Source organism: Pseudopipra pipra, chromosome 13, assembly GCF_036250125.1.
Source record: "Pseudopipra pipra isolate bDixPip1 chromosome 13, bDixPip1.hap1, whole genome shotgun sequence".
Classification (NCBI taxonomy): Eukaryota; Metazoa; Chordata; class Aves; order Passeriformes; family Pipridae; genus Pseudopipra; species Pseudopipra pipra.
In genome coordinates this window covers 14,209,482-14,786,197 of record NC_087561.1, presented here as the reverse complement: position 1 = coordinate 14,786,197, position 576,716 = coordinate 14,209,482, and the positions used below count along the sequence as shown (strand labels likewise).

Genomic DNA, 576,716 nt, shown 5'->3' with positions numbered 1-576,716 from the left:
AGGACTCCCATTGTTCATAATACAGCTGTTACACTGTGGAAAGTGTGTCGTGGTAGGATATGGCTATAGTTACCATGTGTCAGCCACAAAACAGAAATTTTATGATTTTTGTCAGCAAAAGAGAAGAAGGTTATGGAAATGTGTCTCCCTGTCTTATAGAGCACTGGATATGCAGGATCTTTCTTTTCAAAAAGGATCCATAGTTACCACTGTCCCTCTTCACAGGAATCTGACTCTCTGAGGGACATTCAGTGACAGGGTGGGAAACACTCAATCCACAAGAGCCCCTGTAGCCATCAGTTTATAACCCCTCAAACCCCAGGCCCCAGTTGTACAGTCAGCAGTTCAGCTGACCGTAGATCTCATTTAAAGTAGAGACCATTCCTTGCCAGAGTGTGATGAAGTGATTTCAAGGCATGTAGCAAAGCATAAATTAGGTTGCAATTAAAAGCACACAGGAATCAGTAAAATGCTCCCTGTGGAGAAATTAGAGGAGCTTCTAAAGTCTAAAGTCATTGCATAGGATTGAAGGTCCATGTCAGCACAAACACTAACACATCATCATTTTCTTTTAACACAGGCTTCTAGGACCTTCCCATTCCCTTTTGATCCTTCCCAGAAGAAAAAAAAAATAATTAAAATATTGAATTCTCAGGGCACTTTTGTAGAGGACAATGTTTCCATTTTACTCATTTCACTAAAAAGTAACTGTAGTACCTCAACTGCAATGAACACAGTTTACATGTGGAACACAAATGCTGGTGTTGCCACTAGTTACTATTTGACAACAACACCAGGAAGGACCAGAATTATGATAACATTGCGCAGTATATACGGGGCTATTATTTTCATCACTGTATTGACATTTTCATTGCACATTGCACTGAAATCCTAATGGCAGAAGACAAAGCAGACCAGGATTAGATTTGTTATTGACAGGAGAAAAAAACAAAAACAACTCAGTTCTACAATTAGTATCTCATTGGTAACTGCAAAGTTCCTCAGTCCAGTGTCCTTGCATTCATCTAGTTTTGCTCACACAGTAGCTTTGTCAAACCTGTCTTATTTTTTTTCAGTAAAATGTCTCTTTGGTAGTCACTCTCAAAACCAGACTCTCCCCTCACCTTGTAAATGAATTCGAACTTAAGTCAGGCTTGTGTTCCTTTTTCTCCTTTTAGTCATTTTTACTGCTGTATTCAGTCACTTAAGGAAACTGTGACCTCAGATAAGGGCTACATGCTAAACTTCAGATCAGTGAAAGCAAAAGTGATCTCCACCAATTTGACTGTCCCTTTGTCTAACAAAATTGATAATGTAAGAGATGTAACAGTACTAAGAGGGAAAAAAAGGAGTATTCATCAAGCATGAAACTAATCCAGGAGAGAAAGACCAAAGCCATTCTTTCTTATGGTGATTTCTATATCCAAGGAAACTTAAAAACTAAAACCAGTGCTTTTTAAGAATTCCTGAAGAATTCTAAGTTCCAGTCCAGTCTTTGGCTGGATTCAGGTTTTCCTTATAAGAACCTGGGACACCCTTCTGGCTTTTTTTGAGATTTCCTGACAATCACAGATAGGAAAAATTTTTACTTCATTTGCTAGTAGTCTTTCTATCTACTACTTAAATTCTAGATAAGTGGTGTCTATAAAAATATATAATTAAAAAATTTAATATAAGTAAAGTAGAAATACACATCTACTTCCAACAGTAGAAGACTGCTGGAAAGCATACACCTAGTTTGAAGGAACAACAATAGGAATTTTTCCTAAAGAGTTAATTTGGACTTTCATTTCATTAGGATTGCATATTATGGTTTCCGCTTGGAGTTGATTTTCTTAAGCACACACCAGGGGATAGCCAAGGCAAAGAGCTGTTTGGAGAGAGCTACTAAATAGTCTGAATATTAGTAAAGTGGACATGATGTATAATAAGTAGGGAAACACTTATTCCACAGACAGCATGACTTCAATTTCTAAAAGCATTTCTGATATGAAAAGAATATGTCTGTATTCACTGGCAAAACAGGTGCTCTCAATTAGCTTAACAAGTATGTAGGATGAGTCTTCGTCTCCTCCATTACAGTATAAACAAACACTGATATTTCATGAGAATTCTGCACCATTCCTACAGGTATTGAACATGGTTTCCACTTCCTCACTCTGTTTAAAGCAAGCTTCATGGTTCCAAACTTCTTTCAGATAAATCCCTGTCCACACTGAGGAAGCCACAAGGAACAAAGAGATGGAAAAACTGGAAATGATAATCAGAAAGGTAGGCACAATTTCCTTGTTCCTTTAACTATTCAGCTGAATTAAACCACACATATATACGTTGGTATATTTTTCTAAGTTCTCTCTCCATAATACAGGCAAAATATGGAATCTGAGATTTGGCTCTGCATTATTATGTATTTGATTCCAGCTATCTTCTCTCATGGCTTTTTGGCCAGACAGTGCTAGTAATCTGATTTACTCTAGAGGGTGATCTGTAGACATCTAATCTTATTTCTGTAAAAACTGAGTGGTGTCTAATTTTATCTTCCATGTTGTATGCTAGTAAATGTAAAATGAACATGATATTCCATACCTGCATAAAAGAGCTGAAATCTCTGAGTATATTACATGTAAAACTACCTGTTCTTTGAAGCATAGAGTTCAAACAATGTTGCTTCCAAGGTCTACCTTCTCATCATTCATCCATTAGAGAAGCGCAAAAATTAAACCTAAATCTCAAGCGTTAATAACACAAAAACATCAAGTAAAACATAATGTTTAAGACAAACTGTTAGATAACAACTTATATGTCCAGATACAGACACAGTTTAGCTCTATAGCAGTATTTTCAACTAAATAGCTTGAATTTACCTAGGCAAACATAATACAACTTAGTGCACAAACCTTAATAGTCACTCTAAATTCAGTAAGCATTGCCTCCTATCTTACTATCACTAGATGTGAAGACCGAGCTGACCTGTTTGAAAGCAAAATGAGAACAGTTCTTATTACTGAACATCCACTGGACTTCAACGTCACAAGATTTCACCCGAGGGACACAAAGTAGTCCAAAGCTGTGAAAAGTGAGATTATAGATCTCCTAGACTACCCAGACTCTAAGAGAAAACTACTTTTGCTGTACTGTTGATCTACCTCTAATCAAGGGTAGTCAACAGTAGAAGTCAACCAGAAAGAAGTTCATGAGTTGGGACAGGAAACACTTCCTCTATGACTTTGCATGTCTCATATCTTTAATTTGTCCTTATGTGGCTTCCAACATTACAAGATTCTAACAGATAGGTTTGATTTCAGTTTCAGGTGTCTTTTAAGAAACCTGTTTTTCCCCAGAAACATAAGAGACTAGGTGAGCTACAGTGTAATGTAGAAGCAAGAGGAATTTGCTATTCCTGAGAACACTATCAATAGAACAAGAAAGCACACTTGGCTTCCTGGGGATTTTTTTCCTCTTCAGCACAATAGTATAGCTATTAAACAGATTTATTGATGGTATGTATGATTATTTCAGCAGAAATATGAGGGAGTGATGGATCAGCATTCACACCTCATTTCCCATCACATCTCAGCAGAACCCAGGACCTCTCCTGCCATACACTCAGCTGAGGGATAGTACCAGTGAAAGTGAGATAACACATGCCCCAAACACAGATATTCCTTTACCTACTTTGTCACAGGTAAGAGCATATTTTTCCCCCCAATGTATACACGAGTGTTTGTTTGCTTTGAATGTACAAACCAGCATTGCCACATAATTACCATCTGCCACTTCATCAAGGGAGAGAGATGCAGCTGTTGGTGGTTTTTTCCTTTTTCTTTTGGTTCCCAAATTTTTTTCATTGATTTCATGCAACATAATGTAAACCTATGCAACATAAACTATCATGAAGTGATTTTTGAGGCCACAGCAACCAACGCATATTTTAAAGGCAGTCTAAACCTCTCACCATAAAACTCCAGTCTTCAGGTAAACACTGCATCTCAAATGTTCACATATAAAAGGTGCTGATGGTGGGACAGGAATACTAAGAGACCAAGCAAAGAAATGATACTGACAGTGTAATACTGACTAGTCCATGTACCACCCAAGCCTGGTGTCATCTTTGAGCAAAGGCCCTCAGTTGCTGCATGGAACAGCACTGACAAGTTCTACAGTGGATAACCATTCTTTAGGGAAAAAATTGAGAGGAATCCTTGGAGTTTAATGTATATAACAGTTATTTGGCATTGCTCTGTATTCTGTAGAGTTAATTAGACAAATTATTTGCAGCACTGAGAACATATTGCAGCTACAGAGAGGGGCTTCTGGATTATAAGACAGCTATGTTCAGGGCTAGAAAAGCTAATTTTACTTACTTTTTAAATCTATTTTTAAGTTAATCATCTCTGCTCAGTCATGGAGCATCACCAGTGGTTACTATGATTTAACTAGTTTACGCATGCTTGCAGTAGCCTTTGAATTATCTCTAACATGCACTCTGGAGTGTTTTGTTTTGTTTTTTAAAATCAATAAGAACAAGATGTTTTTGACCCTCTCAATGCTCTTTGAGCAATGAGCACTGAGAACAGCAGTGTTGTGTATCAGCACAGTCTGATCAAGAAGGTGTTTTAATTATGCAGATTCTCTCTCTCCAGGTTTTGTGTTTTTTTTTAAATATCAAGAACTCCAAAAGTATTAGAGTTAAACTAAAATCACACTAAACCCAATGCTTTCTTTATCTTCTGGACTTTCTATCACTAGGTCTCTGAACAAATTACCTTTTCTAACAGGAACCACAACAGTGGAGATAATTTATGTAAGCCATGTTTGTAGTGACAGATCAAAAGTAACTATATCATTAAGGCATCAACCTGGGCATTCAAAACATAAGAAATCAAATAACTGGCAATTCATGTTTCTTTCATATGTATCTGACATCAATGAATTGAATGATTTCATTTAGTTAAGCTTGCAGGAAGAGCTCTCTGCAATCTGAGCAGCAGCTGCCTGGAAAAGGTCCCCGAAGAAAAAAAAGAATGGTTTTAAGAAAAGAAGTATTTTTTCCTATGAAAGTTCTATCAGCTACAGCACTGAATAGTGTTCTGCCTTTGATAAACATAACACCCACAAGTGAAAAAAACAACTGTGATACTTCAAAATACCTTTTTCATCATTCCAGTCTTCTGCAGAGACATAAGGAAAAAAAGAGGCACCTTGCCTGGCCATACTAAAAACTCCTACACACACATCCATTCTACTAATGAGAAAGGTGAGAAAAAAGTCATTTAATTCTAAGTGGCTCTACTCATAAGAGGTTTCTTCTGACAAAAATTTTCTTTACAAAGAATGTAGAATTTCTCCCAGGGGAAAAAATTTAGACACCCACAGTACCACGTTCATTTCCATCTCCAATCTACACCCTTCAGTTACCCCAATCCATTCATTTCTTCCCTATATAAACATTTATGTAGTGCATATTTCTCATAAATGAAATCCCCAAGCAATGATGAGCTTGTTATAAGAACAACTTGATACAGATTATTATTCTGCAAGGATACAGCCAGCAAAATAAAACCATCTTAAAACCAGCATTTGGCAGGGCTATCAAATCCAGCTTGTTACACAGTGTTACCATCGTTTATAAAAGTGCATCTAATTAAGGTAAATGAGATAGCAAGAACACAGTGACATTGGTAACTTAATGACCCATAGACAAATTATTCAAAACTTCTTTGAAGTTCAACTTAATTGTAATAGACATAATATTGAAGAATTTAAAAATGCTCTGGGTGCCTTGTGGAATAACCTTAATGATCTTGCTCTCCTCTCCCTTATATTTTTGTGCATGTGTTTAGAATACTGCTTATAATCCCTGTATTTAGTATGGAAGTGAATTCCAGTTTATAGTCAGTGCCATCCATGCAGTAAAATGGCATCCATGTTCTCCAAACCCATCACCAGACCATATTTTAAACTAATAAGGTACAGGAACTTGGCAGCTATTACAAGAAAACTGTGTTTTGACCAGATTTCAGTTCTGTCAAGTGATATTTTGTCCATGCAAAGAAGGATATTTTTTCCAGAATCTAAAGGCACTTGTTTTATTATTCTAAGTACAAAGCACACTAAAAACCTACTTTAAATTAATTACCAACATAACTGTATTTTGCCTTGTTCTAAAAAGCAACCTCAGAAGCACCACAGTGTACCGTGGGCTTCCAACCAAAGCAAAAGCCATTAAAAAACTAAGCTTTACTGCAAACAGCAAGTTTAAGTTACTCTGGAGATGGGTAGTGAAATCCAACATACTTTATTTTTCTTAGCTGAATTATGAGTGCATTGTTTTCATCTGCAGAGTGAGATGGTGTCTAATGGGAATTTGTTATAAAGCAGAAATAGGAAGAACATTTTTTTTTTCTAAATTATTTGATTATGAGTTCCAGAAGGAGAGTTACTTCCCACACAATGCAGAACATTCAGATCTGTTTAGGACCATTGGTACAAATCACAGAAGAGATTTGAAGCATTCAGAAAAGATGTGCAAATTATGTTGTACTTCTCTCCTGGTTATCAGAGAGTAAGGAAACAATGAAAAATGCATTTACAGAAAGCATAACACACATGGAAAAAGCAACCTGAAAACTTCAATCAGCTCAGACAAGTTTTTTGGTGCTCGACTGCAGAACCCTCTCACACAGCAAGTTCATCCACTGCTGAAAGTCACGACATCCTACTATCAGAGATAGGGTTTGGATGCCCTTAAATACCTTTAGAACGATCTTTGTTTCACAGAAGTCAATAAAAAGATCCACTACTACTCACAAAATCCCTCTGTTAACATTACTATCCCTCTTCAATTACAAACGCCAAAGAAATGAGTAAATACTTTGTAACCTACCCACTCACTGCAGGACGTGGGTGATGATTTCCCAAGCCATATCTGCTGCATTACCTAACCACCCTGTGCTTCACACCTCTCTGTGGTGTACCAAGCACAATGGGCAGGGGAGCTTAAGCTTTAATCCTGAGCACAGGCCTATTATGCAAAGTTGAGTTCTACAGAACAGGATTCAGAAAGATCAATGATAGTCTGTACTTAAAATTTCATAAGTTACCACTGTCAGCCCTGTGTCACAGTGCAGGTTTCTCATGCTATATCTTGTTAATGAAAACATCTCTTCTCCCCTTCTCATTTGAAAGCTTCTTGAAGTATCTGTATTTTATTTCTAATCATTTCTTATTCCTGAATAACTTCAACACAGCTCAAACCCATGGTACAGCATGGCAATTTTTCTCCTCAGTAAAATTCCTGTAGAGCTGACCAGTGGGTTATAAGACTAAAATACTAATAGTGAAAAGGACTCCCTGAACCAACAGTCCAGGACTATAAGTAAAAATCAGTCATATTGCTTAGATTTTCCACAAGCTAATCAAGCTACATTCAAATTTAACTGAACTTAGTTAGATCATCTAACTAGTGGTTAGCTTTTACTTTCTGCTGATACTTCTCCAAATTATTATTCCAGAGCAGTCCTTAATTACCATCATCTTCTTGCATGACAGAATTTATTTTAATTTCCTCTGAAACAGTCATATTCCGAAACCATAATGTAAGGAGAAGCAACATGTGCAGTGAGGTGACAGCAGTCCAAGCTGAGCACAGCCAGTACAACACATCAAGGACTTGAGATTTGTACATGGGTCACTGGAGTTCCCACTGCTCAATTATCATATATTTACTAATGCTGGCTAAAGTGGAATTAGTTTGGATTTGCTTACTTATGCTGTTAATCGTATTTTCTTGAGCAACACAGACAGATTATTAAACTGAGCCTTTTTGAAGTATATTTTTTTATTATAAATACATAGCAAATGCTGGGACAAGTGGCATTTCCAGACAACCATTTGGAGATTTCAGTCCCTTTCCACTGTCACATGCACAAACAGTAAATCACAAGGCTGTTCTGTTGAGGCCTTATCACTAGAGGTGATACACAGGACAGGCTAAAAATATGTGAGGATTTCAAAGACAAAAGCAAGTTCAAAAAACTACTGTAAATAAGTTAGGGATTATTTTCCTTTTACATTTTCCACACAGATGGGAAGGTGTTGTCTTGCTAGATGGCCTCATTCTCTTTTAGATATTTCAATGTTATTTAAGGTATAAACACAGAAAGAGGGATTTGTCTTCTAGAGAATCCCCAGGGCAATGCTGTCAGCTTCCCTTTGGCTTTCTTTTAATAGTATTTGTACCTTAGCAGGAAGAAGCCCTATCTCATGTAACTCAAAGTTTTCAGTTATGGTAAAAAGTGTGAATGCTGGAGACTGGTTTTGTTAATGTAAAATGGACCGGAACTCCTTTTTCCAGTAGATCCTCCTTCCAGTCTTTGGATAACTATGTCAAAACCTATCAATGTTAACTTATAGCAAACATTGGAAAAAGAGAAAATCTAGAACACATGACTCTTACAACAAAAAATGCACTTTGTAACTGATGAGAGCCTGCAACAGAATTGAACTGAGGATTTGGGGCATTTAACTTCTGTACACAGTTACCACAAATCAGAACTTTTTATAATTACTATGAAGAAAATTTAATTGCACTTAAATTTCTACTGTTCTATAGAGAATGTTACAGTGCATCAAATGTACAGTGTGGTGATGTTTTAGCAAGCATTGGAATACTTAGTGACCTTTGTGGAATCACTCACTGGTATTTTTTGAAACATTTATTTTGACTTAAGGTAACTGACATTGGGCAAGGCCCAAGAAAAGCTTCTGAAAAATGAGTAGCCCAAGTGTTTGAAAGGAGCATTTACACCATAGCTGTTCCTTCAGTCTATCAGTTCTCTCTTGAAATCCCACAGTGACCAAGCAAAATAAAATCAAGGCAGAACCAATGTGAACTTGAGTACTGGCTTTACCATTTATTCCTTTTCCACTGCATCTGGTGTTTCAATATCCCCACAGTAGAAGGGAGCAAAGGGCTCCTGATAACTGAGTAAAACCCAGGGAGCATTAGTGGTAACACATATCCATTTGCACTCTGATTTCCAACGGCACACATCGTCTATTCCTGCTTGAAAACTCTCACTTTGAAATACTCAAGGGATTTGTTCTCCTTGTTTCCCTGAGCTGGTATGAATCAGTGTTATTTGTTAGTTCTAAAATGCTCTCTGTTGTAAAACCTTTTAGAGTTTCATACTGTTAAACCAAAATTTATTTCATATTCCTTAATCTAGCTACTTATTCTGCCTCATGATTCACTTTGTTTAACAAGCCAGTTCTCACTCCCCTTGCTGGAATTTAGTACTTCATTTTAAAATTTCCTTTTAAAATTCTAATATTCTTTTATATGATAAGTCTTTGCAGCCAACATATTGTGTTCTTTGACAGAAGCAACACTTGGGACAATGTCCCTTTTTAACTGAATGCCAAAGCAATCTTTAGCCTGTTTCTACAATAGGAACCAGCAAAAACATAAAAGAAATCAGAGTTCAGAGACAGAAATACATATGGATAACTAAAACAAAAGAGGTAAAATGTAATCAATGCTTATTAACTTTCATATAGGATCTAGAGACTTTTTGCTTTAAATTTGTTTTACACTGACGTTATAATTGGCTTCATTAGTCTTGAAAATTGTCGCTGCAAGTCAGACAGGCTGACTGCCTGGCTCCTGCAGCTCGAAAATAGCATTAGAAAATGCTAATTGTTAAATGAAATTTCAAGCTAAAATATCCTACATTGAAACACATTGCACTTGAAACACGCAGATACAGAGAGTTTTAGAGCAGACAAGTCAAAAGGAGATTTTATATTGCAAACTCAGATCCTCACCAAAGTGGGAAATGTAACTTTTGAGACTGAAACTTGTTCGAATAAGCGCACACTATATATCCAGGAAACACTAAAGCTTCTAATGAAGTAATTCAATGAAGAAACAAACCTTCCATGCTTTGCTGAACAGTTGTTTTGCACTTTTCACTTTTTTCTAATATTTGTAAAAAGTAACATATAACATAAATTTAGAGGACAACTTTTCATTTACTGATAAACACAGATATCGGTAAGCATCAGAAACATGGAAAAAAAAGGCTTTTTTTAAAGCTTAGCTTAACATACCAGTAAGAAGTTCCACCAATGCCTTCATACAAGGCAAGGCATTTATTGGGAGGAATGAGGGAGGAAGCAATTACAAGACCTAACTTCAATAAAGTGATTTTGACGAAGTCCTCCTAAGGCAGAGATATGGATCTTAATAGATTTCCTCTATTTTATTAAATACTCAGGTATTCAAGTTTTCCTCTAAATTTCGTCATATTTCCTCAATACTTCTTCATTAAAATATTAGCAAAAGTTGAGAAAGTTTGAGGGGAAAAGTATACTCCTCCTTTGTACAATGACCTCTCTAAAATGGGCTCTTCACCTAATTACTCTATTGAGAATCCTTTAGACTCTTGATACAAAACTCCTTTGAAGTACCATCCTAATACAGGCATTGTAAAGTTGAGAGAGAACTACCTCCACATGAAATCTAAAAAGGATAAATGTAAAGAAATAAAATATTTAAAAATCGCTTTGAAATCTGTCATTTACTCAATTCTTCAGTCTCATAAGAGAAAAAAAAAAAAAAGGTTGGGGAGACAGTCTCCTCTCTGTCACATGGAAGAAAATGCATGTTAGCCAAGAAAAACTTCACAGGTCTGCAAAGATGGTTCATAAACTTGACAGACTTTCACAGTTCCGCTCCAAGTTCCAGATGTAAATGCCATGACAATCTTGGCTGGAAACCGATATTCAAAAACTTACACAGAGTAGGATTTTAATAGGGTTAAAATCTAGAAAGTGACTGGAGAAATTGGTGAAACAGTGTTCCTTACTCCTCTTCCCTTAGAAATGTCACCTATAAAGAATATTCCAATGAATACCCATCTTAAAACATTCCTAAATATCCATAAGGCCCCACACCTCCTGACAGTGGCTCTACTAACACAGATACAGATTCTTCAACTATGGAATATTCAGAAAGCCCGAGATTTAGAAAATAAAAATTTGCTTAGAGAAATTTCATCTGGAAATTCAATCTGCAGACAATAAAAATGGTGCTCACTAAAAACAACAATTTCCTGCCTTGCACAAACCCTCAAACAGGCCCCAGATGGTGCTTTGTCCATCTGAAGAGGAGATTAAATAAGTGCTGAGGGTTACACTTGGAAACAGCACTTCTCAGGCCACTCAAGGCCACGCACTAGAAGAAGGAAGAGCAGACAAGAGGTATCAGTTACAGAATCCAGATGGGAGACAAAAATTGGATCTGGAGAACCAGATCCTGGAAAACCTTGTAGCAGTTTACAATAGCTAGAGCTGACTATCTGCTCCAAGCTCTCCCTGGGACTGAGCCTGTGGCCTCCAACACTGGCAGGTATCACACCAGGAACCAAACTGAGAACTGGGTTAGCTCAAGTGCAGGAATATGTTCCTTTGCTACAGAGACATGAAACTTCAGCAGCTGAGAGCCAGCAGCCCCCAAACACAGTCAGGGAGGCATCATCATCACCCTCCAGTCATGCCTCATATTCTGTCACACCATTCAGCTGCCACCACTTTGAAGATGACAGGGGAAGAGTGGGTTTGGGTCTAGAGATTTTATTCCTAAATCTTCTCAGAACAGAGCCAACTGGTGCAGCAGTACCTGCACCTACTGAGAATGAATTATACATACACAGATGCTCTGAGCTATTAGTTACTGCTTAGGCTTAACTACAACCAGGATGCATTTATCTGCCAGGAAAAGCTATCGAGCAGCAGCACCTTTGACACTGCTCTAATATTCTGTGTTCAAAAGATCACAAAGAAATTCATATTTATATATTATGTACCACCATAATCCAACAAGATGCTGTGTTTCTCCATGTGCTTTGTGAGAGATAACAATTACAAATGCTATTTTCTCTCGTAGGGCTAATGCAGTTTTTGAAATAATGTTTATGTATTACTACCAGATACATTTTCCAGCAAGTGCTCAGATAGCTACTGGAGACAAAAAATTGGTTTTGCTTATTCCAAGATCCCCATTAAAAAAAAAAAAAGTAACAGCAGCAGACCATTATGTTGTACAAAAGAACTACTCTTTTTTTCTGCCTAGCCTTAGGAAGTTGTAACAGCTGTACTCCATTGAATCGAAGTCCAGTAGCACCACAGATTTTGTAAAACTGAAGTCTCTCCTCTTTGTCTCCCCTGTGGCATAAAGCAGATGCCTACAGAATAGTCTTAGGACAAGGCAAAGAATATAACAATTTTTCTCTTCAGATTCCATTTTTGTCCACAGAGTGTGAGCCAGAAATGCTGTGTCTCAGTTCTCACTTCTTTAACTCTTTGAGTCTCTCACTAAACCCATGCACACCTTCTATATCTACACTTGCAACAAGGAGTTTCCTAGTCTGTAGATTCTCAAAGTTTACATGGATTCAAATCATGATCCATGAAACAAAAATTTCCTCAGTGGTTTTCCAACAGACCCTTAAAATAAAAGGCTTCTGCAGTTTATTGAGTTTATTCTTTTGAACAGTGCTAATCATATAAACTACAGGCCTCAAAACAAGTGTCTCAGATTCAAAAAGACCATGCTAAGACACAAATACATTGGTTTAACATTTCCATTTGCATGAGGGAAGGACTTTGGCAGTCGGCATCTTCGAAAGAAGCTTGTTTATTTGCTGCTGCTCTTCATGTTTTGTTTGAATGTTAGTTATCAATGAACTTGTTGAACTAGAACAGGCATTCCTTTATATGAATAATCAGAATACGAAGTATAGATGAAGTTAAGCTCTGTTCTAACTGGTCATGGCAATTTAAGCCTATGAAGCCTAAAAGACTTAATTTTAAGTTTAAAGTCATTTTGAATTTAAAGCAGTACATCCTCTGACCACAAAATATTTCTGTGTAACAAAATACCTTTTCCTTCCACTATCACTTTTGATATTGCTGGTACCTCTAAACTCAGCTGACAACACATGTAAAACCTGACATTTCCTTAATTAATTACTTGATGAATGACTTCCTAACTTCCATATGATGTGTTGGGGAAAACAAACAAAAAAAAAAAAGGTTGAATTCTATCATGGGATTAATGTCAGCAGACAATGATCTTGCAGAGACTGTAAAAATTTCAGAGCCTAGCGAGTCAAGTAGCCTTAGTTTAAAAGTACCTGGGTAGAATATTGAGATAATTCTGAATCTAGTAACGTAGACATACTGAAGATGACTAACAAACATTACTATTTCTCCTGATTTGATTAATCCAGAATATTCTTAGTTTTATTTATTCAATTCAGAACCCAAACCCAAGATAACTGCTATGACAGTACCTTTGTACTGCCAACATAACTCAAACAACAGGACATAGTTGAAGACAAAGAAAGTGCTGACAGTAAGAGGAAATTAGTTTCAGGCTTCACACAGGTAACAGCTGACTACATCCTACATGTGCAGAAAATCATAAATCCAATTTTCCATCTTACAGGTAGTAATAAAGTTTGATGAAACTGTTGCTTAGCTTGAAGTACAGCAATAAGTAACTAGAGTAGAGTAAACCTGCCTGTGTGCTGTGCAACAGCTCCCTGTTACCTGGGGATACCTGTGGGATTCTTTAGGGAAGGCAGAGTGCTCATCAACTGTCTTGACAGTCTGTCATAAATAAAAAAAACAACTTAGACACAGGGAAGAACTAAGTCCCTTTTGTTGGTTTCTATTCTATTTCCATCCTTGAAGACATTGAGGTTACCACTTTAATGAGTTGATGCCTGAAGGTTCAATTTTGTTTTGCAAATAGCCAAAGCTTTGGTGGTTCAGGGCACACAGCTTAGAGGTACATCTAGTAAGAACTCAGCCTTTTGAAAGGCAATTATAAATACTACACAATGTAATAACTAACTTTCTCCTGAAAACAAACAAACAAAAAAACCAAACTGAAACAGAACCACAAAAGCAAGCAAACAAATAAAAACCCCAACACTGCTACATTGCTGTGAAGAACTTAAAAGTCTTTTCCATCCTAAATGATTCTATGATTAACAGAGACAAGAACAGAAATCTTCTGCACATCAACAGGAGATCCATGACCCGGAGCCCAGCAAGCAGCTCAACTTGCCAAACTGTGAAGTTCTACTATTCACAGTCATGTCAAATAATATGTTTCTTCAAAGACAGTAAAGTTGCATCATAGAAAGCTCTGATTAAAAGTACTTGGTTCTGAAATCACAATAAACAACCAAGTTCATTTTGCACTTAGAAAAATTAAGGTCAAATAAAAGAAATAAATGCATTCAACTCAAAGCACATACAAACCCCAATATTTCCAAGGGTAGGTAAGCAGGTGGAACCACAGAGCTGGAATTGCATTTTTAAACCTTTCTCCCCAACATAGGTGTTCCTACAGAACAAAACAAATAAAGCAACAGGGAATATATTAAGAACAAAATTGGGTTGGGAGATACAGTCAGCACAGTTTGGTCAAGAGTTCCAGGCTCAGTGTGTTTTCAGGGTCTCCTATCCTCACACTTCAGCATTCTGTTTATTGTTTTAGCCTGTCTGCAAAGCATGAACACTTAGAAGTGTACTATTCTTTTCCATCACAGATTTTGTTTGTAGAGATTTTCACAATTGAACAGATATGACCTCTTACATCTAGCGTAGACCAAAAAGTTTGTCTTACGGATGCTTCTTCTCCATGAATGAAATACAGTAATCATAATTCATGTTTTCTGTCCTAGTTGCATGGTCTCCTTCAGTCTAGTAGCCAAGGGTTTTCAACACAGACACTGCCCATTTCCAAGGTTATCAGTAGGATGCTTTGTGCTCTGTTTTCAGTTTTTAAAGGCAAACTAGAGGATGTTGTATCCCCAGGACACAGTGAAATAAATTCCTTCTGTAGTAAGCACAGTGCTGTTCTACTTTGTTTGAAAACAATCACTGACACTCAAACTATTTGGTTCCCAGTTTCTACATCCCTCACATGACCACTGGTGCTCACAGTGTGGTACCACCAAAAGATCACTTCACCCAGTGCTTTGAGTCACATAACTTAATAGAACACCTGAAGTTTTTAGATACAGCAACAAGGAGCTGTATATATGTACACACACAAAATTCTCAAGAGTCTGTACTCACATGAGGCTTGTCCCAGACCTTCCGAGTCAATCCAACTGCTTATGCAGAAAGCAGAATGCCAAACAGATTTTTGTTTCTTTTCAATGCAGAAGATCAAATAGCATTATATTTTCAGCCAATAACACTTTACTGAGACACCCAGCCCCTATTCCCTTTCAGTTCATAAAATGGAAGATAAGAGAACAGACTAATTCCTCGTATTTCAATGATATGCTGTTTGACTTCTGAGATAACAGGATACAGGTTCCAGTGTATGAAAAAAATAGCACTGAAACATTTGCTAAGGAAAAATAACCTCTTAATTTTTAAGTATAAAAATTAAGAAAAACATCCTAATTTACATGTACAGCTACCCAAAATTTGAGCTGAAGGCTCTCTTCTGAAAGGAAAACAAACAGAAGGGTTACAGTTTAGTTCAGACCAACCTGTACCACCATCAATACAGACAGAAATAAAGAAGGCTCAGTGACATTTCAAAGGAAAGAATTTAATTTAAAATTTAACTCTTTTGTCTAGTATTCTGACAATTATAAACCTACTACTACTGTAACTTTCAGAATTGTTTCCTGAGGTCATTGTTCTGTATGAGAATGCTATATTGAGATTAATTAGGCACAGACTAGCCAATTTATTAGTTATCTGCCCAGTTTTATGATTTTTTGACAGTATTAGAACTGTAGATAGAGTTCCTCCATTGCCTGAAATTGCACTGTCCAGAGAGAAGAGAGCAAAGGAAGAAGAGGAAACAAGAAAGGGGAAAATAAAAGACACCTGACACAGTCCCCAGTTCAACAAACTGAACTGGAGCAAAAACAACAACTACCAGCCTTTCCTCAGGCCTTCAACATCTTCACAGAGATCATTCCCACCAGTAGAGACTAAAAGAAGTAAAGATTAAACACAGGACTACAAAGGCTGTTGAGAAGCAAAGAGGCACAGAAACTCTGATGCACCTTTACCCTCAGTCAGTTGATTAATATTAATATCAGCAACAGCAGCTGAGGGATCACAAAAGGTTTTGGGGATTTTGGTTGTTTTTTTTTCCACCAAAAACCAGTGTAGACCTTTTACCTCCTGCCTGTCACTTAAAATTTAATTCTCATTAAAACATAACAAATAGACCTCACAGCAGGTGGGATCGAGAGAGTATTTTAGAAAACACAATTGGATTGTGGGTGGTTGAACTTTTGGGGTGTGGTTGTGAGGTGGGGGTGTGTTTTAAACACAAAAAGAAAAAAGGAAAAATGGAACTCCTTCTGAGTTCACCCAAGAACTTAATCTTCTATTTTCAGTATAATTTGGAGGTATCATTCAAAACAAAAGTCAAAGCTACAATTTGAACTACAAATGAGAGAGCTCTCTCTAGTATTCAACTACATCATCATCTGATTGTTTTTGTTCCTTAGGCTGAAGATAACCAAGCCACAGCAAAAGTCCTATCAGCAATTCCTCCTACTCTGGCAATTAGAGCAGTGGTATCATCAGTGGCAGAAATCACAGTCTCCTACCCCAGCAACAACTGTGGTGACACAGATCAAAGATGAACAGTAACTGACAAGGAACTGGAAATTAAAAAAGGTCTAGTTCAGAAACAACACAGTGAGCACCAAACAAGGAAGGGAAAATAACATTAAAAAAGCAAATCAAATCTGTTTTCTGAAGATTCTTCACAGATTCATTCTGGAACTACAAGGGCAAATTACGATATGCTGTTTTGAATCATCTGTTCACAATACGTATTGTAACTTATTCTTTTCTTTCTTTTCACTGAAAAGAAATGGTGCTCTGGACTTCTCTCATATCAGCAAAGAATTATGTGGTGTGATCTGAATCCTAAGCTCCTCTGAGAAGACAAAATCTCTGTATTACACAGACATGAAGTAGCTGATATTTTATGCTTCTCTAACTTACCAATGATGTGAGATAAATAATAAAGCTGTCCAGGGCACTAAAATATCTCAGAGAGTTTCATATCTGGTAGCATCCCATGACTCCCTCAGCCCCTATTTGGTAGATACTGTGCATAGAATATGCCTCAGTGTAGGAGAATACACAGCACACAGAGTTGCAAACACTTCCAATTATCTGTCCACCCCTACAGCAAGCACACAGTAGCTTGTTTCCTGGGAAAAATTACACCTTTGCAGGGTAAACATTTCGCCTGCACATTCACCAAGAAGTTTACAGACATGATGGAACAAGCAGGATTTCAACCTTAAGTATATAAGCAATATTTCAGTTTTGTTTCAACTTCTCCCCCAAGGACTATCAAATTTAACAATATGTTTGGGGGGCTTTTTTGTTTGTTTGTGGTAAGACAGAAAAAAAGGCAAATAATGTTTCACATAAGATACCCATTAATGATTACAGTAGGCCAAGATTAAAAGAAACTGCCTTGTGTTTCTTGATATAGTGGCCTGACAGTCCATATTCAAATTAATGATTAGCTCTGCAGACTGTGTATGGTTTTAAGTATTTATCAACATATTATCTATATATTTTGCATTGATCCTACATCTTTCATCTTTGTAATGGAGAGCTTTGCAACTGTGACAGGGAGGAAGCACAACAACTTCAAACCTTTGCACCACTAAATATTTTTGCATTGCTCTCCAGTCATTAAATGAGTATCAGCAGGGCAGAGAACAAATCTCCTCCCTTGCTACCTGGGGACAACTGTTGCCACTGTGTTGGAGTGGACAAAGAGGCCAAGTGCCACGAGGTCTGTTTTGTCTGACCTCATGAGTATTTAGAACTGGACTGGGAGCAGAGTACAGCTCTCAACTTTCCTTTCCAAAACACACAGCAAAGCAGGCAAGTTAAGCCTGTCCTCCATCTGAAGTAGTTTCTGAAAGTAGGTTAAAAACCCCATGAAGTGTTCATGGACTAAGGAAAAACTATTTCTCAGCATGAAACGGATTAGTTAAGCACAGGGCTGAAAATTCCTATCATGAAACTGACTGCTTTATTCTATTTTGCCCCAACTTCACAGTACTATTCATTCCGTGGTTTTTACTGACACATGAGAAAGGCATGAAAGCAGGTAGCATTTTTGTGACATTTAGTCATAGATAGCCCATAAGGTACCATAACTGAGCAGAACCAAAAAAGAGGAAAAAAGTATTGAAATAGGAATTAAAAATATATATGTGTTTATTTCTGAGGTAGCACATTACACACGTACAGCACAATAGCAGTCAAAGCACTGTATGAGGAACTGTAAAGGCTTGGTCTCCTGTACCTGCAGACACAGTGAGTAAAGCATGTTTTCAAGTGGCCAATTTTCACTCCTTCAAAACCCCTCAGAAACAGGTATGGGTGTCAGTATTAGGGTCTTAACACACTTGGAACACCTCACACTTCTAATATATGTATATATATCTATATCTATCTATCTATCTATCTTTGTTTCACCAGTTTTCCTTTTTAAGTGAGCTACGCAAATTCACAGAAATGAGGAGTCTTAGTAGCACTTCCTTCCAGACACTCTTAAAATCTATTTAATATCACTCTAGGTTTTATTTCTACAAAATTATCAGCACCTCCAAGTGCACATATGGTCCCAGTTCCCCTTTATTGCACCAAAAATGACCAGTGTCTCCATGTGTTAGCATATTCCTTCTCCTTCTTCAAAAAACTTTAAATACAGACAGAATTGGAGATACCAATGACAGACTGCTGTTCTGGGAGAGTTGAGATACAGAGTTGCTACTGTGTAGCAAGATCTGAGCACTACAACACATCATATTTAGTCCAGATTGGTTGCATCATTCAGTACAAGGAGTCTCCTGAGACAATGAGGCAATATAGTGATTCATCTCTTATTTGGCAGAGGGAGACAAACACTCAGCAATGCTGTGCTCCTCTGGCTGTGCTTTCAGCTCATACAGAAGCTCCACCATTTGGACTTCATGTTCACTGGCAAAAACCCTGGCCCTTAGTAATGCCAAAGTTGCTTCACAAAGACATGAGGTGACAAACAGATCTTTGCTCTGTTTGTCTGTTCAGCCTGGAGAAGAGGAGACTGAGGGGAGAGCTCATTGCAGTCTAAAATTTCCTCATGAGGGGAAGAGGAAGGGCAGCCACTGATCTCTGCTCTGTGTGAACCAGGGACAGTATCTGAGGGAATGGCCTGAAGTTGTTTCAGGGGAGGTTTAGGTTGGATCTCAGGAAAAGGTTCTTCCCCCAGAGGGTGGTTGGGCACTCAACAGGCTCCCCAGGGCAGTGGGCACAGCACCAAGGCTGACAGAGCTCAAGAAGTGTTTGGGTGATACGCTCAGGCACAGGGTGTGACTCTTGGGGATGGTCCTGTGCAGGACCAGAAGCCCTCCATGACCCTTGTGGGTCACTTCCAACTTGACATATTCTGTGATTCTGTGATCTTCCATCACAATCCTTCCCCAATGTATGGCTTAACCTGAACAGATCATCAGCCCACACTGTATTCCCTGAATCTGCTTCCTACCTGACTGGTAACGGAATGGGTAATTTATCTAAGTGGAATACAAGAACTTCTGACAGCACAAGTAACTTAATACTCCAAGAGATCAAGGTAACCCAATCAGCAATTTTAGATGTCTTTAGGAAGCTATAGAACAGAACACAAAGCTGGAGCAGAAAGCTGTGCCTACTGCAAATGATAGGCTGAAATTTAATTTCTTACACTGCTAACAAGTTTAGGAATTGCCTATTACTTACTGCAGCGTTCCCCAGTCGTGTGCAAAATAGTGGGATGTCGTTCAGAAAACATCCAAGAGAGGGAGAATTAAGCACCTTGCCCAGCATAACACCTGTTACTGCATTAATGGCAGTGAGGGGAGAGCTTTGTCCCCACAGCAGTGTGCAGTCACGATTCAGCCTGACCAAAAACCAGTGATTTCTTTGGGCACAGAGTGCCCTGAAGCAATAAAGAAGTCCATGTTCAAGTGAAATCAGGATTCTGAGGCTAAGGAAATGAGCACCTAGAAAAGAACAAGCAGACCAGCAAGTCCTGCATGTTTCTAGGAAAAAGGTTTGGGATCACCTGTGAACTAGAAGAAGGAGATAATTGAATAGAACAATGAAATCTCAAAATGAACATTTCCTAGAACCTGTTTTAGGCTTTTTATAGTGTTGTAGAGTGTTTTGCTATTTTCTGCTCTCACATCATTAGCACCAGTAACACGAAATTTAAAAAGAAAGACCTACAAAATTATATTCCATGAAAGTCTTGCATGTTTATTGCTGATTTAAAATAGTACACGATCTCATTTAGAAAAAAAATATGAAATATTTCCACTTGGAAAACTGAATAGAGAATAAATCAAAAAAAGTTCTAAGGGTATATTACTAAGAAGCATCTATAAATAAAAGAGCCCAAATGGTACAAACACTAATGTCTTTGGTTTGAATGATATTAAAATTTGGTACTAAAAAAATCATGATGCTCTAAACCATCAATTCATAACTTTTAGCCTATGCAACCTTCTAAATGTCAGTAAAGGGTAGCTGTGAGAAAGGCCTTGTCAGTTCTCAGAATGAAATTGGGGTAGACACAACTCAATATATTTATTTGTTACTTTGGGACACAGTCAAAGGTACACTATTTTATATTTCAGTTCTTATAATTTGCCACCTGGATTTAAAATACACATAATAAAAACAGTTACCTTCCATTTTCTAAGATAAGAGAATTGCATTACATGTAACTGAGATATCTATTAGATCAATAGATCTGCAGTTTAAGACGTGCTCTTAAACAGCACAATGATTTCCTTGCAAAAAGTATCAGCAGTAACAAGTGGATATTACACCGGATTTTGACAAAGCACTAAACCCCACAGATGAAACTCAAATCCTTCCAGTCCTGTACACCAACCAGAAATTTCTGTGGAGAAGCAGAGAAATGCAAATATAGCAAAAGATCAATCCCTTAACTGCAGTCAAATGATTGCTCTGGTTCAGCCTTGGAATTCCAATCTTGTGGTTATTTTGGGGAACCAAGCCTGTTTGTTTGGAAGGGCTCTTAAAGGTACAATATTATGTCTCCAGGCTTAATGAAACAGAAGGCAAAACGTGAAGGTGAAGGATGGGAAAGTCAAGGGATAGAAACATCAGTGATATGCTAATTGCAGCTGAGGACTTAACTCCAAAAGCATGAATCATTGCTACTAAGCTGAAACAGAATTTTCTCCCAAGAACACCAAAAATAAAATTGTTCAAGTCCTCTCACCCTCAAAGTCAATTAAATGAATTTTGCAAATACATCCTGCATGGTAAAACTGAGTAAAAATAAACAACTACATTAAATTGAATTAAACTCTGTGTTCCTAATTGAGAAATGTCCTACATTTTGGTTGAATATTGATATTTTCCCTAAATAAGAGCAAAGGAAGGGAAAAGGGCTTTACCCAGGTTTCAAGGACTTTTCTGTGAAAGGGATGAGACTTGATATGGCATGTCATGTCTGTCCCACTCACTGTAAACACCCTCTTTGTTTTAGAAACAATGAATTAAGCACCAGATGCTTCTTACACCCGCAACATGCACGTGGATGAAATACACCTCTATGTAACTGAGCAAATCACTTCATGTTTTTTGAGACTCACATGAAAGGATAAAAGATGTTTCCAGAAAATATTTCTTTCTTTCTAATGAGATGTAAAATTGATTCTAAATTATTTCATCTAAATAATTACATAGAATGTTATTTGACTCAAATCTGAGCTCAAGGCATCTGGAAAAAACAAACGTCTTGCACAAAAATCGGAGGAACTGGAATTTTCATCTTCATTATGTTTTGGAAAACCAATAATATAATTCTAAGTTTTTTATTGTTTTGGGTTTGTTGGGGTTTTTTTTCTGTGCCCAGAGGTATTTTTTGTTGGTCGCTTTATGTAAAACAGTAAATGGTTTCCTACGTTTTGTTTTATTACTAAGAGCTTCCTAAAAGTATTATGGGAGAACAGTAACACAAGTACTGCTCCTTGTAACGTAGCATTGGCACTTATGTCATTTGGGAAATTCTTCGCTGACACACCAACTGAACAATCTTAAGTTACTACATGAATAAAGATACAGGAAGTAGGATGAGAAAAAGCCAAGACATGCACTGCAAAATAACACACTGCAATATACAGAAAAGGTCATTACTTGAGGTACACGTGCAATACAGCTGGTAGGAAATATATAAAAATGGGGAAGAAGAGCGCAAGGCTTTAGATACCTTTGTGTTTATGTCCTCTGTGTATGTGAGAAACAAGCAATTTATCTGACAAAGACTTATTTGATTTGTCCACCATTCTCTAACGCCAAATTCGTAGCTGCACTTTGGCTCCAGCTCTCCTTATCAGTCCTGAGAATGGGGTTCCTGTACTGTTCAGTTCTTGGGATTACCAACATCCTGCTCACTTCTCAGTGCTGCTCTGATCCACAACAGCTCAATCGGAGCTGTGACGGCTGTTTGTTTACCCAGGCATGGTTGGAGCACAGCCTTGTGCTTCTCCTCCTCAGCACAGAGGAAATTCAGCACCGACTGTGTGGTCTGCTGGAGACTCCTGACACTACAGTTATTGCTCAACATCTACATTGTAGCATTACCTTGTGCCTGCACTGGAGAACTGATCAATCTTTGTCATAAAATATATAGCACAGCATTCAGAGGTCTTTGATTCTAAATCACATTATAGAGAGAACACAGCACTCTATTAATTCTTAATCCAAAATGAAGGAGATTTGTTCCACACTATAAGAGCACAAGTACTTTTCAGAAGGGGAAGATATGATTCATAGAGCTAGTGGGCTTTTCCCTGATACCATAAATAAAACATACATCAGAATATTGACTTCAATGAAAACAAAAAGCCAACAGCAACAAGCTCCAGGAGTTTAGTGTGTTCAGCCTGCCACGCAGGTTTCTTAAATCTCTGCCAGCATCAAGAAACTGATGCAGTGAAGATGCAAAGGTGCTGTATCTCACAGAAATATTATGAATGCTGTGAGAAGCCAATATTAAAGACAGAACATAAGGCAGGGACTCTACAAGTCATAGTTTAGTTAAGTTTGTACAGAGACATTCGGGGATGGTAAAGAGCCCACGATTATTTAAACATAACAGTAATTCCTGCAAGAGCAACTCCATAAGCAGAGGATGTCAGCTGAGACTGATATACACCTGCTCCACTGCAAAAGCTTCAGGTACTTGGTGATAAGGCAGCCCAGAACACCACAAGCCAACAACAAGCAAGACTGACCAGGTTTTGTAGCCATCTCCCATTATCTCTCTGCTGCTATCCTCCTACTCAAGGCTCATAATTAAAGGATTTTGTCTCTGTAATATGGAGAGTGCTCAGTGAATGAAAGGGTTTTGTCTCTCTAATATGGAGAGTGCTTTGATAGTAAAGGCAATGCCTTTTCTTCTTTGTGGGTGTCAACTGGCAGACACCTTTGTCTGGCAAAGGAGCCATTGGGGACTCAAACCCCCTGCCAGTGGCCAATTTCCCACCCTGACCGCTGCTAGGTGGAGTAAAAAGCTGCGGCCAGATGCAATCAGACTTAGTAAGCAATATCACAGATGAGAAGCAAACCAATTAGTATTTATTTTACTAATTTTGCTCCCTGAATTAAGACTTACTTAAAAGATCTTTCTCTGAATCATGCTTTAAGCAGCTAATTGTTCCAATAATGAGAGGGTTTACACAGTCAATGAGTTAGAAAGAACTAGAATTCAAGAATATAATCACTTGTTATCCCCCTCAGAAGGAGATATCAAACACTGAAATGGTATGAAGCGTATTCCTAAATTCAAAATTGACAGATGTTACAAACATGACAGCTCCAGGTCAGGATAGATTTTCTACTGATTTCTATTAAAACAAAGTGTGTACTTGTGGTACTTTAGAACAGCAAAACACACATTACAGGATTTTGGAATTCACAGGTCAGTGAAGACACACCAACCAAAACTACAAGTTTTCCTTTAAATGTAAAACCAAACATCCAATGTTATTGATGTTTTTCCTATCGACCACGTTAGCAGACTGTAGTGATTTTGACTGAGACAGTTAATTTTTTCCACGGTAACTGGATTTGGGTTTGTGCTGGCAACAGTGTTGATAACACAGGGATGTTTTTGTTATTACTGAACAAATACAGACCCAATGTCTTTTCTGCTCCTCGCTCCACCAGTGAGAGGCTGGAGGTGCCCATGAAACTGTGAGGAGAGACAGCTGACCCCAACTGACCCCGGGGATATTCCAGACCATATGGCATCATGTTCAACATATAGAGCTGGGAAAGAAGGAAAGGGGGGGGACATTCGGAGCGATGCCATTTGACATTGTATTCCCAGTTAACCACTCTGTGTGCTGGATCCCTGCTCTCCTGGGGGTGCTGAGCACCTGTTGCCAGTGGGAAGCAGTGACTGATTTCCTTCTTTTGTTTTGCTTGCAAGCACAGCTTTTGCTTTACTTAGTAAACTGCCTTTATCTCGACCCACGACTTTTCTCACTTTTACCCTTCCAGATTCTCTCCCCATCCCACCAGGAGTGAGTGATCAGCTGTGTGGGGCTGATTTGCCATCTGGGGTAAAACACAACACATATGAAGTCCCTGCCCTCTGGGCCATTCTTTGCTTATCTTCTCATTGCAGTTGATAACAAACACGGTGTATAATTGGACTCTGGTTTTGTGTAAACTCATTAAGCTGTAGCCAGGGGCTGAGTCAGTCACAGTGCTATTAACTCCTTGCACTGTTTTAAACTATGAATAGCAGCTTCTCAACTATCAATTCATACTGGGAAAAAAAAAATAATCAAAAACCGAAAAATCATAACCAAACACCCTTAAACCACTGAAAAGGAACATCAGGAATCAACCAGAATTAAGAATGTCCAAGAACATAACCCAAGTGCCATGTACATTATTCACTAGCAAGAAAATCATAGAAATTAAATCCTTGTCTGCCTATGAATGAGGAGGGAGTAAGATGTTGCAACCATTTTTTGCATATGGTGTACAAGACAGAAAATAAAACAGTTTGTAAAGAAGTATGTCCTGGGTGATTTAAAGGCCCCATTTCCTCCTCAAACATTCAGTTGTCAAATGTGACAGACTTAATGAAAACTAACACAAAACAAAACAAACAAAACCAAACAGAAAAAGTCAAAGTGGGACTGACATTTGCAAAGTTACAAGCAGTAGAGCAGATCTACCTGAAGCCCTTCAACATACCATGAGAACAGGAGAAAAATATAAAGAACTTTAGAATAAGATTTTCAGATCTACGAAGGGGAAAACAGAAGGAATTAATTTTGAAGAACTGCAATCATAATTCCCAAAATCCTATAGGAAGTTACTGCAGTATAATATAAATTCATATTATTTATGTACACTGATAGGAGTACCTGTAAACATAAACACTGAAGAATACTGTCAACACTGAAGGAAGACGAGAGGTTTACAGAAAGCCATGTCTGTCTGTTGGTGTGATGCACATTTAGAAAACAAACTGAGCTCCCTCTCTGGACACAGCATGAGAGAATCTTTAGAAAAGAAACCCCACATATAAAAAGACTTTGTACTGACGTGGGCACTGCACAACAATCCTGTGAACATCTCTTCAGGAGAGAACAAAAAGGTGTGTACAATGAGTCTGCCCAGAAAGCAAAACATGAGAGCAGTGACTGAACTCCAGACAGATTCTGAGGGACCGAGTGCTCCCACATTAGTCTGACAAGTGCCATGAAAACAGTTCACCGAGGGAAAAAATGTTTTCAGCAGTGTGAGGGTACCACAGGGTGACATCTATTTCCCCAATTTCCTCAGTGTATCTTACTTATTCTCTAAAGCACAGTTATGCCTACAGGTCATCTGGTGCAGCTGCTACACTGAGAGAGGGAAGAAATTATCTTTTCTAAAAAACAACCAAGTACACCCACCTTGGAAAAAGAAATACAGTAGGGTGGGGAAAGATCTCTTCAGCATGAAAGATGTGGTACAGGTGCAGAATGACAGACCTAAGGATAAAGACTTAGAAGGCACATGGAACAAACCAGAAGCCTTATTCATCACAGTGGGGAAATGAAGTAAAAAAAAAAAAAAAAATCAAGAGATTATGTGCAATTTATTGCATGAGAAGAAACTACTGAAAGCTCCTGAGCTAAAAAGCAAGACCAGAGGACAAGGTTGCAACAATCTGCAAGAACCCAAACTGATTGCTTTCCAACTTCAATTTCTCTCACATATCAGTTCTCCCTAGAACATTGTTAAAAAAAAAAAAGTAAGCTCTTGCTATAAAGAAAATGATGCTTATGACACTGAAGACTTGGATATCACCTGGCAAATTAATATTCTTCAAATAAAGGTTACAGGTTCTAACTTCAGTCTGGCAAGGTCCAGTTACACTTTAATCATGCTCTAATAAGCTTTCACACTTTTAGAATCAGTTAAAATGTGAATTTGCACTGAGTTTCTAAGTATATTTAGAATTAGTTATAAAGTACATTTCTGTCAGACTGCTATGCCTTGATTCCCAGCAATAAAAAGATGATGAAGTCCTCAGACCAAGGTAATTTTCCAAGCAAGAGCTACTGGAATTTGGGCAGTAAATGGTCTTGTAATGGGCTTTAACCTCCTTCACTTGGGTCTAGCTGTAAACCATGCAAAGTGACAAATATGCAAGAGTCAACTGGAAAATTTCCTGCTTTCCCTACTATAAAGTGAATTTTTACACATTTTTCTGACTAGCAAGTACCTGTACTACTTATTCACCACTAACTGTTGCCATTTAGTATCTATGTGAACAATATCATACATTTTTATTATTAAAATAGCAGCTAACCTAACCTACAAGATTCCTTTTATATTGGTGCTGCAAGAATTACCAATGGTTTGGTTCTTCTACAATGTCTTTTCAGTTTTGCTGGAGGGTGGGTCAGTGCTCCTTGTGTGTGTTTTTCTTTGTTGGGTTTTGTGGTGTGATTTTGGGTTGGTGGTTTCTTGGGATTTTTTCTTTTTTTTAGAAAGAGAATTTGAAAGATTTGTTCCTATTTTGAGATGTGATTCAGCAGCATTGCATGAAGCTTTTCAACAAGTGACTTAGACTTCTTCCATCCTTTTTTAGCAGAATAAAGAGGCTGTGTGGGAAGGCATGTGGAAAGTGTAGGAGTTCAGAGAACGTTCATTATGTAACTCAGCAGGGAACAGAAATTCAAGAAGCAGGGAGAAGCCAGCAGAGTGAGCAGTCCAGTCAGCACTATGTTAGACTGAGCCACTGCATCTTCAGAGGCTCTGAGTTACGTGTCCTCCCTCTCCTTCCTTAACAAAGCTGCCACTTCCTCAGATTCAAAGCCAAAAGGGATCCTTACAAATCCTTCAGCCACCACTGAAAAGGTCATGCTGGCCAAACATGAGAAGTACAAAATCATCTTGAATATCTTGCATTCATCTTTGAAAGTACTGTCTGCTTCTCTGGGCTGCCTGTTCAACTTCAGCTCATTTTAGCTGGAGGTGCATTTGCTATACACTTCCAAGAAACCTAAAAATCTGGATACTAGTTTTACAATCAGAACTGCCTTAATTATAGCAATGCACAGTAAAATTGGAATGTGTAAGGAATCCTCACTAAGTCAGAAGCTGTACCAAGTGAAAATTGAAGTGTTAACTAACTTCACATAGAGCAGAAGGAAGTTTGTTTCTACAGGAACATTTACAGTGAACCCAGAAACATTCCTGAATTAATAGGAAAAGCATTAGCAGTTGATCTGGATGAATCCAGTATCCTATGGTTGCTCAGCTATCAAGAGTTGTGCACACTTGTGCACATCAAAGTCTATTGAGATAAAATTAATGAACCAAATGAAACAATTGTCTCTTGAACCACAATGTGCAGTGAGAACACAGTGCCTTGTACAGCTGGAGTAATACACTTCCTCCAAATTAAATATTGCCTACAGAAGAAATTAATTTCCAGAAAAACAGGCAGAGAGATCACAGAAAAAGAACACAAATTTCTCAGTAATTATGGGTTGTAATCCTGGAGGTCCTCCACCCACTTAAACATTGCAGTTATCAGAGGCATGTTTGCATATCACTTCTGTGACTTGATGGGGGGCAGGGGGAAAGTAGAAAAAACAAAACCAAACCAAAAATATTTTTTTTCTCAATATTGAAGTAAAAAAACACATTTACAAGGAAGCAGGTTAAAATGTAAAAATGCAATCTCTGTGCCTCTCTTCTGGAGCATCTGCTGCTTGAAATGCCCTTGACAAAGTTTTATTCCATATGAATGTTTAGCTCACAGCTAAGAAATCCCCACAGAAATATCAGAGCTCTCTCTCCCCATCTTTTCAAGTAACTGTTCTCTGTTAACCTCAGTACATTGTTGCAGCAAAGCATCAGCAGCTTTTGCACAGACAGAAAATTCCTGAAGCCGTGTTTTTTCGCATTTGGGCTGCTAGAACAGGACAAAGTTATAGGCATATGTTAAGATCTCACTAATATCATCATCGAAATTGCACAATAGGGAAATGTAAAGATTCACAGCAAAAGCTTAACTGCGACATTTCCCATTCAACAGGAATTTTTTATTTTAGATAAAGTGGTGGAACCACCCTGCCTATGCATTTAGACTTAACAATAATTAAAAGTTTGTTTTTGCTGTTTTATTATTATTATTTCCTGTGAGTGTTTATCCTAATGTCTTTGCTCTTACTTTTTTCAGATTATACTTTTTCGCATCCTGGATCAGCATTGACCTGCTGTTTGTTCCTTCACATTCCAGCCCTCAATCCATACCCACATACCCCTTCTCCTCTGTTCTTCCTTACATCTTTCTCTGGGTTCTCCTTCCTCTCCAACATTTATACCCATTTATCTTCCCCTCACATACACTGGGTTGCACACAACAACCTTTTGCAAAAGCAGATTAACATGCTGCATCATTGACGTTTTCCTGAAAGCTTTCAAAGAGTCACAAAGCACATTACAGGAATAACCATCATTTGATATTTCAGCCACTGAGTTTCACAGTCTCTGCAGTTCTTACAGCTCCTAACAGATGTACATTAGCACTAGGACTGTTTATTTGCCCTCCGGCAAATTGTAAAGGCTCAGCTGTAGCAGACCATGATTGATTTTGGTGTGATGCAGCTCTATGGTTGAAGACACTGCAGCCTTAGTTAAGTCCTTCCCAACAGGGCTTCTGCCTTCTCTAGTTCTTTATATAGAAATCATTCCATTAGCAGTGCAAATGGGATCTCATCGGAAAACAGTTATAGCAAAGATCAACACTAGACAAGAAAAAAAATGACCCAACATAAAATTTCTAGGTAAACTGTACACCATTATTTCATTTACTGTACAAAGTATGAAAAGTTTTGTTCATATTCAGCTTATTTTAAAGAAAAATTTTCCTCAAATGTAAAAAACACTGAAACATTATAATACAATCCAGTTTAAAAAGAACTCATCTTTAAAAAAGAAAAACAACCCAAAAAGCAATAGAACACACAAAAACCTCAACACACCCCACAATGCAGCCAATGCACCTCAACACAGCCAATGCTAATAACATGAAAAAAAGAAATCCTCGTATAACCATATATTTGGCATTTTCCTTTGTCCCCCTTCTGGCATCATATAAAGCCAGAACATAAAGGCATTTCTTTTTTGGTTGAGAGCAAATTGCCTTCAATAACTGATTTTCTGTTTGAGTTGCAAGCACAGGAATCAGAACATCAGAAATCTTATTCTGCCCTCAGTTTGCTAAAACAAACAGTAGTTATGAGAAGCAAAATACTCCAAAATGGAACAATTCACTTTCAGCACTTATAAGCAGAGAAAACGTGGAAGCAAATACAGACAAATACTAGAAGAGGGAAGGGGTGGAATAGTTCTGCTTCCTTGCAAGTGATCAAACCCTAGAGTTAGAACACTTTTAGCAACTGTGAGCTAAATCTGGCTTTTCCTCCTTTGCCTACTTAATTGCAAAAACTTCAATCAACATTTCTCACACAGGCAATCAGGTTCTGGAATGTGCTGGACTGACCTCATAATGTCTGGGGTGTGCTGATGGCAGACTCTTGTCTGTAACAGCAAACTACTGTTTCAATTTGTATTAAAATAGCTACCTATGATGGAATAAAACACCAGGTATGATTGCCTGATGATTTGGACACTCATCTGGGAATCAGTGCATTGTGTTGTCAATAGATATTTGTTTATGCCAGCCAGAAGGGAATTAACAGGAAAGAATGAGAACATAAACACCATCTAGCATGGGGGTCAAAAAAGTGACATAAACAGAGGTAACAGCTCAAAATTGGGCAGAAAGAGACATGAAGTACAGTTCTCACATTTTAAATAAGAGAAATCCCCACAGCCCAACACCAGTGATTGTGACCATTTCCCTGGAGAAGAGCTGAAATCACAGACTGCATATAGAGAAAAACAACGGGAAGGCAGGGACAGAGTCCTCCAGACTGTGATTCAGAGCACCTCCATTGGAAAACTCCTGCTTTTGCAGGTCTATTGGCTTGTCAGACACAGCTAAATAATTCAGGGGCACTTATCAAAAAGGTATGGAGCAAGTAAATTTTTCCACCTTTCCTTTACAAATCCAGAGAGGAGTTACACAATTCTCCCACAGGTGCACATGACAACACATCTCTGATGCACTGTGCTGCTGGACTGCTCTCTACAGCCACCTTTGAGAATGGAATCATCTTTAAAGCACTGGAAAGGGAAAGGGGCACCCAAGTGTTACTAGTTCAACTCGTGCTGAGGGTAACTACGTGCCATTTGTAACACCTTACTGGGAAAAGGAATTCCCCTCTTCTTCCTCCAGTCTAGGATCTGACCTGAAAATCTAATAAAGGGAAAGGAGTAGCTTTTTCTAGAGTTAGAACAAACTTGGCTCCTGCTAAATGAATCACATAGTTTAGTTTGAGAATAAAGCCTAAATTTAACACACATGTCATCCTGGGAAACAAACCTGGACATAAAAAAATAGGAGAGCATGCATGTCTAAGATGAAGAAAAAAAAGCTTGTAGTGACAGATGTTATATACATCATTTCTTTCATGTCAGTAGTTTAATGTCTAAATATTAGAGTATTATTAACTGTAACAGCCAAACTCAGCTCTCACATACAAAAAACATACTGGTCTTCAGCATATGCACAGAGTATATAGGTGCATCATTTTTTTTGGACTTTGACTATTGCTCTTCAGAAAAAAAAAATGCCACCAAGAAAGTCCAAAACCAGAACTTGTGCTGCATCTCAGTATCAAACTGCTCTTCAGTTAACTGAATCTCCACTTCTCCAAAAGAGTTATTAATGCATAAGGATTTGTTTGCAAGCATTTGGGTTTGTAGATACGTTTTGTGGCTTGCTGCTGAATTGCTACAATCTAAGGGAAATCCCAAAGTCATCTTACATGGTCTAATGTTGGGCAGAAATGGATTTCCAACAAAATAATGACTGCTCCTACTTCTGCCTGCAGCTATTTACGCTTGATGGTATTTTTCTTAAAATACATTCTAGAGTCCCTGATCATTCTTATTCAATTGCATTCAGTGAGATTCTACTGCTGAGTTCAATATAAAAATGTCTGTCCAGTGAAAGATCATGTTCCTCAACTTCTTGGGCTAACGTATATAAAAAATATTTTCACTGAAGCAGAATTAGACATCACCAGAAACAGGGTTCAGTCTACAAAGATTTGAATATGGACAGCTTACTTGTAGATGAACTATCAAAACAGTTTGGTGAAAGAAAAAGTATCTTGAATTTCCTAGATTTTCTTCTGTATTTCTCAATAGCACCACCCCCTCCCCTTACACTTCCTTCCATAGTATTTTCCATCCATGCACCTACAAATTCTTTGCCAGAAATTAATATTTTTATTGGGTTTTGGATGTATGTTTGTGTTTTAAGAAAGACTACATAATGTGCAGAGCAAGGCACAGAAAACTGTCACAAAGAGTTTGGGGTTCTGCAAGAGAAGGGTATTGTCAGAACAGTACTTGATCGAAATTTGATACAATAGAGTCCCAGCACCTGGAACGAGTACTGTAATTCAACAAAGGGGCTTTATTCTTATTGTTTGAGAGAAGAATTAAAATACTCAAGCCTACTAACAGTAAGAAGCACAGTGGTACACAGGTGCCAGAAAAAAACATTAAGAATAATTTCTAGAGAGACTTGAAACCATTAACAGGGTCGTTCACAATACTTGATTTTAAGTCAACTAAGTGTGGTGCCTGAAGATGATTTTCATCAGTGACTATCCAAAGTAGCTGTTTAGCCTTTTGTGCACAATCAGAAGCAACTGGTTCCTGTCAGTGTTTGTAACACTTAAAATGAATCCCCTGCCAGATCAATAAACAAGGTAATCCTCCTCCTTGATCTGTGAAACACAACCCTACCAGCACAGGCCCAGCAGATAACACAGCAGTGACTGCTCCCACAGAAAATGGGGAACATATCAAAGCCTCAGATTAACTATTCAGATTAAGACAGTTCATGGTTGTATTTCTGATCCACCTAAAAGAATGTCCTAATCACAAGAAGATCATGATCAAAACCTGATCAAGTTACTGAGCAACACACAACTCCTAATGACAACCACAAGACACATGGTTCCTGCTTTCCATATTTTGTATAAATAAATACCCCCTCAAACACATAATACTTTCATTACTACATGTAAGAAAACTACACCAAAGTCTAAAGAAAAACTGCCCATAACACAAAGTGGAAATACACTCCAATTCACAATCATTCATCTGTTGCCACAGATCTCATCCAGCCTATTTGACATAGTGTGGACAGAAATTTAAAGTTTTCCTTTAACTACCAGTGGAAAAGAAAAAATATTACAGACTAATAATTACAGTATTTTTAAACCTATTTTTAAAAACTAAATACTGTAGTAATTTCAGTGACACTTATTCATAATATAAGCCAGTCACATTAAGCATGAATGTAGCAGAATCTTTGCTACCCAGTAACTTTGTTTAGTTCCTCACAAGGCAATAAAATATTCTACTAGAAAAGCACAATGTCCCTCCTTGATCATTTAATAAGTACATTAAATGTGTGAACTGCTGAAAACGGCAGTTTGAAACTACTTGCTGCTTGTTACATACTTAGTAACTTCATTATCATTGTCAACAACAGACTTGGCAATGACAGAAGGAAACCAGTCAAGAACTGTTAAAACCCTCAAACCTCTGTTATCTTAAAACATAGAAGTAGGAACAAGTCATGAAATCATCTTTAAAGAGTGCAACTTCTTAGCAGTAAGCACCGATTTACCAGTTCCACAGAACAATTGTGGTAAGAACAGCAGCCTCCCATGAAAGGCAGAACAGCTTTCCCTGTTACCTTCTTCCTCTGGTGATAAAGTTGGAAAGTAATAATTAATTTGGGCCATTCCCACACAACCCAGAGTTAACAGAAATATGACTGCTTAGTGACAGTAACAAAAAAAAAAAAAAAAAGAAACCCATACTCAAAACCTTAAGAGTGAGGTACACATTGTATGAAGGATAAAAAAAAAGTGTACAATTACAGAACAAGAAAATGTAGTATAACTGAGGCTCTCCTGAACAGAGGACACCTGAAAGGGCATCAACACAAAGAATACAGTGTATCAGGAAGCAAGGGAGCAAAAAGTAGAATTTGTGGGCAAACCACTCATAGAAACTTACCTCGGTCTCTTTCTCTAAAATAATTGGATAGCAGATTGTTGTTATATCTTTGCTATTAAAGTCTAAATGTTTGTCTAACCAAAGATACATCAGGATTCTTTGATTCAAGCACAAAAGACATCTCTACTCCAAAAGACAGTCTACGGGGACACTTCAGTGAGCTGTTAACTACAGCTATTATTCATCTGGGAGCGGTTTCAGGAGGTCACTCACAACGAGGGGGTTTAACGATTCCACACAAATACGACAATATAGATACAACATTTGTTTTGAAGATCTCAAACTGAGAAGCCTTCCTGTGTTAAATTGTTGTCTAGCCAATATTGCCCAACAGTTGGCACTGAACAATTAAAGGAAAATGTCAACACCTCCAGTTTCTTGCAGTGTGTATCATGGCTTTAATTATGCTGCTGATTCTTCTCACCTTCTTTGAGAAGATGAAGGGGAAAAATTCAAAGGAAGAAAACAAATGTGAAGTCATTTATTTGAGACCAGGATTCAGCACAGACTCACAAAACTGTACCTGCAATACTTGCAATTTAGTTTATTACATGTTGCAAACTTTCTTCTTTCTCTGCTTAACCTTCCACAAGTTACCAAGCACCTTTATTCTTTCAGGTGCTGAAATATCCCATATCAGTATACCTCCTAGCAAGTCACAAAGTTAACAGCTCTTCTCAAAGACAATAATTAGAAATACAAACTAATGAACAGAGAAAAGGGAATAGGAAAAAATACATAATGTAATGACAATGATATGTCTCAAACAGCAATTTTTCATCAATATCTATTTTTCATGCAGTAATTATAATGTTCATCTGTTCTTCTGTGACAAAAAGGCACCTCCACATTATTAATGAAAACTAATATCTGTAATATTAATTTTAAATAAATAATTCATGCAATAATTTATATACTAATAATGTAATTAGACCAAGGTTATGATCTCTGAATAGTAGATCAGTACTCAGTTCATGTTGGTATCTACTTTCCTCTGACACAATGTTTCTGGAGGCTTAATTAAAGCCTGCAGCATGTTTCAGCCTTTATTCATTATATAAATATTCTACTCCCTCTCTAGACTGTTCTTCCTCCCTGCCCAAAAGAACCACATTTAACTTTTTGGCTGTACAACTGGTGAGTGCAGTAGAGGTGCAGGAGGAAAGTATCTGCTCTGTCCTATGAACAGCAAGCTGTTTTTTCAAGAAGTCTTCATCTTGTGTAGCAGGTCTGCTTTAGAAGACTTTTTCCCTGACTGCACCAAGTCCAGTGCAAAGTTATGGAAGGCACAGATAACCTGTGTAAAATCCAACAGATACTGTAGGAACAAGCAACACATTTGCCTCCAGGAGCTCCCCTCCCTTGAGGAGCCCTCTCAGCACTGAGATCTCCTGCACCACGATCCCAGTTCACCCTTTGTGCATTGGTAGGGCAGGAACTCAGTTTACAACACAGCCAAGTGCTGCATTTCTGCTCCCTAAACTCAAGATGGTTCCCAAAGGCCACACCCAACCTCTGCACAAAAATCCACATAGCTCCCGCTGGGCAAATGGTCTCTCCTTGTAAAACAAGTTAGGGGGAAGAAAGTTTTCTTCTCCTGCTGTGGAAATACTTCTCGGTTTCCAAACTGCAGGAGTTGGTGGGGGGGAGGAAAGAAAAAGGAAATACTAGAACTGAGCCTCTAATTACCTTTTCTTAGAAAAGCTCTTTAGATCCTTCCCTACTCAAGGCCATTAACTGATGCTTATCATATGGACAAACCACATTATCTGTTTAATTAATTCTGATTAAGTTTGGGTGGGAGCAGCACTGCACTGAAATGTTTTCTCAGTGGCCCGTAATGGTTGTGGTGCTGTTCCATTCCCAGACTAGTGTCTGTATCATATAGCACCACTATTCATCAGGAACAATCTATGCAGCTCAGACTGCAAGGAGTATAAACCAGAAGGGAAAACACTTCACTGTTTTCCATCCTTATCTGTGCATCAGCCATATTCTTACTGGATAACTCTTGGCTGATTATTCTCCTCCTGATTCCCATCAACAGGAACCAAATAATGCATCTGCTTTTCAATCTATGAACTGACTGTGCAAAAAAAAAAAAAATATTCTCGATTAGCTGAGAGCCTCCCCCACACCCAAATAATTGCTCTGAAAACATGCTTTGTCACAGAGCTCCAATTCCCTTGAAAAATGTTATAAGTATATTAGTAGTATGATGTTTAAGACTGCTTAGCATAGATTTTTTTTCTTTCTAGAGTTGTGTTATAGGATTTTCTGATGGACAATTGCAAGATATTTCATCTTTACAAACAGTGAATTCTAAATAGTTAAGCCAGGAAGATACTCTAGGTTGCTGCATCTCATGTAGGATTAAAGGACAATTTTACAATAGTGGTTCACTCAACTCTTACAGAAAATTTGTTCAAGTTGGACTCCTGTAGTAAGGGAATTACTAAAGTCACTTTAGGTGGTTGTTCATGCCAACTCCATTTTTCTAAGATATGCCATGTCTTCTTGTCAACATAGAACTCTCCTAGACTAGCAGCATCTCATGACCACTTCTGGTCAGAGGAAATTCCCAGTGTTTACCATCTTCTCAACACCACTTCTGCCTCAGATGTGAAACCACTCACCAAAACAACTGGTAAAAACCGACAACTACACCAAAAACTCTTTAACAATTGCACACTTTACTCTATATGTTGTTATTCTTTGCTAGATTTGAGGGCTATTGATCATTGTCTTTCTCTACTGAGATCATTATACCATTTACTAATGACTCGTTTACACAATTGTGACTCTGAGGCTGACGGTAATATGTTCTGTCAGAGGAACAGCAAGCAGAAGGCACTTCTGCTCAACCTTTCTGCAAACACATACATCAGGTTACTACCTTCAAAACATTTCTACAAACACTTTCATTTGTCATGATACAGTAAACTTACATCGGATTCCTGCAGCACGAAACTCCAAATAGGCATTTAAGAACTCCTTTTATTTTTGCATTGCCAGATTAAAGGGGAATAGTATATTTACATCCTGAATTTGAATGAAAAATACAGTACTGCATCTGTTTGGCACCACGTGCAGCAAAGGAGTTGCTCTACTACAGCATTTTTGTATAAAAGGGATTAGTGATATCTTCATCCCTCACTCCTGCTTTAAAACCAGAGCCCCACAATACCAGTAACTGACATACTTGAAATTGCCTACAAAAGAAAACCTTCCTGAGAAGGCCTAAGTTCCACTTGCTTTACTAGTTTAACCTATTTTAATTTAATAGCCATGCTATTGTTACACTCCAAAAGGAACATAACAAGTGATTTTTATGATTCTATTAGCAGGTTCATATTACTTCCACAAAAAAAAAAATTCCTGATAAATGATTATAATTTTAACAACATCTACCTTGTTAGTTCAATTGAAGATTACTTGCTTTTATAAGGTATAAATATCTAGAGTAGTCAATTATGTTGACTAATTCATTAGAAATGAAACAGGCTTTCAGAAAGGTTGTGGGAGTCACTATATAGTAGGTTTGATAAGACTTCACTTAATATTAGGAAGGAGCACAAAAAAGAGGCCAGTTACAGAACTTGACAGTGCGTAATCTAAAGTTACATCATTACTTATTGACAGTGACAAGTGCAACATTAAGGGTAAAACATTACATATTTAAACAAACTAAGTAATTGCGGTACACATCTATTTAGCACACATTCAAGAACAAGGTGAACAAGAGGTCTCTTCGTTCTAGCTAAAACCTCTATTAGCCTAATTTACAATTACTCACACGCTGGAAACAAAGCTGCCAGGGCATACAAGTGTCAGTGGTGACAGTTCACATTACACCAGCACTCAGATCACAACGGAACTGTTAGCATCAAATTACCACCCCCTCAAAGAAGCACAGAAGTACCGTAGTTTGAACAAAGTAAATCTTCCAGCAATTCCATTTTTTTCCAGATGTTTTATGAAAGCTAAATAAAGTCACAATGATAATCAATTCTAGTTTTAAAAAGGAGTCTGAGAAGATTCTCAGAAATTCTCTTGGGTTTTAGTGGCAGAATAAACACATAGGGCATGTTAATAGGGCAGATTTGCAGAGGAAATTACTTACAAAATTCATTTTATAATTGATGTTTTCTAGGAAATATTTTGAGCAATAATTTTATTGGCTTAGCCTGCAAAATCTGTTGTAATTTTACCTTTATAGAAGTGCCTCAATCCATCTAAATTAAATATCTATTTATCTAAATTTAATGTAATCTCATTTTCCTGTTCCCCACCTTTCATAATTTGCTTGTTGTGGTTAAAACTAACGATCACCTTTCCTTCTTGAAAGTGGTGATGCTCTCCTATAGCCTGTGGCCAGTTGTGGTTTTTCCTTTTATATGACACTATTGTAAAATGACATTATTAGATCTGCTTTTACTTCACATTAGATTTTCAAGAGGAAAAAAAAAATTAAATATCAAAGCTTGCATCTACTCTTATCAACACTATAATGGAATCACACACAGGATCTCCTTGCAAAGCTTAAATTACATGTTAGTGAAACCAGACAGTCAATAAACAATACATTCCATTAAAATTCTGAGAGGAATGTTTAGTTTATGCCATGCCCAAAAATTGATTATAGAGTGAACATTAAATTAAAATTGTGAATCCTTTCAGTAAATTGGCTAACATACATTCTATTTGAAGAGACTCTGAATGGTAGGGTCAGAGTCAACCTTCTAGTAGAAAGTTGCCACTAAGACCTATTTTTGCAAGTTAAAGCAACTTCTGTGTTTTAGCTATGGAAATAGTACAGATATCAGCTAGTAAATAAGTCAGCTAAGACATTTTGAACCACAAACATAATTGTTAAAGAGATGCTACTATGTCAGTGACAAGAGTAACCAAAGAAACAGTTTTGTATGTGAAAGAACTGGGTAAGCAGTGTGAGGGGGTTACAGTTACTGTGTTTTATTCTCTTCAGATAATCAGAGTTACAGAAGAGAAGTAAAACTTGAAATATTTTGAGTATAATTGACTAGAGTAAAAGAGTAGAGAGCTTGCTATGCTGGGTATGGAATAAAGGTAAGGATGGAAGTCACAATCTTTATTAATTACCAGCAGTGGAAACAAACTGTTATAGCAAAGGTACCAACTCTAAACCACAAAACAGAAAAACACACCCCTCGAGATTTTAACTGTCATAGTTTACATTCTCCAAGGTTTTGGGGGCTTGTGTTTTTTGGTTGGTTGGTTTGTTTTTTTGTGGTGTTTGTTTTTTGTTTGTTTGTTTTTTTGTTTGTTTTTTTTTTTTTTTGCTTCTTGCCTCAAATGAACAAACAGTCCTTGCACCTTTCTGAAATCAAATGGTTAAAACACTAGTTCTCATCTTTGCTCAGCTCTGGGGAAACCTGCCACTCTCATAACCCTTCACAGCTTCATTGATCCTGAACAACTTATCATTTTAGGAAGTCATTAGCATAATGACACCTGCTACCAACTTGCAATTAACACCCAATTGCTGACTCAGCGTTGCAGGAAGCAATACTGCCTCCCCAAGTATCTCTGCAGGAACCCAACCTAAACCATTGAGAAGGCTGTGTCCTTTAACGTGGACTTTACTTTACAAATTACAAAGAAAAGGCTGCTGTAAATAAGTGTGAGTATTGTTTTGCAAGAGGAACAGTCTTCTAGACACTACAAAAAGATGGACTCTGACAAATTTAGAAAGGCAAGGTGATATTCCACAGTCATAATGTGGAATGAATCTACAATAATATTCAGGATTTTTGTGGCACTGCTTTACATGGATGTGAACAGTAACACAGAAGAATGTTCTGACAACATCCTATTCCACTTCTCCTCAGTAGCAGAGAGAGAAGTTTTGTGAGGTCTAGCAAGAAAAACTGCTTTTAAACCTGCCTCTATGGACATCCTGAACTTGTACTGTGCCAGCAGCACAGTGTGTAGCCAGAGACTGTCTGTGGTGGATTTGCCTCCCCCACCATGCAGTGATAGGGACAGTAATTGAAGTTACCTAAGAAAGTCACAAAATCTGGAAAAAATCATGTTCACTACAACATTCAGCAGTTCCAGGTTCACAAGGAGCAATACTCTGCCAGCCTCTCTGGAAGCCTGGCTCTTTGTGACAGCTTTTCCCCTCAAAGAGACAGCTATTCAGAAACTTATTAAGCATATTACTGTAACCATATTATATTTTAAACCAATGAATCTGTATTTCTTTCCTGTGAAGAGGTGCTTGTGCTTAGAAAACTTCACTATTGTTTTCAGAGTGTTGCCAAAATCAGCCAGGCTAAATCTCAGCACAGTATGAGCACATCTGCATCCAGAGCATGTGACCCACAGCACCAGAACAGAACCTTGGGAACAAGCATGACAATAAAGAGAACTGGGAAACTTGGGGTTTAAAATATAAAAGTGCAATAAAAACAAATGGATTGAAAGTCTAATGGCGGAATGAGAATTAAGTATTACAGCCCTGGGCATAAAGATCAAGACAGTAACAGCCCACTAAGCTTCTTTATCTGGAAACAATCACTGCAAAAGCATATCCAAAATGGGATATTTGTGAGTCAGGCTAGTCACAAGTTCTCTATTGCACTACCTTCTTCTCTCAGGCTGTTCTGACCTAACTGCTGTTGACAAAGTAGGCACAGCTATTTTCCCTTCAGCTATTCCCTTCTATTTTCTTTATATTCATGGTGCATAGTTTCATTAAATAATTTGCAATTATCACCTGCTTCCTGTTGTCTACAAAACATTGCTACTCCATACCTGTCCAAAGCAAAGCAAAAGTCTAATCAAAGTGAACAAAAGCTTAAATTTGCACACATTAAATGCTCTACAAGACCTAACTTAAAAGTACAGCTCTGGTGGCTTTCACAATTTTTCTTACCCCATTAATTACACTTACTGATACCTGACAACAGAATTTCTAGCAAGCAGCTGCTGAGAGAAATATTAAAATACATGATTTAGAGGAAGCTATAATATAAAAAGTCCAAAGTCTATAGGGATATCCTGAACTATCATGGCTGCAAAAGCCGTGCAAGCACTCTTGTTTCAGGAAAATATTCCACGTTACAGAATTAGTAACGTTAGTGCAGACTGTGAAATAAAGGCTGATAAAAGATGCACTGCTATAACAATGACGACTTCTGCCAAATCCATTACAATTCACACACACAGAAGGGCAGGAGCAAGGCCAGACCTTTACTTTGTTATTCTAGTCCCCTTGTGCTCCACAATTAAGCTTTAATAGCCTTGTGATATTTTTAGCAGTTTTGAATGGACTGCTGTTGCTATTTTCACAAGTACCACCATTAGCCTGCTAAAAGTGTTGGTATGTAAAATGCATTTTTGCTTCTACTACTTAAGGCTGACTCTTCAAATGACTTTAGGAATACAAAGCAGTGAAATTAGAGGCGAATTTCTACTGCTGTTTTGGGATTTCTTTCCTTACATTTGAACATCTAAGGATATAAAACTAAATACAAACAAAAGGAACTTAATAGCTACCAGTGTTGAACTCCTCCTGGAAGGAGAGGGGCAACACAATTGTTAAATCCTGTGAAAAAAAATTATTCCTAGCCTAGAGGACTTATTCCACCTTTAGATACCTGCAAGAAAGCCAGAATTCCAGCCAAAACTGATTTGTTAACAAATATTACAAAAAACATTACCAGCTCATAGCAAAGATGATAGAATATGCAATATTTGGGATTTTTCTGCATTTGTTGGTTTTTTTAAAGTTAGTTTTATAATGTTTACTGTGACATTTTTCCTTGTGCTGAGTGGCTGAACTTCCTTTTCTGCCCTACAATCTGTTTGATTTCTTCAGCCTAGTGGCTGACGTTCCCCCTGCCCCCCTCATGCTTCTTATCCTGTCTATGGGCAAATAATTCCAACACTTAGGATCATAGTAGATTTTCTCTATCCAATTACCAGTCTTGACAAGTTTTGTTTCAAGCCACTATGACAGTTCTAATTCACAGTTTCAAACCAAGGCAGAGGCTTGAACAGTTTGGGTCACCAGCCAAAGGTCTGGATTCCTGTTAGGGTCTTCTTTTTACAAAGGCTCCAGTTTGGGGGTTGACTAGAACAAAAATATGACCCTGTTTATAGTCATGCTGCTAAGAATTGTGCTATTAGTAATATCTCTCAATAGTCTTTTGCAAGCCACAGGATACTATTGGACCAAAGTATTTCTTATTCCATGAGAATATAACTCTTTGTGTATTATTTTCTCCCACTTAACATGGTTATTAGAAACAGAAATTTCTATCTACTGTCTATAGGGTCATTCATCATAGCACTGTCTTATGCCCTTAAGTTGTTGTTTCATCTGGCCTCTCTACTTAAGGATGTTACCCACAGCCTGTAATAATAACTTTTTCCCTTTCACATAGACTGAAAGACTAACTTTCTATGACCCACTCTGAATTCCAAAGTGCACCAGGAATCACTGTTTGTGTTTCTACTGTTAGCACTTGAAAATGGAAGCTTTTGACTGTAAAAATGCGCATAGAGAGGAAGGTACCGATTCCACACGTTAAGTAAAGCAAAGCCTTGTCTTTGACTTGATGCATAGAGTGTTTCCATGAACTGAACTTTCCCTTTTGATTGATTCAAAGCAACTCTTAAAGTGCTCCTCTCTTACATAGATTTATACATGTTCTTTTCCAAAGAAAAATCAATAACACAACCCCAAAAGTAGAAGTCTGGTGCTGCTGAGACACTATCCAGAATTTTCAGTTGATCCCATCAGTAGTGACTCTACTAGAAACAAAACTCTTCTGTCAGTGATAGTTTCACAACCAGCATACAGAAATACCTAGGAACCCATACACTCCCAGGGAAAATTTTTAAAACACTTGATGTCTGAGTGCCATGAGAATAATATTTACTGTTCTGAAATAGAGCCTGTACTCTGATACATCAAAACAAGCTTTTGGCTCAGCCTTCATTTCTGAAGAACCCCTAATATTAGGACAAAGTGATACAGAAGCAGTAGACTACTGCTGAATTCTCCAAGACTACTGTCTTCAGGTAAGGGATGTTTGGAATCTTCCAGAGATTTTCAACTTGAATGATACATCTAATACATTTTCTTTAGTAAAAAAAAGGAGTAATAATAAAGATGCCTACTAGTCAAACTATTAGCAAAGAAAAACAAACCTTCAGGGTTTGTTTTGTTTAAAAGCTGTTCTGTTATCAAGTTTTTCTACTTCACAGACAGCAAATGCCTGCAGTGTTATGTAAGGGAAACTGTTCTGCAAAAAGACACCAGGTTGTCATCAATGCAATTGGCAGTGGAGTTTGACAGACTGAATTCCTTCCTTGGAGTTATATTAATCATGCATACTGGATCACACAATTGGGTGGCTCAGGACTCAAGTGTGTTCACAGCATTACATACGCTTTGCTGACTTTCCAACACTTCACTTATTGGCAAGAATATTCAACCAAGTCCCGAATTCCCAGCAAATGTTCCTGAAAAGAGATTTTGTGATTTGCACCTGCACCAGAATCCTGATAGTAGGAGTTACACCCCTCCTGGTAAGAACATCAGTGTACCAGCCTGTTACTGTAACCTCTAGTCAAAAACAAGCTATTGTTAACTACTTACAAGAGTAACAAATTATCGCCTAGAAAAGCAGAAGCAAACATTGTTTAACATGCAACAATTAATATGTTTACAATGACAGTTTACAAATTAAAAAGCAGGCTAGCCAAAAGTTACCTAACACAACTTAGAACTTGTTTCAATCATTTATTCAGCTATGACAAAGTTTAAGTATTTGTTAATTAACAGTGATATATTCAATATATGCCACAGTTGTCATTTTTAAGTGTTCCTACTGCTAAGAGAACAGCTTAATACACTAAGCTTGAATAAAAGCTTATATTACAGGAGTGCAACAATTGCAGAAACATAACTTCTAAACAGCTATTATTATTTTCATACTGACATATCACAGTACTTTATGAAAATCTCCCTCCAATACAACAGCAGCAACTATATAAGTACTTTCCAGAAGGACATTTCTTGTGGAATGGAAGCATTAATCCATTATTACACTTCTTGTTTAGAACATGTGTAAACCTAGGTTGGATAAGAAAACACAATCTCTAGATCCTCTCTTTCCAAAGTTTTTCGTATGTAAAACTCATTATCAGATCCTTGGACAGTTTTGTCTCCCAGAATAAGTTTAAAACAAGATCCTCTGATCTTAACTACAGCTGGACATGAAATAATCTTAATTTATATTTCCAGGAACCACTCTCCCTCCAATCCCAAATGAAGTATCACAGCTGCACAAGTTTCTTCTTTCCAAGGAAACTTCTGTTGGACTGCATATGATCCAGGAACAATCAGTGCAGAGGACAGGACAGAAAGCCTGCTCTCCATACACTTCTCAGAGACACCTCTCTTGGAAAAGAGAAGGTATAAACCCATTTACTTCTGCACAACTATAAAAGGATCGAGTCAGCTGCCCTATCAAAGGAAACAATGGGTTTTCTCCCAGATTCTCTGGAGTTTATTGGCTGTAAGAATTTATTTTTCCACACTGCAGATGGATGATATTACAATTAATTATGACAGACAAAGCAGAAAGGTCAGACAGAGTGCTCAAGGGAAGGCAGAGCTGTGGAGAAAGGGATAGAGATTAAAAACCAGGGGGAAGTAACAGCCCACCCAGTGAGATCTTCTAAAGCACCCAACTGATCTTGGAACGTTAAACCATTTTATTTCCCACTAAAACTGATGGAAATAACCTCTATTCCCTAACTTCTACTACAATAAAACCGGCTTTTACAAAAATAAGCTCAAAGAACTTTCATTGCTTTTTAAAAAGACTTTGTTAGATTATTTTCTCTTTTTAAAGTTCAATCCAGAACATTGAGAAAAGTTTGTCCAAACGGACACAACCTGAGGAAACTGCTTTCACTGAACCACACACGTGTTCAGGGAAGCTGGTAAGACAGCAGCAAGACCAAATACTGTTACTGCTTTTCTTTATGCTCTTTTTCTGTTTGAAAGTACATGCATTTTTAGGGAAAAAAAAAAAAACAGCAAAAAACCAAACACCCCATTTACCTTTATATCTCTGTGGAATAAAAAGTGTAAAAATAATGCAAGACAGTAAGTTTGAAAGTAAAAAGAAGAATTTAAATGAAATGTAAAAAAAAATAAATTTTTAATTAAAAGAATTAATATTGAAATTAGTATTTTATAATAGACTTTGTACTACAGAGTTTTACATTGGAACCACTTAATCCAATCTATGTGTTTGTATGCCATTAAAATCCATTCAAACAAGTTCTTAGAAGTCAGTAGATTGTCATGACGTACAAAGGACACATACTTTTTATGTTAGAAGTACTATTACTGCATCCCACTGAATACAAAAGGCTAAACAAGACATAAAGGAAACTTGCTCATTTCATATGAACTCAATAAGTCACCAGCAGTTCATTCCATTTTCTGCATACTCTGTTTCACCGCAGAAAATTCTCATATTGAAAATCTCTGAAATAAAGAGAAAATACCAGAGAACATTCTAAACAAGGGTGTTCAAAGGTGGTTTGCATTGGTGTTTCTATTTGTGGTTTTTTTTTTTTACACAATCTAAACATTACCAGTCCAGTTTAGCCAATTAGTGTCAAAAATTAATTAACTGGAGTCTACCATCTTTCAAAGAAGTTGCCCAGCTCAAGCCTTTTGAGGTGGGTTATCTTTAGTCCTTCTGAGAAGACTTGTGCTACTTGATACCAAATCCCTAAATATTCATGGTGCCAGAGAGACTAGAAAGTTTGTTTAGGAATGCTTGTTAAAATGCTTGTCCAGTCCTTTTGAATTCAAATGATTTTTTAGTTATTAGCAGAAATGAGCTCAATTAATGGTCAAATATACTAAAATGAGAACAGAGTGAGGGCAGAACACCCCCTGCACACAGCAGTGCCCGGATATTCCGTGTTCCACTTGCAGCAGGAGACAGAGGTTTTCAGCCATTAGGGCAACACAACAGAAACCCAATTAAGGTATCTAAACCACATTTGATGCAAATCTGTTGACTCAGAACTGTCTTTTGGGTGGACTAATTACTGCTACTTTATATGTCTAGTCATTATAGATGACTCTATAAAAAAAGAAAAGTAATAAAACCCTCTAAATACAGATTCATTCGTAGAAATAGCCTCATGTGGCTCTCATGGGATCACAAGGAGACAGCAGAGTTTAAGTAAATAATCTCTCAACACATCTGAACCATGTGCTACCCATTCTCTTCATACCCCAAATGTCTGCAGATTTATTCAGTTTGTGTCAGGCTGACACCAGCTCTGGTATCTGTACTACTTCCAGCCTTTTCTTCCCCCATCCTTGCTTCTAAGTCTTATCTGTCATGAACTCCTCTTATATGCTTCTGTTGCTATGACAGCATGAAAATATCACCATCACTGTAAATTAATAGCTGACAACACTACACTGAAGGTTTGTCACTTAATGGCTGTGGCCCTTCAGTTACTATTCCTAAGGAAGATACAAATCCTATTGTGATCTTTCATTTTTGACCATATGACTCAGAATCAGATTGTGCCCCACAAAAAGAAGTTTTCCTCTTCAGGGACAAGTCAAGTGAAAGAGAAGTTATCACTGACCCAGACTAACTTGCCACTCTACCTACTACAGAATAACCTCTGTATTAAACATCCACAGGACTTTTTTTAAAGCAAGCATCAGAATTACCTATGAATAACTGACAGGTGAGCAAACAAATCAAGAAATTTTAGAACAAAATTTACCGTCATTGTAAAAGTGAGCAGGAAATCCACAAGCAGCAGGTTTTGTCCCTGGCAATCAAGAAGTTTAGGATGTGTTTTGTAATTCAGGCTCTCTTGCTCAGCAGGCTTGTTTTGTCTCATTTGTTTGCTTACCGATTTGCCAGCTCATATAGGTTTATTTATCAATAAGCTGCACCCAAGATAAACATCCAGCACATTTCTTCTGCCTTTTTTTTAATGACCTTTCCCACTAAATTAACTAAAAAAAAAAGATGCAAATTGTCACCAAGTAAATAAGGACCTGGAAATAAACTGCACTATTTCAGCAATCTGAAAATTTAGCAAGAGGATGAGAAGTAGTGGGTAAAGTGAAATTAATGAGACAATCAGCAGGAGAGAAGCTGTACTGCCTTTGTGTATCTTCATTGGGCTGAATGCAAGTAGACAGAAACTAGTGATGCCAGAAACACAGGGAGTGGTGCTGGGTTTGCAATTGAGCAGGTACACAAAACCCAGATCTGAATAAAACTCACTGCCCTGACTGCTTTACTGTGCAGATCATATCCAGCAACTTCTGCTACCAAAGGGAACCTGAAATCCAGTGTTCATGCAGACAGTTACTGCTGTGACCCACCCCAGAAAGGGGAGGGTAACCCAGGTTCTTATTAATAAATCCCTTGGGGTGAATTAGAGTGAAATGACCTTGAATAACTGGTATTTGTAAACACACATATGTAGGGTTTATTTTGGAACCATTTTGTTTTAAAGGTAAGCATCTATGTTGCCATCTTGGGTGTTATCTATAGCAATATAGCACAAAGATAACACCTAAGGAAATACACAAGGGAGAAAAAGGGAAAGACAGGATAAGAGTAAGGGAGAATAAGGGAAAGGAAAGGGATAAGGGTGGAAAAATGTACATAGTCACCACCCACTGGGTCCGGTGATGGAACTAGGGAGTCAAAGAAGCAATGGTCGTGATCCAGCGGGGGAGGGAAGCTCACACACACAAAGAGGTTATGAGTTATTATACACTTCCAGCTCGGGTGGGAATGCCCTGTACCATCCCGGGGTGGGGAGGTTTCCAATGGAGTGTCACAGGCTGTGCCACGAGCCTCAACAGCTCCAGCTGCCTGTTGTACCAGCATCACTCCTGGTCCATCCCAGTCCAACAGCTGAGGTGTACAGCCCAGGCTGAGTGACAGAGTTCACGTAAAGGGAGGACACTGGCATGAATAAAGGGATCTTGCTGCCTTTTAGGGCTGGCCTCTTAGCCTCTTTCCTTCCTCAGGCAGGAATCTGCACCCAGGATAGCTGGACAATGGCACCTACTTGTCTGATCCTTTGGCAGTATTCAGGGGCTTTACTGGGTGAGCTGCTGCTTCTTTTCAGCTTGTGGTGATCTTAGAACATGTGAGTCATTAACTGTTTCAGTCTCTGACAGTTACCAAAATTTTGTAAAATAATTCAGGAGATAAAATGGACATAATTAGTTTAATTATTCATGTTCACTGCTTAACTGTACCAAGTTTTTCTGTCTTCAGTTTTTTTTAAAAAACTGCATTGTAATACGTGTAAATTAGCAAGAGTTTTTCAGAAGGAAGATGATTCTCTTTCCTCACATTTCTTTTTTCATCTAGGTAAGATAATCCAGCACTTACAAGAATAAAAAAACCCCTATGAACATGACAAAGATGACTATGAAATAATAATGAAGAATCTAAAATGACTTAAATCCTGTTTACAAAGGTGTTTTATACTTAAAGCAATCTGAGTGCTACTGAAAGCTTTAAGATTATGGTTCTTCATATTATATCTATTCTAACAACTTCTTATCAGCATAACAATAACATCCTCTACTGCCCAAACTGTCATGTACAGAGTGGTTAAGTGCATTCAGACACAAAGCACCTCACCAAAACTGCACTGCTGGTACTCTCAGTATTGAACAGAACATCAAAAGCCATGGGCTTGATTAACTGAGGCCAAACTGCTTCCAGATCTTACATCATTTGGATTGGAAGCTGTTGCCTATTACCATATAAATTTATCAGCTACTCAAAGTTACTTTTACAGCTTGGATTTGAGAAATATGTACATCTACTTGAGACCTGACCAACATCAGCCTGCCTTTACCTCATCCTGTTCAGTGGCTTCCAGGTCATCACATGACACCCAACAAAACCTCCAGGGACTCAGGAGTGTCTTGTCTTGACCCTGGGACCTCAACTCCTACCGAGAGTCAGCCAACAACTTGGCTTCAACTTCTCATTTAGAGATTTTCATAGAAGGTTTTTCATATGAAAATGAATAACGCTGCACCCATTCCAAAAGCATGGCTTATATATGAATAAACCACATGTGTAAATATCTTTCTGTGAGATTTATGAAATCTGACTCAATCTGAGCAGCAGATATACACAAACATCCAACATTTGGAAGCCAGTTATAACCACGTATTCATGCATTAAAAATACGTACCTGTTAATTAGTCATACAATTTAAGCATTAAAGTGATCTTTTGTTTAATCATTTTGAGTCCCTGTCCTACTGTCAGATAATGGTTCTATCACATACTTTTATTACTTTGGGAAAACCAGGATTCAGGTGGGGTGGAGGGGAACAGTAAGTAGATACAGACTCCCTAATGGCTCAGCTTGTCATTTTTTCCTTGCCTCAGACACATAGTTACAACTGTGACACATTATCAAAAAATTAAATCAAAAATTAAAACTTCAGGGAGCCTGAATGTCTGGTTCTAGTGACACAACACCCAGTCAATATCTATCTTTTCAATTTGCTGGCAGAGCTTGCATTTTACCTCAGCATTTAATAGTTTCCGTTTTGAATTACATCGAGTAGAAAAGGCCAGAGCAACAAGGCTGCTTTGTAAAGCAGAATTTGCATCTCTGCACCCCTTGATCCACACACAGATCAATTAGACCATCAGTAAATCAAATTAATAACGTACTAATATTTCTTTATCCATTAAAATACTTGTTTGAGGGAGAGAGGAATTTCAGATGGCATTAAAAAAGCTTACTGTACTACTCAAAGGTCAGGGTACATGCAGATATAAAAAAAGAAATTTAATCACAGTAACAGAAACACTAAAAGTTACTTACACATTTCAGTCATGCATTACTGCTTTTCTAAATTGCTAAAAGCCAAGGCAAGGCACTCAGCTCATCATTCCTCCTCTTCCTGAAGGAGTTGAAGTTCCACTGGTTTGTGGGAATGTCAGCCTTCCAGCTCCACACTTCCAACACGAGGCATTGGGGCAGGGGAACACACAGCTTACCCAAACTTCTCTCACACACAAAGTGAAAATTCTCAGTAAATGTGTAAAACATTAAAAGAGTAGGTAATATAAAACTAAAATTACTCGACAAACTTCACGTAAATGGTAGTAACAGGTTTTGATCAAGCTTCTCCAGAGGCAGACAGACTGATTTTCTGACTCTTCTGTTTGTGTTCATTTATATACATGGCAAAGATAGATAAATTCAACAGGAGTCTTTTATATCACAGCCAAGAGAAAGTTAAAAAAAAAGACAACAAAAATGGCTCTAATAGGCCACCTTCCCCTGTAACCATTTTAACTTCTATTTTCAATTAGTATTTTCTGCAACATGAATAATTATCTAATATGCTATTTTGCCACCAAAATCAACTAATTTAGTTACCCTCCACAGTTATGTCACTCACAATGAGCCTTGTATAACCTATGAACCACTGTCAGGAACTCAGCTATCCCAGAACAAGGATTTAATGGCATACACATGTAAATATTTTTCTCTGAGAAGTCAAATCACTCAAGAGTTACTGTCTGGTCATACAGACTGTGTGGAACTCACTTTCTATATAGTTTGTTTTTGTTGTCCTTCAGTTGCCATATGTGACATGCAGCAAGACAACTCATATCTATCTGAGTGACACACTAATATGTAGGGATGAAAACATGATGGAAGAACAAGGTCTCCCTACCCTCCTAACTTAGCTCTTTCCTGGCCACGATGACAAACTGTTATGGAAGGAGGAAGATGAGAGACAGAGGTGGAAAAGCAAAGTGCTCCAGTCATCTTAGCCTGATTTATAGCTGACAAATGACTCAAATCACACTGAATCACCTCAAACAAACCAACCGAGAAAAACAAACCACCAAAACCCCTCTAAACCTTAGTCCTTTGGCACAGAATAGATGTGGCTGCTTTCCCCTGCCCCCATAACTACATTTCTCACTTTTGGTGATAATTAAGGGCACAAAGTTTTTCTTTCAGAAATTGACAATTTTTGCAAAGTACAAAATACTATTTCAACTAAAATTTCTAAATCAACATTTAAGTGCACACTCACTTTCAGATACCCTAAACATATTGAAGTACACAAATAAATTGTTTTCTATAGTTATTGAAGCCATGTGACTTCAAAATTAGGTCTGAAGTGCAAAAAAATGATCTCACACCTTTAAATGTGCATTTTTATAGTGTAGAAGTTCTAAGGCTGTGTCTAAGTATCAGATAAAAAAAACCACACACTTTCTTTCAGCTTATGTAAATAAGAGGGCATTTCCTACACTTCCGTGAAATTAGGAATACCACTCAGCATTTATAGAGCAATAGACCTCAATGGACTTCATTTCTTTGCATATTTAAAGCAGGAGTGGCTCTGACCTGCAGCAGACAGGCACTTTGGCAGGATTTGCTCATTATTTTTCTCATGTGGGAGAGTTAGGATTGTAACTCTACTGTGAAGGTGCTAGTTCCCATAAGAATCACTGAAATCAGTGGTTTCAAAAAGTATGTTTCCATCAAAACTCTTCCTCTAGTGTCCACACACACCTGTTGAAGTTACTCAGCAATGTGGAAGTAGTAGCTAGGAATTGTTTATTTTCATAGCTACCACACTTAGCCTGAATTTTTGTTTTGAATCTCTTCAAGTCTAAGTGCTCAAGGACATCTGATGATTAAATCTTTGAGCTTTCAGAAGAGTATCAATAAGAATAAAAATCAATACTAGAAGAGAAGAAAAAAGTATTAAAGAAAGATATTTTTCCTTATAGCAATCTAAAAGAAAAATAATCTTAACTGTTATTATCAAATTACTGAACTCTTTACTCATGGCAGATATTCTGCCTGAACCTGGCTTAAGCTAAATGCATCAAACTTCCTTACTTCTTTCCCAGATTAGAGCAATTAAGAATAATGCAACCTTTCAATAGAATAGCTTCAATAACATTAAATATTTAAAAAAAAATCTTTTTGATTCTACGGATTTTAGAACTTCCTTAGCCTTTATGGCTTATTTCTTTCCACTCTCAATTTGCTTTTTATGGGATATAAATGAGTTTCTTCCCTACTTCACCATTGGTTTTACATATGGTTTACAGGTATGCAAAACAAGATTTTTCAGTTTCCTCTGAACTCTAATGTACACAAATTTGTTTACTACAGCATATAATAAAAAGCACATCACTATACATTCACACCATTTGTGCTTTCAAATCAGCATTTGTTCAACAATGGAAACATAGTGAGTTAAATACATGTTATTTCCATGGAATTTTATCACTGGACCTTACTCAGTGTCCATTTGATTCTGCAGAAAGACTCCACGTGGTTCAAAAGCAGAAGATGAAACCCAGACAACCTGTTCATGATGCTGTATCACTTATGTTCCCTGGATTAACCACTTAGTTGGGAAATAATGGAATTACCATAATGGAACATAGTGTTTTCTGTAATTGTATATTGTGCAAGCACTTGGCACATTTCCGACGCAGACTTCAGCTCTTCTATTCTGTTACTGGATCTGCAAAGAGATCATTAAGCAACTGCCCTCTTTGCTGCTTCATCTTCATCACTTCAAAGAATGCAGCACAATGTCTGAGAAAGGCAGACAATCCTTTCACTTAGTTTCCTCAAATTAGATTACATCCACTCTTGGTAAAAACCTCACAACTGAAGCTACCTGGGCCACTTAAGTGTTGAAAAACCCAGGCTGGCTTTGTCTCTCCTCAGAGGCTTCCAGCATAAAATTCATACTACTTTGGGGTTTCCAGCAATTACAGAAGAAGAACAATATTTGTTTATAATATCAAGTACTAAAAGACAAACTGATTGCTACACATTTGTTATGCAATTTAGAGAATACATTTCTGGAACGGTTGGACTGACAAACAATTAGAAAAACTCGGAGGTAAAAGCCATTAGAAACTTGATCCAAAGCAGCAGAATTAAAATCCATCTTAAAATTAAATAAAAACTAGAAGGAATGAGAGCTACAGCTAAAATACATTGCTTAAAAATATTCAATAAAAAAAAAGTCAAAAAAACTTTGAAGATTTCTTCTGTCACAGCAAAGTTTTTATATCAGCCTGTCTATACAAGATGTTCAACTATTAGACTCTTAAGGCTGGAAAATTAGGTGGAAGATTCAAATCTGCCTGGCCAGGGCCATTAGAATAAAGGGTTTATTGAAGATGGTAACTGATTTCCTAAGGGACCATAATTCTTGTGCTGGAAGGTCCACATAAGGAAAGAAAACAACAAAAAAAACCCTAAACAAAGTCTCAGTTCAGCATCAGAAGAAATCACATTAATTTTAAGACCTCATTCCTCAGAACTGTGATCAACTACTCAGAGATTTAAGCACATGGAATCACAACATTTTGCTAGAGCTTGAATCACTTTCTTTTTTTTTTTTTTTTTTTTACAAGTCAATGATCACCCATCCATCAGCCAAAATAATAAATACATCTATTAGGCCTCATGCTGGGGAAAAATAATTCTAAGAAAATTGCCCAATCCTGAATATGGCTGGATGCCCCCACTTCTGCACACGCAGAGATGCTTCAAATCCAGCATCAGGGATTTCTGTGCAATGTCCTGGACACACTCTTGCCTTTGCAAGGTATTCCTGGTGCTTCTTTCAGTCAGACACTGGCCCAGTTTGTACCTGCAGAGCGCAGGAGAGAGGGAGGGAGTCCTTTGAGTCAGCACTGACTGTCTCCAGAGCCCCAGCAAAGTTTCCTGCAATGTGTCTGGATAAAGATGTTACCCTTTTCCAAGGGAAAGTCGATGTCAATTACAGTCAAGATTTTTTTCCATATCAAATTAGCAAATATTGGTCATCTGGATTACAGAAGAATCAGACTAAGAACAAATCCAGCAATATTTTTTCAGCAATTAACCTTTCAATCCATGCAAATCTTTTTCTTGCTCTTCATCTTAACTCCGCATTTCTTTACGTGACTTGGCACCACACAACAACAAAAAGTAGTTTTGCAAGGCAAACACAATGTAGGGAAGTGGAATGAACCAAGACAGCTGTCACATGTCTAACTGGAATTTGAGCCAGGAACAGTGTAGCAATATCCAGCCCAAAGTTTGGAAAGAGGCTTGTGGGGATAACACTAGGAACCATGAAATTCCTTAATGTAGCACTAAGATCAGAAAGTTATGTACCTTCTCCAATTCATCATAAGAGCCAAACAGCTACTTCCATGCTACTGGACTTGAAATAGTATTGGGAGGGTTTTTTTCTTTTATTATTACTACAATTCATAGATTTTAAGTGTAGGTTCACAGGGCGTTTTTTCCACATACAACCAAACAGCTAATTCTCCTGATCTATATCAAGGTTTCAAGCATTTTCAAGAGCATCCTACTTTATCTAAAGTCCTTTTTCAATGCAATATAAATAAATAAATGCTGGCTGCACTGGTCAAGGTTTTCTCCTCGGTTTTCCTTTGCATATTGAGACTGACCAGTTAAATTACATTTAATTTGTGAAATAATTTGTACAGCATATGAACTAGTCATACTTATTTTTTTGAAGAAAGTAACTGTACAGAGAACGGCAAAAAAATAAACCCATTAAAGATTTTAGTTTCTCTTCCTCTGCAGTGACTAACAGGTGAGTTATTGGAGTGCTTTTGCACTATACTGCAGTCCTTGCAAAGTATGAAGCAGATGATATAATTCAGTATTATCTTCACTCCCTTTGTGCAATCCAGAAAGCAGGCTGGGAAGTGGAGGATAGAAAAAAATTGGAAGCCACCACCTAACAAAACCTCAGTCGACAACCCCTGGAATTGCAGTTCTAGGAGCTCTTCACCCCCAGGATCAGAAGCCTCATAAATGTGGTACTTGCCACTTCCCCTTTCTTTTTCACTGGTCCTGCAGTAAATGAACTTCAGGCTTAAGAATCCATCTCTATGATGGTCTAAATCAAAACCAAAGTATGAGAAGGATCTGTGTGGACTGATAGAAGCATATTCTGTTTAAGAGTATACAGAGAGGATAATTTTCAACTGTGAGGCACCTTCAATAAAACCCACACCACCACCACTAGGTACTGACTAACAAACAGCCATAAACACCAGTTAAGAGGCCATTTTCAAAGACCTGGAAAACGCAGCAGAAGCTACCTGGAATCAGCTCTCTAGCATTCAGACTGAGTTTCTAAACTTCCTTTTTATTATCAAGACAAACCAGAGACAGTGATTTTGTTTTTCTTTAATGAGACGGTTTGATCACTGTATTTGTCAATACCTTACACAGCAAGAACTGGCACTGTAATCAACATGATGACATTCACAGTGAGGTGCTGCAGAGGGGAACAACACCATAATCTGGGGGCAAGTGAGGGCTGAAAAAGAATTTCAGGAAATTCGACACTGAGGTAAAATTTTTGTCTGCTCCATCCCCCCCACAGCCTTAAGAGCATGTCTGCCCCTCATTAGCATGTCTGGGAGTTATGAGCACCCACACTGAGATTAGAAAGTGGCCCTAAATCCACAAATTCCTCAAGTAATGAACTAAAATGTGAAAGGAGACAAGAAAAGGAGAGGCAGAACTAGCACCGATTGGACAAAAGTTTTCCGTAACAACCCTGCTTAGAGAATTCTCTGCCAAGCAATTTATATCCACAAGAGGTACATTCCTTTCCCTTCGCCTCCAGTGTCTTTTAAAGGTAAAACTTCTGTCTTGCTGCAGTTTATGGCACATTTTTACTATGTGTACTTAGGAAGCAAGCAAGGCTGACTAAACAGATTTCCTCCATGACCTTTACTACTGTCGGCTGAAAACAATTTAGTCCATTTTAAGTCATTTGAGAGCACTGTAAACATTATCCAAGGGGCTTAGGACTGACTGCCTAAAACATGACCTTTCAAGCTGACAGATGACAAAAATCCTCCACTTTAAACCATTTTAAAAAATATGATAAAGGCCTCTTATCCTGCTGAAAGAGAAAGGATTTTTCCTTTTACCACTACAGAAAAAAAGATGCCTTTCATTCCATTTAAGAAATCTTGGGGTATTTTTATTTTTTTGATAGGGGCATGGAAAAATGAGAGAAATAACCTAAAGTACTCAGATCCTTTCTCTCTTGAATAAAGGTTCAATCCTCTAATTAATATAAACCAAGAAGTGAAACAGAGGGTAAGCAAGAAGCGAAGAGTTAGGCCTTGCAGAAACAAACAAACAAAAACTTACACTGGAAATAGTTTGTATGGAAATTAAAAGAGGAAAAAATAAATACATTATGCAAGCCAGTTTTATTAAAACTTGAAATACACCCCTTGAGTGTGAATGAGTTGAACAGGTAAGATAGTTTTAACTTTACTGTCTTGACTTCCAGTGTAACTGGGAATGACAAGATAGACTCACTAAGTCCAGAGCTGCAATCCAACAGCTATTATGTTATGATATATTAAAAAAAAAAAAGTGTCAGTTTGTGATGCTGGCTCTGGCTCTTGGTGCACTAATAGTCCCCTCGGCTCTAACACTTGTCCCCAGAAGGACTGCTATGCTCTTTCTCTGATAAAGAAATCCCATTCTTGGCACCATTTGGGGACATCAACTACATTTTAAACACTGAAAATGTAATGAGCACACAAGATATCAGGTGTAGCACTTTTGGGGCTTCTCCTGCATCCCTAAACATTTCTGTACCTAGAATTTCAGCCACACAGATGCTTCAAGTCTAGTTCCTCTTGTCAAGAGGAGATAAAAGGCCAGGTATACAACATACCTCAGATCATGTCTTTAGTGCGCTGAAGACACTTAAACCTTGCCTTAATCTCTCAGTAGGATCACTGAGCTTGGACAGAGTCACTAAAGCACTCAGAATTCTTCTTCCTTACTCAGATCTTTCCTACATTCACTGACTTCCCTAGAACTGACCTTCCTTGCAGATGAAGCAAAGCACCACCGCTGACCCTCTGTTGTCTCAGATTTGGCCACCTGGTTCTGTAAATTGTTTTCAGACAGAAATGCAAATGATTTACCAAGGAGTCCCATTTACAATATCAGCCAGAGCTGACTTTTAGTCATAATCAACTCCAGAAGTATGCTCTACTCTCAAATGAAGGGATTTTGTTACCTCTGTGAACTAGCACTGCAACATATACTTCAAGTATTTTTTAAAGTTGCTCTTAAGGTGACTGATACATTGGAATCCTTTAAGCTCAAAAAGGGGACTGAAGAGCCTAAGACAGATTTAACTTGTATCTAAATAGAACAGAAAACATAAACCTGAAATGACTCTACACAAACACTTCTCAACTAATATCTTGAGGGCAGAGCAAACTAAAAGGTGGAAGAATTGAAATGAACAAAAGATTATTTCTTCACTGGTAATTTTAAGCTCTAATAAGGAGGCCAATCTATAGAAGTATGCAAGACATTATATACAATATCACAAATGTAACAGACCGTTTACATGGAGAATATCACACACATCTCTGTATAGAAGCAAGAGAGAAAAAAAGCCAAGAAATTCCTCCTAAAAAAGTCAAATGCTTCCCTGCAAAGTGAATATGAAACTTCTCAAATGCACATTCATCACATGGAATGTACAACACATGCAATTAATGCAGCTTCCTGTCTGCTGCTTTCCCTACAGGAACCCAGTCATGCTCCTGATGACTGGAGTTACTGTTTGTCTCAAGCACAGCCCTGATTAAAAGTTTATGTTGTTGGTATAAAAATGAGGGTCACTAAGTAGTCATGTCAAAACAAAAATCCATCAAGGCTTTAGCAATAAACACTTCAATCTTCCTTTAAGTATGTTGGAAATCAGTCTGTAAGGCTAAGTGTTTGCTTTCTTGACTTAAATAATCAGAAATTTAATAGTGGGGGAGGTATGCACTCATTTTTTTATATGTTACTGATTCACAAAGTCTAACTGGTGGACCTTTATGTTCTGCTAAGGGATGCTGCTCTACAGGTAAGGTTTTTAGCCAAATCAGTGTTGTGGGAAAGGAGACATTTTGATACTTTGGATACTCCAGAGTACAGTAACATACTGCTCGTGAACCCAGCTGTGTGCAGAAGGCAGCCTGACTTAACAGAAGAATCAAAGTACCCAGAGAAAGAAACATACACGATTGATTCCATATGACGACATATATGACTCCATTCAATTGAAATTAGGTGGATTTCAGGCTACATAACACGAAGTATTCCACATTTATTTGGCCTTGTCATCTCACAGGAATAAAACTGAAAAATTCTTATGAGCACCATATTCTATTACCAATTTATAAAAAGTGTGTAAACTTCATGACTACCAATTTGTAATCATAATAAATAAAATTTAGTGTTACCACCGCAAACAAGCTGGAAATATACGAGATAGTACTTAATTTCTGCAAAACTGCAAAATAATTCTGAAAAGAAAACAGCCAAAAATATTTCAAGATTCACTAGACATTTGCTATGCAGATTTGGTACTCTGAGATAGAAGTAGTTACACACAAAAACCCCTAACAGCGAGATAAAAAATATAAATCCCTATTTAAATCATCTTGTTCCTTTTAATGTTACTTAGTTTGATACTGTAACAATCTTTGTAGCAGCACCCTGTTGTGTGTGCTGTCTAGAATATTCTACTGTAGCCTACTCAGCTAAAGACTCTTTCTTTAAATCCTAATCTTTCCCAACTTTTTCCTAACTGCTGAACACCTGCTGGGAGCTCCCATAGTTATCTTTGTGATATACCAACACAAAGGATGAAACACCGTGTGTGTGTTATAGAAGGGATGTACACATGACACAACCCTCAAAGGGTTGCCAGACAGCCCATTTGGGTTCTTCCTGTACCTCATCTTCTGTGAAAGTAAACTCACAAGACGGCATTGAATTGTTGTTTTATTACATGTTGAGCAAATAAAATTGTCCCTGTTATTGAAATACTGAACACTGCTTAGTTAGCAGGTTAAATGAAGGCAAGAAAGGGATACAAATCTACATCTACCTATCTTTCACTCACTACCTACTTAATTTCCATTGTATTCCACTTTTTCAGGTTTAATTCCATCACCTCATACTGGACATTGTTCCTTCCTATGCAGAGATCCAGCCACTTACATAGAGGGATTCTACCATAAGAGCAGAAAGAGAACACACTTCTGTAGAAAAGCTTGATCATCTTGCACGTCCTCTACAGAACAGATTTTAACCAAACAACTTACTGTAACAAAACAGTCGGTCGCTTCAGGGCTTTCAAAAGCTTGTTCTTTTCTCCTGTCATACCACCTTAACATATTTTGTACCTCAGAAACAGCACAAGAAACATGCCTTTTCTCCTCTCTCTTTTGACACACCAGCACTACTGAACAAGTACCTCTGCTTCCCTCACCCTCCAGGATGAGCATGTTGTGTTGAACTGCTCCTGGCACTGGTGCAGGGAGCAGGAGAAAACAACAGGAGTGCACTGGACACAAATGCAAGAGCAAAATCACACAAAAATGCTGCAAAACTCTTCAGATACCAAACAGTTCTGTGTGTCTTATTCTACAAAATTGCTCCCAGTTCTCAGACATCTTAAGGTTGGTTTAATTTCACATTAAGGAATCAAACGCACTCAAACTGTTACAGTTTCTCCACTAAAAATTAAATCCTTATTAAATTTAAGAAGAAATATTCTCATCACAGTAATTTATTCAAAAGCAAATTCTGTATCCTAAATACAGTCTGACAGAGGTGGAGATAAGATTCTGATCCCATTCTAGAGTGTTCCACCAGGTCTTAAGAGTCTTGCATGCAGAAATATCATTATGATTGATTTTCTTCTCCCTTCTTGCTTTTTTGTAGAGGCATTTTAAGTCTCTAAACATATTATTTGAACCACAGAGATTTTCTCTTTATTCAAAATTCACAGGTTTTGAGAAATCAAATGAAATCTAGAGGAGTTCCAGATTACAGATGGCAACTGTCAATTTTGCTTATACTTCTAAGAATACCTTGAAGGGAAACATTCCTTAATCAGATTTCATTTGCTTTGCCCATTAGGTCTCTGCAGGATTGCTGATGTGAGAATTCCACTGGCAGGAAAAGTTTCTCCTTCGCATAGAAAGTGAAGGTGCTTTTTCTTTTACACAGGCTCCTTTGTGCAAGCTCTGCAACGTGAGCTTTTGTAGGATGACAGAACCTTCACAGGGTTTTTGAGCAGCTTTGCAAGAAATTGCAAATATGATGTTACAAATAAAGTGACAGGGAATCATAGAATCCTGGAATGGTCTGGGTTAGAAGGGACCTTACAGATCATCTAGTTCTGAAAACCTGCCATGGGCAGGGACACCTTCCAGGAGCAATCCCAGGTTGCTCCAAGACCCGCCCAACCTGGCCTTGGACACTTCCAGGGATGGGGCAGCCACAGCTTCTCTGGGAAACCTGTGCCAGAGCCTCACCACCCTCACAGTGAAGAATTTTATCCTAATATCTAATCTAACCCTTTCCTCTGTCAGTTTGAAGAGCAAGAAAATGGGCTTCTCCAAGAGCAGAGATACACCAGGCAAGTGTAGCCTCACCAAACAGGGGACACAGTCCCTCACCAAACAAGGCACAGCTGGGAGAGGAACAGCTTCCAGAGGGTTCAGACAGGGCAAGGTCCAGGTAGGCAAGTGAGAAGCAGGAGGAGTCAGGGACAGAGAGAGGACTGGGTGCAGGCTACACAACAAATTTAACCTTCCTGGAGACAAAATCAGAGATGAGCCTGGAGATAAGCTGCCCACACCTCAGCAGCAAGGTTCATCTGGGAAAAACAGTCCGTAAGCCAAGACAGCAGGAGACATGTTGGGTACAGGTATTTCTGTGGCACAGAACAGGGATGTGGGTGAGGCCCAGGTTAGTCTGGTCAGGACCATTAGTACAGCCATGGCCCTGACACAAACCAGCTGAACACTGCAGCCTCCAGGGCACTATTTAATAAAAAGAGAACATGGAGCAGTGACTGTTCCCTGTTTTACTGGCTCTCACACCAACATCTGTTTCAGTTTAAGTCTGTATCAGTTTTCTTTAACAGGATTTTAATTTGGAGTTCTTTGGTAGGGTTCAAAAGGAACATAAGGAAACTCTTAACATACTTTTAAGAATAGATCAATCAGAAAATTAATATAAATTACAGAACTGGACAGGAAAACAAATTCCAAGCATTATAATTTATCCTGGAAAAGATCTTGAGCGCACTTGTCATCCTGCACCGAGGGAAAGAGGAAAGCATGATTCACTCACCACTGATAATATCTGAAATTAGGATTTAGCCTGAAAAATCAGTGAGGATGCAGAACTAGTCTCAAATTTTAAAGAGAAATCCTATTTTCAAATTATGAAGTACCAACTGCAGCTAACTATTCTATTGCTTGCACATATCTTCAATATTGGACTTTCTGTTAAATAATTCTCTGCAACAAGGAATGAGAATGAGATGAAGTGGCACAGGTGTGTATCCTGTTAAAATATCATTAGATATGCAAATCAATTAATTCCTCAGGCAGAAAAAAACGCATGAACCTATGAGAACCATTTCAAAACACAGTTATTGTAGTAAGATAAGAGCAAAGCAGTTTCAAAAGAAAGGCTGTTGAGGATATCTGGGTACAGAAAACCAACAAAGTGTATAAATACAGGAAAGCAAAAAGTGTCCATTAAAAACTGGGATGATTTTTCTGCCTTATTAGTAGAGAAGGCAGTCACTAAGAGCCTGTAGTCAAAGCACAGGTGCCAAAACAATTAACAGAAGAACACATTAATTCCATGTTTCCCAGACAGATTCCTTTGCTGTTCAGTTAACATCAATCTACCTCTAAGCAGGAGCATCTTCCTACCTCAAGTCCAACTCCCTAAACAAAGGTCTTCCCCCATCCTCCCTGTGGTTCCCCTGCTTTTCCAGTGCTCTGGAAGCTTATCAGAATAAAATAACATTCCCTCTCAAATAGTCCAATTGCTTCAGTCATTAATAAAGGATATTAACAAAGACATTTTGGAAACTTAAGGGAAAAGAGACACTTTATAAGGAAGATGCAAGAGAAGTGATACAGTTTATCTATGCTTTTGTAAAGCTTTAAAGGCAGCCCAATATAAAGAGCAAATGTACAAAGTTACCTTAAAATATCTGAGTTGCTGGAGTAGATTAATAAAAGCAGATTTCAAATCAAAGGAGACTTGCAAGTGGGAATAGTTTTGAAGTACAGGAGTGCCACAAGAATCAATATGAAGATGAATACTATTCTTTTCACTATCTCTTAAGGTTTCTACAATACCACATGGACTGTAGTGACAATATTCACTTAAAGTACAAACCAGGGGCAGTCAGCATCAAACAAGAAGGTTATACAATTCACATGCAGAGAGGGTTTACACTACTATGAAGGGGACAGTGATGGAAAACAAGAAGGAACATAACATTTTAATGAGTTATATCCTACAGAGACATGCAGGAGAAATATCTGTTCTCAGAAACAACTGTATTCTTCTTTCAACTTGGATATTTGGTTACCAAATGCTTATCGAAGGGAAAGAGCATTTTGTGATAAATTTGTGAAGCTCAATTTACATAACTATTTTCTTTTAAATAGAGAAGAATTTAGAACAGAACAACGTAAGAATAACAAGAAGTAAACCAATTTTGTAGGAGGATGCCAAGATCCTCTGATGAAAACCAATAAAAATGAATATTCTTAATGAGAATGTGATTTATTTATGAGTTATGCTGGACATGTCCTGCCTGAACACTACACCTTGAATGTAATAGGAGTTTGATGATAATTGTCATCTAGACAGGATTTTGGTCCATATTCATTCTGGAAGCCGTGAATTCATGGCCATAGTACCCTGTACACTGAAGAGTTTATTTAAAAAAAAATTCTTAGTTACATGTTCAACACACAGTTTGATACACACACAGATTAAATGAAATCTCGTGTTTTAGAATGAGAATTGCTACTTACAGCTACCTGAGCTCTCCCACCATTACATACACCTCATTTTCCACCATCACACATTTTCTTTCACCCTCAATGCTTTTTGTGCTTGATGTTAAATCATCTCACCTGTTCAGCTTCAAGCAATACTAATTATCGGCTCCATCAAATAGAAGCAGCCAAGATCACAGATCTTTTAAAATTCACCAGTAGCATAAGAAAATAACTTTTAAGCCTTGTTTATTAGTCAGTAAACCCTTTCTAGCTTCTCTTCCTTCTGAGTGAAATTTCAGCAGCCAAAACTTTCAGGTTTATCACGAAGTTTCACTGAGCCACTAGTCCTCAATTCACACATGCACACTTAACTTCAGGGGCCTGTTTAAAGCCTACCAAATTCAACAGTATTGAAACATGCAGCAAAAGGCCTGAATACATGGACCTAAAAAATTATAATCTATATAGTTAAAAGCACAGTAGCATTTGCAGTGACTTAACCATCTAAAAACTAAAGGAATTGTTTAGATGTTTGATACAGCTTGAATGAAGTAAAAGTAAAGACATTAAACATTTTGATTGTGCAGAACATGTAAGAAAAAGAAAAAGCACACCCAATCATTACAGAAGAATGAATAAAAAAAAAGAATAAAATTCTAATTAAAAATTACTAACTCCCATTTCAACTAAACTAATCCCTTTATTTGTCAACCTTTCAAACACTGCTATCAGCCACAAATGACACCTGAATTTGAGAAAGCTGTAATTACCATAGTCATTTTGTAAGAGAGTTATAAATTGCAAGTATTTCAGTTTTCAATTAAAATTTGAGGAAAACAGCAACACTTCCACAATGCACTGGTGATCACAAGAAAACATTTAGAGTTTGTTTCTCTTTTTTCCCTCTGCCAAAGTGTAAAATTTCCAGTTAATGCAGTGTGGATGACGAAGCAGAGGAGTGCCCTCCTCTCTAAAGGAGCTCCTGTTTGACCAAACACACAATTTAACTGCAGCACAGAAGTGACCCCACTAAATGAGGTATTGCCATTTTATACACAGCCTTACTTAAGGAGGTGAGAGCTCCCCTCCTGTCTTCTAAAATGAAGATAGAAGCTGGTTAGCAGGATCTCATCCTCAAGACTCTGTTGTTTTATTAGCTGAGAAAGGCAACAGGAGCCACTGCCAAAATAAACAGGATGGGAAGGCCAAAAATTGGTTGAAGTCAGTGACCCACAGAAGCTCAGGTATAAGTGGTTGAGGAGCAAGGGCATCTAGACATCCATGTATTTGTTAAATAAAATACATAACGAGAGGGACAAGGGCACTCCACGGACAGACACAGCCGGTACACAGCCCCAGAAGAGCCTCTGTTGGTGAAGGGCTGACTGGCAGATTTGGGTTAGACCAACAAAGAACTGCAGCCCAAGACTGTACTAAGATTTACATGATGGACAAGGGCACATGAGTCTCACAGCAGCTCAGGCAGCAGCCAGGCTGAGGGCTGGAGCACTGCAATCCTCTTACCTTTCCCTTCTGCACGTTGGGATTCCACCTCCAGAGAAAAAGCAGGCAACAAGCAGGTCCCGTTCCCATCAGCTCTCCTGGACTCCTGGGGAGTCCAGCCCTCAGGAACACACTCCAACCTTTAATGGCTAGAAGCTATAGCAGGGGTGGGAGGACTTATATCCTCACCTCCCAGCACCACCCACACACCCCCAGGTGTCCCAGAGTGGCCCTGGCAGCTGCTGCTCGTTGTTGCTGATGACTCCCCACAGGTGTGGTGAGGATCTCATCACTTGTTCCACCACAGCTGAGCAGCAGCAGCAGCAGCAGCTCCAGACCAGTCAAGTGCTCAGTCACAGCTCTAGGTATCCGTGTTTTGAGCCTCCTTGTGCTCCCACAACTGCTGCATTCTCCTTTTGGAGCTGCTCTTAGCAATTGCTTAGAAAACACTTCCTCCCTTACAGGATGATAGAGAAGGATTAAACATGTGTGTTTAGCAACAGTGAGTTTCCTGCCAATTAAATGTGACCACTGTAAGCTTTTTCTAATAGTTATCTTTGTGCTTGTTTATGGCTGAGCTGACTAACCCAGGTACTGATGAGATTCAGGTGCTGTGAGTTGTGCCTGCCAGGCTGTGAGTGCCCGACATCAAAGCACCCCCAGCAGAGTGAAAGCAGTGAAGGGTTTGGGTGTGTGCTGTGCTGCCCCTGACTTGGCCATGCAGACCTCACCTGCCTTCACCACAGACCATCCTCCTCCTCCTCCCCAGAGCCTTCCCCAGCCCCTGGGTGATGTGGTCACGCGAGCTCAAGTTCAGCCATTCGCTCACCATGTTCCCAGCCATCTCATGTTTTACTTATCCTGCATATTACCTACTAAAGGTGGTACTCTACCTTTATTCTTGGGCCCAAATTTATGGATATCTTTAAGCTGGCTGTATTGTAATATGTAGTATTTGTTAGAATTCACCTCAGCTATCTGGATCACTGACCTGGCCTCTTCATTATCTGTCTTTGTGTGATCCACAGTAATTATCTTGGATGATTTGATGTTTTCTTCAAGCTCATTGATAATACATCAAGCAGTGAAGGACAAAGAACCAATTACATTAGGATCCTATCAAAAAGTCTTCAGTTGGATGACATTTTCCCTCTGACTTCTCAGTTATTAATCCCTTAAATGTATTGTTTTAATTTCTTCATACATCACCACCCGTAATATCAGGATTCCTCGTTAGAGCATTTTTCTCTTAATTAAAAAATCTTAACTTTTACTCATGAACTACTAGGAAAATAATTTTCTTTCAAGAATTTACTGAAAGAATTCTGACTTTTAAGCAAATCTCATTACACTGGCAAGTGAAAAAACTCTGTTGCTATGTTTCTTGTATTTTCTTTTTTATGGTATATTGTAAATTGATCAGGAATTTCTTACTAATTTGGACTGAAATTATTTGGTTCTTTCTAAGTTTGACATGATACAGCAGTTTTCCAAAGAATGAGGGAATACTCAGTTAATGGCCAGTTCTGTACAAAGACACAGGGGCATTACTTTAAACAAAGTCAGGCAACAAGGTGGGCCACAGCTGTGACTTAAGGAATGCACTGCCCTGATGCTGTACTTGAATAAAAATACCTTCAAATTTCACTGAGGGTTATTTCCAAATTAGCAGTTTTATATCCCCCTTTCTGTCAAGTGTGTAACTCAGTATATCAAAAAAAAGGACTATGCAGGACACATTGATGGACTGATGCAATTACCCAGCACCTTCCACAGTGATGGTCTGTGGAAACCTATGTAATTGTTTGAACAAGAGCAAGAACTAAAATAGTACTGTTTAATGTCAGAAGTTTATAAGTTACATCCCCACACACATATAGGCCTTTGATTATATTCCAGTTCCTGCCATACAATAGACCATGGCAGCAACAAGACATCAAGTAAGTGCAATAATATATACATCTTTTTTTCTTTTCTTTTGGAATGAATCACATTTTAAATGTTTCATGGGGTTTTTTTGCTACTAAAAAAAAATAAAAGAAAGCAAAGGAAAATAATTGAAACTAATGACAAAACAACAACAAAAAAAAACTCACTCCAAATGTTGCAACTTTCAGTTTATAACCGACTGCTAATTTTTTTCTACCTTGTGTACAAATGTTGCAGCATCTGCAAGTGCCCTACAGGCTGTTTTCTCAACCACTTTCCCCATAGAAACCACTTTGCAGATTTTCATTGACATGAGTAGATTTTTCTTCAGGCCCAGAAATCCTGAAGGACCAGACCTGTCATCTGCTCAAGAATGCCATTTGGTTTTTCATTTGCAGGGACAAACAGTGACATAAAAGTACTAGGAGACAAAAACATACCTCTGTGCAGTCCCTTCAGTTGCTCACTGCAGGCACAAAGGATGGAGCAAAGGTTGGGCAACTCATGTCTTTTCCACATTTCTCAGGCATAGAGCAAAGAGATGTGAAGGTTTTGTTTTCTACACAAATGTGTCAGCTAACAGAGAAGGGAACGAATACAAATTTAATATGACTATGGAAAAATTCAACACAGACCCTTGTCCTCTTCTTCTAACACACACCAATCTTAAGGTACTCAGCTGTATAAAACAGGAGAAAAAAAATTAAGTACAAAGTCTTCCAGCTTTTTATTCTTCGTTGTGGTACCTGCAATAATCTTTAAATTAATTTCTTAGTCTTTCTCATAGCAACATATTTCAGTTTGTTTCTGCATTTACTTTGTAATTAAGTGTTAACTAAATTACTTGTAAAGGAACAATGAATTTTAATAGAGTATTCCCTTCAAAATCCATTGTAATTCAGTTTGTTCTTCTCTGAAGACCATACATTAGTATTTACTTCATTTTTTCAAAAATGAGAAGCAATGTTTTTAATAATCAACACGCTTTTGTTCATGTTTTGAAGGGCAAAAATACACATAGTAACAGCCACAAAGATCCAGAAGCTTTATTCAGATTGTGGTGATGAGCCAACTTACATTTGTTTCTTACTGTTAGAAATAATACAAATTGCAGGTGTTTGTAATGACATTTGCTTGATATGAAAATATACTTCCAAGAAAATATGCTCTATCAGGGATCTTTAGCAGTCATTTTCCGTTATATTTTAAACACATGGGTGCAAGCACAGAAAACATAATTTAGGTTGTATTAGTAATCATTTAAAAATGGCTTTAAATGACGGTGATGTTCTCTCATGTTTGCCAGAACAGCCTGCTCAGCAGCAAAGCCGAGCAGTGCCGTTCACAGCTGGCTCCTCTCTCTGGTTCTGTTTTCTCCGTTCCTGCCCTCCCTGCACACCTTTCCCACAGCCCCGCGGTGCTGCTTCCTCGCACCAACCCGAACGAGCCAAAATTCCTTCTTTGTTTTCCAGCACACAACCTGACGCTCCACCACACACCCGGCTCCTTCCCCTCACAGATGAGATCCAGGGCTCGAGTTTCTGTTCCAATTTCATACAGAGCACTCTATTTCAGATGTACTTTTATGCACAAAGCCAAACAAAATGTTAGCAGTTTACCAGAGAATTTTGCCATAGTTTCAAAGCAGTAAAAAGTTTTGAGTTTTCACCTATTTTTACATTACATATGCAGTAGTATTTAGTGTAGTGATGTTTTTTTTAAGTATTAGCCCATGCAACCTTGCAGTGCAAACAAAGCTGATCACACAACTATCTGTGTGATCAGAATTGTACGTACAATTCTCTGTGAAATTTGTCCCTTGACAGTGTAACCCCAGATTTTTCTTTACTGAAAGATACTATGATCAAATTATGACTTTTTCTCTTCATTGTACTTACTGTGTCTTGCCATCTGCCCTGTCTTCCACATCTGTCTTGTATCCTAGCTCCTACTCAATTCCATTTACTCTCTATCTATCTTACTGGTCACATTTGCCCTTACTCTATATTTTCATTCTCTTCATGCTCTTTACATCTATTTGCTTAAGGTCTAGCTCTACCTCCTCCTCTCCATAAGAGGATCCCAAGTGTGTTTAAATCAATCCTGAGTATCACTCTTTTTTTCTCTAAAATTTGGCCTGTTTATATACAAAAGTCCTTCTTTTCTGTCCTGTCACCTCCATTTTTTCATAATTATATTTAAGAAATATTACAGTTTAAGGAATCAAATAGAAATACAGCTTTTGATGCAATGACAGACCACCTACTCTTGTTTTTTGTTTGTACCTACAGTGACACACACCAGGAAACCTCTCCTTCACAAAAGAAACTGGTAAAAACAAACAGCTCTCCTTAGTGCTATTTCTTTTAAGATCCTTCTCCATAATGGAGTTGTAGTAGAATTTTTTCACAGAGCACCAGAGAGACAGCATCATTTTTGCTATAAAGAGACCTTCACCAGATTGAGGGGAAGAGAAAATTTGACTGGTGCACATGATTTGAAGATCTCAGTGCTCCTTTCACAAGAATGGGAGATGATAACTGATGAAGAGACCTTTGAGGGGCTCCAGAGCTATATAAACCTCTTATTTCATGTTAGTCTAATAAAAGTGTGGCTGCTTCTACATCCACCTTTCTAGTTGAGCTGGCAAGAACTACATTTTTCAATAAATCATTTTCAAGCCTCTTTTGATATCTATTCCCTTGTGTCAATGATAGTTTTCTGAAAAAGCAAAAGCAAAGAGCTATCCTAGGCTATTTTTCAGTGTTGAACATTACACACAATGGATCCCAAATGCTGCCATGTACTTATAAGCACTCATAACTCTATAGTATTCTTATAGCAACAGAATTCCCAGTGCTGTGTTGGCTGAGTAACGTGACACAGTGTTTGCTGTACTACCTGGAGTGTGGGGACCTGAGTTGTGTACTCAGCTGTGGCTCTTGTTCTCTCATATGAGGCCCAAGCAGGTCACTCTGGGCCTGTTTCCTCTCCTGTTTCATCTGCTTTCATCTGTAAGTTCTTCAGAGGGCAAGATGTGTCTTAATAAAGTGAGGCACCGTTATTATTTGAGAGCTGTATAGTACAGTATTACTAAGTGGATTAAAACAGGTGATTCAATGCTTTGGGTACAACCTATATTTCTTAGCAAATTGTACAAATTAAAAACTATAGTTGGACAGCCACCACTTTTTAATACCCAGCCTCCTGGCATCTTCCTTCCAAAGTGTACCATCTGCCCAAAGGGTAGCAATTACAGTGGCATTTGGGACATTTGTCACCACTGCAAACATTTCACCATCATGTATTATCAATGATCAGAGAACTCCAGCAGGAGGGATGTTTGCCTTTTGAACCTGATACACTTTTTTCTCCTAGCTTTTGAATGAGAAGGTTTTGGTGAGAGGTTCTTTAATTTTATAATAGCATTTTCTTGATTTGTACACTTTTATCATGTGTGCTCTCACACGAGGAAGTATCACCCAAGTAGAGAGAGAGAGACTATTCACAAGGGCATGTAGTGACAGTACAAGGGGAAATGGCTTAAACTGGGAGAGGTAGGTTTACATTAGATATTAGGAAAAAATTATTTACAGTATGGGTGATGAGGTCCTGGCACAGGTTGCCCAGAGAAGCTGTGTCTGCCCCATCTCTGGAAGTGTTCAAGGCCAGGTTAGATGGGGTTTGGAGTGACTTGGTCTAGTGGAAGATGCCCTTGGTCATGGCAGGGGGGTGGAATGAGATGATCTTTAAAGTCCCTTCCAATCCAGGTCATTCTATGATTCTGCAAAAATGAAACGTAATTGTCATTATTGCTAATTACTTGTCTTGTGATGCCACTCATGTAGTCCATTCATGCCACTTTTGTTTAGTTGACCCAAACTCAAGACTTGGTAAGTGACATGACTTTCTAAGGAAGAGCCTGTGAATAAAAGTATATGGTATTTTATATTTAGAATAACATAAATGTGATGTCTTCTCATCAGTCAACCAAGTATAAATATGCTTTTCACACAAGTTTTAATGTTAGGCATTTTGCTACCTCCCTTGCTGACCAAGGAGTACTTTTACATGCATTATGTACCACATTCATTGCAAGCTAATGCATTATACAAAAATAATTTAAAAAATTTAAATATTTACATTCCTTTGAAGGTTTAATACCAGATATCCCTAATGGCTGCATTTTCTCATTTCTGCATTTTACAGTAATTGCTTTCCTCACCATGTACTCTTTGGTGATTTTCCAATTAATTGCCAACCCATCTGACCACCTTTACTCTGTCTTTTATTTGTGGCTTATAAAAGAAATTTAGCAGCTGTTAAGAACATCATGGTAATGTTTTTGACTGCTTATGAATCTGAAAATGCTAGGCAGACATTAATTAAGTCACATAATGGTATTTAACAGACACTACTATGATTGATGTGACTACTTTGTAGACTGTATATGTGCAGGCAATTCAAAGTGCAATTTTGTAGGGATTCCTAAGCCTGGGTTTCATTGGTAAAGGCCACTTAGGAATTAGTGGGAAATTTAGCTCATAACATCAACAATATGACACAGTACCCAGAAAGTTGTGGCCGAAAATAAAAGGCAGTCTGACAAATGTTAAATGGTATCAAAAGCTACTCATGCAATTGAATCTTTATTCCCTTTGTATGCACAGATTTTACTGTCTAAATAAAGAGGGTTTAAAGCTACTTTTCTCTCCAAAAAACAGGAATTAAGATAAGGGAGGGTCTCATCCTGTGATGCCTTCCTGAAGCAAATAATAAGAGGAACCACTGAAAAGAAGAGAAAAAGTTCCAAAACTCAGCTGTACTGGCTCTGTTTGGTAGAGTTGCACTTTAGGCCCTAATGACAGGAACAAAATTTGTTTTAAATTGTTTACATTTGCTCCTGAATATCTGGAAATTTGCTTGGTAAGTGTTCAGGTGGAGGAAAAAGCCTTCTCAGGTGCAGAAAGAAGTAATGCTGTGCAGTCAGTGGAAAGAAACATTCAAACAATTATACACCCTACTGCTTCAAGTCATATTAAAACAATCTATAAGCTAATTCAATGCTAACACAATGTCTCATAAATGGTAAACGGGCTGGATGAACATCCTGGCTGAGCAGGCTGGATGAACAACCTTCCAAGTTAAGAAAATGCAGTATCATTGCATTGTTCAACAAGGTTTTAACTGCCAGTTACACTTTATACCTGGTAAGTTTAATCAGTGTTGGCAGCACAGATTTGTTTCCAGAATGTGTGAAGCAAAACCAGTAACTAGCAAGCAAGATTCTGAAGTTTGATGATCTTTTACCATTTTCATTTGATTCCAGTATTTTCTCCCACAAGCTGGTCAGTGGAAGATAATCAGAAGGATTAAAATAGAGGCTTATGACAGTTCCAGGACAAGTCTAACCCCTGCTCCCTCCTCCTCCTCACCTCCACCTGCTCCAATCACAATATATAGCCAGTCCTGTGGGTTTGGTGTCAAAAATACAGGACTTGTGCACAAACACTGAATTGATATAAGAAACTGATGGATTATTTATACTCTGCTCTTGTTTAAAATCATGTTCCTAGCTAGTTCTGGTTAACTAATTAATTCCCCCTTAGACCAAAAACCAGCACCAATATAATTAGATAGGAGCACCAATTGCATTACAAATGTAAAAGACATTGAAAAAATATCATTGCTGAGGTGATTTACCCTGAGTCCTCACTGCAAACATGAAAACATGGAATCCACACTTTAAGCACTTTTACTATTCCCAACCAGCTGGTTTACATCTAAAGTTTGATCCAAACAGGATCACAGAAAACCTCCCCAAAAATGAGGGGGGAATATGTACTTCTAGAGTCTAAGATATCTCAATGCAGTAAAGAACCATAGCAGGATCCTGGTAAGATCTAAGACAGTAACTTTTTTTTTTTTTTTACCTTTTCTTGTGAGGCAAAATTGCTGGATCAAATCTTCATAAGTACATTTTCCATTTTAAGAATAAACACAGAAATCTCACCGCAATTCTCTTAAAGAACTGATGGCAAATTCTTAAATTTTAAGATGATACTTAATGCCACCTTACAGGCTTAGTAATGAGCACTTACAGGTCTTTTGATTGAAAATTCAGCTGGCTGCCTAGTCCATGAGATATCTTTAAACTAATAAAACTTCCAAATACTTTTTCCTTCTTAATTTTTCATGATGTTTCTATTTGATTAAAAAGTAAAGCAAAGCAAAGCAAACTCTGAAGGTAAAGGTAAACATAAGAATCCTGAATGCTGTAAGCCCAAGGAACATCAGTAAGGGATCTCCAGTTTGCAGATGAAATGACAACATCATCTTCCATATCCTGGAATATCAGTAGGATCAGCTGTAGGATTCATTAGCTGGGATATATGAAGAGAATTACATTGAATAATGCTCCTGGTGTTGCTTACATTATATTTATAGCCTTATTGTTTTTAAAAATGGAGAGGTATTCTAAATCTGAAAACCTACAGATATGACAAATATATTTAATTATAAAAAAATAAATAAAAGTAAAATTGGAAGTATGTTTAAATAGTAGAAGAAACTTTCAACTTTTTCACATTGCTATCTGCAAGCCAAATTAAGTTCATTTACCTCTTTTTTTTTCTTTCTTTCTTTTTAATTTTTTCCCCCTAAAAAATTATTTTAGGTCTGGAATATGTCTTGAAAAGCCAAGACAAGAAAAGACTGCCCAAGAAGACAAGGTGGTACATGCCATCTGTCATGCATCCCCAAATGTTAATTACTTATGAGTAAGATTTAAGATCAAAATGGAAATGAAAATGATCTTCAAAGTGTAACTGAAGAGCCATGGCTGTAATTCAGTTCTCTGTATGTCTTGATCCTCTTTTTCTAACACTTCAGTTGAAGTATGATACTTCGACTTCTTACAGATTCTATATTGCAGCACACATTACTCATCTGGTACAAATTTCTGCAGCACTAAAGGGCAATATCTATTTGGAATGGATGTTACAGGAAGTTTTGTATCTGTAGAAAATTCAGATTGTAATTAGAGATCTTTAAACAGCCCATTTTTTCCCCCTTTGGTACCATGTAAAAAGAAAGAACAGTTAATTTCTTCATATTCCATTGGTATTATTAAAACTACAGGATGGCTGAGACAGAAGAAAGGAAGACAAAATTATTGATCTAATTTTGAACCTCTAGATGTGAATTGTTGGATACAAAGCAGCTCAGTAATTTTGGTTCCCAGCTACACCTGAAACTGAACAAAATATATTCTTTTACCCTTAAGATATAAGATAATGTTTTTGTAATAACTTCTGTTCACTGAAGATTTTGCCCCGAGAGGAGGAAAGACAGCACAAAAATACCTAATCTTCAGGGGTTTCTCTACTTTACAAGGAAAAATTCCTGCACAAAGAATAATCACTTGAAAAGAACTTATTTACTTAGCCCTCAGGTAGAAAAGAGTTTATGCACACACAGAAAATCCAGATAGTGTCTTAAACAGAGTCTTGGATATCTCTCACACAACCTCCATTCATTGCTCTAAGATTGAGTAAGAGGTTCAAAATAGCTGGATGCCAGATCTCTGTGGGAGGAGTTCAGGCTAAGCACAGCTAAAAAATGATTCCCAAAAAGCCTAATAACATTTTATAACACAAGAATGGAAATCTTAATGTTCGGATTTTCTTCGAAGAACTGTTTATTTGTATCCCTTGCTCAGAAAAGGCAAAGTGGCTGTTCAAAGCCCCTGGTTTTGCTGAGGAATGTTTTTGTTGTTACTGCCCCACAGTGGTTCATTGGAATATGTATGCAGGGCGGTTGTTTTTTAATGCTTGAGCAGGCTTTGGAGAGGGGGAGGGTTGCCAGGGAATCTTTTATTTTCACTCAGCCTGGCTTGCTAATGATCTACAGTTATAGGCAAATATAGTTATAGTCCAACACCACGTTTTCTTTCACATCCTTATTAGAGAGTTAATGTATTCCTGTTCTCAATGTATAGATTATATTTTCTACTTAAAAGTAGTTCTTTAGACTGGATAAAATAGAAAGGTTTTGTAGATAAATGGGAGACTGATTCAGAGAACAGGCATTTCATTGAGTGCTACTAGTGCCAGTGAATCCTGCAGTATGCCATGAATGGTAAAAACCTCAATGAGTGTAAATACACATCCTTGTGTGCAAATACTCTTTTTCACACACTGTTCCTCTATACACACTTTTATTTAATATGACTTATTCTGAGAACAAAACTAAAGCTACCTTACAATGTCAGTAAAAGTTGTTCTCTATGGTATATTTAAGATTCACATTTAACAACCAGGAGCTCATTTGTAGGTTAGTGGTCTGATGGTTTCACTAATGTTATGATTTGGCACAGCGAACACGTTGCACAATGACCCAGATTCCGCTGTGCACTGTGGCTTTGGAGTGCTCTGCCAGCGTCATCCATCTCCCAAAGCAAAGAGGAGGCTCCAGTCACACACATTCTCATACCAATGCAACCCTTTGCTGTGCCTGTAGTCAGCAAAACGAAGGGTTAGACTGGAATATTATCGTGCCAGCTCAGCCTGCTGGCGCTCTTAGCAGTGGGCATCGTACCCTAATTCCATGGAGAGACACTGCCCTTCGTGCACAGCAGCATCAGCAGTGTGGTAGTACAGGAATAAGTATAAAATAAGCTCAAAATTGCTTTTTTTCAAACTGGCACTTCTTGCCAGTTTGAGTTTAGATACACTTAATTCTTCAGTCAAATACATTTTCAAATTACTATCAGATTAAAATAGCAAAAAGTAGTCTGGAATTCACAACTCCTTTCAGCCAGTGAAACAGGGAGAATGTAACAAAATACTAAGTCACCCTTCAATCTGACCTTGATTTGCAATCTACAATTTAGTGAATCTCACATCACATCAGATGTTCACTGGGTTAAAAAGATCAGTGAGCTTACCTGCCAGTACATATGTAGCTTATCTCTTTGTTTTGAGTTCAGCTTGTCAGCATACTAGTGATCTGTGCTCCATCTGTACACGGAAGCAGAAATATTCGAGTCTTATAATACATAGGCTAGCTCTGCACTGTAGTTCCTGTTTCAGTTGAAGAATGTTTATGGGGCTGAGCATACTTGTGCTGTCATCCTAATTTTTCTACATTGTTATTGTACCAGCACAAAGTTCTTGCAGTGTGTGGTTTAAAATGCTGGCTGCTCAGCAAATGAGCTGGTGCATAGAGCATTGTAATAACACAGAAATCTGCATGTTGAATTTCAATTATGCTTTAAAGCTTTCCAAACAGAGTGCTTACACTTTCTTTTCAACAGGCAATGAAATGTTGGTTTGGTTTATTTTTTTTTTTCTCTTTCTCTGGAAACATCAGCTTGGCAGGGCACCAGAGAGCTTCCTTCTGTGTAAGTGATTGTTTACTTCAGCTCCTGTGCCCTGTGGAAAGCCTGCCTAGCGAGTGACCATGTTATAAAAGAAGCTCACTCTGTTTTCAAATCAGTTAATGCATTATATCCCTCTCATGAAAGAGAGGAAATTAATTCTCTGAAATGCTTTTTACTTTCCCATGTTTAAATAGCCGGGGCAGTAATGCATTTTGGGGTTGGTACAAAGTAGAAGGGTGCCTGATGGTGAGATTTATTTGCAGGAATTTGTCATTGGTGCATGCAGCCAGCATATGTAAGAGACTGGCTGCTTAAGACAGGAAATAAGAAACTCTATTCCTTACTCTAAATTGAGGTTTGCAACTCACTAGCAGTCACCCTTTTTATTCTGAGAAACACTTGGAGGCATCACTCTGAGGCAGACTGGATTTTATTGACGCTCTCGTAGTGCCAAAAGAACATCTTTAATAACTTTAATAAAACATAAAGCAGAAATATTGCAAGGCTGGATTGAGCCATGATGGCAGGGAGGAGGGAACTGGAAAGGATTTGTACCGGAACAGAGCATTCTCACTGTCAAAAAACACTATAAATTTAACACCAGAATGTTGTGAAGGAGTTCTCACAGCCTAAGAAGTGCAGTGGTCACCAGGTAGGCAGGCCTGTGCACCAGCATGGCAGCAGTTTGCAGAAGCACAGGAATAAAGCCTAAAAGCAATATAATCAAGTTAGTGTGGCTGAATATAATCGTATTAGCTCAGTTTGAAAGGCAGAGCTAATCTGCAAATTGTTGTGATGAAGCCACACTGCTTCAGGGATCTCTGCGTGGAGAGAAGTCTGTGATCTGCAAGATGAAGGTAAGTTGGGTTAAGGTAATGGCATCTTCCTCATCAAGAACAAAATTACAGGCTGAGACAAAAAAGCATTTTTAAAGTTGGAGATTATTAAAAAGATAAGCCAGAACAATTTGAGGTTTGAAAAAGTGGTAAAATAAGAAATACAAGAAGCTCATTTCCCTTCTGTAAGAGCCCAATACTGTATGGTTCTTGAAGCTAATGGACAAAGGAAGAGCAAGAACCAAAGTTCTCATTAACAATCATGAAAGAGAAGAATGAAATTGTAAACTCTGAATAACTACATCATAAACTTCATTTATAGAGAGGTGCAGTTTAAAACCACTACTGGTTTACAAAACAACATAAACTCAAAATGTAGCTACAGCATATAAAAATCTTGCTTCACATACTTTTGAGAAAATAGAAAGTAGGGTAGTTGGTCTCCAAGATGACAAAGAAACAAGAAGTGGAGGAAAAACTGAGGGAAGTAAGATTTTAACTTTCTTCATGTGCAACATAAATTAAAAATGTGAGCACTACACTATGAGAAAGGTTCTAAGTACATTTCAGGGGCCCTGGTGACAGAACAAACCACTTTAGCTCTGTTTTTCAGTTTAGTACAATGTCACCAAAGTCCCTTGAGGTGAATAACTTCATAATCCACAGAAACCTCCAACACTAATTCTTGCTTTACACATGCATGCATTCTGCATTTAAAAAGCAAGCAAACCGAGAGTAAAATTTTGGATTTTTCATCACTAATGAATCCAACAGTAGTCTTGAAACACTACAATGGATTAAGATCTATATTTTTTATGCTTTAATAATTAACCCATGGACATAGCTGTGACAAGGATAAGGGCAAACAAACTGCTCCCCATTGTCACAAGACAGTAACTCCAAAATTAACACTGAATTGTGATAAAGCATCTTCTTACAGCCAGGAAGACAACCACAATGCAGACAGCAGTACAACAATCATTAGAATTATTATCCCATATTTTCAAGTAGAACTTGGCTTCCCCTATGAACATGGGTGTTAAAACAAATGAGACAGAAGGAATTGGTTTGGTAGCAGCCAGATTTTAAGTTGAAGTGACAATGGAAGAAGGATGAAGAAAAAAGGGACCAGTCTACCCAGTAGCAAGCAGGGAAAAAAGAGACCTGGTCTCCTGTGAATACACTGTGACAACAGAGCTGCTTACAGCAAAAGGGCAAGAGGACATCCCTGCTCCTTTCTTGTGTAAGTCTTCTCGCTCCACAAACTGTGTATTTCCAGAGAGATTTCTGTGCTATAAATGCCAAAGCAAGGGAAAAACTCATGGTGACAATAAGCCTCAAAGAGGGGCAGAAATTCAAGATATAGCATTATGTTCTGTGTTTCTTCACTTAACATGGTCATTTCTGTGGGTCCCATTCTGCAAGTATAACTTCCAGCAGCAGGCTGTGGAACAAGCCTAAGCTTAACTTTACCCTTTACCTTTTTTTTTTTCTTTTATCAGAGATAAAATTCAGTTCAGTAGTAGGTTTTTTTGTGTCCTGTGCTGTTCTAACAACATAAAGCTGCTTGAAATTTGCTCCCTATTAAGCCAGATGTAGATCTGTTTGTATCAGTTGAACAACATAAAGCAACCACAGCTGGTGAGTCTGATCTGAAGTTTTCTTCTGAGCCACAGCTCTGGTTTTGCATGTGTTTGAGTAATATGTACAGACAACTTCAAATCCAGTACAAGATTGCATTTTGATTTTAAAATTATTAAGGCTAAGAGAAGTGTCTGTGGGGGCACAGTATGTGCATGGCTAGTTCTTACCTGTTTTACCACCAAGAGATATATTAAAATGGATGTGAGTGCCTGAAGAAGACTAATTCAGGCTAATTTGTTTTTGTCACTACTACATGCGTGTGTCAGTGGCTAGTGATTCATTTTTGAGGAAATGACTGGTAAATACCAGTCCAAAGTACTGCAGGAAGTAGTGGATAGAGAGGAGAACAGCAATCTCTCATGTATTACAGGGTTATAAAAGCAAGTTAATGTTAGAGAGGTTTTGAGTGCTGGAACGCAGAGTGTCACAAATGGGGTGACACTTGTTTTTGCCTTATTAGTAGGTAAACACTGAAAAAAATCCAGAAATATATCAAATAACTCCAGAGGAAACATAGCAGTGGTCTGAAAAGCACTCAGCTTTGCTTTCATTTCATATTAGTCATTGTGAGAACTGTCTTCCGAGATACTGAAGGTATTATCATGGTTGACTACGTTACACTTAAAACCCTCAGGGTAGCACTACACTTACCTGTGCATAACCTGCAATCAAGTATAAAAAATAAATATTAAGGCACATTTTGGAATCCCTGAGGCCTTGTTTGAGTGGCTTATGCTGTCGAGTTTAGTTTATATCATGTTTTAAATTTGGCAGACATATCAACAGCAACGGATACTTTATTTTCAGCTCAGATAAACCATTTTGTTTAACTGTGGCTAGAATATGCCCTGAATTGCATGGCAGTACAGATTAGAGGTTGAGCTTTTTGCCTTCATAGAGCAATGTGAGACATTTTCAGTTCAGGTCTAACATAGATCACAGCCTCTGCTTTTCATTTACAACATATTGCAAGCAAATAAATGGAAGCAGAAGTGGAGAAAGACCACAATAAATTGCTTTTGCCTTTTTATATACTGACCCATGGTTGTGGTCAGAAGAAAACAATATTCTCTAAAGAGATCTACAGCCTATTTCTCTGTTTTACATGCTGAAACACTGCAGAACACTATGGGAATTGTAAAACAAGGTGATGTGTAGTTAAAATAAAGTTAGACAATGCCATAATGTGCATGCTCAAGTGGTAATCATCAATCTGGCGTTTACTGCTGCCATGCCTGTGTGGGTTTTCATTAGGACACAACTGCCCACACTGGAGCTGGAAACCTGGATAGCTTTTACTTGTATTAAGGGATAACTCCCAGGAACTTGAGGGAGGTTTTACCGAGATCAGCTTCTGGTCTTACTGTGCTCTCACGTCCAGTAAGTCTGACACATAACAGACATTCCTATTATCAGTGTGGGATAAGATTTAGGCTTGATCTCATTTAAATTTTATCAGCGTCCCTGTTGATCAGCTGTTGTTATTCACACATCTATCCCAATCCTAGAGTTATCTCTTTAACTGCTGTTGTACTGATGCCAGGCTATGCCAGTAGAAACATTTTATACCTGTGTAATTGGATCTACACTGAGGCGATTGAAATAATGATAAAAGCAAAAGCTGGTCTTGCATGCGCAGGGAATTTTATGAGCAGAAATATATGGCTATAAGCAGGGGTTCAGGCACACAAGTGACTACAAAAGTAATGCATTAAGGCACAATATCAGCTTATCCATGGCCACTCCCGTCTGTGTGGTCTAACCATCCTAAATCCAGGATGGGAGTGTGTTAACAAGTCAAAGCTGCTGCAGTTTTCCAGGCCCTTGCAGAGGGCACTGACTTGATCACCTGCTTAGGTCAGATGATGGATTAACTTGTTAAGCTTCAATAACTTTTGAGCAAGTCTGAGTCCCCTCTTTATGTAATTCCAGCAATTCTGGTCACCCTGTGGTGATGCTGCGAAGAAACAGCAGCCCTTTTCTAGTTCACCTTACCCTGTCTTTTCACTTATTCAAGGCACACAAACAAAACTTTCAAAATCATGACAGTGACTTTTGTTCAGTATCTCTCTTATCTACAAAATTAAAGAATACAAATATAAAAAATTATTCCTGCGAAAAAATCCAAAATATGTGTTCAAGACAGCACAAGGTAAGTAACTTAAATATGGGTGCTCTGAATGAATACAGTGATACAGATTTCAGCTACCTGGAGAAGATAGGTGCCCTAATCAGTAACCCAATGACCCCTAAGCCCATAAACACCTAAATTCTAACCCTATAACCCCTAACCCTTACCCTGAGTTCTTTATTTGAGGTTACTGATAATGGTGATGACAACAGCAATGAAGATGATGATAAATATCTATGGATTATTTTAAAATTTTATTCATACAGATAAACTTTGGAACTGAAGCAGAGGAAATTTTTCAGGGTTGTGCCCAAGATCCATTGTTGGACTGAAAATAGAGCCCTGTTTATGCCTTTTCAGCCAACTGAATTATTCTTTCTCTTGAATTATGACCCATTATAGCATATATATATAACTGGATATATACTATTAGATATTATTGGATCAAATGATGTTTCTTCATTAATATATAGCCAACATAATACATAAACATAAATAAAATTATAAATATCTGGGGTACTTAGATTAACCAATCTTCACAGTGTAACACTAAGGGTATTTTGTTTCTTGAGTTTATGTTGTACAGAAAAATCAAAATATCTTCAAAAATGTTAATGACCTAATTTGGGATAATACCCTGAAATTTATGGTCTTGAAAACTTATTTGTTCCTAAATGACTTTAAAATGTTTCCAAAGAACACAACTAAGAATACTAGCAAAAAACTTAGCAGCATGCAATGCAAAATGTTCGCAGAAGTATGTTCTTTAGAAATGTATACTTTAAGTACATAAAGATTTATTGGACTTGGATGATATTTGGGATTAATACTTTTTAGCCAGTCCCTTGATTTCTAATTTCTTTGCCAAAGAATTTAGAACAACACTGGTGATTTATCCTGGCCCTTTGTAGTTCTGTTTTCATTTTTTAGTTCATTTTCAGAGGAAGTTCATGAAATTTAGGGTGCTTCTGTGCCCAAGTTTTGCAATTTATACTGACATAATTAAAGTGACAAAACCTAATATTCATTGATTAATATCAGTTTAAAACCAGTTCTAACAGTTCAGAAGGGTGAAATCTTACATAAATTCTCTTTGCACCAGATCAACTACAGCTTTTATTACCATGATCACAGCCATAACTGCCATAGTAGTGCAAGTAATTGCACCTATTTTTAAAGTGTATATCTAAGCCACTTAAGAAAATGTCACCTGTATATTTTTTGTCTCATGTTCTTTTCAAATAACAGACACAAGTAGCCATATTTTGAAGCGAGCTCTGCCTCACCACTAAGTACAAAGTTGTTTGTTTCTTTAAATTATAGCTATTATGACAGTCTGAAGCAGAGTACACACTAATTTCACTGGATAAATGGAAATTTGAGACCTTTAGGCTATATTGGTAGCTACTAGTTATGAAAAAGAATAACCATGTGTTAAGAAAAACAAACAATATTTTGTTGTCAATTGTCTTACTATAATTCAAATACATTATTTGTAAACTGTCACACTTGTTCTGTGTGTTTCAGTGTATTTCAATATTACTAGGAGTAAGGATAAGAACAATGTTTTGGATAAGAATCTGTTTTGGATTTCCTCTCAAATTCTTCAGTTTTGAGAAATTATGTGAGCTAACAACTTGGTTTCAACATGGAAATGGTCTAGGACAGCAAATACTTTTTTTTTTTTCTCCAAGAAGCATGTTCTTCCTTTGTTAGCAACAAGAATGCTATATAAAACTTGAATAAAACTAATTTTCTTCTACTGCATTGAAATCTACATTTTCAACCCAAAAGCAAAGGAGGCCCAGGCTATGCTGAACTAGACAAAGGTGCATCAAGGCTTATCAAAACTGATTGATACGTACTTTAAAATGTTGTTATCTTTTATTTTTCTTTTGCTTGTTTGTTGTAAAATTCTTTGAAGTACATAATCAGCATTGCTTTTGTTCTTTTTAATACTAATTGAGAACTATTTTAATTTGAAGCCTTCTGTGGGATGTTTCCCTGGTTTGTTGTGATTGTGAAGCGAGATCACTATCAGTGATAGGTGACTTGTGAGGTTTGAAGCAGTTCTACAGATAATCAGTAACTAGGTAGTGAATCTAAATTATAATGATGGAAAACATCGTGCATTTTTTTCCTTTTAAATGTTATAAAAAAGCCTTTTTCGAATTTTTTTTTTTTTTTTTTGCGAAGCTGTTGGAGATCGTGAGAGAGAACCGTTGCCTGGGGCTCCCTCTAGCGGCACCGCTATGGGAAACGCAGCCAGCTCCAGGTGTCATCCCTACGGAATCATCCCGAATTCCTCACATGACGAATCCTTCACGTCTAAAGTTTTGTGTTGTTTTGTTTGTTTGTTTGTTTGTTTGTTTGTTTTTGTAATTGAATTCTCGAAAAATTAAGCAGGTTTTATAAGCAGTGGGGTAAGGTACTGTAGAACATACACTGTTTTGGGAAATTGATGTTCTGCAGCAAATAAGTGTTTTCTGATATAAGAAGCCTTTCTTCTGTTTAATGGAGAGCTGTGATAAGACATTAGAATTAAAAGCTAACTCGGTAAAACTTAGCACTACCAGTGAAGTCCCAGCTTCATGTTGCCGAAGGCACTTAATTTTCAAAAAATGCTGAGCACTCTTGGGATAATTGAGAAACCCCAACACAAAACTGCCTCTAAGGCACTCCCTGCATCACTTTGTATATCACTGCCTGCATCAGTTTGTGATGCAGAATGTCACAAGATGATGGACACAGAACCACTTCATGGTATGTAACTAATTTGCATTCTCACTGACATTTTGGAGTCTTCTCTCCAGTTCAAATACTCTCTAACCCTACAATCAGTTGTTGATATCTTCACACTATGTGAAGAAATTTTACAAACATGTGTTCAATTTTCAAAAGCATTTTAAAAGTCTGAGTTTAACTAATGGTAAATATTTTATTTGTTCCACATAGAGATAACCTTTGCCACAAAGAAATGCTGTGCCACAATTGTATATCATATCAGTGGCCAGGTTGGGAAAGGATTCTTTACAAGCAAGGGCCAACATCCAGTTTGCCATAAACTCCTAAAGAAAGCCCAGAACTTCTATCCATAGAAAATGATATCCATTTTTTCTGTATTAAAAAAAAAAAAAAAAAAAACAAAAAGAAATAATGCATTAGTTCATTAATCATAGAAATGTCCTACAAAATAGCTATATTTCCTATTGAGAAATGATTTGCTACAATTCAATCAGGATTTGGGGGCTGAATTGTTATTCTTTTCATGCTGGTATCTCATGGTTTAATGTTCCTGGGTAGTTCAGTGAAGCATTAACAACTACACCTAACAGGTGTAGTTTTGAGGAAAAAAACACCCACATGAAATTCCAGATTTTGATTGGCAAAAAAAAAAAATCAGGAAGTAGACCTAAAGTCCACAGCTAATAGCGAAAATTGAACTGAGTGAACATGATGCCCTATTATCTTAGCCCAAACCCCAGGCAAGTCTGTATTGATTCCTTAGTGTTCTTCTCAACAAACTATTTCATGACCCTGTTGTGGAAGGAAAGTCTGGGATGTTATGTAATCCTGTGAAAAACTTAATACTAAATATTTTGTTATCTAAAATGAAGGAAAGGAATCCATATCCCAGCGGCATGCATTTCTGCATAACTCCTTCTTCCAAAACAATCCCAAGCATTTTTAAATGAACAACTTCACTCACCACTGAAATACAGAAATCCCTGGAATGGGAATCACTAAATCCTTGGCACCATTACACAGCTAGAAGCATCCATGCCCATTCTCCACTATTATTGTGCCTCTGCAGCAGGTGTTTGTTCAGCTATCAGTACTATCTTGGACTTACACTGCACGAACAAAGTTCTTGACTGGGTCCAGGTTAGTGTTCTGTCTTGGGAACTCTGTTTTACAAAGCAATTCCTCCATTCTCTACATGACAGTAAATGCTTCAGTTAGGGTCAAAGGATTTTGAGACTATGGACACAAGAGCCTCTGTTTCTTTGATAAGCAGGTTTGATATTCGGATTATGAAGCACGAAAAGCCAGGGAACATAATTTTCTGCAAATCACACATCAGACTGAACTCTCTTTGGTATTATATGGCCACCAATACCACTATTATTAAGGTGATGCCAAAAAAAGATGCCTAAAAAATATCCTGTTACTAAAGAGTAATGTTTTTCCCTTTTGCAAAATACAATATATTTAAAAGCTTAAGAAATCTACACCTGATGACGACTTAAAAGCACTTTATTTTAACAGGTCTTTGCTCTCTCAGCAAGACAATACAATTATATCTAGGCATGCAACACACTCATGAAATCAATTACATTTTTGAATGTGAAAAATTTGAGGTATATCAAACAATGTATCAAACAATAACTGCATTTTATTAAAACATAATCTGACCCATATTTCTGTTACTGAAGTATTAATTTTCATCTTAAATAAGGATCTGAAAGGCACAGGAATTAAGTGACTTGCCAAAAGCCAGATTGAAGGGAGAACTCTGCTGGAAAAGAAAGATGGGTCTTCCAAGACCCAGACTTGTACCTGACCTGCTGCACTCCTGTTGTTCTCCAGCTACAGGTGATGTCAGGGGAGGTATCACCTGCTTTGTTAATGCCCTACACAGCCACAAGGAGAAAAATCTACCTTGGCATGATCACTTCTGTCATTGTTCTCCAGAATAAACAGCTTTTTTCTATACTGGTGGTCAGAAATTCAAAATCTCAATCATGACTCTAGCTGATTATTCTTTAATTGCACACACAATTCAGCTGAAAGGAGAATAAAGAAAAACATATTTATTCAAGACCAACCCATATTTGAAGGCCTATAATGAATATTAAACGGTATTTAATAATATTTATATGTTAAAATGGATTAAACAAGCCACTAAAATAAGGAGGGAGAGAAAAAGGAAAGGATGTGACTTTTCATACTACTAAGTAAAGTACCCCGTAAAATATCCTGAAGGTTTATTTTTTCTTTTATAGGAAATCACTAGTAATTGCATTAACTTGGAAGGAAATTTATTTTTATAACATCAGGTAACAGAATAGCCTTTTAGTATCTTTTGTTTTGAATATTTGAATAGATATGCAACCCTCTTAGTGTTCATCATTTTAAAATTTATAGCTTTCCAGTACACGCTAATTTAAAATAATGAAAAAAGTATTGTTTATTCTAGCATTTTTGCATGTCTAGACTGCTTTTTAAACACAAGCTGTGCTGTAAAGTACAGCAAAAGACACAATATATTTCAGCTTTCTTAGTTTGTTTCTATTTTGCAAGACATAAATCCCCAGACACTCTTAAAGATGCAGAGAACAGCACAGTGTAACTTGTTACGTTTACAAAATGTATTTAAATGAACAGTTCCTGCAGATTTTTATTACTCAAGTTCCTGTTATCAGGACAGGTATTTCATTAATTCCCAGCTTAAAGACTCCGTGTGATTTTTATCTCATTTAAGTCACTTTAAGCTCTCACCTGTATTGTCATGGATATCATTGCTCCTGACTCGAGCAGAGAACTGGCTCCACCAGCTCCTGCCTGTGCAGTAACTCCCCACCTGATGTCTTGTCTTGCACAGCCCCTGCCAAAGCTGTGCCCTTTGGGTGTGCGTGCCTGAACTCCCGATGTGCACTCTAAAAATTAATGTGTTTTATACATAATTCATGGCATTTAGAAAACATTGTCACTTGACAGCTGAGTTGATAATGAAATTAGTTTGTTCTACCTCCCGCTGGCAGGTACCGGACTTCCAAAGCTCCACGTTTTAATGGTTTTAGCAGCAGCCCTGTGAGATGATAACCACCACTGGTGCCTGGCTCTCCCTCAAAAATGTATGTATTTAGAAATTGAGACCTTCTAAAAATAATGCAATCTAAACTTCTTACATATTAGCGATCGGTGTATAATGTCGCCAATCTTGGAATTAAACGAGTAGGTTCCATATAGGCATGTGACAACTCATCTCAATTTGTGGCTGTAGGGTTGTTTTTTTTAATACATCTGTCACTTCTAGTTAATATTTTACTTGACATAGTGATTTGACCTGAAGTTACGCAAGTTTCTTGGCCAAAAAATAATATTTCTACAAATAATAGTAATAATAAAAAAAGATCAGCCACTGTAATTCTAGAGTAATGGGAAGGGTGGGACTTTGAGAGACTGTTTGCTGTTTGTGTTCATTAGCAAAGCCAGAAACAGGATCTGGCACCTATGGAACACCGTGCAATGGAGATAAACCTTGCTTATAGAAAAGATAAAACTTGGGAATTTCCATCATTGCAAGGCAGAAAAACAGTGCTCAAAAAACCTAAGTGGGATTTATTTTACATTTCCACTAAATGGGGATGAGGAAAAAGTAAGAGAAAGAGACTGTTGTTCACATAAATATATGGAGAAAATATATGGGATCCAGGCAAAACCCTAGCAAAAGATGTGGTACAGTGTGGTTGCAATCTGTTTTCTGAGTTTTTCTGTTGTTCTGATAAGAAAAAAGAAACAAAGCAGAGCTATGTCAGGCCTTCAGCAGAGAAAGACCTCCAACCTTATCTGTCAGGCTGGGGAAAGTAGTTCCTTTTTGTTCCCTGCACCAGCCTCCACACACCCCCCATTCCCAGTACCAAAAAGGAAGGCTTGTGTCTCGTATTTTCTTGCATAGAGACATAAAAGTGAATTGCAATCTTTCTTTGTGGCTGTCATCTACAGTGGCCTCTCAATGACTTATCTGGTGACCAAAGTAAGGCTACTCAAGCAATATATTTTACGTGACCTTTGTAAAAATGCTGTGAATTTGTCCTACAAGCAGTGCATTTTTATTATCAGTTTTTTCCATGACTGTAACCCCAAGAGTTGTATGAGACTTTTCTCCTTACATTTTGAGAAGTTTATAAACAAGCTGGCATCTATGGGAAGAACCACAATAATTGTAATCAGGGGAAGGCAGGGACAGACCCTGTTCTGCAAGGCAGCAGCTGCCTGCAAGGCACCCAGCCCCAAAGTCACAGGGACGTGCTGGACACAGATCACCCTAAATCAGCCATGGTGCTTTTACAGCATCCTGAGGAACAAGCTGAAGGTGCTCTGTGGAAACCATCTTTCTGAGAGTTTGTCTTTTAAGTGCAAGTTTTAGAAAGGAAGCAAGCTTGACCTTCACAGTATGCAAAACTTTGGCTCTGGTCCTAGCTCTTTTCACATGTGAATAGTTCCTGTGGGGCCTCTTCATGTGCTCAGAGTAACAAACAATTTCAGGATTTAGACCTTGATCTGAATCAAGGGTAGCAGCAATACCTTCTGATAGAAAGAAACGTTTTTTGTTCATAGCAAAATGATGCATTTTCTGCATGGACAGAGTTAATCTGACTCTGATTCTTCATTTTCATGATGTAGTTGTTCTGATTTGTGAAGGGTTCTTGTCCATTTCCAGGGTTACCCTCCAATATTGGTTAAATAAACCATCTACTCCTAACTCTTTTTGGTATGTTTGTTGTTGTGTGTTTTTTTTTTTGTTTGTTTTTTTTTTTTTTTTTTTTTTTTTGTTTTGTTTTTTTTGTTTTTTAATTAAATAACAATTTTCACCAAATTTGACTTCTGGTTGTGTATTCCAAACACAGTTGAGGCTGAACTGCTGGGTCCATTGTAGCTTATCCTTAGACACCACGTTGAAAAGCAGGATGGGTCATCCCCCCCAGACATGCTGTTTGCTTTCCTTTCCGGAATGGCTGATGCTACTGCAGTTGATCACTCTGGCACAGGACAAATCATCCTATAGGTCATTTATTTCTTTGTGAAGTAATAATCTTTATTTTAATTTACTCTGAAGCAAGGAGGACAAGAATATGACAGTGTCCAAGTGATACACACTAATTCCTTCACCAATTGCCTCTTCTTAGGTGTAAAATCCAGTTGTCTGTAATGGACCCGATTTTCAGAATTTCAGAAACCCACCTTGACAGCTCAATGAAATAGGTGTTAACAGGATTGACAGCCAGTCCTCATCTGCAAGCCACCATTGTGATGTAAACCAAACATACTGCTTTTATTTTTTATTCTTTTGTCATTCATATATATCCCATTTTATTACAAAATGTTCAGAAATGTTGATAAAAAGTCTGCCTGAGCGGTAGGTGTAACTCTCAGCAGCGTGTTGCACTGCAGCCAGGACACGAACTCTAATTTGTGGGTAATGTTCTCTTTGTACATAACAAGGCACCTCTGCCATCTGTATGTATGTGAGACAAAAATAATGACGTCACAACTTCACTAAATTCACAGAATTTAGCACCCAGTATAGTAAAATACAATGGGTAGAGTCAAGAGACTGAAATACGATATGGAAATATGACCTAGAAGAAAAGGCATTACATCTGTTCTGGAGTATTTCAGCATGGTTAATGGCCATGCAATTGTTCAATCCAAGTCCATATTCAAAGAATCTCATTGAATATATGAGTTAACAGGTAAGATGAAGACAATTCACTGAATGACTGGGGATTTTTAGGAGCTGATTTTAAAACTCGCTCATCCTCTCACTTATATACCTTTATTTCAGTGAAATTCTGGCATTTATATATAGTGATAAAAGTGAGGCATCACCTACATCTTGCTACAGAGTGGAGAAGGTAAAACAAGGTTTTCAGACATTTTCATACTATTTTTAAAGATGGACACTTTCATACTATTTTTAAATAAGGACACATGAAAAATGTGTGCTGTTAGGGTAAGTGCAATGTCTTTTCTTCATCAGAAGAGTTTAAAACTGTCTTATCACCCAAGTACAGAAAAAATACTCAATTATTTACTAATAATTGTTGTGTTCACTGACAAGTGCCTACTGCAGGCATCTGGCAGAATACTGCAAATAATTCAAGATACTCAAATTATTAAAATCAACACCACAAATTAACTATTAATTACACTGTATTTTCACGCAAGCTGAACTCACCATCAGGACCACCTCACTCTGCCACCACTGATCCCTGCACACAGAATGAACTGACGTGCCAAAGGCTGGGCTCTCGCCCCCCTGACACGACCACCCGCCTCCCCCCAGATACAGCGCCCTGAGCAGCGCCCCCCGGGTGGACCCACCGACCCGCAGCCCCTCTGGGTGAGCGGGGTCCGGCTGCGGGACACCCCGGACCGACGGGGACCGGAGGCGGCCCGGGGGCGACTCAAAGCCGGAGCTGCTCCCTCGGTAGCGGGTCCCCACCCGCGGTTGCGGCACGACCCCCCCGCCCGTATCTCCCGCAGCGCCGAGCCCCGGCCCCAAACAGAACCGTCCGGAACGTCCGCCCCGCTGCCCCTCCCGCCCCGGGCACCCAACACCTGCCGCGGGGAAGGCGTCGCTCGGCCGCTGGCCCCGATCCCCGATCCTCATCCCTCGTCCCTGTACAGTTCCCCCCGCCCGGCCCCGCGGATCCTGAGCGCGGCGGCCGCTCCGCCGGCGGCTCCTCCGCTCCCAGCCCGGGCTCCGCCGGGGCAGCTCGGAGGGAGCGCCCGCGGCGCTGCCGAGCTGGGAACGGGTGGGTGGCGGGGCCGGGGGCGGCGGCCGCTCTCCCAGCCGGGGCCGGTCCGAGGACCGGGGGGGCTCCCTCATTTCAGCCCCTTCCTCCGCCGCCGCGGCGCTGGTGCAGGCGGGGAGCCCGGGCCGGGGGAGGCAGGGGCGCGCCGCCGGCGCTGGACTGCCCGGAGCCCCGGGCTGCGAGCGCCGCGTCCTCGCTCCCGCCCCGCTCCGAGTGCCGGCGCTCCCCGGCCCCGGGCAGGGGACCCGCCCGCCGGGCAGCACCGCGGGGCGGGGGGCGCCGGGCGGGGACCGGGGCCGCCCCCCGGGCGAGGCGGCGGAGCGGGCACGCCGCCGCTTTCGGGGGATTCTCCGAGAGGAGCGCGGGCAGGGCGGCTCCGGGAGGGGGAACCCCCCTCGGCCCGGCTATTCGCGTCCCCGGCGTCGCTCCTCCTCCCGGCGCTGATGTCAGCCGCGGGGAGGGCCGGCTGGCAGCGCCAGAGCGGGGCGCGGGCGGCCGCGGCAGAGCCGAGCCGGAGCCGCCGCCGCCGGGACAGCGCGGGCTCCGGGCGCCGCCGGCAGCGCAACCCGAGCCCCCAGGGGCGCCCAGGGCCGCCGCGCCAGCACCGGGCCAGCCCCGCCGGGGGCCGGGCGAGCGCCCAGCGCCGGCGGCTGCCCCGCGGGGGGACCCGGCGCTCCGCCGCCCACAGCCGCCCGGCCGGGGAAGGGAAGGGACGGGAAGCGCTGCCGGGCTGCGCCGCGGAGCCGCTCCGAGTTCGGGGTCTCTCCGCGCAACTTGGGTTACGCGGCCGGACCTCTGCGGGGTTTCCATCCTCTGCCTTTCCATCTTATCGCAGCTGCTGCGAGATAATTGACTAAACCCAACAGAAATAAAACAAACTCAGGTTGCCTAAAAGTTAGGATACCTTTTTTTTTTTCTTTATTTCTCCCCCCTCCCTTTCTTTTACGATTTTATTCCCTATGTGGAAGTCGTGTGTGATTCGTGCTCGGCACACTGCATGGGAAGAAGCGGCTTGTGCTTTGGATCGAGGATTTGCTGTTGCAAAGCGGTCTAACTTCCATGCAGTGGGGCAGCCTTCACTACTATAAACGCCTTGATGATGTGCTGAGGAGCCCATGTAGATTCACATCTTGTGCAGAGAAGGCGCTGAAGGTAAGAAGGGGTCTTGGGGAAACGAGGGATTTTTTGTAGCCTTTTATATGATATCTTTTGTCCAGCATCCCCCTTTGAAGCAGAGCATCAGCAGTTCATCCAGAACAGTATGGATAGGCTGGTACCGATGAAAGTCTGCTCCTGTGCAAAGTGCACGGAGCTCACAAGTGATTGCAAAAGCTGTATTTATTTTTAGTCTGATAACACAGCACGGCGAGGATCTGTGCTCGCGGCGCGGACACTGAGCAACTCGCATAGCTCAGGAATGAGGAGATCCACGGTCTCAGTCTCTGATGGGCAGTTTGCATTGGCTGCTGCATTTTGTTGAATGTGTACCCCCGCTACCTCCCTAGAGCATCCCATCAGCCTGTGTGATTTGTTGTTTTTTGCAGATATAGTGCCTACTATTAATGAGAGAGGGAGAGGGATGGGAAAAAAAACATATGGAACATTTTATTGATGTGATCATAATCCTGTAATGGAGATTGCATTAAATGAGGATTGCATCAAAATGCCAGGCTGCTGTGGAGAGCCGAGAAAGCAAAAACTGTGCTGGATTGTAAATGAAGTTCTTTGATTGAAGGATTTTCTTGAACCATGAAGGGATGTCTGTAAGCTTAAAGTTGCTGTGTATGTGGAGTACTGGAATGGGATAAAACCCAGATCAAGCTGAAATGTATTTTAATTGACTCAAGCTCTGGATACAGTTAGAATTGGGTAGAGGCATTGCAGTGATGCCCAATGAATTCTTGGTTTCAGCTATGGAGACCACAGAAAGGCAAGGGGAGAGGAGAACCCAGACAGAGAAGGAGAGAATATGATCGTTTGGGGAAGAGAAGGATGGCTCGTCTGTGACTTTTGCCATCATGGCACAGAGCTTACATCCTGCTGGCTATAAGCAGAAACCTTGCAGGCGATGTGGAAAGCAGAGGATTTATCTCACTTTCCTTTTGCAACCTGGGTGTATGATGTAGCTGTGAGGTGCATGTCAAGGGGCAAACGGGGACCCATTTGCCCCTCGGACACTGAAGGAAATTGTGAGACTGGGAGAGATGGAGTCGGCTCAGCTGATCCTGCCTTTTTGAGCTTGAGTTGATAATACATGTTGAGTAATTGTTGCTGCTTATCTCAATTGGCAAAGGAGGGGAGAAGATGTTCAAGTTTATTGAACCGAAGCAGAGCTGAGGACAGTAGATACTATCAGCTCACCCTTGCATTCGTTTTGTGCTCAGTTGCATTCTGGCATAGAGAACTGAGCCACAAAGAGCACCTTCTTCAAGCCTTACTGAAAGGAAGCCTAAAGAGAACAAAAAGATTAAGTGAAAGATAAATTTTAACTTTTTGCTTGTCTGCAGTGGAAGTAGCATTGGTCTGCCAGGCAACACAGGTCATAAGAGGTAAGATAAGCAACAAAGTTACTTATTTATTTATTTATTTACTAACATTCCCACACGCACAAACAAAGTTGGCATACAAAGAAACAGCACGGAGTGGGGAAGCACCACGTCTGAGAAGCACCTAAGTTACAACTGATGTAAACACAAGAGAAATTCCTGTAAGAATCCTCAACAGTACCTATGTGTAACTGCAAAAGAGCTGGTTAAATTCAAAATTATGTAGAATAAACCAAAGCCAAATATCTGATGTTCTCAGAAGTAATTTGTTTTCCCATTTGTGTATAAAATCTGAGGTAATATTTCCACAACTCAATCTCCCTCTTCCTTTATATTTGACATAAAGTTGAGACAGAAACACTGATTTTAAATAAAGTGACGAAAAGCAGTGTAAGCACATTGAATTCCTGTTAAGCATTTTATTTTGGCAAAAGATAACTTTTCGTGAATTGTAAGAGATGGATTTAGAATATTCATGGCTAAACTCCAGGGAGCTCAGTAGGCAGAAGGTTCTTCCTCTAAAGAGATATCTGGAAAAGATGTGTTTAAATTTCAAGCCATATTCAGTTGAGACTGTTGGTTTCCACATTCTAAAATAATTTTTTTATGCCTCTTAGGGGAATGATGGTTAATCTGGGCAATAAAGCAAGTATTCCTAGCTCACTTTTTCAATAGAAAGAGCAAGCAGTGTGCTTTAACTGTACTTCTGTATATCCAATACTCCAGATTTTACTCTATTTTTTATCAAATAATAGCTGTGGAAAAATCTTGTCTTTTGAAACCATGGTTATCCATGCAGATCTTAGTCTGTATTTTTGCTACAGAAGAACTCTGCTTCATTGCTGCATTGTTCATCCTTGCAGCATTTCTTTAAATGTGAGCCTTGCTATAGTTAAAGGATAATTTATATTCAGTGTAGTACTGTCTGCACAGTGGAATTGGCTTTATACATCACAGCCTCTGTAAAAAAGGAGATCAAAGATCTGAACCTGTGGTCCTGTATTGCATTTGTATTCTAAGTGGACTTGAGTAATCTCATACTGGAGCCATTCACGCTCCCATAGTATGTCAGCCTTTCCATTAAAACATCTTTTGCTTAGGAATTTAACAGCTAGTTTTAGGACAGGCTCCAAGCTTAAGTTGGACACATTCATATAGTAAAAAAATAAATATATCCTAAACAATGAAGTCTAATAACATTTGGCACCATTAAGTTGAATTTATAGAAAGGCTAGTAGAAAACAACACTTGTCTGAAAAATGTAGAGATTAAAAGGGAAAAAAACTCAACCACAAATCTTTCAAATTTGGAAAGCACCTTGTGGATCCAGGTGAGTGTTTCTACCTGGATTTTAAAACAGCCTCTGATGGTTAAGCGGGCAATGGGACTTTTCTTAAAGGAGAACAGCACCGGCTCAAAGCAGAAATTAGTCAGATCTCAGTTTAATGGTTCAGCCTCACATTGCATCAGAACTAATGTTCTGGTGACAGTTCTTTTGAGGCTTAAGTTACAAGAACAACAAACCCCAAACCTTGCATTGTAACCGGTGAAGTTTTCCATTCAATGAGCCAAAGAGAACCATTCACTTTTGAATGGTGTTTATTGTCTGACGCAGGTGTTGAAAGCATTTGGGGGATGTGCTGCTAAAGCACACTTGCCAGGTAGTCCACCCGGGAGCAACCATCCCGGTAATCCTGCTTCCCATCAACGGTCTATTTACACTTAAACAGAGCTCTTTCTTCTAAAGCATCGCAGAGTCTTTTCCAATCACCTGTCTCAGAAGTAGTCCTTCATCTGTGCAAAGTATGATGACTTCTGGCATATTTCAGGTTAGAAGTGAAAAGACTGGAATTACAAATACACCTGGGTTCAAGGATACAGTTGCACATGCTATGTAATAGCAATGTTCAAGTAGCAAGTTCTAGACACAGCTTCCTATATTCCAAGTGTTTTGGACTGGATGAAATAAATGAGTATTGTTTGAATGAAAGTGTTGCCATTTACATAAAAATTCATAAGGGAGATTTGTATTCTTCTGTCCCAATTACCTCTTTCTGTAATGAGATCACTGAGGAGTTTGTAACAGTTGTCTCTCACCAGTGCAGTGAAGCAGCAGTGACCGTATCTTTCTTGGATGTTCTCAAAAGTCATGCTTCTTGCAGATACACAGGCAAGTAATGTGAAGCCAGGAAAAGTTAATGTAAAAATTAGAATACAGATGAAAATCTACTGTGGTATTTATTATGTGGATACAATCAAATAATGGTAGTTTTGACAGTAAGTAGAAAACTGTGAAGCGTTTTCTGTAACTGTGTCATAATTAAGCATTCTTTTCCTTTGAAGTCTATTGTTATTGCCTTTAAGAAAATCCTGTTGAAAATTAGTTCTGATACTGTTCGAAATGTATGTTTTCTCATAGATTATGCAAGATTTAGCCTTGATCAAACATGGCCTGAGTCAAATCTTCCTGCAGCATGTGAAAAAATTCCTGTTGGAACAGGGCCTTCCATAAGTGCTTCTTGCATTACGTAATGCACATGCTTGAACTTCTGCCACTCCTTTAGGAGTTCTACCTGTTCATGTGGTATAGAAGGCATAGGTGTGAAGGGGTTTAGCTTGCAGGAGTGGCAGAACTCAGCCTCTTGAACAGCAAATGCTTTGCTAACTTTTCCAAGAGGTTCTTTTTAAATGGCTGTTGTTTTCCTTCATTTAAATTGCGATAGACTCTGCAATGATTATATAATTTCAAGGGAACTTACATAGCCAGATCATCAGAGAACTTAATGTGTTGTTAGAGAGGCAGATGAATGCCGAAATCATTGGAGACTTCCAAATTCAATAGTGAAATTACAACCAGAGGTGCCCACTGTCTTTAAAACCCATTGCTCGGGGGTTTAACATGACAGCTCCTCGTGCTCAGAAACTTCGCCTGCTTCGTTTTCCTGCCAGGGGAGCATCTTGAGTTGTGTACTGCTTTGATGTGATATGGTTGTTTTGGGGAAGATTTTCTTCCTCCAAGCTGGTCTAGAAATAAGATGTCACTGGTGATGTAGTCTGTTTGCATATCAGTGTTTATCTGTTGCATCCTTAAGGACATAGTTTTATTATTGTTGTAAGAATTTAATTAGTAATTATATACGCTTGATGCTGTCTACTGAAGTAGGAGGAAATATATGCTAAAGGGAAGAAAATCAAGCAAAAGTTTGGAATGCTTTAGGCACAGCATGTTTCATTTAACCAACTGTGCTATCTTGTTAAATAAATAAATGTATATGTATGGAAATCTATGATCTGCTGGATCCGTGTTCACATACGTGGGCACACTATAACCACACACACTCTTGTTTCCAGCTGTAGTCCCTGGCACAAGGAACATACAGGTCCACCCAAAGAAAAGTAACATATTTGGGATATGACAGAACTGCAGGTTCCATGAAATGGAGCATAGGAAGCAGTTATAAAGAAGCCAACTGCCCACCCTTAACCTGTAATTCAGATGTCATTAGGTCACTTTTTTTTAAAATTGTCCTAAAAAAGGAAGTTCCATGACTTTGTGTAGAAACTGAATTTTATCTCTGTTAATGGAAGTAAAAGTCATGTTTAGTAACTTCTGCAGGTTCTGGGATTGCTTTTGCAGTTAATAAAGTATGTGTCTCTCTTCTTCTGGCAAGTATGAAGCTGTGTGTCCTGAGAGGCACATGGTTACTTGGGTTGTTGGTTTTCCTTAGGTGTGATGGTAGTTTTCTTCCTGAAATGGAGAGCAGCTTCAATAGGAGGCATTATGGCAAGGTTCAGGTTGGATTCACAAACTGGAAAGGGATTTTCCTAGGGACTTGTAGGATGTTTGTGATGAAAAGCCTAGACTGCACTTGTCAACATTAAATAGCCAAAGAGCCTGCCATAGCATTCTCTAAAGAAAAGTGTGGAGGAACTCTGGTCTTTGGAAACCTCATTAAATGATGACTTAACAGGAACTGTAATGTGCATATATAACTCTGAACTCAAATAATTTGAGGCCTCACTATAGTAGTTTGTTCAGATTATAGTTGCTGTCAGTACTTTATAAATATATACACAATATAAGGATGAAACTAAAGCTATGGAGTAATGGAGTAATGGCTTTACTTTGTCAGTCATTTAATTGACTTTTGGAAAATGTACATGGCAGCATTGTAAATAAAAATGTAGAGTGCAAGGCAGCACAGTAGTAATTTCAGGGATGCAAAATTGGGAAAGAAATGCATAACATTCATTTTCTGTTCATCTCCCTGCCTTGTCTTCATGTGAGACTCTACCAGAATGAATGGTTTCCAGTGAAGGGTTTTGTAATAATTTCCTGTAACTGAGACTCTGCTACAAGAGATCAGTGAAGTGCTTGTCAGACACGTGTGCATGCATGTCTCATTATCAGAGAACTCTGTTTAAAATTCATGTTCAGGAGATCTGTAATTTTATGACTTATTAAAGAAAATTGTATGTAAGGTAAATCAAGGGTTTTGTTGTCCCAGTTTATTTGTTACAGTTTTCTAAGATAATTCAGAATGGCCTGATCCTCTGACAAAATAGCAGCTGAAGTAACAGTTATTACTTCTTTATCTTCTATTATTCCACACGAAACTTCAGGGAAAAAAATCTCACACTTACACGTGTGTAGTTGTTTATGGCATTAGTGAAATCTGAGCAATGGAAGTTACAGAAGGGTCCTTAGACACTGGGAAATAAGTGTATTTTAACTGCATATAATCAGTCTGGAATAATGATGACTACAAAATGGAACTATCGTAACATATTTGGTATTCACATATTCATCCACACCCTCTCATTTTTCACATATAAGCCCTATAAAAAGACAATATATCTAGGAGAACACCTTAAATCACACTTTCTTAGCAAAAAAATAATTTAAAATCTCTCTTCCAAAGGCTACAGAATTGTACAGTTATTTATTTTTTGACAACATGCTTGGTCAAATATCAGTTAGTTTGTGTCTTTCACTGTTTAGCTTTATCTACATATAGAAAGAAAACCATTTCCATGAACTGCTCTGGAAGTGCCCTAAAGCATAATGCAAAGTATATTTGAGATCAGTTCACAGAACATTAACTTAAGGTGTTTCAAGATGGAAATGGGGAGAAAAAAGACATTTGGCATATCAGGAAAAAATAAAATTGACCGCTCTAAAAAAATAAATGCGAGTCAGAAACCAAAGACTTTAATACTTCCAAAGAAATGCATGGCTTGTGTCTCTGGTCAGAAACTGTTGTGTTCTGAGCTGAGGAATAAGGTTGAATATGTCAAACATTGGCAGCCTCCTGATGAGCTGTGAGCCAGTAGCATCTTGTGGCTGCAGCTCTGCGTCAGTGCTGAGCTATGGGCTCACTGAACAACCTGAAACTTGTGTGCTAAAGGGAGAGAGATTCTTGGTGACTAAATACCAGTGACTCTCTAAAGAGTTTTGAATGTTTTAATGAAAGCACTTAAAAATTCCTGCTTTCTTCTGGCACTGAAAACAAAGAAAATTGAATCTACGTGGCACCCACTCTTTCTCTCTTTTTAAATTCTACTGAATTGTCTTTGAATTAGGTTTGTTAAATGAAGTTGAAAAGCAGTAAATTAATAAATTTTACTATGGAACTGAGCAGGATTAGTATTTTCCAAAGGACTTCCATAGTTTGGGTGTGTAAGTTCCATTTTCAAAGCGAGTTGGTTTCTGACAGAGCCCAAAACTTCCCTGCTTTCAGAATCTTTGAAGTGTTTTTGCAGTCAGTGCTATTTTGGTTAATGTCTGGTTGTAGTAACAGTCTGTACCTCATCCATGTTTTCTTAAATTTCTTTGAATATTAGGGACATTAAATCTAGTCACATTCAATATTCAAAATATAGTGAAACCCAAGGATGATTATTCTATCCAAAACCTAAAAGGAAACTATGAATTTGAACTAAAAACATCACCAGTCCTTACCAAGGTTGCACAAAATAAACTTTTTAAAGGAATGATTATGTTCTTTTAATCAACTTTATTTTACTCAAGTAGATTTTAAACACTTAAAGAGGAGGAGCAGCAGCAGAAGAATTAGGAAATTAATCATAGATTAATCATTCATTGTCATAGAAATTAATCTATTATATTAGGATGAGAGTTGAGTTTTGGGCCAATTACTTCTTATTTAACACCCTGTATTTTGTGGCTCATCAAACAGACATGTTTAAGCATCAACCAGCCTGCCCAGTTAACTGAGTGGAACCCCCAGCATTGGAAAAAGTGACAGTTATTTTTTAAGACAATCACAATAAGGAAGAACTAAAGTCAGAAAAAGAGATTTTTTTTCTACTTTCTGTTAATCTAAACTTTAAAATCCAGTCAGACAAACTGAGGCAATAAACAGAAGTTAAAACATTGAAGGAAGTTTATAAAAAGGAAAAGAACTGGCTGAAATTTGCCAGAATTTATGATAAAAATAGTTCATTTTTCTTCATAGAGTCATAGATTCCCTATAGAATGGTGAGCCAAACCTGAGATCCATTGTATTATTCATTAAGTTGGAAAAAAAAAAGTAAATATACTGGTAAATTTGTTGTGCTAGAACAGCTTTTTTTGTGACTGTATTGCATTACACAGCTCAGATTCAGTCCCTAACATGAATGGAGTTTGGCTTCAAGGTTGTGTTTGAGTAGTGCTCTTGGGAATCACTGTGTAGGGTACTTTTAAATAACTAAAAAAATCTTAATTAACAAGGTATTATTGCTATTTGGGACTGCTTGGCTTCATATACTAGGTCAACTGTCCCATAGCTGCTTCCTTTGGATACTTTTTCTCTTGATAATTCAGGTTTCAGGATTTGGTTATTATTTAACATAAAAACCCAGAATATTTTCCTGTCAAGTTCAGCCAAAGCCTAATCTGGCTTCATACAAATGCCATTTGTTATGAGTCCACTTAATGCCAGTGTTTGTATTTTTGTTGTACTGCACTTAACAAAAAAGAGTATTTAAAAAATAATGTCTGAATCAAAAATTGTACAACATCAGTCTGCAAAAAATGTGTACAGTCTCAGCTCCTTACATGTAATTCATTTTTGGCAGGTGCAGTACTTTTAGGCTCTATTGTATTATAAACGCTAAAAAAACTCGAAAGAAATCATTGGAAAAAGATTTAGAGTAAGTGATTTAAGGGAGGCTGGCAGGTGGTACTGTGTGGCTACTGCAGGATTACCTAAATTCTGGAAATGCAGTCACTTCAGACTATTGGATCTGTGTCTTGATTTAGTCATTACGGAAGCAAAAGTCACCACTTTGCTGATCTGCTGAACTGTGAGGCAGTTGTCGATGGAGGTGTTAATCAACCAACTTTCTGAAAAGTTCGGGATGCTTCAGTTATTAAAGTGATAACTTGGTCAGGACACCTCTTTACCTACTGTATATGTGATGTGTAGATGATAAAGATCTAACATGTGGCATTACAAGTATGTCTGTTGGGGAAGACAGATAAAGTGTAGGAAACCTCTAAGGAACAGTGAAGTTGAAATGAAAATACTCTTGGAAACAACTTCAGTGGGTTACTATGGTAGTAAAATACCTCGTGATAAGCCTCACAAATGTTAGATATGCTCAGATATGTCTTAGTCTGATGGCTGAGGGAATTAGCATTTTTAACAGACTATTTTGTGATCCAAAAGACCAGATTTAGGATGCCATGCATCACTTTGTGAACCTCGTTTGTGGCAGATTTTCCTCCTTTCCTTTTCTTTTAATACATACTCTTGGACTGGAGTATTTCTTACAACTTCCGCTGTAACTTTTGGAGGGAGAAACATGTCAAATCCTTTGGGGGCTGGCAACAGCTGTTCTCTTTCTCGGATTTTGGAGCTCCTACTCAGTTTTATGAAGGACTCTGTAAATGGGAGCCCTAGTTGGAGTTACATACTTCTGTCAAAATGAAGAGTTGCCTGTTGTCCTTGACATCAGTGTGATTTTAGGCTGCATTCTGTGTCCTAATTTGCACCAGATCCTTTGCCATTTTATATTTCCTAACTGCAAACTCTGTACTTATCTGAATTTCCTAGCGATATGAAGTGCTGCAAGCACATAAAATAATGTTGGTAGTGAACCAAAAGAAATACTTGAAGCAGTTTCTCCTTTTTTGCACACTACAAAAATGTTCACTTAATATTCAGAAGAATCAGTGGAAATTTTCAAAGCTTGACCTAAGGCCCTAAGCAACCTGATGTAACTTAGAAGCTTTAAGCAGGTTTGGCTAGACAGGCTCTCTAGAGGTGTCTTCCAGTCTGAACTTCTCTTTGGTCCTTTAAAAAGACTTTGACTCCTCTATATAGGTCACACCTTTTTGCTTTGTCTCAATTGTGATTTTTTTTGGCTGAAATTCAGGAGCTTGCTATGTCCTTACTGTTCTGCTTGTTCAGGTAGTGAAGAAGAGAGAAGCAGGAAGAGAAGCCTACTAGTGAACAGAAGAGAGCTGTTATTTTTGTGCTGGGATGTGGATCTCAGCATTGTTTACTATTCCTGTCTCAATGTGTGCTATTTAGTGTAATTTTGGAGGCCTCCTTCAGCTGGGGTTATACTCACAGGCTGCCACTTCAACAGGTCGTTTCTTCGCTGTCTTTGTGCTGTGCTGTTCTGAATACAGGTTGAAGTACAACTTTTGATCTGTGAAACACTTTCTGGTTTCCTTTCTCTTTCTGAGAAAGTCCTGTTGCGTGTTTTTGTTCTTCTGTAAAAGCCAACTGGAAAGCTGAACCCTCAGCTTTATTAACAGAGCTGAGGGCAAAAAAATCCGAGACTGATTTTTTTTTCCCTTAGTCCTACAAAACCTAAGTTACTTGACATTCAGAGCTGTAAGACAAACTTGTTAATTTAGTTTTTCCTGAGGGTTTTCTTGGGTGGACGCATTTGTTCCAGTGTAATTTTGTTTGTATTTGTGAGGAGTGTTCTGCTGATGCTTCACGTTGATCGTTTAGTGCTCTTGACTACAAGAGTGTCTGGAGGTTGATTGACAAGTCCCCTAAAAAATGCAAGAAATGCAGTTTCTAGAGAGGGACTTAACAATGTGTGACTGTGAGGAAAAGAGAATAAAACTATGTTGAGAATAGACAATATTTTTATGGAGAGAAATTTAAGCACTTTCAGTAGATAGAAGACCACTGTAAATGAAACCAAGCTTCTTAAAAATCTCTAAAAGGGATCTTTACTGTTACAGAAGCTCTAATTTACTCCTTGTTTCATCATGGAATTTTTTATCAATGCACACAGTCAAACAAAATTGTGCACTGGAAAGCAGTGAAGGTGCCTGAATCTGAACCAGCATTTCATGATTGTTGTTGTTAAAGTTAGAGTATTTCTTCATTTCAGGTACTTTCACTTACTTTCCATGCTGTCTGTGGAACACAATGTCATTGGTATTTTTTTAAATATCTTAAAGGATCATAACACTGCATATACTAAATCTAGCTGAAATGTAGGTTAAAAATTACTTCTATGGGTTTGTGTTGGTTTATTTGGACCAATTTAAACCGAAAGCTCATCAGAATCCTGAATATACTCAGTGTTTTCCATCCTTGACTCTTGCTGTACCACTTTGTTTCTGCTATATCAAAAAGAACACTTTGTTTCCCTTAAAAAATACTTGGGTGTTATGAAATATTTCAATAAATGTCAGCTGCATGCAGTTTGTTGGTCATTAAGCCAAGTTGTTCCACAATCATGGACTGTTTCCTTCAGATTGCATTGAGGAAAGCTTCTTATCCTAATTATTTGTTTGTCTTAATTAATGTGTGGTAAAATGTGTATTGCATTTGTACCATTAGACATTCTCAGTCTGATATTTTCAGAACCCTGCAGATGTGGATTTTAAATAAATGAAAAGAGCAGATGGTGTACAGGGAAATCTTTGGTAGGCCAAGGAGCTAAATCAAAGTTTCCTTGAATTCCAGGAGGCATCTTACATAGGGACTGTTTTTCCATCACTAGAAAATTTAAGAATGAAATATTGATCTACAGTATATTGTAAATGTAAAGAATATTCTAAATATGCAGAATATTCTGTAGAAAAAGTGTGTGCCATAGGAAGAAATCTGCAACATGCACTCTCTACTCGTTAGCACATATTTTAGCATAGGGCTTAGACTTGCTTTGAGATTATCAACCCTGATGGTGCTGAATATAAAAAATGTCAATATAATTAGTCATCTCCAGCAGAAAATAATTTTTTCCATTTTTTTCCCTGTCTGGAGGAGGGGATGAACTGGTTTTCAGTTACTCTTTATCATTTCAGTTTCTATTTTTGCCTTCGACTGGGAACATTTACCAATTACTTTTTTCCATCTTGTATTTAGGGATGGGCTATTTTATGAGATAAGTCTTTGTAACAGAAATGCCCTGATGAACCAGAGTGAACTGATGGTAATTCAGCAAAAGCTACTCCTTGACTGATGGTCAAGGAATAGGACATAGAACTGTACATGGTCAGCTTTGGACATAAAGTGAGCTACTTATAGTGCTAATCCACATTGTCTTAATTAAGACATTACAAGTGTTCAGTGTAGAAACTTCATATTGAATACTCTGGATAAGGAACATATATATGAACAGATTCTGTTTGGCTTTGCATTGGTGCAAGTACAATTTATGAAAATATACAATGATACCCAGAAATTCAGAACAAAGACAGTTGTTCTGATCCTTCCCTTCTTTGAGAAAAAAAATCTCAAAAAAAATACATCATTGCAATGATATCTAGGCAAGAGAGTGCAATTTAAATGTATAGTTACCATCATAGATGTATGTATGGGCTGTATAACCACAGGGAAATCACGGATTTTCTATTTCCCTTGAATGTGTTCATTATTAGAAAGTGTTACCAGAGTATTGTTTGTTGTAGGAGAAGAAAATCCTGTTCAAGTTTTTAATGAATCTCTTGAGAGATTCATCAGATTTACAGGTTAAAAAAGCTGTAAACATTCTACTGGGAGTAATCATTAAAGAGAAGATGAATGTGAGTTATCTGTACACTTATTCTGAAACAGAAACCCTGAAGATGATTTACAGACCAAAGAACTGTTTGTCTTTAAATGGTCTGTACTGCTGCAGTCTGCAATGAAATACGTATGATTAAAAGTAAGTCTGTTTGCAAGATGAGAACCAGTTCCACTGTTTCCTTTGGAGAATTTTATAGGTAAGACAGCATTGATCTGAATTTGAAGGGAAGAAGCCTGAGACAAATGTTTCCTTCATTTCTAGATTAAAAAAAGCTTTAGAGTGGAAGAAAAAAATCCTTACTGCATAGATAATCAACTTGGAGGGCCTTGTGTTGGAAATCTGCTTTTCTAAATCAAATAAAAATTAATTGATAAGAGGTCTGTAGATCAAATAAATAAATTCAATCCTCAGATGAGTTACTTTTTTGGTAAATCTAAAAAGTGACAGCACAGGGCTGCTAAAAGATTTGCCTTTCCACAAGGCACTTCATACCCTTGATTATGCACTCAAGCTTGACTGACCCAGCAGCATGCTAGACAAAGTTTATAATTTGTGATGAAACAGTTTGGTTAATATTTTTTTTTTTTTAATCCGGAGTATTACAGAGACAGTGAAGGGTACAATTTTGAATATACTGCTCAAAAAGTATTTCTAAACTAATAAATGAAGAATTGTTCCTTCAAACATTTTAATTGGTCACCTAAGATTCCACTGAACATATTTTTGTAGTTAATATCTCCTGCTTCTTCAGAAAACTCCAGGCCTGCCATGGAGAAGACAGTTTGCAGTTGGGGTGAATTTCGGCATTAGTTTTGTTTTGGTGGTGTAACTCTTCAGTGAAGCACAAATGGACTGAAAACTTGAAAAACAACAAAATGTGAACTGTGTCCCAACCGCATCTGTTGGACATAACAGAAGTAGTTTTACAGTCATTCAGCTTTCCAAGAGGTCACCCCCTTTGCAAATAATATGCATAACAAACTGCTGTATTCACAGTGCCTCATCATTATGAACAGTGTGCATTTCAGCTGACACTGCCATGCACAACATGATGTTACCAGTTTAGTACATGACTGTGAACCTGATCCTATTGTCATACTGGAAATATTCAAGACTCCAAAATGAAATCACTCTGACACAAGAGGATTAATACTTCTGCTGAATTTTCTTAGTATTTTGTAAAGGTTACCTACTCCGTACTATTTTGTTTTTCCTAGATAAGTGTATGTGCATTGAATTTTAGTCTATTCTATTTTTTCTATTAGAAGTGTGTGCGTGTGTTTCTATGTCTATGCATGGACATGCTGTGGTCATGAAAGTTGTAACTTATGTCCTTGGTCTGAGCTAAACATTGGGCTTAAAGGCTCTGAACAAGCTTCTTCATGGAGCAGTCCCAGTGAAAATTCATCTCTGACCTGAAATACCCATGAGCAGAATCCTCTTGAGCAAACCTCAGCCATGGCATTTGGAACAGTGTGCCTGACGATGAAGGTAAATCAAGACAAGAATGAGAACGTCAAGTCTGCTCTAGCTTAAGACTGAAATGTCAGAAAATGTGAAGGAATGTACTCATTCATGTAGAATCATTTTTGTGATGTGGCCTGTTGGTGGAAGATTAATGAAAAAGCCTTGTGACGTGTTTTGTGCTGGCGTTGTGTTTGGGTATGTCTTAAATATCAGTGGTGCAACGTGTTAGATCTTATGTTCTTTATGTTTCCTTTTACAAGAATTTACATTTGTAGTCATTTCTCTAGATGACTGGAAAGCATTTTGCCAATTTTTAGGTATCCATTATCCACTGCCACCTTTCTGCACCTGTTTGTCTCCCACTGACTCCTACTTTTCCACAGATATGGACCCTAAAAGGAACATTTCTTGCTATGAAAGCAATATGTGCCAAGAGATGATTTGCAATCCTATGACTATTTCCTTCGCAAAGGCTTGCAAGATTTTAGGAAAAATGCCAGCTAGTGCACAGACAGTTTGGCTCTATAAGCCCAGCATTAAGATTAACAAGTTGTAAATAGCTGCATGTTGCCATTAGCTCAAAACCCTGCTGCTTTCAGGACACGATGAGGACTGTAATAAGAATGTTGTTCATTGCTTGTTGTATTTTTTTCCTTCTCTTGCACAGCACTTAACTGAGGAGTAACTTTTAAAAGTTGGATGGCTTGTGATGGGGTCCTGATGTGATTCTCTCATCTTACTGACCAGCGTGTTGCTGGTAGAACTCTAACAAACAGATCACTGAGATGAGGGGAAAAAACACCAAAGCCAAACCTGCCACTGTTTTTTTGAACAAGTTTTTATAGGAAGGAATTTGTAATCCTGGATATTTTTTTTTTCCTTCAAAAATAAATACAGTGTTAAAAGAGCTGAATATATTTACAGTATCTCATGTAAACATTCATATATGTATAAGGCTTTCTTACAACTATATGAATCTGCACATCTTGATTGATGTCAGTTGAGCTGTGCTAGCTTATAAAAAACATGGATTGTATCTAGCATATGCCACTCAAAGTTACAGTATCTCTGTTTTTCAGACATGTATAAAAATTCAACTTGGTGTATTTAATGAAACAAAATATTTTCAGAGTTTAAGAGATGCTTAGTTTGTTTTGAGAATGTCTAATGTATTAACTTTTGCATGGATTGCTCAGTGAAGCGGCCAACTTTGGAAAAAGGTTGGTAAATTAATCTGTATTAGTGTATTTTTATCATGAAACAATCAGTTTCATGACAGCTCGATCCTGACCGAGGAAGAGGTAGTCTACCAAATTTGGAATTTTACATGACTATTTCTTTCCAAAAGAAAGTACCAACGTTGATCATTAAGAGACCTTACCCTTGGATTTACTATATAAGGAGCTGATGATCATTCATTCATTCATTCATTTTTGCCCATTTTATTTTGGATGGGGTGGAGGGACAGAGGAGAGTGCCTGGTGTTACCTGGGAGCACAGTGTTGTGCTGCTGTCTGAGCCAGGTCTACCTTAATTGTGGAAAATTTACAATGGGGCTGAAAAGAACCACCTGTGTAGGAAAGAATTAGAGCAGAATCTTGGAGGAGAATTTCGTAGTTGTGATGGCAGGGTTGTAGAAGTGGATGGTTGGAACAACATAGTTCTGAGATGAATATGCTGCAATACCAAGGCAAAGTGCCAGGATGAAGGGAATGTGTTCAAAGAAACTGTAGCAATGGAGCTTTGCAATAAGGAGAAGCTTTGAGGCAAGACACTGAAGTACTGACAATATCCAAATGCCAAGCTAGCAGGGAACACAAACCAAGGCAAAACATTAAATTCTCATGGAGAAGCACCCAAGTGCTGAAGGAAAATGCTAAAATGTTCAGATCAAATGGATGGTTATTATTCAAAGTGCTTAAGAGGCAAAAGCAGAAGTGCAGAGTTGAACAGTGTCAAACTGGCTGAACAGGGGAAGCGTGGAAGCTGGCAGATTAGCTCTGGTCTTTGAAACTAAGTTTTTAGGGAAGCTGATGTAACAGTTCAGTCTGATTTTGATTGACAGTCTCCTTATGGTAACATCAGAAGATTTATTGGTGTTTTAGTACAAGTGGGTTACTTTTACCAAAGCATGGGATAGCAGTAGTTGTTCTAACACAGAAGACTGCTGGGTTTTACTGAAGAGAAAAGTGATGTGTGGGGTACAGAAGTGCATCCCTCACAGTATTTGCTGTGTATAAAATTCAAAGGGGGAAATATTCCCAGAAGAATTCTCCTTAGGAGGCTTAAAGTCTACAATATCCTACTCAATGCCACCAACATACCTTAAGATCAAAGGCTTGTTTAATAGCTATATGACATGTTTGCAAGTTTATAGGCTATGAATCCTACTGTTAAAGATTTTCAGGAAAGGTTACCCAAACCTATCCCCAGTCTGTTTCATTTCTGTAAAGACAGGGCATGATAATTCAAGAAAAGGGACTTGGTTTTAATATTTAAAAGTGTACAGTTTCTTCAATATTCAGCTCATGAATATTCATATATTTTTTGTCTGTATGTCTTTATTTTAGAAGCAGCCAGGGCACTATAAGATAATTGGTGTCCTGTGACTGGTAAAACTTGTTGAAGGGAAATGAGATACAGGTTTTAGCAGAAAGGAAGACAAAGCCCTTCTAGCTTATTTTCAGGCAAAATGTGGTGAAACTGTAGAAAGGGGGAGATGGGTGTAAAATTCACAGAGTCTCAACTCAACCCTAAGTAAACTTACCTCACTCTAATAATGGCTGAAGGACCAGAGTGATGACAATTTGTGTGTGAAATTGTATCTATGTAAAACAATGCATGTTTGTCATGGTTCAGTGCACCTTGAAAGAAAACACTGTATGTGCTATACACGTGGTGTTGTCCATGGGGTTGGTAAGAGGCCATTTAACTCTGCATTTACTTTCATTAGAAATTGCTCTGTCTGCAGTTGTACCAATTATTGCTTTATTGTAGGGGCTGCCTCGGACTGCCAGCAATGCTTTTTTCATTGTTGCAGAGCTTTTCTATAGAGAGAAGATTTTTAGTACAGTGTTAAGAGCAGTTTATTCTTCTTTTTTCTTTAATTTAAGGGTTTTACAGTTCTGATTAGTGTGCCAGTTATCAGTATGACAGAAATGCTGCCTCACCTGACACCACCAGTGTTGTTTCACTTTTCTTCACCTGTTAGTTCAGATAGCAAGTGACAGACACTTCCAGAGTACACGGTATCTTGTGTTCTGTGCACATTCTTACAGATTGATTGCCACAAAACATAGATCCAATATCAAATATGGAAAATATATTTTGATTACCCTCTTCTGTAATGTCTTTTCATGGAATAAGAGCAGTGATGCCTAGTGTGAGGTTTGAAAATGTTCAGGGGCTAAATCACACAGATGTGTATGGAAGGATCCCTCAGCTTGGAAAAGAATGATCTTGGAGCAGCCAAAGTTTTCCCTTTACCCTTCAGTGGTTTACAGTATTGGTCTGTAGCCCTGAACACATTGTAACTCCAGAGGCACTGGAAGTTTGTGGGAGAATTACTGGAGATTCAGAACAAAATTTGTACATGATCCAAGCCTCTCTTGGGCAAATACAGCATAATGTAAACTTGGGAAGAGTGTATGTTATGTAACCAGGCTCAGCTTCACAGCTGATTTAGAAAAAAATGACATCTTACTTCCCAGAATGAGATTTGGGGAAAGAAATTTTGTCTTGATCAAATGCAACAGCTGCTGCAGTTTAGATTCAAGTGTGATGCAAATCAAGCCCCCATTTCTGCTCTGTTCCGTTCTGCCCAAACAGGGGACCATTGTTGGTTTGGTTCTTTTTTTCAGAGAACCAGTCTGTGCTTTGACCCCAGTAATTACAAATGATTTAAAAAAAAAAATAATTATACAAGTTCTGCCATATTGTGATGACACATATAAACAGTTTAAAAATACTTAAGTGATGAATTTCTGTTGTAAGAGCCAGCTGCAGAGTACTTATAACTGGAGTATGTTAAACCATTTAAATATTCCAAACATTATGTACAACAGATCTTGTACTAATTCATTATGAAAACAGCAATTTCATTTAATCATTTATTAGCTATTTATAAGGTGTCTGCATATTAAGTATGCATACAGATTGTTGTTCAACCTGGCGACCAGTATAATGCTTGCAGAAGTGTCACCCGTGTGTAATCACTGATGATTTTTTTTTGGTGAACATTGTTCTCAATTACTAGTTACCAGCACAACTGTGTGGTTCTGAGACTTGTCTGTGTAATATAGTAAATGAGTCTCTGTCCCAGTAAGAGGGGAAAAAAACCCCAACAAGTTGCTTAAAACAATAGTCAAAGTTGAATGTAAGTCATTCATTACTCGGTTCTGTCCACTTCTGGAATGTGGATTTACCACATGAAGACAATGAAGCAAATTGCCCAGAAACACTGTAAAACCTCTGTCCTTAGAGTTTTTTAAGGACCAACTGGCCAAAGCCTGAAGGAATCTGGTCTGTGTTGGGTACTGACACATCTCTGTGCAGATTGGACTGCAGCCCTTTTAAGGACCGTTCCAATATGAAGGATTCAGTGACTTCTTACAAAGTCACAGTGGGGGACTAAGCAGAATGCTGTTAGTTATCTGTTGTGTTTCCAAGGTTGTTAAACATAGTTTTATTGTAGAATACAATGTTGGACTGTGATTAAAAAAAAAAAAAACAAATCCAGAGGAAGCAAACTGTGCAATACTCTGTCATTCTACGCTGGTGTATCTTGATCACTGGTATTTTTACCACACTGCTGTAGGGCTTTGTTTTTATTTTTGCATGACTGACATGTGGGTTTCAGCTTTCCTATTGTGATAATGAGCTCCTTTGATGGGTCTTGCTGTACTGTAGGTGTAGGGTGCCATAGGATCCAACTTCTATTAGCAGAATACTGTTTGCTACATATCTTGCACATATATCTGAATCATCTCACTTATTTGATGATTCAATCTTTGAGAACATTAATCAAGAATTTGCCACCAAAGTTAAAAATATGCAAGGCTTTAGGCTCCCAAATCCTACAACCATGACTCTTATCTGTGTCCCATAAATATTTACTATTTTGGAAATAGTAATGTGTATTTTCACATATTGCAAAGATCTTGGCTTGAGCTCTAAACAGCTTTACAGCATAATGTGAAATGCTAATGCTAACAATAAATAAATGTATGGTGTGCAAAAGGGAACACAGAACCATCTTGCTACAATTTACCTGATAAGGTTCAGACCATACTCTTCTGTGCCCACCCACATGATTCTCTGCCTGCTGCATAAACCAGTATGTGCAGATTGAACATAAACAGTAAAATTCTTAGAGATTGTTATAATTGTAACTAACAGGATTGTTTTTCAAATCTAGTCTTACTCCTATGAGTATGTGAAAACTGCAAGAGAACTTGTAGCTCTTAGCAGTTGTGACTCTTGTTATTGCAAACACCTCACTGCATAGTCCTTTTCATATATGTACTTACAGACCATTTAAATCTTGTAAAGAGGATGGGAAAGGGATAAGATTGTATTGCAAAAAATAATTTTCTCACACATCTCAGAACTTACATTTTTTATTTTTTCCTTCCCAAGTAGATAAATATAAAAATTTCTCTTGACAGCAAAGAATTGATAGACTACTGAAGATTTCAAAACTCCAGCAGATTCCCATAGTGATACATTACTTTGTTCTTTCAATGTTAAAGTCTTAGATGCAAATTTTTAGCACTGAAGTATTTGAGCACAGCTATACTATGCATTTCTTGTGAGGTGCCTTGCATAGACAATGAAAATGTGAATTATTCACAGAGATTTGGCATCGTTTGTGATGCTCTATGCCAGTGCACCTGCATTAGCTTCTCTTTTTAATACCTGTATTGTTGCCATTTTAGTTGAAACTGGGTCTACATTTTGTTGTAAATGTCTTTATTCATGGATTCCATTTGCCTTTTCCGAGCTATAGATGTATAGAAAGTCATCAAATGATAAAATCAAATGGCAGACAAGAAGAACTGTGAAAAGCCAGAATCTTAAGTCACACATCAGTGCCTGTGGGTCTTCAGCAAAGTGGCACAACATGGCATTCAATCAAAATTAATATCATTTAAGCAACAGTGATTGAGCATAAAGGATTTCAGGGATTATTGACAGACTGAAAGAAACTGCTGGCTTGCAGTAATCAAGCAAACTCATCTGGCTATTAATTGCCAGGAATACCTGCAATGAAGTGTTCATTGCTGTTAGAGCTTGATATTGATGGATACAATTGTATAGATTCTTTCTGCATAACAAACATTCATTTGCTGTTTATTAATTTTTTCAGCGTTAGTTCCTATCACCTAAATACGCTTCCAAAAATAGAAAAGAGGAAGGAAATTATCTAAAATTATCTACAAGGGCTTGTATAAAGTGCTGCTTTTGCTGCTGCCTTGAAGAAATGTGCCAGTTACAGGCATCAGTGACTGACTCCCAAACCCAGCATAAAACCAACAAGGATCCAGCAATGATGATACCAGACAAAACACAGCAAATAAAAAAATGAAGGTTCATAAAAATATTTGTGTATCAGCTTGCCTGGCACCCCAAAGAACTCTTTACTGGAGAAGCAACATCATTTTACATACATTTTGGTGCTCTGAAAATGAAGTTTAAAATGAACATAATCTGCTTGTCCTTCCATTTATGCTCTTTTTATACCAGGGCACTTACAGTGACTTAAATGAAATTGCTTTCTGGTGAAATATGAAATTAAACTGTCTTTAATGTTACTTTTTGTAACATTAACTTCCAGAAGCCCATTGCCTGAATTCAGAACGAACTGTTCCTTGAGTGTGTGACTACAGTGAATTGTAATACTTTGTTGTGGAAATTATGGGAGGAAAACCACAGAATACTGGGAACTGAGATCCTAAAAGTGAAGTGTGTGACAGACCATTTCTAACCAGCAGAACAGGCAACCAGTTGTGCAATCCAGTGTCAATAAGTACAGAAACCAAGGAGCTGAGTTATGATCTTGTATTCCTTACAAAGCAAATCAAAGAGAGGAGAAATCACATTTGTTAGTTGAACAGACCTTGTAAAGCTCTTCCTTCCATACTGCCTGATTCTGTGTTGTCACGTGAATATCCTTTTATATGCCTTAAGACAGTAATCTCTCTAAATTCCTTTTCAATTTATGCTTAACCATGCTGATTTGCATGCACATTGAAAAGGAAATGAGAAACTTTTAAACCAAAAATCTATATTCTTAGAATTTGATTTTCATGCACATTTTTATGCATGGAATTCCCATTAAGATTACTGCAAGATTTACCTACAAATCTTCCATCCTGGAAGAATGATTAAATTCCCAAAGTTTTATGAGGAATGATGTATCTTGCTTTGCAGTTGTCAGCTAATGGTAATGAGAGGGGTGTGCAACCACACTCTGGTATGTGTGAATTGACCCAAAGGTGTGTATAAAACTGTTTTGAAAGCCAGAGTTGGATCAGAATCTGTGAGTTACTCACGTCTCAGAGGAAATACTTTTTGGTTCAGCTGCCAAATAATTTTTAAATTTTGTTTTTCTGTGGGAAAAACACCTTTAAAAACATTGTAAATGCATGTGAGCGTGCATAAAGCAGGTTTATTACATGAGTATCAGCTAAAGTTAGTATCATGTTTCCTAAATAAATTGTAACAGTTTAGATAACAAGACTTTGTTTTTTGAGGCTACTTTTCAACGTAGAGGACTCATTTGGTCTTTTAGAACTATCAGTTCATCTGAATATGGTCTGTTGCATGTGATGTAGCAAAAATTCCCATTCCTATTTAAATAAAAATACATTTTAACTTCAACCCATCCAACTGCAAAATGTCCCAGAACCTCTCCCTATTTAGTTTGAGCTGTTACACAGTAATATAGATAAATTCTATACCCTGTATTTTATTTTTAAATTATTTCAATGATTTTTATTTATTTATTTATGAAGGTAATGACTCAGCATATCAAATATTGTGTCTGACATAAATAATAAGTGAGTAACATCAGATGTTTGGAAACGAATGTTACTTGATGTTTAGAATTTATATTATAAAGAATTAAAAAGTTCTCATTGGTCTTGATTGATGAAGATGGTGCACAAACATAACTACATGATTCTGGCCTGAAGAATCTGGCCTAAGAATATAAAATGAATGCAATGAATAACTTCATTCCTGGACAACAGGTATAAAGTACTTTTTCTTATCCTGACATGAAAAAAATAACTATGAGTTTCTTACCTCTGTATTATTACATCCTTTGCAATTTGGAAAGGAGAAAAAAAAGACCTAAGAGAGAAACATAATCTAGAATATGATATTATACCGTAGGGCAAAATCTGTAGATTCTACCTATAGATATCTCAAGTCCAAAGAAAATATTGGCAAAACAGGGGTTTGATTTTATTGGCTACTTTCACATTGGCAATATATGTCAGAAATTGCCTGAAACCTACCCAATAAATCACAGAAATTCTTTTCAAAGCTGTGAATTTAAGTTATCCCTTGTAGTACCTGTGATTCAGTGTAGTACTTTTGTTGATAAAGGATGAGGCACTTGCAGTGTATTCATTTTTATGCAGTGATCCTATATTTTTACATATACTGATAATTTGGACTAATGGCTTGTGAAAGGGTGTTTTCTTTCATGACCTTGTTCAATGTATTTGTTACTTTGTTATTAAAGGGGTTGCTCTGATTCCTAAGATTCATTCTGAGCACACAAACCAGACACAAGGCGGGGAGAGTGTCCCTGTGTGGAGACTGAAATGTTTGTGGGAGAGACCATGAAGGAATGTGCCAGCAATGACAGCTGCCAGCTGATTGATAAACTCCTTTTTTCCAATTATTTTTATAAGCTGAATCTAATTTTCATTAACTATCATGCTTCTGATATCACATCTTTTTTCATAAATTCTAGAGGCCCAGAGATTCAAATATTTTTTTCCTTTTGCATTCTTTGTGTATTTTGGAAATGGCTTGGCCAAGTATGTTACATACAATTGTTATTGACTGTTTCTCATTCTAACTACAGACTCTGCATGGAAGAGAATGTTCTGATTTATAAAAAGCTATATAATTCTTTCTAGAATTCAGATTCCCAGGGTAGCTTCTTTTACATTTTGGATATTGTGGATGACAGTAACCTCCAGGGCAGTCCTGTCTGTTACTCCTATGTGATAGCGTGAGTATTCCTGATTGCATTAATTCTGGACATCTAGAAGTGTCATCAAAAATTCCAGGTACTTGTTGGCAGAGTAAGAGAGTTTCATCATTCCAAACATCTTCATTTTTACCTTTTCAATTAATGCCTAATGCCTCCTGCTTGCATTTTCTTGGCTTCCTAATTACCTTTAGTTTTCTTTCACTATAAATAAAGGATTAAACCATTGAATTTACAGTGAAAAAGGACTCCAGATTAAAAAGGAAAGAAGAAAAGAGAAAATCTAATTGGTGTAAAAGTTGTATAAATGAAGTTTCTTGTTATTTTTCTTTAAATAATGAATTATTCAGTATTTTGGTGTTAATAATTTAACAGAACCCAAAGTAAGATATCAGCAGGACGTATGTGGGATGGGTGGTAGTTCAAGTTTGATCTAAAAGGCTTGCCTTTGTATTGAAGTTGGGTTGAAGCTTTGATCTATTTATAATGAGTATTCTAAGGGTTTACTAATTATTTTAAACCTGAAGAGAATCTCATAGTCCATTTTTCTGTTGGAAAGGAACCAAAAATAAACCTTGCTGGAAGGTAAAGGCAGAAAGTCATACAGTTCGGGCACGTTTTTTAAAGTTAAAGCACGACCGCCTACTGGCTATAATTTCTGATAAGTTTGGGGGGAAAACCTATTTTCTGTCTCCTTTTTGCATTCTATAGCATGAGAAATTTTCTGAGGTACTTCTAACTTCTGACTGGAGATACTGCATCCTTTATATATTCCATCCATTTAAAAAGTTTGCAGCCACGAAGTTAAGATGCAGATTTTTTTTGTTCTCTTTTTTTTTTCTTGGGAATTACACTTAGACAAAATGTGTACCAATTTGTGTTACCACATTTACTCTATTAACAAATGAAAATAACATACTTATTTATGATTGTGGGATACTAATCCATTTGTCAAGGGAAACTGTATAAAATGGTCATGATGGTACACAAATACAACTTTAAAAATAAATATGAATTTATCACTGCTTAGAACATTGCTCAAGATTTGAGAGTTTTTTTTGAAAACCAAATACTTGTGCCTGATCCGTATTTAATTCCATATTTAAAGGCAAGATTCTCATCCCACTTTGTTACAATTTCTTTGTATGATGATTTTGTCATTCCTCAATGCATAGACAGAACACAACTGAAAGTGCCTAAGCTGATCATTATGGAACAGGAGTGACAATAATCTGGGGGACAGAAGTCCTCTGGCTGTTTGTCTACAAGCACTGCAGGATGAAGCCCTAACACCTGAAAATTCTCATTGTGTTTGGGGGTTCATATAAATATTGTTCAAAGCTCTAGTAACAAGCTTAGGGAATTGATATGTATTTGCATTACAGAAAACAGAAATTAATATAAAACAGTTCTGTAGATTCTCTCCTTGAATCAGTGATTTTTAAATTTGCAATACATAGAAAGTATTTGTTTTATGCAGATATTTAACTTACTTGATGGTGGGAATGAATATTTTTTCTCACTGAAAACAGAGACCTATGGTTACACTATGGTAACCATATACTATGGTATTAAGTGCTATTTACACATGGGAGGAATTCCCCCCTCCCCTATTTCCTAGGAAATTTTCCAGTTTTCAAGGGATGCTGACTAGTTTAATGAATGTATAATGCATACAAAATAGTTACTCTTTTTTTTCCATTGAAACAGTATTTGGGATTAAAGGTGAACCTCTTTTCATGGTTCAAATCATTTTCATTAGCAGGAAGGAAAAACATGCCCAATAAGCCTGATATTGCAAGGAATTATTTAAAATAGTTCTGAGGAGCAATTTTTGCCTTTTCAATTATGCAAATACACATCAAGTTTTTGTCTTTGGCAATCTTTGACTCACAGTAAAAAAACTGACACAGACTTTTTGACCTGACACAAATGTAATAGCTCTGAAGGGGTTTTTCATACCTTTACCCTGGCACAAGATTAAAGAAATGGAAGTACTGCATTCCACAAATCAAGCTCATACTTATACCTGTATCTTATCCTTGTGATTAAATTTTTATAGAATCAGAATAATTCACACAGGAAGAAACCTTGAGAGTTTCTAGTCCGATCTCCATCTGCTCAGAGCAATATCAGCAGGGAATTCAAGGCTGATTGCTTTAGGCTCTGTCCAGTCAGGTCTTAACCTGCATGCAGATTGATTCCACAACCTCTCCTGGCAACCTGTTCCAATGCTTGATTATCCCATGGGATTTTTTTTTTTTTTGAGCCATAATATGCAGAGCCTTCCTCATTTTCAGTTTTTGAGCCTGTCTCTTGTTCTGTCACTGTGCACCTCAGTAAAAGTCCTGACTCTGCCCTCCTGACATTTTTTCCATGTTGGTAGTTCCCTTACTCCTTGAACCTTTCTTTAGGCTCAAAGACCTTTTCCTAAAGACAAAGACTGAGGCAAAGTTTCTCTTGTCTGTCTTCACTTTCACATCCTGTGTATGTCCTTTCTGTTCTGGAGCTCAATCACGAGTTTCCTGTGAAACCAAACAAGTCTTATGGGTATATATGCTCATTTTCCTGGGAATGGAGTGTTCTGCTTGCAGAAGATTGCCCTTAAAGGTCTTCCAGCTCTTTTGAGATCCTTTTCCTTTCAGAGCTACCTCATACAGGGTCTCACCCACCCTAAAGAAACCCCTGCCTAAGCTGAAGTCTGTCCTCTGAAAGTCCAGCTTCTGTACTTGGCTACTTGCCTCCCTTTGTCCCTCAGGATCTTGGTTGAGTATCACTAGTCCATGGTCATTCCAGGAAAGGATGCCATGGGTTATCACACATCTATTTGCTTCCTTTGTGACTAGCACATCCAGCAGTGTGTTTGTTGAAAATCATTCTTTCATTCTGTCAGCTTGGGAGCCAGAAGGATATTATTCTTAAATTAGTTCTTTAAGGATTGATCACAGAGCTTGATTATCCAGCCAGCTTTTCAAAGGGAAACCTGTATATCTAACAAACCTAGTTGTAAGATCACTCCTCTATACTGGAAAAACATCTGGAAATAGTGTTTCTACAATGACTTTGCTTAATCACTATTACTGAAGTAGACCATACAATGGTATAATTTAAAAATCAGAGTAGCCTTACTTAAAAAAAAGAGAGAAGTTTTGCAAAGAAACTGAGAGTATCATCATAAGAATAAATATGCTGAAAATATTTTTAATAGCTGAATAGTCATATTTTTAATTTTGTTTTTACCTATAACTAGACTTCTAGGCTGCTATAACTGATCAAATAATAGGTGGGAATCTCTTAATTAACATACTCGTATAACTAGAGACAGTTTGCCAAATTCAGTGAGGTGTAGCTACTTTCTGTTAATTAATTACTGAGTGATCATTTAAGAATTTGTCACTGGAACCTGGAAGGAATGGATAATGACACTGTTTGTTACAAATTCAAATGAATCTAGATCTAAGAGGAAAGTTTACAAAAAAGAATATTAGAATTAGACCTAATCTATCATTTAATTAGCTCTACCAATTAAAAAGCTGAAAATGAAAAAGGCCTTTAACTGTTCACTCACAGGATTTCACCTTCAAGGTGCTGTACTTTTAAGGTACATAATAAACACTAAGTCCATGACCTGTCAGTGCAGCAACCAGACTTACTCATTGTCATCAAATTAAGTATTTAGGGGACAAAATTTGTAAAGCACAATACTAGAAACAGTTTATGACTTTTATACAGCAGAATTTTTGCTATAGAAATGTTTTTGAGTGATACAAGGTCTGAAATACTGTAACAGGGAATCTTTCACAGTGTCAAAACTAACATTGACTCCAATCAAACTGGGGCAATGGAAATCTTGTCCAAGTCAATGGAAGGTCAATGCAAATGAAAATAATATAGTACATGGGTGTACTGCTCTTTAATATTAATTATATCTCTATGCTGTTGGTTTTATTGGGATTATACTGAGGTAGAATTTCGTTTGGTTTGAAATATTTTTGTGTTTGAAACAGGTAGATGACTGGAAGAATGGAGATCCTATGAAAAAAATATTTATTTTCTCTCATTCCATTTTTCCATGCTTTCTGTTTCACTAAAGTCAGTGGAAGAAGAGATTTTTAAAGCTCGTAAACTCCTGCCTGACATGAACTGAAAACCATGTATGATAAACCACAGTGCTAAGCAGTCATAGTTTATTGTGTAAAAAAAATACTTAATTCTAATTTATTGTGATTAATCCTAGAATTTACTGAGTAATCCAGACACGCTGTAGTAATCTACTAGCTAAGTAATATACAGTAAAACAGATTTTTTGCTTCTCTGTTCCTTATTTTGCCACCATAGATGATACGTAGAAAATGCTTGTAGCTTGTACACATTTTCATTGGGATTGTGATAATTTAAGTCTGAAGAATGACTAAATACATAATATAGAAGATGCCAATAGCTAGGACATATGCAAAAATCAAATCACAATTAGTCATTCTAAATGTTTTAATTTGATCTTTTAAGCCACATCTGTTTCTCTTATTATATAGTGTATTCTGGTACAACTGCAATTTTGCACAGTAATATATGAAAAATGTTTAAATGTTCACTGTTTGTCTCAGTACAAGAACACATTTGTTCTTATGAAAAAAAATTAAATCACATTACATTTTTCCATCATGGCTTAAATATGTTTTTGATGAACATGAGATTTCATGTGTTGACTCGCTGAGCATGGGAATATTCTCTGTTTATAGGAAGAAAACCCTTTAAAACTTTTAAAAGCAGGAAATTTGGAAAGAACTATGATTATTTCTCATTATTTAACATAAATAAAAATATGTGTAACATCGAAATGAAAGGAAAAAAAAAAAGAAGGATGCTTACATGCCACTACGGACTGAAAGTGTAAGCAGAATACACAAATAACTTTCAAAAACCCAGGCTGCTTTCTCTCAGTATTTACCATGTTTAAGCTCCCTGAAGACTGCCATAATTAGTTTTCTCCCTTACAAGTAATTATGAGCACCTGTAATTTAAAAAAAAAATATTTGTGTCTGAGATATGATCCCTCGGGTATTTTTCTTTTAGATCCTTCCTTGTTTGCTCTCAGAAGTTCTTTTTGACTAACTTCTACTCTTGGGATACTTTAAAGGGGATGAATTGTTCCTCTTCAATTACTTTTAAAACCAGATGAGGCCTGAAAAAAAACACTTTCTCAAAATAGCTGTGTATCACTCTTAGGGAATTATTCAGTACCACACACTGGAAGATACTTTGGAGATTGAAAATCCTGGTATTATGTTCCTCTACTCTTCCTTCTGCTTGGAGGTGTCTCAGGTCAAACTCTACAGAAATTAATCTTCCATACCTGAATACTGGCATTAACTTTAAGCCAAAAGATTTCCTCAGAAAGAATTATTTCATAGTAATTTTGCTTAATGCAAGAACCTGACAGGATAAGCCATGGAGTCCACAAAGAATTGCCCATTAATTTGACAAACCTAAACCGCTGACTATCTGAGGAAAGAATTTCATTCAGTTTGTATTCTAATACTGTATTGATCTTAGAATGTTCTTATCATTCTTTTTGGTGTAGTAGACCACTGATTAAATTTTATGTGTTTTCCTTTTCATAAGATATTTTGCAATTTCTCTGTGCATTGCATCACCAACACTGTCTGGAGGAGCTACTTCATATAAGCAAATTCTCAGTGATGGATGAAAATCACTTTAATCACTGAAAGTGATTTGGTTTCAAGAAGCACTTTGGTTTAAAGGTTGTCAGATACAATACATGCTCCTCAGTACATACAAGGATAGAGAGAGATGTGTAGCCTTAACATTTTAAACCTGTAGGTAAATTACAAAGCACAGACCTGTAATGTCTTCCCAGGTTCTGGACAAAAGAGCCATCATGGGAATTTTGTGAGTTTGTGCAGATAAGGAATTCACACCTTTCTGCTTTTGTGTCCTCCCTGTGCAGAAAGAAATGCCAGTTGCACAATCTTAAAGGTGGCACACTGATCTTCAGTCAGGCTGAGTGGGAGACCAGGAGTCAACAGATCCTATTGTACTGCTGAGAAAAAGCCCAATTGGCTCTAATTTTTGTTTTCATCCCTTCTTTAATCCCTGTTAAAAACAGTGGAAACACTATATTCTTGGAGGGCAAAAAACCCACTGTCTTTCTGCTTTATCAGTATCAGAATTTCTCTGCCTTTCTAATTTATTAATATCAAACTAAGAAAAGGTTAATTAATACAAAACCCAGAAGTACAGTGTGCTCCAGAACGCCCTTCTTTTATCCTGTCATGCAAATACTCTACAAGAACAGGAATGGTATAAAGCTATTTATATGAGCCCTATGCTTGGCTGAGAAATAACCTATAGAAGAAGGTCTTTTCAAGGAGCAGTGCCCATTCCCTTTAAGGCCCCTCAATGTTTTCTGGGAAGCAGCTCCACTTGGTTACATTCGACCTTGTTAAAAGAAATACATTCAAACAAAGGGCAACTAATCTAGGTTTCTCAACAAGACTAAAAAATGAAAGCAATCACTGGCTTTTCAAAACTTGCAATGGTCTTGGCTGGACATGCTCACCTTGTAATTGTATTTTCCCCAAGAGCCTTTCTCCCAAATAAGAGGTTGGGATGCTATTGTAATGTCAAATCTGACTCACTGTTACAGTTGCTATTAAAAGTTAGCAGCTGTAATTAGGGAAGAATTTTGAAGCTGCAGTGTTGTATTGTCAGTTGTAACAGCTTTTAATTATCTTATATTTTTCTTTAAAGTGATCAGCTTTGCTGAAGTTGAATGTGCTTTTATCATTTTTGCTCTGGAAATGAGCTGACACATTTAATATAATTTAGATAGAAATACTGTTGCTGCAGAAAACAATTGGAATCTCTGAACTTTTTAAAGGATTTTGAACACAGGAGACAGCCATAGTGCTTAGAGGGATTTTGCCATCATCCAATTAAAATGGTCCTCCATTCTTTCTAATACCATTCTATCTGGTCTTAAAATGCGTAAGACTAATTACATTAGCCCACAGAGGCTTGCATGGCTAATGCTATTGGCCATTTCCTCAAATGGAAGAATTATAAATGATTAAACACTTTGCAAATAATACCAGTGTTTCTGCTGCAGGACTGGATTTGATGCATAGATACAGTGCCATTTTCACACTCTGCTCACAGCAGCGACGGGTGCTCGAGCTTAGAATAGACGCCAATGTTGAAACTGCAACAGCCAATTCCTTTGTCCCTCCAGCTCGTGAGGAAACCAAACCCTTTTGTTTCTATTTCTACTCTGGACTTATGCTGAGGATGGAAAGAATAAAGACAGTCATAGATTAGTTTTACAATAGGACATGCCTTGTTATGTGCAACTTCACTCCCTTCACTCATATCAGAAAAAAAATTAGTGTTCCAGGGAAGGATCCTGAATCTTAAGGACCTGAAAGAATGCAGTTGGTGTAGGCTCTAGTTGTGAAGAAGAGTCTGGGTTAGCAGACTATCCTGTGGCATGCAGCAGCCCAGAAGCTGAGATGAAGCTGAAGAAATGCTGCACAGTATTGTCATTTTTTGGCAGGCAGCATCCTTGTCAATATTCATGAGCACTCAGCGGAGTGAGAGAACCTGTCACCCAAGGCATGTTACACATTGATGACAACAACCAGTCACAGGTCCTCTACCCTAACATGGAGATAGATTAAGTTCATTTACAGTTGTCACTCTGAAAGAAGGAAAACTGTTAGGCAGGAAAGGACAGGCAGCGTTGGTTCTGCAGCCGCTCTTACAGCCAGAATTGATGTTTTCAGTTTTTGGATCTTGCTTCATAATTGTTTCCACAAGACTGGAAAATGTGAAAATTCTGTCAGCTTCAGGATCTCCAGCAAACCCGAAAATTAATCCTTATAATCCTCATATGATGTTGTCCCCATTAGGGACCAATTTAGCTCATGACTGTTAGTTCTGGGAGTGCTCTCACTGCAGCATGTTGGTATTAGATTGCATTGTTTTGATAAATTCTAATTTCATATATTGTAACATTCCTATCCAACTAAAAATCCATCATGGGAGAGACTCATTATCATGTCATGATCTTGTTCATGTTCTGTCTTTTTAATTATCCCAGACATTACTGGCTCTATTATGCAGTCCCCAGATTCTTTGGGGCAGGGGGTACATAATGGTTCAGTTGGGGGGGTTGTGCTGTTATTAATGTTTGAGGAGGTGGGATGCCTTTCAAACCACAAAAGATGAAGTAATCAAGCAAGCAGGTGTGGATGGGTATCCTTTTATCCTCCTAATGCCTGACTAATCAAGAGATGGGTAATAAGACTATAATGTTTCAGAAAGGATAAGACCTTCTCCCTTTGAAACTCCAAAAAGCTCACAAAATGCTACAGGGGAATTTTATTGTTGTGAATCTATCTAAACATTAGAATTGAAATTTGGCAAATGGGAGCTTTGATTTTTCACAGAAGAAAGGGTAATTTTCTTTCAAATACATTCATAATTTACTTTCTATTTTATAGAGGTCTAACACTTTGGAGGATTTGTTTGTTTGTTTGTTTTTGTAAATATAAATGCCCACCAAATTAAGTCTCATCAGTAGTAAATGCAGTGCAATATAAATGGTGTTGGATGGTATTGGACAGTTCTATGGTCACAGTCACCCACCAAGTGTTCAATATCTTGGGGAAAGAAAATATCTTAACTATTGCCTTGAGCAAGTTTGTAAATTGTGGGTATGTTCTCTTAAATTTTGCTTTAATGTTCAAAAGAAATATATTTCACTGAATGCTTTTCATTATTTCTTTTCCATATAAGGACTGTATATATACACACATATCTGTACACACATAAGTCCCAAATGTTTATAAATTGAACCAGGAGATTCAGGGTATTATACTTTCCAGGGTAAATAGCTTTTTGAAAAATATTTAACTTCAGCTTTAAGAGCATTGGATGAGATATGCAGCACTGGATACACATTTCCCAGTGCTGGGGGAACCCAAATTCCACTGACATTCAGAGGAACCAAAACACTTGATTCTGACTAAATCATTTGTGATGGAGGTATGTCAAATTAGGATATCTGAAAATTAGTCTGTAGAATCTGAATGCAAAAATATTTTCAGTATCTTCTAATACCTTTGAATAGAGCCTTTCCATGGCCTTAAAATCTCACTTTTCTGAGGAAAGTACTAAGAGTAATTTAAGTTTGGGTAAAGAAAGAAGTGGTCTTTTTTACTTTGAGGGACTATTGCCTGCTTCTTGAGATTATTGAATTTTCATTCTAGTCTAGAGAAAAGCAGTATATTGCCAAGATGAAACAGAAAGCTTAATAGGCACTATAGCTCTTGATGTTTATAGAAACTGCCCACAATCTTAAAAGACACTAAATTGGACTCTAAAATACTGACACAAATGAATCAGGAGGAAATACCTCTTGCCATGGTGCTACCAGATCTGTCATTCACATTTAAAATACAATGTTATTGTTAACTTAATTAGGTAAAATTAGACATGACGTGTCAAAGAAGAATGGGAAGTCGTAGAATCATAGAATATCCTGAGTTGGATGGGACCCACAAGGATCATCCAGTCCAACTCCTGGCCCTGCATGGGACACCCCAACAATCCCATCATGTGCCCAAGAGCATTATCCAAATGCTCCTTGAGCTCTGTGAGCCTTGGAACTGTGATCACTGCCCTGGGGAGCCTGTTCAGTGCCCAACCACCCTCTAAGAGAAGAACATTTTCTTAGAAAAAGACCAGCATTTATTTTTTCAGCAAAAGACTGAAATATTTGAGATCTTATAGGCAACTGGAAGACCTACAAAATGAATTTTTAAAGAAAGGAATTTTAGCTTTCTTAACAAGACAAAGGTATATATCTATTCCACTTTTAAAATTGTTACAGGAAAATGTCACAATTCTGCTCAGGGGCAGGGGGAGACTACTAGATTATTTTATCAGAGTTTTAGTATGGTACCATGGTTTTGATATCCAGTTGACTAAGTGCTGTTCCTTCTTGCTGAACACTTCAGGTCATTACAGAGTACTTGTTATTGTTAGGCACTAGGTGGCCTGCTTGCTAAAACATCGTAATGAAGGCTTACACAGAATATTTGCAAAAGTACTGCGTGAAAAAAATAAGCAAATAAAAATGCATCTTTAATTTCTAATAGAGGAGGATGCATTCAAACCAAAAATGTAACGAACACATGGAAATCTGCAGATAGTGTAACCTGCTTAAATCCAAGTGAGCACACAGTTATTTTGTTCTTGTCTTGCAGACAATATTTAGATAAGAGATCAAAGTGTCCCACTGAAGGATAAAATAACCTGTATTTTCTCTAAATCATAGGCTCTTAGTTCTCTCAAGGGAAGGTGAAAACCAGTAAGTAAAATGTAGCAGGGATCTTTTGTTTTAGTGCCCTAATGGTTTAATGTGTTATGCTCAGAAACATGAAAAGGGTCAGTATTATTTATAGTTTCTAAGGAGTAAATGTAACAGCTGCTGTTGCAGGAGTTAGTTGTACACATGCACTCGATCTGATCTACAGAAAACAATAATTAGGAGTAGTAGGCACAGCAACAACTTGCTGGTTTTTTTGTTGTGGTTTGGTTTGGTTTCAGTGACTGAAGGCTAAACATGACCTGTGGTCTTTGAATGTTGCAACCTGGGTCCTGTGCCACTACAGACCATGCTAAACTATGTTTTTCAGCTATTTCAGTGTTTTCATTTGTTGGTCTGTGACTCTTGCTAGTGTCAGTAGGAGATGTGTGGGGATTTGAGGTGATACTCTGAGCCTTTGGACATTGAATTAAAAAAGAAGTATCAATTGTGTTTATTTAAAATATAATGAAATAATAATTTCAATAACAAATAGTCATTAAAATGATTTTGCTGTTGAACTGAAGGGCTAAAATAATCAACCATGGAATTTTTTCAATCTGATTATTGACCTTCTTTACTTCAGGTCAAATGCAAGAATAATGAGATGGCTGAGATTGCAATGGTTATAATATCTACTACTGATAGAATTCTAAAATATTAGTGGTCAAGAAAACTGCAAATCTTTTACTGTTCTGCAGAGACCATGGGAGATGTATCTGAACCAAGGCATGGAACATCATCTGCATTTCATGCAACATTATTTCAGTCATCAGCTTGGAAATTTGTTTTGCAGATATTTTTCAACTGAATTCCCCTAATGTCTCTGTTATAAACCAAATAAATGAACAAACAAGAGAAAGCCCCATTGCATCAATTTCTAATTGTATGGGAAAAGGCACTGTGTGGCTCATGTAATTGCTTGTTTTGTTTTCTCCTGACATAATATGAATTTAAACAATGGATTGAGATAACTGACCGTATTTTTCTAGGACAGGAAAGATATTTCAACCTGATATTTGTGTGCTTTAATCTGGGTAAGAGTAGAACACACCAGCAAACATATGGCAGAATACAGTGTATACCATGAAAATGTCTATTTATTTTTTTTTTTCTCCAAGAAAACGTTGCATCCCAATAGAAGGGGAACTATAAGAACTTCTGTTGTTTTGATTTGATCAAAAAGTTTATTCCTCCAGCCAAGCCTGAGCATGAATCTCTTGAATTGATTTTAAAGAAACCAGACTTGGCAGTATCCCTCAGGTTACAGAGAACGATTCTCCATTTAAAACAGTGCAGATCCATCCACACTGTGCACTGAGAAATAATATGCCTCCTCAAACTCTGCCAAAGAAAGGAAAAAAATCTGTGATATGTGCCACAAAATCTCACAAAAATATCCCATCACTAATGCTTGTAGTAGAAGCAGTGAAGAAATTACTGATGCACAGAGAAACATCACTGCGAGATGTTAGACTGCCTCTAGGAGTTCATCATGTCTGCACATCAGAAAACAGTTGTAATGTGCTGCATCACGTAAAACACAGAGGAATTTTATTAGGCAAGTAGACCTGCAAACTGAAGACACTCTTTTAATATGGTATGTTTGAAAAAAATCAAAATATCTTCTAATACTTTACAGTATACATGGGACAGACATTATTAAGTTCCAGGGAAGTATTCCATAATCCTGTTAAACTGACTATATTTTCTTCATAATAATTTTGTTGCAGTAGGAATTGTGGCTACTTTTCAGTACCACAACAGTTTAATACTTCCAGTTTCTATACCAGAATAGAACTTTGTCTTAGGCAAATTCACTGAATACACTTAATACATATTTTATGTGACACATCCAGAATTCTGATAGATTTTAGTAGCAAGACCAAATTTTCTTTACTAACCAGAATTTGAATTTTTCAAGTTCTGAGCACCTACTTTACTGGAAATCATTAAGAGTTCTGACCAACAGTTACATTATCAGATGCTAAAGATTTGAAATGTTATTATTTTATCTTAATTTAATCACAAATCAATATTTCTACTCCTTATACCAGTAATTGATGGAGCAGTTAATCTTATCACTGTTGTTTTTCCATCTTGTGAAGCAACATATAATTATGTCCTTGTGTCACTTGCGTTGACCTTGTTTAAGTCATTCAAAACAACCTCTGCATAAAAGGAAAAACATCCATTTTCTTGGCAGGTCTTAGATTTGGAGGCATAATTAGCTGATGTAAAGGAACAGTCTATCTGATATCTTAAATGTTTGCATGACATTTCTATTACAACCCTAATACAAATGTCCAATTTCCAGAAATAACCAAAATGTCTTGAGTCATCTGTAGTTGCTTGAAATAGGCAAAGTAACCAAAATATGAAGCGTGATAAAACTTACATATGATACAGTATTTAATGTAATCTAATATTATTCAAAGATTCTCTGTGTTGTAATTATTTCAGCTAAGAGACAGGTATGTGTTTTGTGGTATATTTTTTACTCTTTTCTGACTGTCTTACAACTAAATAATAAGCTTTTATCCAGCATGAAGTCACTCTATTTATATGCAAAAGTAGTTTTTTCACTTGGGTTTGTGGAGCAAGGACATGACTTTTATACAAAAGAGAGGAAGAAGAATATACATCCATTTGAAATTTTAATCATTGTTCACACGACTCCTGTAAGATTTTTCCCCATTTAATTTCTGCTTTCAAGAACTAATATTTGATTCTTTCAAAAAATGTTCTACGTAGTGTACCAGTAATGAAAAAATGCATCATGGACCCATGATATTGTGTGGGAAAATGTGCTTCAATAAGACTTCTAAAAGTTTTCTATGAACATGATAACCTACAGGACTCTGATATGCAGAGCTCTTATTATTAGATATAAATTCTCCCCCCTTCCCAAATCTTTTGAAGCTGTTCATCCTGTTGCATGATGTCAGAAGAAAGAGAATGGGTGGGAAATAATACCCCAAATATCCCAAACTTGATGCTTCTAGGCAAAACTTTAAAAATCAGATTTTCTGAGCTTCAGGTGAGCAACAGCTTTACCATGACAGGCTTCAAGAGCATAGCTTGTTTTGATCTGGCCTGACATTTGTAATAAAATCTAAAATTAAGTATTAATTACTGACACGTAACAGTCTATGCAAATATTTAATAAAGTTCTGTTTTTGAGATGTGTAGGCTCTTCCACTTTAAGGTCAAGTTGAGGAATTCCATTTCCAGAGCTGTTGTTCCAGCAAACTTTTTAAGCCTTGCAGAAGATGCCACTGTTTTCAGTGGGCTTTGAATCAATTTAATTGTCGACCAGATACTCCAGTTCTTAAACCACACTTACTATACAGGCCCTGCACATCAAACTGCTGTAACACATTTTAAAGATCTTATAAGTCTGTTTTATCCAATTCTGTGACTCTTTTTACTGAGTATTTTTTGTACAAGTAGTTTAACTGTCTTTTGGTATCTGCTTTCTCTGAGGTCTAAACAGCTATGCTCCATCATTTCCATGGGATAATTTAGTTTTCAATCCCTTTTTCAGAATCACTTTAGTGTAGTGCTCCTGGCACAGAATTTGCTCTGAGAAGCAATTCATGTGTTTACAATCTCTGCAGCAGTTTGGGGATCTGTCAGGATGGGAGTTGCTGTGCACAAGGAAGTCTTTTACCAGAACAGTCAAATGATTCTTGTGTCATTTTTTTTTTGTTGAGGGTTTTTTAACATTACAGAGAAAAAAAAACTTTACATTTTTTGTCTACATAAACTATTGAACCAGAGAGGTAATTTTCTTATGTATCAATAAGGCAAAGCTCTTAAAACTGTTAGGTAGTGGTGTTGTGTTGTCAGAAGTTTCTCTTTCACCAGGTGGTGGTTGGATCCCATCAAGCAGAGGTGGCCAAGGGCTGCCAGCTGAGGCGCTCCCCCTGGCAGGAAGCAATTCCTGTCACAAGGCTTTCCATGGTTAAAGATGTTGAATTTGCCTTTATGGTCAGGTAACAAAAAAGCAAGAGTTTCCCTAAAAACTGCCTGAGGGTCAGTGGAGGAGTGACAAGCCTTCAGGTGGGCTAGAGTCAGGGTAGGGCTGGCTGGGAGGAAGAATTTGCTTATCATCTGTTTTTGGTTTGTATTCTAATATAACTTATCTTCAAGTGGTTCTGTTCTGCCCTTGGAGAAGCCTTCCTCAGAAATCCTCTTCTCTTAGGAGTGTTATATTGCATACTGCCCTGTTTTATTCATACAGTGTATTTAGATAGGGCCAGTTAGCTCAAAAATGTGTTGATTGCTTCCCTGCTCTGGGCCCATACATAAATTATGAGAAAATTCCTTCCAAGATGTGCAATTAGTTCTCAAGTTCATGGTACTCTTAGAGATTCCAGAGATGAATTTATGATTTATAAAGATGTCTTCCTATGTAAGGTATCCATATGTTACTGGTGACAACTTTGGACAAACATGGTGATGTGGCTGTTAATTGGTGAGATACATCCTAAGATATAGGGATTATCTTTTATGGTGTATTCGATGTTTTGAACTCTAGATTAGTACCTTCTAGTTTGCATTTAATTTACATTTAAGCAGAATAAAAAATCCCATATGAAAACAGGCAGCTATGCTACTACTGGATGAAAACATACCATTTCTTTGGGTATGATAAGACAAAGAGAAACTGATGGAAATATGAAACTTTAGGCAGTTTAAAAAAAATTATAGAACACTTAAGATTCTGGTATCGTTTAATGACTAATATATGTATTCTAACACTCAGGAGAAATATATTTTTTCCTTCAGAAACTGGATGTAAATAGTGCAAAATTCTGGATAGCCTGAGTTTAACAGGAATTACAGAATATAAATAGATTTTTTTTTTTCATTTAACTCCTGACTTTAAAAAAAAAATGGCAGTATGTATAGGTTTTGGGTTTCTTTCTATAAGTTTTGAGAACAGTGCTCTCACAAATGGATCTTTAAAAGAGAAGTGCAAGTTACTGTAGTTACTTCATCTCTGTGTTTGGAACTGAAGAGATGTTGGAAGAAGGCAGCTGATTTCGGCTACTCTAGAATATATAGCATGTGTATTACTGGGCTCCAGGCAGAACTGTATCTGATGTAAGCAGGTAATAAAGAATATAACATTCAGCTGTGAGAAGTATTCCTGGTCTGATTCATAAATACTTGTGTTGTTTAATAGACACTGTGAAATGTGGGTTTTTTACTAGTCAGTAATGAAAGTTATTAACTGGCAGTGAGGCAGTAAAACAAAATGCATTATGTGTGAAACAGGTGATCTTGACAATTGCCATTTAAAAGGGTTTGACACAAATGACTAAAATCAGATTTACTTCCATTTTTAAATAAATAAAAATGTGTCTTATGTTGGAGTGTATCCAACAATCACATATGTGGTTTCACATAGTTTTTATTGTGATACCGTGTTCTCTTGCCAGTGGTTCATGGATGACTTTTCTTTTGTTTGTTTTAGCAGAGATTTAATTTTCAGATTTGAGGCATGAACAGATTTTCAAGCACCAAAACTAGAGCAATTTTCACTTGATTTGTAAAATATATTCATGTAGTACAAACACACAAATAAAAAGCAAAGAAACTGACACTATGAATCATACCATGAATAACTTGATTTTTTGTAATGTTTTTTGAAGTCAGCCACTGAATTTTAGTGAATATATATTTGAATTTGTAGAGCAATGTTGTGTTAATTTTGAGTTGTAACAGTCTGCAGATTTATAGGGAGTTTGTGTATTGAGTTTGGTTTGATGTTTTTGCAGTTTTTATTCCTTTTTTTTCCCCCTGTTTATTCAAGTATCCTAGTATTTCTTTCTAGGGAAATGGAAATAACCATGCTTATCAGAGACATCTTCCCCCCCTTTTTTTTTTCCATGATTTTTTTTTCCAACCTTTAGCTTTTGTGCAGCTCTGGTGCAAAAATGTTTCACTGCTAAAAGCAAGATGATTTCTTAGTGTCACTGGTATGTAAATAAATTTGACACTGCATATCTCAGAGATCTCTGAAATAAGTTACAGGATATTTCTAAAATATTTGCTGAGTGGCTTCTAGATGTGTTTTCCCAAAGGTGGACTGTAGTTATTATTTTAGTAAAAAAGAGACTTCATCTCTAAAGGGATTAGTTTTCAACAGTTAAAATAAATTGCTTCTTATGCCATACAGCAATGTGATTGAGTTTAATTTTTTCATTCAGCATGCTCACTGCCTATTGTGTGTTTATAGTTCTGTTCAGTGGTTCCAGGATCTTCATGCAAATCTTAATAAACACTCTTCCTATCAGTTGCAGATTAATATCAGGAAGACAGAATTCTCTTTCAGTAAGAAGTTATCAGTTGCTTGTTTTCCACGCTTTTGCTGCTTCTTCACGTGCCTGCAAGAACCTGTCTGTGGGTCATTAATGTGTTATTTCCTCAAGTGAAGAGCATTTTTTACCCCCTATGATGGAAAAGTCATAAAAAAACTTAAAATACCCTATTTTTAAAGCAGTAAACCCCCTGGATCAGGAAAGAATGCAACTGTAAGCAAGTTGTGGCCTACACTTACTTAATTCTTTTGTTGAATTAAATGGATGTGGGGTGATGTTTTCTTCTGGTGCTAAGAATTTCCAGTTTCATTTTGTTCATCACCAAAAAAAAAATCAAATTAAAGAAACCTCATTGAAGTCAGTACCATCATGCTAATAAAAAATAGATCAAAGAATGAATCAGTCCCTTAGTGGATTTAGAGTAAAATCATATGAGGGAATGAATTTGAAAGCCTTGATAATATAACAAATTGTCTGTTTCTCTTTGAGGTAGGTCTTTTCTTTGAATACGATAATGAAATATCCTGTGTAGGGAGTGGATTCTGTGGATAAATATTTATGGCTGCAAAATAATTTATGTTTGAAATACTATAAAGTGTGAAAATGAGTTCAGATTGTTTGTTATAATTTGTGTGTGGCCTTAAAAAAATGAGAGGGATTTCTGTCAGGCAATGGCTTTGTAGTGCTTCTTATTGTCACCAAAACCAGTAAGAAATATCTCTAAATTCTCTATCTTTTTAAAAATAAACACCATCAAAACCAGCCAGCTCCTCAATGAAACCTGCCTGTGTGCAGCTATGGTGGTGGTTTATGGCAAGCAAAGTAACAACCCAACAGCTAAAATACCAAACACTAAAAATCTGGAGTATCAGAAAGTTCCTACCTAACAATCCAGCAGGTGAGATCTACAGGATAAAGTTGAAATCCACACCAGTGTGGTTCAAGAATTCAAAGTTTGTGCATAGAGCTGTCAGTTGGCACTTTAGAGGGAGCTTTTGTGAAGTGGAACAGTTGCAAAGAGCTCACTCTCAGTTAAATAACATGATAATCATGGTATTGACTGACAGATAGAGCCCATGTCATGAAGATCTTTTGCTCTGAGAAACAGCATTTTAATACAGGGATTTAAATACTCCTGTTTAAGGAGCCCATGGTGGATTAGCAGCAAATGAAAAGAATATTATATTGAAAAAGTGTGGTCTCCTAGCTAAATTTGTCCAAGTAATTAAAATAGGTTCAGGAATATGAAGATAAGAATGGGAGTGATATTTTCAGGATTTCTTCTTTACTGTGATTTCAATAATTGGGTATTGATGTAGTTTTGGACTTCAATATAATATTCCTAATTCATTAAATAAGATACTTTTTTCTTTAAACTTGATATAGTAATTACAAAATATTACCACAGATTATTTGTTCCTACTCTAAATCAAATCTGAGCCCAGGTATTAAAAAATAGTGTTACTTCTTAATGTGAAGTGGACACCAGAGCTCTTTACCCCTTTTACTACTTTTCTGTGATCCTCTTAAGGAAGAAATAACAAGTCCTGTAATAAGGCAAAGGACTCAGATGGGACCAGCTGGAGCCTTGTGTGTAAGGAACAGATTTAGATTCTACCTTCACAACCTACTCCATTAGGTGGTTACAGCTTTTATATTCTCTCTGCTTTTCAAGGTGTGATTTGACAGCTGCTAAATGAAGGTAATAATGAGCAGTGGTAATATTTAAATGACACCATTAAGGTTTGGTATATTGGACAAAAAAACCCAGGTATATTTAAGTGCACAGATAGTCAGATGAAGGAGAGCAAGTTTCAAATTTTTTCTCCCCCTCCTACCCTCCATCTTGTCCATCTGGGCCATTTGCCTTGCTAGTTGGGAAGTCAGCAGCACAGACAGCAATGCTTGCTTTTGAAAGCTGGGAAAATGGCTTGGCAAGCCTAATGTTACCTTCTGTTAAACAATTTTATTTGTTCTTAATTTTTTTTTCACCACATTAAAAGTGTGAGTGAGTGCTGGAACTTAGGAAAGGTCCTTTAGAGTTGGACTATTCTATTTAGCCTTCTGCACTTTTTGTTTCCTCTGTGCTCCAGTCTGAAATACTCTGATTTTATAAATGTCTTTCAGGATGATGCTTGGTTGCTAGAAAGTACCTCGTGCTCTTTTCCTTTGCATTGCTGTTACCATAGTGTTGCTGTCAGTGCTATGGCACAAATGACAGGCAACATACAGCTATGACTATATAAATAGGTTTCTGTAAGAACAACTCTTTCCCCACGACATAAGATATTCTAACTCTATATCTAAGCAGAAAATTTAAGTCATGTTGGGTTTTTTTCCCCCTCTCCTTAAAGGCCTGAATCTCTAGAACACTTTTTAAAGGTTAAAAACTGTTCCTAGAATTGTTTAGAAAGAGGTAAAGACCATTAAAAAATAGTGTATTCTATGGAATTCTTACAAGAATTGTAAGCCATTGCTGGTTGGTTTTTCCTGTTACAAGTCCTGACACTGCCTATTAGATGTCTATACCCTTTAGTCATTCAGGAAAATCGATGACAGTAAAAGACTCTATAAAAAATCATGTTAGCATTTATCTGACATGGTTTATAAGAGTGGTGTTCTGCCATTTTCATGCTTTAAGGTATTTTCTTCATTATGGCACAAAAGTAATAAGAGAGTGGTTCAAATTTCGTTTAATTAAAAAAGTAAATAAAAGTAATGCCAAGTTCCACCCTATGGTTTTTCTGGTTTTTCTCTTCGAGTCCTGCTGTTGTTATTTTATAATCCCTGGAAAATCCACTGCAGTTAAAACTGGGGTTATGGGAAATCTTATCAGTTATTTTTAATATAAATTATCTACTGGTACTATCACAACTTTCAGAATTGATTCAGGAAAGTTTTTGATGAACTCTTTAGACTGTTTCATCAATGTACTCATCCTCATATTGCTTTGTAAAACTTGACAGATAAAACACAAGATTTCGAGTGTGGTTAAAACTCCCCATATCTTCAAAACTAGGGAGAGCAGAGTGGTGTAACATTCATAGCCTTTTTAATAATAAAAATGTTTATTTTATAATGTAAGATTATTTGGAAGATTTATATACCTGACTATAAAATATTTTTATATTGTTACGATTTATAAGCAATATGTACATCAATATTGTCACAGAAGAATTTGGGATAGGGCTTGGAATTTGGTTTATACATATGGTTGTTATTGTTGTTTTGTTAATTTCCTCCCTTAAGAAATTAACTGTACTTTTCAAATATTACTCTGTAAACATCAGGATGTAAAGGGATTTTTTACTTCTATTTTGTTATTTTTCAGTTTAACTTGTGATAGAGAAGGAGAAGTGGCAAAAGAAGGCTTTCCAGTATGCACAGAAAGTGCAACCATTCTGAAATTTTGTTTTCTGGGCAACATTTAAATACCAACTCTTCATTGTGACCCACACATTTTCATTTGTGTTTTTTTTCATAGGGAACAATGTAGATATATTTATTTTAATAATAGTGAATACGAAGACGTACTTTCCTGAAATAAGAGCTCTCTGCAGGTTGAAGTATGTGGGCAATTACTTTGATGGGGTGACAATTGCTGGACATGTATTTAAAGAAGAATAAGACAGTTAATAAATAAAATCATAATAGTCAAACTAATATCCTTGTACAACATCACCACAGTTATTTCATTAAGCTCACGCTGCTGCCATAGTGTTACCAGTAATGCTAATCAGGGTCTGCTGATGACTTCCTTATTTGCATATTCAGAATTTAATATCATAATGGATTTATAAACTGGCTGTTTATCCTACACTGTTAGTTCCCTCCTGGAGGCCTGGTTAGTGCTGGATTGTGAATTGTTGCACACTGAATTCCTGAAGTGCTGCAAATACACCAGTGAATTACTGATGTAAATGGCTGCAGGTAACGCGGTGACTGCACCACGCAAACTGCACACCCCGTTCTCACCTCTGTCAGCAATCTCCTCCAGGTTAATTGAATTACTCAGTGAGCAATGCCTTTTTTCATAAGTGAAGACTTTGCAGCATTGGATTTTTACTTCAGCTTGCTCCTTTTGTACAACCCTAAAAGCCAGAAAATGCTTTGCAGTTAAATCATGCTGACGTGGAAAGATGCACCTTGCAGATCTAGTTGGAATGTTCTTTATCTGTTGCTTGCTCCCAATCCAAAGCAGTTCACAGTGTTTAAATGGAATAGCAGTATTAATTGTTCCTAATCTGTTTCACTGCAAAATCAAATGTTTTAGTTTAAATTACCCTGAAAGTGGCACTGCTGAAAGGCAGTAACTAACAGGTGAAGGCAATTACTGGCTTCAGTAATTTTTTCAACTGCTGCAACTTGATCTGCAGGAGTAAATCAATCTGTGCTATGACAGGGAGAATAAAATGAGAAGAGACAGGAAAAAAAATTACATTTTTACCTACACAATGAAAAGAATGTAGATATGTTAGTACAGGTATATTTGAAACATATGCTAAGGTGGTAGGAGCTAAGATTACATTAACTAGAAAAATCGCTTTACATGGAACTGTTGTACCTTACAGAAATGTTATTCTAGAAGATCCTAAATTCTGGAATGGCAGAATTATGTAAAGATTAAGCAAAGTAGCATATTCTCTACATGGAGTTCAATAGTGGGATTTTTCTCTTCAAAGTTCTTGGCTGAAGGTTGTATGTAAATACACAGATATCTGTATTTACCTCTATCCTGCCATTCTACTTCCACCTTTCTTGAGGTTGTTAACAATCTTATGAGGGAATACATTGTTATTCAGAACCTAGGTTGAAAAGTACAGAATTTTCTTCTATGTAGAACAAATCTTTATCTCACTTTAAAGGTATTCCAAAGTACTTTGCTTATATATGAACAGAGATTTAAAATTATATGAAATTTCTTACAGTTCACCAGACAGATTTCCACCCATTGTTGGCTGAAGTTCACCAGACATCCACCTAGATAACATTTTTCTTGCCAGTTTAAGTTCCTCAATTAAAAATAGCCAGATTTTTTTGTGGTTGTTAACAAACATTACATAATTTTGTCAGTGTAAAACTTGGGGGAGAATTAAGACAAGTGTTTTTGGTTTCCCATCTTTTAATCAAGAAGTATAAAAAGATCTGTTTCTCAGCAGATGGTTCTTGAAAACTTCTTGCCTGCTTTTTTCTTTGCAAACAAAAAAAATAGAGGACAATGTGGTAGAGGAATCAAAGGAAGAAGTTTTCCCAAGGAGTAAAGAAATATCTCTTGCTGGAAACAGGGATTTCTGTACTTATTTCTTCATTTGGTCTGATCCAGTTCTAAGATTCTTTCCTCAGTGTTTAAGTAATATTTTCAAGTAAAAAGTTGTGCAAGAAATGTTATGCATTTTTACGAAGGATTAAGTCAAATGCCACTTTATTTATTGGGTGTTAAAACAGTTCAGGTGGTTTGCCACAGGATAGGTACTCATTTCATGTCTCTGTTACTTTAAGAACCCAATATTCCCTAAGTTTTTAAGAGTTTTTCTTTTCCTTTTTCCAGCTACTCCTGGTGTTCTAAACGAATACTCATTAGTCATTCTGGAGATGGACTTGCTGTCTGGAACCTACCTCTTGGCAGTCTTATTAGCCTGTATTGTATTCCAATCTGGCGCACAGGAGAAGAATTACACCGTGCGGGAAGAACTGCCTGAAAATGTCCTCATTGGCAATTTGCTCAAGGATCTTAACCTAACACTGGACCCAGACGTGCCCCTTTCCTCACCACTGCAGTTCAAGCTCGTGTACAAGACTGGGGATGTGCCACTGGTCAGGGTAGAGGAGAACACTGGGGAGATTTTCACGGCTGCAAACCGCATCGACCGGGAGAAGCTCTGTGCTGGCATCTTCAGCGAGAACCGCTGCTTCTATGAGGTGGAGGTGGCTGTTTTGCCTGATGAAGTTTTCAGACTGGTCAAGATCAGATTCCTAATAGAGGATATAAATGACAACGCCCCCCTTTTTCCCTCCACAGTGATTAACATCTCTATCCCTGAAAACACAGCAATTAATTCTCGCTATTCTGTCCCGTCTGCCATCGATCCAGACATCGGTGTCAATGGGATTCAGCATTATGAGCTGCTCAAGGTGAGTCTCTTCCATTCTTCTGTGTAACTGTCTGTGTTACTGTCTTCCCACAAATGTTGCCAGTCCTTACCACCCCATTAGAATTCTGAAGGTGTGTGCCAGAGCTGTGGTGCAGTGCAGGTACGTCTTGAAGTGTGAATCTGTACCCCTGAGTGCATTTACTGCACTGTACCTTCACTTTGTGGAGAGCTGTTTGTGCATGTGCATATCTGTGTAACGCTGTGATGAAACATCCATGTCTTCATGAGCTCTCTACCAAAATTCAAAGTGTTTGTACACTTTGGCTGTCAGTTGTCTTAGACCATGAAAGGTGGGTGACAGTGCCAAGTGCAATAGTATTTTGCATTAGGTTTATGTCTCCCATCTTTTTGTAAACATTTTTTTGTTGGTGTCTCTTGCACAACTGTTAGATTTGAGCAGTAGAACTTCGCCCAGAAGTTGATGTGATGCTTATCTGTATATTGATGAGCTGTTCCACAATGAAAGAGTCCATTTGTCAAAGCAGCTTTGTAGTGTCTGGGCAGGAGAAAGTCCAAGATATGCACAAATGCAAGCATAGCAGTGCCAGTGCAAATATTTCTTATTCTTTTTTCTTTTACTCTTTCTACCCAAGAACAGGAGAACTGCAATTAAGGAACAAAAGAATAACATAAAAGCATGTGGTGTTTATATAAACAAGAGTGTGTGATTGCTAAATACAGGATAACTTTCATTTGAGTTTGCTAAAATAGAGAGTTTAGAACAAGAAAGACACTTGTCCTAAAACTATTGGGGGAAGCTGAAAATGCCTTCATTTCCCTTTATTTGGAATAAGGATTTATTTTGTGGTTTGGCTGCTCAGCAACCAATCTGACTCTCATTAATGACTAGAAAAATACAGACTATATAGGCCAATATATTTCTTGACTGACTTGATAGCTGAGATTCACATATATCAGTACTTACTAACAATTTAATAAAACTATTTTTTTATTATTATTATTTTTGCTCTTTTAAATTGCTTGGAAGATGAAGTAGTTGTGTTAGTGTGGGTCCTAAGCTGGACAAAGACAAAAATCTCTTTCAGAAAACTGCATCCCACTGGGCATTTCTAGTAAGCCATCCAAAAGGTAAAAAAAAAAAAAAAAAAAGAAATCCCACATATGCCTGTCTGCTCTCAGTGGTCTAAACAGAGAAATGTTAGTTATCTGAGAGAAAAGTGCTGTTATTGTAGGAAAAGGAAAACTATAGAAAATGGCAAAATCAGGAGTCCCTGGGACTGAGTGAGCAACAGTTCAGATCACCACAATAGCAGACGTGTTTTTGAGTTTATTTTCGGACTGTGTATTCAGAAAGAGAATGTAAGAGATCAGCAGAGTGGTAGCACATTTGTGTCACACAAGTGGGAGCTCATCTAAAACACAAGCTACAGCTCTACCAAAGGTAGTGTAGCTCATAAGGCCTTGTCTAGAGATGCAGTGTGAGATCAAGATGCTCTGCCAGAGAGGGGTTTTACCAATAAATGTGCAAATAACTTTCAAATAACAAATTACTTAATTTTTAATTAGGGGAAAAAAAATTAAAAAGAACCTGTTATATGGTGATTCAAGTGTCTCTGAAAAACTGCTTTTACCACATAATGGAAAGAAAGGTGATGAGGTTAAACACACACTGGTACGGACTGAATGTTCTGAAATCTTGTGCTGCACATGCCACAACTGAAATAATTTGTAAAATGACAGCCCTGTAGTCAGATCCTCTAAAGGAATTAAATGCATTTTTCTCTTGCATGCCTGTTGTTCAGGTACTTTTTGAGTTATGGATCCACTGCCTTCAAATAAGTCAGCAATTCCACATACCTTGGGAAATATCTGTAAAGCCATGAAGGTGTTTAGGACAGCCAGACAACCTTTGGAATAGTATGTCTAGTTTCTATTGGTAGTTTTTAAATGTTAATATCAAAAGTGAACATAAGAGGAATAAAAAAGTAGAAGAAATGAAAGATTCTGGTGAGCAGGCAGGAAATCCAACATATATTGCAGAGGAAGGCCATGAAGATGATTAGAGCAATGAAACACCTCTCCTATGAGGAAAGGCTGAGAGAGTTGGGATTGGTCAGCCTGGAGAAAGAAGGCTCTAGGGTGACCTTTTTGAGGCCTTCCAGTACCTGGAGAGGCTGCAAGAGAGTTGGAGAGGACCTTTTAACCTGGGACAGTGGAAGATGTTCCTGCACATGACAGGGGATTGTAACAGGACCTTTGAGGTCCTATCCACCCAAACCATTCTGTGATTCTGTGATATACATGGATCCATCCCTCCCTGGGGAAGATTAAGGAGATGAAAAAGGAAGGAAGAGTTGTGGTGCCTGAGAATTCTTTCCTGGGTAATACTGAAATATAAAGAGAGAGAGTGACAGGCGCACAAGGGTGGTGTTGCTCCTGCTTGCCTTTCCTCCCCAAATACTCTTTATGTGCATTATCCTCCTCTGGTTTTTGATGTACACTCTGAAGATACTGATGTCTTCTGGCTTTGGAGATGTGGTGACCTTTTCCTTCCTTCTATAACCAGCATAGAGAAACATGGGGAAGCTGCAGAACAGAAACTGTTGTACCTTCTGAGCAGGATGAGTCTGGCAGGGCTGACATGATAGTCGTGGGGAATTTTGGGAAGCACTCAATATGAAACTGATGGGCAGGGCAGCTTACTTGGAGGATGGCAGAGGAGCAGGAGATGATAAGATAGGAAAATCCCTTCATAGAAGCAGAAAAGCTGGTGCTTAAGTGTGCACAGCATCAGAGTGAAATGTGTTGCTCTGTATTTTGGAGAGAAAGTAATAGAAAAGTGACAAGTTGTGCAGAGAAAGTTTTCCATTTACACTTCAATTTTGAAAGAAATTCAGCTAAAATTTGCTTGTTGCCTGTGTGAAGCCCAGATCTATTTTGCCAGAAGATAGAGATTTTTCCCATTACAATGTCTAAAAAAAGAACAAACCTCTCTCTACAAACTCAGATGAATCGTTTATAGGTTTTTAACACATTTTCAGTAACTCTGTAGCTCTTTGGGAAGGTAACCATCATGTGTTACAACATTTCCTCACTTTGTTGCACTTACCTTACTGGCCCTTTGAAATTGTGGGGAAAAGGTTACATGTAATTGTTGTATTCAGTTTCTTTTGCAAAGTACATAAAAAAATGATAAAGTCTTTTAACTGTATGAAAGACTTTATGTTATTTTAATATCTTCCCTCTTTTTAAAAATCCTTTTGAAAGAGTAGAAAACAAAATTTTTTATATATATATATATATGTGGAAGCTCTGTAATGCAGGATTTGACTTATTTAAGACAAGAGAGTGCTTTGATTACTACACAAATTAGCACGAGTATTTTTTGTCTACCTGCATTTTATCGAAACATACCTCAATGGAGAAAAACTTCTTTATATGTAACTGATTTGTGGTATGAAGCTTCAAAACTTCCCAGGTGTCTGAAATGGATGAACTCTAAAAAGGCAACAGTTTTGCTGTTAGTAGAAAAGAGGACACAGTCATGCAAGGCATCTTGCTGTTATCCAAAGGAGTTGTTGTGCAAAGAATTATAAAAGACTGTGTTTCTCTGCTGAGGTGCCCAAAGGTGACCATGGAGAGGATGACATGAAGGTTTCACATGGTAAACAGTGTTTACTGTGAACAAGGGTAGGAGGGAGAACTTAGATCATATTTAACAATAAAAGAAAAGGCATTTAAAATGAGAAACAGCTGGATTGGGCAGCAAGATGGCACAACAGTGATGGTAGGAGTTGGTAGAAAGGGCAGCTAAGATAATGAAGTAGTTCAGAGAAAAAAATGGCCAGATGGAAACCCACTGATTTTTGTCTCTGTTGAGGTAACTACTTAAAGTATAAATGGGAAATGATAGGGAAAAAGAGTTGGGCATTCATAAACAGAAGTAGTATCTTAAAATAGCAGGATGCAAGAGCAAATTTTAAACTGAAACTTTAATAAATGGTGATTCCTGATTCAGGATTAATCTAAATATACTAGTGTTCTGGTTTAGCCTATTAGGCAACTAAGCCTACAGGGCTTTGTTCACCTCTTCAGGGCATTCCCATCATTCCCAGACTGATGTAACCTGTACGTTGTCCCTGGCAATGCCACCACAGCGTTAAAAATACCTACATGCTGTTGTTGATTACACTACTTCAGTACACTTATATTTGAGTTCAAGGCAAACTAATATTTAGTATAACCTGATTAATATACTTAGAATGGAAAGGCGTCACAGGCTTCTGCTTTGAGTACGAAGATTTTAGTGTGAAGCATTTCTTTGTTCTATTGGATGTTAAAAAGGGGAGCTGGTTCAGAGTCAAATTGCGGCTTGGAGTACTGCAATGGAGAGTCACATCTCCTTCCAAAATGATTCATATAAGTGCATGTTTTAAATAATATTTTAATATTGATTGCTTAGTATTTCTTGATAAGTAGAATGTCATATACATTAGAAGTTGCATAGTTGCAACAGGAACAGAGCATTTTCTTCTGTGAGCTAATCCTGTGTGCTAATAGGTTGTTGCTTTACTCTGTAACAGTTTAGGGAGGAAATTAGATTGGTGTTACTGTTTTAGTTCTGTTTCTTTGACCTATCACAGTAGTTCTGCTGTATTTACCTGTCAGAAGCAGCTGGTGCATTCCTTCTAGAATAATATAATAATCTTTTTGTAGTTGTCAGTTCATACCTCTGTAATCTGACAAAATAGATTCTCACTCAGTCTCGCAGTAAGTCAGTCTTGCCTCTGACGAGGAGAGTTACATCTTGCTGCTGTAAATCATCTTTGTGATGTCTTTCAGTAGAAGTTTCCTCTTCTTTCTGATACAGTTTATCAATTCCGTGGCCCATGAAAGGTGGAGATCACAAATCATCATATTTCAGCTTTTGCAACTGGGTTATTTCTGAGTCTCACAATAGTTCCGGATCAAGTAGCTCATATCCCTATCAAGATCAAGAATAGAAGATGTGTTTTATGTAAAAAGAAATCTAGAAAGGTAGTTAAATTTACAGAATAGATTTGTAGTTAAATGAGAATCGGAAAGTCCAATATGATGAAGTCTGGGTCTATAATTATATTGTCAGCAGTGACACAGATTTGAAAGTTAAAACTGTAACAGTGGAGGAGGGCAAACAGAACTTTTCTGCGGTCTCCTTGTGTTTAAATGTTCCACCAGGATTACCTAGAAGTTCAGTACATAGAGAAAGAGGAAGATAGAATGGTTAAGTTCCCTGCAAACTCAGTGCACAGTGACACAGACTTAGATTTTTGTAACACGGTGTTCACCAGATCAACTTCACTGTCCCAAACATGAGCTGCTTGAATCTCTCATTTCTGTCCTTTTTTATCCTTTCATTCCTTTCAGTGGGAGCTGAAGCATCAACCCTCACTTTTACTCTCCAACTATGTTTGAATGAGCTAGTCACACTGGAATTAATGTGGATTAAATTAATGTGGATAATTCTTCTGGGTAGGCTTCAGCAGCATGAGAGGACAGTGAAGTGGTATATTGGCCCTTTAAGTAGGTCACAGAAAGCCTGGGGTGGTTGTTATCAACATCTGCATTCTGTGAAAAAACTGCCAAGATAGAGCTTTTTTCCTACATGTAAACAGATATTTATTAATATTGTCAGGTCTTACTGAATATTGCAGCTAGACACAAACATGATTAAGCAGTTCCAGTTAATTTTTCTCCTGCTATCAAAAATTCTTTGTAAATTTATTGTAGCCCACTAATAGCAGAGTATTCTTGCACTTTCTAGTTTCTTTTTTATTAGCAACCCTGTCTAGTAAATGTGGCTGAATTTTTTACATTTATTTTATGCTGTAGTTAAACATGCACCTTCTTACAAATCCTCCCCCCTCATTAACTCATTTTTCTTACTGTATGAAATATATGATTCTTATGAGAAAGTCTTGTAATGGAATAAAAATATTGTAGTAGTAATTTGTCTAGAGAAATCTGGACAGACAAGTGGTCATCTGTGAACGTATTTTGAAAAAGTCAGTGGGTCTGAGCTTTAAAAGGGAAAACCAGCTGATTTGCATTCTTACAGCTCTGAGTGTCTCTGAGGAGATAAAACTCCGCTCTGACTGGTGGTAGCGAGTCAAGAGTCAAGGTAATTGCCTCTTGTTGGTTGATACAAGGCTCCTTTAGGGTGGTTTATGGCATTATTGCTGTAAAACTGTCAGGTTCCGTTATCCTGACATCCCTTTGGGGATTGAATGAGGACTGGAGGAGAAAGTCTTGCTTCCAGGCACGGCGAGTTCAGTGAGTTAGGGTGAGGGACAAGTTGGTGTATCTTGCTGCATTCGAGGCTCTGATTTTCACACTAGCTGTCATGAAACAATACTATATAACTTAGCATGTTTCTGAGGGGAAGGGATGATAGACTCAAGCTGGAAGGCACAAATCTGTCAAATGGAGAACTTCATCTATCTTAGATGAACATTATCTTTTGCTGACGTCCGGACGGATCAGATTGCCAGTTACCACAGATGTGGTGATGCTTTCTGAGTACAAAAGAATAAGGGTTTGTTTGCACAGTCCTCTGGAAACCAAGTATAGACTACACAGAGAAATGAGCATTTTCCCAAAATACATTGAGAAAACAATTGTTTCATTTATAAGGAAAGAAATGGCCAATTACACAATCTATAATGCTCTGAACAGAAAGCCACAATAATAGCACTAAAATACCCCTCATCTAAATGAAATTATACTTTGTTTTGCATCTATGCCTGATATTGGAACTGCAAATCTGCAACGTCAAGCCAAGTTACAAAAGGTGTGTTGTATTCTTAAGCAGCTACACTGGAGTAGCCTCATGTGAATGGTGAATTTTTATGTTTACAATGGCAATGTAATGCACCTCTGAGGCAAATTTCTAGAAAAATATGAAATGTCATGTTCAGAATCAGCTAAAGTAACTTTTATGCTAATAATGTGTTCTTGATTTTAATTTTGCTTTTGGCTTTGTACTATTGGATTTTAGTGATAAAGATTTAAATATTCTTAGCTAGTTCCCCCCCAAATACATTGTATATAATATTTTTCTTCCTTTTAAGAAGAAGTACAAGGAAGAGAAATAGGTAAATCTAGAATTTTATTCTTTTAGCTATCAAAGAATATATTTAAATTGAGTGTCAACTATGGATTGTGGCACTTGACTGCATTAGTACGGTTATTTTTATTCCTGAAAGAAAGGTTTATTGCAAAGTAATTTATATTCTCTAACCCAGAAACATAATTGGTCTGAACACTTAAGTCCCATAGAGCTTTTGAAGCTGGGACACATAGCAAAGAGCATTTTAGACAATTCTGAAGAAACAAAAAGAAACATTGGGAAAAGGAATGAATTCTGAGTCATCAGCTGTCAGTATTGAAATACATTTTTCTCTTATTGTGCTGTAATTGCTGGCTCTATTAATGTGATGTGTATTCTTGCTTTGGTTATTGCTGATGTTCCAAAGTCGAATAATTGTAGTTTATTCTCTGCTTTTTCAAGCAAATTGACATTTTCTGTTTCTCTTTTTCTCTTCTCTTTTTCTTTTGAGTCAGGATATTCCTCTGTGCTTTTCAGAATGGGATATTATATGACTTTTTTACTTGGAGACTGCATTTTCCTCTTCATTTTAACCCAGCCATATAATTTTCATCCTCATTTCCATTAGGGATTTTTCAAAAAAAGCTACAGCAGTTCAAAAGGTATAAACAAAAGAGTAGTTTCTGTTTTTTCCTCAACCTGCTTCCCATCTAATATAAAAAATAGTATTCTGTCACTTACATATAATTTTTTTTGTGAATAGACCTTTCTTTGGAAAGCCAACAAATATTGTGAATACCATAATTTGAAAGTCATTCTTACAAACAAACCCTGAAGGATCGATAGAATTTTCCTGCTTTCCATCAGCCTTGCACACCTTTTGTTGTTTTACCTAAATGAAGTATTCATCCAAAATGAATATCCAAGATACTTGCTATTATTGTCCAGTATCAGAACTTGAACAAGTTCCTTGAAGTTTCTAGATTACTTAGTTCTGTGTCAGATTTTACACTAATTGAATGTCTTTTTTTTTTTTCATTTAAATTCTGAAGTAGTCCAGTAGTTGTCTCTCACTCCCCAAAAATTGTCATTCAGGAGAAAAATGTTCTTAGTGTGTGTTTTAATATTTGCTTCTGAATATTTTTGGTTTTTTATTATTCAGATTTTGAAATGCCTCTCCCAGGCTCAAAACCTTTCACAGTCAGGTGTGTTGAAGTCATACTTTAACATCCAGGAGACTGGAAGAAATGGTAAAACCACCAGTCTCCTCATCACTCTTGTATTATTCAGGTAATACTAGAGAGTTCCCACAAACAAGAGTGAAACCTTTCAGAATCTATTTTTAGTATTGTTTTGAAGTTCAGCTACATATTTGTCACAGCATAGCATATGCTTCAGGCCACTGAGTTTCACAAGCAAGGTAAAAAAAAAATTCATTTTGTTACTCATTGCCACCAACAGAGACCTGACTAACAGTTGTGCACAGTGGATTTTCTTTTCCTCCTCTTTTTTCTTTTTTTTTTTCTTTCTTTTTTCTCTCTATATGCTTGTGGGTGGAACAAGTTTATCCATCAGAAGAGGTTTTAGGGTAGTAGCTTACACTGTGCTGATTGGGAATTTGCATTGGAAATAATCAGTATCACTGTAGATCAAAAGACAAAAGTTCATGCTGCAATGCTCTGTGCTACCTGGATGTGGAATCACTGAAAACTAAAGAGATGTGTTACTCCACATATTACTGTGGAATGATGGGTTGGCTTTTCCTGCTGGGCAGCTGTTGGAACTAATCAGATTGTGCCTAAGAGCATAATAAGGAAAAACTTTAATAATGCTTAGCCCTCTTGGAAGCTCTGTTGCTTCAGCTGTCATACTCACTTTCACTAATTTAGTTTAGGTTTGCTGTTTTGTTAAAAGCCATAATGCTGGATTTCAAAACATATTTCACTTAATTTTACATTTCACAATGGGTGCTTCCACATATATCCACAGTAGGCCTCCTCTTATGTTACCAGTAAAGTTAATTGAGTGTGGAACTAGAGTTTTGCCTCTGTAGGTAGAATGCATAACAAATTTAGTGTCACCTTAGGATTTGCAGATAGTGCTCTATATTGTGAATCCACATAACAACTGAAAACACTTTTGTTGTACGGAGCAGTCCTGCAGATTTCTGTGAACAAATCAACTGAATCCTGCCTTGGAGAGCACTTGCTTTGTCTTCTTTCAGTATCTTTGAATTTGATGTCTAATGACAGATGTAATATTTGGTAGAACATCCTAGGCGTATGTTAAAAATAGAAACATGCCTAACAAAAATTTTGAATTCAGAACCAACTGTTCATTCACTGCTTCATAAACATAAAAAATTGAATTTTTGTTCATGACTTAATACCTTAACATGCAAGAATCCTAACAAAACACTAAACTCTTTAAAATAAAGAAATAGAAATTAATTAATGTACAATTCAAGAGTAGGCTGAGTCTCTGTGTCTAAGTAGCAAATTAAGGACTGTTTAAGCTAAAGTGTTTGAGGTGTGCTTTGTTTTCCATGCTGATGGTCAGTTTCCCAAGTGATGAACATAAGCTAACATGTTATTGCTGGATTTTTGTGTTCGTTTATTTTACTGGTTTTGTTTTGGTAGATTCAGCTGTTTACATCACATTTTTAGAGTATGAAGGCTAAACTTCACATTGAATTATTCAGAGCATGTTATCATCCCCAGAGGGTGCTTTCTTCCAACCACTTTCCTAGTTCTAATCTGCATGTGGCTGAGAGATGCTGTCTTTGCTAGCAAGTGTCTGAAAGTAAGATTAATTCTCTGGGCACTGTGATGGTTGTTTAACCGGGGGTTATTATCATACAGGAGCAGTTGTGAGGAGTCTGGGGAAACTTTTCAGTTCTTGTTTGCCACACTGACACCTTTGTGGCTGAAATCATGTTAGCTGCCCAAAAGCTGTTGATATTTTGCACTGAGGAAGAGGCCGCAGGTCCAATCTCTGTGCGTGCATATTACTAAGTTTTGTTGTACCACAAACAATATGTGTCCTGTTATTTGGAGACATCTGTTTTAGGACAGTGATTGAATTAACCTCAGGAAAGTACTTTATGTGTATCCAGACATGGGAAAGCTTGCTTTTTACTTTCACTTGGGCTGTACGAGTCGTTACTGGGCAGAAATGACTTCAACTATCTTTGCTTAATTTGCTTTTTCTGGTTTAGTACAGTTAGTGTGAGGTCAATCACATTGCTAAATAACTCTTGAGCTGTTTTATTTAACCTGGCTTTAGCCTTCCTGTGGAGATCCACCCCATCACTCACTTTACTACCAAGATTAACCACTCTCTGCATTTTTTCCCGTGAGCTGTGGGAGAGCTTGTCTCAGTTTACAATTTATTGAAGGATACATGTTACCTGGTGAGACTAATCTAGATCTTTGCAACAGGAGATGGATAATATATTTACCTTCTGAAGCTGGTGTTCTGAATCCTTAAATATTGTCTTATGGTGTTCTGTGGTTTTATAGGAGGTTTTATATTTTTTTTTCCTCTTAGACAGAAAATCCTTAGCCATAATTTTTAATGTATATTCACAACTGTACTGCTACTCAGGAATATGAACCATGAACAAAAACTGAGGAGAAAAGCTGGAATGGAATCATGAGTGTTTGGTGTTTTCCCCATAAACATGACATTCTAATATTCTTAAATTTATTTCTCTTGCAAATCAGTGATATCAATTTCATCTCTGACTTTAAGTCTTGGAAATATCACAAGTGTATTCAATTAGAGTGAAATTGGAATTTTATTTTTGTTTATAGAAAGGAATATATTCTTGAGTATAACTATATAGAGAAATATATATCAAATACACTTTTAAGATTTTTGATTCCAAACTCCCAGGGAAACTTCTTCTTGGAATATAAATCATTAAGGAGCAAGTCATAGCAATTTATTTACCAGAACTTTCAATACACACAGGTAGCATGAGATTTCTTTTCCAAATTGACTTTCAGACTCGAGTTATTGCCTTACAGTAAGGAAATGTTTCTTCCTTTTTATCTTGCTTCAGTTCTAGTGATTCAGATAAATAGGAGTTAGTAACACTGGAGGAGGAAGAAGTCAAGTTGCCTTCCTGATAAATCCAGCACCAGAAAACACATCTTTGGTTTATCCCCTACATTCCTTGATCACTGTGATGAAAAGACTTTTATTTAATGAGTTTTAGAATTCAGTGTCCCTGGGACTATTTTTAGTATTTAGTGTCTCTCCGTGTGTCTTCTCAGCAACTGTCTCTGATTTATTACTCTGAAATTTCAGTATTATTTATTATCTTCCAATGTGCAGTGAAGTGGCATCTTGCACTTACTTACGTCACATGCTTTTGCAGTTTAATATGGTAGTTTCACTGTTATTTTCTGAGAGTAATAAAAAAAGGATAAGTTTTCATTCCTTGAAAAAGTATAGCTTTATTTCTTTCAAAAGCAAAACTGATCCCACAGAAGTTAAACGTCACACACACACACACATTTTTCTTATTTTGAGTTTTACAAAGCCCTGCAGAGTGGAGGCCTTGAAAGAGACTTATGGTTGGGTCACTTCAGCAGTATTTGGGACAGGCTAGAATTCCTAAAGCCTGTTTGTGGAATCTGGGGGAAATCTACTCCATATGGAAGATGTAAACTCTTTTCTACTAGAATTTTTTTCCTCATGCTGTTGTATTTTTGTCCAGACGAATAGTGAATTTTCTGCACTAAGGCTGTGGATTTTTTAATGTCAACATTCATAAAACAGTGAGACATGTACATTATGAAAGTTTTGTCAACATTTTTTCCTAAAAGTGTAAACATAAAGGGAAGATACAGTGCTTTAGCCCACAGCTGAACTTTAGCTTTTGAAGGGTCTTAGATCAAATAAGACAATCTTGTTAAATAACCCCTTGAAAAAGCTACAGCATCAGAGGTTAGGGTATGGATTTGTCTTGTTTAGGATGCCATGGATTTAAAGATATCATACAGCTCAGCTGAATTTTTGTGTATGTGTGTGTATAAGAGGGAATGAGAGAGCAACTATACATTAATGAATGTTGATTTGCAAATATTTATACTGCTTTTTAACAAAGGGCAAACGTTTCCAGTCTGCTATTTTTTGTTTTTCCGTTTGTCACAAGCCAAATCCATTTGTACCTATCACCCTCAGTTTCCACTGAAATTATTGGAAGCTGAGGATGCCAGACAATCTCTGCTTCAGGGTAAAGGAATTTCCAGAAATGCCTCAGTTGTTTCTATTTTCTTGTGTACAAGTGGCTGTCAGTTTTCATCTCCTTCCACCTGAAAGTCCTGATGTGCTCACAGAGCAGGTAGTGAGCAGGAGGGCACTGCAGGTTCACAGCACACCAACACCCCGGCAGTGTCCGCCTGAGAGCTCCAAAATGTGCCACTGGGAGCCTCAGAGACCTTGTTTGGCTGTCGAGGCCAAATGAGGTTGTGATTTAGGAGCTGTTGTGAGCAGCAATACAGAATTGTTAGTGCTTCCCTCCAAAGGCACAATGCTGCGTTAGAGACTTGTGCTCATTTATTTCTCTTTTTCAGAGGCACTCAGTTCGGTGCCTGTTGCTGTTCTCAGCTAGGAAATTGAGCAAATATGTAGTTGTCACACAGAGATAATGCAAATATTCACTTGTGGAATATATTGTTGCCTCACATAAATCCTAATTTTTTTTTCTTCATTATGGATCTATAGCGGAACTCCAAAGACAGAAACATACTGAAGGGCAAGTCAGGTATGTGGAGCTTTATCATGGGAATTCAGAGTGAAGCTCAAACATATTTCATACCTGAATCTGTGTCCCCTCAGGTTTATTGAAAATGTAGGTTTTTGTTCAATAGAATGTCTGTGAACATTTCTGAACAACTATAATAGAGGAGATTAAGAGGGGAGATTATCTCCCTGGTTGTTACCAGCTGCTATTGACGTCTCTTGTTTAGGCCAAAGTATCTCTAAATGAGAGAACTTTGCTTGAAGTTTAAAATTCTAAAGTTTTGTTTGCAGACTTTAATGTTCTAAAGTTTATCTTTAAACGTGATTGATAATTCAGAAGTGATTGCCTTTTTCAGATAAGCTGCAAGCCTCGGACAATTGATAAAATGTCTCTGTACTTCAATTTCCTATCTTTAGTTACTGTGCTCTTGCTCTTCATGTGGCAAGAGTATTGTGAACATAGATTCCTTAAAGTTTTGGGGTGCAGCTGCATATTTTTCTGAAATATATAATTGTGTGTCTACAGTGCATTGTGCAAGACTACCCAAAAATGGCCCAGTTTTTTGGAAAGCAATTATCTTGGTAATTTTATGTCAGGTTCTTGAAGTAATGTGGATACACCATTACTCCTACCCCAGTTTGTAGAGATAGATGAAATTAATTTTTATTAAAAGAGAAGCTTCAGGTTTCTATTTTCTTTTAGGTTTTGAATTTTTTTGTTTGTTTTTAATTACAATCCATTTTTCAAAAGAGAAATTAGATTTCATTGTAAAAAAAACAACCCAACTTGAAACAGCATTTCAGAGACCAGAGCTGTAATACGGAAAAAGAGTTAGTCATGAAACCTGGTGTTGTCTTGAAAATGTGAAGTGTATGTGTGTTGCCACTTTCCAGCTCTTCCTGTTCTCTTCCCTGTAAAACTTGTAGATTAAAAATATTAACACTTTTTAAGTATGGACTTTCAGGCTTGCTTAAGTGTAGACTGGAGAAATTAGGGCAGCAAAAAAGTAAACATATTAAAAATATGGTATTCACTGTCTCTAATTGTTTTTCCTCAGTGAAGTGAACATGATCAAATAAACACGTTCCACAACTAAATGTCAGGAATTGAGTAGGATGCAAAAATATTCCACCTTATAAAAAAAAAAATCTTTATTTTATAGCTATCTATCTTAGAAAATAAAGTTCACAGTGTTTAGAATATGACAAGATTCAAAGGGAATCTTTGCAGAAAGAGTCAAATCATCTTAAAGGCTTGAGGAGCAATGTAATTGTTAGAACTGTTTAAGTTTTGTTACAGTAACATAAAGAAGTAATTTCCTGTTCAGGTAAACTCCACAGCCCTTTTTTCTTCTTTTTTCAGAGAATCAGTATTAGATGCATTGATTGTCTGCTTCTTCATTCCATGTTGTACTTTTTACTGTTCCTTTCCAGTATGAAATGGTTCATTATAACCCTTGTGTTCTATTGATCCCATCTCCAGTGTTTTGCTTGCTGCCTGCTTCACAGGACAAGTACAGTTTTGTGTGGGGTTGTGTACATGGAGAGGAGATTGTTGGCATTGTTTTGCATTTGTAGAAGCTCTTATAGAATTGCAGGTAGAAAAGAAGCAAGTTATGATATAGACAATGCTGGTAATATGTCCTTAACTTTAATGTAGGAACAGAGCTAATTAGGATTCCAAATGTACAAAATACACTTTAGGTTTATGCATAATTGGAAGCTTCCAAGTCCTATTTTTGTAGCTGATCTGGACCTTTAAGTTCTGTTTATTCCAACCTAAGCTTTTGCTTGCTTCAAAGGAAACCGATTGAAACAGTGCATGACACTGACAGAAAATCATAAATTACCAAAAGTCATAGGAATCTTGGCCTACAGATGAAAAGGCTGTAGCTTCTTTGACAAAGAGAATGTTTCAAATCTGTAAGCAAATTTGCATCTGCTGAGGTTTGCGTTATAAACATTTCTTACCTTTGTAATTTTCTTTTTCTCCCTTGAAGTTCTGCCACTCAGTTCACGAGGTGACTGCCAGTACTAGGAACACATATTTCAAGTGACTTCGGGTTGTAAGATGTGGGATATCATGAGAGTACTGACTGTGGAGTCTTTATGCAGGGCAGCTGTCTAACATGGACAGTAAATGACACACTGTGTAAGTAATAGAAGATAAAGAACCTTTATTAGAGCTACAATACAATAGTTTTGATCTGAGTGTGTTACTATGCACTCGTTATAGAAACATAGATCCATTATTGCCTGTCAGGTAGAATATTTTGTGTTTAAGCTTTTGACTCGGCTTTAGGAATTCACAATTTCACGTCCAAAGTATTACCTTTGAAAGAAAAATGTAAGTTTAATTTTTAGCTTTTATTAAAAATGTTGTCCGTTGTACAACTGGGCCAGATTTCAGCACAAAGAACTGAAATTATGCTGCTATACTTTTTTCTTTGCTAACATAACAGCAGAGTTACAGAGCAGTTCCATATGACTTGACAAAAACAGAGAAGGAAAAAGTGTCTGGGACCTGCAAAAGTTTTCTGTGTTGCTACATCTGAAATAACTAACAGTAGGCAAACATGCATTATTATCTGGACTTTCTGAAAAGATTTTAGGGCCCTTTCAACACACATCTACATTTCAGCAAAAGATGTTTTTATTAAGTGGTTACTTTAATGCATTACTGATTTCCTTTCTAATAAGAAGCTGATATTTTAATGTTTTTCTTCCTTTTTTTTCTCTGAAGAATATTGTGGCAATGTAATAGATGTGTACTTCTAGGTTGTTGCAATATTCGTTGAAATTCACAGAACATTAGCAAAAGTTTGAGATTTGCATGTTGTCTGGCCTTTCCCTTCGGTTTCAGATTCAGCTGAACTAAAGACACACATCATATGATGTGTTTGTTATTTACAGTACATGAAGAGAAGTATTGATAATAAGTATAGAGTGAAGCTGTAGACACAAAACAGTGAGCTGTCTTTGCCCTTGTGTTTTTCTCTAAAAATTCAGAATATTCTCTGGAATGAAGATTGAAGACAGTGTTGTTCTCCTCTTTGTCAGTTAACAATAGATAATTATGATATACAAATACATCAATTGTATGTTTAAGAAATAATCACTAGTAGCCTTTCTTAATTTGAATACTTTGTATCACAGTCTGTTTTGTGTGGTTATTTAGCACAATGTTCCTTCCCTTCCCTCTTTCTTTGAGAAATTACTGTGTTCTATCAACTTACTGGTCTGCAAGTGTAAGTTCATAAGGTGTTTTGAACACAGCAGACCGTGTCACTGTTATCAGTATTAGCCAGAAGTTGCTCTTTTTTCCCATTCTTCTCGACAACATCCAGGTAGTCAGTACCCCATAGATTTAACAAAACACTGTGGTGAAATACTGTGATATATCTATGTGTAGACTTGTGGTGCACTTTGTCACATACAGTCCTGTCTGTAGTGCTAAAAGCTCTTCTAGTTTTTAGTCACACTATGTGTCCATGTGTCGTTGATTATGTGTATATTAAACTACCTAAATGTTACAATTTTTAAAATACTCTCTAATTTTTTATTTACATGACAGCCCAAAACAGCTCCGAAAAGGACATTTGGATCCATTACAAATGATCAGGTAGGGAGTGTTCAACAAGAAGGTTTCATTATCTGAGAGGCTGTGTATGTAAATCCACTAAAAAATATGTTATGAAAATGGAATAAGGTAACAGAGATCCTCATTAACCTGATGCTGAATCTTGTGATCAGGGCCAGAGCCTCTTTAAAGCTTTTTTATTTCTCACTCCCATCCTTCTGTAGTGCTGGAGACACTGATGTAGCAGATTATTTCTACCAGTCGTTTTAATGGCCAAAGGTACTCTATATACTCTTTAACTTCACTGAGGTTTTAAGGATGATAGAGCCATTTACTTCAACATCAAGAATTTAATCCTCAAGGTTTTTCTTCATGTTTCTTGGTTTAGCTCTCAATTTCTTTGCTCATGACGGAGAGAATTAGATATTTATAATCTTAAAAATATATTTCTTGAATGTTTCATTTTTTTGAATGTTCAGAATGTGAGAAATATCTATTCTCAGAAAATGGGTTTGTTAAATTATCCCTTAAACAACGTGAAATAAGCTTGCTTGCATTAAGAGAAAATCTACTTCTCTGTAATATATTTTTATGGTTTAAAAAGGTATGTAAACCTGTAATGAATAGGGAGAAATACTCATGGATAATATTTTCTTCTATAGAAAATTATTCAAGTGTTAATAATGAACTTGGAAGTGATCTTTGCATTCCTTTTTGTTTCTCCAGTAGTTTATTGCTACTGATGGGGAACCAAAGCATGATATTTTATATCAAATTAATATGCTATAATGAAAAATACCTTTCCCATACTTGATAAGAAAAGCAGAGATGGGTATGCAGATGTAGGGACACGTGTTGGAAGTGTTTGTTGTAGTTGTGGGATCTAATGACAGAATAATCAGTGCCCATCTGTCAACTTGAGTACAAATAAAGAAGTAAAAGAGAGCTGACAGGTTGTTTTTACTGTGACTTCTGTTAGATTTTTTTCCCCCTTTAATCTATGTTAAAGCATAGAGTATATAATTTATAATTTCTCAGTAATTATGAAATTTATTTCAAATAACTGCTTGTCAGATTGAATATGAGGGAGAAACTCATGCTCTGCCTTCATGGAGATCAGCATAGAATTACCATTCTAAAGTTTACCCTAATTGGTTCAAAATGTATATCTTGGTTTGGAAACAATTTGCAGGGTTTATATTTTCATGCCTGCTGCTAAAGCAGCCAAAACTGTATTTGTTTTATTGCTTCAAAATGTGTTCAAGTTCACTTTATACTATCCCTAGTTGCAACTTATTGTTGTCACAAATTCTGTGCAAGTGGCATAGCAATTTTTGATATGTGGGTGAATAGTTCTTTCCCATGAAATAAATGATTACTCACATAGGGTCAAATTCTGGCTTTGAGAAAACAAATCAATGATTGAGTATATCCTTACATAGGAGTGTGTAGAAGCTATAAATGCATTCATTTAATAGTGGGTAGCAAGATACAGTGAATACAAATCCTTTACAAGTAATGAGAAATCAGGAACCTTGCACTCTTGGGAACATTTTCTTTTACTTTGTTCTTAAGTGTCTTAAACCACTTTAGAACACAACAGCTCCGAGCACTGAACCTGGTCTAGTGCAGGGTGTTCCTGCCCCTGGCAGGGGGTTGGAATGGGATGATCTTTAAGGTCCCTTCCAGCTCAAACCATCTATGATTCTATGACAGTTACATGAGTGAAGGTGAAAGACAAGCACAATAGGTAGAGAAAGAACCAGACTGGGCTCGCTGGTTCATTATTACAAATATGACACTTAAAAAGATAATTCTAATTAGTCCATAACTTTATCATTAATTTCTTTGTTCTGGTCATCCCATACATTCAGATTTAGTTATTTGCATTTTAGCTCTGTCCTCTTGGAAGATGGTTAGAAACTGCTTTTGCATCCTTTCTTCCTCTGAAGGGTGAGATGTGAGAAGAAAAGATAATTCTGAGATTCTTAATGCCTGTTTGTCTGAAGAGACAGAAGAAGAGGGAATTTAGTTCTAGATTCCAATATTGATTTTAGCAGATTTGTCAACATTAGTGTTTTAAAAAAGCTATGTTTGTGCAATATGTGTAGCATTTGGGCACAATTCCAGAGGTGTTCAACAAACCCCATGAAAAATATTGATTATTTTCAAATTGATCTCACAGTTCTGTGACATGTTTTGAAATGGAAATAAATCTTCTTTTCTCACTGGGATTGTAATTTTCACAGCAAATATAAAATATGCAATGATGAATACAGAAATAGTTTTAGTGAGTTTTTAAACATATTTCTAATAAACTGTTATGCCTTAGTTTTGTCTGTGCCATCTAACACCTGAATTATGCAGTAAGCCCTTTTTCATTGATGGTGTTGGGTTTTTTATGCTAACGGTTTTAGATCATGTCCAGACTTGCTCCACAGAGGAACAGTCCCTTTATCTTTGTTGGTTTCCTTGAAATTAAATATTGGTGTAGGTCCTCCAGTGGCTTCATTCTTCATCTCTACACTCACTCATACAATAGAGAAACTGAATTACATCTGTCCAGGAATTTAATAACTTTTCTGTAGAAATGGAGAAACTGCATAAAAACCCCAAACACCCCACCACCCCCCACCACCTTTCCCCCTTTTTCTAATGTATCTGTTTATTCCCATATTTGCTCTGAAACTTTCTTAAGGCTCCAGAGCTTAAAGCAAATCAGATATTGCAAAATAAAGGTAACTATAAAAATGTATTTTCTTATATGTATAAATATATATTCCATGACAATTTCAGAAACAAAAATGAGATGTTTTTCCATTTAAATATACCATCAAGCTAAAGTATGTTCTTTCTCTGTCTTGTAGGGTCAAAATGTATTTGGTCTTGATATAACTGAGACACCCGAGGGAGATAAGTGGCCTCAACTTATTGTCCAGCAGATCCTGGATAGAGAGCAGAAGGATACCTATGTGATGAAAATAAAAGTGGAAGATGGTGGAAGCCCTCCAAGGTCCAGCACTGCCATCCTGCAGGTCACAGTGACCGATGTGAACGACAACCGCCCGGTGTTCAAAGAGAACGACATCGAAGTCAGTGTTCCTGAAAATGCTCCTGTGGGCACCTCTGTTTCCCAGCTCCACGCCACTGATGCAGACCTGGGTTCAAATGCACAAATCCACTTCTATTTCAGCAATCAGATATCCAGTTTGGCCAAAAGGCTGTTTGCCATCGATAACACCACTGGCCTCATCACTATAAGGGAACCCCTGGACAGGGAGGAATCTCCTGTACACAAATTAACTGTTTTGGCAAGTGATGGCAGTTCAACTCCATCAAGAGCAACAGTGACTGTTAATGTCACAGATATTAATGACAATGTCCCCTCGATAGACACGAGATACATCATCAATCCAGTGAATGGGACAGTGCTTTTGTCTGAGAAGGCTCCCCTTAATACAAAAATAGCATTGATAACAGTAATGGACAAGGATGCTGATCAGAACGGAAAAGTCACTTGTTTTACAGATCATGATGTTCCTTTTAGGCTAAAGCCAGTGTTTGATAATCAGTTTCTCCTGGAGACAGCCACGTTTCTAGACTATGAAGCAACACGGGAATATGCCATTAAAATAGTGGCTTCAGATTCAGGGAAACCTCCCTTAAACCAGTCTGCAATGCTCCTGATCAAAATTAAAGATGAGAATGACAATGCCCCAGTTTTTACACAGCCCATCATAGGCCTTTCCATCCCTGAGAACAATGCTCCTGGTACTCAGCTGACCAAGATAAGTGCTACTGATGCTGACAGCGGGCGGAATGCTGAGATCAGCTACATCCTGGGTTCAGATGCACCCCCTATTTTCAACCTTGACCGCCGAACAGGAATTCTGACAGCAGTGAGAAAGCTGGACAGAGAAAAGCAAGACAGGTACTCTTTCACTGTGCTGGCTAAGGATAATGGGATGCCACCTTTGCAGACCAATGCTACCGTGACAGTGTCAGTCCTGGACCAGAATGATAACAGCCCAGCTTTCACACATAATGAGTATAATTTCTATGTGCCAGAAAACCTGCCCATGTATGGCACAGTGGGGCTTATCACAGTTACAGATGCTGACGCGGGAGAAAATGCTGCAGTCACTCTCTCTATCTTAAATGGTAGAGATAATTTCATTATAGATCCACTTACTGGTGTAATAAGACCTAATATTACCTTTGATAGGGAACAGCAGGGGTCATATACTTTCCAGGTGAAAGCTGTGGATGGAGGAAGACTGCAGCGTTCCTCAACTGCCAAAGTGACCATCAATGTTGTTGATGTAAATGATAACAGGCCTGTTTTTGTTATTCCTTCATCCAATTATTCCTATGAGTTGGTTCCAACATCGGCCAGCCCGGGGTCTGTAGTTACTAAAGTCTTTGCAGTTGACAATGACACGGGAATGAACGCGGAGCTCCGCTATAGCATCATAGGTGGGAACTCCAGGGGCTTGTTTACAATTGACCAATTAACAGGCAATATTACTTTGAAAGAGAAGGTAATTACATCAGATCATGGCTTGCACAGACTGGTGATAAAAGTCAATGACCTGGGGCAGCCGGAGTCTCTTTACACAATAGCTCTTGTGCATCTGTTTGTGAATGAGACAGTCACCAACAGCTCCTATGTGCAAGAGTTAGTGCGCAGGAACATGGAAACTCCCGTGGGCCAGAACATTGGGGATGGTGAGATAACCCCCCAGACCAACGATTATGTCAAGATCATCATTGCCATTATTGCAGGCACTATGACAGTTATTCTGGTAATTTTTGTTACCGCTTTGGTCCGGTGCCGCCAGACGCCCAGGCACAAGGTTGTCCAGAAAAACAAGCAGAGTGGTGAATGGGTTTCCCCAAACCAAGAGAATAGGCAGATCAAGAAAAAGAAGAAGAAGAAGAAGCGCTCTCCAAAGAGTCTTCTCCTCAACTTTGTGACTATTGAAGAATCTAAGCCTGATGATCCTGGCCACGAGCACATAAATGGCACTTTAGACATTCCCGTAGAGCTAGAAGAACAGACTATGGGAAAATATAACTGGGCCACCACACCAACCACATTTAAGCCTGATAGCCCAGATTTAGCAAAGCATTACAAGTCTGCTTCTCCACAGCCTACCTTTCAAATTAAACCCGAGACTCCTGTACCCCCCAAGAAGCACCATGTCATTCAGGAATTGCCTCTAGATAACACCTTTGTGGTGGGCTGTGACTCACTTTCCAAGTGCTCATCAAGCAGCTCGGACCCTTACAGTGTTTCTGAATGCAGCTGTCAAGGAGGCTTCAAGACCCCAGGCCCCATACACACCAGACAGGTAATGGAATTTTAAGGTGCTTTCTTCCTCCTTCTCTTCTCACTTTACCATTCCTATAACTCTAGCTTGAATTGCTGCAAAATAAGTTCTTCTGCAAGGATTAAAACTTTTGAGAGTTCATGTTCGGGGTCGAGGCATTGTAAAGTAAACAATTTGAGATCCCTCAGGGATAAGGATGAGAACAATAAGCAAAGGAATGTTGGCTGTGAGGCCGTCAAGCAGGGAGTGATTCCTCTGGTGGGTATCCTGACTGCAGATGGCAGCATGGCACTTCCTGCTTCACTGCCGGACCTGGAGCAGCTCTGCCAGGCAGGAAGGGGTTGTGGTGCTGTCCTCTGCAGCATGGTGTGCTCAAGGATCGAAGTAATCTAGGCCAGGTGGAAGGCAATAAAGCTTTACAGGATCTGATAAGTGGTTCTTAATATTAATGGAGTCTGGAATTGCAGCCTTCATTTGGGCATAGCTTTGCTTCAAGGTCTCTCAAAAGCAGGCAAGGATTTTCCTCTGAGAGTTTCAGTGCCATTTTCAGACCAGACTCATACTTAAATCTGGTGGAATGACACAGTCGACAGGCAAAGTTAGGAAAAAATTAGGAGCATCAGCATAATTGCTGCTCTGCCTGATAAACCAGGTATTAGCTTCTCAGAAATTCAGTACAACAAAGGAAATGTCTAATGAATCGTCAGCTTAAAATGAAAACTAAATTGAGGACCAAAGTATCCTTTTTTCTTCAAGATCCTACAGAAAGGCTTTAAGTTGCTGGACATAGAATCTATCCATATTCTGAGCAGTTTAGTAAAGGTCGCTATTTTTCTGTTTAATTCTCTTTCTTCATAAGTATCACAAATTTTTCAGTGAAAATAATTTTCTAGTTAAGTTTTAGTTGGCCAAGGAATTAATCATTAAAGAAACATATTTCGTGAGAGTTTATTGTATTACTGATAATATATTTTAACATTATTGCTTTGTAACATATCCTCAGCATGACTAAGTCTGTTAGATTTTTTGCTCCAGCTGAGGTTTTGATTTTTTTCTGGGAGCTTTGTTTTATTGCAACCACAGTGATAACAACATGAATAAAAAAAGCTGCTCATTCAGAGCAGTCATAATGTCTCTGAAAATTTCAGGATATGTTTTTTTATTTTATTCTACTTTGTTCCTTTTACCAACACAAATCTGTGTGGTAGTCTATATCACTATGTATAGCATTTAAGATTTGAGTTCTTTTTTATCAAAGTTATTTGAATGTATTAATTTACACTACACATTAGAAAAGCTTCTTGCCAGTTTGTTCATCTGTTTGAACTCCCCTAACTCTGAGGAGGGTGATCCTGTTTTCAGCATTCCTGGAGGCCTGATCTTAGTGATTTTTCAATGGAGTTCTGGAACAGTTCCTGTGAGCCAAGTTCTGCCTTGTTCTGCCATTGTCTGCTGAAAGACACTTTGTGGTGCAGTAATGCTGCTAACAAAGAAAGCAAGCTCATGACTCTCAGAGTTCCTCCTGTGTTAGTAAAAACCCAGAAAGGGGAATGGAAAGCAATTCTCTTCTGCTGAAGTTGGCTGGGGAAAAGAGCATTTTCTTTTATCTGTACCTTGGAGGTCTATGACAGGGGCTTCCTATCTTGAAAAGCAGAATAGAACTGTGCTTTTTTTAATACTCAGTACCTGATATTAGCTTATCTCCATATAGCTGTACCTGACATGGTTAGTGTGATATGCTGAATATATAAGAAAAGAGATTAATGTTACCATTTTTTCTGGTTTGGCTAAAATTACAGCTATGCTTTTCTGCATGAAAGTGATCACCTTGTTGGGAAAGTGTAACTAATCACTGTCAATGGCTTTACACTAATTTGGAAACAACATTTACTATTAAACACAAGAATTTAAATGTTTATTATTTAAATAGAAGTAATTTCATTAATGCATTTATTTACATAAATTGGGCAAGAGAGTCCATTAGAGGAAATCCTTTGTGTTGGACTGTGACAAAATGAAAATTGTATTTCGTGATAAGTAAAAACAAGCAAAGAATTTCTTAAACCTCAAAGGATCTTTTAAAAGCCAATCTTTCTCCTAACCTGGCTCTGTATGTTGTAGTCTGGATAGTTTTATCTCCTGTGGGGTTATAGAAGGTGACTCAGGACAGGTTAATGGAGAGTTGTCACTGTTAACCAGTAAAAAACCCCAAACAAATACAAATAAAAATAAGCTTGTGGCCCAGTGTTCCAGCTGTTGTGCTGTCCTGTCACCCTTCAGCCTTGGAGATCAACAGGATATTTATGGTTAATGATGATTTTGTGTCATACATTCTCTGAATTTTCAGAAAATTGTAGGACAAGCTGGAGAACTGAAGGATGGTAAGTTCAGTTAAAAAGGGTGATGTGCCAGTTTGAAAAGTGAAAATAAGATCTGAGAGAAAATATTGTACTTTAATGTTAACAATTACCATAATGCAGCCCTTTTACAAGCCAAAGGTTCTCTGAAGGAGCCTAAAGAAGATTCCATTCACTATGAAGCATCTCTTCAGTTTCTATTGGGGGCTGATATCAGCAAACTACACATCTGAACTATTGTTAGTTTTGTCCATGCAAGACTTTCTACTCAGATATTTGAAATGATATTGAGTTACATCTAAAAATATATGTTTTCTTCCGAAGCTCTAAATTTTGTGTCTGTCTGATTGGTATTGATTCAGGTCTTTAAAGAAGGGAAATTATGTCTTTGCTTTGCTGCTAAATTTGTCTAAGTGATCTATAAAATGACAGAAAGTCATTATAACAGTTGTACTCAAAAAGCATGAAAGCAAAGATGGAAAGGTTTTTCTACTAAAAACCCCAAAATATCTTGTTAGTGGTCGTGTGGGCAAGTAAATACAGCAGTGCCACAGCTGAAATTTTTATGGAGAAGGAATTGGAGACTCCTGAAGCAGCTGAGGACACATCGAATCAGGAACTACAGGAAACTGAAGAGGGAAAAGTATGGTCTTAATGCAATAACCCCTAAGAGAGAGGTCAAGCTTCTGCTGTATTTGTGAGGAAGGACAAGGGGCAGAGGCACTGATGTTATTTTGAAGTTACCCAGTAGGAATTAATGAATACTAATACAATAGACCTTCAGAGTAGCATACTTTCTTTTGGGATAGAGATAATTCTTTTAAAGAATTTTACCAAGTGATAAACTGTGAAGGGACTTATTCATAATAAGGTTTTTCAAACTAAGCTATCTGGAGTCTTATAAAATTCAAACTGACTTTCTCTGCCATCAGATTTCAATTGTTTTATTAGTTGTGGGACTCATAGAAATACGTATTTCTTTGGTGAGAAACAACACCTTTAAAGCTTATTTGTCTGCAAGCTTTTTAAAAGATCAGTTATTTTTGACCTTTACCTCAGTGGAAGCAAACTGATTGAAGTATTCCATAGTGATACAAATCTTGGAATTCTCTTTGCATTTGCACAGTGGTGATGAAAACAAGGGAGAGGAGGTTTTTCCAGTCTAGTTTTCATGTGACACAACTTCAAAATCTGAAATCTTTGCTCAAGTACTTAAATAGGCATTCAGACAATTGAAAAGCCTGTCTAGTCAAAACATACATAATTATAGAGCACAGCATTATCTGTGGCAGCTTGGTTCAAAGAATATATATGTACAAAGATGCATTAAAAGTTCTCCTGCATTCTCCTTATTCTTGTCTCTTTCTTTAAATTAATGCTATTTCAGGTGTTCTTTTCATTTGGAAATAGGACAATGCATAGTACAGGAACAGGAGAAATCTTTGAAAATTTACCCTCAGGAAGGGTCCTGAGATCTTTTGGATGGTCATTTTAAACTTTTAACTTCAGAACAACTCTTTTCTAACTTAGTGATATTGAAGAAGTGCAAGTGTCCAGGAAAGCAACACCTTTTCCACTGGTAGAGCTGGAAGGTGCAATGGTGCTCTCAATCTATGATTCCATGGGTTTTTGGTGGTTCTCCCTGCTTCATACTGGACTCTGGTTGTATGTTAATTTAGTCCCACTGCCAGTACCATGTTTGAGAGGTTGCTGAGGGAGGAAACAGGCATGCAGATTGATTTTTCTCATATTTACCAATGCAAATCTTCATTAGTAGATTTTAGCTGGCAGGATTCTATTTGTGAGCTTATCCATACTTATGAATAGAAATTTCAGATGACACAGTGATCTCTGCTGAACTGGTTTCTTAGAAGCTGACTGGAGACAGACATTACATTCCTCTCAGAAATCTGAATGAGAAGTAGACCTCATTTAAAATACATTGCATTTTAGGGCCCCACTGTCTCAATTCTCTGATTCTATCACTGACTGCTTAAACCTGCTTAGAGTTATGGTATATTTGGTTTTCTGATTTAAAATGTGGTGAAATGTCATTATAGCTTCCCACTCACTGTGAGAAAAGTGTGCTTAGGCTATGAATTGAGAGAATATTGCACTGTTCCTGAAACTAATAGCTCTGAAAACTCACATGTTCTGCGAATCTTTAGCTGCAGGATTTATTGTTTTGTGTAATAACAGTGTGACTAGTGAATTTAATTCAGTATCCTGTAATCATCAGGAGGCAGGGCTGATGCTTCTGGGATGTAAAAGGCTATTGACATAACACTGGTATTTTGCATTGACAGATACAGAGTCAATTATGCTCAAAAAACATTTTCTTCTAAATATCAGCTGCATAGCTGTTGGTATAAGCCCTTCCTAAGAGCAATTTCAAAATCGATTACTATGACCCTAAATATTCTCATTATTTTATCTTAACTTTCTGACTGGTAATTTTGCTGGTAATTCTGATCTGCTGCCATGTATACACATTTCAGAAAAAAACCTGAAATTTGCATCTGGAAAAGAGATTTCTGACTGAAGCATAAATCAAAGTCTGTGAGTTGGAAGTTAGAGACCAGTTATTTAAATGTGCATCACTACTGAAGTAAAGCTGGTCAAGAAAATGCTTTTTTTTTCTCTGTGCAAGACTTGGAAGAAAATTTTCAGAGTTATTCTTTTAATATCTTTCACTAGAAAAGCAAGAAGGAAAGTGTCTGTAAAGTTAAAGTGTCCCCTTTGCCTCATAGGAGAAGGCAAAAACAGCACAAAAAAAAAGTAAGGAAAAAATGAAATATTTTGAATATGATATTTCACTAGAGAAAACAAAGGCACTTTTTTTCCCCCAGTAGAGAACTTATTGACTGAGTTTATGCTGAAGTTGGTAGATGAAGTTCCTGCATTAATAACTGAGTGTTTTTTATGTAGGCTAGAACGATACACAACTCTTTCTCCAGTAGCTGCTTGCCTTGGGGTAGTAGTAACATAATTTTTCAAATATTAAGTCCATTTTACATCATTTTTTCAGTGGGATAACTGAAAAGTATACTCTTTTCTCCTTATGACCTAGCTGTGTTATTTGAAATGTCTTATAGCTATAAACTATTGCCAGTAATGAAGCCTGATTTGACTGTGGTTTAATTTTCACACTTGTTTATTTTCCTGTTTTCTCCCAGAAGGTATTGCACTCAATACTCTGCAGTTGATAGCAATTTCCTGACCAGTGAGTGGCTGGTGTGTTGGTGGCTGTGGTATTGACAGTGCTTTCTTTTCTGTGAAATGATTGATCAGAATGGCTTAATTTCTGTGAATTTTTAGGACTAACTCCGTTGATGATAAATATATATAAAAGATGCAAAATAATTCTTCAAATGAAAAAGTGTTTTATGGTTTTAGGAATGATGCTTTTGAATGAAGTCTACAAAAAACCTGTAGAACATGTTCTAGGTAGCACAGTAGTCTTCTGACAGCCCTAATTTTGCAACAGCACTTTGAGGTTTGAGTTGGTAAAGAAAAAAAATAAGTAAGAAACTTAGAATAATTGTATAGAAGCTATTTGTGTGGCTCCTTCTGCTCCAGCCTTTTTGCCATGTGTATGTAGATGTGTGCAGACCTTTGCTTGTGCTTAGAAAGCTGAAAACACACACGCGCCAAAAAAGGTCGGTTACTTAGACTCTCGGTAGCTCAGCACATCTCAGACCATGCAGTGGTTAGAAACTTGGAGAACAAACTTGACAATTTATGGGGAAAAATGCTGCAGGAAAGGGCTTTTCTCATGCTGTTTCTCTGTTTGCCAGCTCTGAACGCCATCGCAGCTGATGTTATGTACTGAAGTCGTACGTGTACACAATGATGTTAAGCCAGCAAATATGAAAACAAGGAAATAGCACGAGAAAGCCCTTTGTCCTGTCTCTGATTGCCGAAGACATTTATCGTCTGATCTCCAGAGGGGTTTGGAAGTGACGATGAACTGTTCAAGCTGCCCTACTGAAAGGTATCAAGGGCAAGAATTTTTTTAAAAAAAGAAAAGACAAAGAAATTTTAGTACGTTGTGCTATAGTGTTCTATAACGTAGTTTTGCTAAGAAAAAAGTAATGTGACCCATCCTTCTTCACAGTTGGTGATTATGGTAAATTTATTTTGCTTGTAATCATCTTCTTGTTCCAGATTTTTTTCCTTATTTATTTTAGTTGAAACAATTAGGAATTTTGTTTCTATAAATATATTAAAAGGGAGCAATAAATTTTATTCATATGTTTAAAAGAGAATGTAAAGTTCTTTATACTCCCTGCATTTAAAAGAAAAACAAATGAGTTGTTGTCACTTATAGCACCATTATACATGTTAAGAATTAAGTGTTATTTATATCTATTCCATAATATTTTTAATGATTATATTGCTGCTATTGATCATAAATAGAATTGATCAAGTCACTGCTTTCTCATTTTATAGGCACAATAGTAGTAGTGAAAAACAGGTACTTCCTGCTTTCTTATCCACATTTTGTAAAAAATGGTCACCTTTTAAGTAACTGGAAAGCATTCACATAACTTTTAAAAAGAAAATTTAATTTGCAGTTTGCTTGCTGAAGTCTGCATAATGTCTGTGTAACAGGTGCCAAACATTTAACCTTTTAAAGTATTTTTAATTAAAAAAAACCTAAGTCATAAATTCAGTGGCTTGGTTTTCAGTGTCATAAAATAGGAAATAGCATACATAATTTTGCCACTGTTAGCCAGCACATGGGGGGGAAAAAATGGCCTACTGTTGTTTTTTTTTTTTTTTTCCCCAAATTATCTCTCTCTATAGTCAATCTTTTTTCTAAAGTAAAGTTTTTTTACATTATAATTTATTATTTAGCACAGCTCATTTAAAAAATAAAATTCGAGTATCATAGCTTTGTTTGCAGGTTGGTTGCAAGTTCTTGTATATTGCCTCACATTTTAGGGAGTAATGCTTAATATGTATCATCTATAATATTAAATTTCATATGCAATGCAAAGTCTCTTAGGAAGCAAAGGAGTATAAAGAACCCTGTTTTCTGCACTTATATGAAGACATGTAATATTAGTTTGCTAGAATAAAATGAAATACAGACACTGCTTTTAACTGGGATGTATACAGTATATATAACTTTCTTTTAAAGAAAAAGTTATTAATGATTCATGAATTAGACTACAACATGGAATTCTTACACATTACTGTATGTTTGATGTAAAGATATTTATAGGCTTGTACTTAATAATCACGTTGCCTCAGTTCTTGGACTGCAGAATGTCTACCATGACTGTTGCCTATAGTTTGCTCCACATTTGCTATCTGGCTCTTTCAAAAAATGTGTATTTGGCTATTTGATCTGTAAAATAAATTCTATTAATAATGAAGTACGTATTGTAATTTAGCATATTGTATTGCATAATTATAGCTATGACTGTTACAGAAAATCTTTAATTTCCAATAATGAAATCATTTTCTTGGGAAGAAGTTCATGTATCTGTAAGACAGTTTTGCTGTTCCTTTTTATTGTAGCCTTGCAGCATTTATGCTTCAAACTAAAAACCCCAACACTTTCAGTGGTTAGACATACAGTAGTGATATTTATTGACTCAGTGCCACAATTCAGCCAGTTGAAAGTTCATTCCTAACACAGCAAGGAACATGGCACATTCAAGAAGTGTTGTTTAGTGTATCAAAGATTGGTCCTGCCTATTGTTGTTCCAGTTGTTTGTGTAGGTGCTTCATAGGTGGGTGATGGGAAGCATTCAAAGAGGTTTATGAATAATAACCCTTTGGCCTTGTAGAGTTGTTTGTCAGGAAGACCGTGTGACTTTACACACTTTGAGCTTCTGTTTTTTTCTTTGAATCTTTGGGTTTCTGTTCTTATGAGAATTAGGTTGGATTTCCATGACAAGAAAACTCCTATACATAAGATCAATGTTTGAATAGGAGAAGCATGAAATAATTTCAACGTTTACATTGAAACTTTTTTTGTTGGTTTTTTTTTTAAATCAGGAGATACAGAGTGGAGATTCCTGACTAGGTTAATCTGATCTAACCTCAAGTGTGTAATTTAGTTATATCAAGTGAAAATATAGTTGCCCTCAGTTTTTTCTCTGGTGGTGGAAGGCATAGATAGACTATAGGAGGTTATTTTGACCCTAGGACTGCACACTCTCTAGAAGTGCCTACTTTCTTACACTGAGTATGAAGAGAACCTTTGATAAGTACCTTTCTTGAACCAGCTGTGCCAGTCATGTGCTTTCAGAGGATAATATACTTAATGAAATTTCTAGTTCTTTTGCTGGAGTGCTAACTTTTTCCTAGTATTACACTGGCCCTATCATTCTAGTCTACCAGTAAATATTTGTAAAAGAATCTAGGATGATTTGAAAATTTGCAAAAGTTACATGAAGGAAATCAAAGGTACATCATATGGCTTATTGGTCCAAATCAGTAATCTCTCTTCTCTGGTTCTGTCATGAGTCAGCACAACCAAATATAATCACCCTCCAAATGCACTAAGGGAAAACCAGAAAGCTCTTAAGTCATTCAGTTTCAGGGGTTTTCTCTGTTTCAATTTTTGTTTTCTTGCATTTAAGTATCATGTTTTAAAAAGTCATCTCTTCATAGAGTGATATAAAACTTGTTTAGAGCTCATTTCCTCCTGATGGTTGAATGGGTTCATGGAAGTCTCATGAAAGCTTAATGTGTACTGACCAAATATGTCTGTGTGCTGAACATCAATTTCTACACTTTTCTATGATGAAGGCCAGTCAAAAATTTCTATTTTTTTTAAATAGTATTAGCATCCTGAGTCAAAGCTAGGTGTATGTGTTTCAAAACCATTTCCCATATGTTTTCACCTACAGAAATACTGTTTTCTGACTGTATAGAAGTCAGAGTAACTTAAAAGCAAAAATCACTGAGTTGACCCAATGTTGATTTTGAAATTGAAAACACAATATATTTTCTTTGGAATATCAGTAAGTTATTTTACTGTGCTTCAGACTGTAATATTCCAGTCATCTCAGTAAACTCCTCAAGAAATTCATCCTTTGTATGGTGTGCATTACCAGATAAATCAGACAGGTCAGTGTCAATGCCCCAGAGTGTACTTGTGCTTGGTTCCAGTTGTCTCAGCAAAGAGAGAACTCCTTTATTTGCTGCCAGTTTTACAGAGTAGACTGATCACACTGCTGCTTTTAGCCCTCCAAGGCCAGCAGCCAGAGCTGGCTCCCAGATGTGCTGTTGTGCATCCAGTGCCACATTGGCAATGCCTGGATTTCACTGGGATGTGTGTCTACCAAAGCTCCACACCACTGACCTCAAACACCTGATAGCCAGGGAGTCACTCCCAGGAAAAGCTGTGGCAGTTTGTGTGAGAACTGCCTGTCATATCAGAAAACAGCTTCGACTTTGGGGGATTTAAATCCTTCTAAATTTAATTGAGTGGGGGACTTCTGAAGGGCAGCACAGTGCTGTCAGGAACAAAGCTGGTTTGTGATGTAAATAAAATTATATTTTTAACATAAACTATAATGCTGCAGGGTTTTTTTGTTACACATTTTCGGTGATTTCCCATTTTACCATAAAACATATATTTATGGTATATCCTGGTCTTAAGTATTATTTGTAAAATCTTTTTAACAAATAATTTTAATATATATTTTTGCTTTCATATTGAATTACTGAGCACTGTTCCTTTTATGTCTTATTTATCTATTTCTAAAATAAATTTTGTTTGAAGATTATATTTGTATACCTTCTCGAGAAGCACTGTTTTTAAATACACCTCCAGTCTGTTTGCTTAATGCATGCACACCATCAAATCTATACAGAAACTGATATTTTCCACAGTAGTTATGATTATTAAATAACATTACCACACAGATTACCAGTAAGATTTAGAGTACATCTGAAGAAATATGCTTCTTTCAAAGCCTCATTATCTTAAGCAGTACATTTCTTTTGTCTACCTTTTTTTCAAAGAAATCTGGTGGAAGCAGGATTTCCAAGAGTTACACAACTTCTAACAGTGTTTCCATGCATGTGTGAGTGTTTATATATCCATGTATATGTTCTGTTTGCATGTGTATATAAAGACCTTGAGGGTGCATTACACATTTATCACACATTCATTTAGCAAAGCTTATAGACATTATATATTACACAGAGTGTAACTATAGACATGTGCCCATCTCAGTACCCAATATATCTTTCTATGAAAGACAGCCAAGCACTAAGGTTTTCAATTTGCCAGATTATTCTGAGTTTTGGAAAGATTAGTGTTCCTTTCTGAGAACATACTGGTTCTCAATATGTAAGAAAGTGACTCTTGATAATTTGGAGGCTGGGATACAAATTCGATAAGTACAGCTTTGAATTTTTGTTCCCTGATCCTTTCACTAGTTCACTTTTACTCATTTCAATACTGTCTCCCAATATTTTAAAATACCTTTTTTTCCATTATATAGATTCATACTTTTAAATTTTGCCACTGAAAATGTAGTAAAAATGACATTTCTGTATTTTCTCCAAATTGTGAGCCCCTGCTTATTTCATAAATAGACATGTGTAAGTCAAATTCAGTTACTTTTAAGCACAGAGATGCATATCAAATAAGCATGATATGAAGAATTTTTCAGGGGTACTACTGACTTTCTGCAATCTTTTACATAGATTTTATTTATTTGTGTTTTCATTTCCAAGGAATGTGTTCGTTCAAGCTCAAGTAACTTTCCAATAAAAACTGAATGATGATACCAAAGATATGAAGTTTGATTTCCCATCACTGAATTACAGCTGAATTTCAGTCTTTTTTCTCACCACAGTTTTCACCCTTTCTCTCCTAAGGGAAGAGGTCCCAGGCTGTTGGGTGGATGAACTGCTCTCTGCTCATGTTCTCTGTTTCTTTTTGGGCTGTGATGTTTGACTTTACTCTTGAGATGATCACCAGAGGCCAACATGAAATTTGAATCTAAGACCTTTCCTCGAAAGAATTTCCTCCTTTTTATTGTGTAGGCATTACAAAACCTTCACTTTTATCTGTGTGCATCAATAGCAAACAAGTTACAGGTCTGTGGACACACTGACACTAATATGGATCTGAAAGACTCCAAATGTAGACTCTCCCACACAAAAACACTTTTTCTAGATCTGTATCTAAACCATCAGTGTGCTGATAGTCTTTCTCTCCCTCTCTTCTATAAAAAACAAAACAACATTGAAGAAATTCTGGTCTTTTCCAGGCACACATGTGTTTCAGATAACGACCAAATGACCCCCAGACAGAAGTACTTCAAACAGGTGAATAGAATTTGCAACCTCCTTTGCTTTGAATTTGTAGGGGGTTTAAGTAGTTGGAAATTACTCAAAATTTTGTGGTTGTCTAACAACCAACCTTACCAGGATCTGCATGGCCAAGGTCATGACCATGTGCAGGACTTAGGTGGAATTAGGATGGAAAGGGATGAAGGAAAAGCAAGATTTCAGTCTATAATTGTCACTGTGGTGAAAGAGATCAATCAAAATCTGAAGTGCCACGTCAGAGATCATTTGCAGGTGCATGTTTTCTTGATTGGATGGGTGTGGATTTATCATGGATAAAAGTAGCAGAATGCTGCTTGCTAACTTTGAGTGTAGGTGAATGTAGGGGTATGTGCTCATACCTGAATTGAAAAGTGATTCGTATCAAGTTTATTTGGATTGAAAGGTAAGGTGTCTTAATTGTATTCTTGACTGTTTTTATAGATTACTAGAAATTTTGTGTTCCTGCCTTTGAGAACTAATGCAACTTGGAAAAACATATGGTACAGGGTTTTTTGTTGTTGTTTTAAGTGGAAGAAACTATTTCAATTCTTGAAGGTGGTGCAAAAAGGTTTTGGTATTATATTTTTTTTCTTAATTCTTAAACTTCCTTGAGGTAAAGTTATATTTTTTGTATGAAAATAAAATGTCTTATGGCTTTATTGCATTATATTTCTTGCAATATATTAAAATAAAAGCAAATACCTATTTATTACAGCTATGTAAACATATAGATAGAGCTATTTAGAATTAGACACTATTGAAAGCAAAAGTATTTTCTACTTTCTGTCTCCTGTATTCAAAGGTCTTTGCTTTTGGGAGTGGTTGGCATAAAACTGTCAGTAGCCAACACACCAGTGAATCAAACTGACACTGGGAAAGTGCTTTTCTGTTTAAATAAGTATATTTGTAAACTAAACTTCAAGAGGGGATGAAAACATGGGATTACGTTCTCAAGCTTAGCAGAAGGGAGGCAGCAACTTCTACAGCCTGCTGAGATTTTGATTGCTATTGATTTCAAAGTTAGAAACCCAAACCTCTACAATTTATACCAGAAAAGTTTCTCCCAACTTGTGTTAAACATGAAACTCGGTCAGAGTTGCAACTAAGAGCTGCTGCCACTCGTAAAGGCATGTCTGATATTGTTATTGGCAGCAGTGATCAGCACTGTTGTATTCACTGCTCCACAGTCTATGCTGAGTCACCTTGATCTATAATATTTTCTAGAACTGAGTGGGAACAATGGATTTACCACAAATCCTGCAAAAAAATCTTTTTTTTTTTTTTTTTTTTTTTGTTCTCCTTCAAAATAGCAGGAAGCTGTTCTGCCAAATACAGGTATCTAATACTTTTCAGAAGGATGTCCTATTAGAACCTCTGAATACTTTAGTTTTTTAGTTCTTATTTTATACATTGTAGGAGCTTATACATAGGAAAATACACAAAAATAGAAAGTAATTTTCTAAAACATTTCAAATTATTTTATAAGGCAGTATTTGATTATATTTCTTGCTGTTTAGCCGCATGGCTGAATGCATTTGTGAAAAGCCTGAAGTAGATTTTTAATCTAGCAATGACACTGTGGCTAATGAAAAAACATGGATAAACAGATTGGTGTTTACATACACATGGGACAGTCATCAAACCTACTGACTGTGGAAACATGAGGCTGGACCATTCCATCAAATTTATTAAATCAAAGATATTAACTTCTAGGTATCTGGTGAGTACATTTTAAGAAAGTTGTACAGACAAAGTTGGGAAGGAATTTCTGTTAAATGATCTCTGCTGATTCAATTCCCTTTCTTCATCAGCTTTATTGAAGGACCACTGCTGTGTATGATTCCTTTGGCCAGTTTCTAACTCAAGTTACTTCATGTCCTGTTCATCAGATATTACCTTTGTTCTTTCATGGTGTAAAAGAAGATGTGTATGGTCTAACATTGTGAGATTCTTGTTTTCTGCTCTCTGATAGAGGGTTCAGGTTGTTTTATCAATATGTTTTCCTATTTTTATGTTAATATATTGAAACTATGGGGTTTGTTGTTTTTTTTTTTTTTTGTAAGAATCCAGATGTGTAAGGTCTTGTACTTGGTATTGTGTCAACTTGATGTTTGACAGAAGCACTGATAACAACAAAAGGAATTAGTACCACATGTATGAATATCCTTGCAAACGTATTTTAATAATTTAGGAGATGTTGGTGGGTCACAGAATATATATCTGTTTGTTATATTGGAATTCTTAAAGATTACAGATTATTGAATAATAGAATAATTCAGGTTCAGAGGGACCTGTGAAAGTTACCTGGTCCAATCCTGATACTCAGAATTAGGCTGATTTTAGATCAGTTTTCTCTGGATCTGGTTGATTTCTGGATATGTCTAAAGGTGGAGATTCCAAAACATGTCTGAAACACTAGTTCCTCTGTGATTAACCCTAGGATGAGAAGCTTTTCCTTGTCTTAATTGAAATTTCCCTTGTGTGTAATGTCTGCTGAAAGAGTGTGTAAATACCTTACAGATTGGTGTGAAATACTTGAGTACCAGGGAAATCTTTTTGGGTGGGCCTTAAAGAAAATCCAGCAAAGTCCGTTTTGAATACAAGTCATTAAGCAGATCAATCATTCTTTGTTTCTTTGTTTGTTTGGGTTTTTTTCCAATTATATGTCTTTGTTTCTTTGACAAAAGAATAGTATCCCAGACATCTTAGATCCTCACTTGTACTTAGAGCATATTTGGGAGAATTTGACTCTGCCATATCAACACTTAGAAGGAAGTACTTTTTCCTATTCAGCCTATTTCTGGGATCTTCTGAGAATCCTCTAGGATCCTCTCAGAGTTCTCTGGGATTAATATGTTTTTAGGGCAGTACGAATGCTTAATATTGTAGCATCATCAAGAATATTTAGGTGTCTCAGTGGAAATCAGAATTTTAACTGTTTCTGTGAATCTGCTACTTCTATGTATAAATATCCAAATGAATTCAAATTTGTTATAGCTGTAAATACTTTGACTATACCTATTCATATCCATTTTCAAGGTGAAGCCCAAAGTACACTGTTTGCTGCTCACTTATGTAGCTCATTAACTTTTGTATTCATCTTTATTTTATAAATATGTTGTGAAATTTCATTTGGATTTCATCTAGTTCTAGTGAAAACACTGATAAGTTGATACTGTCAACTCACAAACTAATGAGTGAATCAAATCTTTTCAGAAACTTATCATGAAAGTTGGTTATTAAAAGCAGACAGAAATGACAGAGTAACTCTGTCAATAACAATTAAACCAGGAAGATGTAATTGGAGGGGAAAAAGTCTTGATGCTTCCTGTACACAAGATGTACAGTGGTGCAATTATCTGCTTTCAGCTCCCAAGCATGATTTATTAGTTACAGTAGTTTGGCTTTGAAACACTGAACATGGCTAAGACAGCATGTGCTCAGTTGTGTGAGGGTTCCAACATCTGTCCTGACAATCCTCTTACAGAATGTCTTTTAGGAATTAGGAAATGGCAACATGACTTCTGAAATGGATATGAAAGAAACAGAGTAAAGGAGGGGGAGGTTTGGAAGAGAGTATTTTGTTATTTCATTGCCCCTTTTTAACACTTTAACTGCTTGAACTGTTTGTTTTTATTATTCCAGATGGTAGCAAGATGCATATAAATGAATAAAACGAAATAGAACAAATCTAATGCTTGGCTGCTGTTCAAGAGCAGCTAAGGCTAAGCTTTATTAAATTAACATGAGGATATGATAACTGTGGAATTTCACACAATGAACTGCAATAATCTTACTTGTGAAGAACATCATTCTGCTTGAGACAGAAGAGAGAATCTAAAATTTTGTCATGAAAGAAACAAAGCCACTTTGGAACTTTGTTTTCTGAGGGCACTTACTACTTGAGTGAAATCTGTACATTCCCACAAACAGAACCATCATGCACAATCCATTTTTGCACATCAAAAGTTTCAAGGGTTTGTTCTTTCTCAGCGGCAAAGTGGAGAAAACTTCAAAGTAAGTTGGTGTGTTCTGTGTTAAAACTCTTCCCTGTGTCATCTACAGTCCCCTTAGGAATAACCATATTTATATTTTAAAAGGGTGGAAAAGCATTAAATTTTAAAATTATATTAGGCATATTTAATTTATATTTAAATAGGAAAAAATATAAAGCAGAAGGAAAACAAATATTTTTATGATTATTTGCAGGATATAATTCACAGGTGCCTTTTTTTGCTGACTGTAGAATATTTCTATGCTTCTGCAGTTGAATAGCTGTTTCTAACTCAATGTTTTTGAGAAATCTCATCACTTAATGAAATTAATGTCCTTTTTAATATGCTGGTTTTCCTCACTTCTTTTAATTGAAACTTCAAAATTTCTGAAGGAAGAGTAACTTTATCCCTCAAAACTCCAGAAATATAGTTCCTGCCAATACTCACAAGGCATATTTGGTTAAATTTTCCATTTAAATGTAGTATAAAACTGCATTCATAAACTACTCTCTTTATCTATAATGAAGGAAAGAGAAAACGCTAAAACTCAAGGCTAAATGACTCTGAGCTCCCAAATCTATTAAGGACATGATCAGGAAATATTGATTTTGTTTCTACCTGTATATTCCTGAAATATTTACCCTTCACAATGACTTCCTGGTTTTCCTATTTGCCTGCATAGAAGAGGGGAAGCAAATAAGCAACAGCACACTGATCTCTGAAAGTACATCCCATGGAGAGATAACTGATACAATCAGAATTTTATGTATTCACTAAATGTTTCAAAATGCAAAAATTCAAAAGCCAAAAAAAGAGATATTGAGTCAACTCTTTACCTTGTGCTAAAAAAATATACTCAGTCAATTGCAAGGCTTTCTCATATATGAAATGAAAATTTTATTTGCGATGCCTACTCAGGAAAAATGTGCGGGGAGAATCACTCCTAAGTTTGCTGTCCATTGGACAGGGATCATCTCAACTTGACATGGTTTCCTAAATTTCTTAGACATAGACAGAAATGAAGTAACAGGTGACTTATCAAGTCCTGCAGATCTTGATATTTACACATAACTGATGGCTCATGGAAAGTAATTTACTCTCTCTCTGGAGATACTATATGGATCAGAGGAAGAGGTGAAATGAAATTCCCTTGAAGGAAAACTTCACAAGCCCTGGAAAGGACACAGTTCTTGCTTGCAAATATGTCTTGATAAAAGTTTCTGTTTGAAAGATCAGGAGGATTTTGAAGCACTGAGATAGCTGAGTTATGGCAGGTAACTCTGATATGACAACTTGAATAGTTGCAAATGTAAACGTATTTTTTCTCTTTACCTTGTTTTTTGGTGGACTTTTAATGCTTGAGAGTTTTCCCCAAGGACAAGGCATTTTATCAAACTCACAAATGCAGAACTTACCTGAAGGCTACCAACACTTATTCCTGAAAATAACAGTCCAAAGGTTTATAAAACAGATAACAGCCAGAAGAAGTCTGACATATGTCATAACAGATAGATAACCTTTTCTCCTTGTGAAACCAGCCCAAATAAAAGCTCAGATTTAATCAGAACTGGTTTTCCTCTCCCTATGTCAATCAAACCTTTTATATTGATAATTTGAAAAGAATAGGATTGAGAACACAAAGTCTACTTTTGTATTATTAAGATGAAAAGATTCTGCGAGGGTTTGATAACATTTGAGATGCAGAGGCTGTTATAGGAACATAATGAATATCAAATATATCTGCAGAAAGGACTTTTAAGATAAAATCCTGATGAATAATGCCACTTATTCTTTATTTTCTAGCAGACAGGTTTAAAGACTGCAAGTCAAGAGTGTTGATCTGTATTTAATGTAGGCATTTAGTTTAGAACTCTTTGTGCTGAAATATGAACCTTGAATTCAGTTACTTCTCATCTGATCCAAAAAATAATTTAAAAATTAGACTCAGTTCTTTCATATTCAACTACAGAATGTTTGATTAATAAATCAGATTTTACCAATGGATGTCACAACCTTATGTGTAAGTCTAAGAAACCTGTTATTCCAAATGAATTTTGTAGTGTTTGGACTCTTTTCAGTGTAACTACTTATTTTAGGAAATTATTCCAGAAGAAAAAGTATCTGACTGGTCACTTTTAATTTATACGTCTCAGAAGTACTGGGTTCCATGAGAAAAGAAATCAGATTGGGACAAATGAAACAGAATTTGCCATATGCTAATTTTTACATAGTTGTTCAATGACTGTCTGTCTTTTTAAGACAGGAGAGGGTTATTAGTCTGTTGTTAACTGTTTATTTCTGGTTTTATCTGTCAGTATAACACTGATTTTATTAAGGGTGTTATTCAGGACAGAGAGTGAGGAGCTGGCACAGAATATTCCACTTCTGGTCAAAAAAATGTTGCGTGATGGGAATTCACAAGTGAATGTATTGTAATCTTCCAGAGGGATTGTGGAAGATTGTCTTACACTGTTTCTGTGCCACGACTTGTGTGTGGTGGTAAGCTTTGTGTGGATTTTCTTTTTTGTAATTGTTTTTGCTTTAGCCATACTGAAGCCTGAGATTGAAAGAAAAAGATAAAAGGTCAGAAAGGCTTAATAGCAATTTTGCTTCTGAAAGACAGAGACCAGTTGATCCAGCTTAAATGTTATTGGGTAACTGTTGAATTACAGAGACAAATGCAAACTGTCAAACCTTATGGGCCAGCCCTACACCAGAAGAGGAGAGTGAGAGGGAAAGGTGAATCAATAGGACATATGGTAATAACTTTTTGAGAGGATATCCAAAAGCAGATGGGTGGGAATGGAAAACCCTTTCTTTACTATGGAAATGACAAAGAAAATAAAAGAAAGCTGAATTTCCTCACTCTGGTGTGTTGTTGAGGATGAATGGGGTTTTCTTACTGACAGAAAGATCTGCACTGGGTGTACAGCATGGGGTTTGTGGACCATATTCAGGGGTTGGTATGATCTCACTGCAATGGTTAAACTAATCCCTCACACATGTCAGCATTTTATACCTATTTTAGTAGGAGAAATGCTGAGAAGTGAGGTCATGTTTTACTTGTTACTATCTTTGGGTTAGTTTTATTCTCTGTTGCAAATTTAGGACAGCTTGGCTGCTGCAGAGGATCAGTAAATATGTTGTCTCGGGCCCAGACACTTGACTGTCAGAGCACTGAAGCACATGCTGGGGAGGGAGAATAAGGAGAGCACCGACAGCCTCACCATTCACTTGGGATTAAGCAAGGCTGGATGCTGAAGACAGACATTGGAATGTCATAGTGATTTTTTCCAAGTGATAATACTTTCCATTCTGAATGACTGTAAAGGTAGCAGAAATAGGTTTTTTTGTGAAAGGTTTAGGTTGGAATTCATTTCTTCTGTAGGAGGTGAGGGAAGAGAGACACACCAAGAGAATGATTGCTAGAGCTGTCTCAAATACCTAATATAAGCTGGAATGAGTCACTCTGACTCTCTTTGCTCTATGTACTGTAGGAAGTAACTATATGAATACTTAGCTTCTAGATACCTAAAGCTGAGTTAGATGATTTCTGAAATCTAATACAAAAATAATTTTAAAAACTGGGGCTCACAAAGCTGAGAACATTTTGAAGCCATGACCTTCAGCACGATAGGCAGATTACTCTTGCTTAGAAAGAGCTGAGGTAATTGAAAGATAGATAACACAGAGAAGCGTTTTCAAAGTGAGTAGAAGTATTGTGCTCAGATATTTTCACCTCCACTGACTCTAAAGTTAGGGTGCTTATTCCATGTTGTTCAAAGTTGTTTGAAATATTAGTTACTGCGTAGAGAAGAATTAAATTATTTGATACATTTTCCCTTATTTTTGTAGAATAAACCATTTATGTGCTGTGTTATGATGATGATCTCTTACCTTTGAAGTAATTTCTCTTCATTATATCACTGTTGTATATGTATTTCCACCAGTCTGATTCACCTGCTTTACTCTTTGCTATAAGCACAGACCCAAATGCATTCATTCTTCTTGTTTATTTGGGCATATAATTTATGAGCAGCACCATTTAAAAAGAAAAAGAAAGAACCAGGATTTTGGGAACCATATATTTAGCGTGTCAGCACATGCTTCCATAGTGCCAGCAGACAAACTGCAGTAGATCCTGATCCATTCCAGTAATCTGAAAACCACGACTGAGGAGAGAAAGTGAGGGATGTTGTCTTTGAGGCGGAGTGGATGGTGTAAGCACTTTCTTGTTCGTAAAGTTCACAGGTGTCAACATGTATGTTTTTGTTTCCTTTGATAGCACACAACCTTTGGAGAAAATGCCAATGCCTTTGTGCTCTCGTGGCAGTCATGGTGGTCACTGTGGAGTCAGGCAGTGAAAGCCTTTGGCAACACACCTTTACAAGATAAAAGTTCATGTCATGTTGTGAGAGGAGGCAGAGTCAGTGTCATCTTGAGCTGCATTCCTGTACTGCTGCTTCATATCTTGCAGCATTTTGGGACAAGCAGTCCAATAGAAAACTTGTTTTCAGAGAACACTGGATATTTTGCCACATAAATGCATTGAGTTTGCACTGGTTTTAAAGATCTCATGCTCCTTTTGGATTATGCCATCGGTAGTGCTTTTGGGAAAAACTGGACTGAGAGTGATAAGTTTTCAGTATAATAATTCTGAGATGAGTTATAAATGGAGAATATTGCATTCAGTTCCTATTTTCTCTTCCCTGAAACTTTTGCAAGACTGATAAGCACAGCTGCATCTCTACACACAAGTGTAGGAGCAGAAGTTGGAAGGAGGGTGATAGGGAGATGGGAAGTGGGCACTTTGAGGGGGAGGATTTTATCCAAATTAGATCTAGAAACTCCTAAAATGTCACAGAAATTTTTGAAGCAGAAGAAACTTGTTTCTTTGCATAACTTTGGGTAAAGTCTAAGAATGTTTATGTGTATTAGGCATTTTTTAATTATCCTTCCTTTGGAAAGAGCACTGTGTGGGGTGAGAAGAGCCTGATGATGTGGGAAAACTGAAATTAAACTCCACTGTAATACAATTCCTTTTCATAAGAGTCTATTGCTCTTTACTGCTGCTGGAGACAGAGATCCCAAATCTCATCAACTGCTATCCCATGTGATATTAATTAACACATTTATTGTGATGTCCAGGGGGATGTCTAAGTCTAACTAGACAGTTGAACTATATTTCATTGTAAGTGCAGCTCCCATTGTCAGGGTTTATGTTGTTAGACAGATCTGGTAAAGCTGCTTTTGCACTGTGATAACATTTGCAGACTGGAAAGTTTTCAAATCTGAGCCTTCCTGAGTAGTCTTGATACTCACGTGCAAGATTTAAGGTGTAGAAAAAAAGCCCTCAACACAAACCATATTTAAATCTAGTTTCTATTAGGATAATTTGACAAAAAAATTACTTTTAGTGACTGCATTTTGGTAAACCTTAAAAAAGTATTACTATTATTGCCATTTCTTATTTGGCTGATTTCTTTTTCTTCAAGGCTGCATCCTGAAGTTATATTAAGAGAAAATGAAAGGTGCAGTTATTATCTGATGCTTCATCTGCTTTCTTGTAGTTTGGCGAAATAACATGCTGTCACTGTCTAAAAAAAAAGCCAAAAAATGTATAATAATGAAGAAGTAGAATGATGTTCTATAAAGACATCTTTGCCATACTGTACATTGCATTGCATTTTATTTGTTCACAGCTTTGCACTGTAAGAAAACTGCAAGGGGATGAAACCTCAAGAGAAAAAGCCCTATGAAATGAGAACAAACAATATCAGATGATAAGGTCTTGCTAACCTTTAAAAATACAGTCCTACACAATTTTCTTCAATAGGAGCTCTTTAGCAGCGAACTATTCAGTTGGGTTCTCACTCACTTCGACGTGCAAATTGAAATTTAATACAAGAAAGAAAAGATCTTTTGGAAAATCATATTAATGGAGTTTCTTTTTGACTATGTCCAGTTTTCTTACACTGTTGGATACATGTAGGGATAGCTCTCTGCCCCCCAGTGCCCGTCCCTAGATTATTGTGGGGTGTGTGTGTGTGTGTGTTTCTTTACATGAATTGAAATCCACGTGAAACTCTCAACTTTCTTCCATCCTATCTTGTTGCATTAATTTTAGCTACAGAATTTTATAGGCTAAAGTTTTAGAATCATCTGAACTTTGCTGTTCTGTGACTTTTTTTTGTTGTTGAGTGGCAAAAGGTTGCTATTTCTTTCTAGGAAATTATTTATTTAGAGCTTTATATGAAACCAAGGATCTCTTCAAGTGCTGAATAACAACCAAAAAGTGAAGTATTTTAGTAAATTGTTGGAGTTAATGACCCTTAATGATCGAGGGTCATTATGTGCTTTTAGCTCACTCTATTACCTACTTTTACTGACTCAAAGCACTGGAGCTTGATTACCATAGTGAAGGAGTGCTCATCTTTTACAGTGGAGAGGAAACTGCACTTGCTCAGGAGTTGAAACCACTGGTAGAGTATGAGGTCATTCCTGTTCTTCAGAAATTCTTACTTCTGTACATGCCTAATACGGACTTTTCAAAACTGCACAGGCAAACTCTGCTTTCAGTGCTGAAGTGTAACCATTGACTTCTGGAGAAGCAGAGTAAGGTCAATGCACAAAGCTGTACAAAACTCCCTTTATCTGGTTTTCATTCCAGGTTGTCATTAAGGCTACAGCCAATTTGAAACAGGGAGTTTAACAGTGAATTCATGTGTCATTGAAGTGGCTGGAGTTACAGATCACTCCATTACTGTCACTCTTTTATCTAATACTATATTGATTTATTTTCAAGTACTTAATTTTTCAGTGTTCTGTCCAGCTTAGAGATCCATCTTTTCAGCCAAATGCCAAGCTGGTATGGAGTACACTGAAAATTATACCACTTATGAAATTATATCAAATCAGGTAATTCTGTGTGTCTGTATAATAAAGTGTTACACTAAGTTACACTTAGCATTATGTTAAATTAAACTGTAGTTTCACTCTAAAATTTGAAGCAGAAATTAGTTCAGTTTTGAGTAATCAGAGGGACATGTATGTACACACATTTATTTCACTAGTTTTCTATAGATGTCTACAGAAGAAAAAAGTTTAAATATTTAGAATAATTTAAACATTGAAGACTAAAGGAGGCCTGTGCTTGGAGCCATTAGAATCAAGGTTTCTCTCTGCTGTTCCACTGCTACTTCCATCTGTTTTCTGGGGTTTCTTTCATACCAACGAGTTAAGCTAGGACGGAATTAATCTAAGTTTAAACAAGACCGTCCTTGTTTGATAGGACTAGGACAGTGGATTGATCAAAGTGAGGTGTAATGGATCAGTTACCTTGCTACTTTGAGAGGGAGGGAATTGTCAGCACAGGAATGATGATCTGAATGCACTTTCATGAAAGGGAAATTACTATAAAGCAGTGGAAGGGAAGGAAAAGTTGTCTCCCATTTCAGCAGCAGAAGTTATAATGTATAGAGCTTTGAATGATAAAGACAGATGATTAATGTGTTCCAAAATTCCTCTGGTCATCTTCACCAGTCATCCCAAGAAAGGACAGATGGGATCTAATGAACATTTTGTAAGAAATCTTAAATTTAAGTGAAATAAAATGTTGCTCAAGCAAACAAAAGAAAGAATTCACTCAAAACAGTGCCTGTTATTCTATGTACTGGAAAAATATGAAGTCAGGATTTAGATTCCGTGAATTGTGAGAGAGTTGTAAATATGACAATTCTTGATTTGTATTTAAAGAGAACTTCTGTGTTGCATTCTTGAAGGAGTATGTTGTTGCTACACACTGTCCTGCATGCCTTTTTACTTTGGAGGCCTGAATGTAAGACCATGTGTGAATCAGACAGTGGGACACAAGAAGAAAATTGTATTGCCCAGCTGATGTGTTTATCTGCAATGTTGTAGATAAACATAGAACAACATTTACTTGTAGGACTATCTATTCAGTCCCATCCCAAAATCTGCTGAAAAAAGAATTTTTTTATCATGAAAGTTAGCCAACCTATTCACCTAGTGACACTTTATTTGGAAAAGTGTGAATCCCTACAGTTGGATAATTTATTATTACATTAGTAATAATTAGTAATAGTAATAGATTAACAGATTTTTGTATTTTGGATGGCATAGGAACTTGCCATTTGGCAATCACCTGTATCAGTTTGACTAAATCTAGAGCAGAAGATGTGGTTTCAGTTTCCATTAGCTACATTCCCATATCAAGGACACTGCAAGCTTTTTGAAAAAAAAATTCAGAGTAATTACTATTGTGAATTATTGACCACTTGTTCCACATATTAGGGATTATTAACCTTACTTGTTATCCATTATTTAAAGGAACTATATCACTTGAGAAAACTGAGTATTCTTAGGTGGCCAGCAAAAAGATTTTATTAAGTTGAAACAATTTCCTTTAATTATCCTTCAACAATTCACAGTTTAAGAACAATTGCCCTTTTAGCAAAATGAATATAATGAACCACTCCAGAGAACTCTGAGTTTGTACTGTATAGGATGGTATTAAGTAGTAGAAGAATTTTCCCAGCAGATGGGACCCATTAATTAGAGGGAAACAAAGAGCAAAACCTGAAAAGTACCAAGAGCAACCTAGAAACCAAGAGCAAAACCTGAGACTGGATTAGGTATGTGGTGATTGACTGTGCCTAAAGAGAAGCTTCTCAGCTGTGTAGTGTAAATGATTTTCCATTAGATGAGGGATTTCCCTGAGGATCTCTGGTTTGCTTTGACTTGGAAGAAGTAATGGTCACTGGAGAATGGACAAGATATCTTTGTGCAGGATGTTTTCTGATACAGGCATTCAAAGCAAGCTTTTTTATAATTGGAAATATGACTGATTCTACTTTTTGTTCATACAGCTGTATTATTAATTCTTTATATTCAGCTTTACCCTGGTCTTGTAGAAAATAGGATAAAAAAATCATACTGAAATCTATTTTAGGAGTTTATACTAGGAGCTAATATTTCACATTAACAATCTTATTACTCTTACCTGTTGTTAGATGCTTCCTGAAGTTCCACCCAGCTAAATAAAAGAAGCTTATAAAATTTGAAGGTGTCTGTTACAGATAAAGCTGCTTCACTTACATTCTGTTTCTGATGGGTTTGTAATCCCTCATTTCCACATTATAGCCCTGCATTTAATGCCTACAAAAGAAGGACTTATAGAATCCTGCAGTTCTGTGTTCTTTAAAATTTTGGTTGAATAATGATTAGGCTAACCTGGCTTAGACTAGAAATAACCTGTTTAAAATTGTGCTATCCTTAAATGCTTGGATGAATCCCAATAGAGGGTAAGCAAGAGAATGTGGAACTGATTCTGAGTGTGAGCCCTTTGACACAACCACCAAGAAGCCAAATCAAAGGCCTCCTCTTTGTTGCCGAATGTTTCTTACTTGAATTAACTGATATACAGGAGCTTTCCTGAGGTAAAAGCTCAGTAAAAGGCCGTATTAGTTTCTCCCCAGGGAAGGCTGGGTGAGGTGAGCCATGTGCTGAGGCACAGTGCTGACTGGGCCTGATGTCTCTCACGATAACATGGAAGAGTTTGGTCATCTCATCTGTGTTATGTTGTTGTTATGTTGTTTTTGTAGGATTTTTTTTTCTTGGAGCTGGATTTTCTCATGCAAATTTACTGCTCAGCAGGAATAACTTGTCTGTAGCACTGAAATTACTTTAATAGCGTACCTGAATTTAATGAATACTCCAATTTATCATCAGAAAGAGACATTGTTTGGCTTCATTAGTCAATACAAGACTACAATCAAACATATTTTCTAAAATTTTCAAGCTTTAACAGATTAGAACATTAATGAGTTCAGTAATTGTTCATTATATGCATTTCTCTCATCTTCTGAACAGTTTCCAATGTACCAACATTTTGCGGTCTATCAAGAAGCTTCTTAACTCTTTTCTTTCTCTTAATTCTTGTTCATATACATAGGGAATTTACTTGTTTTCCTTTTACATTAGTCAAAATAGAGAGCCAAAAGAAATAAATCCAGTTCAGTCTTTTGTAGATGATCCAAATAATTGACTAACCCAAGTTTAGTAAAGTGCAAAAGCAATTTCCACAAATATTTCTGATACTCTTCCAAAATACTCCAAGCTTGCACACTAATTTATGTGTTAGTATTCAAGGGCTCTTCATCTCTTCTGCTGTAACAAAAGTAGCTAAAAAGCAAATAAGTCCTGATTTGACAACTTGTGGCCACTAAAGACCATTTTCAGTTCTTAACCATAAAAAGTTGTGTAAAAATACAAATGAGGCAAGTTATTTAGTATGTAAAACATCTGAAATAAAAAAAAATAAGATGATACTTAATAATTTGAGAACAAAGACCAAGGACTTGCAAAAGGAATTTGCTATATAACTACATTTCGCACCATACAGAGGCAGCTGGGGCTTCTTTGGTGAACAGAGTGGGGAGAAAAAAAATATAACTAGGAAAGTAAGGATGAGTTTTAATTTTAAGATTTGAAAGACTTATGATAAATTCTATTCCAAAAAAAGGGGACAAGATTTTGAGAGCTCATAATCATAAATCATCCCCAAATCCAACTGAATATTTAAAATAAAATTTACCTTTTCCCCACAAGTGTTTAGGTTTGGTATTTCTTGATGTCTGCTACTATTTAGAATGAAATAGCACCAAAAAAGAACAGAATCTGAATCTGTTTGCCTTCCCATTTTCTAAAGATTTCATATTCTTACAGATAATAGAAATGCCTGTGAAGCAGTAAAGCAAAATGTGGCCACTCGACTCTGAAAGATACCAGATAAAAGTCTGATTCTTCATTCAGAGAAGTCCATCACTTTCATTTTCAGTCTTACTTGCACTTATTGTCAGATAGTGTCTGTCTTATTTTCATAATTAAGATAAATCTATAGGGCTCACCCTCAGTTGAGTGATGTTCTCTAAGTTCTGGTTTTCTCTACTAGTTTATAAAATAAAGATGATGAATAGATACCATCTATGTATTTATAAGATGTGCACTGTGGCAGCTGGATAGATTTATCTTTGTCATTGTTTTTATTTCATGAAGTTCATTCTCTCCTGTTCTGGCAGCATGAATAGTATCTGTGCAATTCAGTCTGAGGTTTTAAAATCTGGGAAAACTGCAGCTATATACAGAATTAAAAACCTTAAAAGGGGGGGGGGGGAACCTGCCCCTTTTTTGTGCATTTATGTACAGGTAGTCACACAAAATCAAGAATATCAGAGCTTTAAGATCAGGTCTCAGTGTTGTCATATCCACTAATTTCTGAGAGCACACTCTGCAACTGCTAAAGCAGGACAAAAAGCTGGTTGTGACCCCTCAGAAACAGTATATCCCAGAAAACATTGCCTTTTGCCAGAAGACACGCTCTTCTTCCATCACCTCTCATAATGCCAGTCGTTCACCTTGCTTGACACATGAAGCAGAGGCTGATTGTCATGTTTTGGGTAAAGTGAGGAACGGTTTGGTGTTCTAACAGATATGGTAAGATGCTGGAGTTTCCTGCCTTATATATTCTTTATACTCATAGGTAAGGAATTTTGTTTGTTATTTCATATCTTAAAACACACTTAAGTTAGGGGGGAAAAAAAGTAAATGCACCACTATTTTCTCAAAGAATTCAAGAGGCAACACAATCACAGCCTGAAGACAGATGAAAGAATCAAGTCTATGTCTGATCTACTGGTACAATTTTTACTGCAAGTTTCTTGCTTTGCATTGAAGGAATGCACAATTGGAATGGTGGACTGAAACAAACCACCAGCATAAATGAACACAGCTGAACAGTTATTTTAATTCAAAGTGAATAGCAGTGTAGTGACATTACACGGTGATTACAAGAGTGGGAACATTTCTTAAACTGGCCTTGTATTCTGCCAAGCCTGGAAAATCCCTCAGCCAGTCAAGTGAGAAATCTCTAGATCAGTTTTTATTTCAGATAGAAAGAACAGTTCAGGTGTACGTAATGAGCAACTCCCCTCTGCCCACTCCAAGACTCCCATGCAGATTAGACAGACATACACTGGAGTTGTTCAGGGGTCTGATTTCTGGCTCTTAGTGGACAGTGCAGCTGAGGCCTTATGATAATTACAAAAGCATTGCTGAGATAGGAAACCTTATAGATTCTTTATCACTGTCTGTTCTTCAAAGTGAGATCTATGTTCCATATGAAATTACATCAGTTATAAGGATAATGCCCAGGGATATGTGATGCAAAGTGCAAGTCTGTGACTGGACCAACGGCCCTGGCCCAAATTCCCATGAGTTTTGAGGTTTTGTTAATATGCATGCAGCATCTTAAAGGTGAGGCATGATGGCTAACATCATTTAATATTGTCATTTTGATGAAGAAATGTATTCTGTTGCTTCCATAAAAATCATCTGAGAAGTGTTATAATGCTGAATATATATAACTTATGTAAATGTAGATCTAACTTGGCATGATGCCATCAAAACCAAATGTAACTAATATAACACTGTGCTTTAGCTACATTCAGCAATGAGTAACATACTTGGTCATGATATCTATAGGCTAGAAAATATCCTGGGCAATTTAGCCCCTGATGGCAGGAAACTAATAAATGAAGTGATTGTATTCTGTAGCAAGGCTAAAAGTAACCAAATGGAGTTTTAATGATACTACTAAAGCCAGAAAGCAATGGCTAACTTTTCTGTCTGGGTAGGTCATTCAACCAAATCTTGACTGGGCAAAGGAATTGACCATATATTTTCTGACGTTGGAACTAGTTTACATATTAGTTTTATTTTGCATTTTGTTTAGCTGTCTCAATTTTGCAAACACATTTTCCCTTAATGGTTGTTGAGACATCCTTAATTAAGCATATATCTGTAATGTGTTTGACATACATAGTCAAGAAAGAAAGGGAGAAAAAGTTTTTTGCCACCAGAAATCAGTATGCTCAAAAATACTGATACTGTATATTTTATTGTAAATTGTCCCTCTTCTTCCCTGTTACCATGGCCTATTGCCAGTGCTTAGACAATGAATGGAGTTCAATTCACAACATGAATAAGTTTCCAAATGCTTGTCTGGTGCTGTTTGTTCCAAGCCAGGACTGAGAAACCCCACAGCAAGTTTTCTTCTTACCCAGAAATGAAGCTTGCATGCAGTGTGGTTTCATATCTTAACCGTGGCAAACACACATTGCAATTAATTCAAGTTAGATGGATAAAAAAATGGAAATGACATGACCACCCACAGGAGCAATAGAGAAAGTGAATTAGAGAGAAGCTTTTGTTTATAGAAATAAAGCACATCTTCCATCAAATATGTAGCATGTTTTGCTTCCATAGAATAAGGTTTTTTTTACCTGTAAGTATTGACATAACAGGACTGAGTTATAGACTGTAGTATGGCATAATAATATGCGTTTCTACCACTTTTTAGAATACACTCTAAATTTGCTTTAACTGCAAATTTTATCTCTCCGTACAACTATATGCCTCAGTCTCTCCCAGTCTGTTTAATGTTTTGTTCTTGTCAGAAGAATTTCTTTAAGAACACAGGTTCTTAAAATTAGGTTTTCTTATATTTCCCCAGTAATGGATTGCAAAAATCACCTTGGCTTACCCTGCATTCCTTCCTCAGGCTAAGTTCCCATGAAAGTATGACTTTGATGGAAGTCGTGAGTAAAGAGTGCTGAACAGGACCCATTGTGATTAGACACGTATTTTGAAAAAGCTTTAGGAATGATAAACTGCACAGTTGCAGGGTTGTTATTTTATTCTATATTTAAGAAAGACCAATGAGATTTGGGATCTTCTAGAAGAGCAAAACGGATAATAAGAAGTATGTTTTCTCAGTTTTCCTGAAGGCACTTTCTTGTCTACTTCTGTCATGCTCCAAAAAGTGTAAAATATATTGTTAGAAACTAAATGAAAAACTTCTACAAGGAGAAGCTTTTTTGTCAGTGTAACGTAGGATGAAGTCTTCTGAGAATTCACAGGAAATATAGTGTTTTAAAGATTAAAAAGCCAGCAACACTACAAACAATAAAAGGTCAGATGGGGCCACCACACACACAGACATTGAATAATTCAGGGTTTTGCTGTGCATGTCACCTGCAGAGCTCAAATAGTTGGAAAAAGTGCAGAATCATGGCTTGCTGACCTGTGGTAATTGCACAGATTATGAAAGACCAATATTGCCACTGCATTAATTAATTGTCACCAAGTAGTGAACTCAGAGCTCAGGACTTTAGTGAAGAGTTCAGGTGGTAGAAGGAACTCTGTGGTTTGGTGCCCCACTCAGCAGCCCAGCCTGAGCTCTGCATCCTGCACTGGGGCGTCTGGTCTGGCTTGTGAAACTAAATCAGACACTTAATACTTTTATTTTACATTTTACTTTGTATGATAATTGGTTTTCTCTGAGGAGCATGACGTGGAGGACATTAAATACCAGCTGGGAGTGCACTTGGCACTAGGCAGTCGCTGGATAAGTAGTTAGGAGTGACAATGAGTCTCTCTAGGGAATCACGTACAGGGTGTCACCTGCTGGCTGCAGCACAAAGGAGCCCCACAAGGAGACTGATAGGCAATAAAAAGCATACAATTAGGAAATACAAAAGCTAAAATTACTGTGGAACTCAGTAGGGGTGCACAGCAATCCACTGCTCAGGAGCAGATGAAAACTACCTGGGTCAGAATCAAGTCGTCCGAGTTCCACACAGCACTGCCTATAATGAGTCCATTGCCAGGGAATCTGTCAGTGCAAAGCCAACCATTTAAAGTGTCAGAACTGTCAAGGACAGTTTGGCTCACCCAATGACAGTGTTGAACCCGTGTCACTTAGAGGCAATCAACAAATTAAGTTTGAAATCTCAAAAAGATTATCTCAATTTAAAGACGACGTAGGAATCAATAGGCTTTTGGATCTTCTGGTAAAAGAGGGATGTACGTTGATTCAAGTTTACAAGCTTTAGACAATGGTCTGTTAAAGCAATTATAGCCACACGCCAGGCTGGTTGGAAATCAATATCTGCAAATGTGAGATATTTACATTTTTTTTTCTTAATTTCAAAAGCCTCTTTGAAATAAACTAATCATTTTCCCTCTCCAGGCCTTGAGTTACTGCTGTTTAAAATCCATTTTATGTTCTACATTCAGGATTCTTAGAATCAGGTAATAATATTACAAATAGTCAGGGAAAAAAAATGAATACCAGACCTTGCTTAAAATTACTGTCATGTACTATGTTGGAAAGAACTTGAACATTCTGTGAAATGAACTTGATTTACTGTCACTTGTCTTTACTTCACTTTCAGGTAGATTTCAAGTGCATCAGTACTGTGATGCCAGCTCTTTGTACATTTACTTAGCCACCCTTTCAGCAGTCTTGATGGACTATTTTGATTTTTTTTTCGTCCTTCCTCAGAGTAATTTTAAAGAAACACTAATTAAAGCTTTTCTATTGAATAATACATGTGCTTCACCCTCCAAAGTTTAGCTTAAGGGACTCACATTGACAAAAATACATTATATTCCTTTCACTTAATTTCATTAGTGAGACTTCTTTGACTTTGTGGGAACATACAGATTTTCCTCCAGAGCATGTTAGAGCACAGAACGATTAGCAGAGCATTAGAAAGAGCCACAGCCCAGGAATAATGTCAGTTAGCCCTGTGGCAGCATGTGAGTTCCAGGGCAATTTGTAGATGTTCTGTTCAATGGTGTATAAAATAGGGATGCACTGCATTGTTCTTGAGGCACTTTCTCTAGAACTCCAGCCAAGTCTGATACACTAAATAATCCAGACTTATGTTTTCCCATTTAGCAAGCAGTATGTTTTATGTACTATATCGATAACAGAATAACATCCACTTAAAATCGTTAATTTTTTTTTTGTGTGTGTGTGCAAACCTAGGAAAGGTGGTTTGATTCTTGTGTTTATGCTGCTAAAAACCAAAAGAAGTTCTACTGAAATCAAGAGGGTTTTACTGGTGTAAAATTAGGTTAAGGAAGAGAAGAATCCTGCCCTTGTGAAGCACTGAGAGACAAGGGGTAGCAGTGGAAAAGCATTGGCATTCTGCAGTGCAGTGAAGCTTCCTGCAATAATGAGTGCAAAGCAGAGGCCAAACAGAAAGCAATACATTTGGGTTCAACATCACATTCACCTTTTGTGGTCTGAGAACACATGGGAACAAAAGGAAATACGAGCAGTGATTTCAAATATTTCTTGTTATCCTTTTATTTCTTTTCTGCTTTCTTTTCCTCTCCGTCAGTTATCAGTGATCATCATTTTAAAACCACTTGTAGTTCTGGGAACAGTTCGTACTCCTTTGTTGAAGCATTTATGATTGTCAGTAAAACTTTTCAGGCTATCATTTTATTTAATATAAGCCAGTCTTATTCTCTTTCAGGCTACTAGATGCATTTTTCCTTTTCATCAGCCAGTCAAGTTGCATGGTTGTGCTGTATGTGGGAAGTTTTGCCTTAATGTTCAGAATTAACTGTACTTATTCTCATTTTAGGACAGGTCTTGCACAACCTTTGTGGTGCACAGCTATTCATATGCAGGTAATTTGCTAACACTGATAGAAATTTATGGATATGTGCTGTTATTAATAGAGTCATTATTTTAAGTGCCAGGTCTAATAAAATCTACAAATGCAAAAAGCATTGAGGGCTATTGATTTGAATGTTTGTTCAAATTCACAAAATTCACATTACATAGATATGAACTAACAATAATGCAGATTTTTTTTTGAACAGCAAATAACTATCCAACTAAATAAATTTTCAGTTTAAAATGTTACTAAAAATTTGTTGGTGAGCTAAAATACAAAACTGACTGAAATCCTCACACTGCTGAGTTTCTTCTCTTCCCTGAGTATCTGCAGTTACAGCTTCTATTTTACAGGTTGGAAAATACAACTTCAAAACCTTTGCAGTAGTGTCAAGACTTTCCTTGCTGGGTCACCCACTCATCTGTCCTCCTGGTTCTGTGATTGTTTCTGTATTGTGTTATCCAACAGAATTTCATCTCCTCTTCTGTCCTCTGCTACTCTTTTAGTCTGTTTCCATCACTGTCCCATCCTTATTTCCTTTTCTGTCTCCTTCTAGATAAAGTATCTGAATATGATGAATTTAAAGACCATCACAGTGCGGATGATTCACCATTCCACATCCTTGCTCTCCATCACATATCTCTGTAGACAGTCAACTGAAATGCAATGGTCAGAATCATTCTTCTGATGTTTTTTTTTTTTTTTTAAAAAAAAACTTCTGAGTGCTTTTGACTTTCCCTGTGTTGCATCCAAACTCTCAAACTTTGGGAATGGGACACCAGACTATATAAAAAGAGTGGAGCACTAACCCAAACACAAGCAGATACTTTTTCTTTAAAGTAAACCTTGCATATGTAGCAACAAAGGCACTAGAGAGATCTTCATATCTTAATGTGCAATAAGGTAGCAGAAGAACTAGTGGCTTTCTTTCAGTTTTCCATACAAAATTTAAGTACAATGCTACCTGTGTTCTCTGGTTGCAACATGAGGGGTTGTGTGTGTGACCCCTACAGAACATCCAGTCAATATTTTACAACAGGTTTTATCATTCCTTGTCCTTCAAAATGAGAAGTTTATCCAACAGGAGAGTTTTGTTTTTACCACTACTCTTTAGGATGCAGCTTTCTGATAGCATAACTAATGGCTTCATTAACACAATTAAGCCCTGCACACAACCTTGGGTTTGTCATTGCTTTGTTATGCCCTGAAGCAAGTTTCTTTAGTTTTTTTCCAGGTTGTGTTCTCTGTTTACTCACAAGTGGTCATCTGCACTTCTATTTCTGTGGCTTCTTTTTTTTTTTTCCTGTGTTTCACTCTTTAAGTCGTCTTCTGTCACCCTGAGATTCACTCCATAAGCAATATCATTTAAGTAATTGACAGCTCAGCCTTCAAAAATAATGGTTTCTTAAAAAACTTATTTATTTGTATGATCGTAATACTTTTCCAACCATTTTGTTAGTGATACCTAGTTATGGCAGTGTTACTGAAAGTTTTCAAATATGTTTTCTTCGCATTTGTTTGATTTTTCTGAAGGTTACAGCACCTATTAATAAACTGCTTCACACCTGATACTCCATTCAAAAGTATTTTGTATTTGACTCTTCCTCATATGCTTTGATGCCCACGTATTTGCTGCTTGCTAGAATCCTCATTGTGTTTTTCTGAGATTTTGCTTGATACTGGTATTAAACTTATCTATTTGTTTCAAATCTGAGAATATCCAGAAATGAAAGAATGACCTTTCACTTTTGAAACAGGGAATTATTATAACTTACCATGCTACAGATATGGCATTTTAAAGGCAAATTGCTATAAATAATAAGTAGTACAGTTTGATAAAACTTGATTCTTTTTGTGCATATCAACTTGAGCACACAGGTTACAGGACACAGCAGAACTTTCACATGTCTTAGAAGTTTTTCCCACTTTTTCCTTCAACTTCAGATTTGAAGAAATTAATTAGTAGGTTATTACATAGAAATGCAAGAAGCAGTTTACATTATCTTACTTTCAGACAAGTTGTCACTTAAATATGAGGTTGATAACAAAAGATAAAGCCCAGAAGTAATGCCAACCTGCTGTTTATTTCACTTCTGTGCTGAACAGTGAATGCTTTTTTAGTTTGTTACTAACCCACAGATCCCCCTGGTATTTCTCCTGCTCTGTCACATTTAGACAATGAATCCACACACCAACGTTCCACTTGAAGGGATTGATTTTTCCTGTTGATCATTTCCATGTGCAGTAACCACGTGTAACCCACCACACATGTAGAGCCAGTTTACTTTGTAGGCTTGACCTCGCAAGAGCATTCTCATTTCCTCTCTCATTGTGAATGCAGGATAGTACACAGGCATTCTGTCAGTGTATTTTATTCCCAGAAGTTTCTTGTGGTGCACACCACTGTATCTCCTCAGACTCTTGCTTCCTTCCTTTCCAGATTTTTTTGGGTTGTTTTTGAATCTACCTTCTTGTTTAGTATTCACTGGAGATATAAAATAATATTTTGACTTTTTAAAGGCAGAGGCTCTAAGTGAAAAATGCTACAGACACTGTCCATATTTGAATGAAAGCAATGTGAGGGCAGAGGTAATATTACAGCTTTACAAGAAAAAAAGAGATAATATTTATCAAACCTCTTAATATTATTGATATAGAAATGTATTGTATATATTTACCCTATAAAATTTGTACAGTGTTTTACATTTGCTGAATTGTAGTCAGAGAAATAGGACTGGCCTCTATGCATTTGAACAAGAAATGCCACTGACTGCTTGATAATATATTTTAGCATCTTTAGCCTGCCTACCCTCAGTAATCTTCCATGTGGTTTGTCACAGTTCTTGTCCCAAACCCTGTCTGTGTGATCTGACAGATCAATGTTCCTAACAGCAAAAACAATTCACCTGAGTTCATAGACAGTGTAGGAAGAAGAATTTGGATTTTAAGTAGCTCTGCTGGTTGATGTGATATTGAGGAGAGTTATGCAAACCCACTTGGTACGTGATTTTAGCCAAAAATTAGCAGGTAGGACAATTTGAAGTAGCAGTAATTTCTGTTCATGAAAAGTGCAATAGGATTACACAGGAAAACTGAAAGATGAGAATGTATCCAAACCAGCAACTACTCTATTTTTGGTGTCATAACACAATTCCTGTGATCTTTCTTGCCGTGTTTATGTTCCAGTCAGAAGATCTGAGCTTCCTTACCTGGAAAAACAACTACACAGGAGATTTTTCCCATCCAGTCTGTCTAGTAGGTCTCTTTCCCTCTTTCCACTTGAAATGTTTCCATTTAAAAATGCAAAATCCCTTGAATCACTCTTAATTGTGGTAAACTTGACTGAAATGCCTTTATTTAGTTTCCACAAAAGAAACTCTTAAACATAAAATGTGTTGGCCATTGTAACTATATCATCTAAAAGGGGGTATTTTTGTTGGATTCCTGCCTTTCCTTTTCATTTTCAGCCAAATCCATTCTCCTGTTGGATTAAAAATCAAAAGACCAACTGCAAAGCAGATGTCTCAGGATTAGAATGCTAAGTTTTCTTTCTTTATTTCTTGATTTAAAAAAAAAAAAAAGAAAAAGAAAAGAACAGTAGATTATAATCAACATTGTTTATTTCACTGCTTGACTTCCTAAATACGAACCACTGGATTATGAGCTTGTCTGTGGATAATCAGAAAATGCCAAGAATTGCCTGTTTTGAAAATCCTTTCTAGCTGGGGGTAGGAACCTGGATCTAGCTGATGGCAGCTCTTAATTCCTGATTAGTGCCAGTTGACAAGCTGTAGAAATTAAGTGACCAGACAGTAATCAGAAAGCAGAGAGAGACAGAGGCTAGGAATGACTAATTGATAGACTATGATTATTAGCCTGACAGTGGATTGTTGCAATAATCAAAGAAAACTAAAAGTTTAAAGTGGAGTAACACAATTAGAAAATAGTTGAACCACTTGTGTATAACGATAAGAAAAATTTCTGTGCTACTTGTGTAACTAAGTAACAGCACTGGAATTGTCAGTTCTCACTTCTAGAGGCCATTGAATACTTCACCTTAGAGATATTTCAAAATACGATTTTTTAATCTCTGAACTGATAAGACATTTGGCAACATATCAAAGAACGAATAGGGTTTTAAGAAGTTTTGTTCACATCTGATATGTGCTCTGTGTGGTTTGAGTGGTTTTGTTTGGTTGGTTGGTTTGTTAATTCAAATGCCACCTGCTCACTGTGTGTAGGAATGAAGGAACTCCCAGTTAGGAAGCTTAGAGGTTTTACAGGAATTAGTTTGCAATGTGTCACAGGGTTCATGGTTGTCAATATTAAGGATGATTCACTGCTGTAAGTGAATCTGAACTGCCACGAGTCACAATTGCTCCTTTAGCATGTAGGAATACTGTGACTTAGTGTGTAATCTTTAAATGTCCTCTTACTGCATGACACCGGAACCATGTGGGTATCCTGAAATGAGCCACGAGTAAGAAAATTAAATTGTGACTCCAAATTCTTAAGAAACTTAGATATCTTTAACTGTCCAAAACAGTGGTTTGCCAGCTAATAGAATTTCAAATGTTTTGCTGACTTCTGCCTGCAATTTTCCCTTCATTTAATGTCTTGATCTAGTTTTGAGAAGGTTCTGTTTTGTTCCTCTTTTTTTTGTGAGTCACAGTGACCCAGTGGCCTAGTGTTAGTCACACATTTATCTTCTTCTTATGATGTGAAAAGAATTGTCAGCATTGTGACCTTTCTCTTTTGAATAATCTTGAGTATTAATAGAAAATAATGCAGAATGAGCACTCTAAAATTCTTCATTGTAAGTGTCGTGTCCTCAACTCCACAGTGTGCTTTCACAGTGAGACTAATTCTTTGTAATGACAGTGTGGATATATTTAGCTTGCAGTAATGTGACACTCTTTCCTCTCCTTAAAAGTTGCATCATTTTCTTGGAACTAAATATAATACAGTGTAGGATCTTTCCTAGAATGCTAATATGACTCACTCCTAGTTTTGTTAGTCTATCACTTTATTATTATTATATCTTCAGTATAACATTGCTGGAAGCAGTTGGACTTTTTTGTACATTACTTGACCAGCTACATTAGTTCTTCAGAAAGTGTGAATTCGTGTCCACTATGGCATTTCTGGTGTTTGAGGTTCCAAGAGACCAGACAGTCTATATTATCTCCTTTTCGTGCTTAGTTATCACAAATATCAAGGTCTCATTCTGCCTCTCATTCTGTAGATCATGAAAGTATTGCAAGTGTATTTCTTAGAAAAATGATTCAACAACCAAAGGTATCATAGAGACTTGGTGAACAAGTGTGTCTGTTGGATTAGTAAAATACATTGAGGTGTTACTACTGAAAGAGTGCCTGTTGTTCCTGTACTTGTCAGTGATTTCATAAAGAATTCCAGCATTTGAAACATTTCTAACAGATTCAGCTCAGCAAGTCATAGATTATTGGAATGTATAGAGTCAGAAGAGAGAGAAATGATATTTTGGAATATACACTGATTGCAGGGGAGAGTGTTTTTGTGTGATGCATAATTAAAAATGCATATTATGTCCCAAACTCCAAATGTGAAGAAAACAGTCAAATAAAAGCATTTAAAATTCTCAGATCTCTATTTTCATTTCACCACTGGGACAGAGATGAAAAAACTTCCAAGGGGCAAAAAACCAATAGGAATTTGTGTGTGTCCTTCAAAATGAACATGTGATGCTTAACATCAGAAGCACTCAAAACTGATAGCATTGAAGTGTGTGTGTAAACAAATATATGGTGCGTGGAGGGGAGAAATAGAACAACAGATCTGAGTCATAATAAGAGTGAGAGTAAAAGACAAAATGTATTCAAGAACCAGATAGACTATTTTGATAAAATTGAGGCATTTTGTAAGTCTGCAGCTGGAAACAACACATGGAATGATCAGAGCACTTCTGAGGTATTTTAGCTGTTCTCTTGTTAAGAAGTTGGTCATTCTTTCTGGCTTTAATAGGAGGGAGACTGTTGGTTTTCATTAAACGGTCCATCCATGTGCAAGCTAAGAGATAAGAGGATCATAGAAATGACTCTAATATCTATCAAACTCTATGGGGTTTACTTTTTTTTTCTTCTTCTTGTGAATGGGGAGAGGTATAATTCTGTTGTAGAATTTTTCTCATTAGTATGAGAGGATTTTCTCATTCTTAACAAGTATATTAAATAAATAATTGGCAAGACTTGATAATTTGCAGCCTAATTTTCCTGTGCAATTTGGGACATGGATGTGTCCAGGGTAAAGCATAATTTGTCCACTGGATCAGTGCGTAAGTACTGATGTTAATATGGTCATGGAGGGATTTGTTAAATGTGCAAAGTGAATTTGTTATAAGCTTGATATGAAATCATTTACGATTGATTAATGCAGTCTGGTTTGTTAAGTTGGAAAACAGGCTGCTTATGGAATTTTTACTGTTATTTTTTTTTTTTTACATTGTATTTCAAGTATTTCTGAAAGGAAAATAGAAAAATGAAATAAACCTTGTTCAGAAACAATAATGAGGTGTGTAGGAAAACACAATCTTGTTCCTGATGTGAACTTTGAGAAACAACATTGGACACAGTTACTCTGTAAGAGTACACTTTCTAAAAGTAATTGTGTTTGAATTATCTTTTGCTTCTCTTTGTGGTACTTTTTTGAAGAGGAAAAAGTCCATTTATTGTCCTACTTGTAGGTTTGGGTTCAAATGTAATAGTTTATTTCTTCTGACGGCTCATCTCGTCTAACTATTTTCTCATGCAAATCTGACCTTTCTCTCATTTCATTGCATTAAATTAAATTATGGTCTTGTCAGAATTTGCAAATACTTCAGGAAAGGCTAAAAGGTTATCTGAGGAGAATTGGACCTTTGGACTCCTCTATTATTTGTCCCTTGTCTTTTTTCAAGAAAATAAATATTATTTTTCTTCTTGCTACCTTTTCAACTCTTCATTTTGATGATGGAACCCCTTTAATGTCCAAAAGTGGATTGTAAAGGTACCTTTAGCCATTCTGAGGCTTGCAGTCAATTTGAAGTGTCCAGTGTTTCTGAATAAAACTGAAGACGACTTGCTTCCTGGACTTTTTTTGTTATAATTCAACAAATTTTCAGGAGATATCAATCCACACTTTGGGAGTGAAGTACTGCAGACTTTTAATGGAAGATTGAAAACTATGCTACCTTTTCCCCATCAGCACTCTCGCACTTTCTCCTCATTTGATGCTTCCTGATTTCATCTTCCTGGTCCCAAAAGACCAACTTTAACATCCTGGCAACATATTTTGTTTTTAGGATGAGGGCTATTGACAGTGTACTAAACAAATTGAAATAAAGATGAAAATAAGGACAAAGCATGCAATTGAAACAGGGCAGAAATAAAGAAAAAGGGAGCAAACAGAAGATTATCATGTTTTACATAGTCAACAATATTTTACATGATATTTTATTCTTCAGTCTCCTTAGAAGACAAACAGAAAAGGTCATTAATGATAATATTTATGCTAATTATTATTATAGGAAGGACTGTTGAATAAGTCCTTGTAGTTGCAATGCCTTTAGTTTTTTTATCTTCTTTTTTTTTTTTTTGATGCAAACTTATCTTTATGTATGTGATACTGCCTGACATGATGAAGCAGTAGACTAGATATTATTTCTATTTTATTTGGTGCCATCATTTTGGATTAAATTATTATGATTTTTTAAGCTCCTTACTTGTAAAATAAAGATCAAAGCTGTTGGCTTTATCCATCACTTTTTTTATTTTATTCCAAAACCAGATAAATCAAAGAAGTTCAAGTCACTCAAAACAACTTAATACAAATCTATTCAAGGCTGGATTGAAAACTAAGAATAGACTTTGTAATTTTTAAAAAGTAAGAATTTGCATAGTTTAAATATTGGATTCTTTAATAGATTTAGGAGGATTTGAAACTAGAGGGGGGTTTTGTGACCCAGGTCCATCGTTGTTGCTAAATTTGTCTGATCTCAGAAACTCTGGTTTACAGAGGAGCCCTCTTATTTTGCACACTTACAGACGTAGATGTAGAAACAAATCTCTACTTTTATCCTTGTTCTGTCCCAGTGTGGAGCTCTAAGTCACTGCAGAACAATATTTATCATATCCAGCTAAAATTGTGACTGTGCCATGCTTTCCAGGCTGGCTTGGCAATTCCCTTAATGAGGAGCAGTGGAGGGGAAGGGAGGTCTGCTTCTGCTGGGCACTGTTTTCTATACTTCAGTCACTTTAGTGAATAGCTGTTCATGTTGATATACACTTTAGAAAGGTTTAGAAAGTAACTCTAATAATATCTTGCTGTTTCATCGTTTATTTTGACTTAGTATTGATGTTTTACTAATCTGATTTAATATGTGGGGGCACAAAGCCTTGGCTGATGTTTCCTAGGGTGGATATTCTTTTGGCTTTTTGTTTTCCTTATTTTTGAAGTAGACAGTTTAGATTAGTGCCTGCATAATTCACAGCATTCTGGAAGATTTTGTGTATCACTCTGCAATTACCTTGATTGCTTATGCATTTTGCCTGTGCAGTTTGGAGTTTGGCACTGATCCTTGTATGGGTCTCTGCTTCTTGCAGTGACTGCAGCTGTCCAGTTCTGTGTTACCTGCATAGAATGTGCCTAAAGCACTTGTGCAGTCTCCTTGGTGGATTAACATGTGGTGACTTTATTAATTGTAAATATAATGTTCATTTGCTTTCAAACCTGTCACTATCCCAACTAAGCCCAACAAGCACTTCTGCTTAAATCTCTGACTGTGGCTTTTCCATAGGAAGGCATCAACAGGAAAGAAGTCTTTGTGTGGAAACACATTCAGAGCATGTCTCTGACATAACTTGCTAAATTATTTTTTGGGGGTGTGTGTTCAGAAGAGATCTAACTTAATCATATTCCGAAACTGTTAACAGCAGTGTTTGACTAGACTGCTTTATTCACCTGAGCATAGTCAGACAGCTCTGAATTCTGCAAGAGGTGTTTTTCCCCTGTGGTTGTTCAGAATGCTGTGGCTCCTACAGCATCTGAGTTGGCACCTGCAAGGCACAACAGCAGTTCACAGCCAGACTTCAGAGTGCTTGGAACTGAGAGGAGAAAGTGAATGTTGTGTTCTTCCTTTGCTTGTGGAGTTCAGACTGATTTTTATTTACAATGAGGATATTAGGAAAAATAACTAGCAATAAATGAATAAAGTCTGTTCCTCCCCTCCAGTATAATAATATGTGAAATCTGTAAAGAACTGTTTCTTTGCTAAGTTTTTTAAACCTGTTTGCATTGTCTGGATATTGGTGAAAATGAAGTGCAAGTTATTTTTCCTTTTCTAAAGCCTATTTATTTTACTCTACAGAATATTGCTAAAAGTTATTCTTAAGCCCTTGCTCAAACACAATCACAGTTGAAAAACCCACCAATGCTCAATGAAAGCTGCACCTCATTTGGTGTGTTATTGCTGCTGTCTCTGCCAGGGCAATAGGAACAGCTCTCTAGACCTGTTTTAGTAAAGTCAAGTTGTCACAGACTAATCTCAGTTTACTCCTCCACTCTGCACATAAGAGGATGCACCATATTTTATTTTGACTTTATGTACTGGCAGTTCTCTTGGCAGATCTTCAGTAGTTTATCTATATTATACAAGTAGTCCTCCTTTTTTTTTTTTATTTTTGTTGTTGAAACCTTTTAAAATCGCTGCAGAACTAAAATAATATGACCCACTTGATATGACGATCAGTACTTAAAAATCATAAAAAATTCAGTTAAGAAATTATATAGTGGTGAGACTAAAATGCCAGCATTTTCCTGCACCAAAAACTACTCCTGTGTTTTACCAAGCCTTTGAACCACTCTTGCTATTAAAGCTATTGAGATGCTATTTGTTAGAGAAGTGGTTTTCACTTTCATTCTTCCCAGTGCAAGTGCACTATCTATCACTGCTCTGACAAATGGCTGCAGTGTGCACTCTCTGTATTTCCACAGTGGGCTGTTCTGCTGCTGGAATAATCATTTTCAAGTTACACTGCCCCAAAGAAAATTAATCTTTGGCAGTTTGGTTGGAGGAAAAAAACCCTAGGCAGATGGTAAAAGAAAATAATGTATAATGTTTTATTTTACAAATTGTGATTAATTTCAATTTCATTTTATAATCCTTGAGGAGTAAAGCTTTCAAAGTCCCATGAGATAATATGAAAGAAGAGCTTTATAATTTAGTGGAAATTAGACTATAATTTTCCAACTTTCAGTCTGGATTTAGATCTTGAGGATGCAGCTGAAAGCCAAAATTAGTTCATAGTTTTGAAAAACTAGTTCCTTTCTTCTGTGAATGATAATTCTATCACAGTAGGTAGCTCCCAGTTTTTTCTCCTGGTTCTTTGATCTTCCACACCTACAAAAACTCCTCACAGCAGGAGACTAGAGATAGTGCAAAAACTGGAGATTCACCAGTTTGGAACCTCTGCCCAGACTGGCTCATTTGATTTTTCACTTAGTTTTTCTGAGGAAGGGCAACTCTAACAGACACAGGTCTCAACAATTACACTTGTATTTTGTCTGCAAACTGGGAAGTAAAAGGCTCTTTTTTTTGTCTTTTAAAACTGAGGCACACTCTTATGGATTCATAGATATAACCATTAGGAGTTAAGGCTTGATGTTTGAACAAATTTTCCCCTTAAAAATGAAAAATAAAGATAAGATTGGTAGGGTGTAATAAAATATACCAGAATTTTCATGTGAAATCTGCTATTGGGCCATACAATAACATGTACAGGATGAAAACTATACTAGTGTAAATTGTCTGCTAGATAAAGAGTCAAATGAACTGAGTTCTAAGTTAAATGAACATATTTTTCAGTTAAGCAGTCTGACAGGAAGCTGATTTACCATTTCTTTTAAGGAGCTGTTTTATTAGTGGATACTGGTGGCTGTGGTGAATGCTGGGTTTTAAAAAAAATTATTATTGTTAGTCCTTTTCATAGTCAGACTACTTCTCTTACAAATTGTCAGGATAGCTATTCTTAGCCCATCTTACTTAATTTTTTACCTTCCATGAAATTCCCACTACTTAATCAGAAGAAAATTAAATTTCCTTAGATCACAAAACTCAAGAACTTTGACAAATGGTCTCTTTCATTGCACTTTCCTGCAAGTCTTGTTTTTCCTTTTGTGTAGAACATTCATACAACTTCCATGAATAGCTCACTTGGATTATTACTTGCTAAGAAGACTTTTATTTTGACCTTGAAGATATCATTTCATTTCTGAACTACGAGCAGAGCTCTGCTCATCTGACGTCCTTTTGGAGTGAAACCCGAAAGCAAGCACACATTTGCAGAGAAATGTGCAGAAAAAAAGGAGTGAGTTTGCATCAACTGTGATTAGGTTTAAGCTGAAAAGTTTAACGTGTTTGTTTCCTTACTTGGAAATCTTAAAAAAACTCCACAACTTTACCAATTTGAAAGGCTCCTTTGCTGTGACAATTTTTGTTTTTAACACTGGCATCTCCTATGGATTTCAGCTTGAGCTGCTGTGGAGTCTCAGGAGTGAACTCCATGGAGAGAGACACAGCAGTAAGAAAACATGAGGTCTTCCTTGGATCAAAAATCTTGGAAGAGTGTGTCCATACACTTATAGCAGGCAGAGACATACTTAATACTTGAGACTTTAGAATATATTAAGGTGTTAGTTAGTGTACAAAATCATAAGGTGTTCCTTTCAACTGCTGCTCAACTTTTTGTTTCAGATATTCCTGAAGCAGTACATACTTTATCAGCTAACTTTTTAAATGACAATATTATGTATGTAGTCTCTTACTTTCAGTTAGGATAAAAATACTTGTGCTCTTTCAGTGTTTAGTCATCTACTGCTAAGTCTATTTTTTTCTGTAGTCTATTTTTGAGTATATTTTTTTCTTGTTTGTGTTACATGGAAACACAGGAAAGAACATGAAAGAATTTGAGAGAGACAGAGAATGAATGAATGAATGTTATATTAAATACTGTATAGTGATGCAAGAGATGGGTCTTGAGGAAAAAGTCAATCCCCCAAGAAACTGGAGTTATTTTAGATCAGTATCTTTCAACTTTTTGGCATATGCCTCCATCCCCCAAATCACTTAAAGGAACTTTGTCACCCTGCAATATTTTATGGAATGTGAGTGCTGCTCATTCCCAAGGAAGGGGACCCCCCCACTGACCCTGCTAAGGAACGTGTTAACCAGATGCCACTTATGATTTATCAGAGACAGAGGAGTCATTTCTTTGCAGGAGTTCCATCAGTGTCCTACTCTGAAGTAGTTGGTGTTACTGCAGGTAATTCTGGGAGAAAGAATCCAGTAATTCCTTCCCTGGCCACAGCCATCACCCATGTCCATGGGGCTTGGTGCTGATCTGGATCACATGAAGGGCTTGGGCAAATTGGTTTTTTGAATTTCTGTAAGCCCTTAAGGACCTCTGTTTTTTACCTGAGGGTTTATTGGTGCTGGTTATTAGTGGTTCTGTTATGTTTTTGGTTTTCTTTCTCCTATTGAGAGTTAGGTTTGAGGCAAAGCCAGTTGTACCCAACTTACTATATGAGACACAGACCTGAGCCTGAAGAGAGTTTTCTCTTAAAAAACCCACCAACAGAACAAAGTCAACCAAACAAACCTTCTCTTTCCAGTCCTGAAAGATATCAAGAGATGGTGAAACCTCAAATGTTTAGTTATCATTCTATATTTGGCACTGTATCTGTGTTCACTTACGTAGATTAGTTGACAATTGCTGAGTATAAACTCTGACTGAATGTTCAACTGTGAACAGAAACAGAAGTGCACACATGCTTTGTACATACGTCAATCAATAAAATTAAAAGTTTGGAAATCTGAAATGGGTTTGAGCAAGGTTTGGATATCCTTAAATTATTTGTTTCTTATGGTACCAAATAAGAAGTATTCAGTGGTTTGTTGAAAAATTTCTATTTTTTGACTCTGCTACTATGACAAGCTGAGGAAACATTATGGGGTAAAATTAAATACTAAAAGTTTTTTAGAGAAACTGCTGATTTTCATAAATGTTTAGTAAATGTGTTGCTAATGTTTGTGGATATTAAAGAAGTGTTGCCTACCTGCAATTAGTTAGGTAACTTTTGTGTTGTAACCATTTTCCATAAAACTTCCTGTGAATTCAACAGTTCTTTCCCAATGTTGTGATGAAAAAACGAAAGGCTTTTTAAAAGCCTCCTTTCCTTACACCTGTGTTGCAATACTCTAGAACAAAATAATCTTCATCTCCATGATGATGAAAAGTTTAACAAGGTATGAACACAAGTTGTCATGTCAGCCTCAGGAGTATAGGAATTAAACCTTTTTTCAAGTGAACAGTTTTTCCTGCACTTCTTAAATGTGTTTCCTTGATAAGAGTCTCTATATAGTTTGCATTTTCCCTCTTAAAGTAGTAACAGAAATATTGAAGGTTGTTTTATAACTGTGCAATACACCCAGTACAACAATCAATAGGAATCACAGGACTTCAAGTACATTCATGCATCAAATAGTAACTTATCAGGGTTTCTGGGTATTGACTGAAGTCAGTACAGAATTGTCAATTACAAAAGAACTGGAAAATGCTTTGATATTTATTTTGTGCATCAGTACCTACTGGGTCTTTGTATTTATAGAAATTCTGCATCTTTCTTAAATGACATTTTATGTACAGTCCTGGTGAAGTTTATTAAATAGAAGTAATTTAAATGAAATGGGCAATGCTGAAAAAACTGTCGTGAGGGTACTTAGTTTTATTAGGAAATGTCTTCAGATTAAACTTTACCAGGTTAGTCACTTAAATCTCTTAAATAATTATCAGTGTTATTCGCTGGAGCTAAGCATTTAGCAGGCTTTAACAGCACATAAGTACTTTGCTAAGTTAGCAGAACTTTTAAATAATATTTATTGAGACAATCTCATAGAATATTTATATGAATTTTGAGTTTTTAAAGTATCTTTGAAAGAATAGCATGTGGGTGCTCATCAAGCTTGTTTATTGGATTCACAGTGAATCAGGGTGAGTTGCATTCAACACTTGCTCTTTTGGCAAGCCCAAAGGCACAAATTGAAGCAGCATTATTTGCTGGATTTTGAGCTCTGTAAAAGTAAATGTCCGCCTTTGTTAGTATTATTGGGTAAAAGTTAATGTCAGTATATGCAGTAATCAAGATATAAACATAGAAACCCCATTGTAAACCTGTTTCTCATATAGCAAGTTGTCCCTGGGAATAAAGAATCAGGACTGACACTCGAGGAAAATAAAATTTTTCTGGAGTGTTGGGAGTTTTCAGTTTCCCTAAATCATTGCTGCCATTTTCAACATAACCTGAATTATGTATGCATGTGATTGTACCACTGTGAGATTGGCTTTTTCTGAGGACCACTCTAGAAGAGACTTATTTCAATAGCTGGGGCTGGATTGTTGGTGTTAAAAATTATGAACTTCAAATTTAATTGATTATTTTGGTTAGATATTATCCTTTTGGAATCAAACAGGCACAATTAAGGGAGTATGTAACATTCAAAAAGTATCCCCAGAGTACTCAGAGGATGTAATAGCACTGATATCTCACGGTGTCCCTTTGTGCAGGGATGGTTTTTTGTGCCTTTCTTTTGTGAGCCTGTATGTGAGTTTGTTCCTGTGTGGGGATAATTCTGTCTGAGGCGTGACTTGTTCTTAATTTTGAGGAAGATGAAAAAAAGTAAATGGCCAATAAATTCATGTTTTGATTTGCTTCCCAGTGAAATGAACATATTACACTGGTTCTGTCTTAACATCTGAAGTTAAATCCGTTATACAAATCATCTGTTATTCTTTTTTTAATACACTAGATTTGGAGTTATGTAGGAGGTATTCAAGGCTCAAACAGAAATTTTGTGGTAAATGGGTAAATGCTGATAATGTCAAAGATCAGACACTAATCTATTGTTCAGAGGTTAATTATTTCCTGAGTTAGTATGAATATGTTAAAGGAGTTTTGGCTTGTTATAGAATAGGAATGAAAGTGAAGATCCTTCAATTTGAAGATGCCACCCTCTGCTCTGATTAATTTTATTCTTCCCTTGAGACAGATACATTTCTAGAGAGCTAAATGCCAAATGTCTCGCGCTGCAGTCCTGTATAACTGTTGTCTCTCCCACTCTATGATACACAGCCCCTAATTGCTTACTTAGTCTCTCTGTGTTGGTCCATATTATTACCTAATTAGTTTGTGTTTGAAACACCACTTGGCAATAACAATCCAATCTGCTTTGCCATTTGGTTCTTTATTAATTTACTTCCAATGGTTTGTTTTACTGGAGGGAAAAAAAAAAACAAGAAAAGGGGAAGGTATCCAACACGTGAATAAACTCGTATTAAAATGCCACACTGAAGACTGCACACAAGTTTTTGGTAGATCAGTTCTAAACCCCACTTGGGTTTCAACTTTACTGCAGTTTTAGCTTGAGAGAACTGACACATCTATATTAAAAGCTGGAGGGGAAGATTGGCAGGTAGCAAAGACAAATCCCAAATGTATTTTTATTGTATGTTATAACTCAGACCTATTATCTGCTTTTACCCATCCAAACCTCTTTGTCCATTGCAGCTCTGTGTGCTGCTGGTCTTACATGGAATCACTCAGTTCTTTTAACTGTGTACAAAGACATGTCATTCCAAGCTTTCAGAGCAGTAGATATTTTAAATATGTGATCATCCCTGAAATAATGTTTGATAACTGAAGATGCTCTTTGATGAAAGGAACTACCTCCTTCAACCATTTGTTTTCCAAAGCTGATTGCCTGTGGCATGATTGTTTTACCCATGTCTGAACAGGATAATACACAATTTACTCCATGCTTTAAATCAGGGAAATATCCTTGAGTAAAGAATAAGATGTTGTTCTCACTCACAAAGCAGTATTTTGGACTATATGATAAGGTAAATTTAGGACCTATAAGCTTTCTTGCAGATAGAAAATATGTAATGACACTTCATTTTCTCTGGAATGTAGCTAAATGAAGAATTGCTGTAGGCAGAGGACAAAGAGCTCCCAACACTCTTGTAGAGTGGTAGGCAGTGGATAAGGAAAAAGAAATTATTAAGATTCTCTTTCTGCATAAAATTATTTTTTAAAAACCTTTTATTGTAGCACGATACATAATTAGGTCAGATAAACAGGACCTTGGTAATGAACTTCCTATTCATTGAAGTGATTTGGTTAACCATCATTAATCATGCCAAGTAAAAAGTCATGGTTCTTTGAATAACTCTGTCTTTCTCACCCCCCACCCCACCCACCCCCAACACACATTTGTCACCAACTGTTTGGGTCTGAAAACTAGACTGATTAATAATGCTAAAAGGAAACTGTAAATCAGCTATAGCTATAGCTGATGCATTGCAGGCATTGCAAACTGAAGTTAAGAACTTCTAGTCTGAACTAGTTTGGCTTTTCTCCTGTTTATGCAGACCAGCATCTTTAGAGACAACACAAAAAAAAAAAGTGGAAAAGGTAGAAGTAGTTCTTCTCAACTTCTTCTCTGTTTCTTAGTTGTGTATTTGATTCTTATAGATACAGTTAATATATTTTACTTTCACAAATTAGTCCAGCTTTTATGGACCCTCAACATTCATAACATTCTGCATCCATTAATTCCCCAGTTTAACTACAGGGTGTCCAAAAGAGTTACTTGTTTTAGTTCTTCTTCACTTTATCCAGTACAAGGAAAACAGGCAATTTTTACCTTCTCTGTGCCACTCAGTGCAAAGGTTTCATGTCACACACCCCAAAGTCAACTCTTCTGACAGAGTTGTGCCTGGTACAGAAAGCCTCCTGTACCTTTGATTATGCTGTCTTTGAGTTTTTTGAAGTCCTTCACATGTTTTTTGACGAGTGGAGCCAAGCTTACACAGTGTATTGAAATACCTGTTGGTCCTTTAGAGGGTGTTTCATGCTTAACTGCCAGAAAATTATAGCTACAGTCTGTGGCTGAGGAGAAAAGGTATCTTTAATATTTAGATTGACATTACCTGACAACTAGATGAATCTGAGGGGAATGTTTGGTTGTCATTTGACATGTTTTTCAAGTATCTGACTTGAAGTGAGAAACGGCTGGATTTGTTCTTGCTCTAAAGTATATTTATATCTCCGATTTCAATCAGAATGTCAATAGGAAAATTAAGGATCACATTATCTGTTACATGCATCAGACCAATGTTGTCAGTGTGACATATGTAAATCAGGGTTATAAAGAGCTCCATGATATATGAAGAGGAGTTAATGTCACATTAAGAGAATGTAATGAGAGTGAGTTACATATGTGCTTATTTTATAGAGCCATGGAATGACTTGTAGAGGGATAACAGCAGACAAATGATGACACTCCTGAAGAGAGTTTCTGTAACTTTTGGAGAGGTTTGTTTCAGTGCAGCCTGTTCCTGTAGTCAGAATACATCTTCCTTACTGTCCAGGTAGGGACAGGGACGAGTCATCTCTAGTTTATGTTCTTCCTCTGTGTCTGCTGGATTTGCTGTAGCTGATACTGCAGCTTTGTCATAGAGGATGAGAAAACTAACAGCAAAACCACCTAGAACAGAAAGCATCTGACAGCAAACTGCAGCAGCTCCTTTCCATGGATATTGTGCAACACTCCTGTTGCAATCATTAAAACAGCAGGGCAGCAGTTGTACTCATAGTACCAATATCTGTCAGTATTATTTTTCCCCAGGAATGGAGAGGAAGTCTTTGTGCAGTTTCACCTTTAGTGTGTACTCATCTCTGAGATGAAAACACTTTCGCTATCCTGGACAAGGTGAATACTAAAAAGAAAAATTTAAAAATTTCCAAATATCCAATTGCCAATCTTAGCTTTCTTAACATATTTAGAAAGTTTCTATTGATATTGTGGCTGCTACTCCAAAATTTTCTTACACGGAACTGACACATCTCAAGTTTTGCAAGTTTTAGAGATAGTGGTCCTAGTTTCACTACTAAATATAGTTGAAGTTGATTAATGGAGAGCAATGAAAAACAGTAATTGTTCTGAGGAAATTACTGCAAATTTTTATTCATCTGTAGTTTGTGGTTAGATGTCCACAACTTATTTACCTTGAGCAGACCAGCATTAACCTCTCCTTTCATGGATGGGTGGTCAAATGGATTTTCTATTTTTTTTTCCAGCTTTTCATTCTTTTGGGACCAGAAAGGTGACCAGTGGTGACAACCCATTACTTTAAGCAACTTCTGTATTTCAGAGAAAAAGGTGGAGATTGAGCTCTATGGGCTCTCCATACATGAGAATTGCCACACATCCATCCTTGTTCGGAGGTCAGCAAGACTAAGCAAGAAACAGATTAAAACTACTTAAAACAGGATGGGTTGAACACTTCAAAACAGTGAGACTTGAGTTGTGCAATCTGCAATCCAGCCTTTCTGTTCTTATAGTTATTTATCCACAGCCAGTGAGTTTGTGAGGGAGTTTTTACACTTTAGCAATTCAACATCTGATAAAGGAAAGTTTGGGGTTTAGTTTGCTCGTTGTGTTTTGCTTATCCTGTACTGAACTTCATTCTTCTCAATAATACTTTAATGCAAATATATCTTCCATTATTTGTGCTGGAGGGGAAAATCCCAGGTACCTATGATAAAGTTTTCACAGAGATTTACTCTATTGAGATCCTTATTTACAGAAAGTGATCAATTGAAGGCATCTCATGTTGGTTGCCTGTAGAAATCTTTCACAATAATCAGAGGTGGGGAAAAATGCTTTTTCCTTACTTATTTTTAATCACCCTTCCCAAAATATTTCAAAGACACAGGCACAGTTTTCTTTTTTTAAGCCGGAAGGTTGCTGATATTTTGAGGGCATTTTTGCATTCGTCCACCTTGAAGTGTTTTTACAGCACCAGAAAGACAAGTTGTGTTTGTCTTCTGAACTGTGCTTTTGGGATGCTCTGTCACAGTCCTGATATAGATCTGAAAAATTGAATAAACATAAATTATAAATAAATTCTTTTCTCATAATCAACATATACAGAATCAAATCACAGTATGCACTGATGAGATGAAAACTGACAGTACACAAATATTTGTACTTCCAAGATTTTGCGTGTGTGTGTGTGTGTGTGTGTGTGCTCAACACTGACTAATGAGAAAAGCTGAAAAATAAATGATAATTGCTTTTTATCCAGGAGTTTATGAAACATGCAAGAATGTTGCTTTATGTCAACACTAGACTCTTTCCCAAATAAATCTGCATATGGAGAAGGAAAAAAACACCCCAAAACATTCTATAAACATAACAGCTAAAATGCATGCTTGTCTGAAAGAGGAAGAAATTAGGGAATAGCAACCATAGATGGATTTTCAGCATCTAATTTGTACACTGCAAATTGCTTTTCTCTGAATATTTAAACTCCTAGGAATACCTGGGTGCTGCTTCCCAGAAAAAGTGTGTCTGTCTTCTCTCTTCTTTCTCAGAAGAAATCATAGAATGGTTTGGGTTGGAAGGGAACTTAAAGATCATTTTGTTCCAATCCCCTGCCATGGGCAGGGACACCTTCCACTATCCCTAGTTGCTCCAAACCCTCTCCAGCCTTGCCTTGAACACTTCCAGGGATGGGGCAGCCAGAGCTTCTCTGGGCAACCTGTGCCAGGGCCTCACCACCCTCACAGGGAAAAATTTCTTCCTGTTATCTGCTCTAAACCTACTCTCTTTCAGTTTATAGCTGTTATGAATAATTCCCTTGTTTAGTTCTCCAAAGGATAGGAACAGTTCACTGCTGCTCTCACCTCCAGTGCAATTCATCTCCTGCCTGGTTGCTTTCAACAGGGGTGAAAAAAGAGCTGATTGAGCAGCTTGAACTTAGGAGAAGTGGTGTTTGGGAAGAAATATGAACAGGGAATTGCAGTATGTGAGGCTGCAGGGCTGCTTTAAACTCTGCTTTATCTCAGTAAGGGGCCTCTCTAAACAGCTACAGATCTTTACTAAAGTCACTACTTTGCAAACAAGGTAAAAGACATTATTAAATTTTGTGTTTGTTTAGTACAAAAGGCTAGTCTAGGATTTTATGCTAATTCATATATTTATATTAGGAACATCCTTCCTCGAAAACAATAGGAAAATTACCTCATGGTGTTGCAAGTTGTCTCAGGGCAATCCACAGGTGGCTGAAAACCTGAAGGTTGGATCTTTCCCATTTTGGAGTCTGTTGTGAACTTCCCATGAACTTGACTGCAGGTACAAGTAAGATGTTGCTGTTTGTAGGTAGAGAGGGAAAAGTTTTGAATCAGAGTTGTTAAATAAAGAAAACCAATAATTATGAATAGTAATTTTATTACTAATTTAAATGTGAATATATTTGTTATAGTGCCGACTAGTATAAGCTCTAAAATATGACTGTGTTCAATACACTTGTCTAAAGCAATAAACTTATTACATATTATTGATACTTTCTGTCATTGTACAAAGCAGACAATCTTCCTAAGTGAACATTTTCATTCTTTGATGTCCAAAAAAATTTTAAATAAGTGTAACTGCAAGAAGTAATTGGCAGATTGGCTGTTATTTGTGGATTGACATAAAGTCATCAAAGTTCTTGCAAACAGTCTATTTATTTATAGAAATGTCAAGGGCTTACTAAAAGCTTTAGTCAAGCAAAATTAGTATTGCAAATTATATTAATTAGAGTATATCAAGCTATATTAACCAGCATAATTTATTTTTATATTAGAAAGCTTTAAATGGGTGCACCACCACTAATTAAAAGTGTACAGAAATCGTTTTTTATTGCCTGTCTGACTGTCTTGTTTTACAGGTGTCAAAGCATGCAAATGGCTAAAAAACAGAATTTAGAAAAACTCCTAAAATGAAGTTTAAATAGTGCTGAATAGTGCTATATTTTTATGGCTCATTAAATAGACTTTTACAGCAAATATCATCATTTCATGCAGGTTTTGGAATATAATGTCAGATACTGAGCTCAAAATAGAACAAGAATTTTCTGGGCTTTGCTTTGAAATATGCAAAAAGAGAATTTAGTTGATTTGACTTCTAGGTAGAGTAATTCAAAGCTCTCACATCTGATTTAAAAATAATATAGCAAGACCTTGAATATTTGAAAGGCTGTAAAATCACAAGTTATTCCTTGTGATAGATAATGGGTTTTAGCACTTTTGATATGTAGTGGGGTAAGAAGTAAAAGTACTGGTCGCAATTGCTACTGATTTATGGAGCTTAAACTGCAACCACCTGTCTCTCCAAGTCTGAGTTCCAAATCTTTGGGGTGGGACCTTCCCTCTCTTTCCCATGATGAGGTCAGGAGATGGCCCTGCCTCCTTTCTGTGGTTCTTTGTTAGCTGTTCCTTAATATCTGCTCAGTTTAACCCTGTGTGACTCTTAGTCACGTCATATAAGGCTCCTCTTGTGTATATTAATGTGGAATTTTTATTCTCCCCCCTCATTAATGATCGCTTGTTTTATGCCTTCTTATTGCCTTCATTAGCACAGCATCCTTGTGTCGTTCTCCCAGCAGTTTAAAACTTCATGTTTTATAAGTTAAAATATTTCCCAGGTTGTTGTCTATGATCCAGTTAGACTCTCAGTTGTTTTAAAATAGTTCAGACATATATCATAACAGCCCAGAGCTCTTTTTCTTCATATATCACAGGTTTTTTTTAAAGGCTTTTGCTAGAGCTTTAAACATTGCATGTATGGTATTCTCACATGGAGATTTTCAAGTGTAAACAGTCACATTTGTTTTCTGAACAGAAACACAAAAGGATTCTTCGTATTTAAAAAAAAAATAAATCAAAAAACAACCCCAAAAAACTCATCCTGAGTTTTCAAGCATGTATTTCTTAATTCCTGAACTTGACCTCTTAGCTTGTAAGTTAGCAGATCTCTTATTATAACCTAAAGGAATATATGTTCTTATTTTTTCCAGATGGGTTGGAGGGGGGGGCTCTGGTGGTGTGGGAGTGTTTAGGATTGATTAGAGAGTGGCTGCTATTAAAAAGAGCTGTTTCACTGCCTGAGATTTAGTTTGATCTGGGCAGGAATTCTTTGGAAGCCTGTGGGCATTTGCAAATGTTTCCACATGTCGAGGCAGTCAAAGTGGTGGAGCAGTTTTGAGCTGTGGAATGAGTGACTAAGTGTAGAGACCTGGTTTGGTTTTCAGTGTTCATCTCAGATAATGGCAATTTAAGAATCATTCTTCATTAGTTTCTAGCAAATGCCAACCAGACTGCATAGCTTGAGAAAAAAGAATCCAGTGTCAACAAACTAACCACAGGAGGCTCAAAAATGTGTTAAAATGTTAGTAGAGTGTGGGAAGTCAAAGAAAAAAACCTACTTTTGTCTGATCTGACACATAAATAAGTGGATTGATCTGACATAAACAAGTGGATTAATGGAAGTCACAATGGTTTGCAGTCATCAATATGTTTTTGTAATAAACTGGTGGTTGCAAGAGAGGAAGAAAAAACCCTCTACCTGCCCTTCACTGATTCTTATCATAAAAGAAAACATTAAAGGAAAAGCAGGACAAGATGTATATTTCAAGCAAACCAGAAGAGGCTTTCTTTTCTGTTTGATTTTGCACTTGGGGAATTTTACTTCATCTCTCCCTTCAAACGTAGCAGAGAATTCATTTACTGTAGCCTGAGGTTATAATAGCAAAACAAAGGCTTGCAACTTAACATACTTCAGAAAAAACAAAATAATTCAATTAGACTAACTCACTTGGTTGTTCTTGGACATTTATGAAGTTGGGAAGGACACATAACTTCTGCTTTTAAAAAAGAGAGTCTGTCAGCTGGAAAAAAGACTCTGGGAAAAGGAAAGGAAGAAGATTGAGAGGGAGCACTTGGGCTAAAAGAAGTCATTCAGCTTTCACTTCTTCCAAGGTGAGCAGGGTTTTAAAGTGAAAGGACAAGAGGTCACAAGACAGTGGTCAGTTCTAAAGATAATGAATTTAGTCTTGAAAATGTTTAAATTTGAGGTAGCTGAATATTGGCCACACAATCAGGAGAACTTTGTCCCAGTGAAAACACAACTGTTTCTTCTCTAAATTAAGTTACCTAACCTTGAGTAAATTATCCTAAAGACTTATCCTTATAAACAACTTTTTCTGCTGTTCTGAGATTTCATTTGCTGAATTTTGAAGGCGATGTCAGACAAGCCTTTATTATTTCTAGGATATTTTGGTTGTAGTGGAGATACATGAGGTCTTAATATGGTTGAATGTGTTAATGTAAATCCCATTGTGTATAGAAATTCCATTATGTAATGTAAATCTGGTAGATTTTTATGAAAAATGAAAACTGCTATTGGATCTTGCAGTAAACTGGGTTTGGACTGATCTGAGTTAGGTCCCATTGATGTACCTTTAAATTGTAAAGCAATTTGTCTCTTATTAGGGAATGTGCCAAAGCAATTACCATAGGAAATCGTACGTAGTCTAAGTTGAGCTGCATAAAAAAGATGATTTTAGTATCACTGGTCAGTCCATGCAGTTTGTACACCAGCTCGTCCTTTCAGGATTAGTTTGTATCAGAGAAAGCTTGTCTTCTTCTATCTCCTGTATTTCTGTGACCCGCACTATACTTCCAAGGGCTCTCTGGTCAAAAAAGTGCAGCAATTTTTGCCATCTGCTTGTAGTCAGCATCCCATTGTAAAATGTTTTAAAATACAAGTCACAGTTTTCAGTTCTTGGCAGCCCATTCTAACCAACCTGTCAAGATTTCCTGATCTGACATTGTAGTTTTTTTTCTTTTACAGGGGAATAAAAAAGTCATTAACTGAAAACCTGAACCCTAAATAGGGAATATATATCACAACTCTATACAAACACAATGCATGTTATTTTTATTCTTCCTCATGGGTTGCACAAGGCTGCTTCCCTGAAAAGGGAAGAAGACTTATGTAGGCCAGGGCTGAAGTGTGAACACTGAAACTAGGATTTATGTGGAAGCATCCTTAGGATATTTGTATTCTTTCTGCTAATGCATATTCTTTATGCTAATTGCTTTTACCTTCTTTGCCCATCCCTCCTGATCTCACTGGAGATCTCCACTGCTGCCCTGCTTACGAGTGTCACCTTCGTAGGACTGACCTCACATTCCCTTTGAATGGTGAAGTTTTAGCTCTGCTCCCCCAAAATGACAAGTTGCCTCTTAATTTTACATAAAAATAAATGTCAATGGAGAAAATATATGCTCTTCTTTCCATAATTCGTTTGGTCTTTCATTCTCAGTCACCCTGATGCAATAACTTATTCCTTTAAGAGCAAAACTGGATGTAAAGTGCTCCTGGTTTTCCCTTTTTTTGTATCCAACCCATGGTGCTGACAATCAGATTTTAATCTTCCCAGTTAAAAATAGTATTGAGTTCAATAAACAAGGAGATGAAATCTAACTTTTTTCCCTGGGATAGGTGAGTACATCTCTCCCTGATTTTCGATGTATTCAATTCCTTTCCAAATCCTCATAAATAATCCCACTTTTACAAACATATTTAGCTTCCTTTTTGGAGATGAGAGTTGCAGATGGTGTGATTTTTATAAAAATATTTAATCTGGAAATAAACCAAAGAGGATTTAAAACTATGATGGGAAAAAAACAGATGAAGAAAAGAAACTTGAAGTGATCCAGGAAATTCAAAAGACAGCTCAAACCCTTTATATTTAGTATGTTAGGGCCTGTTTGCATTTTTTTTTCCTTCTATACAGAGTTGGAAGCATAAATTTCAGAACTTCTTGTAATGGCACTACATTCTGTGCTAGGGCATTTGTAAGAAGTGGTTTCTAACATTGACTAATTATGAGGTAAACATTGTTTAATTCAAAGAAATTTGAAGCTTTTTTGAGTCTCTCTCCTTTTAGACATCTTTGTGTAAGTTCAAAATTAGTATTTCTCTTTGTATTAGTAGGTTAATATTTTTAATATGTTAAATTTCAGTAAAAGAAAAAAATATTGTAACGATGCGAATTGAAACATTTTGAGCAAATAGATGAAAGAATACAGTGGGAAATGCCTCTGAGATTTCCTTCAGTTGAAGGGCTGTATCAAATAGCACTTATCCCTTTGCTGGCAAGTGGCAAAACCAGAGGCATCCCTGGACAGCTGCAGGGGCTAAAACAGAGAGTAGGCTCAATTGCTGGTTTATGACAAAGAAAGAAGGAATTGAGTTTTGTCCCACCTGTGGAAGAAATTTTGGCATTTTGGAGAGAGAGAAATATATGCTTGTCTGTAGAATGTTAACTATCACTAAATCACCATCTCTTAGTGAATATTGTTTTGGGAAAGAAACTTTTCAGAGTCCTCCTTTACCAAGGCTGCGAGACATGACTGTGTTATGTAAATAAATGGATAGCCTTAAGGAGATCATTATTCCTGCAATATCAACTTTGGAGGTATGTGGCAGCTGGGAAAAATGCATCTTCTTTAAGTGATTCCTTTTCACATTTTATTTAAGTATCTGACCAGAGGGAGGGATATGGATCACAGTTAGAGGATTACAAAGTTATGTATATCACTTATCATTTCATTCTCCAGGGCAGTGTTCTGTTTAAGGAGGGAATTGAGAGAAAAATGGACTTATGTTTGGTTTGGGGTTTGTGTTAATTTATAGGCTTCTATTATAAGCTACTAAGAAGAAAGTGTTACAAAGTGATCCTTTCATAGCTAGGATTGCCACTATAAGTTTTTCTTCTGTCCTCACAGCATTCCAGTAATTTCAAAATTACCTTTGTCTTGGAATCTAGACTACTTCTGTGAGAGTCTGAAGATATCCAAAGTCTAAATTTAGCTACAGCACTGCAACCTAAAATATAATAGAAGCAACTAGAAAACACTCAAGGTGAATTTTTCATTTTTTGCTAAGCAGTCATGCCATCTAGAGAATTCTTATTCACACCTCTTCCCATGCTGCAGTTCCCTTAGAAAGCAGCAAGTCCTGCCCAAAGGTGGAAAGCCAGCTCTGCCCTTCAGCATGTTGTAGTTTCCTTGGGTGGGTACCAGTAAGAGCACACCAATACAGCTAAAATACTTCTGAGGGCTTTAAGAAAATGGGCACTGAGATAGGTAGGTAAGGTTAGATAAGATATGGTCAAGCAAGAACACTTTCTTCAGGTTTCCAGCAAAAGTTCTGCACAGTAACTCCATGACATAGAGCCTTGTACTGTCCTGCTGAACTGCAGCAGCACTGAAGATCCTGCCTGTGCTGTAATCACACGTGGGGACACACACTCTGTTGAGTCAGATTGCTGTTAATAAGGTATATTTACTATGACCTGATTCAGTACCTGTTTCTTATATCTCAGGAAACACAGCTGAACTTTTTATGCAAGTATTAGTTTGTCTTTCTTAAGATTTATCTTTTCTGCGGTTTCTTAGATAAGGTTTTGAGCTGGACCGTGGTCAGTCCTGTGCTTTATGTGCTTCTGCAAATAAAAATATAATAAAATGGAGCTAAACTTCTAAAGAATTTTTCTTTCTCTTATCTGGGCATATATTTGAAATTGCAGTGTTACTTGTTTTGGTCAAGCTGATGAATGTAGCTGAACGTCACCACTGGAAAGGGAAGGGATACCTTGCAGGATAGGATGTGTAATTTAGGGTTGGAGATCTGTGCATTCATTGAAGGTAATGAACATCCTGAACATGCAGCCCTGTCAGTTGCAATGGTAATGACTTGGAAGAGCTGAGTTTTCCATAGATCTGAATGTGTTATTGTGAAAACAGCTTTAATGACTTCCTGACAAAATTTACAATGAAAACATAGCTCAGCTAATTAGTTTTGCTTACATTCCTTTGACTAGGGCGCTCTGGCATGTGCTGGTAATTCCCCTTGGAGTGCAGTGTTAGATTTTAATATGTACACTTTATTTTCCAACATTTAGTTTATAAAATAAGAATGAGCTTTCCACTTTAGTCCCTGCTGTCTCTGCTCCTTGTATCAACTTTATTAAAAAGACACACAGCAAATAGACCTTCTTAGAAAACTTTTTTTTTTCTTCCCCAGAAAATTTGCAGCTACTGTTTTTCTACTTTCTTTATTGTCTTCGTGCTTCCCTTCCTCCTTTACGTTAATCATTTTTACATTTAAATAAAATATGTTTTCCCGTAGGATTACACATCTTGCCTTTTGTAGAGAGGAGCAGCCAAACAAGAGAGACGAGGAGGAAATGTTTTTCTTCCTTATATATTGATTTAGAAATGTAAGACTATAATGGAAACAATAATATAACTTTATCCCAAGCAGTAATGAAACTTCAGAGCTATGAGTGAGTAGACTAACAATCATTTTATTTAAGAATAACCTCTATATTTTTTACGGAAGCTGCAACATAAATAAAGTTCCTGTAATGAGGGTGGAAAACTGCACCTAAACTTGTGTGAAAGTCTTCATGCTTTTTAGGATACTTTTCCCTTAGACACATTTACATCCTTGTTCTCATTCTGATAAACATACAGTGAGAATAAAGAAAGTAGAATAATGTCCAAATACTAAATGCAAGTTTTCTGAGGGGAAAAAAAAAAGTCTTTAGTCAAAGTGCTCTGCCCTCTAAAAGTAGAACTTTTGCTGTGAAGCCAAACAAAAAGTCTGAGCTCCCAGGAGATATATGTCCTCGCTATATTATTCAGTCAATATTTTTAGTTATTTAGAAACATTTAGTGACTCTCTAATAATATTAGAAGTATGTAAATATTTCATTGTTTTTTTTTTCTTAATGTTTCCTGCTAATCACTTATAGAAATGACCATTAAAAATTCAGGGACCAGAGCAGCTCCACCTATTTTGGAACTATACTGTTGTATCCTTTAGTTCTTGTTGCTGTACATGAAAACACAGTTAGTGGCACAGTTGGAGAAAAAAAAAAAGTGAACTAGTTTTCAATTCTTATTTTGATGCAAGTTTTTTTTAATTCATTATCATTTATTTATGATTGCATATTATCAGTATTACAGAAGCATTGAGAAGCTTTGAATAAGTGTTTAATTATATCAGACACTATAGACATGCAAAGCAAGCAACAGAAAGGCTATTCCAGCTAACTTATAATCTTGCAAGATAAAGATATGGCGGGAGAAAGGAAGCAGCTTTGTCATCACTTTACAGATCAGGCTCTAGCACGGATTGAGCCTTTTCTCTTTTTCTGTCCCTCTTTCTCTCATTGTCCCTCCTTTAAAATATCTTGAACACCTACACAACCAGCTTCATGTAACAGCAGAATTTCTTCCTGGGTGTCAAAATTGGATGGGTTACTATAAACCTAAGGCATGTTACAGAATACATACAAGTCATGAGCAAATTTTTCAGCCCAATGGGTCTATCCATCAATTTACCAAGTCAAGTAGTTAGTGATTGAGGGCAGTTTTCAGCATCTGATTGTGGGAGTGTTCCCACCTCTAAAATGAGCAATGCATAGTATAATAAAATCTCTTTTCCTATTGCCATTTTTCACAGTTCTCTGCCGAGCTTGTTGTTTGATAAATTGCATGGAATTATAAAACTCTGTATATAAAATGCTTATGGGACACTGCTTTATCTTCTGGGCATATGTCAAAGTGTGTCCCAAGGAAATCTGTTTTATTTCCAGTTCAATTCTTAGTGAAATATCAATGTGTAAAACTTCATAAGTCAGTTTCTTGGTGCTGATTCTTCAGTAATAACATCTAAAAATATCCAATCATTCTCTATAAAAAGCAAGGTGCAGCACAATTGAAGATGCTTGAGTTATCCAAGACATTGAAACAGAGTATACAGGAGGAGTGATTTAATAAATAGCATAGAAAAGAAGAGGAAAGGTATGTCAGTGTTTTAGAAAGATATCTTATTCAATATCATTTATAGGAATGATACATATAGAAAATTTTTTTTTATTTCTTGGGTATTTTATTTCTAACACTACATTACTGAATCTTACTTCTTTAGAAAAGGATATTTTAACTTTGTGCAGACAATGGATTTCTTGACATAAATTAATACAGGATTGTATAATTACAACTACAGATTTTTTATTTGTCTTTACTGTTGTTATTGTTTTTCCTTAAGACCTGCAAGGCAATTTACTTTTCCTTTTAATACAAACAAACACTTCCTAATTGTAGTAATCAGTTCACATGCAATAATCGCATTAACTGTGGTAATTATTATTTGCATCACCCAGACCTCTACTGGGGTTGATAGACAAAATCAATAATTCTCAAGCAGGCAGAAGGGTGAGGCTGATTATGCATCCAAGTGATCAGAGACCAGATTGCATTTGATTAAATGAACTGGTTAGAGACTTTATAATTAATGTTCTTTGTTAAAAGACACAAAACTAAACAAATGCATACACTCTACTCTGGCTTTACAGTATCCATGAATTGAATCTAACTGATACTTGAGAGATCTGAAGCCCAAAGAGGTAAAGTACCCTGAAAATATTTTATGCTTCTCTCGAAATGGGCCCAGAAAAAAATTTGCTAAAATTGTAAGTGTAATTAATAAAACTCTATTTTCCTATTCCAGTTATGAGAGAAGGTCATTCCATGGTATTCTTCTTTTGCCACAGAGTATTTGGCACATAACTGTGTGTTCAATATTCATGTCAGCTCTGTCTTGGAGAGGGTAAGGAGGTAAAGAATAAAGGATACGAGAACATAAGCCATGAAAAAAGAGAACACCAGTACTAATTAAGCCATATATTAAATGTGTCCATGAAATGTCACCTGTGTATGTGCCAGACAGTTCAGAGAAAAGCGAGCGAAGATCCCAACCAAAGTTCTCTCATCACTGGTAAAAGCAGGAGCAGCTGTTGCAGAGCATTGCCAAAGGTACAACTCTGCATCCCCAAAAGGGAGTTTCTGTGGTCAAAGGAAGCACCTTGTACTGGTCTTGAAACACTCAATTATGTTCACGGCCAAACAAAATCAGATCCAGCTGGACAGCGAAGAAACATCCCATAATACAGCATTAGAAACACTGAGGGAATGGCAGGCAGATGTTCTGTACGTCAGGGTATGCTATTTCTGCAGAAGTAACTTTGCAGAAATTTACACTTACTCCCCTCAGCAAGGCCAGACTACATGAAAGTGCTGCTCTGCACTTTACAAATCACTCGACAGCAGCACTAACTTGCCAAACAGTGCTGCCTGAGGTGCTCATTACTGCTTTTACTGCATACTTTAAAAGGGTGGTAGAATGAGAAGTTGAAGGAGAGTAGAAAGAATGACCAGAGGTGTGGAGATGCTTCTGTCCAAGGAGCAAGTGCATGAGACAGAACTCTGCAAAATGAAGAAAGGGGGCCTGGATAGGGTTGTGATGTGACAAAACACTGCAAACCCATATGTTCAATGGGAAAAAAGAGCCTAGGGAGCAGCTGGTTTTCCAAACCAAGAACTGGAAGGCATCAAGTTAAGCTAGTGTCTGGAAAGTTCATAATAACAAAACAATCACTGTTATAGTGATAATTAAGTTCTGGAATTTCTTTGCCACACATTGTTTTTGACATGTTTTACATGAGTTGAAGTAAAGGGAAAATCCAATGGGAGCTTTAGTGGGAAGTACTGTCTGTTCAGAAGGCAGCTGTGTCAGAAGCTGAGGGTAACTCTAGGGCAGCGTGTTCTGGGGTCCATCCCTTGTTAGTCATATCCTTGAGCCAGTAGTGATACCATCTCACTCTGTTTTTCTCTTCCTTTCTTGGTTCCAGCCTATTTTTTCCCACTTTCTTTCTAACAACATATCAATTTTTTCAGTAATCTGAGCCAAGGTCATCCAGCGATGCTGCATCAAAGCTAAGCCTTGGATCACAGGCAGCTGAAACCCTGGGTTGAGAGTTACAACTCCACGATAACTGAGGTGCAACAGGTTTAGGAAATACATTTCCCAGGCAGATCAGCCTGAATTTGTGATTGACACTTAAGTGAATATTTAAATCTTTCCTTTGGCTTTACAAAATAGTCATAGACTTGGCATAATCTTGAGGTTTTCCTAAATAGAGGTATTAGTTATAGAGTTTGAGGAATACTTAAAGTTTGAAATTTGAAATTATCTTTCCAACAGACAGATCTCTAATACCCTAAATAAGTCTTGCATCAAACAGCATTAAAGCTTAGTAGAGGATTTCTTGTGGAAAATTTTCCAAAAAGGCTATATTTTCCAGGGACCTATATTAAAGCAATATACTTCTGAAGCTTAGGTATATCACACAAAGTAACAACCAAACACTCTGCATTTGAGTGGTTCTCAATGGATGTACTTAAATCAAATTTCATGTATACTCAAATATTAGTTCCTATAAGATCTTTAGAGACATTATTATAATTTCAGTAGTTAGTGAAAATACAAAAAAATAAACCTCCATCCTCATCTTTTGTCATTGTCCCTAGTCAGGAAAATGTGATGTATTAAATATTTGGAGATAAAATTTTAAAATTTATATAAAGCAGTGGGGATTGACTTCTCTTTACATTTCTGTGCATTGTGCAAAATTGAAATAATTTTAAAAGTTTTTGGAAGATTTTTAAGGGACTGGGTTTTTCTTGGTCTTATTTAGTGAGTCCCTGCTCCTGCAAGGGGTTTCGCTGAAGTCAGTGACTGCAGAAAGCTGAGGGTAAGGACTGACTCTGAGCAGGAGTCTCTGAACTTCACTGTTGTTTCTGTTCAGTGCTCTGCTCCTCTACTCCTCTTTGTTGTTTCATTTAGCATTCCTCTCTTCGTGAATCAACAGCTTAACCACTATGATTTATCCCAGATTATGTAAAACAATCACAGATTTTTGGCTTTCATTGATACATTTCCTTGTAGTTTTCAGCAATTCCGTGATTGTTTTATGAACATTGAGCCTGCAATATGCTACGAACTGGGTCTGTTTGTCATACTGTGATAGTCCAAGCTCTTTCATAAGCATTGCCTGGCTAGTCTTGGATGATAAATGATGATATAGTCCTTGACCAGAACAAAATGACAACCTGATAAGGTTCACATGAATGATGACAGCAGAGAGATGCAATCAAATATATACAATTTTTACATGCAAGTATGTTCTTGCTTCTATTATTATAAATAGTTAGAGTGTGTGTAAGTGCTAAAGCATTAGCTTCTCATTTTCACTGTGGAATTATATTTGACGTTCTCCGCTTATCTGAAAGTGATAGTTCTTCGTTTCCATTTGATCTATTTTTTTCCCTCCAGCATAATGAAGAATGATGGTACTTCTAGATGTTGACATTTTAGAAAGCTGAGATGGTCTGTAGTAGACTACAAATGATGAAAGCTTAATGAAAGTTATTTTCTCATAATAGCTCTAAATTGCCTATTTTCGCAGAACGGAGTGGGTCCACTGAATTGAGGTTGAACTTTTTACCCCTCTGTAATCCTGCAGTTACCAAAAGTAGTGTGGAATGACTTTTACTGTTTAGCTTTTTAAAATCCAGAGTTAAGAGAACTGATTCAAACCGAATTTTTACATTAGTCCTAGATGTAGGAATGTGTTACTCTGAAGAGCTGAAGGGTTGTCGTTTCCTGACTTTCTCCACTGCAAGCCTGGCAATCAAACCCAGAAACTGTGCTGTATGAATAGTAAAGATCATAATGGAAAGCAGTAGGAAATGGGGATTTTAAACTTCTATACTAGGATAAAATTTTCATATTATCCAAACTGTGAGCCAAAATATCGAAACTTTTGAGTAAATCAGCCTGTAATCATTTAATACATGTAGAGCTGGAAGACTTCTAAATCTCATTTCTCTCTAGAGAGTTAGGAAGATTGTTCCAAATACATAATACAGTGAGAACTTTCCCAAATTTTCTCTTAAAAAAGTAATATTCAAACCCCTTATTGCATCAGAACTCTATTTTCAATACTTAAAATTGTTGGTAATTTTACTACCCTGATTCATGCAGACAAACTCAGGGTACAACAGTTTCTCTAGTTCATGTTGCAGTGTGGGTCAAAGACCCAAGATAATAAACCTGAGACACATTAATACAGTTCAAAAAAGGAGTTGTGACTGTTTTTCTGCCATCAAATGTAATTTTTTACATACTAGTCTCTATTAGCTATTATAGCAAGTTTTTCAGGACATAAGTGTTTATAAGAAAGGTTGATTTAATTCCTGTAGTTGTCTCAAGCTAAAGGGTTGTAATGTTTCAAAAGTCTCAAAATGCCATCAGCATCCTGGGCAAACACATTATCAGAAATACGTATTATTTCGGACTGAATGTGATTCTATCAATTTATTAAGCATAAGCCTCTATTTATAGGTGATTGATAGAATCAATAAGGAAAACTCCACTTTTGTAAATCTTCATTTTATAAGCCTGAAGTTCACAGTAAACTGTTTGTTCACCCTACCAATTTAATCAAAGTGTGTTGTTGAACTTCCTAAGGATATGTCCTAGTTGCTTGGCAATGGATTGTGGAACAATTTGTTTAAAGTTCAATGAACACAGAACTAGAGTAATTTATTCAAATCCACCACTTATTAAATCAGGATTTGACTTAATTTTTTTTCCTGACTAATAAAATTGACTTGAAAAGAATTAGCTAAACCTCTGTGGAATTGTCACAAAATAATTCTGATGACTATGTTGTCTATTGGTTTTTACTGCAAGTAAGGAAGGCAAATGGAGATGAATGCATTCCCTATTGTTTTGTGGATTGTCAGAAAGGGATTTATTTTTAAACAGTTTATTGTCTCAACATCATCTTCCTTTCAAGATAAGTAACATGGAGATAATATACTTGCATTTTTATTAGGCATCTGAAATATCTGAACATTTCACAAGAAAGGGTATTTTCTTTCTCTGTCACTTGTAAAAAACAGAGACTGCAGGTGTTGAATTGGGATAGTTTTCTGATGGGCATGAATAATTTATTTGTTGGATTTTAAAATGTTACAGCAATAAATACATTTTCTTTTAAGTACCAGTTTTGGCCCAATTTTATCGATGCATGTATTTCCGGTCGGAGAGTTGCTGCTTCTTTAATCTAGACAAAGAAAGACAAATATGACATGACATATTCTTGAAATGTCAAGCTCACCTGCAGTCACTGGATTTTACCATGGAACTCTCTGAGCTTTTGATCAGAACCATAAAGTGTGTTTTATTATGCATTAGGACCTGAAAGAAGGGAACGTGAGATTCTGAGAGTTTTGTCGTTGTTTTAACATTATCCTCACTACCTGTAAATCCTCTTTAGATCAGGGCACCAGAGTCCTTTGTCCTCTAGGAGAAAACAAAGCAAAACAGACCCAGGAACCTACAGACTTAGTATAAAACAAGCTATAACTGAAGAAAAAAAGAAATGCATTTTTTTGTCTCCCCAGTGAGAGGATATGAAATATTTATCTAAGCAGCAGTTGAGTCTATGGGATCTACAGCTGTGTGCAGCCCCAAGTCAATTAAGCTGACTTTTATCTTCCCATGCTCCTTATTCCAGGGATCTCAGCCATGGGCAGGGTGCAGAATGCAACTGAGATGACACGAGCTGGCAGTGGCTGCTTGTAGCTCCCTGTCAGTTCCCTCCCAGGAAGCCGCCCTGACTCGGGTAGGTCCAGCCCGGTCCATTTATCCCCCAGCACAGCAGCATGTCCTGAGCTTCTGAACAGTTGGCTCCAGCACAAGATAAATGCACAAAGCAGTGAACACTCGTGGTGCTGTGGCTCTTATGATTTAAGGATATAACCATATGGATTTTGACAGGTTCAGTCAAGATTTTGAAAATATCTTTACGCTACTGTCCTAAATGGGAATCACGGAGTAGGATTACATTGGTGAGGAAAGAGGGATGTATTCCTGAGACTCTTTCAAAAGACCAAAATTGAAAGTAATTATTGAGAATTACAGAATAAGGTGACAAGTTGATGAATTCCAAGCATTACGTCTTTCCAAGCCTATTTTCCCTGACAAACTTGACAAATACTCATAATTTGTGTTGTAGATTGACATGAGGAAAATGATGAGAATGAGCTAAAGGAATCAAACCTCAAGGCAAGGAATGGACTTCAGAGGTTGAACAGGAGGAAGTCTTATGTAAAACTGCCCCTGGTGACTTCACAAGCATCATCTTCCTAAGGGAATCATAGGGTATTCCTCTGTGTGTGTGAAGGTGCCTGAAATAGATTTTAAATAGTCTTAAAAAGACTTTCCTACTTTTCTCTGTCTATTAGACCTTACCTTTCAGTTCTTTCCAGCAGAATACCTTTTCTTTCCATTTGGTTCCTCTGCCACATTATCACAATCAGTGCCTTATCACAGTTATCAGGGGGGAGAAGAGAGTTCAAGAATGTTCATGAATTCAAAAGCAGCCAGAAGTGTCTGTGAAAACAGAGGTGTGTTGGAGGATGTGTCCTACACCACTGGTGAGTGGGTGGGCAACAGCAGAGTTACAAGAGATTAGACATTTATAAAGAAATCTGACTTTTCTAAATATGATTTTAGCAGATCCTAGTGTTTAGTAAGCAATGTGATGGAGAATCTGTTGTTTGCAAAGCTCTTAGAAGTTAAGGCAGTAATCCTCACAACTTCACTCAATTATTTCAGGTGAAAAGGGAGAAAAAAGGCAAAGAAAAAACATGTTCAATATCCTTTGAATTGCAGAGACTTTTTTGGTTCCTGTGTGGGGGTTTGTGGTTTTTTTTTCAAGAGTGGAGTAAATTAAAGGGTTCTTTACTTTCATTTGCATTCGTATGACAAGCTGTTAATCCTTCCTTCAGTCTATTCACTTTGCTTCCATCATAGTTTGGCACATTCACTAGCACTTACAATGTAATTATGTAGAGAAAACTTCCTAGAAAGGAGTAATGGAGGAGAATTTTATCCACTTGCTCTTTTACAAGTGAATTCAGAACCAAAGGGTATAAAATGTTAGACAAGTCAAATCAGTTTTGCTTCTTACTTGGACATACAGTGAGATTCCTGTCGGAAAAACTGATGACCATTTTCACCACTTTACACCTTTCTGTCCTAGAATTTTAGATGCCCAATTTTTTAGCAATATTACTGCTTTGATAAATCACTGAGGCGTGCATGCTCCTCTTCTTTCCCACAAAATTTCTGTTACCTCTGGGTCACTGAGTAGTGACACTGTAGTATGGAGATAGGTTCATGTGATGAATTAAAGATCTTTAAAAATTGAATATAAGATCTTGCTTATTATTTTGGCAATGTATCACTGTCACTGGTAAGCAGAATATCTTTATAATCAGACAATACTGTCTCTAGGAGCTCAATTTTAAAAATCACCTAAGTGTGTCTGCCTTTACATGAACTCCTTCAGGTGTGACCAGATGCCAAAAATGCATTAGATAATCATGATTAAATTATGTGTGTCAAAATATGATGCCAACAATACTCATGTGTGTACTTTTCCATAGTCATCAATAAATTAGTTATTTACCTTCAGTCTTATAGTTCTAAGAAATCATTGATTAAATGAAGTATAACACTCAGTGTGTTATACTCACTGAGTTTTATTCCTAGAAAAAAACTTAAAGTATAAATTTCAGGGAGATTATGGTTGTAACAGTCAGCTTTGGGAATCCCATGCAAAACTATTTGAAAGAAAATTCATTCTAAAACCATAGGGAGAAGTTGGAGACAATGTGTATGTTCTGTGCCTTTTTGTATCTACCTGGACTAAAAGTAGTTCTGAAAAGAGCATGCTTAAAAACCAAAAGAAACCTTTTATGTTTCCCAGTGAACTTTTCAAAACTTTTGTTAATAGCAAAATTTAATAGCATCTTGGAAATAGTCAGTGAGATCAACCCGAGGAGACTGGAATTATTCAGTATGTGTTGGAAAGAAGTGACTAGAACTGGATGTTGAAGTGGTGTCTGATGGTTGTATCACGTCTCATCTCATGCTTGTTCTTTTCTAACGGAGGAATTGCAGCACTTTGTAGTTTCCAGTGACATTGTGAGAGCAGGAGGATCATTTGCTGTGTGTACAGCTCAAAGTTCTGCCTGAGAGGAAATACTGTTGTTAACATGAATGCTGGGGAATGCTGGGCTAGCAATGTGCTCCCTGTGGCTGACAATCCAGCAGAAGGAGGGTTCTGAATTCCAGAGGAAATCCTGGTGCTGCTCTCTCTAATTACCTAATGACACCAGCACACATTCTAGTAGTGATTTCAGAACTGTGCAGTTCTCTTTCCACAGACATTCTGTCATTCATTAGCACTTTCTGTTGCCACAAAGAAACAAGAACTCTGAGTAAACATACATGCAGTGAAGATGCTCATCTTTGGGAGGATAGAGAGTAAGAATCTGACAGGAGCTAAAAGAATCAACACAAATGCTGCCAAAACATTGTTTCTGAGGGGAAAAATAATGAACAAAACCCACATGAGCGTCAGGACATTCAGTGACATAAAGTAAAACGCACCAAACTATCTGTAATTATGCAAAATAACACTAACAAGGAAATCTCTGTCATACCTGCAGCTGCAGAGGGTCTATAAATGGTTCTGCTGTAGCTGCAGGGAGCACCACTGAACACTGATCAAACTCAAGTACAACAAAAGAGATCTCTTCTACATTTTGTCTCTAGGTGATGGTGTAATTCTGAGATTATTCAGATAATTGGGAAAAAACATTGCCCATGATTCTACAAATCTCTTGGACTAATATCAAAAAGAAAAAGGCAAGGACATATTATGACTGTAACAAGCTTAACGGAGTTCTGGATGCTAGAGCGTTGTGTTTGCTTAGAGTGAAAAGTGACATCTTTTGGAGGAAATGCCATTTGTTCTTTGTAATGAGGTGTAATGTGGATCTATTGTACTGGATGGACCAGGAAAAGTTCTTTTCACTATTTATTGTATAGTGCTGTTTCTTCTCAAGGTGACCTTTGCTAGTTGGCTGGGGCTCTTCCACAGACATCCATAAAATATTCATGATTATGTAGGCTATTCAAATTGACACTTCTTACTGGGCAATTGTATGAAATTGATAACAATCAAAATGTAGTTCTAGCCAAAAAAAAATGTTTATTTTATTCTAACAAATTAAAATTGCCATTCATAGGTCCACTGACCCTAATACCACGTGAGTGTAATACAGCTCAGTGCTTGTGTATAATTTATGGTCATAAAATCCTGTACTTGTACCCTTCAGGTACACAATTACCTGACTTTCTTTCTTCCTTTTAAACCTGGCTGATGGTCTTGCACCTCTAGTGTGTGTATGGTTCTCTTTCTGCTGAGATTTACTTGTCTGTAAGGTAGAAGAGCCTCCCCTATATGTGATTATATTTGGAACATAATAGGAATATATTTCTTAAGCTTAATGAAAGAGGTGTGCCAATTAAAAAGCTGATTTAACTTTCCATAACAATGAGAATATGGATACGTTCCTTTAAAAGCATAGTACAGCATATTTAAAGACTAGTATGTAGTATTTAAATAATAGTGTGAAGTATTTAAAAAGAATTAATGTTCATATCAATGAGAACAGGGATAGGTTTCTTTTAAAAGAATGGTATAGAGTATTTAAAGAGCTGTTTGGCAGATATATGCAAGGAAAACTATGTTTCAGGCTGTGTTTCTGCAGATGGTTTTATTAGATCGTTAAAAAGTTATATAGAAAGGCCAGCATTTCTTACCAAGAAAATGAGATTTTAAAATAACTCACATTAGTGGTCAATCCTTGTTATGTATGTTTGAGTTCTAACAGCTGTAATGATTTGTTTTAAAGGAGCCATCTCAACCTGTGCTGATTTTTAAGCCTTTACTGATTGATTTGACTTGTTTGATGTATTATAAATCACACAGCTATAAAGTCACAGTAAAAATTCCATTAAACTTGTGAGGTAAAAAAAAAAATCCATAAATAAACCAGTACAAAATGCAAGACAGCAGCAAATATGCTATTCCTTTGCCTTTTTTAAAATTTAGGTATAAGTTTACAGCCAAGGCCATTTTTATGTGAAGAAAAACAATGGCAACAAATAAGAATGTACCAGGAGTCTCGCTATGGAGGTGTATTTTATTTCCTGTACTTGAACAATATTTCAGTTTCCTTCACTGTGCCTCTATAAAGCCATGTTTTGCTACTTCATTGATCAGAACTGGTATTATTTATTTTCAAATTAAGTTGCTTTACCAGGAAAACTGTTCTTAAAAACACCAAAAAATAGCTAGAAGAAGAATGAAGGACTTCCACATATTATTCCTCTAGTTCCTAATACTTTGATCCTTGTATTTCCACAGTCTAGTACCTAGACCAGGACCTATGCTGAACCTCACACCAGACTCTACTTTCTGTATGATTCTCTCATATTTCTGTGTGCACTATATTATGTGTTGTGACATCCCTTTTCACTTCCACATTTAGGCTGAGCTGATAAATACTGAAGTAATTCATTAGAAGTGACAAAATGTTTGCAGTTGAGATCTCTGAATGGAAAAAACCAATTGTTCTCAAGTTAAATGTCTTAAGAAGCCAAATAAGTTGTTCTAAGTTACACAACTTTATCATAATTCTTGCAATTTTCTTAAGAAAAAATAAGTCTAAGCCTAAAGGTAAATTAAAATGGATTTATTTTATTATTGAAGTGGGGAAATGCTGTTAGAATGTATCATGTTTTATTTACATTTCAGTACTGTCACATGGACAGAAATCTTTGATTGTCCATCCCCATGATTCTGTGACTTACATCACTAGTGCTCCACTGCCAGTGCAGTGGGTTGGGTTTGCTGGAGTCTGCACTGGGCAGGTTTGTTCCCTTCTGAGGAATGGGGTAATCTCCCAGAAATCACAATCCAGCTTTTGTCAAGCATTAAGTGCTGGAAACTCTGCTTCTGGCACTGTGACCAGAGAGGTTTACGAGGTAATGAAAATATTCCTATAATTATTGCAGGGATGGAATAGATGAAGTTTCCAAATTGTTCAGGCAGATATATAAATACCATATGCACACTATGTAGGGCATATAAGTTTAGGAAAGAATACATTTCCTATTACATAGATCTTTAGAGGCAAATCTGTAGTATACTGAAGTGTATTGTCCCATGGACCTGATCATTGCTGTTCACTGCAGTAGTACAGTTGTAGAGAGGTATCCATTCCTCTGGAAAAAGGCAACACTCACCCTCTTCCAATTCTGAGTTATTCTTCTGCTGAGAGTTGTGTGCCAGCAGGTAAACAGGCATTTTGGATGTGCACTGAGCAAGCAGGAGCTGGCATTGGTCTTAGGTGCTGCTCAGTGCCTTGCACACACAGTGTGACACACCAGGGGAATGGGCATTAATGAGAAATGGAGGGGGAATACCAATGGAAGAATGTAGTCACAGAGTCATCATTATAGTTCTGAGTCAGAATGGGTCTGAAGAAAATCAATAAATCCAGCTAAGAGTTGTATTAACCTACCAGATGGGGATCCTTTTTCAGCTGGTTAGCAGATACATGAAACTACGCAGTTGGTTGCACATTTGGGCTGTTGCTTTCTGTAGCAAAGCACATGCTACAGTTTATAAAATGGTGGACCTGTGGCTGCCTTGAATTACTGTCAGACCAAATGAATATGGAGAGTGCCCCAAATATTGCATAACAAACACCGTAGCTCATGACTGGTCAAAGGTAAATATCCATACACACAGAGTTTCTGAAATTTCTCAATAAAATTCTGTATCACTTATCTTTCAGAGGATCACAAGAGAAGGCTCAGAAAGAAGCTCCTTTCTCTCTGTTGTTTTTCTCTCTTTTTTCCCCTCATTTCCTTGTTTCTTATTTCAACTACTTTTATGACTGTATGGAACACATCTCATTAATCTCTCATCAGATTCCCTCTGTTGGTCTGTCATTTCATCCACACTTCATAATCCTGACATCAAGTGCTATTCTTGACAGGTTGAATATTTGTTCCAGAAAGAAAACTTGGTTTTATGTTCCTTTTGCATATGCAGAAACCATTTCAATTAGGTAGCAAAGAATATTTTGGTTGTTTTACTCAAAAGAATGGCATTCTGTTGTTCTACATATGCATACACATTGAGATTATTAAAGAAGAAGTAATAGTTGGATAACTCTGCCTTTTAACCATTCAAATCCTCTTTGCAGCCAATGCAGCTTTACAAAATGTGATATTTCAAATACAACAGTGGAAGAAATACCTGTTATTTCATGCATTAGGGCTCATACCATCTTTTTTTTTCTAAAGAAATTTGTCAGTGTCTTTTGTCAGTTAAACTGATAAATAACCAAATGGGAATTTTAAGGAGCAGTGTGAGGTTTGTCATGGCAAGAAATCTCACAGAACAGCTGGAATTACTACTGAATATAAAAAAAAGAAATATGTTTTATTACTGCTGAGCACCCTTCCTTTAATCACTTTATCTGTCATGTACACTGCTGTCTGCCTCCTTATCTCATGTTCTTCCTGCAGCTTCTTAGAAACACTTCAGTTTGTTCGATGCTCTTTGTTAAAGTCATGGGGTTTGCTCATGTCAACCCCAAACTGCTGCAAGATTAATGGTCCAAGATTTCCATGAGTCTGTACAAACTTCTTGACAGGATTAGTAGAGGCCATTGCTGCTTCAGATAATGGAGATAATCTAGACTGGTGAGACTGCAAGCAGTGTGGAGGGGTAATCAGAGAGATGTCAAGATAGCCTATTTAGTGTCTGAAAGGAGGGCACAGGAAAGGTAAAGAGGGCACATGGAAATGTGTTCAATGCTCCTGTTGAACAGTGGGAGGGAATTCTGATACCTGCATTTATTTCAGCTGCCTTGGCTGCATGTGTTCACCTCAATGTACATTTGCAGTATGAAAACCAGTTAAGAAGTCCTTGGTGCCCACAGCAGTGCTTAGATCTCTGTATGTTGGATAATAACACATGGGAAGATACTCACACATGTGCCAAAGTAATGCAGAAGAGAAAACTGCATAAAAACCCTCTGTGGTGGGATTGTGACCATTGCTGGAATAGCTGCTGCCTGCCAGAACATGGTTTGTTGTCTCCTACAGAGCCCAGGAGCTGTTGTCTTTCCAAAGAGAAGTGCAGAGTTCAGGATAACCCTCTGCATTGGCTTTTCCTGTAGATCGCTGATGCTGGAATAGGCAGGGCTTTAGAAAAGTGAAGCCTGGGTGGGTGAATGTTCTTGCTGAGCTGAGCAGAGAATGGCAGCAGTGCTCTCTCTTTGATGTCTGCTGTGTTTGACAGAGTTTCCCGGGTGGCAAGGCTTCTTTCACGATGGTGTTCCTGCTAGAAATAGCTAATTCAGGAGACATCAAATAGTTCCTGATTTAGCTTATTTTAAAGGAACTCAATACTGAAAGGGAAGCAGATACCAGTGAGAGCAGCAGGTTGGTAAATGTATGTGGGGTGAGTAGGCAAAGGAGCCATTTCAGACCACAATAAGAAAAAAAATAAAAATCCCTCTGCCTTGTGTCAGTTTGGCTTTAGATACACCTGAAGGTGCACTGAATAAGACTTCTCCACTGTTTTTACATACACATAGGAGTATATCTTGTTGCTACTTGCAAGTAAGGAGTAAAGTTGGGAAGGCTGAGACCCTTCATTCAGGCACAGTAAATATGAGTATGAAAACATCATTCACAAGATATGAGACATGGAGATGTGAAGAAGTATAAAGACTGGGTTTGAGCCGGGGTGTGGATCTGTACATCTCTCCTGGTTAGAAGAAAGCCCTGAAGACAGGTCCAATTTCTGAGGGGCTTGTCCCACCTTGTGATACATTGCCTGTATTGAGCCCAGGGGTACCATTTTACCTGCAAACTTCTCCTTTTCTAACACCCTAGAACATTACTCATACATCTGTTTTCAAAGTGTCAGCTGGTTACTCTCTGTGCTTTATCCCTCATAGTGGGATGTGTTGGCTGTGCTCACAATACCAGTGCTGACCTTGAAAAAACATGTTTCTATGTCTATTCATCCAATTCCCAGTTGGTTCCCTGGGCAGCCAGAAGAACATGGTCGATGCCTTGGCCTGGAAGTGCTGTCTTGCCATTGCCCTGCCTTCCTGGACCCCATGGAATGCTGAGAGAGAGCAGGTGCCCATTGCACTTGCAGGGTGCAGATGACTTACTCATCTGTGGAGCTGATGCTTTCCTATTAAACCTAATTAGCTGCAGATTTACCTGTTGTCTGCATTCTGCATCAGAGTGCCTTGCTGCATTATGAAGATGCTCTACACATCCAGCATTTCCAAAGCTTGGAATGTTTACTCCATACTCTACCCTGTATATCTCCTTCAACAGATTCTCCAAAGAGTTAAATGTTGAGTGTCTTTAGCGCATTTTACTATTGCACTATCTGCTTGATGGGTAGATAGCATATAAACCAAATGTACTGGGATGGAAGAAGATCCTCTTACCTTAATTGTTTTGTAGATACTTAAGAATACCTTTTAATATAACACCAAGATTTGACTTTACTATTGAATAGAGTTTGAATATACTGGGAACACAGAGAGGCTGAACATCACTGTTTGCACTTAGAGCAGCAGCACAATGCAGTTTATTGTCAATGCAATGTCAAGTCTTTTCATTCTGAATGTTTTTCATGATTTTTCGTATTTTCAACATTACAACTTCCACAAGTATTTGGAAAATGTTTCTTTTCATGGTAGTCAAACATCCAGCTTGAGATTATAATATCATATATCTCTGATTACTATTTTGCCTTTTTCCCTTCACTAGAGGATTGTCAAATGGGTGTAGCTGATGATACTTCACAAGCTGACTGAACAAAAAAAGGCTAATTTTTTCAGCACTGAAAGTATTTGCATTATATATATTATATAGAAATAAACTTGCAGTCTCCCATAGAACAGAGTTACAATCTGTGCCCGTGCAATTAAAGAAAAAATGGAATCCAAATCCAAATTAGAAGAATCTGATGCAGATATGTGTTTGTGCAGTGAAAAGGAGATATTTGGGGTTTTTTGCATTTGGTTTGTATGTTTGAGGAAGGAAATAATGTTTTTATTATGTTCTTTAATGGCAGTAATATCGAAATTTTTACTATGACTCTTTCTATTTAAATGCTGAGGCCAACCAAGTTGTTGAGTGTTTTGTTCCTTGCTCACAGTGGCATCTCTATGACATAAGCACATCAACTGAGGGCATTATACACAGAGAAAAAACACTTCTCAGTGCTCAAGAATCAGTTTTTTTTATTGTTTGAGTGTTGCCACACTCAGAAAAAAATAAAGACAAGGTAGATATTTCCAAGAATACCTTTAGATGCTGCTTTCAAGACATATTCCATCTTTATAGTAGTTTTTGAAGTGGTGCTAGAAACACCATTCTTCTCATGTATAATGTTCCAAGAGATTTTTCTGGAAAAATATCTGATTAAATTCAAGGTCAGAGGTTAGAAGTTGTTTTGCTGAACATTCTATTATCAAAATCTCATAGAAAATAATGTAAACTCCTGTACTGCATTCAGCAGAGAAGAATTTCTAGTTACGTCAGCATCACTGTTTTAATGCTGAATGTGTCAGCACATCTGCTAGCTTATAAATGTGTATTTTATTTATATATTCATTTATTTACTAATTTATTTATTTACATATGATGGCATGATCTAGTTGTATTTCATTTAAAACTTTGTCTTACTTTTGGAAGAATTTTTTTTATGTCTTTATTGCACAGACATTGGACCAGATTTTTCTTCAGAAGAAAGTCTCCCTTTCTAAGTTCCATTTATAAGAAAATGTAAAAAGAAGAACACAAATATAGTTTCTATTTCAAGCTTGTAGCCTTTGTCCTTTTTTCTTTAGGAGACTTGCTTATGCTTATTGTAGTTAACTGGTATTCTGTCATTGAATTCAATAATCTGTAATCTTATTCTTCATTTGTTTTAGAAGTTAGGAGTTCTGTTTGTCCTGGAAGTCTCTCTTGAGAAAGACAATTACTGTCACATCCACTGGCTGATGGAATGGAGCTCAGTTTATTGGATTTATTACGAGTTTTGTCAACTGTAGCTCCAAAATAAAAAAAAAAGATACTTATATGGACTGGTGAAATGTGCACAGACAGACTTGGAATAAAGTATTTTCTTTTTTATTTGTATAATTTTATTTTATGCGGTTTGCATATTTTCAAAGCCCTTGTTCTGTGAAAAAACCTCTGCCATAATCAAGTTTTGGCTTCAGAAGAGTAGCAGGATTATATCTTCATTTTTTCCTGCCTCCAATTTGTGATTACTGTGTTTGACTTCACACTGACACGATAAGAGTAACAAAATGAGCATTGACAAAATCACTTTGACGTGTAAGTCCCATTTCCTGATACCACAATGTCTCTGTAGTCTGTGGAGCAGCAAGTTTTCAGCTTGGAAAGCCCCCGACTGTCTCTGTCAGCTTTTGGTTTGTCTGTCTTTGTGTTAAACTTTTGCAGTTGGTTTGGAGATAAGCTGGACAATAGAATGAATGAACAAATATATAATTGCACTTTGTTGGCTTCTTTCCTAAAGGTTTGTTCATACTTGATTAAATACAGGATCACAAAAATATAAAGGTAAATGTTTGGTGTCCAGGCCATGTGAAAATGAAGACTTTCTAGTTGGAGCTATTAACCATCAGTCTAGGCAATTTGTCCTTTTTCTGTCATAACTGGCTTGGCTTTGGATAATTACAGATCTAATAAACTGATCAGGAAACCTTCATATTTTTCAGCAAAATAATATCTTCAGAGATAAAGTGACCCATAGATTCTACTTTGCAAATCTGCCTCTAAGTTAGTGGCTGTATTGAGTGATGCTATTGAAGTTAAACCTGTAAAATAGAGAAGCACAGGAAGACTTTATCAAAGCAATCTGCAATATTTAAGCAGAATGAAATTAGCTGGGTACGAATGAGATCAAAGCCTTAAGTGAGGTTTCGAGGATGAAGAAAAGGCTACAGTGGTGAATAGCGATTACTTGTAGTTAATTTAAACTTACTGAAAGATTTTAAGGATCAAAGTTGGGTCTTTTGAGGAAGGGGATTCATCCAATTTCCTCTACTTATATTTTTCCAATCTAAATTAATCTTGATATATTTTATTAGCTTCTTACTTTTTTTTTTTTTTTTTTTTTTTTTTTGGGTAAGAGCAGGAGCACTTTGTCTGTCATCTGCTGAAACTCTTCAGCTTTTGTTTATTAAAAACACCCTGGGGTTTCTCTGTTGCTGTCTCGGGGTTTCCAGCCCTATGGTCTGGCTCTGGTCCATCCCCTCAGCAGAACATAGCAGCACAGGTCAGAGAGAAATGATTCTTCTGCAAAGCTGTCTTGAGTCCCATTAAATCAGAGAATCACAGTATGGTTTGGGTTGGAAGGGACCTTTAATGATCATCTATTTCCAACCTCACTGCAGTGACCAGGGACATGTTCAAATGTGGGTACTCATGGTTTATATGTGTCCTTGGAGGCATCTTTTGGTATCCCTATGGTCAGCAAAAAGGTTTCCTTTATGTATTTTATGACATTGAAATTCTGTACAAATAAAAGTGCATTTTATAAATTGTATTTTGAGGTATTTTTTCACCATGCCTGGTTTCTCAAAATGCAGGCTAAAGAAATAAAGTCATGCACCACAGCACTGTTTGTAGTTGAGGCTAACAGAGAGAAGCTGTTGGTGCTCAGCTCAGTATATGCAGAGAAGAACATTTTTCAGTGTGTTTCTTACTTACTGAAGCATAAAGCTACTTCATCTTTTGAGTATGTAACATAGCCAATAATATTAATATTGCATTCTTAGTCAATTCCACTGCAGGGCTATTTAGCAAATACACATTGTCAAGTTTTTGTTTGTTTTCTGTTTGGCTTCTAATGGTTCAAAAATTATTGTGGCCATTATGTTTATTATATCTTTTAAAACTAGTGTTTAATAGTAATAATGACAGAACAATTTGTCTGCTACTAACTGGATCATCTATGTGAAGAAAACACATTTTAATGAGTGAATGATAAATATAGTTCCTTATTTGAAGCTTGGTAGCTAATAATACACCTTCAGCAGTAATATGTGTCAAAAACCTCCAAAAACTGTTTCCTTTTCAGTTTTATGTTAGCATTTGACAGCTATGGCAATACTAGTATATGTTATTAGTGTATAGCTGAATGGCATTTTAAATCAAGTATATTACAAATTGTCCTGCTGTAAGTAATAAAATTAATAGCTTTGTAGCAAAATAATAAAGAAAAGATTAATCAGGTATTGCATGGGAATAAAAAGTCTCTTAGAAATTATGTTTTCAGGGGTATTTAGCAGTAATTTTGCTTTCCTTAGCAATTTATTCTGATAATTAAACATATGTGTTACAATTTTAACAAAAAATCTATTTAGAAAAATCCTCACATCAAACAGCTCTAGTAGATTTTCCTGCTGGTAGTCCAGTACCCCTCCACTTAGTATGAGTTAAGAACTCTGCAGTATGTTATTTTCCTTTAGGTACTTGTATAAATATGTAATATAGACAGAGGGCTTAAAATAGGAATAGATTTTGTTTAAGGTTATACTCATTTGGGTGGATCATTTCTAAGCTCAGACGCTCATGATGAGATTTCAGCTGGTTGATGACACTGTGAATGTTGCTGGAAGTGGGGACTCCTCTTGTCTGAATCTGTGTGCACATTTGAGCTGGAAGCAGGACCAGGGCGATTCTGTCAATGAGCACCAAGGAAATGGGGAACGAACCAGCTGAGAAGCTCAACTTCTTTTGGCTCAGGTGGCTGCAGCAGCACTCTTTTCAATGTCTTATCATAGTTCTGATCAAGGGAAAGATGCAAGATCACTCCTCTGACAGCAGTTTGCTGCAGTGATCAGTCCCAGGGGCCACCCTGTGCCTGCTGTCCCCCAGGGGGTCTCTCCTGATCCCAGGACAAGGGCCTGAATTTGGCTCCCAGTCCATGCTGTTCGCACACTGGTGTTCCACACACTGACAAAGATGTCCATTCAACAAGGCCACTGCTTCCACTCTTTTGGCCATGAAGCATTAATATTGTTGGTCTCAATAAAACTGTCTTCAGTTTGAGCCAGGAAGGAATTTGGCACTCTGAGTCTGGAATTTTCATACTTAAAAGCCTTCCTCCAACCTGCTGCTGTCACTGATGTTTACAGACACACTTCATCTTGCTGTTCTTTGACAAGCTGAGGAAAAGCAATTCCGTTGATCTCTTGAGAATAAAGATGGGCATATTAGGGATTTGCTTCCCTTCAGGTCATTTCATGAGCATGATTTATACCCCTCAGTTTTGAAGTGGCAGTCTTTTTAAACAATCTTCCAAATCATGATCCCTCCTCTGATGACATCCTGTACACAAAAGCACACTTGCTGCGGCTACTGACTGGAAATGTGTGAGAAAAGAACTTTTCAAATTGATTTACTTACATCTTTCATTTTTAAATATCACAGCTCTTAAACTGTGGTTTTTATCCCCTAAAGTGAATGGCAGAGCCTCAATACAACATTGGTATAAGGATTATGAAAGTCTTAGCTCTGAAATCTTTTTAGTCTAACCTTAATTTTCTTCTTCCTTTAAATCTGAACCATGTTTAAAATTTTATCCTTAATTATGAAAATCACAATTGTTATATCTTCAATTCATGAGCTTCTTCCACTTACTAGTAATTATGGCCTAGGGGAATAAAAACTTAGTGGTTTCTTTAAGACTGAAATAGAAAGCTGGGAGTTTGTAAAATAGTGTTATTTCTCAATTAGTTCTTGACTTCTGGCAGTGGTGAAGCACCTTCTGTTTGGTCCATTGAGGCTGCCTGCCATTGTCACGAAACAAGTCATCATTTTTAAGCCTAGGCAACTGAAATGCTCCATAAAAATTGTGTTAAATTACTTCATGCCTCATAATCCAGGCGTTCAGCTGCATACACGGATCTTCACAAGGAATTTGAAAAACCTGCTTCCGGTAAGTATGTATAAAATGTGTAATTCTGCACTTTACTAATAATCTAAATATCACATAATTAATCCTAATATTTAATAAAAAAGATTCTGCATTGCAAATTTACATGAATATGAAATCCAGAAAAAGGCTTTAAAGTAAGATTAGATTTTTGGGATGACGTGTCTGTAGTTACCCTAAACCCACTGATACCTTCCTATGCTGTATTTTGGGATGTTTAGATTCTCCAAGTTGATGAACCTCGATGTCTTTAAAGACATGAAAGTGTGCATCTCCACAGGAGACTTTTTTGTGCTATTACAATATTCCTTGAAGAGATTTAAATTACAAAACTAGTCACTTGAAAGTGACTTATTATCTCTATATCTAATTTCAACAAAAAGACACATGGCAGAACATATACTTAAGCTTATTTGGACATTGTCCAAAGGACATGATGCACAGGTTGATGAAAATAAAAGTTCAGTGGATAAAAACAATTTTCATTATTGATTTGTTGCAGAATGTGTCCACCTGCAGGTCTTAGATTGCCAGATGAGTAAGAGAGAAAAACTTAAAAGCTTAAGTTCTCAGGGCCAGCAGATCACTACCTCAATGCTCAGCAGATAAAGAGAGCAGGCCTCATTGGGGAAAACATTTACATCTCAAAGAAAGAATAAAAAAATCAATATATTTCATTTATTTAGCTACTTTTCATAACTGTTTCTTACAGCAACTAAAAATAAACATGTTTGGTATGTATGGACAGTTATGGGGGGCAGAAAGGTGTTAATCCTGCTCAACTCCTTGAAGAACTCAAAAGGGAGGTTATCTCTAAGAGCTAAAAGGCTCTATTTTCAAATGGGCTTCTATGACTAAAGCAAACTGAAGAGGACACACTCCCTGAGAAGGTTGTGTCAGGAAAGCATCTAAAACAAGTCAGTTGGATACAAGAAGAGAGGTGTTTAGGATGTCATCCTAGTTTGATAGGTTACATGTGGTTTCTCTGTGGTTCTGGTAGCCACGTGAAACAGTCATGTCTATTTTGGAAGGTGCATAGAATATTTCTTTTTTTTTCAATTTACTTTTAAGCAAGTTTGTGTTAAAGTATAAGGTTGTCCTGATCACCAAACTGCCCACCAAAGGGTGTCATCTGTAAATTTAGATACTGAAATCCATATAAATATTCAGCTCTCATTAATGCTTTACTCTGGGATATTTAAAGAGTAATGGTGTGTGGCCCTGTAGTAATTTTATAGGCCATTTAGTGATGTGGTTTTGAGGTGTGGAAGAAATGTCCTCTAGCGAACAATTTGAGCTGGGATGGGCCTCTGGAAAGCAGAAGGTGCTAATAGCTTCAGTCAGCAAGGTGTCATGATGTTCTTCCAAATCTAAGGGCATGGTTGGGTAAGAAATTTAATATCCATGAACACTAAAATATGATATAAAAGTCTGGAGACCCACAGTAAGAATTTCCTGAGTGGTTTTTTGGCTCCTGAACAGAGCACATTTTAAATAGTGCTCTCTGAACACACTGGTGTTTGGAAAGATGTGTCCCATGAAAACAAATAAGATTCCTTCAGTTTGAAAATACCAGAGTATTTACTTGCTAAATAAAATATAAAGAAAGCTGTAAATATGCTTCATTACAACACAGCCTGGTCTTTAGAGGATTTTGAATAGCTGTTGTGCACAGTGGAAGACAAATTAATCTCTCTGAATCTCTCTCAGCTGAAACATTCTAATGTTAACTAACAGTTTCTAGTGATCAAAGTGATTTAGTTAAATTATTTATTTGCATACGCATTTAAAAGTTTTTATTGTTGTAGCTCAAGGGAAGAGAAGGGAAGGGGGAAGGGGAAGAGGAAGGTCCTAAGATAATTACCTGAGATTTAAGAGCAGCTGGCCCTGCCTTGTCCTACTTTCAAAGCTCCATCAGCCATCTTTGGCTGCCAAGATCTCCCCATTGCCACATAGTCTTTACTTCTCACCATTAGAATTGCAGTCATATCTGCCTTTTCTCCTTTTAATTAGAAAATAAAATGATTGGGAATAGATATTTTCAATCATTAAAAACATGTTTATTGTACCCTACTCTAATCAAAATGTTTTTCTGAAAGGGTAAACCTCTCAGTTTTCCTGCAGAGTCTATTACAGTTGTATTTGGGGGGGGTTTGTCTCCTTTCTGTTCTCTGTATTGGTCCCTTTAATAGGAAACAATCAACGTAAAAATCAGAACCAGATTCTGTTTGGCACAGAAATCAGTGGAAGGTTAAGGTTATAACAGTGCTTTATTTTTACCTCTCCCCTCCCCAAGTTGATGGGTTACAATTGCACCTTGGTGCTTTCAGTGAGTAGTTTAGCAGGTGTCTGCTGTGTGGTGCTGTACAGCCCCAGGAAATGAACTGATTTATGAAAGCTAATTGGGGTGCAAATTTGTTTGTATTGGCGTTGGAAGCCTGGAATCAACAGCATATAACAAACAAAGCAACTAAACTATCAAATCTTGTTTTGCTCAGCTTCGAAATGAAAATGGCAGAAAGTTTTGGTATTTAAAAGATATCTGTTGGCAAAAATGATGCAGGGAGAAAATCACCAGTTATTTGTATTTAGAGTATCAGTCCTGTTCCATTTTTAATACTAATGCCTTTGAAATTTAAAACAAAACAAAAAAAATCCCCAAACAATCCCCAAACCAAACAAAGTAACCAAACCAAAACAAAACATGCAAAAAGCTTTTTAGAAAGGTCAAGGCAAATCACTTTTTTTTTTTTATCACCTTTACATCTGTGGAGACACTAATTCTGTTGCAGGAGGAATATCACATTGTGGCTTTTAAGAATGAAATAAATGTAAACAGAATACCTTTCTGCAAATTCTCAGGAAGAGGCATCAATCTATATGCTTTGACAGTCTTTCCTTTGCTTTTGTTTTCTTTAGGGCTGCATTTAAAGGATTGCCATGTCATACCTGTGTAATAAAGCACAATATGAGAAAGGGTCCAAAATCATAATTAAGCAATTTTGTGATTTTTTTTTTCTCTTCTGGAATAAAAATTCTCTATTAAAAAGTTAGAGCAACTTCCTATTTTTATTTTTTTTTCCCTGTTATTCTTTACAGAGCATAGTACCACAAAGAATTCTAAAAAATACTGTTAGTCACATATGCAAGAATCATGTTTGTGTCCAGACTTCAGCAGGTGTGTTCATATATCCACACATAGTTAGTTATCTATATGTAAAGAGGATTCTGTCATAGGAAGCTTGAGTACAGGGGGCCTTTGTATGATTATTTATTCATTTTGATATTTTTCTAACAAAACCACACAGTAAACACAGCATTCTGTAATACAACAATGTGATGACAGCAGATAAACTTATTTCAGGTGGCAAGTTACAAATATCAGTAATGACTGAAAAGACAACTTTAATCTAAAAAAGCATGACTGGTTAATTACATTGCCTCAGATCTGCTTTATGCTCTTATCAAATATGAACGAGACCTTTCTTCATTGCTCATGAATGAAAATGTATTAAATTGCTAATTGTTGCAGTTACTTTTTGTGGAAGAACCAGCAAATGAAGTATTCTAAGATTAGTTTCAGGTTTATCCTGTATTATCTTATTCTGCAGACAGGACATCATTATATTAAAAATAGACCGTTTTATTGGATTCATTTGCACATTGCTATGATTTTTAAAACAGATGAGGTTTGACCTATCTCTGCTCCCATTGGATCTGTCCATTTTCAGTGGTGCTCTGAGTCTATGATTTTATACTGAAATTGCTTTCTATTTTTTCTGTTTGCCTGCCACCTAAGGCTAAAGATAATGCATTGAAGTAAATTACACTGATAAAATATAGAAATTAAAAGCCTCTGGAAGATTTGTAAAAGTCTCTCTTTTATATCTCTAAATTATTCTCATTTCTGACCTGACCAGTACGTTTGTTTCCAATTCTGATTTTGTGCTTCTGTCAGTTGCAGTCAACTGCTTTTGTGATGTTGTCAATTATTTGTATGGCCTTGACAAAAACTTTTAAGCATCTTTTCACTGCTAGGGAACTCCCAAAGAAGGATTCGAATCAATGTCCCCTGAGCACACAAGTTGGTCCATGGGTTCATTAAATTATGTTATTTCTCATAATGAAATTTAATAGGAGATAAATCATATTTACATAGCATTACTTCTATCCTGTGTGTTGTTCAGACTTCAGATTTTTTTTCCATGTAAATTATCCTACCACTGTGCTTTTCTTTCCTACCTTGGATATATTAATTTCATAACTTAATGTCAGACATACTTATCATTTTCAATTTTTCAAGCATTATTCTGGTTGATTATTTTTATCATTTTGACTTTTACATGTTGTCTTTTTCCTACCTTCCTGCATTGAGTCTGGACAATGTATTAGGAGACATTATTTTTCACCTTTTTTCCAAGTTCTAGGGGTTTCTATTTGAATAGCTGCATAATGATAACTATAGCAGTTCTCTGATTCAAGCCATTTGCAAAAGTAGTGTCTCCTTGGAAATACATTAACCTCATCTAGTGGAAATAAAAGAAAGTTTGTTTTTTTCAACAAGACTCACTTGAAAGAAGAGAAAATCTAGTGTCTGCATATTTAAGCTTTGATTTAAATAGCAATCCTGAACCTTGAAGTTTTAAGGGTGGCATTTTAAAGTGTAAATTATTTAAATAGAAAGATAGGGGGTTCTGATTCCTTTAACAACAATTTCAAGGGCTATGCAGGCAAATCCTGAAGGGAGATCCAATCCTTCTGATTACCCACTAATATAAGAAGATTTTAATTACTATGAAGATTATTGAGACTACCATCCTATAAATCAATAGTTTTTTCCCTGGTTCTTGTCTATGTGAGTACAAATACCATCTTTTTACAAGCATTTATAATTATGCTGAGTTTGTCAGTTCCCAACACAGATCACTGCTGATAAACAGTATCAAGAATGCAGTTGCAGTAAATATAAGTTAATGCTTATTAGTAAAAATGTGTAGTTACATACCTAAAGGTTGTGGTAATGCTAAAGTGCAGAGCAGATGATATTGGTTTTCCTAAGGGCTTGCACTTTATCTTGAAAATGGACTGTTAAAAGGGCTCTCTTTTCTTTTTATGAGATATAACTTACTATGGAAAATTATTCTGGGATACCAACATCACAGTGTGTTCTACTACTGCTTTTAATTAATAATCTCAAGGAATGATAATGAGCTGGCTTGAATTCTACCAGATTAGTTCAAAAAGGAGCTGCAAATGACAGTTTAAAGGAATGAGTCAAGCAGTGACTGGAAGAAAGGCTCTGACTGTATTCAGATGATTGGAGACAGAGTTCTTAGCTGATTTCCAGCAGTTGGGCTGTCTCTGTCAGGACAGGACCATTCTCCTGCCCTTTGGACTTCTCGTTAAGTTTTTCATTCTTTATAGACTTCCAAATAGAAGGATGATGTATTTTGTGATAGTTTTGTTATTCTTTCTTTGTGACCCATTTTTTAAAACACTCTCTGTGTTCAGCAGAACATGCACCCACTTCTCCTTTTCATCAGCCTCTCTTTTTTGCCTTTCCTTCTGTATGAAATTAATTCCATATCTATATATTATGTATTTGATCTAGATGTACAGATTCATTCCACTGAATAGAAACTCTGAAGTACCCTAGTATGTGATATCTATAAATTATTCAGAATTGTAGTCATAAATTTTAATTTGATTCTGAACAACATACTAATCTAAGGAGATGTTAAGTAACCTTTGCAATGTATGTTGATATATAAATAGTGGCATTAATGCCTCGGAACATTTCAATAAAGTCTTTCATGGTATCATCTGTTCTCCATCTCTCTCAGTTCTAAAAGCCATTGTTAGCATATGTAATTTTCTTAGTGAATTTTCTCAACCTGATCCCATATAGAGCTTCTCTACAACCTGCCCTGTTTTCCATTCATTTTGTTTGCATGAAATGTAGGACTGGATGTGGAGAGAGCAGGTAATTTTGCCAATTATCCTGAAAGAACTATGGAATGACCTCAGGCATGCAAGATCTCTGGATATCTTTTTGTCCAAATCCCAGTCAAAGCTGAACAAACTTTGGTATACTCAGGGCTTTTTTCCAGGTATTTTTTAATATTTCCAGGAATGGTGATTCCGCAAACTCCGGGCAACTTATTCCAAATTGTATTAATGAATGTTTCAAGGTCAAAAACAAAGAAAAAGGGGTTTGAAGTATAATGATTAGCACATTACAGTTGTCCTGTAACTTCAAGAGGAGCTGTTAGTTAGTGTAAGAATGAGATCCTGCATGTACATGATAACAGCAAAAAAATAAAAATTGTGTCTGTTTTTACTGATTGAATTTTAGTATTAATCTTTTTTCTATGTAATAATATTTGAATTATCACTCAAGAGGAAGGGCTCTCACAGGTGCCCATCAGCAGAATGCTGCACAGAAGTACAGAAGTATTTTGTCTTTTGCTTATGAGCATGAAATGATCTCATTTGATTTAAAAATCAGAGAAAGCTTTCTTGTGATTTGCTGTGAACTAAAAACAAGTGTTTGGTATTTGCAGTGCAATTTAGTGTAAAAGAATTAAATAAACCACAGAAAACAGTCAGTGACAGGAAGAACAGATAACTTGAAAGCTATAGATTTTGGGTACTTCCTAAAGTAATTGTTAAGTAGAGGCAGGTTTTACAGCACTGCAGTTTACCTGCCAGGAAGTCTGTAACAAACTGTTTCAATTGCTAATGCACTGGTATTAGCAGTGCAAGCCATGACAATTGTTCTATCAATAATTACTGAGACATGGTAAAAAGTAGTGTACATTGTTTGATGTAGCCAGCAAATGGAGGCCTGATGATTGTCTGCTGCATCAAACTGTAAAATATAATGACTTTTGAAGGTTGAAGTTTATGACAGCAGTTCATTATGTGTTCCAAACAATGCTTTATTTTGCTATTGTTTCTTCATTATGTGGATAGGAAGCACTGTAGCAGAAATTGGGCTCAAGGGAAACAGTGTCTACCAGTAGTTTAACCTTGTGCCATTCCACTAAAAAGCGCAGATTCTTTTGAAATACATAATACATGAACTTCTCTGATTGTTTAGCATTGATCAGTACTCAAGTAAATTGAGTTACTATCTTATTAGCATAAACAGCAAGGTTTTAGTGAGCCTCTTCACCCTCCCATGCTAAGTGGCTTAGGGATTTCTGCTTAAACTGAAAGTCAATTTAAAAACCTCACATCACTAGAAAGCTCTTTAACAAAGCAGAACAATATTTTGAAGTGGCATCCTTCTGATTGCACATGCATCTATTTTAACTTCAATATCCAGGTTCCAGTATAGGCTGGTTCTCAGACTTCTTGTCTTCTGTTGTCAGGTCTATCCTCCATCTGTCATGACATTTTCCCCTCTCTCTGTAAGTGTATACATTACAGATAATTGCATATATACAAGATATATAGTATATTACAGCTGTGGCATAGTTAGGCTGTGTTTCAAAGTTAATAAAACTTCTCCCCTCTCAGAGAAGAAACAATGAAAGCCTGGTTTAGCAGCATATTTCCTTTTCTTTGTGAGAACACACAGGTGATATCTTTCAACACTTTGTTGTAGAACATGTTAACTTTTGAACATGTTAACATGTTGACTTCCATGTTAACTTTTCACCTTTTCTTCCATTCACCCTTCCAGCTGCAGAAAGCAAACTGGCCCAAATGGGTGGAATGTTTCTAGTGTAAAGTAGGCTGATTGAGTCTACTTTTATCTTCAGTTGTGCATAACTATAATTGCCAGCATTTATTTTTAACTCTCAGCTAAAGGTCAGGATGAAATATTATTTTGAATCAGGGGAACATGCAAGATTAAGGCTCCCCATGTACTAAGAGCATTTCAACTCTGAGGGAGGCATTTCTGTCTAAATTAAAGTTTGATGTATTGGGAACTAACTTTGATTTCATAATGTTCTGAGCCAGGCGTCCAGATTATCAAAGGTAGTTTCCCTATAATACAGGCAGAAAACATCAAAAGACTAACTCCTGAAGCCTTAATTGTTCAGCATCTCTACCAGTTTTGAATCCCTCCTTACTTGTCGAACAGAGCTCGGCTGTTTCAGGTGATACTTGGATACCAAGAACTGCAAGAGCATAGGAATCCTGGGGGTAGGTCAGGCAGCAAAACTCCATCTTTTGTGCCTTTGGTCTGCACACTGATGATGCTGAAGTTAATTTTTGATAAATTTAGCAAGGCGAGTATCTCATAGATAAGTGGAACTGTGGTATAAATAAAAATATATACTAAAATATATGCTATCATTTACACATTACTAAAACTTTTGCATAAAATAATAATTCCAGAACTTAAGACACTAAACATGTTTATATATCTAACAGAAGAAGTGATGTGTTTGGTGTCCTAATTGTTGTTTGCTTATCACTTTGGTCCTTTCCCCATTCAGTTCCTAAATATTTTTTGGTTGTTAAATACCTTTCATTCCCCTGTTCATGCACAGACACTCCAGGAGTGGATCCTGGTTTCTGGATGTGCAAAATCTCTTTCGTAGTTCTGACAGATAATATGTAATTCTTTTGTGGACTTCATGAAGTTAGTGTTCATTTAGAGTATGTATAAAGTCAAGCTGTCACCTTGACTGACAGCAAAGCACACAACCTTGAGAAAAAATATAATTCTGTATATATAATTCTCTTAGTCTGTACTCCAGAGGAAATAGAGAAACAAGTAATGCCCCTTTGGGAATTAAGATTTGTCCAAAGTAGCCATCTAAACAGAGCCATTAGTCTTCACTATCCTTAGACTAAAACTTTAGCAGCTTCAGCTACAGCTTGGCTATTTATCTGGGTACTAACAAGGGGTTTTAAGGTCCCTGAGGTTCCTTTGGATCTTCTCTTCCTTAAGACATGATCTTGCTGTTCTTCTATTTCTGGATCACCCAGAGGAATCTATAACTGAGCAGTTGCTGCAGGTGTTTGACCCCCAACACTTCATTTCTCTGGGCACAAACACCTGAGGTGCTGGTCAGGCCTGATTGCTTACAGGCTTCAGCTGGGCAGAAGCTGATTGTGAGGTGGTGGATTGGTCAGGAGGTGGTTCCCCAGGTGGAGGGGAAGCTGTAATAAAGGGGTTGTTTGCTGGGGCAGGCTGTGCCAGGAGGGGTGGTAAATGTGAGAAGATGGTGAGGTAAGAATACTCTTGGCTCTGCATCACTGTACAGGAGTTTTTACACACTGTGACCATATTATGGTTGAACTTTAAGAGTTCCTTGATAGCTGACTATAAATATTGAAGGTTTTCACCTTCAGCCCTTTGTATCCCAAGGTTAAATATCTATTCAAGCAGTGTGTGTAGCAGTGAACTCAATCTCAAGTCAGGCAGGGTCACTCCTGCAGGAGGCAGCTGTGGGATTGTGAATTCTGATTCAGGAGAAACTTTGCTGCAGTGGTTCAATTGGCTCACTGTGGTAAGGAATTTAAATGTGCATCTATGACTGCTTTCATAATTAGCATTTGTGCAGGTAATGTTCCTTGTTGTCCAGACTTTTGGGAGTTAAATGGAAGTTAAACCTGTGGAACTTCTAGTTTTCTTTTCCAAATGGTGAAATAGTGGCTATATTTCTACATGGTACTCCTTTACTGCAGGATGCCATCTCTTACTTATTTCTCTGATATCAAAATATCCAACCATAAATTTCATTTGTTTGTTTCTGCCTTGCACCTCCATTTGTACTATTCAGCATGTTATATTGTAATATTGTGGAGTTTCATTCTTCTGCCTGCTACTTAATGGTGTGATTATTCTATCATGAAACAGGATAATAGCACCTATTTCTGTAATTCAGTTATTTTGGGGTGAATGGTTAAATTGCTGTTCCTGTTGGTTTCAGACCTGTTGAAATATTTAAACTTTGCGGTTACATTTTTTTAGATATCTTTTCTATTTGATTTGTAATGAAGCTGAAAGTGATTTCATTGTAATAGTTGTCTCTTGAGCTTAGTTTATTGGTCACCTATATTTCCCTACTTCATTCTTGGCACAATTCTGAAATGAGCATGAATAAATGTGTTGATAACACAAATGGGAGATCTAAATAGAATTAAACAATTGCCTGAATCTTTTTAATGCAAAGTTGTTTGGTTGTTGTTTTTTTGTTTGGTTGGTTGGTTGGTTTTTTGCTTGTTGGTTTTTTTTTTTTTTTGTCAAATCAAAGCTGTGTTGTGTGCAAAATTCAGCCTTCCCTGTTAGACTGAATGTTTTCAATCTAACTGTTAGATTGAACACTTAGATTATGTGGTTATATACCCATTTATTTAGATTTTTGTCTAATAACTGGCATGTATTTGGGTGACCACCACAGAAATACATTGCATTTCTTTTTAAATCGATTACTTGCAGGATTCTTGTGTTTTATCTGTAAGTGCAAATATGTAGTCAGAAGGAAGAAGAGTCAAATGCTTATGGAATTTTTACTCTGTAGAGTAGCAGTCTCTTTCACAACAGGTTTATTTCAAAGACTTGACATGAATACACTTTAGAGGGGCACTTAGCAAGAGGAAGGTGCTGATTTCATTATGTCCATAAATCCTGTGGGATTTATAGATGGACTCTGTCAGATGACTCAGAAAATAAAAACTGTTATTGGGAATGTGCTAATAACAGTTTACTGCCTATATGCCAATATTCTTCTCATCAGTAGAGAGAAAATAATCAACCTCATTAGCATAGTAAGATTTATCAGAGCAACTGACACTTCTGCAATCTGTACATGGCTTTTCATAGGAACAGCTGAGAAATGCTGCCAAATGTTGATTGATTTGGAGGCTCAAAAGAACTTGCTGAAGAATCATATTTTTGTTATTTGTTTACTCGAGACCTCAAGTAACCCATTCTATAAAACTTATTTTAGGAGGGTTAACATCTTAGTAAAGATTTTTACTTTTCCTAAGTACTTTCAAAGTGTAAATTGTATGAATTGTCTGTCAAAGTATATTGGAACCAAACTAGTCTTAGTGTCTGTATTTTCAAAGAATTCTAAAACTGCAAGTGTTTTAAAATATGACTTTTAAATAACTGATTAATTCTGCAGCAATGCAATAATGAAGAACTGAAATCTAAACCAAGAAATTTCTATTTGTGTTTGATATAAAGTTCTCCTTAATCTGTGCTGAGGTGTAAATTTAATCAAAGACCCCACCTCAGGTACAGAGGGAACTGTTGGTCCTTTGGCATGTTCAGAGTCTAAGAGGCAAATTGTCTGACTTACAGCATAAATTCTGCCATTAATATTTGCAAAAGACTTACTTGTGCTGGTATAATGTGAACCCACAGTGTAGGAGAGCTGGGATGTAACAGCTGATACTGGCCACATTTCTACGTCTTTATAAAAGTAAGAGAAAGAATGAATAGATCACTGAATTCATCCTTGCAATAAAGTCTACCAAAAAATATAATAAGCTCATGCATCCAGCTAATTTGATTGAAGATTTTAAATAATCAAACTAAATCAAAATCATGCATTTTAAAAAGGGATCCAATCAAAGAATTCTCATTATGGCCATACAGATATACATCTGCATGCAACTCTATAGCAACTGTATATGTCTGGATGCAAAATCATCACTGATAGGAATGCTCTGTCTAATATCCCTCAAAGAGGAATATAGAAGTTTGAAGCCTAATTAACAGTAATGTGAACAGAGAATTGATTGGAAGATAGATGTTGGGACAAAGCTGATCATATTAAAGAAGGAAATACGTGCTAGAGAAATACTTGCCTTCTTAGCCTTTGTCACAGGCACTGTGAGTGGTTCTTGCCAGCAAAATGTTCTTTGAAAATTCAGGTTTTTAAAGAAATATTTATCCTTCTAGATTGAAAGATACATGTTCAGCATATAAAGGTTTATGGAAACATAATATCTCATTCTGAAATATTTATATGGCAACTTCCATGGTGTACAACTTAATTCCATTTGCCTCCACGATTATTGGCTGATATATGTATACATAGTATAATATATGTATGTTTATATATACACATGTATAGATATGTTATACATATATGAATAATAGATCTATAAATGTGATTTCTCCCGTGCCCATGCTCCTGCCTGAACCAGGTTTGCTGTTCCCTGCCTGGTTTCAGTGGTGGTTTCTTGCCTCTCTCTGGCTGTGTGCTGGTGCCCCCCAGCCCAGGCACACCCCTCCCTGTTCCTGGTGGCTTCTGTGGTGGGGTTGGCTGGAATTCCTGCTGGGGCTGAGCGAGGATGCTGTGTGGGTGCAGGGGGCCCTGTGGATCCAGGTGCTGGTTGGGAGCAGGATGCCAGGCCCTGCTGAGCAAAGAAAATGGCATGTGCAATTCACTCCTTGCATCTCCCAGCCCTGCCAGGAAACCAGTGTCCTTGCCTTATGGGGTTTGTCCTGAATTCCCAGCTTCAGGAAAGTCACCAGCTCTCTCCTCAGGTGCTCTTGGATCTATATATATATACATATATAATCTGATACAATATATTAGATATACTATACAATATATTAATATATACAATTATATATTAATGTGATGCTTTAAAGTACAAACGTGCAAACATTCTGAGTCAGTTTTGAAACACTTTAAAAGATTAATTTTCTTTTAATTATCTTTTTGCTTGAACTGCTGAAGTCAGCAGTGTTTGCCCAGAACAGAAGGATATTTTCCAGAAAGAAATACCAATAAAAAATAAACCATCAAACCCATATTTGTATCTGAAGTCCACCTTTATCTGACAGTTTAGAAAAAATGCCTTTAGAGTGGAATAGAATTATTACCTTCTCTACTGATAAATTTCTCATCAAAGCCACACAAATTAAATTCAAGTGTCTCTTTGAAAGCTTTTACTCTTCATTACTTGGGCCATATTTATTTATAGTTCTCACCAAACTTAGGCAAAAGGACATTTTCAGTATTTTTATATTCTTAGGCCTGATTAGTGCTGCATTTTCAATGGAGGAGTTTTCATTAAAGTGTCTCCTATCTTTGCTTCCCTTTTTAAGAAGATGCATTTTTTCCCCTGAACATGCCTACCACTTCATTATGTCTTTTTAAAAAGAGAATCTTCCTCATAATTGATTCGTTCAGCATTCACATAATTTAAGTACTTTAAGCAGAATGAGAATTTACTATGGTCTTAGTGAAAAAACAAAATTTTCTTTTGCTACATTTTTGACAAGAACATTTAGTTCTGAACTGGAATTTAAAAGAGCTGGCCTAAACTTCTGGCTCTACCACAAGCTTTTTTTTTTTTTTTTTTTTTTTTTTACATAAACAACTATTTGAATTTTGTGTTTGCCTTAAGTCTCTATTTTGTTAATGGGGATATTAATAATTTCCATTTTTATGACAGTTTTAATAGATCAAGTACTCAGGACACATTTAGATACTGTACTTGTACAGATCATATATATACACACATATAGTTATTTAGAGTAGAAAACTCTAGATATACTTTGCCTTTAATAAATAATACTTTGGTGTTTGTTGCAGGGGAAGACTGAAAAAGAATTTGAAGGTTGTGAAAGATGGAATTTGGTTCTAAATTAATTTTGATATTTTGTGCTCTGTAACTCTGCAATATTTAATATTCTGAATTACTTCTAATTATAAATTGGACTATTTTATTGATTTATTCAATACATTAAGCAGAGTGTAGGTTACATTTGTGAAGTGCATATGAATACAAGGGATTCAGTCCTCCAGGTTTTCTAGGTGAAATCCAAATATTTTAAAACCCAGTAAAATTTTCTTTAATCCTAATGACAACATAGTGTTGGCAACATAAATCTGTGGCCAAAACTGTTAAAATTCTGCTCGCCACTAAAATCTTTGTAAAGAGCATTTCTAAATGATTCCCTGGTTCTCTTGATTAATTTCTTGCATATCAAGGCAAATATTTTGAGGGTTTCCGTAATATTTATTGGAGGTGAATTCATTCAGTATGCAACACATTTATTAATTTAACAACAAACCAATTAAATTCAGAATGTTCTGAATTTCACCAATGAGTAAAAAGGGTCCTCTTAAAGTGAGTAATTTGTATTCCAGTAGGTAAAAAATCAAAGCTGGGTACTGCAACTGGAATAATGATTTCTGTTTCCGATATCAATTGCGAGTCATTCTGATGATAACTTCACCAGTGGAACCCCTGGTAGAGAAGCTGAATTTGTTTATTGGCTGTAGTAGTATGTTACTGTAGCTACCAAGCAGTTACCAGAGGTCATTCTTTGTCTGCAGGGAAGCATATGTTCAGATGTAAACCACCAGACATCTGTTTAGTTTACTAAACTCTGCTCTGTGGATGGAAATGTGTGGGTATAAATGAGCCTGTGTTTTGTGTTCAGCCAACGGGATGATCTGAAATAATTCCTTTAGAAATAATTTCAACTGTGATTTATATGGTACCCAATATCTCACTGGAGAAGATTATTTCAGGCCTGAATTGCAAATACAGAAGGTGTGTCACTGAAAAACATTTCTGATAACAAAGGAAACCTAAATTTTTCATGTGCAATTTGTTCCTTGTAGGTTAATTTTTTCAACAGAATTCTTCCTCTAAACTTGCTGATAACTTTCATCATCAGAATTTCAGTATACTTACTTTCTATGTCTCTCTTCAGTCTTTGAGTTCAAACCAGATGTACATTAAAAGTTAGATTCTACAGTGGGCAATGATACTGTCCTCAGACTGATAAAACCCCTGATGCCTTCAAAAGTCTGCCTTTAAATCAGAGCTCCCCTCTGGTGGCTGAGGAGAGAGATTTCTAAGGCAGATAGTGTCAGGAAGAGGGGGAATGGCTTCAAACTGAGAGAGGGTAGATTTAGATTAGATATTAGGAAGAAATTTTTCCCTGTGAGGGTGGTGAGGCCCTGGCAGAAGCTGCCCAGAGAAGTTGTGGGTGCCCCATCACTGGAAGTGATGAAGAAAAGATGGGTTTGGCTACTGTTGAAAGAATAAAACTCTGGTAACCAATGCAACTGAACTGTCTGTCTTCATCAGTCAGTGTCATGTTCCTCTGCTCCTGTGGTATGAATGTCTCTCATAAATCTTGGAACTATTACAGTGAGATCATTGACCCATGACTTTCATCTCACTTTAAACCCTAAAGAAACAAAGAACAAGACTTATATTGAAAAGCTCAATTGGCAGTTCTCTCTGACCTGAAGACTGACCCAGCCTCATTTGTCTTATCATGAAGGAGAGATACTTAACTCCATTAGGATTTCACAGCACAGTGGGTAACTCAGTCACATAATGGAGGAGCACACCTTTTATTTTCCAACCCCATAGTAAGATTAGCTGCTTTGACAGAGAGAATTTCTCTCTGTGCAGCAACTTGTTTGTAACACAATCAAAGTCCAGTGTATCCAGAGCGAGTACTGCAGCAGCAATGCCAGAGAGGGGCTCATGTAGGAGAAAGAACGTTCTGTTCTTATCTTAAAGAGAAACGTACATGTGAAAAGCTGGATAAAAGTGTTACAAGTGGCTTCTTGTAGGCTTCTTCGACCCTGCATCAGTTCACTCAGTGTACATCTGCTGGTAGACTCACGTCAGGCAGAATGAAGTTCTTAAAAGCCACTGGTTTAAGTGTTGAAGGAATTACTTTTTGCTGCAACTGTCATGATTTTTAAGTTTTGTCAGTGACATCTCTTCAGTATTTTCACTTAGCGAAATGCTACATTGTGGGTAGGCCAGTGAGACGTATTTTAAGGTTCTAATCTGTTTTTCTGCCATTAGGAGTAAATTACTGAAATATCTAATTTGACTCATGTTAGCAAATGGTTCAATTTAACAGTATAAAGAATTAGTTGGACTAAGCATTTCTATTTGGCACGATTGGCTGTAACATGGCCTGAAACTTAAAATTATTAGAATTTGAAATGGCTCAAAAGGTTAACACCCTGACTTGGGTCAGGTTATTAAGACCCAAGTTTGTCTTGGTGACTTTATAAACTGTGTCAACTAACACAGAATTTTCTTTTTGCTTTTGCAAACCTTGAGAGTTTAACCTTTTTGTTTAAAAAAGTGTTAAAAAAAAAAATTAAATACACAGTGTCAAAGGATATGCTATTTTAGAAGTTGTCTGAATGATTTAGGATGAATTCCTGCTGAATCCCAAGGACAGTCTCCCATGGTACTGCAAAATCTCTTCACTATGAGACTATTGTGGTTACTGTATCCTCCTTCAAGTACTCTGGCTCTGTTACAAATCACTGAAGTTCTGGAAGGAATTTTATGGCTCATACAAACCATGGAAGTTTTATAATTAGTTTTAGAGGAGAGCAAGACTGGAAACCAGCAGACAATTAGCTATAAAGAATGAGTCCCCATTAGCAGCTGAAGAATTTGGTAGAGCTTCGCTTGGAAAGCACATTGGCAGCTGTGTGCTAGTTCTGATACACATTGTGCTTCTGAAAAGGGAAACTCTGGCAAGTGATTCCCATCAAACAGCCAACTTCAGAGCCAGCTTGGTCCAGCTGGGCCATATGGAACCAGCAGCAGTGGCAGCCCTATCCTCTCTCCTCATCCTTCTCAATCCATATGGAATAGGAAGAAGCCAAGCTCCAGCGGAATTGGCATGCTAATTTTGGGATCTAGCAAAGCTGTGGCTAGGTGGAAGAATGCTGCCTGGGGCACCACTGGATCTGATGAGCTCTTCTGTAAAGGTTCTCTGGAGATTAGGGCTTTTGTAGGGGCTGGAGTTGTCAGTTTGACAAGTTCCAAAACAGGGTAGCAGCCAAACAGTGCCCTTGTGCATTCCTCTGCCTCTGAACAATAGCCTTGACTTCTAACCAGGATATGTGTGGCTTGTCATACAAATGGCACTTATCATTCTTAGGCCAATTATGTAATGGGTGCTATGAGAAATCTTATCAAAAAATTTGGGAACAGATTGGTGTGCAACATGTAGCTCATTGAACTGTTGTGTGAGCTGGGAGGGAAGTCAAAGAATGACAGAATAGTTAGGAAGGGACCTCTGGAGATTTAGTCCAACCATCCTGCCAAGGTGAGATCTCTAGAGGAAAAAAAAATTTACATTATTTTAAGTTCAAAATTACATGTTAATAAGGTATAAAATTACTACTGTGAAGTCTGAAGTTATACGATAACAGTATGAAATTTTATTAAATGAGAAAACATTTGTCTCAGAAGGAACATCCTTGTGTGATGTATGTCATAGAAGGGCTGTGTGCTGCCTTAGGCAATACTGCAAGGCTGCTTCTACTGGACAAATGCTATTTTTTGTGTCTGCTGCTTATATTTTGTGTTGTTGGAAACAATATTGTATCTTTCCTTAAGAAATAGCACTGCCCAACTAAAGAAACACATGTAATGGACAAAAGATCAGGTTTGTGTTTTGTTTTGGTTTTTTATTTTTTTTCCAATTTCCAATCCATCTCTTTGGCAGAAAGTAGTTTCACAAAACAGAGCACTTAGAGTAGTACTTCTTAGCAGCTGTACTGTTCTTTACTGGGGTCTTCTGAGCACACAGGGATCTAAATTTATCTCTCAATATATTTGCTGTCTGAAGACAGCTTTTGGAGTTGGATCTGGTATGATCATATGGGTATTTCTAAAAAAAAACCCCCTTATTTCTACCCCCTACTACAGAGCCCACTCCAGAATAGGATACCTGTGAGTCCATCTGTCCTTACAGAAATGATGCTGGAAAAGATGAAGGAGAACATGTGGGAGTATTTCCTAGGTGGCCTCTGGCATCAGTGACATGTGTAGTTTCCAAGTAGGATTTGACATGCTTGTGAAAGCATGTGGAACAGAGGAGGGAGATTTGAAGCTTAAGAGGAAACTGAAAGAGCAGAGAGCTTGCCAAAAAAAAAAAAAGGCAAATATAGGTTTCTAACAACTGTGAAGGAGTTATTTGGGGTTAAATGGATAATACACTGGATTGGCATCTGAAGATGGTTTCTAAATCAAGCTTGCTGGTTTAGGCTAATCTGCTCTGCAGCGTTGTTATTGGCCATTTTATCAATGTGAACTTTTATTTATGGTTCAGGAACCAGAATTTCTTTCTTAAGGAATGTATGGTCTGAAAATTTCAGTCAATTCTAGGAACTTCAGTCTCCAAAAGTTTTTCTAATGAGAGTATCAATAGCTGTATTTTGTGCAAGTGTAATAAGCATCATGGGAAATTCCCAGGATAGTGAAGGGGATTGTTGCTCAGTGGACTTGACTGCTTATTTCTAATTAAATGTTTTGTACTATGTTTTACCATTCTCTTCAAAAATACTCTGATTTTTTATTTTTTTTTTACACCAAATTTTCCAAATACTTTAGTCCATTTAAACTTACCTGAACTGTGGGAGTGTGAATTTTGGTTGTAGCAAGTAATTACGATTGGTGAGTTACTACCAAAGTGAAGAGTTCAGTTTTTCTGTTTCATTTTTTTTCTGGTCAGTGAACTTTTTTAACAGAGCTTTAACAGAAGACACTAGTTAAAAATGGTAATGCATGCACATATTGTGTAGAGAATCTCTTTATTTATCATCACTCTTTGTTTATTTGCTGGTGAATGATGGATTAGTTTAGAAATAGACATTGCAAGTACACAAACTATAACTTCAAAAAAAGTGCTTGGCAGAAATAGCTCAAGACATAAGCTTTCTGTAAGGGGAAATGAAAGCAAAGCATGAGATTTGGCCAAAATTTGTTCTCCTATGCACTGGTTTTATTATTTTTTATTAGATTTAATATTTATATATTTAAACTCTGTTTCTACTATAAAGTTGTATGTGATTTTCTTCTATTTAGCATACTTGTGGTTTTACAATTACTGTCAATGTGGTTCCTACTGATTTCTGTCTCATGCTAAGATGAATAGTATGTGTAAGGAAAAAAAGAGAGGGGCTGTATGAAGTTTGACTCTCAAAAGAAGTTTTATAAACCGCAGGATCCAACAGTAGCATACACTTATTGTTTTGTATTTATTTAAAAGCTGCCAGTCTGCCAACGAGGTTGGTACCATCCCCGGAGAAGAGAAGCTTTATGCCACTGCCAAGTAGCATCTCTTTGATTAAACACATCAATTAATTCTGCTGTAATCTAACAAAATGGGGTCCTTTTGGCTTTAACCTTTCTTCATGTGGCATGTCTGTTGCAGACAGGAATGTTTTTAATTGAGGGAATAGTGCTGTGCTCTCCAAAGAGGACTATTTTTCCTATTAGATGTAACTAATCCCCTAAAATACCCTTCAGGTAGCACTGCTAACCAATATATGTTGTTTATCACTGACAGCCAGTATTGTTGGAAGAGTTGTAAGACCTGAGTTTTTCTGCATTTGGGGCATTGAAAGACCCACAGTAAATCTGTAATTGCTAAAAAAACTGCTGCACCATGCTGGGTGTACTATACCTGAAGCAATTTTAATGAAATTACACCATTTATTAAAGTTCTGGGATCTTTCACAATTTAAGATGTGATATAGAATCATTATAACAGAATCATTAAGGTTGGAAAAGTCCTCCAACCACAGCAGTGCTGTGTCCAGTTGTTGATATGGGTATGCCCAGGTAACCATTGGAAATTCATAATTAAGGGACAGGAAAATACTGTGCCATTTCTTTTTTCATCTGGTTCTAATACAATCGAATCATCACTTAAAAACAGAAGGAATTAATGATGGAAACAAGTCAGGATGGAATTTACAAACTTAGATTCAAGTTACCTTGTGTGGTGGGACGTTAATCACGATTTAGAAGGAGGAACAATTTTCATGTTTCAGTCCTGATGTAGGTCAAACTTATGTGTTTGGGCTTTTTTTTTTGTTTGTTTGGGTTTTGGGGGTTGTTTTTTGTTTGTTTGTTTTTAACTAAGCTTCCCTGCAGGCTGGCATTGGCTCCAGAAAAGCTTAAATAATGTTTTAAATAAATATACAAGGGAACAATTTAAATTAAAATAAATGAAATTAATTAAAACACCAAGCTCAAAATCTTCAACGTTTCTATTCATGAAGTTGCTACAGTGATAAATTAAGTGAAATCTAGAGTGACAGAGAAGAATGTACCTTAAAATTGCTTTTCTCATTGTAATCTGAAGAAAAAGCATTGCCATACCTTTACATTTTTAGCTTTAATTAATAGTGAATGTCAGTAATATTTAGTCATTGTTTACCTCCTGCAGTACTCTGCAGTAGGCCAGTGTGTGCTGACTGTAGAGATGTTTGTGGAGGCCCAGGAATACGGTGCTGGAATTTGTCTCTCTTAGATTAACACGGATCGTTCGCTGCTTCCATCTGAGTCTGTACAAATGTGCAAATCTCTGTGAACAGACAGAAAAATGCACCTCTGGCTCTGCTGAGGGGATGCTCAGGGAAAACATTTATCATTTGCATGCTTTGTCTCCCTGTAAAGCCACTCAAAATCCTACATTTGTAAGTCAGTGAACAATGCCATGTAATGAAAAACATGTAATCCCATCACGTAAAATTGAGATGTTTTGTAAATTGTGATGATTGGTTTATGAAGATGCACTGTTCCCCCACCCCCCCTTCTGATGTGGGCATGATTATACACTGTAGCTCTCAGCTTTAACCAGGAATTCATGCTGTTTATTTTTCTTTAGCCTTTTGTAGGTTAAGCTCCTCACACATAAGTTTTATTAGGTTTTGCCCTTCCAAATAAATGTTACAGTGCATCCAGTTTTGTTGCTAACTGTTTTTTAATAATCGGGAAACGCTGAAGACTTTTCCCGTAGAAACCATGATGTACTTTTAATGTACATGCAGGGAAGGTGTGCCAGCAAGAAACACAGAGGTGCCTGTTCCTTTTTATATTGTATCTGTAGTAAAAGCCCATATCCACATTTGGAGTGAAAAGTCTGAGTCTTTAAATTGCTAGAGAATGGGATCTGGCTTAGACTGAGTAAGAAAGGCTCTTTATTTCTCCTGGAACTGACAGAATAATGAGTCAAATGCTGATGGGGCGCTGACTTGGCAGGCAGATGGCACAAATATAGTATGCTGAAGGATAATTCACTTTCAGCCATGGACTTAACTATAGACTGTTCTGTTAAGACAGGCATGGTTGGTGGGTGGGATTTTCCTTTGTATTTTAGCCCAGACTCCAAAATGTGATTTCTTTTGAGGGTGTGTGTGTGTTGGCAAAGGAGTATAGAGCTTGAGCAGATTTGGGTCTGCATATACCAACTAGAAGCCAGGTTGAAAATATAAAAATACATTTTTTTCTCTCCCTCATTACTTATATTTGTATTTTATATTTTCTTTCAAATTGATTAAGTCTTTGATACTGCTACTCTGTAGTATCAGGACCACAGGGCTCAAACCAGCAAATGCTGAGCACTCCGAACCCAGTGCAATAAAACCCATAAGTGATACTTAAAATTACAGATGAGGTTGGTTACAATGGGCATTTCTGTTTAACTGCATGCTTGATTTCTTCCTAGGTTTTAAGGGCAAACCATTGCAGCACCTTTTAGGGATAAGTTCCCTAGGGAGAAGGCAAAAATACATTAATTTCTTTGTTGCTTTTGATGCAGTTTTGGGGTTCTACCTGCAGAAGTCATTGCTGTTTGATATTGAGTGATCACGACTCATCTAATAAATACCTCAAATATTTTATGCCAGGTTATTTAATTTTTCATTGACCTTTTCTTGTTTGCCTTTTTTTTCAATAAAAATTTCTCTAAGCTGACACAGGTTTTTCAGTAGAGTAATAGGATGCTGGGTCTTGTAAACTTTTGATACATAAACATTAGTTCAAATGAGCATAAGAATTGAAAAATTTGGTGTAAGTAGAGGGTCAACAAAGTCAGGTTGCTGCTTCTCTGACTCTACTGCTCATGTGATTGTGTCATGAGCAATAGCCATCCATGACTGCTTTTAAAAAATGGCCAATTCTTGGAGATCAACTCCTCATCTTCTCTTGAATTTTGGATTCCCAGTGAGACCTTATAGGAGAAGAACTTTTCCATGTACCATTTTCTTTTCTGTTGGTTTGCCAGAGCACCACATTCAAGTTCCACCAACTTGCAACTGAATTCTCCTGAAGTCCTGCAATATGGATAAAATGTTTCTAAACTGCTGTCTGTTTTATAATTAAAATAGTATTAGGGAGAAGCACTGTCCTTCTTGCAACTTTGAGGAGGAATTGAACAGTTGACCTTGTGTTTACTGAAGACAATAGCCAGCAAGCTGCTCCTACCTTTCAGGTCAGTGGGACAACTCAGGGCTTTATTATACATTTTCCTTGAGGCACTGGTGCTTTCATTTTGCTTGATGTAGAAGAACAGAAATGTTTTGATTGAAGGGACCAGCCAAAGCTAACTTCAGTGTTTACCCTGAAGCACGATCCCTGTGAGCACATGGGGTTTATTCATCCAACCATTACAGAAAATGGTTTAAAAAAAATTACTCTTATATTCACTGATTTCACTGTAAATGAAGGCCCTGAGCATTCCCTGTGGGCCTGCCGTTACAAAGAAAGGTATAGATTGAAGAAGAGGGGAAGACTTGTATGTCTAACTCAAACATGTCAAGTGTTCACTCCTTTGCTGGAGAAGAATAATGCATTTAATTAACTATCATTGTGACAAATTGGTTGCGATGAGGCCGTCCATCTCAGGAGAGTGATGCTAATCTCTCTTGTAGTTTAAAGGGTCTCCTGTGTTGGCATGGGAGAGAGAACTAATCTTTTCAGGGCTGTGGGAAAACAAGAAATTCTTCCTATTGAAAATTATTGGATACTTCAGTTGGCTTTTATGTGTGTTTTTTTTAAATGAGGAATGGTTTTGAAGACATGACAATTTTGAAGGACTAAGTTCTGCTAATGCTTTAAGCACTGTGGAATTCAACTTGTCTGATCTCTGCCCCTGTGATGAAATCCTACAGTCAGACTCTCCTGTACAGTAAGGAGAGTGTTATGCACCTGAGAAAGCTGGTCCAGAAAGTTACTTCCTGACCAAAGGAACATTTTGAACAAGAGGAAAGGAATTGCAGGGCAGAGAGGCACATGCTTAACAACTGAGACTTCTTCTGAGATACTGAGGGAAGGTGTTGCTACTTTTGTTCTGCAAAGGCAAGAATCCTCCTCTAAGAAATTGCTTTGTCAGTATTCAATGTGCCTGTTTCATTCTGTAGTATGGCTTGAACTGCATCACCTCCAAAAACTGAGCAAAGGAACAATTGGCAAAATCTTCACTAATCTCTATAATCGTGTTTTCTACTACAGAGCTTGGAGTAAAGAGAAATAAAGTATTATTTTGCTGTACCTGCAGAAAATCTTGAATGCCTGCTTTAACCTGGCAGGATCTTTTGGATCTTGTGAAGCTCAGTAAAAATAAACTTTACTGCCAAGACTGTTGTAGATAATGCTGAACTGATACAGTCACCACCCTTTAGGGAAACACACAGACACTCCTGACACATCACTGTTCCCTAAAGACAAATATTTTACCATTTATAATGCTCCATCTTTGCCTTTTCTAATGCACAACTGCACTCTTAACTCCCCTTCCAATCTCTTGCTTCCTAAACTTTTGACCATTTTGCTGTTCTCTGGTCCATCCCTGTCTTCTGCTTTTCCTGAGGCATCACTAGAGATGAGTGAAGCCATCGTGCTCTGTCTTTCACAGACAGCTTTGTCAGTATTTCCAAACAGAATTAATAGTTTTAAGCCTCCATGCTGTGGATAACAAAAACTTAAATTTTAGACAATTATATTGGCATCTCTTTCACTGAGTTTATGTAGTTTTCAAGAATTTCAGTGTCATTTTCTTACCATCCTGTGTTATATCTACCTGAGTCAGGTTTTCTGGGCAGGCAGTTACAGACATCAGCTGGGAGGTTGAAACAGTAGAAGTGAGTGAAAGATGGTATTGACTGATCAGTGTTAACCTAAATTAGGATGTCAAACCAAAGTGACTAAATATACTAGAAAGACATTGGGGTCAGGGAAACTGTTTCTTGGTAACTCTTTAGAAAGATGGAAGCCCCTCTTTGAAAGCCTATACAAGGCCTTCCAAATGGCTTCCAATGCCTTTAATTTTTTTTTTTTTTATTATGAGCACAGGATGGAAACACCTGTAAGGTACAGCTTGGCTGTGTGAAGACAAGTTTACCTTTCTGGAATATTAATTAGCTCTTCTAAGCAGCTGAACTCTATTGAACTGACAACCGCAGTGCAGAAGGAATTAAAGGTAATGGGGAATGGTTGATTGTGTGGTAATTATCTCCTATTGTTATGTACTATTGTGTCAGTTGTATCTATAGAAGTTACATGAGATTATGTTTCTAGAAAGAGCTGTTCCCCTCTTCCTGAAAATTTACCCTCAATAGCATTATAAAAAAAGATTCTGCAACTCTTATGTGTTCACAAGTTGAGTATATATTGAGTTGACTCTTATCCCAACCAGTTAAAAATTAATCTTAGGACATCTGAGCATATATTGATGAACAATTAATCAAAGGAGTAGACCTATTGATTTTAAGCAATAGACTTATTGGGAAAATTTTTGTATCTACAGAATTAATATCACAGAAGGAATCTATTTATTTTTACTGTGATTGAAATAGACCCCAAGATGTGGTGAGGATAAGAATGCTTATGTGTGCTCATCTCTATATAGCCACTTTAATATTATGTGATTTATTCCTATTTAAAGTTGCAAATGTGGAGGCCCAAGTGCAAATCTTCCACAGTGTTGGCCCTTCCAGGGAGCTGCTGGGACAGACAGCAATTGGAGCTGCCATGTGCTTGTAGGATCATGGATTAACCTAGCCTGGGTTGCACTGAACAGAGAAACAATGTCATTTCATTCAACCTATGTTTGTTAAATATAGCATCTGGTAAAATAAAAGGAGAGTGTATGGGAAAATAATCAGCTTGTCATAACCTCCAGCAGCAAATGAAGTGTATGTGCCCATGAGAACTTCAGGCTAAGAGCATTCCATTTTCCAATGGTAGTTCCAGAAATTATGAGGTGTTTATAGGCGGTATATTAAAAGGAGTTCTGCTGTATCATTTCTTAGAACTTACTGTTTCCTGCTGTCCATGTTGGGATTTTGTGCACTCCCAAACCGATCTCAGTCGCTGGAGTCAGAGTTTGGTTGATATTCCAGAGTATGTAAACATCTGCTTAATGAGATCTGATTACTATGATCCTGTTAAAATGACTGAACTTTGGCAACAGTTTCTATGTTGTGGTGTGTCTTGATGTCAATCTACTGCTGTCTGAAGGCACACTTGAGTTCTTTTAGGAGATAGGATCACTGTCTCAAAAGCCATCTCTTTTCCCCTTGCCCTTCTTTTTCTTGCTATGACCAGGCAGGAGAGGCAAATGCAAATGTTAACAGAAGGCTATGAAACATGATTTATTAACGCTGGGAAAACAAGTGTTTACCAAGAGACTGATCTGTAACTTTAGATATTTTTTATTTTGAAAATTATAATTGAGAGGACAATTATATATATTTTAAGAAACCATTACAGCATAAAAAAAATGAGAAGCATATGAGCAATGTATGTAGCAAGTGGGGAAATGTGGTGGTATTTTCTAAAAGGTAAACAAACAAGAATAACAAAAATATCCATCCTAAAAACCTAAAGAAAATGTGCTTTTGGGACTTGATCCAGGAGGTGCACCAAAATAGACTTTAGCATTTGCAAATCAGAGTTCTTTTCTTTTTTCTGCACCCTGCAAACATGATGTTTGTGAATTGTGTTTGCTGAAAACTGCTTTTATCCTTCCCTTAATTCCTGATAAAGTGTCATGGTTTATACTGGTTTGTATTGTCTATGCTGGTTTATACTGGAGCTCCTGACATGATTCCCTTTATTTTTTTTTTTTCCTCCAGCAAAGTGCAGTACTTGCTTTAAGAGAAGACAAAATGAGACGTGCAGAGCTGTGATCCTAAATATTTAAAGCAGTTTCATGATGTCTTGTCTGAGAATTTTATTTGTTTTGGTTTGGGGCTTTTTTTTTTTTTTGTTTGTGTTTGGTTTTTTTCTGGTTTGTTTGTGGTTTTTTTTTTAGGCTGAATAATTGAAATTGCAAATGGAAGTAATTTTTTTCTTTATGAGAGGAATTTTTAAGTGTCTTAAATGTGACATTGGAGATGAACACTGAGTGTGACAACACAGTTATGGTATAGATTGCTATGGTAAAGCACAATCTGTTAAGCTTTTTCTTTGTTTTTCTACAGTTGTAGAAGCCCAGTGTTTCAGGTTGTTTGCTGAGTGAACAGTACATTTCAGTCAGTCATTTATCATAGAGCAGATTTTTACACGTTTACAAGTAAATACTGCTGGAAATCCTCCGTACAGAAAGTGGCATGCATGAGTTTTCTACCAAAAGAGAAGTATCATTTCCTCCTAAAAAAATAATGAATGAAACCATGAGCAAAGAAGAAATTATTTAATACATGGATAGAATTTTATATTACATGGACTAATAGCAAAGTTTAGTCTTCTGCCTGAGTTAGAACTGTTCCCTATCTGACCAATGATTTCGAATTGTGTTTTATTGCAAAATGACCTTATAGATAAATTCAGTAGGAATGTTTCAGATTGCAACATTACTTTTGGGGTCACTATTTAAAATGAAAAATAATTAAAAAATAAGAATTTGCCTTTAAACTTGTGAGCATTCCCAAAAGAATCCCTCTAGCCATAGCCTGCAACTCATCACTGACAAGTCCTTTGGTTTTCTATCTTTCACCTCCCCCTGATCCTCTCTGCCAAAGGTCACCCAAAACTTTACCACTGTGTGGCAGAAGTAGGAAGCTGGGTATATTTTTCTCTGCAGTCCTGGATTATTTATATCAGGAATAAGACAACAGCTCTAAAGAAAAATATTGTGTGTTCCTGACTGGGATGTTTTCAATTAATTTCCAGGGGGTTTCACGTGTTCTACTGGTCTTACTTTAGCATGAAATTTAAGGAGCAGAATTTAAATCATGTTGTTCTATAACAGGATGTGATGCTGAGGGACATGGCTTAGTGGTGGACCTGGAGTGTTTGGCTACTGTCTGGACTCGATGATCTTAGAGATCTTTTCCAAGAATATTTACTACAGCATACTTTTTCCCATGCATGGTTGAAATCCATACTGTAGGTATTCTACCAGAAGGAACCTCTGCAAACCAAATTATTGGTGACCCAGACACTTACTGGTTGGCTGAGCTGTGCTTGGCACTGGTAAAAATTTCAATAATTCCTTCTTTGCTTCAGTCTTGGGAGCCCACAGAAATTCAGCAGTGAACTACTTCCCCGCAGCCAGGAGGGACACTTCAGCAGAGCTTTTCTGATAGTTTATGGGCACTGCCATAATGCAACACCTGCACAGTCATTTTTTAAGGGCTCCTTATATAAAACTAATGTAGAAACAAGTATTGTATATGGCATTAGCTTGTTAGAATTGCTGCCTCTATAGTGCTGAAGAGCTGTTGTGAGATTAAGGTTTAAAGTACTTTGTTTTGTGTGTGGTTGATGGATTCTGCAGAAAAATGGGGCAGTTGTTATAGGAGCATTAGCTGTGTTCAGCTGTTTGAGTTACAGGGTGACAAAGCACTACTGTCAAAATTACACACTGAGAATTTTGAAGCAGGAAGTCAAAGGTTTGCCTCTAACAACTACCTGTAGGATTTCCCAGTAAAGTGTGCAGTTATTTTGTTTAGGTTTGTTTTAATCTATTATCTATGTATCTATAAAACCAAATTTCTGCTTACAAGAATAGAACAAATGGATTTTAATTCCCTTTTTCTCATCTCTGACATTGGGTTTCTTTTGATAGTGAAAGACTTTTCTACTACTATTTGTTGGTTTCAGAACCTCTTTTTGTCAATATTTTATTTGATGGAGATTTCCTGACCAATCCTGCCTGCATGTAAATTTTCTCAACATGGAAATGTAACAGTAGGTGCCAGGTACCTATATTAAACATTTCTTAAATGACTTTCAAATATTTGGGAAATCTTGACAGATGTGAGCTGTTTATTAAACTTTTATTTTTTACTTCCTAATTATCTGTCTATAGGCTTATATCTGCATAAATTCTGTTGGGGGGGGAGGGGGGGAATAGAATTTATCCAGGAAGAAAGCCAAAATCCTGGATATATCCTGAATTTGTGCTGGAAATAGGCAGAGACAGGGAAGAAATACCAGAACAAAACTTTGTTTATAATTTGCTGGGTTTGTGTTTGAGTTACATTCAAGGAGGACTATAGGCCCGAATCCTGTGCTTTTAAGGTTGCCCAGAGAAGCTGTGGCTGCCCCATTCCTGGAAATGTTCAAGGCCAGGCTGGATGGAGCTCTGAGCAACCTGGTTTAATGGAAGGTGACCCTGCCTATGGCTGGAGGTTGGAACTGGATCATCTGTAAGGTCCCTTACAATCCAGGCCATTCTATGATTGTGTGGTTTTAAACTTCTCTTTTTATTCCTGTAAGGATTGATTAACCCCCAACTGGTGAGAGACTTTACATTGCTTTTTCCAGGTGAGATCTGCTCTTTAGATTTATCTCAACAGTCTCCACATTTTTTCTCTCCCCTCTGGGTAATACTGGGCAGTTCTTTTCTTGGGTTTTTCCTTTCTCACTGGTCAAATGGACTTTTCACTTCCCTAACAAATCTAGAAGGTTTGTCTAAGGAGGGGTTAGGGTGGACTGAGTGATTCGTTGTAAAGTCTCTGGCCAATTTGAAGTTAATTGGTGAGAAATGGGCCAAAGCTGCAGTGAGAGGATGAATGCTCACAGCATTGCTGCCTACAAGATCCGATGAATGGAGTTAGGAAGAGCAGTAACACTGCTGATTTATGCAGAAACATTTTAAGATTAGGCTGGGGCATTTCAGAATCCAAAGCATGTTGATTCTAGGCAAATACCAGACTTTTCAAAGACAGCTGATCATTAAAAAGTAGATCTTCTAGAGAAAAAAAAACTACTGGAATTTCCTTGAGCTGCAGCAGGTCAGGGTCTGCAGAGAACTTGTCAAAGGTTTAGTTTGCTTGTTAGGTGTTAATAAGGTTTGTTACAAGATGGTTCTGTGTATTGCAGAGGGAAAGGCAGAGGAAACATTTCAATGAAAGCTGGTTAAGACTGTCACTGTGCTTCTGTGTTAGTGAATAACACAACTCTTGTTTTCCCTTTTCTTTTTAATGAATACCGATCACCTGTCTTGCAAATAAGTGACCTTATCAAACAATGTGCTTTTCATTGGTTGTTTTCATCTGGTCTGGAGCATTTAATTTAAGTAGATAAAAGTTATTTTTTCTCTATTGATTTGAAATTTTTAAAATACTTTCCCTTTTTCCAAATAACCTCAGTGAGATGTTGTCTTCTTTACAATTTTTGATGTAATCACAAAAGACACACACAAATCTCCCTTCTTTCTCTTTACCTTTGTCTTGTTTTGTCAAGCAGATTATCTCAAATTAAGTTGGACTCTCTTTCAGGCTTCTATAGCCTGAAACAGCCTTCTGTGTTTTGGTTGCATATTTGCACTGAGCAGACTTAGCTCCTAAACTTTTACCTGACCTTTAAAGAAAAAAGAAAAAAAACAAGAGTCCAAGGATTGGAGACTCATCCTCTAGAAACACTGGACTAGTGACAAATTTTGTTCTTTCTGGCATGCTAAAAATTCATATCCTGAGGAGAACTGTCTGATAAATGTTATGTATGTAAATATTAATTTCAAAATCTAAGTGAAGTATATCTCCAATATCTGTTCTCTTTACCTTGTCTGCTTGTGTTTTGAAATGGCCCAAATTCCCAGATGCTACCCCAGAGTGTTTCCAAAGTTGCTCTTGTTCTTTTTCTTTTTTTTTTTTTCTTTAAAGAAACGATTTGCTTTTTTCTATCTATCAGAAGTAGAACTTAAAAATGCTAAGATTATCCCCTTGTAAGAACTTCTCTTCTTGGATGAAAAAAGAGGACCAACTGCTCATCATTCCTCAGAAGAGACAGCTCATCACTTGTTCTTGTTCCACTGACGTGTCACCAGTGTGAACTGAGAAAGCTGGAGATTGCTCATCTCTTCTATTTCCCAGATTATTTACTGGAATAAGCAAACATCTGTACAACATCAATAAAATAACGGGAGAATAAATTGTTAAATAGTCAGCTCAAGGAATCAGACAAAGAAGAATTTTATTTTAGCGGAAAATTATCTTAATTATCCAAGACAGCTATCAGAATGCAGTAGCTGTGCAGGCTTCTTTGTCTTTCACAACAGCTGATGTGGGTTTTTAGGATACAGCACCAGGAGGGTTCTTCGGTTGTACCCAATGCAAGTAAAGCAGCTGATCCTGCTTTCATGTCTGGCCATGCATTTGTAGGGGAAAACATGGGTGGAAGCCCTTGGAAGTTCTCTGGTGTTGTTCATGCCACTGTTGGAGACAACAGCAATATTTCCAAAAACTTTTTTTTTTCTTTTCTAATTTATACACGTTGCATTTAAAGCTGTGACACTGAAGAAACCAGATAAGGTCTTTTTTTTTTTTTGTGAGCTCTGGATTGACAGCGTGCTGGATCATCACATCCACACAAAAAAATTAGAAAAAGGTATTTAGTTTTTCCTTCATGAACTTTTCTCCCTCCGTTTTATAGGATAAGATGTTATCAGGAGCTCATTTAAGCTGGAGGATGGTGTTTTAATTGAGTAAAAAAGAGTCTGTCTGCTGTATTCAAAGACAAATCTTTACTGTGAACTAATTAAGTGGTCTGGATTTATTATTATTTTTGAGCTATAATTTCAGAAGTGAAGTTAGAATTTGCAGTCAAATGTTCTAGAACAGTTTATGCAGCTGCTCTGTCCAGCTGTCAGCACGCTTGACAACAAATTTCAAGATTATTTATCTGCTTTGCTTAAATACTTCCAGTTGGAAAATGATAATGTTTCAGTGAAATCTTGTGTTTTCATTTTATCCTCTTTATCTTCCAGTTATTCATTTTATCTACTTCATCCCTTTACATCTCATAAATTATAGTTTCTGAGTGAACAAGTACCTTCTTGCTTCTCAAGTGTGCAGAATGGTGCCTGGCAGCTTTTTCCTGCTTCCTGGCTAATCAGCTCTTGCTGACTGCCATTCCACAGTCATTCTCTGAGCTGAGGAGCTTCTGTGGAAAGTCCAGATCTTGCAATCAAGCTTCCCCAGTGGCTGTGAGACAAATTACATGCATTCAAAAATAAGTGTTTATTTTTGAGGTCTCAGTGGAGAACTGAGAACTGAGTAGTGTGGAACAAACAATCTGCACTTGTACTAATAATTTAGTGCCTTAACTTCCATTTAATGTTTGTGTTCTCCTTTGTTAAGAAGTGTTTCAAACTTCTTTTAAGTTTCCTAAATGGCAGAGTGCATTTAAGTTTTATTTTTTTATTTTAGAGAACACATCCCAGCCCAGCCACATCTGTAGCCTGTCCCATCAGCTTCATATGGGGCTCACCAGAGTTATATACAGAGCAAGAAAAGCTTCAGTGAAGATGCATGCAAACCAAACCACCTCTTGGATTTACTAATAGACACCTTGAGAAATTAGAAGAGCCTGTTTTCTCATGTTGTAAATATCACTTTTTTTCCTTTATTCTGGTTTATTTCCTTACCACAGTAAAAATGTGTTCGTACTGAAGTACAGGTATATGGGGAAGGGATTTGTTTTCTAATTGAATGGACTATAGGTAATACATTTTTGTGAAAATCAGTACATTTATTTGTTTGGTTTTTAACTTGCTCCTCCCCGTGATTTTGTGGGTCAGCAAGTCATTGTTATTCAAACATTTGAATAAATTCTCCTTCATTTCCCCCTAGCTTTTTCTCTGTGTACTTCAGCCATATTGCAGGAGTTGACATGTATATAAGTGTATATTTGAGTCCCACTCGAATCAAACACAAACTAAGTATTGATAAGGTTAGGCCATAGCTTAATAAGTGGAAGTTGTGGTATTTTGGGTAAATGGTGAGTAAAGGAACACACAGCTTCACCCAAGGCAGGATTTCTCTGGGAATGTGTGTTCAGACTGGGTGGGGATTTTTCTATGCTCATGTTAAGCTACTGGAATCACTCAGTAGATTCTCTTGAGCCTGATTGATCTACAACTCTATTTGTTCTGTTGTTGTTTGGGATTTTTAGATCTTATATTTATCTCAGTTTGCACGTTGTTTGAACAAGGAGTTAAAAGGCAAAGCAATACTTCATGGGTGAGCCTGGCACTGCAGGGGCAGTTTTGGGTCTCAACAGACCTCACAAAAGTCCTGCCAGGTCTGCCATGTCCAACCAGAGGAAATCAGGTCGAGTATGGGACATGAAGTCTGGGGCCTTGTTAAACATCCCTTTACATCTGTGGGACTGCAAGCTGTTTTACAGGAGCATTTCTTCACCTAAAGGTTATTAAATTAGATGCAAGTGTATCTAGGTAATGTGAAAAAATAAAACATTCTTTGCAGTTCTGCACTACAAAGTAACAAAACTCAGAATATATTCTTTAATGCTGAGTTTCTACCCATTTAATCAAATGCGTGCTTTTTCAAGAGTGTGAAGTAAATAATATGTTTTAAGCAAAGGTTTTATTAATATGTTTTGTTATTATTTCTTAGTTTGTCATTTTGCAACTGCTTTTTGGCTTGCAATACCCAGAAAAGCCCTGCACATGTACACTTAATGCATTAATTTACTGAAGTTTAGAGTTTGGATTGAGTTTTCTCATTTAGAAGTCAAACATCTGAGACTTCTGTAGTATGAATTTTATTTTACAGGTTTGGGTTTTTTAATGTTTACATGTGTGGTATCATCAGAAGTGTTTCTAGCTTCACCTGTGTGTCCCTGAAGGGAAAGGCAAGATACTTTGCTTATGCTGTTCTCATTACTGGGTACATTTGCATTGAAACAAGATAATTACAATACCTTCTGCTTACAGGAGATTCCCCATGTACTTTTAATTAGATACAGCCTCCTTGATTCCATTTTGTGAACAATTATGTAGCTTGCTCTGCAATGTTAAACAGTTTGTGTTTCACCCCAGAAGTGTGTGAAGTGATTCATAACTGTGATGGGATTGTAAAATCACTTTGTTGGTATAAAACTGTAGTGGGTGAAAAGCAATCCAGAAACACCATGAGCAGGGATATGTGGTAGAGAAGGTAGGCCCTCACAGGAGAGGGAGGGGGACTTGGAGCTGCCTGGGGCAAAGGAAAGCAAAGAGAGATTCATCTATTGCAAATCCTCCTCTCCCTCCCTCCTTCCCTCTGTCCTCTCCATCATGGCAGGGAGAGGAGCTTCCCTGGTAATTGCAGAAAAGCGATTTTAAATTTGGACATTTCAAAGGATGTTAATAGCCCTGTTTGGAGCTAGTGGTTATGGGTGAGAAGAGAATGAAATGTCTAGTTTATGCTGTGTATCGGTAGATCAGTGGTATCCTAAGTGTCTTGTGGAAGGACAAACATTGTGCATTTTTACTGCTCTTCCTTCCTTTGTCCTACTCAAGCTGCTGTGGTTTTGCTGTCATTCACTTCTTCACTACAGAGAGCTTGGAATGAGCTTGTTAAATGCTCTCGGTACCTTAAACAGGCCACTCTGCAACTGTGTTTGAAATGCTCACTGGTTCAGCAAAGCCTTTGGGGTTTTTTGCCCCCATTCTTTCTGAGCATTTTCTGTGCATCTCTCCTATCTCAAGTGTCACTCTGCATTTCCCCCAGTGGATTTGTGCCTGCTTTATTGTGTGGTTCACTTTCTTAACCACGGTAGGTTTGTTTGTTCTTTTTTTTTTTTATTTTTTTTAGCTACTTTCCTTCAGCAGTCAGTTACCACTAGGATGGAGCAGGAAAGGAGCTTGTCTAAGCCCAATGGTTTTAACACAAAAGCCAATTTCTGTGCATGTCTAAGGACTTACCTTGATGCTAAGTCTGGTCAAGAGAGGGATCAAATCTCTCTAGTCTCTTTTGCCCATTCTTTTTGCTTTGTTGCAGCTTCCATCTCTCAGGAGAGTATAACTGTTTTAAGTATTCCAGTGATGTTACTATCAAAAAATATACATGGTGTATTTTGGCAAAGGAAAAGAAGGTGAAATAAAGGATTTGTTTCCCATACATGTACACTGTTCTAAACAGCATTCAGAATAATTGATCACAGGTGTTGGCCTAAGGCAAGCTGAAAAAGTACTTGTGAGAAGCATCCAACCTGCTTAATGTAAATCCTTTTCCAGGATAGGCACACAAGTTCAGAATGAGTTTCTGAAAATACTCCATTTCAGGGAGAGCTTTGTGAGGCTTGGTTTGTCTTGTCAGCAGGAGGCAGAGCCCTTGCTGTTTCTCCAGGCATTCCACAAGAACCCTTCTCCCTTCCCTGTGCTGCCGGGCAGAACCAGGCAGCCCACCCAAGGCTTAGAAATGTTTGGAAAACTATCTAAACAAGGGAGTTTTCCCTTTAATTGGCATCTAGCATAGTATAGTCTTCTGAAGGAAGCCTTAATTAGAGCTAAGGTTGCTAAGCCTGTATCTGAATCCAGACATTTGTTTCTTTGATAATAGCCAGTTTTAGCTGTATCGGCAGAAAGTTCCTGGAGATTACTTTGCTTTCCTTTCCAAACAAGTTTGGGGTTTTTAATCACATCCTAAAGAGCAGAAGCAGCCTTCGAATTTGGTGGCTTTGTTCTGTTACCTCACTGTACAGTTCTAACAGATTTTTCATGCATTTTGATGTTTGGGTTTTTAATTTTTAAATCAGGTTCTCTATTACTGATGAAAAGTCAACATCAAAGATACTAATTTGGAGGCAGGTCTTCTCCTTGTCTAAAAAAGAAACAGAAATATTCTAGCTATCTGATTTCCAAGGGAATGCTTAATTTTATTATGTCAAATGCAGGTGCTACATATTAAATGATGAAACTTAGCTAGGAACAGTCACTCAGAGTTAGAAGGCCACAGTATAATGTAATTTGAAGATAGGAATGTGTGGTTTATGCATATGGAAAAGGATAATAAAAATTCTTGATTTTTGTATTGCTATTTGCATAGTTCAGAAACAGAATGTCCCCCGTCTGTAGTTGATTGGAAGGTCAGGAGGTTTCTGGTTTTAATGACTTGAAAAATCTCTTTGTTATGACAAATCCTCCTTTCTTGAGCAAACGTATTTTTATTTTGCCCTTGCCACAGTCATTGATGTTTAATATAAAGTGACACATAGTCCTTCAGTAGGCATAAAGCTGCAGCTTGGTTGGGCTTCATGTCCTTCTATATTCCTGTGCTCTGTTCCTGGGCGTGATCTCCATACTCAATCTGCTATAGGGACTCCAATGTAAGTATGACATTAGCTCAGATAAAAGCAGTTGCCAGCTGTCTACATCTGAATATTGCACCTGTTTGACTTTCTCCCACACATTCACAACCAGACTTATCCTGGAAAGCATTGTGGGTGACTGTGCAGTGTGCATCTGGCAAGGATACCTTGGCAGGTGTAGAGTGGTTTCCCCTTCACAAGGCACAAGTAACCCATTGAGTATTCCATAGGACTCGGGTTTCCTGAGATGTTTCACTGCAGAATTTTTCCAAGATAATGTCAGAGCATATATCTTGTGATGGTTTTGTGTTTTGATTTTTTTTTTTTTTCCTCCTGGGATTTCTATGCTTTTTGCACTCATAAATAAGCAAACCCTTAGTTTCATTGTACCTGTTCTTGTTCTCTTGTGAACGTGAACATTTATCTTGCCTCGGGCTCCAAGCACCAAACACTCCTCAGGCCTTCTATATATGTTATTTTGAAAACTTAATTTCTGAGTCAGAAATATAAATGCTCTAAAGCAGATTGCAAATGTCCTCTAAATTCCCTCTTTTCAAGAAATAATGTGTTCTTCTACTTCATCTCATCTGCAGAACTCTCCATTGACATTGAGCTGGAGCGCTAAAGACACCTACCAAGTTGTGAACTTAATAATCTCAGAAGATGGGTCAAACTCTAGAGCTTCTTTCAGTGATTCATTTATCAGTTGCCAGACAGGGTACCCTGTCTTCCCCAGTGTGACAGACTGCCAGAAGGTGTGCAGTTGAGGAAAAAAGCCTGGCAAGAGAAGGGACATTTGGGTGTCATAAGTTACCTGCGTTATTGAGGTGGAGTGAATGTTCTCAGGGAAGTATAAATAGTGGTGCAGAGATTGTATTTCATTATCTGCCAGTACAGTGAGTGCTTCTTAGGATTTTCTGAGCGGGAGGAAGGCTATTTAAGCTAGAAATGGTGCTCTAAGTGTGTAAACCTTAAGAAAAAGAAAGATGCTGAATCAGAAACAGCTTTCCAGGGGACAGTGTGGGAGGGAGGTTGTGTTAGTTTTAGTACTGCAACACCTGTGGTCAGTATGGAATCTGATAGATGTTTTATTGCACTTTGTTCCTCTTTGATTTTTTTTTTTTTTCCCCAATTCTTGTATAAAATCACTAATCTACTTGGTGAGAACAAACTCAGGTTTGGGAGGGTTTTTTCCCTTCAAACTTAATGGTTGGTAAGATTGATTTCTGAAAACTCCAGCAACCACATTCCTTTCCAAGATGAAGTAGATCAGTGGATGTACTTGCAAGGTGTTTACAATCAGGAGAAGTCAGGAATGTCCAAAAATGAAGAAGCCAGCAGTGACGTGTCTGTGCAGGGTATTGAGGAGGGTGTTCCTGTGAGCCCTGTGGTGAGGGAAGAGGAACAAATAAGCACCCACAGCCACAGCTGGTAAATGTTCTACCCCAAAAAACATATTTTAGTAAACTGAACAGTGAGCAATTCTTTTTGTAATACTTTAGTAGAAGTACAATGTTATGTCTTTAATACTTTAGTAGGACTACAAGAACTAATGCATTTTAGTTTTGTGTGCACCGCTCTTTGGTTTTTTCAAATATTGTACCAGAAGGGTTTCAAGCAGAAGAACTGATTTTATTTTTTTTTTTCTCCCTAAGGTTGTTAAAAGATATAGCAGATTTATGTTTGCTTATGTAGCTTCTGTTACACTTCATGAACACTTCATGAATGCTTTGAATGCTGAAAATGTCTCAGTCAACTTAGAGAAAGCTAAAAACACAATCTCTAGTGTTTTGGTGGTGTTGTTTTTTCTACCTTTTTTTTTTTCTTTGCCCCCCTGTAAGGTTTGGTTGCAGATTGTTTACTTGTCTAAAATTAGAACATCACAGTTCTCATCAATCCTGCAATTATTTATCAATCTAAACATGTACTGCCTAAATAGAGGACCAAAATTCTTCAGACATTTGGATAATTTTGTTGTTGTTGTTACAATTTGTTCTAATTCAAGCCTACTCTGTCTAGAAAAACATGGACTAAAGGCTAAAATGCTACTTTTAAAACAAAGAATATGATTTGGTTTACTTAGTTGTGTGTTCATGTGATACAGGGTAAATTGCCTTTATTATTTTGCTCTCGCATTACTTTGTAGATTTAAATTCAGTTGTCTGCTTATATGATGTTTATTCTATACCAATAGCCTTTTTTATACTAAATCCTTTCTGGCTTCTAGTTGTGTGTCCTCATAACTATTATTTCTGGGTGCTTTAATATCAGTAACAACTACTTTGTTAATATCAGTAACAAATACCTTATTGACAAATATTCGGTTCCTGTAAATAATTTAAAACCCTTCAATGCAGCTCCATGGATTAAGTAGGGGTTTTGGTGACACTCAGTTTATCTGCTGAGAAACTGGTGTTAGCACTTTGTTTGATCACAATCAGTATCTGTTTAGGGTGTTAATCAGTGTTCCTCCTACAAACTGCTTCATTTTTACCAGTTCCTCTTTTTTCATCACAACCAATTTGTCTTTCTTTCCCCTGTCTTAAAATACCAAATTTTTGATGATAAAACTGTCTCTGTGCCCTAGGGGAGTACTGCTAACGGTGATTAATTATGGTTAGAAAAGGAAAACACTTTATTCATTTTGGTGTTTGGAATGTCATAAAGACATTTATCCATATTTCATGCATATTATTAGAATGTTGCATCAGTGTGTGGAGGCCTGGTTGGCTTTGAAATTGCACGTCTGATAGGACAGAATTAACAGCACAGCATGGAAATGGATGATCCAGCAAGGGTTGGATCTTATTTTGGGCATTGGAGAAAATCTTGATCTACAATACTAAACTAAAAAAAAAAAAATTTACTTGTTTTCATAACATCAGTATTAAGTCATGTAGTACCAAACGTGTGTGGAAATAGAGAGGAATTGTCTGTCTTGAATGCATGAACAATATCCTTTTCCAAGGAAAATGATTCTGAAATACCATCCTCTTGAATGCACCTCACAGATTCATCACAACCATCATTGTGTCCAAATTAGGAGCAAGAATGTGGAGTTAGCCTCTTCCACATTAACTTAACTGTGTATCTAAGTTAGGGCATGTTGTGTCCCCTGACAAATTCTTTTTTCTTCTTGATTTGAAGCCATTGGATCAAACTGTGTTTGGAAATGTCTTGAAAGGAGAAGTGAGTTCAGTAAAAAAGTGCAATGAAGTGTAAATAACAGTGGAGAGATTAAAAAGCCCCAGCATATACGTTTTGGAAAACAAAAGTCCTCATTAATAGTTATGTAGTTCAGTCATTTTAGGAGACTTTAAGTCAACTATTTTCATGCTGTGGAAGCACAGCTAAACTGATCTGCCCTGGGCTTGGAGCTGCCACTGCTGTTTTAGTGTGAATATTTGTTGGGAAAATCCTGGTAACTTCTGTAAGATCGTGATGAAATTTGTGGGTGCTTTGTTAAAAATTTAGGCTGTTTTTACCAAAAAGGCAATGATATCCCTATGGGATCCAATACGTATGTTGGCCTTATTTGGGATACACCTTGTCAGCCTCAAGCCATAGGAAGTTTATTTTGAAAGTACTCATAAGTGGCAGCTGTATGAAATTCTTAGGATAAAATTCTGTAGGGAATATTTAATTGAAAAGGAATTGAATATGTTTTTTTCCAAATAACCTAATCTAAATTTAATTCTCATAAGTACCTGAATGTATGGGCTACCATAGAGAGACCCTAAAACTGGTATTTTAAAAATAAATCCCTTTTCATGGGGGGGGGACACAAACAAACAGGAGATTTATTTTTTTTTTTATTTACCTTCCTCTGGCAGATTTAGTTGTATCTTCAAAAATGTATTACATTGTTAGATTGACAATTGTTAAAGGAAAAACAAAAGTACGGACAATGACTGAGTTAGTAAGACTAAATCTTTCTTTGTTTAATTAGTAGTCACTTGAATCTGAAAAAATTGCAGTCTAATGTGTAGAGCTCAGTGAGTGTTTACCCTTCCTGTAGTTCACATTTGAGACCTTGAAGTTTTAAGGGTCAGCATTTGATTTGAAAATCACTGGATTAATTTTATCCATCTTTAAGGCTGAATTGAGTAATAACATGTCCCAGTCTGTACCAGCTTAGAAATGTCCTCTCAATGCATGGGCTGTTAGACATCTAATTTTTATGTCAGATTGTTACTAAATCATAACTTGCACCATCCCAGTGCCAGAGGATTTTTGAATGACTTGAGGAAAGCTCTTAAATTTAAACAAGTTAGTGGTAAGTGGAGATGAACTGCAGTGCTGTTGTTATCCCCACTTGTTGTTCACTCATTTTTGGGGTCTGAATGTGCACTTGGACTGTGGGAGAGGCATTTTAAGACACTTGTGTGCTTTTGGCATGTTGGTTGGTAGTGGGGACTCTCTACAGCCATGTGTTCATGTGTGTTGCTGCAGTGTTAGACATCACAGAATATTCTCTGATAGAAAATACCCCTAACAAATAGAAAGACGTTTTGTGCATCAGGCAGTTCTTGTCCATATGGGCTTTTTCCAATAAATGTGTATACTATGGCCACATAAAGCCCTATGTCTCTGCTGCTGCTTTGTAAGAATGACATGTTATTGATTTTAAAATGAGTAAAAAAAGAAAAATTGCTGCCTGTTTTGTAGCAATGCAATCCATAAGTGAGGTCTTACTGAGGTAAATGTTAAATTCTCGAGGAAAGAGTTTCATTCTGGCAAATGAAAGTCACAAATTCATGTTAGAAATTCTGACGTGAGTGCTTTGGCTTTTGTAAGTTACAGCTCTTTGGTCTAATTCTTCTTTGCAGGCTGGTAATTTGGCATACAGTCTGATCATGTCAAATAGTAAATGCTGATCAATAGGAATAATAGTAAGACCACTGAGCTTGACCAGAAAGTGTTTCAGTGTGTTCTGCAGAGAGGAGAGCAAAACATCATGAAGTGAGAAACAGTCTTCCCCAGAACTGAATAGATCTTCCAATGGTGGGCTGCTAGAGTTAAGAAGGTGACATGTTAATTATTAATCACTTTATTTTGGACTGAATAATATTGCTCAGCAAGAATTTTATTCGTAAAATAGGCATTGCAAAAATTTAGCAGAGTATAGTGATAGGATGTGCTTATTTGCCAATATTTCCACTCATTGCAATACAAGCTTCATTTCTGGAAGCATAAAATACTTTTTCTTTGTGATTTATAGGAAGATGCTTAAAGTAATTCAGCTTGATAAGTAGGTCTTTCAGAAATGATTAAATGCTTCCTGTTCTCTAAAGAAGAAATAGATACATGCTTTAGGTTATTATATACAGGCTGGCAAATTGCTTGATAATGCTTTCTGTCTTATTTCTATCCCTTGCTCTGAAAAGCAAGAACCCAACAGCTCCTCAGACATCAGCATAAATGATAAACAAACCTGAAAAAAGCTTTAGAAAACCGGAGAAGCCTTTAAGAATTAGAGGATCTTGGCCAGGCACCACTGCCTTTAACATCCCTGTTGAAAGGAATTCATACCTGACAAAAGAGGCAATTAATCTGCTGAACGGCAACAAGAAATGTCACCACCGGTAGTAAACTGATGACTCTGTTCCTTTTTCTGTTGGCAGATCTTATTATTATGAACGTTAAAGTAATCAGTTCCCTGTCACTTAACAATCCGGACCTGCCTCTTCCTTTCCTCAAATCTCCTGGTTTCAGTTGCACACTGTATCATTTATGTATTGTTTTTACTAATCCTTGCTGACCTGAAACATTACAATAATCTTGCAATCTGGGTAGAAATATGACCCATATTAAGCATGAGGATGAAGTGACAATGCCAATAATCATTGCTGAAGAGCTGTTTATAGTTTTGCGATGACATAGGTGTCTTCCACTCATTTAAAGAAGAAAGAAAAGGGAATAATTCAAAGACCTTACTTTAGTAGCAGGTTTTTTTTTTCCTTAACTATCTACAAGAGTTTAGACCCCCCCAATGGTGTCCTGGCACTGTCTGTTCTTAACTAACATCCTTTCAACACATTTACCAAATGTACCCAACCTGAGAGTGGTTTATCTCCCTGTTCTGTCTCTAGGATTGCTTGAATAAAAACCACTAATTACAAAATAGCAACCAAATTATTTTAACTGTTCTTTAATTGAAAAAAACCACAACCTGTTGGCTATAAGTTAGAAGATATTGGCTAGAATAAAACGAGCTTTCTCTTGAAAATTTTGTCTAGTATTGTTGAATACTTGGAAAGCAATCCTGAATTTGCCAGTTGCGTGTGCAGAAGGTGTGTCTGCATTTTAGTTCAGATGAAATGATCTCTACTTCATGTGTCCCACTACATTTTAGGAAATGCTTTGGGAGTACGCCAGGTGGATTTGTTTTGAGGTAAAATGAAGTGAAGGATTACACTTCAGGAGGACACCTCCTGGGCTTCAGAGAGAAGTGGTTGTTAACCATGGGACCAAACTGAAGCTAAACTGAAACCCCTGAAACACACAGGACAAACCTGTTTGCATTGGTCACCAACCATTTCACAAACTCCACTCTTTTCTGGGATTTGAGCTGTCTCCTCCATGTTGATACTGTGGTTTAAACTTTGTATCTTCCAATTGTTAATTTGAAATACTAAGCTCAGTGAAACTTGGCAACATAACAGATAAGAATGAATTGGTTGGTCTTTTGCTCTGGGTGTTGAATGATGTCTGTCTCTAGCTGTTGAGTTGGGTCAGAGCAATGGTTGCCTTCTCTCATGCTTAGTGAACTCCAGACAATTATTCCCACTGTAGAATGCTAAGGCTGTGCTGTATTCTGTATTTGTTGGTTTTTTCTTTTTTTTTTTTTTTTTTTTTTTTTTGTTTTGTTTTGTTTTTTTTTGGTTTTTTTTTGTTTTTTTTTTGGTTTTTTTTGTTTTTTTTTTTTTAAGAAACTTCATGGAAAAACATTTTAAAAAAAAAGCCAATAAATAATCTAGGAAAATCCTATAAATAAAAAGAAATACAGATTGCAAACCTATTTGTCTAAATTGGGCACTTAAAGAAAGAAAATCCTTTCATTTCACCTCTGGAGTTCTGTGGGAAGTACTTCTCTGAAACGCTGTGCCGTTGCTCCGGCTCTTCTGCCTCAAGGTGTGTTAGTATGGAGAGTGAATCTGAAGTTAATGACATAATTCATGGTGGTTTCAATCCTGAAATCCATCACTGGCACAGCACACTAATGACTTACCATAACATCACTAACCCAGCGAGCGTGCAGCTCTGCTCAGTCTCGGGGAATGGCTGCTGGCCACGGGGGCTGCAGGGACAACCAGGGGCTGAAGTGTGATTAGCTAAATACCTCCACGGTAACTCTCAGAAAACAGGCACAAGGTAAATGGTGTAACTCCTTTTGGCAGTTGGTGATTTACAGGAACATTAACTTTCAAGCTCAATTGACAGCCTCGGAGCTGTGTTTCATGTAAAGTACGTGCAGTTTGGGGAGGCAGTCACAGAGACAAAGAAGTCATCTATTCCATTAGGGGAACTGCACGTCCCAAAATAACTGCAGCGTTATGGAAAGAGGCATTAATGAGGTATTACTCTTGCACTTCTTGATTCCAAGCAAAAGAAACAGGTGTCTTACTGTAGACACCTGCAAAGGGTTTATTGTGCTGTTATGACAAATTATTATGAGATTAGTAGTTTGGGAGGTCTCCTGTTGAAGAATCAAGTGTTAAAAGAAAACTAAACAAGCAAATGCACACAAAACGTGGAAGTTAGGAAAACTTCGGTAACTTAGTTGTAAAAACCATCCTCAAAATAGAAGTTGACCATCATGAAACTGTGTATGCTATGCAAGAGGTCTTCAACAGAATGGAAAATATCCTTGTAAGTTTAAATATCTCTTCATAAATACATCAGACTTTGTACATTTTTAATTTAGAGTGAACTTTTTTTCTGAAGATATCTTAACCTTTTTTTTTTTTCTGATTGGATTCATATTTCCAAGATGAGTACCTCCTGACATTTCCTAGGCTCCAACCTATTTGTTTCTTCTTTCTATGTTTTGTACTTTGAGTGAAGGAGAATTTTTGTCTGACTGCTTATGACTTTGGTGAAATCTGGTAATCTTTAACAGGTTGAATAATTCTTTGTGTCAGATGAATGGAGTTGCTATTGTTAAAATTGGGGGTTGGCTGTTAAATGAGCTAATTTGCCAGATCTGTGACACAAATTAGAGATACAGAATCTGAGTTGTAGCACATGTATTCAACATTTGCTGTAGTCTGTGTTGTATCTAGAGTGGCATGAAAAATTCATGTAGCAGTTGTGACTGTAACTTTATATATTCTGAGTTTGCCTTAATACTGTAATTATTTTCAGATATATCTCTTCATGAATTTTAATCCAAGACATATTCCTGTTTGAATACAGTAGTTCATGACATGAACAGCATGGTTTTACCTCACTGCTCTGTTGCAATATCTGGCTTTGCCCACCTAAGAGGGTTAAACCAACACTTGTTGCAGTATTACTTGATGTCTGAAATGAAACATGCATGTGATGTTGTGCAGGAGGGCCAGCATATCTTTGATCTGCAACATTACTAGTCTGCTAGATTAAAGGTTTGGTGTTAGACTTAACTTAAGGGGCATCTCCTGCTTCTATGAATTTCTCAACTTGCCACCTTGAACAATTCACTTAATCTCTCAATTTATCTTTCTGTTATTGAAAAGACATATACAGCGTAATAGTGCTTATGTAGGGTGAGAATTATTTGATTCATTGGTATCTCTGTAGTCTTTGTGCTTTGAAGAATTAATTACTTAGTTGCATTTGAAAGAGCTATAAAATATTGCCAAGCATATTTAATCCTGAAAATAAAAATAATCCAAGCCAGGAAGATGAAATAAATAAATTGGTAGATAGATAGAAGTTATGTGTTCTAGGATTGGACAATTAATAGTGCAGATGCCATCTTTTCAGTCTAGCAGAGCATTCAGTTAATGTAGTGTATCTGTAAGTAAAGCTCAAATACTGTTCACAGCACTTACTTAAAGATTTTGGATTACTCTTTGCCTTCAAGAAATAACAAGACTCAGAACGGGTGGCAACGTGTGTAAGGCAGCACTCACCTTCTCTCCTGGCAATACTTGCATAAAAACAGTAATTGAAATATCTCTACTTCACCTTTAGAGAACCTGTTGACCTCTCGAGTTTAAAATGCTCATATCTTTCTCTTATTAGCATCTGTTGGGAGAAATGAAGTGAAAAGATTTCTGCCTAGTTAACAGCCTACTTAAATTTAAATGGTAATGCTCACAGGTTTATATTGTCCTAATTTGATCTTTCTGCATTTTTTCCAAACAAAGCATTTTGTGTTTAAAAGAAAAGCAGGCACTATTAGTCCATAAGGATGAATTAGCTCAGTGCCTGAAGTGTGTAAAAAGAAAGCAGAGATGAAGAAAGATTTCACATAAAAGCAGAGCTGTAAGGAAGCCAAGCTTAGTCTGTGACTTCCACAGCTCTGAGTCTTTGGAGTCTTCCTATTTTTGAGGCATCAGCAGGGGGATGGGGAAGAGAATAAAGATGTAAGACAAAGCTTTCCAGACAAAAGAGAAATTCAGATCTTTATCTTCCAGCTTTTAAAATATATTTACTGGGACCATTCATCCTGGCAGTCACTAAAAGTGCTTTCTGAAGATTTCCAGGTGTCTTGAAAGACTTCAGAGTAGAAAAATTGTATTGTCTTAGTGATTGTGTAAGTGTTCTTCTTACCGGGAGGGCTTCATAAGTTTCTCATGGATTACTTTATCTGAAAAATCCAGGAGATTGTTGCTATATAACAGTCAACACAACATTCAGTTGTGTTGTGAATTCTTCTTTTCAGTGATTTGGGGGATGGCTCTAACACAGCCCTGCCTCTCGAGAGGGTGAAATGTAGCATTGAATCTTTTGCTGCCTGAAGTGACTGTAGGGAAGCAGTGATGATAAGAGCAGCTCTGAGGTGTTGGATTGGGAGAGGGTTCCTGGTGCCAGTCCAGGTGGGAGCCATGTGTGAAGAGTGGGGAGTTGTGCCTGAGGCTCTGCTTTATCTTCCATGCATTAGTGCTCTGTTGAATTGGTGCCATTTTATGGTTTAGGCCACGGCTGGGACATGAATCTCCTCAGGTGTCGTGACAGTAATTGTGAGTGGATCCTACACTGCTTATCTCCAGGGAACAGAGTACATAACAGCATTCCCTGCTGTAATTATTTCAGTATAGGCTATAAATTATAGCTTTAACATGTGGATGTTAAGTGTTTTACACTGTTGTAATTGTAAATCTATATAATTAGACGGGGAGCCTTTTCAAGATGCTGACCCCAGCCTAACTGCACAAACCAATTTTTATTGATGGTGGTAATCCAGATGGCCAGCAATAGATAACTAAAAGGATAGAAGAGTAAGTGAAATTAAATAAACATTTGAAGTTCAACTCTTACTACAAGAAGGGTTAGTTTAGTAATTTAATCACTGGAGTTCAATAGAAGGCCTACTTGCTCTATTATATCTGAAGTGATGAAGTAGTTCTTCAGCTTCAAAAACGAAGAAAAGCTGTGAGGAAACTACTTGAATGTTTTGTTAAAAAAAGGAACCCACAACAATGTAGTTTCTGACAAAAAGCCAGAAAAAAATAATTCATCCTTTCTTAAAATATACACCCACAAAGACTATTAGTGCCATGACAGTCATAACAGATCTTTGTAGTTCTGCAATTACATTGTACCTATGATGCTTAAAGATATTTTTGAGACATGGGAAGTTACTTGATTAAAAAAAAAAAAAAAACAACAAAACTATTAAAACTATACATTTTGAGATGTTAAAATTTACAGTATTGTATAACTATCTTTGTGCACTTCAGCACTTCAATAAACTCCCTTACTTTTCTTACTTACCTCTAAGAGATACTGCACTCTTTATCACCCCAATCTGTGCATATATAGAGAGATTACAAAAGACGGATAAAAGTTAATTATAAGTAGTGTTTTTATTAATATACTAAAATTAACTATAAAGATTCATAAAATACTTGTAAATTGATATGCAATCTGGATTATGCCCAGTAGGGAAAAAAGCATAGTCTTTTAATAATTATAAATATTTTATGGTATGCTGGCACCCAGTACCAGCTAACATAGTATAAATAAACAGTAGCACAGACATCTCTAGTTGGTTTATTCTTCATAAAGATACTGGGCACAAAAGAGGACCTTTGAGAGTTCCTTGGGAAACTAGATCTAATCTGAGAGGTTTGGGTTTATTCCAACATAAAACAGTACACTAGGGAATTTCAAAGAATTTCAGTTACATTGAAAGTATTCTTACTTTCTGACCACATGGAGTATGGACAAAGCCATTTCCTACTGGTGGGACATTCCTGCACATACCCATTTGTAGCAAGCAAATTTATTCTGGCCAGAGCAGGTCTCTTGGTGACAACTTCTATAAAATGTGCTTGTTGTGGTGCCAGATTGCACAGTGCAAGTTCCATACAAATGGGCATGTATTCTTGGCTTCTTAAAATAAAAAAAAAAAAATCACAGGATATTTGAAGGTATAGGATTTTATATGAGAGTCTTATATAAGAGTCTTACAAATAAGCAAAACCCCCTTTATTTAGCCTTAATAAAAAGGGTTTGAAAATCAGATTCCAGAAGACCCTTTTCCCACGCATGACTTTTTGTCATGGGATGATAACTTTACTTGAATGTAATCTTTACATGAAAAAAAAACCCCAAACCCCTATGTCTGTGTAGGTATGTATGTAAGCTATGAATGGCAACAAACCTCCTGCCTGGGAAAAGAGAGGCAAAGGAGGAATGGCTGCAACCATAGATTTGTGGCACTAGAGAAACCTCGTCTGGAAATGAGAATGACTGTGAATTAGGGCTGAGTCTGTTCTCTCACTTCCACAGTCATACACTGTAGGAAAGAGAAAAGCTTCCAGCTTTGGAAGAATCTTTGGCAGCAGTTTGAGTTCCTCCCCAGTAGCAGGGATTGGGGTGCTATTAGTACAGTATAAATACATGAACTGTGGTTTTCCCTGGATCTGTTGGAGGAGCTGAGGAGGGCACCAGTAGGTAACGCCCCATGAGGAGCCTTTTCTCTGCAGCGCCGCGTTGCTGTTGTTTCCTCTGTGCTCTGTGGCAGTTTGTGATTCTGATGGAGAACTTGTCTATAACTCTTAACATTGGGTTGAATGCCAAAGTGCTTGCAGGTTTTTTTGGTCAGTGCTGCATTCATAACACCTCTCAGCGAGGTCATCTCCTCACTCTTGGCACAGGGGGCAATCTCTTCAAGTTCAGGGGCGAGTGCTGCACTGAGGAGGGTGTGGTTGGTAGTTAGCTCCTCTGGGTTTATTCTCACAGCACTGGCTGATAATGAAGTGGATGATTTACAAATGCTGAGGGCACGGTTGGGATGAACCTGTTGACATCTAAAAGCAGAAAAGAGCATGTTGAGCCTCAGGAAACCATAAAAGCTTTTTACGCCAGTGAATGTGCACTGTGCATTAGGGAGCTGACCTTGATGCCCCAGCACACTTAATTTTTTCTTTCTTTTAAATTCTCTGAATTTTTTTGTTATTTTATTAATTCTCTGTGTTAGAGCTATTGCAACTTAAAGCTTTCTTTCATGAAACTTGCAGTTCATTGATTTCTCTGACAGTCAGAAACTAATTTTCTTTTATTAATGTGGATGTTTGGAAGCTGACTAGCAAAACAATCTCTGGCAAACGCAGGACAACTCATCTCCTGCTACAACCTGATGTTTCCTTCATTTTCCTACTTGTATTATTGCTGAAACTCAATTTACTGCACTGTGACTCACTGAAATGGCAAGTGTTGCCTGATTCAGTGATTGTGCAGGTTTAGCTGGTGCCATGGCCGTGGGATCTGTAGCTGGCTGGGTGTGGGTTGTGATGAGGACCATGAGGTGCTGTATTGTGCCCTGCCTACACCCAGAGAGTTGTGTCCTCAGAGCTCTGACTTTCAGTTACTGAAATTAAGTCACTAGAGCACACACATAGTGACATCTTGGCATAGCCTGCCTGTTAGCAGGAGGTCTTGTGTTGTTCAGGGACTGCTTCACTCTGGAGAGGAGCTGTGCTTTGCCAGCTCACATCAAATGTGTGTGGACAAATGCAAATCTGCAGAAACAAGAAACGCTGTGTTGCTAAAACTGTAAAGTACACCAGAACTAACACGGACAAATGTGAGTTGTTTATGAAAAATGTGTTAGAAGTGTCATAGGGTGGAATTATCACTTATAAAGATCTCACTCCCAGCCTAGAATAGCTTCAAGGTACTGGAAAATAAGGGTCTGCACTGCTCTCTGGAGATCATGTCTATTTTGTCTTAATTATTATAGCTCTGAATATTGTTGCTCTTTAATGCCATGTTGTGAAATCCCTGATGTGCTCAGCATTCCAACCATACACTGCACAAGATTTTTATTCCCTTAGAAAAATCAACAGACTAATTTAATTGGTTCCTCCACTTCTTGAACTAGAATTTTGCCAGCAGTCGCTGCATAACTTACCTGACCTAAAAATATACCTGGATGTCAATACATAGATCCTCTTATGTCCTGCTTTTCATTTTCTTCTAAAATGGACAACACCATTCATTTCAATATTTCTGTAGGAGAAGTATATTTATCTTATCTGTATCCCTTTTCTTTCTGTCTATCTGACTTATCTACCAATGTGGTGGCCTTTCTAAAATACAAAACCAATTCATATGAAGGTTTTGGTTTGCTCCAGGATGTCTGAGGGGTTTGGTCTTAGTTATGCTTTGAATTGTTGAGGTACAGAAGTCATTCTCAGCAAAGCTTAATGGTATTCTTTGTGTGGCCAATTCTGGTCATTAATCAGTTGAGATCAAGTTCTAGATACTGTTGTTTGGTTTTTTTTCTCCTGTTGTTTTTTTTCTGGTTAACTCTAACAGTGAGGCAAATGGAGAGAGGTATTCCTGAACTGTAAAGTGGGAAGGCATATCCTAAGGGAAGTCCTAACTCTGGTGTATGTTGGTCTGTGTGAGTGGGTGGGTTTAAAGAACTTTGTGTTTGGCAGCGTGTTCTCAGTGTTCCTGCCATGTTCCAGCTCTGATGGATAGTGACAGTAGTGAGACTGGGAGAACTGAGGGGTCAGTTGGCTTTGTCTGAACCCAGCTGTGACAGATGCTTAACATTAATCTTTCTTCACCACCACAGAGAAATGCAAAAAAAAAGAAGGTTGATTACAACATTTCTCTAGCAGGCAACAGATAAGTCTTCAGAAAAGTTGGAAGAGTCAAAGGATTGATTTGTTGTGGAGGATAGTTAGAGGAGACAACAAGTCAGTTCACTGAAGCAAGAAGTTTGTGGGAGGGTCTACTAGGACTTCTGGCTAGGGAGGACTAAGTTAAATGATGCCCCAAAGTAAAATGATATAGATAAATGTGGGCATTTTTGAAATGAAAGGAAGGAATGTGGAATTAAATGCAGATCTCAAAGCGGCAAAGAATCTACTCTTGTGGTTGGGAATTTATGATCGAGGTAAATTAAAGAAGCCAATTGTTGTAAGAAAATTGCTTGAAGAAATTTTCTATACTAGGGATGGCTTCATAAGGACTGAGGAAGAAAGAGAAAAGAAAAACATCAAATCCCAACGTGTTTCTTGGAGGGAATTGTTACCAGTTTTTACAGTTAATCTGATTTCTGTTTGAGATATAACATTAAACTCTTGTTAGGAGATAACTATTTAAGAATTTACTTGAGCTGTGTAATTTCCTTTATAGTCATTTTAGCCTTTCATGATAATATTCTTCCACACTAATTTTCTCTGAAACAAACTGGTTTCTTTAAAGTGAATCAGTGGTACCTCTACAGTAGAGAATTTGTTTAAAGTCAGAGGTAAATGTTGGGAAAATGTGCAAATACAGAAGAACAAAAACTAAATCCATGGTGTTTTGGGTTTGATGTGTTTTGGTTTTGTTTTATTTTTTACATCTTGTGATTTTGTCATAGTTCCTGGATTTATAGACATAATCTGAAGGAAAGCTGAAATATGAATTCTGTATTATTGGTGTTTCATCTAGTGAAGAGTGAGTCTAGATTCTCTGGGTGATGTGTTGGGTAGTAGGAGAGGGACAGATAATTAAATCTGTGTTGTGATTCATTGATGTGTTAAGAATAGAAGTATAATATGTCATGTTACTTTCCTATCTTCTATTTACTACTATTGGCCTTGCTAAGATTGTTTAAAAAGAGACTAAAAATTCACTGATGTAACATACTTTAAGAATTTCCATGAAACAGAGCTGCGAGGTTATGTAGAATTCCTCACTCTCAGGATTCAGGACAATGCAGGATTAGGTCTGTTGTCTTGAAGTTGATGTTTATCATACATATTTAACACAGAAAAGAGTTTTGCATTTTCTATTTGATCTTCAGCTTTCCAGAAGTCATCCTCCATCCCTGTTGATATATCTTTTGTCTCACATCAGTCGCGTGACATGCTCATTTTGCTGTGTATCACAAGCAAGTGGTTTTGAGGGAACTCTTTTATGTCATTTTCTTTGTATGTCACTTACCATTTTTATTAATTACTTTAGCTGTGATTTTTATATTTGTGTGGTTAAATTTTTCTGGTATAGTGTGTTTGTCTACAAAGGAGTACAAATGTCTTTACGTTCCCTGATTCAAGAAGTTTTTCTTTTTGGGCTTTTCAGTTATTACCTTAATCAGCATTGTCTCTTAGCTCTCAGTGACTGAGCAGCAGTGACATTTTTTTTTCTTATTTTCTTTATTTCAACCCTTCGTTTGCTAAAGAAACAGAGTGTGCTGATAGTTTTTGGGTGTTGTCAACACAGATTCCTTGGACTGGTCGATATGGATCTTGTTGAGGGTGTTTATGCAGGTACACAGAACTCTGTCCTGTGTCACAGCTGAGCACAGGAACCTTGAAGGACATGGGAAGTTGATGGTGTTTGCTGTTTGAGTCTCACTTCACTAATCCTGGGCAGCAGTGTATGTGCTCAGCACAGAGAGCAGGAAAGGGAAGAGGAGCCTGTGTGTTTGCACCTCCAGCCCATCTGCACTGCTTGTCATTGCCTAGAAAATCCCATTTCCGTCAGTCCATGTTTTACAAGGCCTCTTTCTTTCCAACTGCTCCCTTTGAGATAATTCTGGAACGGTAAAAAAAGGAACAATATTGGTTTTACCTTTGAATGCCGAGGCTTTATATATGTATTGATAAGTCATAACATCTTTACATTCTTGTGATAATGGCAGGTTATCTTTATGTTGTAACAGAACTGACAGGAATATTTATAGAATTGTGGGATGAAGTGTTTTCTGTTTGCCTCCTTCAGAAATAGATCATTTAAATATCATTGCTTTGATTTGTCTTGGTGGGAATGTTTCAATTCACACATTATATTGAGCTACACTTGCATTTAAAAGATGAAATAATCTGTAAAAATAAAGAGTACAGACAGAATATTTTTGGTTAATTTGTGGGTTCTGATGTTTGGATATTTGGGTTTTATTGTTGTGATTTTTTTTCTTGTTTGTTTTTTGATTGGTTTTGTTTTGTTTGTTTTAGAGGATTTGTTTGGTTTGGTTTTGTGGGCATTTGGTGTTTTGAGGGGTTTTCTTGTGACTTTGAACCAGTATTGTGCCTAAAAAAGTCACTTGGAGCAAGTTCAGACCTTTCATTTAATTTAGTACTTCTCAAGATGTAGGAATTGGAATAATAAAGAACATAGAGAGCATAATCTGATAGGTCTTAAGGGTCACTGTCACGTAAATTGTGAAAGTGTTTCATATTCCTTAAGAATAAGAAATCCTTAAGAATTTACACCAGGAGGTTTAATGAAGTAATCCCAAGATAAGAATTTTTTTTTATGGAATGCATGCATCATAGGTATTAGATAAGACCATACAAGACTTGCATAACCCTTTAGAAAATTATCACAGTCTTTATAAGTGAAGTTATAAAGTCTGTTGCATATGGGCAGAATAACAAAAACAGCTACTGTGTCTGATTTTGTTGCCATATGTTATTTCAGTGCTCATGTGCTTAATCTAAGACAAGTAATAATTCAGTGTAAATAGTTTAGAAATCCAGTGATGGCCACATTCTGTGGTTTTGCTATTGATTTTCACATGCTCCAAATGTTTATTTGCAAATCTCTTCTGTTAAGTGAGATATGCAAACCCCCCAACTTGCATCACAACAATACTTTATTTTTTTTTTTATCTCGTTAACTATTTCTGAAAGCTCAAATTATTCATAGAATGCATTATTTGGAAGAATGAAAGCAATTCCCACTAATAAGCAAATTACCATTTTCTTTAACACATATAAGACCTGTGTACAAAATAGGAGCTACTCTGATATTGTTTTCCACTAGGTTGTGTTTCTTTTTCCCTACAAAATAAACAAGAGGGTAATTTAAAGTAAACTTAGGTTTTGTAAGTTCATTTTTATGGCTTTATCTATGTGAAAATGGAAATTTTTTCTACTGAAAATAGGAATTTCAGGTTTTGGACTCTTGTCTAACAATATGTAGACTTTTGGTGGAAAAAATGGAGTTCAACATCTTGCAAAGTTTTTTCTAATTCTTTAGAAGCTGACTCAAATTGAAGTCAGCTGTCATGGCTTCTCTATTTTTGATGTTCAAACTAGCTAGAATTAAACCAGATCGCATATATGTACATGCACATGCTCTGTATTCAGCATGAAAAATTCTTTGCTAATGTTTTTTTATGTATTTCCAAGAGTATCATATTGTGTGTGGGGCCAGAGGTTGTATCTGAGTATCTGACCACTTAACTCCTTTCCTCACGTTTCATTTCCCTGGAATGTGCTACTGGGAAGTGAGATGCAGAAAGAGCCTATCTTATAGAGGTGCATAACAAAATGAAATACATTTCATTTTGAAATACATGAAATACATTCATCATGAAATATTCCTCGGCACAGTTGAAATATTTGAAATCTGGAGAGTCTCTGGAAATCAGTGTGTGACAGAGTGTGTGTGTCCATCTGCATCTCTTTTGAAAGGTGTCTCCCGAATTCTAGCCTTATACATTATGGAATCTACCCCCAATGTTCTAGTCTATTTATGACAGTAGTTTTCTTACCAATCTTATCCAAGTGGGGTCATTTTGTCTCTCGTCTTGGCATTAGAAAGAAAAATTGCCTGTTACCTGAAAAATTACTGTACGTGTGGTTCTGCTCTTTAGTTCACCATTGTTTAAATGAGGAAAATGGTATTTCCAGAGGAATGGTACTAATATCCATTTATCGTTTTTACAAAGAAAAGGACTGTGATGGAAAAGGTTCCCTCTGCAGGCGTTATTAGTGGAAGCTGACCTGCACAAACTAATTTAATAATGTATTTAGGGAACATTAGATTTCAGATACTATGTTCTGAGTTTTCTTTCTCTCTTTCCTCCACCCTGACTGGAGGGGGAAAAAAATCTCTCTCATTCATGAATAATATAAAATAGAATAGAAAACATGGGAATTGTCAGGAAATGTGTTTGAGAAACTTGTGTGTCAGGATTTAAATAAACTTTATAATAGTAGATGAGATTGCACTTGGATTTAAGTACAATGTGGTTAGTAGAAGACAGTCAGAAACCGATTTATCTCAATTGAAGACACCTTCCAGGATTAACTTTAGACATCCTTAACACCACTGTAACTCCTGCTTGTCAATCTTCTTCAGTACTTTAGAAATACTCCTCCTGTCTCACCCATTATTTAAAAGATTTGGATGTCCCCTCATCCCTTTGCATTCTTAGTTCTCACCTTGTTTGTAAAACTTATGGAGAGAATGTTTCTTCTGTGTTCATTATTTTATCTTCTAAACTTTATGCAGCCATTTTCAGTTACAGTAGCAATTAAAGTTTGCAGTAACATGGGCTTCAGCACAGGCTGAATCCCTGTGGACTTTTGTTCTGTGCCATTGCCACTGCTGGTCATGTTGGTGACACTCAGTGCTGGCCATAACAGGGGGAGGTGACCTTTGCCTCTATTGCATGACCATACTCTGAACGTGTTCCTGGTCAAATTAGGGACAAGAAAAAGGAAGAAACAGAGGTAATACTTATATTAATTACTTAGGTTTTAAAGCCAATCCAATATCAGGGCCAAGCAATCTTGCAATGATGTCTGACAATAATGAGAACACATCTGTTACAACAACTTCCCTGAATCCTTTAAAGTAGAAAGACTCAAACCCCATTGGGAATGCTTCTGACCCTGTCTGATTTGCACTCCTGCCTCCATGTTCCAAGGACACAAATCTGCCATAATTGTGGAGGCAGTTAAGAGTCAGTGACATTCTGGCATTGGAGAACCTTGGCCTCAGTCCATCAGGGCTTCCAAAGTCTCATTATTCAGTGAAGCTTCCCTGAGTAATGTCCCTGCACCACTGAGGCTTCTGATGAATTTTAGGTTCCCTCCTTCCTGAAAGGCAGCCTAGCACGCAGATTATATAGTTCAGGAAGAGAAGTAATTTCATAATGTTATTATTTATTATGTTTAGCTAAAAAAAAAAAAGGTTAGAAATTTATAATTCTTCCTGAAATAGCATGACTATTCTCTTGACAGCAAACCCTACGAGAACAGAGAAATATATGATATCAAAGTAGGATTTGTCCTGTAACTTCAGAAGTGATTCCTAACAGAGAGAGAAGGTGGGGTTGGTATAACACAAGAGTATTAGGGTAAATGTGACAAGGCTTTGTGGGTTTCTCTGATGATAGTTTCCCATTGAGAATGATAAAACAGTATATTCATATTGTTTTTCTTGATGGAAAGCTGATGAGCATGGCTGCACAAAGGAAGGGATGAAGCAGCAGAGAGGCTGACAGGCACCAGTTTCTCTTGGTTAACAAGAATGCAATACAACTTTTAATGGATTTCACTAGAATACTACTGAAATTTTGGGCTCTATCCTGACCCCATGTAAAATACCAAATGATATGAATCTGTGATTGCATATGTCTGTGTTTGTAATGAGACTCATGTTTATTTTTCTCAAGTTGTGCTGATCCAGCCCACAGGCATTCTTGGCTTAAGCAGGGTGATGGAGCTCCCTGGCACTGACCTGCCTTGGAGCAGCTGGAGCCTCTCGTACCTACACTTGCCCTTGATGACTCCTACAAGCCTTTCCCTGTTCCTCCCTATTTTACAAGTTACGTTGTTTGCATTCATTCTCATTTCTGTGCCATAGGTTGTAAAAGAGGCTGAATAATATCCTCAAAGAAACAATAAGGAAAAATAAAGGTATTTCCAAGCATATTTCTTTATCTCTTGAGGGATTGTTTATGGCACTGTGTGGCCTGTTCTGGACACACTCTTGCCACCTGAAGAAAAATCTCACTTTTTATTTTACTTCACATACTAAGCGCTACAATATGCACTAGAAAAATCAAACATACTTTGTAAGACGAATAGTCACAGCTGGGGATAAGGAATATAAATAGGATGACATCAAATGAAAAGAACTGATGATCCAACAAGGCTTCTATAGATCATGTTGTCTCTAATGTCAGGAGAATTGCAGATTAGTCTTGCTGCTCTTTATGAGTAAGCCTATTTATCAACTTTCTGGAAAAATCTAATTTAAGGTGGCACATTTTCCTTAGTTCTGCCACACTTCAAAGCTTATATCATTGGGGTTGGTCAGCCATTCTCTCCTGGCTGTAATCAGCATGTGAGATTCCCATTCAGGCCTTTCTCCATCCACCAGGTCTGTGCTACTCCTGGCTGACTCCGATAATGTAATTTTAGTTTGCTTGATTAGTGAAGTAAAAAAAAAACTAGGAAGCCTTACCTTTTAATAACTTTATCCAATTCAGACTTAATGTTCAGAGAAAAAGAGCAATTTAAATTGCAAATGCTCTTTATAAGGAGCTGGATTTCTATAAAGTATAACTTAGTCATACCACAGAGGGAGAAAATTATAAGTCCTAGGAAAAAACCCCACCTTTGGACAAGGTGGATCCAGGCAGAGGCTTTGCTCTTTTCCCCAAATAACCTACAGAAAGAGAAATTATTTTTATGACAGGATATAAGAAATGTGAATTTTAACAACTCTGGAGAAAATATGCTGGAATATAAAAATTCGTAGTTTTGCTACCATGTACTACATTTTTAACATGATGCTTTATATCTGAGTCACAAAATGGATTTGCGTACATTTATATTCCTTCTTGAAAAGCTAAATAGAGCTCAGGCAAGTAAAACAAGCTGTTTGATATTATGTTCTTTTTTTTTTTTTCTCCTTTCACTTGATGTAAGAATACCTTAGCATATTATGTCACATTAATCTTATATATGTAAATACTTTCAAGTCAGAACATGTAGTGTGAGCATATTTTATCAGTTATTACCACTAAGATTTTTACATATATGAACCAAAAAAGCAGCTCTGTGTTTATCAAAATTTAAAGTAATTTTTCTCCTTTAGAATTACTTGAATTTGTGGGGATTCCTCTGTTTCTATATCAGAAAGCATTTAATTGTGCATTGATTAAAAATTTTTTTATTATTTTGTAAATCTGGCAAATTTGTTTAAGTGCGTAGGCAATGATGTGCAAGATAAAACAGAAGGGTAACACAGTATCTGATGGTAACTTAAATGTAATAAAATCAGTTTTACAATGGTCTTCACTAGCATATTCTCATAGACAGGCATTTTCTTAGGCATTTCAAAATGCTGCTGTTCTTACAGAGAGCTTTAGGATAAATCCACATAATTCCTGTGCATGACATTTTGAAAAGACCAGAGCTGTGAATATCACACCTGATTGCTTTTAAGTCAAAAGCTTTCATGTGCAGGAAATAATGTTTCAATTAAAAAAAAAGAGAGAAAAGAAGGTCATTTGACATAACTATGTTGCATTCAAAATCGTGTACAGGAAAATTAAAGCAATTTCAATAGGCTGCTGACTTGGAGCTCAATAGACTTAGGCATTTGCATTACTTGTTCAAAAGGTTGATAGGCCACAATTTTAGTATCAAATTACTGCATCAACTCTCAGAACAATCAGTCTCTTGATTTTTTTTTTATTAAGTTTTGTTACTGTTGTTTGCTGAACACCTGGATTTATCTTCCGTTGTTCCCACTTCAGCTTTGTCATCATGTGGTGTCTGAAATCTGTAATTCTCTCTACTGTAATTTCAACTGTGAAGATACTGTGTAAGATTGAAAATACAAACAGCAGGTGGAAAGAATTTCTACACATTACTATGGTGACTTGGCTTTTTTCTTTTCCATGTGAACTGTCTTTGATATACAATTAAAGTGTATATATATATATGCACTTATAAGATTAGTGAGCATTTTAATTTTTAATGCTGCGTACACTCTCTGACATTTCCCTGGGGATTCAGAGGAAATCCTTTCTCCTTGCATAAAACTAACAAGATGCATTTACCCTAAAATTGCCCTTGAAATAGATACTTTTTCTAGTAATATTTAGAATAATTTCTCCCAAATGACATCTCCTTTACTGTACAGTGCTTGATCGTAGAATCCTGAAATGCAGATTTGGGTTTTGCTTACGGTTGGGTTTCTTTACAGAACCATCAAGAAAAAGCATTTACCATGTGAAGATTCACCATGTAGGGATGGATTTGCTGGCTGTATAAAAAGCATTGTTCTTCTATGGATGACCTCCTTGCACAGAATGATAGTTTTATCCTTCTCTACATCATTATGTTTGCTGTACAAAAATCCTGCTGTGCTACATCATAATAACATGTAATCTTCTTGCTCAGTTTAGCTGAGATTTAAGGAGCCGCTGTTCATGGAAGCAGTTTTCTAAAGTCTGATCTATAATTTACCAGAATCAACCAGGCAAAAGAGCAAGAGGCTTTATAAGAGGGATACAGCCCTTAAAACTCTTAAATGAAGATTAGTTTAAAGTTTTACAATCCGGTACAGAACCATCTGGCAAATCTCATGTCAGGCTTTGTTAAACCTCTGAGCTTTCCTAGTATGCTGTAGTTGTTCAACCCCCACCCCACACCCTGCCTTTATCTTTCATTCCTCTGCCTCCTGCCCTGCATCCTCTTTACTCATAGATATATTGGAACAAAAGAGGAAAATAAGTAAGCCCAGGGCTGATTTTTCTGTAGGAACAGTGTAAGAGCTGTGAGTGCTGAAGGCTGTGGGTGAGCTGCACCTCTGGAAATCATGGCTGGCTGGATATGCATTAGGTGACTTACTGCATCTCTGAAGAGGTACTTGCAAGATAAAAGCTGCCTGTTGGCAGCAGCATTAGAGACTTGCTGGGTCAAATTATGGCTTTTGAGTCCAAGGCATCACTGAGAGGATGTACAGACACATCACAAGGCATCTTGATACTGTCAGAAATGGAGGTGCAGTTGTTACTGCCGAAACAGTGTAGAAGTTGTCAGTGGTGATTCCAGACTGCTGTTTAGTGTGGAAAACTGATTGTTTCCATTACTACTGAATCACATCTTAGGGCTCTAGATAGTGAGTTTCTCATTGATGCTTCCACAAAGGGGGTTTATCTATATGTTTATTTGCATTTTTGTCCTTTACTTCTTGAATACAAAGCAAAAACCTTCCCAAAGGAATCCTTACTTGATTTCAGCTGTCCTATGGCTTTCTCATATGCTTACATATTTATCTAAAGCATGGAAACTCAGAGCAAAATAATTTTTTTCTTAGCAATCTGTTAAATAAACTTATCACTGAAATTAACCCTTCTGTTCACCTTTCACATGAAGGCTGTTAGGAGGCTGAAGGAGAGGACTTCAGGAATCCAATTACCTGAAATCAACTTAGAAGCAAGAAGGAGGCATTGTTAATGGAGATAATCTCCTTCTCAGACTTACAGCATACCTCTGTCTCAGTGTGATAATAAAGACATTCTGCCTGGACAGTAAAATCGCTATACATGATTTCCTGATTATAATGGGGGCCAGAAAAATAGTAAAGTCTGCAGTTCCTGTCTAAAAATGTAGCTTTTGGCAGACAGACAGAAGTTGCCCTAAAATAAGCATTTGGAGTCCCAATTGACAATGCAACATAGATAATATATTATTTACTAAATGTCTTTTGCTGTTTGTTTCCTAAATTTCACTTCAAGCCATATAGGTTTTCAGCATGAAAGACAACTAAATAGAACACTTTTTCCCCTCTAAAGTGCAGAAATAGAACACTTGGAATCAGATAATCTTAATGCTGCTGTAGCAATTTTGTAAGGCACCAGAGGAAAATGCTTTGTATTATCTTGAAATTTCAATCTGCTTTTGCTTCTCACAGCAATCAATAACCATTAGAATTACTGGTGGTAGTATCTGTCTAGATAATTTTAAGGCTTTTCCAGAAATCAAAATAGGTAAACCAAAATTGTCATGTTGTAACTTTCTTTTTTTTTCTTTGTTTTTCCTTTCTAACCATAGTAAATCCAGATTTCTTTGAAGAAAAACAAAAACTTGTCAATAAAAAAGCAGGAGGGAATGGAGGTGACATCTAGCTGAACAGATCCAGTAGTTAGTATTAGAATAAAAACTTTAAGGTCCGGAACAAATTCCCTTTGCAGCGTGGAAAATGACAGTCATTGAAAAATTAGTCATATCCATGGGTCAAGTTACTAGAAATTTTTATGATTCCTGCTCTGGAGGCTGGGGCAAAGCAATTAAAGGTAAATTAACTTCTCTCCAGCTAAAAGGGAAGGACTTTACAACTATTCTGGAGTATGTGTGTTGTGTTAGAGGGGCTGCTGGCAGCTCGGGAGTTGGGGCTGTAGGAAGTGAGGGGATACAACAGCCTTCCCTCTTCCTCACTCCCTTCCAAACCCACACAGGGGCTGGTAGGGCAGGATCTCAGGCAGGGGGAGCTAGACTAGTACCTCTGGTCAGGGAGAGAATGGAATTCAGTCCAACAGAGAAAACAGGCTGAGAGACTAAACAATGTCTTGTCGTGGATCATCCAAAACTGGGCAGGCACAAGGAGCTGAATGGGGCAGGAGCAGGATTCCATCAGAAGGGGTGTCTGTGACCAAGCACTTGTCGGATCAGTTTGAACTGTCTCAGGTGCACCAAAGATTTCCCCTCACGTTTCAGAGTGAGGACCGCTCTGCAGCATCTTAAAGACCAAAATGAAGTCTGGCTTGAAACACTGACTTGCATAACCTTTAAAATCTCTTTTGCAGTTTATTTTCTCTGGTAGATTTTGGAAGCCTGGATATTACCTGTCAAGTTGTCATAAGTAATCGTATGTTTGGTAACTTATTTCTTCCAATAAACAACAGAAAATTCTCATGATGAATTTCATTTTTCTCTTAAAATATATTTAATAACTACTTTGATTAAATATTAAAGCTTTCTTTTGCTGCTATAATTAGACAGAAAATTCCAATTATCAGCAAAATATTTTGTACACAGTCCTTTTACTACCTGGCTATTAGTCTGGACTTTATTGATTGCTAACATCATTGAGCGGGGTAATTTCTAGGTAGTCAGGTGGAAGACTGATGAGACTTGGCTGTATGATGACTCAGCAACCCCAAACTTCTTTTATATTGAAAATACCTGAAGATTGGACTTTCTGTGGATAGACAGGATTCCCTGGCCTTGGGGGACAGTTGAAATTATTGCATTTCCCGCTGGGCAAAAGGGAACACTGAGATAAAGGAAACCTTTGCAGCCAGCAAGATCCTGTGTGGTTTCCTGTCTCTTTGCCTTCCCCAGTGCCAGCAGCACAGCAGTGATACAGGGTGGCAGGTAATGATTTAGAGCAAAGTGTGTCTCCCTCAGCTGCGACGGGGGGCAGATCTGGGAAGGTGTTGGATGAGTGGCAGGAACTGAATCAGTTGTCCAGATATGCCCTGTGCTCGTGGAAAGGTAGCTGGCTGTAACAAAGTGACAGGTGGTTCGTCAGACATGAAAAGGACCTAATTTATTCCAGAAGTCAAGCCTGCCTGCTAGAGAAATTGTAATTGGTGTGTGTACAAGAGCTAAGGGAGCTCTAATGGCACTGCTGAAACCATAATGTAATATCCAAGTTGAAATCATTCCATCTTTATCTCATTATGAGCACGATTTTCTTCTATGTGTGAAACTTAAATGCCAAATTGAGGAAATGGAGGGAACATAAACAAAAGACTGTGGGCACAGTCTATTGTTTCCTCAAAAGGATTGTAGAAGCTGCAGAAGGCTGTAGGAAGATGCTCCAAGCAAAATGGGCAGATAAAGGCTTCCAAAAACTTCCCAGTTTTAGTAAGAGCTTCTTTATCTGTGCTGGAAGAAAGAAGATCCTGGGAGAATTGTCTCTCTTTATCACATTTCTCTTTATAAAAGAGAAAAGAGAACTTGTGGATAAGTGCTGCTTATGTGATCCATTAGCAATGTGTGTGTATCTCAGCGAGGGGCAAGTAAAGAGCTTTACGCTGGAAGTACAACTGCTTGTAGTAGCAGGTAGTTCAGAACAGGTACTCACACTTGGAAGCTGCCTCTAGTGAGCAGTCTGAGCAGTGGGTCAGTGTCAGCTGTCCTGGGTGTGCTCACAGCTTGTGTGGAACATGCTTTTCCACCCTGAAAAGTGAGAATGCAAATATGCTTCAAGGTTCTCAGTAACAAACTACATCTGGATGGTGCAGGGGCTTTCATTCCTAGAAAGAGCTCTGAAACATAATTGGAAAGTTGGAATGAGAGATAGAAAGATGTTTCCTATGGGAAGAAAGTCTGTAGGGATTGAAGGCAGTTACTGCTTGGTTTTGTCCTTCCACGTGCTCTGGGGTGCAGGTTGATGCACTATTTTCACTCTTTCTGTGTCTCGTCCCTACTTTCTGATGCTTGACTTCAAGGTGAGGTGAAAGGGTCTCTTTGGGTGGTGTGTAGGAGGAGCAGTAGGAAATAAATGGTGCTGGTCAGTAGGAAATTGAGCACTGAGTACTTTGAGTCTTCTTTAAGTCATATCCAAGACTTAGAGCATGAGTTCCAGTGTTACTCAAACACTTTAAGAATTGTTTCACCTAAATGAACTTTTGTTTACATTTTGCATACATTTTCTTTATGTGTTCATACAGTCGATTATTCTTTTTTTCTTTCTGCTGCAATGTAGAACTGGACAAATGTATACAAAATCAATGTGAATTTCCAAGAAAAATGATTTCTCAAGAAACAGTGTGTTTTTTAATGTCAGTTCCTGGCAGGTTACCCCATGTGGAATTGTTATGGTATCTTGGCACTACAACTGATATGTTTAATAATTTTCATTATGTGTTTGGGTCCCTTTGATGCTTGATGATTACATTTAAAGCAAGATTATAAGGTAGAAAACATTTGCTTTTGAACACATGAAAAACACAACCTTCCCTTTCCAGATGCATTCATTTTAACTCTGCTTAGCATTCACTAAATCTATGGTTATTTCTTTTTTCTTTTGAAATGCACTTATTGTTCTATTTCAAGAATGAATCGTGTCCCATTGCTACCCCAAAATATAAAATAACAAAAAAATGGTAAAAATGATTGCTTGTAATCTACCATTACAGGCAATCCAACCTGCCAAAACACAATTGCCATTTAATAAGGTGGTTTTTTGAAAGAAGTGCTGTGAATGCTAAGTGAAGTTGCCCACAAATTCTGTATTTAAAAAAGTGTTTCATTTTAAGTGGCTGTAGTTTGCTAATTACAGGAATTCCAATGGCATATCTCTCCCTCTCTTTGTCAGTCCTTGCATGGGCATTCAGATTGCTGTGATGTGAGACCTGGATAAGATGATATTTGTATTACATATTGTCAAAGGCCATGTTCAAAGGGTAGTACATTAGAAATGTTGTATTTCAGGAGAAGGAAAATCCTGGCACTGCTTAAAGAGCGTATTTCAGCAGAGGATTTTTTTTTTTTTTGGAACGCCACTATTTCTGTTTTATGACAGAAAAAAAAATTAGAAAATATGAGACTTGTAATTTTTACAACAATGTGCAAAGTTTCTTCCCTGGGAAGTTCATATGGAGAAAAATAGAAGAAGCCAGCATCTTATTCAATGCTCACTACCAGTTTTCAAAAATCTTACACATTTATTATTGAAACAGAACAATTACAGATGGTAATGAGTAATTGTGGGATGTTTTGGTATTATTAAAAAAAGGAAGTATGAAGAGACAGCAAGTCTTCTTTGAAGACTAGTTTAATCTCTTTGATTACATAGACTTTGGCTTTGGGGTGGTCATTCTTGAACTATACCAAGGTAGTGGAAAGTCCAGGAGACAGGAAGTTGGCAACTGTCTTCTGGCTCCAGCTCTGAAGAGTATTAAGGAAAGGCAAGGGCTCTTATCTGCAAACATGGCCCCACATCCAAGTGATGAACCTATTTCAGTTAGTTACACTGCAGGGTGTCCATTGAACAGAGCACAACCTGGGGAAGAAATGACAGAGAAACCAGAGTCAAGCTCTCTCTGAATTTCTGCTGCAGAACCTTACTCTGTTGGCAAATAATTTCATGTTTTCGCCTGAATTTTTATCTATGCACAGAGAGCAAGGTGTGTACCCTTTACCTTGAAAACTAAAGCAACTCTATAAAGTTACTTTTCTGGTAAAAAAAAAAAAAAAAGAGACCTACAGCCTACTCCAAATGTATGCAGTCATGATATGTTATTGTATGGATTATGTACCTGTTTTGTTTCCTCAAGAAAAATTGATGCTGAATGTTGACTGAACGCATAACTGACACATGCTTTTCTCTCCTAAAAGCACACAAAAGAAGTGGGAAGGCCACAGACTCCTTTGAAAGAAACAACCTTGGAGCCTTGGACTCAGCCACAGGTAGGCTGGAACAACTTTTCTGATAACTTGTTTTCTGTAATGGTGGTTTCTGTCAGTCTTCATGGAATAATCTGCAAAGGAATCTTGCAACAGGTTGCTCTGTGGTTCTTAGCATCACATGTTGAAATGGTTTGTTTGGGTGTTTGGCTGCCCAGATTATTGGTAGTGCTCTTTTAGTTGAGCATCAAGGGAGAAATGCCAGCATTATCTTGCCTTCAGCTTGTGTTTCATATATGCTTAAAAATGTTTGCAGAACTTGACAACGCAAAACTACTTTAGTAGTGTTATTGGCGCATCAGTAAACTGTGAACATCTGGTGGAGAAATGAAGTGGTAGAAGTTTATTTTGAAATCCTAGAAGTTAGGCTAGTTCTAGAGGCCTGTTTACTCCCAAAAGTTGTGGCAAATACAGTGTATGAATTTAGAAGGAGAAATGAAAAAAGCTCACACCTGTGTTCCAGCTACCTTTGTTCATGCTTGGTGGCATTTTTTTTTAAATTAGGGACAATGCTGACTGTGCAGGCTTTCATGGGACAATCTGTACAGCTGATTAAAATACAGAAGCTCTTAAATGGTCAATTCTCCACTGTAGTCACAGATAGGTGGTACTTATGTTTGCATCTCTGCATGCAGAAAGATTGTTATCTATAAACACGCAAGCCTTGTGTTGTAGGGAAATCCCTCAACTGTTGCCTCTCCAAACCCCAGGATCTTCCCTCCTTCCTAACTAAAAGGCTCCCAGGTGCAGTGTGTGCCCTGGCTGTTCCCACATCTGGATGGCCAAACCTCCAAAGCCTCTCTCCAGGCAGCTGCTAATCACAGCAGTTAAGCCTCATCGATCTGTGTCTGCAGTCAATGATGTTTATGTGCAGGACTGCAGGAGCTTGCTGTGGTCCACACTTACCAAGAGACAGTAACTCTTCATGTGCAGGAACAAACTGTTGAGGGAAGTGTCTGGTTCCAGCAGTTACTGCAGAGCAGCTGATGGATCACTGTGGGAGGGATAATGGGCTCCTCCTGTTCCCTTGCCTACAGTGCATGCTGCAGAGCAAGTAGGAGATGGAGGTAGGGCTGGGCTTTGGGTTGTTGGCATAGAGGAGAGAATTTTGGCTTTCTCCTTGTGAAAGGAGTCATTGAAGCAGCTTGATGCCGTGGTTGTCATTTACTGAGGCACTGGTGCATGAACGAGGGTGACAGAGGTGGGCTTGTGCAACCATGTTTCCTTGGTGGTTTGTGCGACTGTTGCCAGCAGCCTTGTCAAAGAAATATCCTGTTACACTGTCCCAGCGCTGATGAGAATCGTTGTTCTTCCTGAGCATACAGACCATCACCCTGTTATCTGATCACTTTTGAAAGCTACATTTCCCGCTGCTTTACTTAATGACTACAGAGATTAAAATGCATTAAATGTTTTTGGTTTTCCTATTCATTTTTGAAAAAAAAAAATCTGCTTTTTAAAAAAGTGCATATAAAGAAGCTAACACCAATATGCTTTTTATTTTGTGGAGAGAAGAAATGTAATCAACAAAATCAAAAACTGCTGGAACCATTATTGTAGCAGAAAATTAAATTAGTTGTTAATTCTTTCATGGATGTAATTCTGGCCTCTGCAAATCCCTCCTTAGGTATTTTGTATAAAGTGAGTAAAAATTGATGGCATGGATAAAAGCTTTGTCTATTTTATGAGCAACAGGTAAATGATCCAAATGGTGCTCATAAAGCAAATGGTTCCCAACTCTAAAGGAGGGAAAATGTATTTAAAGGCTGCTAGAATGAACCATGAGCAAAGCCAACTCCTATTTACAAAAAGGTGTTATTTCCATGAAAGTTTTTTGATCCCCCCACACCACACACGAGGGAGAGACTCACTACTTATGTCTACTTAATAGTAACAATAAAAAATCATTACATTTGCTTGGGCTACTCACAGCTGTTCAGTGCTGAGAGCTGCTGTGGGATGTTTCGCCAACAGAGAGTGAATGGAATAGCCCAGAGCACAGTCTGGGCATGCAGGGCCAAACAAGCAGTGAAGCAGAAAGAGCCACATCTGGCCCCTAATGCCAGGAGGTGAGAGGCTGGTACCTATTAGCAGCAGGGCAATTTCACACAGAGGTTACAGTCTGGGGAAACAAGAAATGGTGCTTCCTGTGCCGAGGGAGGGAAGGATTCCTGTTGCTGACAGTGCCACGGCTCTCACTTGCCTTCTCTGCTCGAGGTCTGATCTTAGAAGCAGCCAGGGAGCTGGGAATTTTGAAACTGAGTTCTTCAATTAGACAAAACCCAAAGAACTATGGTGCTTTGGCAGGCTTGTTTCTGCTTCTGTGGTGGGGTTTTTGTTCTTGGTTTTACGGTTTTGTTTTTTGGGGTTTTTGACTGTGATTTAATAAGTTCCCAGAGCAATATGACATCGACAGTGTGGGAATTCTTTTTTCATGGCCCTGCCTTTTAACTTGTAGTTTTCTGCATCTTTCTCTGTGGACTCAGTGAATGGAAACTGATGTTACTGCCTGGAAAATAAAGTATAAGAGACTGGTTCCGATAAATTTGGGACAAGACCTTTGCAGATAAGGAACATGTGTGGGAGTAGTTGCCCAAATAGACTTGTCATTGGTTTACAAGCTTTATTTAAATGCTAAATACCATGTATTCCTGTGGTTATGTTTTTTGCTGCTTTGCCTGATTAAACATTTAGCTGATAAACCCTGTCAAGGCTGTTCAGAGCTACTGCAGTTAAGATTATGTATTTATAGGCTGTGTATTTATGGTCAGTTATAACAGGACAATTTCAAATCAAAGTGATCTGTGATTCTTCAAATTTTTGAAGTCACTGATGTTATCTTAAAATCTGAAGTTCGTATGGTAGTGGCATGAAATAATATTGATAACCCTGATTCTGTATTAGAAGCAAATTAGCAGGCTGGGGTTTGGTCTCTTCTTCCAGGTAACAACTGACAGGACGGGAGGAAATGACCTAAAGGTACACGAGGGGGGTGTTAGATTAGAGATCAGGAAAACCTCAAAGTGTGGAATAGGCTGCTCAGGGAGATGGTGAAATCACTATCTCCAGAAGCATTCAAAAAATGTGTGGCTGTGGCACCTGGGGACATGCTGAACACAGTGGTGCTGGGTAAATGGTTGGACACAATGATCTTAGAGGTCTTTTCCAACTTTAACCATTCTATGATTCTGTGATTACTAGGAGGCTGCATTTAGAAAGAGAGAATAGGGAGTTACCACAGTAAAAAAGAACAATGCTGAAATTTATACAGCTTAAAAGTGCAGTAGTGGCAACTAGCGAGGTTTGCCAGCATGACAGGTACAGCAAAACTCCCACTCTTCAGTTGCAGAGTATTTCTGATTTAATCTTTTTTTAGTTGATTCCTACATCACTGTCTATTATATATTTATCTGAAATACTGCATAGAAGTGGTTCCTAGAGGTGTTAAACAGGATAAAATGTGAGAAGGTGGTGTTAGTGCCCTGGTTTTTTATTTGTTTATTAATTGCAAGGACTCCAAGTGCTTTTAGTCACTGAAGATAATGGCTAAAAAGCTAGAATACAGTTGCATTAATCTTCCTGGCCCAAATGTAGCATAATTACTTTAATGAACACATTAATTTATCCCCTTTCCTGACTCTCTTCCTTCGTCACAGTTCATGTTGTCAGTGGAAACTGAGACAATGATGACCCTCTTCTCAAAGTTCTCTGGGAGGGTTAAATATCCAAGGACTAAGATTTGTCAGGCTCAGGTAGTGCACATTCCTGTGTGTGTTACAATGAGCCACATCTCACACCAACAAGGCTTTATTACCCCCTGGTGTAACGGTGGGGCATTGCCACAGAACTGAGACTGACCAGCAGGAGCAATAAGACACAGACCAAGTGCAACCATTTGTCTCTCAAAAGTAGGAGAGGAAAATAATTTGTTTCCTCTTCTGAATCCATCGTTTTATTTTCTCTTTATTTGTGTGCAGAACACAGCCCTTTTTATTTTTTAATTTTTTTTTTAGCAGAATTACTTTTTCTGGAAAGGCAAAAACACTCAGACTGAAATCTAATTACAAATGATAGAGTGCAGTATTTTTCTGCTCAATTTTAAAGAATCACTTTATAATCTTGGAACAGTGGATAACAACATCACTAATCCAATATTTTAACAGTAAATACGTTTGATGATGGGAATTGCTACACTAATCTTATATCCCTCCACAGTATAGTTAAGAAATCCACAGGGGGTTTTACTAATCAGTTTTTGTAAAGTAAATCAAGTCATGTAATTCTCGTTCCCTCTAAATGCCCAGCAATGGAGGCAGAGCCATGTGCAGCACTTTTTGTTCTTTTCACTGGTTTTGTCCCCTAATCTGCAGCCACACTTTTCCCCGAGTATGCAAGAGAATTCTGGAGAGAAAAGTCTCCAAGCATCTCTGACAGAGATGTCTTATTAGGTGAGCTGGCAATTCACCCCATTCCCCTCACCTGCCGTGCTGGGAAGGGATGGAGCGAGTCCACCTCCTGCTCACGGGCAAAGAGCTGCCAATAATAAACATAATCCAACCACACTTGCTGCTGTGCTTCTGATACATATGCTTTAAGGTACTTATTTAGACCCTAATTTTACTGACTAGTGAGATATATTGCAATATAGCTTGTTTTTTTGTCTCATTTTAAAAAACAGTCAAAAATATGTTTCTCTTTTTAAGTTACAGAGTGTTTTACATTATGAAGAAATATTAGCAGCTGTGGTTAAATATTTGAAGAGAGTCAACTAATAAGAATTATGTGCATATTTTTTCCCTACAGTCCATGTATACTGAATTATTTTTCATGAAGTCCTGGTGTGCTCTGTTTGCTTAGCTCACAGCTTCAGCCTTTAGGACTCAAAATCAGTGAAAGTTAGAATAAAAGTAAAGCTTTATTTCTGATTTGGTGTCTTCAATACAAATGAGTCACCTAAATAGATTTACATAGTCTAGTTATATTCAAGGTATATTAAGTTTTTAGTATCTGTGTGCTCAAAATATTCCCATTTTATTTTGTGTCTTAATAAATTTAAATATTCCTTGAACATAGTTCTTATTTAATGGAACTTCAATTGTAATCCTGAATGCTAACACAAAAGGCTTGGTAAATTTGAAAAAAAAAAAAAAAAGGCAGCAATAAAAGACCAGATCAGAGTAGAAGGTGTGGGGAGAATTCTAAATGCAATTAGAAATGCCTACATAAATATCTGAACTATTTTTGAACACTCCAATCTTAAACTGTGATTTTTTTTTTTTTTTTTATCTCTTCAAATGGAGGCCTCCCAAGCTGGAAGCCAACTGGTAGCAGACCATTGTTTTGGTCTGATTTGAGTACCAGCAGGAATGAAATAGCATTTTATTAAGAAACTTAAGAGAAAAACACACTAATCATTGCACTTTGAAAATAATTATCGTGAACGCCATAACAAACACCTAATCTTTCCAGCAGCAGCTAGTGCAGTACCCTGCTGCCAAAAGGTACAAACCTGGTTCTCACAGATAGCCAGGCTGTTTTATATTAGCTATGTTAGAGGTTGTAATCTGTAAGGTATTCCTGACATTCTGAACAAATAATGTATCCAGAAATCAGAGTACAGTTATGGAAGATAACTCAACGGAAGGGCAGCTTATGGAGTGGAAATGGGTATTAACCTTTTCTTATCTAGTGATCATTTTCCTTGATTCCAGTTAATATGAAATAGAATACCACCAGTTTGCCACATTTAAACCAGTATATCAGCCTGTATTAGGCCATTCAATATTAGGGAGTATTTAACTGTACTAGGGAGTATTCAACTGTAAAATAAGGAAAAGTTATTACAAGATGTTTGCAAATAAAATCTGAATTCTAATTAAATAAAGACTTACTCTGCAGCAAAGGCAGGGTTGCTAAGATAACCCGGCCAACAGGAAGAACTCTAATTTTGCTAATCCAGTAAGATTTCAGATAGACTTTATATGTGTACACATATATATGATATGTATTTTTTCAATATCCAGTTTTGCCATAGCATATGGGCACTGGAAGTTAATCGCTGATGTAGCAGAAAAGTCACTTGGAGAAAATAAGGAAGGAAAAAAAAAACACAGCCTATCAGAGTTGTGAGCATTGAATTTAGTATTGATTTCAGCAGGGGAGACTATTACAAAAGCAGAAAATAATTCCTATTCCATTTATGTTTGTCCGTCCATTTTCCAGAGTGGTTCATGATTCTATGCTAAAAAAACCCTCTCAGTTTGAGCCAATATACAGTCCTCTTATGAGTTAATTAAAATAAGTGAGACCTCTACAGACAGTTTCCATACAGTTTCCTCAGTCCCTTTCTGGGTGTTCAGCTGTACAGCAGCAGGAAACCTGTTACTTTGGGAGTTGTATCTCTGACGACAGGCACTCGCATGTTCATCTCTGTCAGACTGTTCTATGTGTTTTCAGAACCCAAATGCCAAAGCTGCTGAATGAAAAAATAGGCTATAGTAAAGGCTTCAGGTCCTTACTACATTGAAGTATTTAAATCTTTTCTAAATCGTTCACCGAGACTTTGAAGAATATCTTTCCTGTTTGGTCCACCATGGCAGTGATGTTTTCTGCCTGGTTTCTTTGGCTCACACTGTTAAGTCTTTTTCTTCCTCTTACTTCTGTCATGTCAGCGTTGTTATTACAGACTTGAACAGCAGTGTAAAGAGGAAAGAATTGGTAATGGGAGCAGGGAGCTCAGCTGTAGAGCATCACCTGGACATTCAACCCAGTGTGCCTAAGAACAGGTAAGCCCAGAAGGCTCCTGTCAGCGTGCATCAGACTGGGGCTGCAGGAGGGAACTATACTGCCCAACACAGGAGGTGATTTATTCTCCATTACCTGACGCTGAGTTGGAGGAGATGGGTGCTCAGTAGTGAAATATCCAGCAACACTGTTTAAGAAGGGCAGGCAGACAGCTACTCCTTCATCCTGGGAGATGCACAAAGCCCTGTCAGTGTCTAAGTAAATCACACAGACCTGCCTTCAGAAAATGTAGATGAGATTTCTGAGGTACTTAGTTATCCATGGGGGCGCTCAGAATGTCTTTCCTCCCTGGGTCTTTCTTCTGCCATCATCCCCATTTGGCGAGACGTCCACGTTATTTAGGAGAAAGCTCCGAGTAGCAAAATCATTAAGTTGCATTGGAGTGTAACTTACTCGCTCTGAGCTGTGCTCAGCATGCATAAATCTTCAAATGGAAAACATAAACGAGTTGTGATTCATTGAGGTGTCCATTTTTCCAGTGTCCAGTCTGCTGTCTCTGGCAGTTAGCTGTAATGTGAGGCAGGAGCTGTGCACAGGAACAGATCCATCCTCTACCCTGCGGATGTATTCATGCATCTGGGAGTGAGAGGAGTGGTCTGAAAAGCTTTTGTAATGCATGAACATAAGATCTCTTTGTTGTTGTGTTTTAAATCTTAAAAATTATATTGGCTTCAGGGTGGACCTTTGCAAGGAGAGTGTTCGAGGGAAAACTTTTGAAATTTTTGGGTTTTCAACTGTCAGCCAATCTCCTGAGGTTTTCTTCTTTCTTCTTCCCCCCCCCCCCCCCCACAATATTTTTAGGAAATTTGTAACCATTTTTTCACATTGGCATTTTTGTTTTGTGATGGTGTGGATTTTTTTTGTTAGTTGGCTTTTTTTTTTTAGTATAAGCTTTTACTATGTTTAGTAAGAACATTATGTCTTCATTCCTGATGAATTAGTGACACAAATTTTATCTTTCTGGGTAGCAAACGAAAGCACTGACATCAAGTCTCGTCCCAGGCAATAACAGAAGTAGGCACTAAGTGCATCATGTGAGCTGCTCACCTGCAGAAGTCCATCCTGGTCGTGGTTCTGTAACACTGAATGTTTCACTATTGGTGACAAGAGATGAAGGCTGAAACCCAGTGTTGGGGGACAAATTGTTCACAAATGCTGCTGGGGCCCCAGTGCACGCTGCCCAAACTATATCTCATACATCTTCAGGGCTGAAAACAGTTTTTGACTGAATTTAGTTAACTGAAATGTGGTATTTCATCAGTCCATTAAGTTATATGGTTATTGTTTTGTGTCTGTAGTGGAGATGGTGGCTCACCAGGTCACTCACCCTCTCAGGCAGCTTCTCAGATGCAAAATCAGTTGTTTTTCTTGAGGGATGTTTTATGGGCTGATTAATTTTTTGGCTGAAAATTATTGCATATAAAGCAGATCCGCTCCAACCCAGTGCCCCAATGGCTGTATGGTAATGGGTATTATGTATCCATTCAAAGCCCAAATGAGATTAACACCACTGTTCTCTCCATCTGCCTTTGAGAAAGAATCCAGTAAATAACGAGGCATATGAGGGCAGATTATCACATTATATTCAGCATTTACAGTGTGTTTATTAGTTACTGCAAGGAGACAGGCACCCAGTCAGAGGGAGTAGGTGCTGCTGTGCCACTCAGAGTGCCCGTGTTGAGTTCTTTTAGCCCGGAGCAGCACTGGCTTTGAAGAGGGACATTTCTCACTCCTCAGGCTCTGCCTCATGAGTTCACTGGCCAACAAAGCTGCACAATGCATCTTGCTAAGATTTTATTAGTTTTCTTCACCTAAAATGGATTGCAAAATAGGGAGGCAGTAAAAAATAAAAGGTGTTGTGGAGACTTTGCGTATTCTGACACCTTTTGATTGCAGATTCTGATGCTAAGCTGGGAGTGTCAGCCTGGCCACTGGCCTGTGTCCCCTGATCTACATCCAAACGTGTGATGTGTAGGGAAGCAAGTGTGTCCTTTCATAATGAGTTCAATAAATAAGACCTTCCAGATGTCTTTTTTTTTTTTTTTTTCCTGTGTCACATGTTGTCCCATTTCACATTTCTGCAAAGCAGGAACAGTTACTCATTTTCAAGCCATACGAGTCCAAGCCATTTCTCTCCATCTGACTGAGCCTCTGTCACTGTCCAACAGCACAAGTTTGTGTAATGGTTGGAGACAAATTACTGGGAGTCTCAAAAAGATGGAGGCCTGGAATCCATTGCTGCTGAAATGATGTAACCAGCCTGCAGGCTGAGAGCTTGGAACTAAAGGACAGAGATGAACAACATAATGTATGTGATAATTCTAAAAATGCTTAAAATAGGTTTATATAATGCAGTATTTGCCTTTTCGTAGGAAATAAAATATTTTGGTTTAGCAACTAACTCTGCCTTGATGATGGAGGGTAGTTTTTTGGTATATATCATTCTTTCTATGTATGAGCCTTCACTTGGAAGGCTTCTACAACATTCTTCCATGCTGTTATGAATACAAACTGTGGTTTTTGCTGGAATTTTACAAGCTGGTTCTAACTGATTTATGTATTAAGTTAAATTAGGGAAAATGCCATTAGAAAAGAATACCAGACTCTAGATAGTAGATGTTGGTGCTGCAGATCAAGACTATAGCTGGGAAAATGATGACCAAAACTTTACATTTTGGCTGTGTTTTGAGATGCCTCTATGCTTTCCCAAATACTGCAATTAATTGCTATGCACTGTGCTGTTTTTCTAACTCTAACAGATACTAGAAGTTTCTCATACTCAGAAAAGAATTAATGTTGCAAACTCTGACAGTGGCTGGTGTTTGTAGTAGAATTTATCATCTCTGAAAAGATGCATATTCTACTACTTAGTTTTTAAATCCATAAATTTTCACAGTACTTTGTAATGTCATGAATTTCACTATATATCTGCAATACAGATGGTGTAAACTCTGAACCGAGGCAGAAATTGCACTTTGTTTTATTTGTCGTGCCCTCTCTTTGTGCTAGTGTTCTCCCTCTTGATTTTATTTTAAATTCCTCTTCACTCTTCAACAAAGATTCATGCTAAATACTCAAGTTGCCACCAGTTGTGGAAACTTCTTCTCCCAGGGTGCCCACAGTCAATTATTGCAAAGACCAAGATTAGTTGTAGGTGCTCATTTGTTCATAGCTGAAGTTGTTCAGGGCAGCAATGTCCTGATCTGAAGCACCAACAATTCCTAAAGCATTTGCAATGTGGGGACATTTTTAGTACTGAGTTTTTTACCTGGTAATATTCCGTACTTACATTTTCACTCTCCAAATTTATGTAGTTCTTGGGTCTGTGGTTCAGATAACATAAAATATCACCTTCTTTCTGTTCTACATTCAGTACAAAGCGTATGTTTGCAAGTGGATCTTGAACAGCTTTCCAGCTGTTTTGGGGCAGCCCAGCTGTGGACTATGAGCACCCAGTCCCTGGTTTTACTGCAAAAGAAACCCAGGTTGAACCTGTAGCAGCACTGAGCAGGGGGAGAGTGAGAAGCTGAAAGAGCATGTGCTCTGCTCTGCAGTGGAGGTGTACTAAGTTGTTTTGGGATGGCTTTCCTCAAGGAAAACAGACACTGCTGACGGATCAACATGAGTACAGAATGTTTTCAATGTGGATTCAGTCCTTTTTTAAGTATTTTTCTATCTCACTTCACACAGCACTGTCTGGCCAGACTGCCACAAACCAAAGGGTTCTTGAGCAGGTATGGCAGCGTGGGCCATGTCTGCAACCAGGATGAACACACTGACAGAAATGCAGCAAGTAACGCTGGCTCTTCTTCTGTTTGTGAACTTTATAGAAGTAACTTAAAATATGAAAGTATTACTTATGATTTGGTATCTTGTGCTTTAAAACCAGTGATTTGCTTTATTTTGAGAATACCATTACTTAAATGGCAACTTTGAGACTTTGTTGTGTTTTGTTTTGTTGGTTTTTTTTTTTTACTTTTCTGAAAAAAGGTGCAATCTCTGTAATCAAAGATGAAGGACGAAGTTGTTTCTCCAATGATGATGTATTTCATTGGCTTTTCCTTTCCTTTTTCTTTTACTTTTCCCTATAAGAAAACCTGATCTTTACAGTTATCCTCTGTCATGTACATGTTAAGTTTTTTTTCTTCCAGGTTTTATTTTTGAATATTAAGAATCATTTCACAGGATCAGTTAGGTTGGAAAAGACATCTGGGATCATCAAGTCCAAGATCCATAAAATTTTGCTTTCTACAGTGGATGCTTATGATTTATATCCTCTGATTTTATTTCCCTGTTTAGCAGCCTGTCTGGGAGGTGATGGGACAAGGCAGGCAGGTCTCACTGAGAACAAGGCTCTTGGGTTTTTTGAATTCTCATTGTTTTTTCTTTAACTGCTTTCTCATATGTGTCTAACACACAGTTCTTTGTCTAAGTAAAAGTAATGATGCTTTATGATCTGTTTCTTTCTCTCTATTTCACGATTTACAAGTGCTATGACTTGGAAACATCTGAACATTTCATTTTATTTTATTTTTTTTTGAGGAGAAGCAGTGAGAGAGACTAGATTGCTTGCTTTCTTTTTCAGAACACAGCTAAAACGCCAGGCTTCTGGGCTTGGCAGTTTTACAGCAACTTGATAAAATAGTGATGGCACGATTATTTTTATTTTATCTTACTTCTTTCAGATGTGCTTCCTTCAAAATTGCTTCTTTCTTTCATATTTGTGGCACTGTGCTCAGCAGCGTGGCAGGCTGTTCACAAGCCCTGCCAAGTTGGGGATTTGAGAGAAAGTAAACAACTCGGTTGGAAACATGGATAGCAAGTGTTGTGTAGACTCTAAGAAGCAGAGATATGCTGCTGTATTATACAAGAGTTCACTTAATGGAAAAATGCTGTTTTCCCCTTAGAAGAAGGAACGACTCTGTCTTGCTGGCCATTGTAAAGTAAGCCAGCCGTGCCCGACAGCTGCACTCTGTGCAGGCAACTTCTCTATCAAGATTTTTATAGCACTTTTCTTGATTGAAAGGAAAAGGATTTTTGACCCTCAGTTAGAAGAGAAAACGATATTTGTAAGGAATAAAGCTGCATGCTAGAACTGCCTAGAGAGAGCTGACAGGAGGAGCTGGGAAATACCTGTGGGAGCTGTAAGATGGGCAGTTATCGGAGTCTTTTCCTTTATGTAAAATAGTTGCTCCTCACATATTCCTCAAATATTAGTTTACTTACAAGTGATATTTATTCAGTCAGCTGCAAATCCATTAGTGATGCTTTACAAAACAGTGCTCTCACAGATTTTAGTTTTTGCAAACAGGCAGGATTTAACTCAGCTGCTTCTCAAGTGATTTGTGTATCACTCCTGCCCTCACAAAATTACCAAACAGCAGTGAGATGGAAGACAGTTCTTAATTATCTTCCTAGAGAGAAGGTGGGGCTTAACTTTTAAGAAGCATCTTAAAGACCTTTTCTAGTGCAGATTTCCTGAGGAACAAAGATTGCTGGTTGAAGGTTTCCCCCTCCCGTCTCTTGCATGCTGTTCCCATGCAGGCTCTAACTCTCTTTTTTATGTCTCCACATTCTGACACAGTTGAAGCTCAGAATAGGCCCCAGAATTATTACTTTTTGTTTCTTTGTTTAAGTCAGTCCCATAGCTTTGTGAAGCCCTGTGACATCTATATTAGTTTAAGGGATTGCAGGTAGCTCATGCTGTGTATTTTGCTGAATTACTTCACCCCTCATGGCAGCATACTTCAGGTCTTCAGGGATAAGTTTTACCTACAGCTTTCCTTCTCTGAAAGAACTTAGCAGAAGTTGCTATTATTAAATTTTCCCATGATATCTCTTTGCTTTAAAAACCTAGGAATATGCCTGACACTGTGCATTTAAAATGGTGTACATCAGTTGCACTCAGAGATCAGAATTATTGGAGGGCATAACTTAAATTGTTGGAAAGTATAACAGCTACCTTTTTGACCAGCAAAGTTTGTATTCCACTTCCATAGTATTCTTGAGAGATCATATTTTTGTATGAGGTGAGCACAGGTATATCTTAAGTGTGTTTTAATAACTACCAGGACACTTATACTGGTTCTTATTCAGTGATCTTGATTCTCCAAATAAACTGAGTTCCCTTAGAAGGCAAGGGTGGCAGTGAGATGATTAGGAGAGAGATAGAAAATGAAGTGGAGATAGGTACAGAGCAGCTTATGTGATATTGTAGACAGAGACAAGGTAAACCTGTGTTGGTGTGTGGGAATACACAAAACAGAGAGTACAGCAGAAGACCAAACAAACACGGCTGCAGAAAATAAATGCTTCTGAATTAGTCTGTTTAGCTATGATAGATGCCTTGTCAACCTGCTGCAGCTAAAAGCTAAATACATGAGTTGGAGAGAAAAAAAATCCAATTGAACAAAATCAATCATTGGGGTGTAGGCTATTAAGTGTTGACAAGTGGTAAAGGCTGGTTATACTGCTCTAAAACTTTGGGGGATAGCAAAGCACCTTTGAGTAAACTTACACTCTTTAAATCAAAAATGAAAGTTTGTTGTTTTCCTTCATGGCACGATATGTCAGGGGCCAGTATTCTCAGCGACTCTTACACAGTTGAAATTACTGATTTACTGAGTTCTTTATATTTGTGACCTTGAGATCTTGATCATTACAGTCTCTGCCCCTGACAGAATGGCAGAGTTCAGAAAGGGTTTAGATTCTGCAACAATAAAAATCTGAAATTTTAGTTAAATGATGAGCAATAATGTTTACACAAAGTAGAAGTCAGGCAGGTGATTAATTTCATTCTATAGGGAACAAGGCACAGAAAGTTCACACAGCTCCTTCCTTTGTTTTTCTTCTACAGCCCAAGAATTCACCACACAGTTGCATGAAAATGCAAACTGAAGTTCTAAGGAGGCAACATTTCAGACTCTTTCGAATTTTTTTCTTAAAATAACAAAGCTCACATTGATTTCTACTTCCCCAATATGTTTTAGACTATAACGTTTAAATTGTTTAAATTTATATAGCAAACAGGGAGAACAGATGGGGTGCATTAAGTGTGGAGACACAGAGCTTCAATTGCCTGTTTCCCTGTGCATTGATCTGACTGTGTTATTTGGTGGTTCTGCCGCTTTCCCAGGGCTGAGGACTAATGATCAGCACTTGCTGGATGAATGAAAGGGAGCTGGTAACCAAATTTAACTGTGACAGCCTGCTGTCCTCTTATCAGTGCCTAGGAAATGCACTGCTTATGCCAGTCAATGTTAAAATAAACTGAGGGGCATTAAGTGATGAATAGTAGTCGTTGCTTAAAGGTTTCACTTGGTAGATCTACAAGGAAGAAATAGAAAAACAAAGAATAAAAAACTGATGTGTCTACTCCCATAGTTGGTGAGTTTTTCAAAAAGATTATTTCATCTCCCTTGTAATTTGTATCCTCTTGCTGTTTTTTCTCTGAGATACAGTGTTGGGGTATCATGACATATATAATATCTAAGCCTTTGGCACATAGTCTGGCAGCTGGATTGTACTGAATGAAATAGCAGGTCTGGGATCCTGGAGGGAAACTGCTTTTGGTCCCTTCTAAACCTCTTCTGATCTTTGGGTCAGCTTTTATAAGGTGAGGGCAGGTGGGTGTAAAAAGTACTTGCTTAAATCATTATTTTAGTATTCTTCTGAAAGTTCTTCTGTCAGGGTGTTTGCCTCAGAGTTAGCCACAGTTTCCTAACACAAAGAAGAAATTGCCTCCAAATAAAAGCACACTGGAAACGATCAATCTTCCATAGCAGTAAGCTATTGGAACAGAGAGTAAAAAGTAATATTGTATGTTATATGGCCTATTACTGACTCCTAGGCATTGCTACAGAGAAGTCAGGGCTTCCCTCTGCAGTGGAAGGGACTAAATGTAAACCTGCTAATTAAGCCAAGAAAAAATTAATGTTATGGCATGTTTCCTATAAGTAACATTGTATGGCTATGGGAGATTTTATGGGGAAATTAGGGCCAAATGAAGAAATGACACTGCTGCTGTGCATGTGGTAGTTTGCCTTGGAAACAAATAACAGAAAATATTCTGTGATGACCTTACCTACTGCAATGGGGCATGAGGTAGAGGGAATTTTTCAAATGGCAGTTGTGGTTGTAAGGATTTTCCAATTTAATTGTAGATGCTGGTGAAGTTAGCAAGGAGGTGCAGAAATGCAGACACCTTTTGCCTCTGTCACCCATGAGAGTGGTAACAGCCCATTTATTTAACATCTTGTTATCTTTAGCAAGTTACTAAAGCTATGATTCAAAAGGCAACTTCAAAACACTGAGGGGGAAGAGTAGCCAGTGGGGAGGTGGCCCAAGAGAGGACCCCATGGCAGAGCATCTGTCTGCTGGGCATCCAGATATCTTTCCTTGAAGATGTCAATGTGTGTTAGGCTGAAATATTTACCATCCCTATGTGTTGAATGGAACTTAAGTTAATTTACAAGACTACTTCAAACAAAGAATTTCTAAGCTTGTAATTGGATTTTGTATTTGTTCGAATTCTTTTTCTTCTGCTGGTTGCATTGTTGAGGAAATTTTGTTTTCTTGTCCTAATTGTTGTTCAAGAAACCCAGATTAGATTTTCTTCTTATAATGACTTTGGATATGCAAAAGAGTAAGGAGGCTCAAAACATTTCTACAAGGCAAAAACAAGTGAAAGTCTAGAAATTGCTTAATTCCTTCCAAAAATTTTAGCCTTCGTTGTTTAAATTAAGGGAACTGAGATAGTTTAAGGGCTGTTTTACTGGTAAAATCTTTACTTTAAAATAGATCCTTGATGTCATGCATGGGATAAATCATAGCAGGGGTTGTTTTGACACTCTGGAGTGTTGTTATATTATGCACTGGTTTCCCAAGAGATCTTAAAATTTAACAAGCAGAGGCCAGTGTGAGTAATGAAATGAGGCAGCAGTACAGCCATTTCAATTACACTTTTATTACACAGCCATTCTTCCTAGAGCGCTTTATACTTTTTCCAATGCTCACTAGAGTATGAAGTGCTTCGTGTGAGGGGAGGGGAGCTCTGATTTTCTGACTAAGTGGACAGTGTGATTTCAACTTTCTTTGACAGCAGTGCTGGGGCTGCAGCAGCTTCAGTAACACAGGAGAGCGCAGGGAAGAAGGGATGCTCTGCTTCAATTAAATGACTGGGACCCTGATCACAGAATTATATCATTTGATAATTCAGTAATGTTGTTAGGAACAGAGGTTTAGGTTTCTCTGTTTTGTTTTGAAGATGATGTTTCAAATCTCTGGTTAACAATGATTTTTATTTTTTTTTTCTCCTCCCCAGTAGGGCACAACTTTAGCATTAATCATGTCCTTTATCTTTTTTCACTGCTTATCTCATACTTATCTGCTTGTACTATGAATTATTCCTGAATGTTTATTTCTAATATAGACTATCATCTGGAAAGGCTGTTAAATATTTTGAAGTGTTGTTAATGTAACTTGTAGTTTAGATTATGAACATTAGTTCCCTTTTCATGCACAGACAGTAACAAGCATGTTGTTGTATGTATAAATATGTAGTAAAGATCCAGAAGTTTAAACCATCTTTCTCATTTATTACATTTTAGGGAGCAATTTGAAGTTACCATAAGGGATTATATTAAAATGACTTTCCATTTAAGACTGTAATACCAACACCATGCAATGGAACTCCTCTTGGGTTACACAGGACATTAAACAGCTTTTGTTTCTATGGCAAATTTATCATGTGGCCTCTGCTTGCTTTAGGTTACAAACCTAAGTGTGATATTTCGTGTGCCCCTTGAACCCTCAGCATGGTCATATGGCCTCTTCTAAATGAATAACCAGCTCATGTGACACCAAGGTGAGGGGTTCACTGGGCACATTTTGGACAGAGTTTCAGGGAGGAACAGGGATCACCACAGCTCCTTTGGCAACTAAACTGCTGCACATATTCTGGTCAGGCTATGTGTGATTGCGGTTATTAAATTCCCATCAGAATATACTAACTTTCATTCTAATACAGCATTATTAGAAATCTCCCTCAATGTCTAAGATAATTGTTAATTTAGACCACTTGTGTCTTTCTGGTATTAGCAAGAAAGGGCTCTATTTTTCCTCCTTTTACCAGCAGCCCTGTTAAATCCATTCGCTGAGTGGATAACGATTACAAGTCTCAACTGACAAGCTACAATTTTTTCAATTCCTGAAATGTCGTTTGTAATAACACCAATGACTAGCACAGCACCCCTACAATACCTGTGCTGTGAGGGAACTCTGATTAGGATTTTGACTGGTACCAAGGGGTGAGCTTCTTGTGTGCAGAGGGAGCCTGTTTGGCTGCTATTCATGTCCACGGCTACTCTGGCCAGCAACGAATATTCACACTCCTCTCTCATAAAAGAAGTGAATGTGATGGTATAAATGCAAACTGCCTCTATTGACGTAATATTATTAAATTTTTCTGATTAGAAACAGATGTTCAACATTTCCCCTCACAGAAAGTATTGTCAGGCTGCAGTGCAATATGAGCGTATGAGGGAAAGGGAGAAAATTCAATTTTAGAAAACGCAAAGGAAAAACTATTTTTCTTCTATTTGGTATTTCTGCTCTGAGAAAAAAAGTGAAAGAGGCTGGCAGAACTAGTGTTTGAGAACAGAGCTGTATCTCTTTGCCCATCTTGAACGTGTTTTTTTGTTTTCTTCAAAACTCTTAAACATGCTAGAATGTGTAACATGGTGTAGGTTTAATAGTTCTGGTATAGGTGTAGCACTCTAAAGTTCTGCAAGTTTATGAGCAGTGTGATTGGGTACCAGGCTGTAAAGTTTCTGTGGGTGTGCTCAGACCTCAGCAAAGTTCATACAATTGTTATATTGGGTCATACCTTTTGTTGTGCCTTTGGACCCCAAATCCAAATGTCTATTGGAAGAGACCTGCAAGTGTTGAGTGTTGATTCAGGAGTGACAGCTCATATTCTATTCACTGTTTGTACATGCATAGACATTAATATCTGTTGGGAACTTTTATTTTCCCTTGTAATATCTGTGGCCTGAAGTTAGCTACTTATTATGCACCCCTTTTTTACTTCTGAGCTTCAAAAAGGAGCATTTTGTTGGACAAAATGAATATCTTGATGCAAAGAAGTTCAATCCAAATTGCTTCTCAGCAATTTAGCCAGCGATCCTGTTCAATTTTGGATGGATGACATACATCTCAGCTTCCTTTTACTTTTTTTTTAATCCTTCTCATATAATAGACCACCACAGCATAAAGGATATGCATACATATTTTCCAGGAATAAATTAGGGCATTTCCCAATGCTCCGACACATCACTGCTTAATATAGGCCAATAGATCAAAGATAACTATTGTAGTTTCCCTCCTGGGTCTGTTCAAGCCAGTATAAATGTGACCCTTTCTAATATATGCTGTATTATTTAGAAAGCTGTGGTTAATCTATTCAAAAGTTTATTGAATTTGGGTTTCTTTCAAGTACATCTTTCTATAGTATGTCTAAATACCTATCTGGTTAACTAGTTAATTGAAGGTAACCACCTGGTTACCCACCTGCCTCTACCTTCCCTCAGCATCCTCCACACTACTGGACTACGAACCGAACTTACTACAGCCACTGGTAATTTCTCCTTTTGTGTATAGAGCCTTACAGTGATTAGTGATTAAGACAATTATTTAAGACAGAGAGGAGTATATGAAGGATCAAATCTTGACATATGGAATGAATCTCTGCGAAGTCACTTTCTAGTTCTATGGTCATATCTGGGATATAGCCCAGCTGTCCTTGTGAATGAAACCTGTATGGTTTCCCTCACCATACAAAGTGAGTAAAATTGCTCTGTGTATTTAAGAGAAATAAAGAATGCTGTGTATGTTTGTAGAAGTCTGATTGGAGCATACGCACCACTCTGAGAGATTCTTGTGCAAGGTGTTCACTAGCACATTAAACATGAACAGTATTTTATCCAAAGTATGAAACTTTGTGAGCTTTGCTAGAAAATAATTGATTGAAATGTTGCATCAACTAAATATTAGCATAATAAAAGTCATGTCACCTCTGAATTATCAGAACCTTAATATGACTTTAAAATCTTTCCTAACATTTAAGTGATGCTGTATTACTTTATTGTGAAATTATTATTAAATCAGAATTGTGGGAAAAGAAGAACAGAATCTTTTATTCTGCTATGGAAGTAAGAAGGAAAAAAAAATAGCAAAATCCTCCTTCCTTTTTAGCAATATTCCAGGTTTAGAAAGTCGGAAGTTTTCTAGTATCTAATATCTAGTTCTTAGATTAAGAAATGATGGAAAGGCAGTTTTGTTGTAGTATACAGTAGGAGAAATCTGGAGCAGCCATGGTCTTCTGCCAAATTTGTAACCCAATTTAGAGATATGTCTGTTATGTCTAGTTTCTATCTGGAAGCTATTAGTATCCAATGTCCTTATGAGAATAATAATATTTATAAATAAATCTAATAATATTTACTGGTTTATAGGAAATAAAGAGGGTAAAGTGATCAATAACATTGTTTATTTCTGTAAATTTCTGTGACATTCTGTTTTCCATTCCCACCCAACTGTGGGCCTGTGAGATTCCTGGTGTCCACATTGTGGGTTGTCACACCAGCTGCCAAGATTGATGTTCAGCCTTGAGCTCAAGCATTAACTGACCCAACCATCTGATTGAACAGCGCAGTGGAACTACACGGCGCTCTATTCCTACTCTGTCATGCACTGTAGTTATTTATTATCCTCCCTTACACAATTTAGTGCTCTTCGGCATATGCTCAGATAAATTACATCAAAGATTAGTGAGGTCTTTTATTTTCCCCAGGAGACTGAAATTCAGCATTGTGCAACTTCACCAGCATTGCTGTCCCCACCCACCTCCTGGTTAAAACTCTCAGGGTGTCAGTTGAGTAATGTTTGCTTAAATCAGCACTAAAAAAAGCACCTGCAATCAGAGTTTCAGACATATCCTAAGCTGGCTGATCACAGAAATCACTTCTTTCTGCCTATAAACACGGTGAAGTGGTTGCATGCTTTGGGTGTTGATACAGAGAGGACTGTGGCAGGCTTGCTGTTTCTGCCTTACCTAGGCATGGTCTTACAAGTGATTTGTGATTTAATGAAACTTCGAGGAGCTGAAGTTCAAGGATAAACAAATCATTTATTACTTAAACAAATGAGATCTAAATTGCAGCTATTTTTCACCTGATACAGATCAGTGCAAAGTAAATAGTCATTTAGCTTACACCTTGTAGCTGTGAGTACGTGAATGCATTGAGCAGAGGCTGCAGGGTGGGGAATGATGGAGACCTGTCATTCCTCTGCTCATTTTCTCTTTGAGGGTTCAGACAGGTCTGCAGCAGTCGAGGAAACTTCCTTTCTCTTCTTTCAGTTTCTCTTGGAGGGTGATGGCTGTTGAGCCTTTAAATTTTAGAAGAGCAGCTCATGCCAAAGGAGACAAAAGGGCCTCAGTCTTTCTCTTTGCTTGCATTTAATTTCCTTCCCTTGCATAGTTTTTTGATCTATGAAAAACTAATTATTCTTTTGTAGAATTGGATCAGTTGAGAAGGGAAAAAAAATAGCTTTGGATCTGACCTTTCCTGACATTAATGCTGCAGGGCTAAAGCAGCTCTGAATTTCTAATCGTTGGAATATTGTTGGCCACTCTGAGTTGTCTTTGGGAAATAATCAGGCTATGAAAACGTGACCCATAAAATTTCAGAGGCACCAGTGATTAAAAGCACTGGGGAGCAGGAACAGAGGAGTGATAGCAGTGACTCAGCTGCTCTATCACCTGATGGACAGTGTGGTGTAGGAGCAGGATGTCAGAGGTCCAACAGTGCAAGACAGTCCATGCCCAAAGGCAGACAGAATGTAGTTATATGATCTCTATATTGCATGATTTTAAAAGAAATATTCTTAAAGCTCAGAAGGGACTCCTGTTATTGCGGTTGGTTGTTCCATTTGCTGGCAGAGATGCTAAAAACTCTTTCTTCTGCCTTGATGGGCAACTGATCTGTATCTGTGTCTCCAGTGCTGGATGAGGTGATAGCTGTTATCAGGCAGAAAAGGATTCCTATTAGCAAGCTTGACCTTCACTGGAGCCATCAGTACTGTTAAGTTGTTGGTAATGACACACAATTGCTCCAGCTTGGTGCATCAGAGAATATTTTCCTGACCCATTTATGCCTCTCCCAAGTATCTGTTAGCATACTGCTTGTAAAATATTTTCTTTTTCCTGTGCTTTAACTCTAATGATTAATAGTAAACCTAGTGATGAATGTGAGGGAAAGGCTGGCAATTATAATTTCATTAATCACCTAATAATTGGGGTCCAGGGCTCAACTGTGGCTTTAGACTTCTACATCCTAAGGAATTAAAGAGAAATTTCTATTAATCACCGTGTCCCAGCTGCTGACAAGGCCTGTTCTAACAATAGATCTAATCATTTCAAGATGCACTGCAATTAGTGTGAGGATGATAAAGGAGTTCATCATCTGAGCCAGTCTCCCAGTCCCAGGAGGCTGCAGGAAGGAGCCTCTCTATTACACCAATGATTTACCTCTGAATGCCATGCGCAAAAGTCATGCTTCCCTGGAGATTTATAAATGTTTAAAGCTTTTAATAAACTTAACCTGACTTATGGAGTCTATTCCAAGCTGGATGGTTGGTTGCATTGGATCTCTCTGGTGATTTGGGTTTGCAGTTGTTGGGTGGTGTGTAACCCCAGCTGGAAAAAAGAAAAAAAAAAAAGGTGTTGAAATTAAGTATACAGTATGCTTATTAACTTGTGCATGGAAAAAAACATCTGTTTGCAATTCCCTCATTGTGCCTCAGCTTATTGATAAGGTCTGAGCAGATGTGTGGTTAAGTGGTAAATTAGAGAAGAGTGCTGTGCCTGATTTTGTGTAACCACAGAGCAGCTTTGTGACACCACTAACAGCCAGTATGTCCAGCTATGCTGGAAACAAGGAAATGAATCTTAATCTGCTATTTCAGGCCTCCAGCTGATAGGAATAGTTTTTGTATAAATCTTCCAGAGAAATTCTTCGTGCTCACTGGCTCTCCCTTATCTGCTCTAAGTACAGAAATAAATGAAGCCACCAATGTGTGAGCACCATTCTGAAAATAAAGATTCCATGCACAGAAAAATAATGAGTTTTCTAAAATATATCTGTGGAGATAAGGCAGAGGTATCCATGTCTGAGATACTCAAATGATGTAACTAAGGCAACTGGAATAACAATTTGACATCAGAAGGAAGTTGGTATAAATGGAATTTCAGGGAGTTGTATACGTTTTCCAGAGATTTACTAAACTCTTTTTCTGGAAAAAGAGAAACATGAAAATCTGTTGTTATGGTAAATCTCTGCGAAGGTTTCTGTTTTTGAATAGAAGATTATAAGTAATCTCCTAAAAACTAATAGAGCATTTTGAAAGGTTTCCACACTAAACCTTCTAAGCCACAAATTGTGTATGATTTTATGAGTGATTCCATGTTGTGGTAGTCACGGGATATTGCTTAGCCCTTGGAGGTGCCAGGGTATAAAGCAGCCTTCCCTAGGTGTAGAAAAACTCAGCTAAGACCTGTTCTGAAACAAGGTTATTGAGCTGAGTGTGTTAAAGTTGGAGAGACAATGAAAAGCAAATGAATTTTGGATGTTGATTTGATGATTGAAGCAGACTAATCACATAAAGGACAACTAATCTTGTAGATCAGTGTAATTATTCTATATAAACACATAGGGTGCTACCTGAATCATTTCCATTTGAGGGAATAGTACTACAGTTGGGCTTTTTCTGTATCATACCTTTATTTGGAAGAGCGTGTGCCTTGCTCTTTCTCTGTAACCATGTGAAACAAGGATGTGGAGTCCTGTTGTACAGCATCAGGTGGTTCCTAATGAATAGTAGAAGGAAATAGAAAAAACTGCTTTGCTAGATGTCCCTGAACTGAATACATGGTTTTGAAAAGTTGAAGTAAACTCTTGATGCAATGATTTAGGTGAATTTCATCTGATTGAGGTGAACCTGAGTAGCTGAAAGGAATGATCTGAGATAAAGCACTTTGTTATCGAAATCAGTCTTTGAAAATAATATAATTGTAAATAATTCAGTCAGTGAATTTAGCTTCCCTTTCAATTCAGCTGCTGTTTGAAAGCAAGGTTTTTTTCCTTTGTGTTATTTACTATTCCTCTTGTTTTTTATTTAATTCTGTGAGGCGCTGAACTGTTTGCCTTGTTCGTTTGCTTCATTAAAATCAGATCTGAGCCTTTCAGCTCAGTTGGTGCTGCTGCCTGCACTGCTTGGTGAAGTGTGTGACTAAAGGCAGGGCTTGATGCAGCTGCTGAACTTTAGGTGCTTAGGGAAAAGTAACACAAACTGTCTCTTCAGTACTTGGACTCATTGGAGCTTGAGGGAGCTGTACCTCTTTGTGAGAAGCAGTTAAATCCTGGGCTTCTTGGGCAGATTTTAAGACTTTTGCCCTTTTCCTTTGTGTGAGCAAGTGCCTCTTTTGTAAATTTTTCTTGTGCTGATGGAAGAATTTGGAGCGTGTTCCCCTGGAGAATCTACACACAAAAGTTGTTGCTTGGAGAAAAGGGGAACTGGTGTGAAGATTGCAGTGGTCTTCTGAGTTAAAGCAAATTTGATTTTATGGGACATTCACTAAACTCGTATCAGAGTTTTTCCTTTTTCTGAGCAACACTCATTTTTCCACACACATTTGAAACCAGAGGGAGAAACATCAGGATGTTTTAAGAGCAAATGGACTGAGCTTTCAAGGTGTACCTTGAAAGTACTAATAAAATAACTCATAGATGAGTTATTTTATTAGTACAGGTAAAACAGGTAATTACTGTCTTCTTTAATAGAGACACATTGTCACATGTAAGAATAGAAATAATTTGAAGATCATAAATTGAAAACTGTTGCTAATATTACGCCTCCCCTTCCTCTTTTCTTTATGAAACATTTCAGATCTTTTCACTGTATTGAATTATGCTATACAGGAAGTAATACAAGGAGATCTTAAAATTGTGAAGAAATTTAGCTGTTGGTTTTTATTTTTATTTTTTTTTATCAGTAAATGAAACAAAGGTCTTTTACATTCTTGTTAGTTCATTGGTGTTCACTGCAAAACAATCACGTACAGAATTCTGATCACTTTGAGTTCAAAGTTACTAATCTGTAAAGAGATCATTGGGATGGTGTGTCCATGTAAGTTATATTTTAAACAATGGAAATCTCAGCATAGGCCAAATGAATGAAGAAAACTGAATTTATATAACAGCATGGAAACATGAGGAACAGGAACACTGACAAGAAATGTTTCCAGAAAACCAATTACTTTTTAAACTGTTTGCTTACCGTTAGTTTGACTTTGTTTTTTTTCCATGTGCTTCAAGTTCTTAAAAGGCTCATCTATTACTTTTTTACAGATATGGACATTTTTTTGTATTCTTTTTGGTAATGTTGATAGCACGTTGTCACATAGGAGGAACTAACCCCAGCAACCAGTTTTGAGATAGAAAATAATCACCCTCTTCATGTTTGGTACTGAATTGCCACGTTTTTTCTTTGCTAAGGCAAATGTTCTTTTTCATCCTCTGTGGTGAAGAAACAGTTTTTGACTGAACATGTTTTGATTCAGTCCCAGTTTGTTAGACATGAATAGGTATATATGGTTTTCTGTTTCTAAGGGCTTATATTAAGCAGTATCTAAAGGTGTGTGCTTTATATAGTGGTTTAATACTCAGTAGTGGGACTTCTTTATATATTTATACTCTGTTTTAATTTATTTGGGTATGTAAAGAGTATGCAATATAGAAAATTTACAATAATCTTAAAACAGTCATCTTGCTTTGCTGATCATATTGAAGACTAGAGCGTAGAAAAGAGATAATGGGGAAAAAAAACAACAGACCTATTTATTTGTTCTTACAGTACTTGCTTCCTTTCCTCTCCTAATATAATTTCCTTCCTACTTTCTTTCCTACTCAGATTTTTATATATGTTATCTAAAAAATATAGTATGATATTGCACCCTCAAATAAGGATCAAAACACCTCAGAATTACTCCTGAATTAATTTTCTTCCTGAGTGATGCTGTATATTGTAGTGAATGCAAGTATAAGTGTTTTTATTAGTGTGCATTTGAAATTGGCATTCTCAGGGCAACCAATTTCCACTACTCTTGGGGTCATGAAAAAGGCTTCTTGTGCTTTGTTCCATGAGTACTATAAATTAAAAAAATTCCCTATTTGTCCCTTCCCTGTAGGGACTGAGAACAGCAGCAGCCGTGTTATGGCAAGAATTGTCATTTGGGATCCTGCTGGCAAATAAATATAGTGTAGCAAAAAGGTGTCATTACAATGACTCGCTTTGCCCAGGTTGTGAAAGGCTGTGATTCATTAGTACCAAATATATGCTACAGAACATGATAACTACTGCAGCCTGAAGTTTGACACGAATGAAAAGGCAGGAATAAAATGGATTTTAAAAAGGAGAGGGAGGGGGGAAGGAAGTCCTTCGACCATCGGTTGAAGATTCTCATTTTCACTTGACATTGATAAAATGAATATGCAGTAAAAAGGAATATGCAATAAAGAGAAGTTATGTGAAATCACTATACAGATGAATATTAGGACCAGCCAATATTCATAAACCTTTGCATAGGATCCTTTTATGTCCTTTATTATTGTTCTTTCAATGTATCTCCCAGTCATAAGGTCCTCAGCTTAGAAAAAAAACGTGTCATACAATTTATATGACAGATTTATGGTAAGCAAAAGATGTATAAGTTTTTCCTTATTTTATTTTCTTTCTGTGAGAAAATTTTGCTTTAAAACTTGTCACCTGGAAACAGTTTTGGGTGCTTTAACTTGGTTCAGTAAAGTTAGTCCCTTAGGTCTTGTGGCACAATTAGGATATGATATTTTTCTTATGAATGATGTAAGGAAACTTTCTTCCCATTTACACCAATCCATCAGATCCCTAAAACTTCTCTTAATAAAGGGCAGAAGGATACTAATTACTGGTTATAGGATGGATTTGTTTAGACAAGCGGGAGAGTGTTTCGTATCCCCCATCTTACACTTAGATTAACTTTAGATTCTAGACCTTTCTCATTATTCCAGCATATTTAATTTGCTCTCTCAGTAAACTTTGTTGACACTTTTTGCTTGTTGTAATTTAGGCTTTCAAGTTCACCTTGAGCTATTGCTGCATACGAATGGAGGAAGTGTTTCCAGTTTTTAGTTTTATTTTTGGTAGAAGGTGTATTTGCAAGCAGGTGTAGTGTCCTTGTATAGGATATCAGCTCTACAACCTTGCACATGCTGTGTTTTCTTATGATGTTTTTTAGCAAGAAATGTTTACTTTTTCTTTTTTTTTTCTACTGGTGCTTTGTTCTAATATGGAATTTGTCTTATGTTTGATAGAGTTTGTTTTCAGTATAGGTGCCATCTGTGGAACAACTTGGCTTGAAACTATGTTGGAGAATATACAACATTTTCAATAAAATTAATTCTTATGTCAAGACATGGCCATGTTATGGATTGTAAATTCTGATTTTACTGCCAATTCCTGCCAGATTTTGCTTGTCCCTCTGTGCAATCCTCTGTTGAGCAAAATACTGTCATTGTTATTCTTTAAATAGTATAGGGGCATAATTTCAGTATTAGAAGGGAAAAGATGTCTCAGTATTTCTTTCTTATTGTGTTTTTTCTATTGTTCCTCTCTGCAATGTTTTTTACTCACTCTTTAACAAAGGTGGCATCTCCTTGTAAATGTAGTATCTTATTATATTCTCATTAGCATTCTTTTTTAGTGTGTACTGCAGTTCAAGTATCAGAGGGGAGCTCCCTTGCCCAATTACTGTCATTGCTTACCTGAAGACTGTTATAATATGGAGTGGTGTTATTTATGTGGTCATAAATGCCGTGGCAGCTGGGAGCCCCAGTCCTGTACTAGGTGTGAGAATCTTTCCATTTAAGTTTTCTTAAATATTTGTGTTGACCTTAACTTTCTCCATCCTCAGTGAAGAGGTTCCCATAAAATAAAGGTAGCAGAGCCATTGTTGGGCAACACCTTTGCTGTTGAGACCTGTTTTGCCATTTGGGTCTGGCAGAGGTACCTCTTGGGGCACAGGGAAGGCTGTGTGGTCTGGCTCTGATCCTGCCAGAGGGGCACATCCTATGGAAAAGACTGGTGTCTTTGGCATGGAACTCAACAGGAATGTCATATGGGACTTCTGAGTGGTTTTGTGACATGGAAGGTCTTTACAAATCAGCACAATCATGTGCCTGAATCTCAGAGATTAGTACCAAAATGTTTCCATGGGCAGAAGTGTATGTTCCAGACGATGGAGCTGAGAGTGAAGAGAGATAATGAACTCACGGGCAATTTTTCCTGTGTCTGTTCCCAAGAGGTGTTCCTGGGTTGGATTTGCATCTCTGTCCGGCAATCACCCAGTGAGAGCAGGCTCTTTTCATTCCCATTTTCCTGCATTTGTGTGCAGACTTGGATTTACAGCAGTGCAATTCAAGCACAGTGAAGGGCTTACAGCATGGGAACTACACTTGAAGCCCCTGAGGTTCAAGGGTGTCCTGTCTACCTTTAGTATGTTATTTCTTAGCTGCTCTTGTATCCTAACTGAAATCCTAGAGGCAGTGGAAGACATGTGACTATATGATGATGCTTTATTGATGTAGTTCAGCACTTCATCTGTATTAGGCTGTGAAATGATGGTTAGGTGACCACCACGGTACCTTCAGCTGCCTGAAGTCTGCTCAGACTTACCCAGCTGACAGAAGTCTAATTTCCAATCTTCTGTAACTAAGTTCAAGTAACTTTATGTACAGAACCACACAAAGGTGGTTCTGCTGTGTTCTGCCCCATTGAATCTTAGACTGACAACAAATGGGAATGACAGACTTGATGTCTTGAGTTCCCTCTGGGATGTAGCCCCTTTCCAGGTTTCAACCCTATCCTCTTAAAAAACATATTAAAGCTGTACTTCTGTGGTTTAGAAATGACTTACCATTGATTTGATATTTTGATTATTTTTACTATAGAAACTGTGTGAAGAGTATCAAGCCACTAACTCAATTTTATAAAAGTATTTGCTTATGTAATCAGCCTCAAATAAAGCTACACTTACCTTTTCCCTTTGCTGGAGACTCTTTCAGGCAAAGTGCGAGACATTATGGGAGGATGAAGATGAACTTTTCTTTTACCCACTAACCCCAAGAACAATGTTGTAAATATGTATTACAAGCCAGGTAGTTATTGAAACCAAGGTGAACTAATTCTGACTAGATGTTCAAACCAGAATGTCAATCAGCTTGATCACTGCACCTCACCGTGCTCCGCTCCCAGCAGATGGTCTGATGGCACACTTGTGATTTATTAGCAAATGTGAGACTGTATTGATTTAATACTCTGTCTGTTATACTGCCTCACTGCTGTGTGGTGAAGTTTTGCCTTGGAGCATGACCTCAATGAAGCCAGCTTTAGGTCTAAACAGCACTGATATAAATCATGTGTCTCACAAAAGACTCTTAAATGTTGACTAGTAATTAAAATTTGCATGGAGATGGGTCTATCTAGCCATCCACATGAGCTGTTTTATAGTTTCATATGTATAGTATATTTGCATTATTTAAAATTTAAGCTCTACATCTAGTTTTGCGAGGGTATGAACAGTCCTCATTTAAATTGGTAAGAATCCATACTTCAGGAACTCTTTCAAAATTGCGTGACTGCTAATTTTACAAGATTTCAGGAGAGAGGTAAATGCCTAAATACCTTTGGGGGCCTGAGAAGAACTTTTTATTTTTTTTCTTAAAAGTCTTTTATTGCTTATTTGAAAATTCAAAACTTGCTGGAATTTTCCTCCTGAGCTAAGGAAGTCTCAAGATTTTTAAAATTGAAAAAAAAGTTAGGAAGGCACTTTTCCCATTACCTTAGAATTAATATTTTATTTATATTACTTGCATGAAGTGTTTCTCCATCAGTCTGAGATCTATGGTCAAGTGTATTCTTTCCATTTAACTGCAAGTTTTCAAGATTCTCTGGGGATGTGGTATCCAATATTTCTATTAAAAGAGAGCACAAGCAACAGAGTGTGACTTCCCAAAGGAGAGCAGAATGAAGTTTGCCCAGATTGCTCTGTAGATTCAAAAGAATAGGGGACAGGAGAAAGGAGATGTGAGATTTGTGTTCAGTTAACAGCAAGACTTGGTCACATTGGTGACCTTCAGCATGGGTCACTTGTCTTGGGGGGGTCACCTTTGTAGGTGAATGATTTAACAATTTGTAACAATAGAGGGTCATGTAGGTCCCTACATTTCCAGCCTGTGGAGACTGGGGATTTTATGATGACACCTTGGCTAGTGCTCCTCTTCATGCTCTTGTAAAGCACCAAGTTTCTCTTAACCACACTTGAATTTCTGTGTTGGCAGTTAGGACATTGATTTTTGTCTCTGAGGGGTTTGTTTGATACCTACCTGCATTTGAGTTGACAGACGTAAAGACAAACCCTATAATTGAAAACCCATAATCAGTATAAAATAGTTAACTATCCCCAAAAGTTTTCAACTGAGACATATCTTTGCATTGCATCAGAGTTTATCATCGATGTGGTGAAGTAAGAATTAGAAGTTGAAGCTTCTAGGTGGTATCTTCATGAATTATGTTTCCAGCCTTTAGATGAGAATAAGCAATATGTATTTCTATGAAATTTGCACACTGAGTTCCTTCATTGGAGAAGAAAGAAAAAGAAGGTTATTTATAGCAGTCTTCACTGGCTTTACTGTTGCTAATTGTTGTCTATTAGTTAATGGCATAGATAAGATTATGGAATTAAACCAATAGAGCTGGCAATTTTTCACCAGACAGTGAGGATTTAGTGATATTTTGAAAAAAGACAGTAAACAGTAATGGATAAATGACAGCATGGATTAATTTGAGTGGAATGGCCTTTCTTGCAGGTATGACAGTTTCTGAATATTAAGTGGACATTTTCTAGACTTGGATTTCTGAAGATGTAGTTAAATTAGACTGTAGAAATATTTTAAAGGCAAGATTATAGATGTTTTTAACAACAGTTTCCCTCTACTCATATCACCTCCACCTTTTTGGATCTGTGGTGAATAATGTAACTGTGTGGCACTGGAAAATGCACTGTGCTGAACACTTTGGAAAAACTGTGTGAAAATAAGGAACAGGAAAGCAATGCTTGTGCTAAGGAGATGTATGAAATAGGTCAAGTATGGGATGATGTCTCGTGCTCGTGAAGTCACTGTATCTGTGAGCAGACAAGTGTAAACTTGGGTAAAAATCTAACTGCTTCAGCTTTATGTTTCAGTGGTAACTGGGAGTGATGTGGGTTGGCTTTTTGTTCTGGCCTGAGACATGACCATACCTGAGAAAATCTTAGTTATGACTGAGCAGAGTTATAAGGATTTTCCTTGTAAAGTTACCTACCAGTTTAAGAATATCCACCCCTGGTACTTCATACATACTATGTGTGAGGTTTGAGGCCTGTGCAATGTGTTTTAATCAGATCTGAATTAGGTAATGGCTAGCACTAGTAATCCAAAAGTCCAGATGGCTGTTTTTGGAATATTTCTGGATTTTTTTGCGTTATGGGGACCTTGTGTCCTCTGGGATAAGAAAGCCACATGAAGACATTCACTTCAGATTATCCCAGTGCAGTCCTAAGAGAGTACATAAGACATGATGTTGCCAATTTCAAGAGAATTCTAAACTATTTGTAAAAATAAATAAATAAATAAATAGATACATAACATAACCATAATTACTTACATGTCTACCTATCAACAGTTAAAAAATACAATTAACTGTCAATTATTTCTTGTGCTAATCGGGCAGCTATAATTATCTCTTTCTTGAAAATTAGCTAGTTTCTTCTGAAATTAGGATCTTGCTAAAGATTATAGAAACTCTTCAGACTGAAACTCATTTGAAATAGTAAATTCAATGTTAGTTACGTGTGATTGAAGATAAGAAATTTTTCCCAAGATCCTTTTGTTTGATATAAATGTGCTGATTTCTGTGAAACAAGGGGTTTAAAGCACTAAGACTTTGATACTCATCTTGTGAGCTGTTTTCAACCCTACTTTATTTTCCCACCAATAATGTATTTCTCTCTGTTTGGAAGCTACATGCAGCTGGCAACATCACTTTGAAATATTCTTATATTAAAAAGCAGCGCACATCGATAAAGGGAACTAGAGTGATGTTAATTTTCAGTTTAACTGTGCCAAAAATTAGTGACTAAGAGTTGGAATGTAATGAGAGGGGCTCTGAAGCAAACGTGGTGATAAAATGATGATGGGTTTGGCCTTTGCTGCAAGGGCACCTGACAGATCTCTGTCGACATTACCACTGAAAAGACTTGATCGATCCTAAATTAGACTTGTCTTGCTTAGGTCTACAGACTATTGCCCTTATTTTTCTATGGAGAATAAAGGTTTTACAGTATAGTCAGCTTTTCACATGCATGACAAATAGTAGATCATTGACATAAGCTCTGTGTCCTTAACTATGGAACTGGGAGAAAAATTCAAATAAAATATCACTCTAAGAAATTAATGCAGCCAAAGTAATCTACTTTTCTCATCTTTGTAAGTAATAAACTAAGCTGGAATGGCTATAAATGGTCAGTCAGAACTGTTAACATCTGGTGGAGTCTTTGCAAACAAATATAAATAAGAGACCTGAGGGTCTGGTGAGCAGCCTCAGTCATCACCACTCTGACCATCCCAATGTGCTATAGTTTTGTGGGAGTTATCCACGGCCAAAAAGAACTGGAGAAAAATGGGCCTGGCATCATCACAGCCTCTGGTGTGCCCTGCCAAGTAAAATGAAGTTGTTTGGTAAAGACCTGATAGGTAAAAACTGAGCTTAAAATAAATGAACTAATTTGGTGGAAAGTGATTAAGAACCACACGGGTCTGGAGGGGGTTTATCAGTGGGAATTGGGCTAATTTGGTGGAAAGAGCTTCTTCAGAGGGCATTGCTGGAGTCAGAGGAGGGCACAGCCCAATACTTCTGAATTAATAATGTCTGAAAACAGATTTGAAATCCCAGGTGGTTTCTTAAATTAGTCTTTTGTTTAAATAAGGTAAAAAAATGTATTTTTATGTGAAAGCTGACCACTAGGGAATTAGAGTAGGAATAAAGTTTTCTCCAAATGATGTATGCTGGGTTTATGCACATCTATATTGAAAAATATTTTTGAAAAACAATACACAGAGATATAAATTGTGACTTGAATTCGGGATGCTGACTAATTTGGTGCTCAGTGTACATTTTCCAAAAAAGGTTAATGAATCTGTTGAACTGATGAACTTTTCTTAATTAATAGAAGTTTCAATTTTCTCAGATCAAGGGCATTAGAGAAGGGAGCAATGGATATCACACAAATAAGCACATGTTCAATGTGTTTTTGTCAACTAAAAATACGGAGAGGATTGAGTTATTTTACTGCCTCTATACAAGACATTTAATGAGAGAATCTGTTCATGTATATGTAAATATGTGAAGATCTTTCGGGTCTCTCTCCAGAGTATTTTTACAGGTAGAGTTGAGGTTTTGTTCCTCTGAGGCTCTTTTCCTCTGTGTAGCTGTTTCACAGAGGCAAAATTCCTATGAGGAAAAAAAAATCATTCTTTTAGTTAAATTGGCCTATAGATCCTGAGGTGGAAAGGTTCCCGCTCAGCACAGAGGCTTTTTTTCACTCACTAATGTCTAAATCACCCTCAGGCCCTGAGCAAATGGCCAGCCCTGTAAAGGAGTGTGTTCACCAAGGTGCTAAACCAGAGGTGGCAGGAGCTGAGCGGGGGAATCTCGGTGGTGCTGCTCTGGATTTCCCTCGGTGAAGGTACAAAGCGGTTCCTCTCCGTGGAGGGGAGCAGGAAACTGAAATAGGGGCTCAGGAGCTGGGCATGTAAAAGTCTTTGCCTGCCCTCAGCCCTGTTCCCAGAGCAGCTGGTGGGGCTGGGAGGCTCCTGCTAACAGGGGACTGTGCAGAGCCCCCCAAGGGATTGGGGAAGCATATGTTTGAATGCCACCTTCCCCATTCACTTACCAGAGTCACACTGCACATTTCATCCCCAGCTATCCCACTAACCATTCCAGGACTTTAAAATTTCCTAGAAAATTACTTCCTTCACTGATTTTCATCTGATTTTGACTCAGTTCCACCTTTCAGTGTATGCTTTGGACAGTGCCTTGTGCATTTTCTTATCAGACTTCAAACTTCCTTGTGAAATTCTAAGGCTCAGCTCAAGTCAAGTGGCTGGAGTAGAGCTTGTGGTCATTAGAGGGCACATCACAGAATCAACCAGGTCAGAACAGACCTCTGAAATCGAGTCCAGCCTTTGACCCAACACCACCTTGTCAACTAGACCATGTCACTGAGTGACACATCCAGTCTCTTCTTAAACACCTCCAGGGATAGTGACTCCACCTCCTCCCTGGGCAGCCATTCCAGTGTCTGATCACTCTCTAGCTAAGGAACTTCTTCCTAACATCTAACCTAAATCTCCCCTGCTGCAGCTTAAGACTGATCCTTCAGGTCTCTTCTGCATTTCATAGTCTAAGTGAAGCAAACTTTTGAAAAAGTTCAAATTGCATGTACAAATTCCTTAATGAAGAAAAAGGTATTAAATACATCATTCTATCTATAAAAGTAATATTTATGCTTTCATTCTGCTAAGTAGCTGTTCAAGATTGCCAAAGATGATCTGTAAAATAGGAACTAGAGCTTAACGATGTAGACTTTTGAGGTTAGCAGGGCTACACATTACATCCTCTTTCTGAAGCAGGAAATATATGAACTTGTACAACAAAGTGGAACAAATGGGTGTGAGGGAGAGTGGGAAGAATTACTGCTGTTGTGAAGGGTCAGTCAGAAGGACATTCTACTCTACAGAGTTTCTTTTGAGACATATTCAAAGCCACCCTGTGTTTGAGTAGTGCTGCCTCATAAGTGCCTTATCTACAGTTTCAAGTTTCTTTTTTAGCTTTGGCTTATGGATAGATACAGGAGCTGAAAAATCCCTCCTCTGTTTTTTTTTTTTTTTTTAACCTACATGTGAGCAACGAGGCAAACAAACTTATGTGAATTCATGTCTGTGTTCTCTTTTAAAGTAGGTTTTTTATTTACTGTTCAAAGTATTGATGGACCTACTCTATGCATTAAACTTGTATTAAGTAACAACTTAAAACTTCTGTATTGTCCTACCCTCTGCATATTGCTTTCAAAACCACTTTTGAAAAGTTTATATGAAGTAACTTAAGAGAAAAATTCAAATTATAAATATTGTCTAAAGAGCAATGAATAAGATTGGCCTCTTCTTACAAGAAAAAGCCTTACATTAAAAGTTTATGTGTGTTTAAAATTACAAACATTATTTTAAAATATAAGATTGCATTATTCAACAATTGTGCTAGCAACAATCTATAGAAAATGGAAGTGAATTCTTTGCTTTGCATCTATTGGCACTGTTGTGCTTCTATATCCAATTCCAGGAATTTTGCTATTGATGAAGTTACATGTCTCAGACTAACTGTACATGGGTGCAGGCAATGGAGTGAAAAAATTATATTTCTGTATTTTTAATAATTCATATTTCAAAGATCTTAGTGTATGCTGCTTTAATGTACAGACATCCATGTAATCACAATTCCTTCCAAAGTACTGCCACCACAGCTCCATCCACACTGCTGTTCCGTGAGCAGTATGGATTGAGCAGCTGCTGGAGGAGCAGCAGAGACAGACACACAGGAATGAAATGCTTCCTTTGAGCGGGAAGCTGTAAAATAAAGCATCTTCAGAGTAAGAGTGCTTTGAAAAGGGGAGTGTGTGTTTGTAACATGCACAATGAACATACGTAAAAGCAATGCCAGGAAGCAGGTTAGTGCCCCAGCTTCCTTCATGCTGATTTCAGCAGACTTAGGTGGGGACCAACCAGTAAAAAGATGAAATATTTTCTACTCCATGGAAGGCCCAAGTGTCTTAAGAGGTTGAAAAACACCTAGGTCCTGTGAGGGCTGAGAAGAATCTGCTTGCAAGCCTCTGTTTTTCTCCCTAGCATTTATGGGAAATCATGCATATGATGATTAATCCCTGTGTTACATTGATTGAGCTGTTTGTACAAAACCAACTCAGTTAATATACAGCCCCATCTACAGAGAATACAGAATATTCAGGCACTACAATGGAACAATCAAGAAAAGCGACTTGTATTCTTTCTGGGAGGGTGCTACAAGAACACAGTACAAAAGTAAGCAAATGAAAATGTTACCTAAATATCAAGTGAAAATATTCCTTTAGTGCTTTTATAAGACTTTGTTCAAAAATCCATTCTCTCCAACATGCAGAAGCTTAGCTGTGTTTTGAAACTAAAATTTGGCTTGCCACACTAATTTTTAACTTGTGTAAATATTTGCTTGTATTTTCGTATTCAACTGCATTGTATTTCTTTTTCCCACTGTCACAGATGTAGGCAATTTTCTGTCCCTTCCCCCCAGCATTTTTTTGGCAGCTAATGAATGCAGTCCTTTGGATCTCATCTGATCTTTGGCAGGATATCTGGAATTGATGTCCTAGGATGTGTGTAGCTAGCTCAGTAATGATGTTACAGGAAAACTAAACACTCCAAGTCACAAAGCTCTATTCAGAAATTTTATCTCTGATCCAGAGGCAAACTAAAACCCGCTGTAGTCCCATGAATCACAAGATGAATATTCTGTAATGCACACCGATAGCCAAAGGAATGAGAGGGTGATCCTCCATGGAAAGAATAATACCAGCAAGTCAGAGTACTTGGACTCCTTGTAAGGGGATTGTCATATATTCTTGAACAAGTTGCTTAATTGTTTCTCCATTGTCCCAAAAAAGAAGTGTAAGGATGTAATGCAAAGCGTTGTTGGTTGATGGGTTTACATCCCTATTCAATACCAAGATCCCACTGTGAGGGACTGTAAAGTCAGTTTGCATTTCACCTGCTTAAAACTAATTCCTGCTTCTATGTGAGTAATGCAGCAATCCCATCTAGGATTTATCCAGGATGCTACCAGGTGCCAAGAGCTATCAGCCAGTGCCTATGTTGATGTGAGGCAGGTGGAGGACTCTGTCACTTTCCTCATCTCTTTGGAATAATTCATTAAATACTTCTACCTGTGTCACTTACAGGTAAAACCTGCGGTGGAATTACTTGTCTCTATTCTTGTTAATCCCCTGCCTGTCAGCTCTCATCAGGCATTACATTCTGCCTCCCTTAGCAATTTCCAACATGCAAATTCTGATGAAGTGCTGCTAGACTGTCTCATATAGGTGTATATTACGGATTTGGGTGTCATATATTAATCTTACAGGAGTATTTCTCTTTGTAGTTTGGACACAATTCTAGCATAGTTTTTAACAGCAAATAATTGAAATCCTTTAATTGTTTTTATTTTTTTTTTTCTGGAATTAGACATTTATATATTGATTTCTGCTGAAACGTCAAGTAGTCAAAATTTCAGTGGATGAAAGTTTCTCCAGCACAACTTGGTAGGTGTATAATGCTGTAATACATTTTATATAGTGGTGACTGCAATGACAGTAGCACCCCTAATGCTTTACTGAAATCCAGCTACGTGGAATCTGGGCACCAGCAGGCAGGTGTTAAATCTTTGTTTAAAGTGGCAAGCCAAAGAGATGCAATATTGTATATCTCCATCTATCTGCTGTGAGAGGATGGAGACACCGCAGTTACATCCTTAAGTTTTAGCTAGGACAGATACATCAACTTTTAAAGAAGCATCTTGCTCCAAATTCTGTTAAAACGTTTAATTTACACAGCATTTAGGTCACTGCACTGGTTTAATTCTGACTAGGTAATATTGTGTTGTTTTAGAAAAAAGACCAAACCATTAGATTAAATTTATTATTTCATATAAATTACAAAGTACTGATAAAACAGTGTGTGTTATAATATTTTTGTCAAGATAGTATGATAATTCAGCCATTCATGGATTTTAATGCCATTAAAGTAACTCCTGCATCTTGAGTAACGAAATAAAGGCGTTGTCTGAACTATTGCCTTTACTCCTGCTGAGCATCATTCTCCTTTCAAGAATTCCTTTGAACTTGAGGCAAACTCTGACTCAAAAGACAAAAACCACAGATTGCTGAGGGACCTGCATTCTGTAGCAACTGGAATCTGTACTTCCAAACTGATTAGACGAGTATGTTCCCTATCTGGAAATAGTTCAAATACTTGCAGTCAAGGGAGGTTTTATCCAACACCATTTGTTTCAGATGTCTGGCTGTTAATGTTTAAACATTTTCTGCTGTATTTGGAAAACTATAGATCTTGACTAGGCACTAAAATTTCACTCCTCCATATGACTTGTATCTGCACAGCTTATGTGGGGCTTGATATGTTTCGCTTTGCTTCCAGCCCAAAATATCCTTCCTGTAATTTCCTTTAAATACACAAATCTTTCAACAGCTGATGCTTTAGAAACTAGTCATCTCGGGAAGTATGGGATTTCATCCCTGGTGAGAACCAATATTGCACATACATGTATGAGAGGAGCTTATTCTTGTCTCTGTGAGATTATTCAAGTTTAAGTGCTATAGATACATGGTTACTGCACACAGCTGTATAGCAAAGGGAACAATTCACTGTGGCAAATGCCACTTTGCAGAGCTTCAGAGGTTTAGCAATGGTTTTAATTTAGTAATATGGTTTTTAGGAAGGTGAGGGTGGAGAGGAGCCAATAATCAGTGTCCTCACACATCATCTGTACTCAGTCATGGATTTAATAGTAGAAAAATTGGAAGTGTAATTTTGCATCACCAAGTTTACCTTGAAGAGGGGAACAGTAAAATTGTAATATGAAGTGTGGTGGACTGACTAGGCAATGAATAAAATACTTTAAAAAATAATAGAGAAAGATCTTATCCCACTCTTCCCAAAAGACATATAAACCCATGACCTAGCCCAGCCCCAACAACCAAACCCAAATTATTTATCACTGAGGAAGGATGTAATATTTCTGAGGAGAGTTATGAATTCTGAAGCTGTCAGGGTGTTCCAGTACTTTAAGTGCTGGAAGCCCAGAGGACTTGCCAAAAGCAGCTTGGTCCACATAATTAGGTTTTTAAAGTAAAATCAAATCTTTGTGGATTTCTTTTTTTTGGTAGGACTGCAACTGTGGAAGGAGTGTTTTGATAAGCATGAGAGAGCAGCAGCGTATGTTTTCAGTCCTGTTAATAGGCTGGAACCAGTGTCAAAGAGAACATATGTATCTTTTCTTCCAGCTACTTCTTTTGGCTGCTCTTTGGGCACTGATGCCAAAGACATGAACAAATCTTGTCAGTCCTTTCAGGCCATTCATTAACATAATTTGTTTTTGTTTAATAATTTCTTGTTACTCTAGGGGTAAAAATTTTTTTGCATGAGTTTGAGATTCATACACTTATTTCTTTGGTGTTAAGCAGAGCCCAAAAATAAAAGAAAAAAATGCTTTGGGGCTTTAGGTTTGGGGTTTTAGATTTTTTTTTGTTTGTTTGTTTGTTTTTGTATAGGATTTCCTACAATTCTGAAAACTTCTGGTAACCAATACCTAGTTTGCTTCCTGGCTACACTGCTTCATGAATAAAACCTCTTTAGTTTCCCTTTTCTAGTTCCAGTATTTAAATGCTAGTTTAGGTTATCGTGGCTGTTTTATCTTTTTTTCCAGTGAGAGAAGAACATGGGCAATGAGGCTCATTGCAGTGATTTTTTACGTGTACTGATGCAATGATTGAGTTAAAGCTAATGGAAAAAATTCAGAACCAGGTGACCACAGCAGGATTTCTACCAGTCCTGTGGTTTGAAAAGGTTTAGGAAAGGGTTGCATGATCACAACTGGCACAGGAGATGGACAGCAGTGTGCATAGCTCGAGGCACAGGAGGTAGAAGTAGATCTGCAGTGGCCATCAGTAAAGTGGACAAGGCTTCCTTCCCAAACTGAACTTGTTGCTTGACTCTGTGTTTCTGTGATGAACATGAGAATTCTTAGCTACAAAATCTATTGAGTAGCTGGAATACCAGCTGTAAAACATTCCTCCTGCTCATATCCTCTGATAGCTTATCCATCTAATAGCAGTAATAAAAGAGGGGATTAAAATACAGATGTGTTTTGGAAACATTAAAATTACAAATGGAGCCAGTTTATTACTTTTATTCGTGCTTTTAATAAGGGCTGTTTGAAATTATAAAACTCCGTCTTTTCCTGCAATTGTGTGTCTGTCAGTATTCCAGAGGGAAGACTGTCTCTGGGAAAAGGTATCAGAGTATGAATACTGCTGAATGATTCATTTATAAGTTACTTTATTTAGTTAGAAATTTTTATGTTATACTTTCCTCTATAATACCCATTTTTTTCCATGCTATAATAGGCTCATATTCTTAAAACCTTTGAGAAGGTGTGCTGTGACTTTGATCTCATGGGCTGGACAGCATGGCAAATGAAGCATAGCAGACTTCCTTAAGTAGCCTTAAGATTCATCTGGAAATGGGGCATGTATATCCCTGTTGTTACCAAAAGACAGCCTTTTCTGACTGCATGCATGTGAACTTAGTAGAGAAAAAGAAAACTCCTGGTTAAGGCAACTGAATTGTCAGGGAATGTGGGTGTTTTCCTAGTGTGCTCATAGGTATGTGGTGTGCCTGACTGTGTGTGTTGAACATGAAGATGACCACTTAAATTCTTTAGGTGTGTTGAGGAGCAGTAACCAATAAATAGGATTATTCACCCACTTTAATAAATGGCCTGTTGAAAGAAATTTCTCTACATACGGTATTTCTTTTATGCTACATAAAAATCTCTGATGTGAGCTTGACAGATTTGACCCAAGAAAATATTTGTTGTACCCTAAACCAGGTAACATGTCTTGATTATTGAAGTTTCTTGTTCTTCATGGCAGAGAATGATGATTTTTTTTTTTTTGGTTATTTGTTTTTATTTGTTATTTTTTATTTTCTTTCAAAGTCTGATATTATTCTTAACAGAAAAGAACTAGGAGTTCCTCACATTCATTGCAGTGCTTCCCCACAGTACTGACTGTGTGTGTTATGAGCTACTGAATATTGATATTCTTCTCTTTACTCCCAAGACTGTATATACTTTTTTTTCCTCCTTAGATTGGTTTTTCAGAGGGAAGAAAAATATGCTTAAACTTGTGTCTTAAATGTGATTCAACTTAGCCTTTTCTTGCTATAATTTACATGGAGCTTAAATGGCTTAACAAACAACTTTTTTTTTAGGTCAGCTATGTGATGCTGATGCAGCATAACACACTTTTCTGCAGCAGTTCCCTTAATTAATAGGGCTTCTGAATGCTTTCGGTGAGGTCCTTCATACAAGCTTTAAAAAAGCCTCCTGATTCTTTAACCTTTATGATCAGAAGGGTGTTACTGGAGGAAAACAACTGCTTAAAATAAAAAGCAGTGAAAATACCTTTTAAAAAACCCTTTATAATATGAATGTATAAGTTATGATAGAATTAGAAATACAGGGAGAGAAGGAATATCAGAGTGCAGTTTTTCTGGGAGTCTACACTAGAAGATGAACAGGATGGTTCACTGAGATTTTCTTTTATTTTCCAAAGGAAAAAATATATCTCTCTGTCATTGTCTGTTAGGAAAATGCAACTTTGAGAAATATTTGATGCAGTATATTCGTATTTATTTGTATCTTTATGACATTTTGTTAAACATAAAAGCCAATGAGAAAATAAGGTGCATCGGGGGATGTTATGGCTGAAAGGAAAGTTTATCACTAAGCTGTCATTGACAACTGAAAGAATTCGTAGACTCAAGGGTCACATGATAACACATTGCTAACAGCAACTTATTTAAGTATATCATTTGGAATTTAATCTATGTGCTCCCTCCCAGGTTAGTAGCTAGAGGATAATTGGGATCAAAGAAGGCAGAGTGTGAAAGAATCTATTAGAGTCTAAAGTGAGTGCTTACCTTAAATGTTGAAATGGGTTTATCACCTGAATCCAGATCAATGAATCTATCTTTAGCTTTGAGTCTGTTGTAGCATTTTGGTCACCCAGAAAATAGGGCTGTTCTTGAAGACAAGGCATCATGTCTGTGCTCATCACCAAGGAAATGATGCATGGAGTCAGATGAGTTTTTGTCTTCAAGAACAACTGAATCCCATCAGTTTAGAGAAATAATTTTATACTCCTTCATAAGAACCTTGCTGACAAAGAAAAACATGCCTAGTGATTCCAGGTGTGGGTTGAAAAGTGTTATGTGGTCGAAGGAGGTCTGTGAAGAACATCTTTCTTTAGAAAAGCTTTATGAAGCTTCTGGAAAGGAGCAAGAGGGGGTACAGAAAAACCTGAAAAAAGTTTGCATCTATATGCTGAGTTGTGATCTGGAGTAACACTTCTGTAATTGCACTGGAAGCTGAAAATTATTAGGATAATTGAACTAGTTAAATGATTCTGGCTTGAACTTCAGTGGTGCTTGTGCAGAGAATTCTCTGAAGGAGAAAGGAGAAAGAGCTAATGGCAAATCTCAATCACCTCGAGCAGGAGGTGGTGTCCTGTGACTATCAATAACCACAGCTGTCTTCAGTCTTCATTCTGGGATGATCTTTAGGTGCCTCTTCTGAAATGAAGAAGTCTGATTGAGGGACTGATGTCAAAAGCATGGACTCACTCAGTTAACACATTTATATCTCACCTAAAACACCATATCTTTAATATGGGACTTGTTTCACAGCACTGCCCAGCAAGGTGAAATCCATGGTTCCAAATCTATTTTTCACAATTTATAGATTTTCATGCAGTGCCTAAAGCTTGATTTGTCACATTGGGATGATTCCACATCAAGTGCCATGAATCAAATTATTTTATAACACAATAGGTTTAGCACCTCTTGACTGTGATGAGTGGTACTGCAGAGGTACCAAAATAAATGCTCCAGAGCAGCAAGGTTTGTTCTGTATTTCAAATAAAATCTACCCACTTGTCCCCTCTCCAGTTAGCTGGAGAGCAGTGCAGAAAATTGTTTTCCTTTATGGTAAATCCACATCAGTGTAGATGATGGGCTCTTTGGAATTAATCCATGCCATGGAGACAAATGTCACTGAGTGCACAGGGCAGATAGATACCTGGGAGGTGGTGCTCCATTTCAGTGTCCTTGGCAGCATGAAAGAAAACCCAGATGCAAAACCTTCAAAGTCTCCTAGTCCTCAATTTTTCATCCTCTGTGCATATCACTCCTTACACTTTTGTAATTTTTTCAAAGTGTAACAATGTCTATGGGGTTTTAGGCCCTACAAACTGATTCCCTGTTTTGAAAAAGAGGGCAAGTTAACTTTGGACAACTGCTGATGTGAATGTTCTGGCTTTCCAGTGAAACTAGAATTAACCTACCCACATTTTTTCTTTACCTATTTAAAAATTAGAGAAATAAGAACACTTTGACTTTTTGAAAGGCTTTTCAGTTTGAGTACCTTAAAGAATATCATGAAATATAAATTATTTTCTCTTTCTATCCATTATAATCCATTTGTTGATGGAGTTATTGAGCCACATTGCAGTATTATGGAGAATGCATATCATGATGGAGAGAAAAAAGCCCCTGAGACATGAGGGGGACATTTTTCAGACAGAGATATTCTGTATTTTGTGAAAAAGGAAACACACACACACATATACACTGACATGCAAATTTTAAAATAATTGTACCTGTATTAACTTCCAGAGTCTTTGATAGTTTTTCCCCAAATCAAAAGCTTTGACATTCAAATGATGTTTTTGTCCTCATGAAATGTTAGAATAAAAAACCCAGGGCTATATTGATAATAAACTGGGGTTACATTGTAAGTGCTTGTTTGACTGCAGCAAACACCAGCATATTATTGACAGAACAGTTTTTCTTCAGGTGAAGGCTCACCTTCATCTAGAAGTTTATAGGACGTAGTTTGATATGGAAACTTTTCTCTTTTTATAAATATAGTTTGGTATTTTACACAGGGTATTTTCTAGACTATCAATTTTATACTTTTCTTTTGGATTGCATGTTACTAATGCATTGTAATTTTTCCAAAATGCTGTGCAAGAAGGGACCTATTGCTCAGTGGTTTTCTGTATAAAATACTAGCCTTCCACCTCGGGTACTGTATTTTGCATTTAGTTTGAAATCCCCATGAGATATATTGAACTGCTGGAAACAGTTTGGGCAGCTTGTGAGGCACAGTATCAAAGCTTATAGATGGTGTAAGAGGTGGGTTTGTTTAGCTTTTTTGCTTAAGTCTTTAAAAAATGCAATGTCAGAGCTTAGGGGCCTCCTATTTAACTGGATCAGAAATGTTTTTATTCTCTAAATTGAGAACTGTAATAAAATTGCTGTGGAGGAAAATATGATACCTACTCTCAATTAACTTCAGGGGTTCTTTTACACCTCAGATACCCACATTAAGAAGTCACTTAAAATAAACTGGAGATTTTGGTCTACATGTCTGTAGCTAATCAGTAGCTAAATATCTGTATAGATGGGAAGAATAATCACATTAATGCTAAAAAGGCTTCTGATATAGAGGTGTTCACACCATTTGTGGACTAGTTCTCCTCAGTGCATTTGATTGTCCTCTAAGCAGCTGAGAGAGGCTCAAAGAAAAAAGAAATTAATAATTCCTGAACAATTACCAGATTTTTTAGTCTTTCCAGGTCTTCCTAGTCAGAAGGAAAGCATATTGCTTTTGGTCCATGGCACAAACTATTTTCTTAGGTATGGTATTGGATTATCCAATAGTTAGACATGTTTGGAAGTAACCCTTGGGAATCCTTTTGCATCTGATGCCATCTCAGGAATGTAAATTCTTTCAGATTTTTTACCAGGCTTTTTATTTAGTTAAGGATATTTCTCTCAATGTATTTAAAATGCTTAAACTTCAGTTAATCTCAGTCTGATATAACATTATTTTTTTTCTATTATTTGAGCATTTTAGGGCTTTCTTCTTTTATCGCATTCAATAACAAACAGGAACACACATGCACAGAGTGAAGAGGAGGTTCAGATAATGGAAACAGATATATAGGAAATAAATATAATTTTTTATCATTTATCACAAAATTTCTGATATCAATGAAGAAAGTGTGGCAACCTAAGTGAGATTAGCCTTGAAAGTACCTAAGGCTGAACACAGGTCAGCCAGAGGAACCCAGTGAGTTTGCCAAGTTTAGGTGTTGTGCTGACCAGGTAAAGCTGCAGTAGAAATAACAGCTAGTGCTAAAGCAAAACCAAAATTTTTATTTCAGCTAAATAGAAATCAAGGCGTCGTTTAGTGGTGCAACAATTTTTGCAAAGCAAATCCTGTGCTTGTGTCTAGTTGTGTTGCTGTCACATGGTGGAGAGATTCACATACACACTTTTAAAAGTTACTACAATAGAAATTTCAAACTGAATAAATCTCTGAGAAAAATCATATTTACTTCCTCATGTAGCATTTATATTAGCACTGCTACTTTACTGGAGACAAATAAGGGGAAGACTTATTAGATAAAAATTACTTGCACACACTGTAATTGCAATAGGTTAAGAACCCATAAGTGATATCCCAAATAATGGAAAGAAAATGTAAGCATTTAACCTCATGAACCCTCGTCCATACTTGGTATTTGGATATATTTTGGAATGATCATTTCCAATCTTATTTTTATGTTATTTTGTGCCAGGATTTCTATGTAAGACATATATTCTGTGTGGAAGCACGTAAGAATAGTGAGACAGGAATCTCAGTAAACAATTTTATAATATCAACTTTGGCATGTGGCAATTCACTCTCTTCCAAAGTCATCCATAGAATTTGTAATCCATTTTATGAGAAACATTAGGAAAAAGTGTAATTTGAGGTGCTCGATAACCTGCATGGCTTCCCCGTACAGAGCTGAATTACACACTGAAGTATTGTAACTATGCTGGAATTGTGCAACATAAATACATGTGAAATCTTATTTTCTGATTTTGAATATGCTTGACCCAAAAAAAACATCTATCTAGTGGAAAAAACTTTGAACTGAAACCTAGAAATCCTTATTCTTACTCTTGTGTCTCGGTCACAAAATCAAACCTATGCTTTTGGGGTTTGATTTTTATTCGTAGGAAAATTATGCTAACATTAATTTATCAAGGGAGGCTCCAGACCCTACAGTTCCATACCTAGACCAGCAGCATTATGTTTTGCTCTCTGTGTTCCATAGAGGTGTTTTCTGGAGTAACTTTTTAATAACCTCTTCCAAAATATTAATTCTACCTGCTGCAGCAACATTAGCAACAACTGCTGGCTTGTGAACTCCCAGAAAAGCAGTAGAATGTAACAATATTAATTAAGTCCTTAAAATGAGGGCAATGAGTAGAGTGATAATGAGCAAACCTCTCCTACGTTCATTAGTTGCAGAAGAGTGTATTTCTTATTACAGAACTGATTTTTGTAGGAGCAGCTCATAGTATGATTGAATTCTGAAGGTTCATTTGTATTAAATATGACAAAATTATGTATAAAGTAGGTATATGAATCACCATTCAAGGTTTTATAGCTTTTTGACTTCCAATCAAAACCATATTGTTACTGGTAAATGATTGAGACTGACTTTCTGTTGTAGAACCCTTAGCAATGTAGCACTGGGGATTTGGGCTTGTAGCTGAGTGAGAATACGAGTGTATTTTAAATAAGGAAATAAACCCAACATTGATGGTCTTGCAGTAAATGAAATAGGAACATATTAATGATGGAAAAAACATGAAAGGTGCTGCGTATGTGAGCTGAGATCTGTGGGACTGAAAGCATAAATAGTTTAAAAATTGGTGTGTAAAAATCCATACTCTGAATAGGAGGACAAAGTTAGACTCAATGGGTGAAAAAATGTCAGTTTTACTACCTGTTTGATAGTGAAAACTTAGTACTTCTCTGTGTTTGTGACCATTGTTTTCATTTCCATTTCATTTTTCAGCTTCTAACAAGAGTCTGTGAAGCCCCACATTCTCATCTGTTGCATCTGCAAAGTGGGTGGGGAGTTCTTGTTTTACCAGAAAAGGTTTTAAATCCCCAAACTCACCCCCCCCCCCTCAATTTTAATGTCTTTGATCTCATTATTATCACTCAGGGAAGACTCTGCTAAGGGCTGTCAGACACTGATGGGTTATTTTGCTTATCCCTTTCAAGTCAGCACAGCATTTATAAAGCATAAGGGGTGCCAATCATTTGGAATGCTCGTGCTTTGCTGCACAAAGGGGGACTACTCCCCACCGGGAATGCTACTTTACCCAGGCAAGGGAGGACCTGGAGGCAGAAGGCACAGAATGATGATCAAATAAGCAGAGCTTTAGCATTGTGGTATGTGCAGGTAGAGACCCTGCAGAGCTGCCTGTGTGAGCTCAGACTTCCTAGACGTGCTGGAATCCTCTGGAAAGAGCTGAAGTGGCAAATCAGCCAATTTCCCTCATTTCTAGCTAAGATAAATTTGTCTGGATGGCTTGTAACTCTCCCTGCTTATGAATGAGAGCCTTTGAGTTAAATGCATCACTCCTGATAAGAAAAAGAAGATTAGGAGACAATGACATCTGCTGGCTTTGGAAAGAGAAGGCATCAAACCAGCACATCCTGCTGAGGGGAGGGCTTTGCTTTCCAGCTTCATTTTGACTATTCCATGAGCTGGGAACCTATGAACTTATAAAACAACATGAAGAAAGGTCCTTGGAGTGAGTCCTGCTGCCAGGAGCACCTGGCAACTCGGGAAGGAGAATGGCTGCTGGCTAATGCTGAGTCTGGACTCACTCAGGGCAGGAGGGTGTTGCAGGGAAAAGGAAGGACCTGACCAGCAGCTCAATGGCAGGACCTGCTTCTCTGAGGACACTCTTAGAAAATGTTCTGAGAGACATTTCTGGACCACTTGCTTCTTGATTTGGATAAGGACAATCACAGCTAACTATCCTTCAAGAAATATATAGTCCCATAAAACCAGAAAAGAAAAAAAAAAGACAGGGTTTTTTTTTGTTTGTTTGTTTGTTATATTCCTTCTTTGAGATGATGGGATAGATCTCTTTTCATGCATTTCTCTTGGAACTCTTACTTATCACTGTACTATGTACAGTATAAAGTACCTTCCATTTGGTGATGTCAGAAATCTTTAAAAAATAAGTGCATAAATTCTACTTTCCTTTTTTTCCTCCCCCCTCCAAAGTTAGGAACTTCTTATCCAACATTTCCAGTTTCATTTGTTTGGGGATCATAAGACTGGATTGAAAATCATAACATTTGCATTGAATATTTTAGGAAGATTTTTCTGCATTTGCTTTACAGATTTGATTAAGATTCATATCCTAAATCCTTTTGCAATCTCTTAAATCTCCAAGTGTCATGCAATCACATCCCTCTAGCAGCAGAGATCTAAGGAAAATATTAAATAGGAGGTGTTATGAATTAAAAATTGAGATTTTTAGCATTTGGAAGCTTTTTTAGCACAGGAGGCACCTGGAGGAAACGGAGGCACTATTTTTTCAAAGACTTCTTTGGGGGCCCAAAAGCCAAATGAAAATACCAAAAAGAAAGCCTAGGCTCCCAGCTGGTCTTACTGCAGTGGATCCTAATGCTTCTCTTGAGTAGGCAGTTGGAGAGAGAGACGTTAAAACAGTTTGGCTGCAGTAAAATAATGTCCCTATGTCTGTGTGGCCTTTGATTTGATCACTCGGACTCAGCACAAAGGGAAAGTCGATTACAATACAGGCAGGAGACTCTAAGTACTTATTATTTAGTCTGTGTTGTCTATTTTCTGTTCATCTTTATTATAGCCTGTTTCTTGCCTTTTACCACTTACCCTCAAGCCAAACTCCAGAGTTTGACTTACTAGCTGATAACTGCTAGAATTCAGCCTGCTGATTTTTCTTTGCTTTTTTATTCTCTTTTTTTTTCTGACTATCGTTCAAGTGTTTGTCAGCCTGCTTTTCCTGTCCTAACCCGTGTACTGAAAGGAGAAATATTCTTAACACGATACAGTAACATAGATTTGAAGTCAAATGGATGTATTGGGATTATGATTTCACTTGGCAAGCAATTGCACTGTGTCATCCTGGTGTTTTGTGTGGAAAATATAATTTACTTATTTCCAAGTTGGGAGTGTAAAAGTGTGTCTGTGATTCTCTGTTAGTCAGCTGTCATCCACCATCCCTGCAGTAGTTTTTGTTGTTAGTTTTGTTCTTTTAGGTGTTTCTGTTGTTGTGGTTCTTGTGGTTCTTTTCTGTAAATCAAACCTGGTCATATAGTTGGCACACTGTACCTGGGTTTGTAAAAGAGACATGTTGAAGTATCACAAAAGGGAGTCAAAAAGATGAAAGCTTTCTGGGCCCAAATACTTTAAAATCTCCTCTATAGACAAAAAAACCCCCAACTTGTTAGCATTCATAGCACGCCTGGTAGAACTGCATTATATATTGTTGCCACGTCAGTTTGTAATATTGGTACACGGCTTCAGTGCCTTGCTTGGATTTGTAATTACATTTAAATAATTTAACTCCATTACACCACAATGTCTAGTGGAAATGTATGATTCTTTAGGAAGACGTTTCCTTTCAGATTGATCTAATGACTTCAGAAAATGCTGCTGCTATTAATGCTCGTTAACTATTGATATGCAAAAATAAAACTGTTAGGAGTGCAGGGGAAGACATTAATAAATATGCTCCTTTTCGAGGGGATTTTTGAGACCTGTTTGATAACTCATCATTTGATTTGTGTTCTGTGTCAGATAGCCTTAATACTTGGCTAGTTGTATTTTGCAGATCAAAGGTAGCTTTTATCAAAATCAGGCTAAAAGGGTTCCAGCTGATGAGTGACTGAAGCCATCCAGTGAAACACAGTAATTGTTCTACAGAAATGCAATGCCCAGTTATTTCTTGGATGGCAGCAAGTTTTCTTGGAATCAAAAGGACTGTGTTCACATGTAGCTGGAAAAGTAGAGTACACACAGTAGATTTTTTTGGTGTAGGTTTATTAATAGATTTATATTGGATGTGTAAAGGATAGCATAACTTTGTAGCTTCTGAAATTCACCTCATACTTCACTTTCAATTTGTACAAGCACTTTGAAGTTGTTTTCCAGTCTTCTGGTGAGTTTCTTTTTGGGCTTAGTTTAGTTTTGTTTGGTTTGGTTTTGTTTGTTTTTTGTTTTGGTTTGGTTTTCATTGCAAACACTCTACCACAGCTCATGAGCATAGAAAGCTACATCCTCAGTGGCACCATGAAACAATTTATGGAGAGCTAGAGTAATTCATCACAGGCACTTAGTAAATCTGTTGCACCTTCTTGTCCTTGAGTTGCTGATTCACTTCTTGCTGTCAGTCCAGGAAATGGGCACAGAACCCTGCTGTCTCTCTTCCCGGGTTTATCTCAGAGCTTCAACTGCTGTTTTTTCCCTTTGTCCCACCTGTTTGTTCATTTCCATTAAATTTGCCTGCCTTCTCCCAATCCTTTATCTTCTGTTAATCCTTCATTTCCTTGTGATTTCATTTCCTCTTCTAAAGTCTTTTTAACGTCTCCCACTCTTTTTGTTGATTTCCCAGGATGGAATTCTTGTGATGCTCTCAGGTTTGCAGTGCTCCATGTGGATGACGTGCTCTGGCACCACAGTGGCAGCTCTCTGTACCCCTCCATCCCTCCCACCTGCAGTGACAGGATCAGATTTGTGTAACTGTAGGAAAAAAAACCTGAAAGTGTCTGGATCAGGTTTTCCAGTCCATTTATCACAATATAGATTTCCTTCTTCTTAAGAGGCTTCTGGGGAGCAGGGAGAAAAATCAGACATATATGAAGCTAAGTGGAAGCGATCTGAGTGAAGTGTCAGGACTCTTGTTTTATTTTCCAAATGTGTTTTTTTGTTTTCTAATTTTTTTCTAATTTTTCAAATAGTGGTGAAATTAGTGGATTAATCTAAGTTTTTCTACATGCTAATGGACAGTGCTAAAAAACCCTGAAGGTTTTTTTTAACCATGTGCCTTTAAATATTTCTCTATAAACCACTTGGAGGCTTTGTTGTTTTTAAGCTAAATGGCAACCATCTAAATGACTGATTTTGTATTTCCCTGATGGACTAAATGCGTTGATCTGCTTTAATATAATCAATAACAGAAATACACTCCGATTTGGACAAAACCAGATGATTAAGTGTTTTTAGAAAATGAGAACAAATAGCCATCTCTCCCTGTTGTCAAACACATTCCTTTGTTGGATTGAAAGTGCAGATATTTTCATTTTTCATTAGCTGTGATACTTAATGAAATGGACCTATTGCTACAGCCCAAAACTACATATAAATTACATATTGTTATAGTTGCTATGGCAAATAATTACCATTATTTAATGGTAACTTATGAAACCATTAAGTATCAAGGCAAATGTAGTTGCTAAAATGCGAAGTGCTGTTTCTCTCTGGAATTTATTTAATAATAGAACTAGCTTATTTTTCCTTAATTGTCTGGGTTGATATCTGTTTTGAATTGTGTACTTCTGAAATATTAGTGGTTATACAGGGGGGCAGCTTGCTTTGGACACAGAATATACTTGTATGTATTCTGTGGTTTTGGTTCTTGTACTTCTAGTTTTAAAGATGTTCTTCACTCATACTCCAACCTTCTTTCTCTCCCATCTGTTGGTGTTAAGAAACTGTGACAGTACCTTCTCATTTATGAGCCCTACCTTGCTTCAGGGTTCACCTCAATAGGGTTTTACCCTTTAATATCTGAGGTATTTGGATATTTATTATAAATGACATTCTGAGTTAAACCAAGATGATGTGGAAGTGCTTGATGCTGGCCTCTTAAAAAGGAACATTTTCTGTCATGCATAAATCTCTTGGGATTGTTCATGGAAATGAATAAACATGTCTCTTGCAGAAATTTTCTGGCTAAAAGGGAATCATAGTAGTTTACTTTGGAGGGGAACAGATGCAACCACATGGGTAAGTGTAAGTAGAAACACTGAAAGTTCAATACATTGCAGCAGAAAAGATGGAAATAAAGCTTAGGTGTATATTACACTGTCAAACCCAGTAGTCATTTTAAGATTAATTTACCTTCCCATTATTGATACAAGTCACATTTCCTCTGAACTGAGTCAAACCCTGTTTATGTCTTGTCTTTTCTCTCCCTATATCAACATTTGAAAAAATGTCTAATACGGAGAAAAGTCTGGAGGTGACTGTTATTTAAACAACAGATTGATCCAGGACATTGTATACAAACAAATGGTAGGGGGAATAATTGCAGATTTTGCACAGCTCTAACAAATATGTGGCAATTGAGATGAAAATTCAGTGGGTATTTTTGAGCGTGTGTTGTGCAGTGTTGTTCCTCCTTGACAAAAGACTTATAAATAAGATTTTGCTGTGGGAAAGGTCAGTGGTTGTTGTTTTATCAGATACTATTTGGTTCATGACTAAACATTTCTGTACCAGTCTACTATTACCAGTGGCTAAACTCCTTCTTGTTTAAGATGATCCAGCTTTGCCATAGAGACCACACAAACACCATCCAGCTTGGAATCCACACTCTGGCGCTTGCAGTGTCAATGCTGTGGCTTGTCCAGGTTGAATTCTGTTCTCAAGGAGCTGGACAGAAGTGGTGTATGTAGGGTTTCTTTCTTACAAAAGTGGCTCTGACTCATTTCTCATTTTGTTCATATCTCAAATATCTGAAGGGAGGAAGAATGAAAACTGTGTGAGGCAGTGTGACATTTAACACAACATAACCTCATCAATTAAAGAGCTTAGATTTGGCAAAGATTAGTATTTACAGCATGTAAATAAAATTATTAATTACATAAGATATTGTTTACTAAGATTCTTAATCCTCCTGCTTCAGGGTGTAAACTAATTAGCAGGCAATGCTGAAAAATTGCATCATTTTATGATAGGAATTAATGAAAAAATGTAGATGAACACAATGAAAGCTGCCATATGATATTAGTAGATCAGCACAGAAGTCCCTGGCTCTTGATGGGAGGTTGTACATGCAAAAAAAGCTGGTAGAAATAATCCCCATCAACTGAACAACTGAAGTGGGGATGCTGCAGCCCTTCAAGGGGAAGAAAAGCTTGAAAAATCAGATTCAACTTTCTTTAAGAATGGCATCCATAAGAATGGGTGATAATTAAATGTGTATCTTAAATAGACCTTTGTCAGCCTAAACAACTCCATGAGTGTTTCAGGCACAGACAGTGCATTCATCCTTCTGAAATGTGAAAAACTTCACAGCTTTTCAGTCAGGAGAAAAATGGATTAGAAGAACCTTGTGCAAGGGGGTGGCTCTGCCATTGCCCCTCAGACCAGGGCACTTTGGCAGCTTTGTGCTTCAGTGGGTAATGAGGGTTAGGAATGGCCAGCAGCCAGCAGAGGTCAGATCCCTGTAACAATTCACCTTCTTCCTACAAGCCTGTAAAAGAACAGATAAACCCCCATTTTATGCAGCTGCACAGTGCTACACTGTGAGCAGGACCGATTTCTCTCAGGCCGATTTTCCCATACAGAACCTGTGTTGCTTTTAGCTGCTCCAATCCCCCTCCTTGCTCATCCATAGCGTGAAAGATGCACTGGATCTTTCAGGATAAGTCCAGGCTCATGACCCCAGCACACTTATCTTCCTTGTCCTGTTCACAGAAACTTGTAATGGAGAGCAGCTCTGTTCTTTCACTGGGCTGTGCTGGGAGCCCACTGGAGAGCCTCGATAGTTATCTGTGCTCCCAGAGCTTCATCAGGAGCTCATGGATGTGATGAGAGCAAAGAGAAGGATATGCCAGTGTCAAACTAATTAAAATCTTATCATCTTAATGTCACTTTTGTGATTGAATTCACAAAGCCACCAGGCTTCTGTGTATTTGTGTGTATATTTGTGGAGGTGTATGAGTTCAGAGTGAGTGTGTCTGTGTTCAGTCCTGGAGAGGGAAACAGGCATGGCAGAAACAGGAAACTACAAATTACTTGGGATTGCAGACCCCAAGGTAATAAAAACAAGGTAGGAATCAGCTTCTCCTTTCTTTACACCCAAGATGTGGGTAAAGAATGACCTGTGGAATTATGGGTAGTTCATATCATGTGTTTTCTTAAAATGGAATAGAATGTGAAAACTTTGGAGAACCAAAGTGTTTTTTCTGCTCGCATGCAAATTAGGTGACTTAAATATTATTTCTCTACTTTTGTTTATTCTGGTCCTGTAATAGCAGTAGACATCTTAGCTCATGCAGGTTAATTAATTACTGCTACCTTTCTGGCTACAGAACTGGCTGGGATCAGTGCTCTAGACAGAATCAGGTTTCAGGATTCTGGATATGACAGTGGGAGGATAATTTCATTCCTGCCTTTGTCAAGCATTCTGGACATCAAATAGTGTGGTGATGTGCTGATCTCTTAGTTTGTAGATGACTTCATCCCTCACTAGTTGTTGAGTATAAAGGTTACAAGGACACTGAAGCAGCAAAAACTTAGAGCAGCTTCCTACGATGCAGTATGAAAAACAAGAGTTGTTAGGCTTTGATGAGATCACAGAAGTGAAACTGAAACAATTAGAAAGATATTTGTATTGCCATTGCACAGCACTATTCTTTGAGCTCTTTTCTTTCTAGTCTGTCTCACTAATTTTTTTTCTGAAGTATAAGACCATTAAAAGTTACATGAAGTGAATAATTTTTCTGTTTCTTTGTGTTAAAGTCATGGATTGATGATACTCTCACTCATGTCTGAAAATCATTTACCATTATTTTAATTTATTTTTCTAATTGTCTTGTTGTTTTGTTAAATAATTAGTATAATAAGGTTTTGCAGGGCTTTCCAGATGAAATAAAAAGGATGGTGTATGCAATGGATGATTTTTGAAATTTCCTGGCCCAGGCTTTCAACAATGGTAATTTTTTAAGTAGGGAGTAGGTGATCACAGTCTTGAATTCCCAACCGCACATTTATCTGTTCATGTAATTTGCTGCTCATTGGAATTGCCTGCTTTTGTCAATAGGCTGTTAGTCCTTCAGCTTGTGAAGTGATGGCTTGGATTCTGTTGCTCTTCTCTCTTTTTGCCACTGGCTCTCAGTTTTTCCTTTGGCAGATTGCTTCTGGTCAGTCAGCGGCTTTTTATTTTGGTAAGAGTTCTGCGGATGGCTAAAATTTTTTTGCATGATTGAAATGAGTGCAAGAAGTAGTGGAAAGAAAGTAGAAGAAAACTGTTGTAATTGTAATTTACTGTGATTGAGGAACCCTCAAGCATAGGCTGCAGTTAAACCCCATCACATCTGCAGTCAGCAAATAAAGTCCTAATGAGAAATTAAAAGTGTTGCAATGATTCCAAATTTCATATTCCCATGGAACTCTAAACTGATGCTCCTCCAATATCCAGAAGGAGATACCAAGATGAGAAATTAGTAAAATTATGTTAATCTAAGTTAGCACTTAAAGTCCATTGAAGTTTGGTTAACTAGACACTCTAATTTCAGCTACTCATGTGCTTTCAGTTAAGTCCTTCGTAAGTGCTTTATTTAGATGTGGATGATGTTTTTTCCATTGAGCATTCAAGCAGAATATGGAATATAACTCCTACAAGTGCAGCAGATTTTACAGTCTGCACTTCTTATTGAAGGGAACTGGAGGGAAGTGGAGTTATTTCCTTCATGTGTTACCAGGATGAATTAGCTTATGTTTGGTAATTAGTGCACTAATCTCTCACTAATTCATTCTTTTTCTGCATGGTTTTGCATTCTTCTAGTGGTTTTTATTGGTACAGCATCTTGGTATTTTTGTGTGTTTTTTCAGGCATAAAGAAGATTGCAGATTCAAAGGGGGGGAGGAGGTATGAGTAACATCTAAAAGAGGATTTAAAAACAGTGTTGCAGTAATGCTAAATACGTTATTGCCAAAGGGACAGGAAAGAGATCTCATCCCAATCTGCATAGAGGAATCCAGATAAAAAGCATTTTAACAGCCTTTAGGACTGCCATAGAGCTTTGTATTTGCTGTTCTGTAGTTACTGAATGGTAGCCCATGGACTCCTGGCTGCCTGTGTCCCCTTTGATTTATCCACACACCAAAGCTCAGCAAAGGTACCGCAGCAGACAGAGGGAAGTGTTATAAAGTGTGACAAACCCTGTTTCCTCGGAGGAGTTCAGCTGCCATGATGCATATTTTACATCTTTCTCTGATGTAATGAGAGGTGTGAGTTCCTTTCTGATGTTACATTTTGGAGCTGGCTACACAGATTTAGCCTTGCCTGGAGCCAGAAGATGTCCATCAACGTGAAACGTTTCATTTTCGGTGAAGTAGCAACAAATTTTTTGCAACCGGAAAGAAAGGGTGTGTTTTCCTGACACATTCAGCCCTGATTTTTGAAGACAGATAGGGCTTAATGAGCACCCTGCTCATTAAGGTTGTAGGTTGATAAATATTCTGGCTTAATAAAATGCAGTCCATTAAATAAAGTCCATCAAAACTTCCAGAAAATATTTCAGGAATTCAGAATGAAATAGAAAATGATCTGAAAACATCTGCAGAGGTAAAACCAAAGCACATAAAAGCACACCTCTGCAGGAAGTTTAGCTAAGCTGAGAAATACTTAGAAAAGGAAATGATGGTATAAAATGAGAAACTTCTGAAGGACGAAAGAGAAATGGTTCAGGAAAAAAAATAAGAAAACTTAACCTTTCAGTTTAAATAAGTGATCTGCTGTAAAGACAAAGTAATCTGAATTTTATTTTTTCCACTTAATTCTGCTGTGTATTAAAGCAGGAGTCTTAACTTTCAGACTCTTAACTTTCAGACTGACACTATATTTTGTCAATCATAATTCTCTTCTGATTCCAATGTCAACAAGTTCCTCTTTGCCAACCTTTGTGCTGTTATTTCATTCAGCAAACTCACTGATTAATTTCAATAAAAAGACCACTGCCCGCAAAGAGAATATTTAAATTCAATAGTTAAGAAGAGAGAAATTAGGAAATGTATCATTTTGAATAAATTAGCCAAGAAAGTGATATTCTTAATCTTCCTTTGTTACATCTAAACTGTTCTCTTTGTTGAAGCATACACATGTTCTTTATTTCTGTAAAGCTGTTATAGACTGAGAATGACTGTACATAAGCTACAGAATGTAGGTGTAAAACCAGAACTATGAGATTGCCTGTTTAAAATTCAATTTTTTCTCTTTTCTTTTCAAGAGGTAAATAAATAGATATTTCCAAATGATTCCACAAGGACATTATTTGGGGAGAAGATGCTAAGTAAAATATTATCCCTTCTCACAGCGGGACATAACTAGCTGAAATTTCTTCAGTTGTGAAATTTGATTGTAATAATAGAGGAACACTGCTTTGAAAAGCTCCTGTGATACAAGTTTATAGGGATCTGGCAGGGCTCAACTATGTACCTGGAAGACATTTACGTACATAAAGCCTGAAGAGAAATTATTATAATCAATTGTATTGTTTTTCCTCACATTTCAGAGCACTGTATTATTCCACAATACAGCAAAAATCATGTGAGGAAAAAGGGATGTCATGTTAATTTATCTAACTACACTCTAATTTTCAGGTCCTTTGCTTGGCTGGGGAATAGCACTGGCAGGATAGTGGCTGCTGGCAGAGAAGTTCATTTCTTTCCCAGAAGAAAAGAAATCAAAACAGCTTTGCACTGATCAGCTGGCACAGGCTGCTGGATCAATGGTTGGCAATTTGCAGGGCTGTGCTGCAGATAAGGCTGTCACATTTTGGCAGTCTCATCACTACCAGTCAGCCACATAATAGCTGATAGGTCCCCTTCAGATAAAGATGAGTAGAAGATAGAAAACTGAAGAGAAAGGGGAGTGAAAGGGGAATAGAGGAGGAAGGGAAGGTGACAAATCAGTATTTTCAACCTCATTTTGTGGCTGTGCTCCTTTGGTTTCCATTTCATTTAAATGTGTGTTAATATTGATGTTAATTTTTTCAGTGTTCAGCTGATAGTGGTGCTCATCAGAGTGATTCTGGGATTTGTGCTTTATCCTTCTGAAAATGAACAGATGTTTGCTGAGAAATAGGGCCTCTCCCCAAGCCCCCAAACCCAAAAGCATAGGTTCAAGATGTCAAAAATCTGTCTGCTTTCCATTTTAAATTTACAGTCTCTCACTTTCTTTAGTGTAAATATGACATTGAGTGTGGTTATCTTGAAAAAAGGAAGTGGACTTTTGGCCAGATCTCCTACTGCTCTATTATTTCTTGCAGTTTAGCTCTCGAGGGTCTGGGCGTTTCTTTAGCAAAGGTTGTGTCCAGGGGAAGACAAGGTAGTAAAGAAGTGAACAGGAATAAAGGTACTTAAGCAGCAGCTGAATTATTTTCAGGTGTTTCTGGGTTTGGGAAAGTTGTGAAAAATAGAAGCTTCCTCTGAATTCTTCTGTTTCCCACTGTTCTAGTGGCTCACAACAGTTCATAAGGAAATCTGTGACTGGATGAGCGTGTAATGGAAAGGGGTGTGGGAATCATTACTTTAATACTGATAAAGCTGCTAAATTTGCTTAGGGAGATGTAGATGTTTCCAAGAGCCTGAGAACACACAGAGTAGAGGATTCATTAATAAAAAAGTGTCCTGGCTATTCTTAATCATCTTGAATCTCGAGCTTTTATTAGGTATTCCTGACTATAGGGAATGCACTCTAATTCCAATGTCTAGTCTTCTACAGCCTTCTAAAATCAATTATACCCAGTGAAGGAAATAAGTAATTGTTTTAAAATTTTCCTTTTTTTTTTCCCCCCCCCCAGAATTTACCTATCAAGAGGAAAAAATGCCTATTTTCTTTGTAAAGGAACACAAGTAATTTTTTTCCCTGCAAAACCAATTTTCAAATGTTTTTTTATCAGAGCATTTTAATATGACTCATTTTGGAAATCTCCATACAAATTATTTCTGCTGCATAGTCCTTTGGTCTCTCTCTTGAGAATAGAGGAAAACAACTCCTCTTGATCCATTGCAGAGAAGCCAGTGAAACTGTATGTATCAGCAGTGAGGTAGGAGAACCCTCCCTAAAGTCCAAAAGGATTTGGGATGTAGTCAGCCAAGTCTTTCAGACTATTTTCCAACTTGATTTAGTCAATTCTTATGGTGCATTGCACCACTTTGTTGTGACTTGATGTCAGAAATACTAAGAAAAAGAAAGGGGAGGGGTCGTGGGGGAACCTTTCCTTATTGGCATTCTGGGGAATTAAAGTCCAGGAACGAGAATGGCACAGTGGCAGCTGACATGGATTGTTTATTTAATTCTTTCAATTTGTTCACTTTAATGAAACACCGAAAGATTTGAGCGAGCGGTAATTAACAAGACAGAGCCTGTCTAATGAAACCAGTACAGGAGGGTATTTGTTTCAAGGATCAATAAAAGACTGTGAGTGAGGATCATACCAGCATCAGTCAGGAAAACAAATCACCTCGTGCCAATCAATTGTCATGCTGCACATGCATGAATCTGTGTGAAGCACTTTAAATATTGCATCAGTGGAAAGACAGGGAAAGAAAAGCTCAGTGAATTTGGAGGTATCTAGTACTTAATTTGTTGGTCTGTCAGGTACTATAATTATACTTGTAGCATTCTTTTTCTGTGCCTTCCATAGTCATTACTAAGCAAGTCTGGTGACATAATTTAATTAGAGTATTCTTCTCTTAGAGCACACAGAGTCCATTCCAGAGGGTGTCTTTTATTCTAACTATTGCTGCTTGCATGTTTTCAGGAAAACAACATAGACTACACTGCCAGAAAGAAAGAGAGAGAGCAGAGCAGCTGATAGAAAAAACTACTTCTCTGACAATCCTTTTGGCCCTCCAGAGGTAGCAGTTGGATTCCCTGTTGCCACTAGTTGACTTAGCAATTAATAATGCAGCAATTAGCAGTGAGTTGCCAGATCTCAGTGCACAAGGCAGGATTTTATTTATACAGGGACATTACTGACAACAACAGAGTAAAAAAGGGAACGGGGTGGAGAAGTTGTATCTCAAAATACAGAATCAATTTGATTGTGGGAAGAACAGGGTTAGTGATAAAGGAAGGTAAATATGTGCTACACGAGATTATTGGAAGCAATTTTGAAGCTGATGTAAAATTGTTTTGCTTCTAAAGAATGTAAATTTGAAATTACGTACTTGAAAGAACAGATCTCAAAATGTTTTTAACTGCATGGAAAGATGCAAATTATAGAGGAATGTTTAGGAAGTAGATTACATTGCTGTCTGTAATTTAGAATGGGATTGAATGAAAGAAGATATGGATGGCCTCCTTTGAGAAATGGATGAAGGTAATTCAGAGCCCTAATAAGGTTGGAGGGTTTTGTGTCCTTTTTTTTTTTTCTTTTTTCAAAAAAACAGAAGGTACAGAGATAGTTCTTTAAAAACAAACATAAATTTATTTAAGCTCAGTCTTGGAGCTGAACAGTGGAGCAGTCCCAGAGCCAAGGCACTACTGAAACTAAAATAACGAACAGAATGCAGATATAGAGTTGAACTGCAGAGAACAGTGTGGAGAATGCAGGGAAATTGTCAGTGAGATTCATTTGGGTGTCTGGAGGAGGTTCAGAAGCTCTACTTTTTTGATCCTTGTAGATGCAGATGAATGACAGTTTCTTTGGAGTTGTTGGTATTTTTCCAAGAATTTTGTTCCAAAGCACTTTTTTCACTTTTTATTCTTGTCTGCAAAACAATTAGAAGATGAATGTTACAACACTATCTGATGTATACTTTGTTAGGTGTTCAGAAAAACCCATCTGGATTATGGAAACGCATTTTTAGCACAAATTCAGAAATTTAAATCTTTTGAGGTTTGTTGGGTCCAGCTACAAGTGTCATGTTCAGCAATTGCATTTGTATCTGACTGGCAACCAGAGCTGAGCTGCAGTTCTGACACTTCTCAAACCTTAGGAAGTGGCAAATAGCTCTGACTGGCTTTATTCCTGGGATGGCATGGACTCCCAGTCCAGAAAGTGCCTTTAGAAAGTGGAATTTATGTGGAATATTTAACCACCAGCACTCAAGAACAAGAGGGAATGCAGCAGGGAGCCAGTAATTGAGCTTTTGGTCAAAGTATTAAAGACAATCCAGAAGTTGCACAAGGTGGCAAGATTTATAGGCTAGAAGCTGCAACAGATTGATGAGAGGAAATTGTCTTTAGCCATTACAGATAGTGGATTTATGTATCAGGAGATTGCCCCATCAAATTATTGGAAGATACATGGAATAGCAGGAGCAACTGGAGATTGCTTTGGTGACTACTTAGAAACATTATTTCTTATTGCTTCATCCATGTGTATAGATTTTGATGGTGTGTCTAAAAAAATATGTATTTATGATAACAAAAACAATTTCTGTCATCACAGCAAGCGAATAGCTTGTGGGAATGTATGAGACAAGTTTGTGTTCAGTTTGTAGCCTTTCCTTTGTGTGGCAGGAGAAATAAAATGGGATAAGAGAAGACCTTACATAGTAAAACTGATTTCCCATTCAAATCCTTGAACAGATTTCAGCTGTAACAATAAAGCAGCATCTTACCACCACCAATTTGGAAGCAACAAAATATTGCAAAGAATAAGGACTCTCTGTGAATGTGTCAAAAATCTATATTTCATTAATGAAAATGAGATGCAAAACATCACAGTCATTGAACTGTAGAGACACTAAATATAACTGTTTAGGATTCAGCCTAAACTCTTCTACACTCTTTACCAGTTTGGGCTGCTTGTCAGTTAAATGCATCAGTTGAGGGGGTTCTTAAAATTCCCGTGAAAAACATTTAGGAAACTTGAACTGTAGAAGGTATAACTGGTAAAAAGCACATTTTGTTTCTTTGCAGTAATCAAAAAATATGAATCCTGAGAAAGAAGTACTCCTGACAGGAATAAAATTGAAAACTTTGAGGTGCAATGCTGGCAAAACTTCAGAAAAGTAGACAAAGGCTTACAGCAAATTTATCTTTTTGCTCATGACAGCCATCAGAATGATTATTATCTGAGAGATATAATTATATTAAAGCAATGCTAGAAGGTCACAGCCATAGAGGACGACCATGGTCACAGGAATAGAAGATATGCTGGGAGGTTGGATCCTGGTGCTCAAAGCTATCAGTCACTTGAGACAACTTATAAAAATTCTGTTGTATATAGGTTATAAATGAGTTATTTTTTTTATTTTATTTTTTTTGCTTTCATCGTGTTTATTTTAACACTGTAAATCTGGTAACATCATTATGCTACTTCTGGAAGAGGAATTGGTCCTCCTCCACATTTGACAAATGATACAGTTGTAAGGTTAATGGCTCTTAAGTTACACAGATATTACTCGTGTGCTTGTCTGCTTTAAGAGCTGTGATTTTGATTTTTAAAAACCCCACAAATTCTGATGAATGCACCTTATGATAAAGCTTTGCAAAGGACATTTATTCTCTAAGCATAACCCTGCATGACTGATAGTGACCATTTCTTTATAGTCAAAGCCATGTTCTTTCTCAACAAGAACGAGACAATGAGAAAAAAATCCCATGTTGCTTTTCTGTTTCCATTAGAAGACTTCTCTGATTTTCATGTAAATGTTGGTTGGTCTATTAAAGCACATTTTTTGTTTGTTACTGTTGAGTGAGTGTATATAAATTCACATCTCTATCTCCTTTATGAGATACTTTTCCCTCTTCTTGTTTTGATATTTTTCTGATGACTTAAATACTTTTTTCTGTAAAATCACCATCACATCTTCAGAAATAACTAGGTACATTTTCAACCTATAGAAAAACAAAACACATTTAATTTGCAGAGGAGTGGTAGAGCAACTCAGCGCTCAGGCTTTTGTTTTCTGCTGTCATGTCCAGTCAAAGTAAATAAGTGTGTATGACTTATCAGTAGCAAGGAGAAGGTTGAATTAAGCTACATTATATTTTAAAGTGTATTTCCCTCGTAAATTGGTCTGGAAAATAGTGCAAGTTGTAAATATTCTATATGAGAGCATGCATCAAAATTTGGAATTCTGCTGGGGAGGTGAAATTACTGGTTGACATGAATTGAAATTGAGAAGATACTCAGTTCTTCTTAAATGTTAAGGGGCATTTCATGTTCGTGAAACTCACTAAAATTTCTCCTTATTTTTAATATTCCTTTCTTTTTTTATTTTACAGTGTGTACCTGCTAGACTGTATTAATTACCCTGAAACAACATACATAAATCAAATGTCCCAACTGATTTCATCCCTAATGTATCTCAGAACACTAATTATTAGGAGAAATTAGGAAAAGCTACACACGAATAGGTTATGCATTAATGTACTGCATGAAAAAGCAAAGGCTCACAGCCCTTGTGGTGTAAGTTCTCCTTGCAAGGTTCAGATGAGAACAGCCTTGAGAGCTACGTGTCTGAAAATATTGCAGTGTCCCTGTGTCTGTAAAAGATCTCACATGAGTTTGACACTTGTGGATATGTCTGATTTTTTTCCCTAAAGAATCAGGTACATGAGTAGCTATGGAGTAGTTTGTTTTCAGATGCTGAAAGAACAATTTTTTATCTTATTCTTTCTGTAATACTTCTCTCTTTTTCATGTGTGTCTCTTTTTTACCCTAGGAGTTTGTCCTTGTTTCTGAGAATTTATGCTTGACATTTTAGCTGCCTCTTGTCCACAGTCTTATCATTTATGTTAGTGAAATGTGTTATTCACAACACTAGTAGTGTCTAAATACCTCTTACATATATAAAAGCAGTGTGAGGAAAAAATGGCTTGTTTTTCTGTTGTATCAATATTCATTGCACTTGTAATTGCTGTTGCAGTTGTAAAGAGAAAAGAAACGGGGAACCTATTAAACAGATAAAATATCAAGTATCTGAATTGTGAAAATGATTTAGCATCTAATCTGGTTCAGTCTGTTCAGATATTGCTGCAAAGGCTTAAGGCTATTTCATCATAAATTTTTTGCAAGTACTTACTGTTACTTGTATTTAGTTATTTAGGCAAAGTTGGGTTCCTTTCATTTAACGGGGAGTTAAAAATGTGTTCTTTCTTTTCTTCTTCGTAAATGCAAAAGAACAAATGTCTGCACAAATTACTGTGTTACACAAATGGGGGGATATGCCAGTGACTGGTTTCACTTCCTCCCTAACACTTTGAAACTGTTCCTCACTGTTGTACGACTGGGTATGTGACAGACAGAGAAACAGCTACTCATTTAGGATGGGGAAATACGACTGGATGGTCTCCAGGTGTTTGGTTTGATTTAGTTGTGTTTGTAGTTCTGTCAGGGAGGGAATAAACCCTAAAGAAAGCCACAGACCTGTGATGTATTGCTCTACAAGGACTGCATTAGAGCCCTTGTCTGGTAGTGTAAATAAAGACTTTTATATTTCCATTTATTGACTGCAGTGCTAAGAAAGCTTTACATTGCCTAGTAGAAGTGGCTGAAAAATAATGTATGGAAAATCTATAGGAGACACAGAAGCATTTTAGAAAGCAGAGAGCAATTGGCTATATCATCAAAGAGCATTGTTATATACAGGTTGCTTTGATTCTCCAAGAACCTATTGATATTTTTCCTTGTGTTGGGCTGCTAAAAACACCTTCATCAGAAAAGGCAAAATCTGCTCTCACTGGGGGTACGTGGGGCTTCACAGTCCATTTGTCTTAAATGGCAATATCCCTTGGAAAGGATGGGTCCAAGCCCTCTGCCACTGGGACTGTAAGAGCTTTTTCTTTAGGTATATTATGACCAGACTGAGCTCTGGGTTGTGTGGAAATGCAGCAGCACTGATCCAAGTGTGTTTGGGGATGAGGGCACACTGAGGGCTGGACACTAAACTCAACCTGCAAACCACAACTCGATCTGATTTTTAATGAACGTGCAGGAAAATGGTACATTGAAGACTGGGAAGAACTCACACATTCCATTAAGTCTATATTCATATTTCTTTTCATAGGCTTCTGTATCACTGAATATGTAGGGGTTATGATGTAGTATGTAATATCTTCAATATTTTAATAGAAATGAGTGATTAATACTTCACAAAGCAATAAAATTCACTAGTCACTTCATTAAGTCATGAAAATTAACTCTTTTCAGCAGAGCATGTGTACATTGTCCTGCTTTCTTGCCTTTGCTCTAGAGTAAGTCTATATAATATATACAGTGGTGAATGTATCCCTGAAGGCTTTTAACCATCAAAATACAAGTGCTGGAGCAGGCAGGAAGCACTGGCCTGAGTTCTGTTACTGTCATGATTCCTGAAGTCATGAATCAGTCCTTGTGCCTCAGATATCACTGTTAAAATGAAAATGGATGTGAACAGAGAAAAGGTATGGAAGAGATCACAGGTCACATTAGTCCATCTAAAGCCATCTTTGTAGAGTGTTCCCTCCCAATCAAAATCTGGTTTTACACAAATAACGAAGAAAAGAAACAATGATCTTGATCTAAAAATTCCCCAGATATGCCTACAGAGATGTTTGTAGTCATCTCTTATTTATAGTCATTTGATGAAAGAAGGAAGTAGGATCAGGATGTACAGTCTGTCACTTATTTTTGTATCAGCACCTCTATAGGAAATGTCACTAAGACAGGAGAAATGTGCTCCCTGATCACCTCACACTGTTTGTGTGTCCTGAGCAATGTCAAGCCATGGGAAGTGGTGGTGTGAAGGGGAGGGAGTGTTAGAATTTATGTGCAAAAAAAAAAGTGCAAATCATACAAATCAAAGTTTTGCATTTATCAGTAAGGCATGAGAAAGCTGGTGTCCTGAACTTAGAGGAAAAGAATTGAAGGATGTTGTAGCAAGGTGGGGGTTGGTCTTCTCCCAGGTAACAAGTGACAGGATGAGAAGAATTGTCTTCAAGTTAGGCCAGGGGAGGTTAAGATTACATATTAGGAAAAAGTTCTTCCAGAACACTGAAAGATCAAGCATCACGACAGGCTGCCCAGGGAAGTGGTGAGATCGCCATCCATGGAAGTGTTCAGCAAACGTGGAGATGTAGCATTTGGGAACATGGTTTAGTGGGGAATGTGGCAGTGCTGGGTTAACAGTTGGGCTTTTCCAACCTTAATGATCCTGTGAGGAGACTGAAGGCAGAGCTGATCCATTGGCAGAGAAGCCCTGAACAAAGGTTTATTTCTGTTTCTCCTTAAATGCAAAATAGCTATTGATTTTAGTCCTATTGCCCTGCACTTACACAACTGGAACAGAGGAGACTCTTGTTTACCCATGTTTAAAGTTCTTCAGTTCCTATTTACCTGTCCAGGATACTTTTATCTGTGAACCAATTACCAGTGCTAGTAATAAAATACCCATTCCATTCCATGACTTGATTTTGCACCTTCCTAATCCTCACAGTGGAAATTCAAATACTTTGGAGGAAAAATGTATGCCTGTGGGCTTTTTTAAATTAGCAATTCTTACCAAGTGCCCATACTTGGTGTGTAATTATGTATTTTTAGCTCCTTAAGTTTACTTTTATCTCTTTAATTTGTGCGTGCACATATTCAGTTCCAGGACATGCAGTCCAGTGTGTCTAAGAGGTGCTGCTCACAAATGCATGTGAACCTTCAAGTTATTTCTGAGGAGCTTAATATACTTGTGAGTTCATATAAAAGTTGCTTATTAAATCCTAAAGTTTACAATTTTATTGTCACATATGCACAACCATAATATTAAAAGAAAAGCACTGAGCTTTCTGCTTTCTTCCCATGAAATGATTCCGAAGGATGAGTTTATTCCCGTGCACTGGTTTGCTCGTAGGCCAGACACTTGCTTAGGCCAGCAATAACATGGGCAGGGTTGTTCTGTTACCCTGCAAGAAAAGAGTGGCAGTAATTGCTCTGCCAATTTTAGGCTAATAGTTGTTTTCCTGTGGCACTGGTGAGTGGGACCTGGGAGACAAAGGGAAATCGGTGGGACAGACCCGGAGGCCAGGACTCCACCAAACCATCACCAAGGTGTGCTCAGGCAGCAGCTGTTAAAAGCAGTGTGAGTTTCATAATTTCGGCATTCCTGCTGCTTCCCTGCTTTAGTCTGTTTTTCTATATTCTATTTTAGCTGGAGTGTCCCTAATTTCACAAATCCCCCGTGGTGCAAAGGATTTTTTGTAGCTGTAAGAATTGTGAGTTGTTGCCTTGGAAACACAGTTGTGCATGCAGCTGTTGTAACTATACTTGTTAATTTTGCTTTATCACAAAAGGTTTCAAAGCTTTTCTGTATTTTTCTGACATTTCTTGATTCTGTAACTCTTTATAACATTCTGTTTAACAAATTGGAGGAGGAAATAGAACTTCAACCTTGCAACGTACACCGTGCCCCCGTGTTCTGACTGAATCTCCTGCTTTCCTGCCCTCGGAAGACTCCAAACCTCATTCAGTCTCTTTCCTTCCTGCCTATTTCAAAAAAACAGGAAAATGTGAGAACTCTTGAAAATATCTTTTAATTTTGTACATCAGAGCCTCTATGTGCAGATGCTCGGGACAGCATGAAAGAGCAGCTCCTCTGGGTTTCTGCATGGGACTGGAGAGCTGTAGGAAGGTTAGAGTCTGTGCCAGCCCAGGGCTCCCACTCCTTAGGACAGATCCAGCAGGAGCAGCAGGAGAGAGCAGGTGATTCCTGAGTATTTTACCCATGTAGAGCACCTTTCCCGTGAAAGCTCCTTTGGTACCAGAGAAGGACTAATGTTCATCCGTGCTGCCTTTGTTATAAGAGTTCCTAATCCTTTCCTTTGGGCCTCCTGCTCAAGATCAGCTCCTTGAGGCAAAAAGTATTTATTCCCTGTCAGTACTGAGAACTGGGATTGTTAGACTGGAGAGAAACCACACTGGATCCCTTTCCAGGACAGGCCTCCTTCCTTGCCAGCAGTGCACTGATGCCAGAGCTTTGAGCTGGCTGAAATGTGTAGGCAGTAGTAGCGTCATTTTGAAAGTTGTGTATGTTTGCTTTTTTTTAGCCAAGGCTCCTAATTGTCAGCATATTTTCAATCCATATACCTGTCAACTACACCAGTTTAGCTGGCATTGCACTGCCTTTATGCTGTCTTATGGTTTTATAGCAGTATAAAAAATGGTTTGGGTTTTTGTGTGTCGCTCCCTCACTGAGCTTTCCCATTCCCCCTATCTGCAACGTAAACCATAATAGTTGGAGGGAAGGACAGGTGGACACTATTTCTGCTCTGTTCTCTGAAACAGCAAAGGAGTGCTGCTAAAACAATAACTAGAAAACTGCTAACTGCAATATTACAGTGGTTTTGTCTCCTGGCATTGATGTGCTGTCCATGGACCTCAGTCCTTGTGCTGCATGTTGTTTGTAACTAAAGTTTTTGTAGCTTTAATGTGAGATTTAAATCAGCAATAGAAAGCACAAAGCTGTTTTTAGATGGCCAATGTGAAGTTTGACTGGATTTGCTGTGAGGGAAGGTAACCTTACTGTGCTGAGAGAGGCTTACTCTAGTATAATGTAGTACTACTTTATTTGCAGTTTAATTTCTCCATGTGGTTTAACTTCAGCAAGCGATAGTCTGCATTTTTAAAGCTGTTTATTAGGAAAGCCACTCAAAAGGCGGTCAAACCAGAAATACTTGAACAAGTAATAGGCAGCTATAAGTACTGAAACAACCAAGGATTGGATGTTTGTGCTTGCTTATAAACAACCTTTATGAACTCCACAGAAACTGCAACAATTCTTTTCAAATTGTATTATCTGATGATAATACAAGTTTTTGCAATCCAGTTGCAAAAATTACTCAATAGATCAGAGAAACACAGCAAAACAAACGAACAAAAAAAGACGATAGTGGACAATTAAGAGTTTCTTGAGATGTGGTTAAGAACTATAGAGAACATCCTGAGGGTGATCAAAGGCACTTTTCCACCCCATTCTCTTTGGTGAGTCACTCCTTGGAATAAGCAAGGTTTCTGCAGAGAAGCACAAGCGATATCTTCAAGGCCCTTGATTACATTCATTACACTGTCAGGGATGATAGAGGATCTGCTATTTTGCCCCAGTTTCTCATTGTGTGGGGAGAGGATTTACAGAGCTTACAGTCTTTTTGTCTGGGCAATTGCAACAAAGTGAAATCCTAAGTTCAGACTCAGGGCAGTAATTTAAAGTAGATGACGGTATCAGTTTCAGAGCAGCATCTCTGTAGTAGTTTTAGAAAATAATTAAATATTAAAATAAGCACAGTCTGGGTTGTTGAAATGTTGACAGCTAAACTAATCTGTGTTTTTCTGATTTTATGACAGTACCTGAAATACTTGGTTCTACTGTTTGTGTTGAAAAAAAAAGAAAAGAAATTCTGTTTGACTCTCTGAAGTTCATACACTAGCAGATGCAATATTCGGGAAGCTAGATATTAATGGTCTGTGAGCATCTGTAGTTTAAGAACTGGTAAACTTATTAAGAATTTATTGAGGTTGTGTCCTTGGTTGCTGATTGGAGTGAGCTGTGAAAAGTGTTGTTCAGTATGTTCTGTCATATTCTGATATTTTCTTCTTCTGTCAACCCTTCCTGGGAGGACACTCTGACATAATAACCTTCACAACAGAAATTTCCAAAGCCTGAACTCTGGAACCTTAATATCTTTTGGACTTGCACAGCGTTTCCCCCCTTGATTTGAAGGATCCATTAAATGGGAAAGAAATTTTCAATTGCAAAACACTCTTCATATGGTAATCCAAACACATCCCGTGCTGCATTATCAAGAGTGCAGGCAATAGGTGCAAGGAAATGATTCTTGTTCTCTACTGAGCTCTTGTGAGACCCTGTCTGGAGTCTGAGCTATGTCTGGGCTTGGGCTCCCTGCTCCAAGGAACCATGGACTTACTGAAGCAAGTTCAGCAGAGGCCACCAGGTAGTCAGCAAGCTGATGCACCTCTTATGAGGAGAGAACTGGGTTTGTTTGTCTTGGAGAAGGGGAGGTGAAGGGAAGATCTCACCACAATCTGCAGGTGTCATAGAAAGAGCAGAGAAAATGGAGAAACTATGAGTGTCTATGCACTTTGTATTTCCTCAGCTTTCTTCCCTATTGTATCTGAGCTGTGGATCTCCAAAGTCACAAAGCCAACAGCTTTGCAGATGAAGTTCTGCTTCCCCTGCCCTGGCTGACGTTGTTCCTGACAGTCTGTGTTTGCCTGTTGCTGGGACAGCACAGATTAGTTTCTTTGCACTGTGGATTTGCATCAGGCTATTAAATGTACAGGGGCACAGTGAGTGAATACCTATCAATGTCCTAAAGGCACTTTGGGCCTTGAGAGCCTTTAGGGTCTTATAAACTGGGTTGTGCAGATAAGGAGAACCTCCTTTGGCAGCTCCTGCAACAGCCTTAGGAATTGAAACAAGATTTAGGAGGGTTACTTACTGTTTTGTTCTTGATTCTACTAAATGAGAGAAAATCTCTGTAATAGGAAGGGGTTGTATACCAGCACTCCTGAATATAACTGTAGAAAATTAGCTGTCACTAAAGTATTATTTTCTGTTCTTACCACTGGGATCACAATACTTTCACAAAAGATGACAGACTCCAGCAGGATTTTTTTTTTATTAATACCTTCAAGTTTGCATTGTAAACCTAGAGATGTATATCAGAAAGTGAGGAGTGGCATAGACAGCTTATAGCTACCAAGTTGAGCATCTTTTCTCTAGCTCCCAAATTTAGAAAGTGTCTTTCCTTGTTAGCAGATGTGATCTCTTGGTGTCACACATTCATGTCATTACTACTTGACACATCAGCAGCCTTCTGATGGCTGGAGAAGTCAAACGTGGAAGGGTAGTAAGGGAAGGAGGACCCACTTGCTCCTGAAACAATTATGTGATGATCATCTACAACTTTATAGTTTATTAATAAAGAAAAAAGAACCTGTTCTGTCTTCTCAGAACAGCTTTATTGACACTGCAATGAGTTCTTCAATGCTTTACTTGTGAAAAGAAACTCCTATGGTTGGTGTGCAGCCCCTGGGCAAGAAAAAAGCAGCAAGTTCTTTTCTTTCAAACAGCAGAAGAGACATGTGCCAAAATTCTGTGTAATCTCTAAAGAGTGGCTTGGAGTCTTCTAGTTCTGCTGTACTTAACTGCTTTGACAGGCTGTGCTAAGGGCACAGAGCACCGAAACGGGCTGTTAGACAGGCAAAAGGTTAATTTGGCTGGTCTTGAAAGCACTAACAGAAGTAGGTGGCAAATCCATTCGTCAGTCAAAGGAAGGGGAAATGACTTGTTATTACTGAAGCATGTATTGTTATTTCAGAAATAACTGGCATTGGTCACAGAAATAGAAACAAGATGGTTGCTTTAAGGTACTTAATCCCTGAGAAGGGAAGCATGGAGATGGTGCAGAATAAATTGGAATGGTGTTGCCTGTTGTTAGCTGCCATGCCTGCAGATATAATAACTAGCTCTGGACCAAGGCAAGGCTTTGATGCAAAGACAGACTTGCTTTAAAATACCCAGCACTGACAAAAGAGTTACTGGGGCCGCTGAAGTAGCTGAACAGTAAAAAGTAAAGCTCTGATCTTTGTTATTTAATAACCCAGATTAAGCATAAAAATCCAAAAGAAAAATAGGAACCTATTAGTGAGTATGTGTGGCATTCTGTAAACTACAATAGGAAAACTGTAGGAAGCTGGAAGACTGTAACTCCCTCATATCCCACAAGAAGTTGGGCTTCTTGTCACAGGTGTGCACAGTGAGCTGATGGTGACCCACTCCTCAACTCATCATTTCATATGTAAGAAAAGAACTGGAGAGGATAGCAGTATGTTATTTATTCTCTGTAAGATAACCAGATTTCTGTAGCTCTCCAGTTTTATATTTTTTTGTATTCTTGAAGCGAGGTTTGCTATTACTAAAGGGTTTACTTTGAAATTGGAAAGAATCAAAAAGCATGGGGGGTTTTAAAACTTGGTGAGCTTTTCTGTTTCAATAGATTTATTTTTTTTTCCTCATTATGTACCAAGTGGCTGACTTGTATATTGAATGTATGCATGTGTGTGTGTTGACATGTATATCTATGCACACTGCACATAAATAGACATTAAAAAAAGACATCTAAGAATTCACTCTCAGCAGTAGCTCTGCCACAGGTGAAAGGGTGATTTTTTTAGGGCCATTGAACACTGTAAATGTGTTCATTGTATCAGTGCTTCAGAAATACCCATTCTAAATGACTTTGTGTTGATCCACTGTGAAAATTCATTGTGCTCAATTGCCCTCAAAATTTCTCATTTCTCATCTGTGATGTTGCAGTCTGCTGACTGCACACAGGGCCGCTGTACAGCCAGGCAGGCACCCGCTCCAGAGAGCCTGAAAAGACTTTATACTGCCTGCAAGGCCACCCTGTGTCCCTCAGTAACTGAGATCTGTGTCTAGGGCTTGGATCTATGAGGCTTTCAAGGATGGGAACGTGCTTCATGGAGTTTATGTTGAGGTGTGCCCACACAGTGGTACAAGGGCTTGGGTGTGTCATATGTCATATGTACATGAAATGTGGAAAATGGAACTTTGGCTTTAATTTTTAATCATACCTTTGATTCAGAGAAGTCAAACCCACCCTCACATCATTTCAGTTCTGTTCAATTTAGGAGAAAAAAGAGAAATTGCCAGTGGCATAAATAACCTTCTTTAGGCATGTATGGCAAGAAATCGAGTCATAAAATTATTACAGGTTTCTTTTTTTGTTTTTTTTGGGGGGGGGATTTTTTTGTAACATTTCACTGAAAACAAGATTTACTGTTTTGGTTTTTTTTATTTTTAAAAAGGGGCATTTATACTTTTAATATGTGTTATATGTCCTCTGATTTACTGTATTGTCTGATTTCTTATAAAAGCCTATTCATATCAGCCTTTAAAGTGTGGGAGAAACAAACATCTGTTTTGGAACCAAGGGTAGGTTATATTTAAAGACCTCTCCAGAATGTGTTTAGAGATGTCTTGGTCAGTCCTTAGTGTGCTGCAATACATTGTCTATTGCTTCTTAGGCATCAGAACAATGCTGATAATATAGAAGCCTGGTTGAACTGACAGAAGTATTGGACAAGGAAGTTGCATCTAGCAAAATGAGAACTTTACATTCAAATTAGGTGTGGCAGAAAGCATGTTGTGGAGTCCAAAACTGCAAATTCAAAAGAAATGTTGGTTTGCTTCACCTTGCAACTTCACGCTTGTAAACTTACAGACAAAATCCTGCCTGTGATTTAGAAAAGTTGGACACTTTGTCTTAAAAATCAGGGCAGGAGATACTTAATCGTGCAAGAAAATCCTGATTTTTCTTCCAGTTAGTAGGAACTTTAATTGCATCCTTGTACTAACATCTTGCTGGAGCAATGGTTCATTTCTCAGTTGCTGTAGCGGGGGAATTCCTCCTTAAGCACCACACAAGCCACTGCTCCAGCAATGATTCAGTTCTATGTTATTAAATCTGAGATTCAACAGGACAAGGTCAAGGTCAGACTCTGCCTTGCTCAGAGTCTGTTAAGTCTGTGAACTCCTTCTTAAGTATTTAATTTATATTTCCTCACAAATTCAAAACTGTGTGTTGTTTACGTTTCATAAGGGTTTAATCTTGACAACGGAAAATGGAGGAAAAATAGAAATAAACTAAAGTTTTTTGTTTATTTGTTTTTTTCTGGTGTTTTGGGGGATTTGTGCTTGTTTGTTTTTGTTATTAACAGTCCCTTTGTCTTCCATCCCTGCTCTGCACTGCCTTTTGTTTTACAAATAGATTATTTGTAAGCAGGTGAAAGCTGTCTCCTAGGGACATTAATATCAGTTTTAATTTTTTCAAAGAAAAGCAGTATTTGCAAGCACATTGCATTTCTGGTCTTGGATATTAAGTGTACAACAAATTATAATCTTGGCAAACACATCAAGCACTTTCATGTCTCTGTATGTCTCTACATTAATCTCTAGCCTCTAGTAAAAATACTCTGGGTGGCAAAGAAGTACTAATTCATATAAATGGTGGTATGAACAGGCATAATTCATCTGTTCTTCAGATTTAAGAAAAGACCTAGTATTGTAAACCAGAGAATATTGTCTGATTTGATTTTATATAATAACTTTGTTCTTTTGAAATTCTTGGGAGCATAAGGGAAGAACTCCTTCATTTTAGCTCTTTTTTCTTTTTTTTTTTATGTATCTAAATACATTAAATGAATAGAACCCTTCTTATAAAGAAAACAAAACATCAGAGAAATATTCTTCTGACTAGGCTTGTGAAAGTTGGGCTTTGTCTAAATTATTTGCTGACTTCAGTCATCCATTTCTCAGAAAGAAAAAGAAAAAGGTACTGCATCACATAATCTCAGAAGTCCCTCAAGAGAAGATAAAGGCCAACTCGTGCCTATTGTCTAGACTCAACCGTTCAATACTCATCTTCTTTATTCTTCTTATTCTTATGCCTCAAAGTAATTTTAAAATGAGGAAAGATAATAGGAATAGTTGTATGCGAGCAGTATCTCTGGCAAATATGACCAATTCTGTAGAAAAGCTCTTCTTGTTATAAAGCTTTCATTTTCTTTTGCTTAGTTTTACTGCAGGTCTTCAGCATTTCACTGCTCGTTTTATGGTGTTTCAAAAAAAAAAAACATTTACTTTCCCTGTAAGATGTAATATTTATGTAATCTGTAAATTTACCCTTTTACGTAGTTACAATTGAATCTTTGGTTTCAATAAATTGCATTCACATTACATTTACTTTCTGTTTCATAATTAAATCTCTTTCAATCTAAGTAAGTTCAGGCAATCTATGCCTCAGTGTGCAAGCCTGCTGACAAAGTGAAGGGTAACCCAATTCTCATCCACACAACTTTTTAATTAGTTGCTGCACATCTGAGGATTAGGTTTGTTGGGATGTCTTGCAGAAAATAACATTAATATTCAATTTGGTTAAGGACTTTCAATAAACAAACAGAATTAATAAAGCTATTAAACAAAAGTCTCTGATGACCAGTTTCCATGTGTATTGCAGCTATTCAGGACCATTTCCAAACGCAGACAGATGAGAAGGGCTTATCTGCCAGTGTATTGGCTGAATCTTAAGGAGTAGCTGGGTATTTTCCATTCGGAGCTAATATGCATTTGAATTTGCTGAATGTATTTTCTGGGGTCTACAAAAGCCAGGTGGAAAATAGTGTTTTGTTACCAGCTCTGTTATCAGCCTCTCAAAGTGCAGTATTTCATTTTCTTTTTGTCTAGGTTTCAGAATATTCTGCATCTGAACAGGACAGCTTTTTTTTTCTTTTTCCTTTTTGGCAAGTTTGAAATTATTATTTTAGTGATGAAAGGTTTGTTAAATTATACCCTTATCCGGAATTGTTTAAAATGAATTGATATGTGAGGAATGATTTTTGTGGAAAGTTTTGGATGAGCCTTTACAGCTCCAAGTGAAATTATTGGTATTAAAAAAACCAACTCATCTAATGTAAACCTGGAAATTATTTTAAGCTTTTATTATCATTTGAAAAATTAGGAATTTCAGTGAAAGAGGACTGGTATAAAAATGAATCTGTATCTCCCATATTTCTTGGAAAAAATAAGCTCTACTAGTTAAATAAGTCCTGGCAAGATGGGTTGATTTTGTGTGGAGATTTTGGCTGGCTTTATGGTGTCATAAATTCACTTCATGTTATAGCTTGCTATAAATTGCAAACATTCTTTCACAACTTTTGAGAGCTATTGAGGTAACAGCGATGATGTAACGTATCCCAAAATACTATTTACATTCTGTTAAGATTCCTACAGGGACAGGTTGTGTTTGCATTCAAGAGACATTCAGTTCCTACACAATATATACTATTACTTGCATATTCCATGTATTTGCAAGTGTGTATGTGAAATTGATTTTGTTTTCTGGGTGTTTTTTTGGCCAAAAATTTTCAAAAAAAAATATTTAGAAAGGTATTAAGAAACCCTGAGTCCAACAGGAGTGGTACTAAACCCTTCGGGTGCTGGTTTATGAGGAGCTCTGCACAGAGCTGTTTACCTGCCCCACAGAGGGTGACCTGGCTGCAGTGGGTTTCAGGCACTCCTAAAACATCTCTCTACAGACTTTACTGGGTGAAGAAAACAAAAACTGCTTCCTGTACCCCACTGGCAGAGAGGCTGTTGTGTGACCCTGCAGTCAGATTGCACAGGATCATCCTCCAGGGGAGGGTCTGGGCAGTGTTGGTTCAGTTGTTTCCTTAGTTGTCCCAGTTCAATTTGCTGCCAACTTAATTTAAACTCTAATAGTGATTTAAACGTGCTGTAGTGCTGCAGGTGGTGTTTGTCTGGGAATTTGATCCTCTACTATGTTCCAGAGGGTGACCATCTCCTCAGAAAGCGAGTGGGACCCCGAGCATCGTCCTGGCTCCACTGCTCCTCCCTTTGCACTTTGCTGGGTGCTCTCTGATAAAGTTCAGGACTAGAACTCTTGAGAGTAAATGAGGAGTACTCCCTATTGTGATCAATAGTGGAAGAATATTTCAAAGCAAGTTTTCTTGTGACTTTTCATAGCTCTGAATGTGCAGTTTGCTTTGTAATCCACTGGAATTACAGCAGTTTCTACTGTTCAAGGCATTTTTCTTCATCAGCAGGCAGGATCCAGCAGGTGTTTCCCTACCATCCACAGAGAGCTCATCAAGCTCCATGATATTTGTTGCTGTTAATTTACTATGGAATTGCATGAAGGACTGGCCCAAAGTCCAGACTCCACTGAAATGCATGAAAATTATAAAATTCTTTTCTTGTTTCATAAAAGTTTTCTTCCAGCCCTGGTTTCAAGTTCTATCAGAGTTAAATGTAATACAGCTCTATAGGAAGAGATTTGTAGTTAGCTTTCATGCCTTGAATTAGAATGGCATAAATTGCAGTTCTATGTGACGCTACTTTCACATTTTCCAAATGCCTTTTGAATTGGATGGCCTTTTCCCAGGAGCAAGGGACTGTGATGCCTGGGTTTTGTGTAAGAGTTGGGATCTGGCCACATTTCCCTTCCTGCCTTCCCACCTTTTGTTCTGTAGGACTTGTGCAACAGATACAAGGCTGATACATCCTTTCTCCCACACTGAGAGATCAGATTCCTAATGGAACTGCTACTTAGCACAAACACTGGGAAGGTGACAAAATCTTTCAGAAAAAGGATGCTTGTGCTAAGAAGGTTCTTATTGCTCAGCTGTAACAATATGACAACTTCTTAGTCACGGTAATGGGACTTCTTCTATCAGAGATAGATACTATATATTAAGGTACCAAGAAGGAACCTATTCACGCATTGATCTATTGAGTTCTCAGGAGAAATGAAATAAAAAAATAAAATGTTCCAACATGATAAAGTTGGAGGAAGCCTTTAATCAATTATTAATTGATTATTCACATGAGCACAATGCTTGTAGAGATCAAAACCTAATTTTGACAACATATGCAAACTTTTCCTTTTGAATTTAATAATATATTCTCAATCTGTTGTTCATTAAGGTGAACATCTGTGAATTCATTAGTTTTTCTCTAAGCTTCCTGCATCACAAACTTCATTTCTTTAACAAATTTTCCAAAGAATAATCCCATTACAAGCTTAGTTTATAATAAATGCAATGATAGCTTCGTTAGCATGCTTATTCTATTTTTTTTTTTTTTTTTGGTCTAATAAGTCTTTTCAGCCAAATGTATTCCCGGGTGGTATAGGGCAGTCAGACCAGTGAAAGGGGAGAAATCTGGTTGAGGAAACTGGCTGCAGAGGTTCAGATCTTATCTGAGCTCATAAAAATGTGACATCATAGGTTCCCCAATGTATGGTGATTCTTAGCTGTGAATATTCACTTGCCAGTTACAGAAAATATGCATTTTATCCATCTTGGTATTTGCCTTATTCTCTTTTCCAAACTGGAGTTTTAAAGTAATGCAATTGTAAAATTCCTCTCTTGCTAATTTTAAATTACTATTGAGGTGAAACTATAACAGTCCTATAGCCCTAAAGGTTTCAAAGCATACCAGGAATGAGAAAGAAGAAATAGGTTAATCATTCCACCTGCAAATGTTGGTTTTGAACTTTTAAATGGAAATATGTGACACTACTCAGAGATAATACCTATAGGTGTTTCTTTAGACACTTTCCAGGCAATGTAGATCCTCTTCCCTCTTACATGGTACAATTGTAATTGAACTCTGCCTGCCTAACCCTTTCAGGTGTGTTTCTGTAGAGCTGCCTCTTCTTGCTTTGACATTATCTCATAGTTAATGGTAAATGAAATACTGATGTTTCAGAGGGGATGAGTTACGTGCTGTATTAATCTGACCAGCCCACATTAGGAGAGCACTGAGCAGAATTTGCAGCTGCAGAAGACTGTCACTGTGTTCCTGTGTTTAATGGAATAATTTAGGCACAGAGACAGAAAGAAGTCTACACTAAAATGAGTACAAGCACTTTTAAGCAGAAAACCTGTAGCTAATTTTCAATCCTGTAATTGAATTTGCAGGATAGCACATAAATAAAGCCAAGCTTTTTTGAAAGTTGGATGCTTTGCACTGCATAATAATGTTTTACTGCCTCGTAATGCTTTCCCATGTTTTCCCCTCACACTGTGGGGTTCCATTGCAGTGCTGCATACCTGAAACTTCACTCCTGCTGCAGCCTATGCAGGATTGTGTCAGGAGGCTTCAGAAGTACATGCAAATAATTCACAGCCTGCAAGATACAGGTTGTTAATTTGTAATTTGCTCAGCCCTCAGTGTGTGATCCCTTCTGGATCATTTCCTAAGATGAGGTGCAAAGCTCCTCCCTTAGAGGCATTTTGATATTTGTGTTTTGCACCCACTAAAATTAAAGAATCACAGAATGGTTGGGGTTGGAAGGGACCTTAAAGATCATCTCATTCCACCCCCTGCCATGGGCAGGGACACCTTCCACTAGACCAGGTTACTCAGAGCCCCATCCAACCTGGCCTTGAACACTCCAGGGATGGGGCATCCACAGCTTCTCTGTGCAACCTGTGCCAGGGCCTCACCACCCTCACAGTAAAGAATTTCTTCCTAATATCTAATCTAAACCTACTCTCAGTTTAAAGCAATTCCCCCTTGTCCTGTCTCTACGTGCTTTTGTGAGTCAGAGCAATTCTTAAAAGGTTTGGTTCCAAACCTGAGCTTTGAAGAGTTTTCTTGAAAAGAAATTCCAGCAAGATTTCCAATGGTGTTAAGTTATGTCACAAAATACATGCTATTCATTATACCTTTTTCTGACTTTATTGGAATACTGGCATTTAGTAATTAAGCAGAAGATTTTGCAAGGTACTGAGTAAGATGCTGTTAAAAATTTGCCTTAATGGCTTCAAATTAAACAGTGATGTCCTTGAACTCAATCCTACCTTCCAGATCGAGGTTAGATTATGTGCATTTGAGATGCAATTTTACAAAGTACTGAGTTCTCACAACCTTTTTTAAAGTCAGTGGAAACCAAGGCCACCTGGGTTGAAGTAGAGGACATCAAGCTCATTGTAAGATTGAGCCTTCGCTGTAACTTATGCCCTTAACATTTTATATAATCCATTGATCTCTTTTGAACAGATAATATCTGTAATAATGCCACATTTCTACCTCATCTGAAGTCAATTAAAAGACGTTATTATAGTTATATTTTAATCAAGACTTACTGGGAAATGGAAGTAAAGAATTCTGCTTTCCTTAATAGTACCATTTGTGAAAAGAAAAGCTGACTGGAAGATCAAATTAATTATCTGTTCTTTATACACCCTTGATATGTTCACTTTTTGTAAAATGAATTTAAATTATCGCTATCCTAGGAAAAAAGGTATTTAAAAATCATGAGAAAAAGTAGATGCATCTTTCCAGATCATGCAGAATTCAAGTATAATTTATCAAAATTTTCTCTGTAAATAAGAACTCAGCAAAATACTGTCTGTCATTGAGAGCTGGTAAGTGGACAACTACATTTAACATCTTCCAGCCCCATCTACTTACACTACTTAAACTAGAGGGAATGCATTTTACTATGAAGTAGGATACGGAAGAAAGAAACTCTCCTATCCAGAACTGGGATTGAACTCACTATTTTTTTTTTCCTCCCTCTCCCAGTCTGTGTTCAGGTGTACAACTACCGTGTTCCAGGCCAGCAGCAAATCCCTGCCTTCACAAAATTGCCTGGTTTCTGAACTACTCAGTGTCAGTATGAGTCTCTACCGTGCTGCTTAATTTGTTGTAGGACCACTCTCAAGAAGCATTTGCTACCTTTTGATCTGTTCTAAAGTAAAAAATTGGTATGTTATGGATTAAATCACCTCTTCCAAAACATGATCTCACATACTTGTTCAAAGAAAATAGTTTATTGCATGCATATGAGGGATTTTCGTGGATAGTTGATTTTATTTTGATTATTGGTTAGGAAAGCAAAGACTGAGTTGCTACTTACCACATGTTAAGGATGGAGGGGAAAAAAAAAGATACTTCACTGGCAATGAATCTATTGGTCCTGTGGCAGATTTGAGATTAAGTTCTTACACTTCCATGACATTTTGAAGTAGACCATTTTTGTTGAGGGAAAGAGAGAGGAAAAGGAAAGGTCATGTCTCTCTTATCAGGCAGTCATAGTCTCCTGTAAAATAGAAATGTCTGTTTAATGTCAGTGAACAGCCCAGATGGAGATTCATGTTGGAGCAAAGCATCTATACTTTATCTTATACCTCAAAGTTTACACTACTTAAACCTTGTGATAACAGAGTCCTAAGTCATTTTCTGATGGGATCCTTCTACCATTACACCATGATTCTCCCCATGCTGTCCACTTTTTTCATTTTCTCCTCCAAAATCAGCCTCTCTCCATTCCTGACAAACTAATCCTTGTATCAGCTATCTACAGTCGTGAAGGACTCAGTGAGCTCAGACTCATGTTACTACATTAAAATATTTTATGGGTTTTGCTCAGGGTAGATTTTGTAAGTCCTTTTTCCTTCCTGGCTGGATGTACAGACAGATGAGCCAAGAGAATCATTGACCAAAGTGATCAGTAGGAGCAGTGCCACAGTGGTATTATCAGGCACAAAGGAAGGAAGGGTAAATAAAAGCATATTACCCACAGCAAGTATGGCTTCATAATTCCTTTGAGCTCTGTATAAGGAGCAACTTCATTTCTGCACTGCCTTTTGTTTTGTTCCATCTCTCTCCTATGTCTTATGAATCTATTTCTAGCATATCTATATTTACCTAAATGATTTATTTCAAAAAATCATTGTTTGAAAGCTTTCCTTTAATGATAAATAAGATTCTACTCTTCCTTTTTCAAATTTACAGGATATATAAAAATGGAAAGAAATTATTGTGGGCAGTCATGATAGTTTAATGATAGTAATAAGAGTAATAACTTTTATTTCATTACTCTGTGGAGTTATGGTTCTGAACTATTACTTTTCTGCACCTTAAAATAAAAAGGATTTAAGTGCAGTCTACCTTGAGGTTACACTTGTGAACGTGCATTTGAATGGCTTGTATACATGGGGGCTTGGCATAAACCTGGGTAAAACTGAACCACCTGCAAGTTAATATGCTTGAAGGAAGTTTCGATATTCCCAAAAACTAAAATCATTTTAGCAGAGGAGTTTATTTCGTGTGTCTTTGTGTGTGCATGTGCAGTGCTTTTTAATTAACTACATGTCTTTTTCTTACTGTGCCCTTCTACCTAAGGAATATCCTTCAAAGGAAGACACACTTTTTAAAAGCTAACACTTTCACGTTATTTCTGGCAATAATTGGTGAATATTATTTAATAAATAATGATTGAAATAACTCTTTCCCAGAAACTACCTATTAAGGAATTTCAGAAGTAATGGCAAATTATACTGGATTGCATATTCATGCAGTTTAATTTAATACAATATTTAATATGAAATATGAAATTAATTGCTTATAAATGCTTTCTTATACTCTAGATGCAATTTTTAAAATCCTGTAATATTAGAAATAATGACCTGGCCATACACTTCAATCAGTCAATGTCTTTGTTAATATTAGGTATGTTGGCAAAGCAGTAACCATTTGAAAATGAGGCAGTTTGGGTTATTTAGTCAAGCAGGGGATTTAATTACATGTCTTCTGGAGTCTGATAGCATAGAGCAAGTGAGGCCAATGTTTTGGCAGCTAAGCTTCTAGGGAAAATAAACATAAATAATTAGTTTATGTTACGTTACTCTCTTCAATTTTTCTTCACCTGTACCTTCCCTTTAACTTTCCCCTTAACTTTCTCCTGTTTCTCCTGCATTTCTGTGGTACCTCCATGTCACTGCTTACTCATCCCTTTGCCCATGGTAACTTTTTTTCCTTTACTTTCCAGGATTGATTCTCCTCTTAGTCCTTTCCGTCTCCCTTCTGAACTTGGGTTTAATTTTTCATATTCAAAACAATATTTTTCCTGATTTTTTGTGCATTTTCATAAACCCCTGGAGGGTTTTTATAGAAAGGGAGGACATGCATCAACTCACAGTCCCTGTAAGCCACAAAGCAACACAGTCATGTCTGTGGAGCACAGGTTACAGCAACAAAGTCAATTTTGTGTGGACAGGTACCTTTACAACATTTTGTCCTAGATTCCAGGAGTTACCTGTGATGAGCAGAGCTTTGCCCACCTTCTTCTCCCTGTCATTCTGGGACTTTACTTCCTTTCAATACCTTCTTGTTAGGAGCACTGAGCTGTTCATATCTGGTGTGATTTGCTGTCATTAGTATGATTTTACATTCCTTTCCAGATCAAAATATGTAAATGTCGCTGGGTCTCTTGGGAAGCTTTAATCTTGTAAAGTAGGTTTTATTGAAGACTTGTTGTTTTTTGACATTCGTGATAAGTTTGATAATTACATTAATAATTATTCTTTCATGTTTGCTATTTACAATCAACAAAGCACCTGATTCTGAACCTCAAGGAGAAATCAAAATAATAGTAGAGTCAAAGCTATAACAGCAATTGAAAGCAAATACACTTTGTGTTGGAAAGCACCAATTGAGTTTTAAGAGGAAGGATGGTTTTAGACAACTCTCTGTGGTTTCACTCTCACACCATGACAGTCACACAAGGTGTGTTTCAGCTGTAGCAGGTGAGGAATCTGTGACTGGAGCTTGGTTGGATTCCCTGTTATCCCCAGTGACCAGAACTTTCTTTCATAAACTAATCAATTTCTGCCCTAAATCCCTTGAGCAACTATTTAAATAGCTGGGAGCTTAGTGTGTCTCTGTTTCCAATTTACAAAATTTATCACTTCACCTCTGGGTTTATAGTGTGGATGTGCTGAATCTGAAGACTTCAAAGGAAATTTAACAGTTGGAGTTCCTAATAAATCCTTAGCTTGCCCATCTGTATAATTTGTATTAGCGTGTCCATTAAAGGTTTGCTTGCAGCATGGAGATTTCCTTCAGAAATGCTTCAGAAAACTGAAATAAGGGAAAAGCAAACAATAACAACATTCTGTAATGTATATCTATTAAAAGCTCAAATAGCATTTAAACAACAACAAAAAAGACATTTCTTACTCCTAACACAATCAAGTGTTTTTCAACTCCCAAATTATTTTACATCCCAGTGTCCCAAGCTGGGAAATACTGGAAACATTGGACCCTCTCCTTGTCTCTTGAGTGAATTTTGGTTTGGAATTTTGTGCTCTTCTCATAATACTAGGTCTGCTCTGTTACTTTTCCTTTATTGCTATTCTAAACATTTAGCTCATGAGAAAATTTAGTTCTACTATTATAGTTAAATATAATTTAACTTACCTAACAGTTTACCTGTGCCAGACAAGGATTAGATGGATAGGAAAAGCTGTTCTTGAATGAGATTATATCCATCTCATGTCCAAGATTTTTGTTTAAAAATCAAAAGAAAGGGAAAACTTTGGATTATATTATACATATTACTGTTGTGGGGGGGTTGTTTTCCTTTTTTATTTTTTAATTCTGCCCCTCTTCTGGATCAGTACTCTTGCACTATTGTTGCTCTTGCACTATTGTTAGTGTAGTATTTGGAAACTGAGAGCTTTAAACTCTTCTGTATAATTGATCTTCTGAGTTAGTGTTTGAAATCCACCTAATTTTTAGTTATTTGTTCATTTGTTCCTCCTAAAGCTTATGACACACTGGAAAAATTCCTATTTTGTTTTACTTCTGACAGAAATCTATGTACTTCCATTTGGTCCCCAAAGTTCATGTCCAAACATTCTTTCTATCTTCATTCCTCCTTTATTTCAGCTGGGAATGGAAAAGTAAAAACAGCACATCATCTTCTCTGTGCTGGGAAGCACAGTATAGGAAAGGCTGTCATTGCTCAACACTTTGGGAGGAATATTGAAATATTAAGAATTTCCAGTGGAAATGGGAATATTCGTTATGTTTTGACTGACAAAACTACTTCCTTCTTAACATTAATAATCATGTAGAGCCCATCTGAGTCATGGGTCAAGCATCTCAACACCCTGAGACTGTGCCTATTTATCCCATCAGCTTCAGTGTCACTCCATGCAAAGAAACCAAATGTGACTGGCTTGGGCTTAATGCAAGATAATCTTGTAGAGACTTCCACAGGGATACTCCAAATGTGTGTAGGCATGTGACTTTTCTGATACGCTTTATATTCCATCCTTTTACCATGTTATTAAACATGTTTCATTCTTCCCCACAGCAGCCTTGATTATTTTCTGTTTTGTCATAAAATATTTGCTTGGTAACAGGCACAGGAACTTGGCAGTCACCTCCGTGTTTCTGCCTTTGATTGTGAGGAGCTTTGAACCCATACACAACATTTCACAATTCAGAGGGGAAAAGTGAGCCTGGCAGTTGATTTCCAGCTTTTAACCAACATACAAAGCAAAATATTTGTTTGCAGTGATCACAGTTCTATTGTTCTCCAGACTGGAGGAAACAATGCCTAATCAGACACTCCTGCAATTCAGAACCTAAAATTATCTTGACTTCTACAAGATTGGCTTTAACCTTTATCTTGCAGATTTTCTTTCTCCCATTTTCCTCAGATTTTTAATGGCAGGATAAAAGAAAGACACTTGCCTTTTTCTAACTTCAGCATGGAAGGTTTTATTGCCAATCTGTCTGACTCAAGTTAATGAGAATATATATCAACCCTATGCTAGATATTAGCAATATTTATCAAAGGTTCATTTTTCACATGAAACTAACATTATTCTTGAACCATCTGCTATGCTTCCCTGAATTTTACAACTCTGTGGGATTCACTAGGAAAAGTTGCCTTTGTGATAGTATCTGATGTGGAATAGCATGATATGGAGCTGGAATGTGTCTTAGTGTCTCTTAGCTGTGTAGCATCCTCAGTGGTTTTGAGTAAAGACAATTTATCACAGAATCATAGAATGGTTTGGGTTGGGAGAGACCTTAAAGATCACTTTGTTCCATCCACAGGTTGCCCGGAGAAGCTGTGGCTGCCCCATCCCTGGGAGTGTCCTGGGCCGGGTTGGAAGGGGCTTGGAGCACCCTGGGCTAGTGGAAGGTGTCCCTGCCCATGGCAGGGATAGAACGAGGTGATCTTTAAGGTCCCTTCCAACTCAACCCATTCAGTGATTCTGTGATATTTTCTCATGAACTTTTTTAGCATCTAGTTATGAGTTTTGCAGAGCATATGCTCACACTTATTAAATAACAGATATTGCCTGCACTGGGGTCTTGATCATTATTTTCAGGAGCCTAGCAGTTTGATATTTTGATGTAATGCCCCATCTCGAGGTGATTGGTAAAAGAAGAATAAGAGTGAGATCAGATTTGGCCTCGACTGAAAATTCCACAAATGTTTGTTTTTAATGAATTCTTAATGCTGTTAAATAATTAATTTTTGTTTTTTAAACTTCTGCTCTCTTAAAATTCATCTGATAATTATAAATTATTAGACCACATCTCCTTTCTGGCCAATACTGATTATCCCAGTCAACAATTTAGCCAAAGATATGGAAAGAGTGTTTGTCTTGGGTTTGTTTAAATTTTTGCATAACTAAAAGTTGGCATCAGGAATGGATCTTTTGTATAAGAAAATTATGCAACCATGCAAGTAATAATCAGCTGATGCTAACAACTGCATTTTGTGTTTTCAGGTCATGTCATGTAATCATGTTTTTAAAAAAAGTCTTCAATCATTGTGTACTCCCCTTTTTCCATGGGTGGGCCAGATTTATTTCTCTCTGAATAATTATCTGACATATGGCAGCCTCTGATAGTGGTTCAGACACACTCAGAAAAAATGGTTCTTCTAGCCATGACCAATATAAATGAGGAGAGAAGCTCTGTGTGTGCTGGGCAGGAATCTGTGCTGTCATAGGAAATACAAGAGGCCCTGAGTGTGCCCAAATTGCTGAGCATCTCCTGGCTGTGCCTTGGAAGTTTGGAGATTTGATGGTTTGGGGATGCTGGACCTACAGTGCATATATTGTATATGATCAAGTTCTATCATGTGGAAATTTCAGGGAATAAATTTGGTATCTTTGCATCGTGTGTTCCCAGAGGAATATATCAAGGCTGAATAAATGTTTTAAAAAATGTTTGCTTTCAAACTTTTGAGAACTCTGAAATAGAAGAGGTGGAAGTTTCCTCTTTTTGTTGTGGAAATGTGTTTAGGATGTATTGGATAAAGTAACTTTTTTCTTCAGTTTGAAAACTGAACTGATATTTTCATTTAATTGACCTGTACCTTCATTTTATCCTCCTTTTATTGACGTAAAATGCTTTAAAATACTTGATTTACAGAAATAATTATTTGGTTTGATAAAAAAAAAACCCTGTTTTGAAATACAGTTTTCTGATTCTCCACTAACTACTGATCTTGGGAAACTTTTTCTGTGATTTATTCAAGGTAACTGCAGACAAAGTGCCACTCCTTGACATGTTTGTACAGGTCAGGTCATAAATGTCTCTCACTTTGAGTCCCTCCAATGTTTTGTGCTTTGAAATCTGTTTATGTTGATCTCAGACAAATCCCTTATATAAACTTTTTTGACTTCTTGAGGTCAAATGGAATAGCAATGAAGGTTTAGCTTCTCTGAGTTAGTATTTGATTTTTCATTTTTAGGGAGAGCATTGAAAAGTCTGACTGATGTTGGGGCTAATAATATAAAGATCAGCATCACAAACCTGGTTACTGAAAGTTCAAAGAATGTTGTGGTAGTTTCTCTAATCATTTTACTTGGTACCACTTTCTCATTTAACATTTGAATAATTTTCTTCAAATACAGATAGTCCAAAATTTTCTTCTAAATTATCCCTGAAAATATATATCCAGGGAGATGAAATAAAGAAAGTTTGGATGTTAAAATGCAGAAGTGAGAGTGAATTTTGCATGATCACTGACAGAAAAACAAGCCTGTCTCATAGCCAATCCAGCCTCATAAATAAAGCACAAGCGTCACAAATCATTCTTTTCTCTCTTCACCATCTCTGCCCTTTGTGTTCATATTTTTCAGCAGCTGTATGTGCTATTAATCTGCATTTAGGTGCGTGCCTGAATGTCTGCTCTGCACTTGTTAACAGATGCAGTGCTCAATTTCCTAGTTGGGATTGAGGCCTTTTAAAATGTCATCCTGTGTTTTAGCATTGTACACAACATGTTTCTCCAATGTTGATTGAAAAGCTTTCTTTAGTAAGGGAAGCATGAACCACCATGTTTGTTAGGTGCTCCTGAGCACATTCAGTATTTGCCAGAGGAGAGGCATTTAGCACACAGAGCAGCTCTCCCTGATTGCCTGCTAATCTGTAAGGATCTTTCTGGTTGCCTTCATCACTGCATCAGCAAATTACAGGCTGCTTGTTTGCTCCGTGCTTGACTAATTCTGGGGCACTGCCAATTCATTCCATCCAAAGGAATTGTGCTGTTCTGCATTAAAACCTCCATCAGATGGAGTTTTGCAGGGAAGGGATTGTGGCTTGTAATCAGCATTGTAATATAAACAATTACTGCTGCTGCTCAGTGGTGTACACACTTAGTAGTATACAGGGGGTCCTATTTATTGTTTGCAGGAGGAAATTAAATCAGATTGTGACTGTACAGTTATGGTGATGGGAGCCTTTGCCTGGAGTACCTGTGGGTTTCTGACCAGTGCCGTGATCTGAAACTCAACCTCTGTGAAAACCCAACCCGTCCTCAGGACAGCCTAAATCTCACACCTTCTTGAAACTATAACCAAAGTACCACTGGCTTTGTTGCCGTTTTCCAGTATCCTGGCAAAGCATCTTGGAAAGTTCTGCCGGTCTGTGGTGGAAGGTATAAATGGTGCATCTGCACCTGTGCTCTGAGCACAGGCAGAGTGTCCGTGCTCCCAGTCACTAGCACAGATTCAGGAGATCACAGGCCTGCACATGGACTGTCTATGGTGTAAATATATCCTGAAATACTTTTCCATGTCAATGCTCTTAGCAAGCAGTCACCCTTTGATCTATGGGGCGAATAGTCCCTGGGAGATAATCTGAATAGCAAAGCAAAGCAAAAATCAAACTGCTCTTTCCGTGCATCTTTGATACACTAGAACTTAATTTACTTTATGCATAGAACTGATTTAACTTTACCTGGAGGTGAAGTGTAATTTGGATTGCCTTTTTTTTTTTTTTTTTTAAGAAATCCCATTATCAGTGTTAGAAGTGTTTCATGCCTATAAGAACAGGTTGTAGATTAATCGTTATCTCTTCTATTTTTTTTCCAATCAGTCTGAAGCAGGGGCTTCTATGACTTGTTTAGTTTGGATTCACTGAAATTAAAAATTAATTAATTGCAAACACTTTGTTTGTCACCTTATTCTTTCAAATACTTTGCTAATGTAAATACGGTTTATCCTATTCTGCAGGTAGATGTTAATGTTCTCATGTCTTTACATGGCAGAGACACAATAGGCGTGTCCCAAGGAAAGCACAGCTTAGTTCCAAAGCCCATCTTGTTACTCCATTAAGCCATCTTAAATTGTTTGATCAGCAGTGATATATCTGTGATTTATCAGTGGGAACTCTGACTTCCAACTAAATGAAAACCAGGGTATGTAAAAGCAGCTACATCAAATTAGATGTACAAATTAAATCACAAGATTTAGGTTCCTAAGTAAGTTCTTACCTAATTTTTCTTAATGTCAGTCATTTGCTATTCCCACCTGCCTCACCAGGACAGGTGGGTTTGCTAAAAATATACATGGGAATGTAGCTTTAAACACCTCATTCTGTAAATGAAGTGATATGAACTTTTTATATCCTGGAATTGAGCTTGAATCTCTGATGTTTAGATCAGATCTTAGGAAGAAATTCTTTACTCAGAGGTTAGTGAGGTACTGGCACAGGTTGCCCAGAGAGGTTGTGACTGCCCCATCCCTGGAAGTGTTCAAGGCCAGTTTGGGTGAGGCTTGGAGCAACCTGGGATAGTGGCCCATGGAAGGAGGGTTAGGACTAGATGGTTTTTAAGACTTCTTCCAGTCCAAACCATTCCGTGATTCTCTGTTCTGATTTGCCATATGTTTAATGTGCTTTTATTAAAACTTATTTAAAGTCTGCTGCAGTGACATCAATAGTGAGGGTTTAATTCTGAAAGAAAGCTTTATTTCCACCTGTAAGCTGCATTCAGTTCAAATATTTTCAGTTGACTGCTATAGGTTTATATAAATTTTCTGTCTGTGCTACCTGACAGAATTATGGGATGCCCAACAGCAGCTGCCCATTAAGTTTTCACTCTGCCTAAAGCTGCCTCATGTCTGTGCTGGGATTCTTTTGTTTTCCCAAAACACTGTTGTCTAGCAAGTGGAAGCCTCATTCGACCACTCCAGATCTTAATTAGAACATTTGATTAATGCAGAATTCTATTCTTTCTTAACTGTAAACCCCCATAGATTTTGTTGAATTCTGTTGTCTGTGGGTCAGAGCTTAGAGTAAGGATTGATCTTCTGAGGGAGTTAATACTTTAGGCAGTGGGGTCTCAGGAAAGCAAGTGCATTAATATTTTCATCAATTCCAGCTAACTTACAGTATTTCACTGGTCAGATCTAATTTGCTTGATGAGACATCACTGAAAGATGTTATCTATAGTGTAAGCCTAGAAATTGATTGTAACACATAATTCAAGGGCACTGTTTCATGCCTAGGGCAATAAGTGCTATTTTTCTCTTAATTTCATTTGCTCTTTTATAACAGCTTACCTTTTCCAAACTGTATCCACCAGATTTGATTGTAGATTTGCAGAGAAGCAAAAAGTACAATAAAGAACCACCCTAAAACTGTGTATTTTTCACTTGGACTCCACTATAAAGTCACATTTATTTTTGCCAAGATGTGTCCGAAGGCGGAAATAAATCAGCAAATTGGATATCAGTTTTTATTTGCATTCAAATCTACTATATATATATAAATATATACAAAGACACACAAACAAAGCAGTCACCTTTTTAGCTAGTATCAATTTAGTGTGTAAAGCTCTATCTTCATTTCTCAGACTGAAATTCTTACATTAACTGTCTTAAAAATGTCCCCTCTCTACTGTTTCTGTGTAGTGTAAGCCTGGAGACATCCTTCTGCCTTAAGAGTGCTGTTGGTTTTATTAAACATATCCCAGGATGTCGTGTATTTCAACTGCTTTGTTTGCTTCATGGTGGTTTTTTTCCCCTGTAATAAGAGAAAATAGACTGTGATGAGTCAGCTGAATACTTAAGGTACACACAAAATTTACTGCTATGTGTCTGTGCCCTTATCATTGTTGCTCCCCTGGGACTGCAGACATAAATCCATTGCTTCCTCTACAGTTGTCATTCTGATAGTCTAGGAAATGCTGACATTCAAAGTATTAAAACAAACCGTCAGTAGTTTTCCATAGTGATCGTGAAAATTTCGGATTTCAGGCAGTTCAAGCATCATTGACCTTGAAGGTAATTTATTAGGATTTCTTTATATTATTTTCTTTACATTTACTTTTCTATAAGTGCTGTTAACTCAGATTTCTAAGCTTTCAGTAAATTTTAGGTAATGTTAAAATACCGTACTTGAGTACACTCTTCATCTGATACTGGACACAGGAATAATTTAGATCATGTTGGCCATAGTATTTACTGATTTTCTGAGATTCAGGTAATAAGCAAAGTCAGCATTTAGCAGGGCAGAGCACTGATCAGAATGGCCAGTCTTCTAAGAAAATTGGTTCTATATCCAAGATAGTAACCCACCTATCTTACTTCCTGCAGTTTATATCTCCCTATCTTGTTGCTTTATTTTACTAGGAAAAGGTTTCCTTTATGTAGCCAATGTTGATGTTGTTTGTCCTCCTGCCTTCATTTCAAAATATCCTTGAGGCTTTTACATGTCCAGATTTATTTGTGTGATTGCTGTGCTGGTCTCTGGCACTGCCAAACACTTAGATGTGATGTAATGTCTAATAAATCATTAATTGATGAAGACGTAGTAATGAATTAAGCACAAAGAACTCTTTTCCTTATCACATATGAGTCTGACTTGTCAAAAGCTTGTGGTTTTGGAATGCCCAGTTCCACTCATCCATGACCATATCAATATCACTCCAAAGTAAAAGCTTGTGTTTGATCAGGTGTTGGCTCAGTGTGTCACTTCTGCATAACATGAGGCAAGACTCGTTTTTTTGGACTAAGGATCCCTTCCCCATCTCCCTCCAACACACCCTAGGTTTACTCTTTTGTACACTATTTTACTGTTTTTCTCCTCTTTTTTTTTTGTTTTTAAATTGTAGCAGCAGGGTTGGCTATTGGGCATGAGGGTGCATTCAGTGGCCTCTTTGTGCAGTGGCTTGTGGAATAGCTGCTCTACAGATCTGTCTATAATGCCCATGTATAATCTAATTGCCTATGACCGTAAGGGACCTAAATCATTGAAGAAATGGATGCTTCCAGTGCTTTGATTGTGCTTTTTAATTCAACCACTGTGTAGATCCAGTATTGTTTTTCAGTGTTCATTTCTTATTCAAGCAAAATTATCTGACTATTCATGTGAGGCTATGCACTGAATATATTTGGTGCCCCTCATTCTGAGCATTGTCTGCTCAGGACTCTACACTTCCCTTTGACTGAAATTGCCATTATAGGTGCTGTTGTCGTAGTTCAAATTAATTTCCTGTTTAACAGGGACACTAACGAGCTCCAGTGAGTTGTAACTGCAGTTGGAATCTGCTCAGCTGAAAACTGAACAGTAAATCGGTGGTCTTTTGAGTTCTCAGTGCTATGATTGCCTTTCTTATAGGGAAGGTTCTATTATTCTTCCTTTTTTTAAAAATAATTTACCTTTTATGTCATAGCACAGGTGTATTTTCTTGAATGACATTTAGCATGGATTGCATTATGTCTTCTGCTGTCCATATTTTGGTGAAAGATATAGTTGGTGCATTTCAATTAAAAAAAAAAAAAAAAAAAAAAGAAAAAGAAGGCTGCTTGGATCTGCTCCTAAATTTTAGGACTTACCTGGTGGCTATAGTGCTCTCTGTCATGTATGATAATGAGCAGCTCTGAAAGACCTTTTGACCTGACATACGTGCCCACCATTCTGAGCATCTTGTCTAATGAGAACGGTTCCAAGAACATCATTTTCTCTTAGCTGAACACCCACCCCAATACTGATCAGAAGAGGAAAGATATTCTTCTTCATTATCACATCAGAGTTCAGAATCCATAAATAATATTATTCTTCAGAAAGGTTTTAATATACACTGGTTGCTGGGTTAAGGAACTAGCATAGAAGTCTCTGGAATCTTTCTGTCTTGGTTCAGGCTTGCATTTTAGTCATCTGTTCTTGCTATGCTTCAGGTTGAATGAGGATAACACTCATTTCTCTTCATGAAGGAACATTCTGAGGATTCATTCTTAAGAACTGATGAAGTCTTTGAAAATTAATCCTGAAAGCAAATTGATTTTAAGAGAACATTAAATTTAGGCATTAAAAAACCCCCGCTGTAACATATAATAAAGAAAATAATAGTAATAAATTTCTACATCTCAGGCATTAAATTTTTAATAAAAATTTTCTATTACCTAAACCTTTTTCAAAATAGCATTCCAGAGGTTCTGGCAATTATTTTGAGGCTGAACTGAATGTTCCAGGTTGATTTTTTTTCCTTTGTTATACTCTGTACCAAGTAGCTGCAAAAAAATATAGATTTCCTACTGTAGAATAGTTTAGCAGAGTATTTGCTGCCATAATTTAAAAAAAGGACTTAGACTACTGTTCTAGAAAGAAAGTAAGATCCCTGACTTTTAAGGATCAATCCTTAGGACTGTATTTTTTGCTGATTTCAATCCCTGTGATCGGAACTGGATGAGGTCATAAAATCTTTGGATCAGGTCCTACAGAAACAGAGCATATGTGTGCTTTCATTTTGGCATAAGTATTTTCATAATGCTTTCTCCTCCCAGAATATGTCCCCTTTGAGTTCAGTGTGTTTTACCAGCATTACGTGGGCTGATTTTCTGTCGGATTCCTCTACACCCAGTGGAGCCAATGCACTCAGGGAGATGAGAGAGGAAACATGGAAGTGAGCATTGCTCCAGGACAGAACCTGCTGGACCGTGCAGCATCTTTCAACACGTGTCAGGCCATTTCCCAAAAGGCAGTTTATTACTTTGCCACCACCCTCACACAAATAATAAATAATGTGAAATTAGTCAGACAACAAACAGCTGAAAAGAACAGCAAACCACACTGAGCACCTGCGAGGGCGGCCGGTTGTGCTTTGGAATACATTGAGAGAAAGAACATTCCAGAGAACGCCTGGCAGGGCTGGGCTTAATGAACAAATCGACTTGACAAATTTCACCTCCCTCTCTGCTCATCTGCAAGCTTATAAATTTTCTATCCTGAGCTATCTGTTCAGTATTTCCTACAGATAAATGTCAGCTTGTGACTGGCCCAGATGTTCAGGTTTCCTCACTGCCTGATTGCCCACTTAGTTAAACTCTCCAAGTTCATACCCCCAGGCAAAACATACCTGCAAAGAGGCAAAGACAGCATACCAGAATTAAGTTTGTATCCAGAATCCTTCTGTTTGCATAGAGAAATAAAATTCCTTGTCCAAAATGCTGGCACTGAGTAAAAGAATTAAGGAAGTGATAGCACAGTGATGATTCCCCTATCAGGTTGATCCTGATTTGATGTTACAGTAACTCATGTTCATATAATGCTACTGATGGTGTGCAGATGTTTCATTCAAATTATTACTGAATTTCCCCCCAGGCATATGATTAGTATTAGGGTGCTGTCCTGGCACGATGGGATGTTGTATTTCAGTCCTGGTATTTATGGGAAAATTTACAGGGATTCAGTTTCTATTCACCTCCTCTTATGAAGGTCATTTGTTAAGAGTTAAAAAAAGAGAATGGACACGTGTGCAGACAGCTGTCTTGGTAAGGCAGCCACAATGTCAGAAAAGTTGTGTGTCTGATGATGCTTCATTGTTTGTGTTGCTATTAAAGGAAATAATAGGTCAAGAATGGATATCTAATTATATTTCTGGTTTTCAGCTTTCTATCAGCCTTTCATTATAGTTTATGACAGGTCTGGTAACATGCATTTTCTTTTTATTTTTGCTCAAAAATAATAATTCCTTGCTGTTTCTAAATGGTCACTGTAAGAACATTGGTGGATTTGGAAAGATAACTGTCTTGTATTAGGTATCAACACATGCTGAAAGTTGGAAGTTGTGTCATGCACAGACGCCGATCACATCCCAATCCATTTTTGGGTAGTACAAGGAAGGTGTGACCCATTCTGAGCTAGAGTGGCAAACGTGGTGTTTGGGTATTGACTGGGAAAGAAGCAGCCTTTTGTTCTTTCCACATCCAATACCCCTGTCATTATCCCTGCACCCTTCTGCTGTTTTTCCGCAAACATTACTATTGTTCACAAAGTAAATTAAGTTTTGAAGAAGATTTTAAACTTTTTTTTTTTTTTTTTGTATTTGGTTGAAGCAGTATAGAAGGTGAAGTAATGAAAACCCCAGACACCAGTGCAGAAGGAAAGAAATGAACTCGGAATTGCTCTGCTGTGGTCCCACCCAGAGCTCCAAGGTTGAAATGATTCCCCCTTGATTGCTGCACAATGCTTTGGTGGTGGAACTCCTTTGGTGCTGGAGTTCCATCTCATTAGTTTTACCACCTCTTTTGCTGTAGTCTGTCAGGACAGCTTGAAAGGGTATTGATTAAGGGCTTAATTTCCTTTTTATCAGAGCTGATTATATTTTTTTGGCCGGGTGCTAGATTTCAAGACATGAGCCTTGGAGCAGCCTCTAGCAAATGGAGGGATGATTATAACTTCAGTGAACTGTTCACTGCATGTTCTGACTGTCAGCTCTCAAAATTAGTATTCATAAAGAGTTTGAAAAAGAAAAATTTCCAGTCTTCTGAGATACCTGTTAAGAATTCAGATCTTATCTTCATTGTGAGTACATGCTGCTTTTCACCTTTCCTTACTCGCACTGTTGCTTGTCAAAATTCAAGGGGGGTTCTGGACAGTAAAGCAAAAAAAATTTGCTGCAGAACTGGCTCTGAGGGAGCCATTGTGTTTCTGAGAGAGATGGTAAGAGCACACCTTTGAGAATGAGAGATGAAGAATTAACCAGTGGCAAAGGTCCTGATGTACTAATTAAATATAATTACATTTATACAAGCATCAACACAACAAATTGTGCTTTTTGATTTTTTTTTAATAGTGTTTACATGGTTATAGAGTGTTCACTGTAATAAGGTGCTAAAGTTTTCTTGTTATTTCATGCTCATTTTTTCTTTCTGAAAATAAGCAGGTATTTCTAATTGCATTATATTGTCTCAAATTACATAATTCAGTTAATCTGGGAAGCATGCTAAACCCAGATATTTAGGAAGAAGGAACAACACTAATTAACTTTGTAAAAATGAGATCAATGTTATTCTTTTCCAGTTTCTCATTTCAATTTCTCCAATCTATTTTCCGAAAACAGAACTGATGTAGGGTGTGGGCAGAGGTTTAATGTGACAGTTTTCATAGTCACTCAAGTGAGTAAGCATCTTTCCCAATTGCTTCCACAAACATGGTCTTGTACACTGCCACTGTTACCGGTTTGTTGCATCCAAATTACAGAGGTGGTTGCTTGAATTCTCAGGCATTTTGCAGTCAAAATCCTATTGCAGGCAAAAGAAAAGACAGTTTCTGTGCAAACACAGAATTTTTGTTAGTTTAATTGAAGTCTTAGGAGTCTAAAGAATTATTATTAACCCAGTTATAATGATACTTACACTTATAATACAAATTAGATGCAGTTAAAAAAATATATGCAACTTCCTATTATCTGCCCCTCTCCCAGTTCTTCTCTTATTTTTCCACTCTCTCACTGCTCAGTAGCTTCATTCTGGAGGCAGGTGAGAACACATCATTTATGAGCATTCAAGCCCTTTGATAGAGATGGGATGCTGATGTTGATGGTTCCTTCTTCCTTGTCCTTCAGTGTAGTCAGGGTCATCTTTACATGCTTGCTAAATATCTTGCACCTTGCTCTTTCTACATAGGACTGCTTAGATCCAAATTTACAATTTACAGTTTCTTTTACATATGTTGGATACTAGTTTTGTTTTTTTTTTTTCTCCTTGTTGAGTTCAAAGCTAATGTCCAGCTCCTAGGGGTGGGGTTTATAGCTGTAGTCCCTCCATTATCACCCTGTGCCTGCACTTTTGGGGCCTCTGCTGCCATCCCATGCCTGTACTCATCTATGCTGCATTTTTTCTGCAGCCATAGTTCAATTTCCCTAGAATTGCTGCATGTGTTGCTGTCTGTTAGTTCATACATGTGTGTCTATAAAACAACAGCTATTTCCCTGAACCAGAGGCACAGAAACAATTGTACCTTTCTGAGAATGGCTGTTACAACAAACAAACAAGTCAAGTAGAGCAAAGCAAGCACACCTCAGACCAACCAAGGCACATCCAGGCAAAGCCTGAGAGCACCTGAGCTCTGCTGCAGCTTAGTACAAAACTTCTGCCCTGTTCTGAGCAGTGGCAGCATCCTATTTATTTACAAGGCTGCATAACAAAGGAAAATATGAGCTAGTTACAGTTTATTCTCTACAAGCACATCACAGACTAAACCTTTCTCTTTTGTCTTTCACTGCAGTAAACTGAAACCCTTAACTGCCTTTTTCACCCTTACCTTTTTGCAAACTTAACCTTCTTACAGCAACAATCCCTCATCCCCAGGCTGGTACCTACAGCTGAGACATTTGTTTCATTCATCCCTTTGCCTGTGCTCATTTTTCTTTGCCTGTGGATGACTCCTGAATGGTACTGAACAATGAGATGTGTGAATGCTTACAGCTGATCCCTCTTAATAATGAATATTGGGGATGAAATGTATATTTCTGTACTTTCCCTGCATGCTTAACTTTTCAGTTTTGGGTAGAGGCAACAGGCCTGTGTCTGCTGAAGATGTTGAGCACAGAGCACACAAAGAGAAAAGTCTGGACTCTGAGTAATTTGAAATGAGCATTTGTAAGTAATTCCAGGTATTAAGTGTAAAAGTGCTCAGTCCCCATGTGATTTTCAGCACCCATTTTTTCTTTCTTTTCCTTGATTGCTAATCAAATCCCATCTAGAGACGCTTTTCTGATGAATCTCATTCAGTCTATGGGCAGTCTCTCACATGTACTTCAGTACCAAAACATGTAATTTGATCACTGTATGCCTATATAATAGAATTCATCTTTTCAGAAGCTTAAAAGCATCTCCCTCTGTGTCAAAGGCTAAATATTTGGAGTCTGTTAAGTGGACTTGTTCCTCAAGTCTAAGGAAATAAATGGAATGCTAATTTGGTAGTTTGGAGCACAATTTAAATAACCACAGTATCCCATTTCATAAACTGTGTGCTACCTAAGGCTTCTCTGTATTGATTTTCATCTTTGGAAATTTTATGGTGAGTTTTGAGTCCTTGTGGACAAGGAGCAGGATGGTTTCCTGGGTTGCATTAGGAAGAATGTGACCAGCAGGTCACGGGAAGTCATTCTCTCTCTCTAGTCTGCCCTGATGAGTCCCCATCTTGAGCACTGGGTCCAGTTCTTGGGTTCCCTGTTTGAAAGAATGAGAATCTAGTGGAAAGGGTCCAGAGGGAGCTACAGAGATGGAGAGGAGACTGGAGCACCTGACATATGAGGGAAGGCTGAGGGAACTGGGCCTGTTCAGCTTGGGGAGAGACAGCTGATAGGGGATCTTATCAATGTACATGAATATCTTCAGGGTGGATGCCAGGAGGATGGGGACGAACTCTTTTCAGTGCTGCCCAGTGACAGGAGAAGGAATAATGAGCACAAACTGAAACACAGGAAGTTCCATCTGAATATGAGGAAAAACTTCTTTACTTAGACTAACAGAGCTGTGGAACAGGCTGCACAAAGAGGTTGTGGAGACTCCTTCTCTGAAGATATTCAAAACCTGCCGGGGTGGGATCCTGTGCAACCTTCTCTAGGTCACCCTGCCTTGGCAGTGGGTCTGGACTAGATTATCTCCAGAGGTCCCTTCCAACCCCAGCCATTCTCTGCTTTTTTATTTAATTTTGCTTATTTGCTTTTACTGGGGAAAAAATAAAATGAAAAGAAGAAAAAGGGAAAAGAAAATAATTCTTACTATGCTTCTGAAGCGTTTTCCTTTCTCCGTGTGTTGTAGGCTTCCATGTGTTTGTCCAAGCTCTCGAGAAGTCTGTATGATAGATTAGAATGGGTCACTGATTCTGTAAAAGATTAGAGGGAATAATAAGAAGCACATTTGAGCAGAGTAGGGGACAAAATCAAGTTGTTACTGCATCGCTGTGCCTGTGCACTGACAGTAATGCTTGTGATCGCAGTAATAGACCCCAATGAATAATAAGCCTTTTTGGAGCAACTTAAACTGTCAGCCTGTCCCTAAAATATTCCTGTTTTTCTTATTGAGTTAGCTGTAGCTCTTGAGAATCACCAGGTGCTATTTTTATGCTCCTGCTGTGTGAGTGGAGAAGTGACACCTGTTGGCTTTTCCCCCTGTTTGTGTCTTGTGTGCTTTGCCAAAGGTCAGGCTGTGAAGATTTCTGCTTGACTTTGGAGTCGAATGTCTGATGCTGTACTAAGGTAAATTGTCCATTTCAGCACGATGAAATAAGTTTCTTTTGCTTACAATGGTCTGATTTGAGTCACAGTCTGTAATAAATACTGAATGCAAAAGAGAGGTTGCAGTTCAGTCACAAATTATTATTTGTGAAATTACTACTGACTTCTTGTTAGGATTTAAAAGTACCAGACCAGCTCTTGAAGGATTTAGGAGTTTGCTTAATGAGGATTCATCTATTAAGATGTGTGGCTGGCCAATATACTGCTCCTTACATTGATTTTAGGATTGGATCAGAGTGTGAGCAACCTTTGAGTAACTGAGGAATGAAAAACAGCTGAAGTACTTTGGGCAATTTTTGGAATCATTATTTTTTTTATTTTTCCGCTCTTTGTATTAAGAAGTAGCTCATTCTTCCTGTCAGTCTTCTTTAAAAACTTCCATTTCTTCTTTAAAGGAAAGATATTTTGCTATATGATCATTTTTAAAGTAGGATTTTGTATAATAATGCAGGATACTATTCCACAATTAAGCATAAGTTTTCATTACCTATTGTGAAGCCTCCTGCAATTCCATCCCCACAGGCATGTATAGTTTGCTCCTGCTTTGTGGTTCTGACATGTAAATTATATAGGTATGTCAAAAGCATAAACACAACATAAACACAGTTGAGAAACAGAATACCTAACATATATTTTATTCATAGACAAGGACCATTGTGTCACCCAATCGGGGGGATAAACATCTCTTTGAACTTAAACGATTTATGGGTATAATTTAAGCTTATGTTGTGCCACCCCCATTTGTAAATCTCATTTGTTCTCTTACCAAAAATTGTCTAATTTCTCAGAGATGAATATGAACACGTGGTTTAGAAATGAAGTATTTTCTTTGTGCTACAGTCATCCTTGGTATGCAGTCACCTTCTTTCACACCCTTTCTGTTCCTGGGAGAGTCTGGGGAATATGCTTGGTTTTGATGGAACAAGAAAGGATGTCAAAGGGTAACCAAGGTGTTGTAAGCTCAGGAACCTGAGGGCTCCTGGTGCTCTGCTGAAGCCTCATGGCTTCTGTTTTATGGTGGCAATGCCTCCACACCGTAGCATTTGTGGTGTGCATGAAGAATCAATCTTCTTACAAAACCCCCGAGGGTGTGAGGGGAGTGTGCTTGTGTGGCCAAGGGTGCCACATGTGCCAGATACTGGCCAGAATTGCAGTGCTGAGAGATTTTGAGTAATCTGAGGGGATTCACTGGGTTCATACATAACCACAGTACTCCTGGCAAAGTAGTGACTAAAAGCAGTGGGTCTCTGGCTGTCAGCAGCTGGAACCCCACTTCAGACGGATGGGACCTGAGGAGCAACAAGTTTTAGACTTATTCTGGTGGCAGAATAATGCTGTACAAATACGATAATTTGGATAAATGTAGGGAACAAGTGGGTTTGGTTTTTGGGGTTTTTTTGTGTGTTTTTAGAATAATTTGACTGGAGTGATGGAAAGTCATGTTTTGAATCTCAGATTTTCAGGATTTCTTCTGTTCCTGAGTTTTGGTTCAGTTTCATGCAGAAGTGCAATTCTACTGTTCAGTCACTTTGGATCCTTTGTTTAGGATGTTCCTAGGGTTGGAAAATTGGATTTTACCTGAATCTCCATTCTGGTTTACTTACAAACCAACCGAAAGAAAGAAAGAAAGAAAGAAGCAACCGCCCAAATCCCCCCTAGATGCCCGATGCTTTATTTTCATGGGTGGGAAAACTGTCATTGATCTTTTAACTCAAGTTTTAAGCTGGCTGAGATAACACAGATCATTACACTTTAAAATATAAGTTGCAATAATTGAACCTTGTGCCTTCAGTGGGGGCATCTCAGTGGGAGCCTTTTGTCAGATGTTAACATGCACTGAGGAGACATTGACTGTCTCAACTTTCCATTGCTGAAGTTGATTGTCTGGTCCTCTCTGTCCCCTGTAAATCGATCTGGATTACAGCTTTTTCTGCAAACACACACACTTGGAGCTGGTGCAAAGTTGGGCAGCACATTGTAAAGGCTGTGCTGGATTTCTGAGCTGCAAAACAAATTCATTAGAGGAAAAAAAAATATCTCTTGCACTTCCTTATCAAGCAACAAGTATCACAAGTATTTTAGTTGGTGTCTTCTAATTCCGTTGCACCCTTGGTTTGAAGAAAGACGAAGGGAGGTGAATTCTGACCATGGGAGAAAAACAGTCTGGAGGTGATGGTCAACCGTCACTAACAGCAGAACTTGACCTTTTCATTTTTGGTGTGTTGTTTTGAATAGTGTAGCATTTTGAAATTTTCATTTTAAAATAAAAACAATAAAAATCTATTTTTATGTTTGCATTAAAGTGCAAAATCTCTGCCAACTGTGATTGAAAATAAGTCTGAAGTCAAATTGGTTTTCAATATTTTTCATTCAAAAAAAGCATGAGAAGAACAAATTAACTAGTTTTTTTCAAAGGAATTATCAAGAGTCTTCTTAAAATAGTTTAGAAGTCAAATTACATACAATAATACAATTATTTTGGATGAAGAGAACAGTAAAAATCTGAGGGCATGATATCTTCAGCTGTCTGGGAAATAGCTGGATCCATTCTGGTTCCTGTTTTAGACTTATAATATTACTAAGTATTTCCAGAAGTTGCCCAGAACAAGCATATTATAACCAAAGTTAAAAGGAGTTTGTTTGTTTGTTTGTTTGTTTTTAATTGTTGTTGTTCAGTTCTCCCTTTTGGGGGAATTTATTTAGGTGGGGTTTTTTTAAAGACTTTAAAATGGCTGAAGAACTTGGTTAATCTGTGTGCTGCTTCTGATGAGATGGAAAAGAAAAGGGTATAATTGAAGAAATGCTGGTGTGAGAGCCAATGTGGTTTTCAGGAGCCTATTGAGAAAATCATCCCCGGCAGTGTGACTCCACAGCAGCTTCAGACAGGCACTGGGGGGTTAATTAGTTCTTTGCCACCATCCTCTTATCCATGGGGCAATGAGGACTCTTGACTGGCCTGTTGCTGTGGGAAGAGGAAGTGTGAGGACTGTTAGAAGGTTTTGCGCAGGTCGGTGTTAAAAATTAGGCAGAATGTTTGGATACCTGTGCAGGAATTCAATCTAAATACGTAATCTCTTAAGGTAAATTTGATGTTACGACTTTCAGCATTGTTATTTTTAATCCTGTGGTTGCTTCTGTGAGAGTGTTTGTGTCTGGAGCTGTAGCAGTGTGTTTGTCAGAGATGCAACCTTGGACCAAATCAGACCTTTCCGGGCAGATGTGTTAGTTTGGGATACAATGCCTTTGGGCTGATTTTGATTTGCATCGATTTGCCTGTGTTGTTGTTTGATTACCTCCAGGCTGGTATTAGAAATGCAGGCTTTTCTGTTTGATCCCCCATTAGGCTCTTACCTACATGTCCTATTGATACGTGCCACAGGCTTCTCCTCTGGCCTCCTGCTGAGTGCAGCTCCCTTCCTGCCTGCCTTTGCAACTGGAAAAATTAACTGGAAAAAAAATTTGGAGCGGGCCTGGGCAGAGGTCTGGTGTTCTGTCTGTTTTTCTAAAATGAATAGCAATAAAATATTTCAGCATTCATTTAATATCATGAAACTTCTGTGCCAGTATTTCTGAGGGAGCTTTAATGCTGCTTTATAACAGGGCTTTGGTTAGAGAGCCTTCTGGAAAATACTTTGGTCATTTTCTGTAGACTGTTATTTATTCTGACATTTTGATACAAATTGCGTCAATGTTGAATTTCAAGACTGTTGTAGGAAAATCACAGAACACTTCTCTACTTAAGTTACCTTTGTGAAGGGAAACTGAAACTTTTAAATAATGACCTCTGTTTTTCCAGTGTGGTTTTGCCAGTGGCCACCTGTTGGAACTCAACCTTCAGCCTTGTTCTGTGTATCTTCAAACTGGTCACCATTACCATATCTAGATTATGAATCTGGATTTTACTGGGGCTTTTATCATTCTTTTCACCCAGCAGTTACTTGGAGGAGGTGGGGGTGGCAGAGAGGTACTTCAGGAAGTTGTGGATCAAGTTTGCCCTATGTAGGTAATGCACCTGTCAGGGTTTGGCAGTGCTACCTTGAAATATTTTAAAAGCCTAAGCAGATTGTAAGACTGATTCAAATGCTAAAAGGAACACCCATGCTTCTAATCTAAGCTCAGAATTATATTTCAGAACTGATAAGTTGTTGGACATGACAGATTTTGGGCTCTGTGCTCAGAGCTCCTCCCAAAGCTCAGACTGTTCTTATGGAACAAGGGACAAACTCTGGCAGGAGCACTGCTTTCAGTGCAACTGCAGAACAGGAAAAAGACATATTTAAAGGTGATAGCAGATAATTGTAATGGCTCAGTCTTAAACCTCATGAACCTGTAGAGCTTTTCAGCAGGAACTTTGCTTGTCAAGGCAACCCTTTCTTATCCATAGGTTTCTCAGCTCAAATTCAAAGACTTCCATTAATGAACTTGTCTGTTGCTCACAGATGGAATATCTGGCAGAATGCATTTTCTGCAGGCACCAGTTTTTCAGTCTGGTTAGAACACATAAGATCATTATTGTTCTCTCACTTGCTCACAGAGGTTTAGTGTTAGATGATGTTGCTAATAGCATTTTTTAATCCATATGGCTTCATTGAAACAGGCTGTGTTAGCACTCACTTCAGTGAATACCCACTAGTATTGACCAAACTAGTCAGAAAACTGTTTATTGAGTCACTTTCTTTCGAGATTGATATGGTTTTAAGTGATGCTGTATGTGCTTGCATTTATGTACATTATTCTTATAAAATGCACATGCATAATACCCAATTTAGGGCAGTCTGTGATAGTTTATTGAAATGTAAATAATTTATTTTGGTATATTTTGAGAGAGAATAGCTTTTTCTCCAGAGAGGCATGCTAGATAGAGAACATGGAATGTAATTGCAACTTGCCTAAGAGTGCCTCTTCTGCCCAGAATTCCTGATTTTGTTTTTTGGATTCTGCCATTAACCTAACCTTAATTCACAAGAATCAAGAGGGCGTAGCTATTTGTGCTTTGATTGGTTGATTTGTGAATTGTTTTAACAACTGTCTTTTCTATTCTCTTATTCTGAAATGGAATTCATCTTTCTAAAGCCCCTTCAAGTAAAGAATGATATATATGTGCTAAGTACTATTATGCTATAGTCTGTTTTTTTAATTTCTATCATCTATTGTCAGTCTGTGGTGGTTGTACATTTGTATTGCTGGGAGAAGGAAATTTACAGAAATGCAAAGCCCATGGGATGCAAAAAGTCTTAATATCTACCTAGCAAGTGTGAGAGTACATTACTGATAAGGAACTTTGCACAGTTATGCTGATGGGGCGATGGGCTTTTGGAGTGACAGGCAAATTATTGATTGGAGCTGGAGAGTCATCTTCTTGTAACTGTTGTTTGTCTTCTCTTTCTTCTCTGAGTCTCAGAGGAGTCAGTCGGGAATTAGACTGTATTCTGTACAAAGAGTGGATTTATAGTCTTTAACTGTGGGGAAACAAATGGGGTATATCTTTTGAGGTAGGGATGTAAACAATCCCAGAAATTGAATACGTTGGCTGGGTTACAGTGAGCCAGCACGAGGGCATGTAACACAAGAGGAAATGATTTCCTCCCAACTAGGGAAATTACTTCCACAGTTGTCCTATCTCTTCCACCAAGGACTCTCAGCAGTAATCATTAATTCTGTTATGAAACAAATGAACATATCATGGTCCTGAGTCTCAGGGAAAATTCTAGAGATGCAGGTGAGAGGAATAAAGTGTGTTGCTCTGGATCCCCTTTGTTTCACTGCTTGTGAGACCATTTAGTATCTCGTTGCTTTGCTACACAAGCATTGACTGAAATCTGTGCTGATTTGAATTGTGTTCATTTGAGATATGACAGTACATTTCTCTAGCAGATATATCCCTGTCTGTGCTTCAGGTACCTACGGCAACACAGCCCAAGTCTTTTGAACTTCTGGGAAGAGGCAGCTGGTGTGCTTCAGGCTGCACTTTCACTTCTGGTTTCCCCAAAAACTACTTTGAAACCAAAGCACTGCTGCCAGCCTTCTTTCAAACAGTGAGCCTGCCCCAACAGCTTAATATTATTCCACTGACTCTCAGGAAAACATTGGTTTTTTGGAGAGGGGGGGCTCAAAAAAAAATAATTTTTTTTTTCTTTTCAACACGAGAGAACAGGATCAAAGTCCCTTTAGTTTGTGTTCTGTGCAAAGGTCTGAATCCAGTGTTGTGGAAGTGAAGCTTCATCTTCTTGTGGCTTTGATTCCCCCCTTGCAAATCCCATGTTTATGTGTTTTCTTTGTTATATATTTCAAAATGATTAGATGTCTTAGACATTACAGTTAGTATTTCTGCTGCTGAATCAAATACAACCAATTGTGCAGCCATTCCTCTCCTTCCCATCACCCCTCCTGCATTCTGATTTCTGAATAAAGGGATTTTTAAGAATTGTGGGCAATTAGCTAAAACAGTAGCTACTAATACTTTTGATTCCTCAACACCACATAAAACTGCCAGAAAACTGTAGAGTTCACTCTATTAAAGGCAGTTGCTGAAGTTCATGATGTGCCTTGATTTCTGACTGCTCATGAAAATACATTTCAGCAACTGTTGAAATGGAAGCTCTTTCACAATAAGCACTTACCTTCCTCTAATTTTTCACCAAGAACCAATATGACTTTAAATAAAATAGGATTTTTTTAAAAATTCTGATTAGTCCCTGGTGTAAAGAAGAGTCCTGAAAGTGTTCAATTAGGAAGCAACAAGCACGAAATGAGCAAAGCTGATTCTGTAGATATCTGGAGATCATACTGAGAAATAATTGAAGTAGAGAAGCTTGTTGCTTCTGATGGTTTAAGTGCCTTGCGCACCCACTGCATGCTCTGAGTACAATAAAATGTTCTATCACACATTCTCTTCATCACACCCAATATAAGATCCATACTCCTGCAATAATAGGAGGCATAATTAATTCTGGCTTAAGCATTTAGGAAATTATTGAGTGCTGCAATTACAGGCTTTTCAAATGGCAGTATTTAGAAGCAAGAAGTTATGCTTTACATCCCCCCCTCCCCATATCTGAGTGCACTGAAAAACTTCTATTCAACACCAGAAGGAAAAAACCCCTGCAGGAGTGAATCTTAATGTAGTATTAATTGGGAAAAGGAAGAACATAGCTCCGAAACACAGAGGGTGCATTTGGAGCAGGACAAATAATATGAAATACAAGTTTGATGAATTCCCTTCATCTCTGTGCTGTGGCTGCTGCAGCACTTTTGTTTATATTGATCTGAACGGCATGGAAATTTTCTTTCATCTGTCATTTACATTCCTTTTACCTCTTGCAATTGCCTCTGCCAGCTTACATGCTTGTTTTCTGGTGAATCTATTAATAAGATTTCCAGTACATCAAAAGAATTCCTATTGGGCAAAGGTAGAATATAATATGCTTAAGGTGTAGGAGGGTTCCTACCTGCAATTTTAGCTACTAAAAGTTATTAATGAGTTCTGAAAAGTAAAAAAAAAAATAAGGGGAAGGGATAATGCTAATTGCATGCTATAGATTTTCTTCCATTGCTTACTTGTGCAGTTGGTGACTTGTAGAACAGAATATTTACACCATAGCTTTCTTCTGATTGCAATATGCCTCCTGAATTGACAAAAACAGGACCAAAGGTCAAATTAATTAAAAACAGTAGGAGAAGGAACACAATTAATGCTGCAAGATTTTACTTACACGTTTTTCCTAAAAAATGTGTGAGGTGCATTTTGTTTTGTGCCAAGCACAGGCTCTGTATGCCAATGAAAATAAGAAAATGCTAAGAAATATCTTAGAGAGTAGAATTAAATTCAATTCTTTAGTCAGGAAAATTTATGCATAACAATTGCTTCAGGGTGAGCAACCAGGGCACTTACCACGGGTGTTCAATAAGTGATGCAGGAATGCAGGTCTGTAGCTGTGTGTTGGAAGATGCCTGTGCCCATAGTGTCTCCCTCCTGCCTACATGACTTATGCCAACTCTGCTGATATTAATGTTATTACCCTTCCCCACACATAGTTTTGGGTTTTTTTGGGTTTTTTGGGTTTTTTTTTAACCTGAACGTTAAAAATACAGAGTAAACCTAAAACCTTGCATTTGCTCTTGCACGGCTGCGTGTTACAAGGGATTTCTGCACTGTCACGCTTCTCTGGATCAACTAGAGCAAGCAGTTGCCTTTCCTGATCATGACCTCGTTATCGGTGTTGAAAAAGTAGTTCAGACTTATAGGTTGCAATTTCAGAGTGGCTTGTGTGGAGAATAATGTTGATCTCTGATTTCACTGAGCTTCACATGAAATCTGAATAATCCTGAAGTAACAATAGTAGCAGTATTAATCCTCTGTGTGGCAGGTGAGGAAAGAGTAGTCCCTGAGTGCACTTGGGGAGTTGCAGGAGCAGCATTTGCTGTGCCCTTGGCCTTCCCTCCCCAGCCCCTTTGGTTTCTCAGTTCTGGGGGACACTTGGGCGTCTTTCCAAAGATGCAGGGACTTGAACTCAGGGACTTGGACTCAGGATTATGCTATTTATGAGTATACAATAGTGCAGTTTTTGGTTTATACAGTAAAAGGCTTGGCACCAAGTTGTTTTTAAGCAAATCATCACTCTGCTCAGTGCTATGACAGAGGCACTGGGGGTCTGTGTGGGCTGCACAGCTGGCAGCCCCATGAGGAGGAGCTGCCCTCCTGGCCCATGAGAGGTACCCAGCCCTCCCTTTTGCTGACTTCTCTGCCCCCTCCCCTTGGTGCTTTGTATATTTTTGCATTAGCACCTTTCTCTTGACTGCTTGAGTTGCTAAGTGAACAACCTCGGTACCATGCATGTCTGGAGCTCACTTGTTTCCTCGTTTGCCTCAGTAGCTGTTTGTCAGGAAAGCTGCCCAAGGTCACAGGTCTGTGCTTTATAAAGCCAGGTCCCCAGTGACAGACATCTGAACCTCATAGAGCTGGACCTTGAGTTACAGCTGTGCCCTCAGTGTGATTGCAGAGCACGAATCCCACAGCTCTGGGTCACGGCTGCGTTGGCACTGGGCTAGCTGCAGGACAGGGAATGATTCTGGCAAGTCACCTGTTCAGCTGTCACACAGCAGCTCTGGGGAAGTGACATTCCTCAGCCTTCAGCTGGAGCCCCTTGGTTCCCCTTGCCCAGAAATGCGTTATTTCTTTATGCAAACTAACATATGCTGCATTACTTCAGTAATTTGTATTGTATGTTTTGCTCCGTGAAGAAAGATGAGGAAGTAATCTTAATAGTCCTAAAGAATGGCTGCACTGAATATGGAAATAAGCTGGCAAGATTTGAGGAACAAAGGAAGGCTAATGGCTTTATATTTTGCTTTACTGAAATTACACAAGTGGTGGATTCTGAAGGACAGTTATATATTCTGATTATCTGAAAGGGCAATTGCAGAGACATCGTTCTGGAGGAGCGAAGGATGATATCAATGATACAATGCAGCACTTCAATTTGCAAAATTTTTCCCATTTACAAATAGGTATTTCAGACATCCTTTTAAGAATACATTATTAGCATGTAGTTAGACTCTAGGAACTTTGAATATTTCATGTATTCCACTGTAAATAACAGCTAAATCTTATTCATTATCACCCTGATAGTTTAAGCTGTGAAAATAGTGATGCAAATGGGAGATTTCTGACTTTATTCCAATAAAACCTAATCTTTTTTCTTAAAAAAGCTTGGAGATAAAAATGGATCTGTCAAATATTTGAAACAAAACCAAAGTATTGTTCACGTAGAATCTTTCCTATTTACAATAACAGAAGATTGAAACAAAGCGAAGTGTACCAGTCAAAATTCGTTCATTTCAGTGTATTTCAGATAAAAAACATTTATCAGACAATTGAAAAGGGAATTTCAGGATACATGTTCTGGTGACAATTTTCTTGATCCAGGAAGATCGTCTTGGACCACTGGAGTCCACTGAAGAGTGTACTGCTAATAAAGGTCTCTGTACTGGAATGCTGAATTTTATTTTGTACAAATCAAATACAGCATGAACTGCATCACTGCTTGCAAATTTTGACCTACAGCTTCATTTTACACAGGCCAGCAGGTTTTCTTTGTACTCTCTTGCTTCTTTCTTAACCAGTTCACCTAAACATGGACCAAGTATAGTTGTTATGGGAATGTACTTCAGATGGGTGACCTTGGACAGCAAACACACTGTACATTTAAAATTAAGAATGGGTAATCTTGGTGGTTAAATGATATTTGCTAAAGGCAAAAACGATAACTGTTGCAGGCCAATACTGATACAGAGAGCAGAAAAGAGAATCCTTTCACTGCACTCTAAGCAGGTCTTGAGTTTCCTGAGGGCCCATTTTGGGTAAAAGGAGAAACTTTTGTCTGTTCTTTCTCTTCTCCAAAAAGAGACAGATGCTTTTTTTCTTACAGCTGCATAAAATACGTAAGTTTTATCCTTGCATTTTAGCTGTTATCAATTCCCATTCTAGCTAATCAAACACTTGTTATCAAACATTATAGATTTGCTGCTATAACAAATAAAATGTTGTTATAGTAAAGATGTTCTGTCATAACAAATGAGTGAGATAGTGACATGTCAGAGAGCTACTTTGCTGCTCATTGTAAAAGACCTTTCACTTTTAATTTTTTTTTTTTTTTTCATTTTTGTGTTGACTCTTCCTAGGAGGACTTGTAGAAAACCTGTTTCTTTACTGTGTCAGGGTGTATCAAGGGGTGGCTGCTCCCTGGGGGCCAAGAGCAACAAATGGTCCCCAGGGTCTTTGAGAGCTGCTGTGAATTGTTGGAAATGCAGTGTAGAAACCTTTGGATCCAAAAATATGAGTTTTTTTTCTGGAAGAAATTGAGGAGGTCTGTTTCTTTCTTTCTCTTTATTCAAGAGGTACCTCAGTCTCTTCAGGTTCTAAGTTGATACCGTGGATTTGCTCTCCTGTCCTAAGTTACGTACTTTTTTTTTTTTTTTTTTAAACCATAACAAAATGAGTTCACTTCAACATGCACACATGTAAATATCAAACATAAAGTTTTTCTGTATTAGGCATGAACAGCTTTATAATCATCCACACCTGCAGCAAAACATTTTATTTTATAGGATTAAATGCAACGGGAGTGTTGCACAACTACTTGGACTGCAGTACCTAGGAATACTCCTTGTGCATATCTTGCTAAAAGTGTGTCTCTGTGTTTTGTTTCTAAGTTCACCACACTTGCAACCTAAAGAAACAAAGTTAAATAAAAGTCCCTTTTTCTGGGAAACACTAACAAGAATGCCTCTGTTTCTTGGTTAGAAATGAAGGCACATTTTCAAGACTCTTCAAGTGAATACCTGTGAGGCTTTTGGAGTTACACATACGAGTATTGCTTCAGAAAGATTTGACCTTTATAGGAAAAACTGAACAGAAAAAAAAAACCACAAATGGAAATGGAATCAGGTTCTTGAGATTTCTAACAGGTCTCTATAGCACTAATAACCTCATTAGGGTTGCATTTAAAGGTTTAGCCTTGACTGCTGCAATGTAAAAGTAGGGGCTGGAAGTCAGGGAGTAATTCACTGGAATATTTATTATTCCGTGAATCTATACATTGCTCATGAAGAAACATGAAATCTATTTATCTGAGCCACAAGTGAAAGGTATACATTAACAAAATGAAATTAGAGCTAGAGTACTATGCTACATAAACCACAGTGTTGCTTTTAAAAGAAATACAACTGTAATAACACCCAATCAATATTTCTGCCAAAAAATATCCCTGTTGTTGGGCCAGCAGTCAGAATGGTTGTCAAATATTACCAAAATGGTTCTGTATTATTGTTTATGATTATGTTCTTTAACTAAAATATCTTTGCCTATCAGAAATCAAGCATTCAAGATGATAACACCAAAGATGATGGAAAATGAAAAATGTGTTCAAGAAAAAAATCAGAATTGAGACTTTTTTATTTTTCAGACTGAGCAACAGCACATCCATAGTGCAACTTTCATGTGTAATTTTTATTTAATCACATGTCAAATTGAAGACTTACATGAATTAAACTTTAAAAAGCATGCTTTCAGCTATCATTTTGACATCCAGCATACTATAACTGCCTTTCAAAAGCTAAATAAAATGTTTGACATGCTTTAAATGTTATTTTCAATTTTATTTGCTTTTTATTTCAGTTCTTTGTTGTTATTTCAAGAAGCTCAGAAAATAAAACTTAATTGCTAAATGTTGCTGGGAAATGTCACATGAGAGATACTCTTTGGTGCAACGAGGATTAGCGCCTGAAAATAAATACCCTTTGAAGTTGTTAATCAGAAATTTGTGAAGTTCCAGGTTTATAATGGGTTTGTTCAGTGCTGATTTGGCTAATGAGTTTGTTCCATGACCTCTGTGGTGCGAGAGGCAGATGAGGGTATCTGCTTAGCCTCTACTTACGTCAGTGAAAAAAGGAAACAGGGAAAATTTGCTTCTTAAGGCAGGTGGTGTTACAAAAACCCTTCTTGTGCTTACCTACATGGGAAAGGGTTTCACAGAATACTTCTTTTGCAATAGCCAATAGCTGAAGTATCTGACATTTTCGCTTATCAGTTCAGTGCAGTTTTTCACGGCTGTAAGAAATGCCTGCAGGGAGATGAACGTGTGATTTCCAAAAGGCACCCTGAGTAAGTGTGTGGTAGAGTTACAAGATAGTCTTGCAAGATTATTTCTCATCACTTGAGCCAACTCTTTTTGTGAGCGAATCAAACTACAAGATCTGACAATTTTAAGTCATTTCCATTTGAGCAGGTGTAGGGGCACCATCTGTTCCGCTGATCTGCTGTGGAGGTAGTAATTCTTTCATTGAAAATGTACAAATCTGTCTGAGATAATCGTCCATATTGAATTTGTATTTGTCTGGGCAGTCAACCAAGCTTTTATTTGCCCTTTTTAAATAAATAGGCTGTGCTTCCTGCATCTAAATACATTAATAAAGTGGGAGGAGTTATTTAAATCAATAATAAGTAAAAACCTAGAACTATTTACATCTCTCATACTACTATGGAACAGTAAGATTGTTAATCACAGTGAGGAAAAGTAATAGTATTTATCAAAGCTTTCTCTTCTTTAGAAGGAAGCCAGATGCTCTGTTTTCCATTAGTAATTAGTGAGAATATAAGATACTAGTTATTAATGTTAATGATATTAAATTAAGAGGACTAGATAAATTTATAACAAGAATGTCAAAAGTATTATATTGGATTTCTGAAGTTTTAAAGAGCTGAAAATGTAAAGTCTTGGCAATATTTAAAAGGGTAAATATGATAAATTGGGAAAAGAGCAGGTCTGTTTGATTTGACAAAGAAATCAGAAGATGAAAGGGATGCAGTCAATAAAGATAGGGCAGGAGCTGGAACAGCTGAACTTGTTGGAAGAAAAGAAAGGCTTGTTCAACAAGTTTGATCTATATGATATGACAATTAAGGTTCTCAGTATTGGCAGTAGTTGGGGGTGATACTTTTTCATATGAGATAGGGGAAAACTGATTTTAATGTCCATTTAGCTTGGACTTCTGAAATTAGCTGGGTATTGTCACTTTGCACACTACCTCTCTCCTTCCCCCAGGGGATGAGCCCCTCATTCTCTTTTTTGAAAACAAACAAACCAACCAACCAACCAAAAAAAACCCACACAAAAATAAAATAATAATAAAAAAAAAACAGTTCTTTGCAGAATCACTGCAGGGCATATTTAAGAAATTATAAAAAAGCCACTGCTAAATTAGGAAAGGTGATTTGCTATTGGTAAAGTATTTCTTGTTGTGTTTAATAACGGTGACCATCTTTGTAGACGGTCCAAGAGAAATACAGATACTTGTTGGTAAAAACATAGAAATTACTTTAATTTAGTGCTCCAAGCCAAAAATTATTTGAAATACAGACTTAGAAAAGAGTTGATAGACACTCCTTGGGCCATAATAGCTGTGCTGTTCGCTACTAAGTTTAGGGAAAGGAAAAATGAAAATACTACCTTGTCTTTGTTGAGTTTCAACACAAAGACCTATTTCCCATCGAGTTTGTGGTTGAATCTTTTCAGGCTGTTTGTTTTCATGTTGTTCTAAGAATTTTTCACTGATAGTTGCTGGGTCCTGTTTGTCTCAGTGTAAGCCTATGGCAAAAGACACTGGATTGTTGTTTTGGAACAAAAGGTGATAGTTGAGTGTAAAGAGATTTGAGGTGGAAATAGTAGTTTGATTAGGGATTTTCTTTAACAACTGAGAATTACTGGTTATACTTGAAGATAGTTGTTGTCTGGTTATTTAGGGTACTTCACATCTTCCCAGCATTTGAAAGACACAAGAAACTGAGGAAATTAAAATTTTTTCTTACTACTTCTTTATTTACCAGCTGCTAATAGTGGTGGAAAATGCTGAAGTAATCCTGTTCTTTTATGCTTAGAGCATCTCCTGAATAAGTTCTGTTTTAAATCAGAATTATCATCTAAATAATATAATTAATTCAGCATAAATTAAAAAAGTAATGTTTTTTTCTTTATGATCTCCTTTTAAAAGGATATTAATTTGCTTCAATGAATGAAGATAATAAGGTTAATAGTTTAATGTTCCTCAGTTGATATATGCTGCTTTTTCTATTACCTTTTTCTTCCTTTTTGATTATAAATTGGCTAACCCCTGGTGTATAATTCCAGAAATCATCCCTTCAGTGTATCCAAAGCTATTTACTTAGACTCATCTTTTATTATTCCCACTGCCACAGTCTAATTATTGCAGTGAAAGATTGAACACAGAATAGTTTGGGGCTTTGATCAGTCTTCATATAAATTTCAATAATGAGAGTAAAAGGTTTGCGGTTTTCTGAGATAATTTGATCCCTCCAGACACACTCTGCTTCTACCAAACGCAGTGAATGCCATATGAGACCTCTGACAGCATTTGTGTCTGGGTTCGTGACATCTCTGGAAGCAAAATTCTTTTTTCATACCAATAAAGAGTAATTTAATATTGTTAAATGTGTCAGAGAAACTATAGATTACTGTACATTTTTCCTTAAGTTTTCACTTCATTGTCCCCTATCAGTTTAATTGTCTGTATTACAAGTTCCTACACCAGAATCCACTAAGAATACATAATAGGTTTGCTTGCATTTCTCTCCTTTTGAAAAAGTATACTAACTGTCATTCAAATAAATAAAACAAACCATAATCCTTGTTATTCTATTACTATCGGTGCTAACTCCCTTCGGAGATAAATAGAAAAGCAGCTGGAGACTGAGGATATTTTGTAATCTTATAAATTGAAATTTAAATGCCTCAAGGAAGAAATTTCCAAAATAATTGTGACAGAAGATAAGTCCCAGCTTTTGGCAAAATTTTATTAGAATTACTTGTTCCAGATCACTGTCTGATGCCTGCATGAATTAAGAAAATGGCAGCACTGCCATGTAGAGAAATAGCTGCATTTTTTTCATCTTGATAAATTCTCCTGAAAGTGCTCTGTCATCAGCGTTATCAGGTGTGACATTCTCAGGGACACTATCAAATTAAAAATCAGGAGCCTTTAGCTGATGCCAGTTGATTTTAAATCGTATGGGTTTTATCCTTTCAACTAATAACATTTCAGTTTATGCAACCAAATATTTACAATTTTTTACTGAACATGAGTGTTAGTTAGTGACATTTTCAATTTTGTTTGAGATATTGTTTTTTCTCACTGGGCTAGGCAGTTAAAAAAAAAAAAAAGGTTGGTGACTTTCTGGTCTCCTTTACTGTCATCTGGTTAAAAACTTCTGCTGTATTTTGACAACAAACCATGAAAATAAATATTCTTTTTTTACATATAGTGAATCCCAGTTGCACATAGTATTAACCATTGTATTTCCAGTCGTGTGCAAAAGCTAATATTGGTATGTAATGCTAAAACTTGGGCTACAAAAGGCTTTAAAATACTTTATTCTTAAGATTCACTGGTAGCTTGGAGAGGAGAAGATAAAAAGTAGTGTGGGTATCAAATATCACAGGCCCAACACAAAACAGCACAAAGGCAATGCAAACTTCACAAAATACAGTTTTTACAAACAGCTCATGCAATGAAAGTGGATTTTTTCATAGATACTGTGAATACCAAACTCACTTCACATCAAAGAAATAGTGTATTCCATTTCCACGTATCTTGGCTGTGCAAGCTCGGTACGGTTTTGAATGCAGGGAGTACATCAGAAGCATTGCTGGAATGTTTTCACTGGATCAATTTGACAAAACTTTAGTTATTTGGACTTTCAGAAAAGAGTTGATTGACACTGCTGGTGTGAATAGGGCTCTGAGAGGCAGCTGATGAGTGAAATAGTAGAATTACATATCAGTAATTTCTGTGGATCCATCTGTTTTTTTGACTGTGCAGAGACACTTCATGTATCTCCACCCATCTGTAGTGGGAAAAGACAGCAGGAGGAGCAGGACCACTGTCCCAGCCAGCCTTCCAGAGCCCTGGGGCAGCTGTAGGCAGCTCACTGGAGAGTTCAGTAAGATTCTTCTGGTGACACCAAAAACGCTTGGGGTCTGTGGGCATGTTAGCTGGGAACCTTTCACCATCTGAATTTTTTTCCCGTGTGCTGTCAGGCTCCCCCAGCACTCACAGAAGGGGTGTCCCCTTTCGATCTTGTGTAATGGGAAGTCATTCTGTATTCAGGTTTTCAGAGCTCAACTGATGTCTTGGCTTGATCTGTTCCAATTTCTGTTAAAGATCTGCCAAATGAGGGAGAGTGTAAAATCTGCAAATTTGATAAACAGGAAAGCAGGACTGGAAGGCAAAGTATACTTGATGAAAACAGATGAAATCATCTGGAAAAACAGAATGGCAGGAAGAATGAATGCAAAGTGCCACTCGTAGGCTCCAGCAATCAATGGCAATAACCAAAAAGGGAACAACGAGGAAAATGGTCAATAAAAAGGACCTGGGCATTATGGTGGTTGGCAAGGAAAATGTGTTCCACTGCCTTGGAGAAGGCAAAGCAGTGGTGGAGCCTGCAGGAGGTGTGAAATGATCCTTCTGCAATACTCTGTGCTTTAAGGATCTTGGCTGAAGCTGCATAACGAGTTCTGAGCAGCGCACAGAGAGAGCTCTGTGTGTGTGTGCAGGGGGGCAGGACAACATATCAGAAGCACAGGACAGATTGAAATAATAAGGCCTGTTTATTCTGAAGCAGACTAAAGTGCTAAATGCCAGCAAGATGAGTGGGAATAAGCAGACCATGATGGATGGGAATGAAGAAGTGATTTATTTTGTAACAAGAAAGAGGCAGGTTCAACATTAAAAGAAAACCTCCCCATTAGCAGTGGTGAAGCACTAAAACAGGTTTTCTGGGAAAGCCCTGAGTGTCTTACTGGTAGCTTTTAAGAAGAGCTGTCACTCACATCTGTCAGGAATTGCATAGGTAGAGCTGATGCTGCCGTGTTCTTGGCTGTACACGCTGTACAGCAGCTGTCTGTGGGCATGTGGAATAATGTCACAGTGACAAAAAGAGATTTTGGAAAGTAGAGGATCTGAACTTTTTAGCAAAAACTTAATATAATTGAATGTTTTCAACACCATTGCCCTATAGGAACCAAATATCTAGAGACCTCTGAAAACATCTGCTCTATTATAAACACTACATACTTTTTTGCATAATTGCATCAAAAATCTGATCTCCAGCTTTACTAATCCCAGAAGTTCTGGGTCTGGAAAGATTTACATTGCCTTTCAAATGGAATTTTGAGTAACAAGACGCTAATAATATTTTAAACTGGGTTTTTGTTTTGTTTGGTTTTTTCAATCTTAATTTTTTGTGTTTCCAAAACATGGAAAACAGATGCATCAAAATAAGGAAAGCTGCTTATTTATTTTTTCATGTTTTCTTTTAATACTGGGACAGATTTACATTTAAATTATTCAGTTCCTAAATCATGCAGAGTCACTTAGGTAATGAAAACACTGTCCTGTGCCTGGTGCATCAGGTGCTTCAATTCACCTGGCCCTTCCTTCTGCAGCTGGGCTGTGATGCTTTCCTTCCTCAGCTCACTGTTTCCCAGCTTCCAGCCTTTTACACTTAAGGTACAGGTCTGCAGTATAACAAAATTCAAAGGAGTTGTAGTAAAATGTCTGAAGGAGAGTAATGGAATCTACCTTTCAATCATTAGCTTAACGGATGTGTGAAATCTATTAAAATTTTTTCAATTCATACGACTTCTTATTGTTTGTTCTTTCTCTGCTGTAGAAGAATCCAACAGCATTATAAATGTGTCATGTTTTTTAGGCCCAAAAGTGTGGAACAGCTTTTAATGGGAAAGAACATGTTTTTTGAAAACTAGAAAACTGAGCAGGGAAATAAATTGAGCCTCAAATAATGATTGAAATCTCCAAGTCAATATACAAAAGGCATCCAAAGACTTGTGAAGTCTGACAGAATCTCTTTAGTTTGAGGTGTCTTTCATTTTGCATCAGGGCTTACATTTTTAAAAAACAGCAGCAAGCAGTGCTGTCAGGTGAAGCAGGTTTGAAAGCAGGCTGCCTGCTCATGGAAGCCTGAAATTGTGCACAACTCTCGGTAATGCATCCCCAGCAGATAACTGAAATAATACATTTCCTAAATTGGCTGCATTAAGCAATTACTGATACTGTAGTGGAAACCATATAATTTTGTTCCTTCCTTGTAGCCTCAGCGCCGTGTCACGTTTCACCTCCCAGATGGCTCCCAGGAAAGCTGCAGTGACAGTGGCCTTGGAGACCACGAACCCACGAGTGGGGCCAGCACATCCCACCCTCTGCCCCTCGGCTTCCCCCAGGAGGAGTACTATGAGCAGGCTTCCCCCAACAGCCGGACGGAGGGAGACGGCAACTCGGACCCCGAGTCCAGTAAGTGATGAACTCTGCTCATCTCAGTTGATAAATCATTCGAGTGTTGGAAGCGGGGCTTTTTTTTTTTTTTTTTTAACCAGGTAATTATTAAAAACAAACATTGGTTTTAATGTGACTGAAGAAACCCTATATTTCTAAAAACGTGAAGTCTGACCATTGGAAATAAAACACTTCGAGATGTTAAGGGCTTATGGATGACCCGATGTTTTTATAGATCTGCTGTGCTATACACAGAGGAGCTTTCTGATGAGGTTAATGCTGTTGCTCTTACAGTCATAAATACTGTGCTGAGGGAGTTCACTTTTTTTAACCTGTTTCCCTCTCCAACACTACAACTTGCTGTAGTTAAATAGGGAGAACTCATGAATGATGAGTAGGTCTGTGAAGAGTCTGCAGTCTCCCGAAGTAAAGGTTTCTTGATTTGTCCTTTGAAAGCAGCGATGGTGTGTAGTAATAATCTCAAAAGAGTTTGTCATCTTACTTCTGCCATCGTGGCTGCCTTCTTGTGATGTCAAAAAGTTGAGCAAAATCAGTGTGAGCTCCAGACTACACTAGAGCTGTGGATACTGGCATTGCTTCCTGTGATGTGATAGCCAGTTGGAGATTCCACTGAACTTTAGTCAACTGTTAATTGTCCAGAGGCTCCTTATCTGGATTAAATTGAACTGTGCCATTGATAAAGAGACACCTGAATGTCTCTAAGCCTCTAAGGCCTTGTTAACAGCTTAATAAGCGATTTGGAAATACATCTGTTCTGGGCAGAACTTGGCCCAAAAGGTGTATTTCAGCTGCTTTAGTGTATCATGAGGAATGAATTAGTAAGTGCTATGCACTTGAATTAGCTGTGTGAGAAGGTAGTTACACTCTGCAGTGGCCAAGACAGCATTCAACAGAGAGCGTTCCCTCTGACTTGCAGCTGGCTCTGACACATCCAGCCTGGCTCTCAGAAATCACCCCCTGCCTTTGCCTTGTTCTGCCCAAGGCTGGAGTCTGAGGGGCTTTTTGCATGGGGAAGATCCATTCTCTTTTTATTTTAGTTCATAAACTAAATCCTCAGTTTCAGACTTTTTAAAATTTGCAAAGTGAGATGTTTTCTTGAGTATTATTTTTTTCCCAAGCTGATAGACAGCTGACAAGAACCATCAGAGGTTCTGGATGTTGTGTTGAAAACATTATTCATCCCTTGCTTTTGTTTGTGTTTACAAATTTGAGGCTGAAATATACCCTTAAAAATATTCTAGACAGTCAAACTGGATTCTTCACAGAATGCAGCTTTAAAGGGCTACAAATATACCCCCAAAGAAAGAAAATATCAAGTTATGTAGTGTGTTTTCTGCTTTTGCTATGCATACTCATGATCTGGACTTGCTTTCCAGCTCTCCCTTGTTTGTAACTCTGATATTTATTCTTTACTGAAGTGAGCACAATGTACATGAAATCAGTATCTGGATCCTTTCCTGCAGAGAATGTGTGACAGGACCTGGTGTATGAGGAGTTGTTAGAACAGGTGTGGGGATCCTGTCTTGCCATTTACAAAGAGGCTCAGGTTTGGGATTTGCCAGTGCTTTTTGAGCCCAGTTTCTGCAGTTTCAGAAGTATGGATCATGACTCTTCTAGAATGTTGCCCCAAAAGTAGCACAGCTCTGGCATGTGAACGTCATTGGCACATATCACTGCGTGGAGACTGAGCACACATCTCAGTCTTTCCAGGTGTGAAGTTGAAGAAAGTTTAATCACCTGTCTAATTACCTGACAGTTCAGTTTTAAACTTGAAATCACAGTTTAATTAGCATTTATGTCATGTAAAGGTTTTTTTTTTTATCCCTTTTAACTCGTATCTTATTGAAACACTTTAATTGATGTAATGTGGTGTGATGGTTACAGCGCAGAAAGCGTCGTTTGTGGCCCTTTTAGTGTTTTATCCTCATATTAATGGCAGCATCTAGTGGCAGGGAAAAAAAAGGAGATGTAAATAGTTTCTGTTGTCTGCTCTAAGTAAAAAAGAAGGGGAAGACCCACAACATATTTGTGTTCAACATGCAAAGTACCTTGGTCTAGGTAAAAGCAACCAAAATATCTTTGTGCTGATCTATGCAAGTGCTCAGTCTGAGGTTCATTCGGTTCCCTTTTGCATGCATGACAAATTTAGTCAACAGTGAGATAGTGAAAATAGTCCTGAATTGGCAGTTTCCTCTACAAACATACTGCTAGATTTTCGATCGTTATGTTTTTTTTCATTTCATTTGGAGTGCCATGATACATTTGAAATCTTTCTAGTCTTCTTTCATGGACCAAAGTGTTATTAACATGAAAAGAGAAAGGAATATACAGTCAGATAATCTGAGTTCCTGAAATGGAATAAGCATGGCCTCCATTCTCTCTCAAGATCTTTGATATCTGACCTGTCTTAATCTGAAACATTGTCTAGAACATTGAGCCTGGTTAGTCACCTGATGATGATTTAGTTCAACTTTGCTTAACAAGGAGACAGATTTGGGATGAAACGACATCAATAACATGTAGAGCCAAGTGAGACATTCAGTACCTTATGAAAGCTGATGACAGATGCGACATCACACAGAGATATATTCAAAAGTGTTTTCTCCCTCTTGTTTTTCCTGACTACAGTTCTTTGGTGCTGTTTGTTTCTCTAATATTGGAAATTATTGTCCTTTGGAAACTTTCCATTTACTGGCAATAGCAAAGCATTTATTGCAAAACACTGAAAAAGATGAGCATAACATAATAACAAAACCTGAGAAATACTGGTGAGAGGAAGCTTTACAAATTCACATCCAATACAGGATTGAAGCAAGGGGGAAAGAATAACTGTAAGGTTATAGTGGTTAGAAAGCTATGAGCAATTCATATGTAAACCTTTGAAATTAATTCACTGTGCTAATTAAAATTAGCAATAGTCTATTTAAAATGATTTGTCTTCTCTTACTTTAGTTGCCTCCTCAGAAAAGCATAATGTGCAGTGTGGTAGATGCATCATAAGGAAGAGATGCCAATAAACTGTCACACTAAGTAAACAGGATTATAAAAATGTGTGCAGGTTTGTAGAGAACCTTACCCTTAAGTAACAGCACTCTTGTACGTGGTATTCATTTATTTTCTGCTCATAAATTGCTCAAACTGATAAGGATGCTTCAATAACTCCCTATGTAAAGGATTTTAACCAAAACACCCTTTTTTTTATCCTCTTTTTCTCCCGTGTTACATTTAAATACAAAACACACTATAAACATAGACAAAGAGTAACAAATTTGCTCTTCCCTGGCAAACTCTCTCTCAGTTGTACCCTCTTAGTGGCTGTTAGCAGTGATGCTGATCAAAGAGGCTAAAAGGTACATGTAAACCCCAGTTATACTGGGTTATTTAATACACGTGTAACATATTAATAACAGATTTTCATGCTTCACCTGTTTTTGTTGCCTTATCAAAACTATATTCTTTCCTTTAGAAAATAAAATTGTTTCTCTTTTATTTGGAGAAGGTAGAATATGCCCAGTTCAGCCAAGAAATTGGTCAGAGCTAGAGGAATGATTGCAGCTTGGGGATGGTGGGGGTGAGGAAGCCAGAAAACCTGAAAGTAATCTGAAATTAAATAATAGTAATCATTCTATATAAAGACAATGGAAGTATAAACAAAGCTAGCTGAAAATTGAAGGACTAGTTAATGAGGCAAATCACACTGAGGTCTCAGGGTTTCAGATTGGAGGAAACTGGTGTCTTAAGGAAAAGGGTGTTTTCATAAAGAATATTTAAGATTAATTAGTGACTAATGAGCCAAGAAAGTTTCATCGAAAATCTGAAGGCGTGGAGCTAAGTATGGCCAAAAGGAGAGCCATGTAATTTTGTAGTCAAATCAAGTTGTTGTTGCTAAATGTGTACGACTGCTTGTTTTTATCTCCCAATCACACCTTCTCTTGTGGCAGCACATGCATTTGAAGAGCTATTTAGGTGAACTGGGTAGAAGAATTCATCTGGGTTCAACCCCTAGGGAGGGGGAAAAGTGAATTTTAAATACATGGATTCTCCAATTCCATTTGTTACATGAGGCACTACTTGTGGACAGCAAATGAGTGAAGGAGTAGCTGGGGCAAAGCTTATGCTGGCTTTAAGTGATCATCAGGCTGCTAGAGAATTAGTCTTAAGAAGAATTAAGACTGCAGTCTATGGTATTTAACCACATAAGAAGGAGGTTTGCAATAAGGATGACATCTGTTCATGATTAAAGATAGCATATATTTCTTCCCCAAAATTAAAGGAACAGTTTCACCTTGCCTTAATTTTTGATAAGTATGATGTTGATGAGCACAAAGATGGACTGATGAAGAATGATGATAATGGCACTAAAAGTCAAAGCAAGTTCAGCACTATCATGTGGAGGAGATGAGATAATCTTCCTCCCAGGATATCAAAACTGATAATGTTTTCTTTATTTTCTGTAATTCTAAGACACAAGGTGTCAAGAAAAAATAAAGTGTCAGTCAAGCTTCAGTACTGGAAAACATTTATGAGAAAGAAACTAGGATATATATAAACATAATGCAGTAAATGGTATCATAGGTTTCCCAAGAGTAGAACTAGTTTAACTCTATTATTTCACATCCATGACATGTATTTTTAATATTGGGGACTACATGTATAGTTAATCTATATCTATTTAAGAACTAATAACTATTATTACACCACATTAGGGTGGAGCAGTAGTAATCAAGAATGAAAAGACACAGAATGATACAAGAATGGAAAAACCTCCATCATTATATTCATTAATGAGTTTGCCATTAAAAAAGCAGGAGTATGTCAATGAAATATTCTAGTAGCTCAAAGCCAGGCATTGCTGAAAATAGAGGAGGAGGTGTGCATGACACAAGAATTGGATTTTGCTAAGGATTTGAAGTAATAGCAGTGGGATGAAATCTAATAGTTGAGAGTCATTCTCATAGGACCTGGTGTATGGAACTACTATATAAATCACCAGCTGAAAACGACATAAATAAAAAAAATAAACTGAGTTTTGAAAAGATAAACTATAAATCACCAATACCTAATGTGATTGTGAAAAAAATCTTGGGTTACTCCTAATACAGGGAAAAAAAAGAAGAAAAGAAATAAACCCAAGGCATTGCTGATACTATAATGGGCCTCTCATGAGTAATGTTGGCTTCCCACACTAAAGAAAGGTGAACTCACATGAGAAACAGGTGTAAAGAAATATTATTAATAACAGGGGAATGGAATGCCTATATACAGAAAAAGGAATTAATATTGGCTTGTTTAAACTGCAAGGTAAAGGCTGACTGGGGATTAGGGCTCTCACATAATAGCAGAGAGTGGGTGCCAAAATGAAGCCCTGGGTTGGTTCACAGGGAAATGAGCAGGTGCTGTCTGTACACCAGCCAAGCCTGGAAATTTGGGGGTTGCAAGCAACATCAATGTGAGGAAGTATAGAAGCAGGCCATGATAATGCAAATTGGTTATAAAAAGAAGCTTGACAAATTTATGAGAGGGCAAATAAATTGCTCTTTGTAACAACAGCAAATCCAGTGTGTGATGCAACAGGTCACTTTTCTACACTGGGAATATGAAATCTGGGGTGAATGTGTTTGCTGAGTCTCAGCTCTGTGTTAGGCTGTGGCTCCAGCTGCAGCCCCCATCTGGACACAGGGTTGGTGCCCTGGTACCTCACCTGTTTGGGGAGCTTGGCCCAGAGACTGCCGGACACTGCCGTGATGGGAAGCAGTGCTGGCCCCACCATGCCCAGCAACGTCAGCATCTCACCTTGGTGACAACTTGGGGGTCCCATAAATCTCCCTGATGCCACAGTGGAGTGGACAAGGTCAGTGCTGCACACTGACAGACAGCTGTAGACAGGAAGCTTGCTGTCCTTGGGGAAAACGCCTGCGTTTTCTGCCACGCTGTCTTGTCTGATAATCAGAAACTCTGCAGTCGCTGAAATATACTCTTTAAACATCATCAATAGGATGCTCTGGCAGCTGGACTTCAGACCTCATGCTGGGACACAAGAAAAAATAAAACTACAAAGTTTTAATTTTCTAGTTCCCTGTCCAAAAACTGGATTGCCAACAGATAGAATTTTTTTTTAATGGTGTTTTCATATTTTGATTCTTGTCTTGTGCACTTTTAGTTCCACAGTAAGGTTGAAATGTAACAGTAATATTTTAATCTGCTTGTTGCCGAGTTATAAACACACTATAGCACTTAGGTCTAATTTGAATAAAAAAGAAAGATGCTGTCATTAGTTAAAGATAACAAATCTTGGCTAAAACACATCCCAGTCTACCAAATCTGCCCGTTGGGCCCCTTTACTTCTGCTGTATTGGGTTTTTCTAACCCCATGGCTGAACACTAATAATTAAGTCAGAAAGTGCTGAGGTAATTAATCTTTCTGAGGCAATAGAGTTTGATTGATCTTCTACCTTTAATCAAATTAGCTTGTACGTAGGTGGGAGAATGTAATGGCTGAGCACGGTACTGTACCACTTTGTGAAGTGCCAACCTTTGCAGTGACCTCCTGCGTGTGTGCCCATGAATCACGTCTCTGTAAACCACCACAGCAATCATTAAGTTGCTGTGTGATTTAAAAGATGGGGGAACTGGCAGAGATCAAAATCAGGATGTGCTCAACGCTCACATTTTAGAGTATATTTCCTTCAGAGGTGCAGCTTTATGTCTGCGTGGCACATGTTTGAGGGCATTGAATGTCACAGGGCTGAGAACTGTGTGGATTTTCCAGAGGGTTTTGCTCTCTGTTTCTAAAATAACTGTCTAGTCATAGGCACATATAGTGAAACAAGCCAGTAGAAACTCCTATAAAACAAAACATTATGGTATTCTGGATTTGTTCATGAGTGGAGAGGGAGGAAGAGGTCAGACTGAAGAGGTCAATTTACAATGATACAGATGAGTGGCTTTTGCAAGCAGATTTTCACTTGTACCTGAGAGGATACAGATTGCATATTCAGAAATAATTCTGTGATTTATTAATTTTTTCCCTGAGTGCCTAACTTAAGAGTTATTAAATCAGCTGACACAAAGAGGGAAAAATGGACAAAGCTAATTAAATTAAAAAATGCAAAAGCAAAGAATAATCCTGGTTGGCCCCTCTCAGTCAGACAGAGCACTGTAAACACAGACTCTGAGTTTTAAAATCTCTGTATAAAAAGCACTCTATAAATTCTTCTCAAAGTAAATTTTAGCTATTTTACTGCTGGTATCAGAACATAAAGCCTTGATCTACAGTTTTCTACTGTTTGAAGAAAAGTAAGATAAAAGCAAGTTTTCTGAGATGCACCATATTCTTTCATGCAAAATCAATAGGGATTGATGAGGAAAGATCAATGGGGAAAATATGCTGGGTTTTCTAGACTACACACTGGGATGAAGTAATTCACGTGTTTGTGAATACTACTTAATGTAATTCTTGACTAAAGTTTATAATAGAAGTTACTCTGTTTAAAATGATTACAAAGAATAACTCCACCTAACAGTTGAGAAATCAGTCACTTCTTGTGAAATAATAAGGAAGGCTTTAAAGTGTTTGTTTTGGGGTTTCTTTTAATAATAAATGAGATCTGACATCTATAAACAGTGATTTAGTGGCAGATGTTCTGTGATATATATTTATGTTATCACTTAAGCTGACATGGTAATGGATAATCCTATTTTTTTTCTGTTTGAGGTTTATGAAAGTTTTAAAATATATTGCTCTAGCGAGCAGGCTGGTGGGGCAGAGGTGGATAGTGAGCAAATTTCTTCCCTCTAGTTTTTCAAACTCCTTTTAGATCTGACTAGCTGTCATATTTGCAGTAAATAGAGGCCCTGAAGTTTGGCTGGGTAAGTGGAATCTAATTTGGAGCACTCTGTATCTGGGAGTGTATTAGGGCTTTGATGGTTACGATAGCTCAGAAAGTCACAAAGGGCACAGATTAAAACGGGCCGTTTATCTGGAGCATATGAAAGCTGAAGTCATTGATAGAGCTCCCTTCTGGTGACAGCTTTGAAGACGAGTGTATCCTGCGTATCTTAAATCTAGTTATGGATGAGATAGGAGTTTATCACTGGGAAGCAGACCTCTGCCAGCAAAGCAATGCCTTATCTTGTCCACCGGCTTTGCAGATGACAAGTGTGAAGATGGGGCACAAATGTCAGGAGGCAGCAGGAATTTGGGGTGGCAAAGTCACCCCACTCTGGCCAGGCTCCCATCGGAGGGAAGCAGTGGCCATCTCTTGAGAATATGCCTTTCTTTGCTTCTCATTTTTATTTGGCCACCCACACAGTAAGATAAATTTCATAAGATGTTTGTGTTTGTTACTTATGAGCCACAAAACAGGTCTTTCCATGTCCTTCTGTCTCTCTTACTTTGTCTCAAACTTTCTCTTCTTTCTTCTTTTAAGAGTAGGAAAACACAGGTGATGTAATTTATCTTCTTCTTCTTTCTTTTTTTTTTTTTTTCAAATCAAGCTAATCAGTGGCTCCAGGAGGAGCTTTTAGCAATATGAAATATTAAGGTGTTTGTTAGCACTGAGTTCCTGTTTTAAAAACGGAAATATAGAAAAAAAAATTGTCTCTTTTATACCATTTAAGCCATGTGAAAAATTGCATGATTATAATTTGATTTGAAGCATAATAATTTATTACTTGATTTCCACTGTGATTAATGAAAAATATATTTAATGACTGTCTGCAGCTACCAGCCTTCCTTAGAAATTAAATGGTAAAATTGTATTTATTGAACAAAGCAGATTCCTGACTGACAGTGCACTTAAAGTCACAGCATTTGCTGAGTCAATAAATCTAGTGATTGTAGTCCTTGTTTGGGTAGAGATGTGGTCATCCTTTAATCTGACATTTTCCTTTTTACTGGATTTTTGGTGGGAAAATAGGATCCAGTCTTGAAGTATGCATTAGGAACAACTAGAACTGTTGTGTATCTGTATATTCCTGAATAGAGGAGATATTTTTGGCTTTACTCTTCAAATATCTTTTAGCCTTCTGGAAAAGCAGCATGTTGTTAATAAGCTGCTGTTTCTGTAATTTTTTTGAGGTTGTATAATTGGCATTGTGATCCTTTTATTTTCTGGTTACTGTTCAAACCTGGACTCTGCTGCATTAAGGTCAGGGGAAGGCTCCAAAACCCTTGTGCAGGGGAACACAAGGCTGGTGTCCTTGTGCTTGCTCTTGACCCAGCAAGTGTAACACCAGTATTTCTTGAAACCTACTGGTCGCTGATATTATGTACACATTCTGAAACATAAAATATATTTGTCTGGTTTGCGCTGAAGAGACCAAGGCAGAGTATTTATGATGATACTTTTGGATTTATATTACGCCAGAGGTTGAGATTCTCACCTTTGTGTTCAGTGTCAATAAATAACGCTCCTGTTTTCTAGTCAGTGGCAGGATTTTGTGTGGGTTGTGCTTTATTCATAATGCTGTGTGATTCAGTACTTTTCTTATTAATCCAAATGACATTCTAATTGTTCTTAAATGTTTTCAGAGTTAACTCTTTGTGTTACTGATGTCAGCAATTCCCGAAGCTCCTGTCTCACGTATCCCTTTCATAATTCTCAGCCTGGTCTCACACTGTCTTGGTTGTTTGTACATATTCATTCCCACATTTCAGTTGGCATTAGATGGTAAATGCCCTGGAATAGAGAGAGAAATTTTACTGTGTATTTGTGGGGCTCCGAGCACAATGGGGCTGATTTTCTGCAATTGCACTAAAAATCACCACAAATACTTGTACAATAAAAGTGGTGCAGATCTGTACAGAAAACACATCTCTACTAGCAATACTTCTAAGTGCATGTCAGGTCTTGTTGTTTTCATTTCATCCTGCAAAAATAGTTAGCTTGGGGTTTTTTGATTCTCTAACTTCAATTCCACTGTTAATGATGATGTTAATTGGGTAATTCATCCTGATGTGAACAGACAGGAGCTTTGTGTGACCAAGGAGAGGTGCTGGTGCTTCTGGGCAGTGCTGTGGTGGGTCAGCATCATGCTGGTTTAATTCAGTCACCTGACTTCCAGATCAACTGTTTCATGGAGGTTCTTACGATAAGAAGTTAATTTAACCTCACTGTATAAGGTGCCTGGCAAATGTTCACCTGCATCTGTGCATGTCAGCAACACTAACTTGAGGATTGTGTTTCAGAAATGCTTTTACGTCCCTCAGATTTGTTACTTCAGTCAAGGTGAGCAACACTGAGGCTTCCTGAAGAGCTTGGTTTAGATAGGATAATAGGATGGGATAGTGAGATGGAACAGGACTTAGCAGCATCTTCCCTGTTTTCTGCTGCTTTGAAAACAGCACTTCTTGCTGCCCTGCCTTGCTGCCAAGCAGCACCATCTCAATGCTTGTCCTCACAGTGCTTAAAGCTCTACGTAAAACCTTGATGCATCAAATTAAAATTCTCTCTAAATAATAGTAAGAAGCAACCACTGGTCCAGCTAAAATGCTGTTTCCAGGCAAAGGGCATGGCTAGCTAATTCTGTATGGTCTGCTGGACTTCAAATCCTCTCATTCAAAAAAGCTTTGTTCCTGTGAAACACCAGGAAGAACAATCACACTTTTTCAATAGTTGTTCTTTTATCTGGTTATCTTGACTGATGTTCCAAACCCAGTGTCCCAGAAGATGTGTCCTCTATAAGGGGAGATGTTATAAAGTCTGGCCCTCACCTAATACTTTAAAAGAAAGCAGGCCTTTCTCTAACAAGGAAGGCTTTATTCATGTCACATACTAATCATACACCAAAGAACTATTTAGAAATAGAAAGAGAACCTTTGCCTCTCCTCCTCAGTAGTAGCTCATGTAAAGAAAAACAGTGGCAATAAAGGGAAATAGGAGTTGTGATAGAAAGCTCTTTGAAAACTATAAAGGCAAAAAATTTTATCTCCTTAGAACCAATATTAAAGATTTTCTTTGTACACATTCTCTTTTTTTTTACTAAGGGTCAAATATCACAGATTATAGATTCTGCTGGGGTGGAGCTCTTGTCATCTGTTTCTAAAATTAGCTCCTTGATTCTCTTTTTTAGTGAAGATCACAAGAATATTTCACCATCAGCCCCATTACCAGTCAGCACTGCCCTGACCTACTCCACTACTCGAATATATCCACAGCAGTGGGAAAAAAATGTATGTCAGAAGTTCTATAAATAAAGCAGGTGCTTTACCTTGTGTTGCTCTCTCCTGTGAATGGAATAACATTTGTTATGTCTATATATGGGATCTGAGTAATTGTATGAGAATTAGGAGACTAGACTACTAAAGTATGATTTGTATGTTTTAAAGAATATAAACAGTTAAATAATCTGCTTGGATATTGAACTATCCAGCTTTCCATGAAAGGATTCATAATTAAAATATGTCTAGCTTTGGGGAAAAAATGTAAGGTACTTCCTCCTCAATTTTATTTTATATTTTTGTTCACATCTGCTAAACTACAGAAAGATTTCAACAGTGCAATGCTGTGAATTATTCCGAAGTTGGAAGAGGACAATTCTTGTTTTGTTTGCTGTCTTCCCTCTGAAATCTTGTGATTTTTGATACAGTGGGGCTATTTCTGTGGAAGGCATTTGTGTAGGGATCATTGTATGACTCCTGACTCTTAATTTGTGTCAGAATGCAGCAGATTGCCAAATCTGTGTCACAGCTTCAAAAAATGTTGTTCTTTCTGTCATCCTATAACTGGCACAGTAGAAGAAAACACCAAGGAAAGAGCCATGATGTTTGTAGGACTTGCTTTGCTGCTGATGGCAGCTGATCATAGCAGGGCTCCAACATTAACACTTAACTGCTCAATAAACCTGATGAGTCCACTTGGTTTATTTGAAACTGCCTGTGTCTCTAACAAGAAATCTCACTAACTATATTTTAATGCAGATTTTGTGTCTTTGAGCTAAGCAAAGGGCATTTAGTGAGGCCTTTGAGGAGCATTTCCTTGGAGTGTTTGTTTCCAGCAGAGTCCGTGCTGTGACAGTGCAATCACTGCACTTCACACACAGCCCTTGAAAGCAAAGAGAGGAAACAAAGCTTCCACATTCCATGGTTAAAATTACCAAGGAGAACACTGATAACATCTTGATAATGCAACACATTGACATAAAAATTAAAGATGGACAATACAACCTCAAAGTCCAAGAGAGGTAGGATATTTAGAAGCAAGGAAAGAAGAAAATGCCCTGACCTTATTGTAGCCTCTGTGTTAGCAGCAAATCAACATAAGGATTGCAAAACTGAAGATATTAATTTAGCCACTCAACATATCTTAATAAAAAGCTCCCTCATGATTCCTTTTTATGGTTTTTTAAAATACAGAATTTTAGTGACTTTTTTCCCTTTGAAACATACTTACAAATGAACATGGTTCTGCTTTGTTCATTCATCGTTAACCTCTGCTATCAACTTTGTGTCTCCAATCCAAAGAGTTCAAAAGAAATTATAATACAAGTAAGCAGATGTTTTCTGTTTTGTATAACACCTATTCTTGCTGAATAGGGATAAAAGATGGTAAATGTGGAGGGACATTAATATTTCTTGTTAAAATATGCTTCGCAGGCTGAAGAAACTCATATACATAATGATAGTCAAATGTCGGGGAGTAAAAATAGGAATTTGTTAAAAACAGCTGTGCTGCACAACTCTTTGACAGGAATAGAGGAATGCTTTATCCAGTAAAAATTACAGAATTTATTTAGAAGAAACTGTAGCTGTTAATTTTCATCAAGACAGAAGGTTAACAAGTCTGTGAAATGGGGAGCTGTTTCAGTCCTGTTTCATGGCCATGAAAAAAGAAATGCTTAACTCTGATAGACGATTTTCCTCATAGCAGAGGAGTTCTGCAGAATTCTCTGTAGAATTATGCTGTAGTTTCGGTGTGTTTTTAATGCTGCCAACCACACCACCACCACCTTCGTGTTCCCTGGGAATCTTCCAAAGAAATCACATGATCACGCAGGTTGGAAGAGACCTCTGCAATCATCGAGTCCGACCTAAATACTGACACAAAACAATACTTCTGTTTTAATGCTCTTGCTATCAGCTGGTTTGACACTTATTTTCCCCGAGGTCATTGCCCCATTTCCCAGGGGAAGGGCTGGGAGTGCAGCCCAGGGTGTCTGTGCCTCAGTCCAGTGCCTGTGCCCTGGGCAGACAGCGCCCGAGATTGCCTCTGACACGGGGAAATGGGGCACTCACCACATTACTCAACTGGAGCTGGCATTGCCTAAGTAGTTCTCTGGGTTATTTGGTTAGGATAGACTGTATGTCAGAAAAGATCTTGGCTCTTTACCCAAATGATTAGCAGCTGAATTACAGATGGCCCAATCTGTGAGCTTAGAAACCAGACCGAGACAGCTGCCTGCACTGCAAGGCACGAAGGTGATTCCTTACCTCTAACACTGATGAAGCTCCAGAATATATAGTGCACAAATATGTTGCATTTATGCTTTAAAAATTGATTACACTCCAAGCATATACTGTAACTGTATCCCACTATTTACGGTGACTAGGAAAAACTGACCCACATGTCCTGCAGTTTTTGACTAGTAATGCTCAGTTTGGAGATAAGCACATAAGCAGAGCAGACAGGGGGGTCACAGACAGATTTTTCTGGTCCAGAAGCTGGGAGTGAGACTGTGGCACAGTCAGACAGCTGCATTTCTAATTCACAGTCACTCTATCCTTTGCCCCCCAGGAAATGTACTCTAATCCATAACCATTTTGCATGCTGAGGTGAGATGTTAAATACCAAGGATTGTTTTTAAATAATAAGATTATGACACAAACCAATGAGAACAGGGATCTCAAGGTTAAAGATGGCATTCCTCCTTCAATCTAAGCTTCTGGAAAGGAAGAAAGACATTGGAGAATTAAAAACAGAAGGTGTGACTTCATCAAAATATAGCATAAAAAGACTTCTAAAATGTGATGTCAGTATATCCATCTAACTAAAACATATTTATTTTCCATTGCTAAAATATTACTGTTGAGGTAAGATCTTTCTCAGGTGTTTGCTCCATATGCACTCAATTCAAATTATCATTATCTGTGTGGCATGTGAAACTACTTGCAGAGTCACGTACTTTAAGGCAGATGGCAACTTATTTTCCCACAGCAGTAGAAGATGGTTCCAGTAAAAATATACTATCTTTATTCAGATGTCCGTGGTAACAAATAGAGGAAAATAAGCCAGCTTTTTTTCTCAAAAGAAATCCCTTTGAAGACAAGTGGGTTTTTTACTCAAATATTGGTGGTATTTCTGGAACATATTTGAATGTTCTGGAACATATTTAAATGTTAAGTACTTTATCTGAGATTTTGTCAAGATTCTGCCCTGAAACAATCTCTTTTTTTTTTTCATTAATGCACCTCTTTTCTAAGAGGTATCTGCACGAATCCTTCCTGGAGGGAAATTAAAATATTGTTAATCAAGGTCATGAGATGGGCTCCAAAAAAAGAGTCATAGATTTGCATATATATAAAAAATGTTTTTAATAATTCTGTTGGATTCTCTCCATGACTTTTGATGTCATTTTGTAAAGGGAAATAATATAATTTGGTCTATTTGCAATAAAATTGGAAAAAATCTGGCAAATTTTAAACTCTTCTGATATCTCTATAACACTCACAAAGGACTCTGCAAGACATCCATCTGCTCAGAGGTTACCTTTGGGTTTTCCACAGTCTCTCTGATTCTTAGTAAGGTACAAGGCATAATTTCATTTACTGCAGAGAGAAAAATAACAATAAGCCCAGACTGAGAGGATAGGTATGTGAAGCTCTTGGTAAGAAAGCACAGCACTGTGCTTTACCAGAATTTACTCTAAATCAGGAAGATAAAACTCTAAGTTTAGCTCTATTTAAAAAAAAATAAATCTCTTTTTCAGAAGAGAAGTTCAGCTGAAAAGTGGGATGCCTTTTTTCTTTCATGGTTTGTAGGAAAAAGAGATCTTTCTCTGGAGTTCTTGATGGGACTTGCCTTTCTCTTCCCCTTGTTTCAGTAATTTCTGTAACTCCTGCTCATGTCAGAAGAAGTTTCAGTTAGGAAATGTATTTGTAAATTACTGTTTGAGAATCTTGAACTAAAAGACCTGGTCTATTCGATGTGAAAATAATTCTAGTTTCATGTGTAAGATATATCAACTGCATCGACAATGTTGCATTGATTGTACAGGTTTGTCTGGAAAAAAATACAATCAACCCTGACTGAAAGAGTCAATTTGTTGCCTTGATTAAATAGAGCAGATAGAAGAATGGCCAAAAAGAAAAAGAACTCAAAACCATGGACAGAGCAGTTCACTCAGGCAATACAGATTTTCTCTTCATTTTCCTTTCATGTGCTTCAGCTTGGTCACCTATTCAGCAGCAGAATGATAGGGTTGTGATGTTCTTTTGCCCAAATGTATTGAACTTATGCTGCCTTTCAGCAGGGCCTTGTTTGCACCCAGGTTGGAATCTAAAAATACATCTACCACTGAATGAGTCTCTGGTATTACTGTGATTTTGGTTAGTCCTGCTCTGCCTGTTGAAGGATACATTTTCTGACCTAACTTTAGGGTCCATATAGTGTCATCAGGATAGAGGTTATACATGACACAGACTTGTGGGACAGATACCACCAAAGAGGGGGATCTTTCCCTGAAAAGATTTTTCACCAAATATAACGAAACTGTGAAGTGGTTAATAGCAAGAACCATCAATCTATAAATCATCACAATTACTATTTGCAATTATAAGTGTCTCACTGCAAATTAGAAAACTCTGGGCATCGCTGTAATAGGCACTCTGAATGCATAAAAAACTTAGTATTGTGGGCTCTTGAAAGATGGGCATCTCCAGTTTGCTGCTGGAAGCTGAAGTGAGACTATGAAGGTAGTTTTCAAAGCATCCAGTAGATACCACGTGCTGGTAATTATCCTCAATGTTCAGGTAGATATCACTTACAGGCATGATATAAACCCAAGGTCTAGTTAACGTATAGAATCCTATGGACCAGTTTCTCCAAAGGTCTGTGGTCTGGAACTCAGAAAAAAAAAAAGTATTAAACAGTATTAATCTGTTTGAAATAATTTTTTACATTGAGATTCTGCAAGTGACTGAGTTCTACAGAGACACATTTTTTCCATTCACCAGGAAAACAAACTACCTGCATGTAAATCCAGCACCTTTGCTCAGTAAAATTTGTTTTGAAGGATATTTTATTTTCATTTTAACATTGCAACTTGTATGTGCTTAGAAAGCTGAACAGTATGTCTGGCTTTAGCCTGTGCTCATTTATAATGAGTAATTATCTAATGATGATGGTGTTCAGCATGCATGAGAGCTCCTGTAGCAAGATTTGGAATTTTAAGGAAATGCTGTAGATCAAATGATAATGTCTCATTTATATTCTCTCAGTTTCCTAGTCACTACTGCACTTCGTAAAGCAACTACAGAAATGGATTACAAATATGCACCATTTTTGTGTGAGATGAGAAAAGGCTCAATGATCCTGAAATACTGCAAATAATCCCTTTCACACACCTTACAGTATTAGATGATACTGTTCCAAGCAAATCACACATTGTATGAAATATGTTTTCAATCCTGTCTATAGGGATAAATGTATAACTGAAGGCAGCATTAGCTCCTTGTGATTATGTGGTGTAATTTTTATCATCCACCTCTTTATTTGGAGGACATGTTGATACCTTTGTTCCAGCAGCAGTGTGCTGGATAACTCATTTGGGATTTTCTTGTCTGAGTTGTAGGTCCATGGGATATGTGGGATATCCATATGAACTGTGGCTTCAACAAGTGTCCATTTCCACTCTAGTTAGAGAAGGATGTTGCTCATACCATCTCTGGCATCAGTTTTCTAAGGCAAATTCAAAAGTGTAACTACCTGTTTGTCAGGTTTCAGCCCAGGTGTAATGGGCCAATGGACAGAGGATGTACCTGTCCTCCTGTGGTCAGGGCCCCATGGATGCTCTCCAAATCAATGTGCAGATGGAGCAAAAGTCTTTTTCTTATTGTAAGTGTCACAAGTTCTATCCTCCCTCGCTGGAGGATGTAAATTTGTGTGTATTTCCAGCCATCAACTGAATCCAGGTATGAAATTTGAGTCTAGTTGGTTGTGTTGTGTCAGAAGGAAGAAGATTTGGGTTCGTTAGGATCTGCAGAGCTGTGCTGGTCTTGCAAACTCCAGGCATCTCAACTTACTAAATCATATTTATTGCTCAAGAAACAAATATTTAAACTACAGATTCTTCTGGGCTCTTTCCATAGTGTCACTTGGCCACATCTTCACAGACTAACTATTGTATAGTTTAACCTTTATATACATCATTCCACCTGTTGCACCACTCTATACAGGCTGTCAGGCTGTCTTTTACTTTTCTTAAAATTCAGATGATCTCATAAACGAATTTTCTCTGTATTTTGCCAGTGGATGTTAGTGAAAGAGCATCATTTGCCCAGTAACACTGAGAAAGCAGGCTTTAGACTAGGACTGCAAAATCAAGATAAGATTTTATGGATTGTCTTGTTAGCAAATCTACATCAGTTGGTTTTTCAAGGTCTGACTGCTAAAAACATTTGAGCCATAACAGGTGGATAAGTTCTTATGTTACCATATGTTTAATAATGACTCCATAGAAAACCAGAATGCATGAGGAGCATTAATGAATACGCTGTACAGATGGAACATCACTGTGAGCAACTAAATATTCTGCCTATATACAATGGAATATTGTTTTTTAAAGTATCTTTGAGTAATTTATACATTGGGAAACACACGATGGCTAAGACAGGTGCATGTCAAAACTTTAAAACATGCAAATACTGCTTCTTGTGGATCATGTGGAAAAGGCAGTTCATGGCAGCAGTATAAACTTATTTCTTAACATTATACTCTGTTGTTCCAAGAGTTGCACATATTTAGTGCAATTGGGTATTGAAGTTCAAAGTCAGCTCTTTTATCTTGCAGCAACTGCTTTTTGATGTCTCTCCACTGAGAGTGAAGAGTGTTTATCTCCATCTGTAGGTTTATATTATGGATCCATCACTGTGATATCTGACATTAGCTGGTGACAGAGTAGCTTTATTCCCTAGTATTCCCCAAAAGTTACTTGGAAAATCTTAGATGATCTAAAAATTAGATGGCATGTATAATATAAAGCGTATTTAACTATGTTATTTCCTGGACTTTGTACTGCTGTCATGTGGTTTTCAGGGTCTCCTGTCAGTGAGAGCCCTCTATGATTAAAGCCAAAGTTGAAGCAGGAGGGTTCCTTAGTGCGGGAACTGTTCAAGTCCGTGTATAACTTACTACGCCAAAGTATCTTAAGCTGGCTTGATGATCTATGAGCATATACAAAATTGCCATTGAAGAGCTTGATGTCATGCATTAATGCAGTTGGGATAAGTACTGTGATGCAGGGGAGGGAAGTGGATCAGTCTGAACCAATGATGCTTTGCACTGCCTGCTGTTACAGGAGGTAATGGCACAGGCCAACAAATGACACAGTGGGTTGAATGGATTGTAGATAAATTCTCAGCTGAGTCAGTTGCTCATCTTTAAGTTGCTCTTAAATATGAAAAATGTTACTTTTGGACATATTAAAGTTGTTATTTCTGGCTTTTCATTGTGTAGTTGCTCATTTCACAAAGATGGAAGAGTTTGCAGGGATTCCATATTAAGCCTGAATGACATGATTATTATCAATATGTACGTTTAGAGTCTGTTATGGTTCCAAAGCCAAACATGAAGAAGAGAGTAAAATGAGGATCAAAAACTTCCTACACACTCTTAATCTGTGTCTTTTGCATATGTTGCATGATCTTTGAGTCAAACCATTTTGCTTATTTAGCTGTGGTATGGACAGTATGTTCTTGAATAAGAAGCCTCCCAATTTATTTTTTTAAAAATCTTTAATAGATAATGCAATTATTGAACTTTTTTTAAAGACTAATCTGAATAAAAACTAGTGTTCCTTTCGCTCCTCAACACTTCCTTGGGTCGAGCAGAGCTGGGGAGCACACTGGAGAGACTTCTAGAGAAGCTTTCCAATGACATTTTAATGGTTATGGCTAAAGTGGAGGGGGTAAATAAAAGCTTGAATGGCTGCTTGGAAATGAGAATCTTGGTAATCCTTTTAAAACTTTTCTCTCTTTGCAACTGTTAATTAAACAAATAGGAATCTGTTTAGCATAATAAAAATGGTTTATAATGTTAAAAGAAAATAATTAGAAATGTGAGTATTCTATTTTAAAATAGGTTTAGGAGTTTAGATTTGAACAGTAGCAGTTTTTGTCTTCTAATGTCAGTACTCTCCACTGTATAGGAGATCTACTTGTATATATGCACATATATGCATATTTATGTGTCTTCATAATGTGAACAAATTATCTGTGCATCTAAACATATGTATATACAGTTGTATACATCCCATATCCCACTGGCTGATGGCTCAGTCTTGCTTAATTCAACATATTCTCAAAGAGACTATCAGGGAGCAGCTCCACGCTTTGTTGGGGAAAGACAGATCTGCCTGTGGTTGACAGCCTTGTAATTGGAAACACCAGAGAGCAAAATGCTTCAAAGCCCACCATGGATATACCTGTGCAAAGTGTGTTCACTGCTCAGCTTTTAACCTGCAGCAGCCCCTGTGCATTCTTTAGTTAAATTACCTACTCGGAGCAGTTCCAATGAATTCAGTGGGTCTACTCTGACTGAGCACAGTTAAGTAGGTGCATAAGTGTTTTCAGGCTTTAGGCTTTACAAGCTTTCATAATTAGTGCTCTAGACAACATTAATTAAAGAGTACTTTAGAAAGAATATAGCTGTTTAAACCTCTCTAGTGGTTTGCATCTTATTCAAGGATCCCAGTCAATGCAACACATGGGTAATCCACTCAGAAAAAGATGTATGATTATAGTTTAATATCATCTTTATACATCTCTGCAATCGTATATAGCAAACAGAACTTTATATGAAGTCACTTCAGTTCAAGGATAATTAAATAAAAGACAGTAATCATGAACAAAACATATGTTTTCTATTTTATTATTGTTTCTTGCAAGTATTGTGATCTGTGGTAATCAAATATGACAAAGTGAGAGGTTTTCCTTATTTCACTTATTTTCTTGTTTAGCCTTGGGGTGGAGTTAGAATTTATATCTCACTCATCCCCCTGTTATTATACAATTGAGGAAGAAGTAAAAATAAGGCACTGATTAATAGCTTTTATTAAAAAAAGGATTTTTTGAAATGTTAAGCATGTTATATCTGATTTATTGTGTAAAGGCAGGTTTGAATTTTTTTGTCCCACTGCACATATGATGCAGTCATCTGTTTTCACAAAACCTTCTGAGTATCATGTGGCAAATCTTTTGATGTGTGATTGAGGATTGTGTTTGACAATATAGAATCTCCTGCAGCAGCTCTACTTAGGGCTTAAACACAGTTTTAATTTTTGACACTACTTACCTTTTATGCCCTTTTCCTCGCATATTGAGATAATTTCCAAATGCTGATGTAGAAAATTACTGCATCATGTACTGATGTAGTTGTAAAGGCACAATAACATTTGACATCTCCCATTTAGTGGGTGTGTTTTGATCAGAAATAGTCTATCAGTCTGAACAAATTATTTTGAAACCTAAAGCACGAAGGATGCAATAGTTAAGCACAAAATTGTCTGATGGGTCTTTAATCACCCAAGAATTATGAAAGAAAATATCTCTGTCCATTATTGAAAGAGGAACAAAAGACCAGGAATAGAAAAAGAGACAATGACAAACTAAATGATTGAAGGGATGGGAGTCTCATGTATTATCTAAAAACTCTCTTACCAATACCTAAAGATGTTCAGCAGTAACTCAGACATTTCCTTGGGTGCGTTGAACAGCTTTTTATCTGGATTTGTGTTTCGGTTGTTCTAACAGAAAGAAAATACTGAAAAGCACCTGGACAATTTGCTTGTCTTCTTGTTTCCCTGGAAAAAATAAGTGGTGGATATAGAGCACTTGCTGGGTTTGAGAGGGGGAGACATATCCAAGCCACTGGCAAGGTTCCAGGCCGGACACTGCCCTGGAGAGCCTGAGAGCAGGACTGCAGCAATCCTTTAGGATAAGGGATGGGGATATGCAAAACCACAGAAACTCACATCTTCATAACAGTGACCCTCTTCTCAAAGGGGTCAAAGATAAAAAATCTGTAGCTCTATGGATAATATTTCTCTGTTTTCTTTGAATGACCTTTTTTTTCTTAGTATGTACTTTCCACTCCTGCTCAGCATTGCTCCCAAAAATTCCACTTAGTGAAATTAAGTAATGATAATATAATAATTATTAAACAGGTAAGTTTGATTCATCACTTTTTCCCCTGGCCTCAACTCTAGGCCAGTGACTGCTGATTATAAGTACTATTAGTGAAACAGAAATCAGCACAATGTACTCAAGTTTCCTTTCAAATAAGAGGCTGTTTTTCAGCATTCAGGTTCCCCATAGGCTTTTAATCAAGGTTATGGGAAACTCCATAAACTTTCTGCTGAATATTTAACAAGCTGAAGGTCGTAGCAGACATGAGATCCCAAGGACAAGTGAAATGAGATTACAATCAGAAGAGCAGAGGAGACCTGGTGATAAGCAAAGCTTTGTCCACAGATAATATCTAACAGAACAAACACCGAAGTCACGTTTTCAAGCTTCTTTTGTGAGATTTAATTTTCCCAGTATAAACAACCATAAAAGGGGTAAATAAAAATGGGTGGTGGTTGCATGAGTATTAGTCACTGAATTTCTTTGAAATGATGATTGAAATCCAGTCAGAAAAAGTTTAGAAAAGTGAAAATGTTTCAGTATAGTAACACACTTTGCTTTTTTACTGACCTGAAATCCTAATTCACTAACATATTTTAAAATAAATTCTGTAAACAGCCTCTATTATACTGGATTGTAATGCCTGCTTATACACATAAACAAGAATTTTTCTTTGCTAGATCTTTTTAATTGAACTATTTTTAACAGTCTCGTTGTGACAATATTTTTCTGTATACAAATGGGAAAGCAATCTTGCAGAAACTCTTACCCATGCCTATCCAGCAGCTATAAAAATATAATTATAATACCCTGCATAATGCATGCAGTGACTATTCAGAAAAGTAATGTCAGCCTGATACATATGTAGAGGCTACATGGAGTTTACTCCATAGATTGGCTTTCCAACAGCAGTTCCAAAGCTCCGTGTCTGCAGAGGCTGCAGGAGCTACAGTGTCAGCTCGCAGCATCTGCTTTTTGGTGATCCTCAGAACCAACTGCCCAACAAAGTTCTCTCCTCAGTAATTATTGCATTTTGACCTGGGTATTTCCTGAAAACTGATATGTTGTTTATTCTTCATTTGTAGCCAAAACTTACTGAAATATTTAATACGTAGCGATATAGTTTCATAGCCTGCTCTGAACAGTAGAAATCCCTTTTATAAAACCAAGTTGCCCTGTGCCTTTTTAACTGATGAGGTGGTGAGGCCCTGCCACTGGTTCCCAGAGGAGCTGTGGCTGCCCTGGAAGGGTTCAAGGCCAGGTTGGACAGAGCTTGGAGCGACCTGGGCTAGTGGAAGGTGTCCCTGCTAATTTCAGGGGGGTGGAAGTAGATGATCTTTAAGGCCCCTTCCAGCCCAAACCATTACAATTCTGTAATTCTCCCCCTTAATGAAGGGATCAATTAAATATTTTCTGTCAAAAATTCTGCTAAACTTGGAGTTAACATTGTAGCTCAAAAGCTGACTACATCCCATTTCTATTAACAGAATAGCACACTGATTTGCAGTAAATCTTGTTAAACTAGGTAGAATATATTCATAATATTGTCTTTGGCTTAATTATCAGAGAAGAAACCAGAGAAGAAACATTGTTAAAAGTTTTCCTTTCTTTTATTATACCAGATACTATTAAAGGACCCCAAATGTTGGTAATTCTGTGACAACCATTCTAGGTCTGTAGAGATTTCCAACTGACTTTCATCAATCAGATGGATGATTTGGGGGTTAATTTTCTTCAGATTATTCCTTTCATAATTTCCATTCATTTTTTGTTGAGGGGAAAAGAGAGCCCAGAAGAGAATTGTAAGCAAGCTGTTACTCTTTTATGGTAAAACATTTGAGCCATTTCTGTTACAAAGGTTCTAGTGTTTACAGTTTACCCATAGCCTCTATCATTCAGTGAATGGATTCTTTAATTTCTTGTCAAGCATTTTCAGCAAGGAAGGCTAAAAGTGACCCAGTGGGGTTTTTTTCATTAAATACCAAGAGCTGGAATCCCTTTTCTCTCCCTAATGGATGAGGACTGCTCATCCAAGGTGCTGGGCTCTCTGTCCCAGATGCAGTGCTGGTACTGGCATCCTTGTCCACACACTGTAATGATGAAAACTTTATGCACTTCAGGAGTAGATATTTTTGCATGACTTTTCTGAACAGGGAAGAAAACACCTGTCTGGGTATTCTCCCGTGCCAGGCCTAAACCCCAAGTCTCACCTCATTATGTGGGATGAAGACAATTTTTCCAGTATGGGGCTGACAGGGCATGATCCATAGCCATAGGTTTTGATCATGCAGTCAAACCACCTTTGCCACCATATAAATAATTTAACGTGGAAAGAACCTCACTCTTGCTGCTGTATTTAAAATTACAAGACAAAAATTTGAATTATGCCATTTTTAAGTCTAGTTATAAAATAACAAGCATTGCAACAATGGAATTTGGCTGATAAAAATACTGAAAACCTGAAGGAAAGTTTGGTTAGTAATATATGTAATCTCAGTGCTTCACTTGTAAGACTCTCATGTTTCTCTTGAGGCTGTACTGCTCTCAAGGCTGAAGAGCTGAAAAGAAGTTTATTGTAAATATCCATTATTTGTAGTTCATACATGTATCTTGTTCCTTTGCCAGTCTGATCATGTACTGTTACTTTTCCTTTTGCATTATTAATATATAATAATTTTTCAAAATGTTTCATAAGTTTAAGCTTAATGGATTAAACTTAAATCTGTTGCTCTATACAGACCTAAATCTAAGTATATACATATATATACATATTGTAAGGAACATATAGAGGTTAAGTTGTCTAGAAAAATCTGTGTGTTACAGAACTGAATTATGTTTCAAGACTTTAAAAATGTTTCATAGTACATATATTTTAAGAGCACTTAAAAGTAGTCAGAGTTGTTCCAGATGATAGATCACACCAGCTGTTTCCCTTAGACTGCCTCACCTCAGCACAGCACAGTGACAATCTCAGGTCTCTGGTGCTTTTGGCAAATACAGGCTTGGAGTTGTCTAACTTTGAAAAAAAACAGCACAAATGTCCATGAAGAAAGATGATTTCCCAAGCCACCTCTTCTGCTTCTGTGAGATCCATGAAATTAGAAAAAAAAGGAAGAGAGACTAAGATTACAGACCATCAATGTGGAAAACTTTCACAGTATCTCTGCAGAATATTATAAATTATGTGCTTATGAATAACACATAATCATTGCAGATATTTCCTTTATTCTGCAGGTGTGATTATGCAGCAAGTGCTATAGATTCCATATGTATGTCTTATACGTGGAGGTGAAAGTGATTTTTTCTATTCTTTTGGGCTTCTTTTTATTTTCATTTGTTATCTCTGAAAATATAAAATGTTTTTGGGAAACAAATAACTGGAGTTTTTTGAGGGAGATATTTATAAGCCAAATGAGGGAAGGTATTAAAAAGCAAAGAGATAAAACTATTTCAGAATGAAGCTGATTGTATAACTATTGATCTTGAGAGAACTGGAAATTTAAACCTGTCTCTGCACAAACTGGAAGATAGTTATTAGATATGGAGAATAATCTATAATAAGGAAATATGTAGGTATTGATAGAAATGAGATGTATTGATGAAATGAGTTATTTCTATTCCACGTTCAAAATAGTAAAAGTAAATGTATATTGTCTGATAGTTGTTTGACCTAATAGAGAAATAATAACACTGGGGCTAACAAATATGATAAATGGGCTAAGAGTGTTAAATGAAGAACAGTATCTGAAAACCTGGCAAGTGTGACAGGCCTTCCAGACAGCTAAAAAGTGGTAATGAAAGAATGTATAGTCTTGTCATATTAGAAATATTCATAAATCCTGCATAATGTGACAATGAAATGGTTTTCAGCCAGATTAGGCAAGGAAGTGCAAAATTATTTATTTTTTCCAAGAATAAACTAGACTACACAAATGAGCAGGATGACACCTTGTCAGCATCTCTGAGGAGTTTATTTAGCCCATGTCCTCATATCTGATCCGTGGTTATAAATAAGGCTGTTATGGAAGGATACATTAAAGTTTTCCCCATTACATGAAGTTTGGGACTGTGTTTTTACTTTATTATAAATACCCATTTAGTCCTGGATCTTCCTGTAGTACAGAGAGATATGTTGACTTTTGTACTAGAAAACAGAGCAGGCACTTTCCTGCCTTCTCAGTCTGCAGGCAGGATACAGAGCCTGCCATGAGATATTCACCAATATGAGTAGTAACTTAAAACCACATCTCTTTTTCAAGATGGGGCAGGTAAGAAAAAATAGTGTCATTGCTTTATCTTTGGTGCTGTTTGAGGAAGTGTTCAGGAAGTTAGAACTAGTTTCATAGCTTTTCATTTGTTTTCATGAGACACCAATAAAAATATCATAAAATATAATCAAAGCTGATAATGTGAAGTGGAAGGCTGATAAATGAGTCATGAAAGTATGGAAAAGGTGTTGCATCAAGGGGAAATTGTCAGGTAGTTATTTATAGAAGGGTTGTCAAGCTGTGAAAATGACAGGGATTTTCAGAAATTAATTTGAGAGGTCGAGATGGATACTTTCCTCAAATATTGTCTTCATGTTTATATTTTTAAATATTCATCATAAATGTTTGTTGTATAATTATAATTTTCTAACTGACCAACTTTTAGTGCTGTTTATGTCAAGATAATGTAAGAAAATAATTATTTAATTTTAAGGAGATTTATTCAGTTTCTGTTGTTGACATATTTAAGAGGTGAAATCTTCCTAACAGTTATGAAAAGAGAATATTTTAAGGGGCATTATACTTAGAAGAAAATATTAACTAACTCATTAATAAAAAACCCCCCACTTTTCTGCCAGGGAGCACTCAGTAACTACATTTTCAAATGAAGTTATGGAAGAGATGGAGATTTGAAGTAATGCATGATTAAACATGCAATTCCAAGAGTAGTATATAAGGAAAAGCTGAGAGTAGTCCTACAAATGGAAATGAATAAAGAAATAATTCTTCACATGTATTTTTCAAAGTTATGCTGACATTTTTCATTTTGCCAATCTGTTGTTTGACATCACTTATTGTCATTATTCTGAAACATTAGTCAAGCAATGATATCTCTGCCTTCATAAACTTCCTGGTATGATTGCTATTTGCTGTCACTGATGTCTGAGACCAAAATAATTTTAAGAAAAAGTTATATATGTAAGATTTATAGGCAAAAAAGATGAATTTCACAAAAGGTTAGCCAAAAAAATCAAGCCCATTCATCTGAAATTATTTGGCAAGTTTCTGGAAAAACACCCACAAAGAACATTTTTCTGGGGCTTGGCAAGAGACAATAGTGATTGACTGAACTTAGTGTCCAACTACAAATGTTAGTTAGACACAACATCAGTGCCAGCAATATAAAATCATTTACTGTGCAATCTGAGCATGGATATGATGATGGAAATTGGAGTTTGGAGCTCTATGGCATCTCAGGGACCCACAGCCACTGTTGCCCTATAAATTTCAATTTGCTCAGTTTGGTTTTGGTGTAGTTTTATTGTGGTAGGTGAATAACTTCTTGCTTGTGAAATTTTCTCCAGAAGGCTCACAGAGACAAGCATGTGATGCTGCACTCTCTCTCCTTATACTTGTAATTAAAATGGTCCAGAAATTCTATAGTCATCACAGATATATATTCATGTTATTTGAGAAAATGCTGTCATTCATTCAGCATGGGTAATTAGTTTGTTATAAGAAATTCTAGGTAAGGTCCCTGAATGGAAGTCAAGATTCAAACCTGTTGTTTCTTTTAATGGGTTTTGTGTCTATGCAGCAGTTGATGTGTTAGGTACATACACAAGGATGTAAATTCATCTGTGGTTATTACTTTGTGTTTGAGATTCAAGATGAAAAACATGTAACCTGTTCTTTTTAAGTCTGCCTGCTGAAATTGTTAAACTACTATCTGTAATTTCAAGTTAGTCTTTGAAACTTCCTGTAATATTCAGGCTGTATGCCTGTTTTGTGAGAAGAAAAGGGATCTGTGCATGCACATGTTGAAGAGTTCCTGACTTTGCTGGTTAACAGTTTTTAGAGAAGTTATTGTCTTTCTCCCATAATAACAAATTTTTATACAACTTTTCTTTTTCACCTGACTGCTGTGAAATCCCCAGTCAGACGTGTGTCCTGTGCCTTTGCTAATGTTAGGAAATCATACTCTCTTTCTACAGTTCCCCACAAGAAATTTACTCTTTGTTAGATGTGAATAAAGGATAATTGGTGACTGGTTATGTTTTCAGCTCCCTGGACTTGTTAGAAGCTTCCTTTTGAGTTCAGTGTCACTTTATGAACAGACTTTTCATAGCACATACAGTTATTTCATCAGCAGAACAGAAACCTCGCTAATTTGTTTCATCGATGGCAGTGCCTGGTACCTGGCACTTAGGCTTGTTTAAGCTATTGTATTACCATTTTCTTTGGTGTAGCTTTCTGCTTTCTGCAGTAAATGTCATATGTAGGCAAATTAATAATTTGTTATCATTTGCTGAAGCAAGAAATAAGAGAGGTGGAAGTCAGCTAAATAGACAGGACCACAGTGATGGCAGAAACCAAGAAAATAGCACTTTGAGCCCTTCCTCAACATATCCTGGTAGAATGCAGTAAAACTGAAAGAGCCTCTATCAATTGTTTTCCACCTTCAGTACCTTATTAATAGATAAACACTGTGTTGTTATCAAGTTATAGGTGTTCTGTCAGCCTCAATATTCTGGGATGCAGCATGCTGTAGTGTGGGCACGTTTTAAGCCTCATCTTGCAGCAGGAGTTTCATGGTCTGTTTATGAACAAGCCTCCATAGCCAGTCAGGTAATTGCACACGTGCATAAATGGCCTTTTAATAGGTGCTCCTGACTGGGAGTTTCTGAAGACCCTGAAAGCGTGAGGTAACTCATGTCCATTGAACACTGAAGTGATTTCTTCCAGTGTCCTGTGGAAGTGTCCAAGTAATCTGCAGTATATTATCACTTGGAGAGGCCACAATGTCTCTCTTCAGGGTGTGAGTCCCTTCAGAGTGGTTCAACACAGTCCTTGTTCCTGCCTGGGTTCAATGAGAGTTTGATCAGCGAGTTATTAGCAAGAGGTGAAGGCTGCACTTGTCAGAAAATACTTTTTGTTTTGCAGTGTTTGATCTTGCCATGCAGAAAGACTTGTCTGTAGAGGACACAGTGAAGTCATTTACTGAGCTGCAGTTGAACGTAGTGAGCTGGCTGGCTGCTGCTTTTAATTAAATCGACCACCAGCCAAACAACTTGGCTTGTTTCCATGGCCTTGTTTCTTAGAGGGTTTTTTCCCCCCCAGTTTGTCCAAGGATAATCTGAATGCTACAGCTTATTTGTGATGTTGACTTAATACCACGTTGCTTTACTCTTGGTAGTTTTATTAATCTTTATTAAGCTCATGGCCAATCTGGGCATAGTCCCTTGATTTTGCTTTTATTTTTTTATTATAGTGCTTAATAAATAAAATCACCTTCACCATTCACAAAGGTGTTGCAAGGAGTAAAATCTGTCTCTTAGCTGGGATGTTTTTGCTAAACGGGTGTGTGTTTGTTATAGAGAGTTGTAATACATCTGAAAAAAGAGTAGGCTTGTTCAGTATATGGTTATTTGCTGGTACCTTGATGGATTAGCTTACAAATTATGGCAGTCAGACATATCCTATTATTTATACAACGGTGTTTTTAAGAAAGTTCATTTTTAAGGTAAGCAATCAAGTAATTCCTTATATGGAGATGGGGGAATACTTAACCTTGAGTACAACAACATTAACTCCAGAGAGCTTAATGAATTATTCATGCTATTATCCACCTTGAGAGACATCAAATTGCTCTGCACTGTCTGCAAAGTGCAGTTAACAAAAAAATGATAGCTTGGTGAATTATATTTGTATATCTGAACATTAAACTAAAGACAGTACTGTGAAAAGGCATTGGTGGATGTACCTTTATAATCCATGCAGAAGCAAGGTCCTTCATGTCATTTCCTAATCCACTTGCAGTCATAACTCATTAATAATTTGTTTGCAAGGAATGGCCCAATAGACAAAAATCATTTAATATTCAAAAGTGCCTATCCCAGCGCTAGAGGATGTAATCACTGCAGGCACTAACCTTTATACAAAGAAACTGTTCATTATGGTCTCTGGAGCTTGGTACAACATCCTGAAGTATGAAGTTGCCTTTTTCTGTGTTGTGTTTTGGCTTTTACACACAGAAGGAAAAAGGCTGCTTACCTTTCAGTATGCAATTTTGGAAGGAAAGTGACTATTTTAAAAGCTTGGCTGAGGTTAGTGCTGGCATTGTCATCGGCCGTAACAAAATTTAGTCTCTACAAACTATTTCTTTGAGGTCTTCAGACATACAGTCTTCACAAATATTTCCTGTTTACCCCCTCTGCCACCACTCATTCTAAACTTCCAGTTTAGCAAGTTAGGAAGGTAAATATAGGTAAGAATACATCATTATGAAGACTACAGAGAGTATCAGTCTTGGGTTGTGTGTGTTTTTCTACCTGGGCACACTTCCCAGAACTGTGCTTGCTGTTGCCAGACAGCAATTTTGGAGAAACTTCACTCAAGGAAGTAATGCAAGAGATTGGACCTTATGGATTCCTCTTCTGACTTTATTTCTTAATAGGAAGATATAAAAGCCTTCAAATTCTAATTATATAATTATTTACACGGCAATTTGAGAGACAAGGGTCACAAACACACACGTGAGCTTCATGCTACAAGGGAATATGGATGAGGTTTCTGCTTTTTCTAGTGACTTGTATTTATTAGTTTTTATTCCCCTTACATTGTAGCTTCATAAATAAATTGCCTCCATATTTTAATATTAAATTGCCATCTTGCTGGACCTGCTGATTTCAGGAGGTTGGCTGTAATGAACTACCTTAGCTGGCTCCCAAATTAGAAAAATGGCTTTAAAACACTTTTTCTTAATTTAATGTTCTAAGACTTTTGAATATAAAAATACATATTATATGCATATATAAACATACATTTCTATTTTTAAAACACAATTAAGAATCTCATCAATTTTCAGGGAATATAGGAAAGAACAAGAACAAATATTACACTGTTTATCTTTTGTTCTTTAGAACTGATTGCTTTTTATAATCTAGAAAGGTTACCCGGATAGGCTTAACATATGATGAGACAAGGTTTCAGCACAAAATTGAATGCTTCATTCCAGAAATTCTCCTCAGGAGCTCAAATATGTGTCTATTTACAAATATTTACAGTTTACAATTTCTCTATGGCTGTTTATTCTCTGGACTTTAGCACAGAAATGATATAAATTTCTGTCATATTTATTACTAACATTTTAAAACTTATCTTTCATAATCTTAGCAACTATCCCTAATGCTTAGAACGGAAGGGAGGTGGGTGTTTGAGGAGGACACTGACACAGTTTTGCTGTCTGAATATAGCTGGATGCAGAACTCCCACAGAAAGTGATTTATCATTAACTAAAATTCAGAACATCAAAAAGATTCAAATTGAAGCCCTTGGCATCTTCAGCTCCATATCAAGATGGTATTACCAATTCCTGAATTTAGTCACTAATTGCTTTTGTGTGTGAAATGTCTTTTAACCTATTAAAAATGCTCAGGGCAAAACCCATGTATTTTATGGATTTAGTTCCTAATACTTTGTAACTCACAAGGTCTGATAACTGTGATAAACCTCTAAAGACTCTCATCATCCAAGCCTCATCTTTTCCTTGTGTACTATGTTTGTAGCATTAATTATGATTTTTACAGATATATAAGAATGCATCCACTAATTTTGAAATAGCCAGATAATGTCAAATCATAATGCTCAAGAAAACTGTTTACCCTCTGAACATCCAAGCACAAAGAATCCTTCCTGGCTATACAAGTATCAAAATGAATAGGATGGAGAGCAATTTGCATCAGTTCCAGCTTTTGCCAAGAGACTTTATTAAAAACATTTAGAAGTTCTCCGTTCAGTGTTTAGACTGGCAGGAATATCTTGGGACCACTGCAAATCCTGATTTCTCAAATTATTAGGTATGATGAGGGATTGTAACTATCAAACTTGACTCTGTCCCACTGTGGACTCTTAGGGCAAATGCAGTATTGTCTGCTTTTGCAGCCACCTAAAGTGTCCTGTGGGTTATTTTACAGGGTCCTCATAAAGTCTTTATCAAGTCTACCATTACAAAGTATTTTTTATTTGTTTTTTCTTTATAGAGCTAATTTCCATCTTGTAGTTTTATTCCTCAATGTTTTTGAAACATATTCTGAGTGATTTCAGAGCTAGTCATTTTAAAATTCTATTATCTGAAATATGGAAGGCTCGGTGTGATATCTGGCAGTTGTGTATCTCTACAAAGAAAACTATTTTCCATAATGATTTAAATAAAATTATGTAGCTCTTGCTTGACCTTTTTGCCACTAGAGGTTTATCTTACTTAACTTTTTGCCAACTTTGTGCTCATCTATAAAATGTTTGAGAGTGGAAGGAAGTAGCTTTTCTTTTTTCTCTGAATAGCAAAAGACACAATCCACAGAAATGTTGTATTTAAGTCTGTAGTTGTTTGGTTTGAGTTTTTCATATCTCCATTGAGTGGGGCCCCCTAGGTACCTTTTATCACACTCTGTAGGTGATATTTTGAATATTGTGACTGTAGCAAAACGATTGCAGGGGGAGAAATAGTACATTGGGTCTTAGAGAGATAGTCAAGAATGGAAAGGAAAAGGACTATAGAGCAAACCAACCTTTTTGTTTGTTTTAGGGGTTTGGTTATAGTAGTAGCTTTGCAGTAATCCATTTAATACTAGAATGCAACTGAATGCATTGAATTTGAAGAAATTATGAGGCTTACCCCCACCAAACCAACTTTTAAAGAGCAATACATTATATTAGTCCATTTGTCTTCCTTTCCAGACTGGGTTTCTTTCAAGTGCAACTTATGAGAAAAGGTTGTATTTGTACTATATTATATATCATAATGTATCCATGTGGATATCAATAAACAAATATTTAATATTTTTATACAAATTCCTTTTATTAACTATGTCATTTGTAATTTGTCAAAGACTTCTAAAAAGAGAAGGGAAAAATGTTAGCTAAAACAAGGAATGAGAAATATATGTTGACACTTATATTCATTAGGAAGATCTCAAGAATTTTCCATGATTCATTGCCAAGTAACAGACAGGCTTAACATAAAAGAAATAAAATAAATTCCATTAGTCCTAGAACTGGGGGAGAAAAATAATATCCTTTGAATCCAAGACGGCAGGTCTGTGGATGGTGGTTCAAAGCAGGCTCAGCACATGGACATATTCAGTCACGTACAGCTACCTGATATTTGGTTGTCAGAGCCCTTGGACTGTGCTGGAAGCAGACATATTTACCTCTCACATTTACAGCTGGGTCAGGACTGAGGTCACAAACAACAGAGTGAAAGAAATCTCAGGCTTTGCCTGCTAGCGCTGTATCTTGGGATGCAGCTCTGTTCTGCAAGAGTTCAATTTCTGATGCTCCCTGACCCTTACTCCATTATAAATAATCAGAAATATTCATTACAGAATGGCAATAGCTTTGGAGGAGTGATGGAGTGTATATTATAAAAGGAAAAATACATCCAATTCTCATAACTCCTTGCAAATTGTATTGGAAAGCCTTCAGCTGAATATATTCATATCCTGTTTTAAGAAATGCTACAAATATGATGAGTTAAATTATCTTCAAGTAATTCAGCTCATGTAGATGCGTGTGTACCAGTGTGCAGAGGCTTATCATTTTCTGTTTTCAGACTGATACAGCACACTGAAATATTGAAAAAAGTCCTTCAATTTAAGGTCAAGTATCACTCTTAAAGTCATGAAGTCATATAGATTGAGCAGTACTAACATGGCACTGCTTTGTTTTTTTCCATTTCTGTGCCTTTTATTTTTCTCTATGAGCTTGAATCCTTAGCATTAACAGCCTGGAAAATTCTACTTTTCTTGGCATTAATGTAAAAATGATTCCTGGCTCTGATCCCACAACTTGGTCACTTGCAATGGATACAGGGAAGAATGTGCTCTCGGTACTGTCATTCTCCTGTGTTCAGATTTAGTGAAGAGCACTCTAGAAAGAATCATGAGGCTCTTTTTTTTGTATTAATATTGTATTTTGAGGATGACTTTCTTTGGATAGCTTTCCATTTGTTCTTGTGAAACTTGTTATATTTTCTGTTGGTTTTTTTTTCTCTGCAGCCATAAATGATAGAAGTACTGGTATTTCTGGAACTCCTACTGCCACTTTGTTTTTTGCTTTTCTCACGACAGAAAATGGAATTTCACAATGCATTTGCAAGCTGATGCTTTAATAAAGCAAATTAATTGTAGAAGGGTAAGGAATGCAAAATTCGAAGGCTTATCCAGGCTATGTTGTGGTCTATAAATTGCCATGCTAGAGGAAGTTCTAATAGGAACACTAAGTAAAGTTTTCTGTTCAGTGCAACACAAGAAAAACAACTACTAGGGTTTTTTTTAATTGATTTTATTTTTTAATCAAATTAATTTAATTTCATTAACTTTATTAAATATAAGCTTTTCTTTTGTAGCTTGAGCATATGCTGTTAGAAGAGACCACAGAAGTCTGTCTAAGGTGTAACATTTGCAAATGTTCAACATGCTACTGGAAAGAAATAAAATCTTTCATTGTAGTCTTTAAGAACCATTGAAACTCGAAAAGTTTAGCAGACTGTTCTATGATTTTAAGCTAAAAGAGGGTAGATTTTGATTAGATATAAGGAAGATGTTTTTTACAGTGAGGGTGGTGAAACCCTGGCACAGGTTACCCTGAGAGGTGGTGGATGCTCCATCCCCGAAAGCGTTCAAGGTCAGGTTGGATGGGGCTCTGACAACCTGGTCTAGATGAAAATGTCCCTGCCCATGGCAGGGTCCCCTCAAACCCAAACTATTCTATGATTCTATGACAGTGTAATGGTAGAATCACAGAATTATTAAGGTTGGAAAAGACCTCCAGGATCATTAAGTCCAACCTTTGAGTGATCCCCACCTTGTCAGCCAGACCATGGCACTAAATGCTATGTCCAATCATTCCTTGAACAACTCCAGAGATGGTGACTCCACCATCTCCCTGGCCAGCCCATTCCAATGCCTGACCACCCTTTCAGTAAAGAAATTCTTCCTGATGTCCAACCTGAACCTCCCTTGGCACAACTGGAGACCATTTACTCTGGTCCTGTCAGTCTTTACAGTTAAGTTCCCATTCCATGCTTTAACTCTTAAACAATCAGTGCATTTAACGTTCTTACTAAACTAATATTCAGTTTAAATCATGTATTTGGTTACTGGGAGTGGCACTGCAGTTTGTACACAGTGTTTTCTGAGGAGCACAATGTTTAATATAGCTCAGAGGGGAGTATTTTCTGTTTTGCAACTGTTCCTGTGATTTAGGGTTATATTTACTTTTATATTGGTTTGGTTCTTCAATAAGGAGAGAGAGTTCTGATGTCTACAGCAAAGTGAGAGCTAATCATGGCACTTGCAGCAGTGGTTAGTGGAGGCTCCTGAGTGAAGGAAACCTGAGCACAGGTAAGGAGTGTCTGCAGCGAGTGCTCTGACACTCAGAGGTCCAATTCCACTGTTCTTCCTACACAGATATGTTTGTGTTTGCAAGGAAGTAAATGTAGATGGGAAATTCCCCCTCATTCAGTGATCCATACTGAGTCCACACGGAGATTCTCTGCGCTCAGTGTTGTTCTCTTTTGAAAGAGGGAGAGTGAACTTTACAGAGGGTTCTTATGGCACATTAGCAGTGTCCACAAGTGGAGCAAGTGCAGAGTCCCCTGCAAATTTACAGCCTTATTTACTGCATAATAAGTTCCCAAGGGAGGCACAGGCTCAGGTGCAATGATCCATAGACACTCAGAAGAAATTGGAGACAAGTGAACTCACCGACATTCTTCAAGTGATTACTCACAAACCTTGGAAAAATACCATTTTAAACTCTGAGACAGCCTAGTTTTATTCACACTGTGCACTATTTTAACTTCATTTTACCCTAGAAATCTTCCCATGTTGCCCTGGTAATTTATGTGATGTTCCTTTGCAGGAACAAAAATCTATCTTACACTTAACTCTTTTTGATAATTAATTCTCTCCCATCCGCTTACAGCTGGTATGGTAGAAATGTGCCTGAGATGCCTTATTTGCTCATGCCTTGGAGTCATCTTTTAATATAAATAGCTGTGAATCTCCCAGTAATTTTGAAATAAGCCTTTCTCAGTTTCTGACCAGCATAACCAAGTCATATTCCTTCATGCAATTTTTAGTATGTTGTTAGGGGAATGCAGCCTGATCTTTTTATGCTATTTAATAGGAAGGCATAAACTTTACTTCATATGTGATCTATTCTGCACTTGAAATAAATTTTTAAGAGCAGTGTGATCAGGTTCACACAAATAGAAACATCATATCTCCAAGTTTGACTGTTTCATTCTCTCTGACAACTCTCACAACATTTAAAGTACATTCTTTTTGCAACCAGGCAATAATTTTCACCTAATAAATAATTTCAGAGTGTTGCTGCTCTACTAGCTTAGTTTATTTAACACAAAATAAGGTACTCTGTGTTTCCCCTTGTCCTGGATAACACATTGTGCATTTGTGTAGGGTGTCTTTTTAAAAAAACATTTCTTAAAAGAATTATCTTTTGACCTAGTTTTGAGGGTAAATATATCCAACTTCTGCCTTGCATATCTTATTTATTGTAAAAGCCTGCAACAAGCCAGGAGAGAATTCCTCCAAAACAAAATAATACAGTAACAAAGTAGTTGGCCACAAACTAGGCTGTTCTTAAGACCTCAGCAAATGAGTTTTGTTGACTTTGGATTCCTTGCAGCTTTCCTGATGAGTGATAATCTGCAGTGTTGGTTTGCTTCTTATGCAGTGAAATAAGCAACAGACTTACAGTGGAAAGAGAACTCTAAATACATGGGTGTCTGGAAAGACACATTTGACCTTTGTAAGGTTTTACTTGGATTTTGCAGAAGACAAATAAGGTGATTCTTTGCAACTTGGCTGTGTTTAAGGAGGTTTAATTTACAATTTGGCTCTCATTCTAAAGTATCTTATTACTTTTAATTACTCTTAGCTGATGACAGACAAGTACAGATATGTATTTCTATTTTTTAAATGTTTGATACTTTTTAATATATTGATTCCTTTAAAATTATCCTCACCAAATGCAGTACTGAAAACTCTTGGAAGTCCTACTTTTCAATTAATAATACAAACTGAAACATACATCAGTTATTCATGTGCTGTCAACTACTCTGATGAGTTGTTCATTTGCCAGAGTAACTCATATTTTTCTATTACAGTTAAGACCTGCCAAAAAATGACCTGAGGTGTTCAAATAGCTTATATTTAATAGAAATTCTAAAATGGTTTTAAAAACGTGGGAAATTTGGCTCTGTTAAGTGAAATTAAAATACTAATTATTGATAAAATCACATATTTTGTTGTCCCATTTTCAAATTAATTTTTTTAATCCAAAGGAATAATGAAGATACATTTTGAAATTGTTTTGGGTAAAGGTTTTTTTTATTTAAATGTCAAAGTATTCAATCTTTTCAGGGTGTTTTGTTTTTCACAAACAGCTGCATGCAATCGATGAAATGGCTGTTATTTTTTATAATTTGAGTAAATGTATAAATCGGGCTAAAAAATACAAAAGCTCTTCTAAAATCAGTGGAAAAGAACAGGATGATTTTTCTTTAGATCAAATGGTCTGTTTTCAGACAGGCCACACCACAGGGCTCCCAACCCAATGCCTGGCAATGTACACAGTATTAAATGAATCTACAGGAGAAAGTATAAATTAATCCACATTTCCAGTTGCTTTAACTTGTTCTGCTCACTCTTGAGGGGTCAATTCATATTGTGGCATATATAAGTGTGGTCTAAAGTCACCTTTGGTTACTCTTAAAGTACAAACCTGAATCGAATATTTTGTATTTCATTGTTCTCCATATACAAATGAAATAATCCTTGTGAATTCTGCCATATTTTGCTGAAAATACATATATTTTCAGCACTTGACTACCTACAATGTACCTTATGAAACTTTCTCATTTGCAAGGATCTGGCTGAGCAGAATTGGCAGCCTGATACCAGCTCATGAGATTTGGGGGTCTGACTTCAAGGACTTCTGGTTCAGTAGCTGCTGTTTGCCCTGGAATGTGTGGGGAAAGATACTCAACTTCTTTCAGGAGTTTCTGTGGTTACTGCTTTAGGTCAAGCAAAAACAAGTAGTAAAATATCACCATTTTCTGAATTTTCTGCACCGTGTCAGGTCCACTGGTAACAAGGACTGAGAAATCTCTGATCTTTGTACAGTCTCAATTTTAAGTATACCTTTCTACAATTTCTAGGGGGATACATTTAATTTCTATCTTTAGGGAGAAAAATATGCAGATTTCAGAGTCACTGAGCTAGTGGATTTTAAGAAGGTAGAAATTTTTTTAGCATCAGATTGATGGGGTTTTTTCTTGTGATAGTGCAGTGGTTAGTTTGTTCAAAGAAATACTTCTTCAAAACAGGACTCGATCAATTTTCTTCTTGACCTATTTCCCTACATTATCCAAGTACTTCATCACCATTGTGAGTTTATCTACACAAAGCTTTGTTTTGTGGGTTGTGATCCATTTCAAAACTGGAAACACAGGCAGAAGGCAAATTAGTAAAAAAATTTTGTCATCCAGAAACAATGTGTTGGAGTGGAAATTGTCCTTCCTGTAGTCTCATTCTGTAATCACCAGACTGCTCATACTGCTCTGACTGGTTTTGACTGAACCAATCTGTAATTACTCTGGGAACAAACAATTGAAATAATCTGATAATAGGCAGTTTTCACTTAATTTCACATTCCTTCTTTTGCTTTGATTCATGTTTCTTCTTAAACAAAAGCTCTTTTAGTTACAAATAACTACTTCTTTCTACTTATTTTTTTTTACCAGCTTGTGTTTGTTACTGGTACTCCAACCACAAACAGAAGTATGAGCTTTGCAATCAATGCTGCCATAAGTGATGACTTTCAATATGAAATTGGGATTAGCTGCAAATGTTATTGCCTAGTTCCAGGCTCTGATTTAATTGCCTTGTTTTCATCTGAATAATGGCTTATATGGCTTCAGAAATTAGTACATCTTCTTTTCTTTATTTGAAGGTAGACAGGACAATCTAACAAACCAAGGATTTCGGAAAAAGCTTCTTCCTTTTTGGTAGGCAAAAAGTGAACATCAGAGTGATCATGTTTTAGGAGCACTCTGCAGTACATAGAATAAATTCTAAAACAAAGCACATGGACAAAACCTGAAAAAACTCACTTCTCTAACAGTTTATAATTTTTGTTTTGTGATCCATTGTTGAATAATAGTTTAGATAAACAAACTACATAAATTTCAATGTTCTATTCAAGAGATAAAAAACTTAATGGGACATAAACCCTTGTTTTCTAACTTTTTTCTTTGTTTGTTTAATAAATGTAGATTAAAATAGAGTTGCAAAAAATATTTTTTTTTAAACCATAGCAAAGAATAAATAGAAAACTGTGATAAACTACCAAAATTTACGGTGTTATTAGTTAAGTCTTATAATTAGCGTTGTAGGTTTCTTGGGAAAACACACCTGGTGCGGATGACCTTGTACTTCATTAATTTATATTACCAGGTCCCAATTTCTTTTCAAGTCAATGCAGAGGCAGACTAAGGAGGACAATTAAAGAGGACTTTGATATGGCTGCATATTCAGTCATAGAGCAGGAAAAGGCTGGATTAGGGGTCTTATTTACCCACTACCTGCTCTCTTTGGTAATTTTCCTGAGCTGTAAATTGTCATGCAGTCCATAAATAACTCCCGTGTAAGGAAATCTCTAAAAATATATATTTTACCTTTCTGCTGGTGGTGATCCAGTCCACTACACTGAGTCACCCTCCCTCAGGTTTTAAGTGCCATTTTAATTAAAACCTAGAATTTGGATAGTCAAGTGCCAATAAGTTCATAATTCCCACAGAGCACATGGAAAATCTAATCCTCCTCCCTTTCTTCTTACCCTTTAGGTGGCAGCATAGCAGACATAAAACTTTATGCTACAGAGGGATTATTCCATCTTTATTTGTGCCACAGTGTACTCAGCCAACAGAACTTTTGTACATGGGAAGGCAGCTTCAAATGTTATCTGAGTGACAGTTCTTTCTGGAACTAGCAAAGCAAAAGTTGTTGGTAATTATAATGAGCCTATTAAGCCTAGTCATGAGTTTAGTTCCATCAGGAAAAGTTTTAGATTATTTTCTCATCTCTTCTATTCCTTTGAGAATAATTAGCAGCCTGAAAATCTGCTTACCTTAAAAGGGGAATAATAATTATTTTCTAATCCCAATGCAGTGTGTGATTTAAAACAAGGCCATTACACCTTTGAGCGGTTTTGTTGTGGTTTTTTTTTTTGTTTTTATTAAATTAGAATTAGGGTACCTATAAGTGTAAAATGGATGATATGGTCCATTAAGTTGTTTTGGGCTGCTTTTCATGAGCACAGTGCCACTGAGCTGGCTTGGCTCTCTCACATCTAATAAGGCTACAAAAAGTTCCAGAGGTTTCCAGATATGACAGATTTGCAACTTCAATTACAAGGATAAGTCCTCAGCAAGATAACTGTGCAGGTATGTGCTTAACATGGCATTACATCATAATAAGCAGTAGTAGCCTTGCCCTTCTGATTGTCATTGGGGCTGAAGTTACAGGAGCAAACACCAAGGACGCTTCCAGGACTCCAATCCCAAAGTGAATAATCTGCTGCATTAACAACAGCCTTCTGTATTTGCTGAAGATACAGAGATACCTTGTAATGTTTATGGCTGGGAATGTCTGCTGTCTAATGCTTCAGCTGCTCCATACGCAGTAAAATCAATAATAGTCTTAGACAGTTTTATAGTTTTAAATATTTCAGGTACTCGTGGTGGCACAGGACTTGTTTTTTTCCCCGAGGAAAGAGGGTGTTCATTTGGGGTCTTAAAAGCTAGATACACTGCAAGGTCTTATTTCTCTTAGAAGGGAAAAAAGATAAACATGCAGAAAAAATTATGGCGCTGTGTTCCCTTGACTAAAAATTCAAACAAATTGGCCAATTCCTGAATTTGTTCTTGCTGGTTTTTAAGTCACTTGTAGGAATAGTGACAGCTCTTGGTGACTTGGAGGACAGTGATTTCTGTGTTTTTCCACAAGTGGTCAGGTTGGTTTGAATATTTCTTTTTGACTGAGCTTTCCTGGTGCTTTCTCCAAAAAAAAAAAAAAAAGGATCTAATCTAAATTACAGACAGGAAGACATGATCACTTCATGAAAAGATAGAAAAGTTTTTATGGTAGTTTCTACTATTGCTTACACATGATTTCAGGGCAGTGTTGCCTACAGGGTTGGAGTGCACATTGAAAATATTGGAAACAGGTCAGCTTGGTCCCCAGGTTATGCCTGGCATCTTTGTGTCATTTAAGTCTTACTTAATTTTGATGGAATCACGAGAAAACATTATTATTTTTCTAGACTACTAATCAGTAGCTGTCTTAATTTCTTACATTCTCTGGCAGAAGTTTACTGTTTACTCTGGCATTGATAATTACAAGTTACAGTTTGAAGGACACTGTGTGTGTACTAAAATCAAATGCCCTATTACAACAATGACTGTGTTTTCATGTGGAACATAAAAGAACTGGTACTACCCTGCTGATATCTAAAGGAAATGTCAATTTCTTGCTCTAAGTGCACCAAAAATAAAAGATATTTTGGAATGAAAAATAAAAGAGCTATAACTGTGTGACATAGATTAGGAAAATAAAGCAGAATTTTTAACTCGTTTATACATAGAGCAATCAGCATTAATTGTGCAAAAAGGTACTGAAAAATTCCATTGACTTTTAACACTTTACTTCTGCAGAAGAACTAAATATCAGTGCTGCGAATAGTAAATATAATTTTTGTGATAATACTAGAATAATGTTTCTTGTCATGGTTTAATGCCTTGTTTCTGCATCACTAGGGAAGCTGCTTAATATGTGCAGAACAGCAGCAAAATTGTTAATAGAAGAGAAGCAGCTCGCAGTGTTATGCTTAAACAAGTGCTATTGATAGAACAAACAGCGATCCAGCCTTGTAAAGCACCACCTTCTCACTGAAGCAGCTTGCTGGGTTTATGTAAATCTTCACAGAGAAGCAGACCATGAAATATGTTCTCTATAGAATAGTTTTGCAGAGAATGAAGTATTTGCTTGCTGAGGAATGAATGTCTGAGGCTGCAGTGGAGATGCTGCTGCAGTTCTAGGTAGACTATTTGTGAGAACTTTAAAAAAGAGCATTTTGTGTCACCCAGCTGTTACCTTAGGCTGCTTTACCTAACTGCCTTCTAAGTGCTGTGTGTGTGTGTGTGAGTACATAACAGTTTTAGGTTTTAGTGTGTTGCAAGTCAGACAATAAAAACATTCCTTTAGTGTATTATAGGTACAGTGTTGTTTTGTATTCACTAACTTGTGTATCATATTTATGTCCTCGTTATTTTAGCATCTGTACACAACTCAGAGAGATCAGAGGTTGTATTAAGGCAGTTTGTTTCCTGCAAAAGTTACAAAGCAAAAATGATTACATACTGAAAAACCAGTTGTATCTAATTGCAAGAATAGTGTACTCTCAGAATCAATATCCTTGAAAGAAAAAAGAATTAAAAGCAATAATAAAATCTATTAGAAGTTAAATTGCTATGATATATTAGAGTATGTTGCTAAAATGGCTTCCTATCTTTTCAATGGTGCATTGAAAAGTGAGGCAGGATGGATGGATGAGTCATAACATCCATTATTAAGAAATGGTTAGGGCCCACCAATATCCTAGGGTCATTAGGCAGCTTAATGGGAAATAATCCTGGTTCCAGAAAAGGACTGTCTTGCCCCATACCTTCTCATAACTGGGTGGAGTATCCGTAGCAATGCCTGCTTGTAGCCCAGTGTGAACCCAGGGTAACCTAGGCTGTGTGTCATCCTCCTTAATAGATCATGAGCAATGTTTTCCTGAAGGAAATAAAATAGAAATAAGTCTTTCAAGATACAAATGGAATGGCTGTCATGCCTGTAGAAATGTAAAAGTGAAGTATGTGATGAGAAAGCCAAACTTGATAGAATGACTGGCATCTATTCTGGCAAATTTAAAACCTGCCTCAGTGTAACCATGTTGTTCTCCACCTTTTCTTTTAGGAGCTTCAGTGGGAAATACATTGTTCCAAGCATATGACAGGAATATACACTGATCACAATTGTCCTTTCCTTATTATAATAGTATTTTATTACCAATACTGAAGTTATTTTTGTTTAGCAAACTGTTGGATGTTATTTAAGGGTTTCTTGATTGCTGGGTTTCTATTTTAACAACATGGAGATAGTGCTGCCTAATTCTTCTAATGCATAAACTTAGACTGCAGTGTTGTATTAGCACACCATGGACCATCAGTGGAATGAAGGTGCAGACTGAACACTTCTCAACTGTGAAGTCAGGTATAAAGATGATTCACATCCTTTTTTATAATGGTGGATAAATAGCAGGCTGTGATTCTATTTTCCATTATTTCTTTAATTAAACATGAAACCCAGACCATGTTTAATTACATCAGTGAAATAGTGTATTTCTCAGTATGTTATAATTTTGTTAAATCAGTACATTCCAAACTAAAACTTTCCTGTAGAATTTTTCAGACAACCTTTCTTTTAAAGTGCTGTAAGTGCTCCAAACTGCTGGGTCTTAACTGTCTCAGACTGCTCATCAAACTCTTGTGAGTACCTTCAGTCTTAATTTCTGTCACCTTAATTCCTTTAGTTCTTGTTCATCACATACTTCTTCTCAAAAGATTCAGTGAAAGTAGATTAATTATCATTAGTGAAGAGTCAGATACCCCAGTGATGAATGTTACAAAGTGGTAGTAAAGAGATGACATTCTCCCATCAAGAGGTGAACAGATCTGTCCTGACAGCTGAGTTTGAAGCATGCAGTAAAAATTAAATAAGTCACACACTGACAAACTCACACCAACAAAGTGTATTATGTGCTAAGTAAAAAGTCTGCTTCCAAGACTTTATTACCAAAAACTGTATCAAACTGCACACATACAGAGGCCTCAGGTTGTCTCCTCGAGTCCTTGATTTTTTCAATTGTAACAGCATTCTGAAATTAGTGTGTGAGGGAATGTATGTATGCACACAGGATTCCTAATGCTTGGTCAAAGCTTACGTATTTGTACAGCCTGTCAGAAACTGTACATATTATAATTCACAATTTTAAAGCATTTATTTAAAACTTGCTAGAAATAAACAGAGTAAGAAGTAACAACAATAGCAATTAAAATCCATTCTGCCAGCATCATACACTGTTGTGTTTACAACTCTAGTGTTTCCTCTCTCAGATTTTTTTTTTTTTTGACTGCTAGCACCTCTATAATTTAACAAAGCTTGAAGACTATCTCAGAAATAAACACCTGGAAAACCCCCCAACAAAGTCCCACTCTCCCAACTTTAGATACAAGCATGTAAAGAATGACACTACGTGGGCAGGAATGACAAAACCTACTTAGCGCTTCTGTCTTAGCAATCACCTTGGATTGAGGCTGTTTTCTTTTTACACCACAATAAATAAAACTGCATTTAAATAAGAAAGCAAAAATGAGATGAGAATGCATAAAAGAGTAAATTGTGTATGACCCAACCAATGAACAGTGCAGACAGTACATGCTCTGAATAAAAGTCGAGGTAGTTAGCTCCCTGTGAAAACTAATGTGGTGCTTAGGAATAACTCTTGGGAATGAACAATGGCAGATAAATGGTTGTTTCTGCCATTGCAGTTGAGATTCTTAACCCTTGGAAAAGAAAGACAAATCGCATATGGGATTGCTAAAAGCCTTGATGGAATTATCTTCATGTTTCTCTTAATATTCCTTGAGGTAATCATCGTATAACTCATTTTTAAATGAGCAAAAATCTCATGTGAGATACAGAAACCAAAGATTTACAAGAACTATTTCTTCCTTTTCTTTCTTTACTGAATTAGAACTGAGTGTATATAAAGTGCTTCTCTGCTTCTACACACCATGGTATCAAAAAGTTTGTGTGCTGAGGTGTGAGGAGCATTAGAGGGATATAATTTACAGGATCGACGTAGGTCTGTAATTTGCATTCCTGGCTGAGCAGTTCAGAACTAGGAACATCAAGTAAGAACAAGTTCAACTCATATCTGTCTGTTTTGCACCTAAATGGAAAGGACTGAAAGAAAGAAAGATTGAGATTTAGTTATCCTGTAAAAATTTTCACTTACCATATTGCTCCTAATCCAACTTCTTGTTGAATTACTGACCTGCAGGTTAGGGATTGTTTTCTGGTGCTCACATAGTAGAATCTCAGTTTCTTGCATTGTTCTGTGTACAGGACAGAACCAACAACGTGTACTTACTGCTGAGTGATGTAATGACCAGTTTATTTTGGATAAATCTTACTGGGAATAATGTCTTTATAAAAATGAAAGGTAGGTTCCAGTCAGAATTATCATCTGAGATGGATTTTACTCATATACCTGTTAATGGAGTTCTCTGTGAACTGCATCACTTGAGTGGGCAGATTATATGATATCTTTAGTAGAGGTCCTTCTGGTTCAGTCACTTAGTGTAAAGTTTGTCCAGAATGGAATTTAGTTTTTAAATAAGCCATCATAAATAAAGGAAATAATAGGAAAGCCATATGACTTTCAAGAAATATTTTCTACATTTCTAATAAATCTAAACGTGTAAAATGGTACAGCTGATAGTAAATGCAATTCAAAACACTTTCCTTTTTTTGCAGTGTTTCCATATGTCTAGTGCATATGGAAAATACCTTTCTGAGAAAGTCAGGATCAGTCACTTCAGAAAGCACTAAACTCAAAGAGGCTGTTTGTTGTCTATTGAAAATTTTCAGAGAGACTCTTGTTATTGCCTTCAGTGGAAGATAAAAGGCTCTTACTACAAATATGTTATTTAATGAGTTGACTTTTCCAATTTTTAAATAAGTTCACTTTAAAATATTTTAAGAAGTGTCAAAGAATTCACATTGGATAGTATGAAAGAGGTGGGATGAGTACATGAAAGAGAATGTGTTTGCACACAAAGAATGAGTGTCAGTTCAAAGCTACCTATGACCTTCCTGTTTAATGAACACAAACCAGGCATAGCTCTGGTTTATAATTGCAGTCAGACCAGCAGCAGTCTGGACTAATGTTATTCTTTATTCTCTGAATGCCCTGATTATGGTGAAAAAGGAGCAAACACTCTGCCAAAACAGTGTGCTAATATGTGGAAGGATAATAGTTGTTCAAAATTACAGCACAAAATGTGCGTGGCTATAGGATGAAAAACAAAGCAGAAAGAACATTGAATGTGATGGTGAGCTAAAGGAAAGCTTTACATTCTGAGTCTTTTTACAACTCTTTTATTCCAGGGTAATCTACCTCTGCTGTTTTCTACAAATTCATCTTTCAGTAAGAATTATTATATATATATATACAAACAGTGTTTTTGGTTGAAAACTGGAGAAACTGAAACTGCTTAGATACCTGAGGTCACACAAGATACCAGCTGTAGATTTAGAAACAGCAAATGCATCTCCTGATTCCTCTTCCTTACCTGTTTTCTACATCATTACAGTATTTTATATCCTTTCTTCATAATAGTTGTCAGTAACTTTTGTCCTTGCACAGGATGAAAGTGAGAACTCCATTCTGGAAGAACATCTTTAAAGCACATTTGGCACAACCTCCTATGGGAAAAATCAATGTAGCAAAGGCTTTATATTTAAAAATATTATTTTTTATCAGTCTAACTGTGGTACTAAATAAACAGCTCATCTCTGTCAATTTACATACCCATAATCAGTAAGATTTGGCCATTAGGCAGATAAAACACATTTTGTAATTATTTTGTTGGTGAAAAGCCTCCTAATTACTGCACAGTGGTTCTGGGCATTCAGGGCACTGCTCTTTTACTGGTGTTATTCAGTAAGCAAGATTTAATTTATCTATTGTATCATCATGAATTCTTGTTGTTTTCTCTGGAATATTATATCACACAACAAACATTCCAGCAATTCTCTCGTGTGAATATATTTTTGCTCTATTTCTCAGTTTTGAAAAAGAACTGTAAGAAATTTTCACTGGAAGCAATATCCTTAAAAGCCTTATTACAACTCTCAGGCAATTGTGCTTTTTGCCAATCATATGAGATAAACTGGCCTTGACATTGGCTTCAGACTTGTTTCTGGCATTTATTAAGAATACCTGAGTTATATCCTTAGATTTCATTAGAGCTCCTTTTTCATCATCCGTTTGCTGAATAACCTCAATAAATAGTCAACCTTCATTCAGCAGGACTGCTTGAAAATTTATTTGATCTTAATTGTATGTTACATTTTCTCATGCATTTTATGCTCATTGGCCTTTAAAACAGCACTGTAATCACTATATTTGTTGGGTTTTGTGAAGTATTTTTCAAATTTCACCTGTTTTTAGGATGCTATTATTTCGAAGATGAAATACGTGAAAATCAGGATGTTTATATAAGTTTCCATTTACTCTGACCCACTTTTTAATACAATTGCATAAAAAAGGTTTTTCTGCAAAAGGAATTTCTGTTTCTAAAGCATTTGAAAACTTTCCAAAACCAGTAGATTTGTGGTCTCCATTATTCTGGATATTGTGATCATCCCCAGTGGTGTCATCATGAAGAACTTGTGTCTGGAAATCAGACTTACAGTTCTGATGCATTATTGATGACCTTAATGAAACGGAACGAGGTTTTAAGTTTTAGGATCTTGTTGCTTGTTTACACATGTGTACACAGGAAAATTAATGCAAATGAGTTCTGAAATTATCTTAATTCATTTTATCGTTAGTTTAGGAGCAAAATAAGATAAAGTAAATTAAGATCATTTTAATTTTAAATAAGAATAGCTACACGAGGACTTAGGATAATGTAATTAATCACTTCAAAGTTCATACATTTTACTTAATTCCAATTAACCTTCTTGAGTATCATCATGTTGGTAAATTCCTGCAAGCAGCCATTCTCTAATGTAGTTGTGCAGAGGACCAGGAGCCCTCCTGGCGTCTCTCTTCAGAATTAGAGCAGAGAACAACTTTCTTGATGATTCTTGCTTCTGGGATATGTTACTCTCTTTTGTCTGACTAGACACGTTTTCTACAGGGTTCCTTTACTTTTCTAAGGAAGAAGGAAATGCCCCAAGTGCTGCAATTTTTCTGTAACAGAAAGTGAAGAGAAAAAAAGACTGTAAGCATTATCCCAGAGATCAAGGATCTCCCTTTTTCTGGACTTTTTCTAGACTTCTACTCATTTTTATTCATGCAAATGTATGCTTTAATGTATACATTTCTTCGAAACATCATTGTTGCAGTCACACTCCTTTATCATTGCACAGATTTATCCCATTAGGGTGTTGGGGTTTTTTTGTTTGTGTTTGTTTTTTTCACATAATAAGGAGCTGTCTCGTCTATTTCTAGTCAATTCTGTCAGTTGAGTGAGGCTATTACCTTTGGGGTCTGTTACCCCTCCTGACTCACCCTGAATCCTCATTGAAAAGAGAATGGGTTCTAACTGAAATGAAAGCAGTGCTGGAAGTTGTACAGGATTCACATCACTTCCAGTGCAGGCAGGAGGTTTTTAGATGGATATGTTGCGATGCAAAACCCAGGTAAATCTGCAATACTTACATAATCTAAATGAGTAGAGGCTTTGCAAAACACATAAGGAAACTCTTACACAATTCTGGCTTCCAGCTCAGATTTTGGTTCAGAATTGTGGTTTTTTTTCCAACAAGTTTGCTCTCTTCACATGGTTTCACTTCCCCGGAGTGATATTGCAAACAGCTTCTCTGTCCCTTTCTTGCTCGAACTTACTGACATTTACTCTTCAATCAGCTCTTCCCATTAGCAGCAGCAGATTTCCACCTGGTTCTTTGTTTTCCACCTTGCAATATCCTACATTTATTCTGGATGCTTCAGCTTACAGGCTAATGACCAATTTCTTTTGAGCTGTGTATTTCCTAGTTCACATTTTCATTTAATCTGAGGCTCTACAACAAAACTTCCCTGCACCAAAATAGCTTTTCTTTACTATTTTATGGAGCACTCCCTTTCCTTGGAGGCATGCTGTTGTTTCTCTCTTTCCACAGATGTCTTATTCAATACTGCCATCAGCTTTTTCCTGCATGTAGCACCCGACATATTTTGGACTTGTTTTAAAATTCTCTCAAATCTCTGCTTCCTTCTTATTCTTCCCTTGCTTCCATTTATTTTTATATCACTGCATAATATCTTGTCGCTTTCTTCTGAGAAAAAAAAAACCTGACAAAATGAGATGTTTATCTGTGCCTTCCTGTTGGTTTGACATTTTTTTCCCCATCACAAACATCCTTCATTGCAAAGAAGCAAAAGTTTCTCATCTACTTCCCAGTCTACCTGTTCTGCTTCTCCTATCACATTTCCTTATATGCCTTGCAATGTTTTTTTCTTTCATTTCCCTTGACAATAAAAACATGATTAAGCCTTAAGCCTCTCAACCTTTAAATTCACCAAACACCTGAAAACACTGCTTCTGCTCTTTGTTTTCTGTTGGTTTATGCAGTGTTCTAATTAAGGTTGCCTGAGCTCTTTTCCTCTCAATCTTGCCCCAGTCCATCTTCTGAGCTTAGTTAAAATGACTGCTACCAATCTTTTAATCACACATTTTTAGTTTAAAATAATTCTCATCTTACCTGAACTGTCAGACACTTTTACCAGTCAGCCATGCTCTTTTTTTTTTTTATTTGAGATCTTGTAATTTCTTGTGTCATCTTATTTCATCTTATTGTGGACTTAACCTGCATCTGTCTTCCATTTACTCATATTTTTGTTCTTTATAAGCAGAAAAATTTTTATTTCATAGTTAGGGCTTTTTTTTTTTTATAATGTAAATAGTAAAATTTTATTGCTTCACCCATAGAAGCCAGTAAAGTTTAAATAAGAAAAGAAGTTTGAGAATGTCAACCAAAACAAATTCTAGAACTAAAATGCTTAAAATTAAGCATGGAATTAGCAATAGTATCTACCAGTGGAAAGCTAAGTAACATTTCCAAGTAGTAAGTAGCCTTTACAGTACTGTAAAATAGGGCTGGGTATAGGGTAATAATCACACCTACCTGGAGGCACTGTGAGTTTTTAATCCTGTGCTTACAATGCTACATTATCTTTTTAATATACTAGTGATGTTTCATCACATAAGCAAAAATGGGAGAGGAAAATAAAACAAAACCCAATAATTCATCTTGCACTGTATTCTATTGGAAGTCATTCCAAGTAATTATGTTGCATTTTTCAGTGACTTTGTAAAAAAACCCCAAACATTCACCTGTATCGAAGCCCATATTCAGAAATCCAAGATATTCAAAACTGTGCAAAGTCTGGATATTTTTCACCAATACCTTTGAGAATTGTTCACTGAAATCCAGTGTACATCTTTGAAAAGCTCCCATGGAATATCACACAATCTGTACACAGCAGCATCTCACAGGGTAAACAAAGTGTTTCTACATTTCTCCATGACATGAGAGGAATGAAATGGCTTGTAAAACATCAGCTTCTGCTGCTGAGTAGATTAAATTGTTTTCATGAGAGCAACACACTTCAATTCTATGGTTTTCAGCGAAATAACATTAGAATAGAATTGCAATTTGTAGCTAATCAATGTCAAAATCTGCTGGCATTGTAGTCAATGTATCTCATTTTGTACATGTACACATGAAACTGCTGGGTGACCAGAGTCTTCAAAACATTCAGGTTTAGGATAAGATTTTGAAAGTAGTATTTTCTAAACTTACAACTGGAAATCTGATCTAGTCTTTAAAATTTTAATTAAAACCACCATAGTGAGTAGAAGAAGCAGTTGCATAAGAATTTTGTAAGCAGAATGACCCAAAATTTACATCAAGAAAGTCTATTTTCGCACATGATATTAGTGCAAGAACATTTTTAAAATTAATCCTGTTTACAGAAAAAAAAAGGATGCTGTATCATTATGCCATTCCATATTCCAAATATGCTGGGTTTTGTTTGGACTTTTACACATGATTTGACCTTTGAGTACAGTAAACTTTGTTCTTGAACATTGAGAAAAAGTGTTCTGAGATTAGTCCATAATAAATGAGAATGTAACTTAGAAGTAAATTCAGGTCTCATCTGAGATTCTCTGCAGTGGGAATTAGCATATGCGACTTTATATAAAAAGTTAGAAAAGAAAAACAGCTATGTAATGCATATTCATAAGGCTATATCCATAAAGCTCCCTCCAAAATGTAGGATTATTGCATTATAGTGTTCAACTTTTCAATGAAAATATCCTTAAACACAGAATAATCATATCTGCATTCTTGATTATTGTCCATATATGATTCAATAATAGCTTACTCAGAGTCTAAGGTTAAACTCATGAATCTGTAATCTCAAATATTGTGTTTTCCATGTGACCTCAAGTAGAAAATAGTCAATAATTTACTTTTTGTTTAAAAATAGAAACTAACCAATTGTCTTCTTTCACAAATAATACTGAATTAAAAGCAAAAACACAAGAGCCCTTCTCCCAGAAAAAAAAATAATCACTGTAATCTAGAAGAATAACAAAAACAACTAAAAAAAACCTGTTTTATTAGAAGTGCAATCACATTAAGCAGGCTTTTTTCACATCTTGTTGTGTCAAAACTTTATTAAGGAGTATCATTTTACTGTTTTTCTTTCAAGAAAATTGCTGCTATGGTGTGAAATACAGAAGGAAATGACATACAGGGACTCTTGGGCTGGAAAGGGAGCACTGAGCAACAAGCCATGAGATGTGAGGGATGAAGTGACTCCCTCAAAAAGGAGCCTCCTGTGCCCCAGACGTAGGCAGAGGTTAAGGACAATTTTGGATTATAGGACAAAAGTTGTCTGTGCAAGATGGGGTAGGAACTTTTTGACGTAATTCTACTTGTATCTCTATTTGTTATATATAACCCAAACTGCTGCTGCAACAACTTTTTAAAATAGCAGTTGGATACATACATGAAAATAGAACATACAGCGCTAGAACTACAATAGAAAGGTCATATTTTTATAAAACCTGCAGTTAAGCGTGTTGGTTTACTGTACAGCAAGGGTCCTGAGGGGTACAAGCAACTGAGGACAGCAGACACTTGGAAAGGTGATGGCACTGGAGATCCCAAACTTGTAAGTGCAGATCACAAATGGCCGCACAAATCACAAATGCTGGGTGGAACTGGTTTTGGGGTATTACAGAGAACATGTATGCATGCCAAACATTTCAAATGTCTTATGGTGAAAAGGGTGTATTGAAAAAACAGTGTGCAGCCTTCACAAAGCACACAGAGAAAGAACAGGAAGAAACACCAGGCTCCAACTCTGCCTCTGCTGTTAAGAATGATGTATCTGCATATCTGCAGTGGTGTGAGATTTGCCATTCCACAGATTTCTGCTTCAGATTCAGTAATCCTTTGTAAAGTACATTGGTAAAGTACCTTTCAGTCTGTGAGTCTTTTTTGTGCTTGTGAAAATTTGCACTGTGAGCCAAAGCATCGGCTCAGTAACTCCAGATCCCAGAGCGACCTTCCTGGGGCCAACGAGCTCCGTGGGAAATGGTTTGCATAAGCTGGTTGTTTGCAATGTGATTCCAGATCTTTCCATCACACTGCAGCATAAAAACCTAAGCAGAGCTAGATCATCTGCTGATGTAAATTGCTGTGTCTGAAGTCTGTGTCAGCTCAGGATCTGCTCCCCGGGTTTTATGCAGAGATTTACACATAGCCAGAAGGTTTTCTTTGCAACAGCAGCTCAGGCTTTATTTTATGCTGCTACTAGCAAGAATATGTAAATTGTAGAGGCACCAGACTTTTTTCTTCTTGCCTCCAGATGTACTATTTCAATTGTGATATTGCCAGTTTGTCTAAGCAAGGTTGGATTAGGTCAATACTTTATGCTATTCCTGAAGCATCCTAGTTTTTCTTAAAGTCTTTTCATTGAATAAATGGCACCTTAAGTCAATACTGAGCAAATCACTGTGTTCAGAGGCAGTATTGCAGACAATGTGTCAAACAGATGTCTCTTTAATTTGAAACTTTTTATGGGTAAGAATCAGCCAAAAAGTAAGCACTGGGAAAATGTGACCAAAGGAAATTTGTTCTTGAACTATGTAAATATTCAAAAATCTACCGTGCTTTGACATATATTCCAAATTCAGTACTTACTTACCAAAAAACCTGACTCTAATTATGGCTGTTAATTAATGAGACTACCGCATATCTGGAATGGGAGATGGGAGGTAAAAAAGGTGAAGTATTACAGGGAAGAATTTAAATGAGTTTTTTAGAATTACGAAGGATATTACTAAGTGATAGAGTTACTATCTGGCATATACACACACAGATATAGCTATATGGAGAACTAGCATCTTCTCTGAAATAGAAACCTTTATCATATTTTAAATGTTTAGTTTTGTAGCAACTCCCAAAATAAAGATTCAAGTTCTTTAGCAGAATCTGTAAAATACTTGTTCTTTGTGATTGAACACTGCAGTTGACTCTGCTATTTAAGCAGGTGCAGCCATTCGCACAACAATAGGCACTGTTAGGTTCAATTTTGCAAATTAAGGATGCCGTTATAAAGTCACTCGTTGGCAGATAGGCCAAGGAGGCTGATGGCCTTACAGTCATAGGCTAAGCCTAATGTTTGGTGCAGGTGAGAGAGAGCTCCTCTCTGAGCAGCACAGAAGTATGAAACCCGTTTTCTTGCATTTCTCATCGTCCATGCCCCTTGGCTGAAAGATCACACAAAAGTTAATACAGAGCATCTGAAGAAACAAAGTAGTAGCAGTGATTCCAACCACAGGATTAAAAGAGAACAGCTCTTGGAAGAATGTATAAACCCAACTGCTGTGAATAGGAGAAATCTCAAATTTAAAAGAAAGATATGTGTACTCTCAATCTGTGATGATAAGACGTCACTGATTCAGAGGTCAGTGACTTTTCCCTTGGAAAGTCTCAAGGCTGAGGAAACTCAGAATGGTCCTGTAGCAGAGCTGTAAGGCTGACAGCTGCAGCAGCATTGAGCCTTCTCACTAAAGTCAACGCTGGAGGAATGGCAGAAAGATTCCTTGGCAGTACTACAAGACATATGTCAGGGCACACTTCAGAATTGACTAAGTAGCTATTTTAACACACTTTGGTTGGTTCCACTAGTGATGTTGTCACCCATGTCATATTTTAGTACATCAAACACTTATGTTATATAAAACAGTTTTCTGATTCAGGCCTTCAAGTCAACTACTGTTCAAGGATTCATGTTTCTATCAAGTCTGGTCTGTCCTGACAGATATCTTTGTAACACAGCTCTGTCAGTCCGTAATAATCAGAATATCCAGCAAAGTTGTCTCTCAGCTTATGTGGTGCAGCAAAGTCAGTGTACAAGAAAAGAATTTATATGATTGCACTGTATATTGTGACAGAATTATGAAGTTATGGAGTAAATAATTGTAAGGAATTATTGTCCTCTGAGAAGGCAGAGGGACCAAGGAGAAGACTTTTAAAAAAGCCCAGTATTTATTAAGTATTTCCTTGGGTCTCAATGACTCGGAACTGGTTTCAAAGTATTTCATAAAAGTTGTCTCAAAGAAACTCATCTGTCAGAAGTTTACTCGCTTTGCACAGCTGAACACTGAATGCTTTCCAAACTGTAGCAATTCTTTCAAACAGTGGCAGTGGGTGTTTTATCAACAACCCCTTCAGGATGTGAGGGATTCTGTGAAATGATGTGCCAGTCCCTTTACTACCTAATGATTATTGTTTCTGTTTTTAACAAACCCTTTGTACCTTCCTCCTAAAATAGCAATAGGACTCTTCATAAATGCAGTATTAAATCTCAATAATGGCATAAGTACTTCATTCTTACTGTATTCTGTGGCCTGTTATGCAAAAGAGGATCAATAGTAAATCAAAAGACACCCTCTGGGTGCCCAACTCTTTCCTCCTTGGGGAGAAAGTTCAAATACTGTACAGGTGAGGGAGTCTCATTAAAAGCATTTACACCCTAATGCCCTGCCAGGTAAAACTAAAACTGCCTAAGTATTTAGATTGTAGAAAATAGAGCTCTGCCAAAATTATTTTAAATTCAGGAAACAGAAGTAAGAGGCAAACAGTAAAAGAGGATGAAAAAAACAGTTTATAGAAAATGTGATGACAATTTTAAATGTTTCTCTCCAGTGTTTTCTACTTTTTTGAAACTAATTTTCCTTTTTTTTTTCATTTAAATGTTCTGTATAATCATTTTCATATGAGTCTCGTGCAATGGGGAAATAGGGAAAACTGTGTGGCCGAAGAGCTCTGTGGCACAGACTTTGAGGTTGATGGTTCAAGAACAAACTCTACATTGCTGCATTCAGTAGGTTGATAGAAACTGCCAGTTGTTTTGGCACATCAAAAAAAAAAATGTAAATTGTCCCTTAGTAGGTAAAGGCTGGTTTCTCCTGTAGATCATAAAAGTTTATGGTGGTGTTGTGGTTCAAACCCATCAACAGACAAATAAATGAGCTATTTGTCATTCTCTCTTGCTGTCGTTGCTGTTTTTAAACAGTCCTAGACTACAGTATGTTCTGTGAAAAGTACATAATATATATTTTTTGACATCTATAAGAAATAGTTCCACTTAGGTAATTACACTTTTCTGAAAAACAATTAATAGATTAATGAATTAGGACAATGTTATGATGAAAGAGAGGGGGAGCACTTATGGCTTTGGGTGGAAAAAAGCCAAGCAGAAACTGAAGCAAATCCCTTCCAGGGAATGGACTTATCAAAATTTTTGTGTGGAACATCTTAAAATCTGGTCATAGAGAATCTATTCTGATTTGGAAACTGTTGCAAATTCCTCAAGTAGTGATCAGTTGTTCTTGCAGTTTCTGTTGATGAATTCAAAGTACTACCAGGATAAAACAGAAGTCTGTTTTTACTTCTTTTGTTTTTGTTTTTTTTTTTTTCCAAAGAAAGGGGAATCAGAAGTTAAAATATTCCAGTGGAGAAAGAATAAGCACTTAAGATTCTGAGAAGGAACGAAAATGAAGCAAAATATAGTATGTCACAAAAATATCTCTCCACTGTCATAAGTCTATTTAATACAATTAAATTGTCCCATTCCTCCTGTTCTAAAGACAAAGAGTTAGAAAAACAAACTGAAAAGAACAACTAGGCTTAACAGGGAATATTAAATATGAATACAAGATGATGCCCTGTCAATAGCAGGTATTTACATTCCAACAAATCAATGTGCAGACGTGGCAAAAATATCTGGAAGTTGGTTTGTCACAATTTTGATGTTTATAAGATAGATACAGTCAGTGATAATAGATAGATAGATAGAATGCTAGGGGTGTGAGAAACTGAGCCACCACCAGGGCATGGAAACGCTCCCTGTCCCAGCGTGTGCTCTGTGGATACTTTTGTAACACAGCCTGGATACACAGAGTGTTTCTTTGCACTTCTCTGAGTCATTAAAATTCACTGGAAACCAGATCATCTGCTAAACCATATAAAAAGAAAACATCTATAGATACATTCCACAGGAGCTTTGGCAATAAATTGGTAAAAATGAGTTCTTAATGGCAGGTTATTTTGTGGGATGGAAACTTGCTATATCGTGACCTTGCTGCCAGTAGATACACTGTTCATGCCTGGATGGAGTTTCTGACAAAATCAGCATGTAATCATGAGCATTTTATCAAAAGTTCAGAGAGAGAAGATACAGTCACTCTGAGTTTGACAGGGTCACTTTGAAAATGCATTCAGCGTGCACTCTTGCATACCTGCTGTAGCAATGCAGTTCAATCAAAGGCATTTCAAAAAATGGCTCCATCACTGGATGCTTCATCTCTGGTAATATCTTTGGATCCCATTTCCTTGGAAAGTTAACAAGGCATATTCTAAGGATAGATGCCTTTGGCTAAGGTATATCCAATAGCATATATACAATTTTTCATGAAAGCGAGGGAGTCACTTCAAGATTAACATGCATTTCTTCACTATTGAGGACCACTATTACATATGTTTCTCAGTACAAAATATACTGAAAAGCAATGGATCTAAGGCTGAATTTAATGAAAAATATTCCACATATTTTGGTTATTTTGGCAACTTGTCGCGTTCTTTAGCTGATCAGACACTAATGAATGAAGAGATGACTAAAAGCTAAAATTAAATTAGGTTCTAATCCTGTCAAATTGCCGGTCCCCTTCCTCAGATGAACTGAGTAATGAAAGCAGTAGGATCTTGCCAATAGCATCCACCCTGCAATCTACTTGTTCTGGCACCCCCTGTAAGGCCTTTAGAAGTAAGAGGAGTTGTAGCCTAGTGGTTTGTATTTGCTGCTGAAGACACCTCTGTGAATTGATAATTATGTTCTTTTTCCTGAAAATGCACACTCTTATATGCGTTGCTAGCTAAACTATTCCAGTGAGCCAAAAGTTACAGGTGCCTCAGGGTAATTTCCCAGTTAGTTCATGGTTAAGGAATGACAGAATGAAGGAATCCAAGATTAATAATAAAAACCCAGAGAAAATTAGATCTGTCACTATTTATATTCTGGGTTTGTGTGTTCTCTGCTCAGGGCTTGGAGGAATCACCAAGGCCCACCAGCATGGCATCGGATTTTCAGGGCAAGTCATATTTCCCATGCAGACAAGTTGTGCATGCAAAGGAAACCTGATGTTGGATGCATCAGACCTACTGTGTTTGCCCAGAATGTTTGTGTGTCACATACAGCACAACTCTAACTGGGACGTGCAGACACCCAAACAGTGCTGAGCCAAAGCTGGGATGACAGCTACAAATTTGTATGCAGAAAATGTTTCAGAGCTGTGCCATGCTGACAGAACTAGGGACCAACACATATTTTAAGAGCTTTTCCTCGCAGAGTCAGAGAAAACAATGTTGTAAAGTTCTCATCCAGCAAACATGAAGTCAGGGAGAGGTAAGGTGGAGGCCCAAAGTGTAGTTACTGCTGAGAGTGGCTCACTGATATATTTATCACATCTCTGGGATATATATTGCAGAGTAAGAAAACCTTATTTTTATACAGCTTGATTTGGCTAAATAATAACTTTCTTGACATTAATGTATGATTATTAAGTTATTTCAGTTACACTATAATATAAATAAACCCTGAGGCAGGAGTTATCCTTCACTTTTAGGACGTGCCAGTAAAAGCAAACAGTATGGACTAATGGCTTCCTTGAATACCCATCAATATCTGAAAATTTATCTGCATATCTGTCACTGGGTATGTGATGATAGCTACAAATCTAACTATAAAATTTCATTTTCCCTCTTCTCTGAGGTGGCATGGCTCTGGATAAAAACTAGTCAGAGTTGTAGAAAATTCTTTTAATGGTTTCATTTATGTTTACACACCAACAAGTGAGCACCATTTTCCATGGCTCTACTCTCACATCGGTGTGTTATAGTTTATGACCAGCATGTTAAGCATCTGCCATACTGGAGGAAATATTGCAAATATAATACTGGAAGCACAGAAACACGTAGGTTGGAAAGAATCTCCGGAGGTCATCTGGAGTGAAAATTGAAATGCCACTGGAAAAGCAGCACAACACTGTTCGTGAGTACAGATTTTATTCTTGATCTTTATTTATATGGGAAACCCAGAAGAACGAGAAAAGTAATAAGTACTTTTGTATGCCACAGGAAGGGCTGTCGTGCCTACAGCCTGGAAAGGGCAAAGGGTGTGAAGTGCTTTGTGGAGATGTGGAGTGGGGAATGTCCAGCAATATCACTGTTGAAGCCAACATCTGTAGGAGTGATACAGGTCACTCCTTGCTCTGAGCTGCTCTATTGTACCTGAAAGAAAGAACCTTAGAAAGAATCTAATTCTTAGATTAAAAATTATGTTTTCCTGGAGAAAGTCTTTGAGAGCAGTGAAACTTTAGTAAAATGTCATCCCCGGTACTGCTATTTCTAAAAAGGTGCTCGTGGTAAAGGTGAGCCATCACAGGGAGGCCAGGGAATGCTGGAATTGTGTGCTTCAAGAAGAAGCATGATAAACATGTTTATATTTCTACTGCTTCCCTATATGTGGCCAAAACAATTCAAAAAAAGTGCTTTCAGTTCTTCAGCAGAAACTGAATAAATATTTTGTTCTAGTGATTGGTCGTGCTCTTCCTGTTAATGGTTTTGGGTGGTCACTTTTGAAGCAAAAGTAATTTTTTAAGTGCTTCTAGACTGGGCAGACACTGTTTTTTCTAATCTTTTTATTGAGTTTAATTAGTTTAGGTTAAAGGTCATAAAATGCCACATTTAAAGTAAATATAATGTATAATTGCTTTTAGAGTGGATTCTTCATAAGGATTGTACACTGCAGTTTCTACCCACAGTCTTATTTACAAATTATTGATTCAATAGTAGCATTGCAGCATATACCATTCCCATTGCTGGAACTTAATTAAGAATGCATCCCTGCTAATTGATTATGGTACTGCTTTCATAGACATTGCTCCTGAATGGCTATCTCAGGACATTTCCTGTTAATTAATGAGAAAATTTATTTTCTTTCCTACATTGTCACTAAAAGTAAAACCAATCTGAACTTCACCTTTGTACTGTAATACCTGTAAGTGTTTTCCTGAAATTTCAGAGCAATTACATGCCCTAACTTATCTTTTCTTTCGTTTTCAAAATCAGGTCAGCCATATATATTCTTTTACTTTTTTTTTCCAAGAAATTAACTGAATTACCAAAATTTGATTCACAAAGAGCATTTGTAAGAATGTTTTCCTGCTCTATGGAAAAAAAGGGCCAAACTGGATCAAGTAATTTGATCTACTCTTGATTCTCAACTACTAAGAAATAGAAATTCCTGCATTCAATATTGCAATAATTTTCTCTCAAGTGTGAAAATTTTCAGGACAAAAAGGAAGTGTGCTAGCTCTGTGCAGGGCAGCAAATCAATAAGGTACAAAAGGGCTGACTTTGTGTCAAATACTGGAATTTTGTGCAGATTAAAGGATTATTTCTCAAAGTTCAAATCTGACATATAACTTCTGAACCCCACATTAACGAGCACCCAATCTGAATAAGAGAGTGCTCATGTTACTCACTGTGTTATACACTCTGATGTTCGTGTGTGATAACATTCAATGACACTTCCAGCTTGTTTATACTTGCAGATTTAAGAAGGTATCATGAAAGTTACTGCAGCACTGTTAACAGCACCATTCTTCCTGTCATAACCTACTGTATAATGAAATAAAGACTGCAGAAATAAATGGTTTAGGAGATAGGCCCTGTTTCATAACTATTTCCCCTCACTTTGGTTTTGTACATTTCTACTTCTGATATAAAAACTGACAAAAGTGGATTTGACCCCCTGCATCCAGCAACATCCGTGATTAAGATCCCAAACCTGAATTTGATCTGAGTTCTTCGAGATTATAGAGCTTCACATTTGAGACATATGAGAAGTGACCTAACAACTGATAAACTCCATCCAAACAAAGCCATATGTGCCACAGAACATGTTTGAGAGAGCTGATTTTAGCCCTGTTTCTCAGCAAACTGTTGCATTTCTCAGAGCAGCTGAGTAAGGAAGGTACTCTCATGTTCCCAAAATACTGGCAGGTGATGGAGGGTATTAATGAGTAAACTCTGATGAATCTCACTGCAAGGATGATGTAAGTTCAGCTTTTAGACTTTGTGCTGAAGCACTGAAGATGCACACAGACATTTCCCTTTGTTGATTGCTGTGGGTGTGTGAATCCACGGAGCCACCAGCTGTTCTCACTGTTCTTCTGCCAACTCCTTTGTGTGTGAGAACTTCCAGGAGAAGCATTGCAGGAGCAGCTGGTAACTCCTTGGATTGTCATGGGAAGACCTGCCAGAACTTCTCTTTCAGCCTCCCTAATGCTCAGGTTTTGTGCAGCCGCCCATGTGCTGGCTCTGGTGGTTTCTTCCAATCCATGTATAATTATGGAGGTTGTCAATAGCTGTGACGCAAATTAAAAAAGTTTGAAGGAAGCCATTAGAATAAATTATACAGTGAAGAACCCTCACTTTTCCTTGAAGTTTAAAGGACTTGAAGCTATAGTTCTACCTATCCACTCCTTCAGATCTGCTGTTTTGTGGGCTTGCTAATATTTCATATATAAATCTGGTAATTTCCTGCATGCCATAGAGTTACATAGAGGTTTTGCATTTTTTCATGTGGCCCTTTTAATCAGTCATCTAATGATAATCGCTTACAAGATGTTCATGGAGGGTAGAAATTCACTCAAAATACAGAAGGAAAAGAACATATCCATGTACAGATATAATGATTAAGATTTTCCCTTATCTGTTAATATGTAGCAATCTGTAAGATGGAAAATGGAGATCAATTTTTTTATTTTCCTGAACTTAATTCCTCTGAAAGATATCACAGGAATTTTTGTGTGTGTGTGTGAGAGTTTACAAAAAAGATTGTATTTTTAAAAGACACTTAGATGGTCATAATATGAAAAAAAAAAAAATCAAAGCAAGTATTTGGCATTCAGCAAATACCTCATTTCTTTGGTAATTTTGTTCAGAACAGACTGTGTCTTCCTGAAAGCACACTGACTTTTTCTCATTTGATTTTTCTCCCTCTCTTGCATTTATCTTTGACATTTAATTTCCAGATGGGTGCTTAGTATGACTGATGCGCCTTTTTTTTTTTTTTTTTTGGTGTATGTGTGTGTGTAATCCAACCCTGAATTCATTTTCAAGGCTGCAGAAACTTGATGGCTGCCAGTTAGGTACCAATATTTTCATATATCTGTAAGTGAAGTCCTAATTTGATTAATTAATTATTAAATACAAATTAACATACCAAGAATGGCACACTCTCTTTACATTCCTGGGTCTCATAATTTCTGTCTTATCTGATACATTTTGATTTGTTCTTCACTGACATCACTGTCACCATAGTTACCAGCAGGACAAGTTAGAAAAATGTCTCAGTAAAAACAAATATCACTAGAGTAGGCTTTAAGATGGCAAAAGATTATGAAATAGTTATAAATGGTAGGCAGTATTCAGATTTTTTGCATTGTGAGTTGTTACAGACATGTTCTGTTTAAAGCTGATGGACAAGGCATTTGTATAAGTGTTTGCAGTTTCAGTGTGAGAGTTACTGTTACCATGGGCTAGTAATTATTTTTATTTGGCTTCAAAAAGCACCTGAAGGTGAATACTTGAGATGAACAAAACCAGAAGGAAATCTTTCAAGGGATTTTTAACAAGTGAGAGCTGTTTGTTTGTTTGTTTGTTTTGAAAGAACAGTCACTTGAGCAGTCGAAGATTAGGAAAACAATTTGGCAACTGAGTAGGCAGAATAAAGTTCAGAGGAAGTGCTGTTGGCAGAAGTTCATTTCATTAAGTTGATTAAGTTTAGCATTGTGGAAAACAATGATTTACTTTGGAGTGGGCCAAGCCCAGTCTGAGCACAGAAATAGGTTTTCATGTCTTGTGGGAGCTTTTTATAGAGGGCATGGCAGAGAGAGACAGAATATATGTACATACATCCTTTGGTTCCACTGTGTACATTTTCCTCTCTCTTTTCCTAAATTAATATTGAATTATAATATTGTTATTTGGTAGGGTCAGTGATCCTGCATATGTATATAATATATACATATGTATATCTATGTATATATATAAGATAGAAGATATTGCATGTAAGATAGTAAATAATGGAGTGGCTGTACTCTTTTGGATAATGTTATGCAGCATTGATGTCAAATTATCAAAGTTAGTTCACTTTCATAGATAATTCAGCAGTTCCTTTCCAGTCTAGATGAATGAAAAATTAACTATGACATTTTATATCTCTTAACTTTTTTTATATCTCTTGAACTTTTTTTTTTTTTATCCCTGCTGTATATTTTATATTGATTGGTCCCACTTAACCCTGTGTTTTGATGGAGAAGTACTTCCTTCGAAATTACTATGAATGTCTTGATGTATATTGAGTTCAGCAGTTAAAATGCAAAAAGGAAAGTGATTTTTAGAACAATAAGGTCCTCTTTTAGAAACAGATGATTGTACTAGGAGATTCTGGACTATATCAAATGAAGACTATTCACACCACAAGTGGATGTGGACAGAGAATGGATCCATATGAACATTAAGGTTCAGACACTGAAATGTGAAAATAAGCACAGAAGTGAATAGTGCTGAAGGTTCCATAAATTTGGCACTTGGAGATTTAAAAGAATATCTCTAGTTGCTTTATTTTTGTCCTTCTACCTTCCCTTTCTAATGCAAGATCCCTCTGTGTGATTAACAGTGTTTTATTATATACTTAGTGCAGTTGAATTATGTTCATTTATAGCTCTCAGTGATAATCATTCTAAAGTTTCTCTGAGTACCTTTAAACAGCTGATCAGTAGAACTCGTTTTCCAGCTCATATTCACTTCAAAAGAGAGGGAACAGTACACACATGAATCTGAACAGGAACTTACAGGTAGTTGGGTTTTTTTCCCCATTGAAATTTGCGAACAAACACATTTTGTAGTTAAATAGAGAAAAACAATGTAAACTACAATTTAAATGTTTAAGTTTAGCTTTTCTAATGTGTGACTGTGCAGCAACATAACCTTCAAGTGCTCCAGATTATCAAGAACTTTATCTCAGTGAATTATATGTACATGTGAATTATATTAGATTTTCCTGGTATACATCACATGTCTAATGCTTGTTGGCCATAAACAAGTGGTTGTTGGGGACAGAAGAGGAATAAGATCTTCAAGTACAAGCTTTCCAGCACATGAAAAATATGCCTTCAATGGGCACATTTACTTTTGGGAGTTCCTTTAGGATTATATTAAAATTCTTTAAAAGTCTGAGTATCCTCTAAATTTTAAACTTTAATGAATTTTTAACATAAAATTCTCTAATAAATCTATCCATAACTCTGAAGTTTTTTATCTAATGACATTAACCTCTTAAAAAAGCTGGTACAGCTTTCACTTACTGACATTATAGAAAACTTGTAGCTCTTTGTTAGCATTAATTTATTTGGTCATAACAAGATATTGTGTTGCTATTACAATACAGAAAATGTAAAATGTGTTTAATAATTTATGTAATTCTAATGTTTTACTAATTTTTCTGTTTATTGAGCCACTAGCTAGACCATTTTATATATACTGTTTTCATTCATTTTGCACATCCAGTGCCTAAGAAACAAAGTTCAAAGTGTAGTGTTTGTATTTAAGTAGGGGGTTTTGTTTGTTTATTTAATGATTGTATGTGATTCAAGGACAATCAAAGCTTTATTGTGCTTGGAGGTATGTGTAGATAACAAGCCAACAATGCTGCATTAAACACCCAGCAGTCATCCGTAGTGCTTCACCTTGTCAAAGTCCTTTTTTGGAAACAGATCTGACAATATAAGGGTGTAATAACGATGATAGATTCCACACCGATTATTTCTTTGTCGTACACTTACCGTGTGAAAAATGCTCTATTGACTTCCCTTTAAAATGCATAACCCAATATTAATAACCCCACCAGTGAGAGCTCGTGTGTCAGGTTTCAGCACTGTGTGATAATTTTTATGACTGAGCCACAAACCCCATAGTGACTGGAGTTAAAAATGCTGATAATTGTCTAAATCTGTCATTACAGGGCTTCAGAGATCAGGGAGGTTTTTCAAGGCTGCAAAACTATCACTGTCTGTGACCTGCAGTCGAGGTGAGAGTGCAGGAGTCAGTAACTCTCTCAATTACAAGGCTTAGGAACGACAACACAAACAGTACTTCCAGGGCAGGAAAAATGTAGATGTATTTAGTGAAAATATGATTATGCTTCTACTTTAAAAACTCTGTGATAGCTTTACAAATTGTTACTGGGCAAAAAAAGAATTCAGCGACAGCCGATTTGCTGTTAACACAATTACAACTCAAATGGCTGACTAGAATTTCGGTGTGTGACAGGAATCTGATATCCTGACACAGTATATTATGCATGGGAATTTCTAACCACAACCCATTAGAGAAAGCCACAGTGCTGCTCTTTTGAGTTCCTAGCTGCAATTAGGCAGCAGTGGGACACCGATGTGAAGCCTTTATGAATAGAAACCAGCATGGCCCTGGGCAAAAGGAGCGTGTGAAGTGAAGGGATGGCTCAGCAGCAGCAGGGGACAAACGCTCGTTTTGAGCAACACTGTATGGCATGAGAAATGGTTTTTTAATGTGAGCAGGCATCTACATTCACCTGGGTATTATGGGAGACTAAATCCCTGACAGCATCAGCACTGTCGGTCCTGACTTGAGCAAGTTGCAGGGGTGGCTCTTGGACAGCAAGGTGTCAAATTATTCTGTTTATGGAACTTTTTCCACAAGTCAGCCTTATAAACAGAGCTAGTAACACAACTGAATCTTATTATACAGCAACTTTGTTCAGGGGGCCCTTCAAGTTGGTTCCAAAACTGAGGAAGAAGTAAGGAAAACCTTTAGAAAAGTAACAGGTGATTCAGTTTGCAAAGTTTGCTCTTTAAGTTTTGTGTTTTGTTACCTAAGAGCTTTGATTTGTGGTAATTTCTTTCTTGGAAGATTGAGAGAGATTGGGTTGTGTAGCCTCGACTGGGCAGATAAGAATAAACGATCAAGAACTGTCAACATATGAATGTACTTAACTAAGATAAATCAATGAAGGACCTTAGTAAATGTCAAAAGATGCAGAGCTTGAAACAACTAAATTATCAGGTTACAGAGACAAGGTCTCTGCCAGCAGGATGAGGAAAAAAATCGAGAATGAGAGAGGAGGCTCTATATTCTTACACTCTCAATTTCCACCGCAATTTAAGAGTTCCTAACTTTGTTGTTTTTTTTTTTAAATAAATGCTGTTCTTGCAGTTCCAAACAAAAACTGGTTGTAGAAATGACAAAAGGTTAAAGCCTCTGAAATGATGTTTCATCAAAAAAAAAAAAATATAACAATATTTAGTAGGTGTTACATGTCAAAGTACAGAGTCAGAGGGGAACCAACTCACCATCTTTGTGAGCAAAATGGCTGAGGTGTGAATATTTATAGGGGCTGGATGTGAACTTACCGTGAGGAATATTTCCACTCAGACACACAAACCTTCAACTGTACATGTGTGCTTGTGCTTTTACAATATTAAAATGTAATTGAAACTGCCAAAAAGTAACAATATTGTCTTAGAGATGTAGAAGTTGCATAAAATGCAAGAAAATGAGACACAAGAAACCTGTTTGAAATCTTAGATTTATATTCATCCTAAACTAATGATACTTTAAGACTTTTCCTCTGTCAAAAATGGTCAATGAAGACACAAAAAGGAGACATATCCCAAGTTCAGGGTTCCTGAAGATGTACTGAGCAGTTTGAAAGAAAGTTCAGACAGTTGAAAGTTCAGACAGAATGTTCTATCAGAAGCATTCAATATGCAGGAAGCATTTATTCTGAAAATGTTTTCAAAATCCACCGTTCTCAAAAATGCGCTTTTTTTCTGTCAACATGGCAAAAATTGAAACTATGTAAAAAGCCTCATTATCCCATAAATGCAGCTCTGAAAGCCTTGTCAGGCTGCCTATTGAATTAGCAAATACAAAAGTTGAGCACTGCGATTGATGCTGCCCTGTCAGAGCAGCAGCCAAGAGGATTTAGGTAGCTTTATTAAAGCTGGGTTGTACGGCAAGACTAAGTATTAATTCTTAATATGGTCGAACACAAGGTTGGTGCATGTCTGCTGAGACTGCTTTTTCCTTCTGTTAGATTACCAGATTCAAGCTTACTGTCAAAATGCAGAACAGAGGTTTAGATGTAAAGTACTAACTATATTCCACAAAAAAAAAAAAAGCTTTAAAGTTTTAACCTTGTGACAGTCTTAAGAAACGGACCCGAAACCCACCCTCAAACTCAAAGAAATAGAACAGGTGAAATAAAATATAAAGGATGTCTTAGATACTGTCCTCAACTTTTTTGAGAAAGAGTGCAAAGAATGTGGTCCATTTCCTAACAAAACAAGGAAAGATGTGGCTGCACTATCCTGTTTATGCCAGAGCTCCAGGGAACTGTGCCCACCACTGCTCCATCAGCAAGGCAGGATTAGGGTTAAAGCAGCCTCTGCAGTCAGAAAGGTCCCTATTCCCACACACTACCATTTCCAGGAAAAACAGCCTAGGACTGGTTACAGGTATTTTCCTGAGATAGCAGAAATATTGTTTCTTTTACATTCAGAGGGATTGAAGAAGTATGTAAACTGGCTTTGTTCGTCTACTGCACATTCTGATTAAAGTGGATTTAACTTATTTCTACAGAAAAAAAACAGCTGGAAAAAAGAGCCCCATAGTTAACTTGCCCATTGTTAACTGTTGCAGACAGAGTAAAAATTGAACAGGATAGAAACAGTTTTCAATTTTGAAAACATTTCTCAGGCTGCACTTGTCATGTCTTTACCATGAGTTAAACAGGAAATTCTTACAACTGGAGGAGTCATACTTTTCCATCAACTGCTAGTTTTATTGCCTAGATATTTTTGTGTATCCAGAAAGTGGTAGAAAACAAAACCAACATTCAAATACAAGCTTACTGCTTATCACCACCAATGCTGAGGACTATTAAAGTGTCTGGAAAGATATATTTCTAGGAATCACATCTGATAGTGTAGACTGTCTTATTCCTATCCAGAGATTAAGAGACTGTATTTGTGTTCTGGGATGCCAAGTGCTCAATGTTGGAGTGCCACAGACAGGGGATTGTGAATAGAGCTACAGACCATTGTGCTAGAGAATTCAGGAGTTTGTTTTAAAATAACCAGATGCCTATCTCAGTTTCTGGGAGTTGGATGCACTTTTGAGTAAGCTTAAATCTGAATTATTATCAAAAAAGGTCACAAAGTATGGGGTCAGTAGAGATATAGTTTTACACAAATTTAAAATATCACTCCATTTGTGCAAAATAAAATGAATATTGTACAGTTTCTCTCTCAGAACTGTAACTCACTAGTTAGAACCCATGTCCTACTACACAGTGTGGTATTTTCTTCAAATAACTTTGACAATAACAAGGACACCCACATTAGTGTCCTTCTTACATTAGACACAGTGTTTGTTGTCCAAATTCATACCAACTAACCAAAACTGAGAACATCTGCTTAAGCCTTCAGGCAAAGCAGTAACCCATGAGCTGATCTTTGAACAGCAGCATATTGCAAAACTCAGCAAGCATGTGCACATCATAACTCCAGCTCAGCTCGTATAGTTCATAGCTAATTTTTGCCTGGCAAACAAGGATACAAATTTGATGAGCTTTAACATACAAGATAATAAGAGCAGTCCCATGATAGGGAACACTACACAAAAAGAAGCAGAGAGAAACATGAAGAGCTAATTGCTTTAAATTCTCAGCAGCTGTAATGAAATACAGTAAGAAACATCCCCAAGCATAGTGCATTAGATTCACTTGCACAGAAATCAAGAACTGGTTAAACAAGCAAAACTGAGATTGAACACTCCCTATCTCAATGGCTCCAATTTCAACTCAATTTTTACAGGAAAATGCTTGCTGTTTGCCCAGCATGCACAAATTAAAATTAAGCTAAAAATGTTTTTTTCTTTGTTCATTTCTACTTTACTTTCCAATGAGCAATTTTTCTTGCACAAACACTGAACAGAGCAAATAACAAGCTCATTGAAAATATGAGTCAAGAACAAGTAGTTGATTTCTTATCTTTGCGCTGCAAATTAGGCATACAACTCAAGTGCAGTGTTGTCCTTCTTAAAATGCATCTTTAAGTGCCTGTAAGAACATCTTTTTTTCCAAAAGAGGGGGTTTCTCTACCAGCTGAAGATATATTATTCTAGTGAGCTTTCCACTTCTGTATTATCCTGGGTTTAGGTCTTAAATGGAAGCATATCACTCTCAAGACATGGAATGATGAAGAGTCATATATGGCTTCACTCATGGTTGAAATGGAGTCAGTGCAGGGGTAAGTCAGTCCAATTTTTTTGTACCTGTAAAAATAATGGTAGAGTTAAGGATATAACACTTCTCATATAGAGAGAACTAAAATAAAATGTCTCCAAACATTCTACTACTCATTTAATTGGAGTAAGAGAATGCACCAAATCATACAGACTGAAAGATTCCAGTGTTAGTTTTTTCCATCACAATTTAGGCTGCTATATATACTATTACTATTGTCATATTTGTCTGTCATAAGGGCTAATGCCTGTGAAAGTTAGAGTCTATCCTGATGGTATGACATGATCTGAATTTCAGCCTATTTCAGTCATTCAATACAACATAAGTCTCATAATTTCTACTCCAGAGTTTTAACTGTATCAAGCAACGTTTATTTCTTGCTCATCTGACATGACTGTGTAGCAAGTTTCTGGAAAAATCTGTAAGAGGTTCTGTAACTCTACCCAGCAGTAACTACCAGCAACTACCACTAAAATTAAATTTGCATTAATGACTGCTTTTGACTCCAGTTGATAAATAGCAAAAAAGTTATTTTGTAACCCAGTATGAAAATCAGGTGTACTGGATATCAGACGTAGTTTAGCTCTCTGTAGTTGACTGAAAACTCCAAGAGAGTAAACCTGGTATGTTTTAATCACCTGCCTCTACTAGGTATCTATCAGTTTTACCATTTTACTTGCAGAAGTCTTAACTAGCATACCAAAAGTCTGATTAAAATGACCTTTCCTTAGGAACTCAATTTGGTGAAGATTCCTACTAAGATTTTGTAGTTAATTCATTTCCTCTTTTTCACTTGGCAGTTGAAACAGTAGAGATTTATAAAACAAAAACTTGTGGGTGCTAATTCTAAAACTCCATGTCCTTACTGCTGTCGCCTAACAGGTTGAACAAAAAAATTATGGTCCTTTCTTCTCCAAAACCCACAGAATTACTCATTTTCTGCTTGAATATCAGGTGTCACTCAAGTGTGGGTCTCATAATTACTGTTGTGCAGTCACTCCCATTAATTAAAATTATATGCATAACAACATATTGTTTCTAAATTCCTCCTCAGAAAAACAGTATTCCACTTTCCGATTCTGCAGTTTATTTAAAGGTTAAATTTTGACTTTAAAGGAAAAATTAAATTGTGCCAAATATAAAGCTCTGTTTGTTATGACTTACACTGAAAGAAAATCTTGATAATTTTATTCTGACACTTCTCATTCTGTACATGATTTTTGATGAGTTGAATATATTTAGTGCAGAAGTACTTCAAATGTTCTTAGCTTGACAGAACAATAAATAAATCAGTAAGTAGAAAACATATTTAATGCTGCTAGCAACTGCTTGCCTTGTAAGGAAAAAAAGAGTTGTTTTTTTTTTCTAATATATTAAAAAAACAATAGTTTGCTGGTTCACACTAACACAAAACTGTTATATCTCACAATATTTACACAAAGTATATTGTGTATTGACAAGAACATTTTAACCTTTAATAACCAGAAGAGTTCAATTTTTACATAATTATTCTGAAATGCCAAGAGGTTTTGGGTTGGTTGTGGGGTTTTGATACAGCTTTTTTTAGCAGTAATGTCTCCATTAACGGTGAATTTTTAGATTGGGCTATTTCACTATAGTTTTTCAGCAGCTAAAGAGCTGAATTTGGTATCTGAACTTCACTGTGACTATTTCACTATCCTCATTGCAGAAGCAAGTTAGATTTTTCATCCAAGTAGGATGGATCCAAGGAACCATCCAAGTCATTTCCTACTGCACAGCAGAGCCGTTGTCCTGGTCCTGAGAGACAGGTTGTTCCATCTTCTGTGCAGTGACACAGCTTAGGATCAGCAGTTTGACAAAGCCAGCTGCTTTATGGAGACTAAAGATGTCTTTTTCCACGGCACAGGCAATGAACTGATGGTGTGTTTGACCTACAGTTCTCCACCTGTTCAGCATAAGGTGCACTTTGCAGTGTATAGACTTAAGTCTTATTAAACCATCACTGGGGAAAATAATAAGGAGCTGTAGACCCAAGCCTTAGTCTTACTGAATGAACACCCTCTAGCTATTGCACATCTGGCATTGAAAAGCTTTCAGAAAGAAAAAAAAAAAAAAACAAAAAACACAACAAACAAACACAACAAAACCCAGACATGCTCAAAACAGGAAAATGTTGTTTGTCCATTAATATGTGAAATAAGTGCAATAATTTCTTCTGCCATTCCTTGAGCTTGATTTGATTGGTTGATTTGATTTATGCACATTACATGCCTAGCAAGCCTAACAACATCAGCAATTCAATAGTTGCAGGAGAATACTGTGTGTATCCAGCTGTGCAACAGGACTTCCAAGAAAAGTGCAAACCTACATCTTTGTGTTTGACTGTCTTGCAGTAAAGAGCCTTTCAAGAAAGGAATGCCACAATGCTTTAATTGCCACACAGTGGAAAATGCATGTTATCACACAATCAATAGGGCAATTGCTTCGGTAATTTACATCCTTTCTGCAGGTTTCCCTCATATGAAAAAGCTTTTGCCTCAACACCAGTTAAGGCCTGATCTTTCTTAGGATAAATGGTTCACAAAAAGCTCCTAACAAAATCTAGACTTTTTTTTTGTGGTCCTAATGTACAACCAAGTATCAAAAAAGATTGAAAAAAAAAGTCTTGGAAATGCTAGTTAATGAAAAAACAGTTGTTGGGTGTTCTCAGGGAAGGACTATACTGTAAGTGATCTGTGTAAAATGGGTTTGTACCTAAGGTGTGGGGTCAGTGCTTGGTTGTGGATTGCAGTCAAAGCACAGCACATTAATAGTTAAACACACACTCAATAGTTTCATTGAAAATGAGAAAAAAGTTTCTAACATTTTAAACACATTCATTCTGGTTTTTAATCTTCTCTCAGCTCAGATTTCACGGGGCACAGCCTAGTTCATGGCTTGCTTTCATCCTGATTCAGTTTTTTCCTCTCTACAGTAAAATATAAAACTAACGAAAGACAACTGCGACTCGGAGTTTCAAGAGTAACCATTTAAAAACATATTTTAACAGACTTTACTAAATGATTCTTAGGATCTTTGATGCACTTTGGATGGCCAGTCCCGCAGAGGATGTTGCCCAGTAACACACAGGTACAGCCTGCACGGAGCAGACGAGGAGGGGGTTGTTTTTGGAACCCCAGTGCTGCGGGAACGCCTCAGCCCTGACAGGCAAGGGGGGGTTCACTCTCCGTGGCCCCTTCAGTCACTGCTGCTTTTCTTTTCCTGAGACTGCCAGCAAAAGTGCCAATTAGTAGCAATTGTGATGGTGATTTCTGAAGTGCAGTTTAAAGGATTTCTAACCGGGTTGGAGCTGTTGTCAGTTGACTGACTGGAATAATAATAATAAAAAAAAAAAAGCTCACTGCTTCACCCGGAGCTTGTTAGACTTTCCTGTGTGATCTGCTATGGATAGCAGAACTGTAACAGCTTCTGCATTCAGAAGAGGGATTTTCCTAAAAGCATCAGTGAGCACTTGGCTGTTTTATCTGCTCTAAAAAACCTTAATTTTAAATTGTGTTAAAAACAAAAATAAACGAGGATCTAGAAATAGGAGGAAGAGAAGAAATAAAGTAACCTCTGGGGCCTGCATAACTGTTTCAATACACCAGAATCCCTGAAGTGTAGACTTATCAAGTGGAAAAAATATTATGCATTTTTTCATGTACAGAGTTACTGAGATAGAACCATAAGCACTAAATGGGTTAAAACACAAGGGGGCTGATATACTGAAGCTTTGTGTTGACATTTTATCATAAACATCACAAACTGACACATCCTGACAAGCCATCCAAAGAAATAAACATTTGTTATTTGTATATAATAAGGGAAGGCTTGAGCCATATATGAACAGCACAAAGCCGTTTTCTAAAAAAAGTAAGCTTTGTTTAAAATATTTTCTTTCTGGGATCATACATATTTAGTGTCTTAAATTTTTACTAGTTTGATGTTGCAGCACTGTGAGACCTGTTCTCAGGATTAATGCACTCACAAGAGCAACTTCTCAAAACAGATAGCATTCTCAAATCTCAGAGCCGTGTGTATTGGTAGCATCAAATACCATATCTTCTTTTAGCATTCCCAAGAGACCTGGAAAAAAAATAAATCCCACATACATGGCCCTGGGTGAGTTGCAGGAGCACAGGCAGGTCTTGCTGTGTGGGCCATGGCCGGGAGTCCCATGTCCTCCTTCCTGCTACTCTCTGGAGGACTCCCAACTATCCCCTACACACTGAGTGATTTTTCCTCACTCTCAAGAACTGTTCCTGAGCTGGTCACCTCTTAGAGAATGGGGACATGAGTGAAGGAGCACAAACAAACCAAACCCCATGTGAGACACTATGGTGAGCCCTCCCTCATGGAGGGGAGGTTTTGGCGAGAACTCCTGGGCTTCATCAACAACCTCAACCTTTGTATTGTGCTTTTATCAACATGCCAGTAAAATATGATGGAAGGGAGCAGGGTTTAAACTCTCTGTCTTTGGAGAGGGGGTGTGAATTCATGAGTGCACCTGAGGGGCAGTGTCCCTCCACTGCACACACCTGGGTGTCCCATGAGAGCACCATCACACAGTGTGTTGTGACCTGCACGGGCTGAACAGGAGGTGAGAGAAAACAGGGGCTTGTTAAATGTCTGTTGGGTCACTTTGTTACTTGGAATCATTTAAACTGATGCTATAACAAAACTAAAGCAACTTATTTGGGGTGTTTGCAAAGCAGCAAATCAAAAAACTCTCAAGTGTGAGATGTAACACACTTGTTATGTTGTGATTTGAGAATATTTGTCCAAAAAGAGTTGGGGACCACCATGAAGGGATAGTTAAGGCTTCCAAAATTATTTTTGTGACTTAGAATACCTGTTGCCTAGCATGACTTTTACTCTGATAGTAGGAACATAAATTTTATTCAGATACTAAACCCCAGGTTTTTTGCTGTGTAGACAGGGAGGTCTAAGCAGATGTAAATCATAAAGAGTTTCACAGAGATTTGTTACACCACTCCTGATTCAATAAATAAGAGTTAAAGCTCCTAATATTGTAATGCAGTTTTTGTACATACTGAATTATATGCTGGTTATATAAGTGACAAGTGCATCAGAGGCTGAAGGTGTTCTGAGATATGCAGTTGCTGTCCTTTGTAGAGAAAGAAGGAACAAGCTAGATTAATTCTACTAAAAAAAAGAGAGACTATGGGTGTAAAATGAGGTAAAGAGTGTCTATAAAGTAATAGCTGACCAAAAATACGTGGTTTCCCCCACATCTTTTTCTAGTGCATAATATATAAGAAAAATCAAAATCACTTGTTGTACTTTTTGATCTGGAAGAAAAGGGTTTAATTTTTAACAATAAAATTTTGTCTGTTAAAAAAAATGTTGATGTTAAAAGGGTTTTTTGTAGAGTGAATTTTCAAGCTGTAAGAAATATTACAACTGGACTCACTCTCAGACCCTCCACTCCTGGAAGAAGTGGTGTCAGTGCAATTAATAAACCACCTAGTAGTTCACTGGTTTTATTGTTCATATTCATAGTTATGATAACAAATACTTTTGTTGGCTGCAAAATTGGACCCAGAGTAAAGAACAGAGAATGTCTCTGGTTATTTTTTAAGTATATGCGATTTTCAAGTACCGTTTTGTGCACAAACATGCACACGCATATGTATGTATTTATATATAATAGATATATTTTCTTTTGTAAAACAATAGCAACTCAAAAGTGATTTTTTTAATGTAAAATTATTCATTTGAGGATCTAATGTGTTTCTTTCTGGATAAACCCTTACTGAATATATAAATATTTTAAAGTAAATGTCTTATGTGACTATCCCGATATATACCAAAAAAGATCCCTGTGATTAAAGTATGTCATGTATTTTAGGCACAAAGAGTTTGCCAAATTCAGAGTTATGATCACAGAACACTTCTGGGTAAACAATGTTTCTGGCAACCATATCACATAATGTCTTTTATGTCAGATTCTGTCTTAAAAATGATTCTTATGACTGCTTGGAGCTATCGAATTCCTTTAATGGTTCTTAAGTTTTTTAATTTCCATGCCAGTTTATTCATGACATTTGTTTTGTACCAACATTATTCTTTTTGTTTGCTATTTTTTATTCTTCTGATCAATTTTTTAAAATAAATTATAATTGTATTTTGGAAATCATTTTATTAGGCAAAGAAGCAAGATTCCTTTAGTCTACTTGTTGTAGAGTTCACCGTTCATCAGTCAGACTTAGTAATTCTTTGCTATACCCATATCAATTTAACTTCATTTTTTGATTGCTGTTTATAAGAATTGTATAAACCCTCTAGATAGGACCCTCATGTATTAAATTAGAGCATGAATCCCTCCCAATATCTGTAGAAAAATACCAAAAATTCTTACATAGAAAAGCAAAGTGCATTTATCTTTTTCATGATCATGTTAACTAGAGAGAGAAGCAGCTGGGGCAGTTCTGTAGAGACCCATTCTCTCCCAGTCAGAAACCCCTCTATAGTTCTATAAATATATGTACTGTAAGGAAGAAGGGTATAGTTTGAAAAAGAGGTGGAAAAATTAGGGCATTAAAGAGAAGTACGTGGGAGTAAATGGGAGTTGCTAGGGTGGAAGAATGTTGGGCCACAGTCATCCTGTTAATTAGTATTCCAAAGATATTTTCATCTTGTAACTTTTCCCATGAACTACCCCCCAGGCTACAATTTCCTGTTATTAGTACACTTAAATTTTAATAGTGTTAAATTTCATTTTGCCATCATTCTCAAGGTCATCTAGTTCTTCACGTTTGATGTTCGGATGCCCTTTGAGCTGATGGCTTTCAGCTTCCTGCCACCAGAAGACCCCACCAGCACCTTCTGCTTTTTATTGGAAGTCATTAACTTTAGATAGGAAGCCTCCAGCTCACTTGTTCCTTTTTCTTTTGCAATGCCTTTGCTATGCACCCGTTAAGTAGCCCTTTATCTATTTTTACAATTCTTTTACTACTACTATCTGAAGATTAACTAATGGTTTCTTATATGTGTGAAATACTGAATATTAAGGTTCAGGTAGGTTAGTTTTTCCATGTTTCCCTTATCTACAAAATCAGTTATCATCCTGACATCCAAAATCATGGGTAAATTTAGGCTCTATGTCATCTCATTTATCATACACCTTCATGTCTTTACAAGGAAAATAATAACTTTTAGGTTTCTTCCATCTGTGTTGAAGAGCAAATCGTCACAGAAGAATTGAACAATAAAAGACAGTTTATTTCTGTATGTTCAAAGCCTATTTTAGACAGTAAGTTATTCAAGTGCTTTTTTTTTTGGTGGAATTATAATAGTCATGTTTTTGTGCACTATACTGAGTGCTGCCTTTCTGACTTGTTTCTCTGAATAATTCAAACTATATCTGAATTTCTTTCCTTGGAAAAAAAACAAACCTCTGACATGAACATGCAAATAAAATAAAATAGAATATTGCAGTGTGCCTGGGAGTATGGTATGGGAACATTTTTAATTACCTAATTCATGACAACAGTACAAGTTTCTAAACTGGAATTCCCTGCACAGAGCAGCAAAATCATGTGCACTTTGTTGTTGGTAATTTTGGAACAATGATGTTAATCACAGGAATAAATTCACATCTTGTGTATATATTTAATCTTAAAGAATTTTGTTTCCTGGTTGAACTGGCTCAGCAGGTTATAGAAATCAAAAATCACAGCTTCTCAGAGACAGAGTTCTTCTGGTCACCTCCTTGGCAGTATCCTGCCCCTCTGAAACTTAGTGACTATATGGTTTATTCCCCCATGCTCTCAGTGAAACCTAATACTTTGTTTTTAAGTTCCTGCAGCTGCTTTGTACACAGGTATTTCATACACACAAGAGAGAAAAAAATGGTGTGCTAAAATAAACCTATTAAGATTTTGGAATGACATCTAGAATGTGATCTAAATACTTGGGTTTCATTTTCAGTATGAAGATCTACCGTATTTATTGGCATTATTGTTACAAAAATCAGCATAAATAATTAAAGGACTAAGATACTGTAAGGTAACGGGTTATGACACGTGTAAGGCTAAGGACAAAATGCGTGGGGTTTTTTTGTTCAAAATCTTTTCTTACCGTTCAGTATGTTTATTTTATTGATACTGTTTTCTTATCAGCGATCATTGTCATTGCTTAGAATCACTGTTCACACTGTCTCCTGTTACAAACTCATGAGAGACAGTGGCTGTGTCTTATCCTGAATTAGCTGTATTATATAATACAGTAGTAGCTTATTTTTGTTTTGAATGAACTATCCATGTATCTATTAATATTTAATCTGTGAAAATTGGGTTTGGATGTTAACATTCTATTCAGATAAACGAGGGCTGTTCACGCCTTGGTAAGTGCCTCACTGTTTCACTTTGGTTGGCAACAAAAAAGGCAGCTATGAATTCTTGTGTAAGAGAGAGACTTGTCTTTGAAAACAGAAGAAATAGAAAATTTTAATTAAAATGTTTAAAATCTTACTAAGTAAAGCATAACATTTAAAAGTTCTGAAATTCATAAGCCTCTCTTACTGCTTCCATTTTCATGAAAAGCTGATTTCTTTTTCTTTGTTTTATACCACTCAAATATTGTTGTACCATAGGGAAAGAGTACTATTTGCATTAATTTTGCATTTAGGATTCCAGAGTAATCTGGTTTCTATACAGCATAATGAATATCTAAACTTTCTGTGTGTTCAGTGTATTTCTCCAATTACTTTCCAGGTAAAGAAACTGTTTTCATCTTGCAGAAACTGGCTTTAGGGATTTTATAAAGCTCTCCTCTCTTTGCCCCACAAAATTTAAAATTAATTATATTATTAAAACATTAATTAATGTTATTAGAAAAATTTGTCTTTAATTCATTTGATATATTACTTGATGTTCTAAACGCAAAGCATGAGAAATCTTGCACCTGAACTTCTAGGATATTCAACACCCCTTTTTAAAGCAGAGTAGCTAGATATAATTAATGTGAGTTACTGATTGATTTGAGAAAATATAGTGATTATCCCCTTTGCTGTAGAGTAACTGCACAAGCCTATAAAAATGTAAATTGTAAAATCTTGTCTATTGTCTATGAAAAAGTTTGATTTTATTCTTCCCTGACATGTCTGTGGTACCCCAGCCTGGTTTTGTATCTAAGCTGTCAAAGATTTCCATAGATTTGAAAATCTGTCCCCTGTTCCCCACATGAAATGTCACTGTCAGTTTACTCCATGAAAAATGAAGTTTATTTGATGTGGTTGTCATGATACTTGTATAAGCAGTGCACCTATCACTTTTTTCTGCAAAGAAAAAACTGACATGATATGTAGTCAGATTTTTTTCTGCAGTGACTTTTGCAGAGCAAAACTATAGTAATATAGACTTTCTTTCCTCAGATAATTTATGGAATACTGAAATATGTAATAACCTAAAGAAGAAGATAGAGTAGATAGAGTACTACAGACCAGGATTTAAAGTCTGGATCAGTACAGCTGGAAACACTGCAGAGCATTCAATGGATGTCTGTTCTTGTCCATTGCAGAATTAATTGTCAAATAGTTATTGGGACTGATTGTAAATATTCACCCCCCTAAGCATCTATATGGATTTCTAAGGCTGTTTATTTCATTGAGACAAAAGGGTAACAATTAAATGAACATTTAAAGAATGATTGCTAATGAGAGCCCTCCTGACTTGAGTTAGTACTTTTATGTCCCTTTTTTTTTTGTCTTGTTAATTTTTCTGCATATTGCAGGGGTGTTCATATTGCAATTGGTTGGAATTTTTTTCCACAATTGTTGTTTTTTGTCCCTTTCTATTGTATTTTAGGATTGTCATCTCTGTATTTTCCCATTGGGTAACACCCCCCCCCCCCCCCCAGGTTTATCCACAGACTCAGACATTCTCTTATCTTCATAGAGAATCACTATGTTTGACAACTACATTTGCAAATTACTCAGCTCTTTATAATCTGTGGGGCTCCATTTATCAGTACAGATTTGTGCAGGTCCAAAACACTGTTTCATGTTTTCACTGCATGCTAAAGAATGATAACTTTCCCACAGGAACTCTCAAAATCTAAAATGGCCATTGTCCAGTTGGCTTAATGGCTCGTATCTAGCAAGGCCAGTACCTTCACTGCAGTAATATTGTTGTCTGTAGATGTTTATTTTATCTTATATATTAAAGACTAGTGTTTCCTAAGCTCATGGAACACCTTAATTCAGGTCTTTTATTGTGGCTGGGCTTCACTAAAATATGTCTCTTGTACAGCTGTGATCACTGTCCTTAGTTAAAACATGGCCCGAATCACCTGTTGCCAGTGAGAAGAAAAACAGGTATTTAACAAGCCACAGAACAGCCAAGGAGCAAATCCCACACTAACAGCAGTTCAGGTATAAAGTTCCTAATGGGTGTTTACAAGTTATCATGAATGAAGTGAGATTTGGTGTTTTAATTAAATACCTTCCCTACTTTAGGAGGCCCAATTTGAAGTATGAATGTAAGTTATGGCTTACATGGACCTGCTACATTCTGGTAAATCAAGGCATCATTTAAGTGAGTATTTTAGTCTGTTAAACTTTCCTGAGCAGGTAAAATAAATGTAAAAAAAAAATAATTTGCAAGTCTAGCTGAATTATACATTATTAATAATAGCCTCCAAGACGTATCAGGCACTGTGCAAAAATGTAACATTGGCTGTGATGCCAAAGGACTTACACAAAAAGAAATCCAGTCAGATAAGAAGCAAGGATGTGACTAGAAAACTGTAGTTTTTCTTTCAATCACTGTAACTTCCCCCTATTTAAAAAAAAAAAAAAAAATCAGTTGCCTGTACTTCTTTCCACCTTTTTTTCAGTTTAATTTATTTTACAGTACAGCTCTCACTTACTACAACACTTCAGGCCTAATGTTTTTATCCTTATATTTGCACTTATATGTTCTCCATTAATGTTGTCTTTGAGTCTATCAGAATCCTCCTGAACCTCACAAAGCAATTTTGAGATTAGAATTTCTGATAAGGGAGAACCCAAAGGAACGAGTAGTAAGGTCATACAGAAGGGACAAATAACTGGAAGGGAATGCCAGACGTAGGACAGATGTAGTGCCCATCTGTAGGATTTGATGGTCAGTTCTCCCACCTTATTTTTACCTTATTTCCCTACCATCACTTTAACTGCAAAGTGCTGATTCTCAGCTAACTTTTAACGCAGTACATATCCCAAGAAAACAATATTCAGTTTATTTTTCAGCAACCTAGTCAGGTCTTCATTTTTGTTTGTTGAAGTCTCCTAATAGAAATGAAAGATTTCATTTTTGAGACACGATGTGGTAAAGCTGTGATATGGAATCCTGGAAGATGTGGGCAGGATAGAGTCATATTTTCTAAACTCTTCAAGGAGGAAGGGCACAGAAATGGAAAAAAGAGCACAGAAATGGAAAGCTAGCCTGTTCAAAACCAGCACAGAGAGATTGTTTTTCTCTTGAAAATTTCTCTTAGTCTTGGGACTAATGATTAATCTGCATCACTCACTGCCATATGGTATCCTGAACTGAACATTAATAAGAATAAAATAACACTCTACTTGAAATTATTAGTATTTAAATTATGTCAGAGTATTGAAAGGATTACAGATCTTCATGCTTCCTTGCATAAATGGTCTTGTGGCACATGTGGTGAAAAGTGTACTTTTCATAGGGTAGATTTGTCTCCTAAATGAAGAGTTTTGGTTTTATTCCTGTAAAATGTCACTGTTCAAGACAGGATTTGGGATTAGATGTATGACTGCTTTGATCTGTGCTGGCCATTCCTCTTGACACTCCACTCAAGGAGTTCTAGTAGTAACACGTGCTGCCTTGAAGATTTTTGATCATCTGTCTGCCTTGGGAGATGGAGGGTTTGCTCCATGATCTGCCAAAGTGATGTGACATGTTGAGATTTTCAGTCAAACTTTAGGCAGCAGTGAACGTTTAGTGACAAAATATCGCCTACTTAGGAGCAGTTGATAGTAATGGAAATGCTAAGGAGCCATTAACTGCCTTGGAGTAACCTGTGCTACTGTAATTAAGAGGGTATCAGAAAATCTACGAAAGACTATTTTATAATCTATTAAATGTTTCGCCCTTTTTTTTCCGTCTGAAATTGAGTCAGCAAAAAATGCCCTTATTTAGATTGAAAAAGTTTTGAGAGAGGAATAAGAAGGTATCTGAAGTTCTTCCCCAAGCGCTACAATTTTACATCTATTCAGAAGTTTTGTTAGTATTGTTAATGAAGGTCAGTATGCCTTTGACAAGTAGATAATGTCATAAACTGGGCTATAAATTTTGGTGAAAATACTATATTGAATTAGTACATACTTGAAGAATTGCACAGTGAGTAATGAAACAATAGGATTGTGTTATCTCATCTATAAGGGACAGATTTTATTTTGATTAATCAGGGGAAATACTGACAGTGCATGCTAGTACAGTCTCTCACTCTTTTTACTCAAAGCTCTACACGGTCCTTCTTTTAGGACACCTTCACAGCACATGTGGCATGCAAAATCTCCAGTTCTTGGAAAGTATGGTACTCAATAGTTCCTAACTGTGCCCATCCTGGTTCAGGATTTTTAGTTTAAGCAGCTCCTACTGAATAAATTTAATTTATCTAATGCTCACTTGAAAAATGTAACCCAAAAAGTCAGCTCACAGAGCAGTGTATAATTGCTTGAATTCTATAAAAATACTTCATATTTTTTAAAAGTGTTAAAATTGGATCACAGTTATTATGGATCAGTGGCACTGCATGGAGGAACAGTTTACCTTGAAGCCAGTAGGCTGCAGGGAGATCTACAAATATTTGGACATATACTCTGTCACAACAGATGCTGGACTAGAAACTCTAGTTGTTAAAACTGCCATTAATGCTAAAACATCCTGAGTGTACAAACATCTATGACTCTACTAAAATTATCTCTTCCAGTTATTGATGACAGGTGAAGATTTGTATGGGGTGGGGGGAATGATGAAGTCAGCGTCTTCACATTTTAAAAATTGAGTAAAAAAGCTGATTCTTTCTTTACTTGGCTGCAGGTAAGAAATTCCACTGAGCTCTGTTCTTATCTGTGCATCAGTGCTTATGCCTGCACTGGGATTTTTTATTTTAAAGTTGTTTCTTTGTTTTACCACAATTTTGGGAGTGATCTTCTGCCAGTTTAATGCAGAATATAGCCACATCTGTATGACCCCTGTTTTCTAGGGCAGTCTGGTGCAACCCACAAGGCTCTCACAGCTCTCCTTTCCTTGGGCACAAATGCTCACATTCCCTGAACCTCAAACCCAGAGAACGTAGCAGACCTAATCCTTTCTGCTTTGTATTCCATAGGACCTTTCCAGCTCTCATTTTAGAACCTTAATGAAGCTGGGAGCTTTTTTATCTTAACCAGAGTTTTTAAGGGCTCTAAGCCAGAAGCACAAAGCTGTTCCATTCCTGAGAGTAGTCAAGGAGTCCTGATAAGACTGGGATACTTTGAGACACACTGTCCCAAGGTCACACATGTCACACAAGGTTGTTATTATGGTATCTTTTTTTTTTTTAATAATATGTTCAGTATGATTCAGAGAGAACTGTAAATGTATTTTTATAGGAGGACAGTAGTGTGTGTGAAGCATGCAGATGGCATTTGAGGGTTCTGAAAGCCCATTTTGAAGACTGAGCTGGGAGAAGTGATGCCTGGTGCATCCTCTGCCATAGTAGCTCATGGAGTAGTCCCAGCTTTCATCTAGTGGGAGATCTTTTGTTTCCAGTCCAAAAGAGATTTTGTAAATGAGTTAGCATGTGCATAGTGTGGACAGGAAACTCAGAACAAGATCCAGGCTGATTCCTGTTGACAGAATTAGCTAGTCTTCTCTTGTTCAGCTTTATACAAATTGCAATGTGACTTAATTGATCCAATAATTTTAGTGCTTTCCTCTTTGTTTGTTTAATTCAACAAAGCCCTTCCACTGACTTTCAGTAGATTTTTGAACTCTCAGGCAAACACAGTGAAATAATTGTGACTACTTGAGGAGCCAAGGTTGAAAAAGCTTTTAATTTTACACTTTCCAAACACTCAGGGGCTCAGATTCAATACAAATAGCAGACCTTTTGAATTTTGTTGTTGTTTCCTGTATAGTATTAAATTATGTATTAATTTATTAAACACTCTATTGAAAGATGATCCCCACTTATGTATGTAACAGTGAAGCTTTATCCCTATGTTATAAAGTAGTGTATAAATACATAATTAAAAAAACTCCTTTGATTGAAGATGGTTATAATAGACCCATAATTAGAATGCACAACTTTGACCTTTTATTTTCCAGTGTCTGAAAAGGTACTAAGTATTGACTAACTTTGTCTAGGCTGGCAGCTAACCCAAACTATTCTTTTTGAGTGACAGAAAAGAGATAGGAGTGGAAGGGGAGATGAGATGCCAGCATTATCTCTGAAATACAATCAGATTGCCGTTTTATTTTGTGTTACCGTTAGCAAATCACAGTTTGATTGTTTAAATGCATCTGTGCTTGAGAAGACTTATAGCTAGGGAGCATTTTAAGTACATAAATCTAAAAGAAAAAATACTTTCTTTTTTTCAAAATAATAAAAAAAGGAACTTTTAATTATTGGAAAGGAGAACTCTTGTTACTTCTTTCAAATATGCAGGGGACGTGACATGGTTCATGGATCTCTTCAAAAGCAGTTAGTCATTAAAGTCTTGAATGTAATAATAGATTTCAGAATGATTCAGTAACATGAGATTCAAATGTGCAGGCTGTTCTAATAATTTATAGGAAGAAGCAAGCATCAGTGAAGGATTTTACACTCTTGTTTTCTGTTTCAAAAAGTTTCCTAAAAAGAGAAGTAGCCATAAAAAGAATTCTGTACCACCTTTGAAACAAACTGCTATTAAGAAAAAAAATCCTAATTTCAGTTTCTAGAAAGAAGTTTCTGTATAACCTTTAAAGAAGTCAATTTCCTTTTGTTTTGTTTGCATCTAAGATACTCTAATATCTGATGTATAATTTCAGCACTACTATGTGTTACTTCTCAGGACCTTGTGAAGGTATATATCCTAAGCATGTTAAAAGCCTAAGTATGTGCATTAACTCATAATGCAGATTTAAATTCATCTCATGCTGTCTCTTGTTAACTGCAGTCTTGATATGAAAGGATTTGTGTTCTACAATTATTTCTACTATTGCCATTATTTGCTTTACAAATGGATAAATTAAAAATACCACATTACTCATAAAGCATAATTACATCAGTTGTGTTGTTCTCACTGATTTCTTTTACAGTTGAGGCAGGCATCCCAAAAGGAGAATTTTCATTAGAGAAAAAAACCCGTAGGTATTAGTGATTATGCATTTAAACCACTGTGTGTGGGTGGGTGTATGTGTAGAATTCTGTGAGAATTGTAAATGAATGTGAACATTCATTTACAGTGCATTTCCAATTCTTATGAACCCCACTCCTCTGCTGGTTCAGACACTTCCTGAGCTGCCAATTAGGGCAGGCTGGGACAGTATCACCACCTCCTTGGTCACTGCTGGGGCTAATGGCCTTTTGAACATGACTCGGTGCAACGTTCTCATATACCAAGGTTAAGGTGATTCTCAGAGGGAGAATTCTTTGACATCGGGATATATTAATATTATGAATACATTAGGCAATTTGTAAAACTTACAAGATCTTAAACTGGTAGGACAGAGTATACAGAAATGGAGTGCTTACCTTGTACTAATCTTGCCCCAAACTTTCAAAACTTCTGAGTCTTCTCTTCATGATTTCCACCTTATTTACACCAATAAATTTCTTTACTGTAAACCCTTAGTTGTGACTGCAGAATAGCTCATCTTGCATGGGCAAATTTAGGTTTTGCAAAGGCAAATTTAGGTGCAGTAGCAAGCTGACCCAAGTAATATAGACCTTGGTCTGAACTAATTAACAGGGTTTCTCAGTGGAGGTGTGTGGGCAGCTCTGCAGTTTTCCAAGTAACACTTGAAGCGTTTGTTTGTACACACCAGATCTAAGGCAAATGTCTGCTCACTGCTCTTGTCTGTGGATACGTTAGATGGGAGATGGGGCACCTTATTCAGAATATATTGCATCAACCTATTTTTTATTCACTTTCCTGGCAACCTCCTGAGGAAACAAGACATATCAAAATTAAAACAGCAGCAAAGAAAAATCAGTTACTGAGGTGAAGTTGAGAAAAGCAAAAGTGACAGCAGTTATATGAAGAAGCGCTGGCTCTTGAAGTTAAGCTGCTCTGTCACATACCATCAATTGGACTATTATCTGGCACAGGAGGACTGTAATAAATTGTCAGATTTTCTTCTTAGCTGAAATGATGGGATGGAAATTGTGCTGTGTATTTTTGGACAGGCATGGGGGGAAAAAGCCAGCATGCAGCTGATTTCCTCACATGCCAGACGTGCCATGATGCACAAACCCAATTTCCCAAATGCAGCTCTTGGAAATCTTCTACGATAAGAGCTGAGATGGTTAAAAAAGAAATCCTATCTCTTCTCTGGGAAAATAAGGTCAAGGAGGACAGAAGTACTAATGAGGAAAAAAACTTTTTATGCATACATATATATATTTAAAAACAATAAAAAATGTTGTTTCAGGTTTTTTTTTCTCCTTGTCAGAGAAAATGATAAGAAATTGAGGCTTTTTTATATCACTGTCTGGTTCTATGCTATTTTCATTGGAAGTAATTTTTTTACAGAATTATGGTATCAGAATATTGGTTCTTTAATAGCTAAACCTGATGATCATTGTTTTTGTGAGGGCCAGGATACGGAAAAGATGTTATGACATATGGGAATAATTTGTGGGTTTTGTATGATATGATTTAGACTATCTGTGATTGGAAAGCAGCTGGTAATATACAGTAATGGCATGATCCATAGATAAAAGTGCTCTTTCAAAATATTATATGTTCGTAGGAGCAGAAGGTTTTCAGTAGAATTATTGTATGACTAATATCTATATTTGTATATTATATGTGTAATAATAGGTAATTGATACCCACTTTAAAAGCCTTAGCTGAATCATAACATAACTGCTTTAGTCAACAAACTTGAATTATTTTGCATGGCCAACATGCTAATTCATCACTAAGATTTCAGAGATCTTGCAGGGTATTACATTTTTCTGAAATATTTATAACATTGTAAAGAACAAGTTCTTATTTGACAACTACTCTGCGTAGACATAGATGGAAATACCATAATAAGGGGTTGAAATTCTGAGTAACTTTAGAAGCCATTAAGGCTGCCAGGTTTGTTCCTCTGCTTTGTTTTGACCATTAAGTGAGCATTCACATTTTCCTCTATTTTCCAGTCAGCTGCAGCAGTAGTTCAGTTGTGTAAAAACACACAATTGTTAGCCTTTCCAGAGAGCTTGAGGAAGTTCAGACAGTGAATCAAATGTATACAGCCAGAGAGAATGTGAAAACATATCTAGTGCCTTCAGCTTTCCTTTTGTGAGTCTTGGAAGCCATTTAATGGAAGGTTCAAGCTATGAACAATGGTAAGAATTTATATCTCAATGTACTTTATGACATATTCTGTGTTTACAGAATTTCCATTATTACACAGGGCTATGAAATGTGCATGTTGTATTTAGATCTCTCTTGGCAAAAAGGAATTGTTGTATATTAGTATTTTTTTATCAATTCAAAGGTCTTGGCAGTAGACTCTGAAATAAGCTTCTTTTCACCAGAAAGTGGAAATTTAATCTAATGAAGTCAATAAGAAATTGTATGAGCACATTGAATTGTAAGAAAGAGTGGAACAACGTGTCATGGACTGGATCAATCAGAAATATGAAGACTGTAAAAGAATCAGCAAGTCCAACAGAATAGAGGGAAACAGCAAGCAGAGTTAACAATCACTCAGTGGTGAAAAATCAAGTATTTACTTGCATTATTCCACTTCCATTAGAAACTGAGCCAAAAATGGAGGTGCCAGAGCATATCAAAGAAGTGTAAAAAATCATCAGGCATAGACTATATTGATCCATGAATTCTGAAGGAATGCACTAACATGAGCAAGCTGTTAACAAAAGTGTGTAGTTTACATCTAAATAAACGGTGGTGGAATGAAGAAGGGAGCAGCTGCTGTATCCAGTTTTTACAAAATACTAGAAATGATCCTGGGATCATTTCAAAATGACAAAACTTGTTGGCAAAATGTTTCAAAAGATCTAAAACCTCACATCAATGTGAAAAGAATTCTAAAAACTAAATTATGCTGGTATAGTTTCTGTAATAGGACATTTTCCCATCCTGCTTCTTTAGGTTTACTTGTTTGTTGATTGAACAAAAGATACACTGGAACCTGTTGGAATAATTCCTTGGAATATTAAAAGATTAAAGTCTCTGATAGATTAATAGAAAAGAAGCTGTCACGAATTGTCAGGTAAATTATTGCTTTGGATTAGAAACTTGATAAGACACTAAAACCAAGGTAAAAATAAGTAAACAATTTAGAACAGTGTTGCCTCAAGGTTCCACTCTGCTACAATAAAAAAAGACTTAAAGAAGTTGCAAACTGATTGATGGCACATGAGAAAATACATTAGTGAATGTCAGAGAGGTCCAAGGATTTTCAAAGATTTGATCTCAGCTGAGAAACTTTGGTTTCACCTTTCTATAGTAAGAGGCATTTTAATTGTTTGTAGGTGGTGCATCCTATAAAGGATTGTGGCAATGTGTGTTTTGAATCCTACTCAGTATTGTAAATACGTTTTCCTACTTTGCTATTACTATTAGGAAGTAAGGCTTTAGAGGAATATGAACATGGTTTTATAATTTGGGTGCAAAATTTCTTAGTGTCATGTCAAACCTCATGATTTAACTTAAACCAAACAATTCTTTAAGATAGACCTGGGTTATTCTATGAGCTGTTGCTATTACAATCGATTTTTTTTGGTGCATTTGGTATGGGTATATATCTTCATTTTGTGACTAAAGCAGTGGGCAACAAATCTTTACAAGCCTTTACAAAGCTTACCAACCATGAAACAGATTTCACGTACCATCTGCTGTGTGAAGGACACATTAAAGTAGTCCCCCATTTCTCCAAAGCATCAGCACATTCATGCAAATCCCTATTCTCCTACCTGTACTTCTGAAAGTGATGGAGTGTACTATCTGCACACTTCATTGAATCATATTTGAGCTGTGCAGTCTCGTTCACAGAAAGCCCAGATAGGTGGGTAACACCAAAAATGCAGCACACACAGATGTATCGAGCATTTTCATTTGCAGCAGAGGTAGTCAACTCCTTAATGTGGATAATTACTCTGAGAATTAATTTTATCCAAAGTCCCATTAAGGGTATAACAAAATTTTGTAAAAGCATTTAAAACTTCTGGAGAAGGGTAAACTCATGACATTCAGTGCTGAATTAACAGCAGCTCCTCAAAGAATTAATCCGTTATTTGTCGCAGTTGAAGTTTCTGTACTGAAAGTCTATTTGAAGAGTGAGAAAAAACCAAAGAAAAAAATGAAAATGCATGAGTAATGAGTTCAGGGTTTTTTTTCCTTGTGTTACTGATTGAACCAAACAATTTAACCTACTTAAATCAAGTGTAAAGACTTTTCATCCAAACTGATTACAATTGCTTTTGCACACCAGAAGAAATGTTTCAGGTGTCAGAATCTAAGTCAACATCTGTAAATTGTGATCTTGCTGTAGATTTCTACTTGTCAGACAGTAGCAAGATGATTTTGGCTTAAAAGAACCAACATATGGAAATATTTCTTGACAATCTTACTTACTGTAGTGCTCAACCCCTCCTCAGTATTATTAATTGTCAATAGAAAAGCGGTAGTCAGCAAAATCCAGCAAATATTAAACTGTTCATCATAATCAGAAAAACACAGCAGCTGCCTGGAGACACTTTAGACCTTTAGAAAGAGAACAGCAGGCAGTCTGCAATATATCACTGCTAAAACCCTGTGCATAGGCCAGGTAGCCTTTGAGTAGATTTTAGCACTAATTTACATGTATTGCTTATATTCTACTTTGATATTCATGTGCATATTCTATACAGTTATAGCATTTAAAGCATACCATTCACCAAAGTGGCCCTGAGAGTCCAGACATTTTTGCTTTCATATGACAGGAAATCCAATCCTGAGCTTTGCACTGTGGATTCTCTGCTACTAAAACATGTACTTGGAATGGGACTTTGATTCAGGCAAGTTTTTTGCATGTATGTGTTTGATTGCTTTTCTCAGAACTTTTATTTTGCAGGAAAATAGCTCCTTGTTTAAAAGAAATAAGGAAGGTTCCTCCTGTGTAAAACTGTCTCTTTACTCTCTTGTCGGGCTTTTATCTTTTTTGTTGAGTAGTGAAGTAAGTTTAAAAGAAATTAAATTCTGTATCTGGAATGCCTGGGTTTACTACAGGTTCAATTGGGAAGTTTCACTGTTTGAAGAAGTTTTCTCTTTTATTCACATCTTGCAGCTTAGAGCTATCTCCATCATGTCATAAAAGAAAACAAGTATGTAACAGAATGAAGTAAAAGAGGCAGATTTTTATAAGTGTTAGCTGGGGGGCTTTCTTGTCCTTCAACATTGATTTTTACTAAATGCCATAGGCATAATTCTATTCATTCTTGAGAAGTGATTCCCTAAACTGCAGTATAAAACTTGGCTTATCACCTTAAAGACAATCTTAGTCATTCTGGAAATCTCATAAGGTAGTCTCCCAGGAAAAGTTCCTTTCATTTGCTTACTCTGGTTGAGTGTCTCTTATCATGCTATCCAAAAGCAGCCTGTTTAGTTTTATTCATTCTTGCCCCTGTTCTACTCATAAATAAGATTCAAAGAGACTGCAATGCCTCAAGTCTAACATTGTATTTTAAAATTATAACAAAGAATGGGGGGTAAAAAGTTTATGATATAGTTCAAATTTTAAAGTACTGTCTTTCTGTCCAGATCAATGTTCTGTTAACTGCAGATTAAAAGGAAAAAGTCATTTTTCATTCCAAGATAAAGTAATCCAGGAGTCATTTCAAGATTCATGAAATCAATTGTGTCAGTTAAACTTTACAGCAGGCTGTTATTTTTTTCAAATACATAGCGTGGAAAAAGACAGAAGAATTGTATATAGTGTGTAATACTGGAAGTGAATTCAGCACAGTCACCATTCACTGTATGAGTCGTTTGTGACAACGTCCTGTGCTTCCATCATTTGTCCTGCTTGAATATGGTCTTAGTGTTAGTTTATAAAGATTTGAAGTCTACAGCCAGGAAAACACCAGAAAAATTAGAGAAATAGCAGATTAATCTCTCCTTGGCTGTGTAAACATAATTCTGTATATTGAATTGAGGGGTTGCTAATCCCTTACAATCATGTTTCTTCCAATTAAGTTGCAGGGCTTTAAATACTTTCAATCACAGGAGGCTGAAGAAGCAAGTGCAATGTCAGGAAGGAGAGGAGGGTGGTAATCCTAAATGAAAGTAATTTTATTAGGAGAGAAAGCAAGCAGCAAACAGAAGTTCTGAAGTGGAGAAGTTCAGAAAATAAAAGATTCTGCAAAATGCTCTGACCCCCTAGGGAAGCGAAGAAATAAAACTGGGATTTTCAGCTTGATTAAAGTTTGATTTATGAGCTGCTTTTTGTTAACAGCAGTGGAACAGGAGGAGGAGAAAAAGGATTTAACTTGTAAGGGAGAAAATTCTTTTGGAAATTGCCTTCAAGTTCATGGAGTTTAAAAAAAAGTGACAGATGGAATTGTTTTGTAAGTCCTCCCCTTCTAGCCTCTACTTTGCTCTCCACTCTCTCCCAATCCATAGTTAATAATAAATTATGAATAATAGTGAAGTGATCAAAAAACATATCAGGTGACTAATTTTATTACTGTTCAAGAGTAAATAGCTTAATATCGGGGCAAATCTCCTGCATTTATATTCTTACACAAGTGCCATAAAAAGGCATCAGGAGATGACAAGCCTAATTTTCGTGTGAGGTGATCTTTTGCGTGGAGGAGGAGATCAGAAGGTGGAAAAAGTTTCAAGAAGTGTTGCCCAAAAGGGTGCAGTCTTTCACAAATAGAATTAAGATGAGGCAATTGTAAAATAATGAAGAGCCTCTTAGGATTCTTTTCCTACTGGGAAGAAGCATGTGTAAAGTTAGAATTGGCAGGGAGTTGTAGGTGGTCTAGCTCTCTTCTTGTTCTGAGTGTGGAAAGATTTCTCCATTCTTGTTCTATCAACATCTTGCCCCAGTTTCACAGCTGGTGATGTCAGCACTCAGCCCACAGCAAAGGGGAAAACAAATCCTCAATGGATCCTGCTGTCCCTTTATCTGAAAAACTTTAGGTAAGAGGCTCCTGGACCCACCAGCTTAGGGCAGAGTCCTGTTCCCACAGGCCTAGTTCTCCAGAATGGTGACATTCTACTTCAGATTCAAAGAGATAATATAATAAAAGTTACCACTTCTTTACTGCACCAAAGGGTTAACAAAAATTCTGTCATGCTCTGTAAGCAATAATGGCTTCACATTGGCTTACAAATTGAAAGTTACTATTGTAGAATACCTTTTGAAAGTAAATGTAGGAGTAAAATTGCTTTTCAGTTTGAATTGCCTCAGACATTGAAAATTCTGAATTGTCATCGTAAAAATTCAGGCTGCTTGTGCTTTAACAACCCTTCACCTTCCATTTTTAGATAAAGTACTAAATCTGTGTAAAGTAATAACACTCAGAGGTTTCTTTTTCTCACTGAAAAGGCATTATAACTTGTTGTTCATCAAAAGTTTTAAATGCTGACCATGGTAGGATAGTTTTGACCACTTTGCAATTACATTAAATATTTTATTAATTTCAGTTGAATTTGGACTCTAAATAGACTCCCGAAATTTCATGCTAATAACAATGAAGTTGTCACTGTGCTAGTTGATACTGTAATTTCATTTATAAACACTCAGACTGTGAATTTTTCAGTAAAACATATTCAGTAGTATGCAGTATATCTCAAAACTATTTTACCCATCATCAGGGCTTCCCTATTTCTAAAAGTTTACCTATTCAGTTTAAGTCTAACTCTGTCCAGTTTACTAATAAATACTGTAGCTGAATGAAAAACTGGAGAAAGTATAAATAGCTGATTTTAAAATAATTTTTCTTCCCTTAAAAATATAAACCAGTATATACTGTATATAATTTTACAGAATTCATGAATTTAAAATTATCTTGGGTGTACATCAGCAGATATTAACATCTGCTTAAAAATAAGGGTGCAGACAGGCATGGTATTATGCATATGTTGAACCAGCAAAATCTCTATTTCACTGTTTCAGCAAAAGTCAGAATGAAATATAAGAGTTTCCTAACTATTGGCCAAAGCAAGATTTTCAGTGTGGAAGGCAGTAGGCTAAAGTTTGTCTCTAATATCTGATGCTGATGGGCAATAATATATCAACGCTATCAGTATATCACAATTTTAAACATCCTCAATTTGCTGTTATGGATGATCCTTTCAGAACACTCAACCACAGGGATGTGATTCCAAACCACACTGGAGGTGGCAGGCACAGATGTGACAGCAGTACCTTTGTGCTTGCTTTACAGCAGAGTGCAGAATCTGCTCTAACTCCCAACTCACCTGGCAGTGGAAATGGAGCACATCTGGGGGTGCCCGTGCTCCCTTTCCTTTCCCCAGCTTCAGGCACCTTTCCCTTCCCATCAGTGGGGCATAGAGCAAAGAAACTCCATGGACAAGGTGGATGGGAGGCTGACACAGGAATATGTGAGGGAGGAGGGTACCCACAGTTCTACATCCCATCGAAAGGAGAGCAGAAGTGGTGGCTCCCCTCACCCAAAATTGCCTCTGTTGGCAAATTTGCTACGGCTACATCCTTGAGTAGATTATAGATCTGTAAAGGGAAAACCAGTTAGAAGAGGAGAGAAGAGATTTGAAACATCTAAGTGTTTCTCAGATATATTATGTAGCAAATATATTGGCATGAAATCAATGTTAAATGTTTGTTAAAGACATCATATGTTGGCCAAAAAGTCCCAGCAAGTGCTCCCATCACAGGACTCTGGTGTTTTTGCTTCATCAGTGTGTAGGCACCAGGATAAAGTCAGACACTATAAGAAAGAATAAGGATTGCATATCAAATGTGTTTGCTTTAATAAAAACAGAGTACCCTCTCTTCCAGCAGTGCAAATATATAATATTAGGTTGGATGCAGCGACAGTAAGTACTGGAGCATTTAAATGTACAAATATCAATCTGTGAAGTCAATGCCTGAGATTAGAAAGTACAATTTAGTGTCTTCTCTGCGTTAAAGGGTTATCTTTATTACAGTCTGTGTGGTAGGTGGCTTCTGCATGTAGAGATTTGTCCCTACAATCATCGTATCTTTTAGCCTATCTTCCTGTCACTTGGGTGTTTCTAGTCTGTCTCTTAAACATTTAAAGAAACTGGACTGTCACAACACTCCTGGCTGCCACTGTCGAACTCTTGGGAGAGAAGTGGCTTAAGTACTACTGATGAGTGTTATCTGTAATTTAGCACGAAAAGCAGAAACTTTCAGCGTTAAAATTCTGCCCTCTGCTATCTTTTCTGGGTGCTGTTTTATTTTTAATGTACTCTTACAAGGTGGCTTTGAAGTCGATTCACATAAAAGAGCCTCCAGCCGTACATCTTATAAAAAGCACGTAGACCTCATTTAATCATTCTTTTTATTCCTCTGACTTGAGTGTGATCTCTGTTCCACTCTCACTGATGGAGCTGGCACTTTATCTTCATCCAAATTTATTCTTGATCTAATTCAATAGAACACACAGCAGAACAGATTTCCAAAGTGGAATAATAGCCACTCAAATATTGTTTAAGCCTACCACATACAGAGGCAACAATTTCAGTTTCTTCAGAATTACGTTACATCTTCAACAAACATGATTATTCTTCCTCCTGCTTATTAAGGTACCATCTAAGTTGCAGCAGGTCCACTATAGGCCAAATGCATTTTTACGTGATCATTGGTATCCCTTTTGTGGTGGATTGATTTCTTTATCACCATGTTAAAGAATGGGTTTTGTTTTCCTCAAGCAGAAAGTGGGATGGTTCTACTTGGAACATAAGCTACTGAGTAGGGAATTTCACCTGCTCACTAACAATGAAATTTAGCCTTTTGGATCCCGTAATTGTGGGTCCCAGACCATGATATTCTTTGATAGTGTGAATTCCTGCATTTCATCAGAATGAAATGGATAGATCAGCAGAAATACATTTATTGCTCTCTTTCATAGAAATACTACTCACCCTGCAGAAGAAAAATGCTTTGAAATTTATTACTGTCTTGAAATTTTGGGTCAGGAGGGAATTGTTACCTTTTCCCATCTAATTCTATATGAGTAGAACTGTAGGTCAGCTAAAGTGCAATTGGATTTAAAAGTTGGGATGTCTTTTCTCAGTAACCAGTACACGAACTAGCAAAAAAGATCTCCATTACATAGATTCATCTGTGTGAAATAACTTTTTGAGAAACTTTTTCATTCAACTGTCTCCCTTTCCATTCTTCACTAAGCAGCTTTCTAGATAGTAGAGGCAAAAAAAAAACGTTATTAAGGCAAAGTGTGTCCTGAATCAATCAAAAATTATTCTTGTCATCTAGGTGGTATTTCTTGGTGTGCTTTTTGCTAGGAAGGGCACTTTTTTCACTTTCGAAATTTAAAAAAAAAAAAAAAAGACAAAAGGGCTCCCCATCAAAATTTAGTCATGCAATAATACCTAGTTCAGTTATGCTAACATTCTGGTTCCCTAACTCACAAAATGGTAAGTATAATAGATATCTTTATCCCATAAGGATATCCTGCACAAGGTGGCTGTCAAACAAAGTCACATACAAGTCTGGAGTACTCTGGCCATCAACCTTTGATATAATACATGCAGAAGAGAATCACAAATGGTCACAGAGTTCATAAATTAGCAGCAGCCCTGCTGTCACAATTGTGCCATGACTATGACTTGTCATTTCCTCACAGTGATTAATGGTGCTTTACCAGAAACCCATTTTTCAGTGGAACACAACAGGAAAATTAAATTTCCTTTATATTTCACTTAGTTCATTGTGACCATACACTTCAGCTCATCTGATCCAAATTTAAATGTTAAAGCAATTTGACCTCTTTTCAGCTCCAGTGTCTACTTTCAGAACCTGAAGACTGTGAACTCTGTCTTACTAAAGGGTAAACTCAATTTTATTTTCTGTTATGTAAGCTAATTTGTGAGGGGTTCTCATAATGTCATGTCTTCAAGGAGATTGCAATGAGTGTCTTAAAGATCAGGCCAAACATGTGAGTTTGCTGTTCGTGTTACAGGATTAATTAGCACTAACTTAGATCTTTTCAAAATGTTCACACTTTACAATTCAGAAACAGAAAGTCTCACCTACAAGTGATCTGAGACCTTAAACAAATTCCATCAGAAGTGTATTTAGAGCAGAAACTGGGATTCCTCTGTTGAATCTCTATCTGTTCCATTGATTCACTATTTTTCATTTAGCCTTCAATTCTTTCTTCATTAGTGGTTTTCATATTGCTTACATTTTTACAGCAGCATGACACCTAATTATTACATTTGGCAGACTCTGACACAACTGAATGTATTTTAATAAATAATAAGGTGTTATGACTAGAATGAAAACAGCTTGTATTTTCAGCAGTTCTCATTGTGTAGTGTTGCAACCAGTCCTCAAAGATAATCAGACCAATGAAATACAAGTAGCCTTAAATAAGATCCCAAGATACAGTTCCTTCTAACGATAATGAGACAGTAGTCAGCACAGGTTATCAGAACAATTAATTCTGCTTCACCCAACTCTGAGGAAAAGGGGAATGTGCTCAGCTCACTGAGGTTTGCTGCAGAGTTACTGAAGCAATTTAGATGTGGTTTCCCCTGTGCTGTTAGTTATGGTCAGCTTTGATTCTCTATGTTTCAGCTGTGTTTTCTCTGTACTGGATTAATTCCTTGAGAGGGTTTCTAGTTTGGTTTGGTTTGTTTCTTTAATTTGCTAATGTATCTATTCTCTGGACATCCATGTGATTATATTTTCTCAGACAACCTGTTCATCTTGTGGACCCTGGATTTTCTCATAACCATCCATCACAAAATGTTTCTCCCCAGTAATAGATTAACATTATTTCAAACTATCTCTTACTCTTTTTTTGCCAAGTGTGGTTCAAGATTGCCTTAATATATTCTTGGTCTCCAAACATTGTTAATCTAGGGTTCTAGAATTTGTCAGGATCCCTGAAAATTCAAGTTATGTAATAGCAAAAGAATATGTATGTGTGCACCTGTGTGTGTGTGATGCTTTTGAAACAATTTGTTACTAACATCTTAAATACTATCTTATGTTAATGGTAGTTCTCAAAGATGTTTATTTTAAAGAATTTGATTCTATTCACGCTACAGCAGTAGATGCAGGATTAATTTTTATTTCTTTTAATTAAGGTTCCAAGAAACATAGAGCAAGTAAAATGCTGCAAAGACATATTCTGCCTTGTCCAAATGGAAGGATTGAAGAGAGTTTCCAAGATAATTAACACAGATGGGTTTGCCATTATCCCTTACAGAAGGAATAAAAAAAAAAAAGACAGAACTTTATACTTTTGTATGGCTAACTCATGCTAGATATTTATGAGTCAGCATTTCCAATTTCAGTTTGTCCATGGCTGTGAGTGCTGCACTGACAGGAGAACCCAGCTGTACTTCCCTACCGTGCAGTGACAGTCAGGACTCAGGGAAGTTGCTGGTTAATGCAGAACCATCCCTCTGACATGCCAGATGGATCCTCTGTAACTCCTTATGATGGATGCTCTCTGGTTTGTTTGCTCACATTTCAACATGTTGGTACTTTATTCTCTTTTTGTGTGACTGGGCAGCAAACAGGAGTGCTGATTGTTTTATTGTGCTCTGCCCTACTAGATGAGCACCCCAGGAGGAGGAGGAGGAGGAGGAGTGGGCCAGGGCACTGCAGGTCTGTTTGGCAGCAGCTCGAGTCCAGGCAGGTTCATCTCAAACCTCTAATCATTTGGGATCTACCATGTACTTATCTATTACTGTTGATTATATTTTAATGAATGGCAGTTGTCACGCACATGATAGCAAAAACATTAATTAGGTTCTTGATAATTTTCATGACTCTGGCCCTGCAATAATAAAATACCATTACCTTAGTTATCGCTTCTTTAATTGCCACTGGCTTACAGGTGAATGCACAGTGGATTTACAGCCGAAGTGCCACACATACACATTTGAAACAGCAACTGGGGTTTATGTGAGCTGAGTTGAACAAGTAAACCTGTAACACATGAAAAAAATTAAAAAATTTCAAACAGCAAAAGATAAGTTTAAGGGACTCTTCTGTTTTCTGAAAGCACTAATCTCGTTGGTATTTAAATACGTAGCAGTTCTGTGCTTTCAGATATTTCAGATGCAATTTTACTAGTCCTTTGAGAATTAATTCTCTGCCTTTCCATCTACTTCTATATGTAATCTATATAATCCCACTGTGCAGGTATTCTTTTTTTTTTTTTAGGTTTATTTCTAGCTAAATATTGTATGACAGTAGCTTGCACTGAAAACGAAAAACTGCGATACTGAGGAGAAAAAGAAGAGAAAGCTACACCTACTCTATCTGTTCCAATCTGGAGAATAAAAGATGAGCCTTAATCAAATGGATATATCCTTTGGTGAACATAATAGCATGGCATTGGCTATGAGTTCTCTTCTGAGCTTTGTAAATGAAAGCCAGGAGTTCAGTGGAGTATTGTAAACTGCGTCATCTGGGGATTTATAAAGGGAATATATGGCCAAAGAATTCTTCCTCAGGGCTTCAGCTGTTCAGGAAATGTGGAGTCCTATGGAACAAAGATATAAGCATATAAATGCTCAGAAACTCCTAAGTTTTGTTAAAATGAACAAAAATATATTTCAAAGGTAAACTGAAATATGTTTTTTTCCTGGATATTTCTGGAAGAATGGAATATAATAACAAAATAAGCTCTATAATGGTGACCATTAGGAAAGTGCAGATCAAATGGTTAAGCTGTTTTTCTATTGTTTACAAATCTCTGGCCTTCTTTTTTTATTATCTGAATAATACCTCTGCAATCCTGTAACCCAGAAATAAATCCCTGCCCATGGTAAGAAGGCTGAGGAAATCTCATTCTTCTGAATATTTTTTAATTAGTTTGGATGGAAGAAAAAAGGCAATTCAGGCAAGACAAGAATAGTTCTGCACACAACTTGTTACTCTATGCTCTCTCTCACTTGACTTAAACCAGAAGTACATGTTTTTAAAAATGAACTTTTATTAATTGCAAAATCTTCTCAAGCATGGTTTTTTGGGGACTAAGATTGTTTTGAAAGGATGTGAGGTGAATCTGAAAAGTTGGTACAGAGAGATGGTTTAGCCCCTGGTTTATCCCACCTAACTCAAGTGCAGGATTGTGGGCTACCAGGGATTGGAGTAGTCCCACTCTCCTCTTCACCTTGGTCTTGTGTTCCTCCTCTCTTTCTTGTAGTTACTCTGATTGTCAGGCTGGTTGGTGTGTTTTCCAGCAATTCTTTAGTTCTAAGAACCTGTTCTATTTAAATCTACCTCTATTTTGAATCTACTTTTCCTTTAGCATTCACAGTCCAATTTATTTTTATTAAGTTACCTGAAAGCCTCACTTGAGCCCATAAATAAAATAAATTAAAACAGAATCCAAGTTTTAAGTCTGTTTCCTGGCAGTTACTCACTAACATTGAAGGTAATGTAATTAATTACTCAGTTTCTTACGGGACTTGTAATGCTGGATATCTTGATACAGCTGAACTGGAAAAGCAATATTTGAATTTCTGCTGTTATTGCTGGACTTCTGTATTAAAAAAACAGTACTAGAATTGCTTATACTATTTAGCCATGGCTAAGGGGTGATTGCAGATCTGTGGATTTACAGATAGCAATCCTTTCATCACCCAGCTGTGTGTTTTACGAGCGCAGGATTTGTACGTTGTGATAGTTGCCATGGTACCCACATGTGTACCAGGGAGATTGTCGGCAACGTGTGATTTATGTTCACAACAAACTGAATTAAAAAAAAAAAAAAAAAAGTGATCAGGGGTGACTGGTACATTTTAAGTTGTGTTCTTTAAAAATAGAAACCCCTTTCTTTTTGGTGTAAGGCCAGAGTTCTGATTCTTCCCGCCAAGAAAATGCTAACATGGAGATATGCTAATAATTTGGGCATGGGACCTGGGGTGGTGCTCTATTGCAGCTCTTTTTTTCTGACACCTGGCTCCAGAGCACTCTCATATAGCAAATGCCACAGTCATTTGAGGTAAAATTTAACTGCATGAAGGGGAGATGCAGGATTGCTAATACCTCTTTTAAGAAATATAGCAAAATGCTTGTTTTATTGGAGAGGCCACTGGCCCAGTAGTTACAAAATACACCTTTTTGTTTCTATCTCATGCCTCTGGCTGAACCGTCAGTAATTTGGTGGGAAATCAGCGTGTTCTTTTCCTTGGAGCAGGATGGGGAGAGCAACACTGCATCTTCAGCATTCACCCCTTCCTCAGGCTGGAGGGGAGGCAGCAGGAACTGCTCCAGGCTCTGGACCATTCCCTGCTGGATGGAGCATGTGCCACAAGGGAGAGAGCAAATCCAGGAGCGTAGGACTGCTCACGGGGAAGGGAGAGCTCCCTTCCTGGGTTAAACATGAACTTTTCCTCTTGAAGTTTGAATTCTTCCTTCCTTCCAATTAAGAGAGGTGACCACTTAATTCCACCTAATTAGGGAGTTTTTAGATCTATTCTCCACTGTACAGGCCAGATCAGCATCTTACCTTTGCCGTGAACTCTCATGGATTAATCGTTTCTGTTGCACGGTTTAATTACCTCAGTTCAACACTTATTTACTTTTGACTTTTAATTGACTTTATGAATGCCATTATTGGTATTGTGTGACTCTTTAAGGAGAAACTGATAATATTGTGGGGGTTTTTTTCAGTAAAAATAACAAAATACCTACAGGAAACATTGTTCAAATAGAGTATTATTTGAGTAAACTTGTTTTATAAGAGACTATAATGTGGAGAATTTAAACATTTTTACATGTAGGCCAAAGGCTTTTGTACTCAAAATTTTGTAATTTCTCTGAATTGTTGATGCTCAGTTCTATTTAGTATTTTCCTCCTTTTGTTTTCATGCTATTTGATCAGAATCTCAGTTTTCTGAGCATCCAGAAAGACTTTCATTTTGAAAAGAAGCTGCTCCCTGTAAAGATTGAGATAAAACACCTCAAAACATGAACCATGAAGATGCAGAAATCATGAAGGTAGAGGTGAATGTAGCTCTATAAAATGTTCTCTTAAGTGTGACATTTTGCTTGATCTGTGAATTTCATTTTCTGAAAGTCATCTGGTTGCTCAGGTTTAAGAGACATGACAATTCTGATGTGTCACTGGATGTCTTTGATGCCGAAGAGTAGCAAATGTAGTATAAAAATGCACTTTCTACAAAAAAAAAGAAAGAAAAAAAAAAGAAAGAGGGGCAGATGTCAGCCTCTTCTCCCGGATGAGAAATGAGGGAATACCTGAGTTTTCTCTCTCTCTTTCTGTTCACTGTGCCTTGTTGCCAATCAGGGGAGGCAAGGTTTGTCCTGTGCTTGGCTTTTAAACTGATTGTACAAACAGTTTGAGTAAGTTCTGTGTTGTATCCCTGTACCTGCCAGCTCAGCAAGGAAACCTGACCTTTTGTAAAAACACAATAATGATCTCCATAGTTGATTGTACAGTAACATAAAATAGTGTTTTAATTATTCTTGCTGTGATTCGATTGTCCCTTACATAGGATTTTGATTTCCCTCTGGATACCTACATCTTTTCCAGTGGAATGGTGAAACATTTAAGCCTCTGGCCATAGTTAAAATACTCTCTATACATTTTGAAAACAGTTTTTAGTCTCTATGGCATTATAATGATGCAAAATTTATTTTGTCTCTAATAAATATATTATTAATCCATCAATAACAAAGGATTAATGTATATCCTTTTCTTTAGCTTGCTGCCATTAGTTGTGAAGTGGTAAGGTTTTTTTTTTATTTTCTTTTATTTAGTTTCTTCCCTGCCTAGAACCATTTTCTGATTCAGTTTAACACTTACTCAATTTATGCACTGTCCATCTCCTACCTTGAAGAGCAAGAGTCTTCCACTTAATAAGAAATACTTATTGGCACATAGCTTTGTTTCATAAAGGGAATGTTTCGTTGAGAGAGTAATTGGTTTGGGATTTTTTTTTTCTGCTTACCAAAGAAGCTTATCAAGTCCTTTTACAGAATCCTTAATATTGTTGTTTTTCTTCCCTGAATGTGAATAAATGCGACAGTCAGTCTGGAGGAGAACCGATTACTAAATTATCTTTCTTTCTTGAAATATGAAAAAGGTCTTTCACACTTTCACAAATTGTGAGTTGTAACTCGGTTTTCAGAAAAAGGATAGTCTATATTATTGAGTCCTGTAAACAAAATGATCCCTGTGACTGCAGACTGTGTTGGTTCAAAGGCAGGAAAGTCTCCTTGGCCCCTTAAAGAACAAGTCAGCCTAGAACAACATCTAATAATGCAATAGAGTTAGAGGTCGAATTTGTTGGGCTTAGAGTGAGAAAATATTTTAAAGGCTGATGTGCTGATGGTCTGTCAATATTAGGACTAAAGTGGGAATCAGGTAGACAAATCTAGTGGGTATTTGTCTAATTAGCAGTGACCTGTATTAAAGCAGAGCTGCCTGAATTAAATTAGTTATTGCTCATCTGGTACTAGCTTTCTTTGTATCTGAGAATCTGGTAAACCTCAGCTAGGATGCTAATTCTATCCTTCTGTGTTTTCCTCTGAGGCACCTTTTCATTTAATAATGAGTTTCTTCATTGTTTTTAAATTTAGGACAGAGATCTCTTCTTTGGGGGGAAATATCTTTTAATTTCTGCACTGAAATATGTAAATACTACTTTTGAGGGAAAGCAGTAGGACAGGTACATTAAGTAGAATCAGATCTGTTGCCTTCAAACATAAGAATAAAGTATTGAGTAGCAAGGTAGGATCTGAAAATTTAAGATCTCTGTTTCAGAGATCTGGGTGGGCAGCTCTGCAGAGCTCAGACAATACACCTCCAAATGCACCAGAGCACTTCAGGAACATCACACCCAGTGCTGTACCCACACCCTGGGAGCTCCTCTGTTCTAATTACTATTTCTTATGCAGAGCATGCCCCTCGAAGCTGTTGTTAATAACTCCTCTTTGTTTTAATAAAAATTATTCCATTTGAGTTTGCCTCGGGTTTCTGACCACCCGAAGTTTTAGGCTCAGCTTTGAGAAAAGTTGAAGTGCAAAGTGACTCTTGTTCAGGTGAACTCTGCCAAGATGCCTCGATAAACTGGTAAGGAAATTAATATACAAGGGTAGAAAGGATTACAGATAGAGATAGAAGGATTAGACTGAGCACTAGCAGCAAGACTTGCTGTAAAAATGTTGCTTCAGGCTTTTGTTTATTATTTGGAGAAATTCTATTTAAATGCAGATTAGATTTTCTACCTAGAAGTGCAACCTATTCTTTGTTTAGGAACTCTACAAAGAATGAATACAGAGTGTTTTTGTTTTCATTTCTTCATGAACTTTGGCAGTCACGTTGCTTATCCTGTTATCTGGATTAGATATGCAAGCTCTGGATACAGGAGTTTTAGCAGTTTGTTTAGAGACCCGAGTTTAATTAATCAGTGTAAGATTACCAAATTGCCTTGGGATGAAAAACTGCGCCTGAGAAGTTGTAATTGGCTACTGACTAAACAGAAGGGCCCAGCTCTGCACAGTGTGTCTGGGAGAAAGGGAGGGAGAGTGAAGGCAGGGGAAGGAAAGGCAAAGAAGAAGAAACAATCAATAAATTAGACAAATACATTTTGTGACCTGAAATCTTTTCATTCTGTTTACAGCTCAGATTTTTGGGTTGCAGGACTTTCTGTGAACCATCATCTCTTAAAATAATGCTTTGTTTTCTTTAGAAAAAAATGAAATTAAAATAATAGTTTAAGGGAAACATATGTCCTCTGAGAAGATCTACTTCACTAGCCATTTAATATGATCAGTAATTTTATATTGATCTTTTAGCATGGAAATAGCATGCTATTGCAATGGATTTAATGTGGTGTTATTGTAATGGTGTACCATTTAGGAAGGTAATATTTTAATATTACCAGGTTCATAAAAGCTTGTCTTTTGAGAACATAACAAAGATTTTTCCATGTATTATCCAGCTTCATTATGAAGTGGAAGAAATAAAAAGATCAAGGGTTTGCTTAAAGGAGGTTGGTAAAACTTTTTGCCTCATAGTAGGTGTATTTTAAGTGCCCTGTGGTTTTTTTGCTCCTTTCTTTATTTCTTTTTGATGGACAAGCTAAAGCAGCAATTAAAATGAAAGAAAATGATTCTTTGGGAGATTAAGAGCATTGGACTAATAATTTACAAGTAACATATTCTTAGGAGCTCAGACCCTCAATTCAGGGTTCAGAGCCATTTAAAAATCTGAATTTAAGCAAAACTTTTCTGTGCCTTCACTTCAGCAACCTAATCCATTTTTGGTAATATGATAAGCTGTGCATAAAATCAGTCAGAAAAAACACAGATCTGTGACGAACAATGCACATCTGATGGGTGACAGAAAATGGCATATATGTCTGAAAGTAATGAATCACATGGTTAGCAGTATATAAATGTGTCAAATTCTCATATCACACAGGGTCAATGGACAGAATGAAAGACAATTATTAGAACAGCTTATTTTCCTTTAATGTATCATTTCACAGTCACTTGTACTCTTAAAGTACATCAGATATTTATATTATTTTTCAAGACTTTCTTGTAACACTATTGATTGACTGGAATGCAGCAGCTATTGGCTTTGATTTTAACATATACTTGAAACTATGTGCTCTGGCCATTTTTTAAAATTTGGTAATATTTTTTTTTCATTTTTTGGCATATCTAGAAGTAGTTGTTACCATTTCAGGCTGGTTGGCAGCACCAACAAAAGTGATGAGCCCTCACTTCAGTTAAATTGTGAAGATTTTGTAACAGGTTTTTTTTGCTGGAGGAAGAGAGAAGCTTGCATTCAGGATGCTTACTGTGAGCCTGTATTTAAAAGTCTTTGGACAAATGGCCTTTCTAGTGGGTACTTAAGTCTCAAATTAGAAAATGCAGTTTTCTGAACTGACCTCTGAGGTGACCAGCACATTGTTACTTGTGAAGATGGAACCTTGTAAAGAAAAGTCTGACATTAAACCTGATAGACCAGAACTCTTTTGGAGTGCACCTTGCTTTCCCCATTTCCATTTTTTTTCATGAAAGAACCGATAGTCATATATGCTTTTTTTTCCTACTTTTACTTGGAATACAAGAATATGAACTCTTATTCTTCCAACTGACATAAGTATAGGGGCTAAGTGTAAAACCTTATCCAAGGAAATTCAAGTAACATGGATGCCGCTATAAATGTAGTGGTAGTTCTGCCTGAGCTGACTTGGGTGTGACTAACTGAGCTGAGCACACTGTGCTGGCTGCAGGACACACCTCTGTGTTACTGGACAGAACTGCACAGAGCCCTGCTGAGTGAATTCTGAACTTCCTGTCATCTGTGTGATAACAATTAGTAAGATTTACTTTTCCGCAGATGATGATTGTATTGGAACTAGGAAAGGAGAGAAGACTTCCTGCTATCAAAAGTGTTTCAAAGACTTTCTTCTGCACATGTCTCGTTCCCTTCTCTTCATTAGCTGTCTTTGTATTTGGCTCGTTCCCTAAGGAAATGAGTATTTATCTTCACTGCATAGAAACTGCAGCCTGTCTATAGTGATTAGGGAGAAAAGGTTACAGTCCATGTCGGAAACATACAGGGAAAAAATATTAAAAATAAACCACTCATCAGCTAGAGATAATAACACAGTTGATCTGAGAAATACTGATGTATGTGTCCATTTTTAATTGCATACAGTCCAATCTACTTTTATTTACATAAAAACTCCCAAGATTTTACGGTAGGAATAGTTGTAACTATAGTCTAGACTGCTTTACAAAAGAATTAAAGTTTAATTCCGAGAAGCATTTTGAGGAATTTCTAGAATTGGTTTTCCATGTAAAATTTTACGAAATCATTACATTTTATTATGTTACTGTTAAAGCTAAATTTTAAGGTATATATTTTGGAAAGTTTTGCTACCACAAGAAATCATCATGTGGCTTTTTAATGGTTTATTAAAATAACAAGCTTTTCATCTCAGGAGGACTGTTCAAAGTGTATATATGGTTTTCTGATATTCTCTTTGGTTAGGTTGAGTAATAACAATGAAAGACAAATATGTGTCTATATTTTGTTGTACAGTTTGCAATGTGCAACACAGCTCTTTGATGGTAAGGGAAAAGTGACTTTTTGCCAATATGTTGTGTCCTTCAGGTTTCTTCAGGTGCCAAGGAAACATTATCCACTACTCCAACAGATATGCTTTGAAAACTTAGTATAATATCCAGTGCTCAAGTGTCCAGAAATCTGGTTTAAGCTCTCTCAAGTTAGACACCCAAAAATAATGGAGACTACATAATTTTGCCCAGTTTCTTTATTCCTCAGTTTCCCAGATGCAAATGGCCTCAAGAAAGCAAATAATGCAGGTGGATAATGATTGTGAAGCTTTTGATTGTGCCGTGAAAACAACAAATACACAAGGAAATGAATAAATCTACATTCACCACAAGGCTTTGAAAGTATTAATTAAAAAGGTGTATGGCCACATGCTGATTAGTGTAGATAAAGAGAAATATTGAATAACTACTAACTCTCTGAATTGGGCCCAAGGGTCCTATGAGAAAAATAGTATATGATAATTTAATTAAAGTTTGCATCAAAACACATTTACACAAGGGAGCTGAATTAATACTGCGGAATTTGCACTTTCTAACTTTCCAGTGCTTCCCTGGGAAATGTTAACTCTTTTTTTTAGTGCAGTGGTTCTTCCCTGGGACATCATGTACCTGTGTATACATATATGTATATACATGTACATGTTCTGATCAGAGACTTGGGGCATATTCACCTCACCGAGTTTCTTAGATTCAAAGCATTAATATAATAATTTTTTGAATCAGAAATAACAAATATTGATAGCAGTGCAGTTGGAAGCACAATTCAATTGGGTTCTGGAATATGACAGAAGAAAGGAGGGAAAGGAAGCTAGATGGATGTTTTGATTGAGTCAGCCAGATATTTACAAACACTTGAGCACTGATGCTTACTATTATACCCATATTTAAGATCCTCTGTAAAATATATAGGCAGAGCCTGGTGAGTTTTGTATTTCTTGGGCAGGTCTGGAGTACTCACTGTCATTTTTCCCCCCCCTTCCCTGGAGAAATTTGGTTAATCAAGTCTTGAAGCTGTGTAATTACGCAGTGCAACAAGATGAGGAGCGGGGAAATGGCTCTGGTATGTACAGAGCTAGAACACAAGTATGTGAAGTGATGGATAAATGGAGTAACAGTCTGTTAGAGAAGGGACCACATCCAGTATAAGCAGCTACTGGTATAGAGGAGGGGAACTTCTCCCTATGCTGCAGTTGGGGACAAAGCAATAACTGGGTGAAACAAAAATATTTAGAATATTGACTATAATGCAGTGATTAAATAAGTGATTCCAGACTTTAAAATAAATCTCCACAACCCATATTACAATCACAGTGACACCAGATTCATGACAGCATCTCAGTGGTTTCCATTTCCACTGTGTAATGCACTTACTTACAACTACAAACAAACAAACAAACAAAAATTTCCATTGTAATAGCACCTGAAACATGTTATGAATGCTGTTTTATCCAGCTGTTCTTAGAATTCAGATAATTTGCAGATACATAGTAAATGTGTACTTAGAGTAATAGATTACCTCAAATCTTCTGTTATAAAAGGGATAATTAGAACAAATTAAAAATAAAATAAAGTAGTGTCACATTATGCAGCATTGCAATGAAGCCCTTGGCTGCATGGATCTGTTGATTAACAGTTTGTGACCCTCAGAGCATCAGTACCATTTCTGCACAGCTTTGAATGTCACTGTCACTCCTCGTGCTCCCGTGATGGTGCTCCTCATGTCTCCAGGCTCTGTGGTATGCAAATGATGCTGAGCAGAGCCTTAATGATTATTTCTGCCTCAGGGCAGCACAGAGGGTGAGAGAAAGGACCTATGAGTGTGAAATTGAAAAAAAAAAACACCTCAGTGTCAGGAACCTCCATATTTGGGGAGTTACACTCGGGGGCTTTTTGTTTGTTTGTTTTCCCCTTGAGACTTTAATGTCCTTTTCTGCAGAAGTTCTGCAGTCATTACAGTTTCATCTCCCAGCATTCCAACAGCCCAGTTGGTGGGAGGCTTTTTCCCAGCCATGATAAATTATTCTCTGTCAGAATCCAAATCTGCCTTTTCAAGTCTGATCATTTGTGATGAATTTATTCTGTTAACATGAGCTTGAATAGAAGCAATAGAGGATAATAAATTAACTTTGAGCATATTAATGGCATCTTCAGACTATAGACGAATTAAGGAATAAATAGATGAAATAGGTTCAATAACAAGCTGGTGAACACTTAGTCAGCAATTGACTGGTAGCTTTTCATTTCAGTCCTATTATATCCTATGGTTAATTAAAAAACATAGAAAGATTTAAAAGGAACTTTTTGGAATACAGACTAAGTGTGAACTCGTCCTACCATCCACAGTAACTGTAGAAAATATGGTTGTGAAATGTACTTTGCTGAAGCTTCAGGAACACCAGCTTCAGAAATTCCTGTTTGGACCCTCTTAAAAAGAAATCTGTGTGCCAAACATGGTGAGAGCTTTCTATATGGCATCTGCCAGAGGAGCACTTAACCCAGACTTAAAATATCCTTTCTGTAGAACTCAAGAAAAAAAATAAACATAAATGATGGGATTTTTTGGTTTTGCTTTTATAAGCTAGAAATTAGATTAGTTTATGAATCTTTATTCCTAGCAAGAATGGTTGTGATTTATTTGGTTACCTGTAATGTGTGCCTGCTATGGTCAGGCAACCAGTTTGAAACTTAGACTTTGAAAAGAACTGTATGCTAAACTTCAGTGACTTTGTAAGAACTGTTTCTTAAATCTGTTTCTAAGGGATCCTCCGTCATATGCAATAGAAAAATGGTTGACTGAGGCTTATATAATAAAGGAGGTGATAAGTTGCTTGACAAATCTGAGTACTAGTTTTTAACCCCATTAAATAATATATGTTAGGCTTTTATTAGCCTAGGTATATTCATGCCAAAGCTTATCAAAGAGGAGCCAATGTTACTTTTTTGTGAAGACAGCTATGGTCTGTGAAATGTATAAAAATACAAATATTAAGTAGGGCTGAGTCAAAACTTGACACCTACTCTCTGAAATTTGAAGTTCAACAAATATATCTCTCTTCAGTATCCTTCATATAGACACACATAGAGAGTGTGTGCTTATAGATAGAAGATATTTATATAATTAAGCTAATAAAAGCATACTTCAAAGATCAACTAATGTTTTTAATGCCATTTTAAAACATTTCTATCTTTGAAGTAATGAAATTTAATTTCATGAACAACTGAATACCTCATGAAGTTTAACTTAAGACCCCCACAGTTTTATACTTGTTGTGCTCAAAATAATTTTTTAAAATACAATAATAATAATAGTATTAATAATAATAATAAACACTATCATGTTTTCAAACATCATCATATTCTTCTTGGTTGCAGCCACAGAACCTTTTCTGACAGCTGTTGAAATGGCTGAAAAGATAATGTCAGCAGTTGCTTATTCCAATTCTCTTAGGATCTTCCAGAATAATCCCAGCTATCACTGTTCCCTAACAGTGTTTTGTTTTGTTTTGTTTTTTAATTATGCATCCTATAAGAAAATGTCCTGTAAAGAATTGTGTCAAATGTTGATCTGACCTAAATTATTCCCATCATGTGTCAGTTGTCCAAGTGCTGATAGAATCACCTGGTTTAGAGAAGAAAACTATAAGTTTACTAGTGTTCCTAGCTAAAATTATTGTGGCTTTATGTTTTAATTAAAAATTACTTAGGAGAACATACATATATATATATATTACTGTCTTGTCAGAAAAACTCCTTGGTGCTAAAAACTTCTTAATAGTTGGAGAAGGTTCATGTGAGTGAGATGAGAAACTTCCAATCAAACAGCACAGCTTCAGTGGAGAAACTGGTAACAAAGGCACGTTTAAAGAGCTGACAACTAAAAGTATTGCCTCGTCAGAATGCAGCCAAAATTCCTGAAGGTGCAAGCAGTGCCTATGAAGGCCAATTAGGAAGTTGTAGCCATTGCAGTAAGCAGGTTTGAACTCACGGGGAAATGATGGAAACTCTAGTCAGGCACCCCTTTTTCTTCTCTCAAATGTCTGAGTGAGGCTCTGAGCTAATGTGCAAAGATTGCTCCAAATCACTCGGAGCCACAATCCGATGCCTGACTGGAGCACAATGAAGTTTGGATTATGCTGTTTTAAATTATCACCCATTTGAAGTAGTTTTCTTTATAAAACAAGATTAAAATGACTGTAATTCAAAACATTTTACCTCAAATTGATGTGAAAATTGTAGTGTTCATATTATTTCCATTTTTCAATTTGACAAAACATTTCACTTCACATATAAGTTTTTCTGTGTTGTCACTACGTCAAGAGTGAAAACATGAATTTTACTCTGTGTATTTTACTCTTTCCTGATGTGTCCTATTTCTTAACACTTCTTATTTAAGTTTTTTAAAGCATGTCTTTATATAGGCTGTTATAGTACCTGGGGGAAATATGAACAGATTTAGGAGGTTTGCTTATCTTCTTTCTAGCCCACACAATAACAGTTTATAACTTCATAATGTTAAATTTGTTCTCTAGTCTCTCTACATGCCCAATGGTTAGATAAGTGCTGATAAAAAAGCAAAGCAAGGAAGAATTTGAAGTTCTAGCTTGATAGAGCTGAATCTCAGATTATGATGACTTTTATTTACATGAAATTTCCTTTCATTTGCCTTCATAATAGAAATTTTTCTCCATAAATTTTCTCAAGGTTTCATATGTCTGAATAGAATCATTTAGGGAAAAAAGAGTCTTTTCCTCAGAAGTTTATTTCATGGACAGGCAGTTTTATCAGTAATTCTTTTTAAAAATCCAGTAAATTTTGAGTAAATTACTTGTGTTCCCTATGAATAAGGGTATTTGTTTCATCTAACATTCTTGCAGAGTTCTTGAGGTAGGAAAGTGCAGAACAACACTGAAAAACACTGGAAATTCAAGTGTCTTGCAGAAGTCCCTGCCTAAATTATCACCAGTGAGATTTACAGCTGTAAAGTTCCTGGCCTAAAAATACAATTACACTTATTTTTAAGTCATACTGTGTTCAACTATAAGTGCAACAGAATGCCAAATCTTATCACTTAAAGTAATAACAATACATATGTCAGCTATCAGACCCTCAAACTCTAGGAAAGAGCTGCTTTTGTGAGCTCAATCTGCAAAGGATAATTCATTCCTTACTAGGGGGTATGATTTCATGAGCTGAAAGCTTTAACTAGTACATATGTATAGGGTAGATTTAAAGTGATTATGGAAATGTCACCACAGGACAATGCATTATTAGTTGTCCCTCATATGTTGTATGCTGTCCCCTTATGTTTGCTGATAATTAAAAAGCAGATTGGGATGTCATGGTGAGAATGAGTGCAAAATGTCCCTTTTATCATTTGCAATAAATATGAAATAGTGGTCTTGCTGTATCCTTCAGTGATTGTTCTATTTGCTTGGTGACAAATGACAACTTTCTCCTTGTAATGTGCCTGCAGGGTTAAATGACTTTATTATTATTAATGAGTCGTTGCTCCAACTGTCCAGAAATAGAGGGAGTAGGAAGCATAAGAGATTTAGACCTAAGTAATTACAAATGTAATTATTACCTTTCAAATTTCATTTTTACAGCAATCACAAGGTTGTTAATCAAACATGGCCCTTTCCATGTATTCACACTTTTTGGGGCCTTTGTCAAAGGGATGAGTAGCTGCGTGGTTCCACTGAGGGTAGTCTGTGGCAGATTGACAAAGTGGTCTTGACAGAAAACTGCTGTGAAAAATTGGATAAAAAATGTTGTCTAGTCATCAAGGAGGCTGTGGTTGAGAGGGTTTTCCAAGAGAAAAACCTGCCTGAACTGCAGCCATATGGAGGAGAGTGTCCTCTTGGGGAGGACAAGAGGAGCAGGAGGGGAATCCTTTTGTCCTGTGGGGATATGAGATGCTGAAGTTTTACTCCTCTGGTCTGTCCTTCCTCAAGGTTGTAGGTTGTCATGAAGGGATCACGACAACCAGCACAGCAGAGCCAACACGCTGCTGGGCACTTTAGGGAAATTAAAATCCACGCCCTCTCACCCTGCAATAGTTATCCTAATTTCTCAGAATGATGGATTTTCAAGTTTTCAGGTGGAGCACAAGGCTTTTTCTTCAGTACCAGTGGTAAGGGAATTGCAGGGAATTTGAAAAAGGGAAATGGTTGTGGGTGGTGTTAGGCCATGTTGCAGGTGCTGTGAAACTTAAGCAGTGCTATTTTCCAGAATCATAACCTGACCTTGATATTTATTGTGAAATGTAAAATCTGGGGGAAAGCTTTGGAGAAATGAGAATGTTTCCCTTCAAAAATGCAACTTCTTCATAATGTTGAAATGTTAAAGATCCTCATATTTTAAAAAATCAGGTGAAAATTAAATGAGAAAATAGATACTACTAGTTATCCTACACTCAAATGTAATGTGAACCAACACTGTCACAAAGCATTTGAATTTTGAAACTACATTTTTGATGGAAAATTTATTTGTAAAAAAGACTTCAGTAGGCTTTATTTATATATTCAATTGAGATTAATATTGTTGATGTTCCAATAAAATTTAATAGCTATCAGTACACAAAAAACCATAGTGTATATATGGATATCCGCTTACGTGAATATTGTAAGAATGTTTAGAAGTATTAAAAAATAGATAAAGACAGGATATTCACAATAAAACCAGGTTTTTTTGTTTATATTCTATTTTTTTTTGAAATGCAATTGGAGTCGCCACATAAAAGCTACAGAACATTTTTACACTGTTCTAGGTTTATTTTGGTTGCTGCTATAGTGCTCTTTGACTTTAAATTTCTGTTTGTGTATATCTGATAAAAAGCACAATTCAAAACATCTTTTATTGTGCATGTCTTAAGTTATCACAGGAAATATATGTTTACTAGCTTACTGAGTATTTGGGAGTTTCATGATTCCCTTCTAAAAATTAATGTTTCATTAAAGTGTCTGAACCATGAACAATTGCCCACAGTTGTTCAATTACTTAATTCAAAAGATTTTTTTAGTTTCCTACTTTAGATCAAACTTTTGTTTATTTTTTACTGGAAAGTCAGTAAAAAGAAAGTGTCTCATTTGGCATGCAGATGCATCAAGAAACTTACTGAAGTGAATACAGGCTGCAAATGCAGACATTTGAAGCAGAACTGGAGGTCTTTCATCCCACACTTATCCTTGAAGGAGCACGTTTTATAGCAATTTTTACCAAGCATATGACATTCAATCCCTAGAAGTTTATATGAGATATACTGTTCTTCATAGATCACCTACACTCCATCTTTTAAGTAACATTTAAAGATATTTAAGAAAGCATAAAACTAGTTTTCTATCTATGTGTACATGTGTGAGCAACAAAGCTTTGAAAACATCATACAGTGAAAGCAGAGTTGTACTTATTGCTTCAGTCTCTCTTACAGACACATGCAGCAGGGCTACATTTTTTTGTTTTCCTGTAAAAGATAGCATGGATAAGAACAGATATTAAGGACAAATTCTTTACTGTGGGGGGGGTAAAACACTGGCACAGGTTGTGGATGCTCTGTCCCTGGAAGTGTCCAAGGCCAGGTTGGATGGGTCTTGGAGCAACTTAGTCTAGTGGAAGGTGTCCCTACCCACGGCAGGGGGTTGGAACCAGATGAGCTTTAAGATCTCTTCCAACTCAAAATGTTCTAAAATTCTATGAACAGCTCATAGTCCAGAAAAGGTGAAAGGTTTCCAGTGCTCCCCGTACCACTGAGGGGCTGGGAGTGTGGTGTGTGGTCCTTGGCTGATGCCGGGGGAGGTCAACACTGAAAGATGTTACTTGAGGAAGTACTCATTCCAGGGGACAGTTTCTGACTATCTAACGATTTTCTGTTTCCCTGACTGCAAATAAGAGTTTGACCTTGAAAGACTTAAAGCGAAATTTTACAGATCAAGAGGAATGTTTGCCGTGTCACCAATGCCCTTCTGAAAACTCCTGTTGGAAATGTTTCCTCTGAAAAGTGAGAGCCGAAGTCCTTTTTCACTCAGCATATTTTTGCAGAATGTTGAGTTTGTTACAGGAACTTTACATCAATAGCAGAGCTTAATATATATAATCTAAAATGCATAGTCTTTTCAGGTATGGGGGGAAAAAATGCTAATTTCACTCTTTACTATGTTTCCAGGTCGAAGGTTATTGCTGGAGGATAAACCATTTCTCACTATGTAGTTTCACCTTGTTTAATTGATTTGAATTTGAATTTATATTCCATGTTAAATAATGAACCATGTATTAATAATTAAGAAGGTTCGGTACAAATGTGAAGCAGTTAATTAAATATTAAATAAAGCACATTGTATTACCCAGTATTGTAATCAATATACTAGATTTTAGGCTATTCATTTTAGATGGTCATTATACTTTACAAGTTATGGTTAAAATTCTCATTGATAACTCAATATACACTTTATAGGCTAAGAAACATGTGTCCTTTGCAAATGACCATTTTTTGCTATAAATAGCAACAAAACCTGGACATCAAAGATGAATTTAATTGGACTGTTAAAGAATTAAGGGTCAGTGCCATGTACTCTACAACATTGTCACACGCAAGTTCATTAAGCTGAAAAACAAGAGGGTTTGGGGGCTTGGTTTGGGGGTTTTGGGGTGTGAAATGTCTTTCTGTGGAAAACAGCAATTACTGAAGTTGAACTTTTTACAGGAGCATTGCCTTTACACGATTTCTTGGTTATGATTAATACAAGACTGAAGTTTGAGTCAGAATAGCAATAAGAGATGACTTAATGAAAGATTAATGTGCTTTATTTGTATGGCTGTTATTTGTGAAGGACAGTTTCACTTCACTCCACAAGTGTAGTTAATGATACAGGAATTACAATATGCTGCCTCTTTCACCCTGATATTTTCTCCATTTCCTGCCTCCTCCCTCACCAACTTTTCCTGGCCATCTTTGATAGAGTTTGCTTGACTAATTGCAGCCAGCTGCAAAATACTCACACCTCATTCTATTTGGATTTTATAATAATCAGCCTAACTCATGGCAGTTTTGGGGATTAAATTCAAATTAAAATCATGGCTCTTGGGATATAAACTGTGTTCACTGGAATGGAAGCAGAGATGATTTTACAATCTGGCAAGCCTAGGTAGCACATGAAAATGTGTGATTTCCTACATTCCTGTGGATTCCTCAGTTAGAACATCTGGAGGATCAATCTTCTCTGAGTAGGATTTCTCACAAGCAGGGCAAGCTCTGTGCACCCAGCTGAAAACTAACAAAAGTGGTGTGTCCTACTTGCTCTTTGAATAAAAAGGTTCCGAGGCTAGAACTTAAGTAACTCTTTTAGGTTTTTAATTTATTGAGACATATACGGGAAATAAAATATTCATACGAAACTTCTCCCAAAGGCATTTTATTATTAAACCAAAAAGCTAGAGTATATTATAGCAGCACTCATTTAGGTTTCTACATTCAAGCTTCTTCCTCCTGACCTTATTAAAGTAACCCAGTTTACACTAACAGCCGTTCTCCCCTCCCTTTTTTATTGTTAATGTCATTTCTGTTCTCCTCATATAGCAGAGACCTCTAAATGATGTTACCCAAGTGGCCACTTTTGGTCACCAGGGTAATTCTGGGCGATAATTTCCCCATATTATGCTTGAATTCCTGCTTAGATTTAGTACCACTTTTAGTAAATACACATGGGCAAAAAATGGGGGGGGACATGACCCACTCCTTAGGAAGTATTGGCTGAGATGAGTAGCTTGGGGTTGTCATCTTCATCACTCTGGTGGGTTCCTGCTGAGCAGAGAGCACTGAGAGTGCAGTGGGAGCTGTTTAATCCGGAATGCTCCGTAAATGAGAGGCACTTCTGGATGCTGACAGAATAGTGTTGGCACTGCAAGCCATGTATTCATATATGTGCTGTGTTGTGAAAATATGAAAAATAGCTCAGCAATGGCATAATTGTGGGCAATTTGCTTAATTGCTTGCTAATTGTTGCTTGCTTTATTATGAAACAAGAGTGCTCTAAATGTAACACTGGATGGTTTGCATCCAAAATGTGTCAAACTCAAAACCAGCTTTTCATTAAGACTTCAGCTACATGGCTTTAAAATTCAAGCACTCTATATTCTGTGTTTTAAGGCTTTTTCTTTTTTTTTTTTTTTTTAATTGGTTTTGAAATTTTCTTTGCACAATTTATAAGGCCCTAAACCTGCATTGGTACAGTGCAGTCTGGTGGTTTTTGAACTTCTAATGAATCTGAGTACTTTGCTAATGAATACATTTACAAATGTCTTTTGATCATTACTACATGTATGGATAAAGGTGGAAATGTTTTAAGACTTCTCCAGGAGCTCATGTTCTTGATTGCCCAACTCTTAGAGGTGCACATCTCCTTTCAACATGTGCTTTAGGGCTTTAGGGGACATGTACAATTCTGAAAGTTTGGCCTAAACTTTTGAAAAAAACTGTTCTCTTCTGTTTCAACCAAGATATCCTGATTCTAGCAGGAGGTTAGACCAGACATCTTCAAAAGTCCCTTCCAGTCCAAGTCTCTTTGTGAGATGTCATGATGCAAGTGATGGCTTTTATGGCAGACTGAGAAAAGAGCCAGCCCTGTTGATATTGTCTTAGTAGTTTGTCTCTCTTTTGAGGATGAAGGGGAGGACATAGCAGTAGAAAAGAAAGTGTGTTGTAAATCAGATACAAAGAGGATAACCAACATTTTTATTTACTATCTCTAAAATCCCACACAGACTTTATAACCATAGGAAGTCTCTAATGAAAAAAAAATAGAAATAAAAAAAAAAAGGTTTGACCGAAGGATAGTTTTCTGACGAGGCTGAAATTCAGCTTTTTCTTGAGGGGAAGTAAATATTCTTACTTGAAAACTGCTTTGACCTATAAATGATAAGACTGTGGAACAATGAAGAAAGCCTTTTAACTATTGTGCTTTTAGTTATATTTGACAGTTCTGATCTAAACATTTCAGAAGAGCTGACAGACACTTTCTTAAAAAATGTTCTTAGTTCTGCTGCAGAAAATTTAAAAAAATAGTTTCATTCCTAAAACAACCTGGAATTCAAACCAAAGTGTTAAACTCACATGTGCATGAGTGTGATCTGTTATGTGAATTAAAAATTCTCTTTCATAGTACTTGTATGTCATGTTTGAAGAGTCTCCACATAGTATAAAAAAAAAATATAAAACTGAGGGTTTATAACTGAATGAAATAAGAAATTAAGTAGATGGTTAAGAGTTCAGTGGAATGTACTGTTTATAATACATGGGGAATATGTACACTTCTATTTCCTAGGCACTGAATTTCAGTAGCAAAAACCATCATTTCTTCTGAAAATATTCAGACAGCAGAAACTTTCTTATCCTTGATTGGTAGAGGCAGATGCCACAGATGTTTCCTACCCCTGATTACTTATCAAACTATGCAAAATAATCACCTAAATTATTACATTTAAATGAGAGACAAAGGCTCAGAAAATTTTGTTGTCATCCACATTTACAGTGACTTGCAAAGATACAAAATAGAAGGAAGCTTAAAGAGTAGCAGCTAGGAAATGCCATGGTCAATTTGCACTGACTCTGGTAAATGACCACCTGAGCTCTGAACCTCACACTCCCCCAGCTTTGTGGCTGGAATTCCTCCTCACAGGGTCCTCTGGGATGCTCAGCTGAGCCAGGCAGAGAATCCTTTGTTTACGGCAAGTGGTGGAGGGGAAGGCAGACAGGGTGGTGAGGACACCTCAGTGCTGGGTACAGGGGCTTCTTTGTGTGTAAAGTCTGTAACAGAATATTTGAAAATCAGCTGTGTTGTATTGTAAATCTGCACCATCTGTATGATACATTGCTGACAAAAAGCTCTCTTCTCTGATTAAATAGGGAATTGTTAAAAGTGTGGTTTTAATAAGTGAAACATTGTTTAGTGCAACGCCAGTGCCAAGTAACTATTTAGGAGGATTTCAGATGCTGAAGAAGCAGGAGAATGATATGTTAGGAGACCAGAGAATGAATTAGACTGACAGAAAGAAGGTGTATTTCATGGCCTGGAAGAGCAGGCAAAAAAAGATAATGCTTGTTGAATATTCATGCAGAAAATTTCCTACATTTTGTTCTGGGTTGAATTATTCTCCAAGAGTGATTTTGACTTCATTGTGCTAAAAAATAGTTTCTTGTATTGCTGATTTTATATTTTTTTACTTTATACCAAATGAAAACTGTATTGCATCTGTTGTCCTTGCTAATATTATTTACTGCAGCTAATCAATGTATGAGATTTTTTTTTAAGTTTCCTTTAAATGCATTTACTGGTGGTTTTGCTTCCCTTGTGTTTCCTACAGCACACTCAGTCTCCTAAAGACTGCCTTAGGGTTTCACTAATGCTATTAGAAACAGGTGATTTGGATTAAAAACAGCACAAAATCTGTGTTATTAATAATTTTAAAAAATGTACACCTTTTAAATTTAGTCTAGAAGTTAAGGTTATCCTTGCTTTGGGGGGAGGTGTTGTTTGTTTGTTTGACTTTGATAATGAATGCAGTATATTATAAAACAAAACTTGGTTGTTACTAGTGAAAAAAGAATTCAGTCAAAAATCATACAGAAAAGTACTTGTATTTGCTAAATAGTTTTTATTTCCTGTTCTACAGCACTGCAGAAGTGCTCGATAGGAAAAGGTCTTTTCAAATTTAAAGAAAACTTTATATTTTGCATATTATTAAGCATATACTCTGACAACCAACAATACCTGCACCAAATACCAAAGCTGAAAGAAAGACTATAACTGCTACAAAAGATGTATCTGCTAAACAGTCCTGCATTGGCAGACTTTTGCATAACAAAACCCCAACTTAACACCAAAATAACTTGTATTCATAACTTATGATTATTCCCAGGATTGTTCTAAAGTTTTGGAGTTTGGGTTCTTGTTTGGGTTTTTTTGTGGTGGTGGTGGTGGGTTTAGTGGTTTTTGGTGGTTTTTATTAATTAAACTAAAACCCAGAGTAAAATATCTCTTCTTTAACAGAATAAGCAGAACTGTAATTCTGACAATACTCTTACTCTTAGCATGGAGTGTCCCAAGTTTACAGGTAATCTGGCAACACATGGCCCAAAATTACCATCCCTACTGATCTGTTGAAACGGTGTAGAGAATGTTTTAGAAGTGACCTTTTAGTTCTGCAGTTGCCTTGTCTAAAGTGTAAATGTTACATTTTTATTGTCGAATGTTTCTTTTGATGTTTTAGCTTTGTTTACTCTCTTACTGAAGTTTGAGAGAGATGGTAAAATATAAGTATTGTAGTAGTTGCTGTGTAGAACTAGAAATGCATAAGTATTATTTCCAAATAAATAATTGTGTGTTTTATACAGTTAAATTGAATTAATAGCATTTTAAGAGCCACTAGAAAGCCTCAAGATAAAAAGAAACACTGAGGTATTTGGTATCAAATTTGGTATTTTTTTAATAAATGCAAAAAAATAATTTTCACTATAAACTGGGGGTAACTCAACACTCCATCAAGGTTGTACCTGATTTCAGTGAATTGTCTTGATCAGAATAGAAGCAAACCTGGATAATTAAAGAGCTTAAAAGACTTGTATATAGTCAGATTTATGTCTCTAACAGCAGATAGTAGGACATGGAAAGATTAGACTAATCCACCAGTAGCAACTTTTTTTATTTTCCTGTAGGAACTGTTGCCTCCACTGAATTATTTCCATATTTATGTCTCCTACTGCCCATCATAACTGGATTAGTATTTCAGCATCAAGGTGCCAAAGCTTTGTCAGGATTACACTGAAAAGTACTCAGGCAAAATGACTGAAGACATGTTGAAATGCCAGTAATATGCCAAAATAACATTTCTAAACAATCACTTCTCTGACTGACACATACTCAAGGAGAAATAATCAAGAATAGAGCATTCATGATAAAACAAGTAACCAGTTGTCTACTTAAACATGGTAGATTTCAAAAAGATGCATCCTATGTTTTGGACAGCAACATTATATATTTCAATGCCTTGAGGAAAAACTTAATTCATTTGCATTGAAATGTAACATGGAAAGTAGTGTTTGTGCTCTGTAGCTTTACACAGATTTCCACATGCAAAGGATTTATTAAAACAGAAATGCAGCATCTGTTTAAACATAAAGCTCAGAGGGTGGGAGGCTTCTATTCAGCACTCTTCTTGCTCTAAGTAATTTTAGTGGCATACCTTCTCCAGTGCCTATGAGCCAGAATCCAATTTTAAATGTTATCTTCATTAAGACAGATATTAAAAACATGTATACATCTTTCATTGGAAAGTTTTGTGAAGATGGCACAGTGAGATATCTAATCAGATATTCTTCTGTGCTTCTGATGTATTTAACCAAGTACACACCAAGAGAATATAAAATTAACACGTGTAATATGAAAATTATTTCAAGGAATCATGTGTGGAAACTTAATTCTATTAGTTTTAATTTACACAATATGATAAAGCCACAGTTTAGATGGAACTGATCAGGAGTGTTTATGTGTTGCAAATTAACACCTTTCAGATTTTTGTTTACTTTGCCTTTGAACAAATTATAATTTCTATAATCCTTTTTCAAGGGCACAAACCTTGCATTTACTGAAGAAATCTGGTTCGATTACTAGTAAACTACAGAGGTTACATCTTCTTTTGCTATTACCCTTTGATTTTTCAAGGTTTTCAGCATTGAATACATGGAGAAATCAATTCTCTTTAAAATAGTTGTTACACTCTTTCATTCTTAAAGTTCTTGAATGCATCTTTGAAGCCAAAGTAGAGTCTTTGGCTAGTGTCCATATTAGCTTTGTTTTGTCTTAAGCAAAGCCAAGCAATTAAAAAAAACTAGTTTTAAGAAAACATATTTAAAAAATTGTAATTTTAAAAACTATACTTTCTTGAAGTAGCTCTATGCAAATATCTAGAAGAATGGCATTAGCTTATTAGAAAGCATTTAACTTTATTATGGAAATTAAAATTTCAAAAAGTGAAAGGATCATTGTGACTAAGTGACAGGACAAGAGGAAACGGCCTCGAGTTGTGCCAGGGGAGACTTAGGTTGGATATTAGGAAAAATTTCTTCTCTGAAATGGTCATCAAGCTTTGGAATGGGCTGCTTAGGGAAGGGGTGGAATCACTGTCCCTGGAAGAGTTCAGAAGGCATGTGAATGTGGCACCTGGGGAAAGGGTTTATTGGTGTCCCTGGTAGGGCCGGGGTAACAGTTGAACTTGATGATCTTAGAGGTCTTTGCCAGCCTCTCTGATTCTGCGAAATAGGCTGTATAAGGGCTTTAGTTGCACAGCTGTAATAATGGTATCAGCTGCTCATTAAACAGTAGGTGTTTTCTGGTGATGTCCAGTGAGAACACTGTGGTCCAAAAACTTGCAAACATCTAAACCTTTGCTTCAGGTGTGCACCTGGAGGTAATTCCTTCCCAAACCGTGGCCATTATTGTAGAACAGGGATTGCTTTGTTGACCTTGATTCCCTTTGTGCATCCATCCTTGTATCCCTGATAATGCCTTGTCTTTTTCCCTCCTCCCAGCTATAGAAGTGAATCTCCAGAAAGCTCTGGCTGAAGCCTCTGAAAACTGCACACAGGAGTGTCTGATCCTCGGCCATTCCGACAACTGCTGGATGCCTCCGGCTTTGACGCAGTACCAGCAGCCCAACACCCCTTTGCCATCGTTTGGCTTCCAGCAAGGCTGGGGCCGGGGAGCCAGGCCTGAGGGACGGCACACTCTGGGCAGGCCCCTTCCAAAGGATGACAGTGACAAAGGCCAGGGGGGGCCCAGGCCCCAGTTCTACAACACCTGCGAAAGACATTGCGCCAGCGAAGATCCCGTCAAAGTCATCCCTCTGGCAAACTTCGCCGCGTCCCACCAGGCTCCGGGCTCTGGGAGCGGCACCGCGTTCGTACACGAGCACCAGCTATAAAGGCATATCTGACAAATCCCTAATTTCAGGCTTTAAGTGACTGTGTGTAGTCACAGCCTAACGCTCTTCTTCGGGAGCCTACACACTTGTTAGGCTTGTGAATATTTGTGTATATAGGATCCTAAATTTGAAACTGATAATCTAAATCCTTAGGACTTAGTTAAAAGGTGTTTACCATAGTTCTTGGTAATATCCACAAAATGGGGAAGAGAACCCACAACCCAGAAACAAGTGAAAGAGAAACAAAATCCTGTTCATTTTCCTACATGGGCCACAAATATCTGCCAGCAGTTCTTCCTCCCTTTGAAAGCAATTTTTTAGTACAGTTTGGGGAATATTACAGTCTAAAAATAGCTTACTCAAATTTTTCTTTGTTGTTATGATTTATAGCATATTCATAGATTTCATCTTCCGTTTGCTTAGCATTAGTGATCAAGTGAGCAATTTCTCATTTGATTACTTGACATAATAGAATTAATAAATCCTAAAATCTAATTCTTAAGAAGGATTGTAGATCTTACCATTTATCCTTTATATAATTAAGAAGGAAAATGTACTTAAAGAAAAGACAACTGATTTTTATTTTATTTTTTATTGGCTCGATATACATGTATTTATTCTTTGAAAGAATGTTATAGATGAAATAGAAAGTTCTTAACTGGCTTTTCTGTGTGAAATAAGCAACATGACAGTGATAGGACATACCAGAACAAAACTGGAAAAAAATTATAAGTAACTTTGAATTTCCAAATATTTGTACAATAATTCAAGGAACAATATTATACATGCTATGTTTTCAAGCCATAAGTTTATTTCTCTTTTTTTTCTTTAATTGGTTTTTTTTTCATCTTGCAGAGCTTGCTTTGGCTACTGTTCCTGTTAGTTGAAAATTACATGGGCACTGCTGAAAACAGTAGGAAAGTGGGGTAGTTTTTTTGGCTGATGTGCTGTCGTGACTGCAAGATACCAGTGTTTAAAAAAGTGTTATAGTGATATGTATGTTTTTTTTTTTTTACAGCTATATTCACCTATTGTAAGTATTCAGTAAAAGTTTAACTATAATATTAGTTACTTCACCAAAAACCTATTAGATTAAGAAGTACTTGTCATTGTGGATTAGTTATTAGAGAATGACTGATAGTGCTCAGCAAAGAAAGAAGAATCTAGGTAATGAAAGCTGGATAAATATAAACACACCCCAATCATATTATTTGATAAAGTCTCAAGGTGATTCTCTTTATAGATGAGTGATTTTTTTCGGTGTTCTCCGTACTGGAAAATATATTCTATTGGTAAATTCCACAGTGGATGAAAAAGAGATTCCTTTCTTAGATGAAAAAAATATATTTTTCCTCTAGCATTTCCTTCTAATATTTCTTTGCTGTTTAGTCATTTCATAATTTACAGTATGTACATACCAAGGAATTTTTCCTTTAAGAAAATGCATAATTTCTTAATTTTATTGCTACATTAAGTGAGACAATCGAAGTTGTATGGTGGGGAAAAAAAGACAGTGTGTGAATATTTCCTATGGACAGAATTCTATGTAGGCTTCATAATGTAACTTAAATCTGTAATTTATAAACAAAACTGTGTGTAAAAATGCTGTAATATTAGCTGCTTGTAAAATTTACAGAAGTTCAAGTTGTTGAGGGTTTCCAATGAATGCTAAAAGAGCTTCTCTTATGTGCCCAGCAGGTATAAGTAGCTTTATATATTGCTGTCCCCACTGTAAATCTATTCAAATCACATTTAGAATTTATGTGCAAAATAATAATAATTAAAAAAAGCTTCACTTTTAACCTATTGATAGGGTTTAATTAATGGACATCAGATTATCTAATGATATATGTCTTTTGCTTTCCTTTTTTTTAATGTAGTTTTCAATAATGTTTAGAAAAGATGTGGCACACTGGCTTCCAGTTGCATGTAAGTCCTGGAAAAAAATAACAATCCTTTGGGTACTGACACACAACAGCTGACACATCTCATTTCCAATTCCAGGACAATTAAAAATTTGACAAATTAATTCATACCTAATATATACAAAGCCCTTTGTTGTTTGCTTTGGACACATCAGAATGAGAAAATTCAGCAGTTCTTTTCAGAGACATGCAAAAAAAAAAAGCTTATCTTTAGTTTACACAGATTTACCAAACATACTAATTGTGCAAATTTAGAATAATGCTGACAGGTAATGCTTCCTACTGTACACAGAGGTCTTCAGTTTTTATTACAGAAGGCTGCCATACAGAATTGGCAGCTCCACTGGAAAACTCTCCTTTTTTTTTGCCTGCAACAGTTCTTTTTTGGATGAAAAATGAAACTGAAATTTTCTGGCAAAGAATTAATTTCTACAATTTTAGGATTTTCATAGGAAATGGTGAAGGAACCTGAATTAGTGTTTTTTTTCATTGTAGGGAAAAAAAACAAACAACAAACTTCATTTAATTTAAGTGTGTTTAGGGGTTATTTTGTTTTTTTCCCTAAGATACAGAAGCAATTAACCAAGCCCATTCTCTTGAAAACAAACAAACAAAACCCCAACAAAATACCCAAACCAAAAGACAAAAAAATATTGCTTAAACAAAAGGCATTGTAAAGATTAATCAGATTGTATGAAGCATTAAATGCTATATCCATGAAAATGTGTTCTGATATTCTAAAATTCAGTCAACAAGGTACAGAACAATTAATTGTAAATACACATTGTTTCAGAAGATAAAATGTTCCCTCATTTTTATATATTACATATCTAATATATAAAACTACACATTTGAGGCAACATTTTTCGGAGTAGCATGTCAGTATCCAGAGGAATAATGTTACTAGAGACTTGTTACACATCTTGCCATATATATAAATAATTTATCTAGTACATAGACTGTATATTTTTGTGTAATTTTTTTTTAGTCATTTAACTTATTTTATCTTACTTGTGTGAATTTGTGGAGAAAACAATCCTATATACAATATACAGTAAAATGGTAGTTACATGATTAGATTTGTTTCATACAGTGTAACAATAAAGGAAAACCTTTGCCTTCAAAGTGATGTGTCAAACAGTCTAGTCTAGATAATTTCCCCTCTCCAAACTCAATACTTGTTGCACTTCCAAGTATTGCATCAAGGTTATGGGTAGTAATGGCAGAAAGGAAGGTTCTATTTCCATATTGTAAAGCATTCAGTTCTTTAAAAAAAAAAAACAACAAACCTCTAAAAGAAAGAACCGAGTCAAACTGTTTGAAGTAAAATATGCTGTTTTTTTGTTTTCCTAAACTGTGCTGTATTCTGAAGTGTAACTTAATTCTAAAGAAAGAATAATTAGGCATGTCTGCTCAGCCAGACAGAGACTACTGAGCACCTGCTCTCTCTGGGCTTCGAGCTGGCCGGATGCAGGTCATTTAGCTAATTATCATGGCAATGAGCCCATGCTAATAGGGCCTGAGGGCTTATGAATGTTAGCACAAAGGCTGGCCTGATCTAACATTAGTTATGTGGTCCCAAGCCCAGCCAGGTCTTTTTGCTCGGCTTAGGACCAGAGTAGAGCAGCCTCTTTGCACCTCTGACCACAGTGGGGGTAGATCTGTTGGGTGGTTTTGTAACAGAAAGGAAGGTTTGCTCCACTGTGTTCTGAGCAAGCTGTAATCCCGTGTGGAACCCCATGAGCCCCCAGCTACCACCCTCACCTGCTTCCAGCACGGGCGAGCCAAAGACAGAGACCTAAACAATTTCTATCAGGAATGGTCGATTAGCTCAAGGTTGTTTGAGTCTTATAAAGTCTGAGGCTTTAAAGTTTGAAAACTTACACTTGACTTTATTTGGTTTCTCGTGTTTTCCTTTTGCAGGTTTAATACCAATCCTTAATCAATGATAAGCAATTAAACGATCATACTGCAGTTTACTACCCTTATTTAACTGGATAAATAAAAAGGAAGGAATTGGTTTGTGCTGACACAAAGTAAAGCTGAAGGCAAAGATTTTATTTGGTATACATAGGAAAATTGTGTATAACTTATGTTATCCCTAGTGAAGAAAGAGATTGATGATTTCTTGTAAATATTTGAGTTTGTATTTCTGGGAAATCTCCCTGCTCTATGGCATACTACAGGATCTGAGAGTGAGCAGTGTATGTCTGTGTATTGAAACAGCCCTAACCACACTCTACAAATCATGCAGCTGGACACCATATACTACAGTCCAGAAGCATTTGAAGTCCAGTAAATTTGCAGTAGTTCTATTTCAGGTTTCTGTACAGCATGTTGTCCTGTTAATTACAATGCTTATTAATAAACCAGATCCACAAAAGCAGTTTTCCCCTTTTCGCTGTTTTCTTTGTGTTTCGTTATAAAGGTTTAAAAAGTATTCCTCCAGCTATGCTTCTCTCTGATTTTCAGCTTTCTAAATCTCCCTTCATTGTGACATCCCAAACTGTCAGAAAATGCACACAATGTGTACAACAATCAAGCGTTATGTTATCAGAAATATCTTCCATTTCTGTGTCACTTCTTTTTGTACCAAGCTCCCTCCTTGTACTTTGCCTCTGATAGACTTGCTTATAGAAAATCATTATGAGCTGGAGGCAGGAGTGTTTATGGGGTTTGTTTTGTTAGAAAATAAGCTATTTCTAATTGAGAGAACATGGTTAATGAGTTGTTGTTGAGCTAAAGGGATTATCTTCTCACCATGAATGTGATATAAAGAAATAACCATCAAACGAGGAACTAATGAAATAACATTTTATGCATTTTTCTATCTTGTTTTAGTCCATATTTAAAAAGCAACTCTTGTTGGCCTGACACTGAGGTGGTAATATCTTATTCCTTGATGCAGTTATGGCTTTGCAAGTGTAGCTTTCTTGTCTGCAGGACCCTTTCAAGCAGGAAAATAATATTTATTTTGACAACAAAACTATGCACAAGTATATTCCTTTACTGACAATAAGTGCTGACACATCAGTTGTTATGCTAAATAATGTATTCAGCCTACAAATTAAGAAAATTGATGAAAACTCAGGGAGATGGAGGGTTTCCCTTGTTTGGATGGGAAACTCTTAAGCTGGAGTCAGTAATATTTTGAAGGGCAACCTCAGGAGGAAAGGAAGCAGTGGAATTTCAAAGAGCCCTGGAAAAACACAATAGAGTGAGAGAGAAATATGTAGTGCTTGAAGAACTGCATAATTTTAGCATTGGTGTCACTGTGCAGAGCTGCAGGGGGTTGCAGAAATGTTGTTCCCTAGGAGTCATCATTTTGCTTCCTTCCCTGTGGACACAAGGAATGCCTGGAGCCCTTCTCTGGCCACGTCGAACACACCTGGATCCCAGGTGTTTGCTGAGTAGCTCTATTAAGTGCAATATTTTCACCAAAGCACTGCAGCACTGGGGGAGGGCTGGTGTTCAAAAAACATCTCTTACCTGGACTCCAAACCTCCTGCGAGGTAATTTCAGGTGAGGTAATGGCTTGTTAGAACATGCACATGGATTTATTTTTAAAAAAGAACATCTCTTTGCCAATAACAGACAATATTGGAGATATTCTGCCCATATGATTTTTTAGTATTCTTACCTTTTCTTCAGGTTTCTTCCACGTGTGGCTTTAGGACTGAGCTGTAGTTTGAGCATCAACTACTCTATTCCTCCTTAGAAGTGTCACATATGAAGCAGAAGAAGGAAATGAGCAAAAAAGATGCTTTTCACAGCAAATAGAAGACATTTCTCCTCCCTTGAATGGTCATGAAAGTCATATTTTAAGAAGGTACTTATGGATTCTACTTGCAAATAAGTATTTCTCCAAGATGTAATTTTTATTTCCTGGTCCTTTCATTCACATAGCAGTATGAAAATATATAATGTCTGATAATTACAGTGAGACTCACACTATAATTCCATTTTAATTTTTAATATTTTAGTGATTTAGGTGTGCTTTGATGGTGCTAATTTAATGCTTAAAACTAAAGCTCTAACAGTAGATGTGTTTATGATCTGAAGGCTGTGTCTTCATATTTAATTCAAAAAGGAACTAAAATCTGTAGGTCCATGCCTTGTGGATAGCTTTTCATCATGGAACTGATGAAATTCTCACCCTTTTTCTCCATTAGGATTATGAAGTCTGTGTTCACAAAAAAGAAAGTTAGGATGTATACCCATCAAAGAGACAGACAAATGAGGTGCCTGGAAGCACTGTACTAGACTTCAACTCATAGCTCTGAGCCACCAGCTGTGATGTGTTCTAGAGCAGATGAGTAGAGTGTGCAAAGGAAAATAGACATTTTATAAGGCACTGAAACGAAGTCATTCGTTGCTACTGCAGCTGTTGTGCATGTAGTAAAAGAGTTGATTAACATAATGAGATTAAACTAAGAGAAACTGCTTTTAACCTGTGCTTAGTTTGAGTTGTTGTTTAGTTACCAGAGATGATAAAAGACTGTGCCCAAAAGCTTCTCTAAATTTCCCAAATGTCGGCTGTTCCATAAAAGATGAGGTTTTGCTTCTCTGTTGTGTAGATCAAGCTTCAATTTGCAGGTGTGTGGAACTGCAATAAGCCAGTGTATAGTTTCAGGAGACTAATTGAACAGAGGAAATTTAAAATCAGTCTGAAAAATGAAGTGATTATAAGTGGGGTGAGCAGGTAGGGGGAAAGGTGAATGCTTGGAATGCTTTCAGAAAAAACCCTATAAAGACACAGGCAAGCAGGAAAAATGAGCAACTTTTCCAGCTAACAGATACACTAAGATACACTGAGGTGTCTGCAGACCTGCAGTGCAATGCTGATTTTATTAACATTTTATAGATATGTGAAATTTTTGGTTTGCATAAAAATATGTGTTAAAACCAATATAATCAAGATCTGTAATGACAAAGAAGACATACCTGGAATACTTTTAGGCTTATTAAAAAGGCTCTTTCAGCAGGTAGACTTATAAGCTAATTTCTAGACTATAAAGAGACTCTTGCTGTTGCTGTGTGAGAGGTAATGCTTTCAAGTGATTCTAACTAGAGAGACCAGAATGGTTTAAAAGCTGGAATTCAATGAGAAAGGAAAGATGTTTAATCAATCTACATATAAATATAGACACTCCAAATTTAATTTTCATTGTTTTCAGAGTTCATCTATGTACAGGAGACAAATGTCATCACTGCGCATCACACTAATTACTACATATCATCTAAAAATATTCATTATATTATGTAAATGTGCACAAAGTCAAAGCTTCCTGTCTTGGCAGATACAAGTTGATGTTTGTTTGTTTTAATTGCAGCAGAGACATTTAGCACTGTGCCTGCCTGGTAACATAGGAAACGTAATGTAAGACCTTGACATCTAAAAAGATTAGACTGTCTGAGCTGACTGGCTCATAAAAACGATGCTGAGGAAATTGGCAAAGAAAACAAGTCTCTGAAAATTTTTAACAAGCATTTTAAATGCAGAAAAAATAATCTAAAGGGTCATATTTGCAGCACATAAGCTGCCAATAATGTGCTGCACAGCCATATCCCTATAAAAGTAAAATTTTTGCAGTGAAGCATAGTAAAAGAGCCTTTTTGTTAGCTGAATTCACTCTCTTGCAATGATTACACACAATCAATCTACTTGGATTTTTAAATGCTTTTTATCTGATTTCAGCCTATTGAATCATAAATGTATTTTTTGTCAGCGTAATACTACTGAATATTAAAGAAAAGATCAAATTTTCCAACCCAAAAGCTGTCACTTCAGTCTACAAAAGGCACTTATTGAAGCCTATTACTGTTTTGGCAATGCTTGTCTGAAATTCCCTCAAAATATGCTACTAAAATTCAAAGAAAAGACTATGAAAACACTAATATTGAAGATTTATGCTGTAAAATTTGGGTTAATTTGCATATAAATGATTCATAGAATATTTGAGATGTAATGAAAATTCAGCAATCTTAATGTTTTCTCTACTTAGAACATCTGAAGTGAGTACCTGAATCTAATTACAATGAAAGGAAATCTACCCAGTAGGCTGAATAGAAACAAACACACAAATATATACACATTTCCCTATTACATATTGGAGAAAAAAAAATCTTACTAAGTAGACACAATAGCCAAGGACAGATACATCACCCATAATTTTAGGGAGGTGTTTTATCAAAGCTAATTGTTTAAAGCATCTCTAAGCTGGGTATAGGGGAAAGGACAGCTGCAGGGAAGGAATTATTCCTTCACTTTTAAAATTTCCGAATCTGCACGTGTCCAGCTGATGGAGAGAAGCCAGAAAATTAATATTCCATGTCTACCTCTTAGATGGCTAAGATCAGATTAATCCAAAACATAGTATTTGCATAAAAGATTATATTCTCAGCATGATGAGTGTGATGGGTGGATATCAGACTTAAGAAGCCCAGCCCCTCTTCTCCACCAAGCATGACCACAAACCCCTCAGAATGGTTTGCCTGCCAGGATGCACCTGGATGTGTTTTGTTTCCATGCCAGGTTCCTGTCAGAGGGGTGCAAGAGACTGACATTTGATGTATGCAGAAGAACAAAGAATAGGTTTTGCGCTAAAGCCAAATTGGCAAATATTTTTGTTCCCTGTGACAAGTTTTGCTTAACTAGCACAAGAACCAGCAGAGCAGAGAAGTGGGCTCCTCTAGTGTGAAACAGAATCTATTTAGGAAGGTAAGTGCAGTTGCTGGGTTTCCACTTCCCTTTCTTCACCCCCTTGCTAAATGCTGTGCTGGCACATCGCTTTCTTTTCGGTGACAAGTCTTTCTGAAAGCCAACGGGGAGCCAACTGTGCTTAGGCATGTGCACCTGTACCACAGAAGAACCAAATGAAAACATTAAATAATGTTTCTCTTTGTGCGGGAGAAACATCAAGAGGAAAAAAAAATAAAATCTGCAAGAAGCTCTGCCGTAATGCAGAGAAATTGGTAAATAGTCGGGTCTCTTCATGCAAAAAGAAAATTCTTCTGAACTGGGAAGATGTCTTATTTTTATGAGTTTACCTGTTTCCTAACTGCTTAAATCTGAACAACTTGTGGCTGCAACAAAGCAGGAAAACTGTTGTGTCAATGAAAGTGCTTTCCCACAGCATCAGTTTGCCACTTGAAGAAAGGTCACGTGTAGGGAAACAGCCGTTCATCAAGAAAGAAATACTGGATTGACCCAGGTAGTATCACTAAGTCTTCTTTACTTGGGAATGTCTTGGATTAGTATCATTCACATTGTACAGTCACACAGCTCTGATAGTGCCATTTTTACCAGGAAAGTACTAAAATATATTTTTTATTAAATTATTTTGATATTTAGCAGCTCCTTCTATGCACATCTCAAACTCCTCACTGGAGCTTCCCAAATTTACTTGGACAAAGTCTGCACCACTAGTTTTAACAATTTATTATTAATTATCAATTCATTACTTGCTGGACTGTGTCAACACTGCATGTTCTCCACATGGTCAAGAATGAGCTGCCAAAAGTATGTAATTCAATAGCAGCTGCCTTATTCAACATAACTGCCTCACATGCTGCAGCATGTGACACTAGAATTAGGACTTGTTGCCAGATTTGGCAACATTCTGCTTTCCAGAAAGGCCCTCAACTCATGACATTGGCAGGAACACCCATTACATAAGGTCAGAGTTGGCTGAAGTTGGTAACAACTTCATTAATGTAACACCAGCTGTAATAACACCAGTGGTAGAGTCTGTGGTAGATGCAATGGGGATTTGAGTGTGACTGAGAAGCAACTTTACTGGTGTTCTCCAAGTCAATTCCTCGATGATAAATGACCTGATATATAAGTTTAACATGAGAGATGTGCACAGCCAGTAAAAGTGTGGATGTTGGCATGAAGGAAATAACAAAAGTTACATTTACCTTGTTCTCAGTTCAGCTGTGCAAAAATATGTAAATATATACTGTGTATTTTTTTATATCTTTAAATCATTTTCCCTCAGCTTTAGTCTTTGTATCACAAACCTTTTTAAATACTCAAAAATACTGCTCTTACTATGAGTTATTCATCTTTTGCACAAATTTTCCCAAATACTTGCAATTTGGTTGCATAGTCATATTTACCTTCACAGAGCAGGTGTGATATAAAAATATCATAATAACAGATATAATTCAAAGAACTTCTTCTTGTGATTTCAGTGCAGAGTGTTCATATCCAGAGTAGGAGAATTATTCTTTTATGCAGCTACCCTTAATCAGCAGAGCTAAGAAAAACTGGAGAATATCATAAAGTCCTTGGGTACTATGGCACTTTGTTCCTTCCTGGTCTTTCCATACAAGTACCACAATTTCAGTAACAAAAAAAAGATTTCAGCAAAAATGAAAACAAATGTACCTCTCAATTTCTATTTAAGGGAGCTTGCATTCTAGAATAATTTAAATGTGATGCTAGAAATTAAGATAGCAAAAAGTTTGAGGAGTGGAATTCTGTAATGGAGTGAAAATAGCATTAAAATTTATATTAACATGATAATTTTTTGCAGTCAACTTATACTGTCAGGTGCTCCCCTTTGGGATCTCTGTCTAAAAAACTCTATCCTTACAGACATATAAATGTTATTCCATTATTACTGGTTTCAACCTTAACCTTGTTACATCTTCATATTTTAGGCTAGAATGAAATTCTTATTTCCAAAAACATTAGGCACGCAAGAAGATTTTACTCACAAGGGATAACAACATTTTAATTATTTGCAATTAACTTCTCTACCTATCTGTCACAGGAGAGTGTGCAGGGAGACAGCAACAGCACAGTAAGGGTTTAGACAAATGCACAGGCAATGTGAAATCTATGAGCAGACACTAAAGGGGATGGTCATGGGGCAGGTTCTTACACCACTAACACAGAAAGTGTGACAGCAGAAGACAGACTAAGTTCAATTGCTCCTTCTAAGCAGCATGTCCAGCTGTCCCCATCAGAGCCAGAACACAGAGCTGGACACTCTTCAGGTCTCACTGAGTGAGGCATTTCTCATGTGCCTGTGCAGTCTGTCAAGGACATCTGGAAAACTATCAGTGCTCACAGCTCACCAAGACTAATTGTGTCTCCCAGGAACCACTTCTTTAATATGACTGCAGAAATGGCCTCTCTTCAGAAGAATTTCTGCATAAGCAAATGTTTTTAAAAACTTTTCCTGTTTGAATGCAAGCTTTAAAGTCCTCAGACTTTGCAGCTGCGATTTATTTTTCATTTGCCATAACTAATATTACCACTGGTCCTGGTAATTTTATTTGGCCTTTCCCCACCACAATTTTCAAACAGTATTTGATAATCCTTGTACGACTGCATAAAAATACTTCAAGATGTTCTTCAAAGAGATACTCATCACAGTGAAGGCAAAGAATGCGATTGCCTCCCTGTCATTTATTGCCCAGAAAGTTGTGCTGTAATTCTCTGACTTTGCATCATCTGTTCAGCTCAGGTTATTCACTCTCCTGCATTATCGAGACTGTATTTTTCCTCCGTAAGAAATAGCAGTTATGATAGACTATTTCCAAAATGACAGCTTAAGTGGCTCCATGGTTCCTTAATATCTATTCAGAAGTCTTGTCTCCTTGCATATTTTCATTGCTTTCTTTAAAAAGCAGCTTGTGAGAAAGGTAATACATTATTAATGCTACATGTCATAAAATAAAATAAATACTCACTTTTTGAAGAACCTGATCCACTAATCAAGAGTAAATGAATGCATCTGAATTATTCAAAGAACCTCAAATAGTGCAACTTGTACTCAAATTGAATATTGTGAATAGAATATTTGCAATGTAACAAAAAGAATCTCCAGTCATATTAACTACTCCATTTTCATAACAGGAAATGGGATTTTTATTCTTCTTTTTAATCAGTGTAGATATTTTGCCCACCTTGCAAGGGCAAAAAGGTCCAAGGTAGGTTTCTGCACTTCCAGCAGCCTTCTAAGGTAATGTTTGTGTTCATGAGCAGTTGTTAGGGCAGGTGTTCCATGTTTCAAATGAAGCAGGTAGAGCTCTATTCCTGTGCAGCAGAATTACATCTCAGTTACTGGTGAGCTGCAGGTTGGCAGTTGTTAAACAGCTGCGCAAAGAACAGGTGAAAATGCTACCACTTGTTGTGAGAAAGTGAGCACTGCTGAGTTGGCAGCATTCTGAACCAGTGAGTGACAGCATCAAGGGCAAGACAGGAATGAGATCTAAGGCAATTAATTAAAAACAGCTCCTGCAGCCAGAATTTGTTTCCTCCCTATTGCAATCCATTCATGTCAATGAGTTTTCTGGCACTGGTTCAGGAATTTTTCACTACAGCACCCTGTTTTTCACAGTGTGGTATTTAGACCATATCCCCCAAAGATATTTGCATTCCACAGTAGTTTTCTTTGGAAAAAACCCAAAAGAAGCTGTGCCACATTTCTAAATGCATCTGCAAAATCTTGTTCTTACAAATAGAAGGCTCCCAAGTCCTGTGCAGCAGTATGTCACGTTCACAGTGCCATTTCCTTTAGATGTTTTTGTTGTATAGATTCTCTTGAATTCAAACAGACCTGCTCAGGAAAAATTAGGAATGTCAAATTGGTGAAAGCAATCATAGTAATCAAAAAGAAGTAAAGCAACAAACCAGTCGAGGAGAAGAGCATTTGTAATTCTATTCCTCTCTGTTTCTGTGATCCTATCCTGAATTCTTGGGATAATCAAGTTTCCCTTGGTTTCAGTTTGCCATCTCAAATGCCTGATTTCCTAGTATTTCACTATGAACTAAATTTTCTCAGGGAGAAGACAGGTGGGAGGAGAGGAAGATATCTCCAAGAAGACATATATATTACATCTCATAATCTAAAAAATAATAGTAAGTTGCTTCAGACACACAGTGATCATCTTCATGTCACTGGGGCTGGTAAGTTGAAGAGCTGCTAGAACAGTTTTATGCAGCCATTATGTTACAAGAGTTTTGGTATTGGCCTGAAGGCCAATGCTGAAGGAATATATTTTATATATTCTAGTATCAATGTAGCCTGTGTACTGCACTACAAATCATACAGCTACATCAATAACCTGGAAGTAGTACACTTCTGAACAGGATTTGAAATTGCTGCTTCCATTGGGGAATTTGAGATTTGGCAGGCATTCCTTGACCCATGATCCTATTACCAGAGATTCCAAATTAATGCTCAAATCAAGTAACAAGTTTGAGACCTCAAACTTGATCCAATTCCTGTTGAAATCAAGGGATTGTTTCCAAGGAATTCACTGGCCATCTGTTGAAACCAAATGTGCTTTGTATTTTGTGACCAAAAGAGTAAAAAGCAAGAGAAATTTTTTGTCTCAGATAGTATTTTCCACAGAGGAAAACCACAAGCTGGAACTATGGGATTTACAAACCCCTTTTGTTCAGTACTGAAGGAACAGAACGTCTCCAAATACCTATATTCCCATTAGCTTTATGTACTGTGTCTCAGGAATAAAGACATTTTGTCTGGATGTGATTCAAAAACATTGCACAATCAGCAGTGGTCTTGAAGAAAGCAACTTCTACCTGGAGAATATGCAAATTTCCTTCAGAACTTTACATTAATCTGGAAACATAAAATTTAGTACATAATGAACTTTTTCCATCAGATTTAATTGAAATATAAGAAAGAGGTATTAATTTATTTTTCTACTCAGCTTTTTTCATGTTCACATGGGTACATAGATTTCATTACAAATTGTTTTCAGTGATATACTGACGTACTGTTTATATATTTATATACATTGTATATATAGAGAGAGAGAGAGACAAACACTTTTTCAATGTAGTGTGAGCAGGTCAAAGCAGAACCAGAGAAAATGCATTTGTCATATCTTCTATTCAACCTCATCTGTTTTTCCATCTATATGTAGTCATCATAAATCGAGTAAAACATGCAGAAATACACTGGAAGGGCAACCTCAATAATGTCAGTAGATTTATGTGTTAGCAAGACAAGATTTTAACAGCAGTATCACTTTCCATTTTAAACCTGTGATAAAACCTCTGCTGCTGTTCGAGAGCTGTCTGACAAAATATTTCCTTGTTTCAAATGTGACGGGAAGAGGAATGATTGAGTTGGCAGAATGCTACAGATAAAAGGTTAGGAACATTCTTTATCCAGATTATTTTCTGAATATAACTTGGAGCGAAATATAGATTATCCCATTTAAATCTTGAGTCCTTTTTCACAAGCTTTTCTGGGGGCTGGAATTTTCAGGAGCTGAGTGATCAGAACCAAAATCCAGTGAAGTTGTCCAAAAGACTTTCATCAGCTCTCGGTGGACCTTGATTCATGTACTAAATGAATAGGATTTGTCTTATAGCAGTGAAAATATATCTTTTCTTAATTTATTTTAGGGTGCCCTGATATATCTCTCACTACCTGCCAAAAAGAAATCCTTCACACCATCTTCTCCCTCCAGAATATTCAGGCCTTATGCTGAATATTAAAACAAGCAATTTCTTTGTTTGTAGTATATTTCTATACAAGAACACCTCTAGACAAATGATTACAAGTGTACTAAGGGGTTTACAGTGATATGCTGTCTTGGTATGCTCTGATTTTGAGATCAGTGTTTGGCAAGTGTTGATCTAATCTCTGGTATAGGCTGAATTTGGCAGCTGTACAGAAGGAGCTCTGTGTGGATGAAGGATCACTTTCCAGGATGAGTTTGGTGTATCCCAATTGTGTAATTTGGGGGGGATTCAAAACTTAATAAAAATAATTTATAAAAAATATTTTCTTTGTAAGTGTGGTATAGGGAACACAAAGCATTGATAATGTTGGGGGAAAATATCTCAGTTTCCTGTCTTATCAGTCAGTCATAAAATGCAATTGGCCCAGCTGCACAACATGGCATGAATCATTAGGATGACATTATCCTGTCTTCACTCATTTCTTTTCTGCTGCATCTCCCAGGTCTGAGATGGACAGCTATTTTTAATACTGAAAACTCTCACATCCCAGGTCCCACGTGAACTGGTGCTGTCCTCTGTCTTATTCACCATCTGTCACATCAGCTGCAGGTAACATGAGATGTTCCAGTCTCAAAAGCCAGTGACCCCTGGTGATGCAGCTCATTCACCAGGAACAAACACAGCCCCATCCAGGTCCTTGGGTGACCACAGTGTATGTACAGAAGAGGAGCAATTGTCTTGGGGCTTTCAGAAGAGTTAATACTCGACCCTTTCCTCTTGAGCAGGTTTAGCTGCTGCACAGGTTTCTCCAGCCAAGCCTGGGTCTCTTCAGGACCTACATCCACCCTGCCTCACCATTTCACTGGGTCCTGTCACTCTGGAATGACATGTGTAAAGTGGCAATAAACTCAAAAGTGGAGTGATTAGAAGTGTATTAGAAAATGATGAGTGGTGTCTGACAGGTGAAGAGGAATTAATTGCCCGTCAAAGAGCCAGAACAAAGAGTTCAAAGCAGGCCAAGAAAGGTGGCTCTTCAGGTGGCTGCAGTTCACATCTGGCATTCCTGGTTACAGGATTCTGTCACTGCTTAGAGCTTAAAAGGTTCAAGAGGACACACAGAAAACCCTCAGAGAAATACACTGGTTTTTTTATTAAATGTAGGAACAATGTCAGCTCAGGAAATGCTGAAACTACAAATGGTTGGATCCTGATGGAGTTGCAGAGGAAGTACTGTACCTACTTTAGCATTTATTTATTTATTTATTTATTGTCTCATCAAGGTATACCTCCCCTGGGCAAGGCAGACTTCTGGCTTGTATCCACTACAACCTCTCTTACGCCCTTTACTCACAGCCATCCCATCCCCTTAGGTTCCTGAGCTCAGCTGTGGATTCCAATGAATATGAGACCATGTGTTTTCACTGGTATAAATCAGAGAATGATTGCTAATCTGGTTAAAAGGGACATTTGGAGACCACTTGGCCCATCCCACCATCTAAGGCAGAGCTAAGGTTTGATTAGGTTGGGGCTTGCCTAGCTCAGCTCCTGTTCCAGCACCTCATCACCCTCCCTGTGCATTAATTTTCAATTATATCTAATCAGAATTTGTTGACTTAGTTACTTGTTTGCTTCTGGTTCTCTGTATTTATTCTGGTTTCACTGGATTTATTTTCCTGAGAACAAGGCTGCTGCTTTCAGTTGCTTCTGGAAGCTTCTAGAAGGTTCTGCAGTCTGCAGCTGGGCTGTGATTGGCAGGTCTGTGGTTGGTGGCTGACTCCAGGCTGTCTGGTGTTTGAATAAAAGGGGCTGCAGGGTCAATTGTGTTGTGTTGGGTTCCTGGAGCTCAGCTGTGGCAGGTGGATGATGGGAATGTCCAGGAAGGTGTGGGAGAGTGCTGGGGAGGGTGAGCTGGCAGGCAGGGCCTGGAGCATCCCCCAGAATACTTGAACTGAGCTTCCTTCAGCTCAGGTGTGAGTTCTGGCCGAACACGTTTCCAGGCACAAAGTTTACTTATGGCAACCAAGTAGATATGAAACTTTGGGGGAGGTTTTCTGATTTTGACTTTGTTTTGTTCCTTAGAAGCTTGTCTGAGCTGTGCTTCTGTCACAAAGCTTCATTAAGGATTCAAGTCTATATAAACAGAGGAATCATCCTGTAGCAGTGACACTTAATAGTTGCTCTGGACTGTTCTTCGGCCATTGTGGTCTTTATTCTGTCTTTGGGGCAGTCAGAGAAATCAGTCTGTTCAGCATTTGGAAGAGAAAACAAATGTGTTCTCTAATTGCTGTCAACAGCTCCTGGTGGGGAGATATAGAGGAGACAGAGCCAGACTCTTTTTAGAAATTCATAGGGAATAAACTGAGACACAATGGACAAAAAAGCAATGGGTATTCCAGTTAGAGACAAGAATTTTCCAGTGTCAGACCCTGGAACAAGGTATCACAGGGGTGTGGAATCTCTCTCCTTTGAGTCACTAAGAACTCTGCTGGGTGACTCTGAGCACTCTGGTCTGCTCAACCCTGCTGTAAGCTGCATGGCTGAGCTACATGGACTCCAGAGGTTCCTTCCAACCTAAATTATTCTATGATTTTATGAACCCTATTGGTAAGCCTATAACACATCTCTTCATTACTACACATGCAGTAGATTTGAATAAACGTATTAACAGAAATAGTCTGTGTGAAATTTGAATATCCTACTTAGCATTTCCCTATTTCTTTCTGCATATTTTTCCTGGTCATGATTCCCCTTACTGAAGAGGAAATACTTTCTTTTGAGAATTTCTGAATGCTTCTGGCACAAAAAAATCCCCAAGCAAAAGCCCCAAACCAAACTTATGTTGAAACTATAAGTTTGTTAATGTTAATCTTTTTAATTTACTTTTTGTTAAACCCTGAACACTGATCATAGACATTGTGAATACAAGGAATTAAGGAGAGGGATTGTTTTGATCTTAACCTGTATTGCTATATCTCCTTTAGGTTCTGGAAAAGTTAGTGAAGGTGTGGGAGGAAAAAAGGAAATATCATTCTGTGCCTTTCCTTAGTTGTGTTCTGGGAGAGTATAGAGAACAGCTTGGGGTTATGTATCATTGCATTGTTTCTGATGGAGCAGCTGACATGGTAAATAGACAATATATAATCTAGGAGTAGATTTATTATAAATTGTACATCTTCCTTTTGTGAGCTTCCTCAACACTTTTGTTGAGCTGTATAATACGAAATCTCAAAATCACATTAGAAAGATCTTTGCCAAAAAATGAATGGAAGAGCTTTGGAAAGACAAATAGAACCTTAGATCACTATGAGTCTTCTGGGATGTCGCATTTTCCCTAAGATTAATTTAATACAATATATGTCTGAGGAAAGATCCTGAAATAGTGTAAATAGTAGTCTCACAGAAGGAGCTGCCCACTCACTGTGTAGGTGTTTCTAAAAACTTATAGGACATTTTTACTTTTTTAGTAATTTTCATTTTCATCTTTTCTGCATAGGGATTGTTACTAAAGAGAATCAAAGTGGCTGTTACAATGTGAGCTTTTCATTAGTCTTTGCTATCAGGCTCATAATATGCAGAAATTCCCTCTTCACTTTGTGCCAGTCTCCAGTATAGAAAAATAAACAGAATCTGGATATATATTGTAAAAAGTTAATTAACTTTATGACATGGTTAGTAGACAAAAAGCAAGATATCAGTGAATCGTGGTTTGCTTGTGGTGCTTTGTTAACTCGCACAATGATTCACATCTGCTTTGTCTTTCGAGCTCTTGCTGAGATGATACTTTCGTAGAACTATTTATAACAGCCCCCAATGTCTTGGTCCTGAATTAAAATATTCACCTCAGAGCCTGTTTTTTTATATGTGAAATTAGGATTGCTCCCCTCACCCAACATGCATCACTTCATGTTTTTTGTCATTGAGTTTTGCCTGGTGTTAGTGTGTAGCTGCTCTATCTTAAAATCCTTCTGCAGTTCTTCACAGATGCTCTTTGTCCTTACTCCTGCAAATGATTTTCAGGTGTTGAACTATCACCTACCTACCTACCTGCTCAATCCTTTTTCCATCCTGTGAATGTTCAGCAGCCACAGTACATATCCCTGCAGAATGCCATTAGCGACCTCCCTTCTTTGTGAGGGCAGATCATTTATTCCTGCATTTTGTTGCCTATCTGTTAAGCCATCATTTACCCATGACATTCCCTCTTATACCATAGCTTCTTAGTTATTTTCAAAACCTTGATGGAGAAATTTGTTGAAAGCCTTTTAGAAATGCATGTAGACTTTTATTAACTGTATCACTTCCACTGCACAGAGGTGACCTTTTGGGAGAATCTTAATGTTTTTAAGGTGCAATTTCCTCTAACAGAAGGCAGGTTGACTCTCTTGAAGTACATTATTTTTGTCAAGATGCCCCTTAATTTTTTTTTCTTACAGTTTCTATAGATGTCAGATTTCCAGACAAGTTATTTCTCTATATCTCTCCTGGCATCCTTCTAAAATTTGGCATCATATTTGTACCTCCTCAGTGCCCAGATGCCAAGGTGATTTTAAGTCAGTGGTTATTCACTGTTGTGAGTGATTTGTCTATTTGACTTCCATTAAAAGTCTTAGATGAATATTGTTTAGTTCTTGAGATTTAATATTGTTCATAATATAAAACTGTCCAGGAATCTCTTCAATGGTCACTTCAGCTTCACAGAGATTTTTTGATTCCTCCACAGAGAGGGATTCTAAAGTAAGAATCACCTCTTTTTCTGACACAGGGACCATATGCAAGGCACTTGGCTTCTCTGAATGCCTAATGTATTGACGCTATATATTTTGAAAAGTTTTTCTCCTTTGTGCTTGTTGTTTCTTAAATTTTTCTGTTGTTGATTTACTGAGTGTGTTAATCAAAACTTTATCATCACTTCATTTTTAAAAGGCTACCTTACTCAGTCTAATAGAAAATGAAAACATGTTTGACTATAGTAAAATACGTTTCTTTCCTCTTTCTATTTAATTTGATTTCCCTAAAAGGTCATTTTTTCAAAATTTTCTTTTTTTTTTCCTTTACAAAAGTCCATATAATGTCAGGCACTTTGCTGAATAGGGAAAGATTTAATTAGCAACTTAAATATTCTGCTGAATCAGGGCTTCACAACTGTAAGTTCCTAACAGTATAGGTGATATTTAATGTATCAACCATGAAGAATAGAATTTACCCCCCAAACACCTTGACAACTGTAGTTAAAGCTCTTCAAAGAGATCAAAGCTCAATTTAACAACTTTTCTTGCCTTTTTTCTCCTCTTTTTCCTTTAACTAATGCTTAAGTAGTTAGGCAAACTTTCTTTTTCTTTACAATGTAGTACACATTACAGCTTAAAATTACCCTGAAACCTGTTTTCCTTCCATTTCTGGTGAGTTAGGAATCAAGGGATTTGAGGTGGTTATCGTATTCTTCTCTTCCTTATTGTTCATTAATTATAACAACACTGTTCAGAGGAAGATTTATCAGGTAAAGTGAAACTCTCGTTTCCATTTTGGACAACTAGTTTTAGATTTGCAGAAGCTTATCTAGACCTCAGGTCTTCCTTTTAAATTAGTTTCCCTGGGGCTCTGAAGTTTTATCAGATAGTGGAATAGTAAACAGTTGTTCAGACTTCAAGCCCTAATGTTTCTGATTAAAGTCACAAAAGATTTGCTTTCCTATTACAAGTTTCAATTGAAGCAAAAATGCCAATTCAGGATTTTCTTCATAAAGAAATTCTTCTTCGTAAAAATAAAAAATAAAAGCTTATATTTATTCAACTTGTCTTCTTTAAAGATTAAATAAACTTGGAATATAAACAGCTATTTACTTACCGAAATGTATCAAAGCTTCCTAACGTATTGTCCACATCTCTAGTCAAACTATCTCCAAAATAGCTCTTCAGGCATACAGTATTTTGTTATTTTGATTAACAATAAGCTCTGCATCTCAAAGCCACCTACCTAGACAGAAATAAGAGTTTCATGTTATTTACCAGTAGGGTAATTTCTTGATCTCATAGCTTATTTGTGAAAAATTCTGATATATGGTTTCTTCTTTTAGTCACAGTCCTATTGCCTCATCCATTAAAAGGCAGGCAGCTTCATTTAATAGAACTTCCAGGCTCCAGGGGACCAGCATTGGCTTCAATCATTCAACACTCTCAAACTTCTCTAAATGTCCCTTTGTCTCTGTACTTTGTATATGTACAAATACTTATGTGCCATTCTCTTTCTTCCAAATAAATAATTGCAGTCAGTCTCTTATCAAATGTAACACCCTCGAGCCTGTCAAAATGTTCAGCATCATCCCACTGCCAGTTGATTTTCCCCATCCCAGACTATGTGTTCATTTCCCATACAGCACTGATCGAAACAGTTGGAGGGTTTGGCCTGCAGATGAGGCCTTGGCACCCTCATTTCAGTGCTAAATCTGATTTTTGGTTTCCAAATTAGAGGTTGTATGTTCTCATCGTCTCCTGACTCCTCCTGAGTTTCCTTCACAGGAACCAAGATGCTGCTGATTTCTTCCTTAATGCAGAGGTAGTAGTGCCAATAACACTCCTCTAATGGGTTTGGGAGAAGGTGGAAGCCAAAAACTAGGAGGAGTTGCCTCTTACAAGTTTATTCAGTGTGCCATGGCTCTTGGCTCCCTGTTCTGTGGTGGGCTTACCATGGGCTGCTGTGGAATAGACTGGTTCCCACAGCATAAATTGCCATCCTGTCCTCTGAGCAGTGGTGAATTTAAAAAGACTACTTTGTTTTAAAAGCATTTCACAAATGTGTTCAATTCCTTTTCATCTTATTTCAGACTATACAGTGGCTCTACCTGCTTTTTTTTTTAATTGCTTTCTCACTGCAGAGTCAGAGTCATTTCAGATGCAGGCAAAGATATATAAATAAATCTTTATTCATCATTTAAAGAAAAAAATAAGATTTGTAAATTTGAGGTTTTCATTTGCAGCCATCGGTTTTGGACTTTGATTAAGTGTTTTCTGTCAAATAGAAGGCATTACTTGATATCTCCAAGCTCTAATAGTTCTAATAGGAGGTAAGTAACTCTCATTTGTAGATACATTCTTTATATAATAAATAAAAAAATATAAGGCAATAAAATTAATGAGAGAAAAAATTGGTAAGAAATCAGTGACAAGCACATGACAGCTGAATGCAATTCATATAAATGTGCCTGGTACTAAGAACCTCAACTAGGAAATTAATCTGAACTTCCTGAACTCTTCGCTTTGATTTCTGCTCTTACTTCATATATATTTTTTTCCTGTTAGGAAAGCCTTCGCTCTTCCAACAGTTTTACAGAAGATGCTAAAAACTGCAGTAAACTAGCAGACATGTACAGTAACTTCCCTACAGTCTTTTACAAAAAAAAAAAAAAATAAAAAAACCTGATGGTGCCATCTGGACTCTTGGAAAGCTTAAACAATTTGCTTTATAAAAATGTGTTTGCATGTTTAAAGGTGTTTTTTATGCATCTTGTATTATCATCATAATATTAAATCCACCATTATGAAACAGCAAACAGAATAGGTCAATGAGGTTTTAGTTTTTTTGATTACTGGAAGAATGTGGAGGTAGAGTTCTATAAATGTGCTTTGGAATATATGAGAAAATCGTGGATTTCAGCTACATTACAGTGTCTTTACTGACTGGAATCTGGTATTTCACCATGACAGCAGCTGCAGTCATCTCCTTTAAGGCCATTCTGCAGGTCTGCCATTCTGTATGTCCCTTCCTTATGAACAAAACAATGGGCTATAAGGTATTAAATAGGCTTAAGCAGACCATGAGGAATGTTGAAATGGAGAAATTTAGTGATGGAGCTGCAGTGATACAACTTTCAGTATAAACACATTGGTTCAGGGTTTACAGCATCGTTTAGAGTGTTGTTTGTGTCTCCTTGGAAGTGGTTGAATTTTGGCAAAGTCACAAAAAATATAAAAAAAAAGAAAGAAAAGGAAAAAAAAACAACAACTAAATTTCAAAGATGGAGTCTCATACTAACAGGGAGAGTGGTATAATTGTATGGATTTCAGTATAACAATACAATTTCCTGGGTAGACATTCTTTAATCATATTTTGGAATTTCTATTGATTTTCCTTGTTATCAGTGGCCAAAACATGATTGAATGTAACATCTAGCTTATGCAACATTGCCCTGGAATAGCACTGACACATATCAACTCAGCCCTCGGTGACACACAAAATCCAAGTACAAATTTCCAGCAGCATTGAAATAACTAATAAACTTTTCCCCTCTTAGGAAGGTCACAGAAGAGCATCAGTCAATCCTTCAGAATATTGCCTCCTGTTAAACCTTTCCTTCTCAGGTGTATCTTGAAGTAATATGAATATAAAATACTTTCTCTTAGCAGTGGAAATAACGATGTCTGCTTTTGTTTTCTCCACATAAACCTGTGAAACTACAGTCCCGTAGTTAAATATATATACATGAACCTGTGTGAGTACTTGCAGAAATCTTAATGGGTACAAAATTCCCTCTGCAAATCAGGGTTTTCATATATATATATATAAAGATTACACTGTGGGGGTGTGTGAAAAATTTTATTCTAAATAAACATTCTGTATTTCATAATATTTTGGTACTAAAAAACTTGATTTCTGTCACACCATCCCCCAAAACTCTCCTACTCAAGAAAGCCATTGATTTCATTCAAGCCATTGTCCTTTATTAAATTCTACAGGACTAAATTGTCATTAACAAGATCAAGAAAGAGAAATACTCTGTGTTCCACCAGAAGTAAAACAAGTCTGAATTTGAAAGTAAAAAAAATACTGTTAGGTTGTGAGAAATTTTAGGAAAGGTCTGAAACGTGTTTCGTATTTCAACTTTTATTCTTTTAAAGGTCTTGCATTAAGTCAGAGATTGTTTTATAATTCATTATGCTTGCTGCCTATTAAAATAAAAGCAGCCATTTTTCTTCCATTTAAAATTTGGGAAGCAATATTTCAAGTTTCTCTTTAGATGCAACATGGCAAGACATTGTAAGATTCCTGTGAGATTACCTTTCACTGGAATGCCATGAAATACTACGTTCCTCTTCTGCATTAGTTCTGCCATGACTCCTGAGTTCTACTCAGTTACCAGGCCAAATCCTGCCAGCAGTGAGGTCAAATCTTACTCTGCAAAAGAAAGAGAGTGCGATCAGCTGAAAAGAAGTGTTTTCCTATTAGTTCATGATGTTTTCTCAGTCTGCTTCTTGCACATTCACCCTGGGACAGCAGCCCTGAGCTGCTCAGCAGTGGCTTGTTTTGGCTATTAAAGGATAAATGTCAGAGCAGCAATGAAGATAATGAGCAATTTGACCACCTCATTGGTGCCATATGTTACCTAAGAAAGCCATGAAAGCCCAAGAACGTGTGGGAGGCAACAATTTGTGTTTATCATCCATATTTTATGGATAACAACTTGGATTTTTAGTTGTGAAAGCAACAGCAAGCGATAGCTGGGAAGCTGTCAGAATCACTGAAGTGTTTAGCAGTGTTATTCCAGAGACTATGCTGAAGACTATCTGTGGAATTCAAAGCCATGAAACGTAAGTCAAGGCTCTTGCTTATCTATTTAAAATGGTTGAATTCTTTGTCTGGAGACAAGAGTGAAGGAAGAAGTAAAAAAGAAAAGTCCAGAAGACTGGAAATAAACATATTTTCCAATACTTCGCTAATTTGGCATTTAGTACCAAAATATAGAAAAACAGTGACATAATGATAGAGAAATGTGTCTGGAACAACTCTAAGAGTCACTAGGACCATCCCTTTCCTGTAAGCTGTTATCAACTGTCTGTCTATGCAGCATGTTCCAAAATTTACCTGTCTCAGTTGTTACAAGGCTTTTTGTAATGTCTGACTTGAGTCTGTCTTGGTGCAATATTAAATGGTCTGCTGCTGTTTATTGTGCTCCCGTGAATGCTGAAATCATGACCTTCTCCTTCTCAGTCATCGTTTATGCCGCCTGCACTGCTATGACTTTTGCTCAACTCCATCTCCCAGTCTATCTTCCTGGATAAGGAACAAGTCCTCAGACTCACAGGGGCACAGACCTGTTATCTCCTTCCTACTAAGCAATATTCGTATCCTTAACACTTAAGGCACTTCTTGCTGCACCGCACAGGCGCCCACAGACTGGCTGTTGTAACAGAATTCTTGACAAGTTGAGAATGTTAATGTTGATGTTCCCTAATCAAATAAAATGGCTTCATTCTGTGTGAAATTTTCCTCATGGAGTAATGCTGAATACTGAGCAGCCCTGCAAATTCATCACAGAATAACTTATTTCCAAATCAGACTGTGGGTAATTCAGGCATTTTGTAATATTTCTGAACAGAGAGCATAGGAAATGTCATATCTTGAATATATCCCTGAGCTGCAGTAAATCATCAATGTTATGAGGTTCTGGATAAAACATTTTGTGCAGGGATTGATGGAAAGTGATGGTTTAGGGACATTCTTTGGAATCAATTAGCTACTTATTGAGCATAAATGAAGATATGGTTAGGACATAAATTGTTGTTACTGAGGAGCAGTTTGGTAAGTACAGTGGGAAAGGACAACAAGCATTTAAGCATTACAGGAAAAAAAAGTTTGTTTTATAGCACAGTGATGGTGTCAATAATCTCATCTAGTTTAAGAGTTTCACTAAACTAGAGTACTCTAAAGTCTGTGAAGCACCAAAACAATTTAGGAGCCAGCTTTAGACTCTATATGGCGTGACAAGCTGTGTGCCTGAAAAGATTTAACTATCCTAAGAATACCAAAAGTAATGTAGTCAGGCTTTGCGAAGCACAAAAAATGACAACATTTTCCTTTCAAGGAATTTGTTGTCCACCCTGCTATAACAATGTACTTTGCTGTTCCTTTATTTGACTGTATAATCACATATTAACAAATTTTAACCTGTGAATTCTGTAGCTGGTGACAAATACACTCTGCTGTGAAAAGAATTTTATTTCTCCAGGAAAGTGGATATTCAGTTTCATTTTATGCAAGAAAAATGTATAGAAATATGAGCAAGAATCAAGAGTAAGAAAATGTAATAGTTGCATTGAGTGAATATATTTCACCCCGCTCTGCCAATTCCCCAATTCTGATTTAGCTGTGAGCCGACACATGGAACTTTTTAGAGCAGCTTGGGAAGATGAATAGAGACAAAAGCCCATTTAACACTGAGAATCTGGAACGAAACAGGGTGAAGAAATGCATATTGGACCATGTCTTCAACAGATTTAACTTAGGAGGAAGAAAGTCTTGTTTATTAGTTAAAATAGGCCACTGCCACATTGGCTGGAACAGGCGACATCTGTGACCTAAGGAATGTATGGTATGATTGGCTACAGAATTTAACCACTGAGTTTTTATTATGGTGACAATGACAAGACCATAGTTTTGTTATATCTGCACATGCAATAAAATTGGCTGGATTGCTGAGATCTGTACTTACAGATGAAAACCCTTTTTTAAAAAGCTTGAGAGATTTCATACTTCATGCACATTCTGATATTGTCTTTTTCTCACTGTTTCTGCTGGGGAAGAAGTAGGCTTCACCATAAAATTAAGTTGCTTTCCCTCCCTGCCTCCTATACAGCTGTACATATAATGTCTTTTAAATATTGAACCACTCCAAATATGTTCAGTGTTTTTGTCAGAAATTGCCACATGATAAAGTCAAAGGCTTTCTCCTTTTCTGGTACAGGCATACTGCTCTTTCCCTCAGCTGGATTCAAACTGCTGGAAATGAAGAAATTCTCCATTATTTAAACCAGGTACAGTAAACAACCCCAAAGAAGCAACTGTTCAGGTCAAGGCCAGGATCTGCTTCACTTCCAATAATTCAGATTTATTGTCCATTGCCATTGAGGCCATGGGTTAGTAAATGCTACAAATCTGACAGAAAAATAGACTATGATATTCTAGCTCTTTTCTAACAGATTTAACACTTTGAAGGGCATACTAGATCCACGAGTTAGTGTGTCTACATATTTTAACAACCACGTAGTAACTATACATTTTTCAATGTTTTTTAATTTTAGTAAGCCTAAATCATTTTAGTTTGGAGACCAAAATAAATGGAAACATGGCTTCTTAATCATTCCCTTACAGAATTTTCAGAGAATGAACACTTATAAGCCACTTCTTTTCTCCACAGTAGAGGACCTTCCCTTCTCCTCTTCTCAAAAAACAAACAAACAAACAAACAAACAAACAAACAAACAACAAGCCACACCAAAAGCAGAAGAGGGGTTGCATGAATTCAAGCTGTTATTCTTCCTCCCATGGTCAGAATAATGAGCAGAAAAGTTCTAATGTATTAAAGTCAGGTGGAATATAGAAGAAGTGTGAGGATCAGCCATGGTTTTATGTTCAGAAAGCCTAAACAAAGACCTAAATCTCGTTATTTAAGCAAGAGATATAAAAAGAAATAGCTCAAATAGTATAAATTATTAAACTTAGTAATGAGGGAGAAGAACCCAAATGACCTTCAGAAAGCACACAGTGTTCTTGATCCTGAGTACTTTTTATTCCCATCTCTCCTCCACACGGGCTTTGCTCACACACTCCCCTGTCTCAGGGCAGGCAGGTGGCACTTGGTGACAGCCTGTCTCCTGTCCTCAACAGTAACCACATGATGGTGCTGCAAGGCCAAGTGGAACAAAGACGAGTCTGCCAGACTGTGTGCTGAGCACTGACCCATCCAAACGCACCCTCTGTGACATCTCCACTCCTGAAATGAGGAAGGCTGGCAGAAAAAGTTTTGCACAGGCAAGTGAAAGTGTGTGTCTCAGACTCACTATCTAACTGGAGCTGTCTGCTTCATCTGTATCCTACTTTCCTAACTTTCAAGTCACTTTTTTCCTCTGCAGCTTTGAGGACATTACAATGCACTGACTTCATCTAAACGGTGACAACATTCACTTCCAATTCAACTTTATTCTGCTTTCACATTGTTCTCCTCTCACAGCAGTCTTCTTCCAGCTGAATCACATGTAACTCAATAGACAGAAGAAAGTGAGCAATTTTATCCATGTAGCATAATAAGTATGAAAGATATATTTTTTACCAAATGGATGAAACTCATTTCGTATTACTGTCTCACATTTTGTAAACATAATATAAAATCCTTGTGCAGTCTTGTTAGTAGTGTCTCTCCTTGTATTCTGTCTTTTCCTCATTTCAGTCTCTGTTCTAAGTGCATTGCAGTGAAAGTAAAGTCATGCTGCAGGTGCAAGAGAAAGACAAATTCAGATGAAATTTGACCTGCTGGCAATTGCAATCGTACCAATGACTTACACGACCAATATGCATCTACCTAATATTTGTATTGTTTATACTAACAGATTATACTGCACCGGGAACCATAAATTAAGATTTACAGGATCGTGGCTTCTTAATTTTTCACTGAGATATGCCAGTAAAAAAACAAATTCAAAACATTTTGAGATCACATCTTAGTGTAAAATAATTCTTTTAGTATTTTTTTTTAACGCATCTTTTAACTAGGTCAAAATGATTAGGAAATTTTAGGAGAACATCTTGCTTTTAGCAGACTGCTGCCCTTTTAGGAATGACATCTTGTAGGATAATGCAAAATTACACTCCTTCTGTAAGGACATCTGATTTTGGACACCTGGTGAATCCTGTCAGACTCTCACAGCAATATGATCTTACTTTTTTAAAAGGAGAATCCTTCCAGATATTTAGAGAGGAGTGGAGGAAACCAGAAACATAAAACTCTATAAAAGGAAAAAGGGAGGATCCTCATCCCCTAACTTGTTAATCTCTAGCTCATCAACCTCGACATATGGAGTGTTTCCAGACAACATAGCAGGCTGAGGAAATAAGATCAGAATTCTTTCATCTTGATATGTTTGTTGTAATTTTAAAGAGATGACTATGTGATTTTCCAAGCCTCTTTTGCAAAGTCTGTGGAAAGTGTCCATCACCCCATTGTTTCTATTCAGAGACAGACTAGAAACAGGACTGCCCAGAAGTCTAGGACTCTGGGAAATAGTGTGCTAATGCCAATGAGGAACCTGGAAAAGGTCAGCTGCATTCACTTCAGCTCAGAGCAATGCAATGGTGATATCCCATTCCTGTGGGAGGAAAAGACAGGTTGTGCTCAAGAAACACGTAAAAAGTTTAAAAATGACTGTGTAGTTCCAGCACATAAGGTCCACACACAGAGTCCTAGACTGTTTCAGAGTTTTCATCTCAAGCTGTCTGGAGAAAAGTATACAAACTAATGTTTTGGTGGGGAAATATCAGCGGGGGTTATAGACAGAAAACTCTTCAAGTTCTTATGGAGGTAAAAGCTGGCTCTTTCATTCGCTTTCCTGATACATGACAAATCTCTTACTGTGAGATTTCCTTACCAGACTCCCCTCAGTGAGAAAAAGAAGTCGTTATCCTGCTAAAACCCTTCAGATTTCACTCAGGAATGTTTCAAATCTTTCTCATCCTCTTAAGTTTTTCTTTGTAGCAGTATGAACTGTTGCTATCAAAGCAATCACCTAGTCTGTGTGTGAACAAAGAAAAGCATTTCACAGGTTTCACATCGTGCTACAAACAGTTCAGTCTGCTGGATACTTTCTCTGCCTAAATAATTTCCTGATGCCTGGAAAGCACCTGAAGAACAGGATAAGGTGTGAGGTCATTCTGGAAGATGTGTGAGACAATATCATCTTATGTCACCTGCAACTGAGGTAGAAGTGATTAGTCAGGGCAGTGGTTACTGGTATTGTTTGCTTTTTTAAGTAAAGTAATAATTTTAATGGAAAAGTTTTTAGTTTTTAATAGCATTGTCTCACAATGTGGGAGAGCTTTGTCAGAGTGACAAGTGGTTCCCAGCTACCAAGCTTGTATTGCCGTGGTGTTAAACTAAGAGATCAATTTTCCTTTGAAAGGGACACAAATCTCCCTTTAAGATGACACGGGTTTAGTTTTGTCATCTGCTTTGCAATTCTTACTGCCCTAATGGGAACCTTTAGACTCCGTGATATGTTTAGAGAACAGGAGGTCCCCAAGCAGGCAGTGGCAGAAATCTACCTAAGTACCAAGGGCAGAGCGAGTTTAATGTGGAGCTGGGCTCCTGTGTGTTGTTTCATATCAAATCAGCCCAGAGTTTGTGTGGACTGACAGCATATTTCACAATGATAATGCTTTGGCAGACATACAAAAAGTGCTGATGCACGTCCTGAAAATATTCTATTAGAAATTAGGAAATAAATTAGAATTCAAGATTTTTTGACTTTAGGCATCAGTAGATAGCAGTCCATGGGCAGTGCCTACTAAATAGTATGGAGTAGCTGTTTTGAGTTAGTCTGTCAGGAACAACTGCATAATTACACCTTTGGGAGAATAACTGAAAGCCAGTTCTGTTTGGATTCCTAACTATTCTGAGACTGTATTATGGGCCTGCTCCATGTACAGAAATTTTCTTTCCTTATTTGAAAACCACTATTTCTATGTGGTTTATTTATAATGTATGTTTTTAAGAGCAGGAAAAATAATCTTTCAGATATTTTCTGAACGTTGACATCAGCTGAACCTGTAAAATTAAGACAGAGTTGGATTTAACAGTGAACTATTTAAAGTCATTGTCTCTCAGGAAATCTGATTCTTTACCTGGCCCCTGGATCAACATATAACCATCAGTTCAGCATTTGACAAGACTGCTATTACAGACAGCTGTCATGTGTACAGTTTGCCACTTTGATCTGGTGGTGTCATATCAAGTATTTTATATTTGAATTTGACATGCCAGCTTTGCAAGTTTTCCATAACTTAAGTAGTTGCACAGGCATGTGAGGGCTTCTTTTTCAGTAGTGGAAAATGCATGAACACAGAAAGGGAAAAAGTGGTGGCACAAATAGAGTGTTGCATTAAGTAGTCCTTCCCATGAGGAAGAACTTCTTAACCATAACTGAGGATAAAATGTCTCAGATTTCTTATTAAATATTAATGTAATTAAAGGGGAATGGATAAACAACAGCCTTCCAATGACCTGCTGACTCAGCCTTATAACATACTAGAGCAAATTTCCCTCCTCATTTTGGTCTTGTAGGTAAATGTGTGTTTTTTATGCATTATGTTGGGATTTATGTGTGTATTGGGTTTGCAGGGAAAGTTTTGGTAACAGGATGGCTTCTGTGAGAAGCTTCCAGAAGCTTCCCCTATGTCCTATGGAGCCAATGCCCCTGGTTCCAGGATGGACCCATTGCTGGCCAGGGCTGAGCCTGTCAGTGATGGTGGAAACACCTCTGGGATAGTGCAGGGCAGAAAAGTTACTGCACAACAGCAATTTCAGCTGAAGAAAGGAGTGGGAGTATGTTAGAGAAAGAGCCCTGCAGACACCACAGGAGAATGGGGGGGAGGAGGTGCTCCATGTGCCAAAGCAGAGACCCTCTGTATTCTGCAAATGAAAAATCTAGGGCAAGAAGGTGTCATGATAATGTCCCTAAGGCTGCTGAACTGGGTATGATATTGCACACCATTTTAAAAAACCCAAAGTTAATGGTTTGCTGCCAACTTTCAGCACATCTCCATTATTATCCATTCTGTAGCTCCTGGTACCATCCTCACAAATCCTGCGAGTCAACATATACCTGATTAGAATGTGCTGCAAAGATCACTTTGAAAAATGACAAAATGGAAAACCCACCAAAAATAGTGGATTGCTGGGTCTTCATATATTCTGACGCATTCCTGCCAGCACTCAAACTGTCCATGGATGATAGCATGAATTCTTAGTAAAATCTACTTAAATTGTTACCCTTCTTTACTCAGAAATCAAGAGTTAATACCTTTCTGATTATGGGATAGGAAAGAGAAATGCTAACCATGCTCTGCTGTGCTGCAATAGACCATTTGCCATGTTGCTCTGTTAGGAAGGTTTTTTAATCTTTAAAACTCTGAGCACAAGACTGGGCCAGTAAGGCACTAGTAGAGTTTCCTGCTGGCTAAGACAAGTGATAATTCAAACATATTCCAGATTTTTCCTTGGCTCCAGACCTGAAAGGAAAACTCTCAGCTCATCAAGAAGTGACTCATTATAGAAAAAAGACCTGCCATCCTCTGCTACTGAAAATATTTCTACATTTTAACATACTTCTGCTTGAGAATGGTCTGCTGAATTTAGCAGTTTTCTGTGAAGCTAATCTGGAAGCTGCATAGTGTGTACAACAAAAGGAAACCCTTTAAAATTCGTTCCTTAGGCTGGTCTGGGACTTTAGGGGGTCTATTTAATTGGCAGGGCTTCTCTCCACCCCACCCTGCTCTGAGTTAGGGGCTGCTGCTTTGGCTTCATATATTGTGTGTGTACATGTGCATTGAGGTCCTGACTTCTGATATATTCACACAAATAATGGGAAAGCTTGGTCCAGATTAATTAGGTACTTCTGCCCATCGGTGATTTTTTCAGCTTTGTACGAAAGGCCATGAATTAATACTGAAGTCTGGGTCTTCCTCAATAATCCAGGAAGATGGGGAGAATGAACATGTGAGTGAAATACAGGAACACTGCAATGATGCCAGTACCATTTTAGTCAGACTTTCCTATCTCCTTCTCACATTTCCAGCTCATCTGTGTATGGTAAGAATAAGTGAGTTAATGTCAGGGCTGTAAAGATATGTCAAGATCTGTGTAACTAAGAATTATGAACAATGTAGATGAATTCAACTGGATCCATTAAAGTGAAATGTGCTGTTAAAAATCCTGCACATGAAGGATACAAAGTGTCAAGACTAAAAACAAACAAGGAAGTGATTTTTAACCTTATTAAGGTCTTATGCCTTTCTGTCTAGAGGGCTTAATCTTTAATGCAGAGCTATAAAGAACAATTACTTTTTTATGGGTTACGATTACAATCTAAGATGATTTATTGTTTGGCTTATATTGTGATGAGAGTTGGGCTGTTAATTTTACTGCATTTTTTTGTTTTGGTGGTCTGTCTTTTTCAGTCTCTCATTGTATTTTCTGTTACCTAAAACTCCTTCACGCTTCCGTGTCAGCAAGTAACTCAGCTATGTACTACAATTTGTTGAGGATGTAGCAGTAGAAAAAGCATTACCCCCTTCAGATGTGACATTTGGTGTATTACCTGCACGTGCAGTATTGTCAGGGGTGTACTTTCTGACCTGCAATGCATTATCTGCTCTACTGACTTTGGGGCTGTTTATCACCAGTGACATATTTCTCTGCAGGAACCTGCCATTCTTCTTGTGTCTGCTTTAAAACCCTAAACGCAGACATACTGTCTGCATTTTTGAGAGTGGAATGAAACCAGATTTTTCATTTTTTTTTAACAATTCCCTTCAACATTTTCAGTTAAACATGGTGCCTCATAAGCTGCTTTTGCTATGGCAATATCATGTTAAAGAGCAGAGGCACTGCAAGAGTGGAATTAATTATGTATGCATTATGCTTGTCCAACTAACCACACTGTATTCCCAATGAAATACTTAACACATCTCTGCGTTCCTAAAGTCAAATAACATCACTATAATTTGAGACTTATTTTGAGCTGCAAAGAAAAGATTTTGTTACACCTGCAGGAAAGCTATTCTTTTGGAAGGGGCTTTTTCCATTTGTATGCTTTGATTGTGAGCTACTTAATTTAGTCAAAGATTCTAATTGAGCTTATTGGCAGCCTGCCTGATATTTGGCACAGTAGGACTGTCTAAGTTTGAACCTTTGGGGATGTTTTCAGAGAAACGTATGTCTTCTATTTCATTCTTTATTGTGACAGACTGATGAGAACTTCTAAAGCAAATGACAGTAGCTGAAGGAGTTAAACAAGATAGATGTTATTTGACAGAGCAGTATGTGTCATGGTCTAAGCAGACATAATAGGATGAAATTAAGAAATATGAATATTTAGGCTACAGACAAGACTGTTTCCTGATACTAAGACCTGTTCTAGTTTAAACGGTCTCTCAAAAAAAAAAAAAAAAAAGCAGCTCCTAGCAGGGAATATTTAACACCATGCTGAACAAAATGCTAATCCTCAGAGGAACGTTACAGTATTTTCAGCAGGATGAACTAACTGATCCCTTCCATCTCTGCTCTGTTTAATTTCAATGTCTCAAAGTTTCTGCTTAGGAGAATATGCACTTCACTGCTTCGTTTTCCTGTTTCCTTGAGAACTGTCATGTCTGCAGCCTAGAGAATGACCTACTGCTGCAGGACATCCTCTGTTTGCTTCTCATTGCCCTTGATTTTCACAACTTGACTTGTCAATGAATGGCTCCAGCTGAAGCATTTGAGCTTAATTTGCCTAGTAACATACTAAGGATCTCTGTGGTATCAACCAGATGCTTCCTAATGACCTGGAATCATCAACTCTCCAAAGATCCAGGACTCTGCAAATGGATAGACACAAACAAAAGTGTCCTTTGAAGACTTGCCATCTCCTCTCTACTCTCCCAGGGAGAAACTGAAGAATTTACATTAATATCTAACCCTCTTTTTTGCCTCTGGAAACATGGTGATAATTCCACTTAAATAGGACTTGTGTGAAAGATGAGACAAAATTATGTTGAGAATAGTTTTAAAAATATTCTTAACTCTTCAAAGCATTTTGTGTGAGATGAGAGTTTACTTCTCTGTCAGATCTAGACTGTTACATTTCATCACTGCTAGCCACTACTCTGTGCATAAACCTGTTTTGAAGTATGCTTGTACACTGTGAAAAAAAAATAGTATTACATTTTAAATTTTCAGGGTAAAGTAGGTAACAACTTTAATGATACAAGTTGAGTTGTTGGGAAAATGAAGCAGCAGTTAGTAGTTTGTACCTTTGTGATCATTGTTATTTTATTGTAAAATATTATTGCTCAAAGTAACAAATATATCAAAATAATATAAATCTCTTGACATAGTGAAAAATTATTGACCCTTCTAACAGGTATGTTAAAAGTGTGTAAGCATTCCACACACACACACACACATATATATATATATAAAATTTATGCTTATATAACATTAATTAATAATTAATAATTGCTGTTATATAATTAATTAATTATAAAGTAATAAATATAATAAATATAATAAAATCATTAATTAATTAATAATCCTCTATATAAAGTGTATAATTAATATGTTTTGTATTAATTATAATTAATGTATATGATTATCATATAATTAATAATAGTTAACTAATACTAGTAATAAATGTTATCTAAATAAAATATCAATTATTGTTAATAACAATTTGTTGTATTATAACTATTATTAATAATTACTAAGTATTATTTTATTACACTTAATAATAAATAATGTTATGTTAATACAAACATTTAATGATGATTAATTTTAATAATAATAATAATAATAATAATAATAAAGTGTTGTATAAATAAAACCCAAATGTGATTACTTAATGACTCATACTAGGATTTGAGAAGGTATTGGATATATTGGATCTGACTCAGAAAGAATTCATGTAAATACATGAAAGTGGGGTAGAACTTAGTTATACCTTAGCCTTTTG

General features: G+C 37.1%; 1 protein-coding gene across 5 annotated transcripts; it reads left to right on the top strand.

The window, feature by feature from the left end:
* Positions 1 to 90,465: 90,465 nt before the first annotated feature.
* PCDH11X (protocadherin 11 X-linked) lies at positions 90,466 to 546,111 on the top strand. Of its 5 annotated transcripts, none has more exons than XM_064670112.1 (7): positions 90,471 to 90,988; positions 136,341 to 136,924; positions 153,321 to 153,368; positions 156,194 to 158,680; positions 303,807 to 303,878; positions 420,565 to 420,763; positions 541,409 to 546,111. In XM_064670112.1, the coding sequence occupies exons 2-7, from the start codon at positions 136,385 to 136,387 to the stop codon at positions 541,798 to 541,800; spliced, it is 3,738 nt and encodes a 1,245-aa protein (XP_064526182.1). In that variant the 5' UTR covers positions 90,471 to 90,988; positions 136,341 to 136,384; the 3' UTR covers positions 541,801 to 546,111. The 5 variants fall into 5 exon arrangements, with proteins under 5 accessions (XP_064526186.1, XP_064526187.1, XP_064526185.1 ...); XM_064670114.1 differs by lacking the exon at positions 90,471 to 90,988 and adding an exon at positions 91,972 to 92,385; XM_064670116.1 differs by lacking the exon at positions 420,565 to 420,763 and having other exon boundaries at positions 90,466 to 90,988; positions 541,409 to 541,513.
* Positions 546,112 to 576,716: the final 30,605 nt, after the last annotated feature.

Coding starts and splice junctions, on each gene's coding strand:
- PCDH11X (XM_064670112.1), top strand. CDS start 136,385: ATGGACTTGCTGTCTGGAACCTACCTCTTGGCAGTCTTATTAGCCTGT. Junction 153,369..156,193: donor GATCCATTACAAATGATCAG/GTAGGGAGTGTT, acceptor TCTGTCTTGTAG/GGTCAAAATGTATTTGGTCT. Junction 420,764..541,408: donor CAACTCGGACCCCGAGTCCA/GTAAGTGATGAA, acceptor CCCTCCTCCCAG/CTATAGAAGTGAATCTCCAG.